This window comes from Saccopteryx leptura, chromosome 6 (assembly GCF_036850995.1).
Source record: "Saccopteryx leptura isolate mSacLep1 chromosome 6, mSacLep1_pri_phased_curated, whole genome shotgun sequence".
In the NCBI taxonomy this organism is placed as follows: Eukaryota; Metazoa; Chordata; class Mammalia; order Chiroptera; family Emballonuridae; genus Saccopteryx; species Saccopteryx leptura.
The window spans coordinates 69,580,096-70,156,811 of NC_089508.1; the positions used below are offsets into that span (position 1 = coordinate 69,580,096).

The 576,716-nt window shown below is 39.0% G+C and overlaps 2 protein-coding genes, 1 long non-coding RNA gene and 1 pseudogene across 5 annotated transcripts; 2 read left to right on the forward strand and 2 right to left on the reverse strand.

Annotated features, from left to right (window-relative positions):
- Positions 1–3,119: 3,119 nt before the first annotated feature.
- On the reverse strand, positions 3,120–67,826 carry SLC27A2 (solute carrier family 27 member 2). The gene is made up of 10 exons (XM_066388298.1): positions 67,123–67,826; positions 58,197–58,406; positions 52,890–53,048; positions 49,098–49,222; positions 21,840–22,034; positions 15,174–15,264; positions 14,423–14,621; positions 12,846–12,943; positions 5,398–5,528; positions 3,120–3,577 (listed from the first exon to the last, which is right to left on the reverse strand). Exons 1-10 carry the CDS (start codon positions 67,598–67,600, stop codon positions 3,401–3,403), a joined length of 1,863 nt encoding a protein of 620 aa, XP_066244395.1. The 5' UTR covers positions 67,601–67,826; the 3' UTR covers positions 3,120–3,400.
- Positions 67,827–125,638: 57,812 nt separating this feature from the next.
- On the forward strand, positions 125,639–393,879 carry ATP8B4 (ATPase phospholipid transporting 8B4 (putative)). 2 transcript variants are annotated; one of them, XM_066388296.1, is made up of 28 exons: positions 125,639–125,740; positions 137,654–137,721; positions 161,692–161,750; positions 192,649–192,762; positions 196,040–196,138; positions 198,097–198,158; positions 233,005–233,077; positions 238,102–238,172; positions 242,232–242,314; positions 255,642–255,800; positions 263,794–263,882; positions 273,402–273,598; positions 280,319–280,527; positions 283,640–283,683; positions 315,945–316,110; positions 322,120–322,308; positions 328,763–328,878; positions 331,567–331,731; positions 332,690–332,801; positions 334,814–334,919; positions 360,178–360,325; positions 363,631–363,814; positions 364,265–364,488; positions 377,150–377,233; positions 379,802–380,047; positions 386,065–386,203; positions 389,888–390,018; positions 391,654–393,879. In XM_066388296.1, exons 2-28 carry the CDS (start codon positions 137,694–137,696, stop codon positions 391,933–391,935), a joined length of 3,579 nt encoding a protein of 1,192 aa, XP_066244393.1. In that variant the 5' UTR covers positions 125,639–125,740; positions 137,654–137,693; the 3' UTR covers positions 391,936–393,879. The 2 variants fall into 2 exon arrangements, with proteins under 2 accessions (XP_066244393.1, XP_066244394.1); XM_066388297.1 differs by lacking the exons at positions 125,639–125,740; positions 137,654–137,721; positions 161,692–161,750; ... (5 more) ...; positions 242,232–242,314; positions 255,642–255,800 and adding an exon at positions 258,724–258,794.
- On the forward strand, positions 143,581–146,687 carry LOC136375902 (eukaryotic translation initiation factor 5A-1-like; annotated as a pseudogene).
- Positions 393,880–460,861: 66,982 nt separating the features above from the next.
- On the reverse strand, positions 460,862–485,559 carry LOC136377404 (uncharacterized). 2 transcript variants are annotated; one of them, XR_010746295.1, is made up of 3 exons: positions 485,446–485,559; positions 472,820–472,918; positions 460,862–461,136 (listed from the first exon to the last, which is right to left on the reverse strand). It is a non-coding gene; the product is annotated as an uncharacterized lncRNA (long non-coding RNA). The 2 variants fall into 2 exon arrangements; XR_010746296.1 differs by lacking the exon at positions 460,862–461,136 and adding an exon at positions 462,513–462,648.
- Between the last annotated feature and the right edge of the window lie 91,157 nt (positions 485,560–576,716).

Here is a 576,716-nt window from a genome sequence, read left to right on the forward strand (position 1 = left end):
GGTGATGCTGCAGCCAGTCCAGGACCACACACCGAGAACCACCAGTCTATGAAGATAAGCTCCTTCCTGTAAGCGCCAGGTGGGAGCTTGGGGATGCCAATGAGCTGTAGGACTTTCGGCTACTACTAAACATCCCAGGCCTCAGTTTTTTCTTTTATCAAACACAAGCTTGACCAGACACTCTCTAGGATTGTTTTTAATTTTCCTGTAGCAAGGAAACAGGGGCCCATCTAGACAGACACATATATATATATGTGTCTGTCTAGAAAATAAATACGTGCTGTTAATGTGAACTTTCAGGAACAATCACAGTCTCACAGTGACAAGGTGCTGCGTTACGCTGGGCCTTTCCTGGAGCTGGTGCTTTGAGCCCCTCCAGCTCTAAGATCTGAGCCACAGTTGAAAGATAATCCAACTCAGAAGAGCTGAACGACACTAACTGAGCACATACAATGTATAACTCTGGATGCTTTCCCTCTGTCAGTGGTTCTCAGAATATGGCAACACCCACGCATTTGTTAGAAATTCAAATTCCAATTCTAATTCTAACTGTGGGCAGTGGGTCACAGCAGTCTGTGTTTTAACAAGACTTCCAGGTGACATCAGTGCTCATGTTTAAGATTCACTGCTCTGCGTGAACTGGAAGACTCAGATCATCTCCCCCCACAGAAAAGCTTGCCTGGGGAACCAGATGTTAATCAGGGTTGCTAGATGGAAAAGCAGCAAATATTTATTGCCTACTCTGTGCCAGGCACTGGGTATGTAGTGATGAACAAGATAAACAGAAACTCTGCATTCATGGAGCTCACAGCTTAATAAGAGCATGACATCTGGGCAGAGGGAAACTGACAATCATAACGGAATAGACTGTCAGCTATAAATACATACTACAACATGGTACTCCGTGTACTCTGGGGAGACAGCAGCTATGCCAACTGGAAGACCTGTATTGGCCAGTTCAGCCCACCTCCCCTTGAATAGTGCTGGGTTGATGCTAAGTATGTAGCACCTGCCTTCACGTTAGCTGCTTCTTTACAGACTTCATGCAAACCCACCAACTGTAATGACAAAGTAATTACTGTTGTAAAATAAAGTTAAAACACAAAGAGAGGACCTACCTTTTAGGGGTTGCTATTCCAGTAAGCCTTCCTTGGATATCTGACCTGATTCCTAGATAGAGGCTTGGGAAACTTCATCACACTAAGGCTGAGCTCATCTGTCGGTCCATAACAGGCACCCACTAAATGCTTGTCGAGTGGATGTACGATTGCTCCTCAGCCTTTTGGCTAAGATCAAGTACAGAGTGGATGTGCGAACCAGCAACACATTAACAAATCATCTCTTGGGGCGGGTCACAGCACTTGATTAATCTTATCCATTTTTATACTCGTTCTCATTACCTTCAGTTTCCTATGCTGACATTTCCTAGTTTTATCCCTGAATTATTTTGGTGCCTGTACCAGCCTATCTATGCATGGAGTACGTTTCCAGACAACACATTTGAAATTGGAAACCTATTGAATGATTAAATGAACATCTGTTTATGTTTTAAAAAAATATCCATTTGTACTTTTATATTATGATTTGTGCAGATATTTCTATGGGCACAGTTCCTGAGCCCTTTAAAAGAGAAAAATCAGTCTTTAGAGTTACTTATCTGTAACAGGTAATGACTTAATTTTGTGTACACACGAGCAAACTGAGGTACTGAGGACATTGTGTTGGTACTTTTTTTTTTATTAATTTTAATTTATTGTGTTAACATGGTTTCAAGCGTCCCACTGAATACAACACCCTCGCCCCCCTATGTCCCCATCTGTACCCCCTTTGCCCCCTTCCTCCCCAAACCCACCCTTCTTCCCTCTGGGACCTGCTGTCCTGCTATCTGTATTTCTGTGTTATGTATATATAATTTCACTAATCCTTTTACCTTCTCTGATCCCATCACCTCTTCCCCTTTCCCTCTGACAGCTGTCCCTCTGGTCCCTGTGATTCCACCTCTGCCTCTATTCCGTTCCTCAGTTCATTTTTTTCCTTAGATTCCACATATAAGTGAGGTCATATGACATTTGTCTTTCTCTGCCTGGCTTATTTCACTTAGCATAATAATCTCCAGGTCCATCCAAACCATCGTAAAAGGTAAGATTTCCTTCTTTTTCATGGCTGCGTAGTATTCCATTGTGTATACATACCACACACACCACAGCCTTTTAATCCACTTGCCCATTGACGGACACTTGGGCTGTTTCTGGATCTTGGCCACTGTAAACAATGCTGCAACAAACATGGGAGTGCCTATCTTTTTTTGAATCAGTGATTTGGTGTCAGACCCTCCTGTGCCATGCACAGGCCTCAGCTCCTTGAACAGGCACTCTGGCAGGAGACTGGCTGTAGTCTGAAACCAGCTGAGGGCTGAGCAGCACGTGGGATGCGGGTGCTAACTGGAGATCCGGGACTTACCTGGTCCACAGGTACATTTCATTGGGGATGCATATAAGTTTAAAAGATTTTGAGACTTCACATTTTAAACATTGGGAGATTCACATATATATCTGAGTTTCTGTTTCCTGAAGAATCAGAAGATCCTGAAGCGCCTGAGCTGTATTCCCACAGGACAATCATCAGCCAGTGGAAGCTGAGTAGTGGCTGTCCTCAAATTTGCCACCTTAGTTTGCGACCTGCTTCTCTGGTTCACATTAGCAATGTGAATCCTGAAGACACTTGGGTTTGCAACCCTTGATGTAACTAAAAAATATCTACTGGACATCTTTTATGTATAGAACACTGATGCTAATGCTTAGTTGTCTTTAAGAACTCTAGGTGGCATTCTCATGTTTTGGATAATGCTATTTTAGACAGTGGCCAGGATGCTATTCAGTGGAGAGGGTTGACCTTAAACTGGAGCTAGATTGCCCTTGGGCTGTTCCTTGGTGATCCCCTCTCCCTCCTGCCCCCTACTTCTCAGCTTCTTGCCATATATTACCTAGAATGCTATTATCATTATGGCACCTGTAAAAGTTACCAATGAGACTGTCTGGCTCAGTCCATTGTTTTACATTTAGAATAAAGTACATTAGTTTACATTTAGAATAAAGGAAAGAGAGTGCCATGTCACATGCTTGTGTTCATCTATTTTATTACTGATTAAGAAAAATCATGCCCTCCCTCTAACAAGCATGGTTTGCAAATACAAACAGTAGGTGCACATTGAAAAATAATTATTTCTAAATCTTTTCAGTTGTGAAGGTTCAGGTGTAATTTAGAAAAGACTCCACTTACTGCTTTGCATAAAAAATGCACATCACACTCTTCGATCAAAGTAAAGTTGAATTATGTCAAGTGACTATACTAGCTCCATTCATTTTCTTTCTGGAAATAGGAGTTGGCGTCCTGAGCATATTCAGAGTTTCAGAGCTTCAGCGTTTATGGCATTGTAAATGTCCTCAGTCATAGGCACATACATTTTTTCTTTGTCATCCAAGAAATACAAGGCATCTTTAACGACTGCTGGGTTAAAGCCCTCCTCCACAAGGTTCACTCTGCGGTACTTAAAAGTTCCAGTGATCTCAACGGTGTCCTGAAAAACATCAAACGGTTCACATTGCTGTAGTGTTTTTGCAAACAGATTAGGATGCAGAGAAAGGGGTAGCAGCGGGGCAGGGGACTGGCATCTCTGGGTCCCTTGAGAGCTATGAATGCTAGTTTTGTATGATATGGATACATCCTGTTTTCTGAAGATCCACTGGCGGTGGGGGAGGGCTTTGTGGAAGTATTTTTCTTTCCCTTAAAGCTATACGATCAACCATGGGGAGTGAGGGGCTGCAGACAGGGAGATATGGAGTAGAGAGTCTGTTGCTTGGTGAGCTTCAGGTACTACTGAAATACCCTAGTTAGCCTGACCTGTGGTGGCGCGGTGGATAAAGCGTCGACCTGGAAATGCTGAGGTCGCCGGTTCGAAACCCTGGGCTTGCCTGGTCAAGGCACATATGGGAGTTGATGCTTCCAGCTCCTCCCCCTCTTCTCTCTCTCTCTGTCTTTCCTCTCTCTTTCTCTCTCTGTCTCTCCCTCTCCTCTCTAAAAAAATGAATAAATAAATAAAACTTAAAAGAAAAAGAAATACCCTAGTTAAAGGTGGCTGGGGCTAGAGGGTCATCTACACACAGACAACGCTCTTTTTTCAGCCCATTTGTCTGTGAGACTGAAGATTGGTTTTTCCTCCAATTAATAGGTGATGATCTGAGGATATTTCAATTTTCATCTCTCTCAACCATCTCATTATAAAGGCAAAATGTCAGTGTTTTATGAAAATCAACAGAAATAAATTTATAGTCACAGCAATGTCTGGTGATCTAAAATTTCTCAACTCTTCAGAATCCTAGAGCTCAAAGTCTAAAAGTGAGAGTTTTAAACTAACCAAGGGCTTAAGGCAGTGGTGGGATTCAGCGAGTTTGCACGGGTTCGGCAAACCAATACCTAATTTTCTGTTGAGTTTGGCAAACCGGTTGTTAAAATGGCACTTGTAATCAGGGTTCTCTCTAAAGTGGGCGCCTGGGCAGCCACCCAAAGTGGAAATCACAAATTTACATTCCTTACTCTTTTTGAATGTTCATCTGTGCAACAGCGTGTTCTAAGCTCCAGAAGTCATGTTCATTCCATCCATAGGTGCAAACATTGCAAGTGAGGACTCCAATCAGAAGGAAATAGGGAAACATCTTAAATAACAGTTTTACTGTTTTGTGTTATGTATTATTTAATATTTTTTATTAATATTTTAAAAGTCTTTCTTATAGCAATCTACTTTTGTGTACCTCTTTTGTTGTTCTTATTAAAGTATTAAATGCATGAAATAATAAACTACCTTTTGGAATATTTTTTTTTATACTTAAAATGGTCATTAGGGCAGAGAACTAGTTGTTAAATTATTTGAATCCCACCACTGGCTTAATGTTTGAGAAAGAAAAAAAAAATCCTTCTAGTGATGATAGCTAAACCTTTGGTAGCTCCTACCGGCTAACGATGGCCAATTAAATTTCACACCAGAGAAAAGTGTAGGACTTCAGTGGATTTACCATTCTTTAAAACTGAAAAATAATAAATAGTAGGGTCGAAGAATTTCTGTTTTAAGTGTCTCTCATAGATCCTCAAACACAGACTTTGTGAGTTATTTGCTAATACTATTGCTGAATGAATTGGCCTGTCAATTTTAGGATGAAAAGGATTAGAATTTGGTTTCTGCTAGTTACATTTTTCTGGTATTTCTTCTTCCTTATTGAGCTTCCTGGAAAGGGCAGTGAAATTTTGGCCAGTGTGGTTGCTATGGTAGAAGTGGAGTTGTTGCCTAAGAGACAGGGGTCTTCATGAGAGAGGATAATTGAACTTGGTAATGGGAGGTCTCACCTGTATCCTTAGAAACCGGGGTCTAGCATAGCTGGGCAGGTATTCAGCTATGTGCTTAAAGATTTTCTTTCCATCAAATTCACAGTCTTCCTTTATCTTGATTGAGGCCATGCCAATTCGACCCTCATGACCTAAAAATAAAGTGAAAAAATATTAGATGTGTTGTATTATTTTATTTACAAGCTTTGCTGTTTCAAAGAACAGTGGGCTGAGACACCATTATGGCATAAGTGTCTTTTGGAGAATTGGAATTTTAATTTCAAATATATGTCAAAGTTATTCTGAAGTGAAAATACTACTACTACGACTACTACTGATAGCAGCTATACTTTGATTGAATCTTTATTATATGTCGGGTCTTATGGACTATCTCATTTAACCTTTACGAAGATGTTCAAATTCACCTCCATGTTATAGATGCAGGTACTGAGGCTTGAAAAACACTGAGATTTGTTCAAGTTCACACAGCAAATAGTAGGAAGAGTCAGAAACTGAACTGAGGCAGTCTGGCTCTAGATCCTGTGTGTGAAATCGCCATCCTTTTTAGTAGCAAGGTGAAAACACTTGAGGGGAAAGGTCAAACTGGTGGCTAAAGGAATTTTTTTTTTTTTACTTCAGTGAAAAGACCTTGCTCCACTTATGAAAAATTGAGCGTAGGTTGTTCTTTAGATTGTTCTAGGAAGCGTTCTGCCTCTCTGCATTTAGGGAATGTAGAGGACAGGGTCCACGGGTGAGCTGTTTTGTACCCTCCATCTGATATCCTTTGTCCCCAGAGGTGGAGCTTGCTACAGAGAAAACAGATCCTAACAGCTCTTTCTTCCCTGTCAAAGCCTAGCAGTTAAGTTGAGAGGTATTTACAATTACCATTGTTTCCTTGTGAGGATAGTGGTAATTAGGTACTAATCTTTCTTCTACCTGATCCTGGAGACCTGGCATGAGCCCAGGTCCATTTCCCTGAGCTACTTAGCTGTAACCAGAGAGAGAGAAGGAGCTGCCCTTTGTCACCTGGGTCCCAGCTTTCAAAATCTCTCCCATGGTAATTGCGTGTTTACCTACGGCTCTAAAAAAGGAGGAAAACAAGAGGAAAAAATTAAAAGAAAGGAAACACACCCTCATTTTATTCACCTCTCATCTGAGGGAGGCAGGACACTTGGCTCTTTTTCTCTAGGAGACCCTGGTAGCTGTCTAGAACAGTGGTCCCCAACCCCCGGGTCGCGGACCGGTACCGGTCCATGGGCCATTTGGTAACGGTGCGCAGAGAAAGAATAAATAACTTACATTATTTCCGTTTTATTTATATTTAAGACTGAACAATGTTTTGTTTTGTTTTTAAAAAATGACCAGATTCCCTCTGTTACATCCGTCTAAGACTCATTCTTGATGCTTGTCTTGTAAGTTCAACAATTATATTTAAAAATACCACAGTTTTTACGCCGGTTGCATAATTTTATTTTGTGCATTTATCTGTCCCACCCTAAAGGCCTGTCTGTGAAAATATTTTCTGATATTAAACTGGTCCATGGCCCAAAAAAGGTTGGGGACCATTGATCTAGAAGGCATCTGTCTCAGGAATCTCAAATGTCTCCAATAATTTTCTTTCTTCCTTCCTTTCTTCTTATTTTTTTTTAGGTGAGAGTAGGGGAGATAGTGAGACAAACTTCCACATGTGCCTTGACCAGGATCCACCCAGCAATCTCATCTGTGACCAATGCTCAAGCACTAAGCTGTTTTTAGTGCCTGAGGCCCATGCACTCCAATGGATCTATACTCAGCATTCAGGGTCACACTCCAATCAAGCTACAGGCTGCAGGAGAAGAAGAGGGAGAGAAGGGGAAGAGGAAGTGGGGGAAAAGCAGATAGTCGCTTCTCCTGTGTGCCCTGACTGGGAATCGAACCTGGGATGTCCATATGCTGGACCAATACTCTATCCACCAAGCCACTGGCCAGGGCTAATAATTTTCTTTTAGAATTAAGATAGAAGCTGATGCAACAGAAATCTTCAGGCATTGCTTCTTGCTCTGGCGTTCACTGAGAGGTAAATAAGCCTGCTGGGTCTCAGGCCTCTGCACTGACTCCTAGAGGCTGGTCCAAGGAGAAGGTTCCAGAGAGAAGGTTCCAGAATGTAGCAGATCTGGCCAGGGTTTTTCTAGAACTGTACTGTCAAATATGGTAGCCAGTGTTCACACATGGCTATTAAAATTAATTATAATTGAAATGAAAAATTTTAGTTCTTCAGTTGCACTAGCCGCATTTCAGTTGCTCAATAGTCACATGGTGGCTACTGGATACCATTTTGGATGGTGTGGATAGAAAACACTTTCATCACTGCCGAAAGTTCTAGCAATAATAAAAGTTCTAGAGGCCCTGGCCGGTTGGCTCAGCGGTAGAGCATCGGCCTGGCGTGCGGGGGACCCGGGTTCGATTCCTGGCCAGGGCACATAGGAGAAGCGCCCATTTGCTTCTCCACCCCCCCTCCTTCCTCTCTGTCTCTCTCTTCCCCTCCCACAGCCAAGGCTCCATTGGAGCAAAAGATGGCCCAGGCGCTGGGGATGGCTCCTTGGCCTCTGCCCCAGGCGCTAGAGTGGCTCTGGTTGCAGCAGAGCGACGCCCCGGAGGGATAGAGCATCGCCCCCTGGTGGGCAGAGCATCGCCCCTGGTGGGCGTGCCGGGTGGATCCCGGTCGGGCGCATGCGGGAGTCTGTCTGACTGTCTCTCCCCGTTTCCAGCTTCAGAAAAATACAAAAAACAAACAAACAAAACAAAATAAAAGTTCTAGAGAGTAGTCAGACAGTTCTGGTGTGACACCTAGAAAAAGTGAACTCCATTCTAAGCCCAAACCTAGAAGTTCCCTCCTAGTCCAAAACAGATCTGGGAAACCCCTGTGAAGATCACAGAATCAGAGAGCTGGGAGACTTTCAGAGTCTCTAATCTTGAGAGTTCATCTCTAATTTTCCACTCTTATATAGAATTCTCACAGGATCCAGGGTGGACAATTGCTTCTTTACACACTCCAGTTGGTGGGGCATTCCCTTCCTCAGGAGACAGTCCATTCTCTTGTTGGTTCCTCTAGTTATAAGAGAGTTCTCAGGCTAAATTTTGCTCTCTGGTCATTTCAACCCATTAATTTTCATTCTGTGCATTGAAGCAACATGAACACACCAGCTCCCTGTTTTAACAGACTGTCTCCAATTATTTGAAAACCATTAGCTTCCTCTTCTTTGTTCTATATCAGTGAGTCCTACACCTTACTGGTCATTTGGGAATTAAAAAAATATAAAGATTCTGAGTCCCAAACTCCAGAGGTTCTGATCATTAGAGATGAGCTTTAAAAAGTTTTCCAGTCCCTGGCCGGTTGGCTCAGCAGTAGAGCATCGGCTGGGCATGTGGATGTCCTGGGTTCGATTCCCGGCTAGGGTATACAGAAGAAGCACCCATTTGCTTCTCCACCCCTCCCTGCTCTCCTTTCTCTCTATCTCTTTCTTCCCCTCCCACAGCCAAGGCTCCATTGGAGCAAAGTTGGCCCGGGCACTGAGGATGGCTCCATGGCCTCTGCCTCAGGCACTAGAATGGCTCCGGATGCCACGGAGCATTGCCTCAAATGGACCGAGCATTGCCCCCTAGTGGGCTTGCTGGGTGGATCCCGGTCTGGTGCATGGGGAAGTCTGTCTCTTTGCCTCCCACTTCTCACTTCAGAAAAATACAAAAAACAAACAAACAAACACTTCAAGGGCTTGTTAAAACACAGCTCCCTGGGCCCCACCCCAGAAAGTCAGATTCAGTTGGTCTGGGGTGGGTCTGAGCAATCGTATTTTAACAAGCTCTTGGGTGAGGACAATGCTGCTGCTGGTTTATCACACTTGGAAGAGCATTGGCTCAGTCCTTCCAGTATACTCCCCGGATTCTCTCGCATTCTCCTACGCATTCTTGTGTGTTGTTACCATTTTAAATTTGGTATTTAACAGTGTGTGCAACATGCCAGGTGGGGTCTGTGAGAGCTGACAACCACCCTGCTGTTAATTCAGCCTAAGGTCCAACATGAGGGGTATTCTGCAACTCTCACACTGTGACCCAAGATGTGGTTACACTTCTCATCATGTCACTGCCACAGGGCTAGAGAGGAACACGTTATAGAAAGTCCTGAACATTCTTTATAAAATAAAAAGACAGCAAAAGGTCATGTGAAACCATCACTGTTCAGGAAGAAAGGGACTTAAGAGATTTCCATTTTGAATGTAAGTGGGAGTCCCAAAACCTGAGTTCTGGGGGAATACTAATACACCTAGCACCTTAGATTTGGACGGTGATTTAGAAGTTTGAATCCTCCCTGACATCTATAATTAAAACGATTTCTTGGCCCTGGCCGGTTGGCTCAGCGGTAGAGCGTCGGCCTGGCGTGCGGGGGACCCGGGTTCGATTCCCGGCCAGGGCACATAGGAGAAGCGCCCATTTGCTTCTCCACCCCCACCCCCCCTCCTTCCTCTCTATCTCTCTCTTCCCCTCCCGCAGCCAAGGCTCCATTGGAGCAAAGATGGCCTGGGCGCTGGGGATGGCTCCTTGGCCTCTGCCCCAGGCACTAGAGTGGCTCTGGTCACGGCAGAGCGACGCCCCGGAGGGGCAGAGCATCGCCCCCTGGTGGACAGAGCGTCGCCCCTGGTGGGCGTGCCGGGTGGATCCCGGTCGGGCGCATGAGGGAGTCTGTCTGACTGTCTCTCCCCGTTTCCAGCTTCAGAAAAATACAAAAAACAAACAAACAAAACAAAATAAAAGTTCTAGAGAGTAGTCAGACAGTTCTGGTGTGACACCTAGAAAAAGTGAACTCCATTCTAAGCCCAAACCAAGAATTTCCCTCCTAGTCCAAAACAGATCTGGGAAACCCCTGTGAAGATCACAGAATCAGAGAGCTGGGAGACTTTCAGAGTCTCTAATCTTGAGAGTTCATCTCTAATTTTCCACTCTTATATAGAATTCTCACAGGATCCAGGGTGGACAATTGCTTCTTTACACACTCCAGTTGGTAGGGCATTCCCTTCCTCAGGGGACAGTCCATTCTCTTGTTGGTTCCTCTAGTTATAAGAGAGTTCTCAGGCTAAATTTTGCTCTCTGGTCATTTCAACCCATTAATTTTCATTCTGTGCATTGAAGCAACATGAACACACCAGCTCCCTGTTTTAACAGACTGTCTCCAATTATTTGAAAACCATTAGCTTCCTCTTCTTTGTTCTATATCAGTGAGTCCTACACCTTACTAGTCATTTGGGAATTAAAAAAATATAAAGATTCTGAGTCCCAAACTCCAGAGGTTCTGATCATTAGAGATGAGCTTTAAAAAGTTTTCCAGTCCCTGGCCGGTTGGCTCAGCAGTAGAGCATCGGCTGGGCATGTGGATGTCCTGGGTTCGATTCTCGGCTAGGGTATACAGAAGAAGCACCCATTTGCTTCTCCACCCCTCCCTGCTCTCCTTTCTCTCTATCTCTTTCTTCCCCTCCCACAGCCAAGGCTCCATTGGAGCAAAGTTGGCCAGGGCACTGAGGATGGCTCCATGGCCTCTGCCTCAGGCACTAGAATGGCTCCGGATGCCACGGAGCATTGCCTCAAATGGACCGAGCATTGCCCCCTAGTGGGCTTGCTGGGTGGATCCCGGTCTGGTGCATGGGGAAGTCTGTCTCTCTGCCTCCCACTTCTCACTTCAGAAAAATACAAAAAACAAACAAACAAACACTTCAAGGGCTTGTTAAAACACAGCTCCCTGGGCCCCACCCCAGAAAGTCAGATTCAGTTGGTCTGGGGTGGGTCTGAGCAATCGTATTTTAACAAGCTCTTGGGTGAGGACAATGCTGCTGCTGGTTTATCACACTTGGAAGAGCATTGGCTCAGTCCTTCCAGTATACTCCCCGGATTCTCTCGCATTCTCCTACGCATTCTTGTGTGTTGTTACCATTTTAAATTTGGTATTTAACAGTGTGTGCAACATGCCAGGTGGGGTCTGTGAGAGCTGACAACCACCCTGCTGTTAATTCAGCCTAAGGTCCAACATGAGGGGTATTCTGCAACTCTCACACTGTGACCCAAGATGTGGTTACACTTCTCATCATGTCACTGCCACAGGGCTAGAGAGGAACACGTTATAGAAAGTCCTGAACATTCTTTATAAAATAAAAAGACAGCAAAAGGTCATGTGAAACCATCACTGTTCAGGAAGAAAGGGACTTAAGAGATTTCCATTTTGAATGTAAGTGGGAGTCCCAAAACCTGAGTTCTGGGGGAATACTAATACACCTAGCACCTTAGATTTGGACGGTGATTTAGAAGTTTGAATCCTCCCTGACATCTATAATTAAAACGATTTCTTGGCCCTGGCCGGTTGGCTCAGCGGTAGAGCGTCGGCCTGGTGTGTGGGGGACCCGGGTTCGATTCCCGGCCAGGGCACATAGGAGAAGCGCCCATTTGCTTCTCCACCCCCACCCCCCCTCCTTCCTCTCTATCTCTCTCTTCCCCTCCCGCAGCCAAGGCTCCATTGGAGCAAAGATGGCCTGGGCGCTGGGGATGGCTCCTTGGCCTCTGCCCCAGGCACTAGAGTGGCTCTGGTCACGGCAGAGCGACGCCCCGGAGGGGCAGAGCATCGCCCCCTGGTGGACAGAGCGTCGCCCCTGGTGGGCGTGCCGGGTGGATCCCGGTCGGGCGCATGCGGGAGTCTGTCTGACTGTCTCTCCCCGTTTCCAGCTTCAGAAAAATACAAAAAACAAACAAACAAACAAAAACCCCCCAATTTCTTCTCATGCCAACCCTCAGTACATACATGGTAAATATAATTTTATTATTTATGTAATTGAAAAGAATTAGTTCTCTTGACAATCTTAACTACAGAAGTGGTACTATCCCTAATTTTAGAGATTTGCCTGAAGTCAAACGACCCGCAGATATCGGAGTCACGACCCCAAATCAGACTTTGGCATGCCCCACTCTGCTGGCAGAAGCAGATCTGCAGGTGTGGTGACTCCGCTCTGTGTCATGATTCTGAAACGCAGTCGAGTGGGCTGGCTCAGGGACCTACTTTAAAAGAAGAGTCTGAGCAAAATCAGCTCCTTCCCAGTATTTTCTCCTAGCAGCTGCGCTTGCTCCTCTTTGTGTCTTGTGTACCATTTCCCAGTCATCCAACGTGATGCGTCTTTTCATGAGGAGTGCCAAGTTGCCTGGGACCTTGTGTCCTGGAGAGATCAGGCTGACCCAAGAGCCCAGCTGGGAACTGAACCACAGAGGAAGACCAGGTTCCGATGTACTAACTGGCTGATTTTTATAAAGGGACATAAACCAGACATAAGCCCCTTACTCCCAAATGGCTGAAAGAGTTGTTTGATCCTCCAGCTGACAGGAGAAAGCCATGACCTACTTTGCTCTGGGGTTAACATGATGTTTGGTGTTGGCATAGGTTTATACTATCTTGTGCATACCTGGCACAGACACTCCATAAACAACCACTTCTTGGACAAAATCAACCAGTCCCAGTACGTCAGCGACTTCAGTGGTGGCCACATTTTCCCCTTTCCATCTGGAAGAAAAGTCAAGGTTAGCAGAGGTCCTTGGTAGTTTCTGGCTCAGGATGCAAAGACGGAACAGCTGCTTTCCTCCAGACCTCTGTGGGGTGGCTACGTTCTGTACCGCACCTTGGGCCCCATCCTCCCCAACCTTGTCATGGGAGAGGCACCCTGCTTGAGGAACAAAGGCATAGACCTCAATAATAAAAAGTGGGATTTCACTCTAGCTGCAGGAAACATGCTACACAGAATGATGTTGTTCTAATAAAATATAGACTTGGCTTGAGAAAGGCACTGGAAATAAAACAAAAACCCCTCAATGACTTTTCGCTATATGTAGGTCTCTCAGTTTCCTCCTTCACTAACTTTGGTTGCTATTTAACTGAATTAGTGAGCTTCTGTTTAATAAAATTTCATACTTGTATTTCAGGGTTTCATGGCCAATGACAAAGCTTTTAATAAGAATAAGATATCATAGTTTATTTGCAGAGACTACAATGTTAGTGCCCAATCATGTGCTATTTTTCACTCCATAAAATTACTTATGCTTTACATTTAAATATGTAATTCTTTAAATCTCTCAGACGTATCTTTTCAGTAACATGGAGGTGGCATAAAATAATGGTAGGGATCCTGAGTCATGGGATATTACAGATGGAAAGAACCCAGAGGGTCATTTATGATTTACACACATAATTAGACCCTGATGTCACGGGTGAAGAAACAAGAGGTTGAGAAAGGTTACCAGCCGTGCTAACACAGAAGGTCAGAGGCAGAGGTGAGCCTGGGAGCTCAGTTCTCCTCATTCACGTTCAGACACATCCACACTCTACTACAGCCAACTTCCATTTCTTCCTCATTAATTAATGCAAAAAGTAATCATGTGTGTCAGGCACTGTGCGAGGAGCTGGGCCTGGCCTCGGGGAGTTCACATAGGAAGGAAGCTGACTAAACCAAAGTGTTACGGGGCTGGAAGACTGTACTGTTATTGGGAATTCATTTCATAGTCTCTTACCATGACATTGCGCTGATTGGGCGTTCCCTAGGAAAGAACCTGGTTGGGGATAGAGAGTGGGAGGGAGGGGAGCAAGTGGGGATCGGAACCTCTTACCTCCTCTTCAACTAACTCAGTTCCGCTTTCACTTGCATTTGATTTTATCTGAAGAAAAGCCCCATAATTAGAGACTGTGAAAATCCTTGGCTGTGCTAAGAGTGACCGGTAATAAACAGAATAATTGGACGGACTAAGCTATTTAGGATCCAAAAATCAGACACGGGTTTTCGACCTTATTTTCATCTGCTGTTGCTCAGCCAATTCAGCTGTGCATCAGAGCGACCCCTCCTGTATGCTGCTCCTTTTTTCTAGGAACACAGGAGGTTGAGTTGGCACACTATAGAGAAGAAAATGGAGTACCATAATCAAAGTGGAATGCGATTCCCCTTTAGGATTAAGCCAAACTGGGCACGTTTCTCAATAATTCAGAGAAACCAACCGGAATGTATCGCCGACTCTGTCGTGGAAATAGATGAAATCATCATGGTCAATCATTAAGAGATCTCCACTGTTGAAATAGAGGTCCCCTTTCTTAAAGACATCTCTCAGTTTTTTCTTCTCTGTCTGAGTCTTTCCTCCAGCATAGCCAGTAAATGGTGTAAGTTGTGTGATTTTGCAAATCAGGAGCCCAACTTCACCTAAGACAGAAGAAAGTAAATTGTTCTGAAATGTGCTTGCAGTAGGCAAATTTTATTATTAACTTTCTCTTAAAACTGATGCCATGAAACTCATCAGCAGCAAGCTGGTTGCACACACACATGTATATACATGTACATCATATGTACACATATACACACTATGCACACACAGTATGTTGCTCTATATGGTCACACATTTGGAATTTTTAAAGTGCTAACCTTTTAGACAATAATGATTTACATACATAATTAGACAAATGAACAGTAGTTTAAGCTGAAAGGTAAAGACTCCTTGAAACAATAGTTTTGCAACCAGTCTTACATGTCCCTTCCCACAAAATGCTTACCTCACAAGAAGTTGTTAAGCTAGGTTTCAAACTATAATTATATTACATGTAGTGGTTAAATTAGCATCTTTAGGAGTTTCTGTAACTATTTCTGAGAGTACAAAAATAAATTGCTTCCCCCCCCCCACTCTGATAATTTTAGCAATGATAAGTTAGTTGTTAAGAGTCACTTGGTCAAGGTTAATTGAACAAAAATCCCTCGTACCTTTGGGAACTTTGATGCAATATCCATTTTCATCTCGGACAGGTTCCTCTTTCTCAACATCATATTTAATCAGCTCATAAGGTATGACTTTCTGACGAAATGAAAACATAATTTAAGCGTACATTTTCACTTTTCTTTTTTATTGTGGCATAGCATGAATAAAGTATATAAATAACACATATCTTAAGTGTACAGCTTGGTGAATTTCATATATGCATACATCCATGTTACTACCACCCAGATCAAGATATGAAACATTTTCATTACCTTAAAAAGTTTCTTCCTGCCCCTTTCTGTCAAGTTAACCACTATTCTGATTTTTATCACTGCCAAGTAGTCTTAAACTCCCAATAAATGAAATAAATAAAAATATTTGCCTTTGTACCTGTTTCTTTCACTCAACATAATATGTGTGATGCTCAGCCATCCACATTGTTTCAGTAGTTTATTTTCTACTGCCATGTGATTTTCCTTGTATTAATATACAACAATATTTATCCATTCTCCTATTGATGGGCAGTTAGATCATTTACAGTTCTGGACTATTAAAAATAAAGCTGTTAAGAACATTCTCATACTTGTTTTTTGGTGGATATATCACAAGTGGGTACTTAAAATCTTGGAGAACCTGGCCCTGGCCGGTTGGCTTGGTGGTAGAGCGTCGGCCTGGCGTGCAGAAGTCCTGGGTTCAATTCCCGGCCAGGGCACACAGGAGGGGCGCCCATCTGCTTCTCCACCCCTTCCCCTCTCCTTCCTCTCTGTCTCTCTCTTCCCTTCCCGCAGCCGAGGCTCCATTGGAGCAGAGATGGCCCGGCGCTGGGGATGGCTCCTTGGCCTCTGCCCCAGGTGCTAGAGTGGCTCTGGTTGTGACAGAGCGATGCCCCGGAGGGGCAGAGCATCGCCCCCTGGTGGGCGTGCCGGGTGGATCCCGGTCGGGCGCATGCGGGAGTCTGTCTGTCTCTCCCCGTTTCCAGCTTCAGAAAAATACAAAAAAATAAAAATAAAAATAAATAAATAAATAAATAAAAATAAAATCTTGGAGAACCTTATTACGCCATTGTTAGATGGCTTGCTTTTCCAGACACACGTTCTCCAGTGTATTTAAGGTTCAGTGGCATAATTACTTCATGCCATGGCTATAAAATGATTAAAACTCTATCACAGTTCAGATATAGTATAATTTAATGGCATAAAAATTTATATTTATATAATTCAGTAAGGGCAAGAAGTATATCATTTTCTCTATTAACTCATAGGTACAAATATGACAATATTTAAGATGTAATTACTTGCTATGATTACTGTGTCCATTTAAAATTTAAATTAAAGTCTATATGATAGCCGGACCAGGCAGTGGCACAGTGGATAGAGTATTGGACTGGGATACGGAGAACCCAGGTTCAAAACCGCGAGGTCACCGGTTTGAGCACGGGCTCATCAGGCTTGAGTGGGGCCTCAACAGCTTGAGTGCAGGGTTGCTGGCTTGAGTGTGGGATCATAGACATGACCCCATGGTTACTGGCTAGAGCCTAAGGTCACTGACTTAAAAGCCAAGGTCACTGGTTTGAGCCCAAGGTTGTTGGCTTGAGCAAGGGGTCACTCGCTCTGCTGTAGCCCCCTAGTCAAGGCAAATATGAGAAAGCAATCAATGAACAACTAAGGAGACTAAGGAGCTGCAGCAAAGATACTTCTCATCTCTCTCCCTTCCTGCTTGTCTGTCCCTATCTGTTCCTCTGTCTGTCTCTGTCACACACACACACAAAAGTCTATATGATAAATTAACCAGTTACGTGCTTTGATAGTAGGAGATAACCATTAAAAGTCATGTAGCATTTATAGTTAACAAATACAGATCTTTATTTGTAAGAATGCAAAAAAATTGGGGTGGTAACTAATGTTTTTTTCCACATCAATTACAGGGCCATTTACCCACACACCTTTTCTTAGTTTTAACATACAGATTTGTTTAAACTAGAAAAATTGACAATAAAACATGGCAATTAATGGATGCAATAAAAAGGACTAGTAACAGCACCAACTTCTTTTTTTTTGTATTTTTCTGAAGTTGGGAACAGGGAGGCAGTCAGACAGACTCCCGCATGTGCCCAACCAGGATTCACCCGGCATGCCCACCAGGGGGCGATGCTCTGCCCATCTGGGTGTTGCTCTGTTGCAACCAGAGCCATTCTAGTGCCTGAGGCAGAGGCCATAGAGCCATCCCCAGCTCCCGGGCCAACTTTGCTCCAATGGAGCCTTGGCTGCGGGAAGGGAAGAGAGAGACAGAGAGGAAGGAGAGGGGGAGGGATGGAGAAGCAGATGGGTGAACAGCACCAACTTCTAATGCTCTCAGGTTTGGTTTGAAACAAAAGTTTCCTTGCAACTCACTGTAACAACTCACAGAGCTTGTGCCTAACCTCAACTTTGTGACTTCTTTTGTTTTGAACTGCATTTAGGCCTGGCTCTTCTAGATTTGGGACAGTTCAGGTTGTACTGAAACTAGAGCAAATGGACCCCTCTCCGTAGTGGTTCCAGTGGCGAGTAGGACAGTGATTCTCAGTCTCTAGTGGTGCTGCCCATTAGAATTTTCTGTGCTGATGGAAATATTCTGGTGAGACTGGGTGTGTTCAGGGCAGTTTGTCCATAGACAATGATGGAAATATTCTATATCTGTACTGTGCAACACAGTAATCACAAAATATGGTTACTGAGCACTTGAAATGTGGCTAGGATGAACTAAATTAAAAGTTTATTTATATAATTTAAATTTAAATAGCCACACCTATTTAAAGAGAGAGGGGGAGTGGGAGCTGGCATATTGGATGGCACAGATATGGAGGACAGTGAAGGGACCTGTGTAGTGTAGGTCTGGCTGTCATTGTCAGGGAGGTTCCTCGGACTTGGGAATGCCTAGAGACCAGGCCAGAACATAAGGAATGGAATGAAAATAATCATTACAGCTAACATTCATTCCAGGCTGTTATATGACAGGCATTTGGGCTATATCTTCTAATGACTTTTTAAAAATAATTATAATAATTTCTTTTCAGTGACAGAGACAGAGAGAGGAACAGTTAGGGACAGATAGACAGGAAGGAAGATAGATGAGAAGTATCAATTCTTTGTTGCGGCACCTTAGTTGTTCATTGATTGCTTTCTCATATGTGCCTTGATGGGAGGGGGCTACAGCAGAGCGAGTGACCCTTTGTTCAAGCCAGCGACCTTGGGCTTCAAGCCAGCGACCTTTGAGCTCAAGGTAGCAATAATGGGGTCATGTCTGTGATCCTACGCTCAAGCCAGCAACCCTGCACTCAAGCTGTTGAGCCTGCACTCAAGTTGGCAACTCGGGGTTTTGAACCTGGGTTCTCCATGCCCCAGTCCAATGCTCTACCCACTGTGCCACAACCTGGTCAGGCTAATTATTATTTATTTATTTATTTGTTTATTTATTTATTTATTTATTTTTAGTATTTTCCCGAAGCTGGAAACGGGGAGGCAGTCAGACAGACTCCTGCATGCACCCGACCAGGATCCACCTGGCATGCCCACCAGGGGGCGATGCTCTGCCTATCTGGGGTGTTGCTCCACTGCAACCAGAGCCATTCTAGTGCCTGAGGCAGAGGCCATAGAGCCATCCCCAGCTCCCGGGCCAACTTTGCTCCAATGGAGCCTCGACTGCTGGAGGGGAAGAGAGAGACAGAGAGGAAGGAGAGGGGGAGGGGTGGAGAAGCAGATGGGCGCTTCTCCTGTGTGCCCTGGCTGGGAATCGAAGCTGGGATTCCTGCACGCCAGGCTGACGCTCTACCACTGAGCCAACCGGTCAGGGCCAGGCTAATAATTATTTAACTGAATTCTTCCAACAATTTTTTTTCTTTATCAACATTGAGTTGATAAAGAGCCAGGCACTGAGCTCTCTATTTTCTCTCTTTAATCTGTTTTACAAATGATGAAATTGACATCTAAGGAACATAAAGTGATTTGCCCTAGGTCATTTGGCTAGTACTTGAATGTGTTGAAATTTGATCTCTAGAGCCAGATCTTATGGATCACTGTCTCTCTACACTGCTAGGCAGTCCCTCGGGGCACAAGTTGCTTGGAAGCTCTGAGGAGACAGTTTTGTGGCCAGGCAGGATGGGTTACCAGAAGCCCAAAGATGACAGTGACTGCTCAAGGCAGTATAGGCTCAGAATTTGCTGACTATTTCTGAAATTTTGAAGACTGGATGGTCATCTGGAAGACCAACTGCTTGAGAACAAGAAAGGCAAAGAGATTGTCTGGAGATCTCAGGCAATAAAAGAGATGTTTATGTGAGCTGGCTTAAAAATAGAAAATTTCAATCATATATCTGTTAAAAGGTTAATATCCAAAATACTCAATAAAAACTCAAACTGCTCATAGCAAAAAAAAAAAAAAAAAAAAAAAAAAAAAAAAAAAAATGCAGTTAAAAAAACAGGCAAACAATCTGAATAGACATTTTCCAAAGAAAACATGCAGATGGCCAACAGGTACATGAAAAGATGTTCAACATCACTAATTCTAAAGGAACTGCAAATCAAAACCACAATGAGATACCATCTCACAGCTGTTTGAATGGCTACTATTGAAAAGGTAAGGAATAACAAGTGCTGGAGAGGATGTGGAAAAAACTCGCACACTGTTGGTGAGAATGCAGATTGATGCAGCCACTACGGATAGAAGTATGGAAGTGCCTCAAAAAATTAAAAATGGAACTACCATATATATGATCCAGCAAGTCCACTCCTGAGTATTTATCCAAAAAAAATGAAAACATTAATTTGCTAAGATGTATGCACCTCACATTCATGGCAGCATTATTTTTTATTTTTATTTTTTTTCATGGCAGCATTATTTAAAATAGCAAAAAGAAGAAAACAATGTAGATGTCCATTGAGAGTGTGGTGTATATACACAATGGAATATTATTTCATAATATTCCATTAAAGGAAATCTTGCCATTTGTGACAACATAGATGGAACTTAAGGGCATTTTGCTAAGTGAAATAAGTCATACAGAGAAAGACAAATGCCACATGATCTCACTTATATGTGGTTTCTGAAAAACAAAACAAAATTAGAAGACAGATTGGTGGTTACCAGAGGTGGGAGTGAAGAGTAGGTAAAAATGAGTAAAAGTGGTTAAAAGGTAGAAACTTCCAGTTATAAAATAAATAAGTCCTGGGGGTGTAATGCATAGCATGGGGACTATAGTTAATAACAGTATTTTGCATATTTGAAAGTTGCTAAGAGATTTTTTTTTTTCAGAGAGAGAGTCAGAGAGAAGGATAGATAGGGACAGACAGGAACAAAGAGAGATGAGAAGCATCAATCATTAGTTTTTCATTGCGATACCTTAGTTGTTCATTGATTGCTTTCTCATATATGCCTTGACTGTGGGGCTACAGCAGACTGAGTAACCTCTTGCTCAAGCCAGTGACTTTTGGTCCAAGCTGGTGAGCTTTGCTCAAACCAGATGAGCCCACGCTCAAGTTGGCAACCTCGGGGTCTTGAACCCAGGGCCTCTGCATCCCAGTCCGACGCTCTATTCACTGCGCCACTGCCTGGAGAGAAGATCTTAAAAGTTCTTATCAAAAGAAACATTGTAACTATGTGAGATGATAAATGTTAAGTGATTATCATTTTGCAATATATCAATATATGTATATCGAATCATTATGTTGTATATGTAAAACTAATATAATGTTATATGTCAATTATATCTCAATTAAAAACTGGGAAATATATATATATCTTTTAGCAAGAGAAGGGAGGGCAGACAGGGACAGACAGACAGGAAGGGAGAGAGACAAGGAGTATCAAGTCGTAGTTGTGGTATTTTAATTGCTGATTGCTTTCTCACTTGTGCTTTGACTAGGGGGCTCCAGCTAGGCCAGTGACCCCTTGCTCAAGCCAGTGACCTTAGGCTCAAGCCAGAGACCTTTGGGCTCAAGGCAGCGACCATGGGATCATGTTGATCCTATGCTCAAGCTGGCAACCCTGCACTCAACCTGACAAGCCTGCGCTCAATTCAGTGAGCTTGAGACTTTGAACCTGGGTCCTCAGCATCCCGGGTTGATGATTTATCCACTTCGCCACCACCTGAAATATCTTTTTAATGCAGTTAGTAGGTGAACACAAATGTTCACAAGATACTGCTTCTTAACCCTGGCTGCAGAGTTTCAAAAAACGCTGATGCCTGGGCCCCACCTCAAGACATCTGCATCCAAAGGTTGGGGGGTGAGGCCCTGCACCTATATTTGTAAAAAGTTCCCCAGGTGGTTGTAATCCACAGCATGATGATAAAGAAATATCACATTTCACCATTTCACAGAGTATGGTAAACATATGGAACTGGTAACCTTCAGTTCAGGTATTTTACCATATACAAGTACAAATGACATCAGGAATACTTGACCTGAACTGCAGATGGCAAAGGTTGTTATTTACATAAATTAAGATTTCTAAGTAGAGCATCCTATTTTTCTAAGGTCCTTGTTATGGAGACTGAGCAAAATCTCTCTTGGTAATATGGATGGACCACAGCTCTGATGTTTCATGAAAGCTGATAATAACATCATTATGACCTAGCTTTTAAGAAATTTCTATATTCTGCAAACTGGTTATATACACTCTCATTTTCAGTGTACTTACTCTCTGTAGGTAGTTGACTCTTCCAACAGCACCAATTTTCCCTGTATAATTAATAAAGCTGATATTGCCTTCAGTGGCACCATATAACTCATAAATGTGAATGTCTCCAAATCTCTTCAGGAATTCTCTCCACACATCTGCTCGCAAGCCATTTCCCATTGCTATTCGCACTTTGTGATCACGATCATTTGGTTTCTGTTGGAGGAAGAGAAGAACAATCAAAACATCTCTGGAGACAGTACTTACATATTAATATTTGCCTTTATGTTTCTACATGTTTACGTTGGTTACGAATCCACCTTGGTGCACACCTTTTCTGTCACCCACACACTTACCCCTACCCCCAATGCATGCAGTATGGGCCAACAGGCAGTCCTCTGATTTAATAACCAGAGAATTGGATTTTTCCATTTTTATTTTATTTTTATTTTTATTTTTTATAGAGGTAGAGAGAGTCAGAGAGAGGGATAGATAGGGACAGACAGACAGGAACGGAGAGAGATGAGAAGCATCAATCATTAGTTTTTCGTTGCGACACCTTAGTTGTTCATTGATTGCTTTCTCATATGTGCCTTGACCGTGGGGCTACAGCAGACCGAGTAACCCCTTGCTCAAGCCAGCGACCTTGGGTCCAAGCTGGTGAGCTTTGCTCAAACCAGATGAGCCCGCGCTCAAGCTGGTGACCTTGGGGTCTTGAACCTGGTTCCTCTGCATCCCAGTCTGATGCTCTATCCACTGCGCCACTGCCTGGTCAGGCCTGTTTTGATTTTTAAGAGGCAAGGTGAGACAATTCGACAGAACTAAGTGATGCCAACTTTTAGTCCGCATCTAATCCGAAGCTAGAACAATGTATTGACTGTTCTCTTGATGGGGCTGGTAAGCCTCAGTGAACTGCTGAAGGAGGGGCCAAACGGCAAAGATCTGTCAGAGCTAAAGCAATCTGAAGCAATGATTTTCACTTCACAAGCAAGAAACCTAGGAACACATCCAAGGAGGAAGACAGAGTAACTTTCCACAGTCAATAAAGAGCAATAATGCGAGAGCCTGAGGGGACTGGAGAGAAGAATCTCGATCATGTCCTCATTTCACAGAGAGACCCAAAGGCCCCAAGACCAAGATGATGAAAACTGTCCTCTTGGGATGGGACGAGGAAGAGTGGGAGGAAACTGGCTCCCAGTTGCCTCAGGTGGCCTGGGAGCTGTATGTTTTGCTATAAATAAAGATCACAAAGGAAAAGCTGTTTGAGTGTAAGAACTAAAGGAGAGCTTGTGTCAGCAAGGGAGGTGGGGTTAAGACTGGGTGGCATTCTATTCCACCGCATTGTTTACGAGGCCCCTGAAAATATGTCTAAACCTACGGTCATCGTCATCAATGATATTTTATATTAATAAGGCAATTGCTATTAATTTTTGCGATCTCCTCAAGGGTATCACAGCCTGGTAGGAGAGGCAGGTAAATAAACAAGTATAATTTTAACTTGCACATTTTGTAACTCTATGACCTTTACTCTTAACAAAAAACACCCCAAATGGAACAAGGTGAAAGTGCTAGGTAATAGGCCTCTCCTCAAACACTGAGTTTTAATTTTTTTGATTGAAGAGCATTTTGCTTAAAAGTAAGGGAACCAACTTTTTTACAATGAAAAGGAGTACAAAAATAAATTGAAGAAAACAATATCGTAAATAAAAGAAGCATTTTATTTATTGCAACAATAATACACTATAATATGATAAATGCATAAGAAAAACATTTATATTGTAATTATGTTTATATGCCTATTAATTTTTAATAATAACTGTAAGAAAAAAGTACTCATTTAGTAAAAACTAAATAACAAACAAAACCACTGATTTGGAGTGATATTCGGGTGTATTTATCATTTTCTAATTAAAAAATGTCTGTTTTATGTAACTATTTAATCAAAATGCATTATTAATAGATACGGTTTGAGGTTAGATTTCCACTTTAAAATTCGAATTTCAGGAAAATACTAGGAAATAAAATAATATGTATTTAGAAATTATTAAATAGATAATGAATTAATAAAATGTGAATTGTGCTTACCTGTCTATGATTCAATATTCACTGAGAAAGAAATAATTGTGTGTCTAAAATGTCGTATGTGTTGTGTCATGTTTCAGTAAGAAGTACACAAAGCCATTTGTGCACTCGGTATATCGTGTGCTCTCTCAAGGTCTCCCGTGTGGAGCGCATACGTCTGTCTCATAATTGTATCTCTGTACTGATCCTTGACGAATCGTCATGTCAAATACAAATACCTCACATCACACACAATGGATCGACTCTGCGTCGATCGAATACGGACATTTACAGATTAGTCTTCCAATATCAAAAAAGGAGGACATGTAGGAGGACACTTTTTTTTTGCTTACATATTGTTTTTAAATTTTTTCATTTATTTATTTATTTTAGAGAGGAGAGAGAGAGAAAGAAGAGGGGAGGAGCAGGAAGCATCAACTCCCATATATGCCTTGACCAGACAAGTGCAGGGTTTTGAACCAGCATCCTCAGTGTTCCAGGTTGACGCTTTATCCACTGCACCAGCACAGGTCAGGCCTTGTAGGAGGATACTTTTTCCGGGAGGATGAAACTTACAAAAGAAGGACTGTCCTCCCTAAAGGAGGACGATTGGTCACCTTATAAGAGCAAATGCTCTAAAGAACACATATTTCCTCTGCGAAATCATGGTGAAGTCTGTGAACTCATGGTGAAGTGATTTAGGAATAAGAGTTCCTCTTTGAAAAGAACTGTTTGAAGATAGAGGTTGGGAGCTCTCTGATAAAGGGGACAATGTGTGAGAAGGCAGTGATAAACCAAACCAAAACAATCCTTGAATTGGTTTCCCTGCAGGAGGAGCCAAGAGACCAGGGAAGCAGCATATATGCATTTAATTGTTAAGTAGCTTCTTGGTCAAAACTTAGGTGGTGAAGCTCTTTCAGGGATCCTAACCAGAGAGGAAGACAGATGCAGGTCACTGGTAAAAACTGGCCCCCTGAGTGACCTTACCGAGGAGGAGAAGTATAGAGACCGGTGCCAGGTACTGTGGGTGATACAGAAGTATATTTGGGCTCAAAGGTGTTTACAGTCTAATGGGGGTGTGTTGGAGAGTTACCCAGAAAGCTTCTGAACCTGCATGAACACTAGGTCCATAGGTCACTGAGTCTATTCTCTTTTATAATTACTAAGTAACATAAGTAGAGAGACCATATGTCTGCTTTGCCAAGACCTGTCTTGGCTTATGCCTGTCGTCCTGATGTGCTTATTATACTCTTTTTACTCTCAAGAGTCTCCATTTGGATAATGAATTGTATGGTCACCATATCTGTCCATAAGGCACTGTTCTCAGTAAGAACTGTCAGCTTTTCAGAGACCACCCTCACCCTCACCATTGCTGTTCCTCACTGCCACTCCAGGAATAAAACATCACTGATACTTAAAGAATACCTACTCTCACTTAAAAATAATGACCTGACCTGGGGCTTACCTGCTCCCAGGCCTGTGTGAGAAGCTCCAAAATAGCATTCCAACATGTAAACTCAAGACATTACTTATTTCATAGGCAGCCCACAATCACCTTCTAGTTCATTTCTTTGTGAAATGGATGGAGAACGCCTATCTCTCCCATTAGATTGTAAATACCTTTGAGGCCAAATATATTTCTATCCCATCTGCAGTCTCTACACCTGTGCTTTACATATAGTGCAATCCCTGCAGCAAAAGAAGAAATAACCTTTACCAGGAGACCCTTGACTTCCCTGTTCAACAGTTAGTAGCCAGGACATCAGCACAAGGGCATGGCGGGTGGGGGGTGGGGGTAGGGGGAGGCGGGGCACAGGAGGCTGCAGGTGCCCTGGGTGTGCGAGAAATGGGCCAGCCTCACAGGTGCAGCTATCACCTGTGGGTGGCAGGTAGCTGGGCTATAGTCGCACTATCATGGGCTCAGTTTTCATTATAAACTGAAGGATCTTATTATGTCAGCAGAAGGGATTTAAGGCTCTAGGCTGGAAATGTTTGTGGACACAGACCGCAAGATCCTGGAGCCTTCTGAGTTGGCTGGTTCTCACCTAACCTTTCGCTCACCAGTGCCTGAGAATACTGTCTGCGACTCGGGGTTTCCTTTCCCAGAGGAGAAATGGTGTTTCCATATCACCAAAGCCACTCCTCAAAAGAAAGAAAGGTATTTTAGGTCAAGGGTCATCTAGCTCAGTTTTCTTTAATAAGGACCAAAACTTCTATTCCACATTAGAGGGGAGCTGCAACATGCAGACACACCCCGGGGGACTTACATGCACACTAGGATTTAATCACTGACGAAGGGTGAGAGGTCAGGGTATCCAGAGAGGAATGTGGGGCAACAGGCAAGTAGAGTAAGCAGAGAACTTTCAATGAGGGTGTTACTATGTGTCAGGCATTGGACCTGTACTGTCTCACTTGTTTTTAAAGAATCCTATCAGAACGTGAGAGGTACTACAGCATTTGCTTCTTATTATAACTGAGAAAACAAAGGGATTAAAATAATTGGCCAAAATCACACAGGTAGCAACAGAGTTGCTGCAAAATTCAAATTCAAATCGATGTGACTTCTGAGAGTGTTCTTTTCCTTAACTGAGAAAGAAGAGTGACACACACATAGTTTAAGAATCAAATAGTATGGAAAGGCTTTTAAATGAAGAAAGCTGTTCATTCTGCTCTCCTGTCCTCATCCTTTACCTGAGCTTACTGCCAGAGGCCGACACTTCTAACTCTTGCAGCTGTTTCTTATCCTTTGATTTCTAAAGTCAATGCTTACACTGCTATCTTTTGATTAATCAACTTTAGACATTATTTATTGATTTCCTATTGTGTTAGATGAGAATTAAACTCTTCCATTTTCCCAATATCACAATTTTTGTGAGTAAAATTTTCCTTTTGGTGAAATTGATCAGATGATGTAATTTGCTTTTCTCCATTAGGCTTTTATTAGCCTTTTCCTCCCGTCTGGACTAGCTGCTCCTCAGGAATGGGGTTTCCCTTCGCTCTCCTTCCTGCACCTGTGCCTTCATCTCTCTCGTCACTCCCCTGTTTGGGTGGGACACTTTATCTAGTAACTTCCTGAAGGAGGGTGTATGGATGTCTGAAATTATTCTGACTATATACTTCATTGATAATTTGATTGGACACAGAATTCTAGATAGGCAACAATTTTTACTTTGTACTTTGTTCCTTTGCCTTGCGGCTTGCAGTGTTGTTGTTAGAAGGTCAGCTATTTCTTTTTAGTTGAACTTTTGGGGGTGACACTGGTTAAAAATTACACAGGTTTCAGGTGTACAACTTTGCAACACATATTTTGTGTTCACCTCCCCGAAGTCAAGTCTCCGTCCATTACCATTTATCCCCCTCTACCCTTCTCCACATCCCTCCACTTTTGCAATCACCACACTGTTTTCTGTGTCCATGATTTTTTTTTATTTGTCCTTTATTGCTCAATTCCTCCATCCCCCTCATTTAGCCTTCTTCCCCACCCTCATGGGAAGAAGCTGTCAGCTTGCTTTCTCTGAATCTGTCTCCATTTTGTTTGTTCATTTTGTTCATTAGATTCTACATATGAGTGAAATCATATGATACTTGTCTTTCTTTGACTGGTTTATTTTACTTAGCATAATACTCTCTAGGTTCATTCATGCTGTTGCAAAAGGTAAGATTTCCTTCTTTTTTTTCCGGCTGAGTAGTATTCTACTGTGTAACTATAGCACAGCTTTTTTATCCACTCATCTATTGATGGGCACTGGGGCTGCTTCCAAATCTTGGCTATTGAAATAACACTGCAGTGAACATAGGGCTGCATATATTCATTCTTTCGAATTAGTGTTTTGGGTTCCTTTGGATGAATTCCCAGAAGTGGGATTGCTGGGTCATAAGGCAGTTCCATTTTTAATTTTTCTTTTTTGACAGAGATGGAGAGAGGGACAGATAGGGACAGACAGACAGGAAGGGAGAAAGATGAGAAGCATCAATTATTTGTTGCGGCTCCTTAGTTGTTTATTGACTGCTTTCTCATATGTGCCTTGACCAGGGGACTACAGCAGAGTCAGTGACCCCTTGCTCAAGCCAGCACCTTGGACTCAAACCAGCAATCTTGGGTTTCAAGCCAGCAATCTTGGGCTTCAAGGCAGTGACCTTTGGGCTCAAGCCAGTGACCATGGGGTCATGTCTGTGATCCCATGCTCAAGCCAGCAATCCTGTGCTTAAGCTGGTGAGCCTGCACTAAAGCTGACAACCTCCAGGTTTTGTGCCTCGGTTCTCCACATCTCAGTCTGACACTCTATCCACTGCGCCACCACCTGGTCAGGCCCATTTTTAATTTTTTGAAGTAACTTCATGTTATTTTTCACAGTAGCTGTACCAATCTGCATTCCCACCAACAGTGCATGAGGGTTCCCTTTTCTCCACATCCTTGCCAACACTTGTTGATTTCTTGATAATAGCCATTCAGACAACTATGAGTTGATATCTCACTGTGGTTTTAATTTGCATTTCTTTGATGATTAGTTACATTGAGCATCTTTTCACATGTTTATTGATGATCTGCATGTCCTCTTTGGAGAAGTGTCTATTCAGGGCTTTGCTCATTGTTTAATTGGATTTTTTTTTTTTTTTGGTGTTCAGTTTTAGAAGTTTTTTATTTTGGGATATTAACCACTTATCAGATGCATCATTGGTGAATATGTTCTTCCGTTCAGTGGGTTGTCTTTTCATTTTGTTGAAGGTTTCCTCTGGTGTGCCATCATATGTTATTCTTATAGAATTTTTTCTTTCTCTTTTTTTGGTAGTCTTAAATATTATCATGGTATAGTTTTTATTGGGTACTCTATTGGTCTTTTAAAATCTGTCCTTCAGAACTTGAAAGTTGTTTTTTGTATTATTTCTTTGATAATTTTAACCTCTACATTTTTTCTATTCTTTTCTTGATTTCCTATTAATCTTTCGGATTGATGTTCTAATTTTCTTATCCTGCTTCTCCATGGCAAATGCTTTATCTTTTCTCCAACTTTCTGTAAGATTTCTCAACTTTATCTAATTATTTTTATTTTCAGGACATCTTATTCTTTTTTTTTCTTGTAGCATACTAATGTTGTTTTATGAATATATTATCTTCTCTATTATCTCTGAGGATATTAATTACAGGTTTTGTAAAGTTTTTTTCTGGCTCTTTGAATTGATGCTGCTGCTTCTTCTCTATAAATAATCTTTCCTGCTGGAGGGTTTCCTCTGGTGTCTGTTGATCCTTGATGTTTGTATTTGAGAAGAAGGCAACTAAAAGATGTTTGAGTAGCTTTGTGTGGTGGGGAGAGGATATCACCATGTAGGCTACTCTAAACGGTAATGGGGCAGTGAGCCAATGCCATAAACAAAATGGGAGTTTACAACTGCATGTAGCAGGATATGAACCAAACTAACTATAAGCTGATGCTCTGAACACTAAGCCCCAAATATAACAATGGAAGACAGGTAAATAGATAAGGACTCTTGAACAATACTACTGTAAAAATCAATGGTGTGAAGTTTTGTCTTCTGTTTTGTTCTAAGAGTTTTATTGTTTTAAGTCTTAAATTTAGTTCCTTGATCCACTTTGAGTTAGTTTCTGTATATAGTGTTAGGTAAGCACCCAGCTTCATTCATTTTTTTTTTAAATTGACTTTAATTTATTGTGTTTACATAGATTCTAGTGTTGCCCCGAATGCATTCCTCCTCCCCATTGCGCCCTCCCCCTTCCCTTCAGCTTTATCCCATCCCATCATCCCCTTTCCCTCTGTTCTCTTTTCCTCTGGTCCCTTTGATCCCTTCCCTGTCTCAATTACCTTCCTCAGTTCACCTTGTTCATTGGATTCCTAAAATGAATGAGATCATATGATATTTTTCTTTTTCTGCCTGGCTTATTTCACTTAACATAATAATTTTCATGTCCATCCACGTTGTCGCCAAAGGTAAGATTTCCTTCTTTTTTGTGGCCTCATAGTATTCCATTGTATATGTGTACCACAGCTTTTTAATCCACTCGTCCCTGATGGACACTTGGGCTGTTTCCAGATCTTCGCTTGTGAACAATGCTGCCATTAACATGGAGGTACATTTCTCCGTTTGAAACAGTGCTATGGTGTTCTTGGAGTATATTCCTAAAAGTGGGATAGCTGGGTCAAATGGCAGTTCAATTTTTAATTTTTTGAGGAATCTCCATATTGTTTTCCAGTGGCTGCACCAGTCTGCATTCCCACCAGCAGTGCAGGAGGGTACCCTTTTCTCCACATCCTCACCAGCACTTATTCTGTGTTGTTTTGTTAATGAGCGCCATTCTGACTGGTGTGAGATGATATCTCCTTGTGGTTTTTAATTTGCATTTCTCTAATGATTAGTGATGTTGAACATTTTTTCATATGCCTATTGGCCATCTGTATGGCCTCTTTGGAGAAGTGTCTATTCATTTTTTTTGCCCATTTTTTGATTGGATTGTTTACCTTCCTGATGTTGAGTTTTACAAGTTCTTTATAAATTTTGGTTATTAACCCCTTATCAGACGTAATGTTGAATATATTCTCCCATTGTGTGGTTTGTCTTTTTATTGTGTTCATATTGTCTTTAGCTGTGCAAAAGCTTTTTAGTTTGATATAGTCCCATTTGTTTATCCTGTCTTTTCAGCTTCATTCTTTTGATTGTGAATATTCAGTTTTCCCAGTCCCATTCTTTTTCAGGACTGTTTTAACTATTCAGGGTCCATTGAGAATCCATATGAATTTTTGGGTGGGTGATTTTTTTAAAAAAATGAGGTAACTTTTAAAAACCTATTTCTGATTTTAGAGAGAGAGGAAAGGGAGAGAAAGAAAGAAACAAAACATTGATCTATTCTTGTTTGTGTCCTGACTGGGGATCAAAACTGCAACCTTTGCATGTCAGGACAATGCTCTAATCAGCTAAGGTATCCGGCCAGGGCTGGATTGTTTTTTTATATTTCTGCAAAAGACAATATTGCAACAGGAATTTTGATAGGGATTGAGTGAGTCAGTCGATTACTTTGTGTAGTATGATGTTCAACAATGTTGAGTCTATCAACCCATGAGTGCAGTATGATTACATTTATTTTTATGTCTTCTTTAATTTCTTCCAGCAATGTTTTGTAGTTCATTATGCAAGTCTTTCACCACCTTGGTTAAGTTAATTCCTAAGTATTTTATTCTTTCTTATGCTATTGTAAGTGAAATTATTTTTGTAATTTTTTTTTCAGATTTTTTTTTTGTCCGTGTGTACTGAAATGCAACTGATTTTTGTGTGTTGACTTTGGATCTTGATCCTTTGGTGAATTGATTTCTAACAGTTTATTTTTTGTCTTTAGGGTTTTCTATATGTAAAATCATATCTTTTAAAGCAATCTTTAAATGAAGGTTTTTTTGTTGTAACTTTCATTATTTTTTACAATTCTTTGAAAACTTTTCCAGACAAAGCAGAGTTCACGAGTGGGGAAAGCAAGGGCAAATAAAAACTCTAATCTGCCCTGGCCAGTTGGCTCAGCGGTAGAGTGTCGGCCTAGCGTGCGGAGGACCTGGGTTCGATTCCCGGCCAGGGCACACAGGCGAAGCGCCCATTTGCTTCTCCACCGCCCCCTCCTTCTTCTCTGTCTCTCTCTTCCCCTCCTGCAGCCAAGGCTCCATTGGAGCAAAGATGGCCCAGGCGCTGGGGATGGCTCTGTGGCCTCTGCCTCAGGCGCTAGAGTGGCTCTGGTTGCAACATGGCGACGCCCAGGATGGGCAGAGCATCGCCCCCTGGTGGGCAGAGCGTCGCCCCATGGTGGGCGTGCCGGGTGGATCCCGGTCGGGCGCATGCGGGAGTCTGCTGACTGTCTCTCCCTGTTTCCAGCTTCAGAAAAAAAAACAAAAAACAAAAAACAAAACAAAACAAAACAAAAACTCTAAATCTACTTCCACATTACAGGCCACACATGATCATACACAAAACCACAGCATATTCTGAAGGTATGAGATCCCAGACTGTCTCAGCATCTGAGACAACATTGAGAGAAAGGTGGACATGTATGTATGTATGTGTGTGTGTGAGCCTGAAAGACCTACCCACAGACATGTTTTCTTTCCTTGAGCCCAAATGCAGCCCCCATTAGAACTAATAGAAATAACATGCGCTCCCTTATGAGACTTCTCTCTGACAAGGAGGTGTATTCAAGGAAGAAAAGAAAAGCCAAACAGAAGGGCGCCATATGGACTTCTGGGTTTCAATAGAATGCAATCTCAAAGACTGGATAGAATATTAAAGTGAAAAAAATTTAATTATGTTAGCAACCAAAATTGCTGGAGAAAAGATCCTTGCCCAGTTCACAGCTAAGTATGACCCACATGAATCCTTTGAATCTGCCCCTAGAATGAAAATAATAAATTGAAGCCTAAACATTTTGGGGGAACATATTACCTCCCTTAACTTAACTATAACTCTTTCAGTGTTAAGAATTTACAGGTTCATTCTGTATAATTTGTGGATGCCTTGGATGTGCTAGGTTTAGATCTTGATGCTGGGGATCTGGCAGCAAACAAAGCCCCCTGGTGCATGAAGCTTTCGTTTGATGGAGGAGACAGCCAACAATCATATAAACCTGGACCATGTCATAAGTGAAAGTGCTGAGAAAAGCAGTAACCCAAGAGATAACGGTAAGAGGCAGGGTGATATGAGGCAGTAGGAGGGGCCGCTGATGAGGACATGTGGGCAGAGACTGAATGAGAGAACTGCGGCAAGAGCTTCTTCTTTCTGTGTCACACGGGAGCTGTTATGTAAGTTGAATATAACAGATATTTATACATAGCTACTTATCAATGTAGTGATCCTTTGAGTTTGTTTTTCTGTGGTGAATGAAAGGATTAAAGGAAGTAGGAACTGGTGAATTTACGGCATTATTAAGTCTAGTGTTTCCCAATTGAGGATGATTTTGTCTGCCAGGGGACATTTGGCAGTGTTTGAAGACATTTGATTATAATGATTTGGGGGTAGAGGAGGAGGGTACTACTGGCATGTCCTGGGTAAAAGTCAAAGATGCTATTAAATATCTTACAGTGTACTGAATAAGTCCATACAGCAACTAATGAAGGGGCCTAAAATGTCAACAATGCCACTATTGAGAAACCTTGATCTGGTCACCAGACAGGCTGCTATACCTCTGGTGAGAGCCGAGGGCCTGGGAAGGAGTTACTCTTCCGAACAATGCCATCAAGATATCTGAACATCTGTGCCCTGGCTGGATAGCTTGATATACAAAAGTTGTAGGCTTGATCCTTGGTCAGGGCTTATACAGTGACAGATTGATGTTTCTGTCTGTCTGTCTGTCTCTCTCCTCCTCTCTCTCTGAAATCAATAATAAAAAGTGATAACTGGACATCTGCAAACAGAGGTAGAGCCAAGGCCCTTGGGGTTACGTTGGGGCATCTGTTCCAAACCATGATATGTAGTCAAATAGTTTCAAAGCCACATGGGGGTTTATTTATTAAGCAATATTAAATAAGTTTCATATTCTTTTGGTATAAGAGAGACAAGATGTGGTTTCAGCCATCAAAAATTTTATAGCTTATGGAGAATGGGAGACATGAAGACAAATACCTGACATGTGACAAGGACAATAATGGTGTAGAAATCAAATGACATAGAGTAGGGAGTAAAAAACCTTGGAGTGACATTCAGAGGTTTTTTTTTCTTTTCTTACAGAGACAGAGAGAGAGTCAGAGAGAGGGATAGATAGAGACAGACAGACAGGAACAGAGAGAGATGAGAAGCATCAATCATTAGTTTTTCGTAGTGACACCTTAGTTGTTCATTGATTGATTTCTCATATGTGCCTTGACCGTGGGCCTTCAGCAGACTGAGTAACCCCCTTGCTCGAGCCAATGACCTTGGGCCCAAGCTGGTGAGCTTTGCTCAAACCAGATGAGCCCGCGCTCAAGCTGGCGACCTCGGGGTCTTGAACCTGGGACCTCCGCATCCCAGTCCGATGCTCTATCCACTGCGCCACCTCCTGGTCAGGCCGGAGGTTTAACATATAAGGTATCATTTGAGCTGAGCTTTGGGAGTATGCTTTAAATAGGCAGGGAGGGAAGTAGAGGGTAAGATGTGAAAACAAAGGTAGGGAATAATAATATTAATAGCAGAGAGACAAGATGGCTACAGAGCAGGCAGACGCTCCAAGTCCCACTTCCCAGAACCAAGGTGAATTACAACTTAGTTCTGAGGACATTTATCTTGACAGACCAACTTTGGACTAAACTAAGAAGATTCTATAGCCAAGGACCACCAAAGAACCCACACTGAGATGGTAGCAAAGGCGGAGACGTGGAAGGGGCTGCCCCACTCCCGGGAGTGAGTGGTGGCCAGGAGGGACTCTTGTGATGGGGAGGATTGTCTGGCGAGTTGTGGGTCCTCAGCCCCCAAACCAGAATCCCAGCCTAGAGCCCTGGAGCCTGGAAGGGGTTTACGGACTATATTTGGCTTAGAAAATAACCTAGATACTGTTTGAGAGAAGGAGGCAGAACTCTCAGACCCAGGCTCCATATTAAAGGGACCACACGGAGAGCCTTGCTCACAGCCACTTTCCCGGAGCCCCAGCATCGAAGAGCACTGGGAGGACTGGAGTTGCCAGGGGAGAGAGTGGTCTCGGAAGCACAGGGGGAGACACTTTGAGGGATGGACACCCTAACCTCTGGGTTGAATCACTCCTCAAATCTAAAGTGAACATTTTTCCTGGGAATAGCATCACCAGTAAAGGGAACAAATTACCCCGTCCACTGGAGGCTCTCCTGCCCCAGTTAGAACAAAGAGGCACTTCAAGGCAAGCAGCACGTTAGGGACACAAATAGTGAGTGCAGAGGTCTAAGCTACACCACTTCCCCTGTGCTGCTGAGAGCTTGCCAAGGGCAAGTGGGCCGGAGGAGGCCTAGCACGGATGTGAAGGCCAGGGCAGTCTGAGTGAGTGCGTGTGGCTGGACCGCAAAGGTGGAAACCGCAGCAGCCGCTGCAGATGTCCAGGCTTGCACACAGTCCTGCCTGTGGCATGGGCCTGCCCTTGGCAGGGGTGGAAGCCAGAGATACAGTGAAGGGGTTCTGTGTGGGCATGTGCAAGCCTGCCAGAGAGGGTGGAAGCTGTGGAGGTTCAGGCTGACTTGCAAATCCACCTGTGGCATGGGCATGCCCTCAGCGGCAGCGGAGGCTGGGTGACCTCGGGGGTGGTCTGAGTGGCCACGTGTTGGCCCACCTGGGGAGGCGGAAGCCCTGGCAGATGCTGCGGAGGCCCATGCTTGTGCACAAACCTGCCCATAGTAAAGGTTCACTGTCAGTGGCAGAGGAGGCTGGGGTGGCCTTGGAAGCAGTTCAAACGGGTGCACTCAAGGGTGCATGAGCCCACCCAGGACAGCAGAGGTGGCAGTGGCTGTGGAGGTGGGCTGGCACCTGCAGCACCTGATCCCAAGCACCGCAGGCAGCAACAGTGGCAGGGGGTTGGTGGACAGACCACACAACGGGAGCACAGGGGCCACACCCACTGGACCCTTGTGACTATACCCTACTGAGTGCTGAAAAAGAAGAATAAAATAAAATAAATAAAAAGTCTAGATAGAATGACACCTGAGGCTAAGGGGAAGGCCAAGTCCAATACCGTAACTAATCACTGAATTTCAGTACTGAGCCCAACAAGTAGTCAGCAATAAGAGGCAACAGAAAGTGGATCTCAGGGGAACTAGAACTTTTAAAGAAATTTTCCCCAGGCCAAGAGTAGATAAAAGCAAGCCTAAGAGTGCAGCTGATATTTACAACAGCACCTGGGCCCAGCAGAGACAGCCACAAGATCTGGATCAGCTGTAGCTCTAAAAAAGTATATAAGAGCCAGTCATAGGCAGTGACCCCCACTGATCTGCACTAGGCCTGAGACAGGGAGGTCCAGGGCAGGCACACTGAGCAGCCAGATATGAAAAGCACCAGTTCAGGACCTAACAACCCTTGTTAGAGTGAAAGCTTAAAGAAGGAATTCTCACATATGACCCAGCTAAGACATAGAAAATGCTGACACAAACAGCAAAAAGAACAGTGATAGTAGATAAGTAGCCCACAGCGGATTACAAACAATAGCTGGTGCGAACACAAGAAGACCTAAAAATAACACAACTGAAAATTGGAGGCAGACAATACCAACCCTAGACTTAGCTACCTTAACAAACAACATACCAAAATGAGAAGTGTATACATAGACAAAATGAGAAGATAGAGAAATGCAATCCAAATGAATCAACAAGAGAAATCCCCAGAAAAAGAACTGAGTGAGATGGAAATAACCAAACTACTGGATGCAGAGTTTAAAATAATGATTATTAGAAGTCTCAAAGATCTTAGAGCAACAATGGATGGACACAATGAGCACCTAAATAAAGAGATAACAAGCATCAAAAAGGACATTGAAATAAAGAAGAACCAGTAAAAAATGACAAATACAATATAAGAAATGAAGAAGACTACACTAGAAGGAATTCAAAGCAGGCTGGATGAAGCAGAGGATTGAATTAGCGATTAGAATCAAGATAAACCAAAGCACAGAAGAGGAGCAGCAAAAAGAAAAGAGGTTCAAAAGATTTGATGAAAATCTGAGAAGGTCTGTGGCAACATAAAGAGAAACAACATCCGCATCATAGGGGTTCCTGAAGAAGGAGAGAAAGAACAAAGGATAGAGAATCTGTTTGAAGAAATCATAGCTGAAAACTTCTCTAAATTGATGCAGGAAAAAGTCACAGAAGTTCAAGAAGCACAGAGAATTCCATTAAAGAGCAACCCAAAGAAACCTACACCAAAATACATCATAATTAAAAAACAAAAGCTAAGAGATAAAGAAAAAATACTAAAAGCTGTAAGACAAAAAAAGTCAGTCACCTACAAAGGAGCCCACATAAGAATGATATCTGACTTCTCAACAGAAACACTTGAAGTCAGAAGGGAATGGCAAGATATATTTAAAGTAATGCAGAAGAAGAGCCTACAACCATGAGTTCCTTATCCAGCCAGACTGTCATTTAAAATTGAAGGAAAAATAAAAAGCTTTCCAGACAAAAAAAATACTCAAGATATTTATTACAACCAAACCAATGCTGCAAGAAATGTTAAGGGGACTGTTATAAACAGAACAAAGGGGTAAAAATATAGTAAAAGAGGAATGTAGATTTAAAGAATAAAATGGCAATAAACAATACATATCAATAATAACCTTAAATGTAAATGGATTAAATGCTCTAATCAAAAGACATAGGGTAGCTGAATGGATAAGAAAACAGGACCTGTATATATGCTGTCTACAGGAGACACACCTCAAAACAAAAGATACACATAGACTGAAAGTAAAAGGATGAAAATAAATATTTCAGGCAAATGGAAATGAAAAAAAGCTAGGGTAGCAATACTTATATCTTACAAAATAGACTTTAAAACAAACAAAGACTATTGTAAGGGATAAAGAAGGTCACTACAGGCCCTGGCCGGTTGGCTCAGTGGTAGAGCGTCGGCCTGGCGTGCGGGGGACCCGGGTTCGATTCCCGGCCAGGGCACACAGGAGAAGCACCCATTTGCTTCTCCACCCCCCCTCCTTCCTCTCTGTCTCTCTCTTCCCCTCCCGCAGCCAAGGCTCCATGGGAGCAAAGATGGCCGGGGCACTGGGGATGGCTCCTTGGCCTCTGACCCAGGCGCTAGAGTGGCTCTGCTCACATTAGAGCGATGCCCCAGAGGGGCAGAGCATCGCCCCCTGGTGGGCAGAGTGTCACCCCTGGTGGGCATGCTGGGTGGATCCCGGTCGGGTGCATGCGGGAGTCTGTCTGACTGTCTCTCCCCGTTTCCAGCTTCAGAAAAATACAAAAAAAAAAAAAAAAAGAAGGTCACTACATAATGATAAAGGGAGCAATCTAACAGGAAGAGATAAGTGTTAGAAATATCTATGCACCTAATATAGGAACACCTAAATATATAAAGTAGACATTGATAGACAGAAAGGCAGATTCAACAGCAATACTATAATAGTAGGAAATTTTTTTTTTTTTTGTATTTTTCTGAAGCTGGAAACGGGGAGAGACAGTCAGACAGACTCCTGCATGCGCCCTACCGGGATCCACCTGGCACGTCCACCAGGGGCGACGCTCTGCCCATCAGGGGGCGATGCTCTACCCCTCCGGGGCGTTGCTCTGCCGCGACCAGAGCCACCCTAGCGCCTGGGGCAGAGGCCAAGGAGCCATCCCCAGCGCCCGGGCCATCCTCGCTCCAATGGAGCCTTGGCTGTGGGAGGGGAAGAGAGAGACAGAGAGGAAGGGGGGGGTGGAGAAGCAAATGGGCGCTTCTCCTATGTACCCTGGCTGGGAATCGAACCTGGGTACCCTGCACGCCAGGCCGACACTCTACCGCTGAGCCAACTGGCCAGGGCCAATAGTAGGAAATTTTAATACCTCTCTAATATCAATGGATAGATCCTCAAGAAAGAAAATTAACAAAGAAACAGCAGAATTGAAAGACACACTAGATCAACTGGATTTAATAGATATCGTCAGAACCTTTCACCCTAAAGCAGCAGAATATACATTCCTTTCAAATGCACATGGTACATTATCTAGGATAGACCACATATTAGGGCATAACATGAGTCTCAACAAATTTAAAAAGATTGAAACCATATCAAGCATCTTCTCTGACCACAATGGCATAAAACTAGAAATCAAGTACAATAGAAAAATTGAAAAACACTCAAACACTTAGAAACTAAACAGCATGTTATTAAATAACAAATGGGTCAACAATGAGATCAAGGAAGAAATAAAAAATTTCCTTGAAACAAATGAAAATGAGCATACAACAATTCAAAATCTGTGGGACACAGCAAAATCAGTCCTGCAAGGGAAGTTCATAGCATTACAGGCATACCTTAAGAAGCTAGAAAAAGCTCAAATAAACAACTTAATCCTGCAATTAAAAGAACTAGAAAAAGAACAACAAGTAAAGCCTAGAGAAAGTAGAAGGAAGGAAATAATAAAGATCAGAGTGGAAATAAATGACATAGAGACTAAAAAACAATACAGAGGATCAATGAAACATAGAGCTGATTCTTTGAAAAAGTAAACAAGATTGATGAACCCTTAGCCAGGCTCACCAAGAAAAAAAGAGAAAGGACTCAAATAAATAAAATTAGAAATGAGGGTGGAGAAGTAACAATGGACAGAGCAGAAATACAAAGAATTGTAAGAAAATACTATGAAGAGCTGTATGTCAAAAAATTAGACAACCTAGGTGAAATGGACAAATTCCTTGAAAAGTATAATGTTTCAAAAATCAATCTAGAAGAATCAGAATCAGAAAACCTAAATAGACCGATTACAACAAATAAGATTAAAACAGTTATCAGAATACTCCCAACATACAAAAGCCCTGGGCCTGATGGCTTAACAGGCAAATTCTACGAAACATTCAAAGAAGAAATAACGTCTATCCTTCTTAAGCTATTGCAAAACTTTCAAGCTCCTATTATGAGGCGACCATAATTCTGATTCCAAAACCTGGCAAAGACAACTCAAAGAAAGAAAAGTATAGGTCAATATCCCTGATGAATTTAGATGTTAAAATTCTCAACAAAATATTAGCAAACTGGATCCAGCAATACATGAAAAAAATCACACATCATGATCAAGTGGGACTTATTCTGGGGAGGCAAGGCTGGTACAATATTTGCCAATCAATCAATTGGATTCATCACATAACCAAAAGGAAGGAGAAAAATCACATGATAATATCAATAGATGCAGAAAAAGCATTCAATAAAATACAGCATCCATTTATGATTAAAATTCTCAGCAAAGTGGGAATACAGGGAACATACCTTAACATGATAAAGGCCATCTATTACAGGCTCACAGCCAACATCATACTCAATGGGCAAAAGTTAAAAGCAATCCCCTTAAGATCAGGAACAAAGCAGGGGTGCCGCCTTTCACCACTCTTATTCAACATAGTTCTGGAAGTTCTAGCCATAGCAATCAGACAAGAAGAAGAAATAAAAGGCATCCAAACTGGAAAAGAAGAAGTAAAACCATCATTATTTGCTGATGATATGATATACATAGAAAACCCTAAAGTCACAGTCAAAAAATTTCTGGACTGGATAAATGAATTCAATAAGGTGTCAGGGTATAAAATTAATACTCAGAAACCAGAGGCTTTTTTATACACCAACAATGATCTGTCTGAAAGAGAAATTAAGAAAAACAATCCCCTTCACTATTGCAACCAAAAAAAATAAAGTACCTAGGAGTAAATTTAACCAGGGAGGTTAAAGACTTGTACTCAGAAAATTATAAATCATTGATAAAAGAAATCAAGGAAGATACAAACAAGTGGAAGCATATACTGTGTTCATAGATAGAAAGAATAAACATCATTAAAATGTCTATATTACTCAAAGCAATTTATAAATTCAATGCAATTCCTATTAAAATACCAATGACAGGAGAAAAAGATGGCAGTGGAGTAGGCGGACGCATAGACGCCCAGCTCTCACCATCAAACTGGAATACAAATCAATTTAGGAAAAATCAGCATAAAAAACCAACTCTGAACTGCAAGAACAGCTCTCAAAAACCAAGGAGCAAAGAAGAAGCCACAACAATCCTGGTAGGGAGCGCCTGAATCTCTTCTGCTTACAGGAACTGAGGGGGGGGGGGTGAGGCTGAGAGCCCAGAGGGGATCTCACACAGGGAAAAGAGCAGAAACTGCTGCTCACAGCCACTTGCCTGGCGACCAGGGAGCGAGGTGTGTTGAAAAGACCAGCTTATCTCCCAAGTGGAAAGGTCAGGGAGAGGGACAGACTGTGAGGGGCTAAGGAATGCAGGAAATGAACTAAAAAAGCTGACTCATCCGTGCTGGAGGCGGCCATAGCTGGGGGAGGGACTGAACCTTTCACAAAACAGAGCTGAAGTGCTTCCGGATCAGAGATCTTCGGACATCTATCCAGCTCCAAACAGCGCAACAAGACATAGCTGAAAACAAGAAGTGGGGAGGAGGGGCAGTAACTCAGGTCTCCATGGAGATCTGAGATGTACCTCCCCCTACTGAAGCTGAGAAAAAACCCTGCCCCCAGTGAGATTAGTTGGTGGAAGAGACCTTCAGAGTCTCAGATTACACCCACAGCATTCCTGGATACAGTTTCAAGGAAGCCCCCTGCTGAGATCAGTAAACAAGACTATTACCTGTTAAGAAAACAAACAAATCAAGACTTCAAAGCTGCCCAAATCCGAAAGTGGATTACAAATAATAGCTGATACCAACCCAAGAAGACCTAGAAATAAAAAACACAACTGAAAACTGGAGGCAGACAACACCAAGCCTAGACTCAACCAACTCTACAAACAAAACACCAAAAATGAGAAGACAAAAAAGTGCAATCCAAATGAAACCTTCAGGAGATGAACAGAGTGATATGGAAATAATCAAACTTCCAGATGCAGAGTTCAAAATAATGATTGTAAGGATGCTTAGGGATCTTAGAACAACAGTGAATGGTCATTATGAACACCTAAATAAAGAAATAGCAAGTATAAAAAAGAATCAGTCAGAAATGACAAATACAACATCAGAAATAAAGACCACAATGGAAGGAATTAAAAACAGGATAGATAGAGCAGAGGATCGAATCAGTAAGTTAGAGGACAACTGGAATGAAGGCATGAAAGCAGAGAAGAAAAGAGAAAAGAGACTCAAAAAGTCAGAGGAAACTCTTAGAGAGCTCCGTGACAACATGAAGAGAAATAACATCCGCATCATAGGGGTTCTTGAAGAAGAAGAAAAAGAACAAGGGATAGAGACTTTGTTCAATCATATCATAGCTGAAAACTTCCCTAAATTAATGCAAGAGAAACTCTCACAAATCCAAGAAGCACAGAGGACTCCATTAAAGAGAAACCCAAAGAAACCTACACCGAGACACATCATAATTAAAATACCAAAGCTAAGCGATAAAGAGAAAATATTAAAAGCTGCAAGAGAAAAAAAAGCTATCACCTACAAAGGAGCCCCCATAAGGATGACATCCGACTTCTCAACAGAAACACTTGAGGCCAGAAGGGAATGGCAAGAAATATTCAAAGTAATGCAGAACAAGAACCTACAACCAAGACTACTTTATCCAGCAAGGCTATCATTTAAAATCGAAGGAGAAATAAAAAGCTTCCCAGACAAAAAACAACTCAAGGAATTCATTACAACCAAACCAATGCTGCAGGAAATGTTAAGGGGCCTGTTGTAAACAGATCAAAGTGGGAAAAGAATATAGCAAAAAAAGAATACATCTTTAAAGAAGAAAATGGCAATAAACAACTACATATCAATAATAACCTTAAATGTAAATGGATTAAATGATCCAATCAAAAGACATAGGGTAGCTGTGTGGATAAGAAAACAGGACCTATACATATGTTGTGTATGTACAAGAGACACACCTTAGAACAAAAGACACACATAGATTGAAGGTAAAAGGATGGAAAAAAACATTTCATGCAAACGGAAATGAAAAAAAAGCAGGGGGTAGCAATACTTATATCAGACAAATTGGACTTTAAAACAAAAGATATAGTAAGAGATAAAGAAGGCCACTACACAATGATAAAGGAAGTAATCCAACAGGAAGATATAGCTATTATAAATATCTATGCACCTAATATAGGAGCACCCAAATATATAAAGCAGACTTTGATGGATTTAAAGGGCGAGATTAACAGCAATACTATAATAGTAGGGGATTTCAATACCCCACTAACATCACTAGATAGATCCTCAAGAAAGAAAATTAACAAAGAAACAGCAGACTTATTGGAAACACTAGATCAACTCGATTTAATAGATATCTTCAGAACCATTTATCCTAAAGCAGCAGAATATACATTCTTTTCAAGTGCTCATGGTACATTCTCTAGGATAGACCACATGTTAGGGCACAAAAGTGCTCTCAACAAATTTAAGAGGACTGAAATCATATCAAGCACTTTCTCCAATCACAACGGCATGAAACTAGAACTGAATCACAACAGAAAAGCTCAAAAATTCTCAAACACATGGAAACTAAATAGCAGGTTGTTAAATAATGAATGAATTAAGAATGAGATCAAAGAAGAAATAAAAAAATTCCTAGAAATGAATGACAATGAGCATACAACAACTCAAAATTTATGGGACACAGTGAAGGCAGTGCTGAGAGGGAAGTTCATAGCACTACAGGCACACTTTCAGAAGCTAGAAAAAGCTCAAATAAACAACTTAACCCTGCATCTAAAAGAACTAGAAAAAGAACAGCAAGTAAAGCCCAAATGTAGTAGAAGGAAGGAAATAATAAAGATCAGAGCAGAAATAAATGACATAGAGGCTAAAGAAACAATACAGAGGATCAATGAAACTAGGAGATGGTTCTTTGAAAAGGTAAACAAGACTGATGAACCTTTAACTAGACTCACCAAGAAAAAGAGAGAGAGGACTCAAATAAATAAAATTAGAAATGAGAGAGGAGAAATAAGAACTAACACAACAGAAATACAAAATATTGCCCTGGCCGGTTGGCTCAGCGGTAGAGCATCGGCCTAGCGTGCGGAGGACCCGGGTTCGATTCCCGGCCAGGGCACATAGGAGAAGCGCCCATTTGCTTCTCCACCCCTCCGCCGCGCTTTCCTCTCTGTCTCTCTCTTCCCCTCCCGCAGCCAAGGCTCCATTGGAGCAAAGATGGCCCGGGCGCTGGGCATGGCTCTGTGGCCTCTGCCTCAGGCGCTAGAGTGGCTCTGGTCGCAATATGGCGACGCCCAGGATGGGCAGAGCAGCGCCCCCTGGGGGGCAGAGCACCGCCCCTGGTGGGCGTGCCGGGTGGATCCCGGTCGGGCGCATGCGGGAGTCTGTCTGACTGTCTCTCCCTGTTTCCAGCTTCAGAAAAATGAAAAAAAAAAAAAAAAAGAAATACAAAATATTGTAAGAAAATACTATGAAGAACTGTATGCCAAAAAACTAGACAACCTAGATGAAATGGAAAAATTCCTTGAAACATACAATCTTCCAAAAATCAATCTGGAAGAATCAGAATACCTAAACAGACCGATTACAACAAATGAGATGGAAACAGTTATCAAAAAACTCCCAACAAAGAAAAGTCCGGGGCCCAATGGCTTCACAACGGAATTCTAACGAATATTCAAAGAAGAACTAATTCCTATCCTTCTCAGGCTATTTCAAAAAATTCAAGAGGAAGGAAGACTTCCAAGCTCCTTTTATGAGGCGAGCATAATTCTGATTCCAAAACCAGGCAAAGACAACACAAAGAAAGGAAATTATAGGCCATTATCTCTGATGAATATAGATGCTAAAATCCTCAACAAATTATTAGCAAACCGGATCCAACAATATATGGAAGAAATCATACACCATGATCAAGTGGGATTTATTCTGGGGAGGCAAGGCTGGTACAATATTTGTAAATCAATCAATGTGATTCATCACATAAACAAAAAGGATAAAAACCATATGATAATTTCAATAGATGCAGAAAAAGCATTTGATAAAATCCAGCACCCATTCATGATCAAAACTCTCAGCAAAGTGGGAATACAGGGAACATACCTCAACATGATAAAAACCATCTATGAGAAACCCACAGCCAACATCATACTCAATGGGCAAAAATTAAAAGCAATACCCTTAAGATCAGGAACAAGTCAGGGGTGCCCCCTTTCACCACTCTTATTTAACATGGTCCTGGAGGTCCTGGCCACAGCAATCAGACAAGAAGAAGAAATAAAAGGCATTCAAGTGGGAAAAGAAGAAGTAAAACTATCATTATTTGCAGATGATATGATATTGTATATAGAAAACCCTAAAGTCTCAGTCAAAAAGTTACTGGACCTGATAAATGAATTCAGCAAAGTGGCAGGATATAAAATCAATACTCAGAAATCAGAGGCATTTTTATACACCAACAATGAACAGTCAGAAAGAGAAATTAAGGAAACAATCCCCTTCACAATTACAACCAAAAAAATAAAGTACCTAGGAGTAAACTTAACCAAAGAGACTAAAGACTTGTACTCGGAAAATTACAAAGCATTGATAAAAGAAATCAAGGAAGATACGAACAAGTGGAAGCATATACCGTGCTCATGGTTAGGAAGAATAAACATCATTAAAATGTCTATATTACCCAAAGCAATCTATAAATTCAATGCAATACCAATTAAAATACCAATGACATACTTCAAAGATATAGACCACATATTCCAAAAATTTATATGGAACCAAAAGAGAACACGAATAGCCTCAGCAATCTTAAAAAAGAAGAATAAAGAGGGAGGTATCACACTTCCTGATATCAAGTTATACTACAAGGCCATTGTACTCAAAACAGCCTGGTACTGGCATAAGAACAGGCATATAGATCAATGGAACAGTACAGAGAACCCAGAAATAAACCCACAGTTCTATAGACAACTGATATTTGACAAAGGAGGTAAGGAAATACAATGGAGTAAAGACAGCCTCTTTAACAAATGGTTGGGAAAATTGGACAGCTACCTGCAAAAAAATGAAACTAGATCACCAGCTTACATCACTCTCAAAAATAAACTCAAAATGGATAAAAGACTTAAATGTAGGCCGTGAAACCATAAGCATCTTAGAAGAAAACATAGGCAGTAAGCTCTCGGACATCTCTCAGAGCAATATTTTTGCTGATTTATCTCCATGGGGAAGTGAACTAAAAGACAGGATAAACAAATGGGACTATATCAAACTAAAAAGTTTTTGCACAGCTAAAGACAACAAGAACAGAATAAAGAGACAAACTACACAATGGGAGAACATATTTGACAATACGTCTGATAAGGGGTTAATAACCAAAATTTATAAAGAACCTGTAAATCTCAACACCAGGAAGACAAACAATCCAATCCAAAAATGGGCAAAAGAGATGAATAGACACTTCTCCAAAGAGGACATACAGATGGCCAATAGGCAGATGAAAAAATGCTCAACATCACTAATCATTAGAGAAATGCAAATTAAAACCATAATGAGATATCACCTCACACCAGTCATAATGGCGTTCATCAACAAAACAACACAGAATAAGTGCTGGCGAGGGTGTGGAGAAAAGGGAATCCTCCTGCACTGCTGGTGGGAATGCAGACTGGTGCAGCCACTGTGGAAAACAGTATGGAGATTCCTCAAAAAACTGAAAATCGAACTGCTTTTTGACCCAGCTATCCCACTTTTAGGAATATACCCCAAGGACACCATAGAACGGCTCCAAAAGGAGAAATGCACCCCCATGTTTGTGGCAGCATTGTTCACAATAGCGAAGATCTGGAAACAGCCCAAGTGTCCGTCAGAGGACGAGTGTGTTAAAAAGCTTTGGTACATATATACTATGGAATACTACTCAGCCATAAGAAATGATGACATTGGATCATTTACAATAACATGGATGGACCTTGATAACATTATACGGAGTGAAATAAGTAAATCAGAAAAAAAAACTAAGAACTATATGAATCCATACATAGAAGGGACATAAAAATGAGACTCAGAGACATGAACAAGAATGTGATGGCAACAGGGGTCGGGGATGGGGGGAGGGGGGATGGGGTGAAGAAGGAGAGAGGGGTTGGGGGAGGGGAGGGGCACAAAGAAAACCAGATAGAAGGTGACAGAAGACAAGTTAACTTTGGGGGAGGGGTATACAGCACAATCAAATGTCAAAATAATCTAGAGATGTTTTCTCTCAACATATGTACCCTGATTTATCAATGTCACTGCATTAAATTTAATAAATAAATTAAAAAAAATACCAATGACATACTTCAAATATATAGAACAAATATTACAAAAATTTATATGGAACCAAAAAAGAACACGAATAGCCTCAGCAATCTTAAAAAAGAATAATAAAGTGGGTGGTATCATACTTTCTGATATCAAGTTATATTATGAGCCTATCGTACTTAAAACAGCTTGTACTAGCTTAAGAAGAGGCATACAGATCAATGGAACAGAACAGAGAACCCAGAAATAAACCTACACCTTTATGGCCAATTGATATTTGACAAAGGAGGGAAGAGCATACAATGGAGTAAAGACAATCTCTTTAACAAATGGTGCTGGGAAAATTGGACCTGCAAAAAAATGAAACTAGACCACCAATTTACACCATTCACAAAAATAAACTTAAAATGGATAAAAGACTTAACTATAAGTCATGAAACCATAAGCATATTAGAAGAAAACACAGGCAGTAAGCTCTCCAACATCTCTCGCAGCAATCTATTTGCTGATTTATCTCCACTGGCAAGTGAAATAAAAGACAAAATAAACAAATGGGACTATATCAAACAGAAAAGCTTTTGCACAGCTAAAGACAATATGAACACAATAAAAAGACCAACCACACAATTGGAGAACATATTCGACAATATGTCTGATAAGGGGTTAATAACCAAAATTTATAAAGAACTTGTAAAACTGAACACCAGGAAAATAAACAATCCAATTAAAAAGTGGGCAAAAGAAATGAATAGACACTTCTCCAAAGAGGACATACAGATGGCCAGTAGGCAGATGAAAAAATGATTAATATCACTAATCATTAGAAAAATGCAAATTAAAACCACAATGAGATATCACCTCACACCTGTCAGAATGGTGCTCATTAACAAAACAATACATAATAGGTGCTGGCGAGGATGTGGAGAAAAGGGTATCCTTGTGCACTGCTGGTGAAATGCAGATTGGTGCAGCCACTGTGGAAAACAGTATGGAGATTCCTCAAAAATTAAAAATCGAACTGCCTTTGTACCCAGCCATCACTTTTAGGAATATATACAAAGAAGACTATATCAATGATTCCAAAGGAGAAATGCACCCTCATGTTTATGGCAGCATTGTTTACAACAGCCAAGATCTGGAAACAGCCCAAGGGTCCGACAATGGACGGATGGATTAAAAAGCAGTGGTACATACACAATGGAATACTATGGGGCCATGAAAAAGGAAATATTACTTTTTGCGACAACATGGATGGACCTGGAAATTATTATGCTAAGTGAAATAAGCCAGGTAGAGAAAGAAAAATATCATATGACCTCACTTATTTGAGGAATCTGACGAACAATAGGAACTGAGGAACAGAATAGAGACAGGGGCAGGATCAAAGGATCTAGAGGGAAAGTGGACAGAGGGAAAGGGGATGATAGGGTGATAGGATGGGATGAGAGCAGAAAAGCAAATCCAGGAGGGAAGAGGGAAGGGTGTTATGGGGAGGGAGACAGGGCAGGAATGTACCAGGGAACACGGGGGAGAAGAGGATGTATTCGGGGGGGATGCAAGAATCTATGTAAACACAATAAATTAAGATATATTTCATGTTAAAAAAAATTAAAATGGAACTGCCTTTTGACCCAGCCATCCCACTTTTAGGAATATATCCCAAGAATACCATATCACTGATTCAAAAGGAGAAATGCACCACTATGTTTATGGTAGCATTGTTTACAACAGTGAAGATCTGGAAACAGCCCAAGTGTCCGTCAGTGGATGAGTGGATTAAAAAGCAGTGGTACATATATACAATGGAATACTATGGGGCCATGAAAGAGAAGGAAATCTTACCTTTTGCGACAACATGGATCAACCTGGAAACTATTATGCTAAGTGAAATAAGTTAGGCAGAGAAAGAAAAATATCATATACCCTCACTCATTTGAGGAATTCAATGAAAAATGTGAACTAAAGAACGGAATTGAGACAGAGGCGGAATCAAAGGGATCAGAGAAAAAGAGGACAGAGACAAAGGGGATGATAGGATGGAATAGTCCTGAAGGGAAGGAGGGAGGGTGCTCTGGGGAGGAGGGCAAGGGAGATTTTGAGAGGAATATGGGGGAGGGTGGGATGCATTCGGGCAACACTAGAATCTATGTAAACACAATAAATTAAAATCTATAAAGAAAATAGCAGCTGTCATTAAGCAAATGCCTTCTTTATGATAGGGTAGTACCAAGCAATTTGCTATGAAAAACAATTGTAATCTAAAATAAAAACTGACATATACAAATCAGCTGATGCTTAGCAGGACCCAAAATAACTTGAGCAGCCATCTTATCCATTTCAAAAAGATAATGAAACATGGAGAGTTACCTGGGGTGAGTTGCATAAATACCGAAGCAGTTCACCGATATACTGAATGACAGTGACATTATATTTTCTGCAGTCATCCCAAAACTGGCTGGCTGAAAATTTGTTTCGCAGAACAATAGTAGCACCTACAAAGAAGGCACAGAAAATGTTAGTAAAGAAGTGCTACAAAACCAAACTAAACCAAACCAAACCAAAACAAAACAAAACAAAAAACCCCAACTTCCCAATTACATTTGTTACTTTGAAAGGTAGGAACTTAAATATTATATTCATCAGTAAGTGTTGAGTCCAATTATATTCAATGCAAAAAACCCTTCCAAAAACAAAAGAACAAATGAGACCTGGTTTTAGCCTATGAGAGTTTACAACTTAGTCAGAGGAAGACATGTAAAAAAATCTTTCCAATAAAAGTCAGTGTGCAATAAATGAGAGGTTCAAATGAAACCCTGAGGGGATGCGAGTGTATGTGTATACATTAATTCTGCTTAGGCAAGGGCTGAGAACGGCATTTTTTTTGAAGAGGTAGGATTTTAATTAGCTCTTGAGAAATGAATATGAGGAAAGATGAGAGAATCCCAGGCAGAGGAAAAAGCATGAACACATAGACAGGGTAGTCCAGAAGGTATTGGAGGATAGCCAAGACTCACTTGGCCTGTAACTGGAGTGTTAAAAAGTGGGTGGCCAGGAGGAGCAGCTAGAGGTGCAGAGCTTGGAAATGCCAGGTGGAGGAACCAGACTTGATTTTGTGAGCAGTGGAGAGCTAGGTTCTTGAGCAAGCAGAGAATTCTTCTTTGTTGGGGGAGGTAGACAGAAAATGGTTCCCAGAGATGTCCATATCTTAACCCTTAGAACTTGTAAATATGCTATTTTACATGGCAAAAGATGTGATCAAGTTAAGTATTTTGAGATGGGAAGATTATCCTGGATTAACTGGGTGTGCCCAATGTAATCATAAAGGCCCTTATAAGAGAAAGGCAAGAAGGTCAAAGGCAGAGGAGATGGGATAATAGAAACAAAAGGTTAAAGTAATATGCTTTGAAGATGAAATAAGGGGCCATGAACCAAAGAAAGCAGGCAGCCTCTAGAACAGGGGTGGGGAACCTATGGCTTGCGAGCCAGATGTGGCTCTTTTGATGGCTGCATCTGGCTTGCAGACAAATCTTTAATAAAAAAAAAAACACGTTAAAAATATAAAACATTCTCATGTATTACAATCCATTCATTTCCTACCACTCATGTTCATGGTTGCGGGTGGCTGGAGCCAATCACAGCTGTCCTCTGGGACAACACCAAATTTTTATTGGATAATGTGTAACGTACACAGGTTGTTGTATGGCTCTCATAAAATTACATTTTAAAGTATATGGCGTTCATGGCTCTCTCAGCCAAAAAGTTTCCCGACCCCTGCTCTAGAAGCTAGAAAAGGCAAGGAGATAGATCCTTCCCTAGAGCATCAAGAAGAAAGGCAGCCTTGCTGACACCTTGAATTTAGGACTTCTGACCTTCAAAACAGTAAGAGAATAAATCTGTGCTATTTTAAACCACTAAGTTTGTGGAAATTTGTTGTAATAGTAATAGAAGACTAATACGATGGGTAAAAAGAATGTATCTATCCTATTCAACCTAATTAGAGGCATGAAATGTAGCAAAGTGAATTAAAAAACCTCACAAATATTTTTCATATTACTGTAGTTTATTTTTACTCCTACATATATAAAAGTTTAATGTTTTCAAAAAATATTTTTTAAAGATTTTTTTAATTTATTGATTTTAGAGAGAGAGAGAGAGAAAGAGAAGGTGCAGAGGAGGAGCAGGAAGCATCAACTCATAGTAGTTGCTTCTTATAAGTGCCTTGATTGGGCAAGCCCCAGGTTTCAAACTGGCGACCTCAGCATTCCAGGTTGATGCTCTATCCACTGTACACCACAGGCTAGGCAAATAAAAGACATTAAAAAAATACTATTATTTTTCTTCTTTATCATGTATTTTTGCTGCTTAAGCAAACATATAAGTGACTGACTTGTCCCTCTGGGAGCCTCAGAGTCACCCTGTTCTTAAAGGGCCTCCTAGCAGTATGATCAGGCCCAGTTTTTTATAATAAAATACCACTTGGCAGAATTTTTTTTTTTAAGTGAGAGGCGAGAAGATAGAGAGACAGACTTCTGCATGCGCCCTAAATGGGATCCACCTGGCAACGACTTTCTGGGGCCAATGATTAGACAAATCAAGTTATTCTCAGCGTCCGGGGCCGATGCTTGAACCAATCGAGCCACTGGCTGCAAGAGGAGAAGAGAGAGAGAAGGGGGAGAGGGAGAGGAAGAGAAACAGATGGTGGCTTCTCATGTGTGCCCTGACCGGGGATTGAACCCGGGATGCCTGTACGCTTGGCTGTCGCTCTACCCACTGAGACAACCAGCCAGGGCCAAAATTGTTTTTATTTATAATAAAATACTGCATGGCAGAAGAAAATTAAGTTTTTTAGCTTGGAGCATTAGAGATGGTTTCCTGGAAGAGGTAGGTATTAGAATGAGCCTTAATGTAGAACAGTGGCATCAATCCTACTGAAAGAAGAGTGGATGGTATTCTAATTTGATTGGTAAAATCTGAGAAGGAAAGAGAAGAGGTCACAGGCCAGCTTTTTGACCAGAGCTGAGGAGCCATAGGGAGAGAAGAATGAAGTAGAATGAGGACAACTGAAAGAGAAGTCTAAATCAGATGCTAATGGAGGCCAATATGCAGATTTCTGAAGATGGAAATAATGTTAGAGAATTATTATGGAATATAAGAATTTATGATTTTTTTTTAGAGAGAGAGAGAGAGAGAGAGAGAGTGAGGGAGAGAGGAACAGACAGGGACAGACAGACTGGAAGGGAGAGAGATGAGAAGCATCAACTCATGGTTGCGGCACCTTAGTTGTTCATTGATTGCTTTCTCATACCTGCCTTGACCATGTCCAGCCAAGCCAGTGACCCCTTGCTCAAGCCAGAGACCTTGGGCTCAAGCCAGCAACCTTGGGCTTCAAGCCGCTGACCTTTGGGCTTGACATGGGGTCATATCTATGATCCCACGCTCAAGCTGGTGAGTTTGCGCTTGAGCTGGTGACTTCAGGGTTTCAAACCAGGGTCCTCAGCACCCTAGACTGATGCTCTATTCACTGCACCACCATCTGGTCAGGCTAAACTCAATGGTCCTAACCTAGTTACAGACCTCAAATTTTTTTTAAGGTTTCCTCCTTGACATCCCTGAACAATTATAGCATTATATTACTAAACAGATATGAAAAAATAGAAATTTTAGATACCTGCTTGCCATGTTATTAACATAGAATTAAACACTTTCCTAGCACATAGAAGAGTAGCCAAATTTATAACTTCTTTTTTCTTTCTTTTTGTGTGTGAGAGAGACAGAGAGAGACAGAGACAGAAAGGGAGAGAGATGAGAAGCATCAACTCATAGTTGTAGCACTTTAGTTGTTCATTGATTACTTTCTCACATGTGCTTTGATTGGAAGGCTCTAGCCAAGCCAGTGACCCTGTGCTCAAGCCAGCAACCTCTTGGGCTCAAACCAGCAACCATGGGATCATTTTGATGGTCCCATGCTCAAACTGGCGACCCTGCACTCAAGCTGATGAGCCCATGCTCAAGCCGGCAACCTCGGGTTTTGAATCTCATCTGTGTCCTAGATTGACGCTCTACCCACTGGGCCACCACTGGTCAGGAGAATTACTTTTTCTTATGAGTAGCTACAAATGTGTATTGACCTCTAATGCCCTGTTGAGAGAGAAAGCTTACCAGCTGTAATGCATCCAAATAGGCCAATCATAAGTGCAGCACTGTGGTACAAGGGCAGAGTGGTATAGATGATATCATCTTTCTTAACACCACTTATATAACAGAAGCGGGTTCCATACCACAGGCGATGATGATTGATCACTGCAGCTTTCGGGAGACCTTTGCAAAGATAGAAGAGAAGGCATGAGTGAGCCAGACACATGGTCTGGAAGAAAAACCCGGCTTAAGAAGATTCATCCTCAGGTGATTAGAGAATTGCAGAGAGGAGGGCCATGATCAGTTAGACCAGGAGTTGGCAAATTTTTCCATCAAGGACCAGACAGTAAATGGTTTAGGCTTTTCACAGTCATATAGTCAATGTTACATACAAGTACTCTGATATTATATTGTAGTTGATAGCAGCCAAACACATAAAGCAGCGATTTTCAAACTTTTTCATCTCATGGCACACAGAAACTAATTACTAAAATTCTGAAGCATACCAAAAAATATATATTTTGCTCATCTGACAAAAAAATAGGTATATTGATTCATTCATAACGTACTACTATTTGTTGTGTTGGCTGTTGTCATTATTTTATTTGACAAGAAAAGTCAGTGCCCCTGACTGAATAAACAGTTACTGCATGTTTTAAAAATTCTTGTGGCATACTGGTTGAAAATTGTTGACATACAGGAATGAGTGTGGCTGTGTTCTGATAAAGCTATTTACAATAACAGGTATGTATGTGTTTGTGGTGTGAGTGACTGTATGTGTGTTTTGAGGGGCTATACTTGGCCCATAGGCCAGAGTTTGCTGACCCCTGTGTTACATGGTTATTACTATAGTAATTTTAAGAGAAAAAAATAAATGGCTATTGGATTTCTGCTTTGTGCCTACTACCACCATGCAGTTTTCAAAATTTCATTTAATTTTCATAATTAATGAGATAAGAAGTATATTCTCTAATCCACAGATAAGAAGGCTGAGATTCAGAGTAAATAGTTTACCCATGCCATCACCTTCCTGCATAACCACTTTTATGATTTCTTATGTACTCTTCTGGAGTTTCATTATAGATATATGTAAATGTATATATACATATATATTCAATTACGAACATCTGCTCATATCTTCTTGCCCTTTCCCCCCATTTAAAAAATAAAAACACTCTTCAGCACTTTCCCCCCTCCATTTAACAATCTCAGAAATCTGTCCATATCTGTAAATAGAAATTGCCCTTATTTATTCATGTATTTATTCTCTCTCTCTCAGTCGCATCCTTTCTATGTGTATACTAGAATTTATTTACACTACTTTGCTATTTCACATGATACTGCAGTAAATAAGCTGGTCCACATGGTAGGTCATACTCTGAATGATATTGCATCTATATGACACATTTGCTGAAGTGAGATTGTAGGGTCAAAAGACATGTCTTTGTCATTTGATAGCTACTGCCACATCGCCAGTTATAAGGACTGTCCCTTTCTTCCCTCTCCTTAGCAATACATGCATGTACATGTTTCCTCATAGCCTTGCCATGGTGTGCTCTCCCGTGGTAGAATTTTTGCAAATCTGAAAGGTAAAAATCGGTATTGCAGTGTACTTTAGTATCCTACACAGTAAGTACATTTGTATTTTCTTAACTATAATTTATGTACTGTATTTTCCCATGCATAAAACGCACCCTTTTTCGAAAATTTGGGGTCTAAAAACTGGGTGCGCCTTATACAGTGGTTGTAGAATTTTTTATGTTCATTTTCTGTGTTTTTTTTTTTGTTTGTTTGTTTTTTGTTTTTTTTTTGCGTGGATGAGGAGTTGTATGAATTTTATGATAAATAAAACTTGAGTTCAATAACTTTATGTAATACATTTTTTTTTTCAAATTTCAAGCCCCAAAATTAAGGCACGTCTTATACATGGGGAAATATGGTAACTTTTTTGTAAGACTTTAATGAAAGGATATCCTTTTTATTTATTTAATTTTTTGGGTAGGGACAGAGAGACACAGAGAGAGGGACAGATAGGGACAGACAGACAGGAAGGGAGAGAGATATGAAGCATCAACTCTTCATTGTGGTACCTTAGTTGTTCATTGATTATTTTTTTATATGTGCCTTGACTGGGGGGCTACCACCAAGCCAGTGACCCCTTGATCAAGCCAATGACCTTTGGGCTCAAGCCAGCAACCATGGGGTCATGTTTATGATCCCAGGATCAAGCCAGTGACCCGTGCTCAAACTGGTGAACCTGTGCTCAAGATGGATGAGCCTGAGCTCAAGCCAGTGACCTTGGGGTTTCAAATCAGGCCAGGACAACAGGGTTCTTGTTGTTGGTATGTAGAAGAGAGATAAAGAGGTTAGTGAAAAATAACCAAAACAGTTGTTATGGTGGATGAAATTTGGCACCGAGTAGGTTTTAGGAATCCCAGGCCGATGCTCTATCCACTGCACCACCGCCTGCTCAAGCGAAAAGATATCCTTATACTCTTTCCCACTGAAGGTCGATTTCATTGAGGAGGGCATGATGTCATTACTAAGGGGTTGGGCTAGAGTTTAAGACCTGAGTGGGTAAGTTGGCTTTGTGAGGAGAAATGCAGTTCACTGTACACTCAGACACTTCAATACTTGGTGGTAGCTTAGCCCGTTTGCCTAAAGAACAGCAATTCATTGTAGGGCAAACCAGTGTGGCCAGCAGACTACCATCATTGTAAACAAAATTCTAAATTCATTTTCTCTGACAGTGGGATAGTGGTACTGCATTAGAACTTAATGCCCCATTCTATACTAATATTATGAAATAGAAGAAAGCATCAATAAACCAATTGTATTCACCATGGAAAAGAAATCTTCTGGATAGTAAAAACTCTGAATTATATAATTTTAAAAAAGATATATATAGCCTTGGCTGCTTTGAAGTACTTTCAGTAACTTCCTTTTTTTTTTTTTTTTTTTTTTTTAATAGTCGGAAGAGAGGAAATAGTGAGACAGACTCCTACATATGCCCCGATTGGATCCACCCAGCAACCCCCATCTGGGGCTGATGCTTGAATCAATTGAGTTATTTTTTAGGGCCTGAGGCTGATGCACTCAGACAAACCAAGCTATCTTCAGCAGCCAGGGCTGATGCTCAAACCAATTGACTGCAGGAGGGAAAGAGTGAGACAAAGGGAGGAGGGATGGGGAGAGAAGCAGATGGTCACTTCTCCTGTGTGCCCTGACCAGGAATTGAACCTGGATGTCCATAATCCGGGTTGATGCTCTATCCACTGAGCCAACTAGCCAGGGCCTTTAGCAACTTTCCTAATTTAAGATTTTGTAGAAATGAAGAAATAAGAATGTTTGGTAACCATTATACAATTTTGTGTTTATGACTGCTTTTGAAAAACAGGAAAAACATTCTGTTTTCCAATTGCTTAAATGAGTTCTTTGAGTTAGTGTTTACAAGGGTAACTTAGCAAAATTTTATTCAGAGATAAGAAGAAAAGTTAAAATAAAACAAAACAAAACAAAAAAACCCAAAAGAACATTTGAAAACCTAACCCAAAACTTAACTCCTTCTTTAGGATAGATTTATTTCTTTCAGAATTCTGTCTTTATTTTTACCTGTGGTTTCAGAAGTATAAATGTATAAGGCAGGAGTGGAAAAAGTGACATCAGACCTCCATGAGTCTTCCAAGTAAATCTTCCAATCAATATGAATTCTGAATTATGGGGTCAATTAAGGAATGTTGATTCTCATTTTCTCCCTAGAATGTATTTCATTTTTTTTTTTTTTGTATTTTTTTTCTGAAGCTGGAAACGGGGACAGTCAGACAGACTCCTGCATGCGCCCAACCGGGATCCACCCGGCACGCCCACCATGGGCAACGCTCTGCCCATCAGGGGGCGATGCTCTGGAGGCCCCTCCCAGGTGTCGCTCTGCCGTGACCAGAGCCACTCTAGCGCCTGGGGCAGAGGCCAAGGAGCCATCCCCAGCGCCTGGGCCATTTTTGCTCCAATGGAGCCTTGGCTGCGGGAGGGGAAGAGAGAGACAGAGAGGAAGGAGAGGGGGAGGGGTGGAGAAGCAGATGGGCGCTTCTCCTGTGTGCCCTGGCAGGGAATCGAACCTGGGACTCCCACACGCCAGGTCGACGCTTTACCGCTGAGCCAACCAGCCAGGGCTGTATTTCATTTTGACTCCCCAAACTTGCATTGTGAAGATGTTCCATACTTGTCTATTTAATATTAAGACTAGAATTCCCTGTCACTAACCGAGGGCTTGTTTTATCTCAATTATTTCCCAAAAGTTTCCAGCTTAATTTTACCATTCTCTTAAAAACTGAGGACAAAGTCTCAAGTTTGAAGGTAGTGTTTGTATGTGGTGGAAGCATTTGGTTAACTATGTCATCCTACCATTTTGTTGGCAATGCAGTATATCACTTTTGGGAGTAAGAATAGTATACCTCTTAAGAGTGGTGGTAGAATTGTACGAACAGATGTCACTAAGCTCCTAGGAGAGTGCCTAGAATATCCTATCCTTAATATTTATTACCTGTTCCATATAGCAGTGTTCCAATAACACTGTTAACTGGCAGTGATTTTTCTTAGTGGCTCATAAAAATAATGGTGCAGCTTACAGCTGAAGGCATCCCAGTTTGATGAAATACAGTATCTTAGGGCCCGAGCTGAGAGCCATCCTACACCTGTAGCAACAAGTAGCTCCTATTCAGTATTGCATGGGAAACAGTAGTCAAAGCATTTATATAAATATAACCCCATTATCGTCCTATAGTCTTCTCTGGTGTTCCATTTATAATTGGTTACACATTTCCTATGGACTCTGGATGTAATCAAGATACAAAGAAAACCCAGAGGACAATATGACTTTTGGTGATGGGTATGCAACATAATTGAATGACAAGATAACCTGGAGATGTTTTCTTTGAACATACGTACCCTGATTTATTAATGTCACCCCATTAAAATCAATAAAAATTTATAAAAAAAAAAATTCCTAAAAATCTACCCAGTGCCAAATTTCATCCACCATCACAACCGTTTTGGTAATTTTTGGTTTACCTCTTTATCTCTTCTACATACCAACAAGGGGGAAATATGCAAGCTTGGAGAAACCCAAAAGGGATCATATGCTATGAAATAAGATCCGTTCCCAGAGGCAAAGAGCTAAATCCCCTGAAGTATTAGTTATCTGATAAGCTTTGTCAAAAAAAAAAAAAAAAAAAAACAACCCAAAAAACAAAACAGCTGAAAACCTAACCCAACATTTAACTCCTTTTTTGGGATAGGTCAATTTCTTTTAGGATCCTGTCTTTATTTCTTTACCTGTGGTTCCAGAAGTAAAAATGTATAAGGCAGGAGTGGAAAAAGTGACTTCAGACCTCCATGAGTCTGGGGTAGGGTCGGCTGATACTTGGTCCACTTTGTCTAGGAGGGAGCCAACCCCATCTGTTTTGGAAGTTCTGCTCACATAATAGATGGACACATCATCTTTCTTCAGGCTTGGCAGCACCTCTTCAACAGCAGCTTGTAGTTCTTAATTGAATAAGAAAACAAATCCAAATAAATTAAATTAATCCACTGAAGTTCTATTATAGTGCAACAATTTTCACAGTAATTTTATTTTCAGCATAATTTTTGCTAAGCTGCATAGACATGACAGCTAGTGCTTAAAGTTATACATTTTTAATATGGAATTTGCCACATTTGAAATATCATAAGATTCCAATATTTGAGGGAAGGTTGGGTTTTGATAATTTTTCATAAACAGTAAGTGGTGGGTTAAAATCTGGACAAATAAATGGGCTTATGGGTAAAAATCAAGATATATAAGTGTATAAGTTATATACATATTTGGTATACATTTCAAAATATTCCAGAAATAAATTTATTTATTTCCAATATGTGCCCCATAGGATTAGTAATGAAAAATAATTTTAAGAAAGAAGAGAAACGAAAATAAAAAAGCCACACTAATTAACAAAGATGATGGCAGTTGGCTCATAAAAAATATTTTTTTACACATCAGTAACAGATAGTTCCATGAGGAAGCTTCAGCTTATCTGAGAAATAAGCTTCCTTTGTCCGGGTAATTTTATAAGCACATTCTCTGGTTTGAGGAAAAAACAGAACTGATTGTCATGTTTTCACCATGGGTCATAATACAGTAGTGGACTGTTACAATCATTTAAAGTGACCAGTGTTCTTAAAAGTGAAAAAAGAATGAAATAGAAATTTTAGGGCACGTCACACATAGTAAAATGTAGGTATTGCTTTTTAAAAGTTTTTTTTTTTTAAGATCTTATTTATTCATTTTAGAGAGAAGAGAAAGAAAGAGTTAAAGAGAGAGAAGGGGGGAAGAACAGGAAGTATCAACTCCTATATGTGCTTTGACCAGGCGAACCCAGGGTTTTGAACCAGAGACCTTAGCATTCCAGGTAGACACTTTATCCACTGCACCACCACAGCTCAGGCTGCTTTATAAAAATGTTGCTTTGGTTATGTGAGTGTGTGGGTATTGGGTCACACACAAATGCATTTTTTACTGTAGGTTAAGGTCAAGGTCCAAACATTTTAGAGACACCGATTTAATATGCAAACCACATTTCATCTTTGCTACTTGGATTTCTGTGCCCTTAAATCATAAGATGAGGTAGGTGGTCCTTTAGCTTCCTTGTCTTGAACTATGATAACTGAAGTGAATACGCTTATTCTTAATGGGAAGGTGACTCAGTATCCAGGGAATTACTTTGGGGATGCTATTTCTAGGTCATTTATATGCTTTGTTTTTCAGATGTTTGTGTATAATGTCTCCATCAAGACAAGAACTATCAGCTGGATGGATGCATTTAAAAATTTTAAGAACATTTTAATCAAAGGATTCATGGACCTGATAAAAATAAAGCAAATAGTACAAAAAGGTTTATAATGAAAACTAGCAAGCTTTCACCCCATCCCTCCTCAGAACTAAACCTGTTGCCTACGTGCAATCACTTCAGTTTTTTAATTAGTTTCTTCTGGTAATCACCTCTTCATCTGCAAATATACTTTTCCTGCTACTTCTTGCTCTCTTAATTTGTATCCCCACCCTCATTTTTTCGTGCCCACTCCCAACAGTTACTGTGTTCACTTTATGTTGTGTGGGTTAATGGTATTTACAGTTACTGTGAGAACAGTTCTGTCTTTCCTGGCTTTGTCTATGCGTTGGCTCTAGAAGCTGAAAACCAATAATCAGAATTGACAAGATATTGATTATGCAAATAATTATTCACACTAGTCACATTTCCTTTCTTGAGCAGCTTTCTCCTAGAGTTTCTAATGGCTATCATTCCTCATTATTATTTTTTTGTTTATCTTCTTCTTTCCCAAGTGAGAAGAGGGGAGATAGAGAGACAGATTCCCACATGTGCCCCAACTGGGATCCACCTAGCAACCCTGTCTGGGGCCAATGCTCAGCCCATCTGGGGACATGCTCATAACTGAGCTATTTTTAGCATCTGAGGCAGAGGCTCCATGAAGCCATCCTCAGTGCCCAGGCTGATGAGCTCAAACCAATTGAGCCATGGCTGCAGGAGGGAGAGAGAGTGAGGGAAGTGGGAAGGGTGGAGAAGCAGATGGTTGCTTCTCCTGTGTGCCCTGACTGGGAATTGAACCCGGGACATCCACATATTGGGCTGACGCTCTACCACTGAGCCAACTGGGCAGGGCCAATGGCTATCACTCTTTACTGTACTTTTTGCCTCAGTTCTTTTTTCAACGTCTATCAGAGCAGTTTCTTTCTTTTTTTTTTTTTTTTATCCTCCTTTACTCTTTTTTTTTTTTCTGGTTGCTCTATAGTCCTTAAGTACTTTGGGAAGATTACCAACAACATTATTGTTATAAAAACAGGAGTGGCAATAACATTCCATCCCTTGGCACTGCTTTGGCTCAGGTGTTCATTTCCTACCTCGATGATCTCAATAGCCTCCTGACCATCTCCTTGCCTCTAACCTCTCTGTGTTTCCATCTTATCAGCTACACTACCACCCAGCTCCTTGTAACTGCCTTGTGTAAAATCCTTCGGTGTCTGCTTGTTTGTTGTGAAAGAATCCACTCTTCTTATGCAGCATGCAGGTCCTGATTCACATGTCTACCTTGCTGTTTTTCTGATGTCATCTCCTACTTGCTACCTCTTGTCCCCTTTCCTCTAACCCAAACTACCTGTGTGAACTGAATGTACAAATACTCTCACATCTCATTTCCTTTGTCCAGGTAATTTCATCTGCTTAGAATGTCCTTTCATCCCCTGGCCACCTGGAAAACTCCTGCTCATTCTTCAAGACTCAGAGTCACTTCTCTCTGTTGCCTTCTCACAGAGCCAAGCTGGTGCTTCCCACAGGAAATCTGCATATAGTACGCAGTGTGATGTGCTTCAATTTGTTTTCTCCTCTACAGACAGTGAACACTTTAACCCAGAGGTAGAGAACACTTCTTTTCTGTAGCCCACTGCTAGAGGTAAACTGGGAGGTAAACACCTCTGGGCCAGGGAGAGATTGGGTCTAAATGGGTTTTCCCAAATCAAGATACATTTTATTTATTTTTTATTTTATTATTAAAAATTTTCCCCCATTGATTTGGGAGGAGGGGAAGGAAAGAGAGAGAGAGAAGCGCTAACTCATTGTTCCACTTAGTTGTGGCATTTAGCTGTGCACTCATTGGTCGCTTCTTGTATGTACACTGACTGGAGATTGAACCTGCAAGCTTGGTGTGCCGGGATCATGCTCGACCTGAGGAGTGAAGGTAAGATTATATCTGTGCCCTCATCTTTGACCAATGTCAGCACTGGAAAATTAACTGCTTCCATGAAAGCGAGGTCACTACTGTTGTCCACTCCTTAGATTCTGAGTCTTTATTTTCTCAATAGTGGATGTCTCTTCAGTAAACAGTTTAAAAAATTACTATCATTTTAAATCCAGACTGCTGTTGTTCTTACATAGTAAAACTTTTTTTTTTCTTTTTAGCAAGAGAGAGAGAGACAGAGAGAGAGAGAGAGACAGAAAGAGTGAGAGAGAGCTAGACAGGAAGGGAGAGAGATGGGAAGCATCAACTCATAATTGTGGCATCAACTCTTAGTTGTTCACTAATTGTTTTCTTATATATGCCTTGATCAGAGGTTCCAGTCAAGCCAGTGATCCTTCGCTCAAGCCAACGATCTTTGGGCCATGTCTATGATCCCATGTTCAAGCCGATGACCCTGTGCTCAAACAGGTGAGCCCGTGTTCAAGCTGGATGAACCCTTGCCCAAACCGACATGGGGTTTTGAACCTGGGTCCTCAGCATCCCAGACCGATGCTTTATCCATTGCACTGCCTCCTAGTCAGGCTAGTAAAACTCTTTAATGAAGCTTTTAATGAAGCATCTCATTGTTACCAACCTGATGAGAACTACCTCGCCCTGGCTGGATAGAGGTTAATTAGAACATCATCCTAAAACGCCAAGGTTGTTGGTTTGATTCCCCGGTCAGTGCACACACAGGGTAAACAATGAATGCATAAATAGGTGGAACAACAAATCAATGTTTCTCTCTGTCTCTCTTTCCCCTCCTCTCCAAAATCAATAAATAAATTAAAGGAAAAAAAACTGCCTTAGGATCCTCTTGCCTGATATACCCCCTCCCCAATTGCACTTACCCGCCTCAGTTTCAAGGCGCCCAAGGAGCCTTCATTCTTTGCTCTCCTCCCCTCACAGCATTTTGCAGTTCTTCCAGCCTACTTAGCACATCCTCCCGGATGTCACAATTGTGTGTGTATGCATCTTAGCTTTTTTGCTTGATGGTAGTAAGATCCCTGGCAATTAGCTTGTACCTTGTGGGGACTCTCTAATTGTTTCTTGATTTGAAATTAAATTGTACTATCTGTTTTTCTCAATCTAACCTCGAAAATCTGTATGATGACACTTCTTGGACTTGACACTAATTTTATATTTAAATTCTTCTGTTTTTAGAAATTATGGCCCTGGCAGGTTGGCTTGGTGGTAGAGCATAAGCCTGGCATGTGGATGTCCCGGGTTCAATTCACAGTCAGGGCACACAAGAGAAGCGACCATCTGATTCTCTTCCCCTCCCTCTCTCTCATCCTCTCTTGCAGCCAGTGGTTGACTGGTTCGAGCGAGCATTGGCCCCAGGTGCAGTGGATAGCTAGGTTGATTCAAGCATTGGCCTCAGATGGGGCCTGCGGGGTGGATTCTGGTTGAGGGCGCATGTGGGAGCCTGCCTCACTATCTCCCCTTCTCTCACTTAAAAAGAAAAAAGAAAGAAAGAAATTACAATGACACAGTATCTTTGAAAATTATTGAGCCTGACTGGTGGTAGTGCAGTAAAGTTGACCAGAAATACTGAGAATGTGGTTAAAAACCCTGGGGTCCCTGCCTTTGAGCATGGGCTTATCAGCACCAGGTCACTGGCTTGAGTGGGGGATTGTCCACATGATCCCAAAGCTCACTACCTTGATCCCAAATGTTGCTGGCATGAAAAGCTCAAGGTTGCTGCTGGCTTGAGCAAGGGGTCACTGACTCAGCTGGAGTCCCCCCCCCCCCCCCCCCCGGTCAAGGCACATATGAGAAGCAATCAGTGAACAACTAAAGTGATGCAACTATGAGTTGCTGCTTCTCATCTCTTTCCCTTCCTGTCTCTCTTTCTCACTCTCTCTCTTTCTTGGAAAAAAAAAAGAAAGAGAAAAAGAAAACAAAAGACAAAATAATTGGAAGTATTTTCCTATATCACATTGCTTAGCAGTGATTTTCAACCTTTTTTTTTTCACGGCACAAACACACACTAATAACTAAGGTCAGTGCCCCTGACTAAATACAACCATTTTCATCTCATGGCACAAATAAATTAGTTACTAAGGAAGAAGAGGTCAGGGCCCCTTTTTCTTTAGTAATTAGTTTATGAGTGCGTGAGAAACAAAGGTTGAAAATCACTGGCTTAAAGGAAGGTTCAGTTTAGTTTTTCACAACCTTCAAAAACAAGTCAAATTTTATCATCTCTCTGGACCTTAGTCTTGCAACAGAAAGAACCTTTAACTGTTACTAAAGCCTTGTACAAGAGTAACGGCTAGACTGGGAACCTTGCATGGCTTTGTTGAGTTAGACAGTATAGACCTTGCCAGTAAGCTGATGGAGACCTGGTTTATCCTTCTAATAAAAAAGCTAGTTTAGTGACAATCTTAAGGCTAGCAGAAACACAAAAAGAGCAAATTTACTATTTTAGGGTCTCTTTTGGATGTTTTCACAAAATAACCTATACTGTGTGAAATTAATTATACTTTCCTGTCTTTCTTATATTCTATGTCTGGGAAATTGCTTGAAAAAAACTACCAGACCAACAAGTTGGTTTCTACAATATCAACACAACTAATACAGGTTCAAACAGGTGAAGGCATTTTCCCCATGTGATTATTTACACCATAACCCACCACAAAGAAGGGTCCTAAAATGCAATGCAGAGAGAAAATCATTCCCTGGGACATAGCTGCTTCTGTTGGATGCAGGGAAGTGTTTGTGAATCTTTGTCTTTTGGTAAGTATAGTAAATTCTGAAGAAATAATTGAGTAAAGAAACTCTTGATAGGGTTGAGGCCTGTTAAGCTTTACAGAGTCCCCCGATCTTATGACAACTGGATCAATCCTCATGATAACTACCATTGCACTGGTTCTTCACATACTCTCCAGAACTTGACACAGTTGGAACTCAGGAGCTTTTACTAGCTCACTCATGAGCTCCGAGGCGGAAATTCAAAGCGCAGAACCAAACCTTATCGAATTGTCACCACTACAATAGTTTTGAAACTCCTCATCTTTAAGGACGATGTTTAGATGGTGTAATAGAACAAAAAGTGCCGTAGACATGAGGAAAAATTGGGTTCTGTTCCCAGCCCTCTGTTGCTAACTAACTGTGTGGCCCCAAACAAGTGATGGCACTCCTCTGGGACTTTGTTCAACTATGAAACAAGCGGAAATTAGACCGATCACTTCTCAAAGTCTAGTCTTCAGACCATTTGCTTCAAAATCATCTGGGGATGGGGTAGAGCTTGTAAAAATACACATTCCTAAGTCCCTCCCAGCAGAGTCTTTCTGAATTAGTGGTTTTTGGGGGTGGAGTTTGGGAATAAGTTTTTCAAAATAAAATTTCTTTCTTTCTATTTTTTTACTGAAGTATAACACATTCATTAAAGTTGAGGATATAGGATTAGAATAACTATAAGATTCCTTCTAACTTTAAAGAATTCTAAGAATTAGTCGATTCAGCACATTTACACCTGGGTACATTTACTCAGCATGTAACTTTGGACTCTGTGTTGCCTCCTTTGCAGGAACAGTGTCTGGTCAGAGTGCAATTCTGCACAGTATGCAATTGTCCCACAGTGATTTGGAAGAATAATATTGTACAAATGTGTGGCCTCTCTCAAAGGTCAGTTTACTAGAAAGTGCCATAAGTCCACTGGTTCAAATTCTATCTGAATGTCGGAATTTCATTATATTCTCCATGTAGAATAACCTAAACATAATGCTCAATGGCAGAGGACTGTTGCCTGGGTGAAGACGATATCTGATTGTATTTCTGACCTGAAATTCAGAACCAAACTCTATTATGGTCAAGCTTAGCTTGACTATCCTCATAGGGGGCCTGGGATATAGTCATGTGCTACAAAATGATGGTTTGGTGAATGATAAGCCACATACACAATGGTGGCATACCATAGAGCCTAGGTGTGTAGCAGGTTTGTGTCAGGGCACTCTATGATGTTCATGCAATGACGAATCACCTTACAATGCACTTCTCAGAACATACTCCGCCGTCATACAACCCCTGTCTCTACTATGCAGTTTAACAGTATTTCAATCCCTCCTGAAGTGGTACAAAGATCACTGCGCTAATAACTTCCCTCTGAATCAACTGGTAAAGTAATAGATTTAAGAGAATCTTCCAGTTCCTAAGTAGCAGAGTTGTCTCTTTTCCCAGGCAACTCAAAACTCTTGAGAGTTTTCTTGAAAGAACCTTGCCCTTCAAATAACTTTGCTGCCTTTAAAACCATCCCCGATCTTAAACTTTTATATAAAGCCTTCATTTATTCCGGATAATTTATATTATGCTACAGGAAACAGATGTGAAAGTTTCCTGGTTTCTCTCAAGTGAATAGACATCTCCTCATTTTGTGACACTTGGCTAACTGCTTAGCTTGCCCCAGTTTCCTCAGCTATGAAATGAATGGGGAGAGTGGAGATGCATGCTTGACCCCTTCCAACTCTAATGCTTTACAGCCACATAGAGGATGGAGCACGACTCAGAAAATCATGGACTTTGAAGTTGGGATAGATCTAGGTTGGAATTTTAAGCCTCAGTTTCTTCAGCTCTATAATGGGGTAATGAAAAGTTATCTCTTAGGGTAATAAAAGCATCCAGCATAGGGCTTTGTACAGAAACACAGTCCAAAAAGGTGAGGCTCCCTGGCTCCCTATCCCTCCACGTCTTTCAGCCCACTCCTCACTCGCTTCCTCTTACTAATAGAGTGAGAAGCAACAGCTGGTCCTTATTCACATGATAATGATAAACTTTCTGGGAACGGAAAACCAGCCGTCTTGTGGGTAACAGGTTCTTGGTTTATTCTTTCCTGGTCACCACTGTAGCATGAAGTTACTTTACCATTTCAGGACTTGATGAAATATGGCAGGAGGTAACAAAAGAACCAAAGGTCACTATTGCTAAAGACACAAAAGAGGTTCACCAGGGCACTGCAGCAGATTTCCAAAGTCTTCTCCTTGGGGACAGATAGGGTCATCTCTCTGCAGTGAGAATCCAGGGAGGCTAATAGCACTTGAGAACTGGAAGCAGCCTTGAAAACTGCCTCATGACGAGGGTCAGAGAGGGAACTCATTTTCCCATGATCATACAGCCAACTCAAGCAGCAGAGGTGAGAACAATTTTCGGATCCACTGGCATTGACAGTCAAGACCCTCTCCATTGTAAGCCCTCACCTCTCTAGCCTCATGGTCTCATCTATAAAGTTCTACCTGTTATGAGAATTAAAAACAATGCCGTACGTATGTGCTTAACACAGTGCCTGAAACAGCTTCCACAACGCTGGCTCTAGGAATCGTTGATTAGCATTTGGAGGAAAGGTTGCCTTGTTCTCCCTCTACACCTCCAGGTCTGACTGAACCCGCACCTCCACCCCCAGGGCCCCCAAACAGGGGCGAACGGTCCCCGGGCTCACCTGGCGAGGCCAGTAGCACCTTCGCGCCGCAGCCCTTGAAGCAATGCAACAGGGACTGCGCGCGGATGTTGCAGTTGAGGCACGCCACGGTACAGCCCAGCTTGAGCAGCCCCAGCCCCAGCCACACGTAGGCCGGCTCATTGCCCATGAAAATCGCCACGCAATCTCCTTGGCGCAGGCCAAGGTGGTCGCGCATCGCCCGAGCCACTTGGTTGCTGCGTCTGTCTACCTGCGCATAGGTGAGCGTCTCATCGCGGAAGAGCAGGAGAGGCTTGTGCGGGTCCCGACGCACATTGTCCAAGAAGGCGAACAGGACGGTGCGCACCGGCCGCCGCCGCCCGTAGCTGCGCACCTGTCGGGCCGCGTTGGCCAGCCGCAGGAAGTAGCTCGTGTCCTGGAAGAAGTAGGGACAGCAAAGGTTCAACAGCAGCGGCAGCAGCAGCAGCCCTAGCAAGGCCGTGTAGATAGCCGGCAGCATGATGGTGACAGTGCCTCCGGTCCCCGAGAGGGGCGAGGGCGCGCTGTGGGAGTGCAGCGCGGCGGCTGGGCGAGCTCCTGGAGGACCGCGCGTGGGCTGCTCGAGGGCGCGCGGCTAGGCTGGGGCGACGGCGCAGTTCTTGGGCTGCCAGCACCTTTGCGGGCTGTGGGGCAGGTGCAGCGGCGTGTGAGCCGCTGGAGGTTCCTGGCACGACCTGCCGCCTGAACCCGCCCCTCGTAGGGGTGCAGCCACCTGCGCTCCCGGCCCGCCCCTGCTGCCGTCCCTGGGCAGTTAAGGCGGCTCGCTGGGATCTTGGACTAGCTCCGTCTGAATCTGTAGGTCTCGGGTCAAGTGGCGAGTTTTGCGATGTAACACCTCGGAGCCGCAGTTTCCTTATACAGATGGTGATGGTAAGACTCACTTAGCGAATATTCAGAAAATTAGAGGAGATAATGCAGGCATAGGGTTATTATTTATTGCTACCATTGATAAAGTGCCTTATAGACCTGACTTATTGCTAGTATCAATGAAGTGCCTTATCAATGCGGGCCAGTCCTGTTACTTATTGGGAGTGGGTATCAGGTGCACAGCCAAATCAGAATCCCAGTTCTCTTTCCTGATCCTGGAGGCTTTGAGCCTGGTCTTTCTTTGTTTCTCGGATTTGCTAACCCCCCTCTCTCCGCCCTCACCCAACCCCAGCCCAATTTCCAGGTTGTCTCCTGAGGCAAGGATTTCAAGATAGAACAAAAGCATCGGAGACTGTCCCTTTCCCTTTACCCTGTCGCAGGCGCGAGGTGAATGAGGACCGGAGGCTCTAGTCCAAGTTGACCCTTCCAGGCCCAGCCAGCCCAGATTTGGGGTGAAGCAGTGCCAGACTGTGACAACTAAAATCAAGCCCCAGAGATATTTTGATGTCAATATTTGTTCTGTTAAGTGAATCCCCATCCCCCCTATCTTGTATGTTGAAGAGTCTCAACTATTGTCAGCCCAATTCAGCACTGAGTCAGAGACTTATTAAGTAAACTTTATTGGCATTTCTCAAAAGCCATTTCTTCCAGTGTGATCCTTTCTTTTAATTTCCCTTAGTGCTTCCATACAGAGTGCTGCTTGCTACAGAGAAGGGTCGGGATCTATAGTGTTTCACTTTCTTCCTGCATTCATCCATCTTATTCTTACAAGGTACAAATAAGAATGCTCACTCCTGCCAGACACTCTGCTAGGGGCTTTCCTGTATTAAATTTTTGGAGCATCACAGTCATCTAACGGTGGTACTTTCACACTCCTTTACAGACCGGAAGGGGACCCTTAGAGAAGTGAAATAAGATAGCTAGTAAGTGGTATAACTAGTTCAGTATCGGTTTTGGAACTGGTATCCCGTCCTGGGCCCACTCTTAGCAGCCATGTTATGCTGCCTTTCATTCTCTAGGTTTCTAACAACGTTTTCTTTTTTTCTTCAGCAATTATTCTTTCTTTTTTTTTTTTTTCTTTCACAATCTTCCCCTCCCTCATTTTCTTAGTCTCTTCTTTTTACTCCTTGTATTACCAGGGACCTGGCCCTTTGGGTCTGCCTAGGGCCAGACGGTATTGTGTGAGAAAAAATTTATAATATGAGTCCAGGTGATTTTGAGCCATGGTGGGGCTGCTTTGGCTCACTGGGAAGTCAGGGAAAAGGGGGCTTTGGAGACAGGTTCAGGGGGTTAGCCTGGGAGGAGCTGCTCCCCTGGTTTCAAGTCTCAGGGGTACCCATAAAGTTTGGGAGATATATGCCTGTGGGGGAAGAAAGGGGGAGGATGAAGGGAGAAGCAGGGTGCTCCTGGGAGGATTTCAATAGAATATTCATCAGCTTTTACAGATGTGCCCTTTCAGGGTTGTGGTCTCTATTGATGGGTCAGCCCCAGGCCAGGGTGTCATTAGTCATCATAGCTGGTCCTGGCATAGCCCACCTGGTTTTGCTATTTTTCTGGGCCAGGAGCTAAAAGACAACTGAGGCCTAGAAGTTATCTCTAGGGAAGTGAGTTTCTGTATCTGGCTGTGAATTGCTTGGCCAGTTTGTTCAGCTCTCTGTCTCAGTTTCCCTACGCTACTTGCCAAAGAATGTTCCTAGCATCTTACTCTTCTGCCTCACTGGAACCTGCTCAAGCAACTCCTTCTCTGGCTTTTGCCAACTTTTTCATGGCAGATCTAGCTACCATCTAGTGACTGGCTGCATCATTTCCCTGGGAAGGAGTTGGTGGCCTTCCCTATCCCCGAGGAGAAGGCAGTAGTGCTAATCTAAGTAGGGCTCAGGACAGAAACTATTCTGGGAGGTCCGTCCTCTTTCCTGTTGCAGCTCAGAGCCCTCCCCCAGCACGTTTCCATCCCAATGCTGCCCCTCCATGGCCGGTCACTTCTAAAGCCTGACACTCATCCTTAAACAGCTACACCCCAGTGTGCTAGATCACCGCACAGGCTCCCTTCTCCCTTATTCCAAGGATTACTTTAGCCTGTGTATCAGCACTTTTTCAGTTGTAAGTGAAATAAATAAAACCCAAACTGGCTTAAGCAGAAATAGGAATTTAAGCAGAAACCGCAGAGTCCAGGGGTACGATACGCTTCAGGGAGCCTTCATCTGTGGTGTAAGTGCTGGGACCTGGACCCGGTTTCTCTTTTGGTAAGGGGAACCCAAGTGTTAAAACTTTAGCTTGAGTAATGGTGGTGGCTTTGGTTATGGCCAGCGAGCTTCATGGTCAATGCAGGTAGAGGCTTTGTTGCGGGAGCTGGGATGCTGAGCCAGCCTGCAGAACTTCAGGAGATTGGCAGGTAGTCCACTTTTGGGCCGCAGGGGACTACAAACAAAGCTTTTGTGCTTCGAGGATGGAAGACCCGCTGACTATGATCTAATTAATCTTGATTATGATCTGATTAATTCTTCCTCAAAATTCCAAAACCTTACCTACCCCTTTCTTCACGTTGTAAAAAGGTTGGTTCAGGATAAGAGCTTGAGACGACCTTTTAAGGTACAAAACCCCCTGTGTCTTTAGATCACCGGTCATCTTAGTAAAGAGTCCATAAACATTCGATCCCTATCTCCACTTATTTGGCTGAAGTGGTGACAGGTGGTACAAATGCTGGTATTTCCTGTTTCCCTTTCCCAATTCTGCATCACCTCTTCCATTCTCACGCAGGCGCTCCATCATGTTCTAGAGACGGTTGCCAACCACTTAAGGTTAGAGGCTGCCTACATCCATCTCAGACAGGAGAATATATATATATTTTTTCCTTAGGAGTCTTTATTTAAAAAACAAAACCCAAAAAACTCTGGCTGAGTGTGTGCCCAGAAAGGGGACTGGGCGGGAGCAGGTCTGCCTGGAGCTGGCCAGCAGTGTGTGGGTTCTTGACTTCATGCCGGAAAGGTTTCACAACATGAGGCTACATGACTTTGAAAGGACACTTAATGTCCTGGGGTCAGTGAAACAAGAAATGGTCTTGGGGAAAAGAAGCAACAGGAGAGAGCCTCACTGCGTTGGCTCACTGAGAAGCCAGAGAGAAGGGGGCCTTGGAGAGAGGTTCAGGGGACTAGCCCAGGATGAGCTGCCGCTGCCCATTGTTCTCTAGTTGCAAGTCCTGCAGGGCCCCTTAGAGTTTAGGAGAAAGAGAGAGGCAAGGAAAATGTGCCTGGAGGGGAGAAGAGGGGGAGTGGAGAGAGGAGGCATGGGCTTGCCTTCCAGGAGGGAGAGCACGCTGTGTTCTCAGTCCTAAGGGGTTTTAAGGGTGGAGACTAGGGGCAGTGGTAGGGGAGAACCTCAACAGAATATACATCAGCTTCCCATGTGTGTCTTTTTAGGGTCGTGGTCTCTACTGATTGGTTGGTGCCAGGGCAGGTCATTAGTCAATGCAGCTGGTCCTTGCAAGCAGCCTTGTCACTGTTTGTCTGATTTTGCTGTTCTTCTGGACCTAGAGCTGAAATACAACTGAGATGTTATCCCTAGGTATCATGCCAGTGGACGAAAGGTCAGAGGAAAGTCCAAACCGCATGACCAGTCATATGAAAGGCCACCCTGGGGGTGGTAGCCTTGTTTTCTCTGTTTTGTCCATTGCCAGGCACCTGGGACTTTCTGCCCTGGTGACCTTTTGTGCCTGGCCTATTGCCCTTACTCTCTACTTATGTCTATCTAACTGCTTATCACACTTAGACCAATCTTGGTGGCTTAGGGGGAGAGGCATGCTATCTCTTTAAGGCAGTCAGCGCTCACCCATGGGGCTGAGGGCAGAGTCAATCTCATATGGTAAAAAAATTCAGGGTATCATTTAAAAGGGGGGGGGGGAGGGGAGAAGAAACAAACTTGGGAGGCAAATATTTGTTATGTCTCTCTTTGAACTTTTCAATGATTCCAGCTTTCACCCTGGGCTCTACCTTGCCCTCTACCACCAGGCTTATAGTCTCCTTGTACATATTACTCTCATCTTATACCTCTACTGCTCAGTCATCTTCATTGGCTCCCCATTGCTCTCCATCCTCTTTCACTCGTAGCATCTACAGACATTTGTCATATCTGTACTGCATACTAGAATACCTGGAGACTAGACTACGGGGCTGGATCCCATGCTCTGGCTCCCTTGAGGAGGGAGGGGATTAGAATCTGACTCTAACTTTCACTGTACTCAATGAATAAATACTTTTTTTGAGTTTCTATTATGAGCAGAATATCATCAGGCACCAAATATTTTAAAATGGAACAAAACTTAATTCCAACTACTCTTTGTAAAGAACACTTTGTCTTAGTAAGTCTGGTCTACACCCTCTGAAAAAGGCACATTTTTCTCTCTATGGTTTTGTTCTTTCCTCTTTCCAGCTCCTACACTCTCCACCCCTCTAAACCCCAGCTCTCCTTTAAGGCAGTGGTTCTTAGTGTCTGGGTTTCTCAGTCCAGTAGCATCAAAACAAAATTAAGAATCCCAAATAAAGTACCAAGTTTGTACTTTTCCAAGTAAAAACAACCACTCAATCAACCAGTATGTTTTTATTGTTATTTCATAAAAGAATGACATTTTTAGTACCAAAAAGTATAACTGAATCATACACTTAAAAATGATTAAAGGTTAATTTTATGTCATGTATATGTTGTAAAGTACCATTTCGCCGGGTTTTATATAGAGACACCAAGTCCAAATGAATTTTTAAGGAGTTTTATTAAAAGGAGGAAATTTAATATACTGGCTGCATATGGCTAACATGGGGCATAGTTGACCCAAATCATACATGCCACGCACAACCCTGAGGCAGGTTATATACCTTTGATCACACACAGATTGGTGGGAAAAGGGGGAGGGGGAGTGATGACACAATTCATTAGCAAGCTTATAATATTTGTCTATAGGATTAATAAAAAATATTTCTATATATCAAACTTATAAGGTAATACCATAGCGAAAAATGTTGTTCTACATATTAAAAGATATTCCCAAATTTTTTAGTGTTCATTTGCCATTCCTTTGTTTAGAGGTATATACATTAATTACACGTTTTTTCAGGAGGGGAGAGGAAATTTACATGGTGCCAGGGGATTAAGCGCCTTCGAATGCCCATTAAAGAAGAAAGGGGCCTTGGCTGGTTGGCTCAGTGGTTGAGCATTGGCCTGGTGTGCAGGAGTCCTGGGTTCGATTCCCGGCCAGGGCACACAGGAGAGGCGCCCATCTGCTTCTCCACCCCTCCCCCTCTCATTCCTCTCTGTCTCTCTCTTCCCCTCCCGCAGCCAAGGCTCCATTGGAGCAAAAGATGGCCTGGGAGCTGGGGATGGCTCCTTGGCCTCTGCCCCAGGCGCTAGAGTGGCTCTGGTCACAACAGAGAGACGCCCCAGATGGGCAGAGCACCGCCCCTGGTGGGCGTGCCGGGTGGATCCCAGTTGGGCGCATGTGGGAGTCTGTCTGACTGCCTCCCCGTTTCTGGCTTCAGAAAAATACAAAAAAAAAAAAAAAAAAAGAAGAAAGGAAGAGAAAGGAAAATGGCTTACCTTATCTTTCATTAGCCTCCCCACAGCTGGCTAGGTGTTTATCCTGTTTCTCCAGAGGTGGGGGAAGGGAAAATCTAAGTCTCCCTAGCACAAAATCTCTTTACAATACAATACTGTTGTTTATCCTGAGTTGGTGCAAATCACACACAAGTATAAAAATCATATTTACAAAATCTCTCTGTATGCCTAGCCTAAATTATAAAATGCCCTTTTAAGCTTCCTGGTAAAAAGGGGTTTCCTACACAGTATGTCTCTGTAAGCTAGGAACCTTTAACATTTCTTTCTCATTATTCTCTACAGGAAGGAGAGGACAAGAAACCTGACTTTAAAACATCAATATTAAATTTTCAATTCTTTGGTACCTTTCCACATATATTTTACATAAAAATGAACAAAAAAGGAATAAATACATTGTAAAGCCAGTAGCCTCGGCCACCATCACAGCTGCCTGGCCCATGCAGGTTCGCATTTGATTCAGACAGATGCTATTGAAACAACGGAGCCAAGAACTGGTGGGCCATTAGCTTTATCTTAGCTCGCACCTGGTGGGCAAGAAATACACCCAGTGGGAAAATACTTCCCTTTCCACTCAGGGCTCCCAAAGCCACTGACTTATCTGACTTTTCTAGAATCAAAGGTTTCCACCTCTCCAGCCTTATTCACCTCCGTTCTCCATCTCCTTCTCTCTGCACAAACGGCACAAACTGGCTTCTCCTTCAGCACTCCACCATTTTGGCTGCTTCTCCTCCCCTCCATGTGGCCTTTTTCTGCTCTCCTACTGCATGGGCTCCTCTGCCCCATTTTATTTATTTATTTATTTATTTATTTAATAATAATTTCATTTTTTTTAATGGGATGACATCAATAAATCAGGATACATTTATTCAAAGATAACAAGTCCAGGTTATCTTGTTGTTCAATTATGTTGCATACCCATCACCCAAAGTCAGATTGTCCTCTGTCACCTTCTATCTTGTTTTCTTTGTGCCCCTCCCCCTCCCCCTTTCCCTCTCCCATTCCCCCCTCCCCCCCCTAACCACCACACTCTTATCAATGTCTCTTAGTTTCACTTTTATGTCCCACCTATGTATGGAATAATGCAGTTCCTGGTTTTTTCTGATTTACTTATTTTGCTTTGTATCATGTTATCAAGATCCCACCATTTTGCTGTAAATGTTCCGATGTCATCATTTCTTATGGCTGAGTAGTATTCCATAGTGTATATGTGCCACATCTTCTTTATCCAGTCATCTATTGACGGGATCTGCCCCATTTTATAGTGTAGAAATTAAAACCTTTAATCCAATATACAAACAAGGAAGTCTCTGATACAAAGTCACTTAGGGTAGGAAAGGCTTAGTCTTAAAACTAAGCCTTATGCTATAATGACCCTGCTTGCTTATAGCCTGTCCCCCACACCCAATGCAAACTATAAGCGAGCAAACATATATATCATATTTACAAACTTACTTGACCAACATTCCACCCCTTTTGCTCGCTTCACAATCTAAAGCACAGGTATTCTTGCACAAGGAAATTAGGCACATTACACAAATTACAACAACAGCACAAATCATACAATTTCAACAATTACAAAGTACATTAACCAGTCTCTGAGCACTTTGCCAAAAGCACAAAATGTCCTTAGACTTCTTTCTAGCCATGGGAAAAGCTTTTCCCTGGGCAGGAGGAGGGCCTCCACCAAAGCCACCCCCTATCCCCATCAGGGTATTTCACATTGTCCAAAATCCATAAGTCCATCCAACAAAGGAGCCAGTGCCCACTCCGGTCATAGTCCAGGAATCAGTCCACACACATGGAGCCTCAGCCACCACCCCCCCATCCCTGCTGTCCAGGCAGGTCTTACACTGTCCCAAAGAGGAGCATGTGACAATGGCAATCAGCATTTCCATCTCTGCTCTGGAGAGTGTGATGACATCCACTCCTATGTTCAAAATTGTAATAACCAGGCTACGAGGGATTTAGTAGGTTTCTGCTTAAATTGTGCCCCCAACTCCATCAGCTCTGCCTGGCTATAGGGCCAGACCACAGAGTGTTCCATTACCTGGACAGGAGGCTGTGGCTGCCCCTGAGGGACTCTTCGCTGCTGGGTTTTTACCTTCTTGGTGACCACTGGTCGGGCTCTGAGTGTGCGTATGGCAGCTTCAGCCTGAGCCTTCTCATCCTCAGAAGAGTTGCAAGTGCCTGCTCCCGCTGACTCAAAGCCAATCCACTGGCATGAATGCTGCTGTTCCTTTGGCGACCGTTTTAGGCTCCTGTGGCTGCTGGCTTCTGGCCAGAAGCTGGGACTCGAGCTCTTGAATCCAAGTTGTTTCTCCAACAACTGCTGGTGCAAACATTCAGCTTCCAGGGAAAACTGCAACACGCGAACCCGTAATTCCTTCTTCAGTGCTCGTTCCAATTCCAGCCTTTTCTGCCATTCGACTTGCAATTCATACGGAAGCTTTAGACTTGGGCAGCTTCTTGCACAGAACTCCTGGTTTCCTCTTGAGTAAAAAACATCCAGCCCATGGCCCTTAAAGGACAGCCATGGGGAGCCAGAATAGCAACCAGTCCTCTACCCCACCCCTCAAGGGTGGTGGCCCCATACTGATCTCTGAATCCTGCCGCAAACTACGCCAGTTATAAAGCCAGTAGCCACGGCCACCATCACAGCCGCCTGGCCATGCAGGTTTGCATTTGATTCGGACAGATGGTAATGAAACAACAGAGCCAAGAACTGGTGGGCCATTAGCTTTAATCCTAGCTTGCACCCGGTGGGCAAGAAATACACACAGTGGGGAAACCACTTCCCTTTCCATTCAGGGCTCCCAAAGCCACTAATTTATCCGAGTTTCCTAGAATCAAAGGTTTCCACCTCACCAGCCTTATTCACCTCTGTTCCTGATCTCCTCTCTGCACAAACTGGCTTCTCCTTCAGCACTCTGCCATCTTGGCTGCTTCTCCTCTCCTCCATGTGGCCTTCTTCTGCTCTTCTACTGCATGGGCTCTTTTGCCCCCATTTTATAGTGCAGAAATTAAAAACTTTAATCCAATATACAAACAAGAAAGTCTCTGATATAAAGTCACTTAGAGTGGGAAAGGCTTAGTCTTGAAACTAAGTGTTAGGCTATAAGGATGCTGCCTGCTTACAGCCTGTCCCCCACACCCAATGCAAACTATAAGTGAGCAAACATATATATCATATTTACAAACTTATTTGACCCACATACATACAGAAAGAAAAGTATAATCCTTTTCAAGAAAGAAGAAAGACATTAGAGCAACATATAAAAAAAAGATAGAAATGAAAGTATTTTAGAATGCAGAAAAAATACAACTTTGTTTTCTTTTTTCTATTACATAGAAATCGTTTTTGTGCAAGTCTGTCCATGCAAAAATAGAAATTTAACAGTGAAGCATGATGTAGAGCCAAATCTTGGGCTTTGATATAATTTAGGATTGTTTCAACACTGAGACCTCAAAGGTGGAACTGCTCCGCCCCTTCTCCCAGGCCCCACAGTCACTAAGCCTACTTGTTACCTTCATTAGACTAGTCCCCTCCTGGCCAGTTACTTCAGTGTGGCCTCCTAGACTCCTCTTTTTCTGAAACTTTCTACCCAGAGTTCTAATTACATCAAATGCCTGCTCTCCTTTCTCCTATTCTGAGGTGTTTAGGAGAAGTCCGGAGACAGATGTGATTACTGGGAGAGCAAGTTCACATCTGCTAGCCTTGGTTTGGACTTACCTTCTGCTTTACCTCCACTCATCCATCTCTGCTAATGTCTTAGAGAAGGCCTCTCTTGGGCAAATAAGTTTCTAACAAGTGTGCTTAGGTTTGCTTGCTTGTATTGGGGCCGCGCCATGTGTGTGTAGTCTGTGAAAGGCTGCAGGTGCTGGCCCGCAGGGAGGCAGATGACAAATTGTGGACTGCCTGCCTCGATGGGGAGGGGTGATTGTTTGCCAGTGAAGGGGTATTCCTATCCACCTACCCCACTGGCTTGTTTTGCTGGGGAGTGCTGAGAGGGGCTTGGGAGCCCTGCTGAGGCAGGTGGAGGCCTGTGAGTCTGGAAAGTAAGTCCGGGATGTGGAACTGGAGAGCAAGGCGGGGCTTGAGAGCCCCGAGAGAAAGGGAAGCAGTCTTCCCTGCCTGTCTGTTCCCCATTATGAGACTTCAATAAATGGAATGGCCCACTGTTTTCTGGCTTCATAGTTCCTTTATCGTCTTCCCGAAGCCAATGAGAACCTTCATGGCCATGGCGGTAGCCTGTTACAGTACTATAATGTTATAGAAATTAAATATATAGAAATAGAGAAAAATATGGAAGATACATAGAAATATAATAATTAGGCCTTTCATATCTGTACACACTAGATTAATTCCTATCCAGATGGCATAACCTCATTTACTTTCCTTAATTGCATTTAATATTATATCCTAATAATTTCTATATATCTTCCATATTTTTCTATATATTTGATTACTATAACATTATATTACTGTAACACGGCCCCTGGCCTTACAGCCTCCCAGGAGCAGTTCCCAACTCCATTCAAAATATCCCAACCCCAGCCTCAAATGTTCTTTTAAAGCAGGTGGTTTCCCTGCATTTTATGGAGATGAAGTAGCTCACTCATTCTCAAACTTTATGGGCATGAAAATTACCTGGAGAACACGCTGAAACACAGCTTGTTAAGTTCCACTCCAGAATTTCTGATTCAAAAAGTCTTGGGTGAGGCCAAGATGTCATATTTCTAAGAAGTGACCAGACAATTCCAATGCTGCTGATATAGGGACAACACTTTGAGACCCACTGAGTTCTCTCAGTGGTTTACAAACTGCTTGGCAGAGCCCCAGGACTTGTAAGGGGCTGTTGGTCAAGTAAGTTTGTCAAATATGATTTTTATGTTTGCTTGCTTATTCTTTGCATTGGGGGCTGGGCAGCACCAGGTATGTGATCTGTGAAATTGCAAATTACCTTCCTGCTTGGGAAGGGCTATTGTTTTGCTAATGTTTACTGGAGGAGGGTTTTTTCACGCCTGAAAGTTTTAAAGAGAGGGAGAAGAAGGAGAGGAGGAAGAAGCAAGCCATGTTGGCAGGGAAAGAGAAGGTGTGCAGATGGGGAGCCAGAGGTGAGGGGCTTTGATTCTTGGAGAAACCAGAGAAGATTCTCCTGGTTGTGGAATCAGAGAATGTGTGAGTGGCTTTGGGAGCCCTGAGTGAAAGGGAAGTGTATTCCCTGTGTGTTGCTCGTCAACCAGTGTGAGTCTTTAATAAAGGAATAGTCCACCATCCACTGGCTCCACTGTTTCTTTACCGTCTGCCTGAATTCAATGGGAACCTGTGCAGGAAGTAACCTAATGAAGAATTGACACTCAGATAACTGCTTTAAGAAGAAAAGAGAATTTATTAAAAAGCCAGTGGAGCACATGGGGCTAGTAGCTCCAAAGACATGTGCTCCCCGAAATTAGATTTCTTACATCTTATATACCCTTTACAGAACACAAGTTCACATACATGGATCTCATGATTCCTTTTTCTAGAAGTATATATGTCAATCACACGATTTCAGGACTGGAGGAGGCCTACATGATGTCAGAGGATAGGCGTTTGTAAATCACCCATTAAGGAGAAAGAAAAGGGAGAGGAAAGGGCTACTCAAATCTCCCTTCCCCCTCCCGCATTCCCGCATTCCGGCTGTTTACCTTCTTCCTCACAGGTGTGGGGAAGGGAGGGGGTCCCAGTCTCCTTCCTCCTTCCTCTCAAAAACTTCTAGTATGAAAACCTCCCCATTTACAATATAATAGCCCTTCCTAAGCAGGAATGCAATCGGCCATCTTGAGCTGGTGTAAATCACACACAAGTATAAAAATCATATTTACAAACTCTCTCTGAACGCTTGACCTAAATCATAAAATGCCTTTTAAGCCTCTTAGTAAAAGGGGGGTTTATCTCAAACCTGCCTGTGCATGGCTGCAATGGCCGCAGCCTCTGGCCCTACAGGGGCTTCCACCAAGGAGAATTCATTGCAGAGCATGGGGTAAGGGCTCGGGGACTTTATGTCAGCTCCAATCAGAACACTTCCGTGTACATCTTATTACATATTGGACTGCCATGTAGACCTCACATGAAAAAAGTGTTTTAAAAACTGTTGGTCAAATAAGTTTGTAAATATGATATACATGTTTGCTCGCTTATAGTTTGCATTGGATGTGGGGGATGAGGAGCCACTGAGCCACTTCACCCGCAGGTGTAGTAAAGTACCAAAAGCTACAGAATTAGTATTAATATTTTGGGAGACTTGAAGAACATTTTATTAATTTGGGTTAAGGTGTGCAGAGAAATTGTGAGAATAGTCTCTGTACTGTGTGATTGGCATTGTATTGTAAATGCAAAGGGGAGGAAACCATGGATCCCCAGACATTCAACCACACCTGTGGGGAAAGGGATGAATGGCTAGCCAGGTGCAGGGAGAGAAAAGCCAAAATAAACCTTTTCTTATAACTATGAGCCATTTGCGGGCATTTGTCCCCACAGAAACTACCTCTCCTATGTAAATGCATGCGGTTAATACGTGTTACTCTGGACAGAGAGATGGCGGATGAACACTAGATAATATGGGAATGCCTTTTAATATGTAAAAAAGATATCTTTCTGCCATTGTGTTGACTTGTAAATTTTGTTTTCTCCAAAAGGATGTATGGCTTGCAAATTGAACATGGTCCTATCATGTTAAAGGACATATGACTATAACCAATAGTGGTAAAAGGCACCTAATTGCAATTTTTGCTTCTGTACTTCCCACTTGCAAAACTATAAAAACTAAGTAGAACAAAGGGCCGTCGCACTCTCCTTCAGATTTCTGTCGGAGTTGCTGCCACTTGGCCAAGCTAGACAATAAAGCTTTGATGTGTAACCGGACCTTGTTCGTGTCTTCACTGTTTCGGGTCCCTCCGGATTAGGATTAACAATGGACAGGCTGTAAGCAGGCAGGGTTGTTAGAGCCTAAGGCTTAGTTTTTTGTTTTTTGTTTTTTACAGAGAGAGAGAGTCAGAGAGAGGAATAGATAGGGACAGACAGACAGGAAGGGAGAGAGATGAGAAGCATCAAATCATTAGTTTTTCATTGCGATACCTTAGTTGTTCATTGATTGCTTTCTCATATGTGCCTTGACTGTGGGCCTTCAGCAGACCGAGTAACCCCTTGCTCGAGCCAGTGACCTTGGGTCCAAGCTGGTGAGCTTTGCTCAAATCAGATGAGCCCACGCTCAAGCTGGTGACCTCTGGGGTCTCGAACCTGGGTCCTCCACATCCCAGTTTGATGCTCTATCCACTGCACCACTGCCTAGTCAGGCTTAAAGCTTAGTTTTAAGACTAAGCTTTCCCCCACACCGTTGACTGTTGCATGATGTGGGGTGGTGTACTCTTATGAGGAATCCCATTATGCCTCAGATAAGTGACTTTGTATCAGAGACTTCCTTGTTTGTACATTGGATTAAAGGTTTTGATTTCTACACTATAAAATGGGGCAGAGGAGCCCATGCTGGAGGAGAGCAGAAAAAGTCCACGTGGAGGAGAGGAGAAGCAGCCAAGATGGTGGAGTGCTGAAGGAGAAGCCAGTTTGTGCAGAGTTTGTGCAGAGAGAAGGAGATGGGGAACATAGGTGAATAAGGCTGGTGAAGTGGAAACCTTTGATTCTAGGAAACTCGGATAAGTCAGTGGCTTTGGGAGCCCTAAATGGAAAGGGAAGTGTTTTTGTACTGTGTGTATTTCTTGCCCCCTGGGTGCAAGGTAGGATTAAAGCTAATGGCCCACCAGTTCTTGGCTCCATTGTTTCATTACCGTCTGTCCGAATCAAATGTGAACCTGCATTGGCCAGGAAGCTGTGATGGTGGCCACAGCTACTGGCTTTACATTTAAACCTTTTCTTTAAACCCTTTATCTTGTTGTAAGGTTACAAAAACTACAGAATTAATATTAATATTTTAGGAGCTTTAAAGAACATTTTATTAATTTGGGCTAGGTGTACAGAAAAATTTTGTAAATGTGATTTCTATGCTTGTGTGATTAGCATCAAAACTAAGATGGCCAATGGCATTGTGTTGTCAATGTAGAAGAGGAAGGAGACTTGGATTCCCTGACCCTCCCCCCTACCTATGGGGGAAGGGTGAATAGCTAGCCAGGTACAGGAAGAAAAAGATTAAATTAAAATCTTTTCTTATACTGATGAATCATTTACAGGCATCTGTCCCTATGGAAACTACCCTTCCCCTCCTGAAAGCATGTAGTTAATGTATGTATCTCTCCAGGCGTCCCCAAACTACGGCCCGCTGGCCGCAATGCGGCCCCCTGAGGCCATTTATCCAGCCCCCACTGCACTTCTGGAAGGGGCACCTCTTTCATTTGTGGTCAGTGAGAGGACCACTGTATTTGGCAGCCCTCCAATGGTCTGAGGGACAGTGAACTGGCCCCCTGTGTAAAAAGTTTGGAGACCCCTGCAAAACAAAAGGTATAAACTTATGCCATGATGTCAGGTTTTCTCCCCTCCCGTGAATAATTAGGAGTATATAAACAGCCCCTGAACTATTTTGGGGGGCTGCACAATTTGGGTCTGTTGCCCTGTGTCAGCCATATGCGGCCGGCATATTTAATAAATTTCTACCTTTAATAAAACTTTTCAAAAACTTATTTGGACAATGTACCTCTACAAACACTGGTGGAATTGTGGATTTAGTTACTTTACAACATTTGGCGCCCATGCGGGGCCTAGGGTGTTTTGCATCACTGGGCAGAGGCACCCCAAATTGGACGGACTCTCCGGGGAGCTTCCCGGGCCCGCTTGAGAGCCTAGGAGAGGCGTGCCACCTGAGACTTCCAGGTCTCCCAGTCTTCCTGTGGGGTTTGGACAGTTCCCTGGTAGACACCCCCAGTTTCCAAATTTGACAATTTGGACTATTTGGCAGAGAAATAAAGGAGGTAAGTAAAGCAGCTCTTTCTGCTTTGCTGAATTTTTCTGGCTTTCCTCTGAATACTTGCTTTCGCTTTCTGTTTAGGACAGGTACTGGTCTGGGACTAGGTGTAGGTAAAGTAGACTTGTGACTTACTAATTTGTAACTCCAGTGCGTAGATGAGGCAGATCTCCTGTTTTGCTGATTTGAAACACTGGTAGCCTCTACATAAGGTTAATCTGTATGGCCAATCTAGATCTGTGATTTTATTAATTCGTAACTCTGATGTGTAGGTGGAGTAAATCTTGTGTTTTGCTGATTTGAAACTCTGGCAGCCTGTAGGTAAAACAGACCCTTTGTTTTACTAATTTGAAAGTCCAGAGGTGTAAGTGGAGCGAATCTTTTATTTTACTGATTTGAAACTTTGGTGTGTAGATAAAACCAGCTGCTTTGCTGTTTGAAACTAGTCTCCACATTTGGTGGTGTTCTCGGGGGAAACCTGAGCAGGGACTGAGTCAATGCTGAGCTAATCGGTTCCGTCTCAGGACATTTCAGAAATGTAAGGTTGGTGGATAATGGGGAAAGCTCAGGCCCGGGAACTTTGGCTATGACCACCCACAACCAAGCGCACCAAAAGAAACTTCCCAGGAGCCCTTTGGAAAAAAGCGACCGTCTGCCAGCCAATGAGATTTTACCACGTCATATTAGCTTGACCACCCTAGGGGCCCTTTAAATATCTCCCACATGGGTCACCACTTGCGACTTCCCTGGCCTCCATCTTTTCTCAGTGCCAGGGAACCTCGCAGGGCGGATGTGCTCTGTACTAAATAAAGCCTTTTGTTATTACACACTTTGTGGCTCTTACCCCCTTCCTTCCTTCTCAGCGGGGGAAAAATACCTTACAAGGAAAACCTTTGTATTTATCGAGATCTCATTCTTCTTTGTTCTCCTTTTGTCTAAAATACTTGGGTTTAAAGTCTAAAGTCCTTGCAGGGACGCGGCCTGTGTACACCTGAGAGGCCACGAGGGAAGCCCTTCCCCTCGTCTATAAAAGCACACTCATGTGTGTGTGCGTGTGCGTGTGCGTGTGTGTGTGTGTGTGTGTGTGTGTGTGTATGTGTAAGTGTATTTGTATATAAGTCCTTTGTTTAATGTCTAAATGTGTGTTTTCAAGCCTGGCTTAGGTCTTTTGTGTTAAAATTGGAAGCTTCTGACTAAAAAGCAATCTTAAGGAGTGAACTATTATTCTCTTTGTTCTCAAATACTAGCTTCGGGGCGCCCTAGAATGGGCAAGGTAAGGTTTCTCCCCTGAAGGAAATTATTCTCTTTGGTTGGCTTCTTCCCCTTGTCTTGTGTAATAATTGATATCCCTATAGTCAAACACCTTTTATTCTGGGTGCTAGTTAATTATCTGTCTTATATTTTTGTTTTATTGGTGCACTAATTTCTGGATTTTTTTGAAGTAGTTTTAATTCTGTAATTAGTGGCCTTGGCTATTAAATATAGGAGGAGGGGCCAGTTCACAGAAGACCCCATTAGGCTGTCTTTTAAAACACTTTCAAGAAGTTTACGGAGATGGCCATAGATATGGAATTAAATGGTCCAAGAAAAGGTTACACTATCTCTGTGAATCAGAATGGCCTGTTTTAGGAATAGGATGGCTGTCAATTGGGACTTTTAATCTCCGGCTAGTAGAAGAAGTCTGGAATATCATAACTGAGGATCCAGGCTACCTTGATCAGTTTTTTGTTTTTTTTTTTGTATTTTTCCGAAGCTGGAAACGGTGAGTCAGTCAGACAGACTCCCGCATGTGCCTGACCGGGATCCACCCGGCATGCCCACCAGGGGGCGATGCTCTGCCCATCTGGGGCGTCGCTCTGCCCCAATCAGAGCCATTCTAGCGCCTGAGCCAGAGGCCACAGAGCCATCCACAGCGCCCGTGCAAACTTTGCTTCAGTGGAGCCTTGGCTGCGGGAGGGGAAGAGAGAGACAGAGAGGAAGGAGAGGGGGAGGGGTGGAGAAGCAGATGGGCTCTTCTCCTGTGTGCCCTGGCCGGGAATAGAACCCGGGACTCCTGCATGCCAGGCCAACGCTCTACCACTCAGCCAACCTGCCAGGACCCCTGATCAGTTTTCATACATTGATCAATGGCTAAATTTAACATTAGATCTGCCACAGTGGCTGAAAGCTTGCTCAATACAGAAAGGGCGATACATCTTCCTAGTTCGGCCAGATTTATATCTAAGACAGAAAAGAGATTTGAAAGAAAAAATTAGAACTCAGGAATAAATCAATGTGCTTATTGCAATAGGGAATATGGTTGGGAAAGTATTTCTCCAGCCTCTAGGAGAAAAGGCTGGCAAGTGAGAGATTTAGGTGAGAGAGGAGAAAAAAGCCAAGCAGGGATGCGCGGGGTGTGGAATGACAGAGTAGGGGTGCGGCCACGGAGAGGCGAACGTGGATATGCCTCCCCCCCCCCCCCCAGCCGTGCTCCTGCCCTCGCCACCACAGGGCACCCAAGCAGAAGGCAAACAGCAGGCAGAAGGCCGAGCACCAAAAGGTGAGCCCCACCGCCACCTCCAGATGCCTGGCTAGGATAGGGTTCAGCTTGCTGTGCGCGGGGCAGGGGAGAAAGAGCAATTAGAGAAAGGATGAAATAACTAAAGTATAAAATAGAAATTGATTTCAAATGTCCACCTGCGGACCCAAGGAGATTTTGCCCATTTGGAAAATACAGGGTAGGAATAGTATTAAAAATTAAAACTTTGCTTTAAAAAAAAATCTTAAAAGAGAGAAAGAGAATTTAGAAATTAACAAACCATAGGGGTAGACCTTGCTAGTTAATTGGCAGTTTCTTAAATTAAATTGCAGCTCCAGAAGAAGTAATAGAAACATAAGTAATAGAATTATTAAAAATAAGTTCTCTGTGGGTTGGGGATGATGGCTTGTTGCCCTCCACTGGTGTAAAAATGAGGGAAAAGGTTCCAAAACTCTCTCGCGGGCTGAGAGGGTGGTGGAATCTCTGCTTTGGGACTGAGCCCGGAGCCTCGCCGCTTGGCCAGGCTAGGGTTCAAGTCAGCCCTCGAGTTGTGCAAAGAGGGACAAACACGTCGAATGCCTCTTCCTTTTCCCCTCTCCTAAGAACTCTCGTCTGCAAACTGCCATCTGCAAACAGCTCGCAGGCCACAAAAGGCCTTTTTGCCCTCTTAGGTATAGCTCTCCAACAAAATGCCAAGTGTAGGCGCTGCCTCAGTAGGGAAGGTACCTACATATATAGTTTAAATTTAAAATTTGGCTCTTAAAGGAAAATTTAGTTATTGTACTGTTAGTAATTGGCTCTATTAACTAATAGGTTTTCCGACCACTGGGTTAGGAGTAGTGATTTATTGTTTCCCCACTGTTGTGTAAAAAAAAAAAAAAAAAAGGTAAAAGCAGCAAGCTCTCAGTTCTTGGAGTCTGCTTCCCCCTCAGGTGTCTACTCCGCCCCTCACGATTGACTTAATAGTGTAAATAGTGTAAGTCAAAAGAAAGTTAATATCTCTTTGCCAGCTGGGTAGTTTGTACCAAGAATCCCTTATTGTGTAAAAAAAATATTTTCCATGTTAAAAATGTATATGTTACTTCAAAAGTCTTTTGTTAATTCTTTTATTCGTTGTTTTATAGCCCTGTGATATTGGAATCTTAGTTTAAATATATTGGCCATTGGCCCCATCTCACGACATCATTCACGAGCCTAAGGTATTTCTTCCAAGTAGCAGGTAAACTGATCTCATTTCTTGTGAACACAAGGGCCATTTACTATGCCTTGCCTGAATATCTGAGTTTTATTTATCCCTCAAAGATCTCTACTGTGGGTATTGACAGTCTGATTTTACTGCTTTATTTAACATATAGTGTCTCTTTTATTCCTCTTGTCTCAATGTCCCATGCCTATTGTAGGCTGGGACCTGACCCTAATTCTAATTAAAAGCAATAATCATGAGGTCTTTCAACTCTAGCTGCAAAGTGTAGAAATATGATCATGGTTCCATTGCCTTGTAGACTTTTCCTAAATGTGTATAACTCCTGCTTTTTAGGACATTTCTCAAACTGAAATATAAATCAGGTTACATTTGTGAATAAAAAGCTGCAATAGTGTCTGTAAGGTGGGCAAGGGGAAAGGTCACGTGAGACATCAGACCTGGAAACTTGGCTAGAACTGCCCACACTCACACGTGCCAAAAGAAACTTCTCAGGAATCCCTTGGAAAAAAGTGACGATCTGTCAGCCAGTGAGATTTCACCACATCATATTAGCTTGACCACCCTAGAGACCCTTTAAATATCCCCCATGTGGGTCACCCTACGCAACTTCCCTGGTCTCTGTCCTTGGGACCAGGGAACCTTGTCGGATGGGAAGTGCTGTACTCAATAAAGCTTTTATTATTCCACACTTTGTGGCTCTGGCCCCTTCCTTCTTCCTCAGCAGGGAAAAATACCTTACATTTGGTGCTGAAACCTGGGAGGAGTCAGAAGTCCACAAAGACCGCTCCTCTCCCCTCCCCCTCCAAGAAAGAACCAGGACCTCTGACCTTCCACCCACTTTGGCACATAATGCGGTAAGTCCCCTGCCTCCAGCCTCCCCTCAGTTCTTTCTGCCGAGACTCTGTCCGAAACTGCAGTTGCGTCAGGGACCTCTTTCTGTTCCGAGTGCATGTGTGCCCATGAAGATGTTCCGAGCACATCCACTCTCCCTATTCATCCAGTGGCCAGAGCTTGAGTTGTGGGATGCCAATTCTCAACTCTGATCACTCCGAGAACTGAGGGTGACTAGAGGGGCAAAGGGATCCAAACCTGATTCTAAAACACCCCTGGGGTGCCTTATCCGGAATCTCTTAAACATTGATTCTTCCCTAAAAAAGAAGAAACTAATCTTCTATAGCATAGCCTGGCCAAATACCCACTGGATAACCAGACCAGGTGGCCTCAGGAAGGGACTTTTGGTTTTAACACCCTCACCAATTTAACTATTGCCAAAAAAGCTGGGAACTGGTTGGAGATCCCTTACATTCAGAGTTTCTAGTTATTCGCGTTCCCGTCCTAAACTCTGTGCTGCCTGTTCTACCAAGCAGGCCCTTTTTGGCCAAAGAAACCTCACCTAAACCCTTCACTCCTGATCCTTCCTCCTTCACCTGACCCCCAACTCTCTCCCCTTAATTCCTGATCCCCGGGGACGCTCCTCTCTTGGGACCCCTCTCTGGTCCCTCTGCAGACCTCTTTCATTCTAATCTCTTCCCTGCAAGAGCCCCCTCCCTTCCCTTCGCAGGATCCTGTTTCTCATTCACCTGCAAATACTAGTCTCTCTTTCTCCTCCCCTGCTGGCCAGGAGCCCCTCCCTTCTCCACTGTGTTCTTAAGCCCCGCCTCCATCAGGCCATTCTCAGCCTGCCATTGGCCCTTACACCGGTTTGCAGGACGCCCAACCCCAATTTTCTTGCAGGAAGGCCTGGCCCTGTCTTGCCTCTGGCTCCAGTGTTTCTGGCCAGATCTGAGTGCCAGGCTCCCCAGAAACCCCCTCCTTTTATTCTCAACCCCCAAACCCCTATCCGGGACCTGTGAACATGGCATTTAAAGTTTTTAATGGTCACGGCTAGTAAGAAAAGACCAAGGCTTCTTGCCAGGCCTGCATGCAGCAGAAGGTAATGCTCCAAACCCAGACTCTTGTGGCAGCCCTGAGGCTGGCAGAGCAACAGAGGCAAGGCACAGGAAGTGCCCGACCCAAGTCCAAGCCACAAAGAGGAATCCCACCAGCAGCTTGCTTCAAGTGTGGCAAGCAGGGTCACTGTACCTGACAGTGTCCCTGCCCGTGGCTACCCACTGAGCCCTGCCCTAATTGCAAGCAGCCCAGTCACTGGTGGAGCGATTGCCCCTTTAGGCAACAGGCTCTTCCTGAGCATCTCTACGTGGAGGACAGCCAGCCAGGTGGGCCTATTGCTCAAAGTCCTAGGACTGACGCCCTGGCCTCGGAGACCCCCATCATCCTCACCAAACCCCAGGGTAATGCTGCAGGAACGGGTAAGTCCCTCTCATTTCTTGTGGATACGGGAGCTACCTTCTCTGTTTTGCCATCATGTTCTGGACCTCTAGTTCCCTCATGGGTCTCAGTTATGGGGGTGGATGGGACCCCTTTCTTTCCCCTTTGTATGCCATTCTTGACATGCAGTTTTGCCTCAAGCTTGTCCCCATACAGGACCGCTGACAGTCAGAACCACTGGGCCCTACCCATCTTCGGCTCACCAAAAGGTTGGGCCCTGCAGACCCTCCAGTTGCTCCAGTCTCTCCCACCAGGAACCTGCCGCCAGAGTGGCTGAAGCAGGGAGCAATGCTGTTCAGTAAAACTGGCCTGATAAAAGAAGCTTCAATCTCCTTAACCATCTGTGAGAAAAACTAAGCAAAAATCTCTCCTCCTACAACCTGCTGAACTCCTAATGGCAGCCACCCATTCTTACCTGGGCTGCCCCTATCCTAAACCTTCTTCTAATTATCAGCATATAATTCATATTTGCTCCTCTTTTTTAAATTCTTAGAGAACCGCATCCGTGAAATTTCTCAACTCACAAACAAATGTTCCTCCTGACTCCCCTCAAAGCCACCACCTGCCGATCTCCCCCTCCCCACAATGCTCCTAATCAGCAGGAAGTAGCCAAACGAATAAGTGATGCCCCTAATTAACACAAAAGATCAGAATGTAAGGTGGGCAAGGGGAGAGGTTACATGAGACACCAGACCTGGGAACTTGGCTAGAACCACCCACATCCAGGTGTGCCAAAAGAAACTTCCCAAGAATCCCTTGGCAAAAAGTGACTGTCAGCCAGTGAGATTTAACCACATCATATTAGCTTGACCACCCTAGAGACCCTTTAAATATCCCCCACATGGGTCACCCTATGTGACTTCCTTGGCCTCTGTACCTGGGATCAGGGAACCTCATCGGGCAGGATGTGCTGCACTCAATAAAGCCTTTACTGTTCCACACTTTGTGGCTCCGGCCCCTTCCTTTTTTCTCGGTGGGGGAAAAACACCTTACAGTGTCAACATAAATTTAGTGAAATTACGTTAACATATTAAGGACATTTGTGAATATAAGAATTTTATTTAAAATCCCATTATATTAGTTAGAATTTTATTTTTGCTTAATAATCTAGTAGGCTTTAGTCACTTTATTGTATTAAAATGCTTGTTATAGTATTTGTTAACATTAGCTATTTAAATTTTATTGTTAATTGTATATTCTTCCAGTCTGCCTCAAAATTGGAACATAGTAATTCAAATGAATAGATGCCACCCAGAGTCAGTGGGGTTTTGGGACTCTTATTGCCAAAGGTTTATTTGAAACCAATTAGAAGAGATTTAAAAACAGAGAAGAAAGAAATTTTCTCAGGTAAACATTTTGAAACAGACTTTAATAAATTAATTGACAATTGTTAGGAAATTGCTATATGTAGTTCTTTCCAGGTTTAGCTTGCCCATTCTAGTATTGGACCTGCATTCATGTCCCCAGTCTCAAAGCTAGTAGAAAAGGAACTCATTATTAATTAGAAACTAATTTAAAGTTACATTGTGCCTACAGGTACCCAAAGGTTCAGGGCAAGTAAGTTACATGAATCAAATAATAAAAGAAACATAACCACTCTTTCCTAAGTACTTGCAGGATTTACAGGTTATTCAGCAAACTGTTCAAAGGAATGTCCAAAGGTGCTTCCAGCAGATTCAGTACATCACCCAAGGACTGACTCCCACGCAGATGGGGTCACACACCGTGATCCTCACAACTCCCACTACTGCCAAAAATAGAAGGCATCAACCACAAACAGGAAACTGGTTGGTCTACGTACAGCAAATATATGAAGAAACTAAGGGCTCTTTTTAATCAGACTTTGGGGAAAAAGGAAAACTAGGGTAAAACGAAAGCCAACTTAATTTTCACTAAGAGTTAAAGGTTATAAATTAAAAGTTCTGACTAAACGTAAATTGTTATAAAGGCCAGTTAGTTTTATGTAAGTTGCAAAAGGTTTGTGCAGTTTATAAGAAATTAATCAATAGCATTTGTTTCTTTAGTGAACTGTATTGCTATTAAGGCTGTCTGTTAAATATCTGTTACATGTTATAAGTTAATATTCCTAGACAACAGCCTTATGTTCATCAGTAAATTAAGTAAAAGATTTGACTTAGGAAATAGAATCAGTGTGGAATGTTGTAAGGTGCCAAAAGCTATGGAATTAATATTAATATTTTAGGAAATTTAAAGAACATTTTGTTAATTTGGGCTAGGCATGCAGAAAAATTTTGTAAGTGTGATTTCTATGCTTGTGTGATTAGCATCAAAACTAAGATGGCCAATGGCATTGTGTTGTAAATGCAGAAGAGGAAGGAGACTTGGATTCCTTGACCCTCCCCCCATACCTATGGGGGAGGGGTGAATAGCTAGCCAGGTACAGGAAGAAAAAGATTAAATTAAAATCTTTTCTTATACTGATGAATCATTTATAGGCATCTGTCCCTATGGAAACTACCCTTCCCCTCCTGAAAGCATGTAGTTAATGTATGTATCTCTAAACAAAAGGTATAAACTTATGTGGTGATGTCAGGTTTTCTCCCCTCCCATGTATAATTAGCAGTATATAAACAGCTTCTGAACTATTTTTGGGGTCTGCACAATTTGGGTCTGTTGCCCTGTGTCAGCCATATGCGGCCGGCATATTTAATATATTTCCTCCTTTAATAAAACTTTTCAAAAACTTATTTGGACTACGTTCCTCTACGAACACCTGCAGAATTGTGGATTTAGTTTCTTTACAGCAATCTCATGCGGACTTATCCCTTGTACTGAATTTACAAACTCACCACACAGCTTAGCTCTTGATTGTTTCATGTGTGGGGGGTAAAAAAATGTTAATACTTCTTTTTCCACTTTCTAAGTTCTTCTGGCTGGGCTAATAACCAAACTAACAGAGACACAGTATCAGGGGGAAAAAAAAAAATCAAACTTTAATACATGCGCATAGAAAATTCACACAGACACGATAAATCTATGAAAATGCCAAAGACACTGAGGCAACCTTGGGTACATAACACATTCTGGAGAAAGAAAAAAAGGGGGTAATGGGGTGTTAGATTAGATTTCCGAAGTGAGAGCGGGCAATTTACAGGTAGTTGAGGAAGCCCTGAACACACCAGGCAGGAGATCCTTGCTGGGTGATTCAGAAACATGGCACACAGCGGTATTTTGTTTACCACACTTAATTTAAATTAGGCTCAGGCAGTATCCTAGGATCTCCTTCCTGAAGCAGGTTTCTGTCTGACTCTCTTGAGGAGAGAAGGGGGGAGAGTCAAAAGCTCTTTCTGAATCTTTGTTTCTTAATAAATAGTGTAAATTCAGTATCTCCAAAAGCAGCTTCAGGTGGCGGAATTTTGATTCCTTCACACATATACTTTCTATTTTTCGTCCCCTCCCATTTATGCAAAAGTATTTTAATTTTAATGTTCTTACATGATTCTGACAAATCAGTTTTTGCTGAATATTGCTATCCTGTTGGCACAGAGTCCCAAATTTCCAAGACGTTCCCAAGGACTGGCCAAATGTTTTCTGTTCTGGGTACAGCTGTGGACACCTGTGGCAGAGAAAAATAAAAAGAAAATGGGTGGTAAGAATAGTGGGAGAGCCTGACCAGGCGGTGGCGCAGTGGATAGAGCATCGGACTGCAATGCAGAGGACCCGGGTTCGGAACCCGAGGTCGCCAGCTTGAGTGCGGGCTCATCTGGTTTGAGGAAAAAACCCACCAGCTTGAACCCAGGGTCGCTGGCTCCAGCAAGGGGTTACTCGGTCTGCTGAAGGCCCACGGTCAAGGCACATGTGAGAGAGCAATCAATGAACAACTAAGGTGTTGCAACGCGCAATGAAAAACTAATGATTGATGCTTCTCATCTCTCTCCATTCCTGTCTGTCTGTCCCTGTCTATCCCTCTCTCTGACTAACTCTCTGTCTCTGTAAAAAAAAAAAAAATAAATAAAAATTAAAAAAAAAAAAAAAAAAAAAGAATAGTGGGAGAAAAAGTAGGGAGAAAAATTAGCCTGTAGAAAGCACTTATTTTATGTTTATTAAAATTTCCACTAGATGGCAGCAACACCCCAGGAATAAAGTCCCCAAGTGGTTTGGAAAAGGGATACAACCTACTTGGAAGAGGAGGTATGGAGCATGTTGTGTAGTCTCCTGCCCTGTGCAGAGACCTTTTAAATAGAATTACGCTTCAGATCATACTAATTGAACTTTTAAAATATAACCCTAAGTCTTGTTTATCTCACAGTAATCTAATATTAAACTGAGAATGCAAGAGGATCTCATCCTGAGTCAGTCTCTAGCTGGGTCTCAAAGCCAACAAGATGCTGTGAACAGCAAATATTAAAAATAATTTTAGGAGTCAGTAAAATGTATTTTAAGCCTATAATTAAAGTTTATTTGTTATAAGTATCTTAAACTTTTTATTCTTCGTTGAACTTAGTTTGATCATGATTTTCAAAAACAAGTAAAAAAATAGACAAAATTGAAAAGTATACTAAATGGCAACATACATGCTGAATCTGATTAGGAATTGGTAGCTGTCTTGAGAACTTACAGAAGTAAATATCATACCCTTGATAAATTCAGCAGATCTTGCAAAAATTACTATTTAATACTAGTCACAGCCTTTCATGGCCGGTAGGCCATGAGGAATTTAACATCTTCCATTTGCCAGTTTATCCCATGAACTAGGCAAGTCTACAATTAGTCTTATGGCCAAAAGCCACATATATAGTTGAGGGCTTGGGACGAGGCCTGGACCCTGGGGCCAGGTGCCAAGCTGCAGGATGCCCCTATTCTTCATCCCGTTCTTTTGCTGCTTTCCACTTTCTAGCTGGACAATGAGGTCTGCACACGGATTCTGATAGTACTGGGCTGAGCTGGGGCATGAGGGATCCTAATTGGAGGAAGTGACATACCAGCCCTAGAAGGGACTTAACAAGACCAAGCACAATATTCGTTAGTGTGATATGATAGGGAACTATCTATTTCCGTGAGTATGGAAGGGAGAAGTGATCCCATCAACTGGGACTAGTCGGAAAGGGCTTCTAGGAGTAGGTGAGCTTTGAAAAATGTACTGAAATAGTAGTAGGGCCAGCGGCCACCGCCATGGCCATGCAGGTTCCCACTGAATTTGGGAAGACGGTAAAGGAACAGTGGAGCTAGAAGATGGTGGGCCATTCCATTTATTAAAGTCTTGAAATGGCAAATGAGGAAACAGGAAGGGAAGCCCGCTTCCCTTTCTCCCATCTCAGGACCCCGCCAGTCTCAGCACTCCCCAAACAGGCCAGGCGCAAATGAGGGCTCCCAAACCCTGACTCCATCTCTGGTTTCACAACTTGGACTCATTCTCTGGACTCACCCTCTGGACTCTCTCTCTGCCTTTCCTAATAAAACTGGCTGGGGGGGGGGGGGACCCTTTTCCAGCAAAAAATAGCAAACAATCGCCCCTCCCAAGCAGGAAGGCAATCTGCAATTTGTAATCGGCTGCCCTGAGGACAAGCACCTGCAGCCTTACATGGACTATACACACATGGTGCTGCCCTGTGCTCATGCACCAATCAGGCAAAGTACAAGCGAGCAAGTCTAACACACTTGTTTTCCCAACAGAGGTTCAAACCCTTCACTTTTCAGGGAGAAACTCCTAATTTGGAGTTTCCTCTTGCTTATGAGTTACCGGGCTGGGGGTGAAGTTTATGGTAAAACTATGTCTCAACCTCTCCTCCCAGCCCGATGTGGTTTTTCTCTTGTTTGTGTGATATGAGGTCTGTAGGTTTTTATGTCTTTTTTTCCTGAGGAAGTTGTTCTCTACGTAGCTGAAGATTTGATGTGTTTGTAGGAGAAGGTGAACTCAAGATCCTTCTAAGTCACAGTCACCAGACATTCTCAGCATTTTACTCTCAAAAATTTCCAGCTAGCCCTGGCCGGTTGGCTCAGTGGTAGAGCGTCGGCCTGGCATGCGGGAGTCCCGGGTTTGATTCCTGGCCAGGGCACACAGGAGAGGCGCCCATCTGCTTCTCCACCCCTCCCCCTCTCCTTCCTCTCTGTCTCTCTCTTCCCCTCCCGCAGCTAAGGCTCCATTGGAGCAAGGTTTGCCCAGGCGCTGAGGATGGCTCTGTGGCCTCTGCCTCAGGTGCTAGAATGGCTCTGGTCGCTACAGAGAGGCCCCCGGATGGGCAGAGCATCACCCCCTGGTGGGCGTGCCGGGTGGACCCCCGGTCGGGCACATGCGGGAGTCTGTCTGACTGCCTCCCTGTTTCTGACTTCTGAAAAATACCAAAAAAAAAAAAAAAAAAAAAAATTTCCAGCTAGAAGGATAGAGAAAAAAACCCAAACAAAGCAAAAAAAAAAAAAAAAAACCCCACAAAAAAACAAAAAAAACCCCCACAAACAAACAAAACAAAACAAAAAGAAAAGAAAAAGTCATGGACATGGGGTGATTGTCAGGGTGGGATGAGGGAACAGTGAGGAGGGTCTAGGAGGGAATAAATGATGATGAATGAAGACTTGACTGGACTGGGATCATAGTGGTAAGACCTTGGAGAGCCTGGAACCTTTATCCTCTTCCTCAAATATCTTTTGTTTTTTTTTTCCTTTGTAGTAATTATGAGTTAACATCCCTTAAAAGGGAAAAGGCCTGTGTGCTTGTCTACAGGGACAGCAAAGGAATAAGAAAAGGTGGTGGCTGTCCTTGTTGCAGCTGGTTTCAAGAGTGGGGGCAGAATCCTAAGGGCTGGGGCGGATGGGGGCAGCTTTATGAAAATTGGAAAAGGTGAGCTTAGGGAGCAAGTATGGGCTAAGAGTGTCCTGTGGCCTCACAGGTACTGGGCTGTGGATAGCTGACCCACAGGCCCTTCCATGGTGGGCTTCTAGGAGATACTGGTGGCTTTTTGCCTTATTTTTTTTAATTTTTTTTTAGTTTTCTGAAGTGAGAAGAGGGAAGGCAGAGAGACAGACTTCTGCATGCACCCGACCAGGATCCACCCAGCATGCCCACCAGGGGGCGATGCTCTGCCCATATGGGCCATTGCTTCATTTCAACCAGAGCCAGTCTAGCGCTTGAGGCAGAGGCCATGGAGCTGTCCTCAGCAACCAGGCCAATTTTGCTCCAGTGGAGCCTTGGCTGCAGGAGGGTAAGAGAGAGAGACAGAGAGAAAGTAGAGGGGGAAGGGTGGAGAAGCAGATGGGCACTTCTCCTGTGTGCCCTGGCTAGAAATTGAACTCGGGACTTCCACACGCTGGGTTGACGCTCTACCGCTGAGCTAGCCAGCCAGGGCTGACTTTTTGCTTTTTTTTAAAAGACAGTCTAATGATTGTCTGAGAGAGATCAGTCCTTTTGTAAAATATTCTCAGTTAATATTTCCCAAAGCTGCCTGCATGTTAGAATCATCTTTGGAATTTTAGATAGTACAGATTCCCTGTTCTGACCCCAAAACTACAGAATCAGAATCTCCGGGGTGGGCTGAGATGTCTCTATGTTTTTTTGAGGTTCCACTGTTGACTGTCTTGCAATTCATTCAGGATATTTATCAGGATATTTATCAGGAACCATAGCTCTCAACATATTAAAACTTATATGTAAATAATTTCCCCTGGAGAAGCAGGGTACATTATTTCATTTCATTAGTGTTTTAAACTCAAGAACTACCATAAATAAAATCACGTTATTTTACTAATTATTGCAATATTAAAAACATGATACATATTGAAATATTTTGACAAATAACATTTACTGAATAATGACATTATAGTACTTTTGTGCCTTCCCACATAGTTTCTTATCTACATTCTCATAACTACTCTGTAAGGTAATCAACCAAGTAACATTTAATGAGTTCCTAGTGTTGATTGGGATCAGTGCTGTGCAGACAGGGAATGGATTATGCTCCCACATTACACATCAGGAAGTGGATTGTATGTATCTTAATGAAGGCCCCAAGGCCAATCGTAAGAAGTGTCAGGACTCAGGGCCTGCAGTAACGCCTGGCTCATCACATGTGAGGCTTTGCTTTTTGGAAAGCTGTGAGTTCACCTTGCGCTAGGTTGTCGTGGTTACCCCGGGGAATCTCTTAGTATCCGGGAGGGTTCAGTGAATTCATCTTTCCTACCCTTTTCTTTTCCTTCTATGAATTCAATTCCCAATTACACAGGGGAAAAAAAAACCTTTTACCTTTTCCAGCTCATCTCATTTTCTTTGTAGGCTTTTAGAACAAGTGATCTATTGTATAACAACTGACTCCAGCATCCATTTTATCTCTGAGGCTTTATAGACTCTTTTCTTTTCTTTTTACTCTACCCAAATCATTGTTATTTAGGTCACACAATTCCCCCTCAAAGTTAATTAGAATAGACAGTTTAAAAATCTTTCTTCGTAGCCCTGGCTGGTTGGCTCAGCGGTAGAGCGTCGGCCTAGCGTACGGAGGACCCGGGTTCAATTCCCCGCCAGGGCACACAGGAGAAGCGCCCATTTGCTTCTCCACCCCTCCGCCACGCTTTCCTCTCTGTCTCTCTCTTCCCCTCCTGCAGCCAAGGCTCCATTGGAGCAAAGATGGCCCGGGCACTGGGGATGGCTCTGTGGCCTCTGCCTCAGGCGCTAGAGTGGCTCTGGTCGCAACATGGCGACGCCCAGGATGGGCAGAGCATCGCCCCCTGGTGGGCAGAGCGCCCCCCCCCCCCACGTGGGCGTGCCGGGTGGATCCCGGTCGGGCGCATGCGGGAGTCTGTCTGACTGTCTCTCCCTGTTTCCAGCTTCAGAAAAATGAAAGAAAAAAAAAAATCTTTCTTCGTGTTCTTTTTTCCCCATAGCCCCTCTCTTCCTGCCTTTCCCATCCTCCATCCACATCAGCTACCAGTCTTTCCTCTGCCGCTCCTTTCTCTCCCTATTCTGCCAGTTGTTTCTCCAGTCATCCCACACACCGGATCCGCCTGGGCCCCTGCTTCTGCTCTCCTTGTTCATTGCACCCCACACACAGCTTCCAAGAAAGGATTCTCTTTAGTCAACACCCAATTCAAAAGGCCATATAAGCTCTTCAGAGCCTGTGCCAATAGGTCTAAATTCCTATTCTTTTTTATTTCAAATCCCCTCAAATGGTTGTCCTTTTATTCATTAAACTCATGTGTGCAAACATCCCGAGTAACTTTCTCACTCCTGCCAGACAAATAGATGTGACACTTTATACCATGTGCTCATCTTAGACATGACCCCCACCTCATGCAGAAGCTCCTTCTTCCTGCTTTTTGCTTGGAATCTCTTTTTATGTATCCACACTAAATGGAGCTCTGTTGGTATTAAAGGGACCAGACAAGGAGGAGCCAGGACCCGGCAGATAAAAGCAGCCTGTGAAGGGATAGGGCCCACACTTGGGGGAAGATCCAACTGCTGGAAGTGAAGAGAGAGCAACTAGTAGGGATATGGAAACCAGCATGACCCAGAGTTCTGCAGACATTCAAGGACTGGACTTTAGTCCCTGGAGGAGGGGGATGGCCCAGCAAGAATGAGGTAGAGCCATAGTCTTCAAGGGTTCCAGGTAGAGACTTGCCCAAGAGACTAAACATGGGAGAGAAAGCTAACTTGCTTCTAGGATACCTGGAAATTATGGAGTGGGGGATAGAGATTGGCTCCATTGGCAACCAGCTCTCATACTTATGAGCTTTCCAAAAGTTTCTTCATTAACATAAAAAAAGACACTGCTTTTGTGCTATTGCTCTCATCATTTAGGAAATTCTGTGTCAGGGTTTCAAGGGTTTCAGGAGTTCTGTGTCAGGAACAAAGACAAAGAACAAATATATATATATATTTCTTATTATAAACCATAGTATCTCAGGAACAAGGTTTATTGATTTCCAACAATATGCTAGGTATAATGCTAGTCATTGAAGATAAAGCTGTGCATGAAACAGACACAGTCTCTCTTTTTTTCAAGGAGCTTAGAGTTTTAAGGAGTAGACAAATGTCATTAAATATCAGCATGATGACAACATGAATCATTCTTTTTGTCTTTCTCTTTTAAGTTACAACCAGTAGAACCACCATAGCCCAATCAAGGCTGCTTTGCCTAGCATACCAGGATGCCTGAGGAGTCCATACGTACGTCCATCTGAAGCTGGGTGGACTGGACCTTGTTGAGGCAGTGGAACCAAAGGAGAAGTGGGGCTCAGCCCTTAACCAGAGGCTCCAGGATATGTGGCAGCACCTGAGACTAGAGGCTCTAGGAATTGTGTGGTGGCTGTGACCCAACATCCCACCTCTGCCAACAGTGTCAGTGACACCTTCAACCTGAGCCTCCCCCATAGTGGGGGCTATACCTAAGACCCCTGGTGCCTCTGACAGTGGCAGGGGTGCCTGTGACCTGAGGTTCCAAGAACCATGCCAGTGCCTGGAGTTTATAGGGATTGTGGTGGTGCCCACAAACCAGGTAAGCTTCCCTCCTCCCAACAGTGGCAGTGGTGAATCCTGGCCCTCTAGTATCCACAAACCTGGTGTCACTAGCAGCAGATGATACTACAAGCAAATTGTAACCCAAAGAAAGTGAATGCAGCCATACTTATATCAGACAAAATAGACTTTAAGTAAAAAAAAAAAAAAAAAAAAAAAAAATACAAAGATGGGACAATTCATCAAGAAAACTTAACATTTATTAATATATAGGCACCCAACATAGAAGCATCAAAACATATGAAGCAACTATTAGCAAATCTAGAGGGAGACAGTAACAACAATAAGAAACTTGAACAGCCCACTTACATTAATGGATAGATTATCCAGACAGAAGGTCAACAAGGAAACATCAGCCTTAAATGACACATTAGACCAGATCAGCTAAATAGGACACTCCATCCAAAAGCAGCAGAATAAACATTCTTTTCAAGTACACATGGAACAATTTTAGGATAGACCATTTGTTTTGTTGGGACACAAAACAAATCTCAATAAATATAAGAAGGTTGAAATCATATAAGCATCATTCTCAACCACAACAGTATGAAACTAGAAATCAACTATGAGAAAAAAACTGGAAAAAATCACAAATATGTGGATATTAAATAACATGCTACTTAACAACTATTGGATAAATGAAGAGAACAAAGGAGAAATAAAAAATACATGGAGACAAATGAAAACAAAAATACAACATACTAAAAATTATGATGTAGCAAAAGTAGTACTAAGAGGGAAGTTGATAGAAATACAGGCCTACTTCAAGAAACAAAAAAAATGAACAAGTGAAGCCCAAAGTCAGTAGAAGGAAGGACATAATAAATAGGATAATAATAAGTGGAAATAAATGAAACAGAGACTAAAAAGACAATAAGAAAGAACAATAAACTTAAGAACTCCTTCTCTGAAAAGATAAACAAAATTTATGAAATTTAGCTAGACTCACTCACTGAAAAAATAAGAGAGAAAACTCAAATAAATAAAATCAGAAATGAAGAGAAGTTACAATAGATACCACAGAAATACAAAGGATCATGAGAGACTACTATAAACAGCTATATGCCAACTAATTAAAAAATTTAGAAGAAATGAATAAATTCTTAGAATCATACAATCATATAAGACTGAATCATGAAGAAATAGGAAATCTGAAGAGATGGGTTACTAGTAAGGAGATTGAAACAGTAACTAAATAGCCATACCCAGCAGAAGAAAGTTCAGGATGAAAGATTTGAATGTAAGACCTGAAACCATAAAACACATAGAAAACATAAGTGGTGAGCTTCTGGACATTGGTCTTAGAAATGTTATTGTGCATCTGACTCCGAAGGTCAGGAAAACAAAAGCAAAAATAAACAAATGGGACTATGTCAAACTAAAAAGCTTCTGTACAACAAAGGAAACCATCAACAAATAGAAAAGGCAACCTACTAAATGGGAAATGATATTTGTAAATTGTATAGTCTGATAAGGGGTTAAATTCAAAATTTATAAAGAACTCATATAACTCAATAGAAACAAAACAATCTAATTAAAAAACGGGCAGAGGATCTGAATAGACATCTTTTTTTCAAAGAACACACACACACACACACACACACACACACACACACACACTGAAATACTACTCACCCATAAAAAGATGAGATACTGTATTGCCATTTGCAACAATATAGATGGACACTGAGTGTATTATGCTAAGTGAAATAAGTCTGATGGAGAAAGACAAGTGCTGTATGATTTCACTGATATGTGAAATATAGAAAAAAGCACAACAAAATAAACAAAACCAACAAAATCCAACATAGAGGCAGACAACATGTTGGTGATTACTAGAGGGGAAGAGGGTGAAGGGAGGGGAAAATGAGTAAAAGGATTCCATTGTAGAGTGATGAATGAAAACTAGACTTTTGGTGATGAGCACAATGTAGTATATACAGATGTCAAATTTTCATGTTGCGGGCTTGCCTGGTCAAGGTACATACAAGAAACAACTACTACAAGTTGATGCTTTCTTCTCCTCCCCCCTTCTCTCTTTAAAATCAATAAATAAAATCCAAAAAATTATTATAATGTTGTGCTTATGAAACTTATATAATGCTGTATACCAATGTTGCCTCAATAAAACAAAAATAAACACCAAAACCTGTTTTCTGACTCAAAGGGGCTTACTGTGGAGTGAGGGCTGCTTCATGATAATATTAATAACCTTTTCAAAAATCATTCTCCAATAACTAGAAAACTCATCTGTGCTTCTTTTTAGAATAAACTCTATGAATTAAAAAAAGGAAAACAAAACAAAAACCCCAAACAGGCCCTGAACGGTTGACTCAGTGGTAGAGCATCGGCCTGGCGTGTGGAAGTCCCGGCTTTGATTCCTGGACAGGACACACAGGAGAAGCGCCCATCTCCTTCTCCACCCTTCCCCCTCTCCTTTCTCTATTTCTCTCTTTCCGTCCCGCAGTCAAGGCTCCATTGGAGCAAAGTTGGCCTGAGTGCTGAAGATGGCTCCATGGCCTCCACCTCAGATGCTAGAATGGCTCAGGTTGCAACGGAGCAAAGCCCCAGATGGGCTGAGCATCACCCCCTGGTGGGCATGCCGGGTGGATCCTGGTTGGGAGCATGTGAAGTCTGTCTGTCTACCTCTCCCTGCTTCTCATTTCATAAAAACACAAAGAAAAAAAAAACAACACAAAACAAAACCCAAACAAAAATTACAAGTAATTAAGTAAATAGTTAAAAATATATAAAGGAGTATAGGACGCTGAAGGATTAAGTCCCAAGGTGCACACACATCAGAGGTGTTTCGTACATGTTCAGGCTGCCCACCAGAAAGGTTGTGCCAGTCCACCTTCTCATCACTAGCATATGAGAGGGACCATCCCAGTGTGGCCTACAGATTACAGAAGGTTGAAAATGCAATAGTTTTTCTCAGCATTAGACATGACCAGTTTTTTTTTTTCAAAGCCTTTACCAAAGTATTGAAAATTAAGTTGATCAATGTTTACTGGGATAAAAGAATAGCTGAGCAGAAAATCTTGAAATCTTGTCACCAGGTGTGGTCTGGAGGCCTGGGTTTAATAGCTGTGAGATGTGGTTCACTCCCTCTCTGAGTATCACTTGTCTCTATGTTGGCACCACTCCCAGCTCTCACCCTGTGTACGGCTGTGAAGGGCATGGTGTCACTTCACCAGAGGACACAGTGTACATTGTTAACCACGGAGAGACAGCAGATGCTTCTTGGTGAAGAGTGACACAAAACGGGACTATTCTTGTAACCCAGCTGTTTGTTACGCATTTCGGAGGCAGTGACTCAGATCTTATCCCAAGAGCACGTTCTGAGAAGTTTCCAATAGCTTGACCAAAATGCTGCTGGTGGTTAGTCAAGATGTTTAAATCTTGCTCAGTGATTGATCACTCATGAGTCACTATGACACACTGTGATGCTCAGCATTCAAAGGATACAGCACTGTGCAGAAAGATGGACGAATACTTGCCCATCCCTTGGGTTAAGTCCTCACAGAAAGTTCTGGCTAATATAGAAAATCTAGGCATCTCCCCAAATGTTGCTTCTTTAAAAAATATTACTCATCAGTTGGTAAGCACTATGTATATTGGCAGCGGCATTTGGGTAGCCTATTGACTGGCACATAATAGGTCCTTCTTGGATGATTGAAACAAAGAGCATGAATGAGGAAGTACAGTGTGTCTGTAAAGTCATGGTGCACTTTTGACAGGTCACAGGAAAGCAACAAAAGATGATAGAAATGTGAAATCTGCACCAAATAAAAGGAAAACCCTCCCATTTTCTGTAGGATGATGTGGCAGCATGTGCGCATGCGCAGATGATGACGTAACACCGTGTATTCAGCGGAGCAACCCACGGTCATGCCAGTCGAAATGTGGATGGTACAGAGGAAAGTTCAGTGTGTTCTGTGGCTTGCTAAATTCGAATCCGTGACCAAAGTACAACATGAATATCGGTGTGTTTATAACGAAGCGCCACCACATAGGAATAACATTACTCAGTGGGATAAGCAGTTGAAGGAAACTGGCAGTTTGGTGGAGAAACCCTGTTCTGGTAGGCCATCAGTCAGTGACGAATCTGTAGAGGCTATACAGGATAGCTACCTAAGGAGCCCTAAAAAATCTGTGCGTGAGCCCACATCAAACTGCACTGAATAGGTATGAAACGGGGAGAGTTTTCCTTTTATTTGGTGCAGATTTCATATTTCACATTTCTATTGTCTTTTGTTGCTTTCCTGTGACCGGTCAAAAATGCACCATGACTTTACAGACACACTGTATTTATGGAAAGATTGACATTAATTGGTGCTAACACGGTGCTTGCTTCTGTGGCTATAATATGTATAACAAGCCTCTTGCATAGCGCTCAATGCAGAGAAGGACATCAATATTATAAGTGCTCCAGTGAAGTATGAACAACAGCTATGGGGATACAAAATTCAGAACTTCAACAAGAGAAATTTTATTAATCCTTTAGGGCTTATTCCCTGAGCTGAAAAGAAGTACTTTTATTTCTCTTGTCCAATGTTTTAGCCATAATTATAAAGTGACATTCATTGAATACTTTCTACTTACCAGGCTATATTCAATATTCACAGCTTGAGGGGTAGGTTCCATTATTATCATTCTAATTTTATAGATGAGGCAATTGACACAAATAAGTTAACTTGTTCAATGGTATTTGGCTACAAAGTGGCAGGGACAGGCTTCATCCACAATCTTGATTCTAGAGCCCCCTCTCTCATCTCAGGCAGTGTGGCCTCTAAGACCCACAAGGCCTGTTCTGTGTTCTCGGTGCCATGTCACAAGATAATTCCCCCCAAATGGGGCATCTGGTCACTTAAAAAAAAAGTGGGAGGGGAAGAAGTAAACTCATTACTGCTTACCAATTAGGCATCACTCATTTAGCAAAGGAAACAATTAGGATAAAATATCTTGATCATGAAAAAATCAAACGGCCCTTCCAAACCAACATTTAAGGCTCATTTTCTGTGGCCTGGCTTTATCCCTGTATGGGTGGCAGAGTGACCTTTTCATTCTTTTCCTGGACATTTTGACATTTTATAGACATACAGAATGTATTTGCGAAGTGCTCATAATTTGAAGTTTCTGCCTAGCATTCCTTCCTTTATTTCTTGCCATCATAAACATGCCCAGATAGCAAGTTCACAGGAGGTTGTGAGCTTTGAAGTCTTTGAAAAACCCAAAAACTATATGACAATGTTGTATATGTAATCGCTGGTGAGAGCAAGACAACATCTCCCTGAGTGCCAGACACATAGCCCCTATAAATCCTGGGCTAAGAGCACAGAGTGGTGGTCCTGTTTACTTAAACTACAGGATGGGGTGGGCATGGTTAGCATCACAGTAACCAATACAATCAAGAAGTCCATACAGAATTGCTGCTACTAGTTGTGTGCATTTAGATGTCATGCTTGTATCCGGAGTTCAGATGAAGAAAGTCCTCACACTCAAGGCTGGATTAAATCAAGCTGCTCCACCTTCCATTGAAATGAATTGAGGGAATTACTAAATGTCTGAGGACCATACAGTTCAGTCTTGAGGAGATAAAGTTTTATCAGTGAGAATTTATACTCTCTTGGAGGCCCTTTGAAGTTACATCTGTGTTCTCTTAACTGGACTGGAAATTTCACAGTCAGATCCAAGAAGAGCCTAGGATGTTTGTCTTTAAGGTGCTCTGTTCCAACAGCATCAGTATTTAGTTACCATTTTATGTATCTCCGGTTTCAATTATGATGACCTATGAAAATATGTCTGGGAAGTAGACTACAATTCATTGCTTAGCAGAAAGCATCTGATTATTGTGTTGCTAAAGGCTCATGTGGAATTCCTGCACTTGGATTTTCAAACAACTTGTTCCCCATACTTTTTTAAAATTATGCAAATTGTGACCAGATTGTTTTAAATTTGAAAGACTGTCTAGGAGCATATAGGTAAGCGCGCACTAAAGTCCCCCGGAGCAATCTTGATGGGCAGATGTGATGTGTCAGATGCTGTGGGTGTACCTCAAGCAGGTCTCACAAACCGCAGTGAGAATGATTCATGGAAACAGGGTTAAAATGAAGGGCTCTCTGAAGTGTGATACCATCACGTTACGGTGGAGTGATTAAAGATTGAGAGCAATATGGAAAGACTCTTCTGAATATTGACAGAGGGTGAACTCCAAATGATGAAATCTAGAGTACCCCTTTGATCAACCCCGCAAGCTGCGAGTTTGTCACACAATCTTTAATGTGGACGAAACTGAGAAAGTTTGGAAATGAGTAAGTCACAATTACATCTCAAAGAGAAAAGAAAGTTTTCAGATTTCAACCTGCTAATGACTAAAAGTGGGAAAAGAAAACCTTTAAAACTTTCCTCAAAGGTTCTCTTTTGAGGCTGTTGAATGTTGTCATTTGAGACAGCCCAACTGAGCATTCAGGCTTCCGGAAGAATCTGGTTAATAAGGGGCAGACTTTGTTTTACTGCTGTGAGAGTAAAAAGTAAATTCACCGTCACATGTGAGGAGTCTAAGAATGACTGTTGAACTTGAAATGTTCTCTCCTCCTGTGTGGTGACGAGCTGGCAAGACTGGTATGTAGAGCTCAAATGGATGGACTGGAACTTACTCCACCTTCTCTCTCCCAATTTTTGTCAGTGTCTCCAACATTCTCCTAGCCACTAGGGCTCAGAACTTGCCATTAACTCTGACTTTTCCCCTCTCCTTTTTTCTTTCTGTTGCCAAGTGTGATCGATTTTATCTTTGGTATACTTCTTGAATCTATAGTTTGTTCTCCATTCCTATTGATGTCTTAATTGTGGGTACTATTCTCATTTGCCAAGATAATTGTAAGGAGCTATAGTATAACCCTAGCATATGCTTTTCTTCCTTATTTTCCATTACCTCTCTCTATATACTCTATTTGTCAGACATCGTAAATAAAACATCGTATTAGACAATCCTTGTAGATAGATACTCTGTTGATCTGACCTCTCTGACTTTTCTCCTGCTGTTCTCTCTGCCTGAATGGCTTTCACTCTTTATTGTTGTATACACAAATCATACCAACCCTTCCAGGCCTGGTGCAAATACGTTTTGTTTCACAAAGTCTTCTCTGATCATAAGCCTCTTCTCACTCTGTTTCCTTTTTCATTGCAACTTTCTTTCTACCTTTATAAGGGGCACTTATAACAGCAAAATTTTTTATAAGAATTTCTTGTACTATTTCTTCTACTAAACTCTAACTTTTTAATGTAAGAATCCATGTCTAATTAACAAAATTAACACAAGCTTAAGATGGCTGGTTCTGTGACTTTTATTATGCAAATCATACAACTTATGAAACAGGATACTATGTCTAAATATTGTCAATAACTTGCCTACTTTCATGTCAGTTTCCTGGATGCCAAACCAGAAGCCAACTGCGGACTGACTTATAGCATGATTGCTATAACCAGGCATGAAGCCAATGGTTTTTAGCTTAACTTTTAATTAAGAGTGATGAAAAGGACAAAATGGAATTGATAAAAGTTTGGTCTGTTATAAATAGAATTATTAAAATTTCCATACTATAATATTTTTGTCTCTAATACTGAGAAAGTGTATGAGTACATTCAAAAACAGTGACATGACTTTGCAATCTTTATTTTTTTAAGTACTACTAATTATAATGTTAAATTATATATATATAAGTATTGTTAATATTATTCCTAATAATATTACTAAAAGTTTGAAGAAGAGAACATTTGGAGTATACCAATGATTTTAGATATTGCTGTTAAAATTAAATCATAGGGCTTTTGAATGCTGCTCTCTTTTTTTACCTAATTGTAATGAACTAGAATTTATATTTCTATTATATCTATGGGGATCAGACACACATATATATATAGGCTTTTGGGGATGAATAAATTCAATACCAGCTCTTATATGGAATTAAAGGAGGCTTCATTATACAGAAGCAGAGATGATAGATAGGTTAGGCACATAGATTCAGACTGCTGAGTTCAAATTCTAGTTCTGACACCTTCTAGCCTTGCAACTTTATGAAAGTTTTTTAATATCTCTTTCTCTGATTCCTTATTTGCACAGGATTGTTCTAAGAAAGAACAATGTAACTGTGTACAACACTTAGAACATAATAAGTGCTGCATAGCTATTAGGAGGTCTTACCTATCATTATTATTATGGAATGTCAGATTTAAGAGGGTTACATGAACACTGTAGTCTGAGCTTCTTATTTTATAGATGAATTAGCTGGGGCCCAAAGAAGTTGAGTACGGCTGCTCATCAAGGACCAAGTACTCATCACAGGAGTCATGGGCTCTTGCATTCTGTGCGAGGCTCAGTGCTATGTGTGGGGCATTGAGTTGCCACTTCAGGTATTGGAGGCCCAGACAAGTGGGCAGGTGAAGACTGCAGCAAGGCATGTAATATATCATAATGGGGAAGTGCAGCATCTTATGGGAGCTCAGAGGAGTTCCAGATTTGAGGTTCTTCCTAGGGGGTTTCCAGGGGGAAGATAATGCAGGGAAGGCCTGAAAGATGTTGTCTTAGTCTGTTCCAGATATTATAACAAACTACCACAGATAGAGTGGCTTATAAACTACAGAAATTTGTCACATTTCTGGAGGTTGGAGGTCTGAGATCAGGCTGACAGCATGGTTGAGTTCAGATGAGGGTCCTTTTCCAAGTTTCACACAGTTGTCATCACATGTCCTCACATGGTAGAAGCAGAGAGGGGGGAAAAAGCCTCTTTTGAGAAGGCTTAATTAATCCCATTCACAAGGAGAGCCCTACTGCAGTGATCTCATTTAATCTTAATTACCTCTAAAAGCCCCTCCCTCCTAATACCATCAAAAGCCATCAGTTTCAACATATGAATTTTAGAGGGACATAAACATTTAGTTCATAGCAGATGTGGAAGATTTAACTAATATAGGAAGCAGGGGAAGGACATTCAGGCAGTGTGTGCAAAGGCCCCACCATGCATCTAATGTATATAGAAAAACAATAGAAGTCCAGTCTGGCCAAAGAGTGGGGACCTCTAACTTTCTTTGCAGCAAATGAAACTCTCCTGAGACTCTACCTTATAACCTCAATACTGGCTGTTTATTAAAACTCCCTTTTACATTTTACTGCGTTCAATAGTGTGCCTAGGAATTTATGTTTACCCAGAACCTCAGAATGTGGGCTTATATGTAAGTAGAATCTTTGCAAATATAATTAATTAAGTTAAAATAAGATTATACTAAATTTGGGTGGGCACTAAATCCAATGACTGGTGTCCTTATACAAAAGCCATGTGAAGACACCAAAGATACAGAGGAGACACATGAGGAGGTATACAGAGGTGACACAGAGGCAGGGAGTGGAGGGATACATGTATAAGCCAAGCAATATCAAAGATGGTCAGCAACTATCAGAAGCTGGATGAGAAGCATGGAACAGATTCTCTTTAGTACCTCCAGAAGGAACCTACCTGGCCAACACCTTGATGTCACACTTCTAGCTTCCAGAACTGGGAGGGAATAACTTTCTGTTGTTTTAAGCCATCCAATTTATAGTTCAATTTCTTATGGAAGCCCTAGGAAACTGATACAGCATTCTTGGTATGAACAACTCTTCCAGGTAACATACACAGTCTGCCTCAGTGAAGGAAATGAATGTAGTGGGTCACAATTTGCTCACTCAATTACATGCCTTAGCCAACATGGCTGCTTAGATTCCCCCCCCCCCCCAAAGGATCTATTCCTTCTCATGAACAACATGCACCGTGATAGGTAAGTAGTAAAAAACAATTTCTTAGGCCTCATACTAGGAAAAACCAAGACTCTAGTATCTGTCTCTATTGTTCCCCTTCTTTCTCTTGTCTCTGCCATGTCTTAACCTCATGTCTCATCCTCTTCCTTCTCTGGGAAGATATTTATGCTCCCTTCCCTTGAGAGACAACCTACATACACTACAGCATAGCCACAGCACCTTATGAAGAAAAGGATGCATTCAGGTTGCTTTTCTCAGAGATGGCCCAAGGCAGTACTTGAAGCCTTCAGGACTTAATTCCTGCCTAACCCTTGCCTGGTCACTGAGTCACTAGGACCAAGTAATTACTTTCACTGAATGCTATAAAGTATGAGTTTGTGACTCACTCTAGCCATGTGGAATGGAAACCCAGGTGACACAGAGGGCTACTGTTCTCTGAGATTGAATGGACTAGTAGCTGAAAAGAGGGGATGAAAACTGCCAGTGACATTTTTCTTCTTGGACTGTTAGCTTATGGAACTAACAAGATCCTCCCTTCTTGCCTCCTACTCATCTCTTAGGATTCAGCTTCACATGTTATCCTGAGGTTTTCCCTTGACATGTTGACAATCACACAGAAGTAAGAACACCTTCTCCTGTAGTTCCAGAGCATATTTGGATGGGGAGTACTTCTACTAGAGTTCCTATCCTATTATATCATGATGACTTTTATATTGACAATTCATTTCCCTTCCCACTAGAAAGAAAAGTTCTTGCTGGGGCAGGAACCAAGTCTTAGTTATCTTGGGATCCTCAATATGTTGCAAAGGGGTTGGTACCAAACTGGTGCTTAGAAAATAGTGATTAATGTGTGAAATGTCCTAGAGATAATCCTAATTAGAAGCCTGAACTCCTTTGATCTTAGAACCTGCACTTTCCAAATGATATATAAATGGTTGGTGTTTTTCATCTATTGAGATGCAGGATGGCTAAGAGGGTAAAAAGACAAAGGGAAAAGTTTCTTTAAAGCCATCTGGCCCTGGTTCTTCCTTCTTGCTGGAATGATAGACTGCTAAGGAAAAAGTGGGGCTGGAATGAGTGTTAAAAGATCCTGAGTGTCTAGCTAGTTCTGTTTCTTGGAGGTTCTGAGATGGCAAGAACCACTGGAGTCCTGAAACTTACCCAGCTGCAGCTCCTTTGAGGTGGGTCCCTCCATTCTGGTAAATGCCACTTATTATTGTAAGGACTTCTTACGATGTCAATCCATAAAAAAGCAGAGCTCAAAAATATCTTCTGGGTACTTATTATGTGCTAAGAAGACACTGTGCTTTCCTGATAGAAAGAGATACATCATTTTGGGGAGTGTTCCTCTCACTGGTGCCAGCAGTCTATTCCAGGATCCAGTTTTGGTTGTGGAACATTTGTCATTTGGAAATGAACTATTAGAATGACTTTCACAACTAGGTATGCCAATTGTCTGGGTTGGGGTTAGGCTGTCTGGTTTAGAGCTGGGCCATCTAGTTCTGGAACACATGGTTCAGGGTGCATTTAAAAGGGTAAGTTAAATGCAAGTCACCTGGTTTGAGTGAGTTGGATTGGATAACAGCAAACTTCCTGGGCCGCACTGTTCTGCTTTGTGTCTGAATGTCTACGCTGAAAAGGATATTCAGAAGAGCCACTGAGGGAAAGTCTAAATTGCTAGGAGGACCTGGTCCCCAGAAGTGACTTTTAACACCCAGCAATTTGAGTATCTTTTTTTTTTTTTTTTTAAATAAAACCATACCAGCCTAATTGTAATGTAGTGGTAGATTTATATTATTTTTAGTTTACTTTTAATTTCTGAAATTTTAATAGTACAGAAGAAAACTCCTTTATTCCTAAATCCGTGTCCCTATCCAGAGCTTAACTTCTGAAGGAATGTCTTCCTTCTTGTGTTCTCTGATTTTATTTTTGTCTTTTTTTTGAGTTGAGCAATAACCAAAACTCAACCATGAATCTTTTCATCAAATGGAAAATTTCACATAGGAAATGGAACCACTAGAAATGCGTCAGTCATTTATGTTGGCCAATGTAAGGAAACCTACTTTTTTACACAAAAGGTTAACTAACCAACAGGAAGTAATTGATGAGAAAGTAATTGCTTTCTCTTGGTTAACTTCAGCCTACCATGCCCAGGGGAAGTGCCAGATAGTAGATGAAATTACAACAGGTTAGAAAACTCTACTTTCTCTTTAGATATGAAAGATCATGAGTGTATACATTATTTGAAAGGTTTGGTGAGCCCGTTCTGGGATGGGAGGTGAATATATTTCAGTCATTGAAGGGAAGAAGGCAGGGTGGGAAAGGAACAATTTTAGTGTACTTCTGTTAACGGTGTTGTGAGCTCTTGGTTCTAGCACTTGGGAAAGAAAGAATTCAGAGCCAAGAACTCTGGTGCAATAGGAAGTTTATTTAGTAAGCAAAGTGAAAGTACAGTTGAAAGGAAGAATTGATTGGGCTGCTCAGAGAGTTGCCTTGGCCTCTTAGAAAGAAAGTCACAGATCCAGAAGAAATCACCGATCCAGAGGAGGCTGTGTGGACTCAGGAAACTAGGTACTGAGGCAAAGGGAGGGCCCTTGGAGAAAGAAAGCAAAGATACATGTCTTAGGCACAAAGGTGGGGGAAAGGCACAGGTGTGCTCTAGAGAAAAAGAGTGTGCACTGGGTCCTTTGTCTTAAGGGCTTTTTAAAATCTGTTTTCTAAAGACAGACATTTTAGGGGAGATCTGAGGAGAGGATCTCAATAAATTATTCATCATCTTCCCAGGTGTGTCCTTTCAGGGTCATGGTCTTTACTGATTGGTTGGTGTCAGGGTAGGGGGTTATTAGTCATTGCACCTGGTCCTGATGTCAGCCATGGCACTGCTTTATCTGCTCTTGCTGCTTTCTGGGGCTGGAGCTGAACCACAACCAAGGCCTAGATGTTATTTCTACTTTGACAAAAACTCTGTCTCTGTGGTCAATAAATCCAAAACCTTGTTCCTAAGATTGTTTGGTGCTGATCAGAACCTCATTGTTCTGGGGGCTTAATGTTTAAGGGAGTGGCCATGCAATGGAGAAGGAGGCAGGTGGATCAGGGTGCTGGATGGGGCCAGTTTGAATCAGCCTTCTGTCTCAGTTTCCCCATTCTACTTGCTAAGGGATTTTCCTACCTTTTTACTATCCTGCTTCACTTCTGTCATCTGCTGAAACTTGAACTGAAACAGGGGTTTTCAAACAATCCCCTGGGGTGTAGGAAATACTAACACTTCCATTTATTCTTATTGATCTCATCTTTTAAAACTATTTATTTCTGCTGATGTTTTGTGGTATATAGAAAAGATATGCTCTACTGTCCTAGAGAGAAGAGGATAAGGCAGGTAGTTGTATCAGAATGGATAGAACTGAAGGAGTGGAGCAGCTCAGAATTCAGAGGTCTGCCTTCTCTTCTGATAGGAAATGTGGTAGCCATTGTGAAAGTTCTAGAGAGAGAGCAGGGAGGACATTGACCTTTGTTAGACAACATGACAGATTCTGGGTTATGTGCTGATTGTTCTTGTCCTACCCCTGCACCCACAATTAACTCATGCATTCATTCTTTTATTAATTTATTAATCATTTAGTGACTATATCATTTGATTTTCACAAACAGCTAAATAAGGTTTTGCTTTTCCTAATTTTACAACCAGGAAGCTAAAATTTAAGGCATTTATGTAATTTGCACATTACTGCATCAGTTAAATCCCAGCAATTCTCATGCTTCTATGCATGTAGCTTTAACAGCATAGACCCCAGGGCTCCTCTCAAAGGGATACTGTAATGCTGGTGGCCCGGCCATGCAGCTTCACATTGGATTGGGGCAGATGGTAAAGGAACTGTGCAGCCTGAAAATGGTGGGTCATTCTGTTTATTAGAGTCTCACAATGGCAGAAGAGCAAGCAGGAAGGGAAAATTGCTTCTCTCTTTCTGGGCTGATGAGCAAACAGACCGAGGGGAAAACCCCTTCTCCTGCAAACAATAGCAAAAAACGGCCCCTTCCAATAGTGGTGGGCAATCTGTAATCGATAACCTGCCGCCCTGTAAGGCAAGCACCTGCAGCCTTACATGGACTATACACACATGGTGCTACCCCGTGCTCATGCACCAATCAGGCAAAGGACAAGTGAGCAAGCCTAACACATTTGTTTACCCAACAGATGCTGCTTCAGTAGATTCAAGCTGACTTCTAGTATGCTCACAGCAGGTAGATTGTTCAATGATATGTTTATAGAATTAAAAAATATTTTGTTTTGTTTTTTCCCCTTTTTATTGTATATGTTTAAATCATAACCTTAGACCAGAGATACTTCTCTGTCATTCAGGTTGACATCAAGGCTTGGTTTGATATTTTAGTTAGCTCAATTTTTTCTTGGCATTAAAAGGAAACAAACAAACCGTGGGGAAGCAGCTATGTTAGGCTTGCTCGCTGGTTTACTGGCTGCAAGCACTTGGCCTGAATAGTGCATGAGCATGTGGCAACACCACATGTGTGTGGTCCATGGAAGGCTGTGGGTGCTTTGCCTCAGTGGCGATTCTCCAGATCGCTCTCCTGCCACTGTGAGGTGCAGTTTTCCTGCTCCCTTGCCCTTCACTGTGAAAAGCAGGCTTTCTTTTGTTTATTAGCCCTTTTCTTTTTTTTTTTGTTTATTGGCTTGCCTATCTTTGTGAGCCACCAGTAAACAAATATGGCCTGATGCTTTCTGGCTCCACAGTTCCTCTACCGTCTGTTGGAATTCAATGTGAACTTGCCTGGCCTCAACTGCTGGCATAGTGGGCAAGATTCAGATGAGATCCATGTGGAGCTGTGGACACCCTTGAAGGGTGGGGTAGAGGAATGGGTGTTGTTCTCCAGCATATGGTTCTCCATAGCTGTCTTTTTGGGGTCTGTGGGCTGGGTGCTTTTACAGCCCTGTGAGAAGAAACTGAGAGCTCTGTGGAAGAAGCTGCCTGAGGTTGACAACTCCAAGGTGAGCTGCAGACCAAGTGGCAGCAATGGCATGAGCTGGAATTGTAACTGAAGAAAGTTGTAGACTCAAGAACTGCAGTGCAGGCTATAGGCTGAGAACCAGTGATGATGTGAACTGGAGCGAGTGCTGAAGAGGGAGACTGACTGGGCTTGAGAGCTGTAGTATGAGATGCAGGCTGAGCACCAATGGTGCCTGAAACTGGAATGATCTCTGGAGAAGGAATTATGGGTTTGCAAGTTGCAATTTTCCCTGGAAGCTAAATGTTGGCAGCAACAGTTGTTGAAGAAACAACTGTGGGTTTAAGAGCTCAAGTCTCAGTTTTAGGCCAAGAGCTGGCAGCTGCAGGAGCCAAAGTGGGTGCAGAAGATGGAGTTGCATTCACGCCAGCAGAGTGGCTCTGAGTCAGTGGGAGCAGGCATTTTCAACTCCTCCTCTTCTAAAGAGGAGGAAGTTCGAGTTGCAACTGCCATCTGCAGACTCAGAGCCTAGCCAATGGTTGCCAAGAAGGTAAAAACCCAGTAGCCAAGAGTCCCTCAGGGGAAGGCACAGCTCCCTCCACAGGTCATGGAGTACTCTCTGGTCCAGCCCTACACTCAGGCAGAGCTGATAGAGTTGGGGGCGCAATTCAGGCAGAAACCCGCCGAGGTCCTGGCAGCTTGGTTACTGTGGTTGTGGGACACGGAGTGGACGGCATCATGCTCTCTGGAAAAGAGAGATGGAGAAATTTGAGAGATGGAGAGAGGTAGAGAAATTGGCTGCCATTATCACACATTCCTCCTTGAGGCAAAGTCTTCAGAACTGCCATGACAATGTGGGAAACCATACTCTATTAGAATGGGTGATGGCCACCATTTGTACAGTCTGGCAGAATGCCAGAGACTTGCCAGGGGCAGTGATTGGTGGCAGTGCTACAGTGAACTGCCCTGGGTCTTTTAGGAACAAAGTATGAAGAATGCTGCTTTCAACCTGACGTCCTGTGGGCCAGACGAGGAAATGTTTATGTCCGGGATGAGGGATCTTATTCTCTGTAGCACCCCATCAACACTTTTTGGGTCACTTGTGGCTATCCTGGGCCTCTATGTGGGTCAGCCCATCAATGTGGTTACACAGATGGTAGCAGATATGGGGGAGCTGGGGGCAGCACAGATCATAGAGCTGTGAGTGCTGCTGCCTGTGCTGCCCCTATGACTAACAAGAGAAAAGGAACTGTAAAAGTTAACCAAACACAGATGTGGGTAGATTTGATTGTGGCTGGGGCAGATAGGGAGAAATTAGATGGCAAGCCTAATAAAGTTCTTCTGGAGCTTTGGCAGCAGCTTAAACTAGAACAGAGGTTCCAGCCACTGAGATGAATGGCCCTAGTAGCTACCAATAAAATGATTGGTGCATGGGTGGCACCATTACAAGATTATATGATGGATACAGCTGAGGGAGAGGAAGAAGAGGAGAATCCCTAAGACCCATTGTTCCAGCTTGAATAGGGAGGAAGCCGAGGGACCTAACAGGGATGGGCAGGGACCAGAGGCTCCACAAGGAACTGGGTATCCACTGGTTCCCTTCTAATGTGCAATGGATGTTGGCCTTGTTGGAAACAGGTGCAGAATGTTTTCTCCTCTATGGGAACCCAGAGCAGTTCGCTGGGATTCCAGTGGCCATTGACGGTTATGGGGGCCAACTGTTTGAGTGAAGCCAATAACTATTCATTGGGGATAGGAAGACTTCCTCCTAAGCCATACAAGGCATATGTATCTCCTATTTCTGAATATATTTTGGGGGTAGATGTCTTATAAGGACTGTGGTTGGAAACCACAGCTGGGGAGTTCTGCCTGCAAATTCAGGTTGTGAAGGCAGTGTTGTGGGGACATGCATCACATTCCCTCTTGCAATTACCTATTCCCAGTGTGCGACTAGCACAAGGCAGTACTGCCTGCCAGGTGGTCATGAAGAAATCACAGGGCAATTCTCGAACTAGAAAGGGTGGGGGATCATCTGGCTGGTGCATGGCCCTTACAACTCCCCTCAATGGCCTGTGTGCAAACCAGACAGAACCTGGCAAGTGATTGTGGATTACAGAGAACTTATTAAAGTTGTTTTTCCTTTGCCTGCTGCTATTCCCTCAATAGCTAACCTGATGGATTGGCTAAGCCATGAGTTGAGGATATACCACTTTGTGGCAGATGTGGCTAATGCCTTTATCTCTATTGATATAGCTGCAGAGTCAAGACCAATTTGCCTTCACTTGGGAAGGGCAGAAATGCACCTTTAAAGTATTACCCCAGGGCTATTTGCATAGCCCCACCTTGTGCCATGGGCTGGTGGCTTGTATCCTGGCTAAATGGAAACAGTCAGAGGCAGTTTATATGTATCATTATATTAATGATATTATGCTAATTAGTGACTCTTTTCCAGAATTGAAGCAAGCAGTCCCTACCCTGATATACCATTTGAAAGCATGTGGCTGGGTGGTCAATGAGGGCAAATTACAAGGACCTGGGTTGTCTGTTAAGTTCGTAGGGGTTGTCTGGTCATGTAAGACAAAAGTTATCCCTGACGTAGTTATAGATAAGATCCAAGAATATCCTGTGCCCACTACAGTACGGGGTATTGGTAAGCATTAATACCCCATTTGGCTCAGTTAATGCACCCCTTATACAACCTTATTCAGAAGAGGGTTCACTGGGATTGAACTGAGCAGGCACAAGGTGCATTTGCAGCAGCTAAGAGAGCTGTCAAGGTGGCATAGGCTTTAAATGTGTTTGATCCTGCCAGGCCCTGTGAGTTTGATGTTCATGTAATCTCTAAGGAGTTTGGATGGGGCTGTGGCGACGGACAGAGCACCTAAAACAACCAATTGGGTTTTGGTCCCAGTTGTGGAAAGGCGCTGAAGTCTGTTACTCATTAGTGGAGAAACAGTTGGCAGCTGTGTATGTTGCCCTCCTAGCCACTGAGAATATCATGGCCACAACTCCAGTTACGTTCAAGACAACATATCCTATTGCAGAATGGCTGAGAGACTGGGTGACCAAACCATGTAGTGGCATGGCCCAAACCTCCACCCTGACCAAGTAGGGTGCATACTTGCAACAATGCTGTGCTCTAGCACCAGCCCATTGAAAGCAGAACTGCAGGAAATCTTGGGTCCTGTCACCTATGTGACCTCAGAGTCAGAACGTTCCACTTGATATAGGTGGTTAATCTGTTTACTTAAAAGGATAGTTTGTTGGCTTTCTTAGCTATCATGGCAGTAGAGCTAGGTATAGTCACCAGTTTTAAGATATATATGATGTTATTTATTTTGTTCAGAAAAGTTGCATGGCTTCAGATTCTTAAGCATAAAAAATTGCATGCCTTCCTTTTGGTAAATTGTATGCAAAGTTGGAGGACAAGGTAAGAGGGTGAGTAAATGAGGAAAAACTTTCTCTCAGATACTCAGATACTTAATCAAAATTCCTTTAGCATAATTCACTGGATTGTTGTGAGGACAAATTGAGGTGATCATTGAGAAGGCTCTTTGGAAACTCTAGGTTACAGACATAAAGGATATTTATAAAAATTAAAAATTTAAAGCAAAATTAGGCCTCTTAAAAATGCAGAACTGCTGGTGTTCTGATAATGCACATGCTGTCTAATGAAGGTTAAAGATTAAGGCCTGTTCTGAAGATATTGTGGACAAAAATGGCCACATGCTAAACCTGAAAATCTCAGGGGAGGCCTGTATGGTGGCCTTACAAACTCAGAGATGTAAAGTAACCACATAGGATGGCTTGAAATGAAAACTTTCTAAGTAAAAGCGAGTCATGGCAGGCAGTCTACTCCTAGGCCAGTATCTTCCTTGACAAATGTCAATCTTTACCTTAACAAAGTCTATCTATTGTCTTTTTGCATCTATGATAATATACCTAGTAATCTCTTTCTCCAGACCCCTCAGGGCACAATCTCCCACCAGTGTGGAAGACCACAGAATCCCTCATTGTTATTATTACTATGTTAATTGTTAACTGTTAACTATCCTATAAGGCAAATGTAAAAGTAGTATGTGCCTATTCCTTCTACTTTTTATCCAGTCCCAGAGATTTCCCTCCCCTTTGCTTTTACAGCCTCCCTAATTTATCACCAATGGGTTTCATGTAACACCCTTTGATGCTGACGTATAAAATAAGGTGCAAACTGCCATTCTTTGGAGCATTTTCTCAATCTGTTGAGATTTTGTTTCCCGGCAACTGTTGTCTGTTCGGCTCAAATAAACTAAAAAATTCTTACAGGCTTGGGCATTTCTTACACTGACAATATTATCTAATGGGAATAAGTACATTCACAATGCTGTGTAATCTTCACCTCTATCGATCTCCAGAATATTTGAACGTCTCCATCTGAAACTCTGTACCCAGTAAACAATGACTTCCCACTCTTCTCTCCCCCCAACTTCTGGCGACTTATTCTTTGCCTAGTCTATGTACCTCATAAAAGGGGAATCATGTGATATTTGTCCTTTGAGTCTGGCTTATTTCATGTAACAGAAGTTTTCAATATTCATCCATGTTGTAGCATGAATGAGAGTTTTCTTTCTTTTTAAGGCTGAAAAATATCCCGTTGTACATATTTACCACGTTTGTTTATCCATCGTAGAACATCTGGGTTGTTTCTACGTTTTGGCTGTTGTGAATAGCATTGCTATGCACACTGGTGTACAAATATCTGTTTGAGTCCTTGCTTTCATTCTTTTGGGTATATACCTAGGAATTGAACAAAGCAGAACTTTTAAATCCTCATTTCCCTTTACATGTTTTTGGTTATCCAAAAAACGTATACCTCCTCCATTCATGCCCTAATGGGTGAGCAGTTGCCTTCTTCACCTTTAATCTGCTGTAGGCCTCTATCCTTTCCTCTAGGCGCCTCCTCTGAATTTGACACTTGCAGTTGCAGCTACAAAGGAACCTGAAATCTGTCTCTCACTGCTGTATGCCTGTAAGAAGGTCTATTTCAATCAGGCCTCCCAATTGGCACTACTTAGGGATCTGACAAGTTAAGGTGAGCTAAGAGAATTTAGCTGAGGGTACAGTATAAATGGAAATTTAATAAAAGAGAAAGGTGTCATATAGAGAATTATACTTTATAGAGTTCATCTCCAATTCAATTTTTGATAAATTACTATCTACCAGGTACTTTTAAAATACAATAAATGGATGAGACAAGTGCTCCATTTTTGAATAGCTCACATTCTAGAGTAGACTGCATATGTATTAGTAAGAAACAGATAACTACATGACAGTGCTATTACTGTTCATTTGGTTCCTCAACATTCATCAAGCACTACTAGGCCCTATTCTAGGCCCTGGGTATACATCACCGAATAAGGGAAAGTCTTGCTCTTCTGAAGCAGAACTTCTAGTGGCAGGAACTGAACAATAAACAAGAAATACATAGTATAATTGCTGTGTAGTTTATTAATGAGAAAAATAAAACAGGCTAAAGGATAGAAAATGATAGGATGTGCATGTTGTTTTCAGTAGGCTGACAAGGGCAGGCCTCTTTGAGTCCGTGACCTTGAGCAGAAATCTAAATGAAGTGATGGAGAGAGTCAATGGGAAGCATGGTTGACAAGAGAGCCTGACAGAAGACTAGTGGCAACTATGCTAATGTTATATTCCTGAGATTGATAGGGACCTTTGGGGCTTTAAATGGTGGAACAAATAAATTTGATGCTCTTTGATTTTAAGTACAAAATTCTATGAAATGGTAAAATTACTTTTTATTTTATTATTTTTTAAAAGATTTTATTTATTCATTTTTTTTAGAGAGGAGAGAGAGAAGGGAGGAAGAGCAGGAAGCATCAAATCCCATACCTTGACCAGGCAAGCCCAGGGTTTTGAACTGGTGGCCTCAGCTTTCCAGGTCAACGCTTTATCTACTGCACCACCACAGGCTAGGCAAATTACTTTTTATTTAAATATCCAAAGACCTATCAGCCAAAAAAACCTTGCATTTTAAAATGAATAATATTTTAAAATGATAGGGAACCAGTGCTTGGAATCTCTCTCATGCATGTGCGAGCACACACACACACACACACACACACGTGCATGCATTCTGAAAGCCTCTGTGCGTGAGACAGCACGAGGCAGCGTTGTGAGACAAGCCCTTCTCTAGCTTTTCTACTTTCTTCTCCCATTAGGAGTCCTCATTTTTCCAGAGTTGTTAGTTACAAAAACAGTTTAAATAAATCAATTGACTAATTAGTACATAAAAATGAGAAACTTTTAAACCAATTTAGAGCTTTTTTTAAAGAAGCAATGAACAGGAATATTTTTAGTAAGTCAATGAAAGGCATCTCTAGCCTTGACAAGGCATATGAACTTTTTTTGGTATCAGAAATTTTTGGGCAAATGGACCAAGTTAACAACATGTAATTCCTTAATGTGCACTAACACTTTTACAGTGAAGGTGTGTGTGTGTGTGTGTGTGTGTGTGTGTGTGAGAGAGAGAGAGAGAGAGAGAGAGAGAGAGAGAGAGAAAGAGAGAGAGAGAGAGAGAGAGAGATGCAAAACTGAGAATAGTCCTTACCATCCTTATCTCAAACAAAGCAATCTATGAGCCAGGAGGGGAGATAGCAGGTAAGTGCAGGTGGGTGGTACCAAACCTAGTCTCTAGTAGTGCTCACAAGGGAGGGGTCAGAGATGCTGGGAAGATTAGAAAAAGCTCTGGGGAGGGCACATGTGATCTGATTCTCTAAAGACAGGCTGAGAAACAGGAAAATAAGGAAAAAGATATCCTAAAACAGCCTGGGCAAAGAATGCCATGTGGGATGTGCAGCTGATGTTTAAGTAATGGAGAGGGGTCCCGATAGGCTGGCACAGAAGGTCAGATTGGAGATTGTAGGGATAACTTTAGAAGGATCAATGGAAAGCCAAGGAGAAAAAGAAAGCTCTGTGGTTTCCTTCTTTTGTAAATTGCTTTCTGGCTCAATTTATCAGATTATAGGAAGAATCATTCCTTGATTCCTTCACGCGTCTGCTGTTAGTGGGACAACCATAAATCTCAAGATGCTCCCTGTAAACAAAAACATTATCTACTAAGAGCTGCATTTTTATTTTTGGTGTGAAAGCTCATTGTGATAAACTTAAGTGTACAGAAGGGTAAGAACTAATAAAACATACTTTCCAGCTCCTCCACTGCCATACCATTCTTCAGAGGTAATGACCGTTAATTATGTCTTCTTGCTTTGCCTTCCTGTGATCATTCATTCTGTCAGTGAATATTTATTGAATGCCTATTATGAACACTGGGGACACAAGAGTGAGCAGAAGTCCCTTTCAAGGAGCTTATAGCTTAGGGGGCAGATAGTAAACAGTAAGCATACTTAAAATACTTTTACTACATGGGATTGTTCTATACCTATTCTGCAATTTCTCTTTTCACTCTACAACACAACTTGGACATCTTTCCAAGTTAACCTGAAGAGTTTTACTTCTTTCATTGATAATAGCTAGTATTTATTGAGCATCTACTATAGTCTGGCACTGTCTTAGTTACAATTATCCTCTGTGGTAAATACTATAATTATCACCTTTTTACAGATGAGGAATTGAGGCCTGAGGAGGATTGGAAACTTGCTCAGAGTCACCTGGTCAGTCACTGGTGGAGCCAGATCTAAGTCCAGATAATCTGATTCTTCACTCTAATTCTACTTATTCCCTCCTGATGGCTGCACAGGACTCCTCTGTTCAGAAGTAACTTATTTAGCCAGTCCCCTATATTTGAGCCATTTTTTAGTTTTTTGCTATCACAGACAGTGCTATAATGAACATTCTTACAGATAAGCTTGTATGTTTTTGGTTATCTGTAAACTCCTCAGAGATGGAAACATGCACATTTTTATATTTAAAGGCTCTACTTAATTTCCTTTAAAAAATATTTTACCAATTTCTACTCCCACTAACAGTATAGGCAAGGATACTGATTTCCTTATATCTCCTTCAACAATGGGAATTACCAAACTTATAATAGTTGCCAATATGATAAATTAAAAAATGGCATAGAGCCTGACCAGAAGGTAGTGCAGTGGATAGAGCATCAGACTGGGATGCAGAGGACCCAGGTTTGAACCCCAAGTTCACTGGCTTGAGCGTGGGCTCACCAGTTTGAGTGAGGGGTTGCTGGCTTGAGTGTGGGGTCATAGACATGACACTATGGTCACTGGCTTGAGCCCAAAGGTCACTGGCTAGAAGTTCAAAGTCTCTGGCTTGAGCAAGATGTCACTCCCATTCATTTATTTTTGCTTTTACTTCCCTTGCCTTTGGGGTCAAATTTATAAATTGTTCTCTACAGCCAGGGTCCATGAGTTTAGTACCTATGTTTTCTCCTATGTAATTGATTGTTTCAGATCTTATATTGAGGTCTTTGATCCATTTTGAATTAATGTTTATGCAGGGGAACAAACTGTAGTCAAGTTTCATTCTTTTTGCATGTGACTTTCCAATTTTCCCAGTACCATTTATTGAAGAGGCTTTCTTTTCTCCATTGTGTGTTTATGGCTCCTTTGTCAAAGATGATTTGTTCATGTATATGTGGTTTTATTTCTGGGCTCTCGAATCTATTCCATTGGTCTGTATGTCTGTTTTTTTCTGCCAATAGCATGTTGTTTTGATTATTGTGGCTCTATAGTATAATTTGAAGTCAGATAGTGTGATACCTCCATTTTCATTCTTTTTCCTCAGGATTGTGTTGGCTATTTGGGATTTTTTATGGTTTCATATTTTAAAGAAACGATTGCTTCATTGCCTAGGCCAGGGGGTCAGGAACCTATGGCTTGCGAGCCAAATGTGGCTCTTTTGATGGTTGCATCTGGCTCGCAGACAAATCTTTTTTTTTAAAATTAATTTTAATGGGGTGACATTAATAAATCAGGGTACATATGTTCAAAGAAAACATCTCCAGGTTATCTTGTCGTTCAATTATGTTACATACTCATCACCCAAAGTCAAATTGTCCTCCGTCACCTTCTCTCTGGTTTTCTTTGTGCCCCTCCCTTCCCCCTCTCCCTCCCTCTCCCCCCTCCCCCGTAACCACCACACTCTTGTCCATGTCTCTCAGTCTTGTTTTTATGTCCCATCTATGTATGGAATTATGTAGTTCTTAGTTTTTTCTGATTTACTTATTTCACTCCGTATAATGTTATTAAGGTCCATCCATTTTGTTGTAAATGATCTAATGTCATCATTTCTTATGGCTGAGTAGTATTCCATAGTATATATGTACCACATCTTTTTTTATCCAGTCATTTACTGAAGGGCTTTTTGGTTGTTTCCATTCTTGGCCACTGTGAACAATGCTGCAATGAACATGGGGATGCATGTGTCTTTATGTACCAATGTGTTTGAGTTTTGGGAGTATATACCCAGTAGAAGGATTGCTGGGTCATATGGTAGTTCTATTTTTAATTTTTTGAGGAACAACCATACTTTCTTCCATAATGGTTGTATTATTTTACATTCCCACCAACAGTGGATGAGGGTTCCTTTTTCTCCACAGCCTCTCCAACATTTGCTATTACCTGTCTTGTTGATAATAGCTAATCTAACAGTGTGAGGTGGTATCTCATTATAGTTTTGATTTGCATTTCTCTTTTCTGATCATAAAACCTTGAAACTAGAATTCAACTGCAAAAAAGAGATTAAAAAAAACCCCACAAAAATGTGGAAACTAAACAACATACTTTTAAAAAATGAGTGGGTCAAAAAAAAAATGAGTGGGTCAAAAAAGAAATAAGTGCAGAGATCAAAAGATACATACAGACAAATGAAAATAACAATACAACATATCAGAATCTCTGGGATGCAGCAAAAGCAGTAATAAGAGGGAAGTTCATATCACTTCAGGCCTATATGAACAAACAAGAGAGAGCCCAATTAAACCACTTAACTTCACATCTTAAGGAACTAGAAAAAGAAGAACAAAGACAACCCAAAACCAACCGAAGAAAGGAAATAATAAAAATCAGAGCAGAAAAAAATGAAATAGAGAACAGAAAAACTATAGAAAAAATTATAAAAAAAGGAGCTGGGTCTTTGAAAAGATCAACAAAATTGACAAACCCTTGGCAAGACTCACCAAAGAAAAAAGAGAAAGGACTCATATAAACAAAATCCAAAATGAAAGAGGAGAAATCACCACAGATATCATAGATATACAAAGAATTATTGTAGAATACTATGAAAAACTATATGCCACCAAATTCAACAATTTAGAAGAAATGGATAAATTCCTAGAACAATACAATCTTCCTGAACTGAGTCATGAAGAAGCAGAAAGCCTAAACAGACCAATAAGTAGGGAGGAAATAGAAAAAACTATTAAAAACCTCCCCCAAATAAAAGTCCAGGCCCAGACAAATCTTTAATAAAAAAAATAATAACGTTAAAAATATAAAACATTCTCATGTATTACAATCCATTCATTTTCTACTGTTCATGTTCATGGTTGCAGGTGGCTGGAGCCAATCACAGCTGTTCTCCGGGACAACACCAAATTTTTATTGGATAATGTGTAATGAACACGGGTTGTTGTATGGCTCTCATGGAATTACATTTTAAAATATGTGGCGTTCATGGCTCTCTCAGCCAAAAAAGTTCCCGACCCCTGGCCTAGGCTGTTCTTGGTTCTTTTTATCATTTAAGGAAGAAAGCTATTGTTCTTATTTCAAGAATTTGCAGTTTCTTGTGACTGTGGTGCCTTGGTAAGGAAAGGCCTTCTTTCTCTCTGATCTGATCTGTGGAAAACTGAGGGCTCAGTCCCAGAATGTTCTAGAAGAGTGGAGTTGACAATGCCAAGGAGATGTTTTTCCTGGTCATAGAGCTATGATTAAAATGTATTTGGTTTTAGTACTTAACGGCAAATCTGATGCAACATCTGGAAAACCCATAAATGGCTTTAGATATATTTAAAAGGAGCCATAATCTTTTCATTTAAAAATAGTCACAGAGCAAAATATTTTGTGTTCATCTAATCCAATCTCAAAAACCTGAACTCTCTCAAAGAGATGTTGAACTAAAGAGTGAAATCCATTTCCTCTATGCATTTATTCTTTGGCATCCTCAGGGTTAATTGTTTGCTTCCTCTGAGCTGAAATTAAGGATGTTTGGAAACAAGAAGTGTTACTGTTCTGCATCTTAACTGTTGCTTGAGCATACTTAGCTTTCACCCATAAGAGAGTTGAACTCCCCCCTGTAATGGTTAGAAAAACACACAGACCACTGCTCATTCGTCATGTTTGGGAAAAACAGGTGTGAACTCCAAAGATGTTTGCTTCTCTCCCTCAGCCAAGGTCTGATAAAAGTTTGGTAAGCAGACGTGGTAGCTGGTCACCCCTTCCGCTGTCCACTCCCATCCTCGTGAGCTCAGCGGTTCTCACAGAGGAAGCCATCCTCCTTCTGAAGCCAGCCTCTGGGGAGCTTCCTTTTGTTTCTCCTGGATTAACCAGTTCTGTCCTGGCAGCAGTCAGCCACAGGCAACTGCAGAAGGAGAGACCCTTCTGGGCTTTTGGTATTTTTCCAAGAAGCGTTTTCGCTTCCAATTCCTCACTGGTAGTGAAACTGCCCTCCTTCAACGTCTTCCTCTTTTTCTGATGAGGTGTTGGCTGATTCTGATCTGTCACTTAGTTGCTTCCGGTAGTGGTAAGTGGTCAAGAGTGTTTTTCTGGGAGTTGATCTCAGGTTTTCAAGAATGTCCCCAAGAGACCCAGTTTGTTTTCTGTGTAATTATTAGAGCTTTCAGAATAGCCTTGCTTTTCTCATTGAGATGGTCATGGCATAGGTACCTGTTTGATCTTCCTGCACTGCTAGGAAATATACCCTTTGGGGGAGACTGTTAGTCCAGGCTGAGGTGAGTCAGTGGGGAGCTTTCAAGGGTTGGTGAGACTAAGGGGATTATTAGTTTTGTGCTATTTGGGGCTCTCTTTTTCTCTTTTCCAGGTTGCTGTTTTTATCTTCCGTGTGGCTGAGGCTTAGCAAATAGTCTTTTTCTCCTTTTACTAAAAAATAATTTTGGGGAAAGTTAGTTGGGTTGGAGAAATAGGACATTTTCCTTGTTTTTCTTTAAAGTTGAAATTTTTTATCCTGTTAGTGTCACCTATTAAATGGCAATGGGAGTAACATCAATGTCCATTTGTTCTTGGTCTGTGGGTGTTTGTCACTTTCTTTGCGAGGAGCTGGTTTCAGTTTTTCTTAGGGGGTTTGCACCCGGTACACCTATTCAAGGTGTTTATTCTGTGGTTGAATCATGCTTTGGACATAAATAGCTTGTCACTAAGCTCTCCCTCTGAGGCTTGAGGGATATGTTTTCAGTTCTGAGATTTGTCGGAACAGAAATAATTGATTCTTCTAGCTGTTTTGTTGATAGACATCAGGGAGTCTCAGGTCCCTGGTTAGCAATTAACTGTTTTGAAGAAAAAGAGAACCAGCAAGAAGCATTAATTGGGGGTTGAAGGTTTATTAGAAAGAAGATGAGAAAGTATGGTATCACATATGTGGTTCTAACACCTGTGCCCACAGACTGTCACCTTTGCTCAGGTGTTGTTCCACGCTACTAGCCTTTACTGCAAAATGTGAATTCAGAGTAATTTTTTAAACATGTACTTCTTTATCTTGTGCTTTTATGTTGTTCTATCGTGTGTACATCATTCAAAAGGAGAAGCCAAGTGATTTTTGGGGCTCCTGGAAGATTTATCTTTTTTGGAGGATTTTATTTTGCTTTTACACAGTAAACTAGACATTTTCATTTAGTAGAAAAAGATTTAACTTACATCATTTCAAAGTAAACTGGAAATTGTAGCTCTCTTTGAAATAAAACTTCTTAATGTATATATTATGGACACTTGTACAGCATGTACAAGAAGTAGATACCAGGATTTGCTTTCAGGATTTCTCATGAAAAGTCATAGAAGATGGTAACCACCAAATGTTACACATTTATAGCACATGCCTAAAGTCCAACTTAACTTCTTAGCAGTATTACATTCTTTTCAAGTATTAACAAAGAAATTTCTAAATGTTAAATATTATTGATCATTGAATTTTTGGAAACACATTCCTTTCCTAATTTGAGCCCCCTTTTCTTTTGAAGATGAGTGTTCCCTAGGACCCTGTCCTTGTCCTTTTATCGACCATCCTCACCTATTGTCCTCTCCTTACTTCTCTTTATTCTTGTTCTTCCTGAGTGAGATCATTCATCCCCAATGACTTCAACAATTCCTTACATGTTGATTCCTGTCTACAAATCTGCCTTCCCTTTAGTGCAGAGGATATTTTTCAACACTCAAGAGACGTTTCAAACCTAATGTTTTCAAACTGAACTTATGCTCCCACCCTAGTTCCAGCTCCCACCCCTTCTCCTCCTTCTTGCTTTATGGCTGTATTTGTCATTTTAGATAATGGCACCTCTATACCCTCATTGTCCCAAGTGATAAACCTGAAAGTCACCCTAGATTTCTCCTTATTCTGCACCCCAACATATGGGCCTTTTATAAAGTCTTTCACTTCAACTGCAGAAACATTTCCAGAATCCAGTTCCATTTGCCGGTTGTCATTGCTCCCCTGTCTCTTTCTGAGCCTGTCCATATGCTGTGAAAGTAAGTCTTCCTAAACACTCTGACAGCACACACTTGCACAAAGAGATACAAAGGAGCAAAGACAATGGATGGGGGACTGGATTCTAATCATACATTCTACAGAGAGACTGCTCCTGCCTGCACATTACCTGCAGGATCAAAGAGAAGATCTTGGCCATAGCAAAGCTCTGTGTCACTTCATGTATCAAATGGGGATAATGATAGTTTCTGCCCATAGAATTTGATGAGGATTAAGTGAATTGCTCTATATCTGGTGCTTAGCATGAGGTCAAGTACCCAGTGAATGATAGTGATGATGATGATGACAATGATGAAGATGCTGACTTCTTTCAGAATCCATCTATTATGTATTTTGCCAGCCCCAAATCACAGCACATTCCTCCATGCTTCCTATGGTCTGGTTGCCAGGACTGTCACTGCTTCCCAAACATCTTCTCTTTTACACTTGATTTTTTCACACATTGCTCCTTTTACCTGTCCTTACTTAATTTTTTTGACAAACTCTTCTTTTTCTTTCAAAAGGAGTCAACTTGGAGTCACCACCTGTGAGGTCTTAGCTGACTTTGCAAAGCAAGCTTGGTGACTCCTTTCCTTCTGACTGCATTGTTCTCAGTCTCTTTTTCTATCATAACTGTGCCCTTGCCATTCTAATGGTTCTTCCAGGTAAATACTGTCTTGTCGTCCCCAGACTGCGGGCTTTATTTTATTTTTTTTAATTTTATTTATTCATTTTTTTAGAGAGGAGAAAGAGAGGGAGAGAGAGAGACAGAGAGAGAGAGAGCAAGGAGAGAGTGACAGAGAGAGAGAAGGGGGGAGGAGCTGGAAGCATCAACTCCCATATGTGCCTTGACCAGGCAAGCCCAGGGTTTCGAACTGGCAACCTCAGCATTTCCAGGTCAATGCTTTATCCACTGCACCACCACAGGTCAGGCCATGACTGCAGGCTTTTGAAGGACAGAAATTGAGCCCAGTGATCCTTGCTACCCAGCCCACGTTTGACATAGAATAAACATCTGATGAGTGATGATTGAACATCAGTAAGGATGGTTCTCAAAAATTTTTTTTTTTTTTGTATTTTTCTGAAGCTGGAACCGGGGAACGACAGTCAGACAGACTCCCGCATGCGCCCACCCGGGATCAACCCGGCACGCCCACCAGGGGCGACGCTCTGCCCACCAGGGGGCGATGCTCTGCCCCTCCAGGGCGTCGCTCTGCCGCGACCAGAGCCACTCTAGCGCCTGGGGCAGAGGCCAAGGAGCCATCCCCAGCGCCCGGGCCATCTTTGCTCCAATGGAGCCTTGGCTGCGGGAGGGGAAGAGAGAGACAGAGAGGAAGGAGGGGGGGGGGGTGGAGAAGCAAATGGGCGCTTCTCCTATGTGCCCTGGCCGGGAATCGAACCCGGGTCCCCTGCACGCCAGGCCGACGCTCTACCGCTGAGCCAACCGGCCAGGGCCGATGGTTCTCAAATTTGATAGGAGATTAAATTTCTATTTGTGAAGAGTTAAAAATAAACTTAAAAATAAAAATAATAAAAGGTTTCTTTTTTTTGAGTATTATATTAATTTTGTAGCAGAAGGCACCGTGCTAATATCCTTACAGATACGACTTGATTTAAATTGCTGAATGATCCTGTGAATTACCTTGACTGTCCCTGTTTTTTTTAAACAATTATTATTTTAAAAAAGTTTTAAATTCATTTTAGAGAAAAGAGAGAGAGAAAGAGAGAGAGAGAAAAGCAGGAAGCATCAACTCCCATATGTGCCTTGACCAGGCAAAGCCAGGGTTTTGAACTGGTGACCTCAATGTTCCAGGTTGACGTTTTAGCCACTGCGCCACCACAGGTCAGGACTTGACTTTTCCTGTTTACAGACAAAAAAACCCAGGGCTTATAAGGAAAGGGAGCTTGCTGGAGGTTACAGAGCGAGCAGGACCAAACCCTGCCCTCTGACTCTCATGCCTTTTTTTTTTTTTAAAATAAACTCTGTCTATTCTGAAAGATAGTGAATAAATAGGGAACTGAGGGGAAGGAATATGACCAAGTCAGAGGAGACATGTTTGGGGAGAAAGGGAGGGTGAGGAGGAGGGTGAAAATGCACACAGGAGGCAGGGAGAACAAGCTGGGAAAGGAAGAGAAAGGCAAGAGAAAAGTTAGAAAACAGGCAGAGGATACACACGAGGAAGAAGGGAAGCAGAACTTTGTGGCTGGGTAACAGCTGCATGCCTAACAGAATATAAACAGATTTCAGTGTTGACATGACAACTCACAACAAAATCAACCTGATATATAGTATTATATGAGAAATAGAGTAATTTATTGTTGAGGCATGGTAGTTAGATATAATCGCTAAGCAATTTATAAATTTGGCTGTACTAACCATCACTTTTATAAACATACATATACACACACAGACTGGCTTAAAATTTTTTTCTTTTTTGCTTCTATTTTTGCTGAATATCTACAACCTGTGAGCACAAATGGTTCTTGGCAGCTATCACTGACACCAAATATGATTCAAATGTTATCTACACCTTCTACCCTACATCATACTCAAAGCTGCATACACACAGGGCGGAGGCCCAGGCAGGTTTCTTATCCTTCATTGATCTCACTTTCCAAGGCTGAGATTTCCCTGCCCCACCAAGATCTCCCTTCCTGGGGGTCTCGGCGCTGTGCTGCAGTGCCCCCACCCTCAGGGCCCTGCTCTGGGGATCCCAGGAATATTCTTGGACTGGCAGCATGCTTGCCAGCAGATATGACTACCAGGTCTTTGTGTCCAGAGAGGACTCTCAGTGGGGCTTTGCTTTTCAGCCTCTGGGAACCTCGGGCAAGCAGGAGGAAAGGGCATGGGTAGGACCAGGGAAAACGAAGGGCATCGTGAGGAGAGAAGGGGCTGGTTCTCTAATCCTGCCACTGCAGCTTCCCATCCTCAGACCCCACTACTGCTTAAGCAGGTGGGCTCTTCAAGGCTCACCTAAGCTCACTTTAGTGCTGGCCTCCTGGAAGCCCTGCTCCTTCCCGCTCTTGTTTGGGTCAGTCTTCAGAGAGGTGTATTAGGTTGAAAAACAAGTACTGTCCTGAACACTATGAAGGAAAGATAGGGAAACAGGGAAAGGAAACTGGAAGATTGAAAGAAGGAGGAAAAGGAGGGAGTAGGAAAGAGATTCGGGAGGAAGAAAGGAGAGGAGGGAACATTTTTATAGCATGAACTGTATATATACTTGTATTTAACCTTACAACACCTTTGGGAGGAAGGCATTGTTTTCTCTATTTTACAGATTCAGAGATTGAGACTTTAGGAAGGGAAAGTGACTTGGTCAAAGTAATACTAGATAGAAAGGAACTGAGCTGGGATTGAAATCCTGTCGTCCCGAGAGTCTCCCTGTATAGTATACAATGTCTTCAGAGGGGAAAAGGAAGCAGAGTTGGGGAAAGAGGAAGGCAAGCAGAGCAGAACAGAGCCTGGAGAATCAAGGGAGAAGGACACGAGGTCTTCACATGGGTGAGGTCTGGGGTTGGGCTTATTGAAGCTGGGTGAGTCTTTTCCCTTTGGCCCATCTACTCCCTGAGCCCTGAAAACTGGAGAGAACCCAGCACTTGAGGGAACTAGAGGATTCCTCCCAGCAGGGACGCTCCAGCTCTTCCCTAGACCCCCGACATGAAGCCAGGTAGGGAGGGGTTTATCTGAGCTTATTCTCTGAGAGAGCTGCCAGGAATCTGCCCCATGCTACTCCCCTGTCCTGGCTTTGACAGCTTTAATTGCTTCTGTCTCTTTCCCAACTGCCCTGGCCCCTTTTCTTTTCCAATCTCCTCCAATTCCTTTGCCTTTCTGTCATTTTACCTCACAGTTTTGATCTTTCCCTTTCCACTAGTTCTGCTCGCTCGTCTATCCCCATGGCTCTGTCTTCCTACCGTAAACACACCGTCTCTTTCAAGTCTGCGTACCCACATACACGTTATCTCCTTTATCTTACTGTAGAATGTCTTGAAGGAATGACATTCACTGTCCTCATTTCATCCTAACATTTATCTAGGTACTATGACAAAGAAAATTCAGAGGGCTGCCTTAAAGGTAACTCATATAGCACACTTTCATTGTGGGTCCTGTTCCCAACAGACCCTCCGGGAAGGCGCTGGGGCTTACAGAGCTTATTTGCCCCAAATCTGTGATGAGTTAGTGGAAAAAGCAGATTCCAACATCTAGCTGGCTCCAAAGGACAAGCTTTCAGCCACCACATCCTGTTGCCCCTTGAACAGGTCAGTAGGTTGACCCCTTGGCGGCCTCGTGGTAAGTTTCCTATGGCCAGGATTCGTTGTTTGTCCTGGAGTTTTTGGACCATAATTCAGTAGCATACCAAAACCACATCTGCTTTCTGTGGCAGACTAATATTAGCTCAGGAGCCTGAAGATATAAAGTAAAAATGACAATGTATTAGTTTAAAATGTGTAATAAAACCGAGCATTGACATGTACACTTCAGCATACATGACTAGTGTATGATTTCTCTGCTGGTCAGACTTTTGTGGGAAAATAAGTTATTATCAACAGGTTCCTTAGTGATCATGAAATTGGAGTAGGGGAAATTAACTATAATAATTTGATTATTGAGTGGTCTCAAATCATTAAGGGGCATCTCCATTTTAATCCTTTGCTTAAAGTGTTGACAGAGGTGGATTAAGGTCGGCTGAGGGCCAGGGTGCTGAAGAAAATATTGGGCCCCTTAAAAAAAAAGAAAAGAGGGAGACAGGGAAAATAAAAATACATGTTAACCATATTTTTAAATAAATAAAAAATATTATATACTATTAATGTTAAAATTGCACATCTGAAACCAAACTTGGTGTCATTAGAAAAAAGTGTAAATTTGGGGTTTTGCGGGGCCCTTCAGAAGTCGGGACCAGGGCATGCGCCCGGGTGCCCGCCGTTAAATCTGCCTCTGAGTATTGAGTTACCTGGGTATACCCATTTTCACTACGAGTAGGTACCTGCTTGTGGAATCACAATACCAGCTGGATGCCCTCCTCTGCTGCTTCAACCTGGATGTCTTGTTATCACCCTCAAGCTCAAGGGGTCTCAAACCAGCTCCTTATTTTTCCTGAACTATAACTATTTTTATCCATTAGAATTATTTTCTGTGACCAAGAGTCAAAACCTGAACTTGAAATGTAAAAAATAAAATAAAATAAAATAAAAATTATTTTTTTGTGTAAGCATAACTTTTAATCTTTTTAAAAAGAGTAATTGTTGCCTTTTTAAAATAAATTAATATGTGTAAAGCTCACAGTTATTGTTTTTTAGCTACTCCTTTCTCTTCTTACTTTTCCCATTCCACTATTTCTTATAAAACTCACCCAAGGACTTTCACACAAGAAAACCACCCTTGTATAAGATGAAGTCAAGGCGGCCCTGGCTAGGTAGCTCGGTTGATTATGATCCCTAACCTTTTTTGGGCCACGGACCAGTTTAATGTCAGAAAATATTTTCACAGAAGGGCCTTTAGGGTGGGACGGATAAGTGTATCACATGACCGAGACAAGCGTCAAGAGTGAGTCTTAGACAGATATAACAGAGGGAATCTGGTCATTTTTTAAAAGTAAAACATCATTCAGACTTAAATATAAATAAAACGGAAGTAATGTAAGTTATTTATTCTTTCTCTGCGGACCGGTACCGGTCCACGGCCTGGGGGTTGGGGACCACTGGATTAGAGCATTGTTCTGAAGTACAGAGGTTACCAGTTCAATTCCTGGGCAAGGCACTAGATGTTCCTGTCTCTTTCTCTTTCTCTCTCTGAAATAAAAAAATAAACGTTAAAATAAAAAAGGAGGGGGGAAGGCAAGATCTGCCTAGCAACTTTCCTTTCCATTTCCTCTGCTTTGGGGTGATTTCAGAAAAGAAAGAATGTATCCACATAAATATTTGCTTTAACACTTGTAAATGGTTGGATTTCAAAATCCTAAATTCCTGTTTCTAGAGCTAGATTCCAGTCTAGCAAACCTTTTCTCTCACCTGATATTGTTTACTCTATTTCCTTAGACCTTCACTGATCCAAAATTTCAACAAAAGTTGACTTTTTCTTTATTCCAACATCCTTTAGAAGTGAAACAAATATCAGCTGAGGTATTTTGGTGAGTTGATAAATGTGCAAGAATGAAAAGGATTAAATTTCACTTCCTCTAAGGCAGTGGTCCCCAACCTTTTTTGGGCCACGGACCAGTTTAATGTCAGAAAATATTTTCACGGACTGGCCTTTAGGGTGGGACGGATAAATGTATCATGTGACTGAGACAAGAGTGAGTCTTAGACGGATGTAACAGAGGGAATCTGATCATTTAAAAAAAAATAAAACATCATTCAGACTTAAATATAAATAAAATGGAAATAATGTAAGTTATTTATTCTTTCTCTGTGGACCAGTACCAAATGGCCCACGGACTGGTACCAGTCTGCGGCCCGGGGGTTGGGGACCACTGGTCTAAGGGATACTAGAATCTCTTACATTAATTAGTATGACTCCTTGAAAGTGCTTGGATTGTTGCTGTTACAAGGAAATGATTGGATTGGAGGAAGCATAGACCCAAATGTCAATTCTTAATTTTTGTTGGAACTTTATGTCTTAAAGAGTAAAAACAGTTGATTGAGATCATTAATAAGAGATAACTTTCACAGGTCTCACAGATATATTGTTGAATTCATACAATGGTGATTATGTTATTACTCTGGATTAATTACCAAGTAGAAAATATTTTGTACAAACCAAAAATGGCTAAAATTTAAAAAATGAATTTATTCAATATCTTTAAAATGACAGGTTTCAAAGATACTTTGGAAATGATATTAGAGAAAGTAAAAGCAATGAAATAACCGCATGACTTAAAGGTAATTTTGGGAAGAATATGATATGGTTTTATGTTTGATTATCTAGGGGCTTTTAAAATGAGAAGTTCTTAGAGGAGGATCTAAAATAAGAGGGGAAAGGGTTACATGGATACTTTGCTTTTTAGTGACCTTTATGTTGCAGAAATATATTTAGGTTCATCTTTTGTACTGATTAGCCTTTAGTACTCATCCCTCAGAACAATCTAGCAAACCAATAAGGAGAAAGAAAAAATAAGTTGGCCAGTGGCCAGTACTCTTATTAACTTCTTGAAGGGTTAACTTTATTTTTTCTGCCTGCATTTTCATTGCCACCTGTCAGGGTATAAAGTCCCTTTTGCTATCTTGCTTAAAGAATTGCTCTTCCTTTTAACCACTCTAGGGACACTGAGCCCACGAAAACAGAACATGTATACTTGGTCCCCAGGAGAGTTAACAAGTTGGCTTAGAACTTGCTGATGGGCCTTAATCTTCTGGCCAGGTAAGGCCACTAGATCTAGATGTCATTGTCACAGAATCCATTCATCCCTCTCCCTGTTGCCATTTTTATCTGTTGTTGTGACTATTTTTTGGAACAAGGATAGCCTTTCATGGACAAAATCCCACTTTGTCCATGTTATTTCTCACAGAAAGTCTTCACCTCAAAATATCCTTTTCGTGAATCTTTTTTTATAGCAAGAGTGCCTCCTCTAGTCTTCCTCCCCAAGATTTGCTCATTTCCTCCTTCTTTCCTGTGCTCTTCAATTTACCTGCAACACTCTTCTTACTGTTAATCAAATATTGCTCATCTCTTGGGAATCCTCCTAGGCTGGATGTAGGGCTGCACAGGAGGATGGGGACCAACCAGAGGGAGGGAGCAGCCAGGAAATCCATGACAGCCCCTAGTTTGGGAAGATCTGAGACATTTTGGCACTTGGAGCTGGGGATCTGGGAAGGGACAGTTGCTGAAAGGGGAGTGCCTTTTAACATTGGGAAGCCCTTGTGCTATTCCTCTTAGAAACTGAAAGCACCAATAATTTTTTCTCATTTAGTAAACGCTTATTGAGCATTGCTACAGGCCAGGTTTATTAAGCATTGCTATATGCTAGATACTGGAGATACAGCTATGGACCAGACAGATGAGATCTTTGCCTTTCTGGAGTGTGTGGACTAATGGGGAAACAGCCAATATAATAAACAAATATGTTCTAGAGTGATAGGGACTCCAAAATGGGAAATTCTGGATTCTATGGGTACACGTAGGTGTGCTCCTATCTCTGATTTGGGGTAGTAGCAAGACCATTTAGAGGAGGCAATCCATGAGCTGATATTGGGAAGATGAGTAAGAGCTAGTCAGGTGAAAGGGTTGCAGGTGGGGTGAGATGGTAACAGGCAGAAGGAAGAGCATACATGAAGACCCTTGGACAGAAAGAAGTATAGATGTGAGGGGATACAAGGAAGAATGAGGGCAGTGGAAAGAGGGAGCAGAAATCAGGTGAGAAAGATGAGCAGGGACAAAGTTGCAGAGGGTCCAAAAACTCATGTAAGAATTTGCTGTTTTTTTCTAAGGCCAATGGGAGGTGATTGAGTGTTCTAAGCAGGGGTGTGACACAATGCCGATTACCTTTTATAAGGATGAGTCTGGCTTCAGTGTGGACCTTGGTCTCTAGATGGCCAAGGCTAGAGCAGGGAAACCTATTAGGAGGGATGCAAGAGAAAAGCAACCACTGGTCAGCAGTCATGTCTTAGATCAGGGGTTGGGAACCTATGGCTTGTGAGCCAGATGTGGCTCTTTTGATGGCTGCATCTGGCTTGCAGACAAATCTTTAATAAAAAAATAATGATGTTAAAAATATAAAACAGTCTCATGTATTACAATCCATTCATTTCCTACCACTCATGTTCATGGTTGCGGGTGGCTGGAGCCAATCACAGCTGTCCTCTGGGACAACACCAAATTTTTATTGGATAATGCGTAATGTACACAGGTTGTTGTATGGCTCTCATGGAATTACATTTTAAAATATGTGGCGTTCATGGCTCTCTCAGCCAAAAAGGTTCCTGACCCCTGTCTTAGAGGCTGGGGAAGAGGGGAAGGGGGCCTGCCTTGGACAGCTCTGGTGGCAGTTGGTAAAAGATGTGGGAGAAGGAACAAGAGAGTTATGTATTTGAGGACCTGCCCCTGCTTCTAGCAGCACCTGCAGCAGTATCCCCATCTTCTTGCTCAGATTTTTCAGTTTTAATAACTGGTCCCTAGAAAAACAGTGAGTTCTGGGGGGCATGACAGAGTGAAGTATTGATGGTTTCAGGTTTTTTAGACTATTGAAGATTTATGGTGCCGCAGTGGTCATTGATAAACTTTATTGGGTCCTCTTTTCTTGATACTACTAAGCCAGAGCATTGCTCTTCCTCTTTCTTGGTGTCCATATGACTGACCAACCTCTAAATGTTTACTGCATCTGGCCACACCATGGCTTTGAGCAGGCAGCAAGCAAGTATTTTCTCTTTCAACCCTCTGCCTACCTTGTTACATGTTTGGAAATATGCTTGAATTCATTTTCATTGTCTGTTGGGTTCTAAATGTTTGAAAGCATTTGTTTGCCCCTTTATTTATATATTAGAAACCTTTAATGAAGTTTGCTATGTGAAAGAAATCAGACCACATGTAGGGAAAATAATGAAAGATAGTGATAGCATTGTTTTTTTTTTTAACTTCTTTTTTTGTAATATTTTGTAGAAGACTATATACAAGAAAATAAATTAAGGAAATTTTTTGTTTCTCTAAAGCCTGGACAATAATTTCCTCTCACATATAACTCCCATGGTTTAGCAGTGGTTCCCAGCTCTGGCTTTGGGAAAGAATCACCTATAGCACTTGAATAAAAGGCAGATGCTTATATAAGTGTCTAATCACTGTGTTGTACACCTGAAGCTGATATGATATTGTATGTCAAGTATAACTGAAAAATGAAAAGGCAGATGCTGGAGATTCTTCACCCCTAAGATATTATGATTCGTAGGGTTTGGATATATTAGAAAATTTGGCTCAATATTAATGTCAAATTGAATAACACACTTGTCTTAAGTTTGTCTTATATAGCGTTTCTAGTATAACTAGATTATTTTTGTACAGAACTGTTTTTATCTAGTTAGATTTAAGCCTGATAAATAAAATCTGTTATTCTGTACCAAGCCAATGGCTTCCTAGACACCCAGATTTGCTAGGAATAAAGTTAAAGAATGAAAATTTACATCTAATGAGCATTTTTCAAATACTAATGTGTACTTCCCTTATTTTTTTTTTTTTTTTATGTAGACTGACTGTGGAGGCCTGGTGAAAAATAATTAGTGCAATAATGTTCTGCAGGAAAAAGAAATCACCTGGTAAGTATTGAATTCTTCAGATGATACAAAGTGAATATGATTTTTAAATTAAATTAAATTTTATTTGGTGGAGGAGTAATTTATATACAAAAAACACACGAATCTTAAACGTTCAGTTTGATGAGCTTTGATAACTGTATACACCCATGTAACTACCATTTAGAAACAAGACACATATCATTTCTATCACCCCAGAAAGCTTCCTTATGCCCCTTTCCATTCATTCTCCCTGCACGCCATATAACTATCTCCTGCTTTCTATTGGATTAGTTTTGCCTGTGTTTGAAAGTAACATAAATGAAACAATACAACATATATTCTTGTGTTTTGCATCTTTTACTCAGCATAAAGTTTTTTTACATACATCTATACAGTTGCAAGTACCAATAATTTATTCTTAATGTTTTCTTTCAAACTGATATTACATTGTATGAATACATCAATATTTAAAGCTAAGATCACCCAGTTAGAAATAATTTTGGTTCATGATGGCAGGAAACAAGTGTTCTTTTGTTTGGGTAATTGGTCTAGCTGAGCAGCATTAACAATATTCCAGTTTCTTCAACATAGCATCCCTGCCAGAGAGTATCAGTGTTCTCTTTTGCCTCTAGTTTATCAGGGACAGACAGTTATGTGACTATTCTTTAATGCACTTGTATTCAATTAATTACTGCTGTATTCTTTATATTTGACCATCGACTTTTTAGAAACTAAAGGCAGGATGAGAGTTTATCTAATGTGCTGTTCCTCTATCTAATAACATTCTGACAGGTAATTAACCTACTTCGATAGGCACTCGTTTCATGGTGCAGTCCATTCCCTTTCTGGCCACTTATTTATTGCAGCATTCAGCCTCATAATGAGCTGCAATCTATCTCAGTGTAGTTCCTACCCAGAAGTCATTAGTTATACCCTCTGGGGGAATGCTTTCATATTCTTAATGCCAATCTGAGAGTTTAGAATTATTGTCATCATTGTTTTCTTTTTCAAATGAAATTAAATGATTTCTTTACATCAAATAACTAGCATGACTTGAAGGACTGACATGTGTGTCACTATCATTTGTGTCATCATCATTGTGAATGATGCATCTTTAGGTTATGTCAGTTCCTGTAGGTCTGACAATAGACTGGAGAGCTTTTATAACCTAAAATATTCATTCATTTATACTGTCAGTCAACAAATGTTTTTGAGTCCCTATTATATGCAAAGTAGTGCTGGCCTCTCTTGACTTCAAGTAGCTTTTTGTGATTCAATAAAATATGTGTAGCCTCACACAGTTGTTAAGGTTACAGTAGCAATGATAACTTAAAAACAGTTTACTAAAAAACAAACAAACAAACAAACAAACAAACATTTACTAAACAATACTACAAGTGGTATATTTGCCAGAGGAGAACAGACTAGAAACTTTCTAATCAGCCTAGAGTTTTCAGGAGAAAAATCATGCAGAAGTGGTATTTTACCTTGATGAGATATATAATATCTGCAGCATTTAATTAAGGTATACCTACATTTACACAACAGTTCATAACATCATCAGGAAGCGTGGGCCACAGTTGATGTACATAAAAACATAACAGGCCAGCTATAGTATGAGAGAACAATTATTTTCTCCCAGATATGTTTTATTATTTATCATCTCCACATTTCTGTCAATCTCACATTCTTCAAGATGGGCAGAATTCCAGCTAATGGACTCAGATATTTAAAGCATTATGATTACAGTCTACTTTCTTTCTTTTCTTTTTTTTTTTTTTTGTATTTTTCTGAAGCTGGAAATGGGAGAGACAGTCAGACAGACTCCCGCATGCGCCCGACCGGGATCCACCCGGCACGCCCACCAGGGGCAATGCTCTGCCCACCAAGGGACGATGTTCTGCCCCTCCGGGGCGTTGCTCTGCCGCGACCAGAGCCACTCTAGCGCCTGGGGCAGAGGCCAAGGAGCCATCCCCAGCGCCCGGGCCATCTTTGCTCCAATGGAGCCTTGGCTGCGGGAGGGGAAGAGAGAGACAGAGAAGAAGGAGGGGGGCGGTGGAGAAGCAAATGGGCACTTCTCCTATGTGCCCTGGCCGGGAATCGAACCCGGGTCCCCCGCACGCCAGGCCGACGCTCTACTGCTGAGCCAACCGGCCAGGGCCTACATTCTACTTTCCATATAACTTTGTGGGAGGCTTGAAGACAAATCATTTTAAAGCATATATGTGCTTTTCTACAAAGCAATCAAGAAGAGCATTGTTCATTTGTAAATTACCTAATTCAGATTTTATGTAGTTTGGTAATATGGGAAGCAAAAAAAAAAAGCAGATAATTAGAGATTTTCTTTAAACTAGCTAAAGCCGTACTTGACTCCACAGTGAGGGGGTTGTGGAGACAGCACACATGATTGCAGGGAAGCCCTTAATATATCATGGGGTGCAGGGTGGGAGACATCAGACCACGTCACTCGCCTTTTGTGGGTCCTTTCTCAAAAAAAAAAAATAATATATTAAAATTATATTTTATGATTGTAGGTATAAAGGCAAATATAATTTAGATCAAATTCATTATTATGTATTCATTATTACTGTATTTATTTTTTTCTTCTGATCATAAAACATATGAAAATGTAAACATTGTTGTGCGCTCCTAAAAGTATTGTGAACACTAGGCACTGCATCTACTGTGCCTACGAATGAGACAGGTCTTTCACTGAAGTTTATATGCCCGTTTCTCAGGCATTTCTTTGAGCACACACTGTTTAGCAGGTACTGGGTTGGCCCTGCGGCGGCAGTAGAGGGTTGGTGATATAAAAGATGAATAAGATGTGGAAACTACCTGTCTAGATACCATATCAATGCCGATAAAAGGACGTGTCTGTGTATTAGCATAGGTGTTTAAAGAGTGTTGTTTCTCCTTGGGTTTCTCTCCTTTATGGAACAGCAACAAATCCAAAAGCTGTTTCTCAAGTAGTTTTGCAGTTACATTTGTGAAGGAATTAGTTTTTGGTTGAACTTCCTTTTTGTCTACCGTAGTAATTTGTCTGTAAAATTGGATCTATATAGTTTTTATTTTTTTTATTTTTTATTTTTTTTGTATTTTTCTGAAGCTGGAAACGGGGAGAGACAGTTAGACTCCCGCATGCGCCCGACCGGGATCCACCCGGCACGCCCACCAGGGACGCTCTGCCCACCAGGGGGTGATGCTCTGCCCCTCCGGGGGCGTCGCTCTGCCGCGGCCAGAGCCACTCTAGCGCCTGGGGCAGAGGCCAAGGAGCCATCCCCAGCTCCCGGGCCATCTTTGCTCCAATGGAGCCTTGGCTGCGGGAGGGGAAGAGAGAGACAGAGAGGAAGGAGGGGGGGGGGGTGGAGAAGCAAATGGGCGCTTCTCCTATGTGCCCTGGCCGGGAATCGAACCCGGGTCCCCCGCACGCCAGGCCGACGCTCTACCGCTGAGCCAACCGGCCAGGGCCAGTTTTTATTTTTTGTCAAACTTGTCTCTTTTCTTAGTTTAGCTAAAAATGAGGCCAGTGCAACGAAGTGCCAATCATTACTGGTCCATCAGTGACATATTTATGACAGTGCTGGCTTTCACAAAATCTCTCTCATCACCTTGGGTTTAGCATCAGCTAATTAGCTCGCCTACGTTTTAACAGCTTTGAGGGGTCAGAGGAGAAAGGGCATGGGGAATGTTTCTGTACTAGAGAGGAGGCCTCGTATTGGGATCCCAGCAGCATCTGACACAACACAAAGGGTGATGGGGGGGGAATTGGGGTGGAAGAGACAGTGATCTGAGCCCTTGTGGTTAAAATATACTGCTCATAAAAATTAGGGGATATTTCAAAAATGAATGAGGTGATAAAATATCCTCTAATTTTTGTTAGTAGTATTTTACTTCTGCAAATAACAAACAAACAAACAAACAAACCAACAAGCAGTGTAAACATATTTCTAGTGCTACTCTCAGGGCCTTGGAATGGAAAATGCAGTGAGGTGAGCTGAAGCTAAAGCTTCAATGGCTTTACGGGAAGTCTGCTTCTGGTAGAGATCAGAGGTCAGACAGGTAACGGGGTAGATGTGTGAGGATCAAGCAGGGCCTTGAAGACCTTTGTAAACACTCGCTTCTCTTTTGAGATGAAGTGACGTTGGACATTTTGAGTGGAAGAAAGAGATAATTCTTGTGATAGACAGGATAATATCAGCTGCCCCAAAATGTCCATGTCTTAATTCTTGGAACCTGTGAATATGCTCTCTTCTTACATGAGAAAAGAAACTTTGAAGATAGAATTAGGTTAAGGATCTTGAAATAGGGAGATTATCCTGGATTATCCAAGTGGGCCAACGGTCTTTTTTTAAAAAAATTAATTTTAATTTATTGTGTTAACATGGATTCAAGTGTCCCACTCAATATAACACCCTTGTTCCCCAGCCACTTGCCCCCCATTATGCCCCCTCTGTCCCCCCCTAGTTTCCTCCCCACTTCCCTCTGGGATTTGCTGTCCTGTTATCTGTATCTATGTGTTATGTATATGTAATCTCACTAATCCCTTTACCTTCTCTGATTCCATCCCCTCATCCCTCTTCCCTCTGACAGCTGTCCCTCTGCTCCCCGTGACCCTGCCTCTGCCTCTATTCCATTCCTCAGTTCACCTATTACAAGGGTCTTTATAAGAAGAAAACAGGAGAGTCGAGGTCAGATGGTGATGTGACAGTGGAAGCAAAGGTCAGAGTGATGAGGCCATGATCCAAAGAATGCGGGCAGCCTCGGAAAGCTGGAAAAAGAAAGAAACAGAGTCTCCTAGAGCCTTCAGAAGAACACGGTCTTGCTGAAACACCTTGATTTCAGCCATTGAAGAACCATTTTTGGATCTGAAGTAACTAAGTTTGTGGTGATTTGCTAGAGTAGGAATAGGAAATTAATGCATTTAAGAAAGGACCACTCTGTTGCTCTATTGAAGACAGCTAACAGGGATAGGAGCAGAAACTCTGATTCCCAAGGGGAGGCTATTATAGCAGTCACAGGGAGAGGGGAGGTGGCTTGGACCAGAGTGAGGGCATAGGACAGTGTGAAAAGAAAGCAGATTTATGTTCTTCTCCTTTATATCTCTTTTAAAATATGTATTATTTGAATGCTTCGTGAATAGATAAATAAAACAAGGCTCCTATTTTTTTTTTCTTTTTTGTTTTTCACACCTGGTCCTACTAGGAGGAACAGCTGAGAAGGCATTGGAATGTCCTCTTGCAAAGCCCAGGGTTCACCCCATCCTAGGTGGCAGACCACCTCTACCAAATTCCTTCACTTTTTGGTAAATGACTGCAGCTCTGCCTGGCTAAGGTGCCTGGCAGAGCAGCCGACCACCCCCCACAGTTTGTGTACAGCATAAGTTCCCTTCAGAGCTGCCTGGGACAAGTGGGGATGCCTTGTAACAGCCCAGTTGGACTTGACTTTCCTTTTCTCTAGTTCCCTAGGCCTTCCCTCTGCTTCCTTGCTGTGCTGGTATTTGTGTGCACTTCTACCCTTTGAAGGAGATCCTTGTCTCAATGGGTTCTCCTTCACTGCCTCAGATAGACCCTTGCTGAAAGGCGTTCAAGAAATATTTCTGGAATAAATAAATCACTTTGTCTTAGCTCCAAAAGATTTTATTAGCCACATGGATTCAGGGGTCTGAGACACAGAAACCAATACGTAGAAAATAAACTCAATTTATAGTCCCACGCTTTTCAAAGTGATAACCACAGCTATGAAAAACACCGTTTCCTGTGCAACTCTGAGGTATCCAGCAGATGAAAGACCTTCTCAGATTTTTTTTCTCATGTGTCTTTCTTTTCCACCTGGGTTTTTTCCCTCTCACTTTGTGACAGGTGGCTTGCTTTCGCATGGATGGCTGGACTTTGTCTCACCATGGAAAGTTAGATGTCCTCTAGCTTCTTCTAGGCTCTTAAGATTCTTAGGGTTGATTTTTTTTTTTTTTGCTTTTTGAATGGGGTGCTGTAAAAAGATAAAGCTATTTTCCATCTTACAGAAAGCATTCTGATCCTGGCCCAGTCCATAAAAATGCATTTTTTTTCTTATAAAAAATTAAAATGTAAAAGAATAGATAAATAAACAACAGGCTAAAACAGTAAGTTTTGAAGAGGGTTTGGGGGAGTATTCTCAGCAAGGATTGCTCAAAGGCTGCAAGGAGAAGGCAGATGGATTTTCCAGGAAGGCCTCCATGGTAAATAGAGAAGCCTAGAATCAACACAATGTAAGAGGTCTGAGGATAACAAAATTACCTGGGAAGGAGGCTCTTCTTTCTTCCCTTGATATCTAAATATAGACACACACCAGTTTACATTTCCCAGTCATCTCTGCACAGTCCCACTGACCATCTCTTTACACACAGAATTTCTTTCAAGCTTCTTTTATAAGGGATGCAGTTTGGAGTTGGGTTTCTGATTCTACTTTATAATCTTGCTAAGTCTTTTCTTCATTTGAAAAGTGGGGATGATAATAGTATGTACTGAATAGGATTATTTTGAAGACAGATGAAATAATGCATGTAAAACACTTCATACAGTATCTAGCTTTCACCATGTGCTCAATAAACCTTAGCTCTTATTCTCATCATTATACCATAGTAAATCTTAAATCTCCAGTTATGAATCTATGCATAGAAAGCTACATGCCAACGGCTTATATAAAGATTTTATTGAGTGTACTTGTAACTTGTATAATACACTGCTCACAAAAATCAGGGGATCAGGGAACGTGTCGATACTCCAGTACTTTCGGCCTTTTGTATAGTGTATTTTCACCAATGAAATAAAAGTTGGTTTTGCATCTCACTTGCATGATCGAAAAATTTTCTTTGACTTGTTAGCTTTTCTGATGTTCTTGTTCAATAAAAAAAAAATCAAATGCTTCTTTTTTTAATCACTTCATATTCATTTTGAAATATCCCCTAATTTTTGTCAGCAGTACACAATTCATGTATGCTGGAAGGAGAATGAATCGATAAAAATTTTTTATATGTCATTGAGAAGTTATAGTAAGCCATGGGATGAATAAAACTCTCAATAAATAAAAATTTCCAGATATCTGGACCTGATGAGCAAACTGGTTTAGTCAAGAGGAAAACATACCGAAGGCCCTTTATTACTTGTTTGAATCCCCGAATGCTGTTTATAAGCTTTTTTTGTGAAGACAAGAATAAAAAAAATTGTAGAAAGATTTTTTTTTTTGCTTTGATTTTCTTAAGTTTGCTGCTTATATGTCAGTAAGTCCCACCAGCTGCAGGTCACCACTAGATTTCAATAGGAAACCCTGATTTGGGACACACATTTTTCAATCGTAGTGGAGTGTGCTGTTGGAGTCAAACCAGGAAATCTTGGAGACTGAAGAACCCTTTTCTTCAAAGCTCTCCCCACTCATGTTCTTTCATGAATTGGTTTGGCTCCCAATGATGCAGAGCATATTGTGAAGAATGAAAGAAAATTAGGAAAGGAATAGCTTAAGTTATTGATTTGGCTTGAGGAAATTTTTCTGAGATCTGACCCAACCCAAAAAACCATCACCAACAAAACCCACATGTCACTCCATGTGCGGAGACATTCTTCAGCTTTGAATTGGGGCCAACTTGCTCAGGAAATATCAGTCCATGCCCTCAGGGTTTTATACAGAGACCCCAAATTCTCCACAATGTTATTTCATGATTTTGGGGCTTTAAAGCCAACTGTTTGAAGGCTGTCTCCTAAACCAAATTGGGTGAAGGACAAAATGCTTTGCTATTCATTGAGGGAAACAGTCATGTTTGTTATCTGGGAACTCATAGTTGCTATAATCACTCACAGGTTCAAAAGAAGCTTTCTAAATCTTACTCTTATTTTTGATCTTCCTAGAAGAGCTGCTGCATTCACTAACTAGTCCTAAATGCTAAGGTGCTATGAATTGTTATAGACAAACTAATAAAGGAAGATGTAAATGACTCGACTTCTCTTGCCTACTGAAGTGGAAGCTGGATAATATTTAATTTACTATGGTAAGAGGGAGAAAAGCCCAGATTAAGAGTTGGGTGTTGCCTTAGAGGACCTGGAGTAGAATCAATAGGTGTTTGCCAACTTCTACTAAAAACACTCAGAAAATTACTTCAGACTCTCTTGGGAAATAGTACTATAAACAACTTTAAGACTGACTGTCCAAGCTTGGGTGGTTTCCATTTTTGTTATTGTCTTTAACAAAAAGTTTTCTGGTATTTCTCTGTTTACAAAGTGCTGTCCATCCATTTTCTCACTTAATGATGGCAATACAAAGTGGCATAGTTTACTGAGGAACCTTTGGTAAAGAGTGGCTGTGAATTTAATCATGCTGATGTGGATAATTTGTTGAAAGGAGATCTTGGGCCTCTTGCTTCAAGATCCAGGCCTCAATTGTATTCCTATGACTTGGAATTGAAGTCTCTTAAAAAGGCAGATGATTTGGACTTAGAAATGGGAGATGCAGGGGCCTCAGCCACCTTCCCAATGTGGTGCTCTGCATTATGTAAGAATGGCTTCGAGATGCTCAATGGCCGGCCATGTAGGATTGTAGAGATGTCCATCTCCAAGATGGGCAAGACAGCACTGCAGTCAGGATCTCCTCTCCACGGACATCCTTCTGCTCAATCTCCCCGCCAAGGTCCACCGGGTTGGTATTGACACTTTTTCTGGGAAGAAATATGAAGATATCTGCCTGTCAACTCATTATATCGACATCCCCAACATCAGAAGGAATGATTTCTAGCTGAGTGGCATCCAGGATGGGTACCTATCACTGCTCCAGGACAGCAAGGAGGTGCAGAGGACCTTCATCTACCCAAGCGAGACCTTGGTGAGGAGACTGAGCGGAAGGACATTGGTGGAGAGGAGATCCTGACTGCAGTGCTGTCTGCCCTGATGGGGGAGGCTGCTGCTGCAATCAGGGCCACGGCAACATCACTGGCTCTGGGGTGGCAGGGGTGGCGGTGGTGACCCTCTAGCCTGCAGAGCCCCTCCCTTAGCCTGGCCCAGCTCTGGCCTGCCTTTAGAGGGACTCCCACACAATTTATTTGATGTTTTATTTTTATTTCCCCCATGCCTTCAATCTGTTGGGGAGCCCTTGCCCTTCACCCTGCACCCTTGGCCAGGAGTGAGTGAGCCCTGGCCTTGATGAAGCTGCTATCTTCCCTGCTCCTACTATAGCCCGGTGGGGAGAGCAGGAGGGTGCTGCTTGTGGTTTAGGTTTTTTTTTGTTTGTTTGTTTGTTTTTAAGTTTGTTCTGGAATCAGAAAGCTGTGGAGTCTGACAAATGGTCCTTGTGCCCTCCCCTCCACTCATCCCTGGTATGGTCCCTTGTTTCCCATAGAAGCACGTACACAGACTGGGACCAGCCTTCTCCCATTTCTGTGTCTCTCTTCAAGTCCTTTTAGCAGAAGAGGGGACAGGAGGAGAAGGAAAGAGAACTGCCCCTCCTCAGGCATCTGGGAGGACCCTGCCCACATGGGCTTCACCCTTTCCTATGGGCTCTCTCCCCAATACATTTGTTGAAATCAAACCCGAATAAAGCTACAAGTTTAAAATATATATAAGGTCCAGGCCTCTTTTTCTTATACAAGGGCTCTTTCATCAAACTCTCATTTTTATGGGTCTGAAAAGTCTTGCTCACAAGAGAACAACATCTTGATTGCAATTAAAAATTTCCAGCAGAGTTGTGTTATGTCCTTCCCATCTCTTAAATTTGTCTTAGTGATTTGATTGCACTTTTGGTTTTTCTAGATGCATGTCATCTTTCCAAATAAAAAGACAAGCATGCGTGTATACATAAGCAGATATGGTTTTATTATCTGAAACCAGGAGTGGCTCAAACAAACCATCAGCCCTATCAGATAATTGTTTTGGGGTGGAAATGGATAGGCTACATGTCATTAATCTGGAAATAAAGGTTACTCTTTTTGGTGAAGGTTCCCTAGCATTTAACTGGTTTATAAATGACCACTTTATAAAATAAATGAGGTGTCCTCATTAGTTATCTTGACCCATGGAACAGGAAGCACATGGTTTGAAGATAAGCATTCTAAGAATGCTTCATTGATATTTTAGTTTATTTGATTGAGGCAGACATCAAATTATATTGGCCTTTCAGAGTGTTGGGTAGTGAAAGCTATTTCTATCACCTACATGGAGTAGGACTTTGAAGACTTAGTTACCTATTTTTCTGTACTCTGGAGCAGACTCAAAATAAGTGTCTAAGATAATTCTGTCTCTGCTAATGGATCTTCTCTTGGCTCATTGAAATGCTGAAGGACAGCTTCCTATCCAGCCACATACATATCTTTCTTAGGTTTCTCAGCTGCTACAAAGGAATGCGAACATGATTACCAGCTTGATTTTCTGTCTTATGAATAGTGTTCAGCTAGCAACACAGCATAGCCACTCTCTAAGTATTTTCCAGGAAGTTCAATCTCATGCTTACAGTCATTTTCATAGTCAGCACAAGTGCAGTTGAGAGAAATAACAATGAGGACGATTGTTTGAAAGACACGTAGTTCAATTATTCATCTAAATTTTCTAAACTACATTCCTGAATTTAATCAGCTTAGCATGAGACTGAGTACAAAGATTCTCATTGGGTCCTCTAAATTGTGTTTGGAATGATACCTTTAGGGTTGTTACAAAACACAACTCTAGAAAACTTACATTATGTTCTTTGTATCAAACAATGACTCCTGTATGAGGATTTGTTAGAGAAATGATTGTTTGAGCCAAGAACGAATACATAATTATACTTTTCCAGAGATATTGGTTTATTTTTACTTTACAGAATATAAAATGGAGGGCAACAGAGAGGCCTTGTCTTTTCCTGTAGAATTTGTGGTTCACCTAGAACAGGTGTGTGGGTCATCATGTTAGGCATTTTGGTTTTCATTATTGACTCTAGTTGATTATCATTGTTGCTTCTATATTTTCTTTCATTCCAACTCACTTTTAAAATAATTTTTTTTCTGTTACACATTCTTTTTTTTTATTGATTTTAATTTATTGTGTTTACATAGATTCTAGTGTTGCCCCGAATGCATCTTCCCTGTATCAACATCTCCCTTGCCTCCCTCCCCATAGCGCCCTCGCCCCTTCCCTTCAGGTTTATCCCATCCTATCATCCCCTTTCCCTCTGTCCTCTTTTCCTCTGGTCTCTTTGATCTCTCCTCTGTCTCAGTTCCATTTCTCAGTTCACATTGTTCATTGGATTCCTCAAATGAGTGAGGTCATATGATATTTTTCTTTCTCTGCCTGGCTTATTTCACTCAACATAATAGTTTCCAGGTCCATTCATGTTGTTGCAAAAGGTAAGATTTCCTTCTTTTTCATGGCCCCATAGTATTACATTGTACACAGCTAGTGCTCAACTTATGACCACGATTAGTTCTGAGAGACTGGTCGTCACACAATTTGGTCGTAAGTTGAGTAGGCTATATGTACAGTACTGTGAAATGATGTTATAAAAATCTTTAAGTAATATTTTATAATTTTCTTTCATTATTGTTATATATCATAATTTTCTTTGTTCATTTTATGCCATTTGTATCATCTCTACACCATTTTGTTTCTTATTTTTACATTCATCGGGTTTAAGTAAAACACTGCATTACCAGTACAACTGGTTTAATATTTGCAAAACATACAAAACTACAAAATACAGGTGCATACAAAAATACAAAATACAGGTGTAAAAAATACCATAGGAAACATTTCCCCTATTGCAAAACATATCAAAACATATAAACATATATGAAACATTTTATTGGCCAGCACTGTCGTACACCCAGCTGGGCAATGCTTGTGCTGCCAGACATGGAGCAGTCTTGGCTAGCGATTGCGGTCATAAAGTTGAATGGTCGTAAGTTGCATAGGTTGTAAGTTGATCAATACTTGTATATGTACCACAGCTTTTTAATCCACTCGTCCACTGACGGACACTTGGACTGTTTCCAGATTTTTGCTATTGTAAACAATGCTGCCATAAACATGGGGGTGCATTTCTCCTTTTGAAACAGTGTTATGGTGTTCTTGGGGTATATTCCTAAAATTGAAATAGCTAGGTCAAAAGGCAGTTCGATTTTTAATTTTTTGAGGAATCTCCATACTGTTTTCCACAGTGGCTGCGCCAGTCTGCATTCCCGCCACCAATGCAGGAGGGTTCCCTTTTCTCCACATCCTCGCCAGCACTTATTCTGTGTTGTTTTGTTAATGAGCACCATTCTGACTGGTGTGAGGTGATATCTCATTTTGGTTTTAATTTGCATTTTTCTAATGATTATTGATGTTGAGCATTTTTTCCTATTGGCCATCTCTATGTCCTCTTTGGAGAAGTGTCTATTCATTTCTTTTGCCCACTTTTTGATTAGATTTTTTATCTTCCTGGTGTTGAGTTTTACAAATTCTTTATAAATTTTGGTTATTAACCCCTTATCAGACATATTGTCGAATATGTTCTTCTATTGTGTAGTTTGTCTTTTTATTCTGTTCTAATTGACTTTAGCTGTGTAAAAGATTTTTAGTTTGATATAGTCCCATTTGTTTAACCTGTCTTTTACTTCACTTGCCTGTGGAGATAAATCAGCAAATATATTGCGGCGAGAAATGTCGGAGAGCTTACTGCCTATGTTTTCTTCTAAGATGCTTATGGTTTCAAGGCTTACATTTAAATCTTTTATTTATTTTGAGTTTATTTTTGTGAATGGTATAAGTTGGTGGTCTAGTTTCATTTTTTTGCAGGTAGCTGACCAATTTTCCTACACTATTTGTTGAAGAGGCTGTCTATACTCCATTGTATGCTCTTACCTCCTTTGTCAAATATCAGTTATCCATAAAGGTGTGGGTTTATTTCTGGGTTCTCAGTTCTTTTCCATTGATCTATATGCCTGTTCTTATGCCAGTGCCAATCTGTCCTGAGTACAATGCCCTTGTAGTATAACTTGATATGAGGAAGTGTGATGCCTCGCACTTTATTCTTTCTTTTCAAGATTGCTGAGGCTATTCGTGTTATTTTTTGGTTCTATATAAATTTTTGGAATATGTGTTCTATGTCTTTGAAGTATGTCATTGGTATTTTAATTGGTGTTGCATTGAATTTATAAATTGCTTTGGATAATATAGACAATTTAATAATGTTTATTCTTACTATGAGCATGGTATATGCTTCAACTTGTTTGTATCTTCCCTGATTTCTTTTATCAATGTTTTATAATTTTCCGAGTACAAGTCTTTAATCTTTTTGGTAAATTACTCATAGATACTTTATTTTTTTTGTTGCAATAGTGAAGGGGATTATTTTCTTAATTTTCTTTCTGACAGCTCATTGTTGGTGTATAAAAATGCCTGATTTCCGAGTATTAATTTTGTATCCTGCCACCTTGCTTAATTTATTTATCAGGTCCACAAGTTTTTTGACTAAGACTTTAGGGTTTTCTATATACAATATTATATCATCTGCAAATAATGATAGTTTTACTTCTTCTTTTCCAATTTGGATGCCTTTTATTTCTTTTTCTTGTCTGATTGCTGTGGCTAGGACTTCCAGAACGATGTTGAATAAGAGTGGTGAAAGGGGGCACCCCTGCCTTGTTCCTGATCTTAAGGGGATTGCTTTTAATTTTTGCCCATTGAGTATGATGTTGGCTGTGGGTTTGTCATAGATGGCCTTTATCATGTTGAGGTATGTTCCCTGTATTCCCACTGTGCTGAGAGTTTTGATCATAAATGTTTGCTGGATTTTATCAAATGCTTTTTCTGCATGTATTGATATTATCCTGTGATTTTTCTCCTTCCTTTTGTTTATGTGTTGAATCCCATTGATTGATTTGCAAATATTGTACCAGCCTTGCCTCCCCAGAGTAAATCTCACTTGATTATGGTGTATGTTTTTCTTCATATATTGTTGGATCCAGTTTGCTAATATTTTGTTGAGGATTTTAGCATCTAAATTCGTCAGAGATATTGGCCTATAATTTTCTTTCTTTGTGTTATCTTTGCCTGGTTTTGGAATCAGAATTATGCTTGCCTCATAAAAGGAGCTTGGAGTCTTCTTTCCTCTTGAATTTTTTGAAATAGCTTGAGAAGGATAGGAGTTAGTTCTTTGAATATTTGGTAGAATTCACTAGTGAAGCCATCTGGCCTCGGACTTTTGTTTGTTGGGAATTTTTTGACAACTGTTTTGATCTCATTTGTTGTAATCGGTCTTTTTAGGTTTTCTGATTCTTCCAGATTGATTCTTAAAATATTATATTTTTCAAGGTATTTGTCCATTTCATCTAGGTTGTTTAATTTTTTGGCATACAATTTCTCATAGTATTTTCTTACAATCCTTTTGTCAGTTGTTATTTCTCCACTCTCATTTCTAATTTTATTTATTTGAGTCCTGTCTCTCTCTTTTTTTTTACAGAGACAGAGAGAGAGTCAGAGATAGGGATAGACAGATAGGAATGGAGAGAGATGAGAAGCATCAATCATCTTTGCCAATATCTCAGTTGTTAATTGATTGCTTTCTCATATGTGTCTTGACCATGGGCCTTCAGCAGACTGAGTAACCCCTTGCTCAAGTCAGCAACCTTGGGTCCAAGCTGGTGAGCTTTGCTCAAACCAGATGAGCCTGCACTCAAGCTGGCGACCTTGGGGTCTCAAACCTGGGTCCTCTGCATCCCAGTCCAATGCTCTATCCACTGCACCACCACGTGGTCGGGCCTGTCTCTTTTTTTTTTTGGTGAGTCTGGCTAAAGGTTCATCCATCTTGTTTACCTTTTCTAAGAACCAGCTCCTGGTTTCATTGATCCTCTCTATTGTTTCTTTAGCCTCTATGTCATTTATTTCTGCTCTGATCTTTATCATTTCCTTCCTTCTACTACCTCTGGGCTTTACTTGCTGTTCTTTTTCTAGTTCTTTTAGGGGCAGGGTTAAGTTGTTTATTTGAGCTTTTTCTAGCTTCTTGAGGTATGCCTGTAATGCTATAAACTTCTCTCTCAGTACTGCTTTTGCTGTGTCCCATAAATTTTGAGTTGTTATATGCTCATTATCATTTGTTTCTAGGAATTTATTTTTTCTTTGATCTCATTGTTAACCCTTTTGTTATTTAATAATATGCTATTTAGTTTCCAAGTGTTTGTATATTTTTCTGTTTTTCTGTTTTGGTTGATTTCTAGTTTCATGCCATTGTGATCAGAAAAAATGTTTGACATGATTTCAATCTTCTTAAATTTGTTGAGGCTGCTTTTGTGCCCTAACATGTAGTCTATCCTAGAGAATGTACCATGAGCGCTTGAAAAGAATGTATATTCTGCTGCTTTAGGGTGAAAGGTTCTGAAGATATCTAATAAATCTACCTGATTTAATGTGTCCTTTAAGTCTGCTGTTTCTTTGTTAATTTTCTTTCTTGAGGATTCATCTAGTGATGTCAGTGGGGTATCGAAATCCCCTACTATTATAGTATTGCTGTTGATCTCATCATCCTTTATATCCATAAAAGTTTGCTTTATATATTTAGGTGCTCCTATATTAAGTGCATAGATATTTATAATCGTTATATCTTCCTGTTGGATTGCTCCCTTTATCATTATGTAGTGACCTTCTTTATCTCTTACTATAGCCTTTGTTTTAAAGTCCATTTTGTCTGATATAAGTATTGTTACTCCAGTTTTTTTTTCATTTCCATTTGCATGAAATATTTTTTTCCATCCTTTTACCTTCAGTCTATGTGCATCTTTTGTTTTAAGGTGTGTCTCCTGTAGACAGCATATGTATGGGACCTGTTTTCTTATCCACGCAGCTACCCTATGCCTTTTGATTGGATCATTTAATCCATTTACATTTAAGGCTATTATTGATATTTAGTTGTTTCTTGCCATTTTATTCTTTAAGGCTGTATTCCTCTTTTGCTCTATTCTTTTCCCCCTGTGATCTGTTTACATCAGGCCCCTTAACATTTCTTGCAGCATTGGTTTGGTTGTAATGAATTCCTTGAGTTTTTTTTTTTTTTTTTTTTTTGTCTGGGAAGCTTTTTATTTCTCCTTGGATTTTAAATGATAGACTTCTGGCTAAAGTAGTGTTGGTTGTAGGCTCTTGTTCTGCATTACGTTGAATATGTCTCGCCATTCTCTTCTGGCCTCAAGTGTTTCTGTTGAGAAGTCGGAGGTTGTCCTTATGGGGGCTCCTTTGTAGGTGATAGCTTTTTTTTTCTAGCAGCTTTTAATATTTTCTCTTTATCTCTTAGCTTTGGTATTTTAATTATGATGTGTCTTGGTGTAGATTTCTTTGGGTTTCTCTTTAATGAAATTCTCTGTATTTCTTGAACTTGTGTGACTTTTCCTGCATCAATTTAAGAAAGTTTTTAGCTATGATTTGATTGAACAAAGTCTCTATCCCTTGTTCTTTCTCTTCTTCAGAAACCCCTATGATGAGGATGTTATTTCTCTTCACGTTGTCACAGAGCTCTCTTGAGTTTCCTCAGACTTTTTGAGTCTCTCTTTTTTCTTTGCTTCTCTGCTTCCATGCCTTCATTTATCTTGTCCTCTAACTTGCTGATTCGATCCTCAGCTTTATCCATCCTACTTTTAATTCCTTCCATTTTGGTCTTCATTTCTGATATTGTATTTGTCATTTCTGACTTATTCTTTTTTATTATTTCAATGTCATTTTTTATACCTGCTATCTCTTTATTTAGGTGCTCGTTATGTCTATCTATTGTTGTTCTAAGATCGTTTAGCATCCTAACAATCATTATTTTAAACTCTGCATCCAGTAATTTGGTTATATCTGACTCATTCAAGTCTTTTTCTGGAGATTTCTCTTGATTCATTTGGGTTGCATTTCTCTGCCTTCCCATTCTGTCTGTATATAAGAAGGTTGTGGCCACTGGAGTCCAGTGGGTGTGGTCTCTGTTTTCCCTAGGTGTGGCCTGTCTTTGCAGGCCAGCTACCCCCTCTGCTGTTCCTTGGGTATTCTGGTATGGGTGTTGCCAGTGCTGGCCTGCTGCAGCAGTCCCTGTGGTTTCTACCTCTCCTCCATGGGAGAGGCTGTTTTTCATGTGCTGGGTCTACAAGCCTCTCCGGCCTTGGTCTTCGCCCTGCCCCCAAGGGTGGGGCTGTGCACTGTGGGGGGGCCACAAGCCTCAGCACCACAGGTGAGGCTGTGCACCTATGCTCAGTCATGGGTCTATGCCTATTTCCTGGTTTTTGCCCTGCCCCCTTGGGTGGAGCTGCACTTGCATGCTGCCTGCATGCCCCAGCTCTGCAGGTCATGCAAGGCTCTGTGCCCGTGCTCTGCCACAGGTCTCTGTAGTTTCCTGACTTTTGCCTTTCCCCTGTGGATGGGATTTCAGGCAGGATTGCTTTTGCTCACCTGACCTGCAACTGGGTTGGACTGCTTTTGTGCGCTCCTTCTGCCCTTGCCCAGTGAGACTGAGCTCACGCCAGGCCTCATTTGTGGCCATCCTGGCTTTTGCCTCCACCGACAGACTGTGCTTCTGCTTCCTGCTGCTATCCATCCTCCAGTGATCACTCAGTGTGGGAAGGGGCACTGCTGCTCACACTTCAGCATTCAATACTGTAGTCCCAAAAGCTCCCTCCTCCTAAGCGACTCTGCTCTGAGTGCCGTGGGAGAGCTTGTTTGGCTGGTGTCCTGCTTCCCTTTGCTAGTATTGCTGGTTCTAGGGGAAATATTCACTTTAGATTTGGGGGGTGACTCAGCCCAGGGGTTAGGGTGGCTGTCCCTCAAAGTTTTTCTCCCTGTGCCTCCTAGATTACACTCTCTTCCTGCTACTTTGGTCCTCTTAACTGTCCCAGTCTCCCAGAGTCCCGGGTTAGTGGTTGTGAAAGAGGTTTTGTGCATGGTTCCTTTAAGAAGAATCCTGGGTCTGAGAAATCTGTCCCTTTCTCACAAAGAGTAGCCTGACTTGTTTCCAGCTAAACACTGCTCATATGCTTCTTCTAGGCTCTGGGGCTGCAGGCTGGGGCTATGTTCCTTGGGCTCAGGATCCTCCCCTCTCCAATAAACTTGCTTCCCGCCATATGAGTCCCTTCGGGCTGCCGTTTGCTCCTGGGAGCTGGGAAGCCCTCTCTGGTTTCCGCTTTTCCTACCAGTCTCAGTGTGGCTGCTTCAGTGTTCCTTGGTTAAACAGTCCTCTTAGTTTAGTCCAAAGTTGGTTTTTCCAGATGATGGTTCTTAAAATTAAATTGTAATCCACTTTGATTCTGGGAGGTGGAAGTGCCTACTCCATCGCCATCTTGCCACCTCTGTTACACATTCTTGAGTAGTTATTTCATAGGTGGTCTTTTATGAAAACACTCTTGCATAACTGGAAAGATTTTTAGTGCCTTTTACACTTGATTATTTGGCTGGGTATAGAATTCTAAGGTCAAAAATTTTTTTCTTAAAACTGGAAGGCATTACTCCAATGTCTTCTATTCTTGTGGATGAGAAATTTCATGGTTTGATTCCTGTGTCTCTGGAACTAACTAGATTTCCTTGTGGAAGCATTTAATGTTTTGTCTCTGTTTTTAGAGCTCAAAATTTTATGAAGATCTGTGTGTTCACTTTCATTAATCTTGACTGGCACTTGGTGGCCTTTTCACTTTGAAGAGTTGTGTCTTACTCTGGTGCAGGGAAATTTTCTTCTATTGATCTGAATATTTCCTCCCATTCATTATTTATATTCCCCTCCCCCTACTTTTCTTTTCACATTTTCCTCTTTGTCATTTTGGTATGTATTTTAGATTTTTTTTCAATATTATTTTATAGTTTTTTTCATTAAATATTTTAACTTCCAAGGACTGTTTCTTGTTCTGTTTTCTTTCTTTTTTCTCTGTTTTCTTTGTTTCTATCAGCTTGTTTTTGTTTCATGGATGCTATGTTTTCTTGAATATCTTCAAGGTACTAATCAGAATTAAAAAGAAAAACCCTTTCCCCCACCTATTTATATCATTTTCTCTTTCCCTTGGACCCTTTTACTTTGTGCTATTGGTTTGTCTCAGATTTCTGGTGACCTGTAGTTGCTGGCTTGTGTTTACAGATGAAGGACTAGTTGGGTTACGGAAGTTGCAAAGGGTATTATAACTGCCGGGCCCCTCCTTTAAATAAGAGGGCCAGTGATGTAGCCAGTTTATAGAGAGGTTTTTCTTAGTCCTTTCTGGCTCCTATCACAGAATACCATAGACTTGTTGGCTTGCAAACAACATAACTTTATTTCTCACAGTTCTAGAGTCTGGGAAGTTCATGATAAAGGCATCAGCAGATGTGGTAGCTGATGAAGATCTGCTTCTTGTTTCATAGACAGCTATCTTCTTGCTGTGTTCTCACACGATGTAAAGGGCAATGGAGCATCTTTTATTAGAGCACTAACACCATTTATGATGGCTTCACCCTCATGACCTAAATACTTTCCAAAGTCTCCCAGATATATTAGGGCTTAAATTTCAGTATGTGAATTTAGGGGAGATACAAACATTCAGTCGACAGCACTGTGTTTTAGTCAAGCAGTTTGGCAAATGCCACAGCTGCCTCAGCAAGGCCTGCTTCACTAGGGCCATTGCTTCTCTCCTAAGCCTGATCACCTTATCTTGTTAGCATGTTGCCTACTCTCTCTAGTGGGCAAGGGAGGAGGTGTGTGGCTCAACTGGCTCAATTGTTATTTGATTATTCTGGTGATGCTCCAAAACTAAGGTGATCAGATAATTTGTCTTCCAGACTAGGATACTTCTGAGAATAAAAGGGAAAATTATTAATTATGTCAGCAAGACAATTAGACATAAACTGGACTGTTACCTTATCTACTGAACACTCTCAATCTTTGTATATATTTATTGATCGAATTTGGAAGTTTTCTGGGCTCCATTGCAAAGACCACTCTTCTAATTTTTATGGCTAGAACTGCTTCCATCTTTTTTTTAAACTTGATTCCATCTGATTTCTATTTTATATTCTAGACTTTCTTTAAAATTTGAGAAGTTCTACTAAACCCCACTCTTATTTCCCAGCACTGTTTTGTTTTTATTCTTAAAAAAAGATAGTTTTGTCATTTCAGAACGAGAAAGACATACTCAATTTACTATCTTGAACTGGAAGCTCTTTTACTCTACCTTGAATATGTGCTGGCTTACTATATTATACATTGGTGTGTATTTCTTTATTCCTTTTGGAATCAGGCAAAGTCAGTGACAACAGTTGTGCAGGAGTGAGCTTACACTGATGAATCATAAACCCCTTAGTGAGTTCTTACCTTTTATTCCTCTCACTTCTGGAAGTAAACCACAATGCCTAAGAAATTTGGGGCACTAGGTCTTCTTGCAGGATATGGGTTATTGCCCAGAGGTGCTTGCTGTCATAGCACATGGAAGAATATCAACTCCTGCAAAGATACTCCAGGTCCAAAATAGTCAGATTAAAGTCAGAACACTGTAGGGATTTAGAGCCAAAGCATTTATTTTGTGGAGCTCAGTGAAGGGAAGGAAAATGTTATGCTAATTTTCTCCATGAGAACTCATTTCAGAAAGACTGTGCTTACTGGAAATATAGAAAGAAAAGAAAAGACTTAGTAAGAAGAATTTAGAAGCAAAAAGACCTCTTGGCTCTACCAAGACCTCAATGGAAAAGAGCAATGTGGATACTCAGATGGAAATCTATGCTTTCTTAACACTGAAATGACTTATTTGCCCACTTTTTGAAAGGGTTATCCTGAGCCTTAGAGAGGGTGGTTACATAGAGACAATGAGCAGGAATCAAGATTCTGGTGTTTGAAGTGAGTAAACTTAGGTACAGAGCTATAAAGTTCTACACTTGGATATGCTTCATATAAATAAGAAATTTAAAAACCGACTATCATCTAAATGTATGTGATCTGAACTAGAGCCAATTAATATATAAATTAGCGTATCTCATTTTTGATGTACAGCTAAAGTTAATTAGTAAATTCCTTACAGGATGCCAGTGGACCAGGGTCACCTTTGCCATGCAGAATAGAGTCTCCCACTGCACCTTTCCAATAATAATATCCACTGCTTTCCTGTCAGCAGTTTTACTATGCCTGAGTTAAGGTAGGGATGTACAAACAAATCATCTCATTTTTTAAAGCTTTTAAGTCCCCTCACTCTCCAAAGTACTGTTTTGGGCTTTGAGATTTTTGCTCTTTGTTGGGGAATAAGCATGAAAGGAGGGATGATGCTTTTATAGCAAGAGTCTGAATTGTTTCTTCCAGTGGGTGGTTGGTGGAGAGGTTGTTTTCTGGTAAGTTCTGGATTTTAAAGTTACACATGATAGGGACAAGTTCACTCAGGTGTCATGAGCTGTGGGCATCAGTCTAATGTTGTTCTCATCAGCAGTTAGGTGAGCTAGACTGGAAAACAGAAACAATCATAGGGAACTGACTTCCTTAGATGGGTAAGAAAAAAGCCATGTTAGTGGAAGTAAAACAGACACTTTTCAAATGGTAAAAACTCAACCATAACCAAAGACTGGTTGTCATCTGTCAAAAATAGTCATCAGAGGTGAACTTCATACTCGGAAGTTGAGCCACTGGGGCTACAGAGACATTTTGGATTCCTCTGGGACTTTTGGAAAAGTGTCTGGGCATATAGGGAATGGGTGAGAAGACACGTACCTCTCTTCCTTCCCTCCTCCTCCATCTCTCTCGTCTTTCTCATCTCCCTTCTGTTTTTTATCTCTTCTTATTTTTGCTTTCCTCTTGTTTTTTCTTCCTCTATCCCTAATATGTGCTTCCAAGTTATTTCCCACCCTCCAGTCTCTTTTATCTCTGTGGTTGCATGTACCTTCCTAAATTCAGACTCTTACCCCTATCTCTATAATTTCTATCACCTGTCACTTATCTAAGTGGAGAACTGGGGGATTAAGGGACTCCCTGATGAGATGGTCAATTTTTTCACTGTGAGATTCCATCATTGGATTACTTGACTGACCTCACAACTTCCATTATCCCATCATTATTATTTCGTCAACTCTGGATCCAGTAAACATGGAGTAAGCACTGGCTACCCTTCCCACAAAAAAACGTGCTCTGCTGGTATTTCTGGAACACTATCTTTTCTTGCCCTCTACAAATGTTAATCTCTGCACTACCATAATCTTTGGGCTTGTTATCCTTTTATTTTGTTACTTTATTTGCTCTGTTTGCATTGGCTTTTGGGTGATGTAGGGGTGTCCCCTGGTAGTAGCCATAGATATCAGGGCACCAGAGAAGAATATATTGTAGAAAGTCCTTTCTGGAAGACCCCGGTGATATTGAATGAGGCAGAGGGAGAGTGCAGACTGTGTGCACTAGCTTTCGCTCCCTGAGAGCCCTTCCATAGGCCCCTAGAAGTGTGCCAAACCAGGAGCCTGTCCCTCAGGCCAAAGCTATAGACAAGAAGATAGTCCTCTTTCTCAGGAAAAAATGGGGGTGTGTTTCAGTCTGCTCCCTGTTCAGTGCCCTGAAGGTGGTAGTCTGTTAAGAACTGATTTTCTGATTTTTACAGTTATAGGGGACCCAGAACGCAAGCTCCCCTGGCATTCCTGGGTGGAAGCTGCAAAAATCAAGTCACAAGACATAAAAACTAGGGCACCAGACATGTGTAGAAGATCCCCTCCAGGAGATATGTTCTGGGGCATGGTAGATGCTATAATGTGAAGATAGTGCCCACTGGCTGGAGTGAGGCAGAAGGGAATTGAGAGAGAAAGAGAGAGAGAGAGAGAGAGAGAGAGAGAGAGAGAGGCAAGAAGAAGAAAAACAAAAAGGCATAAAAAGAAAAGAGAAGAGAAAAAAGGGCAAAGAAAAAAAGAAAAAGAAAAAAGCAGCAGGGGAGATGGTATCTGCTAGCTTTAGTAAGGCAGGGGGAGAACAGGAGGATGGGGCCCACCAGCCTTTATCCTGGATAAGATTCAGGCAGGCCCATTTTCCTCAGGCCAGTGCTTTAAAATTAGCACGTGAGTCTTTTCACATAAAATCTGGGCATTTTCAAAGGACTGCTTTGAAACTGGATCCTGGGGTAGGTGGCCTGAGTGAGCCCTTTAAGAGCCAGTTCTCAGTTTACCACAATATCCCTTCTCATGGGTTTGAGCCTCGTTGGTCTTTAAAGCCAAGTGTTCTCAGGGCTTGTCTCCCAGGTGCCCTATGTAGGGTTCGAACCTTTTGCTCCTCAAAGAGAAGCTCCAGTTTTGAGTTTCCTCTTGACTGTGGGTTGGCTTGGGGTTTATGTCAAGATTGTGTCTCAGCCTCTCCCACCTGCTTTAATGTGGTTTCCTTCTGGTTTGCCCAATGTTAACGGGTCACTCTGCCAGTTTCCCCCTCACCCCAGAGGAAATGTGTCCATATATAGCTGTAGAATCTGTGTGTCCATGGGGGAAGATAAGCTTGTGATCTCTCATGTCACCATCTTGAGCCCGAACTCTTCATTTGCTTTCAGAAGAGTTTTTAATTTTTGGCTATTTACAACTGAGGGCAGGTCTCAGTCTCCAGAGAATGTGGAGTTCTCTTAATAGCCTGGGTTGTTTACAAGTATCACCTTTGGCTCTATGACCCTAACGTCAGTGACTTCACTGGCTACTTTAGTAAGGTTTTGCTCCGCTATGTTATATTTTATACTTTGTAGCAATAGACAAAATAATCCTTTCCCAGAGTGGTATTTGATTTCCAACAGCTCCTTCTCCTTGAGGAGCAACTTGAAGTTAAGAGAAAGGGTCTTTGTGGAGCTGAAGGGATGTAGAAATCAGAGACACATAATGTTTTGCTTTATGGCTGGCATCAGAAAGACAATGAGAAACATTTCAGCTTTTCATTTCAAGACTTTCCAATACATGTTCCAACATTTAGGTGGAAAAAAACCAATGCCCTTCAAATTTCAAAGGAAAGAATTCTTGCAACCTTGACGACAATCTAAGTAACCTAAGTGATGTTAGTTTAATAAGTTATACATTTCTTTGGGTTGAAAATTTAATTTCATACCTGATTTTTCTTTCTCTTTAGAAGTGGAACGGGTAGTGAAAGCCAATGACCGTGAATATAATGAAAAGTTCCAGTACGCAGTGAGTAAAAAGCACACAGCACACACATGCTGGGGTAGGTCTTACCCTAAGGGTGGTAGGCCTCATGCCTTCTAGAACTTTATGACTTCATTAAAAACTTTTTTTGTTGGCCCATTTTAATACCAAGTCATCATATGTTTCCATAAATACAGAATTTAGCAATATTTATTCACTTATTTTTATTCTGTACTAAGATTGGTTGGTATTCTTATTGGTATGGGAAGAAGATAAAATATCTCTTTTTCCTCAAGAATTCATGCTTAGTTCATTTTGGTGCCCATTTGGGCACTGGAATACACAGGAATAATATGAACGTGGGTTTCTGTGGTAGCACTTGTTCATAGAAGTGGTGCTAGAGGATGATGGGTGATAAATAGCTTTTGGAGGATTTTCTCTAAGCAACTCAGGCTGAATGTGGAAAAGTATATGTAGGAGAAAGTTTCCAGATCTTGAATGATTATCTTTATTAAGTGAATGATGAGAATGACTATTTAAAATGTGCACTTTAAGTTTGTACTTAAATACTTTTTTTAAAAAATGAAGGTTTTCTTCATTTCCATAAATATTTACTGAGTGTTTACTAAGTGACTAACATTGTTCTAGAAACTTGGGGTACACTGCTGAACTCCTTTGTCAGTGATATCATAAAGATATCCTCATTTTTCTATGACTCAACCTGAGTTGCTGCAGGGGGTCTTTTATGAGCTCTAAAAAAGATACTTGGTAGAATTGATTCAGTAGGTGACATGTGGTTAACAAGACCTACTATACAATGGAGTACCAGCACATTAATGAAAAACCATCTCAATTCAAAGGGGGTTTTGGTGACTATTAAGACATAGAAATGTTTGGCTCAGCGGTAGAGTGTCGGCCTAGCGTGCGGAGGACCCGGGTTCGATTCCCGGCCAGGGCACATAGGAGAAGCGCCCATTTGCTTCTTCACCCCTCCGCCGTGCTTTCCTCTCTGTCTCTCTCTTCCCCTCCCGCAGCCAAGGCTCCATTGGAGCAAAGATGGCCCGGGCGCTGGGGATGGCTCTGTGGCCTCTGCCTCAGGCGCTAGAGTGGCTCTGGTCGCAACATGGCGACGCCCAGGATGGGCAGAGCATCGCCCCCTGGTGGGCATAGCGTCGCCCCATGGTGGGCGTGCCGGGTGGATCCCGGTTGGGCGCATGCGGGAGTCTGTCTGACTGTCTCTCCCTGTTTCCAGCTTCAGAAAAATGAAAAAAAAAAAAAAAAAAAAAAGACATAGAAATGTCACGGGACAAACTGTGACAATATCCATGCAGGCACTAGAGTAGAGAGAATTTTGGCCAATGGATTATTTGTAGTATTTTGTTCCCATTGTAGGCCTTTCCCATGTATGAAGATGGATGCATTGGGTTAGTGTAGTTTAATACTATTAAATTTCAACAGAGGTAGCACCAACAACTCTTTGCTTATGTTGTGCTAATCACGTGAACTGTGATTATAATTTAATGTTCAATGTAAGTTTCTTCACTGGGGGTCAGTATACTATCTCTATGACACATTTCTCCTTGTAAAGTAATATATTGGCACTCTGATTTTATTTGTCAATCTTGCAAGCTTGGTTAAAGTAAGTCTGTTCTTAAGAGAAGAAATCAGTCTCAGGAGGCAGATAAACATGCTTCTTAGCTTGAAAATGGGAGGGACTATAATTTTTTTATAGTGATTAATGCTACTCCATGCAACTTCTTGACATCTCAACAGTTAGCCCTCCTGGCCATCACCAGATTTGGTCCCATGCCTTTTTATCCATTCTATAGCCAATCCTTTAACATAGAGAATGACCCTTAAAAGTCTTGACCATCAAACCCTAAATCACAGGTGTTGACATGTGCATATTTTAAGACTTTGGGGAGAAACAGTAATAAGTAATCTACCATGGTGTAATTATGCATTTAAGTGCTTAGTTACAGTTACTTGTTTTCCAACATATAAGAAGTGTTTTTATTCTATGAGTATATCTATAAGGGAAGTATATTTTATTTGCATTTTAAGGTGGTACAATCCTCTATATTTTAAGGTGGTACAGTCCTTTATATTTATACTTAATTTGTAGATATTTCAAACTTATAGAAAAGTATAGAAAATAATATCACACCTGTGTGCCTACCACCCGTATTGAATAGATACTAATAATTTGCTGCCACCATTGCTTCAGATCTTTTTTTCTTTTTTTTTCACTTTTCTGAAGCTGGAAACGGGGAGGCAGTCAGACAGACTCCCGCATGCGCCCAACCGGGATCCACCCGGCACGCCCACCAGGGGGCGATGTTCTGCCCCTCTGGGGCGTCGCTTTGTTGTATCCAGAGCCATTCTAGCACCTGAGGCAGAGGCCACAGAGCCATCCCCAGCGCCCGGGCCATCCCTGCTCCAATGGAGCCTTGGCTGTGGGAGGGGAAGAGAGAGACAGAGAGGAAAGAGAGGGGGAGGGTTGTAGAAGCAGATGGGTGCTTCTCCTGTGTACCCTGGCCGGGAATCGAACCCGGGACTCCTGCACGCCAGGCCGATGCTCTACCGCTGAGCCAACCGGCCAGGGCCAGATCTTTTTTTTCTTTTAAGAGTAATAACAGGCCTGACCTGTGGTGGCGCAGTGGTTAAAGTGTTGACCTGGAAATGCTGAGGTCGCCGGTTTGAAACCCTGGGCTTGCCTGGTCAAGGCACATATGGGAGTTGATGCTTCCAGCTCCTCCCCCCTTCTCTCTCTCTCTCTCCTCTCTCTCCCTCTCTGTCTCTCTCTCTCCTCTCTAAAAATGAATAAATAAAATAAAATTAAATAAGAGTAATAACAGGCCTTGACAAGATAGCTCAGTTGGGTAGAGCATTGCCCCAATAGGCCAAGGTTGTGAGTTTGCTTTTGAGTCAGGACACATATATACAAGAATCAATCAATGAATACACAAATAAAAGGAACAATGTTTCTCTCTTTCTCTTTTCCTCCCTCTCTAAAATCAATAAATAAAAAATTTAAAAGTGATAACATGTCAATGATGCAGAGATAGTTTTCTTTTAAGCTTGCATGGTACTGAACAAAAGCACACAGATGTGTGGCTGTGGCTGTGTTTTCTGTTGGGTTTCTTAACAAGATAGTAGAACAGTATTTTGCAGCTGCAGCAGATCAAAAAAGGCAGATGAGTCTCTGACTTAATACATACCAAGGAAAGAACAAAACCCATTACAGGCTGGAAAAACCAAGAATGATAACAAGAGTTGAGAAAGGGGAGCTGCAGAGCAGAGAAGAGCAGGTCTAATGACCACCGCAGTAGCTCAGAGGGGATGAACCAGGTCCTTCTAGAGTGAGCATTGGTCCCCACTAGAATTAGTTGGTGGTTTCTTGAGGAACTCTCAACAGGATCACTGATCATATAGTGAGCTGTGGGGCCTTTCTCAGCCTCAATCTATTTAGCTACAAATTTGGGATAATAAAATTACTTATTTCATTGACTTATTATAAGGATTGAAGTAGAATAACACACAATGACCCTATGAACCAGTCTATGTAGAATGGAGATGAGATTTGAAGCTGTAGCTATTGAATTTTAAGGCTTTTAATCCACTTCCTATATGAAATATCTTTTTAAGAGAGGCAGAATCCAGGGGCCTTTTGTTTATCTTTAATGGTTGTTACCCCAACTTGAAATGGATTTGAAGAGACCCTAATTGATCCCAGGGAGAGTACTCATATTAATTAAAGAAGTAATTTTCCTACCAAAAGGCTAAAAAGGAAATGAGAATAAACTGAGACTTATGATTTATTATGGAAAGAGAAATGAAGCCCCCCAAACATACTGGAAGGAGTGTTTTGGGATTAAGTAGACCATAGTTTGAATCCTTTCTCTTTCCTTTGTTTGCTAATTTGTGATCTTGATTTGTTTACTTCTCTGAGCATTAGTTACTTCATTTGAGGAATTGTTCTTATAGGATTATTTACTAAAGGATTCATTGAGATAATTTATATAAAATATTTGATAATAGTAAGACTAGCTAATATATTGATGCTTACTGTGTACCAGGTCCTACTAAACCTTTTATATGAATTTTTCTTTGAAACCTAACATGGCTGTGGTTAAATACTCACAATAAATTTTAGATTCTCTAGAGCACTGACTTAAGTAAGATATCAATGATAATAATGTTGGGAAGACACTGAGAATGGCTAGAGTTGTAAACTTTTTGTAGCAGGTATCATGCCAAAAATGATCAAATCTGTGATACTGAGGCTGTAACAGCTGCTGATAAATTATGCAAATGATGCAAGAAGAGTGAAACAAAAGTACTCAAAACAAAAAGACTAATAATGATTGTGGTGATAGAACCCTCCCCCCCACTCTCTGCCCCACCAAATAAGCTATATGGAAATGATAATAATTCAATGAAATACTTATTGATTATCCATTCCATGCAAAGCATTTGATGAGTTCAAGAAATTTTTATGATGTTCTCAGTACATGCTTAACAGTAAAAATAATAACAATAAAGTTAGTGGTGATAATAAGAAGAGTTTCCATGGATATAGTGCTTATCATATGAAAGGGATGGTTGTAAGCAGTCTGCTATATTAAATTTATTTAATCTCACAACTCCATGAAGAGAGAACTTGTATCTGCTCACGTTTATGTATGGAAACACAGAGGCACAGAGATCTCACTTAAGTGGCTTGCTCAAGATCACACAGCTAGTTAATGGCTCCCATTCTTACAGCTGTGAGTCCAGCTTTGTCCTAGGTGCTTTGTACATATTGCTAATCCTCTACAAAACTGAGAGATGAAATGGGACTTCATTTAGTAATGGATGTCACAGAGCTAAGAGGTGGCAAAACTGGAATTTAATTCATATCAACCAGATTCCAAAGTTTTTTCCCCCATGATACCATGCTGTCCTTTGGACCAATTCTGAAATATAAAGAAACAACCACAACAAAAACAAACAAAAAGTCTCCTAAATCTCTGTTCCTTCCCTCACATACCTACTGGTAAAGTTTTTAAGTTCTGGAGACAAAGGCAGATAAAAGTGAGATATAATTTTACAAATGTAAGGCTAAGAATGATTTGAAATCTCACTTTTAGCACTTGTAAATGAGAACTTGGGAGAAAAGAAATTTATACAAAGCTCAGATAAATGATGTGATTTCCATAAGCACTAACCCTGGCCAAGCAATCTTTTCTCTCTGAAGGCTGAAGGAAGGCATATTTCAGTACCCAGAAAACCTTAATTTGTCAACAAAGCCTAAAGCTTCAAGGTACGTTATAGGACATAGCACAGGTCTACAAAACAATCAAAAGTGCTTTCAATAAATAAAGGATATAGGACATAAACAAAAGACAAGGTTAATGATTCCAAGTGAAATTAATTGGTGAATTAGACATGATATTTGTGAAAACTAGAAGGTGGGAAACATAAAACTACAAGAGAGATTTCAGACTGCCAAGACGTGTAAAACAAAGTGGGATTGGAGAGTGGAGGGAGAGCAAGCCAAGTGCTGGAATTATTATCCTCATTATAAAGGAGTTCAAAGTTTTCTTGGTTAATAGTAAGAATAAATAATGGAACTAATGAAAACCGTATTGTATTAAAATATGTTAATGTTAAAAAATGTTAGAAAAATTGTGAGAGTAGGCCAAGCAACCAGACTCATTATCCTTATTAGAAGGAGTTCAAAGTGAATGGTAGTAGCGAAAACAGTTGCAGTTGTATTAAAATGTGTTGATGTAAAAAAGAGTCAGAAAAAAATATTAGATTAATTATAGCTGTTTTCTGACTTCATTTTAAAAAAAATGGTGCTAGAAATCTTTGGTTTCCACCGTTTCTTGTTCTCTCTCTTTCTCACATAGGCGCAGGCCCACTCGATCCTCATTCAAATTCTTAACAGAATTTGTGATGGGAGATAAACTCATTTGAGGTGTGAGAATGTTATCCAGCCTCAAATTCAGAAACTTCAGTGTAGCTAAACACTTAATAACTTTTATCTGAGTGTATTTCATGCACAGAGGTGGATGGAAAGTTTCTAAAGATCCCCCTAACTCCCTGCACTTAATTATTGATCCTGCTCAGTAAGCACACAAGCTTATATAAGTTGGTGAAATTTAACCAAATAGCTTTGCATGCTTATAAAGAAAGCCTTCTATCCAAAAATTGAGATTCTAACACCTTAATTTATTGCTAGCATCTTAGAATGTCTTGTTGGTGTTGTGGTTATTGGATGGAATATATAACTGCTGTTATGATTTTTGTAATTGGTAGCACAATGATCCTGTGGGTTTTTCAAAGAGTTCATTCTATGAGACAATATGGCTGACTTTCAGCAGACAGTGAGCAGACAGTGATACAGTGATGTCACCATGACTCCCTTCAACATGGACTAATTCTGTTTCCTTCCCATTTATTTAAATGGGACTTTGTGTGTTTCATCAATCACTTTTCTTTTTCTCTTCATTCATAATAAGTGGTTAAGAGCAGAGTAGGAAGAAAAAAGAAAAAAAGTGTGGGATAGAAAAATATGATCCACCCTGGCCAGTTGGCTCAGTGGTAGAGCGTTGGCCCAGCGTGTGGATATCCCAGGTTCGATTCCTGGTCTCAGGGCACACAGGAGAGGCAACCATCTGCTTCTCCATCCCTCTTCTTCCCCTTCTCTCTGACCCTCCCCCTCCTACAGCCATGGCTCAATTGGTTTGAATGAGTTGGCCTGGGCATGGAGGATGGCTCTATGGCCTCCAGCTCAGGTGCTAAAAAAATGGCTCGGATGCTGAGCAAGAGAGCAACAGTCCCAGAGGGACAGAGCATCACCCCATAGTGGGCTTGCCAAGCGGATCCCAGTTGGAGCATATGGGGGATCTCTCTGCCTCCCCTCCTTTCTCTGCTAAAAAAAAAAAAAAAAAAAAAAAAAAAAAGAAAAATATGATCTACCATCATTCTAGGTATGTGAGCTTCGACTAGACCTTTTTAGGCCCACATTATAAAAATGTGTTTCTCTAAGGCCAGAGTGGCATAACAGTAAAACTACATGTTCCTGCATGTGTGCATGGGTGAATTTAATGATTGATTGTCTTTTTTGTAGAACTAAAAATGATTTTAAAAATTTGAGATAGTCACATGAGCCTACATTATGCCTAACAATGTGTTTATTGACTTACTTTCCAACGTGGTTTCGAGGTAATGTACAAAACCCCCCATAAAGCTCAAGGGTTATACATGAGGAAACTAAGAAGGGCAAGGTATTTTTAGGTGGGCCCTAAAGTGCATGTGTGGGACTAAAAAAATATTAATGCTTTTCCTCCTACTTCCTAAATTCTTCTGGCTGGGCCAATAACCAAATTAAGAAAGACAGATTAATACATGCACATGGGGAATCCATATAGACGTGATCATTTCATGAAAATTCCAAAGACAGTGAGGCAACATTGGCTATATATAGGACATTTTGGACAAAGGAGAAAAGAAGGGTAATGAGGTATTAAATTTCAGAAGTGATGGGCAATTTACAGGTAGTTGAGAAAGAGTTCAACACACGTGGAGGGGGAAGTCCTTGCTAGGCGACTCAGAAACAATGGGACACGGGGGTATCGAGCTAAATAGGCATCTGTCGGAAGCCCCTGTTTACCATACTTAACTCAGATTATACTGAAGCGGCATCTTAAAATCTCCTTCCTGAAGCAGGTTTATCTGTCTGAATCTCTGGCATAAAAGAGGGGGGAGGGTCAAAGTTTCTTTCTGAGTCTTCTGTTTCTTAACAAACACTGAAAATCAATATTCTTAAAAGCAGTTGCAGGGTGACAGAAGTTTGGTCCCATCACATGTTAGGAGACCTTACCTGTTTAGACTGGCAATGTGTTGAGAGTTACCGGGGTTATTAAGAGAGAGGGTACAAATTCTGCTCTCCACTTCAAGGAGCATGTATAATCTACTCAAGAAGAGATGACCAGCACCTAAGAAGGAATTTGATAATAGGTAATAAAAAGGCAATGCTAAATTCTCATTGTGTGATGTGGCAGTACATGGTAGGGGAAGGAAGGCTCAAGGCGGGTGAAAGTGTTTGAGGAAGTGTTGTAGAGGAAACGGGCAATGATTCCAGCCTTGTTTATTTATTTGCACCGCTAAAGTTAGGGAAGAAAGAGCAAAGTCCTGTAGTCTAGGACATAGTGAGTGGCAAGGTGTGTGTCATGAGAAACGATGGCTCAGGTAGGTGAGTCAACTTTTATTTTAAACAGAGTTTTAATATACAGTAATAAATTTTGGGGAGTTGAGGAGTCACAAAGTGAAAAAGGATTTTATTGCCCTTCAGATTAAATAGATGAGATGTTCAAATAGAAATGCCCAGGTAAATATGGAATGCAATTTGAAAGAGGGTAGATCTGTAGATTAGGGAGCTCGGTCGGAAGGAAGTACTTAAGGCTGGGAGAAAAATGGAATTTGTTAAGGAGTGATGACCAAAATGTGGGGTGCTGGGGTGGAAACTCTCAGTTAGATACAGGGAGGGAGGGAGCCCAAGGAATGAGCGAGAGCACCAAGGGCTGAGAACAGAGAGGACAGTGAGAAGAAAGCTGGGGGAGGAGCCTGCTGGGAAACACGGGCTGGGTAACCCTGTATCGGGTGCTTGGTGCCCATGAGGTTAAGAACTAAGGGAGCCTGTCTTGTGCTGGCGCAGTGGATAAAGCATCAGCCTGGAACGCTGAGGTCACTGGTTCAAAACCCTGGGCTTGCCTGGTCAAGGCACATATGGGAGTTGATGCTTCCTGCTCCTCCTCCCCCCCCCCCCCCCCCCGCCGTTTGTCTCATCTCTTTCTCTCTCTTTCCTTTCTCTAAAATGAATAAATAAAATCTCTTAAAAAAAGAACTAAGAGAAAATATCTTTAAATCAGAAGGAAGCAATGGGAAAACTTCAAAAGAAAGCAGTTTTCATTTTTCTTAAAAAGTTGGGATTTGGAAGTCAGAGAGCAGGAATAAAATGCAAGGAAGAAAAGAATAGGGTATAGCACACTCAAGAATTTGTAATAAAAAGAAGAGAAATAGTGTAAAAGCTTTCAGGCCCGCTGGAGTGAAACATTTTTGAGTCACCCTTTTCACATATTTTGCCTATCTTAGTACATAAAGTCCATGGGAAGGTAAAAGTAAATATTTTCTTTGGGAGACTCTTGGGAGAGCAACGTGCTGGGGCACATCCCAGTCCTGCTTTAATCCCTGGTCTGAGGGAAAATCTGAGTTTCTCTTTCTTTTCCTTCTCAGCAGCATAGCGGCACTGCCCACGTGCTGTGACCCTCACCAATAGGCCTGATAACTGAAGAAATTTAAGGCATCAACTGAAGGGTATAGATGGTGACGAGCACTGTGACAAGTTGGAATTAGTTGTGGAAAGTGCCAGTAACTTGCATTTGTTACGGGTTTCTGGTTGTTGGTTGTTACTGTTGTGTGTGTGTGTATGTGTGTGTGTGTGTGTGTGTGTGTGTGTGGGAATTACCATAGTAACAGTGGCTTTTTAGCAAACATTGGGAATGCCTTCTGTTTTGTGTGCTGTTAATATCTGTGTAAATTATTCTACGTTCTATATGACAGGTGTTTTTATTTTTCCTTTATAAATAATTTACTTGTAAGAGAAAAGATAACTTTTGGATATCTCTCAGACTCATTTTCATTCTGTATTTGGGGGTTTAAAAGTATAAATATTTTATCTTTTTGACAGCTAATTTATTTAAAGAGTGCTATTCTTTGGCTAAGTAGTTGGCTGATTTCTTGCTTCCTTAATTTGTTTGATCTGTTTTTATCTTTTGCTTTAGTTTCTGAATTCCTATTCCTAAGTGTCCTAAAATGGCACGATAAAGTAGTTTAAAAATCCTATATTTTATCCTCCCTAAATTGTTTTCTCATTCACAGCATTAATGTACTTAACAAATCCTTCTGTTGTGGGAATTTATAAAAATAATTCTTGGCTATCAAAGAAGGTTCCATCCATCTAAAACTTGTTTTATAAGATTCTAATTTTAATTCATGAATTTCATATTTGGACTATTTCTGTATGGTCCAATAACTAGTTTGAAAAAGGACCTAATTTGCTATTTTCAGTAATTTTTCAACTTACTTGTCTCAATTTTTACAACTGGTATTATGTCACTAGCATAATTCCTTTACTCTCCAGTTGACCTTTAACACAAAATTTTAGCTGTATAAACTTGGCAGTTTTTAGGGAGGTATGGTAAGCAAAATGTATCATCTTATCATGAAATTTGAATTAATGAAATTGGAGGTAGCATGCCCAGCTGCCAATTCCCTTTATCCATAATGTCTCTTTACACAGAATACCTGAGAACCAAATTTTGCTCAATGTAAATTGCTTTTTAAAAATCTATTTTCAGTTTTTGACTTTAGTGACACCTTGGCAGTTAAACTTGCTGGTTATCAGTAACCGCATTTAGGACTGGAGTCTGACCTCAATGCCAGTCAGTGATGACTGATGACTGCTACATAATTAAGATGGTCTTCTTGCTGTTTAGCTGTTACAGACTTAGATTGTTAGGGCAACTTTAGAATGTCTCATCTTTTATAGGTTCTCAGTAGGTACTATTTATCACATAACTAACTTTTGGGGCACTGAAACATACTGGAACTGATAATTATTTTGTCTTTATACACATTAAAGTCAAACCTATCTAAAATATATAGGTACCATGTCTGAAACTTCTGTACTTCCCCAAGCAGGCCAAAGTGAGGTGGGAGGGAAAACCTTTGAATAAGAGGTGGGGTAAGGGATGAAGGCAAGAACATTCTGTATATAGACATTAGCCTTTCCTGAATATTTTAACTGGTGAGTATAAAGTAGAAAATAAGTATAGTTATACATTTGTTCTACAAATTGTTAACCCTTAAAAATACAGTGGTACCTTGCGATACGAATTTAATTCATTCTGTAACGGAGCTCGTAAGTCAGTCAACTCTATCAAACTGCAGATACTGGACCCGTGCACCAACGTGCCAACTAGTGGCAGCTTCCCGAATCATGGCTCGTATCTTGGAATTTCGCTTGGATCTCAAACAAAAGTACAGACTGAGTCGCAGCTCATATCTTAAAAAATTTGTATGTTGGTCTGTTCGTATCTCAAGGTACCTCTGTATAATTGCTGCTACAAATAGAATGCCATTACACATAAGGAAAATTGGTACTACTTTAAAAAATGAGATCTTGCGCCATAAATGATGCTGAACTAAATAAAAACATTAGTTTAAATTAATGTTGCCAAAGGAATGAGTAATTTAACCAATGACATTTCATTCTAAATTATGCAGTGTGATCAAGCAGGATCATTCACCCAGAATTTTTATATACAGAGGTTATGTATTCTACGTATTTTTTTTTTTTTTTTTTGTATTTTTCTGAAGCTGGAAACGGGGAGAGACAGTCAGACAGACTCCCGCATGCACCCGACCGGGATCCACCAGGCATGTCCACCAGGGGGCGACGCTCTGCCCGCCAGGGGCAATGCTCTGCCCCTCTGGGGCGTTGCTCTGCCGCAACCAGAGCCACTCTAGCACCTGGGGCAGAGGCCAAGGAGCCATCCCCAGTGCCCGGGCCATCTTTGCTCCAATGGAGCCTCGGCTGTGGGAGGGGAAGAGAGAGACAGAGAGGAAGGAGGGGGGGAGGGGTGGAGAAGCAAATGGGCGCTTCTCCTGTGTGCCCTGGCTGGGAATGGAATCCGGGACTTCTACACACCAGGCCGACGTTCTACCACTGAGCCAACCGGCCAAGGCTCTACGTATTTTTTTTAAAGAAAACATTTAAAAGTGTCATAGATTGACACTTTCTATCAATCTTCAATGGACTAAAACTTCTGTTCTCAGTAATCTCTGAAGTTTCTTTAAATTACATACTGATCACAGCAGAGAAAGTAGATTGTTTTTGTACGTAGGACCAAGTCCCCCTGAAATGCTGTCACAAGTACTTGGGGGTGGGGTGGGTATTTTGTACATGACATTCTTAGAGTTAATAATGCATGAACTTATTTTACAAACTCTTAGACTATGTATTTGACCTGTAAAATATGTACAGTATCAAAGTCAGCCATCTCTGAAAAGTGAGCCTCTGAATATTGTTGTGTAACTTGCTTTGATCAGAAACGTTTGGACAAAGTACTACCACTCGAGTCATAATTTTCTTCAGTGCCATTTAGCAAACCAATGGTTTTTAGTCCGTGCAACTAGCAAAAATTTTTATAATACAACAGAATATTTATAGTTGTCAGGCTTTAAACTTCGAATGAGGGGCTCTTCACTATTTTTCTGGAATCCAGTCTAGCAAAATTTGAGGAAGGTTTCTAAGGATTTATTTCTGTTCAGAGAAAAATCCTACATTTTTGGGCTTAACAGTTGAACTATTACCGATAACAAGAAAGTGTCTATTACATCAACCTTTCAAAGATCAGAGAATATCGGGACTGTCATTTGTACTTTGTGTTGTGTAGTAGGGTAGAATTGGACAGCTAACACTTTCAGTCCCATGTGCCTCCTAAATAAAATAATAAGTTTGTAAGTTGACTTGCAGACAGAAAGTAGCAACTATCCCATATGTTGTTTGGTTTTTAATTTATTTTTAAAGGTGTAAAAATTTCCAACCAGATGTATAAAGTTTTCCAGGGTTGATCACAGTTGTATAAAGCAGCAAAACTGAAGGGGGGCAGGTGGTTGTTGTATACACTTTGAATTGCATTGCATGGTCTCATTTGAGATAATTGGTGTAAGAATCTTGACTTTTTTATATTTGAAAGATCAAATGAAAATGCAAATTAAAAAAGAGAGAGAGAGATAGTTAAAATGTCCAAAACTTCTCAAGTATTTTTTATTTACCTGTTTCAGGCTTGTGACAATTTCAGCATCCTCATGAATTAATTTCACTTCGTCTGCTCTGTGAAGTATATACATTTCAAGGAAATCCACACAGACTTGGTTTATTTATTTATTTTCCTTGTACTTTCCTCACTGCAATGATGGGAAACTGAAAAGTTTACAAACAATATACAATTGGAATTAGAAGAGTTAATAAGCTAATTCTGGTGTTAGAATTTTGGAGCTGTGTTATAGTTACCCCTGAAGAAATAAATTTAAACTAAGACTGAGGATAAAATGATAAAGCAGGAAGAAAAGTAACTTCCTGTGTGAAGGGAGAACTACAAATGCAGTTTTCTTTGTTGGCAAATGGGTTATGAGAGAAATCCATAAATCAACCATGGGGATAAAATTAGGCAAGTTCAGTAACAGTTGAGAAGTTAACAGAAAAACCACCAACCCTAACGGTCTCAAAGTGGTTTTTAATCTTTTTGGTAATTTTCTTTACTGGACCAAATAATTTTGTTCTGTGAATCATATTATTAAAAGATAGTAACTATCACATTTTACATTTTGTAGTCGAAAGATGAATCAAATCATTTGTGTTAAAAATGTAGTCTCAAATTCATGTGCTCCTATTACAAAACCAGTGCTCAGATTACTGTTGTAGTTTATATCAGATTACTGTTGAAGTTTATATTTTACATGCAGTTTCGTACAAATTAAGCTATTTAGGCATTAAGTTTAAACTGGAAGAAACTTTAAAAATGATTCTAGATGTTGATTAGGGGTCACATATATAAATGTACAGGTAGGTAAGGTTGTAGTTGTAAGAGTGTACACATCTTTCTAAGAAAGTTCTGACTTGAACAGCGAAAAACTATTTGAAAAATTAAGCAAAGGACAACCATCAGAGTCTTATGTCTAGATCAGTGATCTAAATCTCTAGCTGCTGATACCCTTGTCTTGACATCTCTAGTTTCATGCCTGCTCCTTGCTCATCAAGCTTGCTGTGAATCAAGGTCACACCATTATAGCTGGGCTGTCCAGGTGAAATCCAGGCATGTATCAGACGGTGACATTGTTCTGCACCAATAGTCCAAAAGTGCTGGGAAAAAGAGTTGTTTTATATAAAACCTGACTGACTTCTCTGATACTTTTAAGTTAGCTTACGTTCATGAAAGAATCTCTGTGTGCATTTCCCCTTTAAAGCTTTCCTATCCACTTCTCTCTATAGGATTCTTACCGACTACCTATCCAGTCTGTTAATATTCCACTAGAGGAGGGGAGCTCACTGCCTCCCCAGATGACCTTTTCTGTCTTTGGATAGTTTTGTTGTAAACAGTTTTCCATCAATTGTGCCACATTGATCTTCTTCTCTTGCTTTATTATGTGTTAGTTTAGCATTTCTTCTGAGGTCAAAGCAAAGCCAACATGTCTCCTCTTTTACGTGACAATATTTTTGATAATTTATGTTTAAAATATAAAATTTGGCTTTACTGAGTCATCTCCAGGAGACTCACTTGCAACTCTCTTTTCAAAAGCTTCAGCTTTTCTATGACCTCTAAAAGCGAGTTGCTCCAAAGTCAACCACAGCATTTTGAAAGTTATTTGACCAGCTTGAATTATGAATGCAGTCTAAGATGGCAGAAGCTTTTTGATGATTTTTGACTCCTACTAATTTCACACTAAATCTCATTTTCATCATTAGTGACAGGAGTGTATTACATTGGTCTCTGTACCGTACTTGTCATAGAAGTTGGCACACAACAGGCAGTTACTCTGTCATTAAATTATCCCTTTCATTGTTGTGACACATGTTGACTTAATGAACGGGACTTCTGCATCTTCATTGATATCTGACCCAATGGGCCAATTGAATCAGAATCTCTGGGGGTGGAGTCCAGGTGTTGGTATTTTTTTTTTCTTTTTTCTTTTCTTTCTTTTTTTTTTTCTGGTGCTGTGACTCGGATCATTGGTATTTTTTTTTTAAAACTCACCAGCTGATTCTACTGAGCAATCAGGATTAAGAATCATTGATGTAAGTTATTAATAAAAATATTGAGTACAACATAGTCAAAGACAGAGCCATATGCCTCATCACTAGATACTTCCTTACAGGTTACCACTGGGCCATTAATTATTATATCTTATTGATTTAACTACTGTACTTCTGAATTTCTATAATTCTTTGCTGCCAACCCATTTTTTTGTTTAACTGTTATATTATTATTCTCTATCCTAAAAGCAGAATTCTTTAAGAATTAATGACAGAGCTGGTTTAGACTACTTCTGTATGGAAGCAGAAGAATAGAGTGGATAATTGAACTTTGAAGATCCCTTTCCAAGTCATGTTTCTGTAATTCTTGCAAACCACTTAGTCCCATGTTGCGATATTTTAAACACTCTTGTATACCAAATGCCACAAAAAATGCCATTGTTCTAAGCAAGACATTTTTTTTGGTTAGAAACACAAATAGGCTGAACTTTTTTATGTTTTGCAGTGAAAGCATTATTCAGACATTTCTAGGTGAGAAATTAAGCTAAAGGAATGAGTTTTTTCTTCTCCCTTGCTCTTTGATAAAGTTAATAAACTGCATAAGATATTGTGTTATAAAATGTGGAAAATCTATATTTATGCTAGTGCCTATCTTTCTTTGGCAAAATACTTCTCTAGGTATGTACTAGAAATTACTGGTGTGTGTTGTGAATTATTAACAATTATATTAAGTCATTTTTTAATACATAAAATTGCTTTTTTGCTATGTATTATCTTGTATTTTTTCCAACTGGGTTTATCAGCCTTGTATTGAGTAATTAGTGTTTATCACTTTGTTAAAGGCTTTAGAGACTTAAAAAAGCATAAAGTTGGGTCTTTACCTCTCAGAAATTTGCTATTCCCTTGGGATTTTGGGGTTATTTTATATGCATAAATAATTGTATAAGAATTTATAATATTAAGTATGAAAATGAGTGGTGTTAAACTGATAACATTTTCACTATATTTGGATAAGGAGGGCAGTTTTCTAAGAGAGGAATTTTTTTTCTTAAATTTGTTCAATTGGTAATAAATATCTTTTAAAGATATGAAAGAATGGTAAAATATTATGTTGCATTTATGTAGTATAAAAATTATCTAACTTGATTTGGAAACACACCAATTTTCACTGCACTTGAATCCTGTCTGGATTTAAGGAACCATTTGTCTAGTCAAAAAACTAAGTGCCAGCCACCTGTACGCCCATGTAAACCTAAACTGACTGAAGAAAATTATGAGCTTGCTCAAAAGTACTTCTGGGATACACTGAACTTGAATGTTTTGAGTATAAAAGGCAATTGAATTTTTAAAATTTCAAAGGTAAGTTTATATATGTGATTATTAAAAATCAACACTTAAAATATTTTGACACTAGGGAAGTTATGTTTTATGACCAAATAATTATAAATAAATTCCTGATACCACACAGAACTTATATGCTATTGCCTGTTCAAATAATCAGTATTTTACATTTTATCACATCAAATAAAGGTTTTCACCCCGCCCCATTTCTTCCCCTCACACTGCCATGCTCCCACCTACCTCCACACACCTGTAGAATTTCCTCGAGGTTCCTTTGTTTTCCAACCTAAGACTTGATCTAATCTTTTTGTTAGCCAGTGCTTGAACTGGAAATGTGTTAATATTTCTTTTCATTCAATGTATTTTTCTAAGAATTGAAGGAGAAGAAATCTAGAAAAACATGTTCAGCTGAGTCAAGAACACTGTTTTTGTGGTCTGAGTCTTGGTGCGAGGCACTTCAGTGTTTCACCTGTGACATTGATTCAGGCCCATGGTCTAGTGGTGAAATAAAATATCTCTCAACATTCATAATCTATAGGGGACAAATGGGACTGCTTTTTGGATTTGTACTAATTTAATTGAATTATTCACATAGCCTTTTAAAAAATGCCTGCAACCTTTCTTATATCTCAGACATTTACGTTTATTCAAACTATTAGAGGCTATTTAATATTTTGCTTCTTAAAGCTGGTCCCCAGGACTTAGACCAGCATCAATGATCTCCCCAAAGCTTGTTAGAAATGCAGAATCTCAGGACCCACCATAAAACTACTGAGTCATAATTGTATCTGAACAAAACCCGCAAATCATTCATATACACTTTTGTGAACAAAACATTTGAATTTCAGAAGCACTGGATTCACTTTCTGTTCTTACTTTAGTTAGGAGTGCCTTGAAGATTTTGGCAAAACCAAACAGGTGAGGAGGAAAAAGCGATTTAATTTTCAAGCACAGTGTTGGTGCTTTATAAGCATTATCTCATTCAATCTCCCCAAGTCTCATGGTAGATATTATCACCCACATTTTACAGATGGGGAAACTGAGGATTGGAGGGACTAAGAAGTTTTTTCCTCCAAAGTCACTTAGTTGGTAAAATGTGGACTCACCTTTCAGATTCAGGACTCTAAGCCCTCCCTTTTTCCGAATATCAATTATATCCTGGGATAATTGGTATTTTACCTAAGTACCTATTAACTGGATTGTCGTTACTTTATAGGGAATATGAATTTCATTTTTTTTTAGTGGGGAGTGGAAATGTCTTCAAGAAGTTCTTGAATCTTTCCTGAAATAAGATTTGCAAGGAGGGTCTTTCTTCTTAATCAACAATTTGTTGTTTTCCATATGTAACTCCTTTTTTTATAGCATGTCTCCCTCCCTCCTTTCTTCCCTTTTTCCTTCCTTCTTCCCTTTCTTCCTCCCTTCTTTTCTTTTTTTTTGTTCTCTGCCTCCTCCTCCTCTTTTTTACAATAGTTTCTGTCAAAATAGTTGTGTCAGTCACGAATAAGAAGGCACATGTTGAAAGTATTTTATGTTACAATTTTGCAACAGAAACTTGGCATATTTCAGTGGCATTTTCAGGGTAACCATGGGGCTTAGTCATAAAAGCAAAATCCACTTTGAATTCAAGGTGTGAATGCTCTAGAATGCTATGAGTTCTATAGGTTGTCAGAAGCCCCTTCCTCAGGTTCACGCTAATGGTAAGTGAAGTGTTTTCAGCTAAAGCTATTTATGGGTGGACTGTGCCATACCCTATCTTACTTCCCATGTCTACCCAGTTGCTTGATGCTTTCCTGTTTTCAAGATCTTCCCCTTCAGCAAGGAAATCCTCTTCACATTGAAGGGTTAGAAATTACTGTGGTATCTTCCCTTGGGTATCTGAATTATCATGGAGGCCAGAGGCCAGAAACAGTGTTTGACACAAAGATCTAGCCTGAAAATGATGCATCTTTATCCCCCTCCATTCCCTATCCCACACTTAGCACTTTGCCTGGCATATAACAGATGTGTACATTTTTGGTAGTGGGCTTCTCAGAGTCATTGCTGTAGTCTACTTCTTATTTGTTCATTTATTCATGCATTGTTTAAAAACCACAATTATTATTAAAAATTAATAATGTATTAAGAACAGCAATTAATGTATTAAGAACAACAGTTAATGTATCAAGAACAACAATTATTCAGAATTGCCATGCACCTGGCACAGGGGTGAGGTACATAGAGGTGGACAAGACTTATTAGTACTTGCCTTCAAAGAGATCTCAGTCTAGTGGGGCCATTTCTTCAGGTGTAGAACCAGAACGTTTCCCAGAAGCCCAGGGGAATGCCGGGGCCATGACTCTGACATGGTTTACGCAAATACTTTCAAACTTTCTGGATGTCACTCTCCTTACTGAGGATATAGGCAAATCATTTCACTGGAAATGACTATTGCGGGAATAGAGTATCTAAAATGGGTTTGGTATCCTTTGTTGTTATAAATATAAACAGTAACTATTGGGGGAAAACCACTTTCTCAAAAAGGCCCCAGGCCACTTGACATAGACCCCCTAGGTTTTGTCTTCTTCACCACTTTCTAATCCTGGCTCTATTTATAGTGCCACTGGCCACTCTCAAGGGGAAGAATCCAGAGCAGAGTCTTCTGTTCTCATGATCTGTCTCCTTATTCTGTTCTGTGAAGCCCACCGACCTCTCTGACTCCTTCCTCCCCCAAACCAATACACTTGCATAGGGGTCTGGATGAACTTCGTTCTTAGCCTGTACTCCTGATGATGGAAACGAGGAGGAGGAATGTGGAAGAAGAATGCACTAGGGAGCAGGAATGTGAAGGAAATGGAATGAGATGGTGGAGAAGGTGTGGGTGCTGCAGCCAGCAGTCCCTCATTCACCCATTTGTTCATTTAGAAAACGGGGAAAGATCTGGTCTGCTTTGTTCCAAAGCAGTTTTGTACATTCACTGTTATTTGTAGTTAGCTGCCCAGTGATACTTGGGTGAATCATTAACTATTAAATAAATAAATGCCCACTACAACTTGCCCTGGAGCCTGGTACTCAGAATTTCTCCTGTGAGAAGCAGCTCTGTTATAAATCAGTTCAGGAACTTGGAACATCTGTTCTAGTAAGTTTTGATCGGAGACTCACATGTGAAACCACTGTGCATTTTCTCTGCTCACATCGTGGCAGCCTTGCTCTGCTTATGAACTTCTTGAATTTCTATGTCGGCTCCTATAGAAGACAACTGCCTACTTTATGTATGTCATTAAGGAGCTCAGCTGCCAGTTCTCCAAAGCAAATTTAGGGTAGTCTTCGTTTTAACTCAAGATTTATTCCAAGCAAAACCTCCAAATTTGGTGAAAATTCATCAAACACTTTGTATATGATGTGATCACAAAAAAATAAAGAATTGACACTTCAATTTATTCATAAATTATTATTATACTTACTGTATTTTAATGATAGAAGATGCTTTTGAAGCCTCTCTTTCCCCTTACTCTATGTAGAGAATTTTCCATCTCTATTTCCCATCCAGTCCTAGATTCTTCGCTCTTTACACCTCGGCTCCCAAACACAAAGCCTGGTGGCATCGGTTTGTCTAAATTGAGATTTATTACTCAACCCTAGATAAGAAGAGGCTGGAGACCACGAAAGGGTAAGAATGTTTTGGGATGACATCTATATGAGTTAGCCAGGGATCCTAGTTGCCCCCAGCACCCTGCAGAGGGCAGGGACTCAGAGGTGCATGCACTTCCTATCTGATCCCCAGGGGTCAGGAGAAAATTTCATAGTTATCCCAGAGCTGGTGTTATTTGTGTAGAACTCTAGTGTTAGATGTAGAGTCCAAGGCAACATTAGACTAATTGTGGTGTGTTATTATAACCCCTCAACCCTTTGGGAATTCTTTATGGGTGTTTCTCCTTGTTAACTGGACTTTTCCATTGTGCCTTTGTTATTGTCATAAGTACTGAGGTCCTGCCTGAAATTTGGCTTAGTTCCCAGACTGTACAGCAGCGTGAGCATGGTCTAATTTTTAGTCCTAATAAACAAAGCAGATCATATGCACTAAGTTGTCCAAAGATGCAGTTGTAGTTCAGAAAAATGGTGTGAGCAAGCCAGCCCAGATCAACTTAAAGAAATGCGCACTTGGGTCATTCAAGGTCTCTAGAACCCAAGAATGAGATGGGCTAATGGACCAAACATAAGGACCTACTACCCAGCAAGTGGCTTATCTACACAGAAGAGGCACAGAAGGGCTTTGGCAAAGCAGTAATAAGAGACAAACTAATCATTAGGGATGCTCGATAAAAGTCCCATTGGAATACAACCGTTGATATTTTTTTCTCTTTTGTATGTCTTATCTCTCTGGAGAAGGCATCTGCTAGGTCTCTCTCTGTATAATTTAACAGTATTTTAATCCTTTTACAGATGTCATGAAAGAAAAGTTAACATTTTTATCTAGAACTATTTAAAGGTCATTATACGTTGTATGCATCTAAACACCTGGTAGAAAAACAATCAGTGTGATTAAATTAATCTCAGAGGGAAATTTAATTTGTTCCCCTGGTAATTGCCCCAAATTAGTTCTTTGTGTCTAAATTATTATTCATAGGCTATTTACTAGCTCTAGAACTGTCTTTCAGATGCTGGAAACTATACCCAGGCCTGAGGGTAGAAAAGAGAACAAGGTTTATGATTTGCGTTGGGGAAAGACTGAGGCTGAGAAGCATGCCTAGCCATAGTCTGTGTTTCTGAGGTCTAGTTGGGAAATAAAGCTCCCTAGACAAGTCCTGTGAAGCTCTCTTTAGACTGAAAGGCTTGGAAGTACCTGCTTTTGCTGATTGAATTAATGTGCACTCTTCACTGTGCCTTACTTTACTGAGGGTCTTTGCTTCACCAGGTGAAGAATGTTGTATAAGGGTCAGTGAATTCAATGATCTAGAGCAGGGGTCCCCAAACTACGGCCCGTGGGCCACATGCAGCCCCCTGAGGCCATCTATCCGGCCCCCCACCACACTTCCGGAAGGGGCACCTCTTTCATTGGTGATCAGTGAGAGGAGCACATTGACCATCTCATTAGCCAAAAGCAGGCCCATAGTTCCCATTGAAATACTGGTCAGTTTGTTGATTTAAATTTACTTGTTCTTTATTTTAAATATTGTATTTGTTCCCGTTTTGTTTTTTTACTTTAAAATAAGATACATGCAGTGTGCATAGAGATTTGTTCATAGTTTTTTTTATTGTCTGGCCCTCCAATTGTCTAAGGGACAGTGAACTGGCCCCCTGTGTAAAAGTTTGGGGACCCCTGATCTAGAGGGAGTCCAGAAACTCTTTCTTTCTGACTCATTTCCCAAGAGATGCCATTTGGGGGAACACATTCGTCTACAAAACATGGCTTTTATGAGCAACCCTGGTGCTGCTATAAGCCTCAGTTTCCTCATCTGTAAAATGGTACTGAACTAGTATTAGCTCACTGAAGTTTTTGAAGAATACCTGAGATGAGGTATGGACAGTGCTCAGCACAGTGCGTGGTATATGTAAGGAGACAGTACATGTTAGCTGATGTCATTGTATGACACAGAGATAACATTATACACAGAGCTATACATTTTCTAGTCTGTGTCCAAGTCTAAGCCTTGGTGACATGCGGATCCCCTCATTTCCTTTGACCATAAGAATGTTTAATTTGGCAGTCTTCAAACTTGTTGAGCATGTTCCTTATTTGTAAAAAAATAATCCTTGCAATATACGTATATTCATTTTATCTGTACATATTTATATAAATATAGGTATATATATGTATGTGTGTATACATATATAATAAAGGTCTGTGTATTAAACATTAGTAATTTTAACTTTAAAATTTTTTGTTAATATATGCACAAAAGTTCTTATTTTTTTCTCATAGCCTGCAGAACTGTTCTGGGCATCCTCTGGGGGGAGTGGTGCCCCAGGAATCTCATCAGAGAGGGTAATCCTGAGGCTGCACTAACCTGGAAAGCCAAACAAGCAGACTTCCTAACGGAGTCTTGGCAGGCCAGGTGCTCCTGTTCTGTAGCTGTTTCATTCATGGCATTGATCATTTTCTTCAACTGAGTCTTTAGTTTACAAGTTTATTGTCTGCTCATTCCTGCCTCTTTCCCCACAAATACAGTGCAACTTGCTCCAGGGGATAGAGACTGTGTTTATTCCTATCTGCTGTCCTGGCTTAATGACACATGCCTGATGCATAGAAGGCTCTCAGTTGAATGAGTGGTGGCTGTTTTTCTCTCCCACAGATGTTTTTGTTCATGGCGGAGAGCCCAGGCTCAGGAGAATGTTACCACAATGATGATTGTAGCCAGTGTTTATTGACAGCTGTCTGTAAAGCCCTTCTGTGGCTTGACCCTGTCTCAGTGGTGTTCATAGAGGGACACTATCATCTCTTCTTGGCTCCCAACCCTGAATGCAGTGGACTCCGGACTGGGCAACATTTGACAACACTGAGAAGTTGTGGTTCTGCCGGGTATCAGTGAGGCGCCAGACACCGAATCTCTGGGCCTGTTTGCCCCATACATGCATTCTTCTGGAATCTTTGCATAAACATGGGTGTTTCACATATTTCCTGAGTGGTGCAAATGCCTTTAGGCCACTTCCCTTTTTTTTTTTTAATGCAACTTGTCTGTGGACACAGTTTCTTTTTGGTTTTTGTTTTATGGCTTAGAGATAATCTCTCCCTTAAGAGTCATGACTATTTTTCTTTCTGAAAATCAGATTGTACCATCAGTATTATACCTGCCTGCTCTTACGGCAAGAAAACTAAAATTATCCCCCCCTCAGGCTCCTGACAGTTACTTTTTATAGCTATTATGACAAAACATGTTTCATCAAATGCGGGAAGATCTTTTGCTAGTGCTCAAACTGTGGTTGTCATTGCGAAAGCTTCTGGGTTTGGCCTGTGGAATTCACAGATGCAGGCAGTGTCCCCAGAAAACCACCCAACGCACTTAGGCTTGGCTTTCTGTGACTCATTCTTTAAGGCAAATACTAGCAATAAAAATAAACTATACATAGAAACATAAGCTGATCATATATATATATAATATATATATATTTATTATTATTAATGCTCTTACCTGGTGTTTGGTTGATTGGGAATAAAAGAGAAATCAACTCAAATGGACTTAGATGATAAAATGAATGAACAGATATGATAACTATAAAGTGCAGAGACAAGGCTGTCTCAGAAGGGGCATGGTCTAATGTCTCTCTCTGCATTTCTCAGCCCTGCATCTCTAGTGGGGAGCTTATCCTTGGCAGTATCCCCTCTCCTGGTCCCAAGATGCTGTCAGTGACCCCTAGTGCTACTTGCTTCAGGCTATAATCCAGTAGGAAAGAGAAAGCCTTATAGCTCCAGCAAATCCCTGAAACTGACATAGGTCATATGCTAATCCCTGAATTCAAAGTTGCAATTAGGAGGATGGGCCATGCAGTTGGTTAAACTAACTAGGGCCTGACCCTGGAATTATGGGTGGGAGTTGAATCCATTCAGATCACAGAACTAAGAAATTTGGAGCAGTGTTCGCTGAGGTGAAGGGCAGTTACTTAACTATCTTTTTTTTTTTTTTTTTCAGAGACAGAAATAGAGTCAGATAGAGGGATAGTCAGGGACAGACAGACAGGAACAGAGAGATGAGAAGCATCAATCATTAGTTTTTTGTTGTGCATTGCGACACCTTAGTTGTTCATTGATTGCTTTCTCATATGTGCCTTGAACACGGGCCTTCAGCAGACCGAGTAACCCCTTGCTTGAGCCAGCAACCTTGGGTCTAAGCTGATAAGCTTTTGCTCAAACCAAATGAGCCCGCACTCAACCTGCCAACCTCGGGGTCTCAAACCTGGGTCCTCTGCATCCCAGTCTGATGCTCTGTTCACTGTATCACCACCTGGTCAGGCACTTAACTATCTTTTGTATCTGACATTAATACAGGACTAGATGTGCAGCACTGACGTAGGCTTTTTTTTTTTTTTTACCCCTTCTTCTTTTCCAAGTGAGAGGAGGGGAGACAGAGAGACAGACTCCCACATGTGCCCCAACGGGGATCCACCTGGCAACTCCTGTCTGGGGCTGATGCTTGCAACTGAGCTATTTTTAGTGCCTGAGGTGGAGGCTCTACAGAGTCGTCTTCAGCACCTGGGGCAATGCACATGAACCAACTGAGCCATGGCTGTGGGAAGGGAAGAGAGAAAGAGAGAGAGAGGAGGGGGGAGGGGTAGAGAAGCAGATGGTTACTTTTCCTGTGTGCCCTGGCCAGGAATAGAACCCAGGACATCCACATGCTGGGCCAATGCTCTACCACTGAGCCAATCAACCAGGGCATGATGTAGGTTTTTTGACATTTGTTTTTTGCAGCTGATACATTTTATAGTTTTTAAATATGAGGGCCAGTTTCCATTTCTGGTTGTGGTAGCCATAGTCATGTCCATTAGTGTTTCTGGCTTTCTGCTTTTTGCCTATATGGTGATTCTTTCTGGTCAATGAGTTGTAAGCATTTGGGTTAAAACATTACTGTGTAGGTGCCAGCCCCTTCAGAGCTTTCTCCCTCTGGTACCGCAACTGGAAACAGCTGAAATGGTGGCTGGTTCATTGTGAGTAACTATGGTGGGCAGAGTCTCCCCGCTGGCTCATCTTGGACAAGTAGCAGCAAGAACAGGAAACAAAGTCTTACTATGTTAAACTGTGGGGGTTCTGGAGTTGTTTGTGACTGTGGCATACCCAGTTTATCTTGTCCCATTGGATTTCCTAAATTTATTTGGATTATTTCGGGGTTGCTCACAAAAATCCTATATTTGCATAATTCTTTCAACTTAGCAAAACTGCTTTTACATCTATGATCTCATCTCCACAACAGTCCTACATGTAGATGAGAAATATTACAGTGGAATAATTCCTTCTTCCAGTGGAATAATTGAGACAAACTCTCCAAAGGCTCTGTTTGTACAGTGTTTGCTATTTTCTATCTGCTTTGTTTTCTTAAGCACTGTGATTGCACAATCACATAGCATTATAAAGAATCACGCTTCTCATTTTATTAATATTTTATTTGATGACCCCTCTCTGAAGAATTTATTGCTTTTTACTTTAAGCTTTCCCCACTTAACAAGTAGTCCATGTCGAAGATTAAAGGACTTTGGCCACTGCAGCTTCTGTTGGAAAGCCTAACTGAGGAAGTAGCTAGCTCTAATGTTTGCCGGCACCGAGCTGTGTCCGGGGCCAGGAAGAACACTCCTGAGGGGAGTTGAGAGGTAACACAAGGAAGCTGTAATCACACATCAGGCAATAGATAACCAGAACTCTTACTGAGCAGGTTGAATCGAGGGAAAGGTAAATATATACAGTATTTCCCTTGGTAAGAAAGCGCTGCAGACTAGAAATACAGAGTGGAGGAGTTAGTAAGGTCTGATTGCTCTGATAACAAAAGCGACATCTGCTTTACATGAACTGGGGGAGCATTAGTGGTGAAGAGGGCTGGCTCCGGAAGCAGAGTGCTTGGATTCAAATCCTAGTTCTACCACTTATAAGCTGTGTAACTTTGCAGAGGTTACTTGATCTCTCTGATCCTTGGATTCCCCTTATATATAATAGGGATATCAGTACCTAGTTCATAAGGATATTGTGACCATGAAATGAGTTGTGAAATGTAAAGTTCTTAGAACAGTACACATAGTAAAAGCTTGATGAACATCATCATTATCATCAATAATAATAATAATGATGATTATTCTTATTTGTTGCCACTCCTTGTGCCACCACCCTGGTCCAAGCCACCCATCATCTTCCACTTGGACCACTAGTTCAAAGGCCTGCTAATTGGTCTTTTCACATCTATTCTTGTGTCATTTCTGATTTGCTCTCCTCCTGGTAGCTAGAGGAGTTTTTTTTGTATTTTTCTGGAGCTGGAAACGGGGAGAGACAGTCAGACAGACTCCCGCATGTGCCTGACCAGGATCCACCCGGCACACCCACCAAGGGCAACGCTCTGCCCACCAGGGGGCGATGCTCTGCCCCTCCGGGGCGTCGCTCTGCCGAGACCAGAGCCACTCTAGTGCCTGGGGCAGAGGCCAAGGAGCCATCCCCAGCGCCCGGGCCATCTTTGCTCCAATGGAGCCTTGGCTGCGAGAGGGGAAGAGAGAGACAGATAGGAAGGGGGGGGTAGAGAAGCAAATGGGCGCTTCTCTATGTGCCCTGGCCAGGAATCGAACCTGGGTCCCCCACACGCCAGGCCGACGCTCTACCGCTGAGCCAACCAGCCAGGGCCGAGGAGTGTTTTAAAATTAGAATCCATCAAGTTATTTCTTTGCTTAAAACCTTTCAGTAATTCCCTCTTCACTTATAATTTCAGTCTTTATCATAAAGTATAGCTTCAAAGGAACTTCCCCCCTAGCTTCCGTTGGTGCTGATATCTATAGTAAAGCCTCATAGTTCCTCTTTCATATTCCCAAGTGTGCCATCTTCTGCCTACCTCAGGGCCTTTATACTGATATATTTTTCCTTATCCTGATCTTGCTTTTCAGGGGGAGGGGTCTCTACCAGGGGTGATACTTCTCTCTCCACCTCTTTACTGACGCTGCCCCATGGGAGGTGGAGTCATGTGTCCATCTCAGTGGACTGTCTGGGCCTCCTCAGCTTAGCTCTGCCCTCTGCCTCTTGGCAGTGAGTTTCTTATAAGGAGCAGGTCACCTCTGCTGTTCCTCTAGGAGTAGGCTATCTCCCACTACATGGGAGGTCTGCCCTGGTCTGGGATGGCCTCTGCCTCTGTGGGTAAGCCTACCTCATCATGGGATCAGTCAACCGGCTCACCTGCCTAATAAACTAAAGTCATGACTTCCATCCTGGCTTCTCTCAGTGCTAAAGATGCTATATGGATCCTCCAGATGTATTCCTTTCTGCTTTGTCTCTTCCTTCTCCTCTTCGTGCCTGTCCTCCTCATCTTGTCTTCTGGATTGGGATATTTCTAGTGGAAAAGCTAAGAGGGTCATAACGATCTCCTATGCTGTGTTATGGAATGAACTATACTAAAATTTGATGATAGGCTGGCTCAATGAAATGACTGAATATTAATGTCCCTACTTTAAGGTCTTAATAATATATACTTATATTCTTGGACAAGGCAGTGGAAATAAAAACATTTTTTTTTTCCTTTGAATTTAAAAACAAAAGTAAATGAGTCCAGAGAGTCTCCAGCAAGGGGAGCCCTCGTTCCTTGTTCTCAGTCAAAACGGTGAGGATTTGAATCATCTGTGACTATGTCACAATAAAGCCAAGAACAAACACAATCATTGCTATAGAGTAAACAAATGAGAAAATTGTCGCAGTCCCTATTTGGCATTATCACTTTGTACCACACAATTAGCTGTTCACCTATGAGGAATTCAATTTTGGAGGAGAGTTTTTTTTTTTTTTAAATAATCCTTGCCCTGGTTTTGAATGTGACAGCCAATGTTCAGTCTGTCCTTTGAGCAAGATACAGGCTTACCTTCTATTTTAGTTTCAACTTAGATGTAAAATATAAAACAAAAATCGGATTATCTGGTTCTTTTAGTTAACTGCCTTTTCACCTTAGTTTTCTCTTCCTTATTGTCTTCTCCAAGTCCCTCCTTTAGAAAAACATGTGGTGACAGTTCTCACAGTCTTACTTCCCAGCCCAGCTCTTGAGTAGATAATTCATTGTGAAACTGTCATCATTAACTTACAGAACAGTTTTTAGCACATTACTGTGCATCAGACCAACTAAGCTGGAAATTCTTCTCTTGACACTCCCTTAATCTCCCACAAGTTATTGCACAGAACTGGACATATGGATTCCTGGTTAATGTTAGAAATGGCCATTTAACAGGTGGCTATTTTTCTTTAAAGAGTATCAGTGATTACTAGGAGTTAGTGTAGCTTCACTTAAAACAAGGCACACCGACTAACCTCAGTTTTAAAATATTAGTGGATGGGAACTATCTGGTCATGGTAATTCTAAATTTCAGCAAGACTCCAAATTTCTCATGCTATCTTTGTAGATAAGATAGATTTAAGCCTCAGGAGAATTAGGTGGATTTATAAATGGTTAAATAAAACATACTTAGTATTTCTTATATAAATACTTGAAAAGGATGTTAACAATAATCTGTGGCATCTAGTATTTTCCCAAAGTTTTATTTCATTCATTAAAATTTTTTGAGTAGTTAGCCCAGTCTATTTTAAAAAATTTAATTTATTGTGGTGACACTGGTTGATAACATATAAGTTTCAGGTATACAATTCTCTAATTCATCATCTGTATATTGTATTGTGTGCTCATCAGTCAAAGTCTGGTCTCCCACTATCACCATGTATTTGACTTCTCCCCACCCCCTCTGGTTACCACCCTTGTATCGTCTGTGTTTATGAGTTTGTTTGTTTTGTTGCTTGCTCGTTGCTTTCTGTTTTATAGTCCACATATGAGTGAAATCAAATGGTTCTTATTCTTTTCTGTCTCACTTAACATAATCTTCTCAAGATCCTTTCATTTTGTTGCAAATGGCAGTATTTCATCCTTCCTTACAACTGTGTAGTATTCCATTGAAGATATGTGCTGCACCTTCTTAATTCAATCATTCACTGAAGGACGCTTATAGCCCTGTCTTTTTTAATGTATAGTCTATAGCTTTGGAAGAATAATAAAAGGCATGTGTTTGAAATTTTTTGATGACACAACACTGGGAGGAATATTTAATAATTTGGGACAGTCTAAGAGTAAATATTTTTTATTAGGCTGGTCTAATGAGAATATATGAAAGATCTTATACATAGATATTTTAAAAATCAACTGTATATGTTTAGAAAGGGGAGACGTGATTTAATGGTAATTTTTTTTTTTATTAAATGAGAGATGGGTAGACAAAGAGACAGACTCCTGCATGCACCCTGAAAGAGATCCACCTGGCAAGCTCCCTACTGGGCGATGCTTTGCCCATCTGGGATGTTGTTCTGTTGCTTGGAAACCAAGCTGTTTTGCTGCCTGAGGCAAGGCCATGAAGCCATCCTCAGCCATCCCAAGGCCAACTTGCTTGAACCATTTGAGCCATGGCTGCAGAAGGGGAGAGAAATGAGAGAGAAAGAGAGAGAAAGAGAGAGAGAGAGAGAGAGAGAGAGAGAGAAGGGAAGGAGGAGGGCTGGAGAAGCAGATGGTTGCCTTTCTTATGTGCCCTGCCCAGGAATCGAACCCAGAACTTCTACATGCCAGGCTGATGTTCTACTGCTGAGCCTACTGGCCAGGGCCTAATTGTAATTTTTGAAGAAACAATGTAGATATTTTAGTTAATCAGAACTCAGGATGAATAACCAGTGAGATACAATTACCAAAATGTTGGTGAAATTTAAGTCATGTTATACAATAGTCCATAACACAGAACATTTAAGTCTCTGTTGTACAGGCACTAGTTGAACTAAATTTTCAATATGTGTTTGGTTCTGGACACCATGTTTTAAGAGAGATGCAGAGAAATTGAGATGAATTCAGAAGAAACTGACCAGGAATAGATGTCTATAAAAAAATTCATGGAGAATGGCTGAGGGGTTCAGGAATGTCTGGATTAGAGTGGAGAAAATTTAGGGGAGCTCTAAAAGTGATTTTCAAAAATTTGAAGGTTGTCAACATGTGAAGAGCTTAGATTTGAATTTGGTCACCCCAGGGATGAAGTTTGGCACATGTCAAGAAGTTACAGGGAGGCAAATTTGGGTTCTCATCATGAAAACCTTTCTAGCAACCTCCTGTCCTGAAGGGTGGTTAACTTCCCATCCCAGAAAACCTTCAGAGACAGGTCTAGGGGCCCCTTGTCAGAGTTATCAAAAGTGCCATGCTGCCATGGCCAGTTGGCTCAGTGGTAGAGCATTGGCCTAGCATGTGGAAGTCCTGGGTTTGATTCCTGGCCAGGGCACACAGGAGAAGTGCCCATCTGCTTCTCCACTTTTCCCCTTCTCCCTTTTCTCTCTCTCTCTCTTCCCCTTCTGCATCCAAGGCTCCATCGGAGCAAAGTTGGACTGGGCACTAAGGATGGCTCCATGGCCTTTGCCTTAGGTGCTTGAATGGCTTCAGTTGCAACTGGAGCAATGCCCAATGCCCCAGACAGGCAGAACATTGCCCCCTAGCGGGCTTGCAGGGTGATTCCCGGTCGGGTGCATGCAAGGGTCTGTCTCTCTGCCTCCCTGCTTCTCACTTCAGAAAATTAAAAAAAAAAAAAGTGCCATGCTTTTAACAAGGTAGATCAAATGATCTCTGAAGTTCCTTCCAACCTAGTGGGTTCCAGCATAAGCTCAATGTTTGCATACAGAATGAGCTCAAGCAATATCTGCCAAATGAATGAATACAGAAGAGTAAAAAGAAATCTCAGGGGAGACATTACACTTGATACAGTTTTTAGTCATAGATGATTCTCTGACATTAAACAGTGATTTCACCTTGTTTCTGGACCATGATGTCTTGGAAAAAATAAAGGCCTTGGGCCCCATAGAGTTTACAATTTCCTATATAACTGGCTTAGATTTACTTTTAAAAAAAATTTTATTTAGAAATTAAAGTTAATGGGGTGACATTGATCAATAAGAGTACATAGGTTTCAGGCTTCTATTTCTTGCTATGGTATAACCCGTGCTTAGACTTGTCAGTTTTAGAGTTTCTTCTTATAATAAACAATGTGTTGCACCAAACTAACATTATGTTATTTCTTTTTCAGGATAATCGTATCCACACATCCAAATACAACATTCTCACCTTCTTGCCAATTAATTTATTTGAACAGTTCCAAAAAGTGGCAAATGCTTATTTCCTTTTCCTTCTGATTTTACAGGTAATGTTTATGTTGCATTTCTTCATGATCTCTTTGTTAAAAATATTCATGTAATTTGAAAAAGTAAGTTTATGTACTCAGCTAAGTGTTTGTGATTTATCAGAATTTTAATGTTATTATTGCTGTTCCTCTTCACAGATGTGGGAGAGCTAGGAATGGGTAAAAACTAGTACATTCATCATTTTAAACACTGATGTAATTGTGAAATGCGGTCTTGCACTTTATTTGAACCAAACCAGAGCCTAATGATTACTGTTCATTGCCTCCCTCGTTTCTTATCCTCCTCTCATGTCAACAGTATGGGTATCGCCAGGGTGAAGACAACAAGTCTAGCTGAGCAATTGTTTGTGGAACTTAATATGACAAATTTCATTTGCATCTAAGACCATGGATGTATTTTACATATGTATAAAATAAATGATGTATGCTACATGCTATTTCACTGTGGAGTGATTTTTTTTTTTTTTACAGTTTTGAGTGCTTGGTTAATTGGTAGTTAAATACATTGCTTTCACCTCTCACTTGACTAAAACTTGGACCTAGATGAAATTTAAGTATCTATTGATATTTTAGAAAGGGAAAGAAAGAAATAAAAAAATACACATACATATAAACATCTCACATTAACCAGTTATTTACTTAGTATTTATTTTAGAGTAATTTAATCACTAAACTGGTAAATTCAGAATGTGCTGGAATCTGTTTTAATTATGAGAGGTAAGATAGATTAGATATGTGACATCTAGATTAATAGCTTGAGTACTAATTTTTTTATTAATTGAGTAATTATTTGTATTAAGAAAGTTTTGGTTGTAAGTGGCAGAAACTTGAATTCTTTTTTTTAAAAGATTTTATTTATTGATTTACAGAGAGAAGAAAAGGGAGCAAGAAGTATCAACACATAGATGCTTTACGTTAGTTGTTTATTGATTGCTTGTCATATGTGCTTTGACTGGGCAAGCCCAGGGTTTTGAACTGGTGATCTCAGCATTTTAGGTCACTGCTCTATCCACTCTACCACCACAGACTAAGCAGGAGCCTGAATTCTTTTAAGCAAACAGGGAATATATTCATGAGTATATGTCTTTTTATGTATGACTGGAATCATGGGCAAACTCTTTCAGCAGGATATGATGTCATTTTCCTTCATGTTGGCCTCATTCTCTGGCAGATCCTCTGTGCCTGGAGGACTATGAAAGCTTTAAATTTTTTTAAAGGATTTTATTTACTCTTTTTAGAAAAGAGAGAGAGAGAGAGAGAAGGGGGGGGAAGAGGAGGAAGCATCAACTCCCATATGTGCCTTGACCAGGCAAGCCCAGGGTTTCAAACTGGCGACCTTAGTGTTCCAGGTCAACATTTTATCCACTGTGCTACCACAGGTCAGGCCAAAGCTTGAAACTTTTATCTTCCCAGCTTCAACACAATATAAAAGAGTGAGAAAAAGAGAGGGAGGGACATGAGCTCTGATTGGACCATGCTGAGTTATACCTTTATCCCTAAACCAATCACGGTGGCTCAAGAATTTGATGCAATGATGGTCTTGACCTAGTTCACCTGCCAAAACCCAAAGCCAGAATGGAGTCAGTGCATCAAGTTTACATGGACTGAAAGTAGAAGGGATTGGGTAGTTTTCAGAAAATAAGGGTTAATTGAGAAGAATTGGATGCTAAACAGTGGGAAAAAAAGTGATGAATGTGCATCTTACAATTCACTGAAGAGACTTCAGAATCTTAGATTTCTTTCTTTTTTTCTCTTGTGAATTTGCTTTTGGTTTCTTCATAGAATACTTTATACCATTCCAGAATTTTGAGCTCATTTCTCTAATGACTTTCTGATTTATGGTCAAAGAGTTTTGTTAACAGAATTTTATATCCGAAAGGGACCTTTGGGATGGTTTAGGCCAACCTTCTTTCTTTTACTGATGCAGAAATTAGACCTAGAGATATTAGATGATTTATAAAGCTTTTACCACAAGTTAATGATTGAACCAAGACTAGAATCCAGCGTTTCTGCCACCCAGTCCAATGTTTTTCTTGGTATCTTTGAATCTTTTGAGGCTTATTTGTTTTTTAAATCTTATGTAGAAGCTATTATATAAAACTGATTAAATTTAGAGCTGGTTTAATGGGGCCTGATCTCCATATACTGACCATCTCCACCCAGCCCTTCCCTGCCTGATTGCTCTGAAGCAGCTATAAATTGAACCTCACTTGAAAACCATTTGTCTAAGAGTCATGATGTCTCATGGGTGGTTTTGGAGGTACAGGCATAAGGCTTTGGAGTCAAATAGACTGCGGGTCAAATTTTAGCAGTGTATGTTCTTGGTTCAGTTGCTTGACCTCTTAGATACTTATTTATATAATGGAAAATGAAAACTTGAGGGCTGAAGCTTTACCTGACCCTGGGGCACCATTCACAATGTATTCTGTATTTTGCTCTGTGGCACTACTTACATGGACTAAAACCCTAATGATTTGTATAAAACAACTCTCATAAAGAATAACTCAGTGAACTTCTCTTAGGATCAAATGACATATAAAAAGTACTTGGTACAGTGTCTGGCTCAAGAATCTCTTTTTTGTAAATTTGTGAGGAGTTGGTAAACTTATTGAAAGTTGAAATGAAAAACAGAAAAGACAGGTGATGTGTGTTACCTGGGCAAAAATGATCATTTGTGAGTGATTGCAGGAAGCTTATTTCCTAACTTTCTACAAAGATTGTAATTTTTGTTAGGCAGTCTGAAAGTGGTTCAATGATATTTCTTTTTTTTTTTTTTTTTGAGTGTGTGTCACAGACACACACACACACACACACACAGATAGGGACAGACAGACAGGAAGGGAGAGAGATGAGAAGCATCAATTCTTTGTTGTAGCTCCTTAGTTGTTCATTGATTGCTTTATCATATGTGCCTTGATGGGGGTGGGGAGCTCCAGCAGAGCGTGACCCCTTGCTCAAACCAGCAACCTTGGGTTCAAGCTGGTAAGCTGTGCTCAAACCAGATGAGCCCATGCTCAAGCTGGTGACCTTGGGGATTCAAACCTGGGTCTTCTGCGTCCCAGTCCAACATTCTATCCACTGCGCACCGCCTGGTCAGGCCAATGATACTTCTATGTGTCTTAATAACACTTAAATTATTGAAAGTTGTTCTACATTTGTACAAATAACTGAATAAATCCCATTAATTTCTGGCAAGTCTTATAAAATAAATGACAACATTTGGAAGATATACTTACTAAATTTAAAAACTCTGAACTATTTGAAATGTTTGTTTCAGCTGATTCCAGAAATTTCTTCCTTGACCTGGTTTACCACTATTGTGCCTTTGGTCCTGGTGATAACTATGACAGCTGTCAAAGATGCCACAGATGACTATGTGAGTATTTGCTTTTTAGTATTCCTGAGGTTTCAGTTTCAATTGTGACCTCTCAGAAGTGGAAAATGGAGATGTTATTTGAAATTTTTGAATAAAACTCTTTTGGTCATTATGATATAAAATTTGTTATTCAATGCTTAATACAAGTCATAGAATCAGCAATGATTTGAATAATGACATCTTTGGAATAAATGTCTAGCTTCCCCACATTATTTGACCTTCCAGGAATAGTACTCATTTAGATGCATGTGTTCCCACAAATTGGCTTTAAAGTCTTATTCATATAGACATACTTCATAGAAGAGTAAAATAGTAGAATAAAAAGAAAGAAGCTTTGCAGAAAGACATCTAACCATGTTCTAGCAGTGCAACACGGGACAAATCACTTCTCTGAAACTTAACCTTTTCTGAATAATGTGGCCAATGACATCAGCCCTGTCAGGAGGACAAAATGAGGTGCTATGTATAAAGCACTTGACACAGAGCAAGGAAAAACATATGGGATAGCAACATAGGTAGGTGGCAGAACTACCTCCCAGCCTGAAGGGGCAAAGGAAGGAAACAATTACCAGACCTGAAGCTGTAGTTGAGGGCTACTTGCAGCAGCTGGGCTACCTGTAGAGGAAGCAGCCACTGTTAACCCGGCTTGAAGGAAGCCAGGGAGTTTTATTTTTCTCTGCCAGTGCCGCCTTTTGGCCAACCCCAGCCAGAAGCCAGAGGGCAAGCACAATGTAGATCAGCTTCTCCTGGCACATGGCAGAGTGGAAAAGGATGGGTGTAGATACAGAGGAGCAAACAAGTTATCATCCATCACCCTTGTCAATGTATGTACATAGACAAAATAATTATTTCCATTTCTATTGTTCTATTGGCAGAGAGAAGATTGCATGACAATGATGAGCTAACTTAATTTATTCTTCTACCAATGTCATCAACTCTTTTCATGTTAACAAATGCCAAATATCTTATTCTTCCTGGTGATACCACTGAACGTATACCTGGCAACCAGTGTCATTGTATGCACTGGGCACAGCATAAAAGGAAGATTGGGATGGGTTTGGGAAAGATGTTGAAAAGGGAAGGGCTGATTGAAGCATTTTGTATATTGTGATATTGATGTAATATTTTTAAAAAGTAAAAGCCTAATCCTGATTATTATGCCCTATAAAATCAGTTTCATGTTTCCTGATACTACTCTGTTCTTCTGTGCATTTAGGCTAATTGATTGGGATGACACCTTATACTTCAGCCTATTACTATCTGATCTTGACAGTTCACATAGAAAGTCTTATCTGAATGATTGCTAATTTATGAGTTTAGCAGAGGGTTCATAATATTTGGATTCTTCTAAGTAATATAGGTTGTTTACATCACTGGAATATACAATAAAAAATAGGATCACTTGAGCATAAAAACACAAATCTACACCAAATGTGGTTCAGTATTGTATTTTGATTTTTTTAATACTCAGTATTTGATAAGACCTCTGTTAACAATTAGAATTTCTAGAAAATAAAAATACAGGTTGTTACAAGTAATTTCCTGGCTTCAAAGAACTTCGTGAAACAGAATGAATGATGTACTAATAAAGTACTGAGCACGTATGTGAGAGAAGTTGAAGTCCCCTTTCTCTATTGAAGGCATCAGAATTAACGTATGGTTTTCTTTGGAGCTATGTAAAAGGCGTATTGTCTTCTTAGAAGCAACTGAAATGTGTGGAGATTGGAAGAGCATGTAGCTGGACTTGCTCCACTGATGACACCCAGAATGAGGTCTAGTGAGAGGGCTTGAGTCAGCTTTAGAACATGTGGAACCAGGTCCAAGGTAACCCATAAGCTCTACTCATTTTGGATTGACGGTGATATTGTTCAAACAAACTGAAAGTACTTTCCGTGTCCTTATTTGTGCTGAGAAAGTATGACTTAATATGTTGTTTTCATAAACACTTTGATTTTCAGTTTCGCCACAAGAGTGACAATCAAGTGAACAATCGGCAATCTGAAGTGCTCATCGATTGCAAGTAAGAAAAACATTCTCTGGGTTATCTTCAAGATTTCTGGGACCACAAAACGGGTCAAGGCAATGGGTGGGTTTCTTTCTTTAATTCAGTATACCATATTTCCTTGTGTATAAGACACTCCCATGTATAAGATGCACCTTAATTTGGGGGCCCGAAATTTGAAAAAAAATGTATTACAGTAAGTTATTGAACTCAAGTTTTATTCATCATAAAATTCATATAACTCCTCATCACTGTCAAAACTCCCTTCCATTAGCTTGTCCTCATCGTGTCTGATGATGAATCACTGTCTTCATATACCGCCTTGTCCTCAGTTCCATCTATGGCATTTGAAATGCCACAACCACTGTATAAGACGCACCCAATTTTTAGACCCCAAATTTTTCAAAAAAAGGTGTGTCTTATAAATGGGGAAGTATGGTATATTTCTTTCCCTCTTGATTAAAAATTGTAATGTTAGTGCATTTTGTGTTCATGGTGCTTTTTTATGCTCAGCAAATGCTTGTGCTAGATATTCAACTTCTACTTCAAGTCCCTTTGGGGTTTCTTTTGTAGAACACAAACATAAAATTGTCACTTTTCATTTCTAGATCTAATACGATTTAGAACTGGCACATGTGTGATGTCTTGTATATACTAGATACTTCATAGTAGTTGAATTATTTAATTTGGTAATTTCTGGGAAACATTGCTGGAGAGCCTTTGAAACATTATTGTATCCAGTGATAGTGATAAGAATTTTGTATCCACTTGATAGCTAATTTTAGAATGATATACCATAACAGACTTTTCATTGCTTTTAAATTCATTCATCAATAAAGAAATATTTATGGGAATCATTCTTGAGTCTGAAATGCTTTAAAAATATGTATTTACAAACAATAGAAAAACCGCCTCCAGAAAACTGCACAAAGTAAATTTCTCAAATATTCACTCCATTGTTTCTTACACTCTTTCTCTTTGTCCTTTTTTGGCTAATAATGACAGATGGAAAAGTAAAAATTTGTGGCAAGCACATCAGTGTGGCAGTCGAAATCATCTTCCTGTGATTTTGAATCATTTGTATTCTATGGAGAATATAGTTTTTAAAGACAATATTATAAAACAAATTAATCTCAGGAAATGGAAAATTTTAAGAAATGAAAGTTATCAAGAAGGGCTGGGTAGCCTAGACAATAACTGGTAGAATTGAAGTAATTGATCTCTTTTTATTATTAAAATGTTGACTGATCACTAATAATGTAATGAATACATACAGTTTTTCTATATTGGATTGTTTTAGAAAATGAAGTTAAATGCATGGTGAAGAAAAGATAATAATTTTTTTCCTTTTTATTACATATATATGTATATATATTTCTACAAATATATATTTTTAAAATTTTGGTTTTTTAAAAATTTTAATGGGGTGACATTGATAAATCAGGTACATATGTTCAGAGGAAACAACTCCAGATTATTTTGACATTTGATTATATTGCATACCCCTCACCCAAAGTAAAATTGTCTTCCATCACCATCTATCTGGTTTTCTTTGTGCCCCTCCTGTCCCCTCTCACCCTCCTCCTTCCTCACCCCCCCTCCATAACCATCACACTCTTGTCCATGTCTCTGAGTATCGTTTTTATGTCCCATCTATATATGGAATCATATAGTTCTTAGTTTTTTCTGATTTACTTCTTTCACTCAGTATAATGTTATCAAGTCCATCCATGTTGTTGTAAATGATCCGATGTCATCATTTCTTATGACTAAGTAGTATTCCATAGTATATATATACCAAAGCTTTTTAACCCCCTTGTCCACTGACGGACACTTGGGCTGTTTCCAGATCTTCGCTATTGTGAACAATGCTGTCATAAACATGGGGGTGCATTTCTCCTTTTGGAACAGCACTATGGTGTTCTTAGGGTATATTACTAAAAGTGGGGTAGCTGGGTCAAAAGGCAGTTTGATTTTTAATTTCTTGAGAAATCTCCATACTGTTTCCCACAGTGGCTGCACCAGTCTGCATTCCCACCAGCAGTGCAGGAGGGTTTCCTTTTCTCCACATCCTTGCCAGCACTTATTCTGTGTTGTTTTGTTGATGAGTGCCATTCTGACTGGTGTGAGGTGATATTTCATTGTGGTTTTAATTTGCATTTCTCTAATGATTAGTGATGTTGAGCATTTTTTATATTCCTATTGGCCATCTGTATGTCCTCATAGGAGAAGTGTCTATTCATTTATTTTGCCCATTTTTTGATTGGATTGTTTGTCTTCCTGGTACTGAGTTTTGCATGTTCTTTATAAATTTTAGTTAATCACGCCTTATCAGACGTATTGTGAAATATAATCTCCCATTGTGTAGTTTGTCTTTTTATTCTGTTCTTATTGTCTTTAGCTGTGCAGAAGCTTTTTAGTTTGATATAGTCCCATTTGTTTATCCTGTCTTTTATTTCACTTGCCCGTGGAGATAAATAGGCAAATAATATATATTGCTGTGAGAGATGTTGGAGAGCTTACTGCCTATGTTTTCTTCTAAGATACTTATGGTTTTATGGCTTATATTTAAGTCTTTTATCTATTTTGAGTTTATTTTTGTGAATGGTGTAAGGTGGTGGTCTAGTTTATTTTTTTTGCAGGTAGCTGTCCAGTTTTCCCAACACCATTTATTAAAGAGGCTGTCTTTACTCCATTGTATGCTCTTACCTCCTTTGTCAAATATCAGTTGTCCATAGAGCTGTGGGTTTATTTCTGGGTTCTCTGTTTTGTTACATTGATCTCTATGCCTGTTCTTATGCCAGTACCAGGCTGTTTTGAGTACAATGGCCTTGTAGTATAACTTGATATCTGAAAGTGTGATACCTCCCACTTTATTCTTCCTTTTCAAGATTGCTGAGGCTGTTCGTGTTCTCTTTTAGTTCCACATAAAATTTTGGAATATGTGTTCTATATCTTTGAAGTAAGTCATTGGTATTTTAATTGGTATTGCATTGAATTTATAAATTGCTTTGGGTAATATAGACATTTAAATGATGTTTATTCTTCCTAACTATGAGCACAGTATATGCTTCCACTTGTTTGTATGTTCCCTGATTTCTTTTATCAATGTTTTATAATTTTCCGAGTATAAGGTTTTAATCTCCCTGATTAAATTTATTCCTAGGTACTTTATTTTTTTGGTTGCAATAGAAAAGGGGATTACTTCCTTAATTTCTCTTTCTTACAGTTCATTGTTAGTGTATAAAAATGCCTCTGATTTCTGAGTATTAATTTTATATCCTGCCACCTTGCTGAATTCATTTATCAGGTCTAGTAGTTTTTTGACTGAGACTTTAGGGTTTTCTATATACAATATCATATCATCTGCTAATAATGATAGCTTTACTTATTCTTTTCCAATTTGGATGCCTTTTATTTCTTCTTCTTGTCTGATTGCTGTGGCTAGGACTTCCAGGACTATGTTGAAGAAAGAGTGGTGAAAGGGGGCACCCCTGCCTTGTTCCTGATCTTAAGGGGATTGCTTTTAATTTTTGCCCATTGAGTATGATGTTGGCTGTGGGTTTGTCATAGATGGCCTTTATCATGTTGAGGTATGTTCCCTGTATTTCCACTGTGCTGAGAGTTTTGATCATGAATGGGTGCTGGATTTTATCAAATGCTTTTTCTGCATCTATTGAAATTATCATGTGGTTTTTCTCCTTCCTTTTGTTTATGTGATGAATCACATTGATTGATTTGCGAATATTGTACCAGCCTTGCCTCCCAAGTATAAATCCCACTTCATCATGGTGTATAATTTTTTTCATATATTGCTGGATCTGGTTTGCTAATATTTTGTTGAGGATTTTATCATCTATATTCATCAGGGGTATTGGCCTATAATTTTCTTTCTTTGTGTTGTCTTTGCCTGGTTTTGGAGTCAGGATTATGCTTGCCTCATAAAAGGAGCTTGGAAGTCTTCCTTCCTCTTGAATTTTTTGAAATAGCTTGATAAGGATAGGAGTTAGTTCTTTTTTGAATATTTGGTAGAATTCACTTGTGAAGCCATCAGGCCTAGGACTTTACTTTGTTGGGAGTTTTTTGATAACTATTTCAATCTCATTTGTTGTAATCGGTTTGTTTAGGTTTTCTGATTCTTACAGATTAATTTTTGGAAGATTATATGTTTCAAGGAATTTGTCCATTTCATCTAGGTTGTCTAATTTTTTGGTGTACAGTTCTTCATAGTATTTTCTTAGAATATTTTGTATTTCTGTTGTGTCAGTTGTTATTTCTCCACTCTCATTTCTAAATTTATTTATTTGAGTCCTCTCTCTTTTTTTCTTGGTGAGTCTGGTTAAAGGTTCATCAATCTTGTTCACTTTTTCAAAAAACCAGCTCCTGGTTTCATTGATCCTCTGTATTGTTTCTTTAGCCTCTATGTCATTTATTTTTGCTCTGATCTTTATTATTTCCTTCCTTGTACTAGCTCTGGGCTTTACTTGCTATTCTTTTTTTAGTTCTTTTAGATGCAGAGTCAAGTTGTTTATTTGAGCTTTTTCTAGGTTTCTGAGTTATGCCTATAATGCTATGAACTTCCCTCTCAGTACTGCTTTTCCTGTGTGCCATAAATTTTGAGTTGATTTATACTCATTATCATTTGTTTCTAGGAATTTTTAAATTTTTTCTTTGATCTCATTGTTAACCCATTCATTATTTAATAACATGTTATTTAGTTTCCAAGTTTTTGAATATTTTTCAGTTTTTCTTTTGTGGATGATTTCTAGTTTCATGCCATTGTGATCAGAGGAAGTGCTTGATATGATTTCAATCTTCTTAAATTTTTTGAGGCTGCTTTTGTGCCCTAACATGTGGTCTATCCTAGAGAATGTACCATGAGCACTTGAAAAGAATGTATATTTTGCTGCTTTAGGGTGTAAGGTTCTGAAGATACCTATTAAATTGAGTTGATCTAGTATATCCTTTAAGTCTGCTGTTTCTTTGTTAATTTTCTTTCTTGAGGATCTATCTAGTGATATTAGTGGAAATTGAAATCCCCTACTATTTTAGTATTGATTTTGATCTCGTCCTTTTAATCCATCAAAGTCTGCTTTATATATTTAGGTGCTCCTATATTAGGTGTGTAGATATTTATAACGGTTATATCTTCCTGTTGGATTGCTCCCTTTTTCATTTTGTAGTGGCCTTCTTTATCTCTTACTATAGCCTTTGCTTTAAAGTTCATTTTGTCTGATTTAAGTACTGCTACCCCAGCTTTTTTTTCATTTCCATTTGCATGAAATATTTATTTTTTATTTTTTTACGTTCTATCTATGTGGACTTTTGTTTTAAGGTGTGTCTCATGTAGACAGCATATGTACGAGTCCTGTTTTCTTATCCATGCAACTACTCTATGTCCTTTGATTGGATCATTTAATCCATTTACATTTAAGGTTATTATTGATATGTAGTTGTTTATTTCCAATTTATTCTTTAAAGCTGTATTCCTCTTTTGCTATATTCTTTTCCCACTTTGATCTGTTACAACAGGCCCCTTAACATTTCTTGCAGCATTGGTTTTGTTGTAATGAATTCCTTGAGTTTTTTTTTTTTTTTTTTTTGTCTGGGAAGCTTTATTTCTCCTTTAATTTTAAATGATAGCCTTCTTGCTGGATAAAGTAGTCTTTGTTATAGGTTCTTGTTCTGCATTACTTCAAATATTTCTTGCCATTCCCTTCTGGCCTCAAGTCTTTCTGTTGAGAAGTCTGATGTCTTCCTTATGGGGGCTCCTCTGTAGGTGATAGCCTTTTTTTCTCTAGCAGCTTTTAATATTTTCTCTTTATCACTTAGCTTTGGTATTTTAATTATGATGTGTCTTCATGTAGATTTTTTTGAGTTTCTCTTTAATGGAGTTTACTGTGCTTCTTGAACTTGTGAGAGTTTTTCTTGCATTAATTTAGGGAAGTTTTAAGCTATAATATGATTGAATAAAGTCTCTATCCCTTGTTCTTTCTCTTCTTCGTCAGGAACCCCTATGATGCGGATGTTATTTCTCTTCATGTTGTCACAGAGCTCTCTAAGAGTTTCTTTAGAATTTTTGAGTCTTTTTTGTTTTTTTTCTGCTCTGCTTCCATGCCTTTGTTCAACTTGTCCTCCAACTCACTGATTTTATCCTCAGCTTCATCCATCCTGTTTTTAATTTCTTCTATTGTGATCTTCATTTCTTATATTGTATTTGTCATCTCCAACTGATTCTTTTTTAATATTTCAATGTCATTTTTATACTTGCTATTTCTTTATTTAGGTGTTCGTAATGACCATCTATTGTTGTTCTAAGATCCCTAAGCATCCTAAAAATCATTATTTTAAACTCTGCATCCGGAAGTTTGGTTATTTCCGTATCACTCAGTTCATTTCCTGGAGGTTTCTCTTGTGTTTTTATTTGGATTTCACTTCTCTGTCTTCTCATTATGTCTGTGTGTTTGGGTGTATTGTTTGTAGAGCTGGTTGAATCTAGGCTTGGTGTTGTCTGCCTCCAGTTTTCAGTTGTGTTATTTCTAGGTCTTCTTGGGTTGGCATCCGCTGTTAGTTGTAATCCACTGTGATGTTTGGGTTTTCTAGTAGATTAGCTTTGAAGTCTTGATTTGTTTGTTTGCTTTTCAGTTATCTCATCATGGTGGTAGTCTTGTTTACTGATCTCAGCAGGGGGCTTATTTGAAATTGTATCCAGGAATGAAGTTGGTGTAGCTTGGGACTCTGAAGGCCTGATCACCCAGTTACTCTCTCCATGTGCAGGGTGTTTTCTAAGCTTCAGTAGGGGGAAGTGTATCTCAGATCTCTGTGGAGACCCCACTTCTTGTATTTAGCTGTGTCTGGTTGCACTGATTGGAGCTGGAGAGATGTCTGGAGATGGTCACCTGGAACTACTTTAATCTTGTATTGTGTGGAAGGATCAATCCCTCCCCCAGCTATGGCTGCCTCCAGCACTGGATGAGTCAGCTTCTCAGGTCATCTCATGCATTCCTCTGCCCTTCACCATCTGTCTCTCTCTCTCCCCCTTTTTTTTTGAAGACAAGCCAGCCCTTTCACACCTCTTTCCCAGGTCCCCAGGCAAGTGGCTGTGAGTAATATTTTCTGCTCTTTTCCAGCCTCCTCAACCCCCTCAGTTCCTGTGAGCAGGGAAGATCCACTGCTCCTAGGCACTCCCTACCAGGCTTGATGTGGCTTCTTCTTTGCTCCTTGGTTTTTGAGAGCTGTTCTTTTAGTCTAGAGTTGGTTTTTCATGCTGATTGTTCCTAAATTAATTTGTAATCTAGTTTAGTGGTGTGATCTGGGAGTCTGTGCATCTGCCTACTCTGCTGCCATCTTCAGGTCCCCCAAAAAGATGATCTTAATCTAAAACCTTATTTATAGAGACAGAGACTCTGAAAGTATAATCCTGGTTTGACATTGACAAACAAACCATAAGAATGACTGGAACCATGTGGTTCATTTTCAGTGTTAGCAGATTTTGAACTGTTGCCGCTGTAATATGGGTTTTATATTCAGAGAGACTTTAAGTATGGGTTTAGTCCTGACCCTGAATAATTCTGTGGTCTTAAGCAAGTTCTTAAGAGGTGGTGACTTTTGTAAGCTAATGTGGTATGTGGCTTTGAGCTTTACTGTTGTATATCTTGACTGTCTCAAGTCTTGCAGTTTTGACTTGTTACTAGATTGACATTAGTATAATTTGACTAGACATATTTGATAATTAATATCATTACTTTGAAGTATCTCATATAAAGTGTGTTAAAACTATGTATAGTTACATAATGAATTTGAACTAATGGCCTGAGCATATCTTTTAATGTCTTTCCAATCACCAATTAAAATTTGCGGCACTATCTGGGTAGAGATAGACAATGAGATCTCTGCCTGGAGTCCATAAGAGTAATTCAGTAAATTAGATATTCAAGAACTTGATGGCCAAATATCTCCCATACATGATAAGTAGCATTTGTGTTACTTTCTTATTGTTTCATTTAGCTTTTTGTTGATTCTGTAGGATGCAGCATCTCTTTGTAATTCAATATGGTGTGATATTTTAAAAGTATTGTTGCTGGTGTTGTAAAGTTGAAGAGAGAACCACAGATTATAAAGAATGGAGTAGTTTTTAGGATTCAGTTAAAATCAGGCAAAATTTTCCATTTGTAAGATTACCTACTTCTGTGAGCTCTTCAAAGACATTTCTTTTTATCACACCTGTGTCCCTTGTACCTAGCACAGTGTCTCTTAAGTTTTCAAACTGAACAGTAACAAGTATCCTTGCTGAGAAAGAATTTACTAGAAGAGCTTGATCTGTCAAATTTTTTGGAGTCCCATCACTAGCCAATTCCTGTGGATGTGATGGTGGCCTTGGCAGAATGTACTCAGGCTATGGATATTGGTTTTTCACCTTTTGTTTTTGAGAAGTTGGAGACATCAGATGGGCTCAGATCTGAGATAGCCCAGGGAGCTTTGAGCCCTCCTTGGAGCTGGTGGTTGTTGAGGATGCTCTTGGTTTCTGACCGGACCATCACTGTCTTCCTTTGCTCACCTCCAGCTCCTGTGTGTATTGCTTCTAAGGGTTTGCACCTGACACTTTCTTCAAATCACTACCCATGGGCTACTGAAGCCAATGATCAATTGGTGCAGGAGTAAGAAAGAGCAACATCCCTATACCTCAAACTGAACAAGCACTGAGCTATAATTTGTACCCCCAAGTCCCTGTGGAGACCAGGCTGAGGATGAGACTTTGCCAGCAATCACATCCTTGTGTGGCTTCTTCCATTTTCTGTGTTGCTTCTCATTTTTCCTTCAATTTCTCTCAGAAATACTTTCTTATGAACCACTTGCATGTGAATCCTAATCTTACATTCTGCTTCTAATGGACTTGATCTAAGACAGTAGTTAATGCATCCGTAACCCCATGACACTGTTAATGGAAAATATCAGGAAAGTGCTTTTGGGTCTCCCCTTGACACCTGTGGGTTATAATCTAGGGATAAAATTAAAAAGCCTAGAGGGGATCGGGGGAGTTCAGGTATTGCTAGAGGTGGGTGTCACACTGGAGTGGGCACCACCAAGTACTTGTGGTTTCCCTGTGTGCTCCTGGCAGATAGTATTGGACTTAGGGTTCATGCTAGGGCAGGAACCATCACTGGCTTCTCCTGGAGGGAGAAGAGGCATGGGCCAAGATTCCTGGGGGTTGGGGAGGGGATACTACAAAACACAATTCAGGAAATCTGAGTCTCTAAGTGATTAGTGTGTGACTTTGGTCAGTTAATTTTCCTTCTGGGCTTCAGGTCTCACTCTTTCTCTGCTCAGAAGCAGGAAGGTGGGCAGTTATGTTCAGATTAAATGCATATTTATTGAGCAGGTACCATGCGTGGGCTCCAGTGCTTCCACATGTAACTCATAAAACCCAAAGTGTGGGTAATTGTGCCTCATTTTAGAAATAAGGAGATTAAGATCTAGAAAGGGAGTGACCTGTTCAGGGTCCCACAGCAAGTAAGTCTAAATTAGACTTTTACTCATACATAGCAATGTGTAAGTATAAACTTTGTGGTCTGATTATATCTTTACTCTTTATTTTATATTTGACAGGCTTTGTATACAACTACAGAAGTATAAACAATTACATAATATATATGTAGTTTACATGTACTATATATGTAAATAAATATATGTATCTATACTTTTCAGTGTCTGGAGAGTTGCTCTTCTCTGTTCTTAACATTGTACAAGTTGTGATGCTGGACATTGTAAACCTAAGCCACAAACAATTAGAGCAATAAAACCATTCTTTTATAACCCTCCTTTTCAGTTTCACTTTATTGGTTTTGTTACTCATATTTCTTTTAAATCAGGACCAACCTTCTGCATCTGCAATCAGTTATAATATGTGAAAGCGCTTAAGAAATAGGTGTTGTATTAGACTTGGATAAAATCTTTTGGCGACTTTAGTTTTAAAGCCAAGTAAGAGTGGCATGATTCTGTATAGTAAAAATTAATGTGACTGCCGAATAAGAAGTGTGAGTTCTTGTCCCAGACAAGATGACATATATTTTGCTGATCGATTCTGTGAATACCAATAGATACTTCAATGTTTTAAACAGGAGTTTTCCCCAAGTCATGCTGACATCCTTCGCCAAAGCAGGAGCAGCTTGGCAGAGAGGGGCTGTGAGGAGTCTGCGAGGGGCTGCGGGGCCAGCTAACCTGTTTATATCGGTGTCCCAGCCACACCCAGAGCAATTCAAAAGGGCCTTGGAGGGGAGGCCTGCTGTTTTTCTAACATTTGGAAACTGTGTGTATTTATAGCGGGAGAAAGGGCTTTCTTTTACAGCTGCAGAGTATTGTCTACACTATTCTGGCTTGATATTCCCAGATGCTGCATACCTATGTGAACAAATATACCATTTCAGTAGAAACACATTTTCTCTTTGTTTAATCAACCTGTCCAGTTTGAATGATAACTCCTGTTGGATATTAAGATAGAAAATATTTTTTCTTTAGTATATAGTCCCCCCCCCCCCATTATAAAAGTGGTATATATGTTATTAAGAGAAATTTGGAAAATAAGAAAAAGTAAAAGGAAGAAAATAACATTCACACTTCTACTATCCAAAAATGTTACTATTTTCTTGTATTTCTTTTCTGTATTTTCTTCTGTGCTAAGATTTCTTATAATTGTGTATATGTATTTTTATTCTTCTGTTTTTGCTTCACATATAATTGTCATTTTCCAATGTCTTCATACAGATAATTTTTAAGGGCTGCATAACATTCCATTAAGTGCATGTCGCATAATTCAAACAAGTACTTCATTGTTGTTTGATATTTCATATGTTTTTTATTTAAATTATGGTTATTTCTGAATTGATAGAATTACCCTTATTCATAAGACTGGGTTTTTGTGACATGTTTATAAAACTCACCTAGGAAGATTACATTGCATCCATTATTTCCTATATGAAGTAATTAGAACGTGAAGCATTATACCTCAATCCACTGACACCAACCTTTCCCAGAGGATCCAGGGTTTAAGTGTGAGCGGGACCAGGTTGGGCATCTTGACTGAACCCTGGCAGGTTTCAGTTCTATCTATCAAACATGGTTGGGGGCGTTCCTAAATGGGCAGCTGTCAGACTTCTGAGTTTATCCTTTTTTCATCATGAAAAAAAACTCCAAAATGTTCTGCTTCAAAAAATGTATTAGTGACACATATAAATCCCCAAACATTAATAATTTGAAGCAGTTTGAATATAAGTTTTATGCTATAATTGCTAGCTGTATAGCACTCATATATAAAGTAGTACCTCAGTTCTGGTCTGCAGAGTTCCGAGGGTAAATCTGGGTGGTGATTGGGCAGTGTGACTTGCAAAACCTTCAGGCTGCTTTGACAGAACTCTTTCCATCTTCTTTGTCCTGCCAGATTAGAGGTAGGTACACCGATAATCAAAAGATCTGACATTTGCTGCTGAATTTTTGAAAATAATTTACTGAAGAGAGGAGGAAATTCATATATGGCATTGCCCTCTGTTGGATTAGATCCAAAATGTCAGTCTTGGGGAAGAGCGAATTATTATTATTAAATATGCTCTTACTTTTCCTCCTTGGGCACCTGCAACAAAAAATATCAAAGGTCATTGAATTTGATGCATCTGAAGCTGACATGTGCTTAGAGTGTCTGTGTGCTTCTTGTAGGTGGGGGACTGGGGACATGCAAAATTCTGGGATTCTGTGGATAATATGGGAGAACTGAAGAACCCTGTATTCATTGAATTACATTGTCTTCTTCAGGGCTTTGTTGGCTTGTAACTGGAGTAGAGACCTCTGTGGTTAACACAAGGCAGAGCACAAACTTTCTGAGTTTTGTTTTTTGTTGTTTAATCTCCATCCCACCCAGATAACTTATGTTATGATGGTACTGTTGGGAGATGGCTATTTAGAGTCTGTATGAAGAGGGTGCATATTTGAAAGAAAAATTGACAGAAAAACTTGCTTATTTTCTTTTAAACAATATTAATTAAACATTATTACAGGCTTAAATGACTTAGTTCAAAAGCCAGCTAATGGGAGTAGTCTGCCTTTTCCAGAGGAAGTTGCTTAAAAATTAACTTAATTTTTAGTTCATGCTGTTAACTCACAGAAAACATGTTTCAAAAATAGTTTCACCTTCATAACTTAATGTCAATTTCTTCAGTCTTGCTTCATTCATCTCTTGGGCAGTTACTGTGTGTCAGCTTAGCAGATGGAAGTGTCCATTTGCCAATGGGCTGATTTCTGTAAGTGAGCTGTGACCTTGTTAAGGTTCTTATAAACGATTTTCCATTGTAATTAAGTATTATGGTGCATAAATACAATTTTTAAGGTGTTAAATCTCTAAATGGTGACTATTTTCCCAAATGGGGTCCAACTGGAAATAACAGGAAATTATAACACTTTCAGAACTCTGCACATGGGTTTTTCAGTGGCATCTCCTAATTTTCTTTTTAAAAAATTATATACTACAGATGTTAGTTGCTCTCTTTTTCTCCTCTTAAATCTCCCTCCACCCCTTATAAAAGCATTAGAGAGCAAGGTAAAGTTGAATGAAGATTTTGTGAGGGTTATAAATGAGGATATTTATTTCACATATTTCATAGCAAACAATGTGAAATCCTCTTTTAATATTTTTCTTCCTCAAAGTTCTCTCTCTGCTGCTGGCGTTCGTAATCGCTTCCCCCATTCAGTGCTCAGTATACTTGGCTCCAGTCTTCTTCTTTCAGTATCTGGGGTCCCTCATATTTATCTTCCTTTATTACTTGAAGTAGTTTGGCTTTTCGTTGGCTCGGAACTTAAACCCATCACAGCTGCTCAACAAAATAGCAGAGTCTTCTGTAAGGAGGACTCACTTATGTTGCATGACCACAAAAGCTGAAAATACACCATGTAATATTTAAAACTCAATTCTCTTTGCTTAAAAAAAAAGAGGGTTATGTATCTCCTCTCTGTTGTCATAGGGAGATCTAGAATTATTTTTGGAAAAACAAACCTAAACCTAAACCACAAAGGCCTGAAGAGTTAACATTGTAAAGACCTCTTAAGATCTTAAAGTATGAAAGCTAGACTAGATTATATTATAGTGATTAAATTTGGTTTCAGCCGAGTCCACATGTTGACTATACCCAACCGAATACATGTTTTAACAACATTTGCTGATTAAGTACTTACACAGTTTTACTACAGGAACATTTTGCTTTAAATATCCTAAGGTAATATCAATGGATTTATTTCTTTCATGCATTTTAGATTGGTATATTATCTGCTGTAGGTAGAAAATTAAGAAAAAAAGAGAGTATAAAGAAAATATAGAAATTATTGATTCCACTACCCAGCTCGTAGTACACTACAATGAATTTTGAAGGCATTTTATTGCTTCCTTTCCTCCTCCATCTTTGCTTTCTCCTTTTCTTTTAATTCTTTCAACTCTTACACACAATATTCATTTAAAAATAATTGAAATTTTATTTTATCTTACTGACATGGTTTGAATGGTGCCACCCACAAAATATTTGTCCACTGGAACCTTGAATTGGCTCTTCTTTGGAAAAAGGGTCTTTGCATATATAATTAAGTTAAGGATCTTAAGATGAGGTCATCCTCATCACCTAAATACAAGTATCTCTATAAAGGAGAGAAGAAAAGAAGATACACAAAAAAGAAATGTGAAGATGGAGGCAGATATTGAGGTTAAACAGTACCAAGTCAAGGAATGCCTGAGATTGGAAGTGAGGCATAAAACAGATCCTTCCCTAGAGATCCCAAAGTGAGTACCGCCCTAATGACCACTCCCCTCAATTTTGGACTTCTAGCCTCTAGAATTGTGAGGGAATAAAGTTTTGCTCTTTTAAACCACCTGGTGCGTGGTAATCTGTTATAGCAGACCTCAAAAATGAGTGCTCACATGTTTTTAGTTTTTCACTGAGAGGTTCTGTTTGATTTTTTTTTTTTTTTTTTTTTTTTTACTCAGTAGACATTTATTAAATGGCTACTATGTGTCAGGAAGGATGCTACATGCTGGGCATTTTATTGTTTTTACTCATGAGTAAGACAAGTGAGCAAAATGACTCATCTCATTAGGAGTGTGCAGCTTTTGAAAATTCTTATCAGTATACAGGCTGTGTAGACAAACCAATGCAAGGTGGCAGAAAACCTCAGGATTTGGGGACCTGGATAGAAATGGTGCCATGAAACTGTAACTCAGGGAAACATTAAATGACTTTTAAACTTAAGTAATATTCTCAAAAACTAAGTTCTATTTCCTTATTTCATGCCAGAAATTAAAAAAACTCTCTCTGCTTGTTGACTTTTGGCAAGAATTAGATGTGCAATAATAGAAGAAGAAAAACAAAGAGGGTAGAGAGCATAGAATGTACGAGTAATGACCTCTAAATTAGATCTACCCACTCAAGAGCACCTGGGAAATGTGGGGGCTCTGGGAGTCATAGTGTCAGCAATGCAAGGAAAGAGAAGTCTTACAGTGGCATTGTGGACCAGTTTTTAGAGATAGGGAAGAAAGGGAAGGTGTAATTGGGATTGTGATGCTAAACAATGCAGACGGGTTAAAATGGACTCCAGTGATGAATAAATTTTGAAGATGTGAAGAAAGTTGATAGCATTTTATTTATTTTTTTGTATTTTTCTGAAGTTGGAAACAGGGAGGCAGACAGACTCCTGCACGCGCCCGACTGGAATCCACCCAGCATGCCCACCAGGGGGCGATGCTCTGCTCATCTGGGGTGTTGCTCTGTTGCAACCAGAGGCATTCTAGTGCCTGAGGCAGAGGCCATGGAGCCATCCTTAGTGCCCGGGCCAACTTTGCTCCAATGGAGCCTTGGCTGTGGGAGGGGAAGAGAGAGACAGAGAGGAAGGAGAGGGAGAGGGGTGGAGAAGCAGATGGGCGCTTCTCCTATGTGCCCTGGCCGGGAATCAAACCCGGGACTCCTGCATGCCAGGCCGATGCTCTACCACTGAGCCAACCGGCCAGGGCTGATAGCATTTTAGATTGAGAAGTATATGTGCAATAAAGTTTGCTTTCTGTAAGCTTTAGAAATGAAGTGAGCATTCATTTAAACTAAGTACGTACTGGAGCTTAAATTTGACTAATGTCCTGTGTTAAGCCCAGTCTGAGGGAGTTGAAGGGGGAAGGAAAAAAAAGCAGAGTATTGAACAGTGGAATTAAAATTAGAGAGGGCTTCATGGAGGAGAACACATAACCATCAGTGGGACTGAAAGGGCTATGTTGGCAACAAGGGATGGCTTTTATTCGGATAATTTAATCTGCTCTGTGTGTCAATCACATATGTTAAGACTTCATAGGGGACATAAAGTAGAAGTTTTATAGGGCATTGAGAGTAGTGGCAAGGATTCATGTTAACCGCTCATCCACCTGTCATTCAAGCCACATCTATGTACCATTCTTCTGTACCAGCTGCCATGCTAGATACGAGGATCACAGGGATCATTAAGGCCTATGATCCTTCCCCCAAAAAGCCTGGAGGTTAGGGGAAAAGATGGACAAACAAACAAACTAGTTTGCCTCAGCAGGTGCCATAAGGAAACCTGAAATACTGTTGGTGACACACACATAGGAGGACCTTGGCACAAGTTGGGAGGCTAACAGAAGGATGACTATTGTCTCAGAATAACTTGTGCAATAATTGGCTCCCAGCAAAGATCAGCCATTGTAGAGCTAATTGAATGATGGGGTGAGAGAGAGGGGAGACCAGAGGAAGATTAGGGAAGGATCCAGGCTATAAAGGATGACTAGCTCTTCATAGCTTTATTGCAGATGGAGGCTAACAACCTGCTTGATAAAAAAATACAGGTAGAAAAACTAGCATAAATTCATTCTCTCCCTACCTCCCATCTCTCCAGCTATGTGCTTTGATAAAATGTGGTCCAGTCATGACTGCTGTCTTCATATATAGACTGCTCCTATAGGACTGTTGGAACCTGTGTTGTCTTTCTATCCTTTGAGGCAGGAAGGTGCGGGGAAAGCCCACCAGCCTAATAATGTCAGGAGGCTGAGGTCTGTTCTCAGCTCTGTCACTAATTGACTGTGTTACTGAGAACTATGGAGACCCTCAGTTTTCTTAGCTATAAAACAAGGGGGTTGGATACCAGTCACTTTCAAACTCTTCTTTTTCCAATCAGCAGAGCCCTTTCAAATGAAATCTTATATGGAAACCCAAACGTATAAAACAGATACAAGCATTGCTGCTCAGGATGAAACTGTGTGTGTGTATGTGTGTGTGTGGGGGTCCAGAACAAGTGTTTTTGGCTCCTTCCAGTTCTCTGAGGTGGCCCTTGAGGGGCCTCCATGGACATCACTGGATCACATAGCGCCTCTCCAAATGAGGTCTGAGGGCTGCCTTGGTTCAGATCAACTGGGACACAGATTCTGGAGCCTTTTCTTAGACCTCCAGATCAAAATCTCTGGGTTTGAGGTCTATGACTCTATTTTATTCAGCACTTAATAGAATTTTTGTGCGCATTGAAATTTGCGTACCTTTGGGCTAGATATTTCAAGATTCCTACCAGTCCTCAAGTACTGAGAGTCTGTGATCCTCTCCTCTTTAGCTTTGTTGTGATGGAGAGGCACTTAAGAAGAGAAGTAAAGAGAGAGAGAGAGAGAGAGAGAGAGAGAGAGAGAGAGAAGAGAAGTCAGAGACTCTAAAGGATAAAAAAGTTTAACAGAAAATGGGATTTTAAAAATAATAGTAACAATAATAATAGATGGCAGTGGAAGTGGAGAACTGGATATAAGCAAATAAGTTACAGAATGGATTACGGAAAGAAGAGAGCAACTCTAACCAGTGGATTGTCCAAAAATGAAGATATGGTATTTCAGATTGATGAAATTGTAGCAAAAAGTCTCAGGGACAATTCAGAACTGCCAAAGTTGACGCCCTGAACAGATTTTCCCATAAATCCCGTGCTTACCTCTGTCACAACACATAGTGTCTTAATGGTCTCCTTACCTTTCATTTATATGTCTATATATACTGATGCTAGTTAGGCACTGGGAATATAAGCAGTCCCCCGGTTAGGAACGAGATAGGTTCTGTAGGTTTGAAAATGTTTAAGTATTTATATGCACAGAAAGGGAAAAATAAACACTATGTTAAATTAAAACAAACATCTATCTAAGTTGTATTTAATAGGTAAATGCACCTGGTCCAACTTATATACAAGCTCAACTTAAGAACAAACCTATAGAACCTGTCTTGTTTGTAACCCAGGGGACTGCGTGTACAGCAAATGCAAACAAACTAATAGTTATGCTGAGTGGCGTTTAATTACAAGCTGAAGCGAGAGTGCTGCTAAGGAAAGATTATATGATTCTAAAGAAAAAGGGTTTGTTGGTGTGTGTGTAGGAGAGAGAGAGAGAGAGAGAGAGAGAGAGAGAGTTAATTAGGCAAGGGAGGATAAAATGGAGAAGGGAATTACAGATAGAGGTAACAGCATGTGCTAAGGCTCTGTGGATGAAAGGAGGGTGTGCATTATGAGGGACTGAGTGGCAGAAGCACAGACAGCAAGGCTGAGAGAAGAGCAGTGTGAGATGAGGATAAAAAAGCAGTCAGAGCCCTGGCCGGTTGGCTCAGTGGTAGAGTGTCAGCCTGGTGTGCAGGAGTCCCAGGTTCAATTCCCGGCCAGGGCACACAGGAGAAGCACCCATCTGCTTCTCCACTCCTCCCCCTCTCCTTCCTCTCTGTCTCTCTCTTCCCCTCCTGCAGCCAAGACTCCATCGGAGCAAAGTTGGCCGGGGTGCTGAGGATGGCTCCATGGCCTCTGCCTCAGGCGCTAGAATGGCTCTGGTTGCAACAGAGCAACGCCCCAGATGGGCAGAGCATCGCCCCCTGGTGGGCATGCCGGGTGGATCCCGGTTGGGCGCATGCAGTAGTCTGTCTGACTGCCTCCCCGTTTCCAACTTCAGAAAAATACAAAAAAAAAAAAAAAAAAAAGCAGTCAGAAATCAGACCCTGCAGGGCCTTGAAGACTGCATTAAGAGTTTGGATCTCTTTCCTAAAGAAAGAAGAAATACATGGAAAGGTTTACCTTTGGAAAAGCTCATGCTTGCTGCATGGGGAAAAAAAAACCAATGGAGGGGGCCAGGGGAAAATGCGTGTGGAGGGTGTTGTCTATTGCTGTACTTGTCTGTCCTTGTCCTGCTGTAAGTTACTGGAGGCTGAAACAATCTCTGTATTACCATCACCTAACTAAACTGTGTCCTGCATGCAGATGCTGCTTAATAATTATATGATGGAGGGACTGGATGCACTGAAATGAATTAAATGAGTCATTTTGAGGCAAGATCACAATATCTTTTATGTATTTTTCTTTTTCCTTTTTTTCCTGCTACAATTAACATAGGGCAAGGGGAGGTGTCCACATATTGCATGTTCTGTGAATATCGTTGTCTGCTGTCACTCCCACTTGAGACTGGTGTTTGCTGTGGGGTATTTGGATAACAGACTCATCTTTAATTCCACTGCTCTGTGCTACTTGGAGCCTCCCTGACATTGCTGCTCTTTAATGTGCATGAAACCATGTCTGACATTTAAAGATAGGGAGAGGGTTAGCTTTCTGTGGGCTTTATTTCTGAATTAGCTGAGCTCAAGGTAGTATTTGAAACAACCTTACTGTTTCTTTCACAGCTTCCCCCTGGTTGCAGCATGTCAGACAACAAACATGTGGGAACCCGGCCAGCCCTACAGACTTGGACAGAGAGTCATAGATGGGCTTCCTTGTGACAACATCAGATCTTTCCTCAACCGGACTTTCTGAATTACCCAGTTAACAAATCCTGTTACCCTAGCTTGCCTCATCTGGTTACCTTACCCTTTACCAGGCATTTCTGTTTAGACATATTTCCCCCCTTCACACTGCTAAATTTAAGGCTTGATTTTCAAATCAAATGCTCATGTGGCTGGCTGCCTGAGCAGTCACATGCAGAGAGCTGAGAGACCCAGGCAGGGAACTGTGCCCTCGCTTCTGGAGAGCGGGTCTGGAAACCATATGAATTGTAAATAGTTTTAAAATGTAGAAGAGTAAAGCTTTCTGCCAAAAGGAGAGAGCTGAGTTTTCTTTTTCTTTTTCTTTTTTTCCTTTCTAGACTCAGTTATTAAGTATCTGTTGGAAATTGCTGACCTCGATCATATGATCTGCTTACTGTCTCTATCAGCTGGGGTCGGGCCAGTCAGATTTACCCCCTTGAGGGCTCAGGTCTGCCAACACTTGCTTTATTAGAAATAGGTTTTGCGGTCACAGCTCTGTACCATGAGTAAAGTTATTGGATACGTGATTCTCATGAAAATTTGCCTTCTTTCGTTTAATCCTTCCTTCTGAAACTTGGGTGATAGAAACAGGTTAATATTTTTTAAAAATAACAAAGCCAAATTTTCCAGGAAGAGCAAGACAAAGAATCAATGGGACAAGAGACCTCACTTCCTTTATTTGTTGCCCACCGAGTGCCTACCAACCTCTCTGCCCACGCTGAGAAGTGCCACTCAGCATAAGTCCCGTTTCCTCTGTTGCGCTGTCTCTTCTTTGTCGATCTTTCGTTAGAGAAAATAGCTCCTGAAGGCTTTTGTTATTGTTGCTGCGTTTGGCTTTAATTCTTGTAGGTGCCAAGGCACCAAGATGCTGTCACTTTTTCTTATATATAGATTGGCAGATATTGTCAGATTCTTTCTATTTTCCCCTTGTATTTCAAATTTTGTCCTTTTCCTGTATTGCATTTCTCATTCCTCTTCTAGGGTAAAGGGGAAAAATCTGGAGTTGAGATACAAAACATGATAGCAAAACAATATTCATTATAGGTCCTTTGAAATAGAGAACATGTTAAGATATTAGATGTCTAGAAAGGTAGAGATTATACCAGAGCTTATGCAAATAAAAATGCCAAGGACCACAGCATAGATGTTTAGAATTGGCCTGAAGAGTTGTTGATGTCCAGTTTCAAATCTGGTACTGATAATGTCAAACTGCTCAAATGGTACCTAAGTATTGACCATCATCTCTGGCATGAAATCTTCCAATTAACCAAGTTGAAAATACAATTCCCAGCAGTGGCCTTGTGATTAGGAAAGAAATACAGAAGAAAGCAGATTGCTTATAGACATATTTCAATATGTTTTTTCAGATTACACATAAAACCATAATGCCTGAAACCCTCTGATAACTAAAAAACAGAGAGTTAGGGGAATGTGCAGCCAGCCTGTCCTTACTCTGAAGCAAAAAAATTTCCTCCCAGAGCTGGGTGGAGCACACAATATAGTTTCCCAGAAAGTAATTAAAAGGGCTGTTTTTTGGCAGAAAGTTTTCATTTTCCTAACAGAGAAAACCAGAGACAAAAGGCATCATCTAGATATGTCCAGGGAGCAGAAAATTCTAGAGTCTTTGAGATTTGAGTAATGCCAGAGAGAGATAAAAGGATTGTATTAGAAGGCCTTTATCATCCCTCTGGGCTCCAAAACATATGAAATGGAACCACCGTTTGACAAATCAGTCTTTGACTGAAAGCTTTTAGCTGTTTCAGGGACTTAGAGAGCTGTGGTCTACAGGGAGTGAGGCTGTGGATTTGTAAGAACTTCCACCAGAAGCCAAGTTTACTAAGTCTGCAGGATCCAGAAATAGTAGATTATTTGGGAGCTCTAGTTCATGCCCTATATTGGGGCAGGGGAGAGTGTTATATAGCTCTTGCTTACACCCTAATTCTACTGGCTTAGATTGGAAAACTGAGAGAGCTCAACAGTAGAGCCAGTCATGTTGGGGCCAGTTGAACTGTTCTCGCAACACTATTAAAACCAGATATATGGCTGCTTTGAACCAAAGAGTAATATTTAGGTCTGTCTTAGGTCTCTAAATATTAAGTATCTTCAATGTACCAAAGCTGATTAACATGCCATTGTTAGTTACATGAATTCACATTTTGTGGAGAGAGAGATTAAACAAGTGGATAGTTTCAATATAATGTATATGATGATGAGAGTACTCATGGAGTGCCATGGAAGTACTCAAGAGGGGATACTTTGCCCAGTTTAGAAGTTGGAGGTTCACCTGAAAGAGGTGAATCTTTAACTAAAATTAATAAAAAAGTCAAAATCCTAGAAATAAATTTCTGCTTTTTAAAAGAAAAGCATTATCCCTTGTGTTTATTTGTTTGTATTTTGTAAACATGCTCATGCAATATATAATTTTGTATTCCAGTTTTTTCTTTTGACATGTTAAGTCTTTAAAAAAAATTTTTTTGTTTGTGCGTGCATGTGTGGCAGAGACAGAGAGAGAGTCAGAGAGAGGGACAGATAGGGACAGAAAGACAGACAGGAAGGGAGAGAGAGGAGAAGCATCAACTCTTCGTTGTGGCACTTTAGTTGTTCACTGATTGCTTTCTCATACGTGCCTTGACTGAGGGGCTACAGCAGAATGAGTGACCCCTTGCTCAAGCCAGCAATCTTGGGCTCAAGTTGGTGAGCTTTGCTCAAACCAGATGAGCCTGCATTCAAGCCGGTGACCTCAGGGTCTCGAACCTGGGTCCTCCGCATCCCAGTCCAACGCTCTATCCACTGCACTACCGCCTGGTTAGGCATAGTATTTTCTTAATATCATCTAATACCCAGTGATTAAAATAAATTTTGAAGGTAAAGCCAATAGGTAGGAGTGCTGCCATATTGGGTATGTATGAAGAGAGAACTCTGAAATGGTTCTTGGCCGAAGTTTTTAAGATGAGGAAAACTGAGAAGAAACATGTTATTGTGGGTTTTTTTTTGCCTGGACCAGAGTTCTATTGAGATATTAGTCATTCTGTAGGGATATAGAATGGGCAGTTGAAATGCATGGGAAATGTCTGACCTGAAGATATATATTTGAAAATAATCTGGCCAATTTTTATGAGAGTCCGTACTCTAGATAGTAAAGAGAGGAGCTTGGGGCACACGACAGTTTGAAGATGGGAAGAAGGGGAAGGGCTGGCTAAGGTTTTGAGAAGGAGTGATTAATGAAATAAGAAGAAAACCAAAGAAATATGAAGCTCTGGATTTAGAGCAAAGAAAGTGTTTGAAGATGGGGGTGGGTAGTTAACTGTGCTGGGTAAAATGAATACTGAGAACTGATCCTTGGATTTAGCGACAGAAAGAAAAGTTGCATTTGGAGGGATGAAGACAAAATCCAGATTGGAGAAGGCATGGGCAATCAAGACGTGGAGGTGCTGACCATAAACAGCTCTTTTGAAGACTTAAAATATAAATTAAAATGTAGTATCCTTATAAATGAGGTGCTTTATAATAATAAAAATAGACACAATACTTTAAAGTATATATTATTTTATAGTTTACAAAAGACTTTAATAAATTTATCTTATATGAAACTTCCAGATGTTATGATAGATAGGCGTTTAAATGGCAGGGGGTTTATTCCACTTTTTAAGACCTTAGTCTTATGACTAAAGAAGTATTCTGAGGGGTTGGCATGCACTCTAATGTAGGTCATAGAGGGTATTTCCAGTGTTGGTTGACTCTTGCCTAAGTAGCATGGCTGATTGGGTGAACTTGGACCCAAGTCCATGTCTTCTGATTCTAATAACATGGGTTCTTTCTACTATATTGCATCACTTTTGTCATAAACAAGAGGTCAGGATTCTTTTCTTTGAGAATGTCAGAACTTTTAAGAAATTGATTTCAACTTCTGGTCTGTTCTGAACAATATTTTGTTTTTGTTTTTACAAGTATCAAGATTATTCCAACAATATCATCTTCTTCTTTATTTTTATATAGTGAAAGGAAGGGAAGCAGAGAGACAGACTCCTGCAAGCACCCTGACCAGGATCCACCCTGCAAGCCCACTATGGGGAGATGCTCTGCCCATCTGGGATGTTGCTCTGTTGTTCAGCAACTGAGTTATTTTTTTTTTGTGCCTGGGGTGGAGCCATCCTCAGGACCTAGGCCAACTTGCTAGAACCATGGCTGAAGGAGGGTGTGGGGGGAGAGAGAGAGAAAGAGAGAGAAACAAGAGGAGGAGGGGTGAAAAAGCAGATGGGTGCTTCTCCTGTGTGCCCTGTGGGGAATAGAACCCAAGACATCCACACACTTGGCCGATGCTCTACCATTGAGCCAACCAGCCAACGCCTACAAGGTCATCTTCAAAGGACAGAGTCATTACTATGAAATTTCCCACTTTTTGTTTAAATAATCCATTAACATCTATCATTCACAAATTTGAAATATTATCTTGAACTTTGTTTCTCCTCATAATAAAAGTGTACAGGGTACAAAACTTATGATTTATTGAAATGCACTTTTTTTAGTAATTGTGAGTGGTAAGATTTATACTAGTCTTGAGAGAAATATGAATGATATAATGATTGAAGCCTTAGAAAGTAGAGATATTTTACTCATGACCACAAGTAAATCCTGATTGAAATTTGTTTGGCATGATGTTAAGTCATGATTCTGAGAAGCCAAGTCTAGAGGGATCAGAGTAATGTAGTCCAGGCATATAGCTTTCTGATGAGCTCATTGTATAAGGGGACAAAGCTAGGAATATCTTGAGGAATGAAAGTTAGTGCATCCTTTATTAGACAGTTTCTCTGGTCTATCAGTTTCCTTGCTGGGCTTCCGATGACAGCTGCACGGCAAACAATCTAACACTGAGGTCATTCTCCTGAAGTACAGGTACTCTTCATTGCTGACTGGAGGAATAACCACATGCTCCAGGTATCAGACAGCAAAGATGTTTTAACTGGGGTTATTTAAGAACAGATTTATATTTTCCCACTGGTCTCTGAGGCTCCAACACTAAGCACAGTGCCTGGCTCAGAGTGTTCATTAATGAAGGGTTATGGTACCTCACCTTCCAGACAGTGATGATCTAATTAAGAATTCTACCTACATGCTGTCTTATTTCCAAGGAACTTAAAATGATAAATAAACATTACAGCCTACTTTAATGTTTTAAAAATTTTCTTAAAAAGTGTTTAAGACTTAATATGTCTGAAAATGTAAATAAACTGTTGATCTTCCAGCAATACTGTGTACTTTGTGTTCCAAAACTAGGAATGCTATTTCCAGAAAACTAAGTTCTGTGATCAGAGCAAACCAAACCACACCACTGAGAGATGCCTTTGCTTTTCCTATGCTGATGTGACATGTACTATTACTTAGCATGTTAAGCAACTAATATTTTTTTTCTGGTTCTGGTTCTCTGACATTTGGTTCGCTCTTAACCTGGCCCTATGCAGAAAAATTGATTAAGAATATCACTAGAGGCATTGGGAAAACACAATGTAAGCCTTTCATCCTGGAACAAGATATTCAGGCTTGAGTCACCTTCATTTGGGAGCTATCATCTTTTGGGGTGTTTTTCAAAAGAAGAAGGTGTTATTCATCACTGAGCTGGGTAACGGCATATTCTCTGAGTTTTCAAAATAAACTAGGCAACTTAGATAATGGGAATGGTTGATCTACTCAGGATAAGGTGATTGCTCGTAAATGTGTTTCATGAAAATATGTTCTTTATGTAAGAAATATTTTAGAAAGAATGATTCATTCCCCCTTCCCCCGTATAGACATTATTTTAAAGCTATTTGGGTAGTCAGTGGTTATCTGTAGACTATTTTTTAAAATGGAAATGCATTAGCAATTTATTTTTCAATTTCATTTACTAATCACTGGAAAAAGGAGTAAATTGGATGACCTAAAGTTTTACAAAAATTTTTCCAAAAAGTGTATTTTTTTTTAGATTTTATTTTTTGATTTTTGAGTACAGAGAGAGAGAGAAATGGGAATGGGGGAGGAGTGAGAAGCACCAACTCATAGTAATGTGCCTTGACCTGGCAAGCTAGGGGTTTTGAACCAGCAACCTCAGCATTTCAGGTCAACACTTGATCCACTTTGCCACCACAAGTCAGGCCCCAAAATTTATAAATTGGAGGATTAGGGGGACACAAAGACTCATGGCAGCTGCTCAGTGGTGGGATTCAAATAATTTAACAACTGGTTCTCTGCCCTAATGACTGTTTTAAATGTAACAAAACAAAATACTAAAAGATAGTTTATTATTTCATGCATTTAATACTTAAGTAAAAACAATAAAAGAGGCACACAGAACTAGATTATAAGAGCTTTAAAATATTAATGAAAAAATATTAAATAATACTTGACAAAAACAATAAAACTGTTATTATTATTATTTTTTTTGTATTTTTCTGAAGCTGGAAACGGGGAGGCAGTCAGACAGACTCCCACATGCGCCTGACCGGGATCCACCTGGCATGTCCACCAGGGGGCGATGCTCTGCCCATCCGGGGCGTCACTCTGTCAAGACCAGAGCCACTCTAGCCAGGACCAGAGTCTCCTGGGGCAGAGGCCAAGGAGCCATCCCCAGCGCCCGGGCCATCTTTTGCTCCATTGGAGCCTTGGCTGCGGGAGGGGAAGAGAGAGAGAGAAAGGAAGGAGAGGGGGAGGGGTGGAGAAGCAGATGGGCGCCTCTCCTGTGTGCCCTGGCCGGGAATCGAACCCAGGACTTCCGCACGCCAGGCCGATGCTCTACCACTGAGCCAACCGGCCAGGGCCAACAAAACTGTTATTTAAGGTATTTCCATATTGCTTCTTGATTGGCGTCCTCACTTGCAATTTTCTTTTTACCCTATGGACAGAATGAACACTATTACAGATGCTAGAATACATTGTTGCTCAGATGAACATTAAAAATGAGTAAGGGATGTAAATTTGTGATTTCCACATTGGGCGGTTTCCCAGGCGCCCTCCGTAGAGAGAACCCTGATTACAAGTGCCATTTTAACAACCAGTTTGCCAAACTCAACAAAAAATTAGGTATCGGTTCTGCTGAACCTGTGTGAACTGGCTGAATCCCACCACTGCAGCTGCTCTTGCTGACTTCATAGAATTGACATCGGAACTAGTGAAAGGTGAAATAGCATAAAATTTAAAAGGAATATTCTAATTATGTGAATATGTCAATAGCAAAACTGGGGAGTGGGCTTTCAGTTTGTAGAGGGTGCTGTGCTGTGCTACCCACGTCCTCTTTCACATCGCAGAGTATGTTTTTGTAGTTACTGCGTTTTCCCATTGCTGCTAAGGTTGCTTACATACAACCATCCACTGCCTGCTCTCCCTTGGCTGAGAAGAACTGTTTTGCTCAAGTATGCCCCTTCTTGCTGGGCTCGGACTGCATCCAATGGTTGAACAATGCCAAGGTATCTGAACTGGCCCTGGAGATCCAGCCGTGAAGGGCATTCCACCTCCAGAGCTTCGGATGGGTTTGGCTGACCTTCTGTTGCGACTGTATCAACAGCCCACTTCCTCCCTCTGCCCCACTGTTTCCTTCACTTCCCCACAGGTGTTAATCCCAAGAGTACTTGTCAATTAACTTCCGGCACACAGATCTCCCTCTGAAATTGCTGCTGAGGAATCTGACCTAGACCTAAATTAACTGTCTTCTCCGCAGTCATTCTGAAGTATTTCCTTTAGCACTCATAATTGAGAACAGACGTAATAAGCTTCCTTTGAAATAATTTTCCTCTGATTTCCTCATGGTTTCATCATCTATTAGCCATCTATTAATGGAATCCTACTCAGAATTTACAGAAGACAAAGAATCTTAAGAGACTCATTCAGGAGAAGGGTTTCAGGTCAGGGAAATGATTAAAAAGAGTACATGAATGCATAAGGAACAACAAATCAATGTTTCGCTCTCTCTTCCTCTCTCTAAAATCAATGAAAATATTTTAAAAATCGATTTCTTAATTTCCCAGTGGCCAAAGATTTTTTTATCTATTTAAAAAATACTTTTACTTAATATCCCTGTTGTCAGATAATTTTTATTTCCTTTGAAATCTGTTAAGGCTACTTGTATGAAAGATTTAAAAAAATATTACTGGTAGTCATTAAACAAATTGTGTATTCTGGATAAAAAAATGACATTTTCTACACAACTCTCAGTAGGCTTATTATATAGTTCAGGTAAAACTTAGTAAGTGAATCGATCATTCTGTTTTGCAAACGGGAAGGTCACATTGTGTGTGTATTTCTGCCTCTTACTAATGCACAATAGGATCTATAAGGGTTTATATAAATTAAGCAAGACATCTCTAAGATTGATTACTTTTTCTCAGCAAATTGTTGAACTAAATTATCCGTGCTGTAGGACTACAGGTTTTTTTCATCTCCCCTTCTCCCCACCCTTTGCCCCTGGCAAAATTGGTGTGAGAGCATCCTCAGCAGCTGACCACAGACCTCCCCACGAGATTCTGCCTCAGCATAAGCTTTACACTAATAAGAAGGGAGGAAAAGGAGGGAAACATCTGCATTCTTCAAAATAAATAGATTCCAAAGATATGAGTATTATGCTATTTTCAATGTAATGAGATTCTGTTCACCAGTGTGTTGTTAGAGGATTAGGGCCAAGCTGTATGTCTTACTCTAGTGTGGCTCTGACAGCAGTGGGATTGAAAAGAACCAGAAATTGCTGCTGTCCACTGAACATCTGTGTCATGGGACCATGCCTGCAAGCTGTCTTTGCATTGGCTAGTTTTAAACTCTGGGAGTGTGCACTATTGCTATGATCAAATTCCTTCAGCTCCTTAGGGTCCATTCTTTTTCTAAATAAGCAATAATACATAAGTATCACAGGAAATAAAGTAAAAGAGAACAATAAATATAGATTTATTAAGAGCATGTACTTTGTAGTCTCAGGTCCCAGTGCCAGCTTTGCCACTTAACTTGTGACCTTGGAAAAGTTTTCTTCTATTTTTCCTCTTCAACTGGCCTTTAAAATACCTATATATAATGCCAAAAATTTATGTACTGAATATAATTCAAACACTACAAAACAGTGTACAGTACAATAAAACGAAGTCTTCCTTCCATTTCACTTCTCTTTCTTTCCTTTCTCTTGTGGAAACCACTGAATAGTTTCTTATTTGTCTTTTAAGAAAATTTCTGGCCCTGAGCAGTTGGCTCAGTGGATAGAGTGTCAGGCTGGTTTACAGATGGCCCAGGTTTGATCCCTGGTCAGGGTACAAATGAGAAGTGGACATCTGCTTCTCTTCCCCACCCTTTCTCCTCCTTCTTTCTCTTCCCCTGTCGCAGTCCGTGGCTCGATTGGTCCAAGTGTTGGCCCCATGCATTGAGGATAGCTCAATTGGTTTGAGTGTCAGCCTCAGGTGCTAAAGATAGCTCGGTTGATGAGAGTATTGACCCTAGATAGGGGTGGACAGGTGGATCCCTATCAGGATGCATGTGGGAGTCTTTTCACTTAAAACAACAACAACAACAAATTATCTATGCATGTAGGAACAGGGATATGTGTAGGTATATCTTTGCTTCAAAACATTGTTAGAAACCGTACCATCCATGCATATGTAGTGTACAACATATGCTTATTTTTAATTAAATTAATTAATTTATTTGTTTTTAAGTGAGAAGAGGAGACTCCCGCATGCCTCTCGACTGGGATCCACCCAGCAACCCCCATTTGGGGCCGATGCTTGGACCAACCAAGCAACTGGCTGTGAGAGAAGAAGAGATAGAAGAGGGGAAGGGAGGGAGAAAGAAGCAGATGGTTGCTTCTCATGTGTGCCCTGACCGGGGATCAAACCCAGGACGTCCATACGCCCAGGCCAACGATCTATCCACTGAGCCAACCGGGCAGGGCCTGGTTGCTACAATTCTTATTAGACATTCAGGAAAATGGTAGCATTCAACAAATGTTTTTGGAAACAATTATTCTACTCAACAAATATTCATTGACTGCTACTATGAACTAGGCATTATATGATATATACTTTTGTATGATAGAGGTCTGACATGGACCTAAGATTAAAGAAATCACATGCAGTGTACGTAAATTGTTTGGCTTATTAGGGGAGGTTAATAATATTGATCTTTATTATCATTTTTTTTTTTTAGTACTCCAATTCATCTTCTGTAGCTTTAGCGGAAACCCTCTTTTCAGAAATCTATATTGCTAACGGGCAGTCAGGCAGGGATCCCCAAACTACAGCCCCGTGGGCCGCATGCGGCCCCCTGAGGCCATTTATCTGTCCCCACTGCACTTCCAGAAGGGGCACCTCTTTCATTGGTGGTCAGTGTTCTGAGAGTAACTGAACGAGAACGACGTACTGCGCAAAGGATTATGTGGCTGCACAATGGAAGACGTCCAAAAGCAGGCCCATAGTTCCCATTGAAATACTGGTCAGTTTGTTGATTTAAATTTACTTGTTCTTTATTTTAAAATTGTATTTGTTCCCATTTTGTTTTTTTACTTTAAAATAAGATATGTGCAGTGTGCATAGGGATTTGTTCATAGTTTATTTTATAGTCCAGCCCTCCAATGGCCTGAAGGACAGTGAACTGGCCCCCCTGTGTAAAAAGTTTGGGGACCCCTGCATTAGAGTGTGGAAAGGATGAAAGGAGCCTTGGGAGCCCATTGGAAAGCTCCTCCTTCTGTCCCTTCAGGCTTCAGCAACGGGCTTGGTATCTTGCTCAAGGTAAATACTTGATTTGTAGCCTCAGCAGCCAGTTGTTACTTGACATAAAGCAAGGGTAGGTGCTACTTTACTCTCAGACTTGTATTTTCTCAAGAAAGTTCTCAGCCAAGCCTGCAACTCTTAGGATGCTATACTTCATCAGGAAGATGCAGGTTCAGACCAATTAATTTACCAAGAACTGTTAGATGCTGTTGCTCTGTCTCACCACACTTCTCAAAACGAAGATTCTCTGATGTTCTGAGATTAGACATTATACATGCATACCTCATTTTATCGAGCTTCACAGGTGTTTGCATTTTTGCAAATCAAAGGCAAGACCCTCCTCCAGCAAAAAGATTATGGTTCATCTTATTGTGATACTTTATTGCCGTGGTCTGGAACCAAACCCGCAGTATCTCTGGGGTGTGCCTATAGTTAATGAGTGTGTGTCAAAAAATTCTTTCCTCTGAGTCATTCTAGTCACTACTCTGTGGCAGTTAAACTTCATATGTTTTATGGTGCCTTTGGAATTTAAATTTTATGAGTTCTTTTCTTGAATTTTGGCTTATTTAGCAATTGGCTTATGACTTTACTAAGGTAAAGGCTATCTTCTAACCCCATCTATTTTTGAAAAACCTGGTTCAAAGAAGCATTAACTAGATTATGTCAATTTAAAAACCGGAAATAAAATACACATATTTTAAAGTCTTGGAATTCTTTTATTCAGTTTAATAAAATGAATTAATTTGCTTTCGGAATACACATATACTGCAATTCCTCTGTGAGAACAGAAGGGATTTCCCCAAGAAAAGTAAAAGTGGAGTTTGTTTGTGCCAATTCTGTGGAGCTGTGCCATTGTCACAACTCATGAGGCAGTCCTGTGTCCCCCTCGCAGAGCTATGATGCAAGCGTGCCTCAAACACGGGCTGTGAGAACAGCTGCACTGCACCTGGAAAGCCAGGGAGTGTCTGTCTGTTTTTATTGTTTTAGAATGATGACAAAATGCAGTCATTATACAAACTAAAATCTTAGATGAAATCTAGAAATATTTTGAAAATGAGCTTTAAATCTAATCTTCCGCCCTGCCCCTCCAGTTTTGCTGGTATGTCTAGTATGTGTTGTCAGTGGTGGTAGTAGGTAGGACAAGAAAAATGGTAGAATTTAAAATATCAATGATTTTGTCCTGGCCTGGTAGCTCAGTTGATGAGAATGTTGTCCTCGATAGGTCAAAGTTGTGAGTTTGATCCCCGTTCAGGGCACATACAAGAAACAACCAATGAATACATAAGTAAGTGGAACAATGAATAGATGTTGCTCTCTCCATCTCTCTCCCCCCTTCTCTAAATTCAAATAAAAATTTAAAAAATATAGATAATTTTAAAGCATTTGCAGGTCTTTATCAGTTTACACTTGTTCAGTAAGTTTTCCTGTTTCTTAGTTATTACCTTTAGTGCTCATTATGAAAGAGCAGAGATACATTTACACAATGGACTACTACTTAGCTGTAACAAAAAAGGAAATCTTACCTTTTGCGACAGCATGGATGGACCTGGAGATTATTACACTAAGTGAAATAAGCTAATCAGAGAAAGACAAGTACCATATGATTTCACTTACGTGTGCAATCTAATGAACAAAATAAACTAACAAAACAGAAAAAGACTCAAGGAGAACAGACTGACAGCTGTCAGGAGGGATGAGACTGGGAGGCTGGGTGAAAAAGGTTAAGGGATTAAACCAAGAAAAAAAAATGTATAGACACAGACAACAATGTGGAGATTGCAGGAGGGAAAAGGGCACGGGAGGAGGTATATGAGGGTAGGGGGGAGAAAGATGGTGGTGGAAGGACATTCGACTTGGGGTGATGCACACAGAAAGCGACGTGCAGATGATATATTGTAGAATTGTGTACATGAAGCCTATATAATTTTATTAACCATTGTCACCCCAATAAATTCAATCAAAAATTTTAAAATTTAACTAGAACTATCTTTGAAGTTCTAGTTAAGTACAGTTATAATAACCTGGTAAGATAGAATAGGAAATAACATTAAAAACTCTCCTTTGATGGTATTATACATATTGATTGTTCTACAGGTATATATTTAAATAAGGGTTTTAACCAAGGTACCGCATACTTCTAAGGTTCACCAATATCTCCAGGCATTTTTTAATTCAAAGTTCTAATTACATCTGTAGAATATTACTTTCTCCTCTCTAAAATAATCTTTTTTGCTCTTCCTCTTCTTCTTCATTCAGTTTCTAGTAACTTTAAGTCATAAGATGACTTTCTATCATAATTTTACTTTGTAAGGGTTATGTTCTCTTGTTGGTAGGATGCTGTCCACAAATCTAACCAATGTGCTTGTGTGTCCATTAGGTTAATGATAAGGTAGTTAAATAGTGCTGGGGTCAAGGTCACCATCTAGAAAATACTGCTTGCTGCTTCTTGACTGATTACTAATTAGTTTTGTGTAATATTTCTTTTGAGGAAATTTCTCTTGTGATTGTGTACCCTCACAATACTTTGCTCAAAGCTCATAAATTTTTTTGTATTAGCCTATGTTGTTGCCTGGTGAAGGTTCTCCATACACAGCCCACAAAGGTGCTATTGTATCCCAATGAATTTGCACATACCAAACATTTTTTAAGATCTCAAATATTGTTAGTCATAAGACTTTGTAGGCAAAATATTTGGAGTACTTTTTAAGCGAGAACTTTCCATCGGGACAGGCGGAGAAGGCTAGGTGACCAAAGATAGAGCAAATGTTGGAAGATGTTTGGAATAACAAAAGGGCCTTTTGAGAAGAGGAGCTTCAAGTGACTGAGAGATGTGTGTTCTGGGTAGAGGGCAGCCAGATGGCAAGAGAGAGAAAGAAAGAGGACTAGAGTGAGAAAAATAAGAATTCTGGGCTCTGGTAGTACTATAGGCACTTTTTGCTCTCTCAGGCTATTGAATGACATGAGCAGATTAATTGTCAGATCTTGGCAATGCATGGTCAAATAAATTATTCTGAGTGTTTTTCTGCTTTTGGAAATATCAATAAGTTAGAAAGCAGAGGTGAAAATACAGGTAGGGGTGCAGATGGGTGGAAAGGGAACAGATATGAGGATTTGGCATGAGGGAGGGTATGCTGCTCTGCTTTGTCACTCCTCTGTGTGGTCTCTATAGGACATCATGTTTACAATCATATCGGATTGTTCCATATCAGGGATTCTTTGAATGCTCTGGGGATCTGCAAGTTTATTTCTTAAAGAGATTTTGTTCTAGTATTTTTTCCAAGTGTAGCGATTAATTCAAGTAATTCTCTTTGATATCATCACACCTTGAATAATGTTTTTCCAAATGCATTGGTTTTAGAGGAAAATACTGAACTGGAGAAAAACAAGTTAGAATTTAAGAAAGAAATTCAGGTTTTGGTTTGTTCTCTTAAGTAGTGGCTATTGCCACTTGTCTGTGTAAACTTAACTGTCAAATATGCATTTTGAAATGTGTAAGAGCTCGTATAGTGTCCCCTTTACACTGTGGTTAATTTTCCATTGGTATAAGAGAGGTGAGGTATGGTGCTTCCTGGAGCTTATAGTGTATAGGTAAGAAAAATAAAAATTTGAAAATAAAACAATATTATTTCAGCTTATGCCTGAATCAAATGCTCTTTTCTTTTCTTTTTTCTTTTCTTTTTCAATTAACATTCACATTCAATATAATTTTATATTAATTTCAGGTGTACAGCATAATGGCTAGATAGTCATAATACTTTACAAAGTGTCACCTCTGATATTTTCAGTACCCACCTGGCACCATACTTAGTTCTTACAATATTATTGTAAACAGATGCACTTTCAATCGAGACTTCCAGACAATTCAGTAGCAGTGCAATTTCCATAAATAAAGACATGGTCTTTATATTGCTCTGTTCATATCAACTTTTATCTGAGATACTGTCCCCTGAGAAATGTCACTAGGGCTCCAAAGAAGGTATCCCCCAAAGAAATAAACCAGCACACAATCCATACCTGTAAACATGAACAAAATGAGATGTAGAAGGCTTCTTAGATTCTCCTGTTGTCGTTGAACTAGATAAAGTGCAGAAAAGTATGGCTTTGGAAAAATGATTGAATTCTGGCAAGAGATGAAAATGCTGCAGTTGAAAACTTTCCAGAACAACATGTACTTGGATCTGTATTAAAGAAAAAATTTTTGAGTGTTTAAGCCAAATGACCCAGCAGGGTTGATAGTGTGAGGCATATTTCACAGTTGTATAAATATTTAAAACCGTTTTCCAGCCAAATAGACAAGTAAATTAGGTTGTTTTTAAAAACTGCATAATGAAATTAACCTGCCCACCTTAACTTGTTGGAGAACCTGCTCTATCATCCCAGCCTTCTCTCCTAAAAGGGAATCGCTGATTAAAAAGTGGGATGGAGACTTCTAACTTGGAAAACAAAGCTGGTTTAGGAGGTTTCAGAGAATTTCAAAAGGGATGATTAGCATCAGGGTATACCACCATAGGTGATTTGTTTCCAGGTGGCCTGTCTGCCAAAATTGTCACTAGGGGCCCAACCAACTAGAAACAATAGCTTTTCATCATAACTCCCCTGAACTTCATGAAGGGTTGACTATATACAGAAGCCTCAAAGAAAGCAGTGCAGCATCTTGGCCGTGTCCTATTTCTGAGCTGGTGGCACTAGCCATTAGAATGCCACCAAGTTCGTCTTAAGCCACAGGGTTGTGGATGCTATGTAGGTGGTCTTTCTTGTTCAGCCGTTCAGTCTTTGAAGGCTTTTATCACCCACTGTTGTTGTGTTGTCCTTTCCAAAGTTTATTCTCTTGCCTTTATTCTAACCTGCATTTTAGCTATTGCCAGGACCCATTCTCTCTTGCCTCTGTCTCCTCATTCACTTGTTGCCTTTTGTCAAGTAGATTTCTGATGCAAGGGCAGTGATGCTTCAACACTTATTAATAATAGAATTTGAAAAGATTGTCAGTGACTGAGTTCATCTCCACCCCCTTAAGGTTCTGGCTATAGAAATGCAATAATAGCTGCTATAGAAAGCGGGCACCCGTGGGATGGTAGAAAGAGCACTCCACCACCTGGAGTTTAGCCCCAGCCAATTGGACTAAGTCACTGGGTAGCCTTGGGCAAATCAGTTGACTTTTTTGGGGCCTTTGTCCCCACACCACTCAGGTAAAAGATTTTATTATGTAAGATCTTTAACTCTAGCATTTTAGAAAAGCCTTATCTGCTTTATTTGTCATATGATGCTCCATTGTGAATATATTTGCTTGACTCTTCAGTTCCTGAAAAAAACTTAATTTTTTGTTCATAGACTGCAGAATGAAAAATGGATGAATGTCAGAGTGGGAGACATCATTAAATTAGAAAATAACCAGTTTGTTGCTGTGAGTATTTGATATTGTTTAAATAATTTATCTCAGATTAACATAGCATATATATTGCAGTATTTACATTAGTAAATTCATTAAATCTATATTAATCCAGAGTAATTAAAGAGGAAATACCAAGACTTTTTGTAAAAAGTCTCCATCCTAAAGTGTTTTAAAAGACATGTTGATTAATTACTTTCAATAGCATGGTAATTCAGATAAGGCAGAGTGCTTATTACTTTATTCATCTTCTTGGGGATTGTTTAAATTAATAGATACAAAAGATTTACAATCGTTTGATATAAAGAAGAGCTTTTAAAAACACTCCAGAGTACTTTAAAAACAGTTTGTACTCCCATAATTTGAATACTAGCCCTCAATAATGGAATTAATAGTGTTACTTTGCAGTATTTTCGAAGAAAAGATAAGCTAGAGGAAGAGAAAATGTATTATGTTCCCTCCTGAATTATCACAATCACAAAATTTCTACGGATTGAATTATTAAAATCTTATTTATGAGGCTTTTCCTTTGTATATCAAATGAGAGGGCTAAAAAGATGAATTTGACCTGAACTCCAGTCTGAGCATGGATAGGCTTTGGCTCTTTCTGGACCCATCAGGGCGTCTCATTGAGTCTTTCCAGCCCCTTTCTTGGAGCTCCTTCCAGAGAGGCCAGTTTGTGGTCTAATTGCCCTCTTTGTTATTTTAAGTGCTATAGCTTCACCTCAGGGTTACTTGTTTCACTCTGAGTTTTATAAATATGCCCTCCTTTAAAAAATATGTGAGGCAGTAGAAAGTCGGGAATTTTCAGAGAGAGAAAAATTTTAAAACATTTATCTGAGCTATATTGAAGAAGAAGCTTTTTGTTAGAGTGCAGAGGTGCAATTACTATTTTCTACATGAGAAAAAGTAAATGCCCAATGTTCTGTTTATAAACAATTGCTAATTTGTGGGGTGAAATATATGAACAAGGATTTTTTTTTTAAACACAGAAAGTACTTATCCTTGAATAATGAGTAAATAATATGATGTTCATTATTATTCACCGCACCTCCTTCTCTTCTTTTAACCACTTTGTTAATCTTCTCAAACCAATTTAATAATAAAAAAACAAAAATAATGATATATCTTGTATTATTATTGCACAACATACATTTGTTGGATGTAAAATTTAAATAAGAGTTTTAGAAATCTTTAAAGAATTATACACTTTTTAGGTGTTATCATTGTATGAGGTTTTGCTTCCTTTATTTATTAATTCTACAAACATTAACTATGTTTGATAAACCTCTGAGGGTAATGGCACTGGCTCTGAGGACTCAAAAAAGTTCAGTGCATTCTTTTCAGGTTTCCTCCAATTAGAGTATTTGTTTCAGGTTTCCCCAAGGCAGCTGCTTGGGTTTTTTGTTTGTTTGTTTGTTTTGTTTTGTTGTTGTTATTTTTGTGAAAAGTGAGGGAAGGGGCATTGTATTGGTAAACAATGCTTCATTTTTGGGAGATATAGTTAAGCCTCTCTTGACAGGGCACTGGAAAAGGCCCAGCAACTGAGAAGAGAAAGTACAAATGGGGGTATAAAGAAATGATTTTGGTTGGAATAAATAACTGTTTACCTTCCCCACTGTGAGTACCAATAACCATGCCTCCCTGTCCTGAGGAATAAATGGGTTTGCATTATCAAGGATCCTCTTCATTTATGGATGAGTCACAGAAGCCTGTCATGGCAGAAGTTATTTCCTGACTTGTCACAATATAACCTAAGCATACCCACTATAAAGAGAACTTGTGAAGAGTGTATACCACTCTTAGACCAAAATTACCCATCTTGATTTTATTATTTTTATTTTTTATTTTATTTTTTGTATTTTTCTGAAGTGAGAAACCTGGAGGCAGAGAGACAGACCCCCACATGCGACCTGACGGATCCACCTGGCATGCCCAACCAGGGGACGATATTCTGCCCATCTGGGGCATTGCTCCGTTGCAGCTAGAGCCATTCTAGTGCCTGAGGCAGAGGCCATGGAGCCATCTTCAACGCCCAGGCCAACTTTGCTCTAATGGAGCCTTGGCTGCTGGAGGGGAATAGAGAGACAGAGAGAAAGTAGAGGGGGAAGGGTGGAGAAGCAGATGGGCACTTCTTCTGTGTGTCCTGGCCAGGAATTGAACACTGGACTTCCACACTTTGGGCCAACACTCTACCACTGAGCCAACCAACCAGGGCACACACATCTTGATTTTAAAGGAAGAAAAAATGGTTTTGAAAAGTCACTGGCCTAATTTGTGGTGGCACAGTGGATAAAGCATTGACCTGGAATGCTGAAGATGCTAGTTTGAATCCCTGGGCTTGCTCAGTCAAGATACATATAGGAAGCAACTACTACGAGTAGATGCTTTCTGCTTCTCCTCTCTCTTTCTCACTCTCTGTCTCTGTCTTTTTCCCTTCTTTCCAAAAATCAGTTAAAAAAAAAAAGAAAATTCACCTTGGTTTTATTTTTAAAATTTTTATATTTAAAATTCAATGAATATAATAGAACTTCATGCATTTTGGGCCTATGCTTCTCCTTCCTTAAGCTTGAAAGGATCATTTTAAACAAAATCTGGAATTCTTTAATTCTTATCATCTGTGATTGAAAATAGTTATAAAATTTAGAAAAAGATGCCTGTTTATACCTAGAGCTGCTTTTCATCTAAAACCCCATTTTGTCACAATTAAGACAACACACACACACACACACACACACAATAATTTTAAGTTGGATATTTAAAACCTTGAGACAATGAAAGGAGTGGATTGATTCCAAATTTAACATTTAGGAACTTGAGTATGGCACAATTCTAATATTTTTAAAGCAAAAGTAAGAAAATTTTACAGATTTGTAATACTGATTGTACATTCAGATTTAGAGAATTGTTACACTAATATGTCAAAATAAATTACTAAAGTTTTAGTCATTCAAAGTCTTCAGATTTTCATAAAAACTCTTGCTTCATTCATTATTATTATTTTTTAATTAAAGCACAGTTGACATACAATATTTTATTAGTTTTAGGTATATAACATAGTGATTCTACATTTATATACATTTAGATGTGATCACCACGATCTAGTAAGTATCTGTCACCACAAAAGGTTATTAACATATTGACTATAGTTCCTGTGGTAGACTTAATGCCCATGACTTATTTATTTTATAATTAGAAGTTTGTACCTCTTTCTCCCTTAATCTTTTTGCCCATCTTCCCTTACCCTCCCTTCTGTCAACAATCAGTTTTTTCTGTATCTAAGAGTCTGTTTCTGTTTTGTTTATTTAGATTTTAGATTCCACATATAAATGAAATCATAGTATTTCTCTTTTTCCATCTGACTTGTTTCACTTAGTGCAATATCTTGTAGGTCCATTGATATTGTCACAAATAGCAAGAGATCAGGCCCTGGCCGGTTGGCTCAGTGGTAGAGCGTCGGCCTGGCGTGCAGAAGTCCCAGGTTCGATTCCCAGCCAGGGCACACAGGAGAAGTGCCCATCTGCTTCTCCACCCCTCCCCATCTCCTTCCTCTCTGTCTCTCTCTTCCCCTCCCACAGCCGAGGCTCCATTGGAGCAAAGATGGCCCGGGCGCTGGGGATGGCTCCTTGGCCTCTGCCCCAGGCGCTAGAGTGGCTCTGGTCACAACAGAGCGACCCCCCCTGGTGGGCGTGCTGGGTGGATCCCGGTAGGGCGCATGCGGGAATCTGTCTGACTGTCTCTCCCCATTTCCAGCTTCAGAAAAAAAACAAAAAAACCAAAAAACAAATAGCAAGAGATCATTCTTTTTTATTGCTGAATAATATTTTGTTGTATGTGTATATATATAAACATATATACATATATGCATTTCACATCTTCTTTATTCATTTATCTATTGATGGACCAGCAATTCCACCCTTGAACATTTACCTGAATGAAAAAAAACACACTAATTTCAAAAAATATATGCACTACTATGTTCATTGCAGCATTATTTACAATAGCTAAGATGTGGAAATAAAACCCCTTATTTTAGTATAAATGAAACAAACAACTTCTCAACAGAGAAATATACCAGAATTCTAAAACTGAAGTGAAAGGTTATTTCTAAAGCTCAAACAGATAACTATGTAGAATGATTTATGTCTGTAAGAGACCAACTATTCAGTCTCTGAATGTTTTCCACAGTCTTTACCACATTTTCTATCTTACCCTCTTTCTTATTTTCTGTTTTATTTTCTCTTTCCTCTTTCTTACACTCCACCATCTTTTTTTTTCTAAATTATTTTTAATTTTGCATTTCTTTTAACTTTTCTGTCTTTTTAAAATTTCTTTGCCAATGCCTGACCTGTGGTGGCGCAATGGGTAAAGTGTCGACCTGGAACACTGAAGTTGACAGTTCAAAACCCTGGGCTTGCCTAATCAAGGCACATATGAGAGTTGATTCATTCTGCTCCTCCCCCTTTCTCTCCCCCCCCCTCTCTGTCTTCTCTCCCTAAAACGAATAAATAAAATCTAAAACAAAGCAAAACAAAACAAAAAACAGAAACAAAACAAAACAAAATAAAATTTCCTTGCCTCTCTTATTTTTTTTAATTGTTTTCAATTTCTCTTTCTCCTTCACTTCTGTCTCTCTCCATCTTCTCTGCCTGCCCCTGCTCTTAATTGAGAATACAGAGAAATTAAAGTATGTGTATATGAATATTTGCATTTATCTAATTTATTGGGGAAAGTTTTATATTTTCCACTAGTAATTATCAAAGCAAGAAAACAGAATTTTATATGTTTCTTTTAAAAAAATAAATTAAGTGGCTATTTATTTTTATGATATCCTCTGTCCTGGCTTATGGCCAAAGATATGCAAAATAGGAACAGGTAGGTAGAAGGAGGTTTTGATTCAGAGCATGTAACAGAGAGGTGGGACAGGGCTTTACTTCTCACTTTCTTCCTAAGGCTCACCTCGCGTGACGGTGCAACACCAAAAGCTTTCAATCAATCTTCCCTTGTCAAGTATTCTTTATCCTGATTTTTTGAAACAGGCTGATCTGCTTCTCCTGTCAAGTAGTGAGCCACATGGTCTCTGTTATATTGAAACTGCTGAGCTTGATGGGTAAGTTTATTAAAATTAGAATAATTGATTATATTAGTTTTTAACTTATTTAAGAGTAATAGCTTTAGGAACAGGACTTAACTTAAATGTTAATCCTTAATCTTGATTTTATTTTCTTGGAAGAAATAGCAGTCTAAATTGCAGAGCCCATTTGATAATTACTTTGCAGATTTTTTGAAAACTCTATCTCTTCTCTTGAATTTATTTTCTTTCAGAAACAGTGAACTGAACATATACAGTATATGTAAACATTACACAGGGACTCTTCACTGAGATTCCTTAGAAGGATTCTTTTTGGGGTTGCTTGGTTTGATTTTAATTTCAAGTGGTTCTCCAAGGAAAATGAGAGGAGTAATGATCACAGTCTTATGAGGAAAGAAGAACCAATGTTACTGTAGAAGGTAACCTTTTGGAACTGGGTCAAATAAAGACATGGAGAGAGAAAAGATGGTTTCAAATAATTGTCATGTTGAGCTATGCAAATACAGTTTGTCTTGTGTAAGCCTACCCCTAGTTTGGGCAGAAGCTAAAACAGTGCTGAGAGAAAAATTTATAGCAATAAATGCAAACAATTGAAAAGAGAAAAAGTCTCAAATCACTCCCATCTCAATAATATAGAAAATAGAAAAATAAATCTAAAGCTAACAGAAGGAAGAAGATGAAAACAAGAACAGAGACAACCAATGAAACAAAATCAGGTTTTTTTGAAAACATCAATAAAAGTGACAAACTTTTAGCAAGACTGAAAAAGAAGAAAAAGAGAAGACACAAATTAACAATATCATGAATGAACCAGGAGATATGATAGATCCTGTAGACAGCAGTAGGATAAGGAAATATCACAAACAACTCTATACACATAAATTTAACAATAGGTGAAATGGACCACTTTATCAAAAGAAACCAAAGTATCACAGCTCATCCAATATGAAATAGATGATTTGAATGGGAAATTGAATTCAATTGTAAAACATGAAACTATAAAACCTTTAGAGAAAAACATCGAAGAAAATCTTTAAGATCTAGGGCTGGTCAGAGTTCTTTGGCTTGACAAAAATTTATGATCCATAAAAGGAAAATTTGACAAACTAGACTTTATCAGATAAAAAGCTTTTGCTGTACAAATGACCCAGTTAAGAGGATGAAAAAATAAACTACAAACTAGGAGAAAATATTTGCAAACCATCTATCTGACAAAGGACTTGTATCTTGAATATGCAAAAAATGCTTAAAACTCAATAGTAAAAAACCCAAACAATTTAATTAGAAAATTGGCAAATGATATGAAGAAACATTTCACCAAAGATGACATACAGATGGCAAATAAACACATGAAAAGATATTCAATATCATTAGCCATTAGGGAAATTAAAGTTAAAACCGCAATAAAATATCACCACATACCTATCAGAATGGCTCAAATAAAAAATGGTGACAACTCCAAGTGCTGACAGGGATGTAGAGAAACAGGATCACTGACACATCGCTGATGGGAATGTAAAATGCTACAATCACTCTGGAAAACAGTTTGACAGTTTCTTAAAAAACTAAACATGCAACTACCATGCAACCCAACAATTTCACTTCTGGACATTTTTTCCAGAGAAATGAAAACTTGTGTTTACATGAAAACTTGTACACAGATGTTTTATGGTAGCTTTATTTCCCCAAACTGGAAACAATTTATATACCCTTTAGCATGTGAATGGTTGAACAAACTGTGGTATAGCCATATAATGAAATACAACTGAGTAATAAAAGGAAATGAACTATTGATGTATACAACAACCTGAATGAATCTTGAGAGAATTATGTTGTGTAAAAAAAAAAAAAAAAAAACACTCCCAAAAGGTCACATGCTGTCTTGTTCCACTTATTGTATTATTATTATTTTTTTTATTTTATTTTTTTCTGAAGCTAGAAACGGGGATAGACAGTCAGACAGACTCCTGCATGCGCCCGACCGGGATCCACCCGGCATGCCCACCAGGGGGCGATGCTCTGCCCCTCTGGGGCGTCACTCTGTCGCCACCAGAGCCACTCTAGCGCCTGGGGCAGAGGCCAAGGAGCCATCCCCAGCGCCTGGGCCATCTTTGCTCCAATGGAACCTCGGCTGCGAGAGGGGAAGAGAGAGACAGAGAGGAAGGAGAGGGGGAGGGGTGGAGAAGCAGTTGGGCGCTCCTCCTGTGTGCCCTGGCCGGGAATCGAACCCGGGACTTCTGCACGCCAGGCCGACGCTCTACCACTGAGCCAACCGGCCAGGGCCTATTGTATTATTCTTGAAATGGCAAAATTATAGAAATGGATGGCAGACTAGTGGTTGCCAGGGAAGAGGGTGTGGCTACAAAGGGAAACCTGAGGAATGCTTGTGGTGATGGAAATGCTTTGTATCTTGACTGTGTCAATGTTAATATACTGGCTGTGATATTGTGATATAGTTTAGCAAGATTTTTACCATAGGAGAAACTGAGTAAAAGATATGCAGGATCTTTCTGTATTGTTTCATATGCTGAAAATTATTTGGAAGTTTATCAAGATACTGAGGCAGATTAAGGAAGGTTATGGCACAACAATGAAGATCTTGGAAAATATATATTTTTTAATCTTAAAAAAAATATTTACTGTTTTTCCCCTATAGTTTTTACATCTGAAGCTAGAGGTGTGATATTGGAGAGAATCTGAGAGTGTAACTTAAAATGATAAAAAAACCTTGATGAATGATATGATGTATTGAGTAGGGAAAGGAATGAGGCTTGTCTGGCTTACTTGGTGGGACTGATCACTTATAGTATTTGAAAAATTGTTTTAATGAATGGACAGTTTAGTCCTTTAGCTTTAGCACCATGGTCTCACCCTTGTCCATCAAGCCCAGCTTCATTTCTGTCTCAGTTATGAAGTTCTTTACTATCTCAATCCTTACTCATCTCTGCTTCCTAGGAATTAATAGGTTTTGATCAATGAGATTATTTTTAAACAAAGTAACTTCAATTATACGTCCAACTTTCCTGAAAAAAGCTATTTTACCAATGGACAGTCCTTGAGATGGGTTCATATTGTCTTCACATCATTGTGAAACACATTTATGGTAAATTTAGATTAGATGCCCTCTCAGGTAGCTGCTTCTCGGTTCTCTAAATTCTATTACTTCATGGTTTGACCTGTACTTCCAAAGAGGGATATTTGCTTTTTTTTTTTTTTTTTTACCTATCACTTGTTTCCCTCAAGAGGACAATAACCTTGTGTGGCAGCATTGAGTATCATGGTATGTATTCAATCAATATTTGTTGACTGAATGAACCCACTACTAAACATTTTCATAAGGGATACAACTCTGAAGAGAATCTTAAACTACTGTAGAAGAGAATTCAACTGAACTCTGAGAAAACTGTCATGACAATCCCTTAAACACGAGATGTGAGTGACTCTCATAAAACTTTCACTTCTGGTCATTTCATGAGCATGAGAGAGCAGCCATCTGTCCAATGTATGTGGTCCTGACTGGGAGAAGATGGCCAGCTCACTGTGACCGGCTGAGTTCCAGTTTGGTTGTTTGATTTTAGACTTACAGGATTCTTGGCTTAATTTTCCAAGAAAAAGAAAGCTGTATTCCTATTTCCATTTAGGTTTCAGCTACTGTGAAATTAGCCATGACCATTTTGTAAGTAAAACTCCTATGTAGATGGTAGACTACGGAGTGACGCTGGCCTCCTTTATTTGGCAGTTGCGTTCTCGTTCCTAATGTGCTTTGTAACTCATGCATGATGTCTGAGTAGGCTCGAATGAAACCACATTTATTATGTCCTCTGTTCTTTCAAATAGCAAAACAGATTACTGTGTTGTTATACAGATGTGCTGTGGGTGGTGTGCCAATTCTTAGGAGCCTGCAAAACCTTGTCCACTTTCCTGAAACAGTGTGAGAGATGTGAATGACATTCAAAGGGAGTTCCTTGAATCCCTTGTGTTGGGTTTTGCATGTGCTGTACTCACTTGATTGCTTTGTGTAAGATGCTGTTGGGCTGTTCCGTATAAAATTTCATGTCATGTCAATTATGTTCACAGGGAAACGAACCTAAAAGTTCGCCATGCGCTATCAGTTACCTCAGAGCTTGGAGAAGATATAAGCCGACTTGCAAAGTTTGATGGTGAGTGTTTAAAATAGACAAACAAAAACCTCAAAATCAAAAGCTTTTGAAGCAGAAAAACTAAGATAATTATCTGAAATCCAATTTATGTTTTTTTTCTTTTTATTTGGTGAAAGGACATAAAGTTCTCCAGGCCTCAAAAGCTGTAATCTTTTCTCACGCTAAAGAATAAAAACGTTTACCAAGGGAGAATGGTTTTCATTTCATTATTCATTTCATCCCTATTTCCACTTCGCTAGATCGTGTTCCCTCCTATGATACTCTTACTTGCCTTACCTTGGCCTCCCTGAGGCCCTCTGTAAACTTGCTGAGGATGAACACAGGCCACACACTTATTTCTAGCTGTCGGTCTAACCATTCCTTCATTCTCTGACTTCATAACAAAGACCAAATGCTACACTGCACACTTTGTGAAGACAGTAATGCTGTCCCATGTACCTTCTGTAGTGTCTAGTACAATGTCTTAAAGATTGTAGATGTTTAGAAAGACTATTCTGATTTATTAATCAGCTTGTCAGCTTTTGTCCTTTATTTTAGACCATGGTTTTGTTATCATCGTCTTCACACCATTCAACCCAGACCCCTGCTCCTCAGCATGGATGTTCTCCTGCCTGTTCTCTGCCAGCCGTCTCTGCTCTTTTCTGTGAATGCTGTCACAGAAAAACAAAAGAGTCCAAGGAAAGAACCATTAATAGTAAGACAGTAGGCACTAAGTCAGGCCAAGAGTAAATTTTGGGGGTCTTCCTGCCACCCCTCAGTGGTCTCTTGCTTTACACACTTGTGTGCCTGACCTTGAACATCTATATTTATATACAGATTAGTTTTATTTGTTAACTAATCTTTATGAGTTTGAGACTATCTTCCAATATGTTTTCTTTGGAGTCCACTAAAGGAAAATGTAGACAGGGTCTTAGCATGATCCCATGAGTCAAAGCACAGGTCCATTTACATGATAGTCTCTCCAATGCACAGCTTAAGAGTTTAGATTGCCTGTGCTTTGCATTGACTTGTACACTCCATCTGGATTCTGTTGATATTTTAATTCCTCTTAAAAGAGTGCTGTTATAGCTAATGTTTATAGAAAAAATATTCCCCCAGTTTGAGATTTAAATCAGAGGAATAGTCAGAAAACTCTGAATGGCCCAAGAAATATTTTGATTAGATTAAAATAGATCACTGATTTCAACTAAGTAATTTTTTCAATGAAGTTTTATTGTTATGTGAATCCAAGAAAACTGAGTTGTGTTCATGAATTCAAATACTTGCTTAAAATACCTCATAGAATATTTATGGGGTCCTAAAGTGGTAACCTAAATATAATTTATCATTACTCATTTTTTTCCTGTTATAATTGTACCCTTTATACCTCTGTCAATATATGAGGAGGTTAAAATGCATCATTTTTAGTTTTCTTTATCATCAAAAAGCAAAAAATGTTTATTATAATTACCCAATTCACTTTCTTTCATAGATACTGACACAGGTAGCCTACACTATGATTTCGTTACAGACAATCCTGAAATCTTAGTGGCCTAAACAGTAGGTTTATTTTGTACTCAGGTCCTGCTTTGATGAAGGTTGGGTGGCTTTCTCCCCCGGTGGCTATGGTGCCTAGACTAATAGCCTCTAAGTTCAGTACCTCAGAGTAAAGATGAGATAAAAGAGAAAAATTGACCTTTAACTATTTCTTTCTCTCACATTTCATTGGCCAGCATGAGTCACATAGACCTACCTAACTGCAAGGGAGCCTGGGAAAAAACAAGTACAGACATTTATTGAGTGCTGTTTGTACCATGCCCCTCCAAGAACTCTGATCATAGAATACTGTGTAAAAGGCCAAGCTGTATTAGGTAGATTTCATATGTGGAACCATAGAAATGGGGCCAACAGTCCTTTTTTTTTTCATTTTTATGAAGCTGGAAACAGGGAGAGACAGTCAGACAGACTCCCGCATGCGCCCGACCGGGATCCACCCGGCACGCCCACTAGGGGCGACACTCTGCCCACCAGGGGGCGATGCTCTGCCCATCCTGGGCATCGCCATGTTGCGACCAGAGCCACTCTAGCGCCTGAGGCAGAGGCCACAGAGCCATCCCCAGCGCCCGGGCCATCTTTGCTCCAATAGAGAGTTGGCTGCGGGAGGGGAAGAGAGAGACAGAGAGGAAGGCGCGGCGGAGGGGTGGAGAAGCAGATGGGCGCTTCTCCTGTGTGCCCTGGCCAGGAATCGAACCCGGGTCCTCCGCACGCTAGGCCGAAGCTCAACCGCTGAGCCAACCGGCCAGGGCCCCAACAGTCCTTCTTAACATGACTCCTTGTCTTTTAGTCCTCTTCCCTGCTTGACTTTTTCTTCTTCTTATAGTTCTTATCACCATCTGGTGTTACACTGTAACTTACTTATTTTCTAAGTTTATTATTTATTGTTTGTCTCTACCTGCTACAATTTGAGCTGCACAGAGATCTTGGTTTTGCTCACTGATATATGTCTGGTTCCTAGAGCAATGCTTAGCATATAGTAGGTGCTCAATAAATGATTGACTAAATAAGTGGTCCCAAGTGCCAGAGAGTGGGGTACAGGATTAGTGCCAGGCCCAGAAAGACATGGGAGAGCAAAAAGAGAGACTAGGAATAGAGTGTGAAGTAGTGTGTGTGTGGGGGAGAGGTCTTCCTGACAGGACCTTGTAGAGTTAAACTGGAGTGCCGGCTGTCCTCCTGTGGAGGACGGGTGACTGGGAGAGGGATCATCTGGTATGGTGGATTTGTAATGCCTTTACTTTAAAATCCTTCCTCTAAACACAATTTAACACAGAAGCCCAAATTTAAACCAATACAAGTGGTGTTGCTCAGGCTGAAGCAGAAAAATACTTCCTCATTTAACACAATTCCTTTATACAGATGGAATGTCATGAAAGGTTAAAGGACTTGCTTATATGTAAACATAACCTTTTAAAATACTTCATAAAATTTGTTTTTAAAGTGCAGTATTAATTATTACTTACTAGATGTGACTTGATTTTGTTTCACACAGCGTAAGTAACTCACCAAATCTCAAATGTAAAATTGTTTTTGCAAATAAAGGCAACACAGACCTCTCTTTTCTATCACTTATACTTTAACTGTGTTGCTTTTCAGAGAACATGCAATGATAAGTGCATCAGGTTGGTGCATTTCTGGGCTAAGAACCAGGTTTCTGCTAAATTTATCCTTTCATTCGTAAATCTTGGGTTAAATTGCAATCTGCCTCAAAGTTCAAGGCAGTGTGACCTTTTATGGGTTTAGCTTTATTAAAATATGATATTTTGCTTCCAAGAAAGCATCTGAAGAATGAATAGAGGGATTAAGAAAAAATGAATTAGATAGAATATATATATATACAAATTATATTTCTTTTGTTAGCAGCCAAATTTAAAGACCTAGAGGGTGACACAAGGGATGGTATAAAGAAGTCCTTGAAAGAGTTGGGACAGTTAAAAACCCTAAATCCTTCCCATAATTGCTTTTGCTTTTCTGTAGCCTTCATCTTCTCCTCCATGCTTTTCTGTACAAGCCTTAGTTCACATGTTTTTATTCCAATCTCTCCCGGACTCTCTGACACACACATTCACACACTCTACACTATGTGCACATGCTTCTCTACCAGTTCACCAGTACTCTCTTCTCTTTCCCTTCCCCCCTCTCTGTGTCCTTTCTTACTTTTCTCTTTCTTTCCACTCTTTATATCCATATACCTATTTTCACTACCTGCACTGTGTCTTTTTCTGTGTTTCTTTTAATCTTTTCTGTTTTCACCACTCTCTCCATACAGTCAGTTTATTAAGTCTATTTATTAATCAGTTTATTAAGTCTAATCTTAACGACAAGATGCAGTACAAAGTATGTAGAATTATAAAATATATCCATATGTATTACAAGTTTCTTTAGACCCTTTTACTCCTTCGTTCTTTTTCTACCTCCTCTTTTTTTGTCTCCCCTATTCACCTTTGTTATGATGGAGTATCAGTAGATTTCAGGGTTTCTTCTGGTGACTAGAAAAAGACTTCCTTGTGTCATGCAAATTAAAAACAGATATTGCATTCTTTTTTAAAAAATTTAAAATATGATATCAGCATTGTGTACATTTGGAAATGTCCTGCTTAGCTATGGCAAGGTTGCATAGATGAGACAGACATGTGAGGCACGCCTGTCTGGGCTAAGTATATCTTTTAGCTTGTGACTTCTGGGCAAATCTGGATATGGTATTATGTTTGCTTCTAGTTACTGCGTGGTGTTTCTTCTGAGACTTGCCAAAATACTTCCTCTAGCACTAAACTACAGTGTTCTGTCCTTGAATCAGAAGTGCACATCTTCCAAGTAGCTGAAGACCTGAGTGTCCCACTCCTATACTTAGAACAATCTCGCTGAAACTCCAAATTGAGGATTGAGGACACCAAGGATCAAGACTGAGATGTATAGGACCCCAGGATACTTTTCAGAAGTCTCCCTGCCTCCTCACTTTTGAACCTAAACCCAAGTACTGTGTCTTGCTTGTGGCCTCCTTAGGCACACATGAGCTTTCATCCGTTCTTTTCTTTCACATATTTACTCAGTCACCTGTTCATTTACTCAGTAAGCGTATCTTAAACACAGTGCCAGGGAATTTTCTAAGCCTGGGAATACGGTGGTTAATAAGTCAGACTCAGGCCTTGCTTTCATGGAACTGATAGCTCAGAGGAGAAGACAGACTTGAACACAAGTTTATTCCCAAAGAAGCCTCAGGCCTTTGACATGATGTTGACATATGAACAAGTACTCTCTATGTACCAGGTGCCATGTTAAGTAATTGCACAGTTTTATTAAATCCTGACAGCCCTGGGAGGAAGAGATTATGATTACCTCCCACTATGGGCAGGGACTCTGAGACCCTGATAGAATAACTTTCCCAAATGTAACATGTGGACAAGCCAGAATATGAACCCAGGACTGCTGTCAAAACCTATTATTCTACAAAAGGACATGGGAGGCTCTAAACAATAAGCTAAGGCAGCATTGGAGAGTTGAGGGCATTAATATGTTAGGATAGGGTAAGAAATAAAATATAAGAATATTTTAAACCTAAAGGTACAAAATGAATGACCAGAGATCAATTATTTCCAGGACTCAAAAGTCATTGTCATATTTTTAAAAAAGTAACAATGTTCTCAGTGATCTTGAATGTTAGGGTTTCTTACAAGAGTTTATAGAAGGGCTAGAAAAACATAGAAACCAGTACATGTAAGGTAGAGTTGGGTTTTGGTAGGTAAATCCATTTATTTGAAAAGTTCTCACATAAATATTTTTATACATTTCAAACATCAAAAAACACAGTCTATTGAACTTTATAAGAAAAGATACATAACTTGATCTAATATTATAGTAAGTATGAAAATAGAGTAGGTCTTGACTTTTCATGTTAAAATCTTATGGGAATTGATAAGTTTTAACAAATAAGTAATTGGAAATAGTTGTCAGTTATACATTTGTAAACTGGACATTTTTATGCCTTGGGGAAAGCCCTGGATGTAAATTGTCCAAATGTGTTTAAGAAACTTTTGCATATTGTTTCTGACTGGACTGAGATCTGTTTTTTGCAACTTATGACAAGTTTACATATTTTGTATGACTGTTAATACTGAGTTCTGAACTGGGGAAAGGTTGACTCTTTATTTCAGGAATCTTTGTGTATTTTGTGGTCCTTTCTAAAGAATAGCATGTGTGCAATTAAAACACAGAAAAACAAACGTCTCTTTTTGGTTAAAAACAAAACAAAAAATCTTGGTTAGCATCTTGTGACTTTTTTTTTTTACCTACCAGATAGGTTTCCTGTACACCTGAACAGAAGCACCACCCAGCAGCGGAGCATAGGTTCTGTGGGAAGAATAACTTCCCTCTCTACTGCTGCTGTTGATGTGGTCATGATGGTGATGATGAGGGGTGGCTGAGGCTTGATGTTTGAAGAATAACAAAGCTTTAGAAAACAGGAAAGTGACACTCTCCTTTGTAAGAAAATAATTAGTATTTATCATAAATATAATGGCAAACAGTAGTGCTTAATCTTCTAAACTTTAAGAAGCTGTTGACTAGAGAAACTCTTAAATAGCAATAACAATGTCTTATGTAATGGATAATTTGTCTTATAGAAGAGTTGCAATGCAGATAATCAAGAAATATTGAATATTACTAATAATAACATATACAGAAAAATAAAGCCAACTTCTCTGGAAAGTCATGAAATATTGGGTGCTGAGCTCCATTTTCGTGATAAGCTACAGATTTCCATTTGGAGATAGTTTCCAAAGATTATTAAGTTGCTCATTAATGAATCATCTAGCTGACTAAACTTAGAGTGCTGAGGAAGGTCCGGAGTGAAATTTTGTTAGCCCAGACCCAGAACATTTTTACGTGATTATGATCTGGGTGAATTGCTATCTGCTTTCATGTGTGTTCTCTTCAGAGGGCAAACCAATATGATTGGCTAGTTTGATTATATTTATACTCCATTATCAATATGATTTCCCCCAAGTTGTTTTATTGCCCATTAAAGATGACTGCTCTCATCCTGTATTCAGTACATAACTATGATATATGAGAAACAATGCTGTTTTTCTAAATAGTTTCTCACCCATTGTCAAACTGTTTACTGCCTGTTCCTCTTCCCTGATATAATTAACAAAAGGAAGAAAAGTCTTAAAAAATTTTCCTTGTTCTTATTATGCTTTATGGCTGGGATATATTTTTGGTTTCTTCTAATGTGCTTTAAGGTTTCTACTTTTTTTTTAAGTGTTCTCATATCTATTTGTATACCTTTAGAGTTTGGAAATATACCCACTTCTTTCATTCATTTTGACTGACTCTAGCGCCCATCTCACCTTCCAACCTGTTTTTTGAAATCATCTGAAACTTTTTTCTACCCATCTTTCCAATAGATATTTGTTAAGATCCTATTATATAGGTAGTATGATAGGTTATGGGGATACAGAAATGAATACAATGTGCCCTTCAAAGTAACCTGTTCACCCCTTTTGGAAAGGGGCAGAGAAGAATTTAGAAAGTTTGTGTTTTATGCTGACATGGCTAAGTGAAGGGAAGCTGAGCACCTCTGAAGATAAAGTATGCAATTTGGTTTTGTTCTTGCCATTTTGTTTTGACTGGGCACTATACTTGCTACTTAAAGCAGTGGGACCACATTCGTCAAGAAAGGCTGAATTAGGGCTTGGTCTCTAAGAACCTAGGCAGTACTCACTGGCCTTACTGACTGTTCCTGTCTAGAACCACACCCTGGTGTCAGGCCAGGAATGGATGAGCCTTGGGGCCAGGGAGGAGCAAGCCAACATGTTCAAGGCATTTGCCTCCATTTCAGTCTTTGCTTGTGACAATAAAAATGATCAAATGAGCCTGTTTTTTATATGCCTATTGGCAGGGACTGTGTATCATGTTTTTGCCCAAAACACAATTTTTTTTTTTTGAAGTGGCCAAGTTTGAAGTCTGAGAAATTGAATTTTGGGTAAAAAAATTGGAATAAACTTTAAGGTTTACTTTATGTAGGTTTTGTTGGAAACACCCAATTTAAAGTTCTACAGAATTCAGGAATAGAAATTATTGGTAAAAAAATATATATATATTGCATTCTTAAAATAAAAAAAAGTCTTTTTCTATCACATAATTGTCCAAACAGCTTGGGCCAGTTGAAATCAGTTTTAATTTACTTTTTAGTATCATTGATAGACAGTAATGAAAGTAACCAGAATACAGTCACTTCCCTTCATATAAAAATGGCTTTGGCCTGACCAGGCGGTGGCACAGTGGATAGAGCATTGGACTGGGATGCCGAGGACCCAGGTTCGAGACCCTGAGGTCATCAGCTTGAGTGCGGGGCTCATCTAGTTTGAGCAAATTTCACCAGCTTGGACCCAAGGTTGCTGGCTCGAGCAAGGGGTTACTCGGTCTGCTGTAGCCCCATGGTCAAGGCACATGTGAGAAAGCAATCAATGCACAACTAAGGTGTCGCAACAAAAAACTAATGATTGATGCTTCTCATCTCTCTTTGTTCCTGTCTGTCTGTCCCTATCTATCCCTCTCCCTCTCTTTCTGTCTTTGTAAAAAAAAAAAAAAAAAAAAAAAAAAGACTTTGTATTGATTATTTAGCTTTATCCAAATCCTCTTGCCAGCACTCTCTCATCCAGCAGTGGCATTCTGGGAAGACACCAGCGCGTGCCCTAGTGGGGGCATTTAGGCAACACTTGCTATACTGGGGAAAGTGAGACAGAATTTAGCAAAGCAGTCCTGAGGCCATGTGTTGCTCATTTCTTTCAGGATTTTGTTTGTTTTTGTCCTCCACTCCCCTCCCCGCCCAGGTTTTTATTTATTTATTTATTTTGCTTTTACATTTATTTTTTATTTTTCAATTACAATTGATATACACTATTATATTAGTTTCAGGTATATACGCCAGTAATCAGACATTATATAACTTATATAACTTCCCAATAAATTTATTACTCATCTGACACAATATATAGTTATTATATATATATATATATATTTTTTTTTTTGTATTTTTTCAAAGTTAGAAGCAGGGAAGCAGTCAGACAGACTCCTGTATGTGCCCTATGAGGATCCACTCAGTATGCCCACCAGGGGATGATGCTCTGCCCACCTGGGCTGCCACTCTGCTGCAATGAAGCCATTCTAGCACCTGAGACAGAGGCCATGGAACCATCCTCAGTGCCCAGGCCAACTTTGCTCCAATGGAGCCTTGGCTGCAAAGGGGAAGAGAGAGAGAGAGAGAGAGAGAGAGAGAGAGAGAGAGAGAGAGGAAGGAGAGGGGGAAGGGTGGAGAAGCAGATGGGTGCTTCTCCTGTGTGCCCTGGCTGGGAATTGAACCTGGGACTTCCACACACTGGGCCAACGCTCTACCACTGAGCCAACCAGCCAGGGCATAGTTATTATATTATTATTAACTATCTTCCCTGTGCTGTACTTTACATCCCCATGATTATTCTGTAACAACCAATTTTTACTTCTTAATTCCTTTACCTTTTTTTAATATCCTCTCAACCTTCCTTTTCCATCTGTCAACTGTCAAAATATTCTCTGCATCTATGAGTCTGTTTCTGTTCTGCTTGTTCATTTATTTTGTTATTTTTAGATTAAATTATTGATGGATATGTATTTGTTGTAATTTTATTGTTCATATTTTTTTTATCTGTTTTCTTCTTAAAGAAGACCCTTTAACATTTTTTGTAATACTGGTTTGGTGGTGATAAACTCCAGCTTTTTCCTGTTTGGGAAGCTCTTTACCTGCCTTTTGAGTCTAAGTGGTAGCTTTACTGGGTAGAATAATCTTGGTTGTAGGTCTTTAATTTTCATCATTTTGAATATTTATTGCCAATTCTTTTCCGCCTGCAAAGTTTCTGTAGAGGGATCAGCTGACAGTCTTATGGGATCTCCTTTGTAGCTAACTAACTGCTTTTCTCTTGCTGCTTTTAAGATTCTGTCTTTACCTTTAAACTTTTGCATTTTAATTTTGATTTGTCTTTGTGGGCCTCTTTGGGTTCAATGTTTGGAACTCTGTGCTTCTTGGACTTTTGTGTCTTTCCTTTACCAGGTTAGGGGAGCTTTGTGTCATTAGTTTTTCAAATAGGTTTTCAATTTCTTGCTCTCTCTCTTCTTCTTGCACCCCCATGACAGAAATGTTGATACTTAGTGTAGCCTTCATTTCTGACTGGTTCTTTTTATGGTTTCCATGTCCTTCTTTATGCTGTTGGAGTTCTTTCTAAGTTCATCTGCTCTTCCTCTAAGTTCACTGTGTATCCTTATAATCTGTTTGGAACTCTTCATCTAGTACAGTGGTCGGCAAACTCATTAGTCAACAGAGCCAAATATCAACAGTACAACAACTGAAATTTCTTTTGAGAGCCAAATTTTTTAAACTTAAACTATATAGGTAGGTCCATTTTTTATTGAGGTAGCGCCTGCACGTGGTATTTCGTGGAAGAGCCACACTCAAGGGGCCAAAGAACTGCAGTTTGCTGACCAGGGATCTAGTAGATTGCTTGTCTACATTTTATTTAGTTCTTTTTCTTGTTCTTGCATTTAGGACATGTTCTTTTTGTCTCCCAAGTTTCTCAGCCTTCCTGTGTTTGTTTCTATGTATTAGGTAGAGCTGATACATCTGCTGCGCTTGGTAGAGTGGCCTAATATAGTAGGTATCCTGTAGGGTCCAGTGGCACAGCTTCCCTGATCACCTGAGCTGGGCACTCCAGGTGCATCCACCCCCCTCCCCAATGTGGGCATACACTCTCCTGTTGTAGATAAATCTTGATTGTTGTTGGCAAATCAATGGGAAGGATTTACTCTTTGGTTGATTGGCTGCAAGGACTGGGTGTAACCACTGTGGAGGATCAGCTATGCAGGGGCCCACCCCATGGAGCAGGGCCTACTTCTGTGGGATTTTAGTGCCTGCTGTGCCTGCCTCATGAGTGTGTTTCTTGTGGAGGTAGTTGGGCGGTGCTTTGATGTGATCTGAAGCTGTCTTTGGGGTCCTGGTTCTGGGATCTCCTGGGAAATACAGGCCATGGTCAACCACTGCCTGTGGTCTGCCTGGGGCCACCCAGCATGAGCAACAAAACAATCTGCAAATGGCTCCTACTTGTGCTGGGCTTGGAGGTGCTGAGGAGAGGCCAAGCTGTGAACCAAGGCCGGCTGCTGATAGTATTGGGCCTGAATTCACTGAGAAATATATAAGGGGCATGCTGAGGCCAGATGCTGCTTGTTGGGAGATTTTAAGAAATTCTGAAGAATGAGCCAAGACAGACCATTTCTATGGAAAAGCCACTGGAAACAGCTTGAGTGGACTTGCAAGTTGGGTGAGGTAGGGTCTCAAGATATTTCCAGAGTGAGGAGAGCAGTGATAGCCAGTAGGATGTAGACTCAGATATGGTGCCTGCCTGTAGAATTTCTGGGAGAAGGGTTCAGAAAAGCAACAGTGACTACAGCCAGAATGTTTGTTTAGAGAAAAGCTGCCCCTCCAGCTCTAGGTCTGATACCAGACAATTCAGTTCCTCCCCATATGTCTCTAGTCCTTCTGAGCCCTTTAAAAGGAAGTGCCTGGGACTTCAGCACTCCTTTTTCTCACTCAGCCACAATCCCCACTAGTTTTTATAGCCAGAAGAAAATCTCTTCCCAGCACCCAAATCCTGGGCTGGGAGATCAGGTGTGGGGCTGGGACCCCTTGCTTCTTTGGGGGGGGGACCTCTGAAGCTGAGATATCCTTCCCAATTTTTATCTGCCATACGTGGGTGTGGGACCAACCTGTTCTGCATCTCTGCCCTCCTACTAGTCTTGATAGGGCTTCTTTCTTATATTCTTAGTTGTAGGACTTCTGTTCAGCTAGATATCAGGTGGTTCTGAATGATGGTGGTTCCACAATTTACTTGTGATTTTGATGTGGTTGTGGTAGGAGGTGAGTACCGCATTTACTGCTACCATCTTGACTGGAACTCTGGTTTTTTTTTTGGAAGTTCTATTAATGTTATTAATCTGGTTGGTCAGAAGCAATCAGGCCATCTGAAAATGGGCCACTGTCACTTAGGTATAAGGGTTTTTAAAAGGAAAATATATCCTAGGAAGGAAAGGGAGTCTATTTAAGAATGTTCTAAATTCAGAAGGTGTTTGGTGAGTGCTGTAGCAGTGTATGTAACACAGAGGTTCTCGAGCCTGGGCTGGTCTCCTTTGCCTTCAGTTAGTGCTGAAGACATGTCTCCTTTTTTATTTTCCAAATGCCATTTATTATGTTCTAACCTACCATTTTGGCTTTTGATTAAATAGACATATTTTTATTGTTTTTGAAAGAGAGAATTGTATAAGTATTAATCTGTTTGGATATCCACAACCTCCTTTTTTATTCCTTCCTTCTCTCCTCTCCTTCCTTGTTCTGTCTGTCTTTCAAGTCTTTGCAGGTCCTGGCTGGTTGGCTCAGTGGCAGAGCATTGGTCTGGCATGTGGAAGTCCTAGGTTTGGTTCTCAGTCAGGGTACACAGGAGAAGCGCCCACCTGCTTCTCCACCCTTCCCCTTCTCCTTTCTCCCTATCTCTCTCTTCTCCTGCAGCCAAGGCTTATTGGAGCAAAATTGGCCCAGGTGCTGAGGATGGCTCCATGGCCTCCACCTCAGGCGCTAGAATGGCTCCAGCTGCAAAGGAGCAACGCCCCCTGGTGGGCATGCTGGGTGGATCCCGGTTGGGTGCATGTGGGAGTCTGAATTCTTTCCCTTTTTTAACTTCAGAAAAATACAAAAACAAACAAACAATTCTTTGTACTCATTACTTATAAAATTTAAACCTTAACTGTTTGCAATGCAAATTAATTTTTAAAATTAAAGTTATTGTATTGACGGTGCTGAATAAAATTATATGTTTTAACTTTACAATTCTAGGATATATCATCTATATATTGCATTGTGTGTCCACTGTCCAAAGTCAAACTGTATTTCAATCTAATGGTTATATTTTGTTACAGGGTCTAGAAAAGGTTATTTCTGGTTTCTTTTCCTATCAGGAGAATGCCCACCCTGGAAGTGTAGATTCTTATTGAAATAATGAAACAAATTGACTCTGATTTGGAATGGGCATACCCTTGTTTTAGATTGGGCTTGGGATAAAATAAAACCAACAAACTAGATACATCTTCTGGCTAGGTTGGGGCAAGTTATATGGTGTCTTTGAGAGTCCCCAGAAATCTGAATTGAATCAAGATAAGAAGCATAGAACAGCTGAAAGAAATCACACATATTCTGAGGCACATATAGCAAACAAGACCTAGGTTTCTTGGGGGTGGAATATAGTAGAATCCTCAAAATTCTGATTATAAGTCTAGAAAAATCTGATTAGCTTAGACTGTAAAACTGCAAGTATGCCATCCTAACCAGTGGGAGTTCACATTAAGTAAAAAGCCAGATGGAATAAAAAAAACTTTTAGGACAACCCTTGCTTTATCTTGTCAAAAGTCATTGTTGCAAACCATAAGTAGAGAGGAGTGATTGTTTTTAAGGAAAAAATATCCCATGGCTTTTGAGCTTTCTGCTTTTATTTGGACAGTTCAGTAAGCTATGTTTAAAACATTCACCGAGTTTCTATCTTTGTATCCTCTAACTTATGTTTCCTGCCACCATCTTGTACATGCAACTCTGTGCTGTCTAAAAGAGAAGGTAAAATATACTGCATATAAAATGTAAGGTGGTAACGAAGTGCTGTGGACTCCTATAAAGAGCTCAAGGTAAGTCATAAAAAGGCTTTTAAAATTATTTTTTATTTTACAGGGATTGTTTTCTGTGAGGCACCTAACAACAAATTAGATAAATTCATGGGAGTTCTCTCTTGGAACAACAGCAAGCACTCCCTCAACAATGAGAAGATAATCCTGAGGGGCTGTGTCGTGAGAAACACCAGCTGGTGTTTTGGAATGGTTATTTTTGCAGGTACAGCCGACTTCCCAGGGTTGGTTAGGGGGGAATCTCTTTGGACATATGCACAGCACAGTCTGTGGCTCTCCAGGTTAGATGAACACAGTGCTTTTATTCGACCCAGGGTGCTGCCCTGTGTTGACTACTGAGTGCGGGGCATCTGGGGAAGACACCAATGCTCTGGAAATGGTCTGTGTGGTCTCACTGTGTAACCACTGACATCATGAACTTCTGCCTAAGGGTGCTTGGGCCTTCATTACTCAGTGGGTGCTAGGTGCCTACTGTTTAATTTCTCTTTCTTTAACCCCATGTCAGTCATCCTTATCACTATTTGCACTAATCAGCTTGTCTTAAAAGTGGGGAAGTAGTAGAAAAGAAAACCCCCTGCTCTTCTATTAATTTTTTAGTTTGCAAAGGTCAAATCATTCTTTTGGAAAAGCTTTCTTGGAGTTCCAGCAATCATTTCTGTTAATACTTCATAGTTTCTTCTACTATTCAACAGGACAGCAGGCCCTGGAAAGACTGTGTGTGATGGAAGTGGGGTGAGAGCCAGGCGAGGGAGGGGAGGTGCCTCTCACTCTTCTGATTGGCCACTTTTCTATTCTCTACTTTATCTCTATGGGCCCAAGGTGGCAGTCTCCTGCTAAGGAAGCTTACAGTAGCACCATTTCATAAAGCCACTTAAATTGCACTCATGGCTTCAATTGCCAGCCCTTGATTTTGAGAAAATCTTGTTTATTGTGACACCAAATTAAGATGTGTTTTGGGCCTGTTGACTATATGTGCCTTCAAAATTGGAATGTTTTTCTTAACTGACTTTCCTCAACAACAACAAAAAGTTCATTAAAAATTCTAAAGGGTTCCAAACCTAGAAAAGTCCTCCTATTTCTTTCTAAATACTCTCAGCTGTGGGTGTTAGCAAGGCACTCGCTGCTTGGAATGTTGCCATGGAAAGGACTTGGGAAATCCCTAGAAATGAAGCAGTGTATGTGTTTTTATCTGGGAGCAAATATGGTTCCATATTCTCTCATCAGATCTTTTATTCTTTTGTCATGGAAATAAACCTATGATCATCTTTCTTGCATCAAGAAAAACAGAGCCAATCTTATACATTAACCTAGTGGTTCTCAAAGTGTGCGCCAGGGCACACTGGTGCTCCCTAGAAGATTTCCAGGTGTGCCCTATGGTATTCCAGAGAAATATGTGCTTGTTGGGGACCAAAAAACCAACAGGGTTTTTGGAGTTTAGATTTTGGGGGGACAGAGGTGTGGGGAATTGCCATAAGCTGACAGTTTGCCCAACACCCCACCTCACTTGCCTGATTAGGTTGCAAAAGGCTGTTAAACTGTGGTGCTGGATTGTTTACACTACCCTTCATGTTTCCCGGAAAGACTGGAGGCAAGTTTCTTCTATCCTTTGTTTGGTGTAAAGTTAAGATGATATGGATGGTCAGCATTTTCTGCACTTGGTAAAATTCTTGGGTTGCCTTGGAAACATGATCAGAGATCTTATTGATTTGCTAATGGCCCACTTTGCCCTATAAATAAAGCAAGATACGTTTTTTGGGAGTGCTTTGTTCTTGCCAGCAGCAATTACAGGGCCCTCCCGACCTCATACTTTCTTAATTCCACACCATTCCCACTCGGGACCTGGAATTACTAGTTGTGCTGGTTTGTGGCATGTGCCCAGATATAAAACTAAATATAGTTACTCTATTATACCATTTCATTATGGAAATACCGCTTTTGTTGTTAACATATCATTATTATATTTACCATTAACACATTATTATATTATTTTTAGATAAATACACCCAAATAAAATGGATAGGTTTCTCAAAGAGAAGCATGATATTGAAGAATCTGATTCTGGATATGAGCAAAAGTTAAGTGTAAATAAATAGGTCTTGAAGGCTGATGGGCAGAATTTAATTTATAGCATTTTCCATCACTTAACACTGAACAATATGATTGGATTAGAAACCCCCATTCATGTAAGCTTCAAGTGATTTTGGTTTAACATTAGCAGAGGAAGAAGAACTGGCAGCTATATCCACTGATCATGGATTGATGATTAAACATAAGAATTGTCTCTTGAAGCCTTTTGGGTTTCTATAAAAGAAGAATATGTGGCATTATCTAAAAAAGCTTTGAACATTTTACTACAATTTTCAACATCCTATTTACATGAATTAGGATTTTCTACCCTTAACACAAGAGTAAAAAGAGAGAAATTCTTCAATGTATTGATGATGAAATGAGTTTGCCTTTCAAATATATGCTCAAACATTGAAGAAATCTCTAGGACACATCAGGCTCATGTTTCTCTTAAACACAAGAATGAAAAAACTTAACACATTCATGCCAGGACCTGCCGAATTTACTAAATCTTACTAAGAATGTATCTATATATATAAAAACATAACTTTTTTGTCATATTTTTATTTTTTAACCCCTCTTTTTTATGAATTCTAAAAAGCATAACAAAAAATGTAACATAAGATATTTTTTAATTTCAGAATAAATTTAATTTTGTCGTATTTATTTCATTTAATTACCATAAAAGCATGCTTGGACTTTATATACATTTTTAAATATTTGACTTAATTATTATAACATATTTCTCAGAAATTTGTATATAGTGCGCCTACAATTATTTGTAGCATTTTAAATGTGCCCCCACTTCAAAAAGTTTGAGAACCACTGCATTAACCTCTGTTGACCTTCCTACTTAATGAAGAGGAGACTTCTTGAAGGTCCTCTGATGGGAAGGACCCTCCTGGTTTTTGCTTCCTGTCATTACAGAAATGGGAGCGTTTTATCTTAGGAATGGGCTGTAGCCCAAAATTTTGTTTGCATTTGTGTGATCTTGTTTGAAAAGACTGATTCAGGACCAAGGTTCAGCTACAACATGTTAAGCTGGGACAGCTGCTGTGAACCATGCAGGGGCCAAGTTTCCTTTACAAGGTTGGCTCTCTGGGAAAATGCTCCTACATAGAAGGAAGAGGTGGTAAGTTGAACAGGTCTCCCTCTAAGCAGTATAACAGAGAGTACAGCAAATTTGGATTGGACAGATCTGGGTTCAGACTTGTTTACCAGCTGTAAGATGTTAAGCTTTGGTTACTTAAGCTTCCTAAGCTTTAGATTTTTCTGCTATAAATGGGGATAATAATAAGTACATTAGACAGTCATTGTACAAGCTCAGTGAGACAATGCATATGGGAAGAGGATGCTTAACAAATGTTTTTCTTCCTTTCCTGCTTCTCTCTTCTTTCTCATCAATTCAGAGAGCATTGCCTACTCCATAGGCTGAGAGTTGGAAAAATGTACTATTCTTTGGCTCTTGGCTGGGGAAGTAGGGAAACACCCTCTTCTTTTGTTATGTGGCTTGGATGTTTCCTGGCAGAAAACCTTCACGAGACAAATATTTGTAATGGAACATGCCTTCACTGACTTTAGGCATAAATGTTAATAAAAAGCTTAATTAGAATGATGGCAGGCAGAGGAATGGTTGGTTTCATCAGTGTCAAAGTTGTACAGATGAATGTCTTATAACCCCTAAGTCTTGAGATATCTAATTTGGGGACCTAGTTCCAGGCAAATATCTAAATGTTCTGAAAGTTATCCAGAATGAATTGTTATCTATTCTTTCTGTATTATTACTCTAGTTACACCTACCATTGAGGATTGTGCAAAGACTATAGACATGCTTTATTTTACAAATCTATAATTTATGAGAGTCTAATGTACATTAACAGTGAGGCCACACCTCCCTTGTTATGACTTTTCTTTTATGCTCAAAAGAGGAGAAAGTCTTATTTCTGAGGGTCTTATTTATTTAAGTTTATTCTACCTTGGCACATAGTAGGTTTTTGTGCTATTTGCCTTTCCAGGTCTACTGTCACCCTTTTCCACTCTTCTCCTTGGCTTGGGAAGCTGAATGTTAAGGTTTACAATCATAGGTTTCCTTGAACTTTGGCATTTAGTTGTGCAGTATGATTGGGGATCCCTGGGAAGAAAGAAGATTGAGATCAAGGTATTTATTCTTTCTGACTGTCTCAATGCATAATCACTTCAAGTTAGCTGGGCTCCTCAACATAAAGTCACTTTTCCTCTAAAGGTTGCAAGCTCTATATACCTCTCTTCTTTAAGGTCCAGTAACCACTCTCTCCCCTCATCCTTTCCTTCTGGCTTAGATGGAAACATCTTGATTGCTACTACGTCCTTGGTTACTTCATTAACCTTTTTCCTTCTCTATACCCCCACATACACTTTTGTATTGTCTCCTTATAAATAAACTTTTCTCCAATTATCCTGGTTCAATGTGTCATCTATTTCCTGTTTGGACTCTGAATGAGTCATAGTCTTAAATACATATTGATTGAATGAGTCAGTCAATTAATGAGTTGCTGGACAATTTCATATAATTTTAAAAATCGTGGTCAAGAGCAAGAGATTTAGAATTAGCTAAATCTGAATTCAAATTCTGGCTCTGATACTTACTAGGCAATAAATCTTAGGAGAGTTACTTAAATTCTTTAAACCTCAAGTTCATTATTAGTGAACTAAGGATATATAATCTGTTGGCTTGTTTTAAGCATTAGCTGAGATATATTTGTAATGGAACATGCCTTCACTGACTTTAGGCATAAATGTTAATAAAAAGCTTAATTAGAATGATGGCAGGCAGAGGAATGGTTGGTTTCATCAGTGTCAAAGTTGTACAGATGAATGTCTGTACAACTTTGAGTGCCTACTCTGTGTCAAGCACTATGCTGATCTCATTTGTGATTGAGAATGTGAACAAAACAAATACAGCCCTTCACTTATATGGTTTTAAATCTGGTAAAGAACAGAGACTTTAAAATCAAACAGTTGTAGTAATAAATATATATAACCTCAAACTGAGATAAGTGCTCTGAAGAAAAGGAATATGAACTCACAACAGTATAAAATGCAGGAACATGAAGAGAAAGAGCAACTTAGCTAAAAGGCACATCATGGGTGAAGAGTCTGTTGTAGGCATGAGGATGGTGAGGTTAAAGAAAAAGCTTAAGCTGGCCAGTGTGGAACATGGAGAGCAAGGAGGATAGAGATGAACGAGTGCCTGGAGATGTGGATGGAGGCTGGACCATGTAAGACCTTGTGGTCTGTATCCAGAATTTTGGTCTTTATCTTAAGAACATTGGGAAACTATTGCAAGTTTTCAAACAGATGGTGTGTGTTTATGTGTTAAATTTCAAAGGTTCACTCTTGACTACAGTGTTTGTAAAGCTGGTAAATAAAAGGTGCTGGAAAAAATGTATGATTGTGTTGGGGAAGGAAAAAGACATATATTTTTTTTTTAAATAAATTTTTATTAATGGTAATGGGATGACATTAATAAATCAGGGTACATATATTCAAAGAAAACATGTCTAGGTTACCTTGTCATTAAATTATGTTGCATACCCCTCGCCCAAAGTCAGATTGGAAAAAGACATATTGATTAGAGTTAGAGGCAGAGTAGATTTAGGGAGACAAAGTTACTAGGCTTTTATCATAGTCCAGTCAAGAGATGATGGTACTTTGGATGAGAGTGTGAGTCATGAGATAGACCGGACTCCTGGGTGTCTCCTAGCTTTCACAACTGCATGAGAAGTGGTGCCATTCACCTAGAGGCCTGGAGAGCATGGAGGAAAGAGATGGACATATATATGCCTAGAGATTGCAAGTTGAACTGCACAAGGACCATTTGAGAAGCCTAAGAAAGATTCAGGTGAAGATGTCATATAGGCAATTAAATATATGGATTTAGCTATATGGGTTTTTAGCTCAGAGGAGCAATCTGACCAGGATATAGATATTTGGTCTTTCAATGATAATTGGAGTTGTGGTCTTAGATGAGATTGCCTAGGGATGGTGGATTGAGAAGATGGCCTATGCCTGAGTCTTTATGAATCCTATTATCTCATGGCTGGGTAGAGAGTGTTCATCATCACGTAAGACAAAGAAGGAGCTACCAAAGAGGTAGAAGGAAAAGGAGAACATTGTGACATCGAAACTAAGGGAAAAGTGTGTTTCAAAAGGAGGGAATATTCAACAGTGCCATAGGCTACTGAGAGGTCAAAGAAGGCATGGAAGATATTGATATAGCACCAGATCTGTTGAGTGGAGTGATTAAGAGATGAAGAAACAAGGACTGCTGAGTATAAAAAGTCTTTCAAGAGATGTGGCTGTGAGGGGAAGAAGAGATGTGTATATCAACATCTGTTGGAATATTTAAATATTATAAATGCTTAAAATCCATTAAATAAATTCTTTGCCAGTCTGTGTGTGTATGTGTGCCTAAGAAATGTAAATTATTAGCATAAAACTGGTCAGTAAACATTTCTGTTTTTAGCAATCACAAACTTTATTTGCCCTTTGTGATCTTTACTATAAAATAGATATTTCCCATCCTCGATGTCCATATAATTTTAATAAGTGATTTTGAGAAAATGTGGGTATCTTCACTTAATTATACAGCAATGGCTGGGAATAAGGCATTGGGGTAAAATTTCCAACTCAAGACAGTGAATTGTTCTGAGATGCGGTCTTTGCTTCAACTTGTCTTAAAAATAAATGCAAGTCTTTGAGGATGTGCCCACCCTTCTCTAACTTTTAGAATAGCATACAGCTTCATGTATGCCTTCCCTCTCTCCTTCATTTCTCCTCCCCTCTTATATCAAATGGCTACATGAATTGAAAATAATCATGGGAAGATGATGTGGAGAAGGGACACTAGAAAAGTAGTGTATAATTAAATTTAATCGCTTCTATTTAGCACCTTCTTTGTCTATATGGAATCTTCATAGCAATATATTCTAACATTCTCTTTTGTTAATCACCAAATAATCTACCTCTATTCTTAAGATTCTTTGAACAAAGCACTTAATCAATATATCGTGAGATAATGTATTATATTTACCTGAAATTAATCTAACACAAGATTAAAGGCAATTCTTGCCTTTATATAAAGTATATATATATGCACAGTGTGTAATACACAGTAAAGGTTTAAATTATTTGTTCATACATTATTTAAAATTATTCTAATTTCTTTATAAAATGCATCTCAAATCACTTTGAAAATAGATTCAGAATTTGATTTCTCATTTTAACTTTTCATCTTTGATCTTAGTGTTTGAGTTGTATTCATTATTGCATCCTTTTTAATATTTTCAAATTATTCTTCACTTTGACTGACTTTTTTTTTTTTTTTTTTGTATTTTTCTGAAGCTGGAAACAGGGAGAGACAGTCAGACTCCTGCATGCGCCCGACCGGGATCCACCGGCACGCCCACCAGGGGGCCACGCTCTGCCCACCAGGGGGCGATGCTTTGCCCCTCTGGGGCGTCGCTCTGTCGAGACCAGAGCCACTCTAGTGCCTAGGGCAGAGGCCAAGGAGCCATCCCCAGAGCCCAGGCCATCCTTGCTCCAATGGAGCCTTGCTGCGGGAGGGGAAGAGAGAGACAGAGAGGAAGGAGAGGGGGAGGGGTGGAGAAGCAGATGGGCGCTTCCCCTGTGTGCCCTGGCCGGGAATTGAACCTGGGACTCCTGCACGCCAGGCCGACGCTCTACCACTGAGCCAACCGGCCAGGGCCGACTGACTTAATTTTTAACTTCTTAAGACTACAAGCATATTTGTATAGAGATTTTGAAATAATAGCATTTCTTCAACCTTTCGCTTAAAATTTCTGTCTGGATTTATTCTATTCTAAGGAGACCAACTCTCTTGCAGTTTCCAGAGTTGTTGTTAAACCACTATGGAATATCACATGTTACTTAATAATGCCCCTTGCTTGCTCTTAATGCTCTTAGTAAAAAAGTTATTTTGAAAAATATATTCTCTTCTTTTCAAAAACATTTGATATGAGTAGAAATTTCTTCTCTTCTTCTCCTCCCCATCCCCATCCCCATCACCATCACCACCATCATCATGATTATGATTTAATCATTTCAAAGTTGATATTAATTTTTTTTTGCAGGTCCTGACACTAAACTAATGCAGAACAGTGGTAAGACAAAGTTTAAAAGGACAAGCATTGATAGATTGATGAATACTCTAGTACTGTGGGTAAGTTACCATAAAAAGTTAGGCAATATCACTAGTCATTGTTATCTTAATATAGTTCTTATATTTTGCTGGAAATCCTTTCAGAAGTCTATATTCTTCTTCTGTAGTTTGTATTTGGGAATTTTACATATAGACCTCTACTTCTAGCTTATGATTTCTCAAATATCAGTAAGTAGAGTTTCTTTTTTTTCTTTTTTTTTCTTTTATTATGATTTTAATTTGTGTTTACATAGATTCAAGTGTCCCACTGAATATATCTCCTCCCACCCCCTTATTCCTTCTCGGCCCCCCCTATTTTCCTTCCCCCCAATGCCTTCCCCCTTCCCTCCAGGATTTGCTGTCCTGTTCTCTATAATGCTGTGTCATTATATATAATTTCATTAATCTCTTTCCCTTCTCTGATCCCATCTTCTCTTCTACTTTCCCTCTGGTCCCTTTGATCTTGCCTCTGCCTCTGTTCTGTTACTCAGCTCACATTGTTCATTGGATTCCTCAAATGAGTGAGGTCATATGGTATTTGTCTTTCTCTGCCTGGCTTATTTCACTTAGCATAATAGTCTCCAGGACCATACATGTTGTCGCAAAAGGTAAGATTTCTTTCTTCCTCAAGGCCACATCATATTCCATTGTGTATATATACCACAGCTTTTTAATCCACTTGTCCACTAATGGACACTTGGGCTGTTTCCAGATCTTGGCTATTGTAAACAATGCTGCAATAAACATGGGTTACATTTCTTCTTTTGAATCAGTGATTTGGTATTCATAGGATATATTCCTAAAAGTGGGATAGCTGGGTCAAAGGGCAGTTCCATTTTTAATTTTTGAGGAATTGCCGTACCGTTTTTCGCAGTGGCTGCACCAGTCTGCATTCCCCCAGCAGTGTAGGAGGGTTCCCTTTTCTCCACACCCTCTCCAGCACTTATTATGTGCTGTTTTGTTAATAAACGCCATTCTGACAGGTGTGATGTGGTATTTCATTGTGGTTTTAATTTGCATTTCTCTAATAATTAGTGATGTTGAACATTTTTTCATCTGCCTATTAGCCATCTGTATGTCCTCTTTGGAGTATTGTCTATTCATTTCTTTTGCCCATTTTTTGATTGAATTGTTTATCTTCCTGGTGTTGAGTTTTACAAGTTCTTTATAAATTTTGGTTATTAATCCTTTATTAGACATATTGGCGAATATACTCTCCCATTGTGCAGGTTGTCTTTTTATTTTATTAATGGTGTCTTTTGCTTTGCAAACGTTTTTCAGTTTCATATAGCCCCATTTGTTCATCCTGTCCTTTATTTCACTTGCCCATGGAGATTAATCAACAAAAATATTGCTATGAGAGATATTGAAGAGTTTACTGCCTATGTTTTCTTCCAAGATAATTATGGTTTCACAACTTACATTTAAGTCTTTAATCCATTTTGAGTTTACTTTTGTGAATGGTGTAAGTTGGTGATCCAGTTTCATTTTTTTGCAAGTACCTGTCCAATTTTCCCAACACCATTTGTTAAAGAGACTGTGTTTACACTATTGTATGCTCTACCTCCTTTGTCAAATATCAATTGTCCATATAGGTGTGAGTTTATTTTGGGGTTCTCTGTTCTGTTCCATTGATCTGTATGCCAGTTTATATGCCAGTACCAAGCTGTTTTGAGTATGATGGCTTTGTAGTATAGCTTGATATCAGGAAGTGTGATAACCCCCACTTTATTCTTCTTTTTCAGGATTGCTGAGGCTATTGGTGTTCTTTTTTGGTCCCATATAAATTTTTGGAATATTTGTTCTATATCTTTGAAGTATGTAATTAGTAATTTAATAGGAGCTGCTTTGAATTTATAGATTGATTTGGGTAATATAGAATTTAATGTTTATTCTTTCTATCCATGAACACTGTATATGCTTTCATTTGTTTGTATCTTCCTTGATTTCCTTTAACAGTGTTTTATAATTTTCTGAGTACAGGTCTTTAACCTCTTTGGTTAAATTTACTCCTAGGTATTTTATTTTTTTGTTGCAATAATGAAGGGGATTGTTTTCTTAATTTTTCTTTCAGACAGTTCATTGTTGGTTTATAAAAATGCCACTGATTTCTGAATATTGATTTTATATTCTGCCACCTTACTGAATTCATTTGTCAGGTCCACTAGTTTTTTGACTGAGACTTTAGGGTTTTCAATGGACAGTATCATATCATCAGCTAATAATGATAGTTTTACTTCTTTTCCAATTTGGATGCCTTTTATCCCTTCTTCTTTTTGATTGCTGTGGCTAGGACTTCCAGAACTATGCTGAATGAAAGTGGTGAAAGGGTGTACCCCTGCCTTCTTTCTGATCTTAAGGGGATTTCTTTTCATTTTTGCCCATTGATTAAGATATTGGCTTTGGGTTTGTCATTGATGGCCTTTATCATGTTGAGGTATGATCCCTATATCCCCACTTTGCTGAGAGTTTTGATCATAAATGGGTGCTGGATTTTATCAAATGCTTTTTCTGCATGTATTGATATTATCATGTGATTTTTATCCTTTCTTTTGTTTATGTGTTGAATCACATTGATTTGCAAATATTGTACCAGCCTTGTCTCCCTAGAATAAATCCCACCTGATCATGATGTATGATTTCTTTTCATGTATTGCTGGATCTGGTTTGCTAATATTTTGTTGAGAATTTTAGCATCTAAGTTTATCAGGGATATTGGTCTATAGTTTTCTTTCTTTGTAGTGTCTTTGCCTGATTTTGGAATCAGTATTATGCTTGCCTCATAAAAGGAGTTTGGAAGTCTTCCTTCCTCTTGAATGTTTTGAAATAGCTTGAGAAGGATAGGAGTTAGTTCTTCTTTGAATATTTGGTAAAATTCGCCGGTTAAGCCATCAGGCCCAGGGCTTTTGTTTGTTGGGAGTTTTTTGATAACTGTTTCAATCTCATTTTATGAAATTGGTCTGTTTAGGTTTTCTGAGTCTTCTATATTGATTTTTGAAAGATTATATGTTTCTAGGAATTTGTCCATTTTGCCTAAGTTGTCTAATTTTATGGCATACAGTTCTTCATAATATTTTCTTAAAATTCTTTGTATTTCTGCTGTGTCAGTTGTAACTTCTCCACTCTCATTTCCAATTTTATTTATTTGAGTCCTCTTTCTCTCTCTCTTTTTTTTGGTGATTCTAGTTAAAGGTTCTACAATTTTGTTTACCTTTTCAAAGAACCAGCTCTTGGTTTCATTGATTCTCTGTATTGTTTTTTAGCTTTTATGTAATTTATTTCCACTCTGTTTTTATTATTTCCTTCCTTCTGCTTCCTCTGGGTCTTACTTGCTGTTCTTTATCTAGTTCTTTTAGATGCAAGGTTAAATTGTTCATATCAGCTTTTTCTATCTTCTTAAGGTATGCTGTAGTGCTATGAACTTCCCTCTCAGGACTGCTTTTGCTATGTCCCATAAATTTTGAGTTGTTGTATGTTCATTTTCATTTGTTTCAAGGAAATTTTTTATCTCTTTCTTGATCTCAGTGTTAACCCATTCATTATTCAATAACATGCTATTTAGTTTCCAAGTGTTCGAGTGTTTTTCTGTTTTTCTATTGTAGTTGATTTCTAGTTTCATGCCATTGTGATCCAAGAAGATGCTTGATATGATTTCAATCTTTTTAAATTTGTTGAGACTCGTTTTGTGCTCTAGCAAGCGGTCTGTCCTAGAGAATGTACCATGAGCATTTGAAAAGAAGTATATTCTTTTTAGGGTGAAAGGTTCTGAAGATATCTATTAAATCCAGTTGATCTAGTGTGTCCTTTAAGTCTGCTGTTTCTTTGTTAATTTTCTTTCTTGAGGATCTATCCATTGTTGTTAGTGGGGTATTAAAATCCCCTACTATTATAGTATTGCTGTTGATCTTGCCCTTTATGTCCATCAAAATCTGCTTTATATATTTAGGTGCTCCTATATTATGTGCATAGATATTTATAATGGTTAACTCTTTCTGTTGGATTGCTCTCTTTATCATTATGTAGTGACCTTCTTTATCCCTTACTATAGCCTTTGTTTTAAAGTCTATTTTGTCAGATATAAGTATTGCTACTCCAGGTTTTTTTTCATTTCCATTTGCATGAAATATTTTTTTCATTCCTTTACTTTCAGTCTATGTGTATCTTTTGTTTTGAGGTGTGTCTCTTGAGACAGCATATGTATGGGTCTTATTTTTTTATCCACACAGCTACCCTATGTCTTTTGATTGGAGAATTTAATGCATTTACATTTAAGGCTATTATTGATGTGCAGTTGTTTATTGCCATTTTATTCTTTTAATCTACATTCCTATTTTACTAGATTCACCCCCCCCCCTTGTTCTGTTTACAACAGGCCCCTTAACATTTCTTGTAGCATTGGTTTGGTTGTAATTTGGTTGTAATGAATTCCTTGAGGGTTTTTTTTTTTTTTTGGTCTGGGAAGCTTTTTATTTCTCTTTCAATTTTAAATGATAGCCTTGCTGGATAGAAAAGTGTTGGTTGTAGGCTCTTGTTTTACATTACTTTGACTATTTCTTGTCATTCCCTTCTGGCCTCTACTGTTTCTGTTGAGAAGTCAGATGTCATCCTTATGGGGGCTCCTCTGTAGATAATAAACTGCTTTTCTCTTACAGCTTGTAGTTCTCTTCTTTTAATCTCTTAATTTTTGTATTTTAATTATGATGTGTTTTTGTGTTGGCCTCTTTAGGTTCATCCTTCATGGAACTCTCTGTGCTTTTTGAACTTATATCACTTTCTCCTTCATCAATTTAAGAAAGTTTTCAGCTATGATTTCTTCAATCAGATTCTCTATCCCTTGTTCTTTCTCTTCTCCTTCAGAAACCCCTATGATGTGGATGTTATTTCTCTTCATGTTGTCACAGAGCTCTCTTAGAGTTTCCTCAGACTTTTTGAGCCTCTTTTCTTTTTACTGCTCTGCTTCTGTGCTTTTGTTTATATTGTCCTCTAACTTGCTGATTCGATCCTCAGCTTCATTCATCCTGCTTTTATTCCTTCCATTGTGGTCTTTATTTCTGATATTGTTTTTGTCATTTCTGACTGGTTCTTTATTATTATTTCAATGTCCTTTTTTTATACCTGCTATCTCTTTATTTAGGTGCTCATTATGCGCATCCATTGTTGTCCAAGATCTTTGAGCATCCTAACAATCATTATTTTAAACTTGGCATCTGGTAATTTGGTTATTTCTGACTCATTCAAGTCTTTTTCTGGGAATTTCTCTTGATTCATTTGGGTTGCATTTCTCTGCCTTCTTATTTTGTCTGTGTATAAGAAGGGTGTGGTCACAGAAGTCCTATGGGTGTGGTCTGTTTGCAGGCCTGTCACCCACTTTGCCACCACTCCAGCATTTGGGTTCGGTTTTGCTGGTGCTTATCTGCTGCATTGTTCACTGCAATTTCCGCCTCACTGCCACAGGTGGGACTGTGTTCATGTGCCTGGGCTGCAAACCTTGGCTGGCCCAGCCTCCACACCTTCCCCGAGGGCGGGACTGTGTTTGTGTGCATGGCTGCAAGCCCTGGCTGGTCCGGCCTTTGCTCTGCCTAGCAGGTAGGACTGTGTTCACATGTTTGGGCTGCAAGCCCTGGCTGGTCCCCTGTGTCCACCCTCCTGCTGCAGGTGAGACTCCTCTCCTGCATCTGGGCTACAAGCCTTGGCCAGCCTCGACCTTTGGCCTTCCCCAGCGGGCAGGACTTCACTCTGCACCGGGCCATAAGCCCCAGCCCTGCGGACCGGCTGCGCTCCTGAGCTCAGCTGCAGATCTCAGCCAGTTCCCCAGCTTTTGCCTTGCCTTGTGGGCAGGACTGCAGGACAGGACTGCTCTCGCTTACCTGGTCTGCAGCCATGGATCGGAACTCTTTTGTGCACTCCTTCTGCCACTGCAGCTGCCCCCAGCTTCTGCTCCCTCCGGGCGGGACTGCACTTGAACTGGTCCTTAGTCGCTGCTGACCCTGGCTTTTGCCCTCTCCGAAGGGAACATGATTTCTCGTCCCATTGCCTCCCATCCTCCAGTGAGCACTCAGCGGTGTGGGGATGGTGATGCAGCTGAGACTTCAGCACTTGATACTGTATTCCTGAAGGTTCCCTGCTTCTAAGCGACTCTGCTTTCAGTGCAGTAAGAGAGCTTCTGTTTGGCTGGCAACCTGCTTCCCTTTGCTGGTATTGCTGGTTCCAGGAAAAATATTCACTTTAGATTTGGGGAGTGACAAAGCCAAGGGGTTAGGGTGGCTGTCCCTCAAAGTGTTTCTCCCTGTGCCTCCTAGATTATACTCTCTTCCTGCTACTCCAATCTTCTCATCTCTCCCCATACCCTGGAGCCCTGGGTGAGTGACTATGAAAGAGGTTTTCTATGCGGTCGTTTTAAGAAGAATCCTGGGTCTGAGAAATCTGTCTCTTTCTCGCAAACAGTATCCTGGCTTGTTTTGCTGCTAAATACTGTCCGTACGCCTCTTCTAGGCTCTGGGGCTTTAGGCTGGGGCTTTGTTCCTGGGGCCCAGGACCCTGCCCTCTCTGCTAAACTCACTTTCCACCACGTGAGTCCCTCTGGGCTGCCGTTCACTCCCAGGAGCTGGGCAGCCCTCTCCGTGTTTTTGCTTTTCCTAGCAGTCTCTGTGTGGCTTCTTCAGTGATCTGTGGTTAAAGAGTCCTCTTAGTTTAGTCCAAAGTTGGTTTTTCCAGATGATGGTTCTTACAATTAAGTTGTAATCCACTTCGGTTCTGGGAGGTGAAAGTTGGTATGTCCACCCACTCCATCGCCATCTTGCCGCCTCCTAAGTAGAGTTTTTTTTTTTTTTATTAGAGGTAGGTTAGCACTTATGAAGGCTTCATGGTCTTGTAAGCTCTCCATATTCCAAAGATTCATGTTTGAGCAATAAAATATTTAAAGTAGTCTGGTTCTTCCATCGTCTTACATTTGCTTATGTCCTCTCTACATAGCTTATGGACAAGACTGGTTTCCTCAGTGTGTGACCTGTTCAGTTACACAGGATTCTCACTGTGTAAGGCCTCACATTTGTAATTGACCTGCTGTTGCTATGTAGAATATTTTTTAAAAATTCTTAATAAATTTTGAACAAGGGAGTCACACATTTTCATTTTGCATTCAGCCCTGAAAATTATATATAAAATTCTACTTATGAATCCTCTGAGGCCTAAGTCATAGTTATCCTTACTGAAGGCTTTTACACCTCCTAGCCTATGGTAATCTCTTTCCTCTGAATTTTTTTCTTCTCTATTTTTTTTGAAATGATTTTCTTTACCACATATTTACTAAAAACAGGTATTCCTTGCTTCCTACCCTTTTTTCAGCTAATGTCATGCTACCTCAGGTTAGGGATCTGATTTTTCATGTAATGTTGCTTTGCCTTTTTATATAGGGTTAGATATCAGGACATTGACTTTGAAATATGAGAATGATAACTTTGAATCCTGTTCCTCAACTTGCCCCATCACAGACTCACAAACAATAATATAATCTGAGCTCAAATATATTTGTTTAACTGATATGTAATAGTGGGGCTCTGAATAAGGAAAGAAAGAAACAGACTCTTATTTGGGCACAAAGTATTGTCTAGGCTCTGTGTTTTACTTTCAGTATTATCCTCAGACCTGAACTTTTCTCCAGCTACACCTGTCTTCCTGCAGCAGATCCCTTGGGCTCTGGGAGACATGCCCAGAAAGAGTCTATGGCCCACCCCTAGAATTATTAATTTAAATGACCCTTAGCTCATTTCTAAGGTTTGCATGGGTATTGTGTATCTATTTACCACAGAGTAAAATTACTAGGTTGTGAAGCAGGGACTGTTCCAGTTTTTCGTACTAGGAAATTGGATGAGCCATTGGGGTATTAAAAGCCAATTCTGTCCTTAAGTTTAGGCACTTAATGCCAAATATCACCAATTTTACTGATATTAAAGTAATTTGATTCAATTACTTTGTAGTAACAGCCATTGAAAGAAAGAGGATACTGTGTGATATAAACTAGTAAGATTTGAGGGATTCACAACTCTACTTTTTGCTACATGGTTTTCTATTATACTAATATACTTTAACTCAACTTTCCCCAAACTTTGTCTTCTTTTTTTTTTTTTTTGGTTCTTTGTTTTTACAGAGACAGAGAGAGAGTCAGAGATAGGGATAGACAGGGACAGACAGATAGGAATGGAGAGATGAGAAGCATCAATCATTATCATTACACATTGCGACACCTTAGTTGTTCATTGATTGCTTTCTCATATGTGCCTTGACCACGGGCCTTCAGCAGACCAAGTAACCCCTTGCTTGAGCCAACGACCTTGGGTCCAAGCTGGTGAGCTTTTGCTCAAACCAGATGAGCCCGCGCTCAAGCTGGCGACCTCGGGGTCTCGAACTTGGGTCCTCTGCATCCCAGTCTGATGCTCTATCCACTGCACCACTGCTTGTTTAGGCCAAACTTAGTCTTCTTAATGTTCCTATTTTGTTTATGAGAGAAAAAAGAAGAAAGCAGTCCTAGAATATCTGACTCTTCTTTGAGGAGAAAGGAAATCAGAAGAAAATGCATTCTTTGTATCTTACCCCACTCCTCCCTCATCAGTGAGAGATCTCAGCTCCTATCACAGTGTCACATTTAACAGAGCCAAGTCCCCCCTTCCCCCCGCTCCCCCAAACACCATGTTCAGCTCTGGTCTTACCATGCTCACTGACTGTTCTTCCTGTTAAAAGCTAGAATTTTGGGCTCACGATGTTTTTCTATTTGCTGTTTTTCTATTTGCTAACCCTCCAAAATGTCTGCTTTGTTAATACTGGTACTAATCTCAATGTATAAGTCGGCTAATTTTTAGGTTGCTTCCTATATTTTTTCTTATTTCAGAAAGAAAGTATATACATCATGAAATCTTTTAATTAATCCTTATCTTTCTTATTGATCTTAAGTATTGTGTGGCTAAATCTGTAGTTGAAAGACTTGCCCAGTCTAGAACTGTTTTTTTATCATTGAAATTTTTTTCCTTTTGCTTTTGTGCCTTGGTGATTATATAACTTACCATTATCCAGAATATTTTGGAAAGGGGAACTGCTATTAATATTACACCTGGACAATCAATATGAACTCTTGTGACCAGAGCACATCAGGACATATAATCTTTACTTAACTTGCTTAAACATATGCACTCATTATAAATTGAGGAGTTAAAGTTACTAGCTTTGTGACTATGGACAAGTTATATAATATTTCTGTGTTTCTATTTTATTTTGTTTTGTTTCTAACCAGTAAAGTGTGAAAATGATTGTTTTTATCTTAGAGTAAATGGAAGAACTGAGCAAACATATGTAAAATATTTAGCTGAGTTTCCTATGTAATAATGTTATATTTTACTCACATGATTAATAATAAGTAAGAAGAGCTTTGCATATCTTGCTTTTCAAATGAGAATTTCTTGGAGTTAGAAGTGTAATTAGATTGCATCATCTGATATGACTAGTTTTGAGTTCAAGTTAACCTTAACAAGACTTTTATTCTCATTTCAGATTTTTGGGTTTCTGATATGCTTGGGAATTATTCTTGCAATAGGAAATTCAATCTGGGAGAACCAAGTTGGGGACCAATTCAGAACTTTCCTTTTCTGGAATGAAGAAGCAAAGAACTCTGTGTTCTCAGGGTTCTTAACATTCTGGTCATATATTATTATTCTCAATACAGTTGTACCCATTTCATTATATGTGAGGTAAGCTGAACGCTCATACTTTAGTGAGGCCATTTCATCAAAAGCTTTTGTTTTGTGCAATCACTTTTGTTTGTTTTAAAATCACAACAGTGAGATCAATGTCTTGCTCTGCTTATGATTGGCCGCATCTGTTACAAATGAAGCAACTAAGCTGGTTAATCTGTTTAACTTCGACATTTTCTTTTTTTCTTATTCTTTTTTACAGAGACAGAGAGAGAGTCAGAGAGAGGGATAGATAGGTACAGACATACAGGAACGGAGAGAGATGAGAAGCATCAATCATTAGTTTTTCGTTGCGACACCTTAGTTGTCCATTGATTGCTTTCTCATATGTGCCTTGACTGTGGGGCTACAGCAGACCAAGTAACCCCTTGCTTGAGCCAGCAACCTTGGGTCCTAGCTGGTGAGCTTTGCTCAAGTCAGATGAGCCTGCACCCAAGCTGACCATCTTGGGGTCTCAAACCTGGGTCCTCTACATCCCAGCCCGATGCTCTATCCACTGCACCACCACCTGGTCAGGCTCAACATTTTCAAACTACAATAAATGTATTTTATTTTCTTCTTCATTTGATTTGTTTTCTCATGAATCTTTTTCTTGGAATATGTGGACTATACTATAATATAATCTCATGCAACCTGATCAATTTGAATTGGGTTAATATTGGGTAAGAAATAAAAGAATAATGGGGAGGAGTCTATGGCGATGATTACTCCTTGCCACTCGTCTGGCTCCAGACACCTGGAGTCAGATCCTATTCTACACTTACTGGTTCTGTACCTTGGGCAAGTTAACTTACCTATAAATGCCTCAGTTTTCTCATTTTAAAAGTAGAGAAAATAATAGTATTGTCTGAGGAGTAAATAAACGTGTTAATGCTCTTAGGAGAATGCCTGACACATTTAAGAACTTAATGAATATTAATTTTTTCTATTATTATTTTTAATTATAAATACTCATTTATAATTAATGAATATAATTACTCATTATACTCCTGAAGGAGTTGAAATATAGTTGGTGGTGCTTAACCATTGTTAAACAAAAGTATGGTTCATAACTTCCACTACAACTTGATCTGCCATTTCTAGGTTTGGTCCTACAAACTAGAGCTAAGATGATCTTTCCCTGTCTCTTTTTTGCACGCTCTCTCTCTCTCTTTCTATATATATATTATATATATACACACACACACAAACACACACACCATACACACATATATATACATACATACACACATATATAGATACACATGCCTCTCTTTATATGTACATATATATGTGTACAGGTACATGTATGTGTGAGTGTGTGTGTTTGATAAATTGGCCCCAGAATCTGTACCTGAGACATTCTTAATCCCAATCCTACTAACCCCTAGCCGACAGTCCCAGAGATGCTGGAGCCAAGGAAAGAGTTGGCTGTTTGTCTTTCTTCATTACCGGTATTTTAACAATACACAAAATCACCAGTTCTAAATCTCCACTAATTTTTGTGAACTTCTTTTTCTCTCTTTCCAAAGTCTAGCTATGATGAAGCAAGGAAAGTTTAATGCACAAAATCCTCCCTTGTTTTAGATAGCAGTCAGGAAAATGAAATGTCAAGTTGTGGGAAATTGACTTGAAGTTGTGGCATGTGGCCATTGCACTACAAATTGCTTTGAGCCTTCTCTAACTGTGGGCTGAGTGGGCTCTGTTTAAACTGTATCCTACTGGCTCATCTTTGATTATGAGGACCGGTCAAGCTTATATCCAATATTAAGTCTGTAGTAAACCCCACTCTTTGCCAGAACAGCTATGGTCTGCTTTTATAGCTTTCCTATTATGTCCTAAATGAATAATAAATGCTCATAGTAGCTTACCATCAGTACCTGTGCAGTTGCATATGTCCTCATGAAGAAAACATATTCTCTATACACTCTTTCTTTGAAGTGCGCTGTAATTTTTCACTTACTGGTTTGAGGGTTTGTTTTTATTTTAAGAACTAGGTTACATTCCCAGGTTAGCATTCCTTTTCCTTCTAATGTGTCCTCTGCAGTGGCCGAAAGAAGATCTGTCTGTAATAGTCCAAACCCAGGTTCTAGTCTTGGCACTGCCACTAATAATGGTGTGACCTTGAAGGAAGCACTTGGTTTCTCTGTGTGTTAGTTTGCCTGTCAAATATGTGCTGCTCAGTAAAATGAGGAGATTAAAATAATTGATTTCTGAGTGTCTTTCTGCTCCAAATAATATCATTTTCCCTTTAGATAGCATTTTATGTATTATCTAAATTGCTTTCACATACTTTGTCATTTATATTTCCAAACACTCTTAGGAAGTAGTTATTGCTGAACTTTTTTAAAAAATGAGATGATTCATTCAAGATCATGGAGCTGGTTAGGGACAGAATCAAAAATCAAATCCAAGTTTCTGACACCTGACACAGTTTTTTTTCCCTCTATGCCTAAGCTGTGTATGATTTAATAATCAGAGAAGATATGAAAAGAGAAAAAGAGGCCGGAATTCTCTGTGTGTTGTAAAACATCATATTGACAAAGATGAACATAAATTTTATCTCACTAGTGATTCTAATCTCAGCTTGAGGGGAAAATCCTGAAGCATTTCAGGTGGCTTGGTCTTCAAGGCTGAGATGTAGAAAAGGAGAACTCCTAGCTATTTCTGTTTGGAGGGAAAAAGGCCTTCACCAGAAGCTTCTGTTGGGCTTTTGACTAGGTACCAAGGATAAATTAGTTCCATATGTCACTTGAGAATAAAAGTGCAGAATTTACTTTGAATGGTTAACAATTATTACACGTGAGCAAAGGACATTGATTGTGGTAAGATATTTCCACGATGTCAATTTGTTTATCTGTAGTGTTAAACATATCCAGCTACATTTTTAAAATTCATCAATTTAAAATATGCTGCCATTGTACTCCCAAGGAATTACCTTTTGAATATTTTTTTTTTCAAAGCTTGTTTTATCACCAAGTGGGGAGTATCATAAGCCCTGCTCTTTGACATCCAGGCAGAAAACACTAAGCGGCTTGATTATGCCAACTCTGAACACTTGTTTTCTTTTCTCTAGTCTAAAACAAAAGGCTGAATGTTCTACTCTCTTAAATCCTTTTTTCCCCAAACAAAAAGGAGATGCTTTCACTCTACAAACTATTTTATGGTCTAAGAATGCAAATTACTTTAGAATACTTTCATTGGCTTGTACTGCAACACAGAAAGATCCAATTCTGTTCCATTCATTTTGCCTTGAGTTTTCAGGGAGCTACTTTACTTTGAAATAAGTGAAATCTTCAATCAGTTTGTACAGTTACCAGCATAATGCTATTCTTACGGCATTTTTAAGGTCAGGTTTGCATTGGCTTTACTAAATGCCAATAGTCTTGGCTCTGTGGTTAATTATTTATGTGAACTGGGGTTAGTCACTTAACCACTGTTAATGTCTTTATTAATAAAATTAGTGAATAAAGAGTCAGGATTTATTCATGCAATGCCAAATGACTGCCTATGACAGGTAAGGCACTGTACCTGGTACATGTGCATTGATGCTTTTTGAGTGATGGAAGGAGGAAAACAAAGCTGAATTGGAACAGCTACTGAGGAACTTATAAGGAAGTGTGCGTGTGGAATGCATTGGTAGTGGATACAGAATAGTGAAACCATAACAGAAAAATATATAAATAAATATATTCAGAGTATGACATTTATTTTCATATCATATGATTCTACAGAGTCATAATGTACCTTTCAGTTTGGGTGAAGAAAAAGCTGCTACCATTTTAAATGGTTAGAAAATGAACTGGAACCATACCACTTTTAGGAAGGAAGTGTAGATATATCATGAAGTTATAGGACTAGAAGCATAGAATTTAATACCCAGGAAGCACTTGAGTGTCCTTATGAGTCTTCAAAGAGACAAGTATTCAGGGATAGTGTAACAGGCCACTGTGAACTTGCTCATTCTACAGTTGAAAAAACAAAAGCTTAATTCCCTTTAAGATCAGAAACAGGCTCTGGGTCCTTGCTGTTACCATTACTATTTTGCACTGCTTTGGAGGCCCTTTTTAATATAGTAAGACATGTGACTTAAATATCAATGAACCAAATGAGACATAAAACTAAAACTGAATAAACCTATTAGAAAAGAAGAGTATAGACAATGTGATTACAATTCTAGAATATCCAAAAGAATGATTCTGTAAAACTCTAAGATATTAAAGGAAATGCCAGATTTTGTCACATAATCACATTTTTAATATTAAAATTTTTTGAAATAAAAAATCCTGTAAGCCAATAACAATTTAAGAAATTATCCTATCAGTAAAAAGATATAATGTCCAGAGCACGCTTATCACGTTATGGTGTGGGCGTCTGAAAAACAAAGCAAAACAAGACTAAACTAAAATTCTTTTCCAATAGAGGTACTTCTCAAAATTAAATTTCTGAAAGACTTATCCTTCTTGAAGTTGTTTCAAGCATTATAAGAAAATCAATTCTTTTAAAAATAACTCAGAGTCTAGCATAGACAATAAAAATTCCAAGTAAGTTTTATGAGAAAGCCGATACATTGATTCTAAAGTTCATTTAGATGAATATGTTAATCTTATCAGAAAGAATAAATAAGAATTTTTAAACTGACCAGGTGGGGGCGCAGTGGATAGAGCATCAGACTGAGATGTGGAAGACCTAGGTTTGAAACCCCGAAGTTGCCAGCTTAAGTGTGGGCTTATAAGCTTGAGTATGAGATTATAGACATGATTCCATGGTCACTGGCTTGTAGCCCAAGGTCTGTGGGTTGAGCCCAAGGTCGCTGGCTTGAGCAAGGGGTCACTCAGTCTGCAGACCCCCCGCCCTGTCAAGGCACATATGAGAAAGCAACCAATGAACAATTAAAGAGACTAAGGAGCCACAATGAAGAATTGATGCTTCTCATTTCTCTCCCATCTTGTCTGTCTGTCCCTCTCTCTGTCTCTCTATGTCACAAAAAAAATTTTTTTTAAAAAAAGAAGAGAACAAATGTTCTCTTATCTCTTCCTAGATATTGCCAAATTTTATAAAGCTACAATAGTAAAAACAAGCGATACATTAAGTCACATATTAAAGATCAAAATTAAAATTCTGAAAAAGATTCTAGTGAGGAAAGTAATTTACATGTGACATGGAAGCAGCCCATCATATTAGAGGAAAGGGTTTGTTGTTAAGCAAATGGTGATTTCAATCTTTCTGTTGTAAAAAGTGAGATTAACTCTTCATATGTACATCATACTTCAGAAAATCCTGATTAGGATAAAGAATTAAATGTAGCCTGACCAGGCAGTGGCACAGTAGATAGAGCATCAGATTGGGATGTGAAAGACCTAGGTTCGAAACCCTGAGGTCACCTGCTTGAACACAGGCTCATCTGGCTTGAGTGTGGGCTCACCAACTTAGGTATGGGGTCACTGGCTTGAGCGTGGGATCATAGACATGACCCTATGATTGCTTGCTAGAGCCCAAAGGTCGCTGGCTTGAGCCCAATGTCATTGGCTTGAACCCAAGGAGAACAACTAAGGCGCTGCAATAAAGACTGATGCTTCTCATCTCTCTCCCTTCCTGTCTGTCTGTTCCTATCTGTCTCTCTCTCTCTGTCTCTGTAAAAAAAAAAAAATTAAATGTGGAAAAAATTAATAAAGAGATCAGCGAATAATATAGATATCTGTATGTATAATCTTTGGCACAGGGAGGATTTATCTAAGCAAACTCCTAAAACAGAAACTATAAACTATGGATAAATTTGTTCAATTAAAAAGGGAAAGCTTCTGTATTTTAAAAATAGTGGAAATAAAATTAAAAGACAAATGATAAATTGGGTTTATTTGCAAAATGTATATATATATATATCAACAAATAAATAAGAAATACACTAACATCTTAATAGAAAAAATAAAAGAAGGCAGATAACAGAATTAGATAATTTCCTGAAGAAAATGACTGGCCAGTAAAATCTGAAACAAATATTTCACACACTGAAAAAAACTGCAGTAAACAGTAATTAGATGCATTTGACTTGGCATCTAGTCAATTTTCAATAATCTAATGATAAAATTTACATTATTATAACCGTTTTGGAAATTGATTTGGCCTCATGTATAAAAAAGATTGAAAAAGTGTTATACATTTGGCCACAGAAATTTCACTTGCAGAGGTGGAAAGTCATAAATCACCACTAAATCATAAGACAGTGCTCTTGTCCTAGTAAATGGGCAGAGTAATATGACAGCACACCTGTTTCCACCCAGTATCTATTATGGTTTTTTCCGTGCTTCATGGAGATATACTTTCTACTTCTTTTGGCAAAGCGAAGCCACATCAATAAAGTCCTAAACTACATATTTTTTTAGATCAGGCATCTGACAAACATCTTTAATAATAGTCAGTTTCTCCTAAGATATAAAAGAGATGCCAACTAATATGTAACACAAAAAAATCTCTACTGGGCCTGTTTAATGTAAATCGAGATCCATGAAATGTCCACATAAAGCATTATGCCAAGCCAGACTGTATGACTTAAGAAGGTTTAAGAAACAGACTCTTCTGAGATGCTTCTGAAGGTCACTAGGGCCTAGGGACAGAGCATCTACATTTTCTTCTAAACCCTGAAGACTTTGGCAGTTCTTACTTGGCAAAGCTTTGTATGATATGTCCTAAAATTGATAGAGTATTTCTTTTTTCCCTCCCCATTTTAATGGATAAAAGTATGGAAGTAATCCGTCTGGGACACAGTTATTTTATAAACTGGGATCGGAAGATGTATTACTCTGGGAAAGCTACGCCTGCAGAAGCTCGAACGACCACACTGAATGAGGAGCTGGGCCAGATTGAATATGTTTTCTCCGACAAAACGGGCACCCTCACGCAAAACATCATGACTTTTAAAAAATGTTCCATCAATGGGAGACTCTACGGTAAGGGAAACAATTCTTTTTAAAAAAGTGATATTGGTAATGATCCCTGAAAAACTAAGCAAGCCTATTTTAAAAATTTTATTTAGAAACCCAAACTTGCTGCTTTCTTGTTAATATTGGCACCACTGGCATCTACTGTAATATAGTGCTTAGCACATAATAAACACTCACTAAATATTAGTGGAATGAATGTTGAAGAATTTGGATGAAACTGGATTTATTACCATTCATGGGTAGAGAAAGGACTTAGATGTGATACTGCCTGAAGTTCCTCCATTCAGTGTTCCAACTCTGATTCTGCTCTGTGGTACTTAAGAGACCACAGGACAAGTTCTCGGTCATGTTTTATACTTGCTTCTCATCAGCTCTGCAATTGATGTTAGTGCCGGTGTTTGTGACCATTTACTATTCATTCCTGAGAATTCAGGCTGTAGAGGGCTACTCTGAGTGGCCAGACAAGCAAGTTCATCAATATGCAGTTCCTGATTGTATGATTTTGTCGGGACACCAGCTCTCGATGTGGACTTCAAGCATTCTATTTATAGGTGAACTCTGTCACCCAGTCTTTGTCCACTTAACATACAATTCCTTCTGCTGAGAGTGTGGAAGCTCTGCAGGTTTCTGCCAGGTTCCCCTGGAACTCTCACTTCTCTGGATTCTGAGTGTCCAGTTTCTCCACACAGAAATCTCAGGAAGTAAAGGAAGTCCAAGAAGATGGGACACTTCGCATACTCCTGAATATTTTAAAGCAAGATTTGACCTTGAACAAAAAAACTAAGAATACAAAAAATTGATTTTTTATACCTCTCCTGTCTCTTGACCTCCCTCTTCCAACATATTCCTGGAACCCATGGTCACCATGGTTTCCTCATCTCTCCTTTGTCTCCATGGTTTCTCCATCTCTCCTTTCTCTGGTAGTGGACCAGTTGGTTTTCAACCTGGGCTCCTATAAGGTCTCACTTACACTGTGCGTTTTGTATATCGCTATCATAATAACCAGTAAATAGAACCTTTCCTTAAAAAGTTATTTTGGGCATTATTTTTAAGTGCTTTCTAAAAATATCACCTCAACCCAAAGAGTGGTTTAAATTGGAAAATTTTAGAGTATTGGAGATATATTGAATTTGGGAGACCTTTGGAATTATTTTACTATGACATAATTTAATAATAAAGTAATAAGTTGCATCTATAAAATTATGCTAAGAAAATTATCAGACATGTGGACCAAGATTTGTTTGTAGAGCTGTTTGTCACAAGGATATTTTTAGAGAAAGCCTTTGATTTTTACAAAGTATATATCCCAAGATCTTTGAAAATCTCCAAACTCCCAAGTCTTATGATAGATTATAATTTCCTTCATAAACTGTGGGAAAGTAACTAAAATATTTAAATAATTTCTTTAAACCCTTAATTTATATGCCATAATAATTTATAATACATTGATAATGTCATTAAAATACATTTTTATTAAAACACTCAGAATATTTCAGAGTACCTTCTTCCTGTTTTTATACATGTTGGTTTCATTTATATCATAAATTCAGGCTTTGGGAAATTTTGACATTCCAGTCTGATTTATCTAAATCTTCTGTTTGCTGGCTCAGAAGTATTATTTTTCTTAGACCTCTTTAATTTTTCTTCACTCCAATCACAGCCTTAAAAATGAGCTCTCTTTGTGGGGGGGACCATTTTACACAAAGACATAGTTTCATTTTGTTTTTATCATTTATTAGAATTATTGCAGCATATGGGGTAATGATTGGAACATAAGCTCATGGAGAGTAAGATTTAAATTCCATAAGTTTGGTTAGGTTTATTTGCTAGCTAAGGGACTCCTACTAGTAGCCACACAGCATCTCAGATGGAGACCTGAGCCCCAGAAAAAAACAACAAATAACTGTTGATTAAGTGTTTTTTTGTCACAACACCATATGATGAAAAGAGACTTAGGTTCAAAAATCCACTATGCTGTCTTTACAATTTTACCTTAGTCATGTTACTTTGAACTTATTTCTTTGGTTCACTCAAACAGGAATAAAAATCTTCATCTGGCAAGTTTGTCATAAAGATTAGTGATAATGTAAGTGCCTGGTGCAGAATTGATGCAAATAATTGTATTATTATTACAAGAATTATAATCCTGGCAAGTAATATTAAACCTTCCAATGCCAAGCAAAAACTAGAAAAATCTTAAAGGCCTCCAGATAGGATAAAATAAATTATGCTACATGGACTGTCATACACCATTCAAAATTAGATTCACAAAGAATTTTTAATGGCAGGAGGAATTCTTACACTGTCAGGAATTGAAAAAAGAACAGGAAGCAGACACTTATGAATAGTATGGTAAATATATGTACACACACAAACAGATACACAAAACACACACACATATATAATTAACTTGAAAACAACACTCTAAAAATATTGGTTGTGTCTGGGTGGTGTCGATATTAACAATTTTTATTTTCTTCTATAAATGTCCTGTATTTTATAATGTAGCTATAAGAATCATTTATTGCTTCATACTAAGAAATTAATGTAGCTATAAGAATCACATATTGCTTCATACTAAGAAATGTTCTTCTTAAATATCTGGCACATATGTGGTTTTGTGCTATGCCTTCAGAAGGCACTGACATTGTTTAAAGTTTTTATGCTCATCTGACCTGCATGTTACACAGATGTATCTGGCCCCAGTCAAAATAGACAGAGGTACTTGCCAAGCTCTAACATTAGTGAGAATCGGTCTGTATCAGATATAATTTTGGAGTCCTCAACAGTGGAGATAAAGTAGAATACAAAATTTGCCTCTTACAAACATCATAGATAATGTAATGACAGTATGATAATTTCAGAAAAATAGGATAGCAAGTTTTATATTTTGTTTAAATGCATACTGAATGTTAGCTCTACCTTGGCCAAACATGGATGTCTCTCTGTGTAGATTGCCATGTCTAGGTTACAATTTGAAAACACTCTTTAAAAAAATCTACACTTGAACTCATATTGCCATCCAGTAGTGATGCTTTAATAAATAAGTGTATTGCTTAAGACTGAATGTCTAAATCTAGTTTCAATTTATCTTTAATTCTCAATTTTTGTTTGGCAGGTGAAGTGTATGATGACCTGGGTCAGAAGACAGACATAACTAAGGTGTGGAGGTGATAAAATATCATTCTTACTTTTAATTTCAACTTGTGCAAGATTTTAAAAAATGATGAGTTCATAGACGCCTGATTTCCACTATGACCAGATGAGATATATAAAATTAAACAAATAGATTCAGATAGTTCAAAATTCCTTCCTGTACAGGTTCCTCAACCACAAAGTTCCCACTGTTTTTTTTAAATTTTTGAGATATTTATGTCTATACAAGCAAATATATTTCTCCATTTTTTAATGGTAGCATAGATATTTTGTTCTGCAACTTTCTTTCTCAACAATATGTCTAAGAGATTTTTCTAGATCAGTTTAAAAAAGTGCTCCTTTATTTTTTTAAATGACGGAATAGTATTTTGTTATATTGATGTTCTATAATTTATGTAAAGAGACACTATTGGACATTCAAGATATTTTCAATATTTTATTAGTAGAGGAAATGCAGCAAAAAAACCAGTGCATATCTATGCTGTTTCACAAGGATCCTATAATCTCTAACAAGTTTTATTTTTAGAAGTGAAGTAATTTGATAAATATTGCCAGATTATCCTTTATAGAATTTATATCAATTTACCTCCCACAAATACCCTCACCAACACAATATTTTATCAAAATTTTTGATCATTGACAAACTATGTAAAAACAGTATATCTATTGATAAATGGTTCTAATTTTGATTTCTCTTATTACAAGTGAGGTTGAACATCTTTTCAAACTTTCAATAGTCTATTGTGTTTTCCTTTCTGTGAACTTCTGCTTTATAATTTTTTAAATTTATTTATTAAATTTAATGCAGTGACATTGATAAATCAGGGTACATATGTTGAGAGAAAACATCTCTAGATTATTTTGACATTTGATTGTGCTGTATACCACTCCCCCAAAGTTAAATTGTCTTCTGTCACCTTCTATCTGGTTTTCTTTGTGCCCCTCCTCTCCCCCAACCCCTCTCTCCTTCTTCACCCCATCCCCCCTCCCCCCACTCCCCACCCCTGTTGCCATCACATTCTTGTTCATGTCTCTGAGTCTCATTTTTATGTCCCTTCTATGTATGGATTCATATAGTTCTTAGTTTTTTTTCTGATTTACTTATTTCACTTCGTATAATGTTATCAAGGTCCATCCATGTTATTGTAAATGATCTGATGTCATCATTTCTTATGGCTGAGTAGTATTCCATAGTATATATGTACCAAAGCTTTTTAATCCACTCGTCCTCTGATGGACACTTGGGTGATTTAATAGATATCTTCAGAACCTTTCACCCTAAAGCAGTGCTTTATAATTTTTTACCCACTTTTCTATTGGATTATCATCTGTCCATGGTTTCTGAGAATGAATGTCACTTGTTAAATTAATTTATTTTTCTATGAACTACTAGACTCTGTTTGCTAATGCTTTATTTAGCTATGTACACTGTATTTGTAAGATACATCAGTCCCCAATGTTAATTTTGAGGGTATTGTTTGCTTTGCTACCAATGTTGTATTTGCTTCAGAAACAATGTTTTTTCCTTATTTTAATATTTTGTAGGAAAATTTATATAACATCAAAATGATCTGTGCCTTTAAGTTTTTCACAGAATTCTCCTGTAAAATCATGTAAACCTGGTGCTGTTGAGGTGGTAGCTCTTTGATAATCCTATCATCTTTTCTATACTAGTTATGTGTTTATAATTTCTATGTCTTAGGCTCTAGCCAGTTGGCTCAGTGATAGAGCATTGGCCCGGCATATGGATGTCCCAGGTTCAGTTCCTGGTCAGGGCACACAAGATAAGTGCTCATCTACTTCTCCACCCGGCCCCTCTTGCTTCTCTCTCTTTCTCTCCCCCTCTTGCAGCCATAACTCAGTTGGAGCAAGTGGCCACAAGTGCTAAGGATGGCTCTATGGCTTCCACCTCAGGAGTTAAGAAGAGCTCAATTGCTGAGCAACGGAGCAATGCCCCAGATGGCAGAGCATCACACCCTAGTGCATTTGCTGGGTGGATCCTGGTCAAGGTGCATATGGGAGTCTATCTCTGCCTCCCCTCTTGTTACTGAATTAAAAAAAAAAAGAATTTTTATGTCTTCTAGAATGGTTTGGGACATTATATTTTCCTAGAATATTTTTCAATTTGATAGGATTTTCAGATTTATTTGTAAAGAGTTGAGCCAAGAGATCTCTTATTATTCTTTTAATTTCTTCTTTATCAGTAGATATTTATTTTCCTCATTTTTTATTTTTTGATTATGATTTTGTTTTTCTTTATTATGTTAGAAACTTGCCACCTTGTCTCACAAAAAAGTACAGATTTTGAACTTATTTATTATTTACATTCTCTTTTCTTGTGTTTTAATCAGTAAATTCTTCTTTTATCTTTATTAATGCCTTCTTCACTCTTAAGATTTCTTCTTTTTTTAAAAATTCTATTTAAAAAATTAAATTTAACAGGACCACATTGATCAACAAGAGTATATAAGTTGTAGGTAAACATTTCTATAGCATTTGAACCATTGATTATGTTGTATACCCATCACCCAAAGTCAAATAATTTTTTGTCATCGTATATTTGCTCCTCTTTATATCCTTCTCCCCACCCCCTACTCCTACCCCCTTCTCCTATGTCCCACTCCCCCTGGTAACCACTTCACTTTTATCTATGTCCATGAGTCTCAGTTTCATATTCCACCTATGTGTGAAATCATACAGTTCTTAGCTTTGTCTGATTTACTTATTTCATTCAATATAATATTCTCAAGTTCCATCCATGTTGTCATAAATGGCACTATGTCATCATTTCTTATGACTGAGTAGTATTCCATTGTATATATGTACCACATCTTCTTTATCCAATCCTCTATTGAGGGACACTTTGGTTGTTTTCCATGTCTTGGCCACTGTGGATAATGCTGCGATGAACATAGGTGTGTGTGTGTCTTTATATACCAATGTTTTTGAGTTTTGGGGATAGATCCCCAGTAGAGAGATTGCTGGGTCATATGGTAGTTATATTCTTAATGTTTTAAGGACCCACAATACTTTCTTCCATAATGGTTGTATTATTTTGCATCCCCACCAGCAGTGAATGAGGGTTCCTTTTTCTCCACAGCCTCTCCAACACTTGTTGTTACCTACCTGTCTTGTTGATCATAGCCAATTGAATAGGTGTGAGGTGGTATCTCATTGTATTTTTGATTTGCATTTCTCAAATAGCTACAGAAGATGAGCATTTTTTTCATATATATGTTGGCCATTGTATGCCATCTTGGGAGAAGTGTCTGTTCAAGTCCTGTCCCCATTTTTTTTTTTGTATTTTTCTGAAGTTGGAAACGGGGAGAGACAGTCAGACAGACTCCCGCATGCACCCGGCCAGGATCCACCTGGCACGCCCACCAGGGGCGATGCTCTGCCCACCAGGGGGCGTCGCTCTGCCGTGACCAGAGCCACTCTAGCGCCTGGGGCAGAGGCCAAGGAGCCATCCCCAGCGCCCGGGCCATCTTTGCTCCAATGGAGCCTTGGCTGCGGGAGGGGAAGAAAGAGATAGAGAGGAAGGAGGGGGGGGTTAGAGAAGCAAATGGGCGCTTCTCCTATGTGCCCTGGCCGGGAATCGAACCCGGGTCCCCCGCACGCCAGGCCAACGCTCTACCGCTGAGCCAACCGGCCAGGGCCCTGTCCCCATTTTTTAATAGGATTGTTGGCTTGTTTGTTGCTGAGCTTTGTGAGATCTTTGTATATTTTGGCTATTAACCCCTTATTGGAGCTGTTATTTGCAAATATCATCTCCCATTTAATTGGCTGCCTATTTGTTTTGTTGTCAGTTTTTTTAGCTGTGCAGAAGCTTTTTAGTTTGATATAGTCCCATTCATTTATTTTTGCCTTTACTTTCCTTTCTTTTAGGTTAAAATTTATAAATTTTTCTCTATGACCATGACCCATGAGTTTAGTACCTATTTTTTCTTCTATGTAATTGTTTCAGATATTAAATTTATATCTTTGATCTATTTTAAATTAATTTTTGTGCTTGGGGACAAACTGTAGTCAAGTTTCACTCCTTTGCATGTGGTTTTCCAATTTTCTCAGCACCATTTGTTGAAGAGGTTTTCTTTTCTCCATTGTGTGTTTTTGGCTCCTTTGTCGAGGATGATTTGTCTATATACATGTAATTTTATTTCTTGGGCTCTTGATTCTATTGCATTGGTCTATATGTCTGTTTTACTTTCAATAATATGCTATTTTGATTATCATGGCTCCATAGTATAATTTGAAGTCAGGTAGTGTGATACCTCTGGCTTCATTCTTTTTACTCAGGATTGCTTTGGTTGTTTGGTTTTTTTTTATGGTTCCATAAAAAATCTGGTGATTTTTTTGTTCTATTTTTTTAGAAATGACATTAAAATTTTGATGGGCATTGCACTAAATTTATACATTGCTTTGGGTAATATGGCCATTTTAACTATGTTGATTCTTCCAGTTTATCAACATGAAATATTTTTTCATTTTATTGTGTCTTTTTCACTTTCTTTCAATAATGTTGTGTTGTTTTCAGTATATAGGTCCTTCACAACCTTTCTCTCCCCCCTAAATGAGAAGCCAAGGAGAGGCAGACAGACAGACTCCCACATGCACCTGACTGAGATCCACCCAGCATGCCCACCAGGGGGCGATGCTCAGCCCCTCTTGGACGTTGCTCAGCTGCAATCGGAGCCATTCTAGGGCCTGAGGCAGAGGCCATGGTGCCATCCTCTGCTTCTGGGCCAACTTTGCTCCAATGGAGCCTTGACTGCGGGGGATGGGGGGGAAAAGAGAGACAGAGAGAAAGGAGAGGGGGAAGGGTGGAGAAGCAGATGGATGCTTCTCCTGTGTGCTCTGGCCAGGAATTGAACCTGGGACTTCTACATGCCGGGCTGACACTCTACTGCTGAGCTGACCGGCCAGGGCCACATCCTTTCTTAAATTTATTCCTAGGTATTTTTTTGTTGTTGTTGCAATTGTGAAAGGAATTTTCTTGAGTTCATTTTCCAAAGTTTCATTGTTTGAATATAGACTAGCAGTAGACTTTTGTATATTGACTTTGTATCCTGTGACTTTACTATATTGGTTTATTGTTTCTAATAGTATTTTGGTGGAGTCTTTGGGGTTTTCTAGATACAGGATCATGTCATCTATAAAAAGTGATACCTTTATTTCTTCTTTCCTGATATGCATGCCTTTTATTTCTTTCTCTTGCCTGATCAATCTGGCTAAAACTTCCAGGACTATTTTGAATGAGTGGAGAGAGTGGGCAGCCTTGTCTTATTCCTGATTTTAGAGGAAAAAACCTTCATTTTTTCACCATTGAGTATGATATTTGATGATGGTTTGTCATATATGGCCTTTATTATGTTGAAGTACTTTCCTTCTATTTTGATTTTATTGAGTGTTTTAAACATAAAGGGATGTTTTGTCTTATTTAATGCCTTTTCTACATCACATGACTTTTGTTCTTTGATTTGTTGATGTGGTGTATTATGTTGATCGATTTCCATATGTTGTACCATCCTTGTGCTCTTGCAATGAATCTTACTTGATCATGATGAGTTATTTTTTTAATGTGTTGTTGTATTCAATTTGCTAGTATTTTGTTTAGAATTTTTGCATCTATATTCATTAGAGATATTGGTCTGTAGTTTTCTTTATTTGTGTTGTCCTTGCCCAGTTTTTGGTATGAGGGTTAAGTCGGCCTCATAACATGTGTTGGGGAGTATTGATTTTCTAATTTTTGGAAAACTTTAAGAAGAATAGGTACCAAATCTTCTTTGGATTTTTAAAAATAAATTTTTATTAATTTTAATGGGGTGACATTAATAAATCAGGGTACATATGTTCAAAGGAAAACATCTCCAGGTTATCTTGTCATTCAATTATGTTGCATACCCGTCACCCAAAGTCAAATTGTCCTCTGTCACCTTCTATTTGGTTTTCTTTGTGCCCCTCTCCTCCCTCCTCTCCCTCTCTCCCCCAACCCCCGTAACCACAACACTCTTGTCAATGTCTCTTAGTCTCATTTTTATATCCCACCTATGTATGGAATCATGCAGTTCTTAGTTTTTTCTGATTTACTTATTTCACTCCATATAATTTTACCAAGATCCACCCAAAAATGGATGGATGTTTAATAGAATTCACTATTATAAGCATCCAGTCCTGGACTTTTGTTTTGGGGGAGGTTTTTTTTTTTTTTTTTGTTTTGTTTTGTTTTGTTTTGTTTTGTTTTTGAGACGGAGAGAAAGTCAGAGAGAGGGATTGATAGGGTCAGACAGACAGGAATGGAGAGAAATGAAAAGCATCAATAATCCGTTTTTTGTTGCAACACCTTAGTTGTTCATTGATTGCTTTCTCATATGTGTCTTGACTGTAGGCTTTGCAGCAGACCGAGTAACCCCTTGCTCAAGCCAGTGACCTTGGGTCCAAGCTGGTGAGCTTTGCTCAAACCAGATGAGCCCACGTTCAAGCTAGCGACCTCGGAGTCTCGAACCTGGGTCCTCCGTATCCCAGTCCAATGCTCTATTCACTGCGCCACCGCCTGGTCAGGCTTGGGGGAGGAGGTTTTTGATAGTTGTTTCTATTTCCTCCCTGCTTGTAGGTCTATTTAGGTTTTCAACTTTTTCATGACTCAGTCTAGGGAGATTGTATAGTTCTAGGAATTTATCTATTTCCTCTAGGTTGTTGAATTTGGTGGCAAATAGTCTTTCATAATATTCTACTATAATTCTTTGTATATCTATGATGTCTGTGGTAATTTCTCCTCTTTCATTTTGGATTTTGTTTATATGAGTCCTTCTTCTTTTTTCCTTAGTGACTCTAGCCAGGGGTTTTCAATTTTATTGATCTTTTCAAAGAACCAGCTCATTGTTGTATTAATTTTTTCTATAGTTTTTTCTCTATTTCATTTAGTTCTGCTCTAATTTTTACTATTTCCATTCTTCTGCTGACTTTGGTTACCTTTTTTTTTTTTCTAGTTCCTTAAGGTGTGATGTTAGGTTGTTTACTTGGGATACCTCTTGTTTCTTTTTTTGTGTGTATGTGACAGAGACAGGGAGAGACAGAGAAAAAGACAGATAGAGACTGACAGGAAGGGAGAGAGATAAGAAGCATCAATTCTTTGTTGTGGCACCTTAGTTGTTCATTGATTACTTTCTCATATTTGCCTTGACTGGGAGACTAAAGCAGAGTGAGTGACCCCTTGCTCAAGACAATGACCTTGGGCTTAAGCCGGTGAGCTTTGCTCAAACCAAATGAGCCTGTGCTCAAGCCAGGGACCTTGGGGTTTCAAACCTGGGTCTTCTGTGTCCCAGTTCGATGCTCTATCCACTGCAGCACCTCCTGATCAGGCTCTCTTGTTTCTTGATATAAGCCAGTAATGCTCTAAACTTTCCGCTTATTACTGCTTTTGCTGCATCCCTGAAATTTTGGTACATCATGTTGTCATTTTCATTTGTCTGTATATATCCTTTGATCTTTGCTTTTATTTCTTCTTTGACCCAGTCAATTTTTTAAAAATGTGTTTTTTAATTTCCACAGTTTTGTGGGCTTCTTTAGTTTCTTTTTTCAATTAAATTCTAATTTCAAAGCCTATGATCAGAAAATATGCTTGATATAATTCCAATCTTCCTGAATTTGTTGATGTTAGTTCTGTGGCCCAACATATGGTTTATCCTTGAGAATGTTTCATGCACACTAAAGAAGAATGTATAATCTGACATTTTGGGATGAAATGTCTTGTAAATGTTTATTATGTCCATTTGTTTGAGAGTGTCGTTTAAGGCCGATATTTCTGTATTGATTTTCTGTTTGGGTGATCTGTCTAAAGCTGTCAGTGGTGTGTTGAATCTTTAAAGATGACTGTGTTCCTGTCTGCTTCTATTTTTAGATTAATTAGTAGCTGTCTTACATATTTTGGTGTTCCCTGGTTCGGTGCATATATTTTAAGAAGTATTATTTCTTCTTGATAGAATGTCTGCTTTATTGTTATGAAATGCCTATCTTTGCCTCTGGTTACCTTTGTTGTCTTGAAGCCTGTATTGTCAGATATAAGTATGGCTACAACTGTTTTCCTTTGGATGTTATTTGCTTGGAGAATTGTTTTCCAACTTTTCACTTTGAGTCTTCTTTTGTTCTTACAACTTAGATGTGTCTCTTGAAGGCAGCATACAGTTAGGTTTTGCTTTTTGACCCAATGTGCTACTTTGTGCCTCTTTATTGGTGAGTTTAGTCTATTTACATTTAGGGTAATTATTGACATTTGGGGATTTTTTTTTTCCAAAGAGAGAAGTGGGTAGCGGTAGACAGACAGACTCCTGCATGCTTCTGATAGGGATCCACCTGGCATGCCCACCAGGGGGCGATGTTTGACTCCTCTGAGGCATTGCTCTGCTGCAATTGGAGCTATTCTAGCACCTGAGGTGGAGGCCATGGAGTCATTCTCAGTGCCTGGGCCTACTTTACTCCAATGAAACCTCTGCAGGAGAGGAAGAGAGAGATGGAGAGAAAGGAGAGGGGGAAGGGGGAAGAAGCCGATGGGCATGTCTCCTGTGTGCCCAGGCTGGGAATTGAACCTGGGACTTCCACATGCTGGGCCAATGCTCCACCGCTGAGCCAACTGGCCAGGGCTGGGGATTTCTTATAGCCATTTTATGTTTTGTTTTCTCGTATCTCTGTGTATTGTTTGGTTTTTCTCTTTTTTTGTTTTTGTCAGTAGTATTTGTTCAGTGGTATTTTATACTTTTTTTTTTCCTGTTTCTTCTTTTTCTAAAGTGTGTGTTTCAGTAGTGTTTTTCATGGGTGGTTATCATGAAGTTATTAAAAGAAATATGTTCATATGTACAAGAGTTCTTTGTTTTATGAGTGCTTTTGCACTCCATCCTCCTTTACTACTGTAGATCTTTCTCCTTTCTCCTTTTATGTTATTGTTGTCACAGATTATCCTTGTTTTTATTGTGACCTTTTTGGAGCTTTTACCTGTAGTTTTGATTTGTTTTGTTCTTTCTGTCTGGTTGAATAATGTCCTTGAGTATTTCCTGCAGTGGGGGTATTTTGGTGATACATTCCCTTAACTTTTGTATGTTTGTAAAAGTTTTATTTCTCCTTCATATTTGAAGGATAACTTCAACAGATACAGTATTCTTGGTTGGTAATCCTTTCTTTCTTTGTCATTTACTTTTGACAATTTTATTATGATGTGCCTTGGTGTAGGTCTCTTTGCATTGCAGTAACTCAGTGTTCTGTTTGCTTTTTGGATTCAAGGCTCTAACTCTTTTCTTTTTTTTTTTTTTTGTATTTTTCTGAAGCTGGAAACGGGGAGAGACAGTCAGACAGACTCCCGCATGTGCCCAACCGGGATCCACCCGGCACACCCACCAGGGGCGACGCTCTGCCCACCAGGGGCGATGCTCTGCCCACCAGGGGGCGATGCTCTGCCCCTCTGGGGTGTCGCTCTGCCATGACCAGAGCCACTCTAGCGCCTGGGGCAGAGTCCAAGGAGCCATCCCCAGCGCCCGGGCCATCTTTGCTCCAATGGAGCCTTGGCTGTGGGAGGGGAAGAGAGAGACAGAGAGGAAGGAGGGGGTGGGGGGTGGAGAAGCAAATGGGCGCTTCTCCTGTGTGCCCTGGCCGGGAATCGAACCCAGGTCCCCCGCACGCCAGGCCGACGCTCTACCGCTGAGCCAACCGGCCAGGGCCTAACTCTTTTCAATGGCTTGGGAAGTTCACATCAATTATTTGTGTAAATAGGCTTTCCATTCCCTTCTCCTTCTTCTCTTCTTCTGATATACCTATTATTGCTCTTTCTGATGGAGTCAGACAATTCTTGTAGAGTTCTCTTTGTTTTTTTAATTCATGAGTCTCTCTCCGCTTCTCTCTGTAGCATCTCAAGTTGCCTTTCTCTGATATCACTGATTCTTTTCTCTCTCTGGTTGTTCTATTAGCCAAACTTGCTGCCTCAGTTTTCTATTCATGTATTGAGTTCTTCATCTCTGTTTTCAAAATTTCAATCTCCTTGGTGAGGTGTTCATTTTGTTTTTGGAGCTCATTAAATTGCCTATTGGTGTCTTCTTGCATCTCATTGAATATTTTCAGAAATTCAATTTTAAATTCTCTACCATCTCACTCTGAGGTTTCCATGTGATTGAGATTTTTTCTGAAGTTTTTTAATTTTATTTTTTGAACTACATCATCTTTGACTGTATAGCCATGGTATTTGATTTATCCTTCTTTAATGGTATTTGAGAGTGGTATTGTTAAGAATCCCAACAACAACAACAACAAAAAACCTAAAAATGAGAACTTAAAAAAACACAATAAAAATATAAAATTTAAATAATTATGCCAAGAAGAAAAACCACAGAAAAGAATGACTAAAAAAGAAAAGGAAAACAGAAGAACAAAAACCAAAACACCCAGAATAAAATAAGAATAAATTATATAAAACTTATAGTAAATGAAATTCAGAAGAGAGAAAGTGAAAAAAGCATAAAAAGAAAAAAAAATGAAGAAAAGAGAAAAAAAGGAAAAATAAATTATGGTTTGAGAGGTTTCTTCCAGTAAGTGTTGCTGTACTACAAGTTTTAGCTCTGTAAATTTCCTGGACTGTTCTCCCCTGAGACGGTGCTGTTGCGATGATATAGACAAGGCCACAGTCATGTTGGTAGATGTGGCATGATGTGAGGGCTCTACAACTTCAGCTTTCCGGCTCTAGCAATGATGATTTTAGGTTCTGGAGCTCCTCCCTCAATCTCAAGAGACCTGGTGACCTAGTGAAGAGCCCCTCTGTCTTCAAGGGAGAGAGTGGCTCTGGAGAGCTAGCTGTACATTTTTCTCTGTCATTCTCTGTACTGAGAGATAAGGTAGGCAGGATCTGGTAGTAGTAGGTTGCACTTTAGGTTTCTCTGTCTCTGCCAAGTGTGTGCTCAGGCAGACTGCGGGTACACTGGCCATGAACTCACGCTCTGCCTTCTTTGGTTTATCTCCTCCTCTGCCCCTTTTATCTCCTCGCTCCTCCCAGTAGGAGACCCAGTCACTCCGGGTTCCCCTCTATGTACCCCTCAAACAAAATCCAAACAGCCTGAGCTTCCCTCTTCCCCATAATGTGGAAGAGAAAAAAAAACCAGTCTGGGTTTGTTTGCTCCCTAGAGCCAACCTGCATTTTATCTTCTATTCCCCTTTTCACTCAGTTCCACCTGTCATCCATTTGGTGCCTGTATCTTTCTTGCATTCCTGTGAGTCCTACTGGGGTACTTTCACTGTGTTATAGTTGTTCAATTTGTTGAAATTTCAAGGGGAGAGATCAGGAGTATCTTTTAAACTGCCATTACTCTGACATCCCACTCCTTAGGTTTCTTTTGTTATATTTCCCACAACTTTATACTTGGATATTTAATATTTATTTTTATTCTCCTTTTTTATACAAATGTTTATCATAATTAATTTTTCTCTGAAAACTACTTTAGTTTTATCACACAGATTTAGTATGTAATTTCTGATAGTATCTTTATTTTTATCATCTCAATTTTAATATTTGTATTGAGCCATGAATTTTAAAGAGTTTTATATTCCCAAGTGGTACGGGCTTATCCCCTCAAACTTGATTGATTATACTTTTAATAAAAGAATATATTTGTATTATTTCTACTTTTTGTAATTTATCATTTACTTTTTGACTTATTATGATCGATGTTCCAGGGTCCTTAAAACGAAAGCATATGAATAATTATATTCTGTTTTCAAAGTATAAAATTAGCTAAATGTCATTTAGTTCTGTCTTATTATTGATATTATTTAGGTCTTCTGTTTAATTATTTCTCTTTTATCAATATTATCTGTTGCATTAAATAGGTCATTTACAGTGTTATGATAACCTCTTTCTCTTTAGCTTCTACTTAACCTGAAATTTTTGTTTTGTTTTTCTATTACAGGGTGTGTTCATGTTTATAATGATTACACTTTTATCATGAATTATGCATTTTAACATTAAAAATGCTCTTCTTTGACTCATTTAATTCTCCATGGCCTGAATTCAACTTTATTTGATATTAATATTATAACTTCTGGTTTCTTTTCATTTGTATTTGCTCACCTTTTATTTTCATTGTTTCTGAAAGGTTTTATTTTAGATGTGTCTCTTGTGTACATCATAGGGTTTGATTTTTCTTTGCATTCCAATTTTTAAAAAGTACTTTCAATTTGGTTATTGTGTTCAGTCTCTTTTTGTTTGCTTATTTATTTAATCTATACTATGTTTTATTTCTGAAAGGCTTTATAGTGAAGTATAGACACATATAAGGCAAATAGCATATATCCAAAAGATTGATAAGAAATGACAGTCAGTGCATGACCAGGCAGTGGCACAGTGGACAGAGCATTGGCCTGGGATGCAGAGGACCCAGATTTGAAACCCTAAGGTTGCTGGCTTGAGTGCAGGCTCATCTAGCTTGAGTGAGGGCTCACCAGCTTGAGTGCAGGGTCACTGGCTTGAGTGTGGGATCATAGACATGACCCCATGGTCACTGGCTGTAGCCTAAAGGTCGCTGGCTTAAAGCCAAGGACTCTGACTTGAATAAGGGATTACTTGCTCTGCTGGAGGCACCCTCCCCCTTATCAAGGCATATATGAGAAAGCAATCAAAGAACAACTAAGGTGCTGCAATGAAGATTTGATGCTTCTCATCTCTTTCTCTTCCTGTCTTTTCCTATCTGTCGCTCTCTCAGTCTCGCTCTTTGTCTCTGTTGCAAAAAAGAAAAAGAAATGACAGTCACATAGTAAAATTAAGGCCTGACCTATGTTTGCTCAGTGGATAAAGCATTGACCGAGGTCACCAGTTCAAAACCCTGGGCTTGCCTGATCAAGGCACATATGAGAGTTGATACTTCCTGCTTCTTCCCCACCCCTTCTCTCTCTCACCTCATTAAAATAAATACTTTTTTTAAAAAAATAGTAAAATTAAACAAGCAGAATGGCAAACTTACATGCACTCCAACCACAAAAGGCTCAGTGTACATATAATGGCATACAATTGCACAAACACACACACATACACACACACATTATTGACTCCCAAATTTTTTTTTTTTTTTTTTTTGTATTTTTGTATTTTTCTGAAGCTGGAAACGGGGAGAGACAGTCAGACAGACTCCCGCATGCGCCCGACCGGGATCTACCCGGAACGCCCACCAGGGGCGACGCTCTGCCCACCAGGGGGTGATGTGCCCTGGCCGGGAATCGAACCCGGGTCCCCCGCACGCCAGGCCGACGCTCTACCGCTGAGCCAACCGGCCAGGGCCGACTCCCAAATTTTTAATAAGTGATGGGCCATCAACATTGGGGTACATCTTATCTAAGTTTTGTTTTAATATTTTAGGTTATATTTTGTGTCTTTATAATTTTTAATAATTCTTTATGTAGATGCTTTTCTTTGTATGTTTTCATTTCTTACAATATTTAAGAAAGTATTACATTGTGTTTGTACTACATACTTTCAAGAGTTTATATATTACTTTTTTCATAATAATTTTATTTTTTTAATGGGGCGACATCAATAAAGCAGGATACATATATTCAAAGAAAACATGTCTAGGTTATCTTGTCATTCAATTATGTTGCATACCCATCACCCAAAGTCAGATTGTCCTCTGTCACCTTCTATCTAGTTTTCCTTGTGTCCCTCCCCCTCCCCCTTTCCCTCTCCTTCTCCCCCCTCCCCGGGTAACCACCACACTCTTATCAATGTCTCTTAGTTTCACTTTTATGTCCCACCTACATATGGAATAATACAGTTCCTGGTTTTTTCTGATTTACTTATTTCACTTCGTTTAATGTTATCAAGATCCCACCATTTTGCTGTAAATGATTCGATGTCATCATTTCTTATGGCTGAGTAGTATTCCATAGTGTATATGTGCCACATCTTCTTTATCCAGTCATCTATTGACGGGCTTTCTGGTTGTTTCCATGTCCTGACCACTGTAAACAATGCTGCAATAAACATGGGGCTACATGTGTCTTTACGTATCAATGTTTCTGAGTTTTTGGGGTATATACCCAGTAGAGGGATTGCTGGGTCATAAGGTAATTCTATTTTCAGTTTTTTGAGGAACCACCATACTTTCTTCCATAATGGTTGTACTACTTTACATTCCCACCAACAGTGGATGAGGGTTCCTTTTTGTCCACAGCCTCTCCAACATTTGCTATTACCTGTCTTGTTAATAATAGCTAATCTAACAGGTGTGAGGTGGTATCTCATTGCAGTTTTGATTTGCATTTCTCTAATAACTAAAGAAGATGAGCATCTTTTCATATATCTGTTGGCCATTTGTATTTCTTCCTGGGAGAAGTGTCTGTTCATGTCCTCTTCCCATTTTTTTTACTGGATTGTTTGTTTGTTTGTTGTTGAGTATTATGAGTTCTTTGTAAATTTTGGATATTAGGCCCTTATCTGAGCTGTTGTTTGAAAATATCATTTCCCATTTAGTTGGCTGTCTGTTTATTTTGTTATCAGTTTCACTTGCTGAGAAAAACTTCTTAGTCTGTTGTAGTCCCATTCATTAACTTTTGCCTTCACTTCTCTTGCCTTTGGAGTCAAATTCATAAAATGCTCTTTAAAACCCAGGTCCATGAGTTTAGTACCTATGTTTTCTTCTATGTACTTTATTGTTTCAGGTCTTATGTTTAGATCTTTGATCCATTTTGAGTTAATTTTAGTACAGGAGGACAAACTGTAGTCAGTTTCATTCTTTTGCATGTGACTTTCCAGTTTTCCCAGCACCATTTATTGAAGAGGCTTTCTTTTCTCCATTGTGTGTTGTTGGCCCCTTTATAAAAAATTATTTGACTATATATATGAGGTTTTATTTCTGGGGTTTCTATTCTGTTCCATTGGTCTGAGTGTCTATTTTTCTGCCAGTACCAAGCTGTTTGATTGTCGTGGCCCTATAATATAGTTTGAAGTCAGGTATTGTAATGCCCCCAGCTTCATTCTTTTTCTTTAGGATTGCTTTGGCTATTCAGGGTTTTTTATAGTTCCATATAAATCTGATGATTTTTTGCTCCATTTCTTTAAAAAGTATCATTGGAATTTTGATGGGAATTGCATTAAATTTGTATATTACTTTGGTAATATGGCCATCTTGATTATATTTATTCTTCCTAACCAAGAACAAGGAATATTCTTCCATCTCATTATATCTCTTTTGATTTCTCTTAACAATGCTTTATAGTTTCATTATATAAGTCCTTTACATTCTTTGTTATGTTTATTCCTAAGTATTTTATTTTTTGTTGCAATTGTGAAGGGGATTATTCTTTTGAGTTTGTTCTCAAATGTTTCATTGTTGGCATATAGAAAGGTTATTGACTTCTGTATGTTAATTTTGTATCCTGCGACCTTACTGTATTGGCTTATTGTTTCTAGTAGTCTTTTTGTGGATTCTTTGGGGTTTTCGATGTATAGGATCATATCATCTGCAAAAAGTGATACCTTTACTTCTTCTTTTCCGATATGGATGCCTTTTATTTCTTTGTCTTGTCTGATTGCTATGGCTAGAACCTCTAGTACTACATTAAATAAGAGTGGAGAGAGTGGACAACCCGGTCTTGTTCCTGATTTAAGGGGGAAAGCCTTCAGTTTTGTGCCATTTAATATGATGTTAGCTGATGGTTTATCATATATGGCCTTTATCATGTTGAGATATTTTCCTTCTATACCCATTTTGTTGAGAGTCTTAAACATAAAATTGTGTTGTATTTTATTGAAAGCCTTTTCTCTGTCTATTGATAAGATCATGTGGTTTTTGTTCTTTGTTTTGTTGATATGGTGTATTACGTTAACCGTTTTACGTAAGTTGAATCATCCTTGAGATTCTGGGATGAATCCCACTTGATCATGATGTATTATTTTTTTAATATGTTGTTGTATTCGATTTGCTAGTATTTTGTTTAGTATTTTAGCATCTGTATTCATTAGAGATAGTGGTCTGTAGTTTTCTTTTTTTGTGCCATCCTTGCCTGGTTTTGGTATGAGGGTTATGTTGGCCTCATAAAATGTGTTTGGAAGTATTGCTTCTTCTTCAATTTTTTGGAAGACTTTCAGTAGAATTGGAACCAAGTCTTCTTTGAATGTTTGATAAAATTCACTGGTATAGCCGTCTGAGCCTGGACTTTTAATTTTGGGGAGGTTTTTAATGGTTGTTTTCTATTTCTTCTCTACTAATAGGTCTGTTTAGGCTTTCTGCTTCTTCTTGACTCAGTCTAGGAAGGTTGTATTGTTCTAGGAATTTATCCATTTCTTCTAGGTTGTTGAATTTAATGGCATAAAGTTTTTCATAGTATTCTACAATAATTCTTTGTATATCTATGATGTCTGTGGTGATTTCTCCTCTTTCATTTTGGATTTTGTTTATATGAGTTCTTTCTCTTTTTTCCTTGTTAAGTCTTGCCAAGGGTTTGTCAATTTTGTTGATCTTTCCAAAGACCCAGCTCCTTGTTCTATTAATTTTTTCTATAGTTTTTCTGTTCTCTATTTCATTGATTTCTGCTCTGATTTTTATTATCTCCTTTCTTGGTCTGGTTTTGGGTTGTCTTTGTTCTTCTTTTTCTAGTTCCTTAAGGTGTGAAGTTAAGTGGTTCACTTGGGCTCTCTCTTGTTTGTTCATATATGCCTGAAGTGATATGAATTTCCCTCTTATCACTGCTTTTGCTGCATCCCATAGCTTCTGATATGTTGTATTGTCATTTTCATTTGTCTGTATATATCTTTTGATCTCTGCACTTATTTCTTCTTTGACCCATTCATTTTTTAAAAGTATGTTGTTTAGTTTCCACATTTTTGTGGGATTTTTTTCCTCTTTTTTGCAGTTGAATTCTAGTTTCAAGACTTTATGATCAGAAAATACCCTTGGTACAACTTCAATTTTTCTGAATTTGCTGATGTTGATTTTTTGGCCCAACATATGGTCAGTTCTTGAGAATGATCCATGTACACTGGAGAAAAATGTATACTCAGTCACTTTGGGATGAAATGTCCTGTAGATGTCTATCATATCCAGGTGCTCTAGTGTTTTGTTTAAGGCCACTATATCTTTGTTGATTCTCTGTTTGGATGACCGATCTAGAGCCGTCAGTGGTGTATTGAGATCTCCAAGTATGATTGTATTTTTGTCAGTTTTTGTTTTAAGGTCAATAAGTAGCTGTCTTATATATTTTGGTGCTCCTTGGTTTGGTGCATATATATTAAGAATTGTTATGTCTTCTTGATTCAGTGTCCCCTTAGCCATTATGAAATGGCCATTTTTGTCTCTGTGTACTTTTGCTGTCTTGTAGTCAGCATTATCAGATATGACTATTGCTACACCTGCTTTTTTTTTGGATGTTATTTGCTTGGAGTATTGTTTTCCAGCCTTTCACTTTGAATTTGTTTTTATCCTTGTTATTTAGATGAGTTTCTTGTAGGCAGCATACAGTTGGATTTTCTTTTTTAATCCATTCTGCTACTCTGTGCCTTTTTATTGGTGAATTTAATATGTTTACATTTAGTGTAATTATTGACACTTGTGAGTTCCCTATTGCCATTTTATAGATTGCTTTCTGTTAGTTTTGTGTCTTGTTTGATCCTTCTCTTTCGTTTTTCTATCTTTTGTTTTTATTTGGTTGTATTCCATACATCTTTCCTTTGTTGCTATCTTTTTTAAATCATGTGCTTCTGTGGTGGTTTTTTCAATGGTGGTTACCTTTAAGTAATAAAAAGGGTTTTTACCCTGTTCATTGTAGTGCACTATTTTGTGAGTACTTTTGCACTCCATCATCCTTTGCTACAGTTAATCTCCATCCTCTCCCCCCCTTTCTTTTTGTTGTTGTCCCAGTTTAAATTTGGTTTCATTGTGTTCTTCTTGGAACTTTTACTTGTGGCTTTTTTTTGTTGTTGTTCTTTGTATCTGATTGGAGAACCCCCTTTAGTAATTCCTGGAGTGGGGGTTTTCTGATGATAAATTTCCTCATCTTTTCTGTATCTGTGAATGTTTTTATTTCTCCTTTATATTTGAAGGATAGCTTTGATGGGTATAGTATTCATGGCTAAAAGTTCCTCTCTTTCAGGACTTTAAATATTGGGGTCCACTCTCTTCTTGCTTGTGGTGTTTCTGTTGAGAAATCTGATGATAATTTAATGGGCCTTCCTTTATTTGTTGTATTCTTTCTTTCCCTGGCTGTCTTGAGAATTTTTTCTTTGCCGTTGGTGTGTGCCAATTTCATTATGATGTGCCTTGGAGTAGGTTTGTTGGGGTTAAGAAAACTTGGAGTTCTGTTTGCTTCTTGAATTTGAAGCTTTAGTTCTTTCCACAGGCTTGGGAAGTTCTCATCTATTATTTGTTTGATTATGTTCTCCATTCCATTTTCTCTCTCTTCTCCCTCCGATATACCTATTATTCTTATGTTATTTTTTTTGATGGAGTTAGATAATTCCTGTAGGGCTATCTCATTTTTAAAAATTTTTGAGTCTCTTTCTTCTTCTCTCTGTTGTGCCTCAAGTTGCTTGTCTTCTATTTCACTAATCCTATCTTCTATCTAGTCTGTTCTATTAGTTAAGCTTGTTACCTCATTTTTCAGCTTGTGAATTGATTTTTTCATCTCTGTTTGATTTGTTTTTATAGTTTCAATTTCCTTGGAAATATATTCTTTGTGTTCATTGAGTTGTTTTCTGATCTCCCTAAATTGCCTTTCTGTGTTTTCTTGTATATCTCTGAGTATTTTTAAGATTTCTATTTTAAATTCTCTGTCATTTAACTCCAAGGTTTCCATTATATTAAATCTTTTCTCCATAGATTTTCCCTCATCTATCTGTGTTACCTCTCTTTTTTTGTATCCATGACATTCAATTTTCTCTTCCTTAATGGCATCTGAGGGTGGTTTTGTTGATAGTATTAATGAGATTTAATAAAGAATAAAAAGTTAAAAAAATAAAAAATTGAAAAGAGTTTTTTTTTTTTAAAAAATTAGTAATTAAATAAAGAAAAATAAAATGAAATAAAAATTAAAAAGAAATTATTCCCCCTCTCCTTTTTCCCTCTTCTCTCCTCTCCCCTCTTTCTTGAGAAAATCTTGTGGTGAACTGTGAATTATATTGTACTAAATAGAACAAACAATGCCTGTAATGGAGGGCTTGAATTGGGGAGAAGTAATAAAGAGGCAAAAAAAAAAGGGGGGGTGTGGACCCACAAAAAGCACTAAGGAAAAAGTCAAGAATAAAATGATTTGCTTTTAGGTGTTTGTTGACTGAGAGTTATGATGAGAGGAATAAGAAGGAAACAGGAAAATGGGGGTACAAATGAAAAAATTACTATTGTATTTAGTGGAACAAGAACTAGATAAAATGGAGAGCCAGGGATGGGAGCACTGCTAGTGAGTTAAAAAGGTGAAGTAAAAACCTCCCAACATGCCACAAACATAAGTTTCAGTCCTAGATAAGATAATTTGTTCGTTATTGAGGTTTGAATGAGAGGAGACGTAAAGGAGAAAGGAAGAAACTAATATAGAGGGAGAAAAGAGAGAGAGAGAGAGAGAAAAAAAAGAAGATACCACTAAAAGAAGAAAAAAGAAAGAAGAGGAGAGAGAGAGTGAGAGAGTTAAGGGTTTTGGAGTGCAACCCTCATAGAGAGAAAGGAAGCAGAAAGAAAAAAATAATGGGAGATGTAACACTTATGGGTAGTGTAGTTCAAGGAGAGGAGAGAGTAAGACTGGCAGAGAGTTAAACGACCAAATTGGAGGAGGAAAAAAAAATCAAGAATGAAGATAAGAGAAACGAATGAACAAGTATAATAAAATGGGATAGGTTATAAAGTCTGTGGATTATTCTTGATTTTGAGAGGTTATCTTCTTGCTTTTTCTTTTCTCTCCCTCTTCCTGGTCAGTGACTCTGTACCCCGGTTCTGCCCCTTTGGCACGCTCAGGTAGAGGTTTGCAGTTGATAAGTCTCTATGGCGATGTCATGTATTGTGCTTCAGTCTTGTTGGCAGTCGAGGCTCATTAGGATTTATAGGCTCCGACAGTGAGAGAGTCCGTGTTCCTGGAACCTCTCTCCTAGTCTTTCCTTTCTCAATTAGTAGCCTGATAATCCAGCTATGGGGTTGCTGCTGCCTCTGCCTGGATAGTAAGAGGCTCAAAGAGCTGGCAACTCCCCACTCTATTCTCACTCAGCACAGGGCTCTGGGTAATACTCAGTCAGTCAGAGCTGCTAGCATAATCAGGCGTGGTTTCCACGCACTCAAAAACCTCTGGCTCTGCCACTCTGTCCGGTAACACGGGCAGGTGCCCACTCCCAGGGCACTTGGAGAAAACTCTCGCTTCACTATCTGTGCACGCAGACCAGGATATCAGGCCAGCTGCCTCACCCTCTGAGTGAAACCCCCACCCGCATGGAAAATTTCCAGCGTTGGAATTGGCTCTTGCTCCCTCCCTGTGCGCCACTTTTTCAGGGCACTGGGGCAGCCCGGAGATTCCGCTTTTGCCCACACAAAGGCCTCTGACTCTGCCCCTCTGTGGGATAACACGGGCACCCACTCCCAGGGCTTTCGAAGGAATCTCTCACCCACTATTTGTGCACGCTGACCAGGAGATCGGGGAAAATGGCTGCCCTACTTGCCTTTCTTTGTCTGGGTTTGGCGCGAGTATTAGCTTGTATTGCCTGGGTTGCCACAGGCACAGTTTTTCCTCGGCTTGGATCTCTGTGCCACAACCTGGTTCGGCCGTTTGTGTCGCGGCCTGGATCTATTCACCCCATTTGCCCACCTTAGTGTCTATATTGTCAGTTTCCAGTGAAAGCAGCCCTATTTAGGTTAGTGAGGAAGGTGGAGCATTTCTTACTCCCTATTTCCTTCGGGGTTTGATTATATATTTAGCCAATTTTTCGCTCGACCATACCTTCGGATGTATTGCAAAACATCTGGAGGCTCCAAGGATAGGTTTTTCTGTTTCTGGTTGAAGATCTTGTTGAGTTTTGGGGGAGATTTGTCGGTATTGCTTCCTACCGTGCCATTACTCTGACGTCATCTTTATATATATTACTTTTAATTCTGTTTTTCTTATGGCAATGTCTATCAATATCCTAATATGAACAGTGATGAAATTATTATATTCTTCTTTTCCTCACATTTTTCTATTTTTTACTACTGCTTCTTGATCTTAAATATATATATATAGCTTTCTATTAGTTGATTTAAATGTTTAAATGATATTTCCTGAGTTTCAAATGTTAAAATGAGGAAATCAGAATCATTTCCCATTTTTAAACTATGTTTTCTACATATCCAAAGTATATAATATATATAGGCTCTAGTAAAAATATATTTATAATCATTCATATGAAAAATAATATAATACTTAATAAATAATAATACAATAATAAACTCTGCTTCATGTATGCACAACTGTAGACTTACTTTTGCTTAACCCAGTATATTTTGTTGTAACATGCTAATCTCTATTTTCCTTTTAAGATTTTTTTATTTTTATTTTATTTTTATTTTTTTATTTTTCTGAAGTTAGAAATGAGGAGGCATTCAGACAGACTCCCGCATACGCCCGACCGGGATCCACCCAGTATGCCCACCAGGGGGCAATGCTCTCTCTGCCCATCTGGGTCGTTGCTCTGTTGCAACCAGGGCCATTCTAGCGCCTGAGGCAGAGGCCATGGAGCCATCCTCAGTGCCCGGGCCAACTTTGCTGCAATGGATCCTTGGCTGCGGGAGGGGAAGAGAGAGACAGAGAGGAAGGAGAGGGGGAGGGGTGGAGAAGCAGATGGGCACCTCTCCTGTGTGTCCTGGCCGGGAATCGAACCTGGGACTCCTGCACACCAGGCCAATGCTCTACCACTGAACCAACTGGCCAGGGCCTCTATTTTCCTTTTAGACTTAATCTTTCAGTTAAAGAGATTTAGTGTTGACCACTAACTTGTCCTTTTCTCATGGTTAATTTAGTTATCTCTTATTTGGCTGAAGCTTATCCTCCAGTTTCAAGAAGGGTTAAGAAATATCTGTTCAGAACTATCTCTTCAGTTTATAGTTGAGTAACAGTGTGATTGGCTATTATCTCTTTGAGTCACAGTTTCTTACCTGGAGGGTCTCAGGGAAATCTAAGGTCAGTGTGTATTTTACTACTGACTAGTGAGTTGATCATTTTTTCTTCTAATATATTTTGTTCAAAATTTATTACATGTACAAAACAATCTGTGATTAAATAAGTCTCTATGATTCTGTGATAAACACATTTAACTGTGTGTCTTTTATATGGGTCTTCCCATATACTTGAATATAATACAAAGTTTTATTCTGCAGTCTCCTAGAAAAAGTGTTTATCAAAGTAATTTCCCATCAACTGTTTTTGCAAAGATATTATCACAGTACTAGTGCTTTGAGTAACAAACATTTACAACTACATTTTGTGCTTTTCAGAAATCAATGAATTAATAAGAATCTTGTTTATAATCAAACTATCTTTCACTATTTTGTTCTGTTCTTTATTGAACTTTATTTCTTCTTTTTTTTTTTTACTCAACAAATATTTAAGTGTACAATGAGCTATCGTTAACAATAACTACAATGTTGTACAGCAGATATCCAGAAGGTTTTCATCTTATACGACTGAAGACTATACCCATTGAACAACAATTCCCCATTTCCCCATCCTCAGACTCTGGAAACCACCATTCCAGTTTCTGTTACGAGTTTAGATGCATCAGGTACAGGGAATCAGGCAGTATTCATTCTTTTGTGATTGGCTCACTTCACTTAGGGTAGTGGTTTTAAGGTTCATTAATGTTGAGCATAAAGACTGGAAATTCTATTTTTTTTGACTAAATAATATTTCATTGTATGTATATTCCACAAATTCTTTTAAAAAATTTTTATTGAATTTATTGCAGGTGACACTGGTTAATAAAATTATATAGGTTTCAAGTGTACAGTTCTATAATACATCGTCTGTATATGGTACTGTGTATTCACCATTTTAAGTTGAGTTGCCTTCTATCACTATTTAACCTCTCTTTTTCCTCTTCCATCTCTCCCATCCCCTTTGCATCTTGTAACACCAGGCTGTTTCTGTGTCTCTGAGTTTTTCTTAATCCCTTCACCTTTTTCATCCAACCTCCCAAACCTCCTCTCCTCTGATAGCTGTCAGGCTGTTCTCTGTATTTATGAGTCTGTTTTTATTTTGTTTGTTGGTTTATTTTGTTCATTAGATTCCACATTTATGTGAAATCATATGGTATTTGCCTTTTTATGACTGGCTTATTTCACTTAGCATAATGCTTTCCAGGTCCATTCATGCTGAAGCAAAAGATAAGATATCCTTATTTTTCATGGCCAAGTAGTGTTCCATTGCATAAATGTACAACAATTGGGCTGTTTTAGTTTTTTTTGGTGTGTGTATTTTTCTGAAGTTGGAAACGGGGAGGCAGTCAGACAGACTCCCCTCCCGCATACGCCCGACTGGGATCCACCCGGCATGCCCACCAGGGGGCGATGCTCTGCCCATCTGGGGCGTTGCTCTGTTGCAACCACAGCCATTCTAGCACCTGAGGCAGAGGCCACAGAGCCATCCTCAGCGCCCGGGGCCAACTTTGCTCCAGTGGAGCCTTGGCTGTGGGAGGGGAAGAGAGAGACAGAGAGGAAGGAGAGGGGGAGGAGTGGAGAAGCAGATGGGCGCTTCTCCTGTATGCCCTGGCTGGGACTCCTGCACGCCAGGCCAGCACTCTACCACTGAGCCAACCAGCCAGGGCCCAATTGGGCTGTTTTTAGATCTTGGAATAACACTGCAATGAACATAGGGTTGCATATATTCTTTCAAACTAGTATTTTGGATTTCTTTGAATATATTCCAAGAAGTAGAATTGTTGGATAATAAGGCAGTTTAATTTTTAATTCATTGAAAAAAATTCATAATGCTTTCCACAGTGGCTGGAACAATCAGCATTTGCACAAACAGTGCACAAGGGTTCCCTTTTCTTCACATCCTCACCAATGCTTTTTTTGATGTTTTGATGATAGACATTCTGATAAATGTGAGGTGATAATCTCATTTTGGTTTTAATGTGAATTTCTCTGATGGTTAGTGATATTGAGCATCTTTTCATATGTCTATTGTCCACCTGTATGTCTTCTTGGGAAAAGTGTCTATTCAGATCATTTGCTCATTTTTAAATTGGATTGATTCCTTTTTTTTGGTGCCGAGTTGTATAAATTCTTTATAAATTTTGGATATTAACCCTTTAATCAGAGGTATCATTGGCAAATATGTTCCCTCATTCAGTGGGTTGTCTTTTCATTTTGTTGATAGTTTTCTTTGCTGTGAAAAAAGCTTTTTAATTTGATGTAGTCCCATTTGTTTATTTTTTATGTTTCCCTTGCTCGAGGAGATATATCAGAAAAAATATTGCTACAAAACATGTCTGAAATTTTACAGCCTATGTTTTCTTCTAAGTTTTTTATGGTTTTGAGTCTAATATTTAATTCTTGAATGCATTTTGCATTTATCCTTGTGTATGGTATAATAAAATGGTCTAATTTAATTATTTTGCATGTGTCTGTCCAATTTTGCCAACATCATTTGTTGAATAGACTATCTTTACCTCACTATATATTTTTTCCTCATTTGTCAAATATTGACCACAAAGACATGGGTTTATTTCTGGGCTCTCTATTCTGTTCCATTGATCTATATGTCTGTTTTTATGCCAGTATCAACCTGTTTTGAATACCATGGCCTTGTGGTATAATTTGATATCAGGTAGTGTGATTCCTCAGTGTTGCTCTCCTTTTTCAAGACACTTTGTTTATTCAAGGTTTTTTGTGGTTACACACAAATTTTTGGAATATATGTTCTAGTTCTGTGAAATATGCCACTGGTACTTGGATAGGAATTGTGCTGTATCTATAGATTGCTTTGCTTAGTATGGACATTTTAATAATATTAATTCTTTCTATCCAGAAACATGATAAATGCTTCTATTTATTTGTATCTTCTTCAGTTTCTTTCTTCAATGTTGTAATTTTTAAGTATAGATCTTTTACATCCTTGGTTAAATTCATTTCTAGACATTTTAATTTATTTTTTAATGCAATTGTGAATGGGATTATTTCTTAGTTTCCCTTTCTGATAGTTTATATTAGTGTATAAAAATGCAACTGATTTCTGATTATTTATTTTGTATCCTTCTACTTTACTGAATTTATTTATCAGTTCTAGTAGTTTTTTGGTGAAATCTTTAGGGTTCTCTACAGACAGTGTTATGTCATCTTCAAATAATGACAATTTTGCTCCCTTTTTCCAATTTGGATACCTTTTATTTCTTCTTGTCTGATTATTGTGGCTAAGACTTCCAGCATAGCATTGAATAAGAGTGGTGAAAATGGATATCCCTTTCTTGTTCCTAATCTTAAAGGAAACATTTTTAGATTTTGCCCATTGCATATGATATTGGCTGTGGGTTTGTCACACATGTCCTTTATTATGTTAAAGTTTGTTCTCTCTATTTCAAATTTGTTGAAAATTTTTATCATAAACTGGTGTTGGATGTTATCAAATGCTATTTCTGCATCTATTCATACAGTTCTGTGATTTTTATCCTTCAATCTGTTTACGCGGTGTGCAGTATTTTGTTTATTGATTTGTGGATAATATACCAACCTTGGATCCCTGAAATAAATACCACTAGATGATCATGGTATATAATCTTTTTAATGTATTGTTGAATCTGGTTTGCTAATATTTTGTTGAGAATTATAGTATCTATGTTAATCAGGGATATTGGCCTATAATTTTCTTTCCTTGTGATGTCTTTATCTAGTTTTGGAGTTTAGATAATGCTGGACTTGTAAAAGGTTGTGAATCTTCTCTTGAATTTATTGGAATAACTTGAAAAGAATAGGTGCTATTTCTTCTTTGAATGTTTGCTAAAACTCAACTGTAAAGACATTTGGTTTAGGATGTTCTTTGAGGGAGAGTTTTTTGAATAGTGCTTCTATTTCATTTGTTGTATTTGGTCTATTTAGATATTCTGATTCTTCCTGATTCAGTTTTTGAAAATTGTATGTTTCTAGGAATTTATCCATTTCATTCAGGTTGTCCAATGTTTTGGCATATAGTTGTTTATTATATCTTCTTACAATCCTTTTTATTTCAGTGGTGTCAGTTGTTACTTCTCTTCTGGTTTTATTTATTTGGGTTTTTTTCTCTCCCTCTCTTTTATGACTCAGGTTAAAGATTTGTCAATCTTGTTTATCTTTTCAAAGAGCCAGCTCTTGATTTCATTGATCTTTTGTAATTTTTTTTGATATTTTTTCTTTTATTTCTGCTCTGATCTTTAATATTTTTTCCCTTCCACTCACTTTGGGCTTTGTTTGTTTATTTTTTTTAATTTTTTTTAGTTCCTATAAGTGTAAAGTTAGATCGTTTATTTGAGCTTTTTGTTTGTTTGTTTGATTATTTCTTGATATTGTCCTATAATGCTATAAATTTCCCTCTTAGAACTGCTTTTGCTGTTTTGCATAGGTTTTGGGTTGTTGTGTTGTCATTTTCATTTGTTTCAAAGTATTTTTAAAATTTATTCCATGTTCTTGTTGTCAACCTATTCATTGTTTAGTAATATGTTATTTAGCCTCCATGTCTTTGTATGTTTTTCAGTTCTTTTTTTGTGATTGATTTCTAGTTTCATACCATTATGGTCATAGAAGATGCTTAATATGATTTTAATCTTATTAAATCTATTGAGACTTGTTTTGTGTCCTAACATGTAGGATACAATATTTCATGTACACTTGAAAAGAATGTATATTCTACTGCTTTGGGATAAAATGCTCTTATTATATCACTTAAATTCATCTCATCTAGGGTGTCATTTAAGGTCAGTTTCTTTGTTGATTTTCTGTCTGGAAGATCTTCCCATGGATGTGAATGGGGTGTTAAAACACTATACCATGACTGTATTACTGTCAATCTATCCCTTTATGTCTACCAAGATTTGTTTTATATATTTAGGTGCCCCAATGTGGGTGCAAAGTATTTACAAGTGTTATATCCTGTTGTTGGATTTGATCCCTTTATCATTATGTTGTGTTCTTTGTCTCTCATTATAGCCTTTGTTCTAAACTCTATTTTGTGAGATATAAATATTGCTACCCAAACTTTTTTTTTCATTTCTTTTTAATTTTATTTAGAAAATTAAATTTAACAGGGTGATATTGATCAATAAGAGTACATAGGTTTCAGGTAAATATTTCTATAGCATTTGAACTGTTGATTATGTTGTATACTCATCACCCAAAGTCAAATCATTTTCTGTCACTTTATATTTGTTCCTCTTTACACCCTCTCCTGAGCCCCTTCCTCCAGGTTTTCCTCCTCCTCCCCCTGTCCCTGGTTACCACTTCACTTTTATATATGTCCATGAGTCTCAGTTTTATATCCCAACTATGTGCGAAATCATATAGTTGGCTTTTTCTGATTTACTTACTTCACTCAATATAATGTTCTCAAGGTCTATTTCTATTTATATGAAATATCTTTTTTTATTCCTTTACTTTTAGTCTGTGTATACAGGGGGTCCTTGGGTTTAGGACACACTTCTGTTCCTATGACAGTGATGTAACCTGAATTTTGGTGTAAGTCAAAACACACCTAACCTAAGTAATTTACCTATCCTAATAGTTGTAAAATCATAATCTAGAACATAACAACAAACTAAGCCACAGAAAAAGGAAAAGGATAAAATATACTGTACTGTACACTGTACTGCATATTCTTCTGCCATGTGCAACCAAACTAGTTCATCCAAGTAGTCCGTAAGTATGATGCTAATGGCATAAGCCAAACCACGCACATCTCAATTTTTTAAAGTTTTTATGGGAGTGAGCATTGTAAACTCAAAATGGCATATGTCAAGACTGTTATAGCCAAAGACCTCCTGTATTTTATTCTGAGGTGGGTCTCCTATAGATAGCATGTATATGGGTCTTGTTTTCTTATCCATTCAGCTACCATGTGTATTTAATTTTTTTATTTATTTGTTTTAGAGAGGAAAGAGTGAGAGAATGAGAGAGAGAGAAAGAGAGGGAGAGAGGGGAGAAGGGGAGAAGGAGGAAGCATCAACTCCCATATGTGACTTGAACAGGCAAGCCTGGGGTTTTGAACCAGCAATCTCAGCTTTCCAGGTTGACACTTTATCCACTGAGCCACCAGAGATCTGGCTTACCCTCTGTCTTTTGATTGTAGTACTTAAACCATTTATGTTTAAAGTGATTATTGTTAGGTATGTATTTATTGTCATTTTATTCTTTATAACTATGATCTTTTGGTGATTTTTGTTGTTGTTGTTATTATTATTAAAGAGACCTTTTAACATTTTTTTAAAAACTGACTTGCTGGTAATGAACTCCTTTTAGTGTTTTTTTTTTCTTCTTTTTTTTTTTTTGTCTGGGAAGTTCTTATTTCTCCTTCAATTTTAAATGATAGCCTTGCTGGGTAATTTTTGTTGTAGGTCCTTGCTTTCCATTACTTTGAACGTTTCATGCCACTTCTTTGGGACTGCATATATTCTGTTGAAAAATCAGCTGACAGTCTTATGGAATTTCCTTTGTAGGTAACTGTCTTTCTCTTGCTACTTTTAATATTCTCTGTTTGTCTTTAACCTCTGCCATTTTATTTATGATGTGTCTTGGTGTGGGCCTTTTTAGATTCATATTATTTGCGACTCTCTGCACCTCCTGGATTTGTGTGTCATTTTCGATTACCATTTTAAGAAAGTTTTCAGTCACTATGTTTTTAAATAGGTCTTGATTCTTTGCTCACTTTCTTCTTTTTCTGGTACCACAATGATGCAGATGTTGGTATGTATCACGTTGTCCCAAAGATCCCTTAAATTAGCCTTATTTTTTAAAATTATTTTTCTTTTTTGGCCCTGGCTGGTTGGCTCAGTGGTAGAGCATCAGCCTGGCGTGCAGGGGACCTGGGTTCGATTCCCGGCCAGGGCACATAGGAGAAGCGCCCATTTGCTTCTCCACCACCACCCCCTCCTTCCTCTCTGTCTCTCTCTTCCCCTCCCACAGCCAAGGCTCCATTGGAGCAAGGATGGCCCGGGCACTGGGGATGGCTCCTTGGCCTCTGCCCCAGGCGCTAGAGTGGCTCTGGTCACGGCGGAGCGACGCCCCGGAGGGGCAGAGCATCGCCCCCTGGTGGGCAGAGCGTCACCCCTGGTGGGCGTGCCAGGTGGATCCCGGTCGGGCGCATGTGGGAGTCTGTCTGACTGTCTCTCCCCGTTTCCAGCTTCAGAAAAATACAAAAAAAAAAAAATTATTTTTCTTTTTTGCTGCTCTGAAATTTGGGTGTGTTCTGCTACCTTGTCTTCGAAATCACTGATTCAGTGATCTTCTTCATCTAAACTACTGTTTATTCTTTGTAGTATATTCTTCATTTCAGATATTGTATTATTCATTTTGACTGATTTTTTTTAATGGTTTTAATGCTCTTTTATGCTTATTATCTCTTTGTTCTTCTCATTAAGTTACTTGAGCATTCTTATAACCATTTTTTTAAAACTATATATATATATATCTGGTAAATTGTTTGCTTCCATTTCATTTAGCTCTTTTTATGGAGATTCATCCTGTTCTTTCATTTGAAGCATGTTTCTCAGTCTCCACATTTTGGTTGCTTCTTTGTGTTTGTTTCTTTGTCTTGGTAGATCTTCTATGACTCTCATTCTTGGTAGGGTGACCTTATGTAGTTGGTGTCCTGTGGGACCCAGTGACACAGTCTCCTTCATCATCTGAGCTAGGTGCTCTAGGAATGCCTTTTGTGTGGGTTCTGCTGATCCTCTTGTCATTATAGAGTTTTGACTGCTATTGACCCATTCATGCATGAGGTTGACCCTCTGGCTGGATGACTGTGAGGATCAACTCAACCACAGTGTACAAGCTGCTATGCAGGTGCTGACCACACAAAGTGGAATTTGCCTTAGCAGAGTATGGTATCTGCTGAGATATTTGGCTATGCCTCTTCTGAAGTGAACTGGATTCTTCTCAGATATTTTCTGAAGCAGCCTTCTGGGTGTGTTGGTTTGGACCCTTTTGGGATGGACTATGGTTCTAGTCTAGATGCTGCCTGTGACTGGCTCTGGGCAAATTGCATGGAGCTACAAAGCAATATACAGTTTCTGGATGCTTCTGTTGGGCCCAGATATGTGTGAGAAGGACCAAGCTAGGCAACAAGGCTGGCTATTAACAGCACAAGGCCTGGGGCAGGTCAGCAAAAGTCCCAAGACATGCTAGCATCTACCTCCACCTGACTCCACTTGCCTCTACCTGCTGGCTGCTTGTTAAACTTAATCACTGAAAGAGCCTCTGTCAGTACTCTAGTTGTAGAGGTAGGTTATCAATGTGTCATCAGATAGGTGTGAGTGGTGTTCACCAGATTGATACAAGTTCAATGTCTGTGCCAGTGCTGAGTCTGAGACCACTCAGTCAAAGTGCCAGGATATACCAAGTTGCTACCTGCTGGGTTCCCACATGCTTTTATGGTGGAGCAGGATCTCAGAAATTTGTCAGGGTATGTCCAGCAGAGTTTATAAGGCCTGAAAAGACCAAGATTGGGCCATGTGAAGGGAGGTCTCTACACCAGTCAGGTATATGAGGGAAAAATGGCTCCTGTGTGAGAGCCGCACAACTCAGTCTGTCCTAGATTCTGCTACAAGCCTGAGCTCATCAGGGCAGGGCATTGGGAGTCAGGAAGATGGTTCTATTAATAGTAGATTTCCTGGTGAGGAGTGCTGGTCAATGTTGGGGAAAGAATGAAGTTGTGCCCCTTGCTTTAGAGTCACATAACTGAGTCACTGAGTCTGCCTGGATCTTTACACTTTGGCCCAGGCAGCTGACTCCTCAGCAGGGTGTGAGCTCCACAACATGGGGTGACAGGGTGTCCAGAGGATGAGGCTATTATATTCTCACAGGCTGATGCCCTAAGGAGAGAAGTGCTCTACTCAAGAAAGATGGCATCTCTAGTGTGGACAAAGAACTCAGAACAGGGGTTCTGGTTGCTGTCCCTTCATTTATCTCCCCAAAGCCAAAAACTCTAGTCTCTACTCATGCGAGTCTAGTCCTTTCTGCCGTCCCTGCATTGGAGCTTAGTGTAAGTGGCTGTGAACAAGATTTTGTGCATTGGTCCCTTAAGAAGTGCCTGTGTTTCTAGCAGACTTCTCTCTCTCCCTGCAGACAGAATCATGCTGCTTTTCACAGCCAGATATCTTGTGGGTGTATGGGTGCCTCTTTCTGGCTCTTGTACTCTGGGCTGGGAAGCCCAGTGAGAGGTTGAGACCTCCAAGTTCCTCAGGAAGAACTGTTGCAGCTGAGATATTCTGGAATATCTACTGCTGCCTGTGGAAATGGGTCCATCCCTTTTTGTGTCTCCACCCTTCCTACCAGTCTCAATGTGGCATCTTCTCTAAATCCTTGGTTATAGACTTCTGCTGAGCTAGTCTTTGATTGGCTATTCAGGTTAATTGTTCTGTATTTTAGTTATAATTTGGTCTTGGGTGGAGGTGAGTGTAATTTTCACCTATTCCAACATCATCTTGGATCTTATACCACATATTCTTTATTCATTTGTCTGTCAATGGACATTTATGTCATTTCTATTTATTGGCTTTTGTAAGTAATGCTGCAATGAACCATGTGAGTGCAATATCTCTTCAAGATCTTAATTTTAATTCTATCATTATATTATGTAATATGTCAAGTGAGATCTGAAAATGTATTCTATAGTCAAACATAATATTTTTGCAACAGAAAATATTAATTCACACTAAGTAAGCTAAAGAAGTCTATAATTAGACACATCATTGCAGGTCAAATACTGCTGCTATAATGAGTTCAAATCAGGCCAGGTTTTGCTATTAAGTTTTGGGGGAAAAAACCAAACCTTTCAGTTTTCAGGGGTTCTTTGTAGTTTGGAGTTGCAATAATCATTTGAGAATCCTTACAGCCATTTTTTTCCCTATGTGCTTTTGGAAGGTTCACTGCTTGCTGTATGGCTCTGAAATGAGTATATAATACTTAACAGTAATGAGGAAACAGAAAACCATTGTAGTGCCAGATATTTAAGGATGAAAAATCATATAAACATTAAAAAATGCTTAGAATTTTTCTTTTAATTTTAAGATTATTATTGAAATGAGGTCTGTAATTCTTTGCGTTATTGTTCTCTTACAGAAAAAAAGGCCTGTAAATTTCTCAGTCTACCCCCAAGTAGATAACACATTTCAGTTCTTTGACGAGGGTCTTATGGAAGACATTAAACTGGGTGATCCAAAGGTACATGAATTCCTGCGGTTACTCGCTCTCTGCCACACCGTAATGTCAGAGGAAAACAGTGCAGGTAAGTGGGAAGTGTGTCTGAGTGGTGAGCCTTGGTTTTTAACCAGTATTTTTATTTAAATTGCTTGGAATTGGAAGAATTTTCTAATTAAAAAAATATAGCTTTGCATAAGGGGAGGTTTCCTTAGGTGGACTGTATACTTTGTGGTAAGGGACATTTCTAAGGTTATATCCTGGAAGCAAATGTCACTAGTCTGTCATTCAAAGTGAGCTGGCAAGAAGAGGAGCCCAAATGCCAGGAGTGCCAAGTGGAATTCTGCTGATTTTACCAATGATCCCTCAAGACCATTTTCACTTTCCTCTTTTGTTGAATCTGAGTTTGTAAGACTTTGCTTTTGTCTCAGCAATCATTTTCTTTTGCAGTGCTTTGAGCTCTGTATTTTCTTATTTCTTTATTGATCAAATCTACTTTTTGTCTTTCAGACATTTCTCAAATTTCTAGTTTAATAATAATATTCATTCTGCTTTTCTAGTATCATTTCAAATTTTTCTTAATGTGATATAATTAAATGCAAAAAACCACACAGACCATAAGTGTGTTGTTTCATGAGTTCTGACAATTATATATGCCCTTGTATCCACCACTCCAATCAAGGTACACATTTTTTTCATCACTCCAGAAAGGTTGCTCATTTTCCATTCCAGTATATACCACCAACCCTTCCCAACCGATAACTGCCCCTATTTCCATCATCAAAGTCAAGTTTTGACTGTTCTTGCATTTCATATAAATGGAATTATATAATATGCATATTGTGTCTGGCTTATTTCACACAATGTAATGTGTTTGTTATCCATATTGTTGTATCAATCAATAAATAGTTCATTCTATTTTTTATTGCTGCATAATATTCCATTGTTTGAATATACCACATTTTTATTTCTTTCCAATTCTCTGTTCATGCGCATTTGGGTTGTTTCCAGCTTTGGGTTATTAAGAGTAAAGTTGCCATAAACATTTGAAAGTTTATAAAAATATTTACGAAATTTGTTTTTGGTAAATACTTAATAGAATTTTTCAGATCATAGTGTAACTATGTCTATTTTTATAAGAAACTGCCCAATTGTTTTTCAAAAGTGGTTGTATCATTTTAGATTCCTCCCATCAATGCATGATAATGTCAATTCTTTCATGTTCTCACAAACATTTAGTATATATTGTCACTCTTAAATTTTACCCATTCTAGTAGGTATTGGCTAATATCTCTTCTGCTATGTGAAGATATTTTGAAGTGCAGAGAGATAAATGTATGTATCTTTTCTACTATTTCTGTCTCTTGCTTTCAGATATCAAATTCTAAAGTGAAGAATTATATTACTGAGAAGGGAAAAATTAAAGTTGCTCTTTTTTTAAAGCCCTATTTATAGGATAGATAGCTTAAAAGCATACATGTTAAAGCACAGTGAAAAATATAAACTTTTCTTGAATAAATGTTAGTTATGCAAAAGAACGGAACCCAAATCTAACAAACTTAAAACTATAATGATTGTATAATTTATAGTTGCTTTTACTTTATTTATTTTAATTTAAAATAGTTGGTCTAGAATCTAATATTGGTTATATTAGTTTTAGGTGTACAATATAGTGATTCAAAATTTTTATACTTTACAATATGATTACCCCATTAATTCTAGTAACCATCTTTCACCATGTAAAATTATCACAATATTATTGACGATATTCCCCTTCCCCTTTTCATCCATTCCCTTCATTCCAGATCATCCCTTTGGTCTTTGTCTTCTTATGAGTCTGCCTTTTTAGTTTGTTTGTACTTCGATTTCACATAAAAGTGAAACCATATACTATTTGTCTTTCTCTGCCTGACTTATTTCACTCAACATAATACCTTCTATATCTAGCTATGTTATTGCAAATGGAAAGATTTTATTCTTTTTTACTGCTGCATAATGTTCTATTGTGTGTGTGTATATATATATATATATATATATATATATATATATATATGCCACATCTTATTTATTTATTCATCTATCAATATAACTTTTGTTTTATGTGTGTGCCATTTGTTTCATGGAGAAGTAATTTGTTTGGGGAAGTTGATATTTTCACTGCCTTTCCCAATATCAAATTTCAGAAGCAGGAAAGTAGAAAGTACAAGTGCTTCAGTAGTATTTATTTTCTATTTTAGTAGATGACAATTAAAGAGATAAAATATTTAAGACTTTTTTTTTTCTTCCTGTATTTTTCTGAAGTTGGAAACGGGGAGGCAGTCAGACAGACTCCCGCATGCGCCCCACCGGGATCCACCTGGCACGCCCACCAGGGGTCGATGCTCTGCCCATCTGGGGCATTGCTCTGTTGTAACCAGAGCCATTCTAGCACCTGAGGCAGAGGCCACAGAGCCATCCTCAGTGCCCGGGCCAACTTTGCTCCAATGGAGCCTTGGCTGAGGGAGGGGAAGAAAGAGACAGAGAGGAAGGAGAGGAGGAGGGGTGGAGAAGCAGATGGGCGCTTCTCCTGTGTGCTCTGGCTGGGAGGGAATCGAACCCGGGACTCCTGCACACCAGGCCAACGCTCTACCACTGAGCCAACCGGCCAGGGCTAAGACTTTTTTCTTATCACCTTATTATGTCAATCCTTTAAAATTTGTTAAGGCTTGCTTAATGGCCTGATATGTATTCAATTTTTATAAATGTTTTATGTATGTTTAAAATGAATATACATTTTACAGTTGTTGGCTACTGGGTTCTAAATCTATCCATTAAATAATGTTTGTTAATTATATTGTTCAATCTTCTGTCTCTCATTGGATTATTTTGTCTACCTGATTTATCCATTAATGAGAGTATGTTAAAATCATCAACTATAATGGTGTATTAGTCTATTTCTACTTGTAGTTTTGTCAACATTTGCTTTATATGTCTTAAGGTCATGTTAGTAGTTAGATCTTAGTTTAGACTTATGTGTGCTTTAAAACTTCTATCTATATACATATATTGATCCTCTTTATTTCTAGTAATATTTTTGCCTTACAGTTTATTTTGTTTGATATTAATATACTTATAGATATTTTTTGTTAGTGTTTGCATTGTTTAGCTTTTCCCACTCTTTCCTGCGAATATCTTTTTCTTTATGTTTTAGACATATCTCTTGTGACATAATTTTAATATGAACCAGTACCTCTGCCATTTAAAAATATCCAGTTTGACAAAGATAAAGGTTAACTGGAACATGCAGTCCATTTACCTTTATTGATTATTGATATATTTATATTTTAAGTCTTAAATATATAATTATTGATATATTTAGATTTATTTCTATCATTTTATTTTGTATGTTTGCCCCATTTTGTTTTTTAGTCTTATTTTTGTCTTATAGGTTTAGTTCATTTTTATTTCTGATGCTTTTAATAGTCTGAAAATTTTAGCATAATTAACTTATCAAACCTAAGCCTTCTTTTGAACAAAGCAAGGACATGAAAACCCAATACTAATCAACCCTGACTTATACAGTATTCTTCTCATGTATCTCCTTTTCCAGTATCACAAGATGTTATTTTAACTGTTTTTATAGTCAATGTCTGCTTGGATTTATTCATGTACTCACTAATCTCTCTGCTCCTCAATGTTGGTCCCATCTGGTCTTCTGTTGTTCTAAATGTTTTCTTTAGAATTTCTTTTAAGGAGAGCCTACTGGTAGCAAACTCGAAAACTCTGTTTGAAAACAACTTCATTTCATCCTTATTATTATTATTTTTTAAGTGAGAAGTGGGGAGACAGAGAGACAGACTCTGGCATGCGCCATGACCGGGATTCACCTGGCAAGACCCCTCTTGTTGATACTCTGCCCACCACAGGCCCAGTTGCTGGTTGCTCAGCAATTTAGCTATTTTTAGCACATGAAGCAGAGGCTTCATTGAGCCATTCTCAGCACCTGGGAACAACTCGCTTGCTGCTGGAACCAATCCAGTGATGGTTGCAGAAGGAGAAGAGAGAAAGACAGAGAGAAAGGGGAGGGAGAAGAGGAAGGGTGGAGAGGTAGATGGTCGCTTCTCCTGTGTTCCATGACTGGGAATCTAACTCAGGACTTACACATGCCAAGCTGATGTTCTACCACTGAGCCAACTGACCAGGCCTCATACTTACTCTTGAATGATGTGTATACATTTAAGGTGATAATTTTCTCTCAGTACATTAAAGGTATTGCACTGTATTCTGGCTGCAATTTCTATTACTGTATAGTTAGTTGTAAGTTTCATTGTGGCTTGAAGGTCATAATTCTTTTCTCCCTGGCTACTTTGAAGATTTTTTCTTTTTTCATGTTCTTAGTGTAGTAAAATTTAAAGAAAAAATTGTATTGCTTGGGATTCATAGAGAGTCATGAATCCATGGGATGTCATATTTTATCACTTCTGGAGTTTTCTCAGCCACATATTTTTCAAATATTGCCTCTAATTTTTCCTTTCATATGAGATCTTTAATGGTAGATATTTTTACTCTATTTTCTTCTTCTTTTTTTAAACAAATCTCTCATTTTTCCATTCCTTTATCTTTCTGGCATATATCCTGAAATTTTCTTTATTTTTTTAAGCATACTAATTCTCTCTCTAGTTGTATCTAATCTATATAGTTTTTTATTTTTAATTTCTACAGGATCTTTAATTTTTTTCTCAAATCTGTTTAATTTCATATCTCCTATTTCTTGAAGTCTATTGAATATTTGTATGTGCTACTTCTGATAATTCCAACTTAGGGGTAACCAATAATAACATATGGTGTGAATCATTTCACCTTTTCCAGTTGCAGATATATAGGTGGTTTGTGTTCAATGAAAAGAAATCACAGTATATAGTACATTAGTATGCAACTTGTTTCTTAACAGTTTATCTTGGCCATCACTACAAAATCAGTAAATATGGATCTAGCTCTGTCTACTTTTTCTAATTTATTTTTACATACAAAGATAATATACTAATTTTATATAAAAGGCTTTTTTATATATACTGTTTTTAAGTGTATTTTTATGTTTTTTTCTTCTTCTTTTCTGTTCTTTCCCCTCTTCCCTTCACCCTACTATATACACAATATCAGGTACAATGGGTTAACATCTGGTTTGATTCTTTAAATTTCAGGGGATTTATTATATGCCTTCTCATAGAAGGGTCTTTAGTGGAAGACTCAAGTGGAATTTGGAATATTTGCTCCATTATTCTTTGGCTGTATGATTTCGCAAAAATCATAACCTCTTCAGTCATAAATTTTACCAATTTAAAATGGAAATAATGATTTTAATAACCCCTATCTCAAAGTTTTGCCATGGAGATTACTAAGTTAATATACACTTATGAAACTTTCATGACACATCTCTTATTACTGAAAATACAAAGGTATGGTCTATGACAGGGGTCCCCAAACTACGGCCCGCGGGCCACATGTGGCCCCCTGAGGCCATTTATCCGGCCCTCGCAGCACTTCTGGAAGGGGCACCTCTTTCATTGGTGGTCAGTGAGAGGAGCATAGTTCCCATTGAAATACTGGTCAGTTTGTTGATTTAAATTTACTTGTTCTTTATTTTAAATATTGTATTTGTTCCCATTTTGTTTTTTACTTTAAAATAAGATATGTGCAGTGTGCATAGGGATTTGTTCATAGTTTTTTTTTTTTTATAGTCCGGCCCTCCAACGGTCTGAGGGACAGTGAACTGCCCCCCTGTGTAAAAAGTTTGGGGACCCCTGGTCTATGACCTAAGAAACTTCCAATATATATAGTAGAGAGGCAAACTCAGGAACAGGTATTTTTGTGAGATGACAAGGACTACACTGGTAGTATGCATAAGCCACAGGGTAAGCACCTGGTCCAGCTGGATAGTGAGTAGAAAATGTCTGATTTTTAGAGCTGTCACTTGAGTTGAGTGTTGAAGGATGAGATGGAGTAGGTATTGGCATTCTATGAATGTTAGCTATTATTTTTAGTATTGATACATTTGTTTCTTTTCTTTTTTAAAAATGCTTTCTTGGTTGTTTAATCAAGTATTTTTTTTTTCTTTTAGGACAGCTGTTTTATCAAGTTCAGTCACCTGATGAAGGGGCTCTAGTAACTGCTGCAAGAAATCTTGGGTTCATTTTTCGATCTCGGACTCCAGAAACAATTACAATAGAAGAACTGGGAACACTAGTTACCTATCGATTGCTTGCCTTTTTGGATTTCAATAATGTCAGGAAAAGGATGTCTGTCATAGGTACGCTTGACAGGGGAGATTATTTCTGATCTTTGATATTGCTATGGTTTTATTGATGCTTTTCAAAGATGATTTCATTCTTGTTTATATACTTAGAGTTGTGATATTTTTGTAACTTTTATTAACTTCTGTCATCCTTAATTATAGTAATAAGTGCAATTAACATTTAACAAATAATTATTAGGTGTCCCGCACTGTTTTAAATGATCTACATAATTAAATGATTTAATTGTTACAAAAATCCTATAAGGTCAGCACTGTATTTTAAAGACAATAAAATTAAGACAGAGGAATTGAGTAACATGAGCAAGGTGACTTAGCTTGAAGTGGAGTAGCTAGGATTCAAATCTAGGAGGTTTGACCGCCAAGCCCATTTGTTTCATCACTGCACAACACTGTTCTCAGGATGAATTTCTGAATTACTTGGTACATGCTAGTTGTTGTTGATGCTATTGTTTGCAAACATCATCAGCAGCATCCTCATTATCATATTTTTACTCGGCTTACCTGTATTGTTGGAGATGATCACCTAAGACTGTATTTAGCACCACAACACATAAAGCCTTTTTAACTCTGTGCTAACCCTCAGTGCTGCTTCAGTATACCTCTCATTCTCACTTTGCTCCTGTTTCTGGTCCTTATAACAGATGTTCTAAGCCTTTGCCCTTTCCTCAAGTCCTCAAGTCTGCTATATCTCCTTCATTCTTGGAAGCTAATCTCATTTCCTATTTCTCTAAAAAAGTAGAAGCCTTCAGAGATGTGCACCATCAACTTAAATTCCTCCCTATTCTCTTCCTTCATCCCCAAGCTGTAACTTTATTCATTCTTTTTCCTGCCTCAGAGAAAATTGCTTTTGTTCTCTTTAAAGCTGAAGGTTCTACCTGGCCCCTTTCCTCCCTCCCTCCCTCCCTCCTTCCCTTCCTTCCTTCCTTCCTTCCTTCCTTCCTTCCTTCCTTCCTTCCTTCCTTCCTTCCTTCCTCCCTTCCATCTTTAATTTCATTTTTTTCTTTTTTTTATCCCTGGCTTCTTCCTTCAGCCTGCAACTCTATAATTATCCTGCTTCCTTAAAGATAGAATTCATGTTCTGACCTTCACTGATTTTTCCACCTTATTTTTCTTTGTTCCATCATAGCTTAACTTTTCCAGGTCAGTTTTTCCTCCTCACCTGTATTTCTCAATCACTTCACAACTTACCCATGCAGTTGCCTTATTATCTATCTATCTATCTATCTATCTATCTATCTATCTATCTATCTATCTATCTATCATCTATCTATCTATCATCTATCATCTATCTATCTATCATCTATCTATCTATCTATCTATCTATCTATCTATCTATCTATCTATCTATCATCTATCATCTATCTATCTTTCATCTATTTAGTCATATCTCTTTGTATCTATCTTTTTCAAGTTAGTAACATTGAGACTGTTAACCTTCTTAACACTCCTTTTTTGCCTTCTGAGACCTCACTGGCTCCTGGTTTTTCTCTTGTCCTGTCCTCTTTTTCTTCAGCTCCTTTGCTGACTACTCTCCATCCCACTCTTCAATGTTGGTGTTCTTTTGCCTTCTGACTTTCTGTGCTCCTTTTGGATAATCCTGACCACTCATATTCTTACTAAAACATTGGTTGATTTTTCTATCACCTTCTGAAAAAACCTTGGTGACTTCCTAGAACTTAAAAAATAAAGTCCTTAGGATGACATTCAAGATTATTTACAATCTGACCACAATCTGACTTTTCTTTCACCTCCTCACATTTTGTGCTCCCACTCATGAGAGACCTCATCATTGCAGCATGCATTGTACACTCTCCCACCCTTTACAGGTGCTGTTTCTCCTGCTTATGACTCTCCATTTCCCCACTTCTTTTCTTAAAAAAACAACAACAACTCCTATTCACCTAGTAATGTCCAATTCCAATGTCACCTGTTCTGTCAATTCTTTTCCTACTCTCCAAATAATTGTATTCTCCTTTATTCCCCTGAGCCCCCTGTTCATAACGTGTGATACTAGTTCGATAATAGTCATGACTTTGAAGGCAGCTGCTATGCCTTAGTCTTCTTAAACTGTCTATGGCCAACCATTGAGCTTAGCACACACTCGGTTTTCTATAATTGTTTGTTAAATAAAATGTAGCCCAATAGTTTTTAACTTATGGATATCCCAATCCTCACATTAAATCACTTTCTACTGTGGAAAACGTGTGTAAATGTAATTTCAGGCTATTTAGTCTTGAACTACTGGAAAGTAGCTCTAGGAGATTGCTCTGAGCAGGTGAAAACCGAACATCATCTGAAGATATTTATTTTTATCCTTTTGACAACAAGCTATCAGCAGTCATCATCAATGTTGCCAGAGAGCACATATGCTGCTCTAAGTGTCAACCTAATATTGTATCAACAGGAGCTGTCTTTTATTTACAGCTTTAAGGGAGGTGTTATTGATGTTGGGTTGACCCAGAACTGCCTCTCAGGGTGTTGACAAAAACCTAAGATTGCTACACAGGGACACCTTTGGCTTTTCCCCAACATCAGTCACCAGTACAGGCTGTGGAGAAATCACACAGCCTAACCACAAACATCAGATATTTGCCTTAATGGATCCCATATGAAGAAAGGTAATGTTCTACCACAGATGCATGGAGGCTGGAGGGCTTTCTTTGGTTCTGTTTTGTTTTTAATCTGGCGTAATTTGAAAGAGAGATTCCTTGAGGGTGGAAAAGTCTCTGACAACAAGGCAAAAAAACAATGCTAGTCTCATGATTGTCACATTGCTTTGTCTGTGGGGACAAACTTCTGATGTGAAGGCTCAGACATTTGCTGCTTTACTGCTTCTCTCCTCCTCCTTCTCCCCTTTCTCCTCCTTTTTCTACTCCTCCTCTCTCTTTTCCACCTCCTCCTTTTCCTTTTCCCCTCCTTTTGACTATCATTTATTGAATCATAAATGGATACCAGTAATACTTTCATTCTGGAACAAGAGCCTTGATTTAATTTAGAGGTATGCAAATATAAATAGATTTTTATAGAGAATTATGTCAGAGGGTTGATAATCTACTATATTGATAGATGTATAAGTCTCATTATATATTTATATTTTTAGAAGCACAAGTTCTACTAATTATGTAAATAAAAAATACCAGGATAAAATTCAAAGATAGTTATTAATACAGGCAAGTGGCAGGTAATCATTAAAGAAGAATACATTATAATAACTCCTTGAAAAGCTCTTACAAGATCCTTAGATGAGGGTTGCTCAACTCTAAACTGTGTAATGATTATCAAAGTACAGATCACACTGCCATATGTTAGACATTTCTCAATGTGAACATATAATCAGCCATCCAACTGAGATATGGTGAAGCAGAATTACTCATCACCCTTCACAGTGCTGCTATTGCATTTACTCCTACAACAGAAACCTGTAACTATTTCTAATCTTTTCACTTCCTTTCTTTCACAAAGGGATAACTGCTTTCAATGAATTTTATATAATTTAACTCAAGTGAATATTTATTAAGTGCTTACCAGATTCCAGGAACTTGAAGCTAAGGAGAAGGTGGGGTTGAGAAAGGTTTTGTGTGGTAGCATCAAAAAGAGCATCGGCCTGGCGTGCAGGAGTCCTGGGTTCGATTCCCAGCCAGGGTACACAGGAGAAGCACCCATCTGCTTCTCCACCCTTCCCCCTCTCCTTCCTTTCTGTCTCTCTCTTCCCCTCCAAGGCTCCACTGGAGCAAAGTTTGCCTGGGCGCTGAGGATGGCTCTGTGGCCTCTGCCTCAGGCACTAGAATGGCTCTGATTATGGAAGAGCTATGCCCCAGATGGGCAGAGCATTGCCCCCTAGTGGGCATGCCGGGTGGATCCCGGTTGGGCGCATGCAGGAATCTGTCTGACTGTCTCCCCATTTCCAGCTTCGGAAAAATACAAAAAAAAAAAAGAAGACGGTGAAAGAGGGTAGGAAATAGGCTGGAAAGGGGCGAATCTTTATGATCCCTGTTTATGACAGATTAGGGAAAGCTATTGCAGGATCTGAGCAGTCATGGGAAGATGATTCTGTCTAGATTACAGAAGAGTCTGGGGGTAGCAGGACTGGAAAGAGTAAACTCATTTAGGTTAATATGATAATCCAGGCAAGAGAGGTGACAGAAATTCATGACTTTAATTGGATGTATAGATGTGAAGGCGCAGGAGTTTTGAATGATGGCCAGATATCTGAATTGGAGAATGAGTGAGTGGTGAATCTAGTTATTGAGACTGGGGACATAGGAGAAGTAGCTAGTTATTAAAGAAAGATAAGGTGTCCATTAAAGAGGTTATCCTGGTTTGAGTGAAGGCATCAAAATTAGAAAATCGTTGTTGAATTGGAATATTGTAGAGTTGAACAGAACCTTAAAAGTTAGATTTAAAAAAAAAATACCTTTATCACATGTAGAAGCTGTGACAAGGAGATGGTAAGGGATTTGCACAAATTACAATGGGCGCGCCTCCCTAGACAGGTGGTTCTCAATGTGTGGTCTGGGGAACCCTAAGAAACCTTGAATGTTTTCTAGAGGATGCACAAGGACAAAAATATTTTTATAATACTAATGTTATGTATCTTTTTTATTCTTTTTCTCATGAGTATACTTGGAATTTCACAAAAGCCACAGACTGTGTAGTATACCACCCCCAATCCAAATTTTATTGTTTTGGAAAAATATAGCTATTGTTTATAGAAATGTTATTGATGTTACTATGTAATAGGTTTGTTATTATAATAATTATCATTAGAGTAATATATTACATATTGTCATGAGACTATTAATATAATAACATCTCTCAGATTTAATTTATAATATGGAAAATATTGATAGAACCCACATAAAAAAGCTCTTTGGAGTCCACATGAAGTTTTAAGAGTGTAAAAGAGTTTAGAGACCTAAAATTTGAGAATGATGTCCCAGTCTGGTCTATCAAAAATGGTCACAGAGAAAGCACACTGGCAAATGCAGGATACTTTGCTTTTATAGCTTTGGTGATGTGAAGAAGAAAATATGGAGAACTATTAAATTGGATTGTTATGAAAGTAAGATGAAGCCTTTCCCAGCATTAAATGGTTTCCCCCTACTTGAACAATTTGATAAATTGCTCATATTCTCTCTTTTTCACTTGAAGTAGGCATTTAGAGCTGAGTACAAGAAAACTGCATGAATTATAGCAATAAGAAAGGCTGATCAAGGATCTTGGAAGAGAGGATGAACTTACACAAGTCACATTACAAAATAGTTTTCAGAGTGTATTAGATCTATTCACGCCAGGGGGAAACTTAAAGTATTGACTACGGGTTGTTAAAGGTTAGAGGAAAAAGTAATTTATTATATTATGGTATTTATATTCCTTTAAATCAGGTTCTAAATTTTTTATCCTATTAAATTAACTGTAGCCCATATTTATACTTATCTCTTTTGAGGCATTCTATCTTTAGGGACAAGATATAACTGAGTGAAAAGCATGTGTAATCTATGACTCAGTGAAGTTTGTAAGGGTCAGAGTGTTCAGACCATGAAATTGTGACCCAGGGAATTGTCTTAAATTGTAGGCAGTTCCTGGAAAGAATTACATTGCCATTCCATTCATACATTCATTTGTTTATTCAATAAATAATTAAGTGCCTAGTATGTGCCAAGCTATAAAACCAAGCCTACACAGGCTAAGTATTCTGTGGTTTAAAAAAGACTTATCTGGCATTAACAGGTGGAATATCAGGGGAAGGCGTGGGGATTGGAGATGAGGGGAGCCTAGTGAAGGCTATGATTTCCAATCCCAGGAGGTTGATTAAAAACACAGCCATACTAATGGGACTTCCAGTGGGAAAAAGGTAGAAACTTTAATTGGAAAACCTCCTGTGAGGCATGCTTACAGCCAGGATTGTGACTCAAGAATGAACCACCAAAAATAAAAGGGCTTTCCTAAGAAGAAAAGGGGTAAAGAAATATGTTAGCAAGGTTAGAGAACTAATGTATAAACCATTGCTTTGACTGGCTTCAATTCCATATGGAGATCATTTGGCATACTGCTGATAGCTGATTTCTACAGTAGGTCTTGAATTTCACACCAGGAGACAGGCAAATAAAGCTCCCAATTCTGCTCCATACAGGATTAATTTAAAAGTACCAACCCTTCAGAAATAGTAAGCAAGGAAATTAGGAAGGTCATACGCCTCAGAATAAAAACACTTGTTTCTGAGTTTGGAAAATCAAAGGATTCCAGTAGATGAAATATTTCTAAGCTAACAAAATAGGAATAAAGCCAAGAGACTTAGGTAGTGACCTTCTAACCAAAGACACTGAATATTTTGCTACTGGCTGAAACATTATGCCCATTTATAAATTACCTCACCAAAGCCCTGGGAGAGCCTAGTTTTGACAGATTTTATTGATTATAATCTACCTTCCAAAATTTTTCTTTTCAGTTAGAAACCCGGAAGGACAGATAAAACTTTATTCCAAAGGAGCAGACACTATTCTGTTTGAGAAACTTCATCCATCCAATGAAGACCTTCTGACTCTGACGTCAGACCATATCAGTGTAAGTGCCTCCATGTTAACGGTTAGCATAGCAGTCTGTTGGCCACTTTCTATGGTTAGGTCTTATTTGAAAAATACCAGCTAAATTATCTGACTTCTGAAATGAAAAACATGTGGAGAGTGGTTCCACAGAAAACTGTGCCAGTGAATGCCTGGAAATTGGCACATGAACCCACCCCCTGCCCTGCTAAAAGTCTGGTTGGTCTCACCACAGGTGATTGACACACAGCAGCTGAAAAGTAGCCACTAAATGTGGGTTCCTGAACTCCAACCAGGATAAGGCTCAGGACACCTAGACAAATCTGCTCTAATTCCTCTGCCATTTGAGGCTGCTCCCTTTGGGAGACTGGACTGGTTCAGGGAAGAAGAGCTGGACTGTACCTTTCACCTGAGTTCCAGTGTATCCGGCACCAAAGAATCTCTTATGATCATCCCCAGTGAAAAGCTTAGGGTTGTGTTTACAGGGTGAGGAGAAAATTGTCTCTGTAGCCAATTCTCTCTTCCACGGGGTCTTTATTCAGGACATAAATCATGATGAGCCACTTATGTTCCCTAAATTGAAGTTACCAATTGCATACATTTTGAAACTATGCATGATTTTTTCCCCAAAAGTTTTCTAACGGGTCCAGACATGATCTTTGGCAAACCTTTTTTTTCTTTGAAAAAGAGTAAGTGTCTGAATCAATATGAGTATTACCTCATTTAAACCTGAGATTCAAGTGTCTCTCTAGTATTTGCTTGAAGCTCTGTTTAACCCAATATGAATTTTAAGGCAACTGGCCAAAACACTCATTTCCTCATTGGTTTCTCTCCTTTAAAAAAATCATTGAGGATTCATGTTTTTTGTCAAGCCCTATATTTAATACGAAACGTTCCCTGAACCATTAAAAAAGAAATAAACAAAAAAAACTCTGCCTGACTTTAAGTTTAAAGAATGATGGTTTAGTAATATTGGTACAAACATAGCTATTGTTTTTGTCTTTTCAATAGAGCATTCTTGATTTTCTTTTAATCCCTTCCATAAGGCCGACATGGTCTTCTAATTTATTTTTCCTTTTTTTTTTTATGAGAACAACATTGAAATCGTTAAGTATCTGATTTTTGCCATTGCTCAAACATCAAGACCCTAGATTTTCATATATTCTTCTTTTGTACTAAAATATAGGAAGCCTAATTTTGTCTTTTTACATTTCTGTGCAAAAGAAAATTTTTCAGGTTATACCAATTTGATTTCATTCACTTTATTCATTTTGGCTTTCAAATTCTGAGGTTTTAAATTTACATTTAATAGTTGATTTTGAATTGTTTAATGATAGAAAATAACTTTGCTCAAATGCTTGTTCAGGATTCAACTTGTGTTTAATGTACTAATGAAATAACAAATCAACTGTCCCCTTTGTATTGTCTTCTTAGAATTCTGTTGTGCAGAACAGAGAGGACAGCATTGTAATACCCAGCAGGGTTTTAAGTTAAAGGCAAACAAATGTTTGTGCAGATTAAGAGGACAAAAGATCATTACAACACAGTAACTCCATTTTCAGATCAGTTGGGGACCCAGTGGTGGTCCAGGAACTCAGGGCTTAGAAAATGTGATTGCAATATACAAAGTGCTATCAACTGCCTGCAAGATAAATTTGGACAATTTTTTTCATGGTCTCTCTGGGTTAAACCACATCATTGAAATTTGTCCTGACTTTTCTTTCCATTAATCTAATTAATATGTATCACTCTGTAACTTCTATGTGATTACAAACCTAAGTGTGTTCCATAAACCAAAACACACAAAGAAGATATGCTCAATAGCAATGCCCAAAGGCATAGAAATGGCTATAAAATTGCTTATGTTGTACAAGCCCATAAAATGACCACTGGAGGCCTGCACAAAGTGAGAGGATTTTTAGCATTTCCCTGAAGCAAACTAGAATGAAAAGTCAGCCTCCACTTCTAGTCCTACTTCCCAGAGCAGACATTTAAACTGACTTTCTGCTTTTCTCTCCCTTTTTCTCTAGAAGTTATTATAACATAACCTTCATTAATAGACTTAAATTTCTATTACCTGATGAACATCTATTTATTCATCTATTATTGACCTCTAACATTTTATTATGGAAATTTTCAAGCATAAACAAAAGAAGATTGAGTTAATTTTAGACATAGCTATATTATTAAGAGAGATGTGACAGGACTTTGATGCGATGTTATGCTATAATCCCTTTAGAGAGCCTCCACCTTTGATTTGAGAGCTAGGGTTCCTCTGAGAGTCCTTTTCTTTCCGCTAGAAACTTAGTGCCATGGGCCATGAAACAGGCTGGGTCTCTTTCAGTGCCCAGAGGGCTTCCTTCAGGCAGAAGATAAATTGGAAACCAACATATATTTCTTCAAATGGGTATCTTAAGTCATGGGCACTGTTGATTACTTCTCAGCTAGGACACTTCAGTAGGCATTTTATTATGTCTTTTGTAGGGGGAGGTTAGCTCCCCTGAATATCTTAACCCAATAGAAATAAAATTCAAAATGCAAATCTTACCTCACACTTCTAAGGGGTTTAAAAAGTTTGAGGTCAGTATGGCCAAGTTGTGCTCTTGGGACAGAGTGAATTTGAGTGGAACACTTCTTACCCATCATTATTGTTGTTCTTATTGCGATTATTGTTTGAGGATGGTTCCTAAATCAATGTCTGCTCTGGTAGGAATTTGCAGGGGAAGGCCTTCGAACCTTGGCCATTGCATACAGAGATCTGGATGACAAGTACTTTCAAGAGTGGCATAAGATGCTTGAAGATGCAAATGCTTCCACAGATGAGAGGGATGAACGGATAGCTGGGCTGTATGAAGAAATTGAAAGGGATTTGATGGTATGACTTTAGAAGCATGCTGACTTGTGTTTATAGAGAGGATAGTATGTGTTTAGAGATCTAGCATAGAAATAACCCATTGGATAATCATCTTGTACACAGCAGATGTTACTCTTTCAAACACTGACTCATGCGTTATATGCTGGCTTTGAGTTTGCCATGTATGGCCCTAGAAAGCCTAGAAGATTATTTCTATTAGTTGTAATTTATGTAATTGGAAGTCCCCCAAGAGTAGAAGATAACAGGCTTCTTATTCTTTGTCAGCCTCTGGTATGTTCTTAATGTTATTTTTCCCTCTCTGCTTTATGATCCACCTTTCTCGAGCAGGGACACTTGTCATGAAGAGCGGAGCTATAGTTCCAAACCATCTTAGACCCATGAGATTCTGACAATATCTGTGCTGCCCAGAGTGTGAGAAGATGATTTATTCTAGAAACTACTCTACCCTGAGGCCCCAGTGGCCAGGATGCTTAGCTATGGGGAGGTACTAGGGAGCATGCCTTGTTCACTTTCAATGAAATGTTGCAGAAGGACCTTTACTTTTTAGGTCTATGGCATCTGTGATTTGTTAATTCAGGAGAAGTGCTCTACTTTTTGTGAACCTGATTATGAGATGAAGGCTCTCCTTTGGATCCTTTCATGTTGATATAAATGGGGAAACAGCTGGGAAGTTCTTAAGTCCATAGAAACTTCAATAGCTTCTGGTTGCTTATGCTAACTTTTAGAATCTCTGCCATTAATTGGTGTTCTTATTATTTGGCTTGGATTCAGAAACTCCTCTTGGGTCCTTCCCAATCCACCTCTGCACATAACAGGATGCTTGCTATATCTGTGCATTATAATTTCCATCTCCAATTCATGTTCCTCGACCTCTAAACTCTGTGAGTGAAAGCCATAGATGTTATGAATGTGGTTTGAATGCATTAACATAAGATATTCTCTTTTTTTTTCAATGAAGCTTCTAGGTGCTACTGCTGTAGAAGATAAGTTACAAGAGGGTGTTATTGAAACAGTTGCAAGTTTATCACTAGCCAATATTAAGATCTGGGTCCTAACAGGAGACAAACAAGGTAACTGAAAATGGATAATGATATTTTGAACAGAGGGCGATGATTTATAGGGTAAAATTTTAAATAATCAGAAGGTTTAATTAGTTAGATATTTGCCCGGTCCTCCATATATGAAAGAGTTAAAATACAAAAAGTAAAGTTAATGTAAGAATTTACTATTTAAAAATAAGCTAAGACAAATTAAGAAAGTTTCTTTTATAGTATACCTGGGTGTCCGTTGAATTTTAACTCAACATGCTTCTTAAATAAAATAGTTAAACCTGCAAGCAACAATGGAATTCAAAATGTTTCACTATTGATTTTTATGAGCACTGCCTCTGATCAGGACAGAGACTGGCATAATACTGAAGCAGGATGTTGGAGACCTTAGGGCTACTCTTTTAGTTTCTTGATGCTACATGAAGAGGTTTGGGGATCTGAGAGGAGCAGTTAAGGTAGTGGGCAAGCTTTGGGGAGGCTCAAGGAAGCAACTATTTATCAAATGGTATGGAAATATTTTGGTATTTTAACAACCACCACAATATACTAGTGCAATAGGCCTTCCCATGCAGTGGTACAATGGGACCTGACCCACGTTCAGGCAAGACAAAATGCCAAGTCATCAAAGAAAGAATCATTATGTTCATAATACTGTGTTTCCTAAGAAAGAAAAGGGGGTCAATACCTATTAGTGCTATTGCTAGAACTAATGGTTAAAACAAAAATAATTTCATACTTGGCCCTCAGTAGACCAAAAAATATTCAGTTAACTGGTGAACTTGTTTTTAAGAATCTATCTACTTGTTAGATATTTTTAGAACATTAGAGGATTTTCAGACATGTTAAATCCATTCTCTATATAAGGGGTCCCCACACTTTTTACACAGGGGGCCAGTTCACTGTCCCTCACACTGTTGGAGGGCCGGACTATAAAAAAACTATGAACAAATCCCTATGCACACTGCACATATCTTATTTTAAAGTAAAAAAACAAAACAGGAACAAATACAATATTTAAAATAAATAACAAGTAAATTTAAATCAACAAACTGACCAGTATTTCAATGGGAACTATGCTCCTCTCACTGACCACCAATGAAAGTGGTGCCCCTTCCGGAAGTGCGATGGGGGCTGGATAAATGGCCTCAGGGGGCCGCATGTGGCCCACGTGCTGTAGTTTGGGACCCCTGCTCTATATGTTCACTGAAATCACTGATCACAAAAATAAACAAGAGAAAGTTGAGCTCTGTGGTGTGTTACACAGACATCCTGAAGTTTTATGTTGATCAGTGGGTACAGCTATTCAATTAGTTATGAATATCCATAAATTTACTATTATTTAGCTTTAATTTCTCTGATTTATACAAAGAATATGCTGATATTTTATCAGTTGCCTTTCTTGACTTAAAACAGACAAATTTAATGACTCCATAGAATTATGTGGTCTAAGAACTTGATAGAATTAGAATCAAATGACTTTATTAAAAATGGAAGGATTACCTAACTATCTTAGGCTCCATTTCCATAAAATTATTAGAAGGAATGCTCAAAATCATGTAATTTTCCAGTTATCTACTAGCAGAAGTCCATTCACTTAAAGAGAAAATGACAATGTTGCATGTAGGAAAACTATAAAAATTTTATAAGAACATTTTTGTCGTTCAAGTGGACATTTTGTGAGTTGTTTTTCAACTTTCCCATCATATTATAATGGAAAAATGACTAAGTTTAGTATTTTTAGCTCCCCAAAGGCAGTTTTGGGGATCTCTGGTAAATACTAGATGAGAAGACTGAGGACTCATAGGTGTTGCTACTAATCCATGGATTTAGCAATTGATAAATTTGATTATAGGAATCAAATCTTTGAATTTCCCTGAGTCTCTTGCATTTTATAAACCATTATACTCTCTTTGACATGAAGGGAGCCTATAATAAGCTACAAGAAATACAGCAATGGCTTCAAAACTTCTGTAGAAAAGGTATTTATATTATCAAGTAATGTTCTAACTGAAGTAGGCTTTATTTTGTATCAGAAACTGCCATCAACATTGGCTATGCCTGCAACATGCTGACTGATGACATGAATGAAGTGTTCATTATAGCAGGAAACACAGCAGTGGAAGTCAGAGAAGAACTCAGGTAGGTGTCAAAGGTAGGAGGAAAGGAAGAGAGGAAAAAAGAGAGAGGAGTAAAGAAAGATCAGATAGTTGAGAAAGTGAGAAGACTCTTCTTTCCAATGGTCTTCATTTAGTATAGAACTCTTTCTGCATGTTTGCTAAAGTTCTGTTCATTTTGGTGACAAACTAAGATAAGTTTGACATCAGTGGTGAATTAATGTCTTCATGCCTACAACGTTCCCAAGTAGTTTTAAGAAATGATTTTCAATCATTTACATTGTTAGCCTTTAAAATCATGCATTGGTGAGTAACCTGTTAACTCTAATATGGTAATGAGTGACTGGTGTTACTGAAGACACTTACTAAAATACTAATTCCTAGTTTCATTCTGACCTAAAAATTAAGAATATTAAGAATTAAGATGGAGCATAGAACTTTGTAGTTTAATAAACACCTAGATGATATTTATGGACAGATAAACTTGGAAAATACAGCTATAACAGATACCTTGTGTGTCAAGTTGGAATAGTCTTTCAAGAAAGTAGATATTGACATAGTTGCTACTGAAATAGCATACTGTGAAATTTATGTAACTGCACATAGTACCAGGAAATATATAAGGAGTGAAATTGGAGGTAAAGTGAACAAATATTGCATTTTGAGAAATAATACTTCTTTATTATTTGCCAATTTATCCCTTTTTTGTTACTTTATTTGAAGAACATTTTACAAGTCTGCATAATTATTTTCCCAAAACTTAAAAAAATGTTGTCCTTTTTGTTTGTTGATGCTTGTAGTAACTTCTCTAAGCTCAACCCATTCGAGGTCTGACCACATAGATTGTTAATTTAGAGGCAAACTGTTTGCTGCTTGTTACACTATAGAGGGGGGGCTAACCTTCCCTCCACACAACCATTGTGCACTATGGGTTTCCTTAATGTGTGTCCATCATTAAACCTTTGTTCCTGAACATTAGAAAGAAACAAGGTCATAATTATTAGCACCACTAATTGATACTTGTTGATCAAATCTCTCAGCTCCTACATTGCCTATACCCACTGTAGAAAACTGCTATATCGTGCTTATTAGAACTTTGTTTTGCCAAATAAAAATTTGAAAATCTAATTATTACTGAGATAATTTTATTATTTTTTCTATAACTTTAGCAATAGAGTCCAAATAGTATATTAAAGAAATATTAATGATTTATTTGATAATTAATAATTAAAGTTTTCATTGGGGGGACTTTAACTCTTGCTAAGGAGGATACAGGTGAGCATATCAAGGGTCTAATGTGCCTATTGCTAAATGCTTTGAGACAATGGCTGGTCACTATTCTAAGCAGTATACATGTATTATCTCATTTTGTCCTCAAAGCCACCCAATGCAAACATTATCATTATCCTTGTTTACAGATTAGGAAGTTGAGACACAAGTAGGGCAACTAATTTGCTCAAAGTTTCACAACTAGATAGTGGTTCAACTGGGGTTGGAACTAGGCAGTGTGGCCCCAGAGCCTGTGCACTGAATTACTTGCCATGTTTCTCCCTAAAAAACATCTTAGATGTATTCTTACTCCCTTTAAACAATTAATACAACAATGTAGTTATTGAGGTGATCAGACACTAGCTGAGCAATTAGGCCAGAATACATTTCAGGGAGAGGCAGCAGGTTTAAGAGGAAGAGTATAAACTTCCCATTCACTGGAGCCAAGTTAGAATCTCAGTTTCCTGTTCATTGGCTGGCTAAATAATTTTGATATGCTTTTCAACCTTTCTTTGCTTGGTTTCTCTACTTGTAAAATTGGTAAGTATACCAATAGCTATCCTATAGATTATTTATTTTGAGGATTAAGTGAGTTAAGAATTTAAAGCTTTATGGCCATCAATAAGCATCCTTCTTGCCCTCCTTTCACTTCCTTATTTCTTCCCTCTTCCGTTCAGCCAACTTCTGTGGCCCTGTCTGGTCTCTGGTTCCCAGTATTTCCACTGACAAACACTGTTTTTATTACTCTCTCCCAATAGACTCATGAAGTCTATTGTTAAAATTATATAAGTAATAATGATAAAATTATATCAGTAACAATTAATTAGACTTTCTAATTTTTATTTGGCAAAGACATGTGAAATCTCCAATTATAGCTTTTACTAGCATGATATAGCAGTTTTCTGTACCAGATTGGTGTCATGACAACAAAAATTAACACAAAACTTTAAAAAAATGAGTCTATGCATTCTTATCATAGAGAAATCTTTATTTTTTATTAACCTTCCTAAGATATTGAAAACATGTTAACCTCTATTACAACTTTCATGTATTATCTTCTTTTATTGGTTACAATGGATATTGATGTCACAGGTTGCTGAGCTAATACACACAAAGGCATAGAAACATGGAAGAAGTCATGTTATTTTCCAGTTGTAGGTTAAGTATATCATACAGCCAAAGGTGGAAACATTTTTTTCAGAGACGTATGGGTGTAACTTGATTGACAAGCAAAACTGATTATACTTTATCCTGAATGTATTGAGTGCATGTGCATTGTGACAAAATTGGTGACAACCCAATTTTACATTTCAGAAATAACACTCTAGCAACAAGATAGATTATGTCTGATGGGAAAATGAATGGTAGGGGGAGATGTATCAGAAGGCTGTTGGAATACTCAAGCGTAGAGATGGAAGGTTGAACTGAGGTTGTAGCATGGGGAAGGAAAGAATGGTGAAATTGACAGTTGTTTTGGAGGAAGAATGAATAGGAGTTGGAATTTGAATTGATGTGAAGAGAAATAGAAATAGGTTCTAGCTTTTCTGACTTCACAGCCTGGAATACATTCAGGTGTGCAAGAACAGAATCTTGTTACATTTTCTAAAACTGAATTTGAACTCCTTGTTTTGCCCGATGCCAAAACAATTAAACAGGGGAATCTTGGTAAATTTAGTTCAAGTCTAGGATGCACAGTTGCCCACCTGCTATTGATCCTTATTAGTACCTACCTTGCTGGTATCTCACAATTCCCACTTCTGTGTCCCTGTCTGATCTCTGGTCTCTTGGGGTTGTTGGTTGTTCCCATTGGCTGACTTCTATACCCTTGTGAGGAACCAGGGGAGTTTGGCTGTTCTTCTTTACCTGTGTCTCAGAAGACTTATGCTCTCACATGACTACTTCTGTCTCTGAAATCCCTTTACTACCCTCCATGTCACTGTACTTCAATGGCAACTAGTCCCAGATTCCAAAAAACTTATCTGAGGATTCCATTACCATATGGTTTCTCCAACAACTACCAGTTCAGGATATAGGTCAGCACCCAGGTGTCTTTTGGTGACTCAACAGCATGTAAGCTCTTCTTCAAATTCCTTTTCCTTTAGGCTGGATGTAAGATGGAGAAAAGAGGTCATCTCTTTCTAGTCTTTTGCTTATGGCAACATTTTTTGCCTTGGTTACTTTAAGGATTAGTCTTTTAACTTTTTTTTTCCTTCTCAAAAACCCCAATTAGGAAAAATCCAGATGGCTGGAATTCAGAATGACAATGCTGTTGTGAGTATCAGGAATCTATTTTGATACTCAAAAAGCAAGATCTGGACTCTTTTTTGTTTTTTCTGTATTTGGTTTTGTCACATCCCTAAAGGCAAGCTATGTTCCTGTGGTGGTGGTGAGTGCAGAGGGGTGGCGACCAAAGTTAATATCTCAAGGTTTTACCCAGCTACTTTGTGTTGACTAAGTAGATGACATAACTTGTTATGTCAAGAGAATGTGGAGAAATATGAATTCCTATTGTCTGTTGCTAGGAGTGTAAATTGGTAGAAACTTTTTTAGCGGGCAAACTAGCAGTATATTTCATAATTACATATATGTACACTTTTGACCCAATGATTCTTACTTTTTTTTTTTTGTATTTTTCTGAAGTTGGAAACATGGAGGCAGTCAGACTCCTGCATGAGCCCGACCAGGATCCACCCAGCATGCCCACCAGGGGGCGATGCTCTGCCCCTCTGGGGCGTTGCTCTGTTGCAACCAGAGCCATTCTAGCACCTGAGGCAGAGACCATGGAGCCAACTTTGTTCCAGTGGAGCCTCGGCTGCGGGAGGGGAAGAGACAGAGAGGAAGGAGAGGGGGAGGGGTGAAGAAGCAGATGGGCGCTTCTTCTGTGTGCCCCGGCCAGGAATTGAACCCAGGACTCCTGCATGCCAGGCTGACATTCTACCACAGAGCCAACTGGCCAGGGAAATTCTTACTTCTAAGAATTGCTTTTAAGAAACGGTCAAGGCACATATGAGAAAGCAATCAATGAACAACTAAGGTGTTGCAATGTGCAATGAAAAACTAATGATTGATGCTTCTCATCTCTCCGTTCCTGTCTGTCTGTCCCTGTCTATTCCTCTCTCTGACTCTCTCTCTGTCTCTGTAAAAAAAAAAAGAAAATAAATGGACAGATATATGAATATATATATATATATAGAAATATTCATTATTGCACCAATTATAATAGAGTATTAGAAATTGCTCAAATACCCAGCCACAGGGATTTTTAATTATACTATACACATGCAATGAGATACTATGTAGTCATTAAAAATGATTTTGCATTTATTGGCATTGGAAGATATCCAAGGTATATTATGTTTAAATAAAAGATAAGGTTATGCAACATTGTGCAGAATATGATCCTCCTTTTTTATATAAAAAGTATGTGTGTAGGTACAAGGTGGAGCAAAAAGAGGTTTACAGTTGTGAGTATGCAAAACAGTTTATTCTTGCATAATTATTTATTAATCATCTTCTTTTCTATACAAACAACTATAAGCTGACTTTTGCTCACCCCTGTATATGTATTAACATTATATATCTGTATCCACATCTGTCTACCTACTTTTCAAGCTCTTGAGGACATATACCAAGTTGTTTTCTTGGGTGATAATATTATAGATCATGGTTGCCTTCTTTTTATGGCTCTTTGTATTATCTGAGGTTATAATAGTTACACTGTATTACTTTTACAATTAGGAAAAATTCCTCAAAATTATCTCCATTTTTTTAGTGAGAAGAAAACATATTAAGTGAAAAAAAATTTTCTATCTAGACTAATTATTTCAAGACTCTTGAGGCCACTTTGCTTAACTGACTGGCAAATAATGTTTATTTCAACCCAGACTTGAAGATCACCCCATTTTTAGAGTCCTAGAGAGGCAAGACATGGTAGAAAATTCTATGTAAGAGAAATTAATCTATTTATAATATTAATTTGCTTAATATTAGAATCAAGAAAAAAAGCAGCTAAGAAAAGTTATTGTTAGAGGTACTCTATAGTTCTAATCTTGGTTACTTATATCAAAACCCATAGTTTTGGGGATGAAATCTTAAAATCATAAATTTATACTATTAGTTTTTTTTGTTTTATGCTTTTGAGTTCAGAGGGAGTTCATGGAAAACTAAGCAAAAAAAGTATATGTTGCGTTGATCACATGCTTTATTGTTAGAGAAACCTATGTCTTATAACTAATTAAACCATGAAATGACTCCACTTCTTCTAGTAATAAGTGATATACCTAGGATATATTTTCTCCTTACTCAACAAAATACACATTGTATTGTTTTTGAACAACTATTTGGTGGAAAGTTATTTGTTTGAATGAGCAGAGTTCACAAATGCAAGTGGTTCCAAGGCCAGGAATGTAACATTAATCGTGTAATCTGGGCTATATGTAAGACATTAGGGAGCAGTGGGGCATTTGGCAGTGGTGGGATTTAGCCGGTTCCACTGCTTTGGCAGAACTGATACCTAATTTTTTGTTGAGCTCAGTGAACTGGTTGTTAAAATGGCATTTGTAATTAAGGTTCTCTCTAAGGTGGGTACTTGGGCAGCCACCCATTATGGAAATCACAAATTTATATTCTAAAGGAATGGGATCCTGCTCCTATAGTGAAAAGGTGGTTAAGGATAAATCACACAGCCAAGGATGCTTGGATAAAAGCAAAGAAAATTGCAAGTAAGGATGCCAATCAAGAGGCAATATGGAAATATCTTAAATAACAGTTTTATTGTTTTTGTCAGGTATTATTTAATATTTTTTATTAATATTTTAAAATGCTTTCTTATTATCTAGTTTTGTGTACCTCTTTATTGTTCTTTTTTAAGTATTAAAAGCATGAAATAAACTATCTTTCAGTATATATATTTTTATACTTAAAATGGTCATTAGGGCAGAGAACCAATTGTTAAATTATTTGAATCCTAACACTGGCCTTTGGTAAAGGTGAATACCATCTTGCCCATAAACTCACACAGGTTTTTTGAAAACCAAAATGCATTTTGTTTGTAATTCCCAACTGATAGTCACCCAGGCAAAATGTTTTAGTAAGTTAAGTTTCTATTATAAATGATAAAACTTCTGAGCATTAATTAATTTTGGAGATCTTCTAGTATACACTTGCATAGGTGCCCAAGTTTTCATAGCTGGTGATAACCCTAGTTTCTAGGGACTGATACCATTACCCTAGTTTCTAATAAATAAACCAGTTTCTAAACTGGTTCAGGGATTTATGTCTTCAGGTCACACTGGTAGTAAGGGATGGAACTAGGGCTTGAAATAAAAATTTCCTGTACTTTCGTTCTTCCCTTACTATTGGCAGAGTGGTAGTGTCGATTGTACTCTGCTCCTCTGTCACTGGTAGTAATTGCTCCTCTGTCACTGTGTCTTTGTCCCGGACTAGAGGCAGCCTGTAGCAGACTCTATGTTAGGCTATTAGGTATACTAGATGAGGAATGAGAAATTTGAAGGCCTGGGATCTAGCCTTGAACTGTTACTGACTACTCATGTGGCTGGATATCCGAAGCAGACCTCAGGCTTGATCCCAGGCCTCCAGGTTCCAAGACCAATGCTCTTTTTCATTTATTTTTATTAATTTTAATTTATTGTGTTTACATGAATTCAAGTGTGCCACCTAATATAACTCCCTCACCCTCCATCCTAGTGTCCTTTTTTCTACCCCCTTTGTCCCCCTCCTCCCCTCCTGAGAACTCCCTCCCCCCTTCCCTCTGGGATTTGCTGTCCTGTTATCTGTATCTCTGTGTTATGTATGTATAATTTCACTAATCCCTTTACCCTTTCTGATCCTATCCCCTCATCTCCCTTCCCTCTGAAAGGTGTCCATCTGGTTCCTGTGACCCCACCTCTGCCTCTATTCCATTCCTCAGTTCACTTTTGACCAATGCTCTTATATCAAAGTCAAGATTGTCTTCTTTTAAGCATGATATCAATCCATTTCCTAACAGGTCCTTTTAATGTTTGAATATAGAGTGCCTTTAAGAGGACTGACAAAAAGGCTGTTTTCCTTACCCTCTCTTTCCTTCATAGATTGCATGCAAACACGGGCCTAATTGGGCTCTGCTGTGTTTGTGGTGGCATGGGGCTGTGAATGCCGCGGTTACTTCAACCATTAATGCATTTCTGGATGCCAACATTGTAATAGACTGCTGTTCATTACAGAGCTTGGAAAAAACAGGCACTCTTTTGTTTTAGCATGTGTTATTTGTATTCTGTGGTTAAGCATAGTGTGTTATGCCTGCAAAAAAATATAGTTCACAGTCATTGAAGGGAGTTATGTGTAGCTTTGCCCTTCTAATAAATTGTTTTTGGGAGAACCAGCTGGTATTTGAACAGCTAAGTTCCAGGAAGAAAAAGAAATGACAGCTCTAGAGCATGGGCAAAGGTTTGAAAGTGCCTGAGTCTGGTCTGCAGAGCAGGCTTGGCCTGTCTAGAGGGAGTGCAGTGGGAATTTAAGCAGAGCTAGAAAAACTGTCCCTTGTCTGCCTGGAAAGGGTTCATGTGAGATGTTAGGAATAGTTTAGAAGGAAAAGAAATCCTAAGTAAATAAAATTTCAGCCAATACTTTTATGAACTTCACCCTTCTTTGGAATGTTTTCATTCTCCGGGGGGAAAACAGAGATTGAGTCATTTATACAGCGAGTGAGAACTTTACGAAAAAGGCAACCTCAGGAGATGTTTGCCCTTTGGTGCTTTCTTAGGACCCGATTTATGAGCTCTGCAACATCGTCAGAGAATGCTCATTACCGAGGGACTTGTCTCTCTTGCTTTCTTCATGACGTGGGACTGTAAATTTTCATGACCATGAGGAGGATTCCCTGACATGCTTATCTGATGTGAAAGACAAGTCCTCCCACTTAAAGCAATATTTTTTTATGTCTGCTTTTCCTCCTCCTCCCCACCCTATCTCCTTAAATTTCACACATAGTACTCTGACTTTATAAACCTTTTTCTTTGATTCTGCAAACTGATTGCTAAATGCATGATATCATCCTTGGAGCCAGGGCTGTGTCACCTCCGGCAGCTTGGGTTCCTAAGCACAGGCTGTGATCTGAGTCCTGGACAGCAGAAGGAGATGTTGAGCCAGAAGATAAGGGTTTTTGGGTTTTGCTTTTTAAACTGAGCCTGTAAACAATCAGCATTACATTTTTAAATAGAAAATTGAGGGCTACAAAGATTGTTTTTGTCCTGTGAACACTCTCTTCTTTCAGATGAGCCACAGTCTAAAGTCATTGTATTATACATCTTCTGCGTAGGACGAACCTTTGGGGAACCCTTTCATTTTGCTCTAAGCCAAAACATCCATTTTCTGGCCTGCCACTCCCTATTTTCTCATAGGTACTCGTTCTATGTATGCAAGCTGTGGTCTGAAGTGTTGGTGGCTGGCTTTGACACTCATCTTCAGGGAGTGTCTCTGTGTAGCTCCCTGGTTGTGGCTGAGAGTTCTGTAGTCCTGTTGGCTTGTCCTATATCACTTCAAAACCTGTTATCCAAGGGTCCTCAGAGAGGAAACTTCCCTGTTTTTTAAAAGCATCATCTTTCTATTTTGAAAAGAAAAGTAAAATTTCCCTTCTAAGGATGTTGAGGATACAATCTTCCTCTTAAACAGCAGAGATGAGTGAGATGTGGGCAGGGTTATTTTACCTCTGGTCAGTTTCCATTTGGAATGGTCTGTTACACTTTGCTCTCTGTAGTTTCTTTCTCAGTAGACTTATTCTCTTTGACCTGATGAGTACAATTTTCACTTAAAATATACATATTTTTAATTTTTAAATTTTATTTAGAAAATTAATACAGTGGCATTGATTGATAAGAGTACATAGGTTTTAGGTAAAAATTTCTATAGCATTTGAATTGTTGATTATGTTGTACTCATCACTCAAAGTCAAATCATTTTTTCTCACCTTATATTTGCTCCTCTTTACACCCTTTCCCCCCACCCCCACTCCCATCCCCCTCTCCCATATCCTCCTTCCTTGGTAATCACTTCACTTTGATCTATGTCCTTTAGTCTCAGTTTTATATCCCACCTATGTGTGAAATCATAGAGCTTTTTCTGATTTACTTATTTTACTCAGTATAATGTTCTCAAAGTCCATTCATGTTGTCGTAAATGTCACTATGTCATCATTTCTTATGGCTGAGTAGTATTCCATTGTATATATGTACCACACCTCTTTTATCTTATCCTCTATCGAGGGACACTTTGGTTGTTTCCATGTCTTGGCCACTGTGAATAATATTGCGATGAACATGGGGGGTGCATGTGTCTTTATTTACCAATGTTTTGGAGATTTTGGGGTAGATCTCCAGTATAGGGATTGCTGGGTCATATGGTAGTTATATTCTTAATTTTTTGAGGAACCACTATACTTTCTTCCATAATGGTTGTACTAATTTGCATTATCCCTTATCAAAACTGTTGTTTGTGAAAAGCATCTCCCATTTAGTTGGCTGCCTAACTAAATGGGAGATGCTTTGTTGTCAGTTTCTTTTGCTATGTAGAAGCTTTTTAGTTTGATATATAGCCTTATTTATTTATTTATTTATTTATTTATTTATTTATTTTTTGTATTTTTCTGAAGCTAGAAACCGGGAGAGACAGTCAGACAGACTCCCACATGTGCCCGACCGGGATCCACCCGGCACGCTCTGCCCCACTAGGGGGCGATGCTCTGCCCCTCCGGGGCGTCGCTCTGCCGCGACCAGAGCCACTCTAGCGCCTGGGGCAGAGGCCAAGGAGCCATCCCCAGCGCCCGGGGCCATCTTTGCTCCAATGGAGCCTCGGCTGCAGGAGGGGAAGAGAGAGACAGAGAGGAAGGAGAGGGGGAGGGGTGGAGAAGCAAATGGGCGCTTCTCCTGTGTGCTCTGGCCGGGAATCGAACCCGGGACTTCCACACGCCAGGCCGACGCTCTACCATTGAGCCAACCGGCCAGGGCCTCATTTATTTATTTTTGCCTTTACTTCTCTTGCCTTTGGGGTCAAATTCACAAATTGTTCTCTATGGCCAAAGACCATGAGCTTAGTACCTATGTTTTCTTCTATGTAATTTATTGTTTTGAATCTTATATTTAGGTTTTTGATTCATTTTGAATTAATTTTTGTGCAGGGGTACAAGGTGTAGTCAAGTTTCATTCTTTTGCATATGGCTATCTAATTTTCTCAGCACCATTTATGGAAGAGGTTTTCTTTTCTCCATTGTGTATTTTTGGGTCCTTTGTCAAAGATGATTTGTCCATATGTATGTGGTTTTATTTCTGGACTCTCAATTCTGTTCCATTGGCCTGTATGTCTGTTTTTCTGCCAATACCATGCTGTTTTGATTATTGTGACTCTAGTATAATTTGAACTCAGGTAGTGTGATACTTCCAGCTGCATTTTTTTCCTCAGAATTGCTTTGGCTATTTGGGTTTTATTAATGGTGCCATACAAACTTGGTAATTTGTTGTTCTATTTCTTTAAAAAGTGACATTGAGATTTTGATGGAGATTACATTAAATTTGTAGATTGCCTTAGGTAATATGACCATTTTAACTATGTTGATTCTTTTAATCCACAAACATGAAGAGTTTTCCATTTCATTGTGTCTTTTTAAATTTCTTTTAATAATGTTTTGCAGTTTGCAGTATATAGGGCCTTCACATCTTTTGTTAAGTTTATTCCTAGGTATTTTATTTTTTTATTGCAATTGTAAAAGGAATTGTTTTTCTGAGTTTATTTTTTGGTGTTTCATAATTGGCGTATAGAAAAGCAGTAGACTTTTGTACATTGATTTTGTATCCTGCAACTTTGCTGTATTGATTTATTGTTTCTAATAGTTTTTTGTGGAGTCTTTGGGGTTTTCTATAAACAGAATCATGTCATCTGCAAATAGTAATATATTTACTTCTTTTTCCTGATATGGATGGCTTTTATTTCTTAATCTTATCTAATCACTCTGGCTACCACTTCCAAAACTCTGTTGAATAAAAGTGGAGAGAGTGGTCAGCTTTGCATTTTTTTTTTAATAAATTTTTATTAATGATAATGGGATGACATTAATAAATCAGGGTACATATATTCAAAGAAAACATGTCTAGGTTATTTTGTCATTAAATTATGTTGCATACCCCTCGCCCAAAGTCAGATTGTCCTCTGCCTCCCTCTATCTAGTTCTCTGTGCCCCTCCCCCTCCCCCTAACTCTCTCCCTCCCTCCCTCCCATGTCCTCCCTCCCCCAACCCCTGGTAACCACCACACTCTTGTCCATGTCTCTTAGTCTCGTTTTTATATTCCACCAATGTATGGAATCATGTAGTTCTTGTTTTTTTCTGATTTACTTATTTCACTCTGTATAATGTTATCAAGATCCCACCATTTTGCTGTAAATGATCTGATGTCATCATTTCTTATGGCTGAGTAGTATTCCATAGTGTATATGTGCCACATCTTCTTTATCCAGTCTTCTATTGAAGGGCTTTTTGGTTGTTTCCATGTCTTGGCCACTGTGAACAGTGCTGCAATGAACATGGGGCTGCATGTGTCTTTACGTATCAATGTTTCTGAGGTTTTGGGGTATATACCCAGTAGAGGGATTGCTGGGTCATAAGGTAGTTCTATTTGCAGTTTTTTGAGGAACCACCATACTTTCCTCCATAATGGTTGTACTACTTTACAGTCCCACCAACAGTGGATGAGAGTTCCCTTTTCTCCGCAGCCTCTCCAACATTTGCTATTACAATCTTGTTGATAATAGCTAATCTAACAGGGGTGAGGTGGTATCTCATTGTAGTTTTCATTTGCATTTCTCTAATAACTAATGAAGCTGAGCATCTTTTCATATATCTGTTGGCCATTTGTATTTCTTCCTGGGAGAAGTGTCTGTTCATGTCTTCTTCCCATTTTTTTTATTGGATTGTTTGTTTGTTTGTTGTTGAGTTTTATGAGTTCTTTGTAAATTTTAGATATTAGGCCCTTATCTGAGCTGTTGTTTGAAAATATCAGTTCCCATTTAGTTGGCTGTCTGTTTATTTTGATATCAGTTTCTCTTGCTGAGCAAAAACTTTTTATTCTGATGTAGTCCCATTCATTCATCTTTGCCTTCACTTCTCTTGCCATTGGAGTCAAGTTCATAAAATGTTCTTTAAAACCCAGGTCCATGAGTTTAGTACCTATGTCTTCTTCTATGTACTTTATTGTTTCAGGTCTTATATTTAGGTCTTTGATCCATTTTGAATTAATTTTAGTACACAGGGACAGGCTGTAGTCGAGTTTCATTCTTTTGCATGTGGCTTTCCAGTTTTCCCAACACCATTTGTTGAAGAGGCTTTCTTTTCTCCATTGTGTGTTGTTGGCCCCTTTATCAAAGATTATTTGACCAATATATATGTGGTTTTATTTCTGGGCTTTCTATTCTGTTCCATTGGTCTGAGTGTCTATTTTTCTGCCAATACCATGCTGTTTTGATTATCGTTGGCCCTATAATATAGTTTAAAGTCAGGTATTGTAATGCCCCCAGCTTCATTCTTTTTCCTTAGGATTGTTTTGGCTATTCGGGGTTTTTTATAGTTCCATATAAATCTGATGATTTTTTGTTCCATTTCTTTAAAAAATGTCATAGGAATTTTGATGGGAATTGCATTAAATTTATATATTGCTTTGGGTAATATGGCCATTTTAATTATATTTATTCTTCCTATCCAAGAACAAGGAATATTTTTCCATCTCATTGTGTCTTTTTCTATTTCTCTTAATAATGCCTTATAGTTTTCATTATATAGGTCCTTTACATTCTTTGTTATGTTTATTCCTAGGTATTTTATTTTTTTTGTTGCAATCGTGAAGGGGATTATTTTTTTGAGTTCGTTTTCTAATATTTCATTGTTGGCATATAGAAAGGCTATGGACTTTTGTATGTTAATTTTGTATCCTGCGACCTTACTGTATTGGTTTATTGTTTCTAATAATCTTTTTGTGGAGTCCTTCGGGTTTTCGATGTATAGGATCATATCATCAGCAAAAAGTGATACCTTTACTTCTTCTTTTGCGATATGGATGCCTTTTATTTCTTTGTCTTGTCTGATTGCTCTGGCCAGAACTTCTAGCACCACGTTAAATAAGAGTGGAGAGAGTGGACAACCCTGTCTTGTTCCTGATTTAAGGTAGAAAGTCCTCAGTTTTATGCCGTTTAATATGATGTTGGCTGATGGTTTATCATATATGGCCTTTATCATGTTGAGATATTTTCCTTCTATACCCATTTTGTTGAGAGTCTTAAACATAAAATTGTGTTGTATTTTATCAAAAGCCTTTTCTGCATCTATTGATAAGATCATGTGGTTTTGTTCTTTGTTTTGTTGATATGGTGTATTACGTTAACCGTTTTGTGTATGTTGAACCATCCTTGAGATTCTGGGATGAATCCCACTTGATCATGATGTATTATTTTTTAAATATGTTGTATTCGGTTTGCCAGTATTTTGTTTAGTATTTTAGCATCTGTATTCATTAGAGATATTGGTCTGTAGTTTTCTTTCTTTGTGCCATCCTTGCCAGGTTTTGGTATGAGGGTTATGTTGGCCTCATAAAATGTGTTGGAAGTATTGCTTCTTCTTCAATTTTTTGGAAGACTTTGAGTAGAATAGGAACCAAGTCTTCTTTGAATGTTTGATAGAATTCACTAGTATAACCGTCTGGGCCTGGACTTTTATTTTTGGGGAGGTTTTTAATAGTTTTTTCTATTTCCTCCCTGCTGATTGGTCTGTTTAGGCTTTCCGCTTCTTCATGACTCAGTCTAGGAAGGTTGTATTGTTCTAGGAATTTATCCATTTCTTCTAGATTGTTGTATTTGGTGGCATATAATTTTTCATAGTATTCTACAATAATTCTTTGTATATCTATGATGTCTGTGGTGATCTCTCCTCTTTCATTTTGGATTTTATTTATTTGAGTCCTGTGCCTTTTTTCCTTGGTGAGTCTTTCCAAGGGTTTGTCAATTTTGTTGATCTTTTCAAAGAACCAGCTCCTTGTTTTATTGATTTTTTCTATAGTTTTTCTGTTCTCTATTTCATTTATTTCTGCTCTGATTTTTATTATCTCCTTTCTTCAGCTGGTTTTGGGTTGTCTTTGTTCTTCTTTTTCTAGTTCCTTAAGGTGTGAAGTTAAGTGGTTTACTTCGGCTCTCTCTTGTTTATTCATATAGGCCTGAAGTGATATGAACTTTCCTCTTATTACTGCTTTTGCTGCATCCCAGAGATTCTGATATGTCGTATTTTCATTTTCATTTGTCTGTATATATCTTTTGATCTCTGCGCTTATTTCTTCTTTGACCCATTCATTTTTTAGAAGTATGTTGTTTAGTTTCCACATTTTTGTGGGTTTTTCCCCCTCTTTTTTGCAGTTGAATTCTAGTTTCAAGGCTTTATGATCAGAAAATATGCTTGGTACAATTTCAATTTTTCTAAATTTGCTGATATTGTCTTTGTGGCCCAACATATGGTCAATTCTTGAGAATGTTCCATGTACACTAGAGAAAAATGTATACTCTGTCGCTTTGGGATGAAGTGTCCTGTAGATGTCTATCATATCCAGGTGTTCTAGTATTTCGTTTAAGTCCACTATATCTTTATTGATTCTCTGTTTGGATGACCGATCTAGAGCCGTCAGCGGTGTATTGAGGTCTCCAAGTATGATTGTATTTTTGTTAGTTTTTGTTTTAAGGTCAATAAGTAGCTGTCTTATATATTTTGGTGCTCCTTGGTTTGGTGCATATATATTAAGGATTGTTATGTCTTCTTGATTCAACTTCCCCTTAATCATTATGAAATGACCATTTTTGTCTCTGAGTACTTTTTCTGTCTTGTAGTCAGCATTATTAGATATGAGTATTGCTACACCTGCTTTTTTTTGGGTGTTGTTTGCTTGGAGTATTGTTTTCCAGCCTTTCACTTTGAATTTGTTTTTATCCTTGTTGCTTACATGTGTTTCTTGTAGGCAGCATATAGTTGGATTTTCTTTTTTAATCCATTCTGCTACTCTGTGTCTTTTTATTGGTAAGTTTAATCCATTTACATTTAGTGTAATTATTGACACTTGTGGGTTCCCTACTGCCATTTTATAAATTGCTTTCTGTTAGTTTTGTATCTTGTTTGATTCTTCTCTTTTGTTTTTCTATCATTTGTTTTTGTTTGTTTGTGTTCCATACTTCTTTCCTCTGTTGCTACCTTTTTTAAGTCAAGTGTTTTTGTGGTGGTTTTTTCAAGGGTGGTTACCATTAAGTAATGAAAAGGGTACCTACCATATTCATTGTAGTACCCTATCTTATGAGTATTTCTGCACTTCATCGTCCTTTGCTACTGTTAATCTCCATCCTCTCCCCCCTTTTTTTCCTTTGTTGTCACAGTTTAAGTTTGGTTTTATTGTGTTCTTGGTGGAGTTGTTACTTGTAGTGTTGTTTTCTTTTGTTCTTTGAATCTGGTTGGAAAACCCCCTTTAGTATTTCCTGGAGTGGGGGCTTTCTGCTGATAAATTCTCTCATCTTTTCTGTATTTGTGAATGTTTTTATATCTCCTTCATACTTGAAGGATAGCTTTGATGGGTATAGTATTCTTGGCTGAAAGTCCCTCGCTTTCAGGGCTTTAAATATTGGGGTCCACTCTCTTCTAGCTTGTAGAGTTTCTGCTGAGAAATCTGATGATAATCTAATAGGCCTTTCTTTATATGTTGTACTCTTCTTTTCCCTGGCTGCCTTGAGAATTTTTTCTTTGTCATTGGTTTGTGTCATCTTTATTATGATGTGCCTTGGAGTGGGTTTGTTGGGGTTAAGAAAACTTGGTGTTCTGTTTGCTTCTTGTATTTGAGGCTTTAGATCTTTCCACAGGCTTGGGAAGTTCTTGTCTATTATTTGTTTGAGTATATTCTCCATTCCATTTTCTTTCTCTTCTCCCTCTGATATACCTATTATTCTTATGTTATTCTTTCTGATGGAGTCAGACAATTCCTGTAGGGCTTTCTCGTTTTTTATTACTTTTGAGTCTCTTTCTTCTTCTCTCTGTTGTGCCTCAAGTTGTTTGTCTTCTATTTCACTAATCCTATCTTCTATCTGGGCTGTTCTGTTAGCTAAGCTTGTTACCTTGTTTTTCAGCTCGTGAATTGAGTTTTTCATTTCTGTTTGATTTGTTTTTATAGTTTCAATTTCCTTGGTAATATATTCTTTGTGTTCATTGAGTTGTTTTCTGATCTCCCTAAATTGCCTTTCTGTGTTTTCTTGTATATCTCTGAGTATTTTTAAGATTTCTCTTTTAAATTCTCTGTCATTTAGCTCCAAGGCTTCCAATATGTTAAGTCTTTTCTCCATAGATTTTTCCACATCTATTTGTGTTACCTCTCTTTCTTTTGTATCCATAATATTCGATTTCCTCTTTCTTATTGGCATCTGAGGGTGGTCTTGTTGATAGCACTAATTAGAATTAATAAAGAATAAAAAGAAAAAAAAAAAAAAGGTAAAACACCCCACAAAAAAAAAACAGTAATAATTTATTATTTCCCCCTTTTTTCTTTCTTCTCTTTCCCTCCTCTCTCCTCCTCAGGGGCAAAAAAAGGGAGTAGGGACCTACTAAATGCAAAAAAAAAAAAAAAAAAAAGGAAGAAAATCTTAGACAAGCATAAGATGATTTGCTTGTAAGTGATGGTCGACTAAGAGATATAATGAGAGGGATAAGAGGGAACCAGAAAAAAGGAGAAAAAAAAAGAATAATAAAGAAAAAAATAAAAATAATAAGTAAAAATCTGTTGTATTAAGTGGAGCGAAGACTAAATACAATGGAGACCTTGGGTTGGGAGGAATGCTAGTGAGTTAAAAAGCAACGTAAAAAGTACCCAAAATGCCACAAAAATAAACAAACAAACAAAAAAAACAAAAACAAAAGCGAAAAAGAAAAATAAAACCAAAAAAAAAACCCTTGAGTCCCAAGTTAACTAATTTGTTCGTGATTGAGGATTAAATGGGAGGAAAAGTAAAATGAGAAAAGAAAAAACGAATAGAAAGGAAAAAATAAGAAAAAGAGAAAAACGAAGGAAGAAAAAAAAAGGAAGAGAAAAAAACAAAATAAAGCAAAACAAAAAAAAAAACAAAAGAGGAGAGAGTGAGAGTTAAGTGTTTTGGAGTATAACCTTAAAGGAGAGTGAGGATGAAGATAAATAAAATGTAACACTCATGGGTAGTGTAGTTCAAGAAAAGGGAAGCATAAGATGGGCAGAGAATAGAAGGACCGAGCTGGAGGAAATAGAAATAATAATAATAAAGGCAATAAGATAGAAGAAACAAACAACAGCAAAAAAAAAATTAGTGGAACAAGTTGTAAAGTCTGTGGATTTTTCTTGATTTTGAGAGGTTAACTTCTTCCTTTTTCTTTTCTCTCCCTCTTCCTGGTCAGTGACTCTGTACCCCAGGCTCTGCCCCTGTGTCACACTTAGGTAGGGATTTGCAGTTGATGGGATTCTATGGCAATGTCATATAATTGGCTTTAGTCTTGCTGGTAGTCAAGGCTTGTTGGCGTTTGCAGGGTCCAACGATGAGAGAGTTTGCTTTCCTGGAGTCCCTCTCCTAGTCCCCCCTTCCTGAATTAGCAGCCTGGTGATCCAGCTATAAGGCTGCTACTGCTTCTGCCTGGGGAGTAAGAGGCTCAAAGAATTAGGAAATCCCCACTCTATCCCCACTCAGCGCAAGGCTTTGGGAAAGGCTCTGGCAGTCAGAGCCTCCAGTGTAATCAGGCGGGGGTGGGAGTCAATTGTTGTCAAGGTGACTGTTCAGCGCCTAGCATTCAGTTGGACCACTCAACCCAGGCTTTCCACACTTTGTAGCCTGTTTTGGCTGGGAAGAAGAGGCACTAGTCTCTGCTTGCGTCTAGTGTAGTAAAGATCTTATTATCTGCCAAGTCCCTCTTGTTAGCGTTTATCCCTGAATATGGAGGCTCTATCAATCAGAAGTTGCCCCCGCCCCTTTAGCGAGAGGCACTAAGAAATATCACGCCTCTTGTCTTGGATCGCTGAACTGAGAGAGATCTTATCAATTAGAGCCCATGGGTGCGCAGATTTCATGGGTTAAGCTAATTTCAGTGATTGGGTCCGCAGCTGTGCTCCCGAAGGTATTTCATGCTGCCTGCATGCCCCTCCCCCAACGCTTGATTGTTAGCTTGAATGGTTGGGTGAGGTGCCCCGCCCACGGAGAGAATCTCCCAGAAGACTGCCCTGGCGCCTCTCCCGCTCGCCCCGCCGCTGGCGGCTGGGGCACACCGGGCGCAGGATAATGGGGCACCCTGGGTGTGCGGGCCAGTAGGGCGCACCGGGCGCAGGATAATGGGGCACCCTGGGTGTGCAGGGTGTCCGGGCCAGTAGGGCACGCGCGCGAATGGGGTGCTCCAGGCACTGGTGGCTGGGGACTCTCACTCGCAGTGTGCGGGCCGCTGGGAACGTTAGCAGTGCTCGCTCTGCAACCGGACCGGGCGCGCGCCGGCGGCTGCTCGCCACTCCCGAGTGTGGGCCGACTCACCACAGGCGCACTCCCTCCGCGGCTTGAACGAACGTCCCTGCGGTAGTTAGCTTCCTCCACACTCTCGTCTCTCAGATTCAAGTGATAACAGTCCTTTCGCTTTCAGTTTGTGTGGAACTCCGGAATGCTCCGAGGATAAATTTTTCTGTTTCTAGTTGATAAATTTGTTGTGATTTTGGGGAGATCTGTCGGACACGCTGCTCACGGCGCCATTTCCGTGATGTCACTCTCCGCATTGTTTTCTAATTTAGAGGAAAAACCTTTATTTTTCATCATTTAGTATAATATTAGCTGATGGTTTGTTACATATGGCTTTTATTTTGTTGAGGTGCTTTGCTTCTATTCCAATTTTATTGAGTGTTTTAAACATAAAGAGATGTTGTATCTTACTGAATGCCTTTTTTGCATCTATTGGTAGGATCATATGATTTTTCTCCTTTGTTTTGTTGACATGGTGTATTATGTAGATTGATTTCCATATGTTGAACCATCCTTGTGCTCTTGCAATGAATCTTACTTGATCATGATGATTTTTTTTAATGTGTTGTTATATTCAATTTGCAGTATTTTGTTTAGGATTTTTGCATCTGTATTCATTAGAGATATTGGTCTGTAGGTCTTTTTTTTTTTGTGTGTGTGTGTTGTCCTTTCCAGGTTTTGGTATGGGGGTTATTTTGGCCTCATAAAATGTGTTTGGAAGTGTTGCTTTTTCCATTTTTTTGAAGACTTTGAGAAGAATAAGATAAAATCTTTGAATGTTTGGTAGAATTCACTAGAGTAGCCATCTGGTCCTGGACTTTTGTTTTTGGGGGAGGTTTTGATAGTTGTTTCTATTTCTTTCCTGCTTATAGGTTTATTTATATTTTCCACTTCTTCATGACTCAGTCTAGGAAGAATGTATAGTTCTAGGATTTATCCATTTCCTCTAGGTTGTTGAATTTGGTGGCAGATAGTCTTTCATAATATTCTACTATGATTTTTTGTATATCTATGATGTCTGTGGTAGTTTCTCCTCTTTCATTTTGGACTTTGTTTATATGAATCCTTCCTCTTTTTTCGTTAGTGACTCTAGCCAGGGGTTTGTCAATTTTATTGATCTTTTCAAAGGACCAGCTCTTTGTTGCATTAATTTCTTCTATAGTTTTTTTTGTTTTTTATTTCATTTAGTTCTGCTCTAATTCTTACTATTTTCATTTTTCTGCTGACTTTGGGTTGCCTTTCTTCTTTTTTTAGTTCCTTAAGGGGTAATGTTAGGTTGTTTACTTGGGATCTCTCTTCTTTCCTGATATAAGCCTGTAATGATATAAGCTCCCTCTTATTTCTGCTTTTGCTGCATCCCAGAAATTTTGCTACTTTGTGTTGTCATTTTAATTTTTTTGTAAATATCCTTTGATCTTTGCTTTTATTTCTTCTTTGACCCAGTCTTTCTTTTTAGGAGTATGTTGTTTAATTTCCACATTTTCATGGCATTCTTTTTCTTTTCTTTTTTTTTCTTTTTATATTTCTGAAGTTAGAATCGGGGAGACAGTCAGACAGACTCTTGCATGTGCCCAATCGAGATCCACTTGGCATGCCCACCAGGGGATGATGTTCTGCCCATCTGTGGTGTTGTTCCATTGCAGCTGGAGCCATTCTAGCACCTGAGGCAGAGGCCATAAAGTATCCTCAGCACCCAGGCCAACTTTGCTCCATTGAAGCCTTGGCTATGGAAGGGGAAAAGAGACATAGAGAGAAAGGAGAGGGGGAAGGGTGGAGAAGCAGATGGGCACTTCTGTGTGCCCTGACTGGGAATTGAACCTGAGACTTCCACACACCGGGCTGATGCTCTACCACTGAGCCAACCAGCTAGGGCCTGCGAGTTTTTAGGTTTTTTTTTTACAGTTGAATTTAAATTTCAAAGTCTTATGATCAGAAAATATGTTTGGTATAATTTCAATCTTCCTGAATTTGTTGATGTTAGTTTGGTGTCTCAACATAGGGTTTATCCTTGAGAATGTTCCATGCACACTGTAGAAGAGTGTATAATCTGACATTTTGGGATGAAATATCTTATAAATATCTATTATGTTTATTTGTTCCAGAGTGTGTTTAAGGCCAATATTCCTTTACTGATTTTCTGTTTGGGTGATCTATCTAAGACTGTCAATGGTATATTGAAATCTCCAAGTATGATTTTGTTTTTGTCTGCTTCTATTTTTATATTAGTTAGTAGATGTCTTATATAGTTTGGTGCTCCCTGGTTTGGTGCATATATATTGAGAAGTATTATGTCTTCTCGAAAGACTGTCCCCTTTATCATTACGAAATGCCCATCTTTGTTTCTGGTTACTTTTGTTGTCTTGAAGTCCACATTGTCAGAAATATATATATAATTATGGCTATACTTGCTTTCCTTTGGATATTATTTGCTTGGATAATTATTTTCCAACCTTTCCCTTTAAATCTACTTTTGTCCTTGTAACTTAGATGTGTCTTTTGGGGGAAACATGGTTGGGTTTTGCTTTTTGATCCAATCTGCTACTCTCTGCATCTTCATTGGTGAGTTCAGTCCATTTACATTTAAGGTAATTATTGACACTTGAGGATTTCCTATAGCCATTTTATGTTTTGTTTTCTGGTAGCTCTGTGTCTTTGTTGGTTCTGCTCCTTTTTGTTTCCATCAGTTGTTTTTGTTTGGTGTTATTCCTTATTTCTTTCTCTTGTTTCTTCTTTTTTTTAAGCTATGTTTCAGCAGTGGCTTTTTCATGGGTGGTTATCATTAGGTTATTAAGAGAAAAATGTTCTTATGTACAACAGTCTTTTTTTCTTTTTAAATAATTTTATTTTTTTAATGGGGTGACATCAATAAATCAGGATACATATATTCAAAGATAACAAGTCCAGGTTATCTTGTCATTCAATTATGTTGCATACCCATCACACAAAGTCAGATTGTCCTCTGTCACCTTCTATCTAGTTTTCTTTGTGCCCCTCCCCCTCCCCCTTTCCCTCTCCCTCTCCCCCTCCCCCCATAACCACCACACTCTTATCAATGTCTCTTAGTCTCACTTTTATGTCCCACCTACGTATGGAATAATGCAGTTCCTGGTTTTTTCTGATTTACTTATTTCACTTCATATAATTACAACAGTCTTTTGTCTTATGAGTGCTCCTTCACTGTATTCTCCTTTGCTACTGCAGATATTTATCCTTTTGCCTTTTATGTTATTTTTGTTGCAGATTATTTTTGTTTTTATTGTGACCTTGTTGGAGCTTTTACCTGTAGTTAATCAAAACTACAAACACAACAAATTAATGTTTTGTTCTTTGTGCCTCATTGAATAATATCCTTAAGTATTTCCTGTAGGTGGGTTTTCTGGTGATAAACTCCCTCAGTTTCTGTATGTCTGTAAAAGTCTTTATTTGTCCTTCATATTTGAAGGATAACTCTGATGAATATATTTTTGGTTGTAATTTCTATCTTTCAGTGCTTTGAAAGTTTGAGTCTACTCTCTTGTGGTTTATAGAGTTCTGCTGAGATATCTGATGGTAACCTAATGAGCTTTCCTTTATATGTTATGTTTTTTTCCCTAGCTGCCTTGAGGTTCCTTTTTTGTTATTGATTTTTGACAATTTTATTATGATGTGCCTTGGAGTATGTCTGTTTTGGTTGAGGTAACTCAACATTCTCTTTGCTTCATGGATTTGAGACTCTCATTCTTTCCATCGGGTTGGGAAGTTCTCATCAATTATTTGTTTGAATAGACTTTTCATTCCCTTCTCCCTCCCTCTTTTCTTCTTCTGATATACCCGTTATTCTTATATTACTCTTTCTGATGGAGTTTGACAATTCTTGGAAAGATCTCTTAGTTTTTGAAATTCATGAGTCTCTCTCTTCTTCTCTCTGTAGCATCTCTAATTGCCTGTCTTCAATGTTACTGATTCTTTTCTCTATCTGGCTTGTTCTATAACTAAACTTGCTACCTCAGTCATCATGTTTTGAATTCTTCATCTTTGTCTTTAAAGTCTCACTCTCCTTGGTGAGGTATTCATTCTGTTCATTAATTTTTTTCTAAGCCCATTAAGTTGCCTATTAATGTCTTCCTGCATCTTGTTGAGTATTTTTAGAACTTCAATTTTGAATTCTCCCATCTAAGAACTAACAATGCCCAACCCTGCTTAGCTCCTGAGATCAGATGAGATCGGGTGCTTTCAGGGTTGTATGGCCTTACATGCCAATGATTTAACTCTAAGGTTTTTATGTGATTGAGATTTTTTTTCTGGAGTTTTTTTCATTTTCTTTCTGAACTATGTCTCTGTCTTGTGTAGCCATGGTATTTGATTTCTTCTTCCTTGATAACATTTGAAAGTGGCATTGTTAAGAACACTAACATCCCTGGCCAGTTGGCTCAGTGGTAGAGAGTTGGCCTGGTGTGTGGAAGTCCCGGGTTCGATTCCCGGCCAGGGCACACAGGAGAGGCACCCATCTGCTTCTCCACCCCTCCCCCTCTCCTTCCTCTCTGTCTCTCTCTTCCCCTCCTGCAGCCGAGGCTCCATTGAAGCAAAAGATGGCCCGGGCTCTGGGGATGGCTCCTTGGCCTCTGCCCCAGACACTAGAGTGGCTCTGGTCGTGACAGAGCGATGCCCCGGATGGGCAGAGCATCGCCACCTGGTGGGCGTGCCAGGTGGATCCCGGTTGGGCGCATGCGGGAGTCTGTCTGACTGCCTCCCCATTTCCAGCTTCAGAAAAATCCCCCCCCCCAAAAAAAGAACACTAACAAAAAACAACTAAAAAGATGAAAAATTAAAATAAAAAATACAATAAGAGATAAAAATTAAATAATTATGACAAGTAAAAAAAAAAAATACCATGAAAAAAAGATCAAAAGCAAACAAAACAATCAAAACCAAAACATCCACAGAAAATAAGATTAAAAAATATAAAAATTAAAGAAACTGAAATTCAAAAGAGAAAAAAGATAAGAAAAAAAAGAATAAAGGGAAAAATAAATTTGGGTTTGGAGAGGTTTCTTTTAGTAGGTGATGCTGTATTACAAGTTTTAGCTCTGTAAAGTTCTTGGGCTATCCTCTCCTGAGATGTTGCTGTCACAATGATATAGCCAGGGCCGTAGTGTCGTTTGTGGGTGGGGCATGCTGTGAGGGCTTCATGGCATTGGCCTTAGACTTCAGCTTTCTGGCTTCAGCTTTCTGGCTTTATGGTTCTAGCAATGGCGATCTCAGTTTTCTGGGCACTCCTATCCATGTCTCAACAGACCTGGGGACTGGACATGAAACACCTCTCTTCTTCAGGGGAGATAGTGACTCTGAAAAGCCAGCTGTGGGGTTTGTCTCTGCCATTCTAGATACCATGAGATGAGGGAGGCAGGATCTGAGTACCTGGGGGACACCTTTCACCTGAGTACCTTTCTCTGTTTCTGCTGAGTGCAGGTTGAAGGCAGATCATGGAAACACTGACCACTTTGGTTTATCACAGTCTCTACACTCCTTTTGGCAGAAGTAGTCCCAGTCACTCCAAAATTCCATCTCCTTATTCCTCAGACAAAATCCAGAGAGCCCGAACTTTCCTCTTTCCCATAGTACAGCAGAGAAAAGAAAATACCAGTCACTCCAGCTTTGTCTCCTCTCCTCTCCAAAGCCCACCACGAATGCATTTTATCTTCTGCTTCTCTTTTCACCCTGTCCCACCTTTAGTCCATTTAGTGCATGGATCTTTCAGGCACAACTGTGAGCCCAGCTGGGGTTTCTTTGCTGCATTATAGTTGTTCAATTTGTTGAAATTTCAAGGTGATTAATCAGGAGTATTTCTCATGCTGCCATTACTCTGTTGTCACCCCCCATGAAACATTTAAAGTATACTATTATCTGATAATGACTGCCAACTGGGTAAATTCTATCATTTGTTTTATTATCAAACTTTTTGTCCTTTTTAGAAGCCTACTGTTTTAATATAAATTATATTTCATTTTTATACAAATTAATTTATTTACTACACAGAAGCCCCAGAATTCCTAGCAGATATCATGAATTTTCTTTTGTCTTTTCCTGTCATTATTTAACAATATCACATGCTAGATCAGTGATTCTTAAGCCCTTGAAACTCAGACAAGGTTATATACCAAATTTATCAAAATCCCTTAGTTCAAGGCCAGATCAAGAAGGTGATTTAGCTTTTAGGTAATTCAGAACGTTCAAGATGATTTTTTAAAATTATGTTTACCCTCCTATTTCCTGGAATTTTCCAGAGGTAGATTTGCTATGGTATCTCTATCACAAGAATTATCAAGCTTGCTTACTGAAATTGAATCTTATGCCACAGTCTGTCTAAATAGTGATAAAATAAATTTACCTTCAGGCCAGTCTCTTGTTCGAGTTCAAGGGTACACTCTGTATACTTTATTATGATTTGCTTCCTCCTCCTTGCCTTTAAGGAAAGCCAAGGAAAATTTGTTTGGACAAAACAGAAGTTCTTCCAATGGCCATGTAGTCTTTGAAAAAAAGCAGCAGCTGGAGCTGGACTCAGTGGTAGAAGGAACTGTAACAGGAGATTATGCCTTAGTCATAAATGGCCACAGTTTGGTGAGTTCACGTGAGGCTTTTGTTCTTTCTTTTTCACCCCAGTAATTGTCTCTTCTGTGCTGTCATAATGAGATCTCCTTTGTGTTTTTCAAACGAATGACATAACTGGAAACAAGGCATGCACTATGATTCCGTTTGCAAGGGGAAAGGAAACTTCTAATATATATTTCATACATTATTGCTTGAAACACCACAGTGGAGGGAGGATCCAAAGAAATGCTGAATTCACAGCTTATCAATCTTGTCTAAATGACTGTAGACCATTTAGCAGTATTGTTTAAGTGCTTTTCTAAGGGAAAGTGTCATAGTTCATTGTTATTTAATTAAAATAATGCAATTGGATGAATGTATTGCGATTATTGCTCTTGCTAATGTTTGTGATTTACAAAGTACAACCCGACCTTCATATAATTACCACACCAAATTATTGCCATTAAGATACCTCTGGTGTTGTTTTTTTTTTAAATAGCAGCATTTTACAGCAATGCCAAACAATTTGCTTTGATTAGGAAATCTGGTTCTTGTCATAATAGAATAAACTTGCATTGTACTTTTAATGTAGTTCAGGTTCCAAAGTTTGAACAAATATCAAAACGCTCTTCTCCTGAGTTTCTAATTTAGAAAACAAAAGCTCTGATTCCACTCCAGTGAAATTATCATTTATATGTAAAAAGAGCTAATTTTATATTTTTCTTCCGCTTTGGTGGTCATTTTTCTCTTTTGGACTTTGGAAAAGAAATGTATCTTCTTTTAGACATTTTCTTAGAGGACGAAAGAAGTTGTATGTGAGTATGCTGTATTTTCCCCCTGTGATCAGCTGTCTGTTAGCCCTTAGTGCTGTGAGTATTATCCAGCTGGATTCCAGACGTAATGATGTGTTGCCTTCTACACCATGGAAAGTTACAGAGCTCAGCTGCAGGCCAAGCTCAGTTGAAAGTTTGTCCAGATGACACGAACTTCTCCCTTGCACAAATGAATAGCAACTGAAAATTATAAACCTGTCAGCTGGAACTTGGAACTGGTGGCCCAAGTTCAATTGCCCAGGGACCACAATATGGAAAGGGTCCCTAATGAGTGCTTTGACTTTCCCTCAGGCTCAAAAGAGCCAATGTGTGGTGGGTCAGAGTACTCAGATGATAACCTACACTATTCTCTCTGCCTCTCAATATGTTGAAAAAGCTAAGAAGATAGAAACCACAAAATGTCATTTTTTATTTAAGGAGAACAGACCATGTTTCTGATAGTATGGTCAAAAGCTTTAAAAAATATATAATTCCAATTTGCTGTAATCTTGATGCTGTGCATAATATAATTGGGTTTTTCTTAGAGTCAGGGAATCTAGGTTTTCACTTGTTGCTAATAAAGAAAAAAGAAAAAGACCTGACCAGGCAGTGGCGCAGTGGATAGAGTGCCGGCCTAGGACACGGAGGATCCAGGTTCAAAACCCTGAAGTCGTAGGCTTGAGCACAGGATCATCTGGTTTGAGCAAGGCTTACCAGCTTGAGTCCAAGGTCACTGGCTTGAGCAAGGGGTCACTTGGTCTGCTGTAGCCCCCGGTCAAAACATATGAGAAAGTAATCAATGACCAACTAAGGTGCCACAACAAAGAATTGATGCTTCTCATCTCTCTCCCTTCCTGTCTGTCTGTTCGTCTGTCCCTATCTATCCCTCTCTCTCTGTCACACAAAGAAAAGAGAGAGAGAAAGGAATAATTCTGGGCAAGAGAGCTAGTTACATGCTTTGTCTTTCAGAAATGGCATTTATATTTGAGAATGCTAACTCACAATTTCTCCTAGGAATTATAGAACTTGACGTGAGAATTATTTACCTCAGTGCATGTTTTAGTCATTTGCCAATCTTTCTATTTATACATTTACATTTACTAAGCATGTGTAGGTCACAGTACTATAGCCTGAGAATAAGGATGTGAATACATGTGGACCTCGCTTTAAGAATTGCTTTTACTCTCACTATGCCAACTTGCTTATTTCCATAATTTGACAGGTTCTTTCTTGCCTCTGCCTTTGCACTGGTAATAGAAGACAGAACTCAAAAGAAACATAGAGGCCAATTGTGAGAGGCTATGACTATCTTGTTAAAGATTCATTTAAAAATATGATGACTTAGTTTAGGTAGATTCCTGTTTTTCTTACTGTGTTTATTAAGTAATGTACAGCAAGGTGTTTTCTAGAAAAAAAATACGCAGCTAATTGCAAAGGATTATGCTCTTTCTCAGTTATTTCCTGGTATATCTGAAGGCTGTTATGTATTTGGAGAGGATCAAGGGTGAAAATGTTTGGGGGATCCTATGAAAGACATCGCCATTTTTTTGCATGCCACCTTTTCGAACAGACCTCTTTTGATTTCAATCACTATTCTCTTCAAGGGCTGATCTCCAGCCTGTCTGCTTTTTGTTGACCCATGCATTAACAACCACCAAAGCAAAAACTAGATATACAAAACAACAATGCAAAGGAAACAAAATTACATCATGGAGGACAGAAAAAAAAATCACCATTTTGTAGTTCATTCTAAACTTGGTGAGGTGGTGAATAGGGTCTGTCTTTTTTTTTTTTTTTTTTTTTTTTTTTTTTTTTGAGAGAGAGAGAGAGGAAAAGAGAGAAAGAGAGAGAGGGAGAGAGGAAAAGAGGATCAAATCATTGTTCCACTTAGTTGTGCTCCCATTGATTGCTTCTCATATGTTCCCTGAGAAGGGCTGGAACTGGTGACTCAGGGTTGAACCAGCAACCTTGGTGATGCAGGACATTGGGGTCCCCAAACTTTTTACACAGGGGTCCAGTTCACTGTCCCTCAGACCGTTGGAGGGCCGCCACATACAGTGCTCCTCTCACTGACCACCAATGAAAGAGGTGCTCCTTCTGGAAGTGCTGCAGGGGGCCGGATAAATGGCCTCAGGTGGCTACATGCGGCCCGCGGGCTGTAGTTTGGGGATGCCTGGAACTTCTGTTTTTTGCTTTCCTTATTGCTGGAGATTTGGGAACTTCTCTGGCATTTAACTGTATTTCTCTCCAGTTTAGCATGGTCATGTGTCAAGAGGAACATAGAAGGGCACTATCTTTTATTTTTATTCTAAAACTTTTTGGCACTTAGTAGGACTTTAATACTCATTTCTTTAGTTGGTTGTTGTTGCTTGTGTGATCCTGAATCAACACTGACTTGTTAAAGTGAATTCAACTGTTTAGAAAAGAAATCAGTTGAGAAATAAGGAGTCTGCTTCCCAAAGAATGCCTCTGATTTATTGTTTCTTGATCTATTCTGGACTTTTTTTTTTTTTTTAATAACAGGCTCATGCCCTGGAAAATGATGTCAAGAATGATCTCCTAGAACTTGCCTGCATGTGTAAGACTGTGGTGTGCTGCCGTGTCACGCCGCTCCAGAAAGCCCAAGTGGTAGAGCTGGTGAAAAAACACAGAAATGCTGTCACTTTGGCCATTGGTGATGGAGCCAATGATGTCAGCATGATCAAAAGTAAGTGAACATCTGCTCAGTGGGGTATGATGCATACCTGGAGTCCTCAAGTTCAGCATTTGGAAATATGTAATGGAGATTCCATTATAACTTCATTTTTCCCAGTGATTCTGAATATTCTGGGTCCAACACATTCATAAAAATAAACAAACAAACAATAAAAAAACAAAGAAAACTTTGTAATTAAATAATTTGTGTATTTTTAGGCTAGAAAAGGGTAAAACTTTGTGCAAGTCACTAAACTTTTTCTAGCCAATGTCCTATTTTATAAAACTAGGACAAATATCCATCATGAGTGTTTTATAAGACAATATGAGTGAAAATTATTAACGCTATATATAGTTGTAAGGTTTCTGTAAATAAATAATACCATAAAGGAGTAATGACAAGTTCCCCAAAGAGACTGTATCTTTGTTTGGGGAATGAAAGTGTTACTGTTTTTCTTTGTAGGTGCTCACATTGGCATTGGAATCAGCGGCCAAGAAGGACTGCAGGCAGTCTTAGCCAGCGACTATTCGTTTGCACAGTTTAGATACCTCCAAAGGCTTCTCCTTGTTCATGGAAGGTGGTCCTATTTCCGAATGTGCAAATTCTTATGCTATTTCTTCTATAAGAATTTTGCATTCACACTTGTGCATTTCTGGTTTGGTTTCTTCTGTGGTTTCTCAGCCCAGGTTAGTAAAAAAGTACTTATCTTTCTTTTATAAGATCCCCTGGATTGTAAATGACTGTTCTTCATAGCTTTTATTAATAAATAGTGACACTATGGCAATTATGTAATTGAAAATTGACTTGAGCTTTGAACCCAAGAAGAATGTATATTTAGTTGGAATTTTATTTATTTTTCTCTTATTTGCATAGCAACCAATGAGTACTCTTTTAAGTTTTTATTAAAATGTTTTTGTATGATGACAGGTAGGCTTGATATAGAGTTTTAATTTAGAAGTCTGAGAAACAGTAATAGAAATATTGAGGTATCTCTATTGGGAGGATGGTTGCTCACCCAATACACTGAATGTAAATATTTTATATCAAGGGGAAGTATTTTATATACTGACATCAAGGATCTTTTGATAGCAGTTCATTGGCTAGAAAATTGACATGTAGATTATGTAGGTTCTAACAAAGAAAAATTAGCAAATTTATAAATTAGGATTATATTTTTGTATCTACTCATCTTCATTTTAAAGAATATTACTTAGCCCTGGCCAGTTGGCTCAGCGGTAGAGCATCGGTCCGGCATGTGGATGTCCCGGGTTTGATTCCTGGCCAGGCACACAGGAGAACCACTCATCTGTTTCTCCCCCCTCCCCCCCCCCAATCTCTCTCTTTGCCTCCTGCAGCCAAGGCTCCATTGGAGTAAGGTAGCCTGGGCGCTGAGGGCGACACCATGGCCTCTGCCTCAGGCCCTAGAATGGCTCTGATTGCAGTGGAGCACCGCTCCAGAGGGGCAGAGCATCGCCCCCTGGTGGACATGCTGGGTGGATCCTGGTCGGGTGCATGCGAGAGTCTGTCTGTCTGCCTCCCCTTTGCCTCTCACTTCGGAAAAATACAACAAACAAACAAACAAACACCCCATATCTTGGATATCAGTAAAGTTTGACCCTGGTGTTAGTTGTGAAATGCAAGACTTACAGTGTTTAAATATACTTATAAATAAGAAATTGATATTATTATTTTAAACAACAAAAAAAGAAAAAGATCGTCTTTGAAAATAAAATGGTAGCCATCACTCTTTTTAAAGATTTCTTCAGTTGTTCTGCCTATCTCTGGGGTTTAATCACTGATTTCAGGGATCTGCATGAAGCTCATTTTTTTCAATCATTTTATTTCAGAAAAACAATATGAATTAAATCTTGGCATTTCATGTTATCTTAAATGTGCCAAGGGGGATTAACATATCCTTTTTGTAATGGAAATAGGTTTTGTACATCCTTTCCTTCTTCTGAGAAGGTGAGATTTCTTAAAGTGAGGCATACCTACACACATTCCTATTTTTTTTCTTTCAAGGATAGCATTCACAGAACTAACAGCAGACTCTTGATTATTTTTGGTAATCAATAGACAGTTAAAGTAAAGCAAAGTCTTGATTTTAACTCTACTTTGAGGAGTCATTGGGATGGGGATATGCACCTGCTCACTATTCCACCTTTGTCCAACAGAAGAAGGTGTGGGAGTGTTGGCTGTGTCTTCCTGGACAGGGGGCTTTCCCTCCACATAAGAACAAAGCAAAACTATTTGCTAAGCGGTGTTTCTGTGAGATTCAGTTTTCACATTGCAAAAGTTTGAGGCTTTTGAAAAATTATAATACCATGAAGGGATGTCTTAACCTTGACTTAGACCTCTTTGGACACAGTAGAGTTGTTAATGATTTGCATGTACAGACACATCAAGCTTGGATAGGCAGGTTTACTGACAGTGTTGTGCTCATTAAACCTGTGAAGTTGAAACTTATGTTCATTGACTTCTAACTTCTATATTTAGGTGATTTTCTGCTCTGCTTTTAGGATCTGATAAAATTGGTCAGAGTCAGATGTTAAACAATTTAATATTTAAGTCTCTTGCCAGTGTCCACTTTTGAAAAGAGAACAGCAAGGAGACAGTGATTTCTCCAAAAAGATGAGTAGCTGATGGTTAAACCCAGTTGTAAGACATACCGCCTGTCTATAATTTTCTTAAGTGTTTGATTGAATTGTAGATGGGCAGAGCCTCTGGCCAGGACTTCTCTTCTCATCGCTGCTGCAAGTAGAAATGAGATCCACCAAGAGTGAGCTCTGAGTGCTGGGTGCTGGAAACCCTGCCCCCTTCTCCATCTCTATCTGAAGCTGGTTCAGCCTCTGCCAACTTCCCCAGTGATTCCTATGAGGCAAGGCTGGAATGAGCCTCCCAGGAAGTGCTGGGAGAGTTACAGGTCCACCTGGGACTCTCTTTTTTCCACTGGAGAAACCATAGGCCCAGAGGGACCCTCTTAGTGCAGTACTGTGCCAGCTGGGTGAGGGGCGATGCCATCACAGTGTAGGCTCTTGTTTCCTTTGGATGTGGTCCTTCTCTTTCTCTGTAGTCCAGGGCAATGCTTCAGACTCATCCCAGAAGATCTGGGATATTCACAGTGGTGTCTTTTCTGTGGATAGTTGCCATTGGTCTTCTTGTGAGGGGAACTGATGAGTTATTTTGCCATTTTGATGGCATTATTCCTGAAGCCACTTTTCCCAGAGAACATTTGTGTGGCTTCTGCCAGTTCCCTGAAGACACTGCCTACCTGCATCCTCTTTCTCTGTTGCAGGATTTTTAAATTAGTATTTCCAATCTAGTGAATACCATTTGTTGTTCATATATTTAGGAGAAATTTTTTTTGTCTCTCCCTTCAGCTAGTACCAAGGTTGACACAGACACATTTTCCTGCAGTCCTTCTTTGCATGAAGGTTTGTTTCTCTATTACTCTCAGCCTAAGGATTCATTCCTTTGCTGCCTTAGTTTTACTAGATTCCTCATTGGGTCTAGTCTTGGCATCAATAATGGTCTCTTTTACAATATACAGTGTCTTAGAATTGATGATATTTGGTATTATTACCCAAATTTATTTGGCACAGAACTCTGTCCTCCCAACCCCCCCTCCCCCCCAAGCAACGTGCATATTGTTTTGTAGAAGAGGAACCATACAGAACACATTTTGGGAAATTTGGGAATACATGTCTCTACAGAAACCGTTTCAAAACCTGATATTGCCCCGCTGTTTATCTTCGTTCCAATGTTTTGGAAAAAGTAAGATGTATAAAGGACAAAATGATGCTAAGAATACTATCTCCATAGAAACAGGTTATTTATTTTTCTCCCTTTTAGAAACTTTCATTTTCTTAATTAACTCTAGCCCAGGGCACAAAAGAGCCCTGTTTTATATGCTAAAGAGTGGAAGGTTTCCAATTAAACCTTGGCAAAGTCTTTTCCACTATCCTCAATATTTTTGTTATAATAATAATAATAATAATAATAATATGTAAATATATATAAACTTTTATATACCCGAGACCATACTGTTTGTCTCTTTCTTATTTAAATTAAATAGTTCATTTCTTGCCCATATCTATGAGTCATACAACATTGTCAGATTATTAGTAGGAATTTTTGTTTACCATCTTGGGAAGAGAAAACAAAACGATGAAGAGGGCAAGTCCCTACCCACCTGGAACTTGATTTTTCATTGGGAAATAAAAAATTATGTAAGTAAGTCCAATAGAAAAGTCAATATAAGAGCACAAAAAAGGAGAACTGTGTGACTGGGAGAACTGCAGGGGCTCAGGTATCAAGTGAGAACATGAATGGAAGTGGAGATGAGGCCTAAAGGTCTAGCTACCTGCAGGGATTCAGGGGCTGGCTAATGGAAAGGTGTGAGAATATAGAGAAAGAGGATGGAAACTCCTCAGACCTGAACATCTTCCAACTGACCAGCAGTCAGCTGATCTTGAAATCTCTTAATTTCTAAAATTTCATTTAACATCACCTCATTCAGAAAGGCATTTAAAAAACTGCCTGGCATTCAAGGGAGCATCTTACTGAATGGTGCTTTGTACAGCAAGCATTGTCTTCTAGAACAGGTGTTATTCCACAGTAAGGATTGAAACACTGGTGTTTCCTAGCCCCATCCGCACCCGCGTGGTTGAGTGTGTTAGTGATAACAGGGAATTGACTGTGAGGGCAGCTCTGATGTGGAATTGGGATCACCGTCTCCTTTCCGTTCCCTGTTTTTCATAAGAAGGTCCTGATTAGCAACAGGTTTAACTGAAAAAAAAAAAAGTCTATTGGCATTTTTTCTTAGCCCTGTTTTCCTGAGGACAGTATGCTGTAAATTAGGCAAATGAGAAGAAAACCACATATTTGGGAAAGACACTAGTCTGAAGAGAATAAAGGTTTTTGAAGAGGGAACAATTTTGCAGTCACACTTTTCCCCCCATTGAGACAATTTGGTTGGCTTTGGCTTCTAAAGCCATGTGTTGGGTGATAAGGCTTTCTAAGCCTCTAAGTCCATTCAATAGCCACTTACTTCCAGTCTGTCAGTGAAAGTTGGATGCCAGTTCTTTCTACCTCCTGCTGTCTCTGTCCTAAATTGCTACAATAGAATTGAAAGTTCCATGTTGAGATGAAGCCAGTAGTAATAAAAATGCCAGGGTTTGGTAGATTTCAGTAGCAAAAGGCATGTGTTAGAGGCCCTTCCTTGATAGGCCTGATCATCACTCATCTGTCCCATCCTGATAGGAGACTCACATACACATTCTCCAACACTGAATGTACAGTCTTTGAATCCTCATTCATTTAACAAGAATAACTGGAGTGCCAGTGTCGGGCCAACTGCTCTGCTGGCCTCCAGCGACACCAGAATGAAACAGAGGGATATAAGTTTTTGTCCTCAGGGAACTTAAATTCTGGAAACAATTTTATTTTCATAAATGTGAAACTGATGCTGAATAACTCCATAGTCACCTTTCTTTTATTTTTTTTCACCAAAGAGTTTATTTTTTATTTTTTTTAAATTAAATTTGTCGTGGATGTGCCATGTCTTGGGGCCAACCCTGTCCAATCTTAGCATGATTCGTAAGCACCTACATATTCCTTCCCTGCACCTCTTAACAGAGTGCTTTGAAGTAATCCACTCTGCAGCTGAAAACATCTGACCAAATGTAAACAGCTTGTGCTTTCTTACATACAATGTTGACTTTTAAAAACACCAGTTTAATTACTTAATGAAGTGACATGTGCTTTTTCTTTAGTACGTTGGCCTGTCTCTCAGAGCCTGGTAAATTTTATCCAGGCTCTTGTTCTCTGATGATATATCCCTGGTAGATTCTAGCCAATGCCCCGTCCTGGTAGGTGGGCTGGGGCAGATGTGCAAGCCGATCCAGCTGTGGTGTGCGAGGCTCCAAAGGGGCAGTGGGTGACATCATTCCTTGCCTGTGGGATCATGGCACTCAGGACATGTCAGACGAACAACGATGTGATGCAGGGTGGGTCGTGCTGGCTCTGTGGACTTCCCTCTGGTTAGCGGCTGGACCTTGCCTCTGCTGTGCTTGCTTTGGGGACATGGAGAAAGAACCTGCCTGGAAAGAACCATACTCCTCCTTTTGTTTGCTTTCCTCAGAGAAACAGCTGAGCTGCAGAAGAAAAACGTGTATGTTTTGTTGAAATCTGGAACCCTTGCTCTGACAAAGAATGTCGGTGATGAGGACTTTAGCCCTTCATTGTTGAGAGGAGAAGCCCGAGGGCCCTCAGAGCCAGCGATCAGGGGGTGCGCAAGGCTGGGGCTGGAGCCCATGATTTCCGACACTTTGTTCAGTGCTCCACTGACTCTGCCTGATAAGTGGCCGCTCAGACTGTCAGAGACTTGGAAAGGAGACTGGTTAATCGTTTTCTGATTTTAAACTTTCTTCCTCCAACCCCTAAGCAAGCAAATGTTTGCTTTATTTTGAATTTGAAGAGGAAACATCCAGAAACATTCAGTACAATAAGACTGTTGGGGAAAATAAAATCCCTTATTGATGTATTTTTGGGGGGAAGAGGTGTCTCTCAGACCTTAGGCCCTTAGAAAGCCTGGGTCTGTCTCTAGGCAAACTGCCTCCTGGAATCATCTGGAAGCTTGAGGCCACCTTTTGCCAGCAAGCACTCCAACCAAACTGCTACTGAGAGGCAATTTAAATATAATCTGTCCTGATGAGATTTCCAACCAGATTTCTGGACTGGAGGGGTTTGGAAAAAGGTCAAATAAGTCTCTAAGCTGAATCATGGATCCTTTTTAAAGACATATATCATCCCAAAGTGTTATCAAAGCCTACATGATTTCCACGGAGCCCACTGCGGGTTTGTGTGCACTATTTATGCGTGTAATTTATTTTAAAAGTACTCTATGCCCTCAGGATTTTTAATAAAGATCAGTGAGCCTGCACCAGGTATAGAGCCAAAAAGAAGAAAGAAAAAAAAAAAAAAAAAAAAGACATGGGTTGGTTGAGGCCCTATTTAGGAAATTCACATTTGAAACTATGCAACTACTAGCACTGTGTACTTGTGAGATGGTATTATCTGATGACAATTTATCATTGTCAGTGAGATACAGAGCTGTGTATGGGTTTTTTTTTTTTTTTTAATTCTGTGGTGATATGGAAACAATTATGTTGTCAAGGCCAGAAAAACTTTAGTTTTGACAAACAAGATAAGAAAACTCACAATGAAAACTTTGGAAAGTGACGTAAAAGACTGTGACTAATCTCAAGTCTTTGATGATTTCATGGATTTGGTTACCTGGGAGCCCATCTAAACCTGGGCTGGCCGGTGGGCCCTCCCCCCTCCCCCAGCCTTCCAGATGTGCTCTGTGGAAAACCCAGGGAGGGCTGGGTGCTCAGTCTCGGGCCATTCCTCCTAGATCCTGCTAGTGGTTTCTGCTAATTACACAAATCAGTAACAGATGTGCTGAGGCCAAGAACCTCATATTTATTCCAAAATGTGTTTTCTTTAAATGACAAATGTTTTTTAAGGCCAAAGTGAAAAAAATATTATTATATAGTTTTCCCCTGCAACACACAGCAAAACGGGTTACGTATCTTCAAAGAGGCAGTTCATCCTGTTATTTGAACAAGGAGCTAAGCCAGTGGTCTCGGAGTGGAAAGCCCTTTATAACTGTTTAAGAGCCTTATTAAGGTTTATTTAAATTTGGTGTTCTATAAATTATAGAGTTTGTGTTTCCCAAGCTTTTAGAGTGTAATTTGTAGTTGGAGTATTTTTACTCTATAAAACGGGTGATAAGATTGATAAATTGCTCCCACAGAGAAAGGAGCCAGGAGAGCTTTCTTGAAATAGAAAAACAATGAGGTTGGAAAAATGGAGGACTCTCCTCTCCCTTCATTTCTGTTCTGCGAGGAGACACTTACATGGTTCCAAACAGACTATGGCATCTTACAGGAGCACGGCTTTTCTCTTATTCAGAATATTGGCGATGGAGAGCAGACAACTTGAAAGTCAAGGGCTAGGACTGGCCCTAGAAGTACAGAGACCCTAAGACGAATTTTTAAAAATATGTATTTCAATATTTTTTATATAATAATATATATTATGTAAACAGGAACACTTATTTATATGAACAGTTTAAGTTACCCCAAATCACAGTGTTAGCACCCTTAGACTTGTCTAATCTTAGGCCAGAATGCTTCCTACACTAAAGGCTTCAGAAAAATCATTTCTCTTCCCTTCTCTGCTCCTTTCCCCTCTTTGGGACATCTGGTCAACTGACATGTGTGCATGTATGTGTGTGCTTGGGGGTGGGTGGGCAGTAGAGGTGGTAGAGGGCTTGAGGATACCTGGAAGGGGAGAAACAGGGATGGGGTCCATGTGAGTCATGGTCTGGACTAGTGTGCCCCTCTTAATTGGTTCTAGTCACCAAGGGGGGCCTTAAATTTTTTCTAAGGGTACGTAAAGCCCTTTAGGAGAAGTGGCACATGCTTGGATAGCTGTTTGAGTAGGTTGGAGCTCTTTTGCAAGGGGAGGAAGAAGCCTATTGTTGAAGAAATACTGCTTGTGACTTTAATTTTTGTGGAAGCCCATAAACCTCAACTGTGCTAAGCCAATGCACATAACTGGAAAAGGCATTTTTAAAATGTGAATGACTCAGCTGAGGACATTTTGGTTAAACAGTGACTGATATAATTAAGTGTTCATGACGAAAATGCTTAATTATATCAAGGTATTTAGTTTTCTTTAACTCATGTTCTCATTTTCTATTGATTTCTTTAACACAGTAGTTTATTATAAAAATATATATTTATAGTTAGTTATAGCAGTAAGAAATTATATTTTCATAAGAAGTATAATTAATACAAAATATATCTTTGCATTTACCCATTAAACACACCATTTGATACTTGGATCCCTCTGTCTCTTATTCCTTTCTTCCTCCCTTTCCTTTTATAATAAAGGTACTCACTTATTGAGCACCATCTCTTTGTCAGCTGTTGCTGTACTGGCGTTTACTCATTTCATTGAATACACACTGCCTCCCTTGAATCCCCATTTTATTACCAAGAAACCTAAGACTCAGTGAAATTGAGTATCTTACTCAGGAATACACAGTTCAGTCTTCTGACTCCAAGACCTTTACCTTTAAGGTACCAGCTTTCTTTCCTTAAATAATTACCACATGCTAGGTACTGAGTTAGGTTCCTGGGCCCCCACAGATGTATAAGTCATATAACCTGCTCCCAAGGAGCTCACAGTCTCATGGAGGTGGTGCTGGGAACTGGCACATAAATAACTGTAAGGTGACCGTTATGAAGCAGTGAGGTGTGGAGTGTCAGGGGACTAGAGAGGAGGGGTTGGAATTCAACCCTGGAGGGTGGGAGGGAGCAGAGTTCTGAAAAGCTTCCTGGAAGACCTGTCCATGGACTGACCCTTCAAGAATCAATCATGGTGAAGCAAGTGAGGAGTAAGAGGATGGGCAGCCCAGCAGAGGAGACAGCAGGTGGAAAGTCACAGAAGTGAAGAATGGCTTGGGCGGCCCTGGCCGGTTGGCTCAGCGGTAGAGCGTCGGCCTGGCGTGCGGCGGACCCGGGGTTTGATTCCCGGCCAGGGCACATAGGAGAAGCGCCCATTTGCTTCTCCACCCCCCCCCCCCTTCCTCTCTATCTCTCTCTTCCCCTCCCGCAGCCAAGGCTCCATTGGAGCAAAGATGGCCCGGGCACTGGGGATGGCTCCTTGGCCTCTGCCCCAGGCGCTAGAGTGGCTCTGGTCGCGGCAGAGCGATGCCCCGGAGGGGCAGAGCATCGCCCCCTGGTGGGCAGAGCGTCGCCTCTGATGGGCGTGCCGGGTGGATCCCGGTCGGGCGCATGCGGGAGTCTGTCTGACTGTTTCTCCCCGTTTCCAGCTTCAGAAAAAAAAAAAAAAAAAGAATGGCTTGGGCAGGAACATAAGCTACCCAGTGTGGTTATGTCAGTGAGATGTGGGGTATTGGAGAGAGGAAGAAATGTCAGATTTCTGACTTGGGTCGTGGGGTGGATTATCATATCTGCTTCTGCATTCAGTTGGTTGTTTTATCACAAGTTATATATATTTATGTGAGAACAAGAGAGAAAAGTTCAAATAAATTTACTTAGTAGCTTTGTGAAAATAGATTTGACATCATAGATCACCTAGAAATTCTCCAGGCCACACTTTGAAAACCTTTGTGTTCAGTGTATGACATATGGTAATCTCCCAACCTTGTTGGGCCTCAGTTTTCCCAGCTGTAATTTGGTGGCTGTCAGTATTGACCTCATAGGGTTGTGATGATTTCATGAGTCAATGTACAGTTCTGTAAAGACCTTGAATTAGTGCCTGGTACATAGTAGGTGCTCAGTACGTATCATCTAATTTTCTTGTTCTTGTTGTGATTCTAAGTGGCAGTCAGAACAGTTCCAAGAAATTACAGAAACTCATTTAAGCTTTATGCCCATAGATTTTCCCTTTTTATCCTCTCCTGCTGCAGTTGTAAAATGAGGCTTCAAATCCGAATGCCAGCTTACAAATGCTGCTGTGAAATAATCGTAGGCTTCAGTGCTGGCCAGTTTGTGCTGATGGTGGCACTTTATGCCAGACCATCAGCTACTAATACTTTAGCATGTCATAACTCCTCAGATTCCTTCTTTCTTCCTAACACCAGGAATCATCTCTCCTCTGGGTGTGAAAGTGGGTGGTAGATGAGGCGAAGGAAGAAGAAATGACTTGACTAGCACCAGGTTCGGCCTGGGGCTGAAGATTCCGGGTTGGCTACTTTCCTCCTTTTATATTTTCCAAACTACAACCATGAAATGAATTGATATGCTCAAAGAATGGAAGTCAGATGCCATTATCACATAGTGGAGCATTTGTGTCAGCTACTGCTTTTTTTTTTTTTTTTTGGATGGGGGTGAGTGAAATAATCAATCTTGGCTTCACAGTGAAATTATCTGGGAGAATTTTAAAACTACTAATGCCTGGGTCATCCCATCCTCAAAGATATTTGTTTAATTGGCCTGGGTGTGGCAGGGGCATCAGAATTTTTAAAAATCTTCTCCATGTCTAAAGTTTTGCCAGGCTATGACTAAAAAGTCATGTGTTTCCTTTTGTGAATTGTAAAATATAACAAATCTACAAAAAAAAAGTACCTAATACATAAATGTCATCTTAACACATTGTAAAACGGACACCCACATAACTATAGTTCAGTGCAAGGAACAGAATGTTGCCAAACTCCCAGAAGCTCCCCTTACCTATTCTCAGTCACACTCTTTTCCCAGCTCTCTAGAGTGAGCATCACCCGGACATTTTATAATCACACTGTTGCTTTGTTTTTTAATTTCACCATGAGCATCACTCTCTCTACTATCTAGAAAAGATGGGCACATTTTTGAACTGTAATGAAATGGAATCATGCTTTTTTGTCTAGCTTCTTTTGCTCAGCATGACTTATCTTTTTTATTCATTCTTGGCTTTGGATATAGCAGTGGTTCCTTGTTTTCCATTATGCTGTAGTATTGCATTAGGTTGGTAATATACCACAGTGTCTTTCTCCGTTCCACACCTGATGGATGTTTTGGTTGTTTCTGGGTTGAAGCTATTACAACCAACATTGTAATAAACATTTTCCTATGTCTCCTGGTGCATGAAGGAAGACACCTTGAAGTCATATACCTAGGTAAAGTTGTTGAATGCCTTTGCTCATCAGAAGGAAGTGAGAGACTGGGCTGCTGTTCCGGTAGAGTCTTGGGATAGACAGGTGTTGGCATCTGGGACCCTGTTAAGACTGCTGCTCTGGGCTGGGGCCTCAAGGGTTGCATACTACATTTTGTCAAATTTCAGTTCTCAGTGAGATTCTCTCTAATCACCTTTTTACAGCTACAACACTCACACATTTCCTAATTCCCTTTCCTCCCTAGTATTTATGACACTCATATATAGTTATATAGTTATATATAGTTATATATAGTATATATATAGTCATATATAGTTATATGAGACTCACTCATATATATATATAATTTATTATCCTTCTCCTACTGGCAATGAAATGAAATTTTATAAGGATATTTTTCTGAATGATCAGCTTGAATTACCATTGCTTAGAACGTAATACCTGGACCTGGCACATAGTGGTTTCTTGATAAATATTGAATAAATGAATGATACAAGTTGTAGAACAGACATTGTTCAGGAGGAGCTAGAGACCTGGGTTTTTTGTTTTTTTGTATTTTTCTGAAGCTGGAAACGGGGAGAGACAGTCAGACAGACTCCCACATGCGTCCGACCGGGATCCACCCAGCACGCCCACCAGGGGGCGACACTCTGCCCACCAGGGGGCGATGCTCTGCCCCTCTGGGGCATCGCTCTGTCGCGACCAGAGCCACTCTAGCACCTGGGGCAGAGGCCAAGGAGCCATCCCCAGTGCCGGGGCCATCTTTGCTCCAATGGAGCCTCGGCTGCGGGAGGGGAAGAGAGAGACAGAGAGGAAGGAGAGGGGAGGGGTGGAGAAGCAGATGGGCGCTTCTCCTGTGTGCCCTGGCCAGGAATCGAACCCGGGACTTCCACATGCCAGGCCGACGCTCTACCACTGAGCCAACCGGCCAGGGCGAGACCTGGGTTTTAATTTTTGCCTTTACCTATATTAAGCTCTGTAATTCTCAACGATCCTATTTCTACATCTCTATGTACTCATTAACAAAACAGAGCTCTAATACCCATTTTATATGTCTCACTGATTTTAGAGAGGCTCATGCAAGAAAGTGCTCTTGATAGCCAGGAGGGGATATTTTTATCATCTTGTTTATATGTAGTGTCCTGAGCAGGTAGCTCCGTGGCCCTTTTAGCTTAACACACTCCCAAGAAAATGCTCTTCATTTGAACACAGGGTAGAGCTCACAGTTTAATTTCTGCATCTACCTCTGAAGATTTTAATGGATCCTTTGCATAGCACTTAGATTAGATCACTGGACACATTATAAGCCACTGAAATCTGAAGAATGAGAAAACAACCAACTACAAAGGTCCAGGGCCTTCAATATGTCCAGCGTTCTTTCTAGGCTACTCCTTTCATCTCCACTGCTACTCTTCAGGTAGAGTATGGCTTCATTTTAAGATGAAGAAATAAAAGTTTAGAGAAATCTGCTCTCCGACCCCGGCAGCAGAGCTGATAAGAGACAGATACTGGGGGCGGGGGGACTCATGTCTGTCTGATTCTAAAGCTAAACTCCCACCCACCTCAGGAGATTGAGATATTTCATTTAAGAGCCCAAAAAGTAGATATTTTCCTATGAATGCTGTTTCTCACTGATGTGTTATTTTTTTTTTCAGACTGTCTATGACCAGTGGTTTATTACACTTTTTAACATTGTCTACACATCACTTCCTGTTTTAGCCATGGGAATTTTTGACCAGGTATGTGTTCTTCTCTATGTTTACAAGTGATTTTTCTCTGTTTATGCCTTAGTTGCTTCTAACTTTTAAGTAGAAGATACAAGTCATAGAAAGAGTCACAGGATTATAGTTGTTTTAATAGGTATTACATGGATCCAAACCCCTTCTATATCCCCCACTACCCCCAAAAGTTTCTCTGATCAAAGTTTGGCAGCTCTCCTCTTGGAGAGTCAGACCCCGTATTCATATTTCACCATCTCAGCTCTGAAGGTTCTGAGACATCCTGCAGGAAATAGTCTCTTTAACTTCATTTTAGTTCAGCATTTCCCAAACTCATGTGACTGTACTTTTAGTTATCTATGTTTTATATGTCACTTATTAACATACCTCAGAACTAGTGCTATGTGGGTCACACACTGGGAAGTGCTATATTAGCCTCTGGAAGTATAGAGAACCATGAGTAATAGATAGAAAAAGTATAGCAACAGGTTGGAGTGAAGACAGCTAGCATCTGGGGTGAGACCTCCTTGCCCAGAACAGCCCAGACCAGGAACTATATATAGGCCAGCAGAGCACTGTCCCAGTGGGAGAGAATGACAGCCTCATAGCCATGGAGAGAGAGGGTGCATTGCAGTCTTCTTTTGTTTAACTCAACATGCCTGGGAGGAGAGAAAGGAGAGAATCAATTACAAAAATGGTGGCTCCTTGGCACACTCAGAAGCATGGAAGGCATTTCCCGGAAGCGGGGGGGACATCTGGCTGCCTATGGGAAGTGAAAGGCTAGCTAGAGGAGTTTCCATGGCACAATTAGAGTATATTAGGGTAAAAAAAAATATGTTTTTAAAGTATTTTAAAGGAGATCAGATTTTCTCCAGGCTGTTGTTAGATCCATTTGCTAGACCTCATTTTCTGGCCCAAAGCCATCTATTGCAAAATATAAATCTTCACATTATGAGCTCACTCCAGTCTCCCATTCTGTCGGTTTGTAGTTGGTTATAAGTTCTCACTTTTCATATGTAAAAAGGGCAATTTGTGAATGGCATATTTTATGGAATTCTATACAGAGTAACAGACTCCTAAAGACCTTAGATGTAAAGGATTTAAGCACATTCATTGGCAAGTGCCCATGCTGACTAGTGTTTCTTTTCTTGGTACTTTTTATCTGCTCAGAATGTGGGATAAAATAATAAAAATAAAGCAGTTTCTGGGAAAAGATAGTTATTGTGCAATTTGAAAAAAAAAGGCTCAGAGGTTCAAGTCACTGTCCTAAGGCCATCGAGCCAATAAGTGAAAGAAGTCAGACTAACACCAGGCCACTTGACTCGGAGCTTACTATGCTATTACCATTGTTATTACTACTGTGATTATTTTATTTGTTATTACTTATAAAGACATCTGTTATTTATTACTTAAGGTATGGCAAGAACTCTGCTGAATATGTACCCATTTTATGATGACAGTAGTCCTGTGAGGTTAGCATTTCTGAAAAGGAGGAAACTGAGGTTCAGACAGGTTCAGTAACAGGTCTAAGACTACACACCAGCCAAGCTGCAGCACTGGAGTTTGAGCTCAGCATTGTCTGGTTTCAAAGCCTGGGCACATAGCTCCACCAGTCACTGGACTGAGGAAACAAGCCCCCAGTTGCACCTCCGAACAGGACTTCCTGAACAGAATATGTCAGTGTTCTTCACGGAACCCCATTCAACAAGACTCAGGCCATCCCACAAGCAGGAAGGGGAGCTTGGTCACCACAAGAGTTCATGCCTGTGTTCCTTCTTCTTCAGATGCCCCTCCTTCACCCCTGGTCCTCTGATGTTTTCCATGGTCAGTTCTTGCCATCCTTTTGCCTTTGGTGCTCATAGTGTGGTCATCAGCTTTGGAACTGGTTGGAAATGCAGAGTCTCAGGCCCTACCCCAGACCTACAGAATCATACTCTCTTCCCCAGGAGATTTGTGTGCACATTAAATTTGAGAAACACTGTTTTCGCTTCTCCCAGACCCCTGTTGGGGCCAAACATGCATTCTCATTCTGCGGAAATTCTTTGTCCCAAACACCTGGCAACTGCCATTGGAATCTTCACTGGGTAGAACACTGAGCTCTTCAGGCTCAGCTCCCTTCCTACCTGGAATCCCACATGCTATTCCCCCTTTTCCCATTTCCTCCCCCCTAAGCTGGGAACTCTGATAGGCCAGTTCCAACTCTGTAGCTCTCTGAGCTACAGTGAACTTAAAGCCCATTGACTGCACATGATGCACTAGAATCCTGGGATCATGAGTGCAGCTGAAGGAGAGGAGAGTGCAGGAAAGAAATTTCAGTGTGAAGCCAAACATCTTGGGGCAAGTCAAGTTTTGGTTCTGCAATAAGAGCTATGTAACTTCTCAGAAATCTCTCTTGAAAGCTCCAGTTCCTCCTTTATAAAATAGGGATCATTTTAGTATCCTCTGGGTTATTGTGGGAATGAAAACAAGATAATGAGTAGTGCACATGAGGGCATGCTTAGTCATGCATGTGCTGTTTCTGGAGATAGGGAAATCAGGTCCTCTCTGACTTCTCAAACCTCCTCCACTGACTTAACACTCTGTTGACAGGATGTAAGTGACCAGAACAGTGTAAACTGTCCCCAGCTCTACGAACCTGGACAGCTGAATCTACTTTTCAACAAGCGTAAATTTTTCATCTGCGTGGCACATGGAATCTACACCTCATTAGCCCTTTTCTTCATCCCCTATGGGACCTTTTACAACATGGCTGGAGAAGATGGGCAGCACATTGCCGACTACCAGTCTTTTGCAGTTACCATGGCCACATCTTTGGTCATTGTGGTCAGTGTGCAGGTAAACCTGTTGGTGAAAACTTCTTGATGCCTTTACAACTTTTAAAATTCTGTTTTGTTGTTGACTGATTTTTGTCTACTTCTTAGAGAAAAAATTTTTTACAGGAATATTGGGGTTTCCTTTTTAACTACAGATTTTGTGATGGATGCTAGCTGAAACTGTTGTAGTAATCATTTCACAATGTATGTAATCAAACCATTATATTTATATTAAACTTATATAGTGATGTATGTTAATTATTTCTCAATAAAAATGAAAAAACAAGAGTGTAAACAAGAGGCTTTAACATAAATGACCATAGGAAGGAAATTAGCATTAGATTTTTATAACCTCTATGTTAGTAGAAACCTAATAATGAATCACTTCTTGGGGTTGAGTATTATTGGATTTTTTCCCCTTTTTTCTTCTTTTCCAAGTGAGAGGAAGAGAGAGAGAGAGACAGACTCCCACATGCACTTTGACTGGGATCTACCTGGAGAACCCCTTCCCCCCATCAGGGGCTAATGCTTTGCCCATCTGGGACCATGCTGCAACCAAGCTATTTTTAGCACCTGAGACAGAGGCTCCATGAAGCCATTCTCAGTGCCTAGGCCAATGCACTCAAATAAATTGAGCCATGGCTGTGGGAGGGGAAGAGAGAAAGAGAGCGAGAACAAAGGAGGGGTGGAGAAGCAGATGGTCACTTCAACTGTGTGCCCTGACCTGGAATCAAACCCAGGACATCCATATGCCAGCTGTTGCTCTACCATTGAGCCAACTGACCAGGGCTGAGTATTATTAGTTTTTGAAGAAGAAAAATTTTCCACTTATAACAGAAAGAGAAACTTTTTTCAATAATGTCTATAAGACTTAATAATTTCCAGGTTTTAAAGTGAGATCTAAAGTTTATTTTGCAATACCTTTCTTTGGAATTATTCAAGAGGTTCAGTGTTATAGCTGTGGCATCTCTGAATCTCAAATTCAGAGCAGCTCTTCTGATGGGGATGAGTTTTGATGTTCCATTGATCTTATTCCATTGGACATCTTGAGTTGTTTTTCTACTTCCTTTTTAGTGCAAATGATGAACAATACTATTAGATATGGAGTTAGAATTCACAAAAACTTTCTGATCCATTAAAAGTTCGTAGCTCTGGGTGGGTACAGCAAGCAATATGTTTTCTGCTTTTTGTTTTTGTTTGGGGTTTTCTTTTTGTTTGTTTTTATTTTTGTTTATAAGGGGCAAGCATCAATCAAGGGCTAAATTTTTATAGTTTGAATTGCCTTTGGTCAGTCCTTTTTATAACCTAAAAACAAACTCATTTACAAATCTTAGCTGTTCACATCCAACAGAAGATCTCATTAAACCCAGACATTTTCTTCATGACTCAATAAATATTTATTAGATTGTATGAATCAGATTTAAACATATTGCTTTAAATCTTTGACATTCCTTGGCCCATCTAAGTGAGTAACATTAAGTCTATACCAAAGCCATCTAACACATGACTTCTTGGAAGTTCAAAATACAGAGTCAGACAGGTAGCATCCAAAAGCAGAACTAAATTGCTCCACTCAGTAAAGGAATTCTGTTTGTTTTACAACTATATAAAGCATACTGGTGCTTTGTGAACTCTCTACTCCTAGTTCTTCTATGTTCAATTCTGTAGAAGAGGAAGAAATCATGGAGTGACTTGGAAGCATTTGACATAGCTAGGGCATCATCAGGAGAGTCCATTACTGGGATCAGGTCTATATCACCTCAAAATAAGTGATCATTCCATCTTTTCTTATAGCTCTTGCCATTATATTGGGTACTCCAAAGTCTCTTGCTCTGTTGCCTTTGATCACTGAGCAAGCTCAGTGTATACTCTTACAGTTCCATCCCAGAGAACTGCCTTCCTTTCCTTCCTTATACTTCTCTGGTTAACTACGATTATGATTACTATAGCTTAATCCTTCCATGTTTTTTTCTTTGCTTTGAGTCGCACACACATGTATTCAAGAGAAATCCTTGTAATTTTTGTAATATGTTTTTCTTACTTAATGTGATGTGCTGGACAACTTTTCAAATCACATTCAGATCTATTGTACTCTTTTTAAGGGCTGCACAGAATTTTATAAGGGTATATAATAATTTATTCATCCATCCTCTAATGATAGACATTTAGGATATTTTTATTTTCTTTTTCTTTTTTTGTTATTGAAACAATACTGGCACACATATACTAGTACATATATTTTGTGTAGTGTCAGATAAATTCCTAAAAATGACATTTCTGGAGTTAGAACTCCTCAATTTTACCAAGCTGATGGATGAACAATGTGGTTTTTATTGTTGTTGTTGCTGGGTCAGGGAGTATAAGCATTTTAAGTTTCATAAATATTGCCTTATTAATTTCCCAAAGGATTGCACTTACAGACAAAAGAGACTCCTTTAAGTTGAAAAGGTTCATTAAAAGCTACCAGGTAGCTCCAATTTTTAGGAAGGTGAATGAAACAGGGACAGCCACGTGTCTTAGCCTTTTGAAACAGCATCCAACCACGGACTGCGTTGCTGTAGTGAAGATACTGCCGTTCTCACCTCATTTGGTTTGGCTCCGGGCACACTGAATGGCAGGTCAGCCACAGAGTTATAGGGAATCATCAGTTCCACCATCAGGCCTGTCAAATGCTGAGAGAAGTTTATTAAAGTTTTTCATTGTGATTATGATTTTTATCAAGCCCTCTTTGTATTTCAAGGAGACTTTACCTCCAATAATTTGAGACTATGTTATTTACCACGTGATGGTTCTCAATTATCTGTTCTTTGTAGCTTTTATCTTTTTTTCATGATAAACTATCCTTATTTAAATTTCAGTTATTATTATTTTTATTCTTTTTGGCTTTTTTAGTCTGCATTTGCTTGATATATAATCTGGGTCTGTGCCTTCATCTTATTTATTTTAAAATTTTCATTCTATTAGTTTTTCTCCTTTAATAAGAGAGTTAAACTACTTGTTTTATTATAACTTATGTATTTTTCTTTTTTTGTGTGACAGAGACAGAGAGAGGGACAGATAGGGACAGACATACAGGAAGGGAGAGAGATGAGAAGCATCCGTTCTTTGTTGCGGCACCTTAGTTGTTCATTGATTGCTTTCTCATATGTGCCTTGACACGGGGAGCCTCCAGCAGAGCGAGTAACCCTTTGCTCAAGCCAGCAATCTTGGACTCAAGCCAGAGACCTTGGCTTCAAACCAGCGACATTGTTTATAAGGGGCAAGCATCAATCAAGGGCTAAATTTTCATAATTTGAATTGCTTTTGGTCAGTCCTTTTTATAGCCTAAAAACAAACTCATTTACAAATCTTAGCTGCTCACATCCCACACTCAAACCAGAGACCTTGGGCTCAAGTGGTTGAGCTGTGCTCAAACCAGATGAGCCTGTGCTCAAGCTGGTGACCTCAGAGTTTCAAACCTGCATCCTCTGCATTTCAATTCGACACTCTATCCACTGTACCACCGCCTGGTCAGGCTCTAACTTATGTATTTTATGTTGTTCTTTTCATGTTATTTTATGATTACCTTTAATTCTACCTTTCTATTTCCATTGTTTTCTTTACATACTTGGATGCTTCTGAATAATTTACAACTTTTACTATTAAAGTCCATTTTACTAGTGATTTCTTCCTCTTTTCATAGTCATTTAAATCTTTATTTCTGTACTAATATTTCAAAACTAAATAACTATATCCTCTACCAAACAGTTTACTATTCTATTCTATACCGCCCCTCACCCATCTCCAAATTAAACAATTTTGGAAATGTTTTTATTTTATTTCTCCCTCCTTGGACCTTCTCTATTCCACAACTCTTGCATGTTAATAATTTAGAATTTTAGTTCCAGGACGTTATTAAATACCCCTTTATTATACGTTTTGACTGCTGCAAATTTTTTTCTAAATTAATACTGCAGTTTATATTTGTATTATTACTCATTTGGAGCCAACTATAAATTTACAGTAATCATTCCTCACCACCGGTTTATGCTCATTGTTTTCTGCTATTTTGTCTTTATTATGATTTAATTTTTATTTGGTTGCAGCAATTTCCTTAAGTAACTTCTTCAAAAAAGGAAGATACATTTTATACTTTTGGGCCTTCATTCTTTGTCTTTTCACTTAAATGCTATGTTCAATGGGCATAAGATTCTTGAGTCAGATCCTTTATCTTTATATATCTTTTTCCACTATATTTCCACAATATTTTAGTTTCAGTGTAGCAGTTTGATATTAGGTCGATTTATTTCCTTTGTAAATAATATCTTTTCTGTACAGAAGCTTTTGTGTTCTTTATCCTTGGATTTCACAAATGGCACTGTTTCATTAATTTGCCCTGGATTTAGATTGCTCCCATACATCTAATAATCTTTGCTGCATGTTATAACAGAGCAGTTGTGTTCTTCCATAATTTCTTTGATTGCTACTTTTTAAAATTTCTTTTTATTTCAACAATGTCATTTTTTTTTTTTTTTTTTTTTTTTTTTTGGTATACGGGGCTCATGGACGTGACATCTATGGATTTGCCATCCTAATCTCATATTTTATGCATGTGGTTTCTATTTCTTCAAGTTTTGCTTTCTGTTGTGAGATATTATTTCCATTTTTTTCCAGAATATTAATTCAGTTCTCATCAGTGACTATTGTAAATTCAAAAATAATGCTTTTTTATTCTTCCAGAACTTCTTCTGCGATCTAATTGTATCCCCTTAAGAGTTCTCATTGTTTTTGTTGTTGTTATGGTACTTGTCTGTCTTTTCCATTAGTTCTGCTTCAATAGGAGCCACCTGTTCTTGTTCTTTAATATTGTTTTTGTTTTTAGTTGGGACTTAAATTTGTTGTGATTTTTCTTTGCCTATTCATACCTACACAGTCCAGGCTATTGGTGTCTCTAGAGACAACAATGGACTGATAGGTGGTAGAAGGTATTTGGAGATTTTGTCTAATGTCTTAATTGCCAAACAAACTGTAAAACCAGCATCTTTTTTGCTGCGGCATGGGTGGCAGGGCTTTGTGTTCTCAGGCCTCTTGAGGGAAGAAAATGCTATCTCTTTCTCTTTATAATCCCTGCAGTTTATATTCAAGGCTGTCAGCATCCTTTTAATGGGGCATCATTTTAAAGAATGGTAAACTTCAAGTAGGAAGTGGAAACATATTTCCACATGTAGAGAAGAATCTATTTACTCTGTAGGTAGGGCCCCCTCAGGCAGGTGAGAAATCTGTGGTCTTACACCAGACTCTGCCAAAAATGCAAACCTTCACTTGGTTTATTTGAGACGTCTGAGATGCAAATAATGATGTCAGAACCTACTTGTTTTTCCTCTGACAATGCGAGAGTTCATATTCACCAGTGGCTTCATTGACACTCCGATAGCAAGCCACTCTTTTTCACTTGTCCTGACACAACAGTTACTGAAAGGGAGAAGGGCTTATGAACACACTCCCAGGTCACTATGATTCCAGCTCTGAAATTGATGTCAGAAGAGGATGAAGGATTTTTCTTTGTCACTATTTTAATAATTTAAGAGAAAGGATCATCAAAATGAGGTAGGCTATTGATGTAAAATAGATTATGCCTGTGTAAAAAATGAGCATGTAAAAATTAAGGTACAGATTATAAAATGTTACACTTGCTCATTACAGAAGATCTATTTTTTCCAACAGAAAATTTTTGAAAGCAATTTATAAATAACATTGAAATTAGAACCCATTCTTCTTTCTTATTTCTCTCTTAAAAGAAATTTAGCATTTCATTCCCAGATTCTGACTCAACCTTGGCAGATATAGTGGCTTGCAGGTATAGGTTCTAAAGTCAGTTGTCTAGCAGAAATGTCAAGTAAGTCCCCTGTGTTGTGCAAAAAGTGGAAGTACCTGGTGTTGACTGGGAGCTAAACAGGTGCAACCATTTTTTCACAGAGTAGTTCTGGGGAAACATCACTCAGTAATATGATACTCTCTTAATCCTCAAAGATCTCCCTTCATATCTGTCTTTATTTACAGATAGCCTTTGATACCAGTTACTGGACTGCCATTAATCACGTTTTCATCTGGGGCAGCATTGCCACTTACTTCTCCATTTTGTTTACAATGCACAGTAATAGCATCTTTGGTGTCTTCCCAAACCAATTTCCATTTGTTGGTAAGTGAATTCTATATCTACTGAGCTTAGTGTCATGCTGTCATTTATTTACCTCTATAATTTATTTTCTAGGTTGGGTGGGACTAGTGGTGATCAATACACTTTTCTCTAAGAATTGATTGTATTGGAGGCATCTGAAGGCTTCCAGGCTTGAAAAGAGCTCTAAAAGATTAGTTTCTGCTCTCCTTACCAGATACAGAAGAATCATTGAGGTACCGGATTCCCAACAGCCCAGATGCAGTAAACTGCTCATTTGAAACAAGAGGCATGGCATATATATCAGAGCACCTGAGACCTGTGAAAAGTTTATGTATTATAGAGGGAGGAGAAAGACTAAGAAATGCTGGAGTCTGCCTTTAATGCCGCATTATCACCAACATCTTCACCAAAGGTTACCAGTGGAACTTTATGCATTTAGATAAGAAAGAAATGATGTATAATTTAGAGCCTTCTAAAAATTTAGGATTTTAGTCCATACGTGGCGTGAAGAATAGGCTCTGTAGTTAGATGGCCAAAGTTCAGTGTCAACTTCACCATTTATAAGCTGTATGACCTAGGACAAGTTTCTTTTACTTTTCATGCCTTACTGTCTTCACTTTTTTAAAATAAATTTTTATTAATTTTAATGGGATGACATCAATAAATCAGGGTACATATGTTCAAAGAAAACATCTCCAGGTTATCTTGCCTTCACTTCTAAACGGGATAGAAATAGTTCCTAGTTTCATAGGAAATTTGTGAGAGTTAGATGAGATAATACACAGAAAATGCTTAAGATGTGACATTCTATGTATTCCTTCTAAAAAACATAGTAACCATGATCATGGTGGTGGTGATGATGATTCAAGCAAATGTGCCTTGGGAACACTGCAGAGTGATTTGAGCAGTGAATGTGTAGCAAAGCATCTCCTAAAATCTCTTATGATCCTGAGATTCTGTGATTCTATAAAAGTGTATATCTGGCCTATATATGTGGTACACTACCATTGCTCTCCACATTTCACAATGATTCATAGCAAGGGCCACTTAACTTTACATAGTTCAGTGTAATATTCTTTCTTAGAAGTTTTGAAATCTTTAGGGTGTGTGAGACAAACTGGCAACAAGGATGTTTTTGCGTTCATCCCAGAAAACTGTAGGAAGGAGAGATAGTGACAATCTTCTTGAGCTCAATCAGGCAAGGCTGAGATTTGTATCTACTAGTTGAGGAATCCAACCTACAAAAAGAATTCTTAGAAGACTAATTCTTTTTTTTTATTATTACTTAGTGGGAGGCGGGGAGGCAGAGAGACAGACTCCTGGTTGAGATCCACCTAGTAAGCCCTCTATGGGGTGACACTCTGCCCATATGGGGTGATGCTCTGCCCATCTGGGGTATTGCTCTGTTGCTCGGCAACCAAGCTATTTTAGTGCTTGAGAAGAGGCCATGGAGCCATCTTCAGTGCCTGGGACCAACTTGCTCGTACCATTCAAGCCATGGCGGGAGAGGAAGAGAGAGAGAGAGAGAGAGAGAGAGAGAGAGAGAGAGAGAGAGAGAGAGAAGGGTGAGGGATGGAGAAGATGGTTACTTCTTCTGTGTGCCCTGACCAGGAATCAAACCTGGGACTTCCACATGCTGGGCTGATGCTTTACTGCTGAGCCAGCTGGCCAGGGCCAGAAAACTGATTTCTATTGAAAGCGAAATAAGAGCATCTATAGCATTATACTTTCTCAATGATACAAAGGCTTCTGAAATCATCATTTCATTTAAATTCACACACTTATGTTATTCTTCAGCTTTTGCCTTGCCCTGCATGTACATTGAAATTTTAAATCACACCACTCTTACTTAATATGTAATATTAATACTTTGTTTACCAAAACAATTCTATCCATGTAGAAGAGACATGATGATTATGAATAAAAATAAGCATATTAGAAAAGAGAGACATTAAATCTATTTTTAAAGTTATTTTTTTGGTTGCCAAATCTGAAAGGTCAGTGCATTGACCAGAAGATTTCCAGTCCTAAGAGAGCATTCTAGAATGCATAATGAGACTGGAATGCCTCAACTGGAGAAAGTAGTTTGTGTGGTGACTACTCTTGCCAGCTAAGTCCATGTCATTTCAGGAATTAATTACTGAGTTCCAATGAGACTTTTCAAAAGTTAGGTCAACATTGGGGTTTAAGAAAAAATTTTTTCCTTACTGGCCAGCAGCAAACAGCAGTGTGGTTTTAAAGTGAAGCTTGGTTTTTTTTTCCAACCATGCCTGGGGGTACTGAGCTTCAAGGAGCTCAAAGAGACATTTAATTTATTGAATCAAGTTTGTTTCTGCCCAGGCAGATGGAACCAACTGCTCTTTGGTAGATTTTACTCTTCAATGCCAGAAAATTCAGTAACCCAAAGCCCATTCAAGGTGCTAACACTTTAGCATTAGACGAGGGAACTTGAATAATTGGAGATACCATGGTAGACCCCTAGAAACCCAGTAGGAGTAAACGTTCATTTTGATGATATACATAGGGTTGCCGTCTTCTGTAGGACTTGTATACCTGCCTCACTGACCCTTACTGCTTTGTTTAAACAAATGGCTCAGTATATAAGGTGTGATTACAAAGTAAGGAAACTATCTCTAAACTCGGAATGAGCATCACTACTCTACTGCACTAGCATTTGGGTGGCTGCACCAGTGGTTTTCCAGGATAAGAATCTCTTTTCAAAAGCTAAGGAGCATCCCGACCTCCTGGGAACTTTGAGTACCTCATCACCCAGTGAGCATCCGAGAACTCAGCAAGTCCCTTTGAGGCTGGTTTTCTGAGGTTATAGTCTGAATTGAAAAGTTTAGCCCTGTAATAGAGAAAGCTTACCCTTTATGGCATACCGTGTCACCAAGACCATCATTTGATAGTGTACCTGCAGCTAGCACATGTATTGTGTAGTTTTGATGTAAGTGAGAGTGAACAGTTTGCACCGCAACATAAACCTTTTTTTAAAAATATTGTTTATTTCTAAGCTGGTTATTTTTAAGAAATGACTTGGGAAGAACCTTTGACCTTCCCATAACTGCCTAAGAATTTAGATGGAAGATCTGCACCAGGAAGGCAGCCATCATCACAGATAATTATATTTTAATATGAACTAGGCATGGTAGATAAGGAGGAACCTAGCAAGGCCCATTTGACCAAAGTCCTCCCTGTGTCCCTTGTTAAAGATGGCCCAGAAAACATTTGTTTACCAGACATTTGCTTCTCCATCTCCTTGTGACAGGTCTTCTTTCTCTTTGAAGTCCAAACCTCTCCTACAGCCAGCCTCCACCTCCCTATCTTCTTAGCTCAAGATAGCATATAAGCCTCAGATGCCAGGGTAAATGTGCCTTTTTTAAAAATAATGGCAGCTCTGCAGTCGAGGAATCTAGAAACTGAATGAGAGAATTATGCTTCATGAGTGAAGCTGGACTGAACCTGGATAAGAGAATGCTTGGTTCCAGCTGGTAGTCTCCAAGCGACCAGGCCACAGAGCAGTTCTCAAGAGTTATCACTCTTGCCTTCTCCTCATCACCATGGAACATACTATACAGTGGAGAAGACACCTCATAGTTCCAAACCTACTGTTTCTAAAAGGCCGTATGGGAATAGACAACAAGCTTATTAACTCAACAATTCAATTCTGTTTTAACTATAATGTATATATATTTTTAACAATAGGAAATGCACAACATTCCTTGACCCAGAAGTGCATCTGGCTTGTTATTCTCCTAACAACAGTAGCTTCGGTTATGCCTGTCCTGGCGTTCAGATTTTTGAAGGTGGATTTATTCCCGACCTTGAGTGACAAGGTACGTTGTAGCACTGATGGGTCCTTGAAGGCTGGTTCTTGGCTCTTGGAATTATGTTAGTCTCTGTCTGATTGGAAGCCCAATGAAGGGCCAATGAACTTCCCATTGGCAAGCACCCACTGGTGCACAACATCACACCACAATAGATGGAATTGGCTATGTCTGTTGCACTAGCCGTATGAATGCTGATAAAGATAACTGTCTAGATTAAATATGGGTGGGAAGTCATATGTTACAAGTGAATTTGGGTATCTTAAAAAGTTGACTGATAGCATTTTGGCCAACTCTTCCAAGGGAAAGGCAAGCTATAGGGAAAGTTATTGACCTGTGGGCAAATAAAGGGTACAATAAAAGAGAGACAATCAAGGTAGGTGGTCAAGGGGCTCTAACTATTTGTAGAAATATAGTGGTAGATTCAGAAACATGGGGGAGCTGTTACCTTCTGAACAGATTAAGAAAGGGAACAGCAGCATGAGGAATGGGTTGGAAAATATGCTGTTAGAAGGAAAATAGAACAGAATATAGAAATACTTACACCAAGGGATTAACAAAACATATTTCAGTATTTCTTGGGAAGAGGAGTATAATGTCAAGTCAGGTCTAGACCTAGATAAAGAGAGAAAAGGAGAAAGGGCAGACACATTTATAGCCATATCAGGAGAAGAGTGGAAACAATGATGCAGTGAGTGACCAGGCCAATGATGTTGAGTGGAACTGAGGTAGGATTTTCCTTGTCATGTTATCTCTCACATTCTGGGGCCAAAATACAAAAATATTCCTCTGAAATGGTTCCCAGAGTCCCCTGTTATGTCTGTCCTTTTCCTCTGGCTCTGTAAACTCATTCTTATGTAAACCCAGAAAATGATGGATGAGCTGAAGGAAGGAAGATGAAGATCATTTCTTCTTATATTTAGTCCAGTCATGACTTTCTGCTTAACAGTTTCCTCCTGACCCAAAAGTCAGAGTCCGGACAATCAGCTGAATCCAAGAACAAGGTGGCTTGCAAATCTTGTTCCAAACCTTGGATTTCTTCTCCTTAACTCTAGAGGGAAATGAAAGAAATGTTGGAAACCTACCCAAATGATGTTCACCTCTTCAAAAGGCGACCCCCCAAGAACTCAAAACCCTAAAAACCTCCTGGTACATTGACCTCTCCCAAGAGTTGGAAATTTCTGATTCTCATTTTCTAAACTTTATCTTTGTCTAGTTCCTCATGACTGTTAGATCCTGAGAATCCCCCAAAGGGAGGGAAAAGGCCTATTTTGAGGGGAGAGGGACTATAAATTGTTACACTGACTGTATTTGGGTGGTGCATGTTAGAAAAATATTTTTGTATAAAAGTATGCTTCTATTCATTTAAGAAGGATGTATGAGAAAAAGACAATAATGAAATTTGCCTTAATACCTCCTGCTTAATAGTCTCTTGGTGGAGAGAAAAACTGACCAATGCCCAAGATAATCCTCTTAGAAAAATTCTTAGTTTATAGGTGAAAAACTCCCTTTTTCAATGAAGGTGAGTATATTGTTCATGTCGATGTTGTTTTGACTGAGAAGGCTTTCACTTCAGAGTGTGGCCCACTGCTGGGAGTCCACCATTTGGATGAGTCACCTCATTCTGGGTCTCCTTCTCTCTAGGTCCGCCAGTGGCAGAAGGCTCAAAAGAAGGCAAGGCCTCCACGTACCCGAAAGCCTCAGACTCGTAGGTCAAGTTCCAGAAGATCTGGATATGCTTTTGCTCACCAAGAGGGATATGGAGAGCTTATCACATCTGGAAAAAATATGCGAGCTAAAAACCCACCCCTGACATCAGGGTTGGAAAAGACACTGTATAATAGCACTAACTGGATCGAAAATTTGTGTAAGAAAACCACAGACACAGTGAGCAGCTTTAACCAGGATAAACTAGTGAAACTGTGAGTCAGGATGAATTGAAACTGCATAGTTATCTTCTCACTTCAGCTGGAGCTGAAATTCAGCTAGCTCCGGTGTGGGGTCAGGGGTAGGAGTCGGGCAGAATGCCTCCCTTAACTTAAATCTGTGGCAGACAGCTGCCTGGTGTCTGTCAAATAGAGGTGTACTCTACTGAAAACCACACCAGATGCTCAGCATTGAATTTGTGATTTGGCAGACAAAACCCTCACAATACAAGCACAGGTTGTTTTCTTTTATCAACCTAGATACTAATTAACCTGGATTTTAAAATTGTATATAGAGAAAAACTTGTAACTCTGCATGTACATTGAATGGATCTTCAGGTGGATAAAGGGTACATTCAAAGGTATATACCCCAGCTGAAAAGCCACACCATTTTACAGGTAAACTTATATATGTAAGATCAGCCTTTCTCAAGACATCCTTTTAAGATTTAAAATAGTACTGAGGTGCTTTCAGACTAAGAGGACCTTGTCCCTCCCTAGTCTTAATATCTACCAGTGTTCAGCCAGAACAAAACTCACCTGCCTGCTTGAAGACTAAAAAACACATCGGTGTTCTTCATTTTTCTGCTGGTCTAGTGACAGTAGATTGAGCATCTTTACAGTGGGATAAGCTGGTAATTTGGCCAAATTTATTTAAAAAATTCTCATGGATGGGTTCATAAAATGTCAAAGAGATGTTCTCTAGTAAGTATTCTAAATACTTTTCAATGACTTTTATAACAATCTCAGTAGTATCCTGGTAGAGAAGCTTGGTGTCCTCTAGAACTATGACTGCAACCAGCAAAGCACTGACATTCCACACTTTAATGGTAGTATTCCATATAGTGTATGGGCAAATACTTTCAACACTTCTTATTTTAAAAAGTTTCAATTCAAAAGCCAAACCAATAAATAAACATTCTCTTCAATTACTATTTAAATATTCAGGTTTAGGTCATTCAGAGTGAGTACCTTTTGGTATACAGCTGTAATGTTTAGCATTCCAACATATAAACATGTAGATGAGATGAGGCTGATTTTTGGGAGATGTTCCAGTCCAAATGTGAATCCCCAGTGTCATTGCCATAAAAAGGATTCAGGCCAATTTGTGTTCAAAGTCCAGCTCTATCACTTCTTACCTCTATAACGTTGGGCAGGTGAAATGCCTCCTCTGAGACTCAGTTTCTTCCTCTGTAAAATGTGGCTATACTTACCTACCTCATGTGGTTGTTTGGGGGCTATCAAAACACAAATTCTCAAATCATTAGAAACATAATTCTCATATGAATAGATGATGAATGTAGTTCCATTTAACTCATCATCAGAATAATAGAACACTTTGAATAGCATGTGAAGAACTAGAATTTAATTAATCAGTGGGAAAGGCCTTGATGAAATGAGATTGCTAAGTAAGATACAAAACTGGTTAGTGTCCTACAGGGAAATCAAACTATAACCTTGTAGGTGAACTTCTCTACCAGGAAGCCAAAATAAATCTTCCTCAACGCCTTATAACCTTTCTACAAGTCAACCTCCAACTTTACAGAGTCCTTAATCTGGTCCTTATTGAATTATTAGTCAAAATTTTATTTCTGAAGAGAGTCAGATGGACTTGGGTGGTCTTGAGGAACAATGGGCTGGCATAATATTAATAGATCACACAGTCTTGATTTTTTTTGTTTTTTGGGAGTTTGTTTTTTTTTGTCTGTTTGTTTTTGTGGTTGTTGTTGTTGTTGTTTTGCCTTAATTTCCAAGTCTGGGATGATTTTTCCTCAATGGGACTAAGTGAGATAATATGTCAAAGAACCTAATCATATTAAATGCTCAATTATGTTTCTTTTTCTCCTACATGTCTGTGTAGACTTATCAAGATACTCTTTTTCAATATCTAATTTGTCATTAGTTTCACTGTGTTTGCTCACTTTTTGTAACATTTTTGGAAGATTTGAAAATGTTCAATAAATATTTTGGCATTATTGGTGTTTGATGTATTGCCACTTCTTTATTGGGAACTCATTGGGAAGAGTTCTTGTTACATTGGTCAACTGAATTTTTTTCAGTTTTACATGCCTGGGGAAAATGTACATCACTCTTAGGATCAAAGTCAAGAATAAAACAAACTAATTGGGCCTATGTGTAAGAGATGGGGAAAGAAAGGAATGTTCCAAGTTTGCAAATACAGTTCAAATTAAATAAGGCTGTTGATGAACAGATAATGTAGATGATTGTGAGAGAAACACATTATCAACTGACTTTGGCCCCATGAGATTCAAATAAACCCGCACACCCACTGCAAGATCATGCGATTACAAGTGCCAGGGATTATTTGACCCTTAAGAGAAAGAGCCTGAGGGGTGGCTGGTGATGGCAGTACACTGGGGAATAATACAATTTTAATTTTACATAAACATTATCAGATTATTTGGAAAGAAAATTTTTTCTTCTAGATTCAGGACTGATGTTGGTAATTTTTTTTTTTTTGTAGGAGAACATTTAAGGTTTACTACTTTAGCAGCTTTCACTCACATTTATTTATTTATTTTTTAAATTTATTCATTTTAGAGAAGAGAGAGAGAGGGAGAGAGAGAGAGAAGTGAGACACAGAGAGAGAAGGGGGGAGGAGCTGTGCCTTGACCAGGCAAGCCCAGGGTTTTGAATTGGCGACCTCAGCATTTCCAGGTCAACACTTTATCCACTGCGCCACCACAGGTCGATGTTGATAATTTTGAGTTTTTAAAATCTCAGTTCAAGTTTTGAGCTTTTATAGGCAATTGCAAATTGTATTCCTCTGGTTTAGATTTGCTATCTTTTGTCTCTCTCATCTGCCTCTAGGTATACATACCTACGAAGGAAAGAGAGAGAGAGAGAGAGAGGGAAGTAAGAGAGATAAAGCAAAAAGAGGAAGAAAACAATGGAGAGAAGATAGGAGGAAAGGGAGATAAGAGTTTCCAGTTATATATCTTTTAAAATGATATGACTCTCTGAGAAATAAATTTAATACCTCAAAGAAAAAAATCTGATTGTATCGGAGAAGTGAATAACATAACCTCCTTCACAGTCAGTGTGAGTTCAAGAACACGCTATTGGGCGGGGGTGGGGGGGCATGCCACTGACTTCCCTAGGCCTTGATGTCCTGGTTCATCAATAGAGCAACCAGGCAATATGGTCTCAGCAACCCTCTCACATTTGCTCATTCTGTGAGCTGTTCTTGTTCTTGCTGGTGTTGCACATTGTAATTTTTTTTTTTTTTTTTTTTGAGAGAGAGAGTGGTTAGGGGGAGAGAAACAGGAATATTGAGCTGCTCCTGTATGTTCCCTGACTGGGGATTCAACCAGGCAACCTTTGCTCTCAGAGACAATGCTCCAACAGCCAGAGATGGGGCAGGGGAAGGGAAGCATTTATTTGTTGTTCTACTCAGTCGTGCATTCAGTGGCTGCTTCCCGTGTGTGCCCTGACCAAGAATCAAAGCCGCAACCTTGTTGTTTTGGATGACGTGCTTAACTGACTGAGCTAACCGGTCAGGGCCTTGTAATTGTTTTGGATTGGAGAGAGATTAAACTGGATTCTTTCTTGAGGGCAGGACTTGAGTCTTGTACTGGTTTGTATTTCTCTAGAACAGCCCTTGGTGTCCTGCTGTCTCTCAGGTCACCACAGAGGTCAATTGAATACATCAATTTTTTGCTCACAATTCACTGAGATCTTATATTCACACTCTCCTTCCCTCTCTGCTACTTTAAATATCAGAAGTATACAGAAACAATGGTAAGATATCTTTGCCTAGTAAGAAGAGGGCCATTTTAAAGTTTGTTTTACTTTTTCCTTGGGCTTAGAGATTTTTAAAAATTGAATTTATTGGAGTAACATTGGTTAAAACATTATATAAGTACAACTCTATGATACATCATCTGTATATTGCACTGTGTGTCCACTATCATAGTCTAGTCTCCTTCTGTCATCATATATTAGTCCCCTTTACCTCCTTATCCTCGCTCCACCTTCTTCCGCTCTGGTAACCACCATACTGTTGGCTGTGTCTTTGAGTTGGTTTTTGTTACTTTCTGTTTTATATCCCACATATGAGTGAAATCATATGGTTCTAGTGCTTTTCTGTCTGACTTTTTTTGCTTAGTTGATACTCTCAAGATCCAACTATTTTGTTGCAAATGGCAGTATGTTATCATTTATTAGGACTGAGTTGTATTTCTTTGTATATACGTATTACATCTTCTTTAACCAATCATCCATCAAAGAACACTTGATTGCTTCCATGTCCTGGTGACTGAATGATGCTGCAGTGAACTTAGGGGTACCTATCTCTTTGCAAATAAATGTTTTCAAAGTTTTTGAGGAGATACCTGAAGAGGGTTTTCTGGGTCATATAGTAGCTTTCTTCTTAATTTTTTGAGTAACCTCCAAATTGTTTTCCATACAATTGGTAACTTGGTGGCTGTACCAATTTACATTCCCACCAACAGTGTCTAAGGATTCCTTTTTCTCCACATCCTCTTCAAAACTCATTATTTCTTGCCTTGTTTATAGTAGCCATTCTAATAGGCAGGAGGTGATATTTTATTGCAGTTTTGATTTGCATTTCCCTTATAGCTAGTGAAGTTGAGCATCTTTTCATGTATCTGTTGGCCATTTATATGTCAGCTTGGGAAAAATATTTTTTAAGTCCTCTGCCCACTTTTTAAATAGATTTTTTTCTGGGTTTTGTGAGTTCTACATATATATATTTGGATATTAGCCCCTTATGTGAGACACTGTTTGCAAGTTCTTCTCCTACTCAGTTGCTTTTTTGTTTGGTTGATGGTTTCTTTTGCTGGACAGAAGCTTTTTAGTTTGATGTGGTTTCATTGATTTATTTTTGCTTTTATTTCCCTTGCCTTTGGGGTCAAGTTTACAAAAGCTACTCTGAGATCAAGGTTTGTAAGGGTAGTACCTATATTTCCTTCTATGTATTTTATTGTTTCAAATCTTATATTTAAGTTTTTAGTCCATTTTGAGTTAATTTTTATGTATAGTGTCAAATAGCAGTCTAGTTTCCTTCTTTTTTTTGTATGCATTTTCCAATTTTCCCCACACCATTTATTGAAGGGGCTTTTAGAGGAGATTCTTAGGGCCTTGGGCCCCTCAGGATTCCAGTTGAAACAACAGAGCTTCAGTAATTTCCTTCGTAATTATATGGAACTTTTCAGCTATGTATCAGTTTGTGTGCTTAGGCAAACTGTCTTCTTTCAGCCTTACAACTATCCTGTGGAGCACTCAGGATATTCACATTAAACCCATTTTTAGGAAGAGGAAATTGAGGCAGAGAGAGTTAAAGGCTTTGCCCAATATTTTCATAAAGTAAAAAAGCAAGCTCTCCTGCCAAACATGAGATTTCCAAACAGTTCATCCTCCTTTTGAAATAGTCATTCGATTACTCAAGTGTACTGATTCAGGGAAGCCTTACAAACAAATGTCAAGGTGTTTTGAAATGTATATTTCAGGTATTCTCTTTCCCTCTCAATGCAAATAAGCAAGATTTTCTCCCTTCTTTGCTTTCTCTATGCATTTCATGATGTTAGATAGATGTGGAATGCTGACAAGGAAAATAAACATGTCTCAAATTATTTTTTAAAATTTCTGGAAAATACAAAAAAACCAGAAAGGATGCACCTCTGACTTTTACATGAAGAATAGCATTACTCTGTCAGCATGTCTACAAAATGCCTCAAGATTAATCTGTTCTAATAGTCTCAGTTGAATCACTCAGAATTGTTTTATATTTTAAAATATGAGACATAGTTTAATATGGGAAGAAGCCAGAACTTATGATGCCTTCTGGACTGTGACAGATTTCTGTGGGTCAGGGTCAGATGATGACGTTGTAGCCACAATTTCCCAGTTTTTACATTGACATCTGGTATTAAATGCCTACAATTTGCTCTACTGCGTCACATTTCATTCCTTGGTGACAAATCATAAACTTTTGCAATTCTCTAGCCTAAGCGTTTCACTGAACTGCCTGGAAGCCAGAACAAAATGGCCCATGTGTTTCAAAATGCTCATTGCAAAATATTTGGAGGGCCTGGCTGAGCAAATCTGTAGGTCTGGAGCTATGACTTAACCAAGAAAGGGGCCTATCTGTCCTTGCATTTCAAAACTTCTTGGCAGATCTATTCCTGTAACTGGTACAGAATGCAAATCAGCTTGGAGCAGTGTAGTAAATGTCCAGAGTTCAAGAAATAATAATAAATTGGCCAGAAATCTCTGGCTATCTCAATTCAGATTTCTGTAAGTTTTGTAAGGATAAGTTTAAATTTTTAATAAACTGCATGCAGCCCTGGGCTCCTACAGAAAAATCTTATTGAACCAGGAACCATGGAGAGATAATGCTTAACTTAATTTGGAGGCAATAATCAAAGAGAAAGGTAGTCAGTTCGTCCTTGTCACAAATGTTTCTCATCTCCCAGCATTCTTCTATTCTTCTTGGTAAATGTAAGCAGTGATATTTCCTTTTTCTTTCTTCCTTCCTTCCTTCCTTCCTTCCTTCCTTCCTTCCTTCCTTCCTTCCTTCCTTCCTTCCTTCCTTCCTTTCTCTTCCTTCCTTCCTTTCCCTTCCTTCCTTCCTTCCTTCCTTCCTTCCTTCCTTCCTTCCTTCCTTCCTTCCTTCCTTCCTTCCTTCCTTCCTTCCTTCATTCCTTTCTTTTTTCTTTCTTTCTTTCTTTCTTTCTTTCTTTCTTTCTTTCTTTCTTTCTTTCTTTCTTTCTTTCTTTCTTTCTTTCTTTCTTTCTTTCTTGTGTGTGACAGAGACAGAGAGACAGGAAGGGAGAGAGATGAGAACCATCAATTCTTTGTTGCGGCACCTTAGTTGTTCATTGATTGCTTTCTCATATGTGCCTTGACTGGGGTCTGCAGCAGACAGAGTGACCCCTTGCTCAAGCCAGCGACCTTGGGCTCAAGGTGTTGAACCTCACTCAAACCAGATGAACCTGAGCTCAAGCCAGCCACCTTGGTGTTTTGAACCTGGATCCTCTGCATCCCAGTCTGATGCTCTATCCACTGCACCACTGCCTAGTCAGACAGCAGTGATATTTCTTTATGGTTGATGATTTTACTTCTGGTCCCCTTTCTGACTCTCTCTCCTAATGTGCAGCAGTCTATTAAGTATACAAGTACAGCTGAGGCCCAAGATTGGACAAAAATTCCACTGACTTCAGAACATCCTAAGAACAGAATAAAATTCCTCTTACTTTCTTGAGCTGATGTCACGCTGATGAAGTGATGATTGAAAAAGGATTAATTTGAGATCATGATTAGGTGACTGGAGGAGATATTAAAATTATTATCAATAAGCGTGTCGGGGACATTGACCAATAAGAATAGACATGAGGCCCTGGCCGGTTGGCTCAGTGGTAGAGCGTCAGCCTGGCATGCAGGAGTCCTGGGTTCGATTCCTGGCCAGGGCACACAGGAGAGGCACCCATCTGCTTCTCCACCCCTCTCCCTCTCCTTCCTCTCTGTCTCTCTCTTCCCCTCCCGCAGCCAAGGCTCCATAGGAGCAAAGTTGGCCGGGGCACTGAGGATGGCTCCATGGCCTCTGCCTCAGGTGCTAGAATGGCTCTGGTTGCAACGGAGCAACGCCCCAGATGGGCAAAGCATTGCCGCCTGGTGGGCGTGCCAGGTGGATCCAGTTCAGGCACATGCGGGAGTCTGTCTGACTGCCTCCCTGTTTCCAACTTCAGAAAAATACAAAAAAAAAAAAAAAAAAAAAAAAAGAATAGACATGAGCAGTGGTGGGATTCAAATAATTTACCAACTGGTTCTCTGCCTTAATGACCGTCTATAGTATAAAAAAATGATATACCAAAAGGTAGTTTATAGTATTTCATGCAGTTAATACTTAAATAGGAACAATAAAAGAGGTACACAAAACTAGATTATAAGAGTTTTAAAATATTAACAAAAATATAGTAAATAATACCTGACAAAGACAATAAAAATGTTATTTAAGATATTTCCTTATTGCTTCTTGATTGGCATCCTCACTTGCAATTTTTTTCACCTATGGATGGAATGAACATTACCATGGGAACTTCGAATGTGCTGTTGCACAGATGAATGTTAAAAAAAAGTAAGGAACGGAAATTTGTGATTTTCACATTGGGCAGCTGCCCAGGTGAGTATCTTAGAAAGAACCCTGATTACGGGTGCCATTTTAACAACTGGTTCACTGAACTCAACAAAAAATTAGGTATCGGTTCTGCTGGAACTGGTGCAAACTGGCTGAATCCCCCCATTGGACATGAGTTATTAATGATTGGTGCTGCCACACTGCTAATGGTGGTTGGCACTCAGCCTTATTCTGACCACATTCTAAGTCACATATGAAGACAATACTTATTTTTTTTTTCATAAGGGACCGTTTTGGTCTGACTAGATAAAAACAAAATTCTAAGCCAAGTGATTCATAAATACCCTACAGCAGGTTAAAATATATTCTTGGTTTTTGTTTGCTATACCAGCTAATAATTTGTTTTCTAAAGCTGTATCCTTAGGAATTGTAAATGATTTAGTATCTGTATGAATTACTGACACTGTTGATCAAATAGTTTTACAAATAAAACATTTATAAATAATTACAGTTCAGGATTTTGGGACTTAAGTAAAATATTTGATATTAGAAAAGATTGCTGGTAATATCTTTTTGATTCACTGGACTTTGTTTTACGGTTCTGTTTCTTTCTCGAAGTTTCAGTGTTAAGGTCTACACATGGCTCACATCTAGTAGACATTTCATCATCTCAGATGAAATGTGTTAATGCACACAGCACTACTGGGCTAAGCACTGAGTGTGGGGAATGAGGGCAGGAGGTATATAAGAAACAGAAACAGTTTCTCTTGCCTGACTTTGGGGAGGTACCAGTCTAGCATCTTTCCACTGAGCATTACACATACCATAATTCATTGAATTTAAGATGTCATAATTTCAAAGATGCACCATTCATTTATAGACTACTTAGAAACAAACAAACAAAAAATCATCAATTAGAATTGTAAAGATGTCCTTGCATGTAAGATTTGTTCCTAATTTCAAAGATTCTTAAATATGAAATATGGTAACTACTGGGTTGTAGAAGGTCCAGAAATGGCTAGTGAAAAAATACAGTGTATGGTGACTACATTTAAAGATGTTTGAAGAGCATAATAGTTTCAGCATTTGTTAGGGGATAAGAACTTAGTTTTACTTTGCAGTCCAGGGAAAGGGAGAGCTTGGAAAGGCAGAAGCAAGAGGGTGTTTTCAAAGGGAAGCATTTCAGAGGGCCTTTCCTCAGTGAAGTAACGATGCAAAGAACATTGATGACACTGCTACAATTATCCCAGGCAGATGCAGCCCTGAGCAGCCACACAGAGGCTAAATGACCTCCTGGGCAGCCTCCCAGGACCGCTAGTCTTTGCCTGGTTCTGCAAGAGCATCATTCCCTTCTCAGGTACCTGTGTTGTCTATGGAGCCCCTGGGATTAACTGGCATTATTCTGGCAAGTTAATCTGATTAATTTACTTGCATTTTATGTTCTACCACTACATCCTCTCAAAAAGAATGAGAAAGTTACTTATTGCTGATTCCTTGATTAATTTTGTAGAGAAAAGCATTGGTGTGGTGATTGAGAGTCTGGGCTCTGAGGTCAGTAGCCTGGGTTTAGCTTAATCGCCGCAGGCAAATTCCCTAACCCACTGGAATAGTAACCTTGCCTACCCACAGCTCCTGTCAGGACTGGATGATATACAAGTGGTGCTCCAGTTACGACAGTCTTGACATGTGATATTTCGAGTTTATGATGCTCACTCCCATAAAAACTTTAAAAAATTGAGACGTATTTCTGCTTACACCCGTTAGTGTCATACTTACGGATTATGTGTGTGAACTAGTTTGGTTGCACGGTGGAAGACTATGCAGTAACGTGGCATATGAGTGAGGGAGTTGGCTCCCGCAATATGCTTACCAGTGCCATGTTGGACTGTTAAAAGTGCAAGTGTCCAGTTTGTGTTGGTTTGTTTGGCGATTTTTTGGCCTTTATCATGGCTCCTAAATGAAAATCAGTCTTCAGATGGTAGTGCTTCAAAGAAGAGGAAAGCCATCACAACGGAAGTAAAATTAGACATTATAAAGAGATCAGAAAAACGAAACTCAGCAATAAACATCAACCACATGCTAGGCCTTTGCAACTCTGCTGTAGCAACAATTATCAAATATAAAGACCATATCCCAGACTATGTAAAGGGATCAGTCCCTATGACAGGGGTCGGGAACCTATGGCTCGTGACCCAGATGTGGCTTTTTTGATGGCTGCATCTGGCTCGCAGACAAATCTTTAATAAAAAAATAGGAATGTTAAAAATATAAAACATTCTCATGTATTACAATCCATTCATTTCCTACTGCTCATGTTCATGGTTGCTGGTGGCTGGAGCCAATCACAGCTGTCCTCCGGGACAACACCAAATTTTTATTGGATAATGCTTGCAAAGGCTACAGGAAGATTTTGGAAAGAGAAGAAAATATCAACTTTCCAGATTAGCCTGGAACAATTCTTTAAGGAGGTAGAGAGGCCTGTGACAGATCCTGTACCCTCTCCATCAGATGTTTCTCGAGATGAAACACCTGTAGTACAGGTAGAATCATCCAGCGTCTCCTGCATGTTCCTTGGCAATCCTGATTCACCTGACCCAGTATCTCCAGCACCTTCTGCAGGTTCTCCTGCCTCTCCAGCTTCCTCCTCCCAATAGGTCACTCTCTCCCACCTTGCAATGCCCTTTCCAGTGTGCAAGCCAACCACAGGAATAAAGGTAAGGAATTTTTTTTACACTCATTTTTGTCATTTTTTCTGTTAATATAATACAGTGTACAGTATATTTATGTCCTTTTCCTTTTTCTGTGGCTTAGTTGTGTTTTATGTTCTAGATTGTGATTTTACAACTGTGTTAGAATAGGTAAATGACTTAGGCTAGGGTGTGTTTCAACTTACAACAAAATTTGGGTTTTGTCACTGTTATAGGAATGAAACTGCCTGGCTCACAGGAACTATGAAAAGAAAAAGCCAAATAAATACAATTAAATAATTACAAATCATCCAGGTTACTGGAAGAGCAACCACAGGTTTGTACTCCAGAGTGCTGCACTTTACTTTGCGCCAGGGGAGATTTAAGCAGGCCTTTGTTTTGAAATTTGGGGCTCAAGGAAGCTAGAGAGAGCTGGGCTGTTGGAGATAAGGTCAAATTCTGGGGGAGGAAGAGAAGCCCCCATAGCTATTCGGGAAAGATGGATTTCTCAAACCTCAGAGATGGAGGGGTAGTACATTCTACTGAGAGGCAGAGATTCGAATCTCACTCATCTCACAGAACCTCAAGAGACAGAAAGCGGCGGGACATCTGGGTGCCTGGGATGTGATCAGCAAGCACCAAAGCCTTCGGAGACAGGACCTCTGTCCCTGTAGTTTAGTCAGTGTCCAACAGAGAGCTGGGAGGACAGCTGTGCCCCAGATATGGAGAGCCAGACATCAACAGTGAGACATGGGGGCCTTGGAAGTAATAGCACCTATTAGGGGCTGAGGGGCTAGGTCTTCCCTTGGTTCCTGAGACCAAGTAAGACCTGAGATGTTTATAGGAGTCTTATATCCAATTTATTAATTGGCTATAGAAAGATAAAAGAAAGTGACATTTCTTACATCTCAGTTCTGTGGACCAAACCCATACCCATTAAAAAAGTCTTTGACTTGCTATTCTGTATCACAGTCATCATTATCAGCTCATTCTGAGAAGGAGTTCTAATAAAGTATGGATGTCTAGTCCACTTTACCTGTAGGGCTTGTGCTCTCCTCATCCTCCAAACTCTACCGCCTTTTATCCACAAAGTACACTGTAGTAAAGTTTCTTAATCCATCTACCCACTAGGCTGAAGTCAAGGGTATCACACCTCCGAAGGCTGTTCTCAGTTGGATACTCATTAATATCAACTGTCATGTCCTCTTTACTCTAGCTTTCTATCTTATCCTTTGAAAAGTGTAAAGAGGGACAAATATAAGGTGACAGAAAATGATTTGACCTTGGATGATGGGTATACAACATAATCAACAGTTCAAATGCTATAGAAATGTTTACTTAAAATCTATGTACTCTTATTCATCAATATCACACTGTTGGATTTAATTTTCTAAATAAAATTTTAAAAAAATAAAGAAAAGTGGCCTGGGGACTTTCTCTAGCATCATAGAGTGACCAGAGGCATCCAGTTGACTTACAGCTGATAGGAGGGCTCGCTGGAAAGAGGGGAAGAGGATAAGTAGAGTGCCTTCTCTGTACCCAGGCACCCTGGGTGGGTCCCAAAGGAAACTGTGTTCTCTGGGTATCAGTGATGACTGAGACAGGGTGGTAAGGAAGTGGTTTGTCTCGGGCATTCTCTTTCATGTAATCTATACTCTTCTCACCACCTAATACGGCCTTCCTCATACAGGTTGCTCTTCTAAGTTGATCTCACTGTCCTCTCAGTTCTCTGCTAACTCCTTTTAAAAGTATTCCAAAACCTTGGAGCTAAATGACAGAGAATTCAAGATAGAAATCCTAAAAATCCTCCGAGATATACAAGAAAACACAGAAAGGCAATTTAGGGAGCTCAGAAAACAACTCAATGAACACAAAGAATATATGTCCAAGGAAATTGAAACTATAAAAACAAATCAAACAGAGATGAAAAACTCAATTCATGAGCTGAAAAATGAAGTAACAAGCTTAGCTAATAGAAGAGGTCAGATAGAAGAGAGGATTAGTGAAATAGAAGACAAGCAACTTGAGGCACAGCAGAGAGAAGAAGAAAGAGACTCAAAAATTAAAAAAAATGAGATAGCCCTACAAGAATTATCTGACTCCATCAAAAAGAATAACATAAGAATAATAGGTATAACAGAGGGAGAAGAGAGAGAAAATGGAATGGAGAACATACTCAAACAAATAATAGATGAGAACTTCCCAAGCCTGTGGAAAGAACTAAAGCCTCAAGTTCAAGAAGCAAACAGAACTCCGAGTTTTCTTAACCCCAACAAACCTACTCCAAGGCATATCATAATGAAATTGACACAAACCAACAGCAAAGAAAAAATTCTCAAGGCAGCCAGGGAAAAGAAGAATACAACATATAAAGGAAGGCCCATTAGATTATCATCAGATTTCTCAGCAGAAACTCTACAAGCTAGAAGAGAGTGGACCCCAATATTTAAAGTCCTGAAAGAGAGAAACTTTCAGCCACAAATACTATACCCATCAAAGCTATCCTTCAAATTTGAAGGAGAAATAAAAACATTCACAGATACAGAAAAGATGAGGAAATTTATCAGCAGAAAACCCCCACTCCAGGAATTACTAAAGGGGGTTCTCCAATCAGATACAAAGAACAAAAAAAAACCAGAGCCACAAGTAAAAGCTCCAAGAAGAACACAATAAAACCAAATTTAAACTGTGACAACAACAAAAAGAAAGAGGGGGAGAAGATGGAGATTAACAGTAGCAAAGGACGATGGAGTGCAAAAGTACTCACAAAATAGTTCGCTACAATGAACAGGGTAGGGACCCTTTTCATTACTCAAAGGTAACCACCATTGAAAAAACCACCACAGAAGCACATGAGATAAAAAAGATAGCAAAAGAGGAAAGATGTATGGAATACAACCAAATAAAAACAAAAGATAGAAAAACGAAAGAGAAGGATCAAACAAGACACAAAACTAACAGAAAGCAAGATATAAAATGGCAATAGGGAACTCACAAGTATCAATAATTACACTAAATGTAAATGGATTAAACTCACCAATAAAAAGGCACAGAGTAGCAGAATGGATTAAAAAAGAAAATCCAACTGTATGCTGCCTACTGGAAACTCATCTAAGTAACAAGGATAAAAACAAATTCAAAGTGAAAGGCTGGAAAACAATACTCCAAGCAAATAACATCCAAAAAAAAGCAGGTGTAGCAATACTCATATCGGATAATGCTGACTACAAGACAGGAAAAGTACTCAGAGACAAAAATGGCCATTTCATAATAGCTAAAGGGACACTGAATCAAGAAGACATAAAAATTCTTAATATATATGCACCAAACCAAGGGGCACCAAAATATATAAGACAGCTACTTATTGATCTTAAAACAAAAACTGACAAAAACACAATCATACTTGGAGACCTCAATACACCGCTGACGGCTCTAGATCGGTCATCCAAACAGAGAATCAACAAAGACATAGTGGCCTTAAACAAAACACTAGAGCACCTGGATATGATAGACATCTACAGGACATTTCATCCCAAAGTGACTGAGTATACATTTTTCTCCAGTGTACATGGATCATTCTCAAGAATTGACCATATGTTGGGCCACAAAAACAACATCAGCAAATTCAGAAAATTGAAGTTGTACCAAGCATATTTTCTGATCATAAAGCCTTGAAACTAGAATTCAACTGCAAAAAAGAGGGAAAAAATCCCACAAAAATGTGGAAACTAAACAACATACTTTTAAAAAATGAATGGGTCAAAGAAGAAATAAGTGCAGAGATCAAAAGATATATACAGACTCATGAAAATGACAATGCGACATATCAGAATCTATGGGATGCAGCAAAAGCAGTAATAAGAGGGAAGTTCATATCACTTCAGGCCTATATGAACAAACAAGAGAGAGCCCAAGTGAACCACTTAACTTCCCACCTTAAGGAACTAGAAAAAGAAGAACAAAGACAACCCAAAACCAGCCGAAGAAAGGAGATAATAAAAATCAGAGCAGAAATAAATGAATTAGAGAACAGAAAAACTATAGAAAAAATTAATAGAACAAGGAGCTGGTTCTTTGAAAAGATCAACAAAATTGAAAAACCCTTGGCAAGACTTAACAAGGAAAAAAGAGAAAGAACTCATATAAACAAAATCCAAAATGAAAGAGGAGAAATCACCATGGACACCGTAGATATACAAAGAATTATTGTAGAATACTATGAAAAACTTTATGCCACTAAATTCAACAACCTAGAAGAAATGGATAAATTCCTAGAACAATACAACCTTCCTAGACTGAGTCAAGAAGAAGCAGAAAGCCTAAACAGACCTATCAGTAAAGAAGAAATAGAAAAAAACATTAAAAACCTCCCCAAAAATAAAAGTCCAGGCCCTGACGGCTATACAAGCGAATTTTATCAAACATTCAAAGAAGACTTGGTTCCTATTCTACTCAAAGTCTTCTAAAAAATTGAAGAAGAAGCAATACTTCCAAACACATTTTATGAGGCCAACATAACCCTCATACCAAAACCAGGCAAGGATGGCACAAAAAAAGAAAACTACAGACCAATATCTCTAATGAATACAGATGCTAAAATACTAAACAAAATACTAGCAAATCGAATACAACAACATATTAAAAAAATAATACATCATGATCAAGTGGGATTCATCCCAGAATCTCAAGGATGGTTCAACATACGTAAAACGGTTAACGTAATACACCATATCAACAAAACAAAGAACAAAAACCACATGATCTTATCAATAGACGCAGAAAAGGCTTTCGATAAAATACAACACAATTTTATGTTTAAGACTCTCAACAAAATGGGTATAGAAGGAAAATATCTCAACATGATAAAGGCCATATATGATAAACCATCAGCTAACATCATATTAAATGGCACTAAACTGAAGGCTTTCCCCCTTAAATCAGGAACAAGACAGGGTTGTCCACTCTCTCAACTCTTATTTAATGTGGTACTAGAAGTTCTAGCCAGAGCAATCAGACAAGACAAAGAAATAAAAGGCATCCATATCGGAAAAGAAGAAGTAAAGGTATCACTTTTTGCAGATGATATGATCCTATACATCGAAAACCCCAAAGAATCCACAAAAAGACTACTAGAAACAATAAGCCAATACAGTAAGGTCGCAGGATACAAAATTAACATACAGAAGTCAATAGCCTTTCTATATGCCAACAATGAAACAACTGAGAAGGAACTCAAAAGAATAATCCCCTTCACGATTGCAACAAAAAAAATAAAATACTTAGGAATAAACATAACAAAGAATGTAAAGGACTTATATAATGAAAACTATAAACCATTGTTAAGGAAAATCGAAAAAGATATAATGAGATGGAAGAATATACCTTGTTCTTGGCTAGGAAGAATAAATATAATCAAGATGGCTATATTACCCAAAGCAATATACAAATTTAATGCAATTCCCATCAAACTTCCAATGACGTTTTTTAAAGAAATAGAGCAAAAATTATCAGATTTATATGGAACTATAAAAAACCCCGAATAGCCAAAGCAATCCTAAAGAAAAAGAATGAAGCTGGGGGCATTACAATACCTGACTTCAAACTATATTATAGGGCCACGACAATCAAAACAGCATGGTATTGGCAGAAAAATAGACAATCAGACCAATGGAACAGAATAGAAAGTCCAGAAATAAAACCACATATATATAGTCAAATAATTTTTGATAAAGGGGCCAACAACACACAATGGAGAAAAGAAAGCCTCTTCAATAAATGGTGCTTGGAAAACTGGAAAGCCACATGCAAAAGAATGAAACTGGACTACAGTCTCTCCCCTTGTACAAAAATTAACTCAAAATGGATCAAAGATCTAAACATAAGACCTGAAACAATTAAGTACATAGAAGAAGACATAGGTACTAAACTCATGGACCTGGGTTTTAAAGAGCATTTTATGAATTTGACTCCAATGGCAAGAGAAGTGAAGGCAAAAATTAATGAATGGGACTACATCAGACTAAGAAGTTTTTGCTCAGCAAGAGAAACTGATAACAAAATAAACAGACAGCCAACTAAATGGGAAATGATATTTTCAAACAACAGCTCAGATAAGGGCCTAATATCCAAAATATACAAAGAACTCATAAAACTCAACAACAAACAAACAAACAATCCAATAAAAAAATGGGAAGAGGATATGAATAGACACTTCTCCCAGGAAGAAATACAAATGGCCAACAGATATATGAAAAGATGCTCATCTTCTTTAGCTATTAGAGAAATGCAAATCAAAACGGCAATGAGATACCACCTCACACCTGTTCGATTAGCTATTATTAACAAGACAGGTAATAGCAAATGTTGGAGAGGCTGTGGAGAAAAAGGAACCCTCATACACTGTTGGTGGGAATGTAAAGTAGTACAACCATTATGGAAGAAAGTATGGTGGTTCCTCAAAAAACTGAAAATAGAACTACCTTATGATCCAGCAATCCCTCTACTGGGTATATATCCCCAAAACTCAGAAACATTGATACGTAAAGACACATGCAGCCCCATGTTTATTGCAGCATTGTTCACAGTGGCCAGGACATGGAAACAACCAAAAAGCCCATCAATAGATGACTGGATAAAGAAGATGTGGCACATATACACTATGGAATACTACTCAGCCATAAGAAATGATGACATCGGAACATTTACAGCAAAATGGTGGGATCTTGATAACATGATATGAAGCGAAATAAGTAAATCAGAAAAAACCAGGAACTGTATTATTCCATCCGTAGGTGGGACACAATAGTGAAACTAAGAAACATTGATAAGAGTGTGGTGGTTACGGGGGGGAGGGGGGAATGGGAGAGGGAAAGGAGGTGGGGAGGGGCACAAAGAAAACAAGATAGAAGGTGACAGAGGACAATCTGACTTTGGGTGGTGGGTATGCAACATAATTGAATGACAAGATAACCTGGACTTGTTATCTTTGAATATATGTATCCTGATTTATTGATGTCACCCCATTAAAAAAATAAAATTATTATAAAAAAAAAAAAAAAAAGTGTTCCAAGTGAGGCTCCTGCATTCTGACAGAAGATTGTGTACTTTCTATTTCATACAGGAATCCCTTTCAGAATAAGCCTACAGGTGGCATTCAAACTCTGCTTAAATGTCCCCAGACTCTGAATCTCATTTTTATGTCCCATCTATGTATGGAATCATATAGTTCTTAGTTTTTTCTGATTTACTTATTTCACTCAGTATAATGTTAACAAGGTCCATCCATGTTGTTGTAAATGATCCGATGTAATCATTTCTTATGACTGAGTAGTATTCCATAGTGTATATGTACCACATCTTCTTTATCCAGTCATCTATTGAAGGGCTTTTTGGTTGTTTCCATGTCCTGGCCACTGTAAATAATGCTGCAATGAACATAGGGCTGCATGTGTCTTTACGTACCAACATTTTTGAGTTTTGGGCAAGAGTGTCGTGGTTACAAGGTGGGGGGTGGAGAGGAGAGGGATGGGTGGGGGGAGGGGAGGGGCACAAAGAAAACCAGATAGAAAGTGACAGAGGACAGTTGGACTTTGGGTGATGGGTATGCAACATAATCAAATGTCAAAATGACCTGGAGATGTTTTCTCTGAACATATGTACCCTGATTTATCAATGTCATCCCATTAAAATAAGAAAAAATGTCCCCAGAGATACGGCACGCATGAGCTCAAGGCAGCCGACCCCTAATGGGACAGCCCCATTGGTGAGAAAACATTTCCTTCTCCTGACCTGGCACCTGCTTCCTCACAGTAATCACCCATTGCCTGCCTCTGTCCTTGGAGAATCAGTTTTTTTTTTCATGACAGCACCTTGATATTAGAAAACAAGTGTTCTCCCTTCTGTTCTATTCTGTTCCAAGTTACAGCACAGCTTCTATTGACTGCCTATAGTCTTTACAGTAGTCTGTAGTCTGACAGTGAAAGTTGGAATTGTCCATGATTTCTAAAATATTTCCATCTTCCATGAGAACCTTATCCTGATTTGGGAGGGAGTACTTTGCAACTGAAAAAATACAGAAAAATAAAAAATGAGAAAAGGGTGATGGCAAGGTGATGTCCAAAGAGTCACAGGGGTTTCCCTAATGCTACTGCTTAGTGTGGGGTAATCTCATGGGTCCTTGGCATTTAAAAAGTTGAAGAACAAAGGCCAACAGCAAAACAAAAATGTTCTCATGGTAAAAGGAGGGATTTAAGGATCATGGGGAATTAGAAAGGGGGTATAATTGGGGAAGAAGTCATGGGACAGACTAAGGTGTAAGAAAGAAGTGAAAGGCCATCTACACTATGGATAGTCTGGCTTCCTGAGAAGCAGAGAGAAAGCCATGCATGCTGTCATTTGCCTGTCCCCTGTGGGACTGTTTAGTGAAGACACTTAGACACTGGACATTCCTTGAAGGGTTCTGAGAATTACATGAGAGAATGAGTATAATGCAGAAGTTGAACTTTTTTTAGCCTTTATTAAGTGCTGAGTGTTGGGCTAAGTCTCACACACATTATCTCATTCAATCCTCATAATAGCCCAGTGAAGAATAAATACCATTATTTCCCCCTTTTTAAGTAAGAAGTAACTTTTTAAGTAAGGAGTATCTTGCTTAGAACCATATATACAATGAAAAAGCTGGGATTCAAACCCCAGAGGTCTGCTTCTCCAGTGGCCTGTGTTCTTAAACTAATGCCATGTCTCAGACACTTAGTTCATGGGTTCAGTCTTTCTATTTTCTGGTGGCTTAGTTTTTGGTTACAAATGTGCACGTTTCTCATTAAGGCTCTTTATTTTCTCTGATTCCCTGAGTTATCCACTATTCATTATTGCTTCTTCTTTCTTTTCCCTCATCTTCTAACCTAATAGAAGAAGAAAATAGAAGATTATTTTCTCTAAAAGTTACCTTATTGGCTGTTGTTACTAAGTAGAAAGTCAGCACGTGTGTTGAGCCAACACCAGGAGTATGTTGACTTTCCGTGGAGCCTTTCTTTGGGGGTTCTCCTCATTCACACACTGGTATTAATAAATCACAGCAAGGTTTGAATGCAGGTTGCTTTTCCCCATATTGCTTTGTAAAATGCTTCTAACTTCTTTATGACCATTAAAGTGTTTTCAGCCAGGTCCGCCAGAAGACTTTGTTCCCAATTTTTGAGTTAGTACCGGAGCTCTCAAACTTTAAACTACTTAGTTGTTTTTGTTAGTGGCTTCCAGTTTTTTGTGCTGATCACCAGCAGACAAAGCTGTCATTTTCATTTCTCTCAGATTGCTAGGTTTTTGCTTTAAATGTGACAATTGATCGTTGGAATGAATGCATGGTCTGCTAGAAAATTGATTTTTGTCTCTGAAGGTACCTGCATCAAACAGAAGATTGCCAAAAACAAAACCCCTATGCCACACCAAGAAATCAGCCTCATGAACTTGGATATTACAAAATATCTTCCACAGTATTTCCATACCTTCCTCCTTTCCGTTCCTGCTGGCCATCATTTTTTAAGCTGGCACTTCTGCCTTTTACCTGCTTTATTTCTCCACACAATGAAGTAAAAAATATAGAGCTATTTCACAAGTCACAAAGGTAAGCATTTCATTCTAAGATGCCACTTGATTAAGGATGGTGCCCTCAACTCAGAACCTGTGTCCCAGTAACTGGATGTGTGCTGGTTAGAAGATAAGATACACCTGCCAACCTCAGTGAAGCAGTTGTCCCCATCTCTGCCTGTCCAGCCCTATGCATGCCTCTAGAATCACACTTATTACAGTTGTGCCGATTCTATATTAATAAGCCTGTCTGTTCCCCTACCAGGCGTCCCAAACTACGGCCCGCGGGCCGCATGCGGCCCCCTGAGGCCATTTATCCGGCCCCCTGCTGTACTTCTGGAAGGGGCACCTCTTTCATTGGTGGTCAGTGAGAGGAGCACTGTATGTGGTGGCCCTCCAACAGTCTGTGGGACAGTGAACTGGCCCCCTGTGTAAAAAGTTTGGGGACCCCTGCTAGACGGAGATACTCTACCAGAAAGGATCCATGTCTTATTTGCCTTTAATTTCCAGTGAATTGCACAGTTGCTGGCAGATTATTTGTTGTCCCAATATTTGCTAAATGAATGAATAGACATGATTTAGACTTGTTAAAATAAAAGTTCTGTCCTGCACAAAGCATTGACGTTGTCTTTTTGGCAACATTAGACTTGGAATACGTATCTACCATTTAACCAAAATTGCATGAATACAGTGTTTTTACCACATCCTGGCGGGAAATTCTAGCATTTCATTGCTTTAATCATTCTTCTGGGTCAATATCCAGCATGAAGTAACACCATACAGGAGTTACTGAACTCTTAAAAATACCTTAACAGAACCCCACACACGAAATATCTATTTTAAATGTGCTGCAATCTTTTGGGCTTTAGGCAGTGTTTCCTCTTTGACTAATAAAGTAGTATACTTTTCCTTGGACTTGGCTTTTTATATTTACATTTTCCCCAGCTAAGGTTGTCTTCAATTGTTTATATTTTATCATTATTTAGGGTATCTATTCATGTTTTGCAAACCATTTGAATCCTTTGGGAGATGAGGTGATATGTGACTAAATAAATAAAAAGATGCTGCTATGTCATAAGGAGGTGACTGGGATTCAAATCACAGACTTTGGGGGGAGGTGATGGAAGTTATCCTTCTGTCTTCCGCTGGTCCATTCCATGATCATGAGCAGGACACTTAACTCACATTGTTTCTTGCTTCTGCAAGTTAGTATAGATAGTTAGGAATCATACCTTCAAAAATAATGACTGGAAGCCTATTTTAAAAATAACCTAACCTAGTCACAGCACTAAAAGAACCACAGTCATTCTTCCTCACCAGTTCTTTCAAGCCTCAAAAGAATTGCTAGGATTTTGCTTTTCAAGTTGTTAGGGCCAGGATGCCTCATGAGGACATTTTTACTAGTTCTTGGCAAATCAATTAACTAAGCAACAGGTTGCATATCTGGGATCTGTGGGGAATACAGGAACAGCATAAACACAGTCTAGACCCTCAAGGAACTTCAGGTTAATGAGGAACAGAGTTTGGCACATGGCGTATGAGAATAATGGAAAAAGCCCTGTGCTGGGAATAAGAACACCTGGGTTCAGGGCCAGGATATGGGACCTTGAGTGTTTTACCTAATTTTTCCAGACTTCATTCTATTCCAGGGATGTAGTCAGGATTAAATAAAAGAGTGAATGTTGAAGAATTTTATAATTTACAAATCAATGTATCAGGAGTACTGTACATGCTATATAAAAGAGTTTTTATGTTTGATACAAAATGATGCACTTGAAAGAATTTGGGAGGCATCCAGACCTGGATTCATATGTCCTTACTAGCTGTCTGGTTGGGGCAAGGTACTTGATGTCTATGAGTCTCAGTTTCTTAATCTGTACAGTAGGTATGTTGAGGCCAGCATCACAGAGCTGCTGCGAATGTTAGCACCAATGTATGGAAAGCATAAAGCAGAATGCCTGGCACATAATATGCCCTGAATAAATGGAAGCTTTCATTTTATGATTACTACAGCATAGCAAGAGAATCACTTTTAATTTAGTCCTGAATTGTTTGCCTACAGTCTGGGGGTAGTGCAGGAGTTCAGAGAAGAGGTATATACCAACTATATTTGGTGTTGCTAAAAAGGCTTTATGGAAGAGGAGTAATTTGGCATAGGCCTGCAAAGGCAAGTAAGCATTGCTTAGGTGGAATAAATATTAGTTTATTTACCCAAATTAAGCCTCTGAGTAAAGATAGGATAGATGAGTCAAGATCATACTTACATTCTTCTTGGACCTTCTGTAGCACCTAGCACTTGAGCTTGAGAGTTATTTACATATTTGCCTGTTTCCCTGTGAGCTCCTGGAATAAAGCAAATTCATTGTTTTCACCTTTATATTCCTTAAAGTGGTGACTCTCATTCCTGGTGGTTTTCAACCCTGTGAGTAAAGCTTTTAAAAATACCCATGCTGGAGCTTTATTCCAGACCCATTAAATAGGAGTCTCAAGTTGAGTCTTGGGTATTATTGATGATTTTTCAAAGCTTTCCAGGCATTTATCACATGAATCTTGGTTGAGAACCAATGCTTTAAATCATCAACCATATGAGCACGGTCACGCGCTGCATAATGATGTTCAGTGAGGGACGGAATATACCATGGTGGTCTCATAAGATTGTAATGGATCTGAACAGCTCCAATAACCTAGTGCCAGCCTAGCCTTTGTAATGTCGTAGCTCAGCACATTAATCATGCTGTGGTGATTCCGAAGAAAACAAACCAGCTGCGCTGCCAGTCGTATAAAAGTAGAGCACATACAGTTATGTACAGAGTGTAATATTTGATAATGATAATGAATGACTGTGTTACTGGTTTGTATATTGGCTCCACTTCTCGTCATTATTTTAGAAGGTATTCTTTCTACTTATAAACACAAAATTTGCTTTAAAACGGTATGCTGTGCTACCCTGGCAGCAGCCTCATACATCTCACAATTACTGTGCCTCCTGATTGCATCATTTTCTCTAGCACCTAACTTTATCTAATGTTGTTCTGTACACTGAGATGCCAGACAGGCTTGGAGCCCAGGAGCAACAGGCTATACCACACAGCCTAGATGTGTAGTAGGCTAGACCACCCAGACTTGTGTAAATCCACTCTATGATGTTCACATATCCACAAAATCACCTAACAATGCATTTCTTAGATGTATCCCTGTCCTTGGGCGGCATGTGACAGTTAGATTCATGTTCAAATGTTGAGATGGAATGCAATATGCCATAAAGCAGGCGGCACCGGGATTAGGCATTGCAGGTTCTAGCTGCAGTTCTTCCTGGATTAGCTGGCCAAGTTTTTCTGCCTCCCTGAGCTCTGTGCCTCGTCTGTCACATAGGGAGGTGGGACTTTTTGTCTCCTCAAACTCTGGCGCTTTACAATGTAGCTAAACAGGCATTATCCATCTCTAGTTTGGGGATCCAGCTCGATGGTGAAATTATGACGCTGTTCCTCTTGTTTTCGCCATAAATACACTTCTGTCCTCCCCACACCAGCCCCGCTCAGAGGTGTATCAGAGACGCTTCGGAGGTGCTCACCAAGGACATTGAGAACTGTTTTCCTTTTTCCCAAGAAATGCCATGCCATCGTCAATCTGTGTTAGTTTTATTTTTAATGAAGGAAACCAACCCCGTTTATTGGAAACACCTTGTGGAAGGAGGCTAGGGCTTCTCCCTGCAGCCTGGCAGCTGAGAGCAGAGCTGCCGTCCGTGCCCCACCTGTCCCCACAGCAGAAACTGACACAGCCCCGAATGCTTTTCATTCATAAACCCTTGTGAAGGTTCCTGTGGACAGAGGGCAGCTTGGGCCCCAGTTGGTGTTTCTGGCCAAGGAAACTCGAACCACATGCCTGGATCACAATCAAAGAGAAGTGGTTCCTGCAGAGGCAAAAAGTAAGCTAGTGACACCTTTTTGTCCTAGTCATCAACCCTCTCCCATGGATAAGGCGCCAGCCAAACCTATAAATTGTAAGTTTCATTCCTTAAATCATTGTGCACTTGGAGTAGGACACCTGATGCTCCTTAAAAAGCAGTCATTCATTTTCCCTCTTAATAAACAACAGAGGGACCTGGAAACTAGAAGGAAGGTGGAACACTGGAGAATTTCATCTGACATCCCAGTTTCTCAGTCTGTGCTTAAATTAAGGCCAGGAGGTGGAGCACAGATGTGAGCACAGATGTGTCCTGTGCTCGGTCCTCGGGCTCTTTCTTGGGTCCTGAAGTGAGTTTCAGAGAGCCCCACTGGGCAGACTGGGAGCCAGGCTGGATTGCCTCATGTTTGCAAGAGTTTTGAGGAAGGGCAATTGGTCTGTTGGTGGGTGGTAACTGCAGCCTTCTGAGAATAGGGTATCCCTTAAGGACAAAATCATCAGTCTTAGAATCTTCTAGAGAACTGTCCCCACCATGCTGCCCTTCCAATGATTTGTAAATATTTCCTGTTAGAGACCCATGCTGAACTTCAGCTCAGCATGATGCTGGGGAAAGACTTCCGGTTCTGTGACCAGAACAAAGTCCCATTCTTCCTACACCAGTTAATGGCTTCTACATTTAGCCCAGCCATTGAACATCTTTAGAACCTCAGCTTCCTCTTCTGAAAACTGGGAAGAATAGTGACCACTGCATGGGATTTTGCAAGGATTAGCTTTACATTTAAGTAGTTAATTGCATGGGTTCTGAACTAGATCTGTGGCCTTGAGCAAGTTAATTATTCTCTCCCTGCCTCAATTTTCTTACCTGTAAAATGGTGGTGCTAATAATAGGTCCTGCTTCATTGAGTTGTAGTGAAGATTAAGTGAATTAATACTCATAAAAACTCCTAGAACAGTGACTGGTTCAGCCTGACCAGGTGGTGGCACAGTGGATAGAGCGTAGGACTGGAATGCGGAAGACCCAGGTTCCAGACCCCGAGGTCACCAGCTTGAGTGTGGGCTCATCTGGTGTGAGCAAAGCTCACCAGCTTGGACTCAAGGTCGCTGGCTTGAGCAAGGGGTTACTCGGTCTGCTGAAGACCCATGGTCAAGGCACATATGAGAAAGCAATCAATGAACAACTAAAGTGTCGCAAAAAAACTAATGATTGACACTTCTCATCTTTCTCCGTTCCTGTCTGTCTGTCCTATCTATACCTCTCTTTGACTCTCTCTCTGTAAAAAAAAAAAAAAAAAAAAGAATAGTGACTGGTTCAGAGTAAGCATTCAATATCAGGATGAGTTAACTTTTATTGTGTATTATAGACCTTTACACAGTGAATGGCATTCCAGATGTGCCCAATAGTGCTGGTTATTATGACAGTTAGGACTAGTATCCACTCAGTCAAGGAGAGGATCATCTGTTCTCACATCTCTTTCCTCCTCCTTGATCTACTGGTGTGATTCAGATGTGAGTCTGAATCCTTCGAGGTGTCATCCTGGCCCTGAGGGAAGAGGAGGAGCCATAGAGCCAAGTGAACAGAGAAAGGATGTCAACCTGGCAGCTCAGAGCCCACTGGAAAGCCCGGGCCAATGACCAGTTGACCTTTCCACAGGAAGAGGAGAAACCACAGCAGCCTTCACTTTTCCTGGGCTCTCACTGAGTCATGCTAAGTCATTTTTGGGTCTTGCCTCATGTAGAAATATGTTTCTATACAAGCCAGACAACATGTGCTTAGGGTCCCAGGCTCTGGGCTCAGACCAGGATGATCTGATGGGACTGCCTGGGGATGGGGGGTAGGGTCCTGGCTTCCAGAGGGGCTCCAAACCCCAATGACAGCTACAAAAGAGGCTGGACATCTGCCTTAAAGAAGACTGCTCTCTTTTGGGGTCAGAGGAGAAGAGAGTAAGTAGTCTGTGGTTGGCTCTTTAGCATAATTACTATTCTTTTCTTTAAAATTAGCCCATGCAGCCTGACCAGGTGGTGGCGCAATGGATAGTGCGTCGGACTGGGATTCGGAAGACCCAGGTTCGAGACCCCGAGGTCGTTCATCTGGTTTGAGCAAAGCTCACCAGCTTGGACTCAAGGTCACTGGATCAAGCAAGGGGTTACTCAGTCTGCTGTAGCCCCACAGTCAAGGCACATATGAGAAAGCAATCAATGAACAACTAAGGTTTTGCAACAAAAACCTGATGATTGATGCTTCTCATCTCTCTTCATTCCTGTCTGTCTGTCCCTATCTATCCCTCTCTCTGACTCTCTCTCTGTCTCTGTAAAAAAAATAAAATAAAATAAAATAAAATTATCCCATGCCTTATTCCTACAGGGATTGACCTTAATGTGTTTTCATTTATTCTATAAATATTGGAGAGCCCACCAAGTGCTAGGAATGCTCTCAAAGAGAATTTCGAAAAATTCTAATATTTAATATTTGCTATATAATATTTTTAGTTTATAACATAAGTGGGTTCAAAGTCTGATGGGGCATAGTAGACAGGGAACTCACACAAAGCTTTATGGAAGAAATGACTTGCAGTTGAGCTGTTGTTGGTAACCCACCTGAGTTAAAACTCTACCTCTGCTACTTACTCTATAATTTTGGAGAAGTCTTCTTAACATATCTGAGCCTTGGTCTCTCCATCTGTAAAATATAATGGCACTATCTTTAACGATTTTGTGTGTGAATTGAGTGAGATTAACATATACAGTAGTGTGCTTGGAATATAATAAATGATTAAAAGATGGTAGCTGTTTTTAATCAGGTAAAATCTGCATATGCCCAAAAATTTCATGTGAGTATTTTGTGTTGTTTTGTTTATAAACTATAGTATATTTGTAGTTTGCTATTCAAGTTTTTGTTTTATGGCTGCAGCTGAGCCTATAATCCTATAACTAGAACCACTAAAGACTGTCAGGATCACCCAAGATCCCTGTACACATATTGCCAAATTGTACTGATGAGTAGGGCTTTCACTGATAGATTCACATACTATTTCTTCTCCCTAGGCTGCTAGCCTTACAGGAGGCCTTCTCTGACCATCTAAACAAGTTGGCTACATCTTGAAATTAGGGAGAAGAAAAGAGAAGAATCTGAACATCTTAACTTCATAAACTCTTTGATTCCTCCTATAGAAAACCCTTGTCCCTATAGTTGGCGAAGGATCTCCTGTATGATAAATTAACCTTCACTAAAGTAGTAAACAAGTGCCTATTGAGCACCAACTTGTGCCAGGCATTTGAGTTGCATGTACTTGCTATCCTCTATAATTTTCACAGATAATGAGCAGAATGAATGCAGCATCCCTAAGAAAGCAGTGACTTTAAGCCATTCAACACTAAGTTCCCTAGAAGTATCCTTGGTTCTTTCTTGTTTCACCATCTTGCATTAGTTTCACAAAATCTTGTCTCCATTTTTATTTTCTGAAACCACTTCCTCCCCTCTTATCCAGACTGTGCCACAATACATCCTTGAGAGGGTTTTTTTTTACCCCTCACTCACCTCCCCCTTTTCCCCTAGGGCTATTTAGTTGTGAGTTTGGCATATAGGGATTTGGTTTATTATTTTATGTGTATCGTATTGTTGTGATTCAGAGACTGTTAAATTTTTTTCCATGATGAGTTCCCAACTAGGACACACACTCAAGAGTCATGTTTTTTTTTATTGTTTCATGGTCCTGATTTCTTTTAAGGGTGTCATCAAAGCAATTAGTAAAAAACCCTCTAAAACAGTGCCAAAGAATATTTGAGATCTGCTTGGGTGTTATACTACCAAAAGAATGTAGTTGTAGTACCAGAACTTTTTGGATGGTCCTGAAATATCCACCATTCAAAATTGGCCCAGAATAAGGTAGGATTAGGTCTGGCTTGTACATACCTCTCTACTTATTTCATATCATACTCCTCCTTGGTCTTCAATCTCAAGACTCACTGGCTCTCTCAAGCACTTTAAAGAATCTATTTTGTGCATATTATTCCTTTTGTCTGGAATGTTTCCCTCCTCCCTCTGCTTCCATGCCCTGCTCACTTTTGCCCATTAATTCCCACTCAGCCTTAAGAACTTCCCTCATTATCACTTTTCAGAGTCTCCCCTGATTTCCCTCACTAGGTAAAATCCCTTTATTTCTCCTCTTCTTATAGCACCTTTACTTCTCCTTTTGGAAACCTAAAACCTAATATATTTGCTGCGTAATTGACCAGCATTGATATCATTCCCTAGGGTGTAAAGTTCCATGAGGGCAAAGCTTGTCTGTTTCTAATCATCATTTCATCCTTAGGACCTGGCATGTAATAGATATTTAATAAATCTTATGAGCAAGTGATTTAAAGTGAATATTTACATTTCAATCAATCTACAATAATTTACTGCACATCTACTATGAAAGAATGTGCTGAAGCTTGTTGAGGATAAAGAGAAAGGAAAATGCTATGAGTTATGAAGTGCTAACAGCAGAAATGATATTGAGTGGTGGCAAAGGAGAGTAAGGAACAGGCCCAGAAAACATGAAAATTGAATAGTGTTATAAAGCAACGTATACAGAATGGAATGGGCTGCACTCATAAGGGTGATGAAATGCAGGTGGAGCTGGTTAGATAGCTGATGTGTTGCAATGTCATATTAGTGGTGCTGTTGAATAAGAGTACATATATTAGTCATTTATTGCTGAGTAACAAATTAGTCCAAAACTTATTGGCTTAAAATAACACTTATTATCTTATAGTTTCTGTGGGCATGGCTTTGTTGTATCCTCTGCTCTGGGCATCTCACAGGGCTGGTGTTATAGTCTCATCTGAAGGCCTGATTGGAGAAGTATGCATTTCCAAGTTTCCTCATGTAGATGTTGTTGGGATTTAGTTCCTTATGAACTGTTGGACTGAGAGCCTCAGTACAACAATGGTCAGAGGTCTCCTTTGGTTCCTTGCTTTGTGGGGTTCTTCCCAGGGCAGTAACAACATGATAGCTGGCTTCATCAGAGAGAGCAAGTGAGAGGGCAAGTGAGGGGGCAAGCAAGACAGAAATCTCAGCCTTTTGTAACCTAGTCTTGGAAATCATAGCTTATCATTTTTGCTATATTCTATGAGTTAGATGCAAGTCACTAGATCCAGACCTCACTGAAGGTAAGGAGATTACACGGAAGGTGGAGATCATTATGGGGGTGGGAAGAATATCAGGTGTTGCCTACAACAGTATATGATTGCTATGCCACTTAAGAATAAAAAGAAGAGCAAGATTGTTATGTGTATATTTCAAGGGTAATGAATTGTGTTCTGGCTAATCAGCAGGCATGAGAGACAAGGTAAACTAGGAGTACATGGCTCACACACTTATACATTATAGAAATACAAGTAGAAGGGGAACTGCTGTGATTAAGCCTTACTTTCTGCTTGAATTCAATCTGGGAAGCCCTTCCCAGACAGAGAAAATCATGATAAATTTAGAAAAGAAAGGCAGGACTTTGAGACAGATGCACTCGTCAAACTTATGCTCTGAGACTGAGGATAAGCATTCAGAACAAAGTCTTTTCCCAGCCCTCACAAGATTCCTGCCACACTCTAACACTCATCATCTCTGTAGTCCTTCACAGACACTTTTGAAAGTTAAGTGAAATGCAAGTCACATAGTGACCAAATGGGTATTTTGTTGCAACACAAGGACAATGTCGTCATTAGGGACTGTGTTTGTTTTATCATCTCTCTACTGAACATGCATTGATTAGGAACATAAGACTGTAACCAAGAGGAGTCAGAACTGGATAAGATCACCTCAGACAGATAGCAGGAGGCTCTTGAAAAGAAGCACTGCTATTCTAATGACAGTCTTTTCTAATTTGATTTCTTCTTGGTAGGGAAAAGAATTGTGTGTATAAATCTTTCTCCTCTAGTAGTGTTGTGGCTTCCCAGGGTTACCAGGGATGAATCTGACTCAGATGAAATTGTAGACATTGGAGCACGCAGGACAAAATTGTAAATGAACATCAAAGGAGGAATTCAGTACGATTATAGGAAAATTGTGCTTCCTCCTGTTGTCTGCCAATGAATACAATGGCCCTGTCCAAAGAACATGAGTTAAACTCTGGAAGATGAGCTTGGAGATGGGAGGCTGCACTCTGGCTTCTGTGACAAGTGGGTAGCCTGCAGGTTTTGAGAAGTGAAGCAGGACCAAATAAATGGTTCACTTCACAAATAGTGGGGGATCGGTTAGATCAAAGGGAAGCAATCTAGAGAAGCAGGCCTCCTAGTTTTTGAGTTTGAAGGAATTAGATTTGTACTTTTTACAAGGACTAGAACAATTCAAACCTGGTTTCTGTCATAGAGTGGTTCTTTAGGTCTTTCTCAGGATAGAACATACCAAACACCTGGATTCTTCAGATACCCTGGATTTATTTAGATCTTTTGCCCTTCAATCTCCTTTCTGAAGTCCCCAGTGGTCTTTGGACCAAGGGTCAGGAAAGCATAGGGAAAGTGGCTTGAAGCTGTGCATCTACTTATATGGTAACCCTAGGCAACTAATATAACACCTCTGTCAGCCTCAAATTTCTCACTCTGTAAAATGGAAAAAATAATATCTACCCACCTCACCTCACAGAGTTACCATGGGCATTAAATATGGTGGTATAGGTAAAAGCTACTTACAAAATATGGCATATAAACAAACTCTTTCCTTATAGTCATCTTCACTTCACTGCTTTCTTTTTCACCCAATTATCTGTCCAATCATTTATTCATATTATCTCACTTGCTCTGCTACTCCTCTAGTTGACTTAAATATTTTTGTATTGCTCCTTCCTTCTCTTATAATCATCCTTGCTTTTATGCTTAGTCTGTTTCTTATGTGTTTTCCTACTCATTAACCCTTTGTCTTCTCAAACCTCCTCAGTTTCTCCCACTGTCTGTCTTGACAATTCCTGCCTTCATTCCCTTACTCTGTGTTGTGTCCATCTCACTCCTTCCCAATATCATATGCCATCCTAAGTTGCCCAGAAGTGTCGCCCAACCTTCCAACTCATGGTGCTGAGCTTAGCTTTGTACTAGGAAGCATCATTAAAGAGCCTTGTCCCCAGCACCATGATGATGAGTCATATGTCAGTTTCCTCAGCTGAGAAATGAGAATACTCCCTAACAGACTAGAATGCTATATGACTTTATACTCCTTTTTGCTGTTGAAAAGACCTATATTAACTATGATGAAATTATAAGGCTAGTGAACAATAATAGATAATAACTATATAGCATTCATAATATGTAACACCACTTAATTTATTCTATTATATAAAATAAGCTCTGTGAGGTACATATTATTTGAGGTGCAAATATAGTAAAGGAATATCCCATGATTATGTAGTCACAGTTAAAAGCTAGATGTGTCTGATTCTAAAGTGCGTGCTCTATGCACTATATCCTAGTTACTTCCAAAAATTACTTTTTTTGTGTGATCAACCAGAAATTCATCTGACAGGAGAGGGAACAGTGACTGCACAGAAGATTCAGTTACCTTGTGAGAACCTTGGAATGCAAGGGGTCGGGAGGACTGATCTATTTTTTTTTTTTTTTTTTTGTATTTTTCTGAAGTTGGAAACAGGGAGGCAGTCAGACAGACTCCCGCATGTGCCCAACTGGGATCAGCCTGGCATGCCCACCAGGGGGCGATGTTCTGCCCATCTGAGGCATTGCTCTGTTGCAACCAGAGCCATTCTAGCACCTGAGGCAGAGGCCATGGAGCCATCCTCAGCGCCTGGGCCAACTTTGCTCCAATGGAGCCTTGGCTGCAGAAGGGGAAGAGAGAGACAGAGAGGAAGGAGAGGGGTAGGGGTGGAGAAGCAGATGTGCACTTCTCCTGTGTTCCCTGGCCAGGATTCAAACCTGGGACTCCTGCATGCCAGGCTGACACTCTACCACTGAGCCAACTGGTCAGGGCCAAATGATCTATTTCTAAGAACCTCAAAAAATAACATAGGATAAGCTGAGACTAGGGAATTAATTATCTTTCCTCAGAAATAAGGTTTCTAGATATATAAAAATACAAGTCACTCAATAATATTTGTACTTCAGCTAAAACAACAAATGATTTTTATATAAGCAAGTCTCATGCAGTATTTAGGACATACTAAATACTAAAAAAAATATTCATTATTTATCTGAAATTCAAATTTAACTAGACAACTTGTATTTTATCTGATGGCTCTACTCAGAGCCCCAGAGTATTTTGCCTTTTCTCTCATTTTCAGTGTTTTTTTTTTTTTTTTTGTATTTTTCTGAAGCTGGAAACGGGGAGAGACAGTCAGACAGACTCCCGCATGCGCCCGACCGGGATCCACCCGGCTCGCCCACCAGGGGCGACGCTCTGCCCACCAGGGGGCGATGCTCTGCCCCTCCGGGGCGTCGCTCTGCCGCGACCAGAGCCACTCCAGCGCCTGGGGCAGAGGTCAAGGAGCCATCCCCAGCGCCCGGGCCATCTTTGCTCCAATGGAGCCTTGGCTGCGGGAGGGGAAGAGAGAGACAGAGAGGAAGGAGGGGGGTGGGGGTAGAGAAGCAAATGGGCGCCTCTCCTATGCGCCTTGGCTGGGAATTGAACCCTGGTCTCCCGCACGCCAGGCCGACGCTCTACCGCTGAGCCAACCCGCCAGGGCTAATTTTCATTTTTGATATAGCTAGTTTTTAGCATATTTCCAATGCCTTCAAAATCACATAGTTAAACTTAGGCTAACTATAATTAAAAATCTAGATGCCATATAAGATTTTACTATATAAAAATAGAAACCTCTTATTATAAAAAATAACCAAACACCTTAAGCAAAATTAAAAAAACAAATGACAAACTGGAAGAAAATGTAAGATAGATATCACAGATAGTAGGTTAATAATACCTTGTATTACAAATATTAGCAATTAAGGAAAACACAAAATACTACCGAAAATAAGTAAAATATATAGAACAGTGGTCCCCAACCCCTGGGCCGCGGAACGGTACTGGTCTGTGGGCCATTTGGTACCGATCTGCAGGGAAAGAATAAATAACTTACATTATTTCCGTTTTATTTATACTTAAGCCTGAACAATGTTTTATTTTTTAAAAATGACCAGATTCCCTCTGTTACATCCGTCTGAGACTCACTCTTGACGCGTGTCTCGGTCCCTTAATACATTTATCTGTCCCACTCTAAAGGCCGGTCAGAGAAAATATTTTCTAAAACCTTTTTTTTTTTTTTTTCTCACCACAATCACCAGACAGATGGAAAATAGCGGTGAGCGTGGCTACGTGACATCAACTCCTTTCTGACATGTTCCCTCATTCCATTTACCTGTCTGACTCTCTCAGGGCAACGAGATCACCGATGACAATGGGGGGAGAGGTTGCCCACCAAATAAATTCCTGTCGACACTCATGTCCAAGTTCAATGAAAGAATTTTTAACCACAGGTCACATGTCCATTAAGCAAAAATTCTGAGCCATATTCAACATGAAAATACCAGCAGCTCGCGTGTCTAAGGTGCCTCCCAGTGTGAGGAGAAACACCACACCCACCACGCCTTCCAGTCCTCAGAGTAGCTCTGGGCCGGAGGCCGCTGCACAGAGCGGGACAGGGTCCAGGCACAGGCTCCTTCCAAGTGGCTTGCCAGCCCCTTGAATGCACACCTGGTGCGCTCTCCACTCCCTGCACCTGGCCGGTGCGTATGATAACAGCTCCGCCCTGCACATAAAGGACAAACTGGGTGTCTGTACAGAAGCTGAGAGGGACCAGAGGGGCCCCAGAGACACATCTTCTTTCTGACTTTAGACAAGGAGACCCAATGACAAGTTAGGAGCGGTTAACTGGACTCCCTTCCCATGGAAGCAGGCCTCCGGGGACCATGAGGGCCACTGTTTCAGAAATAAACTGCCAGGCACCCACCTCTGGGGGAGACATCACAGGGGGTACTGTGTAGCTGCTGTCAAACAGCCCCCCCTTCTGTCTGTTGGACGTCCCTCTGCCGCGAGGACTGGCGATCCTGACCTCTGACTGGTCAGGGAGCAGGGCTTTACCCCCTCCCCTTTCATTTTTTTTTTGTTATTTAATTAATTTTAATGGGGTGACATTGATAAATTAGGGTACATATGTTTAGAGAAAACAGCTCTAGGTTATTCTGACATTTGATTATGCTGCATTCCCATCACCCAAAGTCCAATTGTCTTCTGTCACCTTCTAACTGGTTTTCTTTGTGCCCTTCCCCTCCCCCAACACCCTCCCTCTCCCCCCCCCCCCCGACCCTGTAACCTCCACACTCTTGTCCATGTCTCTGAGTCTCATTTTTATGTCCCACCTATGTATGGAATCATATAGTTCTTAGTTTTTTCTGATTTGCTTATTATGCTTAGTATAATGTTATCAAGGTCCATCCATGTTGTAAATAATCCGATGTCATCATTTCTTATGGCTGAGTAGTATTCCATAGTATGTATATATATGTATCAAAGCTTTTTAATCCACTCGTCCACTGACGGACACTTGGGCTGTTTCCAGATCTTTGCTATTGTGAGCAATGCTGCCATAAACATGGGGGTGCATTTCTTCTTTTCAAACAGTGTGCTATGGTGTTCTTGGGGTATATTCCTAAAAGTGGTAGAGCTGGGTCAAAAGGCAGTTCGATTTTTAATTTTTTGAGGAATCTCTATACTGTTTTCCACAGTGGCTACACCAGTCTGCATTCCCACCAGCAGTGCAGGAGGGTTCCCTTTTCTCCACATCCTCGCCAGCACTTATTCTGTGTTGTTTTGTTGATGAGTGCCATTCTGACTGGTGTGAGAAGATATCTCATTGTGGTTTTAATTTGCATTTCTCTTATGATTAGTGATGTTGAGCATTTTTTCATATGCCTATTGACCATCTGTATGTCCTCTTTGGAGAAGTGTCTATTCATTTCTTTTGCGCATTTTTGATTGGATTGTTTATCTTCCTGGTATTGAATTTTACAAGTTCTTTATAAATTTTGGTTATTAACCCCTTATCAGATGTATTGTCAAATATATTCTCCCATTGTGTAGTTCAGGGGTCCCCAAACTTTTTACACAGGGGGCCAGTTCACTGTCCCTCAGACCATTGGAGGGCCAGACTATAAAAAAACTATGAACAAATTCCTATGCACACTGCACAGATCTTATTTTAAAGTAAAAAAAACAAAATGGGAACAAATACAATATTTAAAATAAAGAACAAGTAAATTTAAATCAACCAACTGACCAGTATTTCAATGGGAACTATGCTTCTCTCATTGACCACCAATGAAAGAGGTGCCCCTTCCAGAAGTGCGGTGGGGGCCGGATAAATGGCCTCAGGGGGCCGCATGTGGCCCATGGGCCGTAGTTTGGGGACCCCTGGTGTAGTTTGTCTTTTTATTCTGTTCTTACTGTCTGTAGCTGTGCAAAAGCTTTTTAGTTTGATATAGTCCTGTTTGTTCATCCTGTCTTTTATTTCACTTGCCTGTTGAGATAAATCGGCAAATATATTGCTGCAAAAGATATCAGAGAACTTACTGCCTATGGTTTTCTTCTAAGATGCTTATGGTTTTACGGCTTACATTTAAGTCTTTTATCCATTCTGAGTTTATTTTTGTGAATGGTGTAAATTGGTGGTCTAGTTTCATTTTTTTGCAGGTCACTGTCCAATTTTCCCAACACCATTTGTTGAAGAGGCTGTCTTTACTCCAATGTATGCTCTTACCTCCTTTGTCAAATATCAGTTGTCCATAAAAGTGTGGGTTTATTTCTAGGTTCTCAGTTCTGTTCCATTGATCTATATGCCTGTTCTTGTCCCAGTACCAGGTTGTTTTGAGTACAATGGCCTTGTAGTATATCTTGATATCTGGAAGTGTGATACCTCCCACTTTATTCTTCCTTTTCAAGATTGCTGAGGCTATTAGTGTTCTCTTTTGGTTCCATATAAATTTTTGGAATATGTGATCTATATCTTTGAAGTAAGTCATTGGTATTTTAATTGGTATTGCATTGAATTTATAAATTGCTTTGGGTACTATAGACATTTTAATGATGTTTATTTTTCCTAACCATGAGCACAGTATATGATTCCATTTGTTTGTATCTTCCCTGATTTCTTTTATCAATGTTTTATAATTTTCTGAGTACAAGTCTTTAGTCTCCCTGGTTAAATTTATTCCTAGGTACTTTATTGTTTTGGTTGCAATGGTGAAGGGGATTGCTTCCTTAATTTCTCTTTCTGACAGTTCTTTGTTAGTGTATAAAAATGCCTCTGATTTCTGAGTATTAATTTTATATCCTGCCACCTTGCTGAATTCATTTATCAGGTCCAGTAGTTTTATGACTGAGACTTTAGGGTTTTCTAAGTACAATATCATATCATCTGTAAATAATGATAGTTTTACTTCTTCTTTTCCAATTTGGATGCCTTTTATTTCTTTTTCTTGTCTGATTGCTGTGGCTAGGACTTCCAGAACTATGTTGAATAAGAGTGGTGAAAGGGGGCACCCCTGCCTTGTTCCTGATCTTAAGGGGATTGCTTTTAATTTTTGCTCATTGAGTATGATGTTAGCTGTGGGTTTGTCATAGATGGCCTTTATCATGTTGAGGTATGTTCCCTGTATTCCCACTTTGCTGAGAGTTTTGATCATGAATGGGTGCTGGATTTTATCAAATGCTTTTTCTGCATTTATTGAAATTATCATGTGTTTTTTCTCCTTCCTTTTGTTTATGTGATGAGTCACATTAATTGATTTGTGAATATTGTACCAGCCTTGCCTCCCAAGAATAAATCCCACTTGATTATGGTGTATGATTTTTTTTATATATTGCTGGATCTGGTTTGCTAATATTTATATTTTGTTGAGGATTTTAGCATCTAAATTCATCAGGGATGTTGGCCTATAGTTTTCTTTCTTTGTGTTGTCTTTGCCTGGTTTTGGAATCAGAATTATATTCACCTCATAAAAGGAGCTTGGAAGTCTTCGTTCCTCTTGAATTTTTTGAAATAGCTTGAGAAGAATAGGAGTTAGTTCTTCTTTGAATATTTGGTAGAATTCACTTGTGAAGCCATCAATCAGGCCCAGGACTTTTCTTCTTTGGGAGTCTTTTGATAACTGTTTCAATCTCATTTCTTGTAATTGGTCTGTTTAGGTTTTCTGATTCTTCCAGATTAATTTTTGGAAGATTATAAATTTCAAGGAATTTGTCCATTTCATCTAGGTTGCCTAGTTTTTTGGCGTACAGTTCTTCATAGTATTTTCTTAAAATATTTTGTATTTCTGTTGTATCAGTTGTTATTTCTCCACTCTCATTTCTAATTTTATTTATGAGTCCTCTCTTTTTTTGTCCTGGTAAGTCTGGTTAAAGGTTCATTGATCTTGTTTACCTTTTCAAAGAACCAGCTCCTGGTTTCATTGATCCTCTGTATTGTTTTTTAGCCTCTATGTCATTTATTTCTGCTCTGATCTTTATTATTTTCTTCCTTCTACTAGCTCTGGGCTTTACTTGCTGTTCTTTTTCTAGTTATTTTAGATGTAGGGTCAAGTTGTTTATTTGAGCTTTTTCTAGCTTCTTAATGTATGCCTGTAATGCTATGAACTTCCCTCTCAGTACTGCTTTTGCTGTGTCCCATAAATTTTGAGTTGATGTATGCTCGTTATCATTCGTTTCTAGGAATTTTTTAATTCCTTCTTTTTTTATTATTAATTTTACTAGGGTGACATCAATAAATCAGGGTACATATGTTCAAAGAAAACATGTCCAGGTTATCTTGTCAATCAATCATATTGCTTACCCATCACCCAAAGTCAGATTGTCCTCTGTCACTTTCTATCTAGTTTTCTTTGTGCCTCTCCCCCTCCCTTTTCCCTCTCCCTCTCCCCTCTCCCCCTGTAACCACCACACTCTTATCCATGTGTCTTAGTCTCGCTTTTATATCCCACCTACATATGGAATAATGCAGTTTCAGGTTTTTTCTGATTTACTTATTTCACTTCGTATAATGTTATCAAGATCCCACCATTTTGCTGTAAATGATCTAATTTAATCATTTCTTATGGCTGAGTAGTATTCCATAGTGTATATGTTCCACATCTTCTTTATCCAGTCATCTATTGACGAGATTTTTGGTTGTTTCCATGTCCTGACCACTGTGAACAATGCTGCAATGAACATGGGGCTGCATGTGTCTTTACATATCAATGTTTCTGAGTTTTGGGGTATATACCCAGTAGAGGGATTGCTGGGTCATAAGGTAGTTCTATTTTCAGGGTTTTTTTTTTTTTTTTTGTATTTTTCTGAATCTGGAAATGGGGAGAGACAGTCAGACAGACTCCCGCAGGCGCCCGACCGGGATCCACCTGGCAAGCCCACCAGGGGCGACGCTCTGCCCACCAGGGGGCGATGCTCTGCCCCTCCTGGGCGTCGCTCCGCCGTGACCAGAGCCACTCTAGCGCCTGAGGCAGAGGCCAAGGAGCCATCCTCAGCGCCCGGGCCATCTTTGCTCCAATGAAGCCCCGGCTGTGGGAGGGGAAGAGAGAGACAGAGAGGAAGGAGGTGGTGGAGAAGCAAATGGGTGCCTCTCCTATGTGCCCTGGCCGGGAGTCGAACCCGGGTCCCCCGCACGCCAGGCCGATGCTCTACCTCTGAGCCAACCGGTCAGGGCCTATTTTCAGTTTTTTGAGGAACCACCATACTTTCTTCCATAATGGTTGTACTACTTTACATTCCCACCAACAGTGCATGAGGGTTCCTTTCTCTCCACAGCCTCTCCAACATTTGCTATTACCTGTCTTGTTAACAATAGCTAATCTAACAGGTGTGAGGTGGTATCTCATTGCAGTTTTGATTTGCATTTCTCTAATAACTAAAGAAGATGAGCATCTTTTCATATATCTGTTGGCCATTTGTATTTCTTCCTGGGAGAAATGTCTGTTCATGTCCTCTTCCCATTTTTTTATTGGATTGTTTGTTTGTTTGTTTTTTGTTGAGTTTTATGAGTTCTTTGTATATTTTGGATATTAGGCCCTTATCTGAGCAGTTGTTTGAAAATATCATTTCCCATTTAGTTGGCTGTCTGTTTATTTTGTTATCAGTTTCTCTTGCTGAGCAAAATCTTCTTAGTCTGATGTAGTCCCATTCATTAATTTTTGCCTTCATTTCTCTTGCCTTTGGAGTCAAATTCATAAAATGCTCTTTAAAACCAAGGTCCATGACTTTAGAACCTATGTCTTCTTCTATGTACTTTATTGTTTCAGGTCTTATATTTAGATCTTTGATCCATTTTGAATTAATTTTAGTACAAGGGGACAAACTGTAGTCCAGGTTCATTCTTTTGCAAGCGGCTTTCCAGTTTTCCCAGCACCATTTGTTGAAGAGGCTTTCTTTTCTCCATTGTGTGTTGTTGGCCCCTTTATCAAAAATTATTTGACCATATATATGTGGTTTTATTTCTGGGCTCTCTATTCTGTTCCATTGGTCTGAGTGTCTATCTGCCAATACCATGCTGTTTTGATTGTCATGGCCCTATAATATAGTTTGAAGTCAGGTTTAATTTCTTCTTTGATCTCATTGTTAACCCATTCATTATTTAATAACATATTATTTAGTTTCCAAGTGTTTGAGTATTTTTTTAGTTTTTCTGTTGTGGTTGATTTCTAGTTTCATACCATTGTGATCAGAGAAAGTGTTCCATATGAATTCAATCTTCTTAAATTTGTTGAGACCACTTTTATGCCGTAACATGTGGTCTATCCTAGAGAATGTACCATAAGCACTTGAAAAGAATGTATATTCTGCTCTTTTAGGGTGAAAGGTTCTGAAGATATTGATTAAATCCAGTTGATCTAGTATGTTCTATAAGTCTGCTGTTTATTTGTTAATTTTCTTTCTTGAGGATCTATCTAGTTTTGTTAGTGGGGTATTGAAATCCCCTACTATTATAGTATTGCTGTTGATCTCACTCTTTAAATCCATCAAAGTCTGCTTTATATATTTAGGTGCTTCTATATTAGGTGCGTAGATATTTATAACGGTTATATCTTCCTGTTGGATTGCTTCCTTTATCATTATGTAGTGACCTTCTTTATCTCTTACTATAGCCTTTATTTTAAAGTCTATTTTGTCTGATATAAGTATTGCTACCCCAACTTTTTTTTCATTTCCATTTGCGTAAAATATTTTTTTTCCATCCTTTTATCTTCAGGCCATGTGCATCGTTTGTTTTAAGGTGTGTCTCTTGTAGACAGCATATGTATGGGTCCTCTTTTCTTATCCACGCAGCTATTGAATGTCTTTTGATTGGATCATTTAATCCATTTACATTTAAGGTTATTATTGATATGTAATTGTTTATTGCCATTTTATTCTTTAAAACTGTATTCCTCTTTTGCTATATTCTTTTTCTCCTTTGATCTGTTTACAACAGGCCCCTTAGCATTTTTTGCAGCATTGGTTTGGTTGTAGTGAATTCCTTGAGGGCTTTTTTTTTTTGGTCTGGAAAGCTTTTTATTTCTCCTTCAATTTTAAACTACAGCCTTGCTGGATAAAGTAGTCTTGGTTGTAGGGTCTTGTTCTGTATTACTTTGAATATTTCTTGCCATTCCCTTCTGGCCTCAAGTGTTTCTGTTGAGAAGTCAGAAGTCATCTTTATGGGGGCTCCTTTTTAGGTGATAGTCTTTTTTTTCTAGCAGCTTTTAATATTTTCTCTTTATCAGTTAGCTTTGGTATATTAATTATGATGTGTCTTGGTGTAGATTTATTGGGTTTCTACTTAATGGAGTTCTCTGTGCTTTTTGAACTTGTGAGATGTTTTTCTGCCTTAATTGAGGGAAGTTTTCAGCTATGATATGTTTGAACAAAGTCTCTATCCTTTGTTCTTTCTCTTCTTCCTCAGGAACCCCTATGATGCAGATGTTATTTCTCTTCATGTTGTCACAGAGCCCTCTTAGAGTTTCCTCAGACTTTTTGAGTCTCTTTTCTTTTTTCTGCTCTGCTTCCATGCCTTTATTTATCCTGTCCTCTATCTTGCTGATTCGAGTCTCAGCTTCATCCATTCTGCTTTTAATTCCTTCCATTGTGTTCTTCATTTCTGATATTGTATTTGTCATTTCTGACTGATTCTTTTTTATTATTTCAATATCCTTTTTTATATTTGCTATCTCTTTATTTAAGTGTTCATAATGACCATCTATTGTTGTTCTAATATCTTTGAGCATCCTAACAATCATTATTTTAAACTCTACATCTGGTAATTTGGTTATATCTGACTCATTCAGCTCCTTTTCTGGGAATTTCTCTTGATTCATTTGTGTTGCATTTCTCTGCCTTCTCATTTTGTCTGTGTAAAAGAAGGTTTTGGCCAGTGGAGTCCACTAGTTGTGGCCTCTGTGTTCCCTAGGTGTGGTCTGTTTGCATGCCCGCCCCCCCCCTCTGCTGTTGCTGCCTAGGGCATTCAGGTATGGGCATTGCCTGTGCCTGGCCACTGGGGCTGTTGCTGTGGTTTCCGCCTCTCCTTCATGGGAGTGGCCATGATCACATGCTTGGGTGTACAAGCCTTGGTGGCTTTGGCCTTCACCCTGCCCCTGCGGGTGGCATTATACTCAACCCTGAGGGCAAGGGTGAGCACCTTTGCTCATCTGCAGGTCTCCGCCTGATTCCAGGCTTTCGCCCCACCCTTGCAGGAGGAGCCTGCTCATAGGACGGCTGCAAGCCTTGGCTCCACAGGCCTGGTGGGACTGCATGCCCATGCTCAGTAGCAGGACTTCACCTGTTCTCGGCTTTTGGTTCCACCCCCAAGGGAGAAGCCGGCCTCCAAGTCAGGCCACAAGCTTTAGTTCCGCGGATGGGCCATGAAAATATTTTCTGACATTAATCTATTCTGTGGTCCAAAAAAGGTTGGGGACCACTGATATAGATAATTCAAAAAATTAAGAAATAAAAAATGGTTCTTAAACATGTAAAAAGATGTTCAACTTCACTTGTAATAAGTAAAATGCAAGTGAAAACTATACCTGTCAGATTGGCAAAAATTCAAAAGCTTGACAGTTCACTTTGTTGGCAAGTCTGTGGGGACACAGGCTATCTCACATATTGCTGGGGGAATGCAAAATGGTATATTTTCCTATGGAGAATTTCAAAACAGATAAGAAAACTACATTGTGCATTTACCCTTCAACCCAATAATACTATTCTAAGAATTTGTTCTGAACATAAACTTTCAACAATGCAAAAATATATATGCACAAATTTATTCAATGCAGCATTGCTTATATGATAATTGGAAAGTATAGGAAACTACCTAAATATTTCAGCTAGGAGCTTAGTTGAAAAGTCCATTCACATAATGGAATATTATGCAATTATGAAAGAGAATAAGGAGATATCTATGAAGTGATTTGGAGAAATTTCTGACAGATAAAATTTAGTGAAAAAAATAAAGAACATATAAGATATGTTATCTTTTGTGTGAAAAAAATTTTTTTTGACTATGTGAAGCATGTGAATGTTGTACACATTCAAAAAGTAAAATTAAAACAATGAAAAAGGAAAGGAAAGGAAAACCAAAACCTGAAAGTAGAAATAAACAAAGTAAACTAATTTAATTTCAAATAAATATGGTAACTACACTGAAGGAAAAAGAAAAAGGAAGGAAGGAAGAAGGAAGAAAGAAGAAAGAAGCAAGTAAGGAAGAAGGAAGGAAGGAAAGAAGGAAAAAAGGAAGGAAGGAAGGAAAGAAGAAAGAAACATATAATTCATGAACACAGTTTTTTTTTTTTGTTTGTTTGTTTTTTACCATATTCCCACAATTTTTGGCCAAATTTGAGCATGAGGATTGAGGGGAGAAATATTGCAAGCAAATTCTAAATTGTCTTTAGTACTTTTCTTTTTAATTAAAAAATATAGGCAGAGCAATTCTGAATTTAATTTAGAAGATTAAATTTAATGGGGTAACATTGATCAATAAGAGTACATAGGTTTCAGGTAAATGTTTCTATAGCATTTGAACTGTTGATTATGTTGTATACCCATCACCCAAAGTCAAATCATTTTCTGTCACCATATATTTGTCCCTCTTCTTTCCCCCCACCAATCTCCCACATTTTCCTCCCCTTGGTAGCCACTTCATTTTTATCTATGTCCATAAGTCTCAGTTTTATATCCCACCTATGTGTGAAATCGTACACTTCTTAGCTTTTTCTGATTTACTTATTTCACTCAGTATAATGTTCTCAAGGTCCATCCATTTTGTTGTAAATGGCAGTATGTCATCATTTCTTATGGCTGAGTAGTATTCCATTGTATATATGTACCACTTCTTCTTTATCCAATCCTCTATCGAGGGACACTTTGGTTGTTTCCATGTCTTGGCCACTGTGAATAATGCTATGATGAACATGGGGCTGCATGTGTCTTTACATACCAATGTTTTTGAGTTTGGGGGGTAGATCCCAGTAGAGAAATTGCTAGATCATATGGTAGTTCTATTCTTAATTTTTTGTGGAACCACTATAATTTCTTCCATAATGGTTGTAGTAGTTTGCATTCCAACCAGCAGTGAATGAGGGTTCCTTTTTCTTCACAGTCTCTCCAACACTTGTATTACATGTCTTGTTGATAATAGTCAATCTAACAGGTGTGAGGTGGCATTTCATTGTAGTTTTGATTTGCATTCTCAAAAAGCTAGTGAGGATAAGAATCTTTTCATATATCTGTTGGCCATTAGTATGTCTTCCTTGGAGAAGTGTTTTTTCAGGTCTTCTCCTCGTTTTTTGTTTTTGTTTTTTTTAGATTTTATTGAGACAGAGAGAAAGAGAGAGAGAGAGAGAGAGAGAGAGAGAGAGAGAGAGAGGGAGGGAGAGAGAGAAGAGGGTGGTGAGGAGTGGAAAGGACTATAATTCTTGTACATGCTTTGACTGGGCAAGCCCAGGGTTTTGAACCAGTTACCTCAGCATTCCAGGTCGTCATTTATCCATTGCACCATCACAAGTCAGGCCTCTCCCCATTTTTTAATTGGATTGTTTACTTGTTTGTTGCTGAGCTTTGTGAGTTATTTATACATTTTGGATGTTAACCCCTTATCAGAGCTGTTGTTTGCAAATATCTCCCATTTAGTTGGTTTTCTATTTGTTTTGTTGTCAGTTTCTGTGTTGTGCAGAAGCTCTTTAGTTTGATATAGTCTCATTCACTTATTTTTGCCTTTACTCCCCTTGCTTTTGGGTTAAAATTCATAAATTGTTCTCTATGGCCAAAGTCTATGAGCTTAGTACCTGTGCTTTCTTCTATGTAATTTATTATTTCAGGTCTTATACTTAGGTCTTTGATCCATTTTGAATTCATTTCTGTGCAGGAGTACAAGGTATAGTCGTTTTATTTTTTTCATGTGGCTTTCAAACTTTCCCAGCACCATTTATTGTAGAGGCTTTCTTTTCTCTGTTGTGTGATTTTGATACCTTTGTTGAAGATATTTGTCCATATATATGTGGCTTTATTTCTGGACTCTCAATTCTGTTTCATCAGTCTGTATGTCGTTTTTCTGCCAATACCATGCTGTTTTGATTATCATGGCTTTATAGTGTAAAGTCAACTCCATTTTTTGTTTTCAGAATTGCTTTGGTTATCAGGGATTTTTATGATTCCATAAAAACCTAGTGATTTTTTGTTCTATTTCTTTAAAAAATGAAATTGGGCCTGATCTGTGGTGGGACAGTGGGTAGAGCGTTGACCTGGAATGCTGAGGTCTCTGGTTCAAAACCCTAGACTTTCCCCATCGAGGGACATGTGTGAGTTGATGCTTTGTGCACCTTCCCACTTCTCTATCTCTCCATCTGCCTCTGTAAAATGAATAAATAAATAAATAAATAAATAAAATTGGGATTTTGATGAGTGTTGCATTAAATTGTATATTGCTTTGGGTAATATGGCCATTTTAACTATGTTGATTTTTCTAATCCATGAACATGGAATATTTTTCCACTTCATTGTGTCTTTTTAAATTTCTTTAAATAATGCTTTGTAGCTTTTAGTATATAGGTCCTTTACATCCTTTGTTAAGTTTATTCTTAGGTATTTTATTTATTTTTTGTTGCAATTGTAAAAGAAATTGATTGCTTTCTTGAGTTCATTTTCCAAAATTTTATCATTGGTATGTACGATAGCAGTAGACTTTGGTATATTAATTTTGTATTCTGTGACTTGACTACATTGGTTTATTGTTTCTAATAGGTTTTTGGTAGAGTCTTTGGGGTTTTCTAGATACAGGATCATGTCATTTGCAAAAAGTGATATCTTTACCTTTTCTTTCCCATTATGGATGACTTTTATTTCTTTCTCTTGCCTAATTGCTCTGGCTAAAATATCTAGAACTATGTCGAATAAGAGTAGAGAGAGTGGGCAGCCTTGTCTTGTTCCTGATTTTATAGGAAAAACCTTCATTTTTTTTTACCATTGAGTATGATATTAGCTGATGGTTTGTCATATATGTCCTTTAATATTTTGAGCACTTTCCTTCTATATGCATTTTATTGAGTGTTTTAAACATAAAGAGATGTTGTATCTTATCAAGTGCCTTTTCTACATTTATTGATAGAATATGATTTTTGTTCCTTGTTTCGTTGATGTGGTGTATATGTTGATCAATTTCTCTGCATGTTGAACTATCCTTGTGCTCCTGGAATGAATCCCACTTGATCATGATGTATTATTTTTTTAATGTGTTGTTGTATTCAATTTGCTAGTATTTTGTTTAGGATATTTGTATCTGTATTCATTAGAGATATTGGTCTGTAGTTTTCTTTTTTGTGTGTGTTGTCCTTACCAGGTTTTCATATCAGGGTTATATTGACTTTATAAAAAGTGTTAGGGAGTATTGCTTCCTCTTCTATTTTTTGGAAGACTTTGAGAAGAATATATACCAAATCTTCTTTAATTGTTTGATAGAATTCACTAGTGTAGCCACTTGATCCCAGACTTTTGTTTTTGAGGATATTTTGATAGTTGTTTTTACTTTCTCCCTTCTAATGGGTCTATTTAGTATTTCCACTTTTTCATGACTCAGTCTGGGAATTTATCCATTTCCTCTAGGTTGTTGAATTTAGTGCCATGTAGTCTTATCATATTCTACTATAATCCTTTGTATATCTACAATGTCTGTGGTAATTTCTCTTATTTTGGATTTTGTTTATATGAGTCCTTTCTCTTTTTCTCTAAGTGTGTCTAGCTAAGGTTATGTCAATTTTATTGATATTTATAAAGAACAGGCTCTTTGTTGTATTAATTTTTTCTATAGCTTTTTATCTATTTCATTCAGTTGTGCTCTAATTTTTACTATTTATTTTCTTCTGTTGACTTTGGGTTGCCTTTTTTCTTTTTCTACTTCTTTAAGATGTAAAATTAGGTTGTTTACTTGGGATCTCTTGTTTCTTGATATAAGCCTGTAATACTATAAACCTTCCTCTTATTACTGCTTTTGCTAAATTGCAGAAATTTTGATAAGTTGTGTTGTCAGTTTCATTTGTCTGTATATATCTTTTGATTTCTCTTTTGACCCAGTCATTTTTTAGAAGTATGTTTCTTTATTTCCACATTTTTGTGGGTTTCTTTACTTCCTTTTTGCAGTTGAATTCTAATTACAAAGCCTTATGATTAGAAAATATGGTTGGTATAATTTCAATCTTCCCCTGAATTGCTGATGTTAGTTTTGTGGCCCAATATATGTTCTATCCTTGAGAATGTTCCATGCACACTGGAGAAGAAAGTATAATCTTATGTTCTGGGATAAAATATCCTTTAAATGTGTATTATGCCCATTTGTTGCAGTGTGTCATATAAGGCCAAAATTTCTTTATTGATTTTCTGTTTGAATGATCTATCTAAACCTATCTATGTTGTATTGAATTCTCCAAGTATGATTGCCTTTTTGTGTGTCTCTATTTTTAGATCAGTTAGTAGATGTCTTATATATTTTGATGCTCCCTGTTTTGGTACATATATATTCAAAAGTATAATGTCTTCTTGATACAATGTTCCCTTTATCATTATGGGATGTTCATCTTTGGCTCTGGTTACCTTTGTTATCTTGAAGTCAATATTGTCAGTATAAGTATAGTTACACCACTATTCCTTTGGTATTATTTGCATGAGAAATTATTTTCCAACCTTTAATTCTGAATCTACCTTTTCCTTAGAGCTTAGATGTGTCTCTTGAAGGCAGCATACAGTTGTGTTTTGCTTTTTGATCCAATCTACTACTCCATGCCTGTTTATTAGTGAGTTTAGTTTATTTATGTTTAGGGTAATTATTGACACTTGAGGATTTCCTATAGCCATTTTATGTTTTGTTTTCTGTTAGCTCTGTGTCTTGTTTCATTCTCTTTTTTGTTTTTTTTTTTCAGTTTTTGTTTGGTGATATTCCATTCTTCTTTCCCCCTTTTCTTCTCCTTTTTAAAAATATGTGTTTCAGTAGTGGCTTTTTAGTGAGTAGTAATCATTGTTACTAAGAGAAAAATTGTTATATGTATAAGAGTCCTTTGTCTTATGAGTGTTTCTGTTCCTGTAGTACATCCTCCTTTGCTACTGCAGATCTTTATTATCCTTTTTCTCCTTATGTTAGTGTTGTCACAGATTCTTCTTGTTTTTATTGTGACCTTTTTAGAGCTTTTACTTGCAGTTTTGATTTTTTCTGTTTTCCTTGTGTCTAGTTGAATAACTCCCTTGAGTATTTTTTGTGGTGGGGTTTTCTGGTGATAAATTTCCTTATGAGTGTGTGTAAATTTTTTTATTTATGCTTCATATTTGAAGGATAGCTTTGATGAATATAGTGTCCTTGGCTGATAATTCTTCTCTTTCAATACATTGAATATTTGCCTCTATTTTATTCTGGCTTGCAGCATTTCTGATGAGAATTCTGATGATAACTTCATTGGCCTTCATTTATAGGTTATGTTCTTCTTTCCCTAACTGCCTTGATGATTATTTCTTTGTCATTGATTTTTGACAATCTATTACAATGCACTTTGGAGTATATCTGTTTGGGTTGAGGTAACTCAGCATTCTGTTTGCTTCTTGTATTCGAAGCTATAATTCTTTCTTTAGGCTTGGAAAATTCTCATCAATTATTTGTTTAAACAGGCTCTGATGCCCTTCTTCCTCTGTTCTTCTTCTGATAGACCCATTATTCTTATATTGCTTTTTATGATGGAATCAGACAATTTTCATAGAGCTCTATTATTTTTTTAAATTCATTAGTCTCTCTCCTTTTCTCTCTGTGTCATCTCTAGTTGCCTGTATTTGATGTCACTGATTTTTTTCTCTATCTGCCCTGTTTTATTAGTAAATTTGCTACCTCAGTCTTCAATTCATGCACTGACTTCTTTACCTCTGTTTGGTTCTTTTTTAAAGTTTCCATCTCCTTGGTGAACTACTCATTTTGTTCATAAATTTGTTTTCTAGGCTCATTGAATTGCCTATCATATTTTTTCACTTCTCATTGAGTATTTTCAGAACTTCAATTTTGAATTTTCTATTATTTAACTCCAAGGTTTCCTTGTGATGGAGCTTGCTATCTGAAGATTTTTTAATTTTCTTTCTGAACAACTTGTCTGTGTTGTGCAGCCAAGATATTCTATTTCTTTATTCTCTATGGCATTTGAGAGTAGTATTGTTAAGAACCCTGAAAAAAACTGAAAAATAAAGAATAAAAAATACAATAAAAATATATTTTAAAAATAATAAGTAAAAAATAAAAACCACAAAAAACAAATAGTGAAAACCAAATATAATAAAAAACAAATGAGATAGAGCAAGATGGTGATAGAGTAGGTGGATGTTCCAACTTCCACCTCCCAGAACCAAAGTGGATTGCAACTTAATTTTAAGAACAATCATCTGGAAAAACCAACTTTAGGCTAAACCAAGAAGAATCTATAACCAAAGATCACCGAAGAAGCTGCACTAAGACTGATAGGAAAAGCAAAAACATAGAGAAGGCTTCACAGCTTCTGGGAGCAAGCGGCAGCCTGGAGGGTCTTGCATGGTGGGAGGGATGTTTCCCGGAGAGGGGAAGGTCCTGGGCCCCAGGACTAAAGCCTCAGCATACAACCTCAGAGGCTAGAAGAAGTATACGGACAGTATTTAGCTGTGAAAAAAGCCAGGATACTGTTTGCAAGAAAGAGACAGATTTCTCAGACCCAGAATTCATCTTAAAGGGACCGTGCAGAAAATCTCTTTCAAAACCACTCACCTGGGGCTCTGGGGGACAAGAAGAACAGAGTAATAGAAAGAGAGTGTAATCTAGGAGGCACAGGGAGAAACATTTTGAGGGACAGCCACCCTAAACCCTGGGCTGAGTCACTCCGCAAATCTAAAGCGAATATTTTTCCTGGAACCAGCACTACCAGCAAAGGGAAGCAAGTCACAACCTAAACAGAAGCTCTCCTGCTGCAGTCAGAGCAAAGAATCGCTTAGAAGCAGGGGTCCATCAGGGATACCGTATTGAGTGCTGAGGTCTGAGCTACATCGCTTCCCCACCCCACTCACCGAAGAGCAGGCAGCAGCAGGATGCAGGAGCGCAGTCTTATCAGCAAAGGTGGAGGCCCAGGCACGCGAGTGAAGTCCTGCCCATGGGGGCAGAAGCTGAGGGATGACAATGGCTGCAGCCCCTGTGTGAGCGCAGTCCTGCTCATGGGGGAAAAAGCCAGGGGCCAGCCATGGCTGTGGATGAAGCGCATGAAAGTGGTCAGACCCGTGGCTGTGGGCCTGGAATGAGAGAGCGGTTCTGCCTCAAGTCCCACCCATGGGACTTAGAAAGTAAATAGCATGCTATTAAATAATTAATGGGTCAACAATGAGATCAAGGAAGAAATAAAAAATCTCCTTGAAAAAAATGAAAACAAACATACAACTCAAAATTTATGAGACACAGCAAAAGCAGCCCTGAAAAGGAAGTTTATAGCATTACAGGCATACCTTAAGAAGCTAGAAAAAGCTAAAATAAACCATTTAACCCTGCATCTAAAAGAACTAGAAAAAGAATAGCAAGGAAAACTCAGAGGAAGTAAAAGGAAGAAAATAACAAAGATCAGAGTGGAAATAAATAATATAGAGGTTAAAAAGCAATACAGAGGATCAATGAAACCAAGAGCTAGTTCTTTGAAAAGGAAAACAAAATTGATGAACCTTTAACCAGACTCACCAAGAAAAAAAGAGAGAGGACACAAATAAATAAAATTAAAAATGAGAGAGGAGAAGTAACAACTGACACATCAGAAATACAAAAAATTGTAAGAAAATACTATAAAAAACTGTATGCCATAAAATTAGACAACTTAGGTGAAATGGAAAAATTCCTCAAAACTTATAATCTTTCAAAAATCAATAAAGAAATCAGAAAACCTAAACAGACTGATTTCATCAAATGAGATTGAAACAGTTATCAAAAAACTCCCAACAAACAAAAGTCCTGGGCAAGATGACTTCACGGTGAATTCTACCAAATATTTAAAGAAGAACTAACTCCTATCCTTCTCAAGTTATTTCAAAATTTTAAGAGGAGGGAAGACTTCCAAACTCCTTTTATGAGGCAAAACCAGGCAAAGATACTACAAAGAAAGAAAACTATAGACCAATATCCCTGATAAACTTAGATGCTAAAATTCTCAACAAAATGTTAGCAAACCGGATCCAGCAATACATAAAAAAATTATACATCATGATCAGGTGGGATTTATTCTGGGGAGACAAGGCTGATACAATATTCACAAATCAATCAACGTGATTCAACACATAAACAAAAGAAATGACAAAAATCACATGATAATATCAATAGATGCAGAGAAAGCATTTGATAAAATCCAGCACCCATTTATGATGGTGCAAAACTCTCAGCAAAGTGGGAATACAGGGATCATACCTCAACATGATAAAGGCCATCTATGACAAACCCAAAGTCAACATCATAATTAATGGGCAAAAATTAAAAGAAATCCCCTTACAATCAGGAACAAGGCAGGGGTGTCCCCTTTCACCACTCTTACTCAACATAGTTCTGGAAATCCTAGCCACAGAAATCAGACAACAAGAAGAAATAAAAGGCATCCAAATTGGAAAAGAAGAAGTAAAACTATCATTATTAGCTGATGATATGACATTGTATATAGAAAATCCTAAAGAATCAGTCAAAAAACTACTGGACCTGATAAAAAAAATTCAGTAAGGTGGTAGGATATAAAATCAATATTCAGAAATCAATGGCATTTTTATACACCAACAATGAACTATCTAAAAGAGAAATTAAGAAAACAATTCCCTTTACTATTGCAACCAAAAAAGTATAGTACCTAGGAGTAAATTTTACCAAAGAGGTTAAAGACTTATACTCATAAAATTATAAAACTTTGATAAAAGATATCAAGGAAGATACAAACAAGTGGAAGCATATACCGTGTTCATGGATAGGAAGAATAAACATCATTAAAATGTCTGCATTACCCAGAGCAATCTATAAATTTAATACAGTTCCTATTAAAATACCAATGACATACTTCAAAGATATACAACAAATATTCCAAAAATTTATATGAAACCAAAAGAGAACACCAATAGCTTCAGCAATCCTGAAAAAGAAGAATAAAGTGCGGGATATCACACTTCCTGATATCAAGTTATACTACAAGGCCATCATACTCAAAACAACTTGGTACTGGCATAAGAACTGGCATACAGATCAATAGAACAGAACAGAGAACCCAGAAATAAAGCCACACCTATATGGACAATTGATATATGACAAAGGACATAAGAGCATACAATGGAATAAAGACAGCCTCTTTAGAAATGGTGTTGGGAATTTGGACAGGTACTTAAAAAATATGAAACTGGATCACCAAATTACACCATTCACATAAATAAACTCAAAATGGATAAAAGACTTAAATGTACAATAAGTTGTGAAACCATAATCATCTTGGAAGAAAATATAGGCAGTAAACTCTTCGACATCTCTCATAGCAATATTTTTGCTGATTTATCTCCACGGGCAAGTAAAATAAAGGACAGGATGAATAAAAGGGACTATATGAAACTAAAAAGCTTTTGCTCAGCAAAAGACATCATTAACAAAATAAAAAGACAATCTGCACAATGGGACAATATATTCACCAATACCTCTAATAAGGGGTTAATAACCAAAATGGATAAAGAACTTGTAAAACTCAACAGCAGGAAGATGAACAATCCAATCAAAAAATGGGCAAAAGAAATGAATAAACACTTCTCCAAAGAGGACATACATATGACCAATAGGCATATGAAAAAATGTTCAACATCACTAATCATTAAGGAAATGCAAATTAAAACCACAATAGATACCATCTCACATCTGTCAGAATGGCATTCATTAACAAAACAACACATAATAAGGCCTGGAGAGGGTATGGAGAAAAGGGAACTCTCCTGCACTGCTGGTGGGAATGCAGACTGGTGCAGCCACTGTGGAAAACAGTATGGAGATTCCTCAAAAAATTAAAAATGGAATTGCCCTTTGACCCAGCTATCCCACTTTTAGGAATATATCCTATAAATACCAAATCACTGACTCAAAAGAAGAAATGCACCCCCATGTTTATTGCAGCATTGTTTACAATAGCCAAGATCTGGATACAGCCCAAGTGTCCTTCAGTGGATGAATGAATTAAAAAGCAGTTGTACATATACACAATGGAATACTACACAGCTGTGAAAAAAAGGAAATCTTACCTTTTGTGACAATATGCATGGACCTGGAAACTATCATGCTAAGTGAAATAAGCCAGGCAGAGAAAGAAAAATATCATATGACCTCACTTATTTGCAGAACCCAATGAACAATGTGAACTGAGGAATGGAACAGAGGCAGAGGCGAGATCAAAGGGACCAGAGGAAAAGTGGTTAGAGGGAAAGTGGATGAGAATATGGGATCAGAAAAGGGAAAGAGATTAGTGAAATTATATATACATAACACAGCATTCTAGAGAACAGGACAGCAAATACTGGAGGAAAGGGGGAAAGACATTGGGTGGAGGGGGCAATTGGGAGAGGCTGAAGGAAACATGGAAGTGGGAGGAGATATATTCAGTGGGACACTTAAATCTATGTAAACACAATAAATTAAAATAATAAAAAAGTATATGGCATGAGTTTTATAAAAGGAAAAAATGTTTTTTCCCATGAAAGTCAAATATTTTACCTATATATGGACAATATTCTTATATAGCACAAGTAGTTTAAAATATTAAATGCTTACTTAAAACAAAAACAAACAAACCCCCCCAAACAAATGAAATACCTACAACAAAATAAGAATAAAAATATCAAAACTACAAAGTAATTCAAAAGAGAAAAAAAGAAAAGAAAGAATAAAAATTTAATTTTTGAGAGGTTACTGTTTTTTTCCAATAGGTGTTGCTGTATTACAACTTTTAGCTTTTTGAAGTCCCTGGGCTGAACTGTGCTGAGATGTTGCTGTCACAATGAAGTAGGTGGGGCTGCAGTCATTTTGGTGGGTGAGAAGAGTTTTGAGGGTTTTACTGCTTTAGCAATGGCAATCTCAGGCCTACAGGTGTTCCTCCTTGGATCTCAACAGACCAGAGGACAAAATGGGGAGCACCTAGGTGTTTCAGGGGATAGAATGTCTTGGGAGAGTTAGCTGTGGGGTCTGTCTCCACCAGTCTCTGTATCAGTGAGATAAGGGAGGTGGGATCTGGGAGTCTGTGGGGCTGCACTTTGGTTTTCTCTGTCTCTGCACTAATTTCATGCTGCAGGCAGACCACAAGAACACTGGCCATGACACCTTGTTCTGCTGCAGTTTTGGTTTAGTATCTCTCCCTCTGTCCCTCAATCTCTCTACTCCTTCCAGCAGAAGGAGACCCAGTCACTCCAGGCTTTCCTTCTATATCCCAGTAGACAAAACCCAGACAGCCTGAGTTACCTTCCACCTCATAGACCTGGCCAAGAAAAAACCCCAGTCACTTTGGGCTTTTCTCCAGAGCCCTCCATGAGTGTGTTTCATCTTCCACTCCCATTTCAACCCTTTTCACCTTTAGTTGATTGGGTGCATGGATATTTTAGGCATGCCTGTGAGCCCAGCTGGGGTTCCTTCACTATATTATAGTTGTTCAATTTGTGGAAATTTCAAGGGGAGAAATCAGGAGTATCTCTCATGCAGCCATTACTCTGATGTCATCTGCCTAACATGTTAATATTGATAGGAGTCAAAGTTCTCACTAAGGAGGAAAAGACATACAAATATAGCATGAGAAAACAGCAAGGAAAAAATTCATTAACATAAATTGGAATTGGAGGTATCAGTGTGAACTGATGATTTATAAGTTATGTCTACTCATGTATTGTACACATGTAAACATGCAGGTATATATGTACATTTGTATACATGTATTTATATGTATATTGAATATATTTTTGTGTATATATATATATATTTTTTCATATATGTGTGTACATGTGTGCACACATATTTAATTCCTACTTCTATCAGTTAAAAGGACCAAGACTTAAAAAAATACTCAGTAGCAATGATCATTACATAAAACCCAAATATTGGTTCCTAAAGCCATTATCCACTTAAAGTAACCAAGTTAGAAAAAATGCCTGCCTAAGTAAATTGTGAGCCTGAAAGTAAGGTATGAATCAGAGTAGGTAAAATATGAGCATGGAAGTAAGGAAGTACTTTAAATGAATCAAAAAAGTCATTTCACAAGGGCCAAAGTACTAGATTAAGCATTTCAACTGGCCAAATCTGGGATACTTTGAGCACCAAAACACAGGGGAGTCCCTGGGTTACAACACAGTTTCATTCCTATGATAGTGATGTAACCCAAAGTTTGGTGTAAGTTGAAACATACCTTAGCCTAAGTCACTTACCTATCCTAACACAGTTGTAAAATTATAATCTAGAACGTAAAAACACAAACAAGCCATAGAAAAAAGAAAAGAATGTAAATATACTGTACTGTACACTGTACTGTAGTAACAGAAAAAATGACAAAAAAATTAGTGTAAAAAATATTCTTTACCTTTATTCTTGTGATTGGCTTGCACACTGGAAGGGGCATTGCAAGGTTGGAGAGAGTGACCTATTGGGAGGAGGAAGCTGGAGAGGCAGGAGAACCTGCAGAAGGTGCTGAAGATACTGGGTCAGGTGAATCAGGATGCCTAAGGAACATGCAGGAGATGCTGGGGATGATTCTACCTGCACTACAGGTGTTTCTTCTCAAGAAGCAGCTGATGTAGAGAGTACAGGATCTGTTTGCAGGCCTATCTCCTTAAAGAATTGTTCCAGGCTAGTCTGAAAAGTTGATGATTTCTTCTTTTTCAAAATCTGCCTATAGCATTACAAGGCATCCATAACAGCTCTCTAGACCTTACTGAATCTGTCATCGCTGGGGTCCTCAGCCTGAAATTTTGCCAACCCATCCTCTACCATAAAAAAACTTTCTGCCAAACACTTGGTAGTAAATCTCTTGGGTTCTGGGGTTTCTATCTCTTCCTCTTCAATCAGCTGCTTCCCAGCTGGATGAGGTCCTCAGCAGACAGCTTCTCTCCAGGTGATGCCAGTAGCTCTGTGACATCCATTGTGATGGTTTTCCTCTTCTTTGAAGCACTACCATCTGAAGACTCTGACTTTCATTTAGGAACCATATGGAGGGGCAAAATGTTCCCAAACAAAGCAGCACACATGGAACACTTGCACTTTCAACAGTCCAAAATGGCATAGGTAAGTGTACTGGGGGACACCGACTCTCTCACTCATAAACCATGTTACTGCATATTCTTCTGCTGTTTGCAACCAGACTAGTTTACCTACATAGTCTTTAAGTATGTTGCTAACAGCGTAAACCATAACACTCACGTCACAATTTTTAAAAAGTTTTTTTGGGAGTGAGTATTGTAAACTTGAAACATTGAATGCCAAGACTATTGTAATCCGAGGATCCCCTGTACTTAAGTACAAAGGTGAATTAGAACCCGTTGAAAAAAATGAAAATTTGTAAACCCATAATGATAATAAATAAGTAAATAAAAAAAAATAAATAAATGAGTGAGAATTGAGGGTTCTTGCTTACAATATAATGCTGACAGCTAACTTGTAAACGTGGAGGGGGTATGAGAGATGGAAAATAATCATTTTGCAGCCATCATAGTAAAGATTGCATCAAGCAAGACTCATCAATAACTGTTAAATCTAGGGAAAAGTTTTAGTAAAGAGAAGAACATTTGCATTGTCTTAAACTATCTCCTCACATATTGCTTATTAGTTTTGAAGGTAAAAAATAGTAATTACATAGAGAAGAAAATGAACAACGACTTTCAGGGCAATCAAAATCAATATACTAATGGAGGTACACGAACATCATGTGACTCTATGTGATAGACACCCAGAGGAGGACACACCATTATCCATGCAGTATTTTGGTTGAATATATAACCTAAATTTAATCATAAAAAACATTTAAAAAAAAAAGTTGAACATTCTACTAACAACAACAAAAAAGGGTGAAGCTGTTTTCTTAAAAAATGACAAAGGACATGCAAATGTTTTAGATTAAAAGAGGTGTCTTAGTCCTTTGATGTTACTATAACAAAAATAGCATAAACTGGGTATTTAAACATAAAATATTTATTTCTCACAGCTCTGGAGGCCGAGAAGTTCAAGATCAAGTTACCGGCAGATTGAGTGTCTAATGAGGACTATCTTCCTGACTGATAAACGGCTGTCTTCTTGCTGTGTGTTCACATATAGCAGGGAGCAGAGAAAACCAAGTTCTCTTAGCACTTTTATAAGGGCACTGATTCCTTTCATGAGGCTCTATTTTTATAATATCATCTAATTCTAATTACCTTCTTAAGGCCCCGTGGCCTAATGACAACTTTTTGGTGGGTAGGGTTTCAACACATAAACTTTGGGGAGACACAAATGTTTAGCTGATAACAGGAGATTATAGAAACATGACAATGAAATGCAATGCTTTCCCCTAGGTGGGATCCTGTACTAGAGGGGGAAATGTCATAAAGGCATTAATTAGTTCAGTGACAAAAGTAGAATACAAATGGTGGATTAGATAAAAAATATTATGTCAATTTCAAATTTACTGGTATTGATGTCTGTATCGTGATTACATAAGAGAATATCTCTGTACTTGGAAATACACACTGAAGTATTTAGTAGTAAAAAAAATTCATGATATATATAATCTAACCTCAAATAGTTCAGACAACAATTTCTATACAGAGATAGAACAAATGATGAAGCTAATAAAATAAAATGTTAACAATAGATGATTCTGGGTCAAAGGTATATATGGATATTCTTTGTACTGTGTCTCATTATTGCAGCTTTTTTATAAGTTCAAAATTATTTTCACTGGGAATTATTTACACTTATTACCACTTTGACCAGATAACCAAAATTCAGCTCCCTAGTCAGGGACAGATGAACAGTGCCTGCAGAGGTGATCTTCTGAGGATCTGTTACATATACAGTGCCCTAGTCCAGACTATATAAGCTGAATCCAATCATGAGGAAATCTCAGACACACCCCAAGTGAGAGGAATGTTCTATTTACAAAGGACAGCTGTTTTTGTATTTTTTGTTTAGTATAATGAGTCACACTTAACAAAGAGAACTTTAACAGTTGCATGGAGTATTGGGAGATCCTTGACTGAGAGAAGACCAGCTTTGTAGCTAGTACTTTGACAGCCTATCAGAGAGCTAATGAAGGACAGAATCAGACTGGGATGCAGGGATGGGAACTAGTCTTCAGATTTGACAACAACTTCAAAAATAGGAATAACCCAGCTTGAATATTGATTTAATTAACTGACCAAGGATAGGGGGAAATTAAAATAAGCCCAGGTTATTGTTAAGTAGGTTTCAGCTGACTCCTTTCTGCTCTTTGCCACGTGTGGATTTCATGAGAAGACAGCCATCCATACACCAGAAAGATGGCCTTCACCAGACAGTGAATCTTCTGGTACCTTGATATAGACAGTGAGACCCCTTACTGAGACAGGGAATCTTGGAGATGAAGTAGAGTAACACAAAGCAAGCTTTCATGCATATTATCTGGGGGAAAATACTGACCAGAATGAATGTGTTCTTCATTTCAGCAATGACTTAGATGCACTGAATGCTCACTAGGTTCCAAGCATTGATTCAGACTGGTAATTAATAGCATTATCTGTATGATTTTGATAATGGCACTTGTTACTGATGAGAAAAGCCAGGTCAGAGATATTAGAAAAACTTGCCCAGTATTATATAACTAAGAAATGGAGAAAGCGTGATTTTAACCAAAAATTATGCTTTTTCACTATATTATGTTACATCCCAAAAGAAAAAATATGATTTCTAAGACTTTATTTTCAATTACAGCTGACATGTTATATAGTTCCAGGAGTACAACACAGTGATTAGACATTTATATATCTCATGAAGTGATCACCTCGATAAGCCAAATATGATTTTTGAATAAAAGCACCCACAGATAAGATTTCCACTTTGCCTTTCTTCCTAAGGGATGCAATAAAGCACTAGGGGTGATACTGGATTTCTGTGGTTTAGATCAGTGGTTTTCAACCTTTTTACACTTGGAGACAGGTGAAAATAAGAGATTTATTTTGGGGACCGCTAAAGCAGAGATCACCCTGACCGTAAGTGAATTCAACTGAGATTATTGTGTCTATAACCTTCATACAACATCAGGGTAGTTAATTCTTTCATGGACTGGCACAAAATTTCTGGTATACTGGTCTGCAGACTGGCTGTTGAAAAGCACTGAGCTCAATGATAAAATTAAAACTATGACTTAAGAATGATTTTAACTTGGTCTGCTGGGTTTACAAACTATGGTTCACTAACTGCTTACAGTTTCTAGGAAGAATTTCCTAACTTTCCCCAGAAGGTGGTAATTGAACAACAGTGAGGTCCCTGAAGCCAGAAGTTGGGTTCAGTCCCTGAGTCTGCAGCCAGCAGTACTTTACTGGCTGTAAAATGGTATCCCCCAGGGCTGTTGCAAGAGTTGAATGAGATAATGTATATATAAGCATATACAGATGTAGGTACCACTCTTACTCCGGTCTATGCTTTTCAACTCTTCTTTGCCCAAGCAGTCCCTTAATTCATTAAAAATAAAACAAACTTAAAAAACAGGTCTATGAAAAAAAGACCTCAGTGAGGTCCAGTGTCTCCCAGTGTTTCCTGTGGCACTACCTCCAGAATGTTTCCTTCACAGGAAAGAGTTAATCAACTACATTTGGAGCAGGAATTCGAAAATCCTAAACAAATTAGGGGGAAGAGGCTTGTTAGGGATTTCTCCAAAGCCTACAGTCTTGAACCTGGTGTGCTTTGAGGACAGAGGCCACACCCCTGGTTCTGCCACCTACCACTCCTTGACATTGTCTTCTTCTTCCCCTCCTTAATCTGTCTCATCATCTATCAATAAAGATGATCATTGATATACTTCCTGAATCAATGCTAATTACATACAGTCTTGTTCTCAGATCACGTCTTGCTAACTTAGCTGAGCTGCTTGTTAGGCACACACATATTCTTCAGGTCTCACTCCAGAGCTCCCAAATTAGAACCTTGGGCAAAGGATCTAGGAATCTTAACCTCTCACCACCAAGAAATTCTAATGCACACTAATTTGAGAATCACTGACCTAAGTTCCTTTTCAGGTTAATAATTCTATGTAGGCCAGTGCTTTGTAAACTTTAATGCATCCCTCTGAGATCTTGTTAAAATGAAGTGAGGCTTGATTTATATTATTACTAAGCTCAGGTGATGCTGCTGGATCCTGGACACATTCCAAATTAGCAAGGCTTTATGTGATATGACACAGTCGCATAGGTTGAGTTACTTTTTGGGAAGAAAATAACATACATCATGACCCAAGGATGAGAGAAGAGCATGCACATGAATAGCAACCCCACAGAACTGTTTGGCTTAAGTGAAGAGTAGTTTGATTGATCAGCTTGGGGTGACTTAGGTCTTTCTGATAGAGGAGACACAAATTTGCAGAAAGCTGACTTGGTTAAGTCCCTACTCTGTCACTTTCTAGATATGAGATCTGCACAAACTGATTTACGCTTTCAGAGCCTTAAGCTCTGAATCTGCAAAACAGACAATAGAATACCCACCCTATAGAGTTGCTGTGAGCATTAAATGTGATCACAGATATAAAATTCCCAGCCTAGTTCAACAATATCAGTTCTTCTAGGTTTTCTGGAGAAACTTCATAAGCCTTTACTTAATTCCTTGTGTGAGATGGCTCAATAGAACCTGTTTCTCTCCCCCGGACACCACCACCTTGAAGGCAGCTGCCTCTTCACCATAAGAAAACACTTGGACTTTCCCAGATTGCTGAGTGATTTATCACACAGCTGCTCTCTTAGACTTGGAAGGCTGACGGCAACCCTGCCTGAGAACGATGGGAGAGCTGGAGTCCAGTTGCTTGTCAGCGATGTTCAGTAGACACATTTATAAAGCTTTTTACACTTTCCTGGCATCCTCCACCATCAGCCAGACACCAAAGGCAGCCCTCTGCATACCACATGCAGGCAAGGGAAGCCCCGTGCTCACGTGCCGGCTGCAGCTCCCACAGGGCTTTGTCTTTCTCTCCTGCCTCTTTTCATTACTTGTTTCTATATGGTTGTGGTCAACATGCCACCTGACTTTTCATGATAAGTCCTTTTAATTTTTTTGACAGGCTCTACTGTCCTTTCTCCCAAATAATTCATTGAACAAGAAATTAGTTGCAATAATATGGACTTAATGTGAGAGTTTTCAACTCTCTTTATAGTCATCTGGAGGAGTGCTATCAACAAATATTTCTTTAGCTATTGCAGCATCCCAGGTGCCTGAGGGAAGCTATAACCAAATTATTTGTTAAGTTTCATAAAAGTGTGGTTTTTTTTTTCCTGAGTCATCTTCAAGTTTGTACATTGGAATCACCTGAAGAGACTGATAAACATAATGATGCCTAAGCCCCAATCCCAGAGACCCTGACTTAGTTGATCTGAATGCAGCTTAGACCCTGGCAATGCAACCAAGATTGGGGATTATTGCCTTAGGAATTAATAAAATGTATGCAGCATTTTCCCATATTGTCTCAATTTTTTTAAACAACGTTTTCGAGAATGTCCTTTATAAAACCTTTTACCGAAATAATCTATGTTAAACCTCAAAACAATCATCACACAGTCTGAATTTGCTATTAGTTTATTTATATATTTGTACATTCACCTCAATTTGAATATTTCAAAGGATGGAGCTCAGGAGAGGACAAGTTATGTCTTTGGATAGACAGCTGGTAAAGGCAGGGGTAATTCTTGAACCTGTGGGTCCTGGCTCCCACTAGTCTTTTAATTACTTTGTAACACCCTTAATCTAGAGTTTGTCATTGGACACCATTCATTCAATCATAATACATCTCTAACTTTAACTTGTATAAATGTTCAAAACAAAAACTCTTTGATTTCCTTATTGGAAGATTTAAGGAATATTAATAAGGAAAGAAGGGCAGTGTTAATGAGAATATAGGGCATTTCTGGTTTGATGCTAATACATGCAGTTGGCATATATAATGTAGTAGGGGTCAAAAGACATTCAATATATGATACTACTTATTAGGGAAGTCAATGCATGCCAGCCAGAAGATACACACCCAAAGTTCATCCACAAGAACCATAAATCATTTCAAAAATGGGCCAAGGCATTCTTTTTTCTGTGATGAAAGACATTCCGAGTTCTTTGGAAATTTGCACAGATCCTTATTTGAAGATAGAATCATCTGTCAGTTCCCATAAATACAAAGATTAGTTTGAAGGTTGGCCGTTCTTCTAGCTAGTGGGATAATATATTGATTTGGAGTTTCCGTGCCCAAGTTAATTTTCTTTTAACAGGAAATAATACAAATATTTTAAAAAACAATAACTGTTATGTTTGGAGAAATGAATTTACCATTAATCCACAACTTTTTGAGTGTGTCATGAACACACTCTTTTTGCATGTGCCAGGACAGAAGGTAGCAGGATTGACTGATAAAACTAATTCCTAGCACTCTCTCCGAACCTTATCAGGGAGCCTGAAGTTTAGATGTCATGGTTGTATCTCCGGCCAATGACACAGTTAATGGTAATGTAGAGTCAAAGGATGCCCCATGACCTATGTATCAACATGAGTCAGAAACTTAACTAACTTATGGTTGTTCATGGCATTGGCCCAGTTTGGCTTTCACAGACATTTGAGTTGCAGAAAGGGGTCAATACCATCCAAATAAACAACTGGTCATTTTGAAAACAGTTTTTAAATCAATTCTAATATACAGTTTGCAACTACTCTATTATTCTAATTAGTTTGTATATGTGAGGTTACAGCCATAAATGAAAGTATGACTACAGCTATAAATGAGGAAGAAGTATGCACATTAAGATCACAAGTAGGACTGTTAGGATTACTAAAATCACTCTAAAAGCCTGAAAAAACAACCATAAAAGGTATCTCTTAACCAAATTTACCAGAATTATCCACTAATGGAATCCTTAAATGCAACTGAAAGCTAGTTGTCTTCACAGTCTCTCATTCTCAGAAACCCTGGAAACAGGTTTCCAAATGCAGACCTCTCATGATGACCCTTTTGGCAGAACCATCTACATAATTTGTAGGGCCAAGTGCAAAGCTTGAGTCTCTTTGTTAAAAATGTATTAATAATTAAAAAATGATGACAGCAGAACATTAAACCAGACATGAGGTCCTGTGTGACTGCCCAGGCTGCATGTCAGTGAAGTAGTCTCTCTTTTCAGAGCAGTAAGACCCCAATAGTCCTATTCCAGCTACCCTTTTATTGAGTTGTTGAGGGTAAATGACACTTCACTATGTATTGCCAACTGCTATGTAGGCAGATGGCCCCGGCTGTCTACAGGACATACGCAGAGACAGCAACAGAAAGAAACATGACAGAAAGCGAATGCAGCATGCCTGGCAGAAGTAACAGCAGAAGGGCAGAGGTTCTGAACAGCTGTTACCGAACTCAGGAAAAGGACAGTTGGCTACTATAGATGCAACTGAATGCCAACATTGACCAAGGAAGAGAGAGCCTTGGGTGTTCTCATTCCTATATGAGACTATGTGGCAGTGTATCTTGAGATATCATTCCTACCTACCTACCTATATCTGCATGGATCTATACTTAATTTTTTTTTTTTTTTTTTTTTAGTATTTCTAGCTTTTCACCCTAAACCCAAGCTAACAGTTGTCTCTGCACTCATTATGTCAGGGGAGAGCTCTGCAGAACAAAAAGTTCCTAATAATTATCTTGGATTTAGATACACAAGCCCAAGACCCACAGAGAAGAGTGGATTCAAAACACAGATATAGTCTGGTTGGAACCATGATGGTGGGATTTTCCCCAACCTAAAAAATAAATTTTTCTGGTTTTGGAAGGGAGGGTGAAAAGGCCAATGTATCCTTGATCAAGAGGACTTATACCCCACACCCCAGGAGTGACTGCATGGGAAACAGGCTGATGGAATGACAGGCAGCCTTGACCCCGAGTGACAGCTAAGGGCAATTGAAAGCTTCCTATACCCCATGGAAGGCACAGAAATATCAGCAGACAGCATGCTAGGAAGGACAGAGGAAATCTCACTGGCTACTGAGGCAGCCTAATGATGCAGGATCAGAGACCACATGATGTGAAAGGTGACCCCCACTTCCACCCCAACTTGCAGGGCTTTGCATAAGATTTCAGAAATCACTGGGAGGAGAGGAGAATAAGAACCTGACTGAAGTTAGGTTTCCTAGCAGCTTGGTGAGAGGAAGATTGAAGAAATGAAATAGTTATTATTTTTTTTTTGTATACCTTTGTTTTTAGACTGGGATTCATTCTAACTACTCTGTGATAACACTATTTTCCCAGCTTGCTCAGTTCCCATTTCTTTGACGCTGCTCTCACCGAGTAAATTTTTACTCTTTAATTTGGTTTCCAGTTTAGACTTTCCCAGCAGAAAGAGCATGCTTGGACTGTCATGAGCATTGTATTTCTCTTGGCAATGAAAGCTCTCAGTATAAATGAACAAAGTTGACAGAGTTCTGATTTATAAATTAGTCAGTCTCTTGTGATTTTGGTTAACACGGCCCAGTTCCCTAGGTCTTGGCCACGTGGATACACTGTCTTGATGGAATTTTTGAATTTGCAAACTAGAGCGCCATGACTCTGTTAAGGTGCAGATACCCTGTGAAGTTCCATGACTAAAAAGGCCATGACCTCTCTGTACTGGTATTTCCTATTGAAAAATAATATCATTAAAATTGTAAAGGAAATTAAAAATATATATATATATTTAGCATAATGTAGTAGTTAAGAATGCAAACTCTGGAATTAGACTGCCCAAGTTTATCAACTCCTGGATTCGCCACTTCTACAAATTGTGATTAAACAAGTTGAAAGAAATCTAATAAGGATTGCTATAAGTAATAAAGGTGTTAACACATGTAAAACATTTTGATCAATGCTTAGCATCTGTTAAGTGCTATATAAATGTTAACTACTATTTCTAGTTTCACTGTTATTATTATTTCAGCTGTTCCCTTCCAGCCTATGTCCCAGTGCATGGATATTGTCTCATATTGCACATAACTTATGTGCTTCCTTTCAGTCTAACACAATGTCATAAATACTTTATGTAGTTCTAGGAAGGCTTTAATTTTTTTAATAGTATAATTGAATTTATTAAATAGTTGAGAACTTATCTTAAAATGACTATGCTATATGACAGGGATATCAAAATAATGATAAATTAGAAAAATTGGCAAGGGTGATGAACATAATAAGAAAGAAATACAAATGGTCAAAAGAGAGGCTTACCCTAACAAGAAGTCAGGAAATGCAAATTAAAGTGATTGTTACTGGTCCTGACTGGTTAGCTCAGTTGGTTAGAGTGTTGTCCCGAAATGCCAAGGCTAGTGGTTTTGACCCCCGGTCAGGGCACATATGGGAAGCAACCAGTGAATACGCAACTAAGTGGAACAACAAATGAATGCTTCCTCTGCCCTTCTTCCCCTCTCTCTCCCTTCCTCTCTCTGTCTCTCTAAAAGCAATCAATAAAAATGTAAAAATAAAATAAAATGAGTGTCACAATTTTTACCTCACAGACTGGCAAATTTAAAAGTTTGAGAAATCCACTTTAGAGCAGGATGTAGAACAATGGGTATTCCCCTATCCTGCTGACCAAGTGTAAGTGTGTGCAGCAATTTTACTATTTACATTTCAAGTTCACAGACCTTCCACACCCAATACTTCCCTCTTCCATATCTGGCCTCAAAAATACTTGCTATGTGCTGTGGAGACAGAAACAAGAATGTTCACTGTAACATTTCTAATCCTGAAAACTGAAGATCACAGAACTACTCAGCAATACACAGAAGGGTTAAATAAACTGTGATATACATTCACTCAAAAAGAATGTGTTCTATTAATCCTAAATGGAAAACTTCCAAAGCTTATTGCTAAGTAAACAAGCAAACAAACAAACTTATTAAAAAGTTGCAGAAAAGTAGGGACAGTGAGTGAGATAGCATTTTCTTAACACACACTCTAAATGAAATATAGAGCTCTATAAAATGTATGTATAAATTTATGTGTATATACATATATAAATGTGTGTGTGTAAATACATTAAAAAATGTTTGGGAGAGACCACACCAAATTGTTAACACTGGCCACCTATAGAGAGACAATTAAAGTCAAGGAGAACTTTAGCTTTTTCTGTATTTTTAAATGATTTAATGTACTTTATGTAAATAAGGATAAACTTTTGAAAATTATAAGATGAAAGAAAGAAGGTTCTGGAACTCCAAAGTTAGTATTCTATTGAATAGTTGTATAACAATTTATTTAGCCATTGACCTATATTTGGCAGTTTTGATTGTTTCCCTTCCTTTATATTATAGATCTTTATACACTGCAGCTTCTTTTTCTTCTGTTGATTTATTTCTCTAGGATAAAATCCAAGAGTGGGATTACTGGATAAAATGGTATAAACATCTTTCTGGCTTGTGATATTATTTTCCACGTTGCTTTCCAAAAATGTCGTGCTTCTCTTTCCCCATCATTACTACAGAAAAATGAGTGAGCTCTTCTAGCACCTGGCGCCAGTCTACTTTTGTGTTGCCATCTCCTCCTTCTCAGGAATGTACACTTCTTGCTTCAGTTTTCAACCTGTTTCAGAATTGGCATCTCATCAAGGACTGTCAGTTTAAAATCTTTCTCCTATGCCTAGCGTATGAATATTCCTAAAAGATAGATACGATTAACATTCCCATTTTACAGATAAGGACACAGGTTCACAGAGGTAGAATAACTTGCCTACCTAACAAGTGGTAGAGCTATACTTTTAATCATGTTTCTATATTCTCTCTGCATCTGGATGTGGTTCTCCATCAGTTTGGTGTGAAGAGAGTTGGTGTGCATCCAGATACTTTCTCCTTATACATAGCAACTGCTTTTGTCATGACTTTCCTACTCCATTGAGTCTCTTGGTACCAGTCCATGTTTGCATCCTCACTTTCTGCCTCTGTCCCCCTTGTTGGCTCTCAGATTGTCAACTTGAATTTCACATACATAAACTGCATTCCTACTGATTTATCTACTTTAACTGAGGTAGATGAAAGTTAGACCAGTGGCTCTCACCTTTGGGGAACGTAAAACAAAATGAACCAAACACACTGAGGCCTGGACTGCCCCTCCCTAGGAATCCAGACTCCTTGGTCTGGGGTATAGTCTGGGTCAGGGAGCTTCGGGGTAAGAACCTCTGCTTTAGATGCCATTCTTGGTTCCTCCCTCTATGTGTAGGTAGCAACAGGGCTGGTTTTTGTTTGTCTTCTCATAGCTGCCCTGTCCTCCGTGGCTACCACCACCACTTATAATCATTTACCTGTCTGCCTTGCTGTCATTCTGCCTGTCCTGCTCTGTCCCTTGTGTTCTCCCTTAGCAAAAGCCCTTGTCTTTGCTATTGCTGCTGCCACTTCTTTCCTTTATCTGAATCCTGCTGAGCTAAAGTTTTGCCTTCTCCATGCAATTCTCTTGTATCAGAGCCCACTCAAGTAGCTGCTGCTTCTGAACTTCTATTTAATTTCTCACCTATTCCTTCTAGTGGCCTTTCTACTAAAGACGGTATATAATTTTCATGTGTGGATGGGGGGAGCACTCTTAAAATAGTAGTTAAGAACGTAGGCTTGAGAGTCAGGAAGATTCATATTTCAAATTTTAGGTTCCTACTTAATCACTCTAAGCCAGAGTTTTCTCACTTATAAATTAAAGACAGCAATAATATATATCCTATAAGCTTAAACAAAAGCATGGAAAGCATTTAACATACTATATAGTACCTGCTACATGATAAAATTTGGTATGTACTATTTTAATAGGAAACATGGTAATAGACTAACTTCTTTCAACAAAAGTTGTGTAATTAAGAATTTATGCATCAAAATGAGCAATTTCTCTTATCAACTGCCCTGTAAGTATTTTTATTTGAATAAACAGAAAATACACATTTATTCTGATGATGCTACATTGCTCAGGTCTTTTCTAGAAATTTCCTTTTGGAGCTGCCTACGGAGTGTGTTTATGAGTCAGAAAGTAAAAGGACTCTATTATACTCTACATTTTTGCTCTATTGGTCAAAACAAGGTAATTTCCAGTTTCATTGTCCAATTTGTTTATCAACTTTTGTGTCAAATGATTTTTGCTTTTTATTTTTTAAATTTTAGTCTGTCCAAGAAGACAAAGATGAGACAACTAAGATTATGCCCAAAAAGTATTATGGATTCTTAAGGAAATTTCAGACAGAAATTCTCAAAAAAGTTTCCCAAGGAGATTGCAGGTAATTTGAGAATAGGGACCTTATCTACAAGCAGAATTCTTAAACTGTAGTTAACAGGAGTTGGGTGCAGACTTGTTGCACACATTTTTCTAGATAGAGGGTATGTTAATTTATTATTTTCAAAGATATTTACAAGAAAAAGAAGATAAGTTGTTTTTAAAAATGCTTTATAGGTGCCAAGTCTCCTAGGAGAGTGCTACAATGTTAATAATAAATTTAAATATTCAAAAGATAGAAAATGTGCTAATGTGACAGTATTCATTTATTGCTATAGCACACACTGTTATTTTATCAATGGGGAATGAGTTTGAGAGAAAACTATAACCATTTCCTCAACCTCTTTGCCTTGATGTCACTTGTACATGTGGTCATAGACAGCTACTAGTGTTCTAGTGTATAAGGTGTGACCTTGTAACAAAGGCTAGTTTTCTTCTTTGAATAAAGAATATTGGACTGTTAGTATTGATACAGTGACTTTTTGGCTATGTTAGTGACACATTCTAACACGTTGAGTTAAACAAATATACACTGGGTTATTAATTGAGAGAACTGAGAAGTTAGCTTTCCATTACTTTTCTTTCAGTTCCCAATGCTTTATTTTTAGAAGCATTTATTTTAAGTGGAAAGGGTCCAAAGGAGGACACAGCTGTCATGGTTAAATAACAAAATCTGAACATGAAAATTGGGAGGAGGATTTTTTTACTATGTGTTTTTATCTAATGGTGTGCTGGTAAACTAGCTCTCTATAAAAGCAAGCCCTGATTTGTAGTGTTTACCAATCTTTATGGTGTAAATACTCCTACCATGGACAATTACAAGGTATCAATGTAGCCACTGAATGGAATTCAGAAGAGTTGCACAGAACTTGTTCCTGTGAGTACAAGTTGGTTCCAGTAAACCACTGCTTGTAACCTTTATAAACCTAGAGGCTCAGGTAAAGGGTGTCGGGGGGAGGTTTGGTTTTACAGCAGTGCCCTGTGGAAGAAGCACAATTTAAGAGCAAAAAGTAATTAGAAATTCTATTGGAGAATATTGGAGGATACTGAAATATATTATATATAGTTTAAAACTTATTTTTCAAATTCCCTGATAAAAATTTGTCCTCCTCAACCCAAGCCACTAACAGGTTTTTTCTCCCTCTTTTTCTTCCTCCTCTACCTACCCTCAATTTTTTTTCTTTGTTAGATTGACATACTCTCTGAGAGTCCTTTCTCTTTAGAAATTGTTTAGAGGTAGGGTGAAGAGGTGTTGGCTGCTTTTAGATGAACAGAGGAGAGGAAGTCTGAGACTATTAAGGCATTAATAATTTGTATTCTATCATGTTAATTTCCTATGTTTAAAGAAAAACTTGATGAGAAAAAAACCTTCTTTAAAAGTTTATAGTTTGTGAATCAATCAGTCTTTAAAACATAATCCTTTAGAAAACAAAAGGCAGTTATAAATATGAACCAAATCCTTTTATTTTTATTTCCACTTACTTATGGGCATTTTTAAATTCATACATACATTTTTAAACCAATCTGACTAATCAAGTTTGAGTTAACAAAATGTTTAAAGCTAAGTTAATTGTTTGTCGATCACAGTTAATTCCACCTTGGCTATCTGGTCAGACTTGTATTGTGACCATGAGTAAGTTATTTGACCTTTCTGAATTTGAGTTACATCAAACAGGATTGAACTAAATTGTGTTTAAATTGTCTTCTAGACACAATACTTTGTGGCACTTAAATTGTATTTACAAATCAGCTTCACAATTTTTTTCTGATGAACTAGACTAATAATCTCTACTTTTAAAGTGTCATTGACCTACTTGTTTAAACAAGGATGTATTTTATCTGACTTGACCAGTTAACCAAGACTGTTCCGTCAATAGATAAGAGCTTATTCTTTAAAGTTCAGTTTTGTCTGTTGCCCTCCTCAGACTCTGAGATTCATCAAACTCATGTGCAGAAAGAAAGTCTTCTGGAGTTGGAGGAAGGTGCTCAGTATATATTCAGGATCCTCTTCTGATGACCATCAGCAAATTAAACTCTATTTATGAGCCACTCTGGCTCATAAGGATTCATATTCTTTCAACATACTACATCTTCTGTGTGTTTCCTTCTCTATCTGTTTCCAGCTCTCAGGTCCTGCCTAGTGTTCTAAGAAAAGGACAGAGTGACTGAGCAATAGGCATGTCTTTCAACACTTCTGGTGTTGTATCACTTGACTATTACCTATCAAACACCTGATGATTCACTTTGTTTAGAAGACTCTTGGAAAATATTCATGGCAATAATAGCTATATTTATTGAACGTGAAGGGCTTTATAGACATTTCATTTAGGTTCTAACAAAAGCATAATTCTGGCCCCATTCCATCCACAAAGAAACTGAAGCTTAATAAGGTCGACTCAAGGCCAGAACAAGGGTTAGAGGTCAGATATGATATATAATTCCAGGATCTGTGCTCCTAATCCTGACTCTTGTGTGGTTGTATTCAAAGTTCCTACAACAAAACAGAGTGAAAAGCAGAAAATCAAATAAAAGCTCTAAGATAGGGAGGATTAGATGGGAATCAAATTTTACAAGTTTTTCTAGCTAAAGAGACAAGTCAAATAGCTCAGACGAAAGGGGCAAAACACAACTCTGAGGACTTTGTCCTTTCACTTGTCTCCCTACTCTATCCCCAGAGCATCTTACTCAGGGAGCTATAAATTTCACCCTTGGCTCAGGCCCTCTTATTACCAAAGTATAAGTAGTTAGTAGTGGTGGAGTTGGGAGGTCAAGACTCCTTGCCCCATTATTCTAGTTTTCTTTCCAGGTTTCACTCATTTAGGTTTCTGAAGCCTCACCTTGTGAGCAAACATTGGCAAAAGTCATCACAAAATTATGCATGTAGGGCCTTCTCTCCTGGGCAGAAAGACTGAACATAAATTATGAACTCACTGTTATTCCCACAGACTTTGAAACCCCAGTCCAAGAGAATGGAAAAGGAAATGACACATTGCAGAAAGTTTCCAGCCTTTGAGGGGCTACAAAGACATGCATCTCCTGAACTCTTCCTTTTGGAGACTGGAGGTCTCCTGAAACATGTGAAAGGCTGAAAGCTGTCCCCCAGCTGGATTTCAACCTCCACTTTGAAATAATGAGAAAGTGATATGGAGAAGCTGGAAGATTTTAGTTTGGGACTAGAATTTTTTTCAATTGATAAGAAAGCATGATGAGGGATTCTAAGATGGTGACAGGGTAAGCAGACATTTCAATTGTCACCTCCCAGGACCAAATTGGATTACAACTTAATTTAAGAACAATCATCTTGAAAAACCAACTTTGGACTAAACCAGTGGTAGTCAACCTGGTCTCTACCACCCAATAGTGGGCATTCCAGCTTTCATGGTGGGTGGTAGTGGAGCAACCAAAGTATAAATAAAAAGATAGATTTAACTATAGTAAGTTGTTTTACAAAGATTTATTCTGTCAAACTTAATGAAAATCCAACATAAAGTACTTGGTAAGAAATTATTATTGTATGCTTTAACTTGCTGTAACTCTGCTTTATAAATTTTCTAAAGTAAAGTAACTTCCTTACTTTATAAATCACCATTACTGTGGAACTGGTGGGCGGTTAGAAAATTTTACTACTAACAGAGATACAAAAGTGGGCGGTAGGTATAAAAAGAACTAAACAAAGAGGAGTCTATAACCATGGATCACAGAAGAAGCCACACCGAGACTGGTAGGAAGGGTGGAGATGCGAAAAGGTGGCTCCCAGAAGCCAGTGGTGGCTGGGGGTTCAGAGGGACTCTCACTGCGGGGAGGTTCATCCTGACAGGGGAGGGTCCTCAACTCCAGGTCAGGCCCCCAACCTAGAGCCCCAGAGCCTAGAAGAGGCACCCACACAGCATTTGGAGGTGAAAAGAGCTGGGTTTCTGTCTGCAAGAAAGAGACAGAGCTATCGGAGATGCAGGCTCAGTCTTAAGGGGCCAGCACAGAAAATCTTGTTCACAGCCACTTACCCAGGGCTCCAGTGGAAAGAGAGCTGAGAGGACTAGAGTTGCATGAGGAGAGTGTAAATTTGGAGGCTCGGGGAGAGACACTGTGGGGGATGGCCACCAGAACCCCTGTGCTGAATCATTCTCTAATACAGGTACTGCAATAGCCATCTTTCTTGGGTGGAGCAGTTCCCTCTGAGTAGCATCAGCCTGGGGAAAAGCAACTGCTCCATCCTCAGGGGTCTTTCCTGCCCCAGTCATGGAGATAGGGTGGTTCTGAGAAGCCAGGAAGCAGGGGTCATGTCAGTGACAGTTTTCTGGTGTTGAGGCCAGAGCTTTCCACCACACACTCCTGAGTCTAAGACTGGTAATTTCACCTTATAGGAGACTCAGTAGAAACTGGAGTGCAAGTAGACCACACCTCTGGGTCTCAGAGGCCACACCCATCAGACTCTTAGGGCTACACTCTACTGAGGTCTGTGAAAAAGTCTGGACAGACTGACACTTGGGGCCAAGGGGTGGAGTTACACCCACTTCCCTTCCTAATCCCTGAATTTCCACAGTCTCTAGACTCTACCAGAGGTTTTTTCAGTGGCAGAGCCCAACAAGCAGACAGAGGTTGCAGGAAGCAGGACTCAGGGAAACTTGGCCTTTTAAACGGACCTTCTCCCAGGCCTAGTTTGCATAAAAGCCAGCCTAAGTGTGCAGCTTGGTATTTCCATGAGCACCTTGGCCCAGCAGAGGCAGCCACAAACTCTGAATTGCTTGTAGCTCCAAGAAGGTTGCTTAGAGCCAGTCATGGGCAGTGTTTCCCACCGGTCTGCACAGGTTCTTGCCAGGGAGGGCTAGGGCTGGCACATCCAGTGGCCAGCTGCAGAGAGCATCAGTTCAGGACCTAACAACCCTAGCTAGAGGGGTATCCTAAGGAAAGGCTCCTCACACTTGGCCCAGCTGAGGCGAGCTCCACTCTTTATGATCAGCACCGACATAGTGGCTCATGTGCATTGGATAAGGTGGAGTTTCACAGTCAGCCAGTCTGGGTGCTGAATATCCTGCCCTGCTGGGCAAGGGGAAGGGAGAGAGGCTTGAAGCATGGACATTTAAAGTGTGGTTCCCTGTAAGTCTACTGTTGGATCTGGTCAAGGGGCTTAACTACTTTCTGGAGGGGCACAGTCAGCCCCAGGAGAGGACTCTCTCAGTCTTTCTTCCTGAGAACAGGGTCTCACCAACTATAAGAACTTCTGCAAATGGGACTGTTGACCCCATTTGATATGAACTTGCTGCTCACCTTGGGGAGAAATAAAATTTGAGTATCCAGCAGTAGCTGAGGGATTAGGCTCTGGAGTAAGGGCCACATTCCTCATACTAAGCTCCTGACCAAGAGACCCCTAACATTGTATTTTCAACCTCAGTACCCTAACCCAACAAGCTTGCAACCTGTAGAGGGGTTGGTTGGATAAGGCCAATATGAGCCTACAATACAGTCTTTCTACAGAAGACTCTGGGAAAACCAAGCAGCAGCAAGAGGAGGTGGAGCAACTGAAAACTGGATGCAGATCTTATGGAGTTTGGTTTTTTATGGAGCTGCAGTCATCTCTAAGCAGAGGAAACTGATCCTTATACACAGGTTAGCCCCTCTCACACTACCCAAGCACAAAAAATGCAGAAACAAACAGTGAAAAGAGCATTAGCTGCAGACAGGTAGCCCACAGCAGGTTATAAGCAACAGATGATGCCAACTCAAAAAAATCCAGAACCAATACAACTGGTAGTGGGTGGCAGACAGCACCAATCCTAGACTCAGCTAGCTACACAAGCAGCATATCCAAAGAGGGAATCTATCAGACATCAGACACTGTAGAGAAGAAATATGCCCAACAGGACAGATATTGCACAGTGTGTAATACACATGATCAAAGTTGACCGTAGAGCCAGCCAGCCTGAAGGAATAACCATACCATAAAAGGACCGACTGCATTCAATACTCACATACAACAGGAGGGAAAAATAGTACCCTCAAGAAGCATTCCTAGATCAAGGAAAACAGGTGGCCTGGAGGTCAGTACCACTGAGCCCATCTTCCTCATAAAGACCCACAAAAATTTCAAAGTCCGACAGTGCTACCTAATATGCAGACAAAATGGATAGACAAAGAAATGTGACCCAAATGAATCAACAAGAGAAATGCCCCGGAAGAAAACTAAGTGAAATGGAAGTAACCAAATTACCAGATGCAGAGTTTAAAATAATGATTTTTAGGATGCTCAAGGATCTTAGAGCAACAATGGATGGACAGAATGAGCACCTAAGTAAAGAGATAGCAAGCATCAAAAAGGACATTGAAATCATAAAAAAGAACCAGTCAGAAATGACAAATACAATATCAGAAATAAAGACTGTACTAAAAGGAATCAAGAGCAGGCTGGATAAAGCAGAGGATTGAATCAGCAGTTTAGAAGACAGAATAAACAAAAGCCCAGAAGCAGAGCAGTAAAACAGTCATGAACCAGTGCAGTAAATAATTTTGCAAGTCTCGAGTAGGAACAGTGGAGGATCAAGAAAAAAAATGACACAGAGAAAGAAGGATGAAACCAGGAGTTCTCTCTGTAGGCTTTTCCTACAAGAGCTACCTGCATTCTTAAAAAGCTTTATTTTATATTGCAAAACAGAGTTATTTTACAAAACAAAAGAAAACTTAAATACAAAGTCATATCTCTTAGCTACATCAGGAATTCTCCTGTGCTTCATTAAGAAATCTCCCAAGTGCAGGAATCCCTCCACCAAGCATAACATCTCAACTTCAAAAAACAATGGGTAAAAAGAAAACTGTCTTTAGCAACTTAATCAAGCAAGTGAGGTGGAGGGATGAAACGAGTAGAAATACTCAGCTTCATAGCCAATATAGATTTGTGGGGAAGAGCTTAACCTTTGGCTAAATCTTGAACTGCGAGGGCTTTGCCAGCTTGCAGTCTCTTACACAAAATGAAAAGAGGCTCAAAAAGACTGAGAAAATTCTAAGAGACCTCGGCGACAATATGAAGAGAAACAATATCTGCATCATAAGGGTTCCTGAAGAAGAGAACAAACAAGGGATAGAGGACCTGTTTCAAGAAGTCATAGCTAAAAAATTTCTTAAATTGATGAAGGAAAATGTCACACAAGTTCAAGAAGCACAGAGAGTCCCATTAAAAAAGAACCCAATAAGGCCTACATCAAGACACATCATAACTAAAATTCCAAAGTTAAGAGACAAAGAAATAGCCCTGGCCGGTTGGCTCAGCGGTAGAGCATCGGCCTAGCGTGCGGAGGACCCAGGTTCGATTCCCAGCCAGGGCACACAGGAGAAGCGCCCATTTGCTTCTCCACCCCTGCACCGCGCCTTCCTCTCTGTCTCTCTCTTCCCCTCCCACAGCCGAGGCTCCATTGGAGCAAAGATGGCCCAGGCGCTGGGGATGGCTCTGTGGCCTCTGCCCCAGGTGCTAGAGTGGCTCTGGTCACAACATGGTGACGCCCAGGATGGGCAGAGCATCGCCCCCTGGTGGGCAGAGCGCCCCCCCATGGTGGGCGTGCCGGGTGAATCCCGGTCCGGCGCATGCGGGAGTCTGTCTGACTGTCTCTCCCTGTTTCCAGCTTCAGAAAAATGCAAAAAAAAAAAAAAAAAAAGAGACAAAGAAATACTAAAAGCTGCAAGAGAAAAGCAATTAATTACCTACAGAGGAACCCCCATAAGGATGACATCCAATATCTAAACAGAAACATTTGAGGTCAGAAGGGATTGGCAAGAAATATTTAAAGTGATGCAAAATAAGAACCTACAACCAAGACTACTAAATCCAGCAAGGCTATTGTTTAAAATTGAAGGAGAAAAAAAAGCTTCTCAGGCAAAAAATAGACAAAAAGAATTCTTACAACCAAACCAATACCACAAGAAATATTAAGGGGCCTACTGTAAAAAAGAGCAAAGGAGAAAAAAAGAAATAGAGAGAAAGAGGATTGTAGATTTAAAAAATAAAATGGCAATAGATAGGTACATATCAATAATAGCCTTAAATGTAAATGGTTAAGTGTTCCAATCAAAAGACATAGGATAACTGTGTGGGTAAGAAAACAGGACACCTACATATGCTGTCTACAAGAGACCCACCTCAGAACAATAGATACACATAGACTAAAAGTGAAGGGATGAAAAAAATTTTCATGTAAATGGAAATTTTTTAAAAAGCTGAGGAAGCAATACTTGCAATTGACAGAATAGCCTTTAAAACAAAGCTATAGTAAGGGATAAAGAAAGTCACTACATAATGATAAAGGAAGCAATTCAACAGAAGGATATAACCATTGCAAATATCTATGCGCCTAATATAGGAGCACTTAAATATATAAAGCAGACTTTGATGGACATAAAGGGTGAGATTGACAGCATTATTATAATAGTAGGGGATTTTAATACTCCACTAACATTAAGGGATAGATCATCCAGATAGAAAATTAACAAAGAAACAGTGGCCTTAAATGACACACTAGATCAACTAGATTTAATTGATATCTTTAGAACCTTTCACCCCAAAGTAGCAGAATATATACATTCTTTTCAAGTTCTCATGGTACATTCTCTAGGATAGACCAAATGTTAGGACATAAAACAAGTCTTAATAAATTTAAGAAGACTGAAATCATATAAGCATCTTCTCTGATCACAATAGCATGAAACTAGAAATCAACTACAATAAAAAAACAGAAAAATATTCAAACACTTGGAGGCTAAATAGCATGCTATTAAATAATAAATGGGTTAACAATGAGGTCAAGAAAGAAATAAAAAATTTTCTTGAAACAAAGGAAAATGAGTACACAACAACTCAAAATCTATGGGTCACAGCAAAAGCAGTCCTGAGAAGGAAGTTCATTGCATTACAGACATATCTTAAGAAGCAAGAAAAAGTGAAAATAAAAAACTTAGCCCTGCACCTAAAAGAACTAGAAAAAGAACAACACATAAAGCCTAGAGGAAGTAGAAGGAAAAAAATATTAAGATCATAGCAGAAATAAATGACATAGGGCAGGGGTCTCAAAAACAATACAAAAGATCAGTGAAACCAAGAGATGGTTCTTTGAAAAGGTAAACAAGATTGAAAAACCTCTAACCAGACTCACCAAGAAAAAAAGAGAGAGGACTCAAATAAATAAAATTAGAAATGAAAGTGGAGAAGTAACAACTTACACCACAGAAATACAAAAGATTGTTAGAAAATATTATAAAGATCTATATGCCAAAAAATTGGACAATGTAGGTGAAATAGATATTTTTAGAAACATACAATCTTCAAAAACTCAATCTGAAAGAATCAGAAAACCTAAACAGACTGATTACAACAAATGAAATTGAAAGTTACCTAAAAACTCCCAGCAAACTAAAGTCCTAGACTGGATGGCTTCACAGGCAAATTTCATTAAACATTCAAAGAAGAACTAACACCTATCCTTCTCAAGCTATTTCAAAAAATTCAAGAGGAGGGAAGACTTTTAAGCTCCTTTTATGAAGCAAGCATGATCTTCATTCCAAAACCAGATAAAGACACAACAAAGAAAGAAAACTATAGGACAATATTCCTGATGAACATAGATGATAAAATTCTCAACAAAATATTAGCAAAGTGAATCCAGCAACACGTTAAGAAAACCATACATCATGATCCAGTAGGATTCATTCTGGGGAGGTAAGGCTGGTACAACATTTGCAAATTAATAAATGGGATTTATCATATAAACAAAAGGAAGGATAAAAATCACATGATTATATCAACAGATGCAGAAAAAACATTTGATAAAATCTAGCACAAATTTATGATCAAAACTCTCAGCAAAGTGGGAATACAGGGAACATACCTCAACATGATAAAGGCCATGTATGACAAACCCAAAGTCAACATCATACTCAATGGGCAATAATTAAGAGCAATCCCCTTAAGGTCAGGAACAAGGCAGGGGTGCCCCCTATCACCCCTAGTGATAACTCTAAGAGTGTTGACTCTTAGTCAACATAGTTCTGGAAGTCCTAACCACAGCAATCAGACAAGAAGAAAAAAATAAAAGGCATCCAAATTGGAAAAAAGAAGTAAAACTATCATTATTTGTTGATGACTTGGTACTATATATAGAAAACCCTAAAGTCTCAGTAAAAAAAATGGCTAGACCAGATAAATAAATTCGGCAAGGTGGCAGGGTATAAAATTAATATTCAGAAAAAAAGTGGCATTTTTATATACCATCAATAAACAGTCTAAAAGGGAAACTAAGAAAACAATCCCCTTCACTACTACAATAACTAGAAATAAAGTACCTAGGAGTAAATTTAACCAAGGAGGTAAAAGACCTATACTCAGAAAATTATAAGACATTGAAAAAAGAAATCAAGAGAGATGCAAAGAAGTGGAAGCATATACCATTCATACATAGGAAGAATAAACATCATTAAAATGTTTATATTACCCAAAGCAATCTATAAATTCAATGCAATTCTTATTAAAATACCAATGACACACTTCAAATATATAGAAAAAATATTTCTAAAATTTATACGGAACCAAAAAAAAAAGAACACGAATAGGTGCAGCAATCTTGAAAATAAAGAATAAAGTGGGAGGTAATCATACTTTCTGATATCAAGTTATACTACAAGACCATTGTAATCTCAACAGCTTGGTACTAGCATAAGAACAGGCATACAGATCAATAAAATAGAACAGAGAATTTAGAAATAAACCCACACCTTTATGGTCAATTGATATTTGACAAAGGAAGTAGAAGCAGAAAATGGAGTAAAGACAGTCTCTTTAATAAATGGTATTGAGAATATTGGACAGGTATATGCAAAAAAAATGAAACTAGACCACCAACTTACACCATTCACAAAAATAAACTCAATATATATAAAAAACTTAAATGTAAGTCATGAAACCATAAACATTTGGAAGAAAATATAGATAGTAAACTTTCTGATATCTCTTGTAGCAATATTTTTGCTGATTTATCTTCACGGGCAAGTGAAATAAAGAACAAGATAAACAAGTGGGACTATATCAAACTAAAAAGCTTTTTCACAGCTAAAGACACCATGAACAAAATAAAAAGACAACCCAGGCAATAGGAGAACATATTTACCAATATGTCTGATAAGGGGTTAATAACCAAAATGTATAAAGACCTTCTAAAACTCAACACTAGGGAGGTAAGCAATCTAATTTAAAAATAGGCAAAAGAACTGAATAGACATTTCTCCAAAGAGGACATGAAGATGGCTAATAGGCATATGAAAAAGTGTTCAATGTCACTAATCATCAGAGCAATTCAAATTAAAATCACAATGAGGTATCACCTCACACCTTTCAGAATGGCGCTCATTAACAAATCAATACACAATAAATGCTGGGGAGGGTGTGGAGAAAGGGGAACCCTCCTGCACTACTGGTGGAAATGCAGACTTGTGCAGTCACTGTGGAGAACAGTATGATGTTTCCTCAGAAAATTAAAAATAGAACTGCTTTTTGACCCAGCTATCCAACTTTTAGGAATATATCCTAAGAATCCCAAAACACTGATTCAAAAGAAGATATGCACCTTAATGTTTATTGCAGCATTGTTTACAATAGCCAAGATCTGGAAACAGCCCAAGTGTCCATCAGGGGACCAGTCGATTAAAAAGCTGTGGTACATATACACAATGAAATAATACGTGGTCATGAAAAAGAAGAAAACCTTACCTTTTGTGATGGCATGGATGTACCTGGAGAGTACTATGCTAAGTGAAATAAGCCAGGCAGAGAAAGACAAATATCATATGATCTCACTTATATGTGGAATCTAATGAACAAAGTGAACTGAGGAATGGAATAGAGGCAGAGACGGGGTCACAGGAAGCAGAGGGACAGCTGTCAGGGAAGGGAGATGAGGGGATGGCATCAGAGAAGGTGAAGGGATTAGTGAAATTATATATACATTACACATAGATACAGATAATAGGACAGCAAATCCTAGGGGGATTAGGGGAGGGAGTTAGGGGGAGGGGGCAAAGGGGGTGTAATGGGGGACACAGGGTGGTGTGGTAAGGGTGTTATATTGAGTGGGACACTTGAATCCATGTTAACACAATAAATTAAAATTAATTCAAAAAACATAATGGCACATTAAGCACAGGAAGAACTCAGGAAGAAAAGATGACTTCAAAGGAAGTCTTGAAAAATTCTGTTTGATGGAGAAACTTAAAGAGAAAGTAAGTTTGGTGCTTCTTTCACTGGTTTTGATTTCAAATAAATTAATGAGTAAAAGATGGTCCACGGGTGAGTGGAGGTCTGCGGCATAGGTAGGGGTTTTATGGGATCTGAATCTTATATGATTTAGAGGAGCACTTTTAAGAAAAATAATATGAATGCGAAATTAGATACAGAGCCTTGGACAAAGCTCATGCAAGTGAATAATCTTGAGATAAAGCTTCTTAGAAAATCCTTTTATGGTTGAGACAGTTTTAAAAAAAAAAAATCACCTCCTGGACAGATGCAGAGACACATCACTCTGAGAAATTCTACAGTGAGAAACTGAAGGGTTAGTGAAACAGATGCAAAGGGGAGAGAGGATTCAACAGGACAATAACATGGAGAGGAATTAAAGGGCACTTACTAGGTGACTTACAATATTCCAAGAGAAGGTCACATGTGTACGTCTTTAAGAAAAGAATGCCTAGAGGTGCCCAGAGCAACATGGACCACAATGCAGTTTTCTTCCAAGGATCTGAAAAGGAAGATAAGGATCAATAGTTTCACAGCTGAAGTTATTTTTCACTCTCTTTGGTTTTCCACTAATTCTGTTTTGTTTTACACACATCTTCAGCACAATTTAGCCACTACTCACCTCCTCTCTTCTTTATTTTTTTCTGACTCTATTGGTTGATTCTTAACTGTCAATAACCATGTGTCTCAACTCGGGAATTAAGAAACATTTCTGAGACATGTAGAACATTTTAAACCTTGAAAATATGTTAATCTTCATCAGATTTATTACAACTATTTTTAGATACCTCCAATGTAGGGTTAAGCTAAACTGATGACATTCTTTGTAAACTCTGGGGCAACAGAAAATTTTAAAAAGGCCAAGATGGTGCCAACTCACTGACTGGCCAGGGCTGTGAAGAATTCTAATTTTATGGAATGGATTGATTTGAATGGTTTTATGGCTAGTCAAAGAATATTAAACCCATTGAGCAGCTGACAGCCTGTAGTTAAATTGGAAAAGAAAAATAGTACAAACTTTTAGTGGTGAAAATTCAATCCAGCAACAAATTCTGCATAAGTTAAAGTAATAGGAAAGATAGTACCTTCAGAGGAAGAATTAATGGACTTACAGAAGAGCCACTAAAAAACAAATATCTAAGCTTTAAAACATTTTACCAGAAGTAAGCAACAAGATATGTTGCAGATCAAATACAGATGGGGGAAAGAGGAGGTTTCAACAACAGCAGATTGGCAGGGAAGCTTGAGAGACACAGTAATATGTTCTTTCCATCCTGAAGAGAGAGCTGTGGAGGGCAGGAGGGCCAATTTCTCTGAAGACTGGCACTTAACTCCACTTTTAATAATCAATAAAATGCATGTTGGATACCAGTCTCTGGTTCTTGTGAGATTGTTCAAAGTACCTTGGACCATGATACGTATGTGGCAAGAGGGGAGTGTAAGAGGCAGGAAAGCCTCCTAACATTCCTGTCCAAATGCAGGGAGAGGCAGTCTCCCTCTCCCACATGCATCCATTTAGCCCCTTTTCCACACAGTGGGGAGCCTAGGTAGGGGAAGGATAGTTCCTAACATAACAGACATAGATAAGACACTCTAGAAAGGCTGAAGTAGCATTCATAATTGTAATCCAGAAAAAGATTCTATATGTATTATCAGTAGCTTGCCTACTTCCTTCCTCTCTCCCTCTCTCTCTCTCCTCCTATCACTCTCTCTTTCCCTTTATTATCTTTTTTTTTTTTTTTTTTTGGATTTCAGGAAATTGCTCAATGTATATACACTAGAGTCATGGTTTTACAGAGTATTAGGCTTATCAAATTCTTTTCCTACCCAATATTATATAGGCAGCAGTCTGACAGTGGAGACAGCCTGATTGTCTATCCATCCATCCATTCTTTCAGTAAACCTTTATGGATAGTTTAATAAATGCAAGGTAGTAATTTTAAAACATGACAAGAAACAATTCCTTTCATTAAGGAGAGTATGGTCCAGTTCAGGGCTAGGATACCTCTATGACTAACTTAAATTATTTAGTGAAAAATGAGGGATACTGACAATATAGAAGATCACAAAGATGGTAAAAGGGTTGGGAAGGCTTAAAAGAGGAAAAAGGACTTGATCTAGAATCGGAATAGGTGGGAAGATTTTAAATATCTTCTAAATACAGTAATAAAAAAGCCCTTCAAGTGAGGCAACAACATGAAGGTCTATCTATATGCTATAGACTAAGTAGTTGTGTCCTTCCAAAATTCTTATGCTAAAGTCCTAATCCTCAATATGATGGGGCCTTTGGAAGGTAATTATTTCATGAGGGTGGAGCTGTTATGAATGGGATTAGTGCCAGTACTCATTTGTATTTCAATTACCTCTCAATGAAACTGTTAAAATCTGAGTTAGTTTCATTTTCTTTGGCTTGGCAGTCATGTTTATTCCACTTTATCATGCTTTTGAAATACCTGTGTGGCATCTCCCGGTCTGTCTCCAGACTTTCTCTTTGCCACCACATATGGAAGATCAAGGAATATAACATTGTGAAGTCAAATCTCTGAAAAATAACTGAAAACAATAAAAGCAGTATGCTCAAGGAGCAATAACTCAGGTGGACAAATATAAGTGCATATTAATACTTGTAATAGCATTTGCAGACATTAGATTTCTAGTAACTGGAGACCTGGAATTTAAATTGAGCCAGCCAGGCAAACATGGATGAGCATGTGGATCCTTTATTCGTCTCAAAAAAAAGAGTTTCCAACCCCCATTCTTCCATTCTCTTATAGCTTCTGATTTAGTAAATTGAAGGTGGAGCTCAGGGAATTTGTGTATTAAACCAAGATAAGGAACAACAGCATTAGGATTAAGCAAAATTAACATTTACCCTTGACTCCACTTGAATCCTCTGTCATCACTAGGCTGCTGTACTCCTTTCTCTCATATCTCCTCTCCAACTTGTCTAATTTTCACCCATGCAAATCATGGGGATCTACCCATTGCAAATTCCACCTCTTCTTTTGTGACTAACCATCTCTCCCCACTTTGTATTTCTTCTCATTTGTCTCCAATCACTGTAACCTTCTTAATACTTGAGTCAAAACAACTCAAAGATCCCAGGCTAATCACAGAGGTATTCCTTTCTCTGGGCTCCAAGTCCATGAAATAAAGGCCGCGGGGTTTCAAAACAGAGATGTATTTACAGAAATGGTTTTCTTTTTTCATCATACAGGTCACTAGCAAGTTCTCTTATGGGCCATTTACTTACTACATTGGACCCAAATATGGACAACTAGTACTATCTTGTTTTGATTTTAGGGAAACTGATTAAGGCTTAGAGCAAAGTTGTTTACTTTTGCCATGCAAATTTCTGAGAAGATAGTTTAGATAAGCAATTCACCACTGTCTTTGATCTCAAGCTATCAGCTTCAAAGTATAACATTTAAAAATAATTTGTATGTGGTTTCTATTATTTTGCCTGCCTTGCATGTACGAAGGCTTGTTTTAAGATGCCTCTTCTATTTTGAGCATTTTTGTAAGACGGTCAAGTTAGATGTTCATCCTTTGTGATAACCTTCAACAACTCATTTATAGAGGTATTCCAGGCTTTATTGATTATCGTGTCAGACAGTGGTAACATGAATGCATTGTTCATCTTTATATGACATTTACTGAAAGGATAAATTTACCACTTTTAATCTTTCAGGAGCATTGGCTTCTTTTTTTATCCTCCACTTTACTATCACTCTGGACAAAAAAGATTTACACTGTATACATTTAATATATTTGGCGGGAAAGACTATGATTAACATTTTTTCTTATACATGGTGAGGGTAAACTCTGTTCTTTTTGTCAGGGTCAAGAAAAAAAAATGGTGTTAAAGATAGGGCATTTGAAGAATATGTGGCAGACCAGGTGTCAATATGTCTCTGAGGTCCACTCAAGGGTACACAATTAATTTATTTTTCTTAGTTTGCTCTCTAAAAGATGGTATAATACAGTAAGCATAGCCAAAAAGCGGTAGTAGCACTAAATATCTAGAATTGGAGAAGCTGGTTTCCAAATTTTCTCTTCCACCCATGTAATCTTGGGCAAGATTTGTTATTCTTTTGTTTATTCATTTATTCATCACACAAGTATGACATCTTCTGTGTGTCAGATATTGTGAAAAACACTGGAACAGAGGAGCAGAGCACAGTCCTTGCTGTTATAGAGTGTGACAGGCATGAGAATGTGACTCATAGATATCCAACAAAACATTATGCTCCTTTTGTCAAGTAATAGAAAGTATACATCACTATTCATGAAATAATCTTTCTGTTTTAAAATTTTTATTAATAAAAAGTTCAAACATTTTCAGAAAACAGAATACTATAAATGTCTCCACTCACCTTCAATTCATATCCAATTTCTTCAGTGAATAAACAGCATAGGGGCAGGTGGAGTCATTGTAGATGAAAAGACATGTAACAGATGTTGCATTTCATTAATAGTGGAGTCTCAGTTGGACTAACTCTTCCTCAAATAGCAATTATAAATTTGGACAATATATATTTTTAAATTATATTAAGATTCTGGAGAATGACTGAAATTAAAACTAGACAAAAGTCTACCCTTGAAAGAATTTCATGAGTGACACTGGGAGATTAATAGGTTCTTGTCTACACAGCTGTAACAGCAGAAGCCACCATCTTACTGGTTTAAGGTATCAGACACAGTTTATGGCAGAAAGAATAGAAAGTTAGAGGGATAATCCAGGAAGGAAGAGAGCTGCTCAAGAAGAGAACCCCCAACATACACTTATAAATTTGCTTAGAACCTTAGAAAATTGCTAAACTATACATGACTAGATGAGATCCCAAGAGGCTTTGAAAATAAATAGTAACTTGAAGCTGAGTGCACTGAGTGGAGAGTTGATTTGCTGTCCAAAAAAAAATAAAAAACCCGACAGAGTTGGAAGTTTGAATCCAGGTAAACCTAAAATAAGAATTACTCTTCAGAAAAACATAAGAGAACCCAAGGATGTTATATTGTATAACTGATATTGTTCAGTTGCTAATTAAAAATAACTAGATGCACCAAAAAACCCATAAAAACATACTCAAGGAAAGAAACATTCAATAGAACCTGACCCTGAGGGGATCCAGGTGATAGAAGTTGCACACAGGGACTTTAAAGCAACCATAGTAGATATGTCCAAAAAGTTAAGGAAAAATATAAACACAATAAATAAAAATAGGGTAATTTTTAGCCTAGTGTCTGTCTTATCTGCCTAGGTTTGAATATCTCTTCTAAGCACTAAGCTCTAATGTATTAGCACTAGGCATTATGGAGGCACAGTCAATACTAATTAGCATCAACTATTCCAGAGTGCAGACTTAACACAACTGAAAGAAAGTGGGTAATCATGTTGATGGTGTCATGGTGAGTGGTATTGGTGGCTGTGGTGGCAGACAGAATTGAAATACTGCCCTGGCCGGTTGGCTCAGCGGTAGAGCGTTGGCCTAGCGTGCGGAGGACCCGGGTTCAATTCCCGGCCAGGGCACACAGGAGAAGCGCTCATTTGCTTCTCCGCGCTTTCCTCTCTGTCTCTCTCTTCCCCTCCCGCAGCCAAGGCTCCATTGGAGCAAAGATGGCCCGGGCACTGGGGATGGCTCTGTGGCCTCTGCCTCAGGCGCTAGAGTGGCTCTGGTCGCAACATGGCGATGCCCAGGATGGGCAGAGCATCGCCCCCTGGTGGGCAGAGCGTCGCCCCATGGTGGGCGTGCCGGGTGGATCCCGGTCGGGCGCATGCGGGAGTCTGTCTGACTGTCTCTCCCTGTTTCCAGCTTCAGAAAAATGAAAAAAAAAAAAAGAAATACTAACTGAATACTGAATATTAAGATGTAAAAGAAAAGTATTTTTAATTCTGCTCTAATTAAATGAGATTATACATCTATGGTATTTCCCATGAACTTTGTCATTTTGTCATGGCCAGGATTATGTTTCCTCCAACTTTTCTTGAAAAAGGAAAGGATTTACACAATAGTAATATCTAAGAGTAAGAAAAGACTTATTTCTAGATGCTAATATTTTAGCCAATTTGGAGAAGTTAGAAAAAAATCTTATAGCACCCAAGATTTTTCTCCTTTAGAGCAAGAGGAAGATTGGTTGAAATGATCTCTTTGTGGTGATGGTATTTAATATTTAATAAATCTCAGACCTGGATTGGGTTTTATCCAATCTCCTACCTTGATATTAATAGTGCCTATCCTGCTTATTCCACTGGACAGTTATAAAGAACAAATGAGATAATGATAACAATAATAAATAACTGACATTTATTGAGGAATCACCATTTTCTAAGCATGATTCTAAGAATTTTCTTTCCCTGAATTAACTCACCTAATACTAACAACATAAAGTAGGTACCATTTTTATTAGCCTCATTTCACAGATAAGGAAACAGAGTTAATCCCTGGTTGAGTAGCTCAGTCAGAGTGTCAACTCCATATGCCAAGGTCAAGCACATACAATAATCAATCAATAAATGCATAAACATGTGGAACAACAAAATCAATGTTTCTCTCTCTCTGTCTTTTTCTCTCCCTCTAAAAAAATTAATCAATGGAAATAAATGGTAACAGAGTTAATAGTTTGGCAAGTTCTCTCAATTAACAAATAGATGTAGGATTCCACCCTGGTAGTCTGTGGTGAAGATGTGGGAAGCAAGCATTTTCAGGCCCTGTTGTTAAGAATTAAGAATATAAATTGGTACAACCATATGGAGAGCAATTTGGCAACACTCCTATAGCGAGGTGCTTGTTCCTGGAACTGGAAATTCCACTTATGGTATTTACTAAGAGAAAACTCTTGAACATGTGTAGCAGAAGACACACACAAAAATGTTCAGTAAAACATTTGCAATAGGGAAGAATCTATTGAGAGAGAGCGAGAGAGAGAGAGAGAGAGAGAGAGAGAGAGACTCTACAACAATTGAGTGGATGTATATTAATATAAATACATAGATCTAGAACTGTGTTCTCTAACATGGTAGCTGCTAGCCACATAAAGCTATTGACCACTTGATATATAACAAAAATACATATTAGAATAATATTTTTGATGTATTGGGTTAAATAATATACATATTATTATTATTTTACTTTTCTTTTTGCTTTTTTTGATGTGGCTATTAGAAAATTTAAAATTATATATGTGTCTCATATTATATTTTTATTGGGCACCAATAAGCTAAAAAATATAATTTGAGTTAAAATAAGCAAGCTACCCTTGGAGAAGAGATAAGAGGATGAATCTTGAAGAAAGAGGAACAAGGAGAACATAAATTTTATTTTTAATATTTTATTTGTATAAACAAAATAGCTGCAGCAAAAATAACTACCATTATATCCCCATGTATAAGATGCACCTTAATTTTGGGGCTGGAAATTTGAAAAAAAAAATGTATTACATAAAGTTATTGAACTCAAGTTTTATTCATCATAAAATTCCTACAACTCCTTATTCACGTGAAGAAGAGGGGAATGCAAGTAAAATATCTACAACCTCTGTATAAGATGCACCCAGTTTTTAGACCTCAAATTTTTTGAAAAAGGGAGGTTTTATACAAGGGGAAATATGGTAAATCATAGTATTTGTTCATTCTTGAGAATGAGTTATTTTCATATTTTGATATTTTATTTTAACATTTCAAAAACAGCTTTACCAGGCAGTGGTGCAGTGGATAAAGCATCAGCCTAGAACACTGAGGACCCAGATTTAAAATACCGAGGTTGCCAGCTTGAGCCTGGACTCATCCATTTGAGCACAGGCTCACCAGATGAGTGCAGGGTCTCCAGCTTGAGTATGGGATCATAGACATGACCCCATGGTCACTGGCTTGAGCCCAAAGTTTGATGGCTTGAACCTAAGGTCACTGACTTGAGCAAGGGATCACTGGCTCAGCTGGAACGCCCAGTCAAGGCACATAGGTGCTGCAACTATGAGTTGATGCTTCTCATCTCTCTCCCTTCCTGTCTGTGTTTCTCATTTTTGCTAAAAGAAAAATACATAAATAGAAATAACACTTCAAAAACAAAACAGAGCAAACCTGAGTTAAGATGAGTAACTTCACAAATGTAGGCACACACTCATGTACATATATACAAATATAGTCACACTTTTACCAACCTTCTAGTCATTAGACACCATATTTAACCAGAGAATCCAGCAAAGTTCCCCTTGCAGATACCCAGGTAAGTATGAGGACATTAAGAAGAGAGACATTAATGAAAACTAATGAGTTTTTCCAAACTATAAAAATAATATGTGCTCACGGTAGGAAATTTAGAATATTTGAAAGATGTTCTAAGGTAAAAACAAGAATTTCCCAAAAGCCCATCACTAAAAGGGTCTTGGAGAAAATGACACTGGGATTAAAATCCAGAGAGTTTGATAAATACAGAGTCAACATTTACATCTCCATGGTAAATCCCGTGTGTGTGTGTGCGCGTGCGTGTGTGTGCATGTGTGTGTGCATGTGTGTGTATGTGTGGTGGGACAGTGGCATAGAATATATTCTGCTACCATTATCTACCCTAAAGCCACTTTCCAGAGGCCCCTACACCTCCATTATTCCAGAATAAAATCTGGCCCATTCTAGAGAGGTGCAAACTCAGATGGGAATAGGTGCGAAGCATATGTGAATGTGCAATGGAGCACAAGCTGTGAAATGGCTTATTAAGATTTTTGTAGAGTCAATTCACTACTCAGATATGCCTGTGTTGTTATGATTTGAAGTTCTTCTTTGCAGCCATTATTCCACTCTTCAACAATTCTCAACAGGCTGCAGTTGAAACAAAGAACTCCAGAGCCCCAGAACAATCAGTGTCTGAGTCTACGTACTTTTTCCTGTGTCTGGACACATGAACAGGTATAAGTGAGCTAAGTGAATGCTAATGGAAAGATAATTTCATCTCACATTTAAAATTTGTTGAGCCCTCTTTATGTTCTTTGCCCAAGACTAAGACCATTATATGTTTTTCAATTCATTATTTTATTTAATCTTCATAACGACCCAATAAGGATGATTTTATCATAATTTGCATTTCATTGAAAAAGACAAGAAGGGTCAAAGAGGTTGAGAAACTTGCTCAGGTTACAGATAGCAATAGTAGTTACGGAGTTTTCCACACTTTCAAACTGAAGACTGCAAACCCCAGAGTACGTAGTCTTCCTCTATTCTTTATCACTCCCCAACATATGAAGACTATTACTTCCCTTTGCTGACCAGTAGAACACGACAATGTTTGAGGCCAGTGGAAGAAATGTATTTGATATAGAATTTCCCAGACACTGATATAGCCAATCAGATGACTCTTATCTTTTATAAAGATATCTTTGCTTTCAGTTTCTCCCACCAGCCCTGCCAAGTTGGGTTGGGGGCCTGTTGCCAACTCCTGGTTCCATCTGGTTAGTGGGCAGGAATGGTTTACAACCCAAAGAAGCAGACTTTAAATGGCTTGTTTTTGCATTGAACGCTGCAGTCTTAGGAGGAAACCTGGATGTTTACCAGCTTATAAAAATAAAGGAAATGAGAACCATGCTTAATAAGAGTGAGGCCTGCCAGTGATCAGAGCCAGGAATTAACCTTTTGAAATGCGATGTGAGATGGGGGTGGAGAAGGGGATGGATTGGGAGAAAGATGAATCAGAGTGTGAAGGCAGCATTAGCCAAAGAACTGATCAACAAACAGACTCTGGGCATTTAAAAAACCAGAACTCTATAACCAATGGAGAAGAAGCTATCTTCAAGTTAATTTTTAAAAATTCCTTTCTTTTAGAGGCTGAGGTATCACTGGGTACCTTGATAGTGGAGATGACATGCTAATGCATTTGTTGCTGGAACCCAGTCACTCCCTCAATTTTAGAGCCACAATCCACCACAATACTCCTCCTACTGTATTGTTGGTATGGGTCTCAACAGTGTCTTTGAATTTCACTGCCATGCCAGGTTCTACTAAAGGCCTGGGTCTTCATAATATTGCATACTGTTGGTCAAATAAGTTTGTAACTATGATGTATATGTTTGCTCGCTTTGAGTGCGGGAGACAGGCTGTAAGCTGCCAAAGTCATAATAGCCTAGGGCTTAGTTTTAAGACTAAGCCTTTCCCTCCCTTCTAATACTGTATTAAGGTCTTCTCAAAACTAAGCTTTTCCCCACACCCTTGACTGTTGCATGATGGGAGGTGGTGCACTCTTATGGGGAATCCCATTTATGCCTCAGATAAGTGGCTTTGTATCAGAGATTTTCTTATTTGTATATTGGCTTAAAGGCTTTAATTTTCTACACTATAAAATGAGGCAGATCAGGGGCTCTCACTCTCTCTCAGTTCCTGCTATCAGCATTGCAGGGGCCTCCCTGATCCCCTGTCCTCTATGAAAAAAACAGGTTTTCTGCTTTTCCCTTGGCTTCTTTTGTGGCTTGCTTATCTTGGTGAGACACAAATAAATAGAATGAACCACCATCCTCTGACTCTGCCATTTCTTTACCATCTGCCTAAATTCAATGAGAACCTACATATGAATGACCATGATGGCAGCCCCTGGCCATACACATACCCATGGTGTGTATTGATTAGCAAGAGAGCAAATGATGAGATATAGAATACAGTCTCTGAGGTCAGGGAGCTAGTGAATTAATGGGGAGTTGGTGGGCATCCAAGTTTGTCTCATGCAAAGATAAAACATACACATAACAAAAAAGAGTAAAATAAAAAGTGAAGGGAGTGGCCCTGGCCAGTTGGCTCAGAGGTAGAGCGTCCGCCCAGTATGTGAAAGTCCTGGGTTTGATTCCCAGTCAGGGCACACAGGAGAAGCACCCATCTGCTTCTCCATTCTTCCCCCTTTCATTTCTCTCTGTCTCTCTCTTCCCCTCCCACAGCCAGGACCTCATTGGAGCAGGGTTGGCCCCTGGCGCTGAGGACGGCTCCACCTCCGCCTCAGGTGCTAGAATAGCTCCTGCTCAACAGCAAGACACCCCAGATGGGCAGAGCATTGCCCCCTGATGGGCATGCCAGGTGGATCCCAGTGGGGTGCATGCGGGAGTCCGTCTGACTGCCTCCCTGCTTCTAACTTTGGAAAAATACAAAAAAAAAGTGAAGGGAACGAGTGTGGTGGAGACAATGACCACTTGGAGACTACATGGAGTTCACTGGGGGACATCGGGGAGACTACCTCACAATCCTCTATACAGGTGTCATGAGATGGTCTCAACCCCCAGTCCTTACGGGTATTTATTTATACATACAAATAGAAGCAGGGACAAGAATGAGGAAGTCAGGAAGCAGAGAAGAGAAAGAAGAAGTCAGGAAAGGAAACTTCTTTAGAGCAGATAAAAGGGCAAGGGAGTAGCTCAAATGTTACAAAAATTGCTAATTCTATCCCTATTTTGCTATGTTCAGCACAGTACTGCGTTCAGGACTTTTGTCAGTAAAGTCACTGTGGCTTTTGCCTCAGGGCACTGAACTCCGTCTCTGTTCTATGGTCCTATTTAGGGCCTCTAAAAACGAGCTCCTTATATTCTTACTCTTCAGTCCTTTAACCTAAATAAGGGAATGGGAATTGAGTGTGGTAAACAAATATTTCTTTCAGATTCATCTGTCTACATCAATTATCCCTCCTGCCAAAGGGTGGGTACTGTAGGAAGAAGAAGTATTTTCTGGGAAATAAAGCCAATGAATCAATTTTTTAACTGAAAGAAGAAAAAAAAAATTGCAAGGCAAGGGGGAAAATTGGACAAGTAGTGTCCTTGAAATTTTTTTTTTTTTTTTTAGTGCGCGCATGTGCATGTGCAAGAGAAAGAGAAAGATAGGAACAGACAGGCTGGAAGGGAGAGAGACAGGAAGCATCAATTCTTCTTTGTGGACTTTTAGTTGTTCATTGACTGCTTTTCTATATATGCCTTGACCATGGAGCTCCAACAAGGCGAGTAACCCCTTGCTCAGGCCAGCAACCTTGGACTCAAGCCAGTGACCTTGAGGTCATGTCTATGATCCCATGCTCAAGCTGGCAACCCCATGCTCTAGCTGGTGAGCCCTGGCTCAAGCAGGCAACCTTTAGGCTTCAAACCTGGGTTCTCAGCATCCTAGACTGCTGCTCTATCCATTGTGACACTGCCTGGTCAGGCTGAAATTCTTTTGCATATGTTTTCCCAGGCTCTAGGAACAATATTTGTCTGGGGGGGGGGGGGGATTGGGGAGGCAGCCCTGTCCTTGTATTTTATGTGCAGGCTTCAAATGAGTCTCTGTGAAGCCAGTATTCACGGCCACCATCATAGCCGCCTGGCCCATGCAGGTTTGCATTAGATTCGGACAGATGGTAATGAAACAATGGAGCCAAGAATTAGTGGGCCATCATCTTTAATCCTAGCTTGCACCTACCTGGCGGGCAATAAAAACACACACTGGGCTCCAAAACCCACTCATTCAGTGCTCACAAAGCTACTGACTTAACCGAGTTTCCTAGAATCAAAGGTTTCTAGCTCACCAGCTTATTCGCCTCTGTTCCCCATCCCCTTCTCTCTGAACAAACTTTGCACAAACTGGCTTCTCCTTCAACACTCCGCCATCTTGGCTGCTTCTCCTGGCCTCCTCCACATGGCCTTTCTCTGTTCTCCTCTCTGCTCTCTCCTCTAATGCTAATCTCAGGAACAGAGAGAGAGCAAGCTCCTGGTCTGCCCCACTTTAGAGTGCAGAAATCAAAACTTTTAATTCAAACACAAAATAGGAAAGTCTCTAATGCAAAGTCACTTACCTGAGGCATGATGGGATTGCACCACCCCACATCAAAAAGGGTGGGAAAGGCTTATTCTTAAAACCAAGCCCCAGACTACAAGGATCCTGCCTGCCCGCAGCCCGCCCCCAACACACATTAATATCACCTGGGCGTCAGGCTTCCACGTGGGCAGTGCCATCTTTAACAAAATAAGCATAATATATTTTATCTGCCCAACAGTCTCCATAGCCACCCAAACATCATAAAAAGCTATTCTTCTTATTCTCACCATTTCCCATGGGCCTGCAGGACTGGGACTAAGCAGCTTATCAGAGACAGCGCTACCACTTACTTGGATCTTCTTCTGGATGGGAGCTGTCGGGACTTGCTGAGGTTCTTTCTGTCACAGAAAGAAAAGTGGCATGTACCTGTTTCTCAGCTGCATTACAGTCATTGGCAAATCCTTCAAGACTAGAACAAAAAACAAACAATGACAGAACAGTATACAACCTCATGAAATGGGGTGATTGGCCAAATCCAGAACTGACTCAGAGTAGCAGCCGCTCCCCTCAGTGACAACATGGAACTCCCAGCAACCAGGCAGTGATTAGACCAAAAGGGGATGGACGTCTCTAAGCTGCAGAGGCCCCTGTGACTTCCCACTTCCAAAAAGTTCATAGACTCACTTTAGATATCAAAATAAATGACACTGAGATGAGAAAGGTAGTGACTTTCTGTAGCAGTATAAGGCTGAGCCTTACCCAAAGCATTTTCTTGTGAACAGGTGGCAACTTTTAATCAACCAGACTTCCCACACATGGCCTGATGCTCCATACTGCAGTTTTATGGACTTTCCTTCTCCTGTGTGTTTGGCATTGCCAATCCTCCTGAATATCTCCTTAGAGGTTTCAGAAACAAAGATAAGCCCCTTTGTCTTTATTAGATATGATATATCCTTGGAATTCAATGGGGTTGCTTATCTATTTATTGGTTTAAAATATATAGATAAATAGATAGATATTTTTAATTAGACACATGTTTACTATGTTTATCAGTTCTGCCTGCATACTCATATAAACATGTTCTACTGGACACTTGTATAGATAAGGAAAAATCTTGCCTTCAATGTCAAACCTTTATTAAGCATCAGAGGATTTTCTCAGAGGAGAAATTGGTAAAGTGGAGCATGTGGGTAAGAATGAGGCTCTGGAGTCAGACACAGTGGAGTTCACTCTTTGCTTTGTCACTTAAATAGTTGTGGATTTGGGTCAAGTTACCGCTCTAAGACTTTCTCCTCATCTGTAAAATGAACCTGACTCTATAACAATGTCTATAGCAGGGGTCCCCAAACTTTTTACACAGGGGGCCAGTTCACTGTCCCTCAGACCGTTGGAGGGCCGGACTATAAAAAAACTATGAACAAATCCCTATGCACACTACACATATCTTATTTTAAAGTAAAAAAATAAAATGGGAATGAATACAATATTTAAAATAGAGAACAAGTAAATTTAAATAAACAAACTGACCAGTATTTCAATGGGAACTATGCTCCTCTCACTGACCACCAATGAAAGAGGTGCCCCTTCTGGCTGTGCGGCAGGGGCCGGATAAATGGCCTCAGGGGGCCGCATGCGGCCCGCGGGCCATAGTTTGGGGACCCCTGGTCTATAGGAATGTTTGTTGGGAGGCTTCCATTATATGCCAGGCATATAATAAGAGCCCAATATTATCACTAAAAAATAACATGGACCCTAATCTTGCAGAGTTCATAATATATAAGAAAGTCAATAATTTAAACAATGACATTAGGGCAAAAGTGCTCTAATAGACATGTAGAAAAAAAAGTCTAATAAAGCACAGATGAGGTAGCAATTGATTTCATCAGAAAGAGTCATGAGGCTGAGGGAGAAAGTCCCGTTAGATTTCACTTGGTTGAGAAGTGAAGGAAGAGGGTTATAGGCAGGGGAAATAGCCAGAGAAGAGGCAGAGAGCCATGAAGCAGGAGCGGATGCAGTCGTATAAATTTGAGAACCCAATCCACACAAAGGATGGTAAACTTTCTGAATTTTGTGAAGGATTAACTTTGGTTTATTCCTAAGAGGCCTGTTGAATAATCTAGTTGGAGTCAGGGTGTACATTTTCCTTTAGCCTTGAAGATCCATCTACAGCAGATGAGTTGTCCAGGAAGGAAAGGGTGGAACTCATTATGGAAGAACTGAGGCAATGGGTACTGCCCAACCTGTTTGCTGTCACAGTGGTTGAGTTAGTCACAATCCAATCAAACTTGGTTTTTGACTCATTGACTTCTCATTCAAGAGCACCACATCCTAATTGTGTACATTGTCATTCACTGAGTCAATCAGGGCACAAGCCAAAAAAAAAAAAAAGAAAAGAAAAAGAGAGATTTCCTGGTCATATTTACCTTGAAATTGTTTATTAACTAGGTTGTTTGTTCACAGAGCATCTTATTTGTCATGCCAGTCCTTTCAATTTCTTTAGTCAGCCTGATTCTCCAGAAGATCACGGCTAATTCGTCCATCATAACTATTAAACACAGCTGGTTTAATTTTTGTTCTTATGTAAAAATGTGCATTAAAAACTTACCAATATAAAATGTCCTTTAGGTACAAATTGACTTCAAACAAAAGTCAGAAAAGCTTTCTTTCTTTCTGAGTGCAGGAGAGGGCTCAGCCTTTGAGAAGAGAAAGAAGCACACTCAGAATGCATCAGCTGAAGCATACAGACAACTCAAGAAAAGTTTCAAATGAAAAGATGGTGACCAAGCCAAAGTTTTGCACATTCCCTCAATGTTATTAAGGAAACATGTTCCAGTCTACTTATTAGTAAACGTCCTTCTGAAAAAATATTTTCCAGTTATTTTAGGACTCATCTATTTATATTTTACTAGTTGTTCCCACTGTGGTCAGAAATAATACTTTATTGTTTTAATTCTTCATCATTTATTGAAAAATACTTTATTATCTAGCATATGATCAATGTTGGTGCATGTATTAATACATTTAAAATATTCTGCATTGTGTATTTATTGAGTGCATAATTGTGGATTTATTTATTTCTTAATTTAATTCTGTTAGTTTGTTTTAAAATTGGTAAGAGTATTTTATTTGGTATATATAAATTTAGGCTATTAAATCTCACTTTTTAGTTGATTATTTTATCATTATGAAAGGTTGCTCTTTATTACTATTAATACAAAATAAAAACTAATTCTTTATCTCTAATGTTAAATACTGAAATATTTAAAAGTATTAAATTTTTCTTTTTAATTGACAGAGTGAAATCTTTATACTTCAAAAGTTTTACTTCATCTCTAGTAAGACTACATAATAAAGTGTTTTAATTATTCAGTTTCTTCCTCTATTTGTTTGTTTGAAATACTCTTACTTCTATCTATCTATCTATCTATCTATCTATCTATCTATCTATCTATCTATCATTTATTTATTTTATTCAGTGAGGGGGGGGCAGAGAGAGACTCCTGCATACACCCCGCCCAGGATCCACCTGGAAAGCCCACCAGGGGGTGATATTCTGCTCATCTGGAGGCCTTGCTTGGTTGCAACCAGAGCCATTTCTTTTTTAGCGCCTGAGGTCCTGGAGGCATCCTCAGTGCCTGGGGCCAAATTGCTCTAATTGAGGTAGCCTGTAGGAGTGGAGAAGAGAGAGAGAGAGAAGTGATAAAGAGAGGGGTAGAGAAACAGATGGGTGCTTCTCCTGTGTTCCCTGACTGGAATAAAACCCAGGACATCCACACACCGGGCCAATGCTTTACCACTGAGCCAAACGGCCAGGGCATTACTTTTATTTTTTATTCCCATTAGTACAGCATGTATCTCTGATTTATTAGGATTACTTTAAATTAATATTTTTACCAAGTTTTCATACAATACAAGAATCTCATAACACTTTTTAAAATGTTTTCTCTAGTCTTATTGTGATATAATTTAAACATATCATTGCATTAGTTTAATTATACAATGCAATATTTTGATATTAATCATTCATATTAATAATTCTTTACTATTTAAATGATAACTACAGTATGTTTAGTTTACATTCATCATCTCATATAGTTACAATTTTTTTTTCTCATGATAAGAACTTTTAAGATCTACTCTATTGCTTTCTGCTTTGATTCTTGGTCTCTTATGTCACACATAAAATTCACTCCCCCAAAAATTGTATCCAGAAAGTAAGACTCACTTTTCTTTGAGTCATTTTTCTCTAGGAACTTGGCACCTCAAAACCTGTATTTTTATCGCTTCAGCTCACTGAGACTACACAGCACTAGATCACCACTTTTTTTCATTTTCCATGTCCCATGATCTGAATTGGAAAATGTCCTAGGAGTATCAAGTAGTGGGAAATATGAGACACACAATGTATGTTCCTACTGTCTGGATCTTGGTTTCTCATATTCTGGCTGCTTTAGTTGCTCTCTAACCCTTATACACCATTGTCTTATGATATTTTGTCCAGCTTTTATAGTTATTCTTAATTACTCTGTCAGAGTTAGATGTTGAAATGCATATTCTGTCTGAAAGTACTGACTTAGAAGTTTTGTATTTTGTTTAAAGAGAAAGTCAAATTATTTGTATGTAAAACCTGGTTCTGATATCTGGTCTAAACTCTACCTGGATGACAACATAAATGATTCCCAGGATTATTTCTTATATCTAAACTTTACAAGAGATCCTTTCTTTCCCCCCTTCCATCTTTGAAACTTTAAGAAAAGTTTATGTACTAAATGTATCAGAGATATCTGTACTTAATTTTTTCTACCACAACCCTATTGCTCCTTTAAAGATGTTATGGCTCTACCCTTCTATATATAAGGAAGTATAGTACTTTCACCCTTTTCTCCAGCCTTCCTTCTTGGGTAGCTTCAGAAAACTGGAAAACAATTTGCCCAGCACTTGGTGCAAAATAAATGTTGATGAAAGAATAAAAAAATGAATAAATAAATGACACTACTTTATTATGCAAAAATATTTGAGATAGCTTTTTGATTATTCCCTTTTATTAATTTTCTTTTCTTGCAACAGAGACAGAGAGAGAGAGAGACAGAGAGAGGGACAGTTAGAGACAGACAGGAAGGGAGAGAGATGAGAAGCATCAAGTCTTCATTGCAATTCCTTAGTTGTTCAGTGATTGCTTTCTCATATGTGCCTTGACTAGGGGACTATAGCAGAGCCAGTGACCCCTTGCTCAAGCCAGCAATGTTGGGTTTCAAGCCAGCGACCTTTGGGGTCAAGCCAGCTACCATGGAGTCATGTCTATGACCCCATGCTCAAGGTGGTGAACCCGTGCTCAAGCTGGATGAGCCTGCACTCAATTTGGCGATCTTGGGGCTTCGAACCTGGGTCCTCTGCATTCCAGTCTGATGTTCTATCCACAGTACCATGTCCTGGTCAGGCTTTCTTTTCATTATTAACCCATACATTATTTTAATTTTAAAAAATCTAAAATATATGATATTTGAGGCTACTCTAGCAGGGTCTATATTTTAGTGAGATCCAAGGGACTGAATTTCACAAGTTTTTAGTCCATTTAAAGGTATACCAACAACTTTTTCTTTTTTTTACTATGAATCATTTATTTGTCATATAAGTGGTCAACATAAGTGATTTTTGACAGTAATTTCACTGTATACACTCAGCTAATCTGGACTACTATAAATAGATCTTGTCATGTGAATTACCAACTTGTTGTTGTGGCACTTTAGTTGTTCATTGATTGCTTTCCTCATATGTGCCTTGACTAGGAAGACTCCAGCTGAGCCAATGACCCCATTGCTCAAGCTGCAACCTTGGTCTTCAAGCCAGTGGCCTTTGGGCTCAAGCCAGTGACGATGGGGCCATGTCTATGATCCCACGCTCAAGCCAGCAACCTTACATTCAAGCTGGTTAGAGCCAGATGAGCCTGCACTCAAGTTGGAGACCTTGGGGTTTTAAACCTGGGTCCTCAGCATCCCAGGTCAATGCTCTATCCATTGTGCCACTGCCTGGTCAGGCGCCTGATCTTATATTTAAAAGTGTCTTTCTTGGGGTAAAATTAGACATAAGACGTCATTGCATTACATACTGAATTTCTGTCTGGACCTGCTCTGTCACATTTCTAGATCTTCAAACATTTTTTTCTATGCCTAGAATGTCTTTCTTCCTTTTACAGTACTTGACTGGTGAACTGCTTCAGTGCTCAAAAATGTTACCTCCTTTGTGAAGTTTTCCCTAATAGCCCAGCAACATCACATGCTTCCTCTTCCAGTTTTCCCTCGTTTCCTGGTACTCAATTATAGTGCTTAGCATTGTAATGAATTATTTATGTGCCTTTGTTCCTCCCTAGACTCTCACAAGAACACAGGGTGTGTCTTACTCTTCTACTAACTTCAGTGCCCAAAAGAGCAACTAATACCTATTTGAGCCTCAATACATTAAAAAATAAAATCCACTCATTAAAGTCACTAGTTTAAAGTGTACATAATTTAGTGGTTTTTAGCTAATTCACAAAATTGTGCAAACATAACATAACCACTCTATAATCCCATAATATTTTCCTCACCCTAAAAAGAATCTCCATACCCGATTGCATTCACTTCCCATTTTACTCTCCCTCCAGTCCCTGGAAACCACTAATGTGTTTTATATCTCCATTGGTTGCCTTTTCTAGATATTTCAAATAAATGGAATCATGTAATATGTGGTTTTTGTGTATGGATTTTTTTCACTTATCATAAAACTTTCAAGGTTCTTCCGTGTTGTAGTATGAATCAGTACTTCATGGCTTTTGTGAGTGACAAATATTTCATTTTATTAATATAACATATTTTGTTTATCCAGTAATCAGTTGATAGATATTAGGTTTGTTTCCACTTTTTAGCTATTAAGAATAGCTAAACATTCAAGCAAAAGTTTTTGTATGGCTATATGTTTGTGAATTTCTTAGGTATGCAGTATAAGGTATTTTTCTTCACCAAGAAAGAAGGAAGGGGCATAGCCATGAAGTGTGGATAAGCAAAAGCTTTATTGAGTACAGAGCACTTCCCGAATGATGTTCCCTGGTTCGGGAGACACGGGCCAGGGAAGTCGCATGGATGAAACTGAGTGTGGGATATTTAAAGGGCCTCTAGGGTGGTCGAGCTAACATGACGTGGTGAAATCTCACTGGCTGGCAGACAGTCGCTCTTTTCCAAGGGACTCCTGGGAAGTTTCTTTTGACGTGCATGAGTGTGGTGGCTCCAGCCAAAGTTCCCGGGTCTGGGTTCCTCACGTGACCTTCCCCCATTGCTAACCACCTTACATACAGGAGTAGAATTTGTGCTAAGTCCATGTTTAACTTTTTGAGAAACTGCCAAACTGTTTGCCAAAGTTTTTGTACCATTTTGCATTCCTACCTGCAGTGTATGAGGGTTCCAATTTCTTGAAATCTTCAGCACTTGTTTGCTCTCTGCTTTATTGATTATAGCTATCCCAGTGGATATGAATGGGGGATTTGTTGTTTCTTTTTTTACAGATGTAAAATTGACATAGACAAGTTATTAGTTTCAGGTGCACAGCATAATGATAGATATTTGTATACACTGTGAAGTGATCACCACAATATTTATAGTTTACATCCATCACTGTACACAGTCGCAAACATTTTTTCTTGTGTTAAAAAGTTTTAAGATTTACTATTTTAGCAATTTTTAAATATGTAATACAGCATCATCAACTACCTGCACACCAGTGGTGGGATTTAGCCGGTTTGCATTGGTTCGGCAGAACTGATGCCTAATTTATTGTTGAGTTCAGTGAACTGGTTGTTAAAATAACACTTATAATAAGGGTTCTCTGCAAGGTGGGCACCTGGGCAGCTGCCCAATGTGGAAATCACAAATTTACATTCCTTACTCTTTTTTAATGTTCATCTGCGAAACAGTGTATTCTAAGCACCTGTAGTAATGTTCATTCTGTCCATAGGTGAAAAATATTTGACAGAACTATGTTTGTAATATTTATTTATTCATTTCATAAAGCTCATTATACTTTTGATGAAATACCACATTTTAATTCCCTCACATTTGTTACTTTAGTAAACAAACATAATGTAAAGAGAAAAAGTGCCAAACAACCAGAGGGTGACAAGCTGTCATTTGTTTTAGTTTTGTGTTATGTTCCAAATCCCCCCAAGATATTGTAAGTGCACTGGTATTCCCAGAATGATGAAACCAATAAAAAACTAAGAAACAATGAACCAACAGAAATATAGATTTTAAGGGTTTTCTTATAGCCCTTTTCAGAAGCTGTGGAAGAATGCTCACAACTTTCCTGTGACAAATAGTTTTGTCATACACATTATTCAATTATATGTAATCTGCACAACCTATGCCATTTATTAATTCAGCCTAGAAATTTTTGTTTAGCATTAATGAAATGAAGAAAATGTATATTATATTAATATTTTTTCATTAATATTTTAAAACTCTTCCTTATAACATAATTTAGTTTTGTGTGCCTTTTTCATTGTTCTTATTTAAGTATTAAATGCATGAAATACTAAACTATCTTTTGGTATATATTTTTTATTCTTAAAACAGTCATTAGGGCAGAGAACTGGTTGTTAAATTACTTGAATCCCCCCACTGCTGCACACCCTGGATTAAGTAAGTACTGGAACTGACTGTTGTAGCAGGAAATGAGGTGGTTTGAAGCTGTGCTTTGTACTGCAGTGTTTTATACTAGCTGTCTAGACTTTTTTTTGCTCAAATATGGAGGGCACCACCTGCTGCATTTCCTGTGGTGTCACTACTTTCTGTCTTCTTTCTAGGTCTTTCAACTATGATCTTTGCTCTTGTGTTGAGAATCATATACTTTTGTTCTTACCTTTTTGGCTAAGTTGAGCAGCTATCTTGCCTTGAATCAGACCCTGAGAAGCCCTTGCCTCATTAATTACTTTTTGTATTCACTCAGTTTTTTCAGTTTAAATATTTTAACGAATTTTGAAGTTGAATTATCAGTTTGTTTTAGTCTCCCTGATTCTTCTTGACCACCAGTCATTGGATATATCTCTCTGATCTCTTGACTGACTACTACTCTCTATCTTTGCCTTGGAGATGATGTTAAACCTCGGACCCCCTTCTAGTGATCCTTCACCACTCTGAATGACACTTCCTTAGCAAGATCACAAATCTCCAAATGCTTAAGTCTAAGCCTTACATGATTATGTAAAACAGCTTTTGGAGACATACTAGTTCTTCCTGATAACTAGAGTCCAACACACTAGATGAGTATGTTTCAAATATGTTGTTTATGAAGCAAACATTTGTATACTGAGTTAAATTTGCCCACTAAAATGTGTTTTAATTCTGCAGATGAGTTCCCACAGTGGAAAAAAAAATGATCCTTGTCTTAAAAAAATAAACTGTAGTACATTACAATTTTGATGAGTTTATTTCAGCAAACATTGATTTGAATTGGACACAGACAAACCAAAAATAGGAGCTCTGTAGTGGTAGGAGCTAAGGGAAGTCTTTGGGGAGCAGATGCAGAATCAGGCAAGAAAGTTATTTGATTGGCTGTAGCTTAAGTTATTGCCTTATTTGGGAAAACTTCATTGGCTGTGATTATTTGTTAAGCTTTAATTTTTTAAGGCATTTACATAAATTGATTCTGGCTTAGATTTCAGTTTGCTTACTTGGGCTGCCAACTAATTAGAACTACCTCAGTCTACTGGGCTTTTTATTTACTTATTTTGTCACTTATATACATTTAAAATTATTATTAAAATTCTCTACTTTAGGTTCTTTGAAAATGCTTTTTGTTCTTGTTATTTTGTTGTGTCAAATCAGACTGTATCCTTCATGCTTCTCTTTCTCTTCCCCAAACCTCTCTTAGCTCCCGTGTCCAACCAAAAAAAATGTATTCAATATAATTTAAATTTAAAAAATTATTGCTTTGGTGTTTTTTTTTTTAATTGGCTGGTTTCTTTGCTTTTCAATATCTATGAAAGCATCAAGTAAAAACAGTCAGTTGCATTTCATTCACCTATGCAATCAAGAGCCTGGACGATGGTCTAATACTCTTCATCAGGGGTCCCCAAACTTTTTTACACAGGGGGCCAGTTCACTGTCCCTCAGACCGTTGGAGGGCCAGACTATAAAAAAAAAACTATGAACAAATCCTTATGCACACTGCACATATCTTATTTTAAAGTAAAAAAACAAAACGGGAACAAATACAATATTTAAAATAAAGAACAAGTAAATTTAAATCAACAAACTGACTAGTATTTCAATGGGAACTATGCTCCTCTCACTGACCACCAATGAAAGAGGTGCTCCTTCTGGAAGTGCAGCGGGGGCCGGATAAATGGCCTCAGGGGGCTGCATGCGGCCTGCGGGCTGTAGTTTGGGGAATCCTGCTCTTCATGGTCACATTAAGAATTCACACAGATTATCTACCATTTTCTTTTTCAGATACTTTATTTTTACTTCAGAATCTCTTTATTCTTCCTTTATGGAATTTAATATTGAAATAGCTAGTTAGGCCATGTTTTCAGTTTTTTTTACCCCATTCCAAATTTTGAATATCTGTATCAGTTGCTTTTATTAGATTTGACTCAAACATTCATTAATTAATGTCCAGTATATGAAATCACTGCTACCTACTTACTGCAGAGATTATTTCTGCTTTCTTTTCAAAATGCATCACTTTAATTAAGTGTGCAGTCTTGATCATTTTAGAAATTCTTTACAAATACTAATTTATTACAAGTACTTTAAAAGGAGATACTGAGATCCCAGTTCTGTTTCTCTAAGGTTTTATTTTCATTCCAGTAAGAGATAAGACCAGGAGACTTAGACAAAAATCTATGGAACAAATTACTATCCTCATGTCTTAAATTTGTATATAGTCTTTTTTTTTTTTTTTGTATTTTTCTGAAGTTGGAAACGGGGAGGCAGTCAGACAGACTCCGCATGAGCCTGACCGGGATCTACCCGGCATGCCCACCGGGAGGCAATGCTCTGCCCATCTGGGGCGTCGCTCTGTTGCAACCAGAGCCATTCTAGCGCCTGAGGCAGAGGCCATAGAGCCATCCTCAGTGCCCGGGCCAACTTTGCTCCTATGAAGCCTTGGTTGCAGGAGGGGAAGAGAGAGACAGAGAGGAAGGAGAGGGGGAGGGGTGGAGAAGCAGATGGGCACTTCTCCTGTGTGCCCTGGCCGGGAATCAAACCCGGGACTCTTGCATGCCAGGTCGATGCTTTACTACTGAGCCAACCAGCCAGGGCCTGTATATAGTCTTAATTGTGCTAAATAAATGAAGTGTCAATGGTTGGTTTGTAGTAGAGGTTCCCTTGGTGTTCATAAGTGAACAATATCCTCATTTTCTTTTCTCCTCCTTCTCTTCTGCTTTCTTCTCCTTCTTTTAATGCTATGCAATCAGGCCCAGTAACCTTACAGGATAAATAAGCCCTATTTTCCAGGAGATGATACTGAGGTGTGGAGAACTGGGACTAATGTTATTCTTACCAAGATAAATTCAGGAGGATAGAAAGGAACAGATGAGACAAGCATCCTGTCTGTATGTGCTTCAGAGTTCTCACACAAATACTACTTCAGATTTGCTCAGTTCATACTATTGGTAGGAATTCAAGTTTTAGTCTTCTTCCTAATAAATAAACTTTGTGAGTGGTGAACAGAAAAGTGACTTTTGAAAGAAATCAATATATTTTATCCACTGTGGTTTTTATTTGTAAAGTATTGCTAGCCAAATTAAGTAGATGTCTGGACTCTGGTGATTAAAAAAAAAATTTTTAAGCCCCAAGTGCTACCACAAGTATTAAAATCTGTTTAGTTTGGATGCTAGTAACTGTAATATGGAATATGGAAACTCAGCAAAGTCATTTCCTAAGATGCTCAGAATAAATTAGAACATGATGAAAGGATATCAGAATCAGTGTCTCTTGTCTTTTGACTTATGCCTTATATAGTCAGACATAAATGCTAAGTAGAATCTTCCTGAAATCTGAGATTTGTGTTAATATTTTTTAAGAAAATGAAGAAACAAATGCCTGCAGTTGGCCTTCAATTTTTGTGAAGATGTCCATAACATTATTTAGAGACCAGCAATAAAACCTACCAGACTTGAGGCCTGTTATGTAAAGAACATACAAAAATCACAATAGCTTCTTCCTTGACTCAGATAAGAAAATATTGGGACTAAACTAAGAGGACTCTTCAACCAAGGAACACTGGAGAAGTCACACTGAGACTGGTAGGAAAAGTGGAAATGAGGAGAGGGCTTCCCAGCTCCCCGGAGCGAACGGCAGCCGGGAGAGGCTCGCGTGGCGGGAACTTAGTGTATCCCAAGGTTCTCTTTACCAAGCCACAGTAGCAGAGCTCCAGGGAAGAGCAACCTGGTCTCATCTCTCCAGGCAGAGGAGAACAGAGACTCCATCTCCACACATGTTGCAGATGGCTTTTCCAGTCTACCTGAATCATTACCAGCTAGAAGCAGTGGTCATTGGGACTTGATGTGAGCTGCAAAGTATAGAATTGTGACAACAATTCCAGTGCCATGCGAACTTTTCCTGGATGTGGACTTTTCCTGGACTCCTGCTCCTTGTGACAGCTCCTAATGGACTGAACTGGGGTTGGGTTTCATTTACATTCCAAATGGTGTTGGTGCCAACTTGGACTTGGTGAACATGTTAAGGACACTACTCTTTTATAGATTCTTGCTGTATTGGCCAAGAGTTTGCTTAAAGGCTTTAATCACTGTAAAAAAAATAGAAGACTGGGCCCTGGCCAGTTGGCTCAGTGGTAGAGCGTCGGCCTGGCGTGCAGAAGTCCCGGGTTCGATTCCCGGCCAGGGCACACAGGAGAGATGCCCATCTGCTTCTCCACCCCTCCCCCTCTCCTTCCTCTCTGTCTCTCTCTTCCCCTCCCGCAGCGAGACTCCATTGGAGCAAAGATGGCCGGGCACTGGGGATGGATCCTTGGCCTCTGCCCCAGGCGCTAGAGTGACTCTGGTTGCCACAGAGCGACGCCCCGGAGGGGCAGAGCATCACCCCCTGGTGGGCAGAGCGTCGCCCCCTGGTGGGCATGCCGGGTGGATCCCGGTCGGGCACATGCGGGAGTCTGTCTGACTGTCTATCCCCATTTCCAGCTTCAGAAAAATACAAAAAAAAAATAATAGAAGACTGGATAAAGAAGATGTGGCACATATATACTGTGGTATACTGCTCAGCCATAAGAAATGATGACATCGGATCATTTACGGCAGAATGGTGGGATCTTGAAAGCATTGTATGGAGTGAAATAAGTAAATCAGAAAAAACCAAGAACTGCATAATTCCATACATTGGTGGGACATAAAAATGAGACCAAGAGACATGGACAAGAGTGTGGTGGTTACGGCAGGGGAGGGAAGGAGGGAGAGGGGAAGGGAAGGGGAGGGGCACAAAGAAAACTAGATAGAAGGTGACGGAGGACAATCTGACTTTGGGTGATGGGTATGCAACATAATTGAATGACAAGATAACCTGGACATGTTTTCTTTGAATATATGTACCCTGATTTATTGATGTCACCCCATTAAAATTAATAAAAAACAAAAAGAAAATATTATAAGTTTGTAATTTAATTTGACCAATACTTTTAGGAAATTTCAAATAGTGCCAAGAAAAGTCTACACAAGTTTAAAGAAAATAAGATACTCATCAGAGGACGATTTTCCTACCCAAAGTATTAAAGCTGTACATTTCTGTCTTGTTTTTATTGGAAGTGAGCTGAACAGGTGAACTCAATCTTGTTAGGTATTATCTATGATAGCATTGCCAGTTTACTTTGAACCCTCACCCAGGGCCATGTTTTTGATGGAAGACATGATTATTTGGTCATGCTTCTATGTTTTAAATTAGAATCCTGCCAAACATGTCCCATAACTGACTTTTCAGCTATTCGTGCAAAGGCATAGAAGTATAAATCAATGCATGATACCCATTTGGTTCTCTTGGCTTAAGGAGTTCACACAACTCACTTAAATATTGCTTATAAGCTAAAGATGGCAACTACTCTTTCTACATTTTTAATGTTATATTGATCCATTAAGTGGTTCACATCCTAGTCATGGGGATTTGTCTTCTGATACGGAAACTAATCTTCAGGCAAAAGTTACATCTAAACCTGGTGTATGTCCAAGTGGCTGTAGTCTTAAGATGCCAAATAATCACGTATCTCTGCCAGTGTTTCAACTGGCATTGAGAGATGATTATTTCTGTAGAACACAGCTTGTTTTGTGTAGAATCAAAGTCACCAGCTGAATTTTTTGAACAACATTAATTATCACCAGCCTGCAATGTCCTACTTGTCCTGAGTCCTTCTGCATGTAAGACCCAGTTTTGTCATGATTCTTTCTCAAGAAAACATAACCCCAGGCCTGGACTTGATTTCTCTCTTGCAGATGAAAATATATAAGGGGAGCTCTGGAGACAAACTGGCCTTACGTTCTTTTGAGGGTAATCAGGATATTTTACTATGAGTCACTCTCAGGGTCTGGCCCAACTCAGGGGACTGGCAATAGGTTTGTGTTCTTGCTCTCTGGTTCCAAGGCACTGGATTGTCCAGCTATAGAATTCTGCAGGCACTGAGAGCTGGATATGTAAGGGTCCCATGGCTGCTCCTATCCTGGCCTTCCTGCATAGTCTCCAGTGCTCCATGAAACCACCACGCAACCAGTCATCATTCAGAAGTAGTAACAGTTTGAATCAATTCAAGCTTGGAAATGATTCCCAAGTCATTTAAATCTGGATAAGGAACTCATTAAATGAAAATCCAAACTGGTTCAAATATTTGGCCAATTAGAGTCTGATACAAACTACATACTAAAATAGTTTTAGATTTTAATCCCTTCAGACACTGAGCAAATTCAACTCAGAAAAAACATTAAGTATCATCCAAACATTTGGGGACTAATGAGAGGTGTCCTTTACCCATCTTCCCTGTTCTCTCTCCCATTCCTTTCTCTCATAGGTTTCCAACCTGGCTGTGTTCTTTCAAGGACACTCTGAAACTGTTTTCTTTGACTTATCTGAGTCAGGGACCAGCCACACCCTGCCACTAATAAGGCACAAGGATACCCCATCATTCATCGGTTTCCACAAGCCTCTCTTATTGGAAGGCGCCAGATTGAAATTTGTCTTTCTTTGGATACTTGCTTGTGTATTTTCAGGGGCTGACAGAATTCCAAAGCTTAAAGAAATACAGGAGACAAGAAAAGTCAGGGTTTCATCCCCTGGAAAAAAAAACAAGGTACTTCAAGAAACCCTTCTCTCCTTTTAGGTAAAGGACTGGGAGAGAGGTTGCCTCATATACTCATATTTGGAAGGTCTTTCTTATTTCAGTCTGTTTTTCCTGCTCTATTCCACTCTCAGCTTAGAAGACCAGTGAGGTAACCCAGGCTATCCTTCCAAGTGAAAATTATTTGTAAGAAAAAGCCATTCAGAGGGCTGATCTTGTAAAAAAAAGTTGAGAGCTAGATGAAGGGCATCTAAGGGTGGTAGTTCTTAAACTTGGTTGGCCCAGGCTCGCTGAGCCATACTAACTTTGAATGCAGTTCTAGCATTTGTATTTTTTTTTAAGTTTCCCAAGTGATTCTGAGGGATGAATATGTGGGAAATGCTGATGTAAGGCATACTCTCTTACATTTTCTTTGTTTTCTTCCCCAAAGCCTTTTCACCACCCACCATCAGGTTCCCGGTGTTGTCTTTGGATTTCCAGACTCCCCAGACTGGCATCATAGCCATGAAAGTTCTCCCTTCCCCAGCACCACATACACATACACACGCATACACACACGCACATACACATATACATACACTACACAGTATTTTCAGTCCAATCTAATAGGTTGAGCATAAATCAATAAAATTATATAAAATTGCAATTGAATCTTCAATAAGCTTAATTACTAAATCTCCCAGGAGGACTGTGACCCTGAAGTTAGCTGAGAGAAAGAATGCTTCTTTAGAGTCTATTTTCTGTCTCCCTCCACTCACAGAATCCAGAGCCCTGCCCACTTGATTAGAGATAAAAAATTGAATTTTGATAGAAGTTGAAGTGAGGGTTGGCAAAGTATATAATCTGAAGGGCCTTGGGAAAGGGGAGAATAAAAGAAGCCCCCAAAGAAAAAGGTTTCTTTGCTGATCATAAATGAGGTGCCATATGGAGAACAACAGAGGTCAGACTCCAAATTTATTGGCAGGGACAGGAGTAGGGCTATCTAAGAGAGAGGGATAAAATCCACTCCAGACTCTCCACTGCTTTGTGCTATTGCATGGATTGGACTGTCCCACTCAAATTCAAAGAACCACAGTTCTCTGGATATTATGTAAGTGTTGTAAGATCTTAAAGTCTTTTGATGTTGAAATATACAGTCTACCCATAAATACAAGGGTGATGATTGTAAGAGATTGTTATTTAAAAGATCTGGAGTAGAACCAGGTAGCTGTACATTTTTAAATATCTGCCGGTGATCCTGTACACAGCCAATGCTCAGATTTACTTTGAGTTAATGTTTATCTTTTCTTTAGACTTGTTCAATTTCTTATCACTCTCCCTCCCACCACCCAAGTCTCTTCTGCCATTGTGGGAAAAGATACCCCTTCCTCAAGTCAGAATCTTTCCTGCTCTGGGACATTTCATTTGGCAAGCAGAGCACAAGCTGTATTTCAGTCTCTAATTCTGCTTTGAGTAGGTGCCTTGTGTAGGTCACAATTTGCACAATTGGCAAAAGGAGGAAAAAGATTATTGGTTCTGGTGATGGCTGATCTATGTTTCAGTGACAAGCTCCTACTTTCTAGCTGACTGAACTTGGGCAAGTTGCTCAATCTCTTTGAGTATAAATTTGATATTATATCAAAGGAGGGTAAAGATGCCTACCAAAATGACCAACTCCAATGGTGATAAGAAATCTACTAAATTGATTCGAAAGCCTCATTTGACTTATGAGCAGCATTTAACCCTCGTGATAATTTCCATCTTCCTGAACTCTGTCCTGTGCTTAGCTTCCAGGCACAACATTCTCTTTACTCTTTTCTTGCATCTGTGGCCATTATTTCCAGCCTCATCTGCTGATTTTTTTTAACTTCCCAACTTCTAAATAATGGAGTGCCTGGAACTCAGTCCTCAAACTTCTTTTCTTACAATTTTACTCTGATTTCCTAGGTAATCTCATCTAGTCCTAGGACATGAAAGATCATTTCTATGTTGATGATCATCTAGGAGATCACCAACTATTCCCTTTTCTCAGAATTCTAAACTCTTTTTTTTTAATTTTTTAATTTTACTTAGAAAATTAACATTTACATGGTAACATTGATCAATAAGAGTACTTAGGTTTCAGGTAAACATTTCTATAGCATCTGAACTGTTGATTATGCTGTATACCCATCACCCAAAGTCAAATCATTTTCTGTCACCTTATATTTGTCTCTTTTTACACACTTCTCCCATCCTCTCCCTCTCTTTAATGTCCCCCTTCCCCTAGAGTTCCACTTTTATCTATGTCCATGAGTCTCAGTTTTATATCCCACCTATGTATAAAATCATAGAGCTTTTTCTGATTTACTTATTTCACTCAGTATAATGTTATCAAGGTCCATCCATGTTGTCATAAATGGCACTATGTCATCATTTCTTATGGCTGAGTAGTATTCCATTGGATATATGATATGTACTACATCTTCTTTATCCAATCCTCTATCTAAGGACATTTTGGTTGTTTCCTTATCTTGGCCACTGAATAAAACTGCGATGAACATGGGGTGCCTATGTTTTTACATAACAATGTTTTTGAGTTTTGGGGGTAGATACTCAATAGAGGGATTGCTGGGTCATATGGTAATTCTATTCTTAATTTTTTGAGGAACCACCATATTTTCTTCTATATTTGCACTCCCACCAGCAGTGAATAGCTAATCTAACAAATGTGAGGTGGTATCTCATTATGGTTTTGATTTACATTTCTAGAATAGCTAGTGAAGATGAGCATCTTTTCATATATGTGTTGGCCATTTATATGTCCTCTTGAGAGAAGTGTCTGTTCAGGTCCTCTCCCCTTTTAAAATTTGATTATTTCCATGTTTGTTGCTGAGTTTTGTTAGTTCTTTATATATTTTGTTTATTAACTTCTTATCAGAGCTGTTGTTTGCAAATATCATCTCTCATTTAGTTGACTGCCAAATCATTTTGTTGTAAGTTTCTTTTGCTGTGCAGAGCTTTTTAATTAGATATAGTCTTATTTATCTGTTTTTGCCTTTACTTCCCTTACCTTTGGGAATCAAATTCATAAATTGTTCTCTATGGCCAAGGTCAATGAGCTTAGTACCTATGTTTTCCTTTTTGTAATTTATTGTTTTAAATATTAAATGAGGTCTTTGATCCATTTTGAATTAATTTTTGTGCAGGGAAACAAGGTGTAGTCAAGTTTCATTCTTTTGTATGTGGCTTTCCAATTTTCCCAGCACCATTTATTGAAGCGGCTATTGTTTCTTCATTGTGTGCTTTTGGCTTTTTTGTCGAAGATTATTTGTCCATATATAAGTGGTTGTACTTAAAGGCTCTCAATTTATTCCACTGGTCTGTATGTCTGTTTTTTACCAATATTATGCTGTTTTGATTATCACAGCTCTATAGTATAATTTGAAGTCAGGTAGTATGATACCTCAAGCTTCATTCTTTTTCCTCAGGATTGCTTTGGGTATTCGAGGATTTTTATGGTTTCATAAAAAACTGGTGATCTTTTGTTTTATGTCTTTAAAAATGACATTGGAATTTTGATAGGATTTTACTAAATTTGTATATTGCTTTGGGTAATATGGCCATTTTAACTATGCTGACTCTTCCAATCCATGACCATGGATTATTTTTCCACTTCATTTTGTCTTTTTCAATTTGTTTCAATAATGTTTTTTTGGGTTTTTTTTTCATTTTTTAAATTATTATTAATTTTAATGGAGTGACATTGATAAATCAGGGTACATATGTTCAGAGAAAAGATCTCCAGGTTATTTTGACATTTGATTATGTTGCATACCCATTACCTTCTAACTGGTTTTCTTTGTGCCCCTCCCCTCCCCCAACCCCTGCCCTCTCTTCCATCCACCCTGTAACCACCACACTCTTGTCCATGTCTCTGAGTCTCATTTTTATGTCCCACCTATGTATGGAATCATATAGTTCTTAGTTTTTTCATATTTACTTATTTCACTCAGTATAATGTTATCAAGGTCCATCCATGTTGTTGTAAATGATCCGATGTCATCATTTCTTATGGCTGAGTAGTATTCCATAGTGTATATGTACCAAAGCTTTTTAATCCACTCATCCACTCACGGACACTTGGGCTGTTTTCAGATATTCGTTATTGTGAACAATGCTGCCATAAACATAGGGGTGCATTTCTCCTTTTGAAACAGTGCTATGGTGTTCTTGGGATATATTCCTAAAAATGGGATAGCTGGGTCTAAGGCAGTTCGATTTTTAATTTCTTGAGGAATGTCCATACTGTTAATGCACCAGTCTGCATTCCCACCAGCAGTGCAGGAAGGCTCCTTTTTCTCCACATCCTTGCCAGCACTTATTCTGTGTTGTTTGTTGATGAGTGCCATTTGACTGGTGTGAGGTGATATCTCATTGTGGTTTTCATTTGCATTTCTCTAATGATTAGTGATGTTGAGCATTTTTTCATATGCCTATTGGCCATCTGTATGTCCTCTTCGGAGAAGTGTCTATTCATTTTTCTTGCTCATTTTTTAATTGGATTGTTTGATTTCCTGGTGTTGAGTTTTACAAGTTGTTTGGAAATTTTGGTTATTAACCCCTTATCAGACGTATTGTCAAGTATGTTCTCCCACTGTGTAGTTTGTCTTTTTATTCTGTTCTTATTGCCTTTAGCTGTGCAAAAGCTTTTTAGTTTGATACAGTCCCATTTGTTTATCCTGTCCTTTAATTCACTTGCTCGTGGAGGTAAATCAACAAATATATTGCTGCGAGAGATGTCAGAGAGCTTACTGCCTATGTTTTCTTCTAAGATGCCTATGGTTTCATGGCTTACATTTAAGTCTTTTATCTATTTTGAGTTTATTTTTGTGAGTGGTGTAAGTTGGTGGTCTAGTTTCATTATTTTGCAGGTAGCTGTCCAATTTTCCCAGCACCATTTGTTGAAGAGGCTGTCTTTACTCCATTGTATTGTCTTACCTCCTTTGTCAAATATTAGTTGTCCATAAAGCTGTGGGTTTATTTCTGGGTTCTCTGTTCTGTTCCATTGATCTATATGCCTGTTCTTATGCCAGTACAAGGCTATTTTGAGTACAATGGCCTTGTAGTATAACTTGATATCCGGAAGCGTGATACCTCCCACTTTATTCTTCCTTTTCAAGATTGCTGAGGCTATTCGTGTTCTTTTTTGGTTCCATATAAATTTTTGGAGTATGTGTTCTATATCTTTGAAGTATGTCCTGGTATTTTAATTGGTATTGCATTGAATTTATAAATTGCTTTGGGTAATATAGACATCTTAATTATGTTTATTCTTCCTAACCATGAACACTGTATATGTTTCCACTAAATTTGTATCTTTCTTGATTTCTTTTATCAATGTTTTATAATTTTCGAGTACAAGTCTTTAATCTCCTTGGTTAAATTTACTCCTAGGTACTTTATTTTTTTGGTTGCAATAGTGAAGGGAATTGTCTCTTGAATTACTCTTTCTGACAGTTCATTGTTGATATATAAAAATGTCTCTGATTTCTGAGTTGTTGTTTTTTTATATCCTGCCACCTTTCTGAATTCGTTTATCAGGTCCAGTAGTTTTTTGACTGATTTTTTCGGGTTTTCTATATACAATATCATATCATCTGCAAATAATGATAGTTTTACTTCTTTTTTTTTTCCATTTTGGATGCCTTTTATTTCTTCTGCTTGGCTGATTGCTGTGGCTAAGACTTCCAGAACTATGTTGAATAAGAGTGGTGAAAGGGGGCACCCCTGCCTTGTTCCTGATCTTAAGGGGATTTTTTTTTTATTTTTGCCCATTGAGTATGATGTTGGCTGTGCATTTGTCATAGATGGCCTTTATCATGTTGAGGTATGTTCCCTGTATTCCCACTTTGATGACAGTTTTTTATCATGAATGAGTGCTAGATTTTATGAAATGCTTTTTCTGCATCTGTTAAAATTATCATGTGGTTTTTTTCTTTCTTTTGTTTATGTGATAAATCATAGTGATTGATTTGCCAATATTGTACCAGCCTTGCCTCCCCAGAATAAATCCCACCTGATCAAGATGTATGATTTTTTTCATGTATTGCTGGATTTGGTTTACTAATATTTTATTGAGGATTTTAGCATCTAAATTCATCAGGGATATTGGCCTACAATTTTTTTTGTGTGTGTTGTCTTTGCCTGGTTTTTGAATCAGAATTATGCTCCCCTCATAAAAGGAGCTTGGAAGTCTTCCTTCCTCTTGGATTTTATGAAATAGCTTGAGAAGGATAGAAGTTAGTTCTTCTTTGAATATTTGGTAGAATTCACTTGTGAAGCCATCAGGCCCAGGACTTTTCTTTGTTGGGAGTTTTTTTATAACTGTTTTGATCTCATTTGTTGTAATCGGTCTGTTTAGGTTTTCTGATTTTTCCAGATTAATTTTTGGAAGATTATATGTTTCAAGGAATTTGTTCATTTCATCTAGGTTGTCTATATTTTTGGCATTCAGTTTTTCATTGTATTTTCTTACAATATTTTGTATTTCTGTTGTGTCCATTGTTATTTCTCCACTCTCATTTCTAATTTTATTTATTTGAGTCCTCTCTCTTTTTTTCTTGGTGAGTCTTGTTAAAGGTTCATCGATCTTGTTTACCTTTTCAAAGAAGCAGCTCCTGGTTTCATTGATCCTCTGTATTGTTTCTTTATGTCATTTATTTCTGCTCTAATCTTTATTATTTCCTTCCTTATACTACCTCTGGGCTTTACTTGTTGTTCTTTTTCTAGTTCTTTTAGATGCAGGGTCAAGTTGTTTATTTGAGCTTTTTTTAGCTTCTGAAGGTATGCCTGTAATATTATAAACTTCCCTCTCAGGGCTGATTTTGTTGTGTCCCATAAATTTTGAGTTGATGTATGCTCATTATCATTTGTTTCTAGAAATTATTTTATTTCTTCTTTGATCTCATTGTTAACCCATTAGTTATTTAATAACATGCTATTTAGTTTCCAAGTGTTTGAGTTTTTTTCAGTTTTTCTATTGTGGTTGATTTCTGTTGTGGTTGATTCTGTTGTGGTTGTTGTGGTGTAGTTTCATGCCATTTTGATCAGAAAAATGTTTGATATGATTTTAATCTTCCTAAATTTGTTGAGACCGCTTTTTTGCCCTAACATGTTGTCTATCCTAGAGAATGTACCATGAGAACTTGAAAAGAATGTATATTCTGCTGCTTTAGGGTAAAAGGTTCTGAAGATATCTATTAAATCCAGTTGATCTAGTGTGTCCTTTAAGCTACTGTTTCTTTGTTAATTTTCTTTCTTGAGGATCTATTTAGTGATGTTAGTGGGTATTGAAATTCTCCACTACTATAGTATTGTTGTTGATCTTGCCTTTTATATCCATCAAAGTCTGTGTTATTTATTTAGGTGCTTCTATATTAGTTGTGTAGTTATTTATAATGGTTATATCTTTCTGTTGGATTGCTCCCTTTATCATTAGGCAGTGACCTTCTTTATCTCTTACTATAGCCTTTGTTTTAAAGTCCATTTTGTCTGATATAAGTATTTTTACCCCAGTTTTTATTTTATTTCCATTTGCATAAATTTTTTTTCATTCTTTTACTTTCAGTCTATGTGCATTTTTTGTTTTAAGGTGTGTCTCTTGTAGACAGCATATGTATGGGTCTTGTTTTCTTATCCACACAGCTACCCTATGTCTTTTGATCAGATCATTTAATCCATTTACACTTAAGATTATTATTGATATGTAGTTGTTCATTGTCATTTTATTCTTTAAAACTGTATTTCTCTTTTGCTATATTCTTTTTCCCCTTTGATCTGTTTACAACAGGCCCCTTAGCATTTCTTGCAGCATTGGTTTGGTTGTAGTAAATGCCTTGAGGTTTTTTTTTTTGTCTGGGAAGCTTTTTTATTTCTCCTTTAATTTTAAGTGATAGTTTTGCTGGATAAAGTAGTCTTGGTTGTAGGCTCTTGTTCTGCATTACTTTGAATATTTCTTGTCATTCCCTTCTGGCCTCAAGTGTTTCTGTTGAGAAGTCAGATGTCATCCTTATGGGGGCTCCTTTGTAGGTGATAGACTTTTTTTCTCTAGCATCTTTTAATATTTTCTCTTTATCACTTAGCTTTGGTATTTTAATTATGATGTGTCTTGGTGTAGATTTTTTTGGGTTTCTCTTTAATGGAGTTCTCTGTGCTTCTTGAACTTGTGATACTTTTTCCTGCATTAATTTAGGGAAATTTTCAGCTATGATATGATTGAACAAAGTCTCTATCCCTTGTTCTTTCTCTTCTTCTTTAGGAACCCCTATGATGCAAATGTTATTTCTCTTCATGTTGTCACTGAGCTCTCTTAGAGATTCCTCAGACTTTTTGAGTCTCTTTTCTTTTTTCTGCTCTGCTTCCATGCCTTCATTTCTGTTGTCCTCTAACTTGCTGATTCGATCCTCAGCTTTATCCATCCTGTTTTTAATTCCTTCCATTGTGGTCTTCATTTTTGATATTGTATTTGTCATTTCTGACTGATTCTTTTTTATTATTTTAATGTTCTTTTTTATATTTGCTATGTCTTTATTTAGGTGTTTGTAATGACCATCTATTGTTCTAAGATCTTTGAGCATCCTAACAATCGTTATTTTAAACTCTGTATCTGGTAATTTGGTTATATTTGACTCATTAAGCTCCTTTTCTGGGGATTTCTCTTAATTCATTTGTATTGCATTTCCCTGCCTTCCCTTTTTGTCTGTGTATATGAAGGTTTTGGCCACTGGAGTCCAATGGGTGTGGCCTCTGTGTTCCACAGGTGTAGTCTGTCTGCAGGCCCACCACCCCCTCTGCCACTGCTGCCTAGGGCATTCGGGTATGGGTGTTGCTAGTGCCAGACAGCTGGGTTTGTCGCTGCAGTTTCTGCCTCTCATACATGGGAGGGACTGTGATCACATGCCCTGGTCTACAAGCCTCAATGACCTCGGCCTTTGCCCCGTCCCCATGAATGGGATTATGCACCATGCCCAGGCCAGAAGCCTCGGCACTGCAGGCAGAGGTGAACACCTTTGCTCAGCCTTCCAGCAAGCCCTCAGCAGTGTGGGTGGGGGTGCTGCAGCTCAGACCCTAACACTCCATGCTGTAGTCCTAAAAGCTCCCTCCTCTGAGTGACTCTTCTCTGAGTGCTGCATGAGAGCTTGTTTGGCTGGTATCCTGCTTCCTTTTTCTGATATTGCTGGTTCCAGGGGAAATATTTGCTTCAGATTTGGGGAATGACTCAGCCCAGGGGTTAGGGTGGCTGTCCCTCAAAGTGTTTTTCCCTGTACCTCCTAGATTACACTCTCTTCCCGCTGCTCCATTCCTCTCCTCTCTCCCCATCCCCCGGAGCCCCAGGTGGGTGGTTGTGAGAGAGGTTTTCTGCATGGTTCCTTTAAGAAGAATCCTGGGTCTGAGAAAACTATCTCTTTCTCACAAACAGTATCCTGACTTGTTTCACAGCTAAATACTGTCCATATGCCTCTTCTAAGCTCTGAAGCTACAGGCTGGGGCTTTGTTTCTAGGGCTCAGAACCCTCCCCTCTTTGCTAAACTCACTTTCTACTACATGAGTCTCTTCAGGCTGCCGTTCACTCCAGGGAGCTGGGCAGCCCTCTCTGCATTTCTGCTTTTCCTACTTTTCCTACCACTCTAAGTGTAGCTTCTTCTGTGTTCCTTGTTTGAAGAGTCCTTTTAGTTTAGTCCAAAGTTGGTTTTTCCAGATGATAGTTCTTAAAATTAAGTTTTAATCCATTTTGGTTCTTGGAGGTGGAAGTTGGTACATCCGCCTACACCATCGCCATCTTGCCACTCTGTTTTTTGGTTTTAAGTATATATGTCCTTTACATCCTTTGTTAACTTTATTCCTAGGTATTTCATGTATTTTTTTGTGCAATTGAAAAGAAATTGTTTTTTCTTTTAGTTCATTTTCTGATGTTTCATCATTGGTGTATAGAAAAGTAGTAGACTTTTGTATATGGTATTTAATTTGTATCCTGTGATTTTACTGTATTGGTTTATTGTTTCTAATAGTTTTTTGGTGAAGCCTTTGGGGTTTTCTATATACAGGATTATGTCATCTGCAAAACGTGATACATTTACTTCTTTCCCAATATGGATACTTTTTATTTTTTTTCACATGCCTGATCAGGCTGGCTAAGACTTCTAGAACTACGTTGAATAAGAGTGGAGAGAGTGAACAGCTTTGTCTTTTTCTGATTTTAAAGAAAAAGCCTTCATTTTTATGTTTTTCACCATTGAGTATGATACTAGGTGATGGTTTTTCATATATGGCCCTTATTATGCTGAGGTACTTTCCTTCTATTCCAATTTTATTGAGTGTTTTAAACATAAAGAGATGTCATAGCTTATTGAATGCCTTTTCTGTATCTATTGATAGGATCATATAATTTTTGTTCCGTGTTTTGTTGATGTGGTGTATTATGTAGATCCATTTCTATATGTTGAACCATCCTTGTGCTCCCAGAATAAATCCCACTTGATTGTGATATATTATTTTTTAATGTGTCACTGCATTTGATTTGCTAGTATTTTTTTTAGGATTTTTGCTTCTATATTCATTAGAGATATTGCTCTGTAGTTTTCTTTCTTTGAGTTTTCCTTGCTAGGTTTTGGTATGAAGGTTATGTTGGCCTCATAAAATGTTTTAGGTAGTATTGCTTTTTATATTGTTTGGAAGACTTTGAGATGGATAAGAACCAAATCTTCTTTGAATATTTGGTAGAATTCACTAGCATAGCCATCAGGTCCTAGATTTTTGTTTTTGTGGAGGTATTTCATTGTTTTTTCTATTTCCTCCCTGCTTATAGGTCTATTTAAGTTTTCCACTTCTTTGTGACTCAGTCTATGAAGATTGTATAGTCCTAGAAATTTATCCATTTTCTCTAGGTTGTTGAATTTGTGCCATATAATCTTTCATAATATTCTACTATGATCCTTTGTATATCTATGATGCCTGGGATAATTACTCTTCTTTCCTTTCAAATTATGTTTATATGGGTCCTTATTCTTTTTTCTTTAGTGAATTCAGCCAGTGGTTTTTTTGCTTTATTGGTCTTTTCAAAGAACCAGCTCTTTGTTATATAAATTTATTCTATAGTTATTTTGTTCTCTACTTCATTTAGTTCTGCTTTAATTTTTATTATTTCCTTTTTTCTGCTGACTTTGGGTTGTCTTTGTTTTTCTTTTTCTAGTTTCTTAAGACATGATGTTAGGTTGTTTACTTGAAATCTCTCTTGTTTCTTGATATACACCTGCAATGATATAAACTTCCCTCTTATTGCTGTTTTCTCTGCATCCCCAAAATTTTGATGTGCTGTGTTGTCATTTTCATTTTTCTGTATATATCTTTTGATATCTACGTTATTTCATCTTTGACCCAGTCATTTTTTAGAAGTATGTTGTTTAATTTTTACATTTTTGTGAGGTTCTTTACTTTTAACAGTTGCAAACTAATTTCAGAACCTTATGATCAGAAAATATGTTTGGTATAATTTCAATTTTCCCGAATTTGTTTCTGTTAGTTTTGTGGCCCAGCATATGATTTATCCTTAAGAATGTTCCATGCACACTAGAGAAGAGTGTATAATCTAACATTTTGAGATAAAATGTCTTATAAATGTCTATTATGTCCATTTGTTCCAGAGTATGTTTAAGACCATTATTCCTTTATTGATTTTCTGTTTGGGTGATCTAGCTAAGACTTTCAGTGGTGTATTAAAACTTCCAGGTATGATTGTGTTTTTGTCTTCTTCTATTTTTAGGTCAGTTAGTAGGTGTCTTATATATTTTGATGCTCCCTGACTCAGTACATATATATTAAAAAGTGTTATGTCTTCTTGATAGAATGTCCATCATATCATTATGAAATGCCCATCTTTGCCAATTACCCTTGTCTTGAAGTCAGCATTGTCATATATGAGTATGGCTACACCTACTTTTCTTTGTATATTATTTGCTTGGAGAATCATTTTCCAACCTTTCATTTTTAATCTACTTTTGTCCTTGCAGCTTAAATGTGTCTTTTGAAGGCAGCATATGGTTGAGTTTTGCTTTTTGATCTTATGTGTTACTCCATGTCTCATTATTGGTGAGTTCAGTCCAATTACATTTAGAGTAATTATTGACATTTGAGAATTTCCTATAACCATTTTATGTTTTATTTTCTGGTATCTCTGTGTCTTGTTTGACTCTTCTCTTTTTTGTTTCTGTCAGTTGTACTTGTTTGATGATTTTCCATGCATTTTATCCTTATTTCTTCTTTTTCTAAGCTGTGTGTTTTAGTAATGGCTTTTTCATGGGTGGTTATCATAGATTATTAAGAGAAAAATGTTCATATGTACTATAGTTATTTGTCATAGGAGTGCTTCTTCACTCCATCTTCATTTGCTACAGCAGATCTTTGTTATGCTCTTCCCTTTTATGTTATTGTTGTCACAGATTAATCCTTGTTTTTATTGTGACCTTGTTGGAGCTCTTACTTGTAGTTTGACTTGTTTTGTTATTTTGTGTTTGTTTGAATAATCCCCTTGAGTTTTTCCTGCAGTAGGGGTTTTCTGGCTATAAATTCCCTCAGCTTCTGTATGTCTGTAAAAGTTTTTATTTCTCCTTCATATTTGAAGGATAACTTTGATGGATATAGTATTCTTGGCTGGTAATTTTTTTCTTTCAGTACATTGAATGTTTAGGTTCACTCTCTTCTGGTTTGTAGAGTTTCTGCTGAGATGTCTGTTGATAACCTAATGGACTTTTCTTTATAGATTACGCTTCTCTTTTCCCTAGCTGCCTTGAGAATTTTTCTTTGTCATTGATTTTTGACAATTTTATTATGATGTACTTTGGAGTAGGTCTGTTTGGGTTGCATAACTTGGTGTTCTGTGTGCTTCTTGAATTTAAGACTCTCTTTTCATAGATTTGGAAAATTCTCATCAGTTATTTGTTTGCATAGGCTCTCTATTCCCTTCTCCCTCTCTTCTTCCTTTGATATACCCATTACGCTTATATTGCTCTTTCTGATGAAGTCAGACAATTCTTTTAGTGTTCTCTCAGGTTTTTAATTCATGTGTCCCTCTCCTCTTCTCTCTGTAGCATCTCTAGTCATCTGTTTTCAGTGTCATTAGTCCTTTCCTTTATCTGGCTTGTTCTATAGCTAAACTTGCTACATTAGACTTCTATTTATGTATTGACTTCTTCATCTTTGTTTTTAAAGTTTCTATCATTTTGGTAAAGTATTTGTTCTGTTCATTAATTTGGTTTCTGAGTTCATTAAGTTGCCTATTAGTGTCCTGTTGTATCTCACTGAGTATTTTTAGAACTTCAATTTTCAATTTTTTATCATTTAACTTCAACATCTCCATATGACTGAGATTTTTTTTTCTGGAGATTTTTTTTGTTTCTTTCAGAACTATGTCTCTGTCTTGTGTAGACATGGTATTCAATTTCTTCTTTTGATGGCTTTTAAGAGTGGTATTGTTAAGAACCCTGAAAAGAAAACAACTAAAAAGATGAAAAATTAAAATAAAGAAATACAATAAAAGTTTAAAAAATTATGACAAGAAGAATACCATAGATAATAAAAGATTGAAAGAAAACAAAAAAATCAAAACCAAAACACTCACAAAAAAAGAATAAATATATAAAAACTAGAGATAATGAAATTCTAAAGAGGAAATGAGAAAAATGAATAAGTAAAAAATTAAAACAGAAAGTAAAAAGAAAAATAAATTTCAGTTTTGAGTTTTGTAAAGTTTCTTACAGTAGGTGTTGCTATATTACAAGTTTTAGCTCTGTGAAGTTCCCAGGCTATTCTCCAATGACATGTTGCTGTCACAATGATGTAAAGGGGGCTACAGTAGCACTGGTGGGTGGGGCATGTTGTGAGAGTATTACAGCTTTGGATATATTTCCAGCTTTACAGCTCTAACAATGGTGATCTCAGGTTTCCAGAGCTCCTTTCTATGTCTCAACAGACCTGGGGACTGGATGTAGATCACTTCTGTTCTTCAGGAAGAGAGTGTCTCTGAAGAGCTAGCTGTTGGGTTTGTCTCTGCCACTCCCCATACTGTAAGTTGAGGGAGGCAGGATCTGGGACACGGGCACACTTTAGCTTTCTCTACCTCTGCCAAGTGGAGGCTCTGGCTGCTTTGGTTTTTCTCTCTCTCTCTCTGCTTCTCTGTCTAACTGATCCTCATGGTAGAAGGAGACTCAGTCACTGTGAGTTTCCCACTTTGTACTCCTCAGACAAAATTCACAGAGCCTGAGATTCCCTCTTCCCATAGTCAAGTAGAGAAAAAAAACCCCCAATCACTCCAAGTTTATCTTCTTTCCTCTCCAAAGCCCACTGTGGATGTATTTTTATCTATTGTCCTCTTTTTCACTCCATCCCACTTTTAGTTCATTTGGTGCATGATCTTTCAGGTGCATTTGCAGGCCCAGCTGGGGTTCCTTTGCTACATTATAGTTGTTCAATTTGTTGAAATTTCAAGAGGAGACATCAGGACTATCTGTCACATTGCCAATACTCTGAAATGATCCTGAACTCTAAACTATTAAATCAAATATTCTATTCAATAACTCCATTTGTATATATAACAGGCATCTCAAACTTATGTCTAAACCAAATTTTTCATTTTTACCCCAAATCTATTCTTTTTACAGTCTTCCTGACCTCAGTAGATACCCTCTTCACTTGTCTATATTTTTAAACTTAGAGCTTCTGTGTCTCACTCTATACTTCTAACCCATCAACATCTGTCGACTCTACCTTAAACTATATCCAGTAGCTGGTCTTCATTGCTACAGTCTTAATCTTCTTCTCCATTATTTCTCTTCTCAGTTATTGAAGTAAAGCTGTGAGTGATGCCCTTCATCCAACTTGCTCCATCATTGTCTATATGCCCCACAGCATCCAAAGAAATCAGTTAAATACTCCCATGCCTTCCCTTCTCACTAACAATAAAACCACATCTTCCCATGGCCTTCCCATGAGGATTAACATGACATGCTTCACTTCTATCATTTCTCTGATCTCATAGATCATTCATCTCTTTGATCACTCCTCTCAAGACATACCAGCCTCCACATTGGCCTTCAAACATGCCACATGCTCCTGCCTCAGGGCTTTTGCATTGCTTACCCCTCCTTGGGAAACATTTTCTAGATCTCTATAGCTCATCAGCTTACTTCATTCAATTCTTTCTCAAAAGTCACCTTATTACAAATTACTTCCTTAATTTAATATAAAACATTATCTCAACTCCCACTTTTTATTTTCTCATCCAGTTTCATTTTCTTCATAGAATATAATATTATCAATGTCATTTACATAATCTGTTAATTTGTTTGTTTTCTGACTAACATTGCTTGGGATTAAGCCTGTAAGAATAGCTACATTCCCAACATCTAGAACACTGCCTGGCACATAATACAGGATTCAGTAAATATTTGTTAAACAAATTAATGCATAAAAGGATGTTAGTTATATAACAAATGAGATAATATATACAAAGAGTAGAGTGCATGCTTGACACTTAGTAATACTCAGTAACTCTCCACTTCTAGCTTTTGTCTCTCCCCCCAAATATTTATTGAGATCCTCCTCTAAGCCACTTGCTCTGCGAGATGATGATGGCAGGAAATAACTCTGTTACAAGGAGTTTACATTCTAGTTGCTATATACTAGTGGGAGAGACACCACCAAATAGCCACCAGACAATGTATTAAGAGCTGCAGAAGAGATTGTACTATGACAACACAGATAAGAGAACAGTTAAGGAAGGCTTCAAAGAAAAGTGATATTTAAGCTGAGCCTTGAGGGAAAAACAGGTACTTTTTTGCGACCAAGGGGAAGGATATTCTTTTCAGAGAGATCTCGGGGTAGGGGACGTGAGATGTGAAATCTTCCCCCTCCTCCAGGAACACATGCATCTTAGTTCCATAGTTTAAGGAAAAAAAAATAGTGAAGTGAAATGAAGAGAAAGTGTAGAAGTTAAAGCTTAATTATTGGTATCACTAGCTGTCTCCTCACCTTGGTATAGAGCACTATATTATTTAGCGTTCTCACACCTTTTATGCTTCTTTTGGCTCTACAGAATTTCAGTAGGTCATGATCTCTTTATCATGTGGCCTAAGAAATAAAGGCTGCAACAAAATGTATGGTCTGTCCAAGGCCAAGGCTACACAGAACATTAATGGAGGATCTAGGGTTAGAACCTAAGACTCCTGTCTGGTTGACAATTTCTGCAATATGGAGTGAAAGGCAAATGATTGCCTTCTCCAAAATTTTAAAAATGTTTCCAGAATGGCATTCTAGGTGTAACCATTTCGTGTTCTTTCTTTCTTTCTTTCTTTCTTTCTTTCTTTCTTTCTTTCTTTCTTTCTTTCTTTCTTTCTTTCTTTCTTTCTTTCTTTCTTTCGACAGCGACAGAGAAAGAAAGAAAGAGGGACAGATAGGGACAGACAGACAGGAAGGCAGAGAGATCCTTTGTTGCGGCACCTTAGTTGTTCATTGATTGCTTTCTCATATGTGCCTTGACGGGGGGCTACAGCAGACTGAGTGACCCTTTGCTCAAACCAGTGACCTAGGGCTCAAGCTGGTGAGCTATGCTCAAACTAGATGAGCCCATACTCAAGCTGGCAACCTCAGGGTTTCAAGCCTGGGTCCTCTGAGTCCCAGTCCAATGCTCTATTCATTGCACCACTGCCTGGTCAGGCTGTTCTTTTTTCTTAACTGCAATTTATTGAGAGCCTATCCTAATACACACTGTACTAAGTTCACCCCATATATTATTTCACTAGTTTTCACAATAACCCTCTGGTAGGTGATGTTGTTACTGTTATTATTTTATAAATAAAGGAACTATCACTTTAGTAGATTTTAAGTGCCTAATTTGTCCAAAGATACTTAATAAAAAAAAAAAGGCTGCATCAGATTTTAGAATCTGGTTTGTTTGATGCCATTGCCCATAAGTTTTCAGCTCTGCTTACATTTCTGAGATGAAATCTAACCAAATGTGCAAGTCCATCTTCTATTGTGCTTCCTCTGACTTATCTATAAGGCAGGGTGTGGCATTCTTGGCCTTGGACATGTTATGCAGAATTGTTTATTCACTGGAAGGTTCATCTTTCATTGTAATTTTTATTTATACATTTCTCTAGCCAAGTTATACTGCATCCACTCATGTACTATTTTTCTGCTTTTGGTGTCATATGAATCACTCTCATGCATCCAATTATAATACTGCTAAATAGGAAAAAATGACAACCAAAGGTAAAGTTAGCCCAGTCAATATGGTTAATCTTTGTAAAACCATAAACAAAATCAGAAAGAAAAGAATTTCAAGCATTTTGCTGACAGCTCTTGTATAACCCAGTAATCACAAGAATATGAAACATTTTCTTAACCTACACACATATTCTCTTAGAGGAAGAAAATAGTAAAATCCTGTTAACTGTGGATTTACCTCCAAACAGATCCCTCTCCTGTGATGAAACCCAACCATGTCTTTATTTTTCAAGATGTCTTTTTGTTCTTAAATTTGGGGATGGAGACACTGTGGCGACTTTTTTTTTCCTGCCTCCAAAGACACTATTGCTCAATAGATTTGTTGAAGGTGCCCATGGAGAGCAACGAGATGCACTGTCTTGTGAAGGAGATATTTCAACATATGGCCACCTCATCGTTTGATCCCTGGCCATGAGAAATGAGAAAATTAGCTTACTCCAATTTTATTCCAATTTGCTACCTTCTAGTTTCTGATTTGTTAGTTATATTATTTTCTAGTTTAAAGATTTATAAGTTATATGTTTTCTGCAATTATATTTTCATAATTATTTAGTATTAATCTTAATTTAAATCTGCTTACTATGTACTATAGTTGAGTTTTGTAACCACACTTTCTTTATTTCTCAGTTTTAAATTTTGACTCATATCTTAGCCTAGTTTCATTTTCAAGAACTTTTTCTTTATTTTTTTTTAAGAACAAATTATAGATGTTATAGTCTGTCGGATTTTGCATGCTTGAGAATGCCTCTGTTCTTTGAATTTTAGAAAAGCAACTTACCTGGGCATAAAATTCTTTTCTCACCTCCCTTAAATTTTATAGGGAGTGTTGCATAATTTTCTGGTATTGAGTTGTTGTGGACAACTGAGGGAAACCCAAATTTCTTCTTTAATGTTATACTTCTTTTATCTTGCTTGAACATCTGTATTATTTCTTTGTTTCTAAACTCAGTAACTTCACCAGGATGTGTCATGATAATATTTTTGTATTAATTTTTCTTGGCATGAGGTATGATAAATATATATATATTCTTTTGTATTTTTCTGAAGCTAGAAATGGGGAGAGACAGTCAGACAGACTCCTGCATGCGCCCGACCGGGATCCACCCGGCACGCCCACCAGGGGGTGACGCTTGCCCACCAGGGGGCGATGCTCTGCCGCTCTGGGCTTCACTCTGCTGCAACCAGAGCCATCCCCAGCGCCCGGACCATCTTTGCTCCAATGGAGCCTCGGCTGCGGGAGGGGAAGAGAGAGACAGAGAGGAAGGAGAGGGGGAGGGGTGGAGAAGCAGATGGGCGCTTCTCCTGTGTGCCCTGGCCGGGAATCGAACCTGGGACTTCTGCACGCCAGGCCAACGCTCTACCACTGAGCCAACCGGCCAGGGCCTGATAAATATTTTTATCTGTTTGCAGATTCAAATCTTTACTTCATAAAAGTTTCTTCTGGTAGATTTTTAAATATTTTGATTTTTTTTAAATATTCTTTGGGGACATTAAATAGTCTGTATTTTACATATATATGACCTTCTCCATAAACTATAATTACCTTTGAGTTTTATTTTCTTTGCATACTTTTCTATAGGATGTCTTATGTTCTAAGCTTAATTTTAAATTGTACTAATTATATTTTTTATTATTTCATTATGATTTTTCTCTATAATATTTTTCTCTTTCAACTTGTTCTATCACTTTGCTTATCATCCTCTATTGTTTTCTATCTCTCCTTATTATCTCTCATTGAACCTTTTTAAGTTTCTTTGAAATTATAATTATTTGTTTGAATTATTTACCTTTTTAAGTAAATTTTCTCTTTATTTTCCTTCTGTCCATCCCCATCCTTCACAGCCACCTGACCCCACCCCTTGCTCTTCTTTTTTTTTCTCTCTGGTCTGTGTTTTAGTGTCTTATGCTGGTCCTTTTCTGATGATTACATATCTTTGGTTGGGGGCCAAGTATTCTCTAAATTTTTTAAAAATTAAAGTACAGTTGCCATACAATTATATATATATTAGTTTCAGTTGTACAACATAGTGAATTGACATTTATATACCTTACATTTCTTAAAGAAAAGAATAGGAAGAGATGAGAAATGACCTTGGGAAGCCAATAGCTACAATTTAGTTTGTTGTACTAGAACTCCTCTTCAGATCTCATCTTTCCTTTGTTCTTAAAAACCATCTCACTTCACTTTTAGCCATAAAGAGACTGAAATGAATCATGGGAAATCTTCTTTGTCCTCCTATCTTCTCCCTTTATCTCCTAATCTCCATCACTCAAGTGAGACTGTAAAAAAATTACTGGAACATCTGCATGATTTTGCTTTCAGCCCTGTTTCCCTGTTCTATGGTTGTGCCAAGCAGGATCTCTGCAGGAAAATCACCTACTTCTCTTGAGGTTGGCGTATCCCAGTGGGTTTGATTGCTCTAATGAAAGGATAACTGAACAGACCCTTTCGAAATCTGATGCTGACTTGTAGGTAAATCTGTGTCTTGCTAGAAGTCTGAGGACAACAATGTTGGCTGTCAAAGCCTTCCCTTATTGCAGCTTGAGTTGTAAGCTGGGTTTGCCACTTTTCTTTTCCAAAGGACTGGCAGGCTAGATCAGTTTGAGTTTTCAAACTTAAATAATTGGCAGCTTTAAACAAAATAAATGAAATGTGCCTGTGCCGTCAAAGAGAATAACTGACAATATTTGTTGACAACAATAAAATTCAAGCTTTCAAGAGAAAATCAAGACTTTTGAAATCTTGTATCCACCACTGTGAACATGACAGCTTCTCAATACATTCTTTTATGATGAGATTGGTAGTGATTTTAACAAATGTGATTTTTTAATATTGCATAATAAATTATGTCAACAGTTATAACTGGCATAACTTAATAAACCAATATTTTTCAAATGACTGATCATGCCTATTATAAAAGCATACTGGCAGGGAGAGTCCATTCAAGGTGCAAGAAAAATCAATGGATTTTAATGTAGTAGTGTTAATTAATTCACTGATGCAGATTTCCATTAGCCTTTAAGTAAGTACTACCTGTTGGATTTTGGTGTAATACCAAAGAATAAAATATGGAATTATCTGTAAATATTTTTAAAATAATTTTTATTTTATAACTACAATATATATGAGTCCATATTTTCTTCAAATACTTTAAACCAAAACAATATACTGCAGCAGATGGAACGTAGAGGAGAATTCAGCTGTCTTCTACTAAGCCAGACATCAAAGAGATTGGCAATACTGTGAGACAGTGTCATATTTCTCACTAAATTTTTTGTTTTGGAAAAATACAACTATCTGTATTAAGGTATATTATGTATGTTAGTATAAAATGAGGTCATTATCATTATTTCTGAATAAATTAATAAATAAATTATTTAAAATTTTCCTTTAATTCCGAATACAATAAATATTATAGTTATAATACACATAAACAAAAGATCTTTGGAGTCCTTAAAAATGTAAAAGAATCCTTAGACTAAAACATTTGAGAATCACCATGCTAGGTATACAATGTAGGAAAGCAGTAAGTGGTTCAGGAATACAAAATTGGAAGAAACATGGGTCGGATTCGGCTTTGCTCCAGAGTTGGATACAGACCACAGATTGTTACGATTCAGACTGCAGAAGCTGAAGAGAAACCATATGAGATAAGGTGTGGTGGTAGGAATAGTCAGGTAGGTTTGGAGACTGTGAGTCAGGTAGTGAGAGTGTGTCCCAGACTTCAAATCTCTTTCTTCTTCCTTACCTATGTCATGTCCTATCTTTCTCTCTCTTCCTGTCTCCCTTTATCTCTCTCCCTATTACCACAGCTGGAAAGAGTAATCTGCTTTTTTTTTAATTTTATTTATTCATTTTAGAAAGGAGAGAGAGGGAGAGAGAGAGAGAAACAGAGAGAGAGAAGAGGGAGGAGCAGGAAGCATCAACTCCCATATGTGCCTTGACCAGGCAAGCCCAGGGTTTCAAACCGGCGACCTCAGCATTTCCAGGTCGACGCTTTATCCACTGCGCCACCACAGGTCAGACAAGAGTAATCTGCTTTTAAGCACTCATGATTATATTGGGTCCACTTAGATAAACTATACTCAACTACTCATCTCAAGATCCTTTACCTTAATCACATGTACAAAGGACCCTTTGTCATGTAAGGTAACATAGTCATAAATTCCAGGGATTAGAACACGGACATCTTTTAGGAAACATTATTCTGCTTACTTATCTTAGTCTGTTCAGGCTGCTATAATAAAATATCACAGATTGGGTGGCTTACAAATGAGAGAAATTCATTTCTCAAAGTTCTGGAGCCTAGGAGGTCCAAGATCAGAGTGCCAGCATGGTCACGTTCTAGTTAGGACCCACATCCTGGTCCCTAGCTGTGACTTCTCACTGTGTTCTCACATAGTAGAAGGAGACAAGGAAACTTCCTCGGGCCTTTTGATGAGGATGCTAATCTCATTCATGAGGAATCTTCCCTTAGACCTAATCACCTCACAAAGGCCATACTTCCTAACATAAATTTAGAGGGAATACAAAAACACTCAGGAGATAGCACTATCACACCATGGGATAGTTTTGAGCAAGAAAGTGTCATAATGATAGTGGTACTGAAGCAAAAGGAATCTCCCATAATTATCCAGTGTGGAACCGATCTGCTGGCAAGTTTGGGGCAGAGCTCTGCCTCTGTAGAAAACAACTTGCATGTGTTTTCAGTGCTTCACAGATGATCCATCCAGAAGGACATCTGCTGATATTCTGGCAGGCAGATCACTTTCCCATTGCCTGTCCTACCCACATTTGCCATATAGGTCACCAAGAGGACAAACATCCATAGTTGTTTCTTAGAAAATTTCATAAAATTTCCCATGAAAAGAAAGGACACAGAATTGCCATACTAGATCGTAGAAACCATGTTAACAGGGTTAAGCGTTTTCCCTTCTTAGAGCTGACCTTTCATTATTTGTTAAATAATTTGAAGTCAGAGCAACGTTTCAATGAGTGTTGGGTAACCACCAGGATTCTGAAGAGAGAACAATAGGCTTAAGTACCTTTGAGTAATAATTTATTGGGAAGGTTAAATTATAAACGAATGCTTAAATTAAACAAAAGAAACCCACAAGATGGATGTAACTCAAATATTTTCCAACATGAGCTTCCTTTTGAAAGTAATTTAAATGTTTGTCTGCCTTCCCATCACATTTATGTGTGATGTATTGAGTAATTAACTAAGGAGGACAGAAAGGGAATCCCTGTGGTATAAATTCCAGGAATAACTGAAGATTCATCCAAAGGTCACTTAAAAATCAGAACAAACCCAAATTTGTAAGCTAGTCTTAAACAGAATCAAGTATCCTATAAAAATAATACAAAATGACAAGCTATTATTTCTCCCCCTCAAAATATTTCTAAAAATCAGAATACTGTGCCTGACCAGGCAGTGGCGCAGTGGACAGAGCTTTGGACTGAGATGTGGAGGATCCAGGTTTGCGACCCCGAGGTCGCCAGCTTGAGCACGGACTCATCTGGTTTGAGCAAAGCTCACCAGCTTGGACCCAAGGTCGCTGGCTCGAGCAAGGGGTTACTCAGTCTGCTGAAGGCCCATGGTCAAGGAACATATGAGACAGCAATCAATGAACAACTAAGGTGTCACAACGAAAAACTGATGATTGATGCTTTTCATCTCTCTCCATTCCTGCCTGTCTGTCCCTATCTGTCTCTCTCTCTGACTCTCACTCTGTCTCTGAGAAAGAAAAAACAAACAAACAAACAAAAAAACAGAATAGGCCCTGGCTGGTTGGCTCAGTGGTAGAGCATTGACTTGGCGTGCAGGAGTCTCAGGTTCGATTCCCGGCCAGGGCACACAGGAGAAGTGCCCATCTGCTTCTCCACCCCTCCCCATCTCCTTCCTCTCTGTCTCTCTCTTCCCCTCCCACAGTCAAGGCTCCACTGGAGCAAAGTTTGCCCGGGTGCTGAGGATGGCTCCATGGCCTCTACCTCAGGCGCTAGAATGGCTCTGGTTGCAACAGAGCAATGCCCCAAGATGGGTAGAGCACCGCCCCCTGGTGGGCATGCCGGGTGGATCCCGGTCAGGCGCATGCGGGAGTCTGTCTGACTGCCTCCCCGATTCCAGCTTCGAAAAAATACAAAAACCAATCAACCAAACAAACAAAAAAAACCCAGAATACTGTTTCTTCAGTCAGGCATATGACTTACCCAGAGCATTCTTAACTACTGATTTGACTGTTACCGCATAAGAGTGAACACCGACATTTTGCAACTTGCATTGTGCAAAGTATATTATCTGTCCATTTCTCTTGTGTGTATGCAGTTTACTATTTTTGCCTACACATGTTTTCTTGGGGAAAAGATGTCGTAAAGTCAGGACTTTGGTAAGCAGAACCAGCAACACATGTTCTAACACTTCCTTCTCTTTTGCAAGATTTTCTTCTATAGATGAAACTATCACAGCCTTTAGTTCTGCCACCTACCACAGGCAGCCAGGGACATTATTACTTGGAGCTCTGTACTCTCTTATTCTTATTCCATTGGCAATTCTTTAAATTGTGTTTTTTTTCTTTTAGGTCCAAGGTGTTGGGTCCAACTAATTGTAGATAGTTATAACCTAGTGGACTAGGTTTTCTTCCAGATAATGTTACATTTGTAACCTACTAGACAACCTCACACTCATCTTAGGTTTTTTTAAACTTATAATTTGGGTAGTTTTTTTGACTATGTAAATAGAAAGTGAGTTGACAACCAAAAGGGGGGCAGTGAAGAGACTAATTTTGGGGATCCTGGCCCTCTCGCTGGGAGGATGCATGTACTAAAGCTTCAGAAAGTAGGTGTGAAGAGAGCAAAGAGAGTTTCTACAAGGAAAATTTTAATATATTAAAGGAAAATGATATCAACATCAGAGGTTTGCCTTTGCTTCTGGTCTGCCATTTGTACAGGCCTTCTTAGTGCCTGTTAATTATACTAAGGAGGTAGTTAGGGTCAGCCACGTGTCTAAGTAGTTTGTGTCCCACTATGGGATCACTAGTACTTGACAATTTTATCTGGGAGTTCAAAAGGTACAAATAATGGACCTTGGAAGATATGAGTCTGTAGCATGCCACATTCAAATCAGCCTATGGAAACTTCTCATTATAATTCTTAGAATATTTTGCCCAACCTTGAAATTTAGAAATGTCAGCTCAGTGCTTCAAGCATTAACTTTCTGTTATAAACTAGATACTGGGCTTATTCAACAAAAGCATCCTTCTCCATTGTTTCACACAAACCTACCTACTTGACAGGTGTCCTTTTTTTAATACGGATTTATTTTGATTCTTTATAACTTAGGATGCAATTTATATATTTAGTAGGGTTAAAATTTGGGTGTTATTCTACATGGATTTATAGTTTGGAGAAAACAGAACTGAACTAAGAGTCAAAAGATTTAGATACTAGTCTGTATTAGTTCTGGTAATGCTAATTGCTATATCAAATAATTCCCAAATTGATAAAGATTTAAATCCAATAGAAGTTTATTTCTCACTCAAGGAAAGTCCTACTATGTTATTTGTAATTGGTGTGTTGCTCTCTTCCAAGTGGTGATTCAGGGACCCATGATCCTGTTATCTGTGACTATGACATTATTTAAATGTTACTTCCAAGATTGTTATATTTACTTTGAATTAAGCTGAAAGAAAAGAAAAGAGCAATAAAGAACTTTTTAGTTTTTGAAGTGTGTTTTTAATGGGCTATGCTGAAAAGGGTGCATATAATTTTGTACTTCATTCTTTTGACTAGTAATTTGGCTGCAGCTAGTTCAAATCTCTTGGGATCTATGAATATTACAAACTATCTTTTCAGTGGCAATCATCTTCAGATCTGCTGGTCTTATCATATCTAAATAATATAAAACCAGAATGACATCAGAGAAATGGCACCGTAAGGAGTGATACCGATAAATCTCCCCCAAAATTCAACAAGATCTTCAACCAGAGACAGAAAAATCTATCCTTCGAGCCTCCAGAAGTTCCACACTAAATGTGAAGGTATGGCCCTGGCCGGTTGGCTCAGTGGTAGAGCGTCAGCCTGGCATGCAGAAGTCCCGGGTTTGATTCCCGGCCAGGACACACAGGAGAAGCGCCCATCTGCTTCTCCACCCCTCCCCCTCTCCTTCCTCTCTGTCTCTCTCTTCCCCTCCCGCAGCCGAGGCTCCATTGGAGCAAAGATGGCCTGGGCGCTGGGGATGGCTTCTTGGCCTCTGCCCCAGGCGCTAGAGTGGCTCTGGTCGCAACAGAGCGACACCCCGGAGGGGCAGAGCATCGCCCCCTGGTGGGCAGAGCATCGCCCCCTGGTGGGCGTGCTGGTGGATCCCGGTCGGGCGCATGCGGGAGTCTATCTGACTGTTTCTCCCCATTTCCAGCTTCAGAAAAGTACAAAAAAAAATTAATGTGAAGGTATGATTGAGCGAAAAATTGACTAAATATATCATCAACCCCAAAGGAAATAAGGAGGAAGAAACACTCCACATTCCTCAATAACCTAAATAAGGGCTGCTTTCACTGGGAACTGAGAGAATAAGAACTAAGGCGGGCATAGGGTATGAATAGAACAAACGTCCAAACCAGGCTGTGGCACGAACATCCAAGCCGAGAAAAAACTGTGCTTGTGGCAACCCAGTCAACACAAGCTAACGCTCGTGCCAAACCCAGACAAAGAAAGGAACTTGGGACAGCCATCTGCCCTGATCTCCTGGTTGGCGTGCGCAGATAGTGGGTGACAGATTCCTCCTCGAGCCCTGGGAGTGGGCGCCCATGTTACCGAACAGAGGGTCAGGGTCAGAGATGTTTGTGTGGACCAAAACCGGAGTCTTGAGGTCACCCCTGCGCCCTGAAAAGCAGCACACGGAAAGTGAGTGGGAGCAAAATTTCCTACGCTGGAACTTTTCCGTGCGGGTGGGGCACATCACCGGGAATGAGAGGTGGCTGGCTGGATATCCTGGTCGGCGAGCGCAGATACTGAGCAAGATATTCCCCTGGGAGTGGGCACCCATGTTCCTGGACAGAAGGGCAGAGTCAGAGGTCTTTGTGTGGACTGAAACCCTGCCTGATTATACTAGCGGCTCTGACTGATTGAGCCTTACCCAGAGCCCTGCGCTGAGTGGGAATAGAGTGGGGATTTGCCAGCTCATTGAGCCTCTTACTCTCCAGGCAGAGGCAGCAGGAACCCCGTAGCTGGATCATCAGGCTACTAATTCAGGAAGGAAAGACTAGGAGAGAGGCTCCGGAAATACGGACTGTCTCATTGGTGGAGCCTGCAAATGCTAATGAGACTCGACTGCCAATGAGACTGAAGCCCAATATATGACATCACCATAGAGACTTATCAACTGCAAATCTCTACCAAAGCAAGCTACAGGGGCAGAACTCGGGGTACAGAGTCACCGACCAGGAAGAGGGAGAGAAAAGAAAAAGCAAGAAGATAACCTCTCAAAATCAAAAATAATCCACAGACTTTATAACCTATCCCATTTTATTATATTTGTTCATTTGTTTCTCTTATCTTCTGGTCTTGATTATTTTCTTCCTCTTCCAATTTAGTCATTTAATTCTTGCTGGTCTTACTCTCTCCTCTCCTTAAACTACACTACCCATAAGTGTTACATCTTCCATTATCTTTTCTTTCTTCTTCCTTTCTCTCTATGAACGTTGCACTCCAAAACCCTTAACTCTCTCTCTCTCTCTCTCCTTTTATTCTTTTTTCTTCTTTTTGTGTTTTCCTCTTTCTGTTTTTTTCTCCCTCTATATGAGTTTCTTTTTTCTCCTTTACTTTTCCTCTCATTCAATCCTCAATCACAAATAAATTACTTATCTTGGACTCAAATTTTTCTTTGTGGCGCTTTGGGGGTTTTTTACTTTGCTTTATTAACTCACTAGCAGTGCTTCCAACCCTGGCTCTCCATTTTATCTAGTTCTTGCTCCACTAAATACAATAGTAATTTTTTAACTTTTTTCCTCTTTTTCCTGTTTCCCTCTTATTCCTCTCATCATATCTCTTAGTCTACCATCACGTAAAAGCAAATCATTTTATTCTTGACCAAAATATTTTCCTTTTTTACATTTTATGAGTCCATACCTCCTTTTTTGCCCCTTTATCACTGCTCCCCAACTCAGGCCCTCCATTATAGGTAGTTTTTGTTCTATTTAGTACAATATAATTCACAGTTCACCATGAGATTTTCTCAAGAAGGAGGAGAGAAGAGAGGAGAGAAAAAAAAGGGGGGGGGAATAATAATTTTTTTATTTATTCTTTTTTATATTTATTTTTATTTTATTAACTTTTTATTCTTTATTAATTCTCATTAATACTATCAACAAAACCACCCTGAGATGCCATTATGGAAAAAGAAATCGAATATCATGGATACAAAAGACAGAGAGGTAGCACAGATAGATGAGGAAAAATCTATGGAGAAAAAATTTAATATATTGGAAACCTTGGAGCTAAATGACAGAGAATTCAAGATAGAAATCCTAAAAATCCTCCGAGATATACAAGAAAACACAGAAAGGCAATTTAGGGAGCTCAGAAAACAACTCAATGAACACAAAGAATATATTACCAAGGAAATTGAAACTATAAAAACAAATCAAACAGAGATGAAAAACTCAATTCACAAGCTGAAAAATGAGGTAACAAGCTTAGCTAATAGAACATGCCAGATAGAAGGTAGGATTAGTGAAATAGAAAACAAGCAACTTGAGGCACAACAGAGAGAAGAAGAGACTCAAAAATTGAAAAAAAATGAGAAAGCCCTATAGGAATTGTCTGACTCCATCAAAAAGAATAACATAAGAATAATAGGTATATCAGAGGGAGAAGAGAGAGAAAATAGAATGGAGAACATAGTCAAACAAATAATAGATGAGAACTTCCCAAGCCTGTTTAAAGAACTAAAGCTTCAAATTCAAGAAGCAAACAGAACTCCGAGTTTTCTTAACCTCAACAAACCTACTCCAAGGCACATCATAATGAAATTGGCACAAACCAATGACAAAGAATAAATTCTCAAGGCAGCCAGGGAAAAGAAGAATACAACATATAAAGGATGGCCAATTAGATTATCATCAGATTTCTAAGCAGAAACTCTACAAGCTAGAAGAAAGTGGACCCCAATATTTAAAGTCCTGAAAGAGGAACTTTCAGCCACAAATACTATACCCATCAAAGCTATCCTTCAAATACTAAGGAGAAATAAAAACATTCACAGATACAGAAAAGATGAGGAAATTTATCATCAGAAAACCCCCACTCCAGGAATTACTAAAGGGGGTTTTCCAACCAGATACAAAGAACAAAACAGAACCACAAGTAAAAGCTCCACCAAGAACACAATAAAACCAAATCTAAACTGTGACAACAACAAAGAAAAAGGGGGGGGGGAGAGGACGGAGATTAACAGTAGCAAAGGACGATGGAGTGCAAAAGTACTCAAAATATAGTACACTACAATGAACAGGGTAGGAACCCTTTTCATTACTTAATGATAACCACAATTGAAAAACCACCACAGAAGCACATGATTTTAAAAAGATAGCAACAGAGGAAAGATGTATGGAATACAACCAAACAAAAACAAAAGATAGAAAAACTAAAGAGAAGACTCAAACAAGACACAAAACTAACAGAAAACAATGTATAAAATGGCAATAGGGAACTCACAAGTGTCAATAATTACACTAAATGTAAACGGATTAAACTCACCAATAAAAAGGCACAGAGTAGCAGAATGGATTAAAAAAGAAAATCCAACTGTTTGGTGCCTACAAGAAACTCATCTAAGCAACAAGGATAAAAACAGATTCAAAGTGAAAGGCTAGAAAACAATACTCCAAGCAAATAACATCCAAAAAAAAGCAGGCATAACAGTACTAATATCTGATCATGCTGATTATAAGACAGCAAAAGTACTCAGAGACAAAATGGTCATTTCATAATGATTAAGGGGATGCTGAATCAAGAAGACATAACAATTCTTAATATATATGCACCAAACCAAGGAGCACCAAAATATATAAGACAGCTACTTATTGACCTTAAAACAAAAACTGACAAAAATACAATCATACTTGGAGACCTCAATACACTGCAGAGAATCAATAAAGATATATTGGCCTTAAACAAAACACTAGAGCACCTGGATATGATAGACATCTACAGGACATTTCATCCCAAAGTGACAGAGAATACATTTTTCTCCAGTGTACATGGATCATTCTCAAGAATCGACCATATGTTGGGCCACAAAAACAACATCAGCAAATTCAGAAAAACGAAATTGTACCAAGCATATTATCTGATCATAAAGCCTTGAAACTAGAATTCAACTGCAAAAAAAGAGGAAAAAAAACCCACAAAAATGTGGAAACTAAACAACATACTTTTAAAAAATGAACGGGTCAAAGAAGAAATAAGCGCAGAGGTCAAAAGATATATACAGACAAATGAAAATGACAATACGACATATCAGAATATATGGGATGCAGCAAAAGCAATGATAAGAGGGAAGTTCATATCACTTCAGGCCTATATGAACAAACAAGAGAGAGCCCAAGTGAAACACTTAACTTAAAACCTTAAGGAACTGAAAAAGAAGAATAAAGACAACCCAAAACCAGCCGAAGAAAGGAGATAATAAAAATCAGAGCAGAAATAAATGAATTAGAGAACAGAAAAACTATAGAAAAAATTAATAGAACAAGGAGCTGGTTCTTTGAAAAGATCAACAAAATTGACAAACCCTTGGCAAGACCTACCAAGGAAAAAAGAGAAGGAACTCATATAAACAAAATCCAAAATGAAAGAGGAGAAATCACCACGGACATCATAGATATACAAAGAATTATTGTAGAATACTATGAAAAACTTTATGCCACTAAATTCAACAATCTAGAAGAAATGGATAAATTCCTAGAACAATACAACCTTCCTAGACTGAGTCAAGAAGAAGCAGAAAGCCTAAACAGACCAATTAGTAGGGAAGAAATAGAAAAAAAAAAACTATTAAAAACCTCCCCAAAAATAAAAGTCCAGGCCAAGACGGTTATACTAGCAAATTCTATCAAACATTCAAAGAAAACTTGTTTCCTATTCTACTCAAAAGTCTTCCAAAAAATTGAAGAAGAAGCATTACTTCCAAACACATTTTATGAGGCCAATATAACCCTCATACCAAAACCAGGCAAGGACAGCACAAAAAAAGAAAACTACAGACCAATATCTCTAATGAATACAGATGCTAAAATACTAAACAAAATAATAGCAAATCAAATACAACAACATATTAAAAAAATAATACATCATGATCAAGTGGGATTCATCCCAGAATCTCAGGGATGGTTCAACATACATAAAACGGTTAACGTAATACACCATATCAACAAAACAAAGAACAAAAACCACATGATCTTATCAATAGATGCAGAAAAGGCATTCAATAAAATACAACACAATTTTATGTTTAAAACTCTCAATAAAATGAGTATAGAAGGAAAATATCTCAACATGATAAAGGCCATATATGATAAACCATCAGCTAACATTATATTAAATGGCACAAAACTGAAGGTTTTCCCCTTTAAATCAGGAACAAGACAGGGTTGTCCACTCTCTCCACTCTTATTTAATGTGGTGCTAGAGGTTCCAACCAGAGCAATCAGACAAGACAAAGAAATAAAACGCATTCATATCGCAAAAGAAGAAGAAAAGTTATCACTTTTTGAAGACGATATGATCCTATACATGGAAAACACCAAAGAATCTACAAAAAGACTACTAGAAACAATAAGCCAATACAGTAAGGTTGCAGGATACAAAATTAACATACAAAAGTCCATAGCCTTTCTATATACCAACAATGAAACTTTTGAGAATGAACTCAAAAAAATAATCCCCTTCACGATTGCAACAAAAAAAAATGAAATACCTAGGAATAAACATAACAAATAATGTAAAGGACTTATATAATGAAAACTATAAATTATTGTTAAGGGAAATCGGAAAAGATGCAATGAGATGGAACAATATTCCTTGTTCTTGGATAGAAAGAATAAATATAATCAAGATGGCCATATTACCCAAAGCAATATACAAATTTAATGCAATTCCCATCAAAATTCCTATGACATTTTTTAAAGAAATGGAACAAAAAATCATCAGATTTATATGGAACTATAAAAAACCCCGAATAGCCAAAGCAATCCTAAAGAAAAAGAACGAAGCTGGGGGCATTACAATACCTGACTTCAAACTATATTATAAAGCCATAATAATCAAAACAGCATGGTATTGGCAGAAAAATAGACACTCAGACCAATGGAACAGAATAGAAAGTCCAGAAATAAAACCACATATATATGATCAAATAATTTTTGATAAAGGGGCCAACAACACACAATGGAGAAAAGAAAGCCTCTTCAACAAATGGTGCTGGGAAAACTGGAAAGCCACATGCAAAAGAATGAAACTCGACTACAGTTTGTCCTTTTGTACTAAAATTAATTCAAAATGGATCAAAGACATAAATATAAGATCTGAAACAATAAAGTACATAGAAGAAGACATAGGTTCTAAACTCATGGACCTTGGTTTTAAAGAGCATTTTATGAATTTGACTCCAAAGGCAAGGGAAGTGAAGGCAAAAATAAATGAATGGGACTATATCAGACTAAGTAGTTTTTGCTCAGCAAGAGAAACTGACAACAAAATAAACAGATAGCCAACTAAATGGGAAATGATATTTTCAAACAACAGCTCAGATAAGGGCCTAATATCCAAAATATACAAAGAACTCATAAAACTCAACAACAAACAAACAAACAATCCAATAAAAAAAATGGGAAAAGGACATGAACAGACACTTCTCCCAGGAAGAAATACAAATGGCCAACAGATATATGAAAAGATGTTCATCTTCATCAGTTATTAGAGAAATGCAAATCAAAACTGCAATGAGATACCACCTCACACATGTTAGATTAGCTATTATTAACAAGACAGGTAATAGCAAATGTTGGAGAGGCTGTGGAGAAAAAGGAACCCTCATTCACTGTTAGTGGGAATGTAAAGTAGTACAACCATTATGGAAGAAAGTAGGGTGGTTCCTCAAAAACCTGAAAATAGAACTACCTTATGACGCAGCAATATACCCCAAGAACTCAGAAACATTGATACGTAAAGATACATGCAGCCCCATGTTCATTGCAGCATTGTTCACAGTGGCCAAGAAATGGAAACAACCAAAAAGCCCTTCAATAGAAGACTGGATAAAGAAGATGTGGCACATATACACTATGGAATACTACTCAGCCATAAGAAATGATGACATCAGATCATTTACAATAAAATGGTAGGATCTTGATAACATTATATGCAGTGAAATAAGTAAATCAGAAAAAACCAAGGCCTGTATTATTCCATACGTATGTGGGACATAAAAACGAGACTAAGAGACATTGATAAGAGTGTGGTGGTTATGGGGGGGGGGGGGAGTGGGGGAGAGGAAAATGGGGAGGGGGAGGGGCACAAAGAAAACTAGATAGAGGGTGACAGAGGACAATCTGACTTTGGGTGATGGATATGCAACATAATTGATTGACAAGATAACCTGGACATGTATCTTTGAACATATGTACCCTGATTTATTGATGTCATCCTAGGTAAATTAATTTAAAAAAAATAAATAATATAAAACCTAGATTAAAACAACATAGAATGAAACCTATATGCTACCTGCAGCGGATGATCTCTAGAGTCCTTTCTAGCTCTTAGAATACTTTGTCTTCTTATTTTAAATAGGAGAGCATTGCTCCACATTTAAAATAGATATTTCAGTTATAATAAGGTACTCTTTTGATTACAAATATTTTATTTTTTATTCAATTTATTGAGGTGACATTGGTTAATAATATCATATAGGTTTCAAGTGCACAATTCTATATATTTGTTATGTGTTTATCACCCCAAGTCAAGTCTCCTTCCATCACCATTTATTTATTCCACCTTTTCTCTCTTCTACCTGCCTAACCCCTTTTTCCTCTGGTAATCACCATACTGTTGTCTGTGTCTATGACTTTCTTTCTTTTTTTTTTTAATCCCTTCACCTTTTTCACCTAGGACCTTAGCCTCCCTCCCTTCTAACAGCTGTCAGTCTGTTCTCTGTGTCTATGAGTCTATTTCTATTTTGTTTGTTAGTTTCTTTTGTTTATTAGATTACACATATGACTGAAATCATATGGTACTTGTCTTTCTCTGACTGGCTTACTTCACTGAAAATAATACTCTCCAGGTCCATCCATGCTGTCTAAAAGGCATGATTTCCTTCTTTTATACAGCTGAGTAGTATTCCATTGTGTAAATGTATCACAGGTTTTCTTTTGCTTTTTTTTTATTCAGTGAGAGTAGAGGAGGCATAGATAGACTCCCACATGTGCCTCAACTGAAATCCACCTGGCAAGCCCACTAGGGGGCAATGTTCTGCTTATCTGGGGCCCTTGCTCTGTTGCTGCTGGAGCCATTTTTTAGTGAAGGCAGGGAAAATATTGGTCCTTATTTGGGAAACCTCTTATTTTGCTCTATTACAGCTGAAAAATAAAAATAATTCTAGTGTGCTTTTTATTTTGGACTTCTTTTTCTATTTCCCTTAGCTCTTCTCTTTTCTTGGCTTTTGGATTCAGAGTAGGAGAAAGTTCCCTCCTGGTATTGTGATTGTATAAGTTTAGGATATACAGGTATTGATCTACTTATGACCTATGCAACTTACTACCATTCAACTTTATGACCACAATCGCTAGCCACGACTGCTCCGAGTCTGGCAGCACAAGCATTGCCCAGCTGGGCGGACGACAGTGTGGACCAGCTTCCAGCAGCACTACCATCTCCACATGCACCATTTCAACTGTTATCCCAGACTCAGTACAGCAATTTGTGTTTTGTGTCTTGGGTATTTTTCATCAAACCCCTCCCAAGATGTCTACCAAGAGGAAATTGTCTTTGTCTATGCCTCAGCCTGCCAAGAAGGAAAGAAAGGCCATCGATCTTGACACGAAAATAAAGGTAATTAAGCAGTATGAAGGAGGAAAGAAAGTGAATGTGATTGCACAGTATACAAAGTTATCACACTCAACTGTGTCGACAATTTTGAAAGATAAAAAAAGAATTTGTGAAGCTGTGAAAGGTTCTGCACCCATGTGATCAACAGTTATAACAAAGCAATGAAGCGGGCCCATCCACAAAATGGAGAAATTGCTATATATTTGGATGGAAGATCAAATTCAAAAATGGACACCATTAAGTCTTTTTACTGTGCAGATGAAGGCGAGAAGTCTATTTCAGACTCTGAAGGAGCGTGCTAGAGAAGATTACAGTCAATGATTTGTAGCAAGCACTGGCTGGTTCCAGAGATTCAAGAAATGATTCCAAATGCATAGTGTTCGAGTGACTGGATAAGCAGCGAGTGCAGATGAGGAAGGAGCACGTAAGTTTGTTGATAGTCTGGATGAATTAATTACAGATGAGGGATATCTAACAGAACAGATTTTCAATGTTGACGAAACTGGATTATTTTGGAAACGGATGCCAGTACGCACTTATATTCACAAAGAGGCCTAAAGCATGCTGGTATTTAAAGCATTTAAGGATAGGCTAACTGCTACTTGGCAGGAACATCGCAGGGTTTAAGCTGAAGCCATTCTTAATTTATCAATCAGACAACCCGCGTGTGTTTAAGAATGTTAACAAGCACACACTGCCCATCTATTTTCGTTCTCAACGTAAAGCATGGATGACACAAGAATTGTTTGAAGACTGGTTTATGAACTATTTTATTCCTCAAGTTCGAGAATATTGTTTAGAGAAAGATATTCCTTTCAAGATTTTATTGCTACTCGATAATGCACCTGGACACCCACCACATCTAGGCGATCTCCATCCAGATGTAAAATTTGTTTTTCTTCTGCCAAACACGACTCCACTCATCCAGCCTATGGATCACGGTTCGATTGCTACGTTCAAGGCCAACTATCTCAGAACCACCTTCACTCAAGCAATATCTGCTATAGATGTTGACTCAGAACTAACATTGCGACATTTTTGGAAACACTACAACATTTTGATGTGTATCAAGAATATCGCTACTGCCTGGGAGGCTGTGATGACAAAGTGCATGAACGGCATCTGGAAAAATTGTGTTAAGCGCTATGTTAATGATTTTGATGGATTTGACAGTGAACATGAACTTGAAACAATTTGGGAAAAAATAGTAAAACTCGCTAAAGACCTTTCTTTGGAGTGTGAAATGGAAGATGTTGAAGAGTTGCTAGACAAAGAATCCGGAGAACTTAAAATGAAGAGCTAATCGAACTGGAAGAAGAAAGAGTGGCGGAAGAAGAAAGAAGAGAAGCAGAGAAAGAAGAGGAGAAGCCAGAAAGAAAGTTCACCACTAAGGGATTATCAGAAGGTTTATCTTTACTGAATAAACTTCTTACACATTTTGAAGCAATGGACCCAAACATCGAACGATTTGTAAGGATTGAACGGGTGGTGTACAATGTGTTTCATCCGTATCGTGAAATTTATGAAGAAAAAAAAAACATACAATACAGACAAAGCTCACCATGTTTATGAAAAAAACCAACTCCAGTAACCCCAACTGCTGCCTCAGATGACGACATCAACGATCTGCAGCCAAGTACCAGCAGCTAATAAAATGTTATGTACATGTTTATATATTTTGATATGTTTTGCAATTGGAAAAATGATTCCTATGGTATTTTTCACACCTGTATTTTGTATTTTTGTATGCACCTGTATTTTGTAATTTTGTATGTTTTGCAAATATTAAACCAGTTGTACTGATAATGCAATGTTTTACTTAAACATGACAAATGTAAAAATAAGAAACAAAATGGTGTAGAGATTATACAAATGGCATAAAAGAACAAAGAAAATTATGATATATAACAATAATGAAAGAAAATTATAATAAAATATGACTTAAAGATTTTTGTAACATCATTTCACAGTACTGTACATATAACCTACTCAACTTACAACCAAATAGTGTTACAACCTTTCTGTCGAAACCAATCATGGTTGTAAGTATAGCACTAGCTGTATGTTGAAATGAAAAAATAAAATACTGTGGTAAAATTATATTTATAACATGTTCATGAGCATAGTGTTTTGCATGTTGTGAGTGCTCAATAAGTACTTTTAAATTAATAATAAATAATCATATGTTTTTACTATTATTATATTACATGGTGTTTGGGTTGAATTTTATTGCTCTCACCCCAAATTCAAATGTTAAAGTCCTAACCTTGTACCTCAGACTATTATCTTAATTAGAAATAGGGTCTTTACAGAAGTAAGCAAGTTAAAATGGGATCATTGGGGCCTTAATTCAGTGTGACTGCGGTTCTTATAAAAAAGGGGGAAATTTTTCAGACACTTACACAAGGAGAATTTTATGTGAATATCGAGGCAGAGACAGGGACAATGCTTCTACAATTTAAGGAATGCCAAAGATTGCCAGAATATCATGAGTCTTCTTCACAACTCTCAGAGAGAACCAACCTTGCTGACATGTTGTTCTCAGAATTCTAGTCTCTAGTACAGTGAAACAATAAATTTTTGTTGGTTTTTTCCTTCCTTAAAAAAGTCATGCTGGCTATAAGACAAACCACACAAATGTTTATCCTCGTATATGAAGGTAATGGGAATTTTACTGAATATTTACTGAATGAATAAGCTAAATTTAATTTAGTGCAGAGATTCATTGTGTAGTCTTAATCTATCACCTCACCTTCTTTGCCTTTATTTATAAGAACAATTATTCTATCTCCTCTCCAAATATACTTCATAGAAAAATTGTGAAGAATCATTCGCTTTTCAAAATAATTTTGGAAATTGCTTTCAATTAATATAAGAATTGCAAAAAAAGGATTATGTGCAAGGCAATATTACATGAGTATCTGCATGAAGAAATAAAAAAGGAAGTACATTTCAGTTCAGGAATTAATATTTTGGTTCAAGTTGTGAGAAAGAGTACCATAGTCGTTGGAAATCAAGAAAACAGTTTAGAGTCTTGTTTTTTTTTTGTTTTTTTTTTTTTTTTCAGAAAATTCTGTTTGATTTTTTCTTATATTTGTTATTATGTTTGGTTCTGAAAATGCACCCATTCACAAAATCTCTGGGCAGCTGGACAAAATAGATCTAGAATCCTATGAAATGGGCCAGAACTCAAGTTGAAGTACAATTGGCTGGACATTTAAGAACACAATGAGAAGAGGCACCTTTCTTCTCCACCTGAAGTTGCCAAGTGAAACCTTCCAAATTGTCAAGAAAAAAATGATGCCTGTGACTCATGATCTAGTTGCTTTTAAGTGTTGCTCAAAATATTTCTTTTGAAACTGTAAAAGGAAGAGTGAAGGAAACAGTAAAATTAAGGGAACTAATTTTGTGTGGAAGAAAAACACAGCTATGGACTATCTAGGCTATAATTGTATTTTTAAAAATGGGGAGAGGAAGCCCTAATTTATTCAGTGCCTTAATTTGAAGATAAAGGTAAGGTGTTAATGAATGGTGAGACTGAGATGATCCTTTGGAAAGATGGCTTTTTCTCTGTAGCTCAAAGACATTTGAAAAATTGCAAAACCTTTCTCCAGAACCACTTCTGAGGTTGAAGAAACTGCCTTTTTCTGCATACTTCAAATCTCTCTAACAATTAAAATTTAACACCCCCCAAATAGTGCTAGCTCCAGATATACAAAGAGAAAAATATTCAAAAAAAGCTTTGGAATGGTGTGCTTTTGCCTCATTTTGTTTTGCTTCATGGTCAACACAGTTCTGAAAATCCTCAAAACCCTTTCCTCAAGTAATAAGTTTAGGTAAGTAGCACTTTCACCACAAGAATGAAATCAGTATCGACTGTAGGGCCAAGAATCCTAGGGCATGAAAGAGCACGTAAATATTCAAATGCCGGTTATACCATTTAGCTTAACGCTTTCACTCTGAAGATGCTCTTGCTGAGGCGCAGAGGCAGAAACGCACCCTGGATCTGACCTGGAGGTCCCTTCTGCAGAGAACGTGGGACAGGCCACATTGGACCTTACTCCAGGGCTTGCCCATCCTCTTGCTAATGTGATCAGGGACCTGTGAACGTCTCTATAGGTCTCACTAGAATCCTTACCTACTTGGCTGAGTCTGACAGGAAGATTTGGGGATCCTTCTGACCACCCCTTTTCATCCACATCTCAGCACCACAGAGTCAAAAACACCAGGGAGTTCTGGGTGAGATCTTTGAGCAATCTGTGGGGATGGTAACTGAAAACGCCAGGTGATCAAGCAGACCCGGATATTCCCAAGGGCAACACTAAGTGCTATGAACCTTGCATTCCCCCTCCCCATCCTTCATTTTTATTCCTTTTAAAATAGTTTTATTTTGAGCAAGACAAAGTCAAACAGAATACAGAGTCAAACAGAATACAGAAGTCAGAGGCATCTACTTGCTCTTGAGAATTTGGAAGGTTTCACTTGGCATCTTCAGGTGGAAGAGAAAGATGAGCTTTTTCCTCATTGCATTCCTATGTGTTCGGCCAACTGTTTTTCCACTTGAGTCCTAGCCCGTTGCAGAGGCCTTAATTATACATACATTCTGTCTGACTGCCCAGAGGTTTGATGAAAAGATGTATTTCCAGAACCAAAATGATTTGTCTGTTTATCTGAATCTAAAATCTGTACTCTTTTCAGTCCATAATACTTCACTGTTTTTCTTTACTATCAGACTTAAAAGAAACATCTACATTTTTATGAATAATTAACATTATTTCTAATCATACCAATGTAACACTAAAGAACATTTTACTTTGTTTCTAATTTTAATGAAAATGTAAACTATAATCAATAAATCTAAAACACATTGCTGTATACCAGATTATTGTCCAAAGAGTCTGAAAAATTTATACACAGAGAAGATATTTTCTAAATGCTTGCAACAGTAATTATTTAGATTAGTAAAATTTTGATAGTGAAAAAATAAAAATGATTTGTCTAGAGAAATGTTTATATTTTAATATGCATACAAATCACCAGGAGGACTTACTAAAACACATGTCTAGTTTCTAATTCAGTACATCTGAGGTAGAACAAATCCTATCAAGTTCCCAGCTGATGCAGCTGCTAGTCTCAAGGTTCAAGATTAATGAAAGAAATGGCTCTTGGGGCCCAGCCTTAGATGTTCTCCTATTCACCTTACTGTTCCCACATTTCTGACAGGCTCCCCTTTCTCCCTGACTCAGTGAGAGGCTCTTACTGTGTGTGGGGGGGGAGGGGTGGTAATGATAGTGATGGACATTGTCACTTTCTCCATAGGAACCTTGCTGTTTTTATTCATGATTCTTAGCAATTATTTCAGACTTTGTTTTAGGCTCCTTAATTATTTTACCCCTCACACACATATTACTACAAAATTCTGTAGATTCTGTATCTATAGAGGCTTCTCCTTTCTAGGCCCTTTTCAACTTCTTGATTCAGGTGAATATTATCTCTCACCCAGAACTCTATAGAAGCTTCTTTGTTTTTCTTGTCCACTCCACTATCAGAGCAAGTATCCTAAAACAGAAATCTGATCCTAAAATTGTGCTGCTCAAAATTGCTCTTGTGTGTCTTCTTGGATTTCAGGGGTAGAGGGGAACCTATGTCTTAGGGACGCTTTTTCCCTTTCTGTCATCCTCTTCCTTCTTTCAATCACAGCAACACTCAGAGCATTCTAGACCAAACTTGGCAGAAGGAGGAAGTTGTTAAATTGATCAACCTCTTACTACTTAAAAACTGCTACCTTTCATTTGAGTTTAATGAACATTTATATTATAGGTACCTACTATTTGCAATGCTTTGTGCTTACCCCTAGTCCTTACAAGAACCAGGTGGCTTACTGGAAGGAAAGAATGCACAATAGATGATACATTTGGAAGAAAAAACAAGTCTCTAATTCTCTGTCCAGGTTTCTTGCCATTAAATCTCATAATAGTCTTCATTTGTTTTTCAAATATATGCATTAGATAAAGGTTATGTCAAATAGCAACTTCAGACACTCAAGTAGAAACCTGGTTCTGCCGTAGGTAACCAAAAGTAAGTTTCTTACCCTTGTCAGCCTCCATTTCCTCACCCTGAATTAACCTTAGTTAGCTTTTCTTCTTCTAATAATAATCCCCTTGTGGTAACAGCATTCTAAGATGACCCCTGTGATCTCTACTTCCTGATATCTGTGCCTTTGTAAAACTTTCTTTTCTGGAGTAGGGGCAGGACCTACAATTTGCTTCTTACTGATAGGATGTGGCAATAGTTATGATTACAATTATGTTGTCTTATAAAAGGAATTTTGCAGATGAAAATAAGGTTCCTAATCAGTTTGACTTTGAGTTAATAAAAAATGATGCTAGATGGGCCTGTCCTAATTAATGAGTCCTGTACAAAAGGGCTTATTTGTTCCCTGAGCTCTGAGATTCCAAATAGCAGAGATTCTCTTTCTCTTGTCTCCCTAAAAGAAGCAAGTTGTCAGGAGTTTCACAGACATATGGAAATAAAAATTTCCAAATTCCACATGAACTTGCAAGAGGAGCCCTGAGTCTCAGATAAGACGACAGCCTCTAGAATGCAATCTTGTGAGACCCTAAGCAGAGGAGCCAGCTAAGCTGTGCCTGTGTCCTGGTCCATGAAAACTCTGAGGTACTAAATGTATGATAGTTTAAGCTGCTAAATTTTTTTGTATGTGACAGAGACAGAGAGAGAGACAGAGAGAGGGACAGATAGGGACCAACAGACAGGAAGAGAGAGTTGAGAAACATCAACTCTTCATTGAGGCACCTTAGTTGTTCATTGATTAGTTGTTCTCAAGTGTCCCTTGACCAGGGAGCTACAGCAGACTGAGTGACCCCTTGCTCAAGCCAGTGACCTTGGGTTCAAGCTGGTGAGCTGTGCTCAAACCAGATGAACCCAGCGACCTTACGGTTTCGAACCTGGGTCCTCCATCCCAGTCTGATGCTCTATCTATTGTACCACCACCTGGTCAGGCTAAGCTGTTAAATTTACATTAATTTGTTACACTAGCAATAGCTAACTAATATATGCCCTTTACCTATAATTTCACCACCAACTCCCTTCTCCCTAATAAAAAAGGGGAAGAAGGTGACAAGAACCAAAAAAGCAGACTCTATACACCAGGTAGAACTGATTTGGGAGCAATCACATCTTTACATCCCAAATCCTGGACAAACAGAACAGTTTTTAGTAATGCTCCCTTCATAAAACAGATGATGCAACCTGAAGGGGTGCAGTCTACCAGGGGACAGCGCAGTGTGGGACTGAGCTAGAGAACATTTTTCTCCTACCTTTTCCATAGTTGTGTATAATTCTGGAACTCCAGGAGGGAAGTATTGTGCTAAGTAAAGAGGGTGGAGCTGAACAGGCAAGAGCAATCACTCAAGTATGTATATAAAGGCTTCCTGAATACCTAGTAGATCTATATCCCTGGGCTGGGCTCTGTGGAGCTGGGAGCCACAAAGCACCATGATGATGTGCTCTGTTCTGCCCTTAAAAGCCTGTGAAAACTGGTCGGGAAAACAATTTTAACATATGGGAAAAGTTAAGTGACAAAGAAGGCCATATCAAATGATTGGCACAAGCAGTAATGCATGGGGTAGAGAACGGTGCTGGGTTTAAAGAAACAATGCCACAGTCATAGTCTGATTTTGCCACTAAATGTCTTTGAACTATAGTTTCTAACAGCACCTCTTTGGATTTTGGATTCTTTGACTCTAAGACAAAGGGCTTGGATGTTCAAAAGTTTCTAATTACTTCAGAATTATACTGCCTTTCTCCAATGTAATAGAGAAAACAGACAAAAAGTAGAGATATTCTGGTTAAAACAGAGGACGCAACACAAAAATCAGTGCAGGAGATGAGCCCTAAGGTCCCTTCTGGTTCAGACATCTTCTGACAATGCTATGGCTTTCTGGAAGAGGCTGGCAGGAATATGAACTGGGAAGATGCATACAGGTTTAAGCACCTTGCCACTCTCAGAGGGGCCTTACAAATGGGTAGGGCTGCTGGCAAGAGGCGACTCTACAAAAGGGTGAGCCTTCTATTCCTGCAGGGTCTCCAAGGTGCACATCATGAACTGACAGCTGTCTTGCTTCTAACCATTCCTCTTCTAGACTTGCAGCAGATCAGCCAGAACTTTCCATGGGGCTTCAAAGACTGTTCTACTCTAAGTCCCAGCTAGAATGATAGAACAATGTTAACTTCCATTCTCATAATGTGATCTGTTGCACGAAAGTCGCTGCATTTCAACTTCCCACTCCCACCCCACCCATACCTCCATCTCCAATGGTTTCATGATTGTCTATTTATGTATTACAACAACCCCACCTCACCAACCCTCAAAGCCAGCACTATGTAATAAAACAAACAATAGCAACAAATTGTTCTCAAGCCTGGCCAATCCTTATATGAGAGCTTTTGTACTTGTGTGTCTGTAAGTTGTCTCAGGTAGCTTTCTACGGTGCAGAGAGAGACAAACAATAACTGAAAAGAATGCTCATTTTTTCATGCAGTGTATTTACTGGACACCTTCCATGTGTCTTGTGTTGTTCCAGCTACTGTGGATACGGAAATGAATTAAAGAGACGCTGTTTCTACCTTCAGGGAGCTAACAATCTATAGGAGGAGTGAGGAAATCAAATAATAGTCTATAGAGACACAAATGAACAAGATAATTTAGAGTAAAATAAGGCCACTGGAAGAAGTAAGCAAGGAGATGGGGTAAATGGGAGTCAATGAGATGGGGAAAGTACCTTTGCTAGGGTCTTCCAGAAAGGATTCCCTGAGGATGCAGCATTAAGCTGCAGAGAAGCCAGTCAAGCCGAGGTTCTTGGAAAACTTTTCCAAGAAAGAGGTGACAGCAAAATCAAAGGCCCTGGGTCAGAAGAGAGATCAGCCTGTTTGAGGAACTAAAAGACTAGAGTGGGGACCTGGCTGCAGTGTGGGAAACACTGAGAGGGTGCCATGCCACCCCCATGGGTTCAGCTCACTTTTGAAAAGTTTAGCTGGAGTGGAAGGTGTGGCCTGGGCTCTGCCACTCAGTACTCATTGATTGTTAGAGTCAGTACGTTTCCCCAAGTTCCTGGATTGACCACAGTGGCGGTAACCTGACCCCAGAAAGCACTGGCTGCTTCTTCTGGCCACTGTAATGGTTGGATCGCATTGCTTCGGTGTCTGAGGTTGGATCCCCTGGAAAACAGACTCAGGATGGAGATTTGAAGGCAGGAAGTGAAGTGGGAGGCACACTTAGGAATAACTCCTGTGAGGGAGTGAGGATAGTGAGATTTGGTGAAGCAGTTGCAAGTAAGGCCACAGCCAACTGCACTGGGAGCTCTAAAGCCTTTCGGAGTTATTTCAGATTGAGGTACAGACGCCAGGTCTTTTACCCCATGTTGACCAGTCATTGCATATGGGCTGTCTCTAAGTAGGGAATGTAACAGCTCCTTTTAGCTAAGGCCAAGGCCCAGAGAGAGACTCATCTGTGAGCCACCAGCAGGCAACACTCCCAGCACTGGAAGAATGAGTTTGTCTGCCTGCATCAGGAACCTGGAGGCACACCCCATACATACATTCATAGATGTGTGTATTACATTCATAGAAGTTCTGGTTGACTCAATAGTACCTAGCCATCATTGAGACTCAACCACTGCTGGGATTTCCCTGAAGCTGAGACCATGGCTAATGAGAAGAGACCATTTTGTTGTTCTTCATGGGAAAAATTTAAATTTTTTCTGAGATTGCTTAGAAGTGTAATAAAGTCAGTGTCTTTAAGGTGTTAGCTAGATCTCCAGGAAAATAGTTTCTGTGAGGGTAAAATAAAACAATGACAGGGATGTGTGCCTCGTCACATGTGCTATCCAGAATTTCTCACAACTGGGTATGACCCTGCTTCTGCTTTACTGGATAGATTTCAAAGCAGGAACATCCAAATTCTACTGAACCTGGTTTGGGGCCCTTAGAGAGCAGATTAGGGCAGCTCAAAGGGAAGGCTTCAGATTCTTGTGTATGGCAGCTCATACTGTGAGGTGACTGCATGTCCCTGTGTGAATCCATTGGCACACTGTCATTGAGTAGTGTAGTCAAGCACAGGACTAGCTGCAGGGGATAAAGAAGGATGAGGTATGTGGTACTACATTTAACTGAGCAGTTCAGAGCAATTCTCAACCCGGGATGAGAAGGTGATATCTGAGTCCAAACTTGAATCAAGTGAGGGAGAGAGTCATGTAGATTTCTGAAGGTAGAAAGTTTCAGAGAAAGGGAAGAAATGTGCAAATGTCCTGAGGCTGGAAAATGTTCAAGTTACAGTAGCAAGGTCAGGGCAGTTGGCACACAGTGGCTGAAGGGGGAGAGTCCAGGGGTTGACAGAGGCTAAATTATGAGGAGCCAGGAAAGCAGACCATGAGAAGGGTTTGGGATTATTACTCTTGTTTTGTGGGTGAAGTGGGAAGTCATTAAATAGTTCTGAGCAAGTAGTGATATGATCCGGCATTAACTTAAAAGATACTTTCGGAGAACAGACATTAGGAAGAAAGAATAGACAGGGCCCAGATCAGAAGCTACTATGGTAATTAGCTGTGAGAATAATATGAACTAGATCAGGGGTCCCCAAACTACAGCCCTCGGGCCGCATGCGGCCCCCTGAGGCCATTCATCTGGCCCCCGCTGCACTTCCAGAAGGGGCACCTCTTTCATTGGTGGTCAGTGAGAGGAGCATATTTATTGACCATCTCATTAGCCAAAAGCAGGCCCATAGTTCCCATTGAAATACTGGTCAGTTTGTTGATTTAAATTTACTTGTTCTTTATTTTAAATATTGTATTTGTTACTGTTTTGTTTTTTTACTTTAAAATAAGATATGTGCCGTGTGCATAGGGATTTTTTTTATAGTTTTTTTTATAGTCCGGCCCTCCAATGGTCTGAGGGACAGTGAACTGGCCCCCTGTGTAAAAAGTTTGGGGACCCCTGGATTAGTTCATGTTATCTGTGGACATAGGGAGAATTATTTGGATCCTGGATAAACTCTAGAACAGAGATCAGGAAACTTTTTGGCTAGAAAGCCATGAACGCCACATATTTTAAAATGTAATTCCATAAGAGCCATACAGTGACCCGTGTATGTTATGCATTATCCAATAAAAATTTGGTGTTGTCCCAGAGGACAGCTGTGATTGGCTCCAGCCACCTGCAACCATGAACATGAGCAGTAGGAAATGAATAGATTGTAATACATGAGAATGTTTTATATTTTTAACATTATTATTTTTTTTATTAAATATTTGTCTGCAAGCCAGATGCAGCCATCAAAAGAGCCACATCTAGCTCACGAGCCATAGGATCCTGACCCCTACTCTAGAAGTAGAATTTGCTGATGATTTGGTTGTAGGTGTGTGAAAGAGGGGAACTAAGGATAACTCTAAATTCAAGTGTCATTTCTGTGTACAGTCACTCCCCTCCTCCACCACATTCCAACCACATTTTGTTTTACCATCCTCTTCTTCTAGTCCTAAGGATTCTCAGATTTACTTACCCAAGTGCGACCTCAATCTCCTACCCAGGCCTGTATACTCTACTACTAAATGCCTTTTAAATACCTGTTTTCCACACTGTGTTCTAGACTATGAATTCCCTGCATAGTGACTGATCAGCTTGTTTGCAGAAGTAAATGAAAACCAAGGTGCTAATTTGAAAATGTCATACATCCCCACCACCAACACCTCATACATTTTCATTTTTAGTGCCTCACCCCTGCCTTATCTCACAGTCATGAGCAATGCAGGGATAGGCATTTGAGAGTCGATGTGGGGCAGTTAGCTTATTTTGACTAATATTCTATATAATTGCATCTGTATCCCTGTCTTTTCCCACTAGTCAGTGAGTTCTTTGAAGGCAAAACATATAGGTCTTTATCTAATGCTGTTTAACAAGATGATTGATAAATATTTATTGAATGAATAAATGTTCAAACAAGACTGGAGAAAGGAATAATATGCAGAGTAAGGCAAAAGTGGCTTTATAGTCATAAGTATGCACAACAAAAAATTTATTCTTGTATGACTATTTATTAATTATTATATTATTTTGCATATAAACAACTGTAAGCCTACTTTTGCCGTACCTTGTACTTTATATTTTTGTTGTACCTATTTCTACTAAAGAGATTATTGGAAGACCCATGCACAAAAGAGATTTTTATTTTATTTTATTATTTCTTAAATTTATTAAAGTGACATTGGTTAATGAAATTATTATATAAGTTCCAGGTGTAGAATTCTATAAAACAACATCTGTATATTGTATTGTGTGTTCACCTCCTCAAATCAAGTCTTTTTCCAGCACCATTTATTTCTGCTTTATCCTCTTCTACCTCCCTCCCACTCCCTTCCTTCTTATAGCCGTGATACTGTTGTCTATGACTTTGTTTGCTTAATCCCTTCACCTTTTTCACCCAGACCCCCTCACTCTCTTCTGACAGCTGTCAGTCTATTGTCTGTTTCTATTTTTTGTTAGTTTATTTTCTTCATTAGATTCCACACAAAATGAAATCATATGGTACTTGTCTTTCTTTGACTGGCTTATTTCACTTAGCATAATGCTCTCCAGGACTATTACTGTTGCAAAAAGTAAGATTTCCTTTATTTTTAATTTATCTATCTATCTATCTATCTATCTATCTATCTATCTATCTATCTAGTGACAGACAGAGTCAGACAGAGGGACAGATAGGGACAGACAGACAGGAGAGAAATGAGAAGCATCAACTCTTCATTGCGGCACCTTAGTTGTTCATTGATTGTTTTCTCATATGTGCCTTAACCAGAGGGGGGAGGCTACGGCAGACTGAGTGACTCCTTGCTCGAGCCAGTGACCTTGGGCTCAAGCTGGTGAGCCTTGCTCAAACCAGATATGCCTGCGCTCAAGCTGGCAACCTTGAGGTCTCGAACCTGGGTCTTCTGCATCCCAGTCTGATGGTCTATCCACTGTGCCACCGCCACCGCCTGGTCAGGCAGTTTTCCTTTATTTTATTTTATCTTATTTTATTTTATTTTTACAGTTGAGTAGTCATTATACAAATGTACCATTGCATTTTTTATCCACTCATCTACTGATAGACACTTGGACTGCTTCCAAATTTTGGCTATTATAAAAAAACACTGCAATAAACACGGGGGTGCATATATTCTTTTGAATTAGTGATTTGGTTTTCTTTGGATATATTCCTGAAAGTAGAAATGCTGAGTCAAAAGGCAGTTTCATTTTTAATTTTTTGAAAAATCTTCATACTGCTTTCCACAGTGGCTGTACCAAACTGCATTTTCACCAATGGTGCACTAGGGTTTCATTTTCTCCAAACCCTCCCCAACACTTGTTTGTTGATTTATTGATGATAGCTATTGTGACAAATGTGAGGTGATAGCTCATTGTGGTTTCAATTTGCATGTCTCTAATAATTAGTGATGTTAACCATCTTTTCATATGTCTATAGATCATCTGTATGTCCTCCTGGAGTAGTATCTAATCAGGACCTTCACCCATCTTTTAATTGGATTGTTTGGGGGTTTTTTTGGTGTTGTTGTGTAAGTTATTTATAAATTTTGTATATTAGCCCTTTATCAGATGTATCATTGGCAAAAGTGTTCTCCCATTCAGTGTGTTGTCTTTTCATTTTGTTGATGGTTTTCTTTGTTGTGCAAAAACTTTTTAGTTTGATGTAGTCTCATTTATTTATTTTTCCTTTTGTTTTCTATTGTTTGAGGAGCTATAATAGAAAAAATATTATTATAAAAATATATAGGATTTTACTGCTTATGTTTTTTTCTAAGATTTTTATGGTTTCAAATATAACATTTAAGTTTTTAATCCACTGAGTTTACTCTTGTGTACATTGTAAGAAGGTAGTATAATTTCATATTTTTGTATGTATCTGTCCAGTTTTCTAAATACCATTTATTGAATAAACTGTCTTTACCCCATTGTATGTTCTGTCTCATTTCTCAAATATTAATTGACCATAAAGATGTAGGTTTATTTCTGGGCTCTCTATCCTGTTCCATTAATATATATGTCTGTTTTTATGTCAGAACCAGCTGTTTTGATTACTACAATTTTGGTGTATAATTTGATATCAAGTAGCATAATTTCTCCAACTTTGTTCTTTTTTCTCAAGATTATTATGGCTATTAAAGGTCTTTTGTGGCTTCATATAAATTTTTGGAATATATTTGTTCTAGTTTTGAGAAATATGCCATTGGTATATTGATAGAAATTGTGTTGAATGTTTATGTTGCTTTGGGTAGTGTGGACATTTTAATGATGTTAATTCTTCCTATCCATGAACGCAGTATATGATTCCACTTATTTGTATCTTCTTTAAATTTTTTCTTCAGTGTCATATAATTTTCTGAGTATATATCTTTTACATCCTTGGTTATATTTATTCTTGTATTTTTGTTTTGGTTTGGTTTGGTTTTTGATGCAATTGTAAATGGGATTATTTTCTTTGTTTTTCTTTCTGGTTGTTCATTATTGGTTTATAAAAATGCAATTTATGTCTGGATATTTATTTTATATCCCACTATTTTACTGAATTTATTATCAGTTTTAGTAGTTTTTTGGTGAAATAATTCCCTATATACAGTATCATATCATTTGCAAATAATGATAGTTTTACTTTTTTCTTTCCAATTTGGATGCCTTTTAATGCTTCTTCTTGTCTGATTGCTGTGATTTGGACTTTCAATACTATATTGAATAAGAGTAGTGAAAGTGGACATCCTTGTCTTGTTCTTGATCTTAAGGAAAATGCTTGTAGTTTTTGACCATTGAGTATGATATTGGCTGTGGGTTTCTCACATAAGGTCTTTATTATATTGAGGTATGTTTCTTCTATTCTCATTTTGCTGAGGATTTTTATCAAAAATTAGATCTGGAATTTATAAAATATTTTTTCTGCATTTATTAATATGATCATGTGGTTTTTAATTCTTCATTTTGTTTATGTGATGTATCATGTTTATTGATTTGCAGATATGACCTTTCTAATGTATTACTGGATCTGGCTTGCTAATATTTTGTTGAAGATTTTAGCATCTATGTTTAAAAGGGATATTGACCTATAATTTTCTTTGTTTGCAGTATCTTTATCTGGTTTTAGAGTTAAGATAATGCTGTCCTCATACAATGAGTTTGGGTGTCTTCTCTCCTCTTGAAGTTTTTGGAATAGTTTGAAGAGAATGAGTGTTAGTTTTTCTTTGAATGTTTGGTAAAATTCCCCTGAGAAGCCATTTGGTCCAGGACTTTTGTTTGTAGAAATGTTTTTGATTACTGCTTTAATTTTATTAGTTGTAATCTGTCTATTTACATTCTCTGATTCTTCTGATTCTGTTTTGTAAGATTGTATGTTTCTAAGAATTTATCCATTTCATCCAGATTATCCAATTTGTTGGCATATAGTTTGCAATATATTCTTACAATTCTTTGTATATTTTTAGTGTCAGTTGTTACTTCTCTTCCATTTCTGATTTAAATCTGGATCCTCTTTCTTTTTTTTCTTAATGAGTCTGGTTCAAGGGTTGTCAATCTTGTTTATATTTTCAAAGAAGCAGTTCTTGGTTTCATTGATTTTTTGTATTGTTTTTTTAGACTCTATTTTGTTTATTTCTACTCTGATCTTTATTATTTCCTTTCTTCTATACACTTTGGGCTTTGTTTATTGTTCTTTCTCATTCCTTTAAGTATAAAGTTACATTGTTTATTTGAGATTTTTCTTGTTTCTTGAGATCGTTCTATAATGCTCTAAAGTTCTCTCTTAGAAAAGCTTTGGCTGTTTTACATATATTTTGGGTTGTTTTGTTCTCATTTTTAAGTTTTTTCCTTGATCTTATTGTTAACACATTTATTGTTTAGTAGCATGTTATTTAGACTCCAGGTCTTTGTCTGTTTTTCAGTTATTTTCTTGTTATTAATTTTTAGTTTCATACTGTTAATGGTCAGAGAAGATGCTTGATATGATTTAAATTTTCTTAAATTTATTGAGACTTGTTTTGTGTCCTAACATGTGGTCTATCCTAGAGGACGTACCATGAGCACTTGAAAATAATGTTTATTCTGCTGTTTTGGGGTGAAACGCTCTGAAGATATCAATTAAATCCATCTGATCTAGTATGTCATTTAAGGATATTTCTTTGTTGATATTCTTTCTGAAAGCTTTATCCATTATTGTCAGTGGAAAGTTAAAATATGTTACTATGACTGTATTACTGTCAATCTCTCTCTTTATTTTCATCAAGATTTTTTTTACAGCCAAGCCTGTGATAATGCAGTGGATAAAGCATGAACCTGCAATGCTAAGTTTGCTGAATTAAAACCCTTTGCTTGCCCAGTCAAGGCACATATGACACACAAGCAATGAACAGCTAAAGTAAAGCAATTATGAGTTGATACTTCCTGCACCCCACCCTCCATAAAATCAATAAATAAAATCTTAAAAAAGATTTTTTTTTACATATCTAGGTGGTTATATGTTGGGTGCATAAATGTTTACAGGGGTTATGACCTCTTGTTGAACTTTTCCATTTATCATTATGTGGTGTTCTTCTTTGTCTCTTCTATAGGCTTTGTTTTAAAATCTATTTTGTCAGTTAAAAGTATTGCTACCACTGCTTTTTTTTTTCATTTCCATTTGCATGAAATATCTTTTTCCTTTTATTTGTGTGCATTAAGAAGGTTGAAGCTAATATTAGTAAAACAAATTACTACCCAGATAGCTTTCCTTTCTAAAATAATATATATCAGGAAGCCTAAAAAGAACATGCCATGCCTATCTTTATTTTCAAATAAAGAAACCCTAACTATTATTATTAAACAGAAGTTCTATGTATTTATTTAAAATAGTCCTGCCCAGGAACCAAACCTGGGAAATCCACATGCCTGATGGATGCTTTACTGCTAAGCAAACTGGCCAGGGCAACACAAGCCACTTAATTATCTGTACTTTGCCAACTAAATGGTGTCTGGGTGTCTCCCCATCCTTATCCCTCCCCAACTCTTATTTCATGCCTTATTAGTTTTTTTGTCAAGGGATGGTTACATATTTCTTGATATTAAAAGGAGTTGAAACTATAATATGGCTTGCTTTGAGATTGTGTGAAAAAGTCTACACATCAAAAGGCAACTTAAAAAGGCTACTAGGACCTGACCAGGTGGTGGCACAGTGGATAGAGCCTCGGACTGGGGTGCGCAAGGACCCAGGTTCGAGACCTCGGGGTTGCCAGCTTGAGCACTCGCTCATCTGGTTTGAGCAAAAGCTCACCAGCTTGGACCCAAGGTCGCTGGCTTAAGCAAGGGGTTACTCGACTCAGTCTGCTGAAGGCCCGCGGTCAAGGCACATATGAGAAAGCAATCAATGAACAACTAAGGTGTTGCAATGCGCAACGAAAAACTAATGATTGATGCTTGTCATCTCTCTCCATTCCTGTCTGTCTATCCCTATCTATCCCTCTCTCTGACTCTCTCTGTTTCTGTAAAAAAAAAAAAAAAAAAAAAAAGGCAACTAGGGAAAGTACTTTATCTTTCCTATTCTTCTCTTGTCCAACTCCCACCAGTTTTTCAATTTTTGTTTAACCTGAATGACTTCATGATGAATCACTGCCACTGCTCAGTATGGTAAATTGGGTTTTTAATTGTTGAGAATCTTCTATCTCAGCCTATGAACAAAATCATACATATTCTCTTAATATGCGTCCATGTATGTTATTCATATTGTGAATGTTATTTATGATTATCATCTTGGCCAAAAAACAATCCCTGTTTCAATTATAACAAATATTTTAAATAAGTTTCTTGAGGAAAACATGGGAAAGTGTCTTGAAGTGCTTAAAGAAAAGTAAATGGAGAGGCACACTGAAAATTCTTCTCACTGACACAGTCACGTCAAACTGTCCAATGCATTAAAATATATGTTTTCAATTTTCTAGTAATTCAAGACTAAGATATGGATTTTTAATATTTTTCCAAGTCAGTTTTATTATTCAAACGTGTCTACGTAGTTCGCAAGATGCAGAGGTATATAGATCTCTCTTTCTCTCTTTCTCTCTCTCTCTCTCACACACACAAGAAATCACAAGTGCTGATCACAAAAGAGGTAATGAAAACCAGGAAAAATGGCTCTATAATTAGGAACTTGAATTAGATATTCATGTAAGATGTAGTTGGTGTGTTGAATTTAGAATATCTGTGGCATTAAATCTGACTTTTAACAGAAACAGCTTTACCACAGAAAATCCAAAAACGATCACTATTATTTGAATCAAGTAACATACCCCACAGATATGAAAAAGTAATGTTGTTTTCAAAACCACTTTATGTCTGCTTTTACAGTACTTACAAATAGAAATAAAACACACTATAGTTTAGAAAAATTAAAACCATAAGTGAAATATTATATTGACACATTCCATCTTCAAAGACCTTATATTCTGCTGTTATTATGAGAAGAATTACTCTGTCCTGAATATCTCTATTCAGAAATGACCCCAAGAAAATACCCCAAGATTCAATAGGACAGTGGAATAACTGGAACTCAAAAAGAGTTGAGCAGGGAGTAGGAGAAATCAGGGATTAGAAGAAACTTCTCAGTATATTCCTTTGATGAAATGTGAAGACTGATGATGGATTTATTTTACTATTGTCTCTCACAATTTGGTATTACAATTATGTAATGAAAAATAGCATTTTATAAGAAAAACAATGATGTAATGTTGATTAAGTATAGTTATTAAAGAGAGAGAGGCCTCCTAAACAATTTAACAGAGTAATTATTCAGCTCTTCGCTCATTCCCTGCAATCTCTGTCTTTGACCCGATCTACACCAACATTTTCTCATTGTATGATGGCTCAAACTCTTAACTTTATTCATTCAGAATAGAGTTCTCTCTTGTTTACAAACCCATATATAGTGTATCCTTTCCTAACTAACACTTTCTTCTGAATATCCTCTAGGTACTTTAAACTCCACTAATCATATCTTTATTATCTACACTGTAATTTCTGGTCATCCTGAGAATTGTTTCAATTATTCCTGCATTTTATAACACCTTACTCTTGACCTTTTCCATAAAGTATTTGAATCTCTGTACACTAAAGGACATAAGCTGCTAATGATTATTTTAGTCTTGTTTTCTCAAAGTGTTTCATGCAGAAAATAATAGTATAATTCTCTATAGCCTCTACAGATATTCAAAAGTATAAAGCTATGAACTCTTCTGATCTTACTGGCAAATACTCTATTGTTAAGGCTATCTTCTATTAAAGCAGCATTTCCTTTGTTTTTTTATTATTAATTTTAATGGGGTGACATAGATAAATCAGGGTACATAGGTTCAGAGAAAACATCTCCAGGTTACTTTGACATTTGATTATGTTGCATACCCCTCACCCAAAGTCAAATTGTCTTCCATTACCTTCCATTAGTAAAAGGTAGTTAGATAGGCAGATAGAAGGACCAAAAACAAACAAACAAACAAACAAAAAAACAGAATAATATACAGAAAGCCATATATATCAGTGTTTTAAATAATGAAGGAATAAATGGATGAATAAGTGATTGGTTCTCTGTGGGATAGAAAGGCATCCAGATGGAATAAGCCAATATCTCTACTCAGGGCTCTTTCTCAGTCTATTGTAAACATAGCTTAAGTATAGGAGAACAATCTTATTTTCAAGTACATTGCTCCATTATTATACTGCTTGTGTCAATTTTTGGTCACCAAATTTATACTGGAAATTGCCTGACCTGTGGTGGCGCAGTGGATAAAGTGTCAACCTGGAACACTGAGGTCACCAGATCAAAACCCTGCACCTATCTGGTCAATGCACATATGGGAGTTGATACTTCCTGCTCCTCCCCCCTTTCTCTCTCTCTCTCTCTCTCTCTCTCTTTCTCTCATTCTCTATCTCTTCTCTAAAATGAATAAATAAAAAAATTTATACTGGAAATTAATATATGTTTGTCTTTGTTAGGGGATTTTTTAATTTTTCTTTAAGAAAAAATACATTAAATGTTAAACTGTAGATAAACTTTTATTTTTCAACTTTCCACTTTGGTCATTTCTCTTTCATCTTTCTTGACCTAACAGCAGCACTCAATAAAGTTGACAATTTCTTCCTTTTTTGAAATTTTTGTTTTACTTGGCTTTGCAACATCCCTGTCCTTAGTTCTCCTCTTAAATCACTGGCTGCTCCTTCTCATCATCTTTGCGGACTCTTCCACATCTACATGACCCTCTAAGCATTGTCCTGCTCCAGGGCTCAATCTACAATTTCAAGTGGTTTCACAGATTTTATTTTTTTTCTCTTTTTATTTATTTACTTATTTAATTTTTTACAGAGACAGAGAGAGAGTCAAAGAGAGGGACAGATAGGTACAGACAGACAGGAATGGAGAGAGATGAGAAGCATCAATCATCAGTTTCTCATTGTGTCACTTTAGTTGTTCATTGATTGCTTTCTCATATGTGCCTTGACCATGGGGCTACAGCAGACCAATTAACGCCTAGCTCAAGCCAGAGACCTTGAGCTCAAGCTGGTGAGCCTTGCTCAAACCATATGAGCCCATGCTCAAGCTGGCGACCTCGGGGTCTCAAACCTGGGTCCTCTGCTTTTCAGTCCGACGCTTTACTACACCACCGCCCGGTCAGGCGTTTCACAGATTTTAAATACCGTAAAGATGCCACAAAGTTGTAGTTCAGCCCAGACTTCTCACCTAAAGTCCTTTCTTTCTATTCAAATCTCTATAAAGATGATTAATAAAAATTAAAAGTTAGCATGTCCAACAAGAACTCCTGATTTTTTCCCTCAGCTCTAATTCTCCTGCATCAGCCTCATCTCTGTTGATAACAACTCATCAATCCAGTTGCTTGGACCGAAAACCTTGCACTTTTTTTTATTCCTCTCTTTCCCTCATACTCCATTAACAACCTTTTAGGAAATCTGGTTGACTCCACCTTAAAAATACATCTTTCTGTTCCAGTTGTCTTACATCCATTGGTATGATCTTGGTTAAACTATTATCCTTTCTCACCTGTACTATTGTAATAATTTTCTACCTGGCTTTCATTCCTTCTTTCTTGTTTCACTGTGGTCTATTCTTACCACGACTGCCAGCAATCCTTTTAAAATTTAAGTCAGATCATGTCCAGGAAAACTCTGTGGTGTTTTCCTGCCTTTCCCAGAGTAAATGCCTATAAAACCTTATGTGATCTGTTCCTCAGTGGCTGGTGACCCCTCTTCTGTCAGTTCTCATTTGTTGTGCTCCAGCCACACTGACTTTTTTACTTTTTTTTGAATACACACCTAGCACTCTTCAACCTCAGTGTTTTTACACTGGATAGTCCCTCTTCCTAGAAATATCTTTCTCAATACATCCAAGTTGCATCCCTTATTTTATTTTCACCATATCAAAAGAGACCTCCCCTGAACACATTGATATAAAACAGTAGCACTTCATTTTATATCCCACTAATAATGGTTAATTTTCCTCTGAGTCACTTAAAAATGATCAGATGTACAATATTTTGTGTTAGAAGGGAATTCCTGAGCTGTGTTACTGGACAATAGGGAGACTGGGCAGAGTTGCAGGAGAAGAAAATTGTGGTTTGTGGAAAAGAGCTTTCTTTCTGGGCAGAGGCTGATGCTTCTAGACAGTCAGCTCTCATGGTCCTCAGATTGCCTTAATGACTCTAAAAGAAGTTCATGGAAAGTTGGCAAAAGATTTGCAGGCTTATATTATTTGTATATGAAATGCCAGAGCCCGGCCGGATAGCTTGTTGGTTGAAGCATCTTCCTGAAGCACATAGGTTGCCGGTTCGATCCCTAGTTAGGCCACATATAGGAACAGATTGATGTTCCTTTGTCTCTCTCCCTTCCTCTCTCACTAAAATCAATCAATAAAAAATAATAAAAATAAAAAAGAAATGGCAGAGGTGAAATCTTCAATCATTTTTAATATCAATTTCTTCCAGTATTTTTTATGTTGAATTATACCAATGTTAGAACTGCAGGATTTTCCACAAGGGTGCTAGTATCTCTCTTTTTATTCTCTCTTTTTTTTTTTTTTTTACCTTTAATAATTTTATTTTTTTTAATGGGGTGACATCAATAAATCAGGATACATATATTCAAAGATAACAAGTCCAGGTTATCTTGTCGTTCAATTATGTTGCATACCCACCACCCAAAGTCAGATTGTCCTCTGTCACCTTCTATCTTGTTTTCTTTGTGCCCCTCCCCACCCCCTTTCCCTCTCCCATTCCCCCCTCCCCCCCGTAACCACCACACTCTTATCAATGTCTCTTAGTTTCACTATTATGTCCCACCTACGTATGGAATAATACAGTTCCTGGTTTTTTCTGATTTACTTATTTCGCTTCGTATCATGTTATCAAGATCCCACCATTTTGCTGTAAATGTTCCGATGTCATCATTTCTTATGGCTGAGTAGTATTCCATAGTGTATATGTGCCACATCTTCTTTATCCAGTCATCTATTGATGGGCTTTTTGGTTGTTTCCATGTCCTGGTCACTGTGAACAATGCTGCAATAAACATGGGGCTGCATGTGTCTTTACGTATCAATGTTTCTGAGTTTTTGGAATATATACCCAGTAGAGGGATTGCTGGGTCATAAGGTAGTTCTATTTTCAGTTTTTTGAGGATCCACCATACTTTCTTCCATAATGGTTGTACTACTTTACATTCCCACCAACAGTGTATGAGGGTTCCTTTTTCTCCACAGCCTCTCCAACATTTGCTATTACCTGTCTTGCTAATAACAGCTAATCGAACAGGTGTGAGGTGGTATTTCATTGCCGTTTTGATTTGCATTTCTCTAATAGCTAAAGAAGATGAGCATCTTTTCATATATCTGTTGGCCATTTGTATTTCTTCCTGGGAGAAGTGTCTATTCATATCCTCTTCCCATTTTTTTATTGGATTGTTTGTTTGTTTGTTGTTGAGTTTTATGAGTTCTTTGTATATTTTGGATATTAGGCCCTTATCTGAGCTGTTGTTTGAAAATATCATTTCCCATTTAGTTGGCTTTCTGTTTATTTTGTTATCAGTTTCTCTTGCTGAGCAAAAACTTCTTAGTCTGATGTAGTCCCATTCATTAATTTTTGCCTTCACTTCTCTTGCCTGTGGAGTCAAATTCATAAAATGCTCTTTAAAACCCAGGTCCATGAGTTGAGTACCTATGTCTTCTTCTATGTACTTAATTGTTTCAGGTCTTATGTTTAGATCTTTGATCCATTTTGAGTTAATTTTTGTACAGGGGGAGAGACTGTAGTCCAGTTTCATTCTTTTGCATGTGGCTTTCCAGTTTTCCCAGCACCATTTATTGAAGAGGCTTTCTTTTCTCCATTGTGTGTTGTTGGCCCCTTTATCAAAAATTATTTGACTATATATATGTGGTTTTATTTCTGGACTTTCTATTCTGTTCCATTGGTCTGAGTGTCTATTTGGTCAAACAGCCAATACCATGCTGTTTTGATTGTCGTGGCCCTATAATATAGTTTGAAGTCAGGTATTGTAATGCCCCCAGCTTCATTCTTTTTCTTTAGGATTGCTTTGGCTATTCGGGGTTTTTTATAGTTCCATATAAATCTGATGATTTTTTGCTCTATTTCTTTAAAAAACGTCATTGGAAGTTTGATGGGAATTGCATTAAATTTGTATATTGCTTTGGGTAATATAGCCATCTTGATTATATTTATTCTTCCTAGCCAAGAACAAGGTATATTCTTCCATCTCATTATATCTTTTTCGATTTCCCTTAACAATGGTTTATAGTTTTCATTATATAAGTCCTTTACATTCTTTGTTATGTTTATTCCTAAGTATTTTATTTTTTTTTTTGCAATCGTGAAGGGGATTATTCTTTTGAGTTCCTTCTCAGTTGTTTCATTGTTGGCATATAGAAAGGCTATTGACTTCTGTATATTAATTTTGTACCCTGCGACCTTACTGGATTGGCTTATTGTTTCTAGTAGTCTTTTTGTGGATTCTTTGGGGTTTTCGATGTATAGGATCATATCATCTGCGAAAAGTGATACCTTTCCTTCTTCTTTTCCGATATGGATGCCTTTTATTTCTTTGTCTTGTCTGATTGCTCTGGCTAGAACCTCTAGTACCACATTAAATAAGAGTGGAGAGAGTCGACAATCCTGTCTTGTTCCTGATTTAAGGGGGAAAGCCTTCAGTTTAGTGCCATTTAATATGATGTTAGCTGATGGTTTATCATATATGGCCTTTATCATGTTGAGATATTTTCCTTCTATACCCATTTTGTTGAGAGTCTTAAATATAAAATTGTGTTGTATTTTATCAAAAGTCTTTTCTGCGTCTATTGATAAGATCATGTGGTTTTTGTTCTTTGTTTTGTTGATATGGTGTATTACGTTAACCGTTTTACGTATGTTGAACCATCCTTGAGATTCTGGGATGAATCCCACTTGATCATGATGTATTATTTTTTTAATATGTTGTTGTATTCGATTTGCTAGTATTTTGTTTAGTATTTTAGCATCTGTATTCATTAGAGATATTGGTCTGTAGTTTTCTTTTTTTGTGCCATCCTTGCCTGGTTTTGGTATGAGGGTTATGTTGGCCTCATAAAATGTGTTTGGAAGTATTGCTTCTTCTTCAATTTTTTGGAAGACTTTGAGTAGAATAGGAACCAAGTCTTCTTTGAATCTTTGATAAAATTCGCTGGTATAGCCGTCAGGTCCTGGACTTTTATTTTTGGGGAGGTTTTTAATGGTTTTTTCTATTTCTTCTCTACTAATAGGTCTGTTTAGGCTTTCTGCTTCTTCTTGACTCAGTCTAGGAAGGTTGTATTGTTCTAGGAATTTATCCATTTCTTCTAGGTTGTTGAATTTAGTGGCATAAAGTTTTTCATAGTATTCTACAATAATTCTTTGTATATCTACAGTGTCCGTGGTGATTTCTCCTCTTTCATTTTGGATTTTGTTTATATGAGTTCTTTCTCTTTTTTCCTTGGTAAGTCTTGCCAAGGGTTTGTCAATTTTGTTGATCTTTTCAAAGAACCAGCTCCTTGTTCTATTAATTTTTTCTATAGTTTTTCTGTTCTCTAATTCATTTATTTCTGCTCTGATTTTTATTATCTCCTTTCTTCGGCTGGTTTTGGGTTGTCTTTGTTCTTCTTTTTCTAGTTCCTTAAGGTAGGAAGTTAAGTGGTTCACTTGGGCTCTCTCTTGTTTGTTCATATATGCCTGAAGTGATATGAACTTCCCTCTTATTACTGCTTTTGCTGCATCCCATAGATTCTGATATGTCGTATTGTCATTTTCATTAATCTGTATATATCTTTTGATCTCTGCACTTATTTCTTCTTTGACCCATTCATTTTTTAAAAGTATGTTGTTTAGTTTCCACATTTTTGTGGGATTTTTTTCCTCTTTTTTGCAGTTGAATTCTAGTTTCAAGGCTTTATGGTCAGAAAATATGCTTGGTACAACTTCGATTTTTCTGAATTTGCTGATGTTGTTTTTGCCCAACATATGGTCAATTCTTGAGAATGATCCATGTACACTGGAGAAAAATGTATACTCAGTCACTTTGGGATGAAATGTCCTGTAGATATCTATCATATCCAGGTACTCTAGTGTTTTGTTTAAGGCCACTATGTCTTTGTTGATTCTCTGTTTAGATGACCGATCTAGAGCCGTCAGCGGTGTATTGAGGTCTCCAAGTATGATTGTGTTTTTGTCAGTTTTTGTATTAAGATCAATAAGTAGCTGTCTTATATATTTTGGTGCTCCTTGGTTTGGTGCATATATATTAAGAATTGTTATGTCTTCTTGATTCAGTGTCCCCTTAGCCATTATGAAATGGCCATTTTTGTCTCTGAGTACTTTTCCTGTCTTGTAGTCAGCATTATCCGATATGAGTATTGCTACACCAGCTTTTTTTTGGATGTTATTTGCTTGGAGTATTGTTTTCTAGCCTTTCACTTTGAATTTGTTTTTATCCTTGTTACTTAGATGAGTTTCCTGTAGGCAGCATACAGTTGGATTTTCTTTTTTAATCCATTCTGCTACTCTGTGCCTTTTTATTGGTGAGTTTAATCCGTTTACATTTAGTGTAATTATTGATACTTGTGAGTTCCCTATTGCCATTTTATATCTTGCTTTCTGTTAGTTTTGTGTCTTGTTTGATCCTTCTCTTTCGTTTTTCTATCTTTTGTTTTTATTTGGTTGTATTCCATACATCTTTCCTCTGTTGTTATCTTTTTTATCTCATGTGCTTCTGTGGTGGTTTTTTCAATGGTGGTTACCTTTGAGTAATGAAAAGGGTCCCTATCCTGTTCATTGTAGCGAACTATTTTGTGAGTACTTTTGCACTCCATCGTCCTTTGCTACTGTTAATTTCCATCTTCTCCCCCTCTTTCTTTTTGTTGTTGTCACAGTTTAAATTTGTGTTCTTCTTGGAGCTTTTACTTGTGGCTCTGTTTTTTTTTTGTTCTTTGTATCTGATTGGAGAACCCCCTTTAGTAATTCCTGGAGTGGGGGTTTTCTGATGATAAATTCCCTCATCTTTTCTGTATCTGTGAATGTTTTTATTTCTCCTTCATATTTGAAGGATAGCTTTGATGGGTATAGTATTCGTGGCTGAAAGTTCCTCTCTTTCAGGATTTTATATATTGGGGTCCACTCTCTTCTAGCTTGTAGAGGTATTGCTGAGAAATCTGATGATAATCTAATGGGCCTTCCTTTATATGTTGTATTCTTCTTTTCCCTGGCTGCCTTGAGAATTTTTTCTTTGCCGTTGGTTTGTGTCAATTTCATTATGATATGCCTTGGAGTAGGTTTGTTGGGGTTAAGAAAACTCGGAGTTCTGTTTGCTTCTTGAACTTGAGGATTTAGTTCTTTCCACAGGCTTGGAAAGTTCTCATCTATTATTTGTTTGAGTATGTTCTCCATTCCATTTTCTCTCTCTTCTCCCTCTGATATACCTATTATTCTTATGTTATTCTTTTTGATGGAGTCAGATAATTCTTGTAGGGCTATCTCATTTTTTTAAATTTTGAGTCTCTTTCTTCTTCTCTCTGTTGTGCCTCAAGTTGTTTGTCTTCTATTTCACTAATCCTCTCTTCTATCTGACCTGTCCTATTAGCTAAGCTTGTTACTTCGTTTTTCAGCTCGTGAATTGAGTTTTTCATCTCTGTTTGATTTGTTTTTATAGTTTCAATTTCCTTGGACATATATTCTTTGTGTTCATTGAGTTGTTTTCTGAGCTCCCTAAATTGCCTTTCTGTGTTTTCTTGTATATCTCGGAGGATTTTTAGGATTTCTATCTTGAATTCTCTGTCATTTAGCTCCAAGGTTTCCAATATATTAAATTTTTTCTCCATAGATTTTTCCTCATCTAGCTGTGTTACCTCTCTTTCTTTTGTATCCATGATATTCGATTTTCTCTTCCTTAATGGCATCTGAGGGTGGTTTTGTTGATAGTATTAATGAGATTTAATAAAGAATAAAAAGTTTAAAAAAAATAAAAAAATAAAAAATCGAAAAGAGTTGTTTTTTTTAAAAAAAATTAATAATGAAATAAAGAAAAATAAAATAAAATAAAAATTTTTTAAAAAGGAAATTATTCCCCCCCTCCTTTTTTCCTCTCTTCTCCTCTCCCCTCTTTCTTGAGAAAATCTTGTGGTGAACTGTGAATTATAACAAACAATGCCTGTGATGGAGGGCCTGAATTGGGGAAAAGTAATAAAGGGGCAAAAAAAAAAAAAAAAAGGAAAAAAAAAAGAAAAAAGAAAAAAAAAAGAAAAAAAAAGAGCGAATGGACCCACAAAAAGCAAATAAGGAAAAAATTTGGGTCAAGAATAAAATGATTTGCTTTTAGGTGTTGGTTGTCTAAGAGTTATGATGAGAGGAATAAGAGGAAAACGGAAAAATGGGGGGACAAATTAAAAAATTACTATCATATTTAGTGGAACAAGAACTAGATAAAATGGAGAGCCAGGGATGGGAGCACTGCTAGTGAGTTAAAAAGGTGAAGTAAAAGCCCCCCAAAATGCCACAAACATAAGTTTGAGTCCCAGATAAGATAATTTGTTTGTTATTGAGGTTTGAATGAGAGGAGATGTAAAGGAGAAAGGAAGAAACTAATATAGAGGGAGAAAAGAAAGAGAGAGAGAAAAAAAAAAGAGGGAACCACTAAAAGAAGAAAAAAGAAAGGAGAGAGAGAGAGAGAGAGTTAAGGTATTGGAGTGCAACCCTCATAGAGAGAAAGGAAGAGAAGAGAAAAGGTAATGGGAGATGTAACACTTATGGGTAGTGTAGTTCAAGGAGAGGAGAGAGTAAGACCGGCAGAGAGTTAATCGGCCAAATTGGAGGAGGAAAAAAAGTATCAAGAATGAAGATAAGAGAAACAAACGAACAAATATAATAAAATGGGATAGGTTATAAAGTCTGCAGATTATTCTTGATTTTGAGAGGTTATCTTCTTGCTTTTTCTTTTCTCTCCCTCTTCCTGGTCGGTGACTCTGTACCCCGGGTTCTGCCCCTGTGGCTTGCTTTGGTAGAGGTTTGCAGTTGATAAGTCTCTATGGCAATGTCATGTATTGTGCTTTAGTCTCGTTGGCAGTCGAGGCTCATTAGCATTTATAGGCTCCGCCAGTGAGATAGTCCGTGTTCCTGTAGCCTTTCTCCTAGTCTTTCCTTCCTCAATTAGTAGCCTGATAATCCAGCTATGGGGTTGCTGCTGCCTCTGCCTGGATAGTAAGAGGCTCAAAGAGCTGGCAACTCCCCACTCTATTTCCACTCAGCACAGGGCTCTGGGTAGTACTCAGTCAGTCAGAGCTGCTAGCATAATCAGGCAGGCTTTCCACCCACTCAAAGACCTCTGGCTCTGTCTGCCACTCTGTCCGGTAACACATGCGGGCGCCCACTTCCGGGGTGCTTGGAGGAAACTCTCACTCACTGGCTGCGCGCGCAGACCAGGATATCTAGCCAGCAGTCTCACGCTCTGAGTGAAACCCCCAACCACAGGGAAAAGTTGCAGCGTTGGAATTGAGTCTCGCTCTGTCCCCGTGCGCGGCTTTTGCAAGGCGCTGGGGAGGCCCGAGATTCTGCTTTGGCCCACACAAAGGCCCCTGACTCTGCCCCTCTGTGCGATAACACGGGTGCGCACTGCCGAGGCACTCGGAGGAATCTCTCATTCACTATCTGCGCGTGCAGACCAGGATATGAGGCCGGCCGCGTTTCCCTCTGAGTGAAAGCCCCTCCAGCACGGAAAATCTCCACCGTTGGAATTAGTTCTCACTCCCTCCCGTGCGTGGCTTTCCCAGGGCGCTGGGGCTGCCCAGAGACTCTGCCCTCGGCCCACAGAAAGGCCTCTGAACCTGCCTCTCCATGGGGTAACACGGGCACCCACTCTCGGGGCCTAGGAAGAAATCTCTCGCCCACTAACTGCGCACTGACCAGGGTAAAATGGCTACCCTGCTTGTCTTTCTTTGTTTGGGTTTGGCGCGAGTGTTAGCTTGTATTGCCCGGGTTGCCACAGGATCAGTTTTTCCTTGGCTTGGATCTCCGTGCCACAGCCTGGTTCGACCGTTTGTGCCGCGGCCTGGATCTATTCACCCCCTTTGCCCCCCTCAGTTTCTATATTCACAGTTACCAGAGAAAGCCGCCCTATTTAGGTTAGTGAGGAAGGCAGAACATTTCTTACTCACTATTTCCTTCGGGGTTTGGTTATATATTTAGCCAATTTTTCACTTGACCATACCTTTGGGTGTATTGCGAAGCATCTGGAGGCTCCAAGTATAGGTTTTTCTGTTTCTGGTTGAAGATCTTGTTGAGTTTTGGGGGAGATTTATCGGTATCGCTTCCTACCCCGCCATTACTCTGACGTCATCCTATTCTCTTTTTTTTTGAGGCCTCGGTTTCAATGGAGAGTGGTGAGTTGTAAATGCCATAAGATATCACAAGTTTAGGAGCTGGCACTGGGCCCACCATGGCTTACCTCCAAATTCCTGGCTTTCCTAAAGATGAATGCTTGGTTCTAGGTTTATAAAAGCAACAGTCTGGCAGAAACCCAAACTGTAATTTCAGGGATTTGAAAAATCATAGAAATGGTATTTTCTTTCCATTTCCAAAAGTAGAGAGTTGAAGGGTATTTTTTAAGGATAAAAAGCCATTGATGTAGGGGCTTTTTGACTAAGTCCTACTAACTGTCACCACAGCCAGTAGTAACTGTCACATCACCAGACAGAATCAAAAAGTAAGGAAGTATGTGCTGTAAACTCTGTCTCCGACTCTGCCCTCCCATCCTCAACTGAGACACAGTAATCTCCTGTTCTGTTCTTTTCACTTCACATCCCCTTCCTTCATCAAAAGCTGCTATCAGAAAGCAATCTGGTATCAGTCACTTAAGCAAAACCAGGACAGGGGATGTGCTGGAGAGAGAACAAGAAACATTTGTTTGGGAAAGGGGCATATGTAAAGATGATTCACAGGCAAATCCAAGACCAAGGTGGGTAAAAGATTGAATGAATTATGTTTTGTGGCAAAGAATAAGAAATAAAGTATATATGTAGTTGGTTTGGATGAATTCCCAGCCTTGCGTGTTGTGTGTAGGGGGTCCTCTTCAGAAACTAAACATTCCTCGATATTATCAATAGATGCACTTTCATTGTTCTTATAGAGAGTACTGAAATTTACCAAGTACTTTCTCTGTGATAGGCACTGTGCTAAGGGTTTTACTTGCATTATTTTATTGAATTCTTGCAACTATCCTATGGTGTAAACACTATTTTATCCTCATCACTTGTTTAAGCTTATAGAGTAATATGTAATGAATCCAGGCTTTGAATCCAACTCTGGCTGATTCTGGAGACAACACCCATTCTAAAAATCCATATGGCCTCCTTATGGTAGAATGTTGGATTAACATAAAGCTCACGTTTTACATACAGCAACACTCCCCAGTGTCTAAGTGAATAGAATGGGACTTCCTCAAAACCTTTCTTCATGTAATGCTGTTCCCCTGAGACTAGTGATCCTCATGGTTCTCTGGTTTCTGTGATGATAATTTATCTATTTTGATATATCAGTATTTAATAAACAAACTTGGCTTGAAGGGTCTGGTTTCTGGAACACTAGCTCTGGGATTAATCTAATATATATTTTGATCAAATCCAGATGAGTCTAATGAAATCATCCTTAAATAAGTATCTCCATAAAGAAGACTATTACAATGGCATGGGTGGTGACAATTATAAGTTGTATCATCTCTTAATAATATGACAAGTTGATTAAATTCCCCACTGGGACTCCTGAATCCCCCCTAACTGTACATTGACCAAAGGACCTGAAGAGATTTCTCCTAATAATTGGAGTGTGATGCTTAAATTCATTTCCAATTCTCTAAACTCTGTTCTGGAATACATCAATATTGAATCAACCTTGTCTTGGGTTTCATCAACCCAGGGACTCTTGCATTATCATACCTTTTATTGTCATTCAATCATTCAAAGGAGAATCACTGAACATCTGCTCTGGGTCATGCCTTAGGACTAAACAGTGAACAGGACAGGTATTATCCCTCAGGACATTTATGGTCTAAAGTAGAGGCAGAGTCATGTTGTAATATTGAGAGTCCCATTCCACTTCCTAACCAACCTCACTTTCCAGCTATGTTTTTATTCTTAATAAAAAATGCCATGGGACCCTTCATTCAGGTCAAAAGTGCTCAGGGCTCTCACTTAGCTAAAGACTGTTCTTGATAGGCTTGAACTTCCTGACCAGAATATATCTCACTTCAATATGGAGTAAAATGTATTCCCTCTTGTGTATGTTTTTGTTATGTATACAATTTTCCCTTATTGGAAGACTTTTTCCTTCTCCTTTATTTATCTAATTTTACCTTCTTCCAAAGCCCAGATCAAGTTCCCTTTCTCTCTGAAATGCCTGACACAAGGGAGATATTCACCTAAACTCCCAGGATGTTCATAATTTGTGCCACTTGTCATGATTCTTAAATTATTTATCTTTTATTTTATCTGCCCTTCAACAGCTTTTAACCTTTTCATTTTTGTATTCTGTTCTTTAGAAAAGTGACCAACACATTATAGTTAACCATAAAGTGTTTACTGGTATTAAGAACACATATTTCTCTATAAAGTTGATGATGATCAAGCCTAAAGAAAAAAACTTTTCTAAGGTAAGCACTTTGTGATAACTAGCTTTTGACCAAGAAGAGTCACCCTTAGAATCTACAAATTTTCTTTTAGGTATCTTTCAGCTTTGCCAACACTGTTCTCATGTGTTGGGGGATGTGAGAGTATACTATAGACAAGAAGCAGGGCTCAGGGAAGAAGAAAGAAGGCTTATGGTTTTCCAGACTTCAAGAGTAGCGGATACTCTGTGAAAGTAGCTGGTTGTTTGGTACCAAGGATTGCGTACACACTATAAGTGACACTGAATAAAGAATTGAGTAAAAATCCCATGTAGACCACTAGGAATTAGGACAAGAGGAGACAATGAATTCCAATACTAATTGTCAAAAAATGTCAAAAGAAAAACAAGGGATAGGACAACTAATTTGATCAAAGACCAAAGACGCTATGAGTGTCCAGACCACAGACTAGGCAGTGAGGGAATCTGGAACCAAATCAAAAAAAAAATCTGCCCAGCAAGGGTCAGGAATTCAGGTCAATCATTCTACGTGATATCTGTAGTAAGTAAGGTACTCAGTAAATACTTGTTCATGAACAAATCAATGAAAAGAACACACTGAGACCTGACTATAATCTAAATGAATCAATCTGCCCTCAGACACACTCCTTGCCCTTGCTCTATCAACTCTATCAAGATTGACACCTGAAGGCTGTATTTTCTAGGTGATGTCCTGCTGAGTTAAGTAGCACTGAGAGGAGATTAAATGAGGTGGCAGGGTAAAGCCAATTTACTCTTCTCCTACCTGGTCCAATTGGCATTTCAAGCAACATTAGTTTTTCATTCCTGCCTCTAGTTCTTTGTGGACCATATCTGAAAGTTCCAGGGACCTTTAGAAACATCATCCCCATCTGTCTCTCTTGCCCAGCACTGTCAAACAGAAATATCATGTCAACTTACCATGTAAGTAAATTTGAATTTTCTAGTAGATACATTTAAAAAGTTAAAATAGAAAAGTAAAATGAATATAAGTACTATATTTTATTTAAACCAATATAGTCAACACATTTCTCTGTGTATACAATATGAATACTATTAATGAGCTGTTTTTCATTCTTTTTTTTTTACCCTAATCCTTCAGAATCTGATGTGTATTTTATACTAAGAACACATCTTAGTTTAGACTAGCTGCATTTCTAGTGCTCAGCAACCATGTATGGCTGGCTAATATATTGTATAGCACAGTTCCAACTTCTGGGTGACTGGTTTCCTACTACTGCTAATTTTGGGGTTGCTTCATTACCCCTTGTTTTACTTTTTAGTTACAACATCATTTGGGCAACTAATTCCATGAATAAAGCCCCTCCATTGTAAATACTTGAAGAAGTTTCTGGGTTTTTAAAAGGAGACTAAAATAAATTTATTTAATAATGCTAAAAAAAGAATATCAAATGGCCAGCCAGAAAGGAGTGAAAAGAGTCAAACAAACAATACTAAAATTTGTATGAAACCATAAAGAACTTGAATAACTAAAGCAATCTCAAGCAAGAAGAAGAAAGCTAGAGACATCAAACTTTCTGATTTCAAATTATGCTACAAAACTAGAGGAATTAAAAGAGTATAGTACTGGCATAAAAAAGACACATAAATCAGTGGAACAGAATTTAAAACCCATGAATAAACCCATATATATATGGTCTACTATAAAATAAGGGAGCCAAGAAGACTCCATGAAGAAAGAAAATCCTGCCATTTGTCACAATGGATGAACATGGAGGATATTATGCTCAATGAAATAAACCAGGCAGAGCCTGACCAGGCAGTGGTGCGGTGGATAGAGCATCGAACTGGGATGTAGATGTTGCTGGCTTGAGCGCAGGGTCGCTGGCTTGAGTGTGGGATCATAGATATGACCACATAGTCCCTGGCTTGAGTTCAAAGGTCGCTGGCTTGAAGCCCAAGGTTACTGGCTTGAGCGAGGGGTCACTTGCTCTGCTGTAGTCCCTCCTGCCCCGGTCAAGGCACATATGAGAACACAATCAATGAACAGCTAAGGTGCCACAACAAAGAATTGATGCTTCTCATCTCTCTTCCTTCCTGTCTAGTCTGTCCCTATCTGTCCCTCTCTCTGACTCTCTCTCTGTCTCTGTCAAAAAAAAAAAGAAAGAAGGAAAGGAAGAAAGGAAGAAAGGAAAGAAAGAAAGAAAGAAAGAAAGAAAGAAAGAAAGAAAGAAAGAAAGAAAGAAAGAAAGAAAGAAAGAAAGAAAGAAAGAAAGAAAGAAGACCAGGCAGAGAAAGACAATAAATACTACATGATCTCACTATATATGTGGAATCTTAAAGAAAAAAAAAAGTCAAACTCATAGTAACAGAGGGTAGTATCGTGATTACCAGGAGCCAGAGGTAGCAGAAATAGGGAAATGTTGGTCAAAATGTACAAACTTTCAGTTATAAAACGAATAAGTTCTGGAGACCTAATGTACCTCATAGTGACTATAGATAATGTAAGATAGTATATGCTTGAACTTTGCTAAGAGAGTAAATCTCCTCAGCACAAAAATAAAAAGAGTAAATATGTGAGGTGCTAGGTATGTTAATTACCTTGATTTTGGTAATCATTTTACAATATATATGATAGCAAACCATCATATCATACAACCTAGACATATACAATTTCATTTGTCAATCATACCTCAATAAAGCAGTGGGTGAGGGTTGCATGGAGGTAAGTCACAGAGGCAAACCTTAGCAGTGATCAACAAAGTACAGTCCAAAGAGAGCAATTTTTGATAATGAGACTCTTAGAATTATGATGAATATTGCTAATCATGCAGGGGAAGGGTGCCTCAAATTCTTTTAGCAAATGCACTTTATTATTCAGCTTTTTCTCTTTTCCTTTCTCTGCTCCTGTGTTCTAATTCTATGCACACTAAGCAACCCTTATGGCAATTTGGCTTCCCATGCAGGTGTGTCTATTAAATAGAAAACACTAGCCATGCAGATTTAAAAACCTAGTCTTTCTCTTTGTGACCTCACGGGGTAGCTGCATTAGGGTGTCTTCACCATGCAGCATCTTGCCACACAGGGCAGACCCTGACAGGAGTCTGCTATAGTACCCCAGTCATAATCTTGACCTGGCAGATTTTAATTTTTTATACTGGGGTCACCACCACCTCTTCATCTGTGAAATAATAGGAGATGAATTCTATTAAGCTTTTATGGACATTGGCCATGGTAGAGCATTGGTCTGGCATGTGGTTCTCTTGGGTTCAATTCCCAGTCAAGGCACACAGGAAAAGCAACCATCTGCTTCTCCACTCTTCCTCTTCCCTTTCTCTCTCTCTTTCTTTCCCATAGCCATGGCTCAATTGGTTCAAATGCATCATCCTGGGCACTGACAATGGCTTTGTGGAGCCTCTATCTCAGGCGCTAAGAATAGCTCAGTTGAAAACATAGCCCCAGATGGGCAGAGCATTGATCCCACAGGATTGCTAGGTGGATCCCGGTCAGGGCACATGCAAGAGTCTGTCTCTCTATTTCTTCTCCTCTCACTTGGAAAAAGAAGAGAAAAAAAGCTTTTATGGCCATAGAGAATTTAGAAGGAACTATAGTGTCTAAGACCCACAAGGATTTAAAACATTGTCCAAAGTCATGTAGCAAGTTAATAACAGAGCAAAGATTATGACTCATTTTTTCTGCTTTTTGGAACAGTGTTATTTTATATGGTGTCACTTATTTAGATTACTACCTTAAGGCCTAGATAAAAATTTCAGAGTAATATTTGTCTAGTATTAAGATTCTCCAATGCAGAAACACATTTACTACTTGGCCTATCAACATATGACCATTTATTTAAAATTTTATGCATGGTATGAATTTGGGGAATGAGAGTCAAATATGTGATGTTGCATTTAATATTATGGACACTTGAGCACACTGCACAAGGCTAGTAAAAATCCATTGTTCTCTCTCTCCAAGTGTGATCCAACCTATCTTTTGTTGGATTATGACAAGAATGGTAATTAGAAAATGGAATAAAATTTATCTCAGATAATAAACTATTTTGTTTAGGTTTGAAAATAATATATATTAATATTCAAACCATTTTTTCATTCATTCCATTCATTAATTCACTAATTCCCTGAGTGTCTACACTAGACAATGTGGAAATAAAAACAATAAACAAAAGAATTTAAGTTTCTGCCCTTCCATAAGGGCAGATGCTGGTATATAGAAGTCACCAAATAACCATCAGATAAGAAAAAAAAATTAAACAGAAAACTGCAACTTGCCATGATAGAAAATATTGGGATATTTACTTTGAATAGAATGGCTAGGGAAGGCCCCTCTAAGAGATGATACTTTAAGCTAAGTCCTAAATTAAGACTATGCAACTTCCTGCAAAGAGAGAGAAGAATTCTAAGTGGAGGAAAAGGTATAATGGTGATAAATCCTGGGATCTTAACTATGTATAATAAACTGGAACATTTTAGAATGTAGGTAATTCTGTTTTGTAGTAAAAGAAAATCAGTTTTAATTCAGATTTGACTTATTATCAAGTAGGGAAGGCGACTTAGCAGCATGTATGGACACAAAGAAATGCCTGAAGTTGTAACAGAGAACAAATGGAATAAAATAAAAATGCCTTGGATATGGGCCCTAAAAATAAAAGGGAATATTCCCTCTTAATAGATGCCATTAGTAGTTTGAATAAAGAGGTAAAGATTGTAAGGGTAAAAGGGTACTGATTATCTCCTCCTCTTTTCCTGATCCCCCAACAAAAAGCACTTCACAAAAAATGTAAAAAGTGTGGTATTACATAGAATGTAAACAAGATAATTGTTACAGTATGACAGCTGATATAAGAAGGCCAAGTATCACTTTTTTCACTTTATTTCTTCGGATGGAAACATGCCTTTTGTGTGACAAATTTTTTACTGCTAGGTGCATGTCTGTAAATGACTGTGACAGTGCCTCAAGTCTTTATTTTGTTAAAAATAAAATTTTGTGGGTAGGCAAAATCACAAATACAGAACTCATGAATACTGAGGGTTGAATATATGAAATTATGAATATTTCAGGCTCTATGCCAAGCAATTTATGTGTATCGACCTATTTAATCCTTTTAGCAACTCTGTAAAATAGGTACTACTTTGATAATAGTGTGCAAACTGAGATTAAGTAAATTTCCATAAATCATACAATTTGTAAACAGTGGAACTAAGATTATTACCTGGGATCTCTAGATCCAAAGCCCATGTTCTTATCCACTATGCTGAATTTCCCCCGTAAACATGATGCCTCTTGTGAGCTTTTCTTGCCTGGGTAGAAGTCAATGGATGAAGACCATGGTCTACATTTCTAAATGGTCACTTCTTTAGAGGATGAATGTAATTTAGAGCTGACGTATCTTGTCAATCATAGCATACTCTGTTCTCACAAAACTTCTATCCTTTAAACACTGACTATGCATAGGAAGAATTGGCATAATATTCAACCCAGATATTTAAATCTGAATTGTATGAGCACAAGAAAGGTGATTAATACTACAAGAAAATCTTCAGAATTGAAGGCATAGACTCCAATGTTCAAATCAATGCAATGCTTGAGGCTTTGGAATTGGATTTCCCACCATCACTGAACCACAAATAACAATTTAACAGGATAGGGAATGTGAAATATTATTTTTAAAATATCAAAAATACATATTATAAAAGTTATCACTTACTGAAATCGTATTTATTGATGAATGAAAACATAATCAATGAAGCATTCATTGCTGTAGAAGTAGAATGAATGTTTTAAAAACTTTCAACACTTTGTTTCTTTTTTTTTTTTTTTTTTTTTTTTTTTTTTTTTTTTCTGAAGCTGGAAACAGGGAGAGACAGTCAGACAGACTCCCGCATGCGCCCGACCGGGATCCACCCAGCACGCCCACCATGGGGCGGCGCTCTGCCCACCAGGGGGCGATGCTCTGCCCATCCTGGGTGTCGCCATGTTGCAACCCTCCTGGGCGTCGCCATGTTGCGACCAGAGCCACTCTAGCGCCTGGGGCAGAGGCCACAGAGCCATCCCCAGCGCCCGTGCCATCTTTGCTCCAATGGAGCCTTGGCTGCGGGAGGGGAAGAGAGAGACAGAGAGGAAGGCGCGGCGGAGGGGTGGAGAAGCAAATGGGCGCTTCTCCTGTGTGCCCTGGCCGGGAATCGAACCCGGGTCCTCCGCACGCTAGGCCGACGCTCTACCGCTGAGCCAACCGGCCAGGGCTTTGTTTCTTTTTTAAATTAACATTATATGGATCTATATACTCACTCCTTGGCTAGCTTCCAAAATTTTCTTCTTACTGGCTTATTAATAAGGTTCTCTGTTTTAAATAGATTCTGTAATGAGCATTAGTTTCATGACTGTAGCAGATCCTGTTAAACTAAGCACTTGTAATACTTATGTTCAGGAACTGACACTCCTGATTGTTCTTTATCAAGTATATTACATGCATAATACTATAATATTTAGCAATATCAAATGAGAACAATGACTATTCCCATTTCTTGTTCCCTTTCTCGTGAGAATGTGATGTTAATTGTTTAGAGGAAAATGCTCAAACCAGTAGCATTTATTCCAGCTGCATCTTCAGTTGGTTAAAGCTATTTCTCCATTAAAGGATTATTTTCACCTTGAGCCAAAGACCGAGTCTGATTAAGGGATTTGATGGAAACATCAGAAAAACAATAATATGAAAAGTGAGAAGGAAAATGATAGATGTGCTTGTCTTCATAGTTTCAATATGAATACGTAAATATTCAGATTTGACTGAATCAAATATCAGATTTCTGACTTAAATATACATATGTTACTTTTTCATTCATTGGGTTATAAGACTCAGAAATACTCTAAATAGTTTGATGATAAAAATTGGGAGACTTCTTTGGTAAAAACTGGGCACTCTTATATTTTATTTTTTCTTAGTAATTGGTATACAAGTAAGAAAAGTTCCATTTTGGTACAATTAATTTCAGAAAATTATTAACATATACAAAAAGAAGTCCTAATTCTGAGGAGCTGGGATAGGAGAAATAAGTTGAATTTTTTTGAAAAAGTTCATTCATTCCAGGGAATGGACAAATGTTGAAGTTGAAGTAAATTCCAAAGAAATAAAAACATTGATCCAAGCTGGATTGGATGAGGAATAGCTATGCTTCGATAATATTTACATGCATGAAAAGAGATGCTTTGACTAACCCAGAATGGTTTCTAACTAACTAAAAAGTAGATAAATTTAGATGCCATTGTATGGAGGCATCAGCAGAACACTGAGAAAAAAACTCAAAGTAGGTATATTGAAAATTGTATGTTTTTACCTGCAAAAGAATGTTAGAAGTTTTCTAAATCCTCATGATCATCTTCCAAAAAGACTATTCTTTCCTGAGAAGTCTAGTTCAACCTGAGAGTTTTCAAAGAAGGCAGGGAGATTTTATCCAAAGGACAAGTAATTTAGAGAAAATATAAAGTTGCAATTAATTATTGAATACCAGATGGGCTAGAGTGGCAATAGGAAAAAGGAGGTTGTTTAGTGTTAATGAAACATTAAAAATTAAGCTTATATAATACTTGGTGAATCTCAATGTCTCTAAATACACATTACCACTTAATACATATGCATCAATGTCATAGGTGTGGACTTTCTCTCACTACTGTCATCTCCCCAGATGTCAGGGTTGATAGGTTATTTATGTGTTATCCACACTAACTCTCTCCTTTGAGGCAGAGAGACAGGACATTCTGACTCTAAAAAGAGTGTCTTTAGCAGGGAAGACCAGATCCAGTTTTAAAAACTATTTAGTACTCATTTTTATTCCATTTACATTAATATTTTTATTGTTTCCTCACAATATACATGAGCATTTCTTTAAAGAGCTTTAAGCTTGGATTCACTGTTAATAACTATTATTTCAATTCTATTTTATATAAATATCTAGATGAGTTCTTTTTTTTTTATGGACCTATAGTATATATCATGTTTTTTTTAATTGCCCAACACGACTTCCTCTGGAATGATATTTTTTAATGGACCTATAGTATCATGCTTTTTTTCTTTTCTTTTCTTTTTTTTTTTTTTTTTGTATTTTTCTGAAGCTAGAAACGGGGAGAGACAGTCAGACAGACTCCTGCATGCGCCCGACCGGGATCCACCCGGCATGCCCACCAGGGGGTGACGCTCTGCCCACCAGGGGGCGATGCTCTGCCCCTCCAGGGCATCGCTCTGTTGCGACCAGAGCCACTCTAGCGCCTGGGGCAGAGGCCAAGGAGCCATCCCCAGCGCCTGGGCCATCTCTGCTCCAATGGTGCCTCGACTGTGGGAGGGGAAGAGAGAGACAGAGAGGAAGAAGAGGGGGAGAGGTGGAGAAGCAGATGAGCGCTTCTCCTGTGTGCCCTGGCCGGGAATTGAACCTGGGAGTTCTGCACGCCAGGCCGGCACTCTACCACTGAGCCAACCTGCCAGGGTATCATGCTTTTTTTAATTGCTCAACACGACTTCCTCTGGCATGATTTTCAGTAATGGGGACATATAACAGCACAGTCACTTAAACTAGTGACTATGTCACTAAACTAGATGAGTCTTCATATTGGTTTATGTGGGGTACTCAGTACATCCCAGGTTCAGTGTTAGAACTGAGCAAGCTTTAGGAAGCTACAGTTCATATATTTCATAACATTGCCTATTAAGGTCTTGACTTGCTAGTCAGGAAGAGATGACATCAATCATTGAAAATATTTGTCAATTTTGTGAAATATTGCTGCCCATTTTATATTGCTCTGAATTGATCATTAGTTAAGTTTGTACTTAATCGGCTTATCTCAGCCTCATAAGAAGCTATAACTTTAGCCTTAACATAGACAATAAATTCCTACATGTTTTCATCACTATGTCTCAAACAGTAAATAGACCCCTAGATTCCTTGGAGAGACATAGAAAAAATTTTGTGTGCTTTATCCAACTTGTCTTCATTCCAAATACTTGACAAATTCTAAAATTGGTGCTGGAGGTGTCTGTGAAAGCTCTAGCAAGGTCAAAAAAAAAAAATGATCACAGATGAATATTTGTAAGATAATTGTTGATGGAAGGTGTGTGAAGTGCCGTGAAAGCTTGAACTGTGCCTAAATTTGATGGGGAAATTGGCCTAGTGGGATGAAGAATGCTTGGACTTGATATTGAAAACTAAATAGAAATTGGGTAGGTAGACAATAGCTGGAGCACCTTCCAGGAAAAAGGAAAAACTTTACATGAAACTATGTTAGGTCATGCAGTATGAGAGGAAGAGTAGGAAGAGATGAAGCTGAGTTGGGACTTTATCCTATAGACCAGTGGTCCCCAAACCCCGGGCCGCAGACCGGTACCGGTCCATGGGCCATTTGGTACCGGTCCACAGAGAAAGAATAAATAACTTACATTATTTCCGTTTTATTTATATTTAAGTCTGAACAATGTTTTATTTTTTTTAAAATGACCAGATTCCCTGTGTTACATCCATCTAAGACTCACTCTCAATGCTTGTCTCAGTTATGTGATACATTTATCCGTCCCACCCTAAAGGCTGGTCCATGAAAATATTTTCTGACA

Bases quoted from the DNA above. Each gene is read 5' to 3' on its own strand.
- ATP8B4 (XM_066388296.1), top strand. From the start codon at position 137,694: ATGTTCTGCAGGAAAAAGAAATCACCTG. The intron at 161,751-192,648 runs GTGAGTAAAAAG...TTTCTTTTTCAG, and splicing joins ATGAAAAGTTCCAGTACGCA to GATAATCGTATCCACACATC. The intron at 390,019-391,653 runs GTACGTTGTAGC...CCTTCTCTCTAG, and splicing joins TCCCGACCTTGAGTGACAAG to GTCCGCCAGTGGCAGAAGGC.
- SLC27A2 (XM_066388298.1), bottom strand. From the start codon at position 67,600: ATGCTGCCGGCTATCTACACGGCCTTGCTAGGGCTGCTGCTGCTGCCG. The intron at 53,049-58,196 runs GTAAAGAAATAA...ATCTTTGCAAAG, and splicing joins TTTTACTTCTGGAACCACAG to GTCTCCCGAAAGCTGCAGTG. The intron at 49,223-52,889 runs GTAAGCTTTCTC...CCTTCTTTGTAG, and splicing joins ATTTGGATGCATTACAGCTG to GTGCTACTATTGTTCTGCGA.